The sequence below is a fragment of the Emydura macquarii genome, unplaced genomic scaffold (assembly GCF_026122565.2).
Source record: "Emydura macquarii macquarii isolate MOO-44397 ecotype Brisbane River unplaced genomic scaffold, CSIRO-AGI_Emac_v2 contig_1451, whole genome shotgun sequence".
NCBI lineage: Eukaryota > Metazoa > Chordata > Testudines > Chelidae > Emydura > Emydura macquarii.
Window position 1 is genome coordinate 15,141,037 of NW_027131588.1, and position 515,636 is coordinate 15,656,672.

At 41.8% G+C, this 515,636-nt stretch overlaps 4 protein-coding genes and 3 long non-coding RNA genes across 11 annotated transcripts; 5 read left to right on the forward strand and 2 right to left on the reverse strand.

Moving 5' to 3' along the window:
* The first annotated feature begins 17,738 nt into the window (after positions 1-17,738).
* LOC137156555 (uncharacterized) lies at positions 17,739-19,735 on the forward strand. The gene is made up of 2 exons (XR_010920815.1): positions 17,739-17,793; positions 19,194-19,735. It is a non-coding gene; the product is annotated as an uncharacterized lncRNA (long non-coding RNA).
* Positions 19,736-74,131: 54,396 nt separating this feature from the next.
* Positions 74,132-116,255, forward strand: UGCG (UDP-glucose ceramide glucosyltransferase). Its single transcript, XM_067553221.1, has 9 exons — positions 74,132-74,270; positions 92,277-92,418; positions 102,192-102,294; positions 103,446-103,547; positions 104,447-104,559; positions 108,939-109,117; positions 110,078-110,164; positions 110,646-110,835; positions 113,118-116,255. Exons 1-9 carry the CDS (start codon positions 74,173-74,175, stop codon positions 113,286-113,288), a joined length of 1,185 nt encoding a protein of 394 aa, XP_067409322.1. The 5' UTR covers positions 74,132-74,172; the 3' UTR covers positions 113,289-116,255.
* A 29,165-nt stretch (positions 116,256-145,420) lies between these two features.
* Positions 145,421-148,252, forward strand: LOC137156425 (uncharacterized). The gene is made up of 2 exons (XR_010920766.1): positions 145,421-145,551; positions 147,742-148,252. It is a non-coding gene; the product is annotated as an uncharacterized lncRNA (long non-coding RNA).
* A 45,564-nt stretch (positions 148,253-193,816) lies between these two features.
* On the forward strand, positions 193,817-217,793 carry LOC137156424 (uncharacterized). Its single transcript, XR_010920765.1, has 2 exons — positions 193,817-194,146; positions 215,199-217,793. It is a non-coding gene; the product is annotated as an uncharacterized lncRNA (long non-coding RNA).
* A 15,440-nt stretch (positions 217,794-233,233) lies between these two features.
* Positions 233,234-322,806, reverse strand: SUSD1 (sushi domain containing 1). Its single transcript, XM_067553489.1, has 23 exons — positions 322,704-322,806; positions 319,928-320,031; positions 312,769-312,955; positions 311,265-311,420; positions 310,398-310,536; positions 308,768-308,781; positions 305,495-305,674; positions 300,967-301,146; positions 299,327-299,506; positions 297,294-297,473; positions 287,571-287,665; positions 285,888-286,074; positions 284,726-284,820; positions 284,326-284,512; positions 279,125-279,216; positions 277,135-277,324; positions 269,141-269,235; positions 265,608-265,794; positions 250,533-250,626; positions 249,069-249,324; positions 245,694-245,733; positions 237,328-237,421; positions 233,234-234,421 (listed from the first exon to the last, which is right to left on the reverse strand). Exons 1-23 carry the CDS (start codon positions 322,804-322,806, stop codon positions 234,286-234,288), a joined length of 3,171 nt encoding a protein of 1,056 aa, XP_067409590.1. The 3' UTR covers positions 233,234-234,285.
* A 19,645-nt stretch (positions 322,807-342,451) lies between these two features.
* On the reverse strand, positions 342,452-439,986 carry PTBP3 (polypyrimidine tract binding protein 3). 5 transcript variants are annotated; one of them, XM_067553224.1, is made up of 15 exons: positions 431,163-431,196; positions 422,933-423,024; positions 395,617-395,692; positions 386,698-386,867; positions 385,122-385,268; positions 375,171-375,335; positions 369,825-369,935; positions 364,726-364,900; positions 358,256-358,333; positions 357,251-357,390; positions 352,344-352,377; positions 351,432-351,524; positions 350,313-350,529; positions 349,120-349,197; positions 342,452-348,208 (listed from the first exon to the last, which is right to left on the reverse strand). In XM_067553224.1, exons 3-15 carry the CDS (start codon positions 395,639-395,641, stop codon positions 348,076-348,078), a joined length of 1,566 nt encoding a protein of 521 aa, XP_067409325.1. In that variant the 5' UTR covers positions 395,642-395,692; positions 422,933-423,024; positions 431,163-431,196; the 3' UTR covers positions 342,452-348,075. The 5 variants fall into 5 exon arrangements, with proteins under 5 accessions (XP_067409325.1, XP_067409327.1, XP_067409326.1 ...); XM_067553226.1 differs by lacking the exons at positions 422,933-423,024; positions 431,163-431,196 and adding an exon at positions 439,893-439,986; XM_067553225.1 differs by lacking the exon at positions 422,933-423,024 and having other exon boundaries at positions 431,163-431,180.
* Positions 439,987-476,193: 36,207 nt separating this feature from the next.
* On the forward strand, positions 476,194-503,060 carry HSDL2 (hydroxysteroid dehydrogenase like 2). The gene is made up of 11 exons (XM_067553228.1): positions 476,194-476,355; positions 482,333-482,496; positions 484,221-484,319; positions 484,511-484,625; positions 489,287-489,390; positions 490,150-490,248; positions 497,788-497,982; positions 498,504-498,575; positions 500,906-501,115; positions 501,447-501,575; positions 502,875-503,060. The coding sequence occupies exons 1-11, from the start codon at positions 476,339-476,341 to the stop codon at positions 502,985-502,987; spliced, it is 1,317 nt and encodes a 438-aa protein (XP_067409329.1). The 5' UTR covers positions 476,194-476,338; the 3' UTR covers positions 502,988-503,060.
* Positions 503,061-515,636: the final 12,576 nt, after the last annotated feature.

Sequence of the window (515,636 nt, forward strand, 5' to 3'; positions counted from 1 at the left end):
TAGGATTACGTTTACCACACAAATGATCATGTTATCTGTTCTTAAATTGTCATCTGTTTAGTTTAATCTTTGTTTTGCAATATTGTCTATGCCTCTAGTACTTCTCCAATGTTTGCTTTTCATCTGTGCCTAAGAAACATGTTGGATTAGACTGGATCAGTGCTGAATTTGTTGTGTTAGGAGATTATTTATTTAAAGATCCTGTGGCATTGGAGCATCTTAAAGCAGAATTGCCAAATTTCCTGAGTAATAATAATAACCTCTATGTTAAGGTGAAGATTGTATAAATTATTACCATGGAGCACTAAGACATTGGCACACAGCTATTGCTTCATCAAGGAAAGGAAGAGGAATAAAAATTCAACCTTGAAACTAGAAGACTGAAGGTTGCAAAGATATCTGATAGCAATTAATGCAGATGAAGTAGCTCAAGTGAGAGTTAGTGCCAAATGCAAACATTTGACAAATAAATTATTATGTTGCTGAACCTGGTTTCCTGGGGAAAAGCCAACTAAAATCTCTACAGCACCTCATTAAGGATCTACAACCTATCCTAGCAGATGATTCCTCACTCGCTCAAGCTGTGGGAGGCAGACCTATCCTTGCTCACAGACAGCCCCCCAACCTTAAACAAATACTCACCAGCAACCATACACCATACAAGAAGAACACTAACTCAGGTATATACCCCTGCAACAAACCCCATTGCCAGCTCTGCCCCCACATCAAATCTAGTGACATTGTCACAAGCCCTAACCACATCAGCCACACCATAAGGAACTCATTCACCTGCACATCTACTAATGTAATATATGCCATCGTGTGCCAGCATTGTCCCTCTGCCCTGTACATTGGCCAAACCGGACTGTCACTACGCAAAAGAATAAATGGACGCAAATCAGACATAAAAAATAGAAACATCCATAAACCAGTCGGAGGGTACTTCAATCTCCCAGGACACTCTGTAAATGACTTGAAAGTTGCCATACTTTTACAAAAAAACTTCAAAAACAGACTTCAAAGAGAAACTGCTGAGCTTGAACTGATCTGCAAACTTGATGCTATCAAACTGGGTTTAAACAGGGACTTGGAATGGCTATATCATTACAAGAAGTAATTCTCACCTCTTAATCAATGGTTGTGAATAGGCCTCAACTAGTTCCCCATTGTTGTTCCTTAAACTTGGATGTATATATATACCTGCCATTTGATTTCTATTTCTTGCATCTGAAGATCCACAAGGGCCTGCAGGACCATGGAAAAGTACCCCTTGCGGTTTATGTACTCGGTCGAGAGGTGGGCAGGCACTAAGATAGGGATTTGCATGCCATCAATGGCCCCCTCACAGCTTGGGAACCCCATCGCGGCAAACCCATCCACTATGTCCTGCATGTTTCCCAAAGTCACTAGCCTTCATAGCAGAAGTCTATTATGGCCTTGCACACTTGAATCACGGCAGCTCCCACTGTAGATTTACTGACTCTGAAGTGATTCCCAACCAAGCGGTAACAGTCAGGGGTTGCCAGCTTCCACAGAGCAATGGCCACTCACTTCTCCACCATCAGAGCTTGTCTCAAGTGAGTATTCATGCACTTCAGGGATGGGGCCAGCTCTGAGCAAAGTTAAAGGAAAGTGGCCTTTCGCATACAAAAGTTTTGCAGCCACTGGTCATCATCCCACAGCTGCATAATGATGCGGTCCCACCAGTCTATGCCTGTTTCCCGGGACCAGAACCAGCGCTCCACGGACTGCAGATGATGGGTTACAGCCTGCAGCAACTGGGAATTGTTCTGCTCGATGGCTTGTGGCAGAGCAGCCACAGTGGCATAGCGGTTGCCTATGCTTTGGGTTCTCACTCTTCTTTGAAAATACTCAATGATAAGCTGAGATGTATTTGTGATGCTCACAATAATAGTGCAGAGTTGAGCTGGCTCCATGTCTTCGCAGCAATGGTGAGCACGCAGCATAAACAAATGGCGTGAAAATCGTTTTCCTTTTTGTTTGGGGGAAGAAGTGGGGGGAAGGAGCGTTGCATCATGGAATGATGAATCTCATCCCAACAGCGATTGCGGCTAGTTGCACTGTGGGATAGCTACCCATAGTGCACTGCTTTGACTGCTGAAACAATTGTGGCGAGTGTAGACGCACGAGCCCGGAGCAAGTAGCATGGTGTGGACACGATCCAGCGACTTCTAAAAATTGGCGGGTGAAAGTCGACTTTAAGTAAGTCGACTTCACTCTGCAGTGTAGACATACCCTAAGGAACTTTTACCCTGAAAATTTAGGGGCCAAATAAGTTTAGGTGCCTATCAGGTTTGGCAGGAGTTTGGTGGAGTGCAGTGGAACCGAAACTGGGTCTTAGGAACCACAACTTGAGATTTAGGTGCTTAACTTCATTTGAGGATCTTGGCCCGGGCCATGTGATGCTCAGCATTGCAACACTGAAGTCCTTTTGTGGATCCCACCCTTAATAACTACTTAGTGTAAGAAGAAACTTTGTGGTCTGATTCATTAGCAAACACCATGTATAATGTAAGACAATAATCTCCTTCTGAAAGGAAGCAAATCCTCCCATCTGTACTCCCTGTACAAAGGGTCTTGTGAAATATTCTTGCTGATCCACATGTGCTCCACTAGAGGCTGTCATTGTCACACCTGTAAACTAACAGGTATATCATAGGACAACAGACTAACTATTTCATGAAGACGTAATGGGGGTAACATGAGCTTCTGTGCTACAGGCTTTCCACCCAAGCAAGGGGTCTTCCCAGTGAGCTGAAGGGGCAGCTTGGCGATCAGAACATAAGAGGCTTTGGTTCTTGAAATGGGATAGGAATTTAATAAAATGAATATTTGCTGTGGAAACCAATTGGTGGTGTCATATTGGTCCTGCCTCGGCTAATCACCACCAAAACCAGGTTTCCTGGTACCAGGATAAAATATGAACATTTCTATGGAGTTTGAGTTCTTCTCTGGAACGTACAGAGGCCAAAAAATGCAAACTTGAGACCAAGTATATTACTGCACTACTATAGAAGATCCATGAACTTTATTACACTCATCTGAACACTTCTTGAGTGTTGAAAATTATTAAGCTGCCAGCCTTATACCATAATGCATCCGAGGCATGTGATAATCACACCAAGTACTGATGGTGCATCTCTGAATGTTATTGGTCAGTTATGAAGTGTCCATGTAATCATCTTATTTATGCTATGGTTTTGAATAATGTTTTGTTCACAAATGTCTCTCATATGTCCTTAACAATATAAACATTAACTGACTAATGTCAACTAAATATTAAGGGAGGGATTTTCAAAAGCACTCGGCATTGGCCTAACTCCATTCCCATAAAGGGAGCACTTTTGAAAATCCCATCTTCATTTTTCATTTCATTTCATTTTCATTTCATCTTCAAAATTAAAAGCCATGGCGCTAATAGAAAATTATGCCAATCCTGTAGCATGTTCTCAGGTAAGGAGCCCCATTTACTTTTAATGGGACTATTCATATGAGCAAGAGCTGATATTACTACCACAGAATGAAATCTTTACATGGTGAATAAAGGGCGAATTATTTTTCTTCCACTGATATTTTTAGAATTGGAGTTTTAGTATATTTCATTTTATAATTGGTCTAAGGCAATATTACAAGGTGCCACAACTATGGTAGCTATAGAAACTTGGCTAAAGAGGACTCAGATGATATTTGCAGTGCAAGCTAGATTGGACCTGATCTTTCTGTAGGTGTGCAAGGGGATTCAGTTAAAAAGTAAGTGGCACAACAGGCTTGTTGATGTGAAGCTCCAAATGTACTTTAGAAACATAATCAGGTGGTGGTAGGGGGAAAGAAACATAACATTTACGGGGAGGAACAGAAGATAAGAAGGGTCAGTGACCAAAGACCTCAGTTCATTAACTCTCTTAACTAAAAAAAAAAAGTGTACAAAAACGTCATCTTAAACATCGGTAGCTGTGGTGATACCTCTTCCAAAGGATCAAAGAACAGTTGTATAAGGGTTCTGAGAACCAATCCTAAAGCCTACTATTGCGCAATACCTGCACAAATTTACACATTCAACCTCCTCTGTGCCTAGGGTTAGTCTCTATTTCACTGTCTTCTAATAGATTTCCTCCCTCTAGCTAAACACTCCATCACCTGAGGTATCACCTCTCCTAGGAATCTATCCTGGCTGCAGGGCTAAACTTGAATTGTTTTATTGTAGTTCTGCAAATGTGAAATGTTTATGTTTAAACAAAGTATGTTACTTTGATACGGGGAGCCAGATGCAGAGGAGACATATACGGTGATCTAGAATAGTTCTAGAGGGGTAGCCGTGTTAGTCTGTATACAGCAAAAACAACGAGAGTTCTGTGGCACTTTAAAGACTAACAAATTTAATATTTGCAGGCATAAGCTTTCGAGAGACTTCAGCTCTCTTCTTCAGATGCAGTAATACAGAAAATAGGTAACACAGAGGCATCTTATAGATATCCAGGTGCATTGAGAGCAATGGGGGTGGTGGAGTTCGGTACTTAAGACCTAATGACGACCATTGAGTAGGAGGTGAGAATGGGTGAGCAAAGTAATTTACCTTCGGTAGTGAGACAGCCACTCCAAGTCTCTGTTTAAACCCAGTTTGAATGTGTCAAGTTTGCAGATCATTTCTAAATCAGCAGTTTCTCTTTGAAGTCTGTTTTTGGAGTTTTTTTGGAGAAGTACAGCAATTTTCAGGTCAGAGGTGATCTAGGTTACACATCGCTAAGGGAGTGTCAATGAGTTGAAGGGACTCATTTCTGTAAGTTGATGTTACATACATATCAAGGGACAAGAAGAGAGCAATAGAGTGGAAGAAAACCAGCTAAATGTGTGAGAGATTAGCTAATTCAAATCACCCCTTCCCTAATGTACACCTTGTTCTGGGCTGGTGTGTAAATTACACCAAGTTGAACTCCTATACTCACACCAGTTTGCTCCCAGTGAAATAAGCTACCGGTTGCTGGCGGTGTTTGTTTTTAATGTCTTTGGTATTGTTTGACTTGCGATATTTCCTTTGCCTGTATACAGGGAGGTGCTAAAAGTTGAGAATTATTGAAACCATCAATAACAGACAGGAGAGAGGCCTTTCTTCTCTAGGGGCCTGTGTTCAAAACTGAGCTGAGCTTATAAATTAATTGGAGATTTGGTGGTCTCTCATCCATAGTAGATATTTGTGTATCACATAAAGCCACTGCACATTTGCACCTAAGTGCCAGCACAGTACCTGAGCATTAGCCAGTGCTATGAATCGAATGATCTGGCCTATTCTTCTTTCATGAGCAGCAAATTAACATGCTTTTTAAAAAATAAGTGTAGATAAGCAAATTTTGAGCAAGTCGTGATTTGTTACCCATGTCTTCAATGGAACAACAAAAGAAAATCCTCCTGAGGGGACCTTAAGTATTTTTTTGTGATGACTGGGATAGTAATTGTGATCCTAAGCAAATCTTGAAATTTAAGTATCTTATAAATCGTTCAGTCTAGTAAAGGACTCATTAACACTTTGCTTGTTGTTAATGTGAAGCTCTTTTCTCTTACCAAGCACTCTGGCACATAAAAGTAAGGCCCACATTTGCCTCGGTGGAGCCACATTTGGACAGCTTTCACAATTGCAGCCACATATCTGTGTGTGTAAATGGGCACGTATGCATTCAGTTAACTATTTGATGAGTGCACATGCTTGTTTTGCATACGCAAAGGATGTACAAGTCAATTTTTTCCAAAGTTAAATATTTAAAACTTATATTTAAATATTGTATTTCTTTCAGAAGCAGTGCACAGAAAAGAACATAACATACCCGAGCATTCATCTCCATGTCTGATCACCTGCCAGGTGTGTCAGCTTGTCAGTTCACAGAGTGCATGATCATCTCAGCTTAGTTCTCTCACAGTGCAACTATGCAACATTTCAGAAGAGCAAGGAGCTGTGAGTAGTGCATCCATTGAGGTGTAACCAAGTTGGAAGTTGCCCAGTGAAATCAAACTGGTGGTGTTTTAGTCCAAAGGATGTGAGATATTTAGTCAGCCACTCAAATCCACTGAAAAAGGCTTCAGTGACATTTTGAACTGTGATTTTAAATGATTCTGAAAGTATTTGTGGGCCATGATTTAGTTGGGTTTCGTCCTGCTTTGAGCAAGGGGTTGGACTAGATGACCTCCAGAGGTCCCTAATATTCTATGATTCTATGTACTGTACAACATCAATAACACACGTAAAGCTAAGGGAGAAAGTGGCTAGGGCATTTTTTGTCCCTGGAGATGTGTGCTCAGCTCACACAATTTCCACTGAAATCAATGGATCAATCAATGGATCAGTCTATGGTCTAGATAATACTTAGTCCTGCCTGGAATGCATGGACTGGACTAGAAGACCTCTTGAGGTCTCTTCCAGTCCTACAATTCTATGATTCTATCTCAGAGCAGAATTTGATTGACCTTTTACGAATAAACAACAAGGTCTGCATTCCATTGATTACTGTTTTATCTCTAGAGCACCTTAGGTGTTCATGGCACTTTACAATTGCCTGGAGGCTAAAGGAATAGAGGGAAAGGGTACCGAAAGTAGAAATTAGAGAAAACTGAGTTAGCTTATGTGGAAAAGGCCAAACAGGTTAGTCTTGCAGCACTTTCAGAATGTGGGCAGGCTTGGCTTTAGGCAAATAGCTAATGGAAGTGAGTTCCAGAGATGAGGACCTGCCAGTGAGAATGCCCTGACTCCAGAGTCCCTCTGGAACAAGGGGTAGAACATGGTTCCAAATAGTGCAGGTTGTACAGTGATCAGAGACAGAAGTAATCCTTGAGTTGGGTTTTAGATAGCTTACTGGTAGGTAGTGCAGAATTCAGGTGTAATATATTCTTGTCAGCCAGCCCCACGCAGGAGGTGGGAAGTGATGTGCCGTACTATCTGAAATTTCTAGCTGACCCGTGCTCTTATTCCCTGGCAAAACACTTTGCCACAGTCTATTTTTGATGTCACAAATGCATGGATGATGGAGGTGAGATTTTCACAGAAAGAAAAAGTGGGCAACAATCTTTTGGCTAGCCTAAAGTAGAGAGAGACCTTTCTGGCTACTGCTATTATCTGGGAGTCAGAGAGCACAGATCTAGTAAATCTGTGAGTCTGTGGACAAGTTTTAATGATGGATGGGCAGGTAACCTTAGGGTTGTATTGCTTCGAGGTGCTTCACTCTCCTAGTCAGCATCACCTTCAACTTGTTTGAGCGGCTTTTGAGCCAACTGGCTTTTATCCAGGCTTCTGCTATTGCCAGACAGTGGGACAGTGTATATGTGGATGTTTATTTGAGTCTGGGGCTGGAGGAACCCAGCCCTGGGAAACAGGTCCTGCGGGGTAGCTCCATTGGGAGGGGACTTGCAGAAGGGAAAATTAAAGCTCCATATGAAAACACAAGTGACACAAACAGTACATGAATAGAATTACTATTAAACACCCACATATACACACACACACATGTTCACTGATTAACAGAACACGTCTGAGCAGACTGGGTCTATCAGCACTCTCAAACTGACCCCTTTTATGTCCCTGGACTCACAGGCTGGGTTTAACAACACTTCCAAGCTGCCACCCTTATATGCCACTGGTACCACATTGGAATAGAGTATGTCTGAGCAAGCTGGGTCAAAATAGCACTTTTAAGCTGCCACCCTTATATGCCACAGGTTCAGCACGTCGCTATCCCCACTTTCAGTCTACAATTGTTCTGAGAGTAACCCCCTTAATGAGCAAACCCCACAGGATTTTTGGGCGCTACAGGGATCTTAGGCTTTGGTAAGAGAAGCATTGCTGCAGAGCAAAATAGGGAAGCTGGGAACACGAGAGTAAACAAAGTTCAGAGAGAGTCTGGCAACCAGCTTGATTATAAAAGTTATTTTATTGCCAGGTATATAAAACTTATGATACTAATAGTAATAGCCATACAAGGAGAGACAAACAACCGAACAGTTACAATATTACAAGGTTTCAATTGGGGAAATCTAGCTCAAGTTTGTTTACAAAAGTCAGGTTTAGAAAGTTATACCTGGACTAAGAGAGAGAGATCAAATTAGGTCTGAGGGGGGAAAAGTGGGCTTAAGCAGAGAAGAGAGAGAGAGTTGGGATCTCACCACTCAGTGAGCCAGTTGAAGGTTCCCAGGAGACAGGCGGTTCAGCTTAGGGTCTGGAGTGCTTGAGACAAGCAGAGCCCCCAAAACGATCAGTCAGGAAAAGGTGAAATCCCAGTGGAACTGATGCAGCTTTTGGATTCAGGCCTCATAACAGAGTTTTGAACTTGGGTAAGGGTTTTTGTAGGGAAACAACAATGGTGCAAGGGAGAACACTAGATTTGTTTATGGGTAAACGATGACTTAAGGGAGTATGCCAGAGTTGTTTTGTTTAGGCAGGACAATAAGAACTGATCATTCCTGACTATGGGCAATGTTACTTCAAGGGAACTCACAATGCAATCGGGTCGATTCAATATTTTGGATATCAATAAATGATCTCTGACTAGAATTGGTCTGATAACTGCTGAGCTGGGTGTGTACAGGTATGGATTAATTAACATCTGAAGCAGAGATCCCCCATCATGCAGTGCTTCCCTGCTTCTCTGGTTCCAGTGCTCAGTGCGTTCCATGCCTTGGAATCTCTGTTCTTCATTCTGTATGCTAATGGAGATGCCTCCTTGTCGCATCTTCGATGCAAATGAGGCTGGGGAGTTACCTTAATCCTGTCACCCTTGTCTGGAGGGGTTTAGGTGTGTCTCCCATTGCCTTTTCATTGCTTTTTGTAAGTCTTTCTTCTGATCAGTTCTGGTTCAGCAGAGTCTGGGGGCGGGGGGTCCTTTGTGAATCAGACAGGCTGGGTACTGTGCCCTGGTTCCCCAAGAACACAGAGCTGACAGATAACAATTCGTGCCCAGTGCCTGAGCAGATAATGAGACACACTGTAGCAGCAAAATGATCTCAATGCTGCACTCGGGAACACTAACATCTGGTTGTAAATTCCTTTTAGTTTTCATGGGCCTGATCACATGCTGAACTGTTTCCAAAATGACAATCTTGGCAGCCTGTCTTGGAGTCTGTAATCTAAGATAAATACAGCTTTTGCAATGCATATGACATAAAGTATTAGACGTAACACTAGGGGCTGAACTTTCAGTGCACTCAGGGAACAGTGATTTCCACTTACAGGGCAGAGCTCTTGGGGGAGGACTGGATGAGCCAGTGCAAGGCACTGCCTTGATGCAGGTATTTGCTTTGGTTTATTAATAATTATTAGTCAGGGCTCTGTAACCAACATTCCAGGCTCTGGGTTTTTCAATGGCGACAGCAGTCAATGTTGATCTACTGCAGTTGGTGTCCTGACCGTGGCTGTTCTATGGTACTAGCTAGACATAGGCCCCAGCGGCCAACTTTGGATCAGGTTCAGAACTTTCCTGATGTTCAGGAGATGTTCAGAACTAGGATTCTGGTTCAGGCCTTTCCCTATTCCTAACATTGCCTTTGCTACACTCTTAACAGGCCATGTTCTAGGTAGGGAGCTGTACAGTGAGAAAGCTCTACACAGAGGGGCCAGGAAAGGTTTTTCTTCCTTCCCCTCCATCTTTCCCCATCCACCGTACTGCACTGTACTACTAATCTAATGTATTACGAGCTTTTTCCTCAGCTTCCTCTGTAAATATTAAGTATTGGTCCCTGCTGGAAACAGAGCACCAGCCTAGATGGATCAATGGTTTGATCCAGGATGCTGTATCCCATGTTTCGCATGATTCTCCAGCTATCATTTAAACTCTCTGAAAGTGGATAGCTTGATTATTCTGCTGAGTGTAGGTTGCCACACCCTTCTTACTATGCAGAGGGACTCTGGTTTGGGATTGACATAAAACTGCTGTGAAAAGTTAATCACAGAAGGGCTAGTCTCATTTGTTTACTAAACCACAGTATCACTGAAACAGTAAATATTATGGATGAAACCTTGTCCGCAAAGAAGTAAATGGCAAAGTGCCCATTGACTTCAGCAGGGCTAGAATTTCACCCTATATTGGTGAATTAAATTTAGCTGCAACATTATTTTTAAAATGTTTTAACACACAGGAAATAGCCCTGAAGCAGGGCCCAAGCATGTTTTTTTTGGGCCCAGTACAAACTTGTAACATGGGCCCCCTCCCACACACATACCACAATCCCTCATCCCATACATACAATCTCATGAGCCATGAACAAAGTTTGAATTCTGAAATTACTGTTACATATTCTACAATTCTGAAAAATGCCCCCTCCTTTCCTATTTTTGTTTAACATAACACCCAGCCTGAGAGTCCTACAAATTTGCTGACTATTTTGTAACTTTTTGATCATTATAAAGGTATTATATCCTGTCAATGTCTTGATTTTTTATACTAATGGACCAATGTGACTGCGAACATTTTATAATTAGGCCAATTAACTTTAAAGCTTTATTTTTCTGGCCTCTTTCATTGCAAAATCATGAATTAGCCACCCAAAGCTATTATCTCAAGAGTTCCAAGAAAGTTACCATTTGTGGGTCACCTCTCAGATTATTATCTCCTTGGAATGCTAAACCTCATGAAGCAAGAAATAAGGTAACATCCAACAATCTTTCCAATATTGCTTTCCATCTTGTAGCTTCTGTTAATATTTGTTTGTGAATCTCACTGTCCACTCTATGTCCACCTGACCGTGACTGCTGTAATTGCTTCCACTGGCAGTAGCAAGTTTTATGTTCTATGCTCTTTTCATGTTCAGGAAGCTTAGTATATAGTTTATGCCATTTTTTCACAATTCAAAATGAATACCTTTCATTTTTTGCCAGGATACTGCATTGTTTAAGCCTCCCTTCAGGAAACAGCTGACATGGAAAACAATACAGTGCTTGGTTGATAGCACTCCAAACAACCCAGTCTCTTGGTATCTTTTCTCTCTTGTTGGAAGTCTTACATTTGAGAAGAAATTCAGGAAAATTATGCCCATCAACATCTTTTGGCATTGACTTTGCTAACTTCTGTATTTCTTCAAGAGTCAGGACACCAGATAGAACAATTTTTTGACGGACAGAATCTGTTATGTTTTCAGGCTACAAGCCTGGATCTTTGAAAAGACAAGAATCAGATAGTGTAGCACTGCTCTCTCCTGCTTCTTGTAAACTTTCTGAATGTGGTGGTGCTAATGGTGATACTACCTGACTATCTTCAAGCATTAGATTGGAGTCACAGGGTGCATGTTCTGGCAGCTTTTCTTTTGTCATCAATTGCCAGTTCCACAGACACAGTCTCTATATTGAAATCATTTTCATCTTGATTTTGTTCATCTGCTTCTCTAGTTAGTATATTGCCTGACTGCAGAAAGGCCTTGTCTGATTTGAAAAACTGGAGGATAGATTGGTGTCCTTTAGCTTCTTTTAGTTCCCTTTCTTTTACCTCCTTATGTTTCTGGCTGCCTGATTTGTATTTATAGCCACTGCCAGACATGGCAGTATGGGGGAGAAGTGAAGGGGGGGTGTGACTGTGAGTGAATTAGACACTTATCTCACCTATATTTTGGGCCTGCAAATCCTACCAGAAGAAGCAGCACTAGCTCCCACTGTCTTAGGGTGCTTTGCTTTGCCCCTCACACCAGCTGTCCCTCCCTCCTGCCTATGCACAAAGAACTCTGGGACTAGTAGTTCTTGATCTTGATATGATAGCCCACATCACAGAGAGGAGCACAAATCTCTGTCTCTCAGTCTCAAACTACAAGTCCTAGTTTAACTGCACAAGCGCACACTCTCTGTTCTAGAGAAGGGCCTGGACTGGGCCAGCAGACCCAGCAACTCCCGTTCAGAATGTTGCTTTTGAGACTGCTCTAACACTGCTTTTTCTGATTGGCTCCAACAAATCTCACAAGATCTGGACAATAGATACAGGGAAATAAGTTTCTATAAATATCCTCAGGCATGATCTACAATTTAGCCTAATTTTTTTCCTCATGGTAATTGAGGTTGAAGCCTGGGCTGGGTCCCCCAGGGCCTCCGGCCCCAGTAAAGTGTACCCTTCCTCCCCCCACATGTGGGAGCCCTGCCCTGAAGCATCTACGGAGGATAGGACAATGACAGTTTTGAGGAAATGTGTGCTCAATGGAATCTCATGACAAGCCTGTGACTCTTTAGCACCCACAATGCTATAATAACATCTTATGCTCTTTGAGGGAGTAGCTTGTTTAATGCAATCAGAGGGACTGGTAATGTTAATGATCTTTGCTATTTGCCCAAGAGCCAGGGATGGTGCTAATGTTATAGAACGTGCTTTATTTTAGCCTTTCCTTCCTGTTATCTTATCTTCTGATTCTAATTTCCACCACTAACTCACTGGGTGACCTAGAGCAAGTCACTTGACCACTCAAGTGCTTCAGGTGTCCTTTTGTATGTTGGGGGTACTAGTGCTCTGTGAAATGTTTTGAGAGCTATGGATGAAAAGTGCTATATCGTTGCAAAATTTTAATAGTATTGAGTCAGGTTTCTGCCGTGACACACTGGGCATTTGCCATTCAGTGCTTGTATTCTATCCTTATCTTGACTGCAGTACTTGGGGATGGCTCTTCGATTTTGCAGAAATGAATGAAACTATGTGGTGCTTAGGTTCCTTTTAAAACATTACACAGCAGCTTGCCAGTTGGGGGAGAAAACCACATTAAGTGATTGGTGTGGGTTTAAATATAACAGGAAGAATCCCTGTTCCCCTTACCCCCCACATGACCCTCCCCACACACTACATGTTTCTGTAGGAATTTGTAAGTGGTCCACGTAATTTCTTGTTGTCTTCTGATAACATACAAAGGGACAGATTCTCAGCTAGTGTAAACGGGCAAAGACACACTGATTTAAACATAGCTGCACCTTTATGTTAATTTAGCATCTGGTCCTATGTGTTCAAAATTATCCTCTATAGAATGTGACTTCCAGATAGCTGAGAGAAGGGCAGCAATGAAAGGGTTTGTGGCCCTAAATGTGACATTGTCTGGGCCCACTCCCCTTCCACGTCTGGAGTCCTCTATATTTTTTAGTTGAGTAGCTGGGTCAATTTTTAGGTTTTTCACTATTTGGCTTGGGGAGTTGCCGAAGAGAAGGAGACTAATTCTCAGGCAGGAGGAGAGTAGTGGGCTAGCAGGAATTTTGAATGGCCCAAGGCCATTCAAGGTGTTCATTTAGTACTATTAAAATCTCTTTAACACTACAGTAGAACAAACACTATCAAGAAAATAGTGTTAAAGGGAAGCAATGACCCTTTGATTCTTGCATTCAAAAGCAACTAATGGCATTTTAAAATTTTCTTCCATGCCTGGAACTCCCTTCCTGATCCCCAATCTACCATTCTGTTCCTCTCTTGTCCATCAACACCCTTCTCAAAACCCACTTCTTCAAGGAGGCCTATAAACCCTGTAAACTAACTAGAAAGGCTAAAAACCAAACACCAGCCCCTCTACCCAAAACTCCAACCACAGGTATCATTCTCCGACACAACCACAGGGCTGGGCAGTCTTTGCCCTTGTCTTTTCCGTCCTCAATAGCTCCTTGTGTTGTCATGTATATCCTCCTGTTTTTCTTCTCTGAATCTGAAAACCCTTCAGTGCAGAGACTATGGGTCTAACTGTTTTCTCACTTCAGTGAAAATGAAGCCAATAAAATCTTTGTCATTCCACAATATATTCTCTAATTGTAGTCACGTGCATATTTACACTATGTCAGAGATCATACAATCAGAGAAGACGCAGATGGGAAAATGCCTACAACAATAAGTCATGTAGTCTACTCCCTGGTAGTGCAAGATTGATCCCTACATCATATTTCTTTGTGTCTTGTCTAATTGGGTTTTAAATGAATCAAGCAATATGTCTTCAGCTTTTCTTGGGAGAATATTTTACAGTCTAATAGATCTCACCATTACTGATATTGTATTACAACAGCTTCTAGAGGCTCCAACTCAGATGAGGAACCCATTATCTGTAGGAACTGTGGGAGACAGTCCCTGCCCCAAATTGCTTTCAATCTAATCATGTATTTCTTCAATCAGACTCAAACTGACACTATGCAAGACAATGTATTATACTGTAGCGCTAGCTACCAAAGAAATGTTACTATATGCTATTTTTAAAGTTGCCACACAATTTCCAGTATATCCCCCAGTTTCTATATGCACAGACCTTCCTGAAAATTCCATATCTTAGGTTGAAACTTTTCCATGGTTACAATGGAGCATAGAGATGATCCTATTCGCATCGCCTTGTCCTGCCAAGATCAGCTCCCACTGGGCAATTTTCAGTTAGCGATGTAAAGTTTGGTCACAGCAAACTCTGTCTGTACTCTTTTGCCTAACTCCATGGTGGTGTTTATACAGTGTCAGAGATGTGGCACTTGGTGGCCAGACAGAAGATATGACCTTTGTCCAGAAGAACTTCCAGTTGACGGATAGATAGGACATGACACAGGGAGAGGTGACAGTAGACATGGTGGTGGGAGTAGGAAGGAGGTTTCACAGCGAAAGGTGACAGGCGCCTTGTTGACAAATATGCACCCCCTTAATTGAATTATTCATTTTACAATAGTATAGTGTTCATTGAATAAGGGTGGCAGAACCTGGGCTTTATCTTGAGTAGCACCTCACTCCCAGAATAGTCTTACTGAAAACAAAGGAAGCAGAATCTGTCCCAAAATTGGCATGAGTATGGGTCAGCAGTGGGAAGTTTCAAGAAGGGGTTGCTCTCTCAACCTGGGAAAATAGTTTCTGGAAGATGCAAGAGACAAAACAGCAGAAAGATAAACATCTGCACCAATGAATCTGAAATTCTCATATACAGTATTAAAGCACTGATGAGCTCTGTTTAGAAGAACCATCGCCAGAATAAATGCTCATACAATCAGAGCACTGCAGAAACCATTGCTCATAAAATCAGTGCCATGGGCCTCAATAAAAAGGAGGCTGGGGCTTAGAGAGAAGGTGGCGAGAGATCAAACATTGTACAAAGGATAAATCTCTAGGAAACAACAGACAGGAGCAGGCTATAGCTGGTAGACTCCCGATGACCACCCAGCAGACCAGAGCTACAGGAATAATGCCAGCTATGATTGATTACTGATACCTCAGTAATGGCAACCACACAAGAAGACAAGTCCTAGTTGTTTTTTAACAAGGCTGTTAAACTGTTCACTAGCCACAGGCAGGAAATTAACTTTTTCCTGTGCAACACATTTTCCCATGCTGATGGTGCATGGCCAGGCCTCTCCAATACTTGACACATTCACCACAACGGAAGCATTTGGCAGAGGAAGGTACAACAGGGACAAGCCACAAACGTGACTAGAATCTGCCAATCTTAATTCTGAGGTGAACATATTACACCCAGATTCACAGGGCTCAACAGAGAGGAGGCTGGAGAGGAAGAATGGCCCAGTGACTAGAGTAGCTTGAAACTGGAAGATCTGGGCTCAATTCGCTGCTCAGCCACAGACTTCGTGTGACCTTGAGCATGTCCCTTAGTCTCTCTGTGCCTCATTTCCCCACCTGTACAATGGGGATAATAGCGCTTTCTTACCTCATGGGGGTGTTGTGAAGATTATGAGGGGCCATAAAAGTACCTCAATAGATAGTAACACAGCAGCCGGACAGTTGCACAGATAATCCTATGTCTAAGGGCAAGTTTCTTCTTCAGCTGGACAAGCCAGCACCTTGGACCACTATTCTAATCGTGGCTATTTCACAGAGCCTTGCCACTAGTCATAAATGATCTGGTTTAAGTTGAAAGATAGATTTTAAATACAGCACAGTTGAACAGATAACGGAAGAGATCTCTCTTTCTCTCTCTGAGGTAGGAGCATGCAGAGCAGCTCAGAAGGTGTATGGGGTTGATCGGCGAGAGGCAAGTCCAAATAGCATGGGGAACAGATGGAATATGCATGCGTACTTGCAGACAGCAGTCATGTAGTCAGCTGAACTCTGTCACAGGCTGTACGTGGTTTGTACTGAGAGGCACAATGACCAGTTTAATGTTCCCCACAAAGCCCCTGCAAGTGCAGATCTGAACAGAACCTAAAGATGCAGATGAATCTACACAAACCCTTATGAAAAATGTATGTGATGTGGGCATGGCCCCCTTCTCACAGGTGCCCCTATGATATTCCTCTGCTCCACAGAGGAGGGCAGCAGGCCACAGTGGCTCAGCAAAAGAATAAAGGGAAACCAGTGGAATAATGTCATGGTTTTTCAGGAATCCTTGGCTTCCTTGCTGAGAATGGGCCACAAGAGAAGGGGACCGCCTGCTTTGCTATTTACAGCGTGAGCTCCAGCTGACATTACACTCTTCCGGTTAGAGACGACTTGCCTAGCCGCAGGCAGCCAGGCAGGTGAATGAGCTGGTGCCATGGGGTGTGCAAACCCTACACTGGGCCTGGACAGGAAGGGATTAGTGATCTATCCAGGAGGCAGGAGCTTAAATTGGCCTTTTCCTTCACCATACCTGCCGGAAGTGTCAACCCAGCTGCAGTTAATAATCAGGAGGGAACAACACCCAAAAGAGAGGAGGGGGTTCCCAGTGTTGGGTGACCTAACCATGGGAATGTGCCTCCCTACAGACTTAGCGGGAGCTAGGCTGACAGGCTCGGAGAATACACTAGCCAGATAGGGAAGGGAGGGCTCAGCTAGACTGTCTGATCACTCAGTGAGTCGAGAGAGACTGATCAGGCATCTTGGGGCTAAGGGAGAACCCAAGGATATTGGTATATGAGACTTGGCTATCTTTGAGAGGGGTTTGTTTGACCCCTCCCTCTGTGAGTGGGAAAGACTGACCGGGTCTCCCTTAGGAAAGGGATGGCCCATGTACAGAGTATGTGGTTTTTCCCTCTGGAACTGACCTTAGCTGATAGCCAGCTTGGGCGATGGCACTTGGGTGATTGTTGTGTTTGTGTTTTTGAGTGAAGAGCCTTTTTCCAATACCACCTGAGGTATGGCCCAGATGTGTCCAACAGGTTGTCTGGCTTCGGGCCCACCAACTGGATTGACACATGGCACACCAGAATGGTTCACAGAGGCAATGTGACTGTTGAGTCCTCGTGGTCCTGCCAATTGCTTCAAAGGAAAGCATACAAACAAAAGGGCCACTTTTACAAACCCCAGACATATTTTGAAAATGATGTGCGTTGACTCAACCTCTCCACTGGGGGGACTTTGCTTCAGTTATTTCAGTCATTAGAGTTTGGCTTTTGCTTTTGTCTTAATCAGCACCAAGCTTTAATCACCTGGTGCCCCTCGCTCATTGTCACCTCCTGCATCCATGCCAGCTACTTTCTGTAAAGATAAAGAGGTGGATTAACTACATTGATAGAAAAACCCTTCCATCAACATGGGAAGCATCTACACTACAACAGCACAGCTGCAACATTGTAGCTGGATTGCTGTAATGTAGACATACCTTTAAGTACAAGCTTTGCTGGATTGGAGCCAGAGTGCTGAGCACCTGGCAGGATCCAGCCCTTTGTGCTGTGTGGTGTAGGAAGTATATCTTGCTTTGCTTGAGACATTAGTAGAAGCTGAGTGTGATTAATGCATATTGACTAGCAAATCAAATCTGCCTGGTACTGCTTTGCAGTGGTTATTGTGAAGGTTCCTGCCTATACAAGGCGTTTGTTTGCATACTGCGGGTGCAAGTCTTTTGTTGTAGTTTTGTCTCATTGGGTGGATGATTACTGTTACAGTTGGGCCCTTGCTCCTGGTTAGTAGGATGGATTGTATTATACTACTGGATAGTTTTAGCAAGCATCTAACTGGTAGGTAGGTGGTTAGAGCTGTCTAATTGCTGCTTTCTATTATGAAGGAGATACCAGGCTGAGTGAGTTTGGGTGTGTGGTGGGGGAATCAAGTAATATTTTGGACTGGAATGTTTAATTTTTGCATTTAATGAGCATGGCAGCACATATACTTCTCAAACATTTTATAGATTGTAAATCTGCCTCCTGTGAGTGTGCCTAAAATGTTTCAATGATTTAGAACGCTTTTAAAATACACCCCAAAAGAAAAACAAGAGGAAAAAATCCTCCAAATCAGTAACATTTGGGGGAAATGTTCTCAGATAAATGTGACTTCAATTTTTTAGAATACAAAAATAAGTTTGAGTAACAGTAAAAGGAGAAACAACGAGAGTGCTGTAGCACTTTAAAGACTAACAAATTTAATTTCTGCAGGCATAAGCTTTCGTGGGCTGCAACCCACTTTGTCAGATGCAAGAAATAGAAATCAGATAGGATATATATATATACACATCCAAGGGTAAGGAACAACAATGGGGAGGGTAGGTGTTAGCAAAGTCCATTCAGTTAGAGTAGATGAGGCCTATTCACAACTGTTGATCAGAAGGTGAGAATGCGTGAACAGTGACAATTACTTCTTGTAATGAGATAACCATTCCAAGTCCCTATTCAGACCCAGTTTGATTGTGTCAAGTTTGCATATGAGTTCCAGCTCTGCAGTTTCTCGCTGAAGTCTGTTTTTGAAGGGTTTTTTTGTAGAAATATGGCAACTTTCAAGTCAGCTACAGAGTGTCCTGAGAGATTGAAGTGCTCTCTGTCTGGTTTATGGATGTTACCATTTTTATGTCTGATTTGTGTCCATTTATTCTTTTGCGTAGTGACAGTCTGGTTTGGTTCATCTTGCATCTGATGAAGTGGGTTGCAGCCCATGAAAGTTTATGCCTGCACAAATGAAATTTGTTAGTCTTTAAAGTGCTACAGGACTCTTGTTGTTTTTGGTATATACAGACTAACACGGCTACCCCTCTGAAACTTTTCACCACAGTAAAAGGAGAGAGGAAACACAAACAGTAGCAATTAATTACCAACAAAAAAAAGTTAAGGGTTCTACTAAGCCCCCTAAAAGTGAGCAGATGCAGGGTTAAAAGTCTAATCCCTACACATGGAGTGTTCACTCCACTACAGCGGTGAGCCCTAAGGATGGAATTACCTGAATTACTGCCAAATATATGCCAAATATGGCCAAATACGACCAGGTAGTATTGAGTGATGTTCAACATTCTGGATACTCAGATTTATTTGCCCATCTGATTAATTCCTCATTCATTTGACTGGTTCTTCTCTTGTTCTGCCACTTAAACACTAGAGAATGCTGAAAGTGTTGCCTGGCTGGTGATCAGTCTCTGAAAAAGCATCAGTTGGTCATTCTGCTTTGTCCTGACCATGCAGAGATGAAGAGAGAATATCTGCTGTCCAGTACCCCGCACTCCTCATCTCCCTTTGCTTGGGTATGGAGTGGAAGATGACTCCTGTGTTGGCACTCTGTCTCTGGCCTTCAGAAAACAAGAGGGTCCTATTTAGCTTATGGGGAGGATAGCAAATATCCTGATGGTATTCAGATGCCTGGGCACAGGGAGAGCACCATAGCAACAAACTGGCAGGAAGGCTGGGAAGGAGGAGGGCAGGGGGATCTTCAAATATAAAATCCCCTGATACAGTTATTGCCTGAATCTCAGCCTCTGTGCTCACCCTGATTTGTGTCCTTGTTGGCATCATCACAGAGGCCAAGGTCTGGATAGGTTTGGGGGCTGAACACCGCACCCCTTCAAGAGGAGGTCCTCTCCAGTTACGGATGAGGCATAATGGCAGATTGGTGTGGGAAAACCTGCTATGTTGCTGCCTATGAAATGTACCTGCTTTATTAACAAAAGCCTTTATTCTCTGGGGTTATCGGTTGGGCGCCTTTCACACGCACTTAAATTCTTCTGATAAGAACAAATTATTTCTCAGTGTTGCATTGCTTGCTTGGTACCAGTCTATTCTCCTGATCTTGGGCCAGGAGTGCCAGCATCGTTTTTTGCAAACACAAAAGTGTTTAAGGGAAAAAAACCCCAAAACATGCTTCCTCTATTAATAAAGGCCAAAGAAATACCGTAATGTCCTGCCAATTATTGTATGGAGCAGCCTTTCTGTGATGGAGACATATTGTGCTGTTATTGAATCAGACTGCTGGAGACTGTGGATGAAAACTGATCTGCAGACTTTATTATGAGGAGGCTGGTTTTGACAGGGCGCACGAGTGAAATATTCCCAGTGATGCAGACAGTTATCCCACAATGTACCTGTTATGGATTAGGTGGCTTGTCTGAGGGTCAAGTCTGCCAGAAACATGAATCAATAGCCCTACACATGGAGCTCACTAGTGCTAGTTTACCACCATCAGCTTTTTCAACAGCAATCTAAACCATTCCTCATTAGTGTGTCCCACAGGAGGCCTTCTTATAAGCCTGTTGCAAACTGGTCTGAACTAAGATTCTGGTGCTAGTAACCATGTAGGGGGATTAGGAAATCCAGGCCCAGCTGAACTCTGACATTCAGAACATACTTGTCTAGGAGCTGATATTGAAGGACCTATCGAAGCTGAGCATCACCAAGAGTGGCAAAGAATTCTGAGAAAAGGCAGTGGCTTTAAAGTCCAGTATAAAGCAGCCCAGGACACTAGCAAAATCTAAGCATAGCAACTGCTCACTAGAGGGTGAACACTGTTGTAGCTATGTCCCAGTCATGTCATCTCCAGGGACTGACTCTGTGATCTCTAGATCTAAAGAAGTATGAGTCTCTACTATGTGAGCTAAAGAGCCAGATTTGATAGTTGGGAGGCAACAACAGACCACCCATAAACCCTTTAAGTGGCCCAGCCACTAGAGGGGACAAAGACACAGATGGCCAGCATGTCACACCTTCAGCAGAAGATGAATGTGAAGACAGTGTCCTGGCTTGTCTTCTAGGGGCGCCTCTTCTGACCAGCATAATTTCTCCCTCCCTCAGTCCCCGTGTGGATATACGTTTATCCTCTCAAGTAGTCCTTTGTCTGGCAGTCTGGAAGACATCCAAATTCTAAGGGGTAATATAATAAATAGAGCCTTCAGAATAGTTCTTATGGTCTGAGTAGGGGGTGAGCTGAGAGAGATTGACATTTTGGTGGCATGTTAATAAAACTGTAATTGCCATAATTAGAAAGATATATTGGTATCTGTTTGGATAAGGAGGAAGCCTTTGATGTTCTTCTTTGAATTTTTACACATATAGCATTGTCTGGCAAAAAGCAAGCATCTTTCCATTGCATCCTTCACGCTGTAAATTAGAGTGGTGCGTTGTTTTTTTGGTTTTTTTTAAAGAGAGGAGTCATACAAAAACCCATTGAAACTAATGCAGAGAAACATGCACATTCACTGAAGCAATCTGTGGCAATTTAAAAAAAAGTGGAGGGGGGGAAAGCAATGCTGAATCCATCCTTATACAATGCTAGGCCTGATTCTCACTTACACTAGAGCCTGTTTACATTACTCTGGCAATGTAAAGGAGCCTTAACATGGGTGCAAATTTTGATAGCACCTACATGATGAAATTTAGGAGACAGGAATTTAATAGTAGGTAGTGTTAAGTGAGGGGATCAGAACCTTCCCAGGCATCAGGCTATAGGCAGGATCTGATATTTCTACCACAGCTGACCAAGGCTAAAAACGGGGGCGGGGGGAAAGAGGCTTTGAAAAGGCTTGGATTCAAATATCCTATGCTTTCCCATGCTTGGATCTCACTGCAAGGTCATATGGAGACTGAGATCTGAACATGGGAAGAGGAGCATTTTTCTCTCCAAGACTCCCTCATTTTTCTGTTTTATGTGCCCTACTTCACATCACAGCTGCCACCTTTTTGCTGAGGTGTAGACAGACCTTCCTTAATGAGTCCATTGGCACTGTTCTACAGTTCTACCAGAGGAGTTGCTGTTCAGCAGTGCAAAGCTTCCCTCTTTCACAGTCCCAGGCAATACGAGGCCAAAACTGGAAATCAAAACAGTATATCCATCTTCAGTATGGCTGTGCAGCGCACTGCCACAGAGCCATTGGGCTGGCCAAAGAGTACAGTGTGCTCCACTAAAATGGATAGGGCAGATCCTTCTCCACTGAAGACAAGGAGTTTTCCATGGATGACAATGGGCTGGATAAATATATACAAGGTAATTACAGTCTTTATGAAAGCTGGTTTTCAAAACTGAATCAGTTGAAAATATGGCTTATTATTATTATTATTGTTTATTATTATTTATTATTATTATTTCTATGATAGTAGAGTCTAGCAGCTGCAACCAGGATTGGGGCCCCATTGTGTTAAATGCTGAATAAGCACATATGAGAGACTATTGTTTAAACCATTCTGAAAAGACTTTTTCTGGACGTTTTCCCTAATGTTTCTCTTCCACTTTAGTTTATGAGAGGGGAACAACAACGAGAAACAGAAGTAGCCAGGTTAAAGAACATAGTGCTTCACTGAGAGACAAAGAAATGTAGGGAAGAGAAAATAAATCAAATGAAAAACTCTGCTGGAATAAAGATGGGTAAAACCAGCTGTTCTCCACCTATGCATTAGTTTGGCTAGTGCCACTTCACAATAGGAAGCTGCTTTAAATTACTGGTGACGTGAGGAACAGTATTGGAAACAAAAGAACAAGGGAAATGCGCGCACTCATGTTTTCCAGGAATAAAACAGGATGAAATCCCATTTTTTAACGCTGTAAGAAGTTAGCATATTCTTCTTCGAGTGCTTGCTCATGTCCATTCCACTATAGGTGTGTGCATGCCTCCATGCACGGTTACGCGGAACGTTTTTCCCCTTAGCAGATCCCGTAGGGCCGGCTCCGGAGCCCCCTGGAGGTCCACGCACATGCCGCGGTATATGAGGCGCTGCCGGCCCTACGCCGTCTCAGTTCCTTCTTTCTGCCTGTGAAGGTTGCTGGAACCTACTTGCTTGCCATCGCAAGTATTATTTCCCTTGTTTGGACTCGTTATTCTGTTTTTAGTTTTATATTTAGTTAAGTAGTTGTTAATAGAGTAGTTAGAGATAAGGTAGTCCCGGCTGGGACTTCGCACAGCTGGAGCATGCCCTGGTCACTGGGCTTCAAGCCGTGTGCCTCCTGTGACCTTCAAACTGAGAACTCAAAAAGACAGAGAAATATGGTTGAAAGCCCTGCTGATGGAGGCAGCACTCCGCCCAGCGTCTGAGCCGACCCGCTCCGTCTCAGTACCGAGTGTGGCATCAGTACAGAGCGCACCATAGAAGAAGAAGAAGCAGTGCACGGAACGTGGACATTTCCCCATGCTGTCGGTACAGGTGGGGTTGAGTACCGAGATGCACCGAGCTTGGCCCGTAGAGCCCCTTTCTCTGGTGCCTGCATCTCCGGTTAGGGAGCCTCCCCCGACTCCTGGGAGTGGGAGAGCCCCTCTGCCGACGCCATCGACACTGGAGGCTTTTCAGGCAGCAAGAGCCTTATTGGCCTTGCCCACGCCACCTCCGCCTTGCCCTCTGCCAAGGGAGAAGGGATTGGTGCTGCAGGGGAAACCTGCGTTGGGTCCCATTGAATGGTGGAGGAGATCCCCAGTACGGGAAGGAGGATCTCCCGCAAGACGGTCACCAAGGGTAGAACACAGCTGCTCCCCTAGCAGTCGCTCCAGGTTGGCATCGTTGAGCTGGCCTGTTCCGACGCGGAACATGGAGTCTCCCTCCCGGCGCCGACATTGACCCCGGCACTGGAGGCAGCTCAAGCTGGGAGATAGCACGGAGGAGTTCCGCCTGGCAATGCTCAGACAGCTCCCATTTCCGCTCCCTGGCACCAAGGGGTTCGCCTGCACCCAGGCGACGCAGAACCCGGTTGTCGTCGGAGGACCCAGCACCTCTGAGCCAGTTATTTCGGCCTTCCATGAGCCGCTAGAGGGGAGATCACTGTTCTCCCATCCCGTGTCAGTCAGGTTCCTCAAGGGGGTGGAGAGGCTTTATCCGCAGGTCCGTGACCCAGTGCCTCCCTGTGATCTCAACCAGGTCCTCTTGAGACTCACTGGGGCCCCCATTCGAACCCTCCATGGCTTCATGCCCTCTGCTCTTGCTTTCATGGAAGGCGGCCTTCCTGGTGGCCATTACCTCAGCTAGGAGGGTCTCTGAGATTAGGGCCCTGACCTCGGAGGCCCCTTATATGGTGTTCTATAAAGACAAGGTTCAGTTGAGGCCGGATCTGGTCTTTCTGCCCATGGTGGTTTCCCAGTTTCATTGTAATCAGGATATTTTTCTCCCCATGTTTTTTCTCAAACCTCACGGTTTGGAGGAGGGGAGGAGATAGCACTCGCTGGACGTGAGACGAGCCCTGGCCTTCTACATCGAGTGCAGAAAGCCGTTCCGGAAATCGACGCAGCTCTTCGTCGCAGTGGTCGACCGGATGAAAGGATCACCTGTCTCAACCCAGCACATCTCCTCGTGGATTACATCATGCATCAAGTTCTGCTACGAGCAGGCGAGGGTGCCGCTCTCGGGAACCATCACAGTGCACTCAACCAGAGCTCAAGCCTCGTCTACAGCCTTCCTGGAGAGAGTGCCCCTGCAGGACATCTGCAGAGCCACCACCTGGTCGTCGGTGCATACCTTCACGTCCTACTACACCATCGTCCAGCAGCCAAGAGAGGAGGTGGGATTTGGCAAAGCAGTGCTGAGGGCAGCTTACCAGTAACTCCTACCCACCTCCAAAGGTATTGCTTGTTCATCACCTATAGTGGAATAGACATGAACAAGCACTCGAAGAAGAAAACAAGGTTACTTACCAGTAACTGATGTTCTTCGAGATGTGTTGCTCATGTCCATTCCACAACCCACCCCCCATCCCCGCTGCCGGAATTGGCAGAAGGAAGGGACTGAGGGGCCGTAGGGGCAGCGCCTCATATACCACGGCATGTGTGCGGGGCTCCTGGGGACACCGGAGCCAGCCCTACGGGGTCTGCTAAGGGGAAAAAAGGTCTCTCAGAAATTCTGTTGCAGAACTAGGAAAAGTACCCAGATCTTCTGACTTGTAACTCTGTGCCTTAACTATGGAGCCATTTTTCCTTTCAAATGCATATACAGTCTGAAGGTAAAATAATAGAAATAAGCCACTTTGCTACAGTAGCTCAGTGTTTCATTGCCCCCAAATGTGGGGCTCTTCCCCCTCGCTTTTCACCGCATATCATAAATGCACTTAAAGAGAATCTTTCTAATTGCAAGAGAACCACACTCAGCACTTAATGTCAGTAGGTTGCATTGCAGGAGATATTTGGCACCAAAGAGAAAGATTAGCTTTTCACATTGGCTTTTTTTGGCCTAGATAAAATGCAATGAAGGCTAAAGAATAACAAGTTGGCTGTCATCTCCTAATTCACTTTTGTTAAATGATGATTGTTATTTATTTTCTTTCTTCTTCATGTCAGCTCTGGCAAAAAAAATAAAAAGTTAAACAAGACATATAGTATCTATGGTTGTCACTTCTTCCAGTGTGAGGCTTGCGACCATTTTAGGACCTCTGAAGAGGCCCTAAAATGGACACTTGAGGGGTGCCTCATCCTTGACCTCCATGTCCTAAATTGAACTCCATCTGTTGAAGTGGCCCTTGCACTTCAAAGGTGAAGCACATTGACAGGGCAAAATAGGAAATCTTGTCTTGTTGCTGACTCTTCTTGAGCTACTCTCTCTGGAGAGTGTCCAGTACTTTCACAAGCTTGAAATTCACTTTATTTTTTTAAACAAAGCCCTCTGGATATGAACCCCAGCTCACTTACTCCCTACCCAATGCTGGTGCCACCTGGGTTAGCCTGGAGCTGTGAGGACATTTAGTCCTGAGAACTGTGTACTTTACACTGCCGCTGATATTGTCAGCCCCTGTGGGGGAAACCTGAACTCAGCTCTTGGGAGGTGAAGAGCATTTCAGCTTATCCTTATAGGTAATATGAGGTGCATTTGAAATGTGTGTTGGAATTGTAGGCTGTCACTTTAATTTGTAAGGGATTTGCAGGCTAAGGGGCTCAGTAGGAAAGTGTGTGAGCAGAGTCAGTCTGGAAGAACAAGGCTAAAGTTGGTTCCTTATTCTCAGTTTCTTATTTGTGATTCCCAGACCTTTATTCAGTGGCCAACATTATTTTAAAATATATCAATATAAGATTAAATTATTAGAAATGTCATTAAATGAATGTGATTGAGTCTGATTTAAAACTTGCATTACTGATTACTTTATTATCATTATTATTATTCACTTCCTGATCAGAAACCTTGTGTCTATGCAATATGCTGCTCCAGGTCATTCCCCCACCCCACTTACCTATTGTACACAGGGTTTTGACTGGTTATATGTGACAAAGTAAGTCTCATATCATCCCAAGTGACAAGTCCCCATGACCCTATGACTGTTCCAAAGGAGCAGAGACAAATCACTGCTTGACCCAAACTTTTGTTCCTATGCAGTGTGCGGCCAAATAACCCCGCCACTCCACTTCCTGATTGTAAATATGCCTTGAATGGAATTTGGAGAACTCTACCTGTGGCTAGAATATTTCCATCTCCTTTCTGTTTTAATTCCAAATTTCCATCATAGAAATGCCAGACCTCGGTTTGACCAAATTTGTAGAAACGTTCAATGTGGTTCTCAGTGTTGTATGTTATGTTGTACCTATAAGAACATATCATAACAGTGGTCAAACTTGGTCAGACCAATGGTCCATCTAGCCTAGTATCCTGGGCCCTGGGACAGTGCCCAGTGCCAGATACTTAAGAGGGAATAAACTAAACAGGGCAATTATCGAGTGATCCATCCCCTGTCATCCAGTCCCTGCTTCTGGCAGTCAGAGGTTTAGGGACACCTGTAGCATGGGGTTGTGTCCCTGACCATCTTGGCTAATAGCCATTGATGGACCTATCCTTCTATAATGGCAAAGCCTTTGCTTTTATAAATTCTATTGTTTACGCCAATAATTTTGATGACTTTTTATTGAACTAATCAATATTTGAAACATTATTTTAAATATTAATGTTATATTCAATTTACTTGGAAAAGAGATCCAGAGAGGGCCGATGAACGATTTTTCTAGGGGAAGGGCATTTTAATGTTTTTCTGAATAGTCAATGAATGGTGTTTGAAAAGACACAGGTTACTACTTTGAGGTACATCCACTAAAATGCATCTTGGTGTCTTTCAACTTACTTGCTGTCATTCACAGAAATTTCTTATGGAAATAGCAGAGGGTCAAATTTTTTAATCTTTCTGTGATCAGACATAACTGCAAGTATAATTAATAAGATTAGTCATTAATGAAGTGACATGCACTCGATTGATATAATCCATTGCACTTGTTTACCTTTATTTTGGAACTGTAAAATAAGTTAAGAAGTTGCTATTTATTATGAGAAAAATATTTCAATTAATTGAGCAATTGTTGTTGCTGTTAGTGCTGATCACTGGTGACACCTATATTCAAGCACTGCTAAGGATTTGAACGTTAAGATCCTGTTTTGCATAGAAGGGAAGTTTCCTCATGAGTTTCTGCAGTGTGTGTGTGAGGTTTTTATGGTCTATAATTTTGACACAGCCAATTACTGGACCAAACATCCTGGAGAGGAAAACTTTGATGAAGGGGTGTGTGTGTGTGTGTGTGTGTGCGCACGCGCCATTATAAGGGTTTCAAAAATTCAGAGATTTTCAGGTCAGAAGAGACCATTAGGTCATGTAATCTGATCTGTATGTTGTCATACAATTTCATCCAGTTACCCCTGTACAGAGTCCAGAAACAACTTGTGTTTTTGACTAAAATATATCTTCTGGAATGGCATCCACTCTTGATCTGAAGACATCAAGTGATGCAGAATCCACCATTTCCCTTCGTAGTTTGTTCCAATGGTTTATTAACATCACTTTAAAAAAGTTGTGCCTAATTTCAAATTTGAATATGTCTGGCTTCAGCTTCCAGCCCTTGGCTCTTGGTCTGCATAGCTCTGTCCTTTAGTACCCAGTATTTTGTCCACATGAAAGTACTTTCACACACCATAAGCAAATCACAAATCTGTCTTTTTTTTGATTGATTGAAGCGACTGAGCTCTGTAATTCTCTCTGTAAGGCATTTTCTTCAGTCCTTGAAAAAAATTGTGGCTGCATACTGAACCCTTTCCAGTTTTTCAACATCCTTTTTAAAATGTGGTCACTAGAACTGGATGCAGTATTCCAGTCTTACCGATGCCATAAACAGGTAAAAATCACTTCATGCTCTGACTTGTTACTCCTGTTTACACATCCAAGGATCACATTAGCCCTTTTTGCCAGAGCTTTGGACTGAGAGCTCATGATCAGTTACTTGTCCACTTCATTTAATTACTTGGATAATGGAGTGGAGAGTGTGCTTATACAATTTTCGGCTGACACTAAGATAAGTGGAGTTACAAGAACATTGGAGGACAGGATTAGACTTCAAAATGACCTTGATAAATTGGAGAATTGGTCTGACAGCAACAAAATGAAACAGAATAAAGAAAAGTGCAAAGTTCTACACTGAAGAGGGAAAAATCAATTGCACAAGTACAAAATGGGGAATAAATGGCTAAGCAGCAGTACTGCAGAAAAGGATCTGGGGATTACTGTGGATATATGAATATGAACTAACAATGTGATGCAGTGGCAAAACAGGCCAATATCATTCTGGGTTGTATTAATAGGAATGTCATGTGTAAGGCATGGGAGGTAATTGTCCTGCTCTATTTGACACTGGTGAGGCCTCAGCTGGAGTACTGAGTCCAGTTTTGAGCACCACACTTTTAGGAAAGATGCATAAACTGGAGAAAGTCCGCAGGACAGCAACAAAAATGACAAAAGGTTTAGAAACCCTTACCTCTGAGGAAAGGTTTAAAAATCTGGGCATGTTTAGACTTGGGAAAAGAAGACTGAGTGGGAACTGGATAACAGCCTTCCAATATGTTAAGGGCTGGTATAAAGAGGAAGGTGATGATCAATTGTTCTCCTTGGCTGCTGAAGGTAGGACAAGAAGTGATGGGCTTAATCTGCAGCAAGGGAGATTTAGGTTCGATATTAGGAAAAAAATTCCAACTATAAAGATAGTTACCCTCTGGACTAGGTTACCAAGGGAGGTTGTGGAATCCCTGTCACTGGAGGTTTTTAAGAACAGAATAGAGAAACACCTCTCAGGGATGCGCTAGGTTTACTTAGTCCCGCCTCAGTGCAGGGGGCTAGACTAGATGGCTCCTCGAGGCCTCTTCCAGCCCTAAATTTCTGTGATTCATGTTTAAACAAATCAATCCAATGAGCTGTCAGCCTGGTCCTTTCTTATAGCCATTAGTGTGGCACTCCCACTACCACACACACAGTTTCTTAATCTGTGCCCTTCTTGCCTGCTCTCACTTGACTCAACTTCCTGTGTGACCTTAGGCAAGTCACTTGGCCTCTTTGTGCCTCAATTCCCCATGTTAAAAATAGGGATAAAGGCACTTTCTTATCTCTGGAGTATCGTGAGGATAAATACATTAAAAACTGTGAAGTGCTTTGAGATCTAGCAATGAAAAGTGCTATATAAGAGCTAGGTATTACTAATTCCTAACAGATTTAAGCTAAACCAAAACAAAAGTGTCCCCGAAGTTTTTCAAACCACCCCTTTAGTTAAACCAGTGCAACTTCAGGTGTAGGCAAGCCCTTCGGCTTCAATGGAAATTCAGAACCTAAATACCTTTGTGGATCTGGGCCTTACTCTGTGCAATAGTTGTATGATCTTTGCTCTCCCTTAGCTCAGGCTCTGGCTACATATCCATATCCCTCTTCAGCAAAGCACTTAAGCAGGCACTTAACTTGAAATCAGTGGGATGTAAACTCATCCTTAAAGTTAGGCACATGCTTAAGTGTCTTGCTGTATCTGAGCCCAAGTGTTGCGATTCCTCCTCACTTCTTTAAACTATAAAAAACACAAATATCTATAGAATGAAAATAGCTCTTCACCCTGAATTAGAGTATCTCCATTGTGAGGCTGTGAGATATGTGGAACTCTTCCAGCTGTTTCATCAGGCCTTCTTCTGGATATATTGAATGTGTGTCTTTGAACATACACTGTTACCGAAAACACTGAGTGTGTCAGTGTTGCAGTGAAACTATCTCGCCTGCTGGAGTGCGAGTATATCATGCCATGCTGAGATAGTCCTCATGACAACGTTAAATGTTGAGCAAAAGTACAACAGGAGGGAAAGGGGGTGACAGGGAAAGGAAAACACTGCAGAAAGTGGTGGAGAGTTCAAAGAAAGTTTAATTCCTTAGTTCACACTAGCCTCCATATGCATGTGTCAACAAGACACTGGGCCAAGCTGCCCCACAGGTGGCCCCGTTGGAGACAAGCCAATTAAGGTGAATAGCATGTAGCCCTTTACAGATTATTTTGTTTCATCCAGGCGGGGAAAAAGTTACAGAAATGTTAATGTCAAATATCAGCAGTGCTCTGGAGACTAGAGAGGGGAGGATTTAGCCATCTGTGTAATAACCCTGAGAGTCAGTCAGATTCAGGCATGCAGCTGAATTTGAACACACCCAACCTTCTAAGCGTCAGGCAGACCCTTCATTTGAGCTGCACCCCAATTCCTCACTGCTACAGTCTTCAGAGGGGTCATGGCCAGGCTGCGCCAGCCTGCTCCTGGGGCCAGACCAAACCCTGTAGTCCTGGGGGAAGAGCAGGCTGCCTCTCCTCACTCTACACTGGCCCTAGCACAAAGGCAGGTTTGAATGTGCTCCAGTGAGTGCTGAAGGATCTGTTTGTACAGCACCTAGCACAATGTGTTCCTGGTCCATGACTGGGCTCCTAGACACTATAACAAATAATAATATGATGGTGGGGAAGTGGCTGGATCCCTTCGCTGTTTATTTCCTGACATTTGAATGTGTCACGTCTTTTCCTGCTTTCGTCCACTGCTTTTGCCTCCTGCAGCAGAAGTGAATCACAGGGGCTTATTCTCAGTAACTCTGTTCCTGTACTTGGGGCAGGGATGGATGGGAAGGAGCTGGCACAAGTGACTTTAAGCCACCCTTACTCTCTCTATAATCTGGGGCCAGGCAGGAGCCTTCTTGAGCCTACCTCAAGGCTTCTCTAACTTGCACTCAGCTTCCCTGGGCTTCCTATAGGAAGTGGATACTTGCTAGAGTGCAGTGCCAGCACTGCCAACTCTCATGATTTTAGCGTGACTCCCATGATGGTGTTTTTTCTTAAAGCTCCAGCTTCTGGAATCATGTGATTACATTGACTCTCAGCTTTCATTTTTTAAAAAAGTCAGTTTCTAGCCACATGGCTGTAGTAAAAAGCTTAAAAACATCACCTGTGGGCACCTTATGGCTCAGAAACCAGAAAGCAAAAAAATATATATATTTTCAGACTCTCGTGAACTGTAGGCCAGTCTCATGATTTTGGGAGGCCTGACTCCCAATCTGTGAATGCTTGGAGTTGGCAATACTGAGTACAATCTAGTCATGCCCCTGACACACCAAATCCACCTCCTAGGGCAGGGACTGGGAGCAGGGTCATCATAGGGTCCCTACACCAGTTTCACACTCATTGCAGAGGCTCTCTGTTCAAGGGGTACATTGACACACACCCCCTCCAAGGCTCCTTTACAATGCCAGAGCAGCATAAAAGGGTCTTAGTGTCTTAGAGAATCAGACCTGCAATTTATTTTTCCTCCTCAGAGAGTTAGCTTCCTGAATGGATGTTTAGTCTTGACAAGGCACAGAAAAAAGTTAAATTAAATGCCTCGGGCAGGTTTTAAGCAATTTTTTTTTCTAACTGCAGACATCTGGCTTGCTAATAAATTCTGCTATTCCAGAAATCCCTTCTTTTTATTCTCCATGTATATGAATACTTGACAAACACAATATTTTAATACAAGCGTGCCACAGTCTGGTAAATGTAACCCCAAATAATGAAAACAAACTGAGCGGCAGAGTCTTATTCATCTCTCTCTCTCTCCCTCCCTCTCTCTCTCTCTCCCTCTCTCTCTCTCTTTAATCTTGCTTGCTCCACTCGGATTCTTTCCTGTTTTCATCTGTTGGTACTGGTACTTACGAGTGTGGTCCCAGATGAAGCCAGGAAGTGGGGAAGCATATGAAAGTAGAATGAAAAATAGTTAAATAAAAAGATTGTAACTGAGGTCCAAGCCTATGATTTCTAGGCATTACTGCAACTCCAATAAATAAATAAATAATAACATAATTAGTATTTTTATAGCTCTCAAAATAAGGTTTGATTTGAACTGTAGGGGAAGATTCAGATCAGTCTTTATTTTAGCCAAATCACTTTGCCCATCTTACAAGTTACCTATTGAAAGGCTCATGCACTTTTCAATATTTTGTGGTTTGGGTTTACATGTTAGATTTCCCCACTTTGCTTCAGACATAAAGCAGTGGAGGCCCTGTTGGAATAGGCAAAGTAAGCTTTTCCACCTTGTTCTGAGTCAAAAAACATATTTACAGCTGTTGAAAAGTGACTCCCCTTTGCTTACATATCAGCTTTGCCAACCCACTTTGAAATGGTCCCCAGTTTCCGTTGTCAGGAAGAGGAGCTTTTAATAGTTAAATACATGCTAAAATTCAAGGTAGCTGAATGTGTTTACTGCCAAAGCCACTTCTGCCCCAAGGGAGGGTTAATGCAACTATATGTTGGAAATGGTGTGACTGGCTAACTACTTGATACACTGAGTAACCTGCAGGTTTCATCAAGGGTATGTCTGCAGTTCTAGCTGGAAGGTGTAATTTCCATCTTGAGGAGACAAATGCCAAGATGCTAGGTACAAATTCAGGGCAGCTAATCCCTCTTGCTGCTCTTGTAGCCATGTTCATGTGGGCTCATCTACACTGATAGTCCTGCTGTAGCACTTAGTGAAGATGTTACCTATGCTGACGGGAGAGCTTCTCCCATCAGTGTGGGTACTCCACCTCCCCAAGAGGTAGTAACTATGTTGATGGTCAAAGGCCTCCCACGGATAATAGTGCTGTCTATATGCGGAATTAGGTCAGTATAGGTCGGTATAACTACATCACTCGGGTGTGGAAAATCCACATCTCTGAGTAACAAAGTTATACCGACATAGGTTAGTAATGTAGACCAAGCCAATATTCAATGTGCTTGCTCGATAAGTTAATGTCCAACTCCTTCCTGCTGCTTCTCTTCTGCGTAGCTGTTGCATTCTGCAGAGAGTGCAATCATTCCTTTCGGCATGTGCAGTTTTACTCACTTATCCTGTTCCTTCAGCGTCAAGCCATTATGAGAAACCAGCACTGATGATCACACGGGGGATGATGGAATGTTTCCAGTTCACACAGCTGAACAGGAAACTTTTCAGCCTCTTCGAGCTTCGTGGTAGTCTATCTTAAAACGCAACCTGTACTTCTGCCCCTGCCAGTGATACAACCTAGCCCAGTTTTTCAATTCCTTTTTGTTCAATTTTAAAGAGAACTGCTATTGGACACTGTTTCTCCATAAAGTCCACTCCGATAAACATAGGTACAGACCAACAGCAGCCAGGCTTTGAGGGGACATTTGCAATAGTGCCTGAGGGCCATATTTTTCAAGGAATGTAGGTGCTTAAAGATACAGGTAAGCATCGAGTGGGGTTTTCAAAAGTGCCTGGTGCCTAACTCCCATTGAAGTCAGTGAGAATTAGGCACCTAACTTGCTTAGGTGCTTTTGAAAATCCTGTTTAATGCCTATCTGTATGTTTAGGCACCTAAGTACCTTGATAATCCAGCCCTTTGATACTTTTAAAAATCCCTCCTTGAACCCAGAATGCTCTGACTGATTCCATGCTGCATAAGTTAGCTTGAAAGTTCTTACTCACTTACCCCACATACACACTAATGGACAAGCTGTGCTGAAATGGGCACAACTTTTGCAGAAGTTGGGGAAAAAGAGGGGTTCTCACAGTACCAGTTATTGCACTTGGACATTTTCTTGTGGAGGGGAGAAGAGGGAGAAAGTCCCTAAATCCAGCCAACCACTTAAGTATGGAGGTAACTTCAAGCATGTGAGTAATAGCATTGAAGTCAACGGGATTACTCAGGTGCTTAAGTGCTTTTCTGAATTGGGGGTTTATATGAACAGAAGATTTTGTCACTGAAACTGCTTTTTGCTTTGCTGGCTATAAGATGCAGCACAATGCAGATGAATCAGATGTTTAAAACTGGATCCTAGCCATAAGATCACTAGCACAAATGATAGACTTTGGCAAGGAAAGAGTCTGCACAGAAAGAACAATAATTATCAGGTAATCAGTGTTGCCAACACTGGCTCTCATGATTTTATTGTGAGTCTTGCAATATTTGGTGTGTTTTCTTAAAGCTCTAGTCCTTGAATTGTATTATTCATGAGAATCTCAGCTGATTTTTTTTTTAAATTGTTTCTGGCTTTCATGGTTATTGAGAAAAGCTTGAAAATGTGACCCGTGAGTGATCTAAAGATTCAAAACCAGCAGGCAATTAAAAAGAACCCAACATTTATTTATTTTTTTTTAAATCTCATGATTTTTGAAGCACCTCATGATTTTGGGGGCCTGAATCATGATTTTTGAATGCTTGGGATTGTCAATACTGGATAATACATTTATTATTAGTAGTATTTTTTATTATTTACCATTTGCAATTAGTGTGTAATAAAGGAAGGACAGAAGAGTGATCAGTTGATGAAAGTTAAAATAGCAGTAAGCAGAGATACACATTGGAGCCTGGCTGTACAACTGAGGAGAAGGAGGAGCTCCCGATAGCACTTGTCCGACTGATAAGTGAAATACCACAAATTGGGCTGGATTGTTGGAGCAGATCTCAATGGACATGTGGATGACAGCTATGGAGACAAGGTTTGGAACCAGAAATGAAGCTGGTGAGGATAACTTACAATTAGCCAGAGCACACGGGCTGATTGTTGCCTGTACATGCTTTGTAAAGAGGGCGGAGCATTTAATTACATACAAGAGTGGTGCCAACAGGTCCCTGATTGACTACTTCCTGCCAAGAAAAAGAGATTTAAACAACGTGAGAGATTGTAAAGTGATTTCTGGGATAGTGCACACAGATTGCTTGTAATGGATGTCTGGGTGAAAAGGGGATAGTGGGGGACAAAAGATGAGTTGTGGAATAAAAAAGAAAGTGGTAGAGGCTCACAGCTAGGGAAGTTAGTCTTAGATTTAAGGATGAAATTCTACAGAGATTGGATAACAACCCAGCCAACCACGATGACACCAGTGAGGCCTGGGGAAATATACTCAAACATGTTACAGAAAATGTACACACAGCCAAATGGAAGGAGAGAGAGTTCATAGTAAGGAGATGTGGTGATGGTCCAAGATAGGAGGCAGCAAAGAAGAAGGAAAGGCCTAAGTGATGGCAGAAAGTAAGAATGTCAGAAAGTCGTAAGCAATAGAAACTGGTAAAGAAGAAGGCAAAAAGAATAGTTGCAGAAGCCAAGAGTCAGGTACTTAAAACATTATACACAGGGCTACTTACAAAGGAAAGGGAAAAAGGAATATACAGATTAGCCTAGATCAGGCAAAGAAGCACCAAGGACTTGGAAGCTGTGGAGTATGTCAAAGACAAAAATGGAAGAGTACTGGTGGAAGACGGCAAAATCATTAGGAGATGGCAGCAATTTTAGAAGAAACTGCGTAATGAAGAGAACCCAAGGAAACCGCTGAGGGAGATGTGCATAAACAAGACCTATCGCTGTAGTGGAGATGCAGACTGTGTTAAAGGTGATGAAATGTCAGAAGGCAGTGGGACTGGATGGTGTACTAGTTGAGGCATTTAAAACATGAGGCAATCAGAGAGTGGTGATGATGACAAACTTGTTCAATTTAATCCTCCGTATTGGAAAAATGCCTAATGAGTGGAGGAGGAGTACTTTGGTCCCTATTTTAAGGCGGAAAGGAGATGTGCAAGAACTAGTAATTAGCAACACATCAAGTTAATGAGTCACACGATGAAATGACTGGAAAGAATTATTGCGAAAAGGCTTTGTGAGAAACTGGGAGCATCCAGTAAGCAACAGCCAATGCAGATTTATTCCAGGAAGGTATAAATGTAATGTTTGTAGCCCGAATATTAGAGGAGAAGTACAGGGATAAACACAAGGAAGTGCACTTAGACTCATAAACTTTAAGGTCAGAAGGGACCATCATGATCATCTAGTCTGACCTCCTGCACATTGCAGGCCACAGAATCTCACTCCTGTAACAGATTCCTAACCTCTGGCTGAGTTACTGAAGTCCTCAAATCATGATTTAAAGTTACAGAGAATCCACCACTTACACTAGTTTTAAATCTGCAAGTGACCCATGCCCCATGTTGCAGAGGAAGGCAAACAAAAACAAAAAAAACCCCAGGGTCTCTGCCAATTCCTTCCTGACCCCAAATATGGCAATCAGTTAGACCTTGAGCATGTGGGCAAGATCCACCAGCCAGACACCTGGGAAAGAATTCTCTGTAATAACTCAGAGCCCTTCCCATCTAGTGTCCCATCACTGGCCTTAGAGTTTGTGGATTTAGAGAAGACTCATAACAGAGTTCCAAGATAATTGATATGGTCGTGCCTGTGGTTGCGCAATCTGCCGGAGACATATTTTCACGTTATTATTCACAATAAAACTAGACCGTATTTAGTTAAAATCTGTGCAACCATTCAGATACCTTGGTTTAGGGCTGAGCCATGGTGGGAATGTGGATGAGGATGTTAGGTGTTGCATGAAGCATGGTTGGTACAAATGGAAGGAGTTGACAGGAATTCTTTGTGATAAGAATATACCAAGTAAGCTAAAGAGCAAAGTATATAAGACCAGGATTAGTCCAGCCATGATGGAATGCTGGCCAATGAGAAAGAGCGAACTACCACTTGACACTGCTGAAATGAATCTTCTCAAGTGGATACTGGGTAAGAAGAGAGCTGATAGGCTATGCAGTGAAATGGTATGACCCACAATGCCGGTAGCCCATCATGGAAAAGCTGCAGGAGTATCAGTTGAGATGGTTGGATCATGTAGACAAGATGTAGGATACGTTGGCTAGAGAGTACAAGATCTACTAGTCAGAGGAGAAAGAGCATGAGGAAGACACAGAAAAGGGTGGTTTGAGAAACTGAAGGGAGGACACGAAGAAGGCCAGTGTCAGTTTATTCATTCAACAGGAATGGTTGGAAATGAAGAACAAGAACCACTGATCCTGACTAATGGGACAAGGTGAAGGCAAAAAATATCTTTTGTATCACTGCAGGCCTAGGAGATCTAGGATTGTTATGCTAGGCACTGTACAAACACTTGAACATAAAGACAAGGAGCTTACAATATAAAACAAGAGACAATAGATGGACACAGACTGATGGGGGAGACAAGTAAACAATGAGACAATACCAGTCAGCATGATAGACCGTGGTAAATAAACAAATAGGTTAAATTGAATGCCTCGGGCTTTTGGAAACCAAATCTTATTTGCTGTTTAGTCTAATTATGCTAATTCTAGCTTGTAAACGCTTTGAGGCAGCGACTGAGTATGATGCAGTGCTGAGCACATTGTCTCTGCTAACCAATAGTTAGTAACAGTAAGAGTAATGTCATCTCAGAATATTGTTGTTGTAACCAGGCGCACTCCTCTCCTGCCTCCTTGCACCACAGAAACTGCTCCAATTCCACTGGCTGTATATCCACCTCTGTCATTTATTTATCTTGCCTCCACGAACACCTTTACAGTCCATTGCAACAATGCTGTTTACTGTGTCCCCTCTGCTTTTGGCCCTTTCCCCAGGGCCTGAGAGGAGCAGAGGTCCCCCATTTCTCTGTGAGACTGGCTTCAGCTAGCCCTGGTTTTCTCTCCCCATTTTTTTCCTGAACCCTTCATATTAGCCTTGAGCTGATGGGCTAATTGGCTCAATCAGCCTTCTTGGTTGGGGAGGGAGGGAAGTGAAGAGGACTAATGGATTCCAGGCTAATCAGAGTGCAGATTCTCCTGTTAACACCCAGCACTCTGTCAGTTATAAAGAAGAGCTGATGCCTGAAACGGGGCAGCCATGTTTGAATAACAACAGAATAATCCTGTTCTACACGGTTTCCCAGGGAGGTGTCTGAAAGGCACGAAGAGGTGGCTCTCTAGGCACGACATCTGTGTTTATTTATATAGTGCGCTAGGTGCATGTGGTGCTGTCCAAACATGCAAGAAGGAAGGTCCCCAGAAGAGCTCACTATCTAAATCAGACCGGTACAGTTTGCACCTCTGGGCAAAGGTGGAGCAGTCAGCAAGTGGGAGGGTGTTGCCACATCTCTAGAGTTTAGAATGGGAGGCCAGGTTCGGGTTCCAGTGTGTTCTCTTTCCTCTTTTGGGGATCTCTTTAGTTTTCCTGCTCCCTCAGCTGTGTTGGAGGCCCAGTACAATTTGAGTTGCTTGATCTCTGTCCTACAGGCTTAGCATAGCATTCAGTTGCTTGTTTGGCTATTCTGACCCCTGTAGCATGACATCTTTCAGTTGGCAGAGACTGAATAATAGTATAGTTTCTGTATAGCAGGGCACATAATAAGACAAAATACAGATACTGTATACTGTATGCTTGCAGCTGCACATAGATAACGGTGATGGGAACAACAAGTTATCCTTGAACGTCTGGGGTACACTGTTTTATTGCCAAGGGGCATATTTTTACTCCACTCCTCCTATCACCAGATGTTGTTTTGACGACCCCAATTATTATGGTGAGAATGGAATGTAGTTAAGGGTGGAAACCCAATGTAGGTAATTAGCATATATGACAATGAGAGAGATAATTAGGTGAAGGTTGTTTATGGAAGGGTATAAGTAGTTATCATTTAGACAAAGGGGGGCGCTCCATCAACACCTGACTCCGCGGGAGGTGCTGCTGGTTGGACCAGAGGCCACTGACTCCCTGGTGGGGCCCCTGAAGAAAGCCGTTCCTGTACACAGCCTTCTGAGTAACTGCTTAGCTCTCCAGGCTTAGTGAGTATGATATATTGTAGTTAATTTTAGGCTTTGTATCTAACTAGTATATCTATAGAAAACCTTGCACACTAAACCATATTGATCTGCAAATCAGGCGTACCGTGTCTCACTGGTATCCACACTGATCACAAAGTGTCCAAAACAAACAAGCTGTGCCTCTTCTCATCAACTACAACTTGCCTCCAAAGATCCTGCATCTGCTAATGGCCTGACTGGCCACTGGTGCACCCTAGCAGCTTGGCGCTTCTTCCCACACTGGTGGGCCTGGAAATGGTTTTTCTGCTGCAACAGACAAGTACAAAACCTGCTGGGGAACATTCGCTCACCTAGAGAAGCCAGCGGCTGGGAGCTGGTCAATCACACAGGAGTTCCTTAGAGATCATGGGAAGGGTGGGCAGGAGTGGAGGTTTTGATTTGTGTGTGGAAGGGAAGGCAGGATGGGGACCCTACTCTTCTGGATGAATGGACAGGTCATGGAGACCTGGTCCCAGATTTTCATTTACCCCCTTCCTGCACATAAGGCAGCAACAGGTCTGGGGAAGGGTGGGACTCTAAACCACCTGTGCAATCTCCCTGTTCTGGGGCTACACAGGGGCTTGCCTGGAACCCTCTTTAAAGTCAGAACAACCTCAAAGCTGCTCCAACTTCTATTTTGCTTCCCCATGTTTCATTTGCAAGGAATGACACCGAATGCCAGTTAAGTTGAACAAGTGGAACTTTGTTAAGCCCTGGGCTCTGCTCTGTCTACCTGGTGGAGTCTAGCCTAACTCCACCAGTTGTTTCCCTGGTGTGCCTTCAATACCAGTCTCTCCAGGACACATGGGCCCTCTGACTATTGTTCCCCCGATCATGATGCACCCATGACCCTCTCTGGGCTCTGGGAAGCAGAGAACATCTGTAGTGCAATAAACTCAGGCTGTGCCCTTATCTGCTGCCTATACCAGAGGCTGGGATCAGGGCCAGCACAGAACCTTCATGCTAGCCAGGGAGGCCCCACTTGCAGAGTGTATTCTCAGGAGTCTGGTTCTGCCAGAGTAGTCTGAAAGGGCCTTAGTGTGTGAGAGAATCAGGCCCTTACTATATGAGTTGGCAGCAGTGCAGAGGGGGTGGGTTGGGCTCATTTTATGGTAGGGATGGGCACATTGCAAAACTCTTTGTTAGGATAAGCTTCGGATTGCTATCTCGCCTAGTCAAATATTTTCAGGTTTCAGTTCTCACTCCCTCACTCCTTTCTGTGCTTCTTGCCTTTCTCACATCTTCCTTCCAACTCAAACAAATCCTTTTCCTATGAGGGCCCCCTCCCTTTGATACCATTGCTGACTCTCTGTTCTGGCAGCCCCACTGACGACCCTCCCTCTACCCCGCCGGCCAACTACTCTGTTCAGATCTTTCCTGTTGTGAGGCTTCTCTGGTCAGCTCTGCATTAGAATCTATTGCCAGCCTGTGATTGTGAATCACAGCGCCCAACAGCTTTGAGTATGGCAGTCAGCCTGGGGCTCAGCAGAGATACTATCTGGGTGGAAATCCCATTATGGGACCTTAGAAGTAGAGAAGCTGTCATATATATGTAAGCTGGGTCTGAATGGGCTCCCCCAACCTGAGCAAGTTGGGGGGAGGCTTCAGGACCAAATTATATTTACATGAACACACCCACTCTGCACAGGTACCCAGCAGACAGAGCTGTGTTGTCAAAGTGATCGACTTTGGCTGGTGTTGGGTTACAAATCACTTTACAAATTAGCTTAAATGCAGGGGTAATGAAATGTTGTTTTCCTTATTGTATGAGCAAAGAGCAGCAGAACTGTGCTGTTTGTCCTGATTGAATGGGTCACCGTCAGCTGAACTGAATTTGATAAGCAGGGGGAGCGGATGTTAGAGCCCCTGGGAGAGACAGAGGGAGTGGGGACAGGTGTACCTGATGGGGGGGGGGAGGGGGAGGTCTGCATAAGAGTCTCAGCCATGGTTTAACCTGCTCCTCCCCACTATTCAAAAACAACGAGAGTTCTGTGGCACTTTAAAGACTAACAAATTTAATATTTGCAGGCATAAGCTTTCAAGAGACTTCAGCTCTCTTCTTCAGATGCAGTAATACAGAAAATAGGTAACACAGAGGCATCTTATAGATATCCAGGTGCATTGAGAACAATGGGGGAGGTGCACCTGGATATCTATAAGATGCCTCTGTGTTACTGCATCTGAAGAAGAGAGCTGAAATCTCTCGAAAGCTTATGCCTGCAAATATTAAATTTGTTAGTCTTTCAAAGTTTCACAGAACTCTCATTGTTTTTGCTGTATACAGACTAACACGGCTACCCCTCTGGAACCACTATTCAAAGATAGAGCTAACTAAGGTTGCATTAGGAGTCTTTTGTTTTGTTAAGGGATCATTAGAGCAGAAATCACTTTTTGCGGGACAGCCTTTCTGCCCAGCTTCAGCACTGAGGTTCACCCACTAAGAACTGACAATCATTAAGAGTTGAAATCACTGAGAGCTGGGAGGATCCTCAAGAGAATGACCAGTAGAGGTCACTGAAGAGAAGCAGGTGTTAGAGGAGCAGCCAGCAAAGTAGAGCGATTGGCAGAACGGCCAGCTGGGTAGCTGGTGAAATGGCCGGACAGTGGAGCGAGCAAGGTGCCTTCTTCCCCTCTCCCCCAACCAAGGTGAGAGGTGAACTCTGCTGCTGCATCTCTGAACTCTGAGTCTGTCCTCGCTATGGACAACACCTATGAGTGGTGTGCTGTGAAGGGCAGGGTACATCAAAGGAACTTCTGGTTGCTGGACTTAAGAACCTGAGGCAAAAGGACACTGCTTTATGTACTCTGGGGTGGGTGTTTTGCTCATGGTTTTAGGCTTATGAATCCTGCTTGTGGCATTTTCCCAAGTCAATGCTGGGTTACTTTCCCCCTTTTATTAAAAGTCTCTTTTCTACACTCAGTCTCTGTGCTTGCGAGAGGGGAGGTATTGCCTGTAGAGGCGTCCAAGGAGTGGTGTGGAATTGTCCCAGGTCACTGGGTGCGGGTTCAAGCTGGTGTTATGTTGTATTGTTGAAAGGAACCCCTAGATATTGAACCCGGCCATTGTTGCTTCCGATTCCAGCTGGCAGAAGGGTTATATTTAAAAGAGTGCTGTTCCTGTCTAAATAGGCAAGCAGCCTGGAGAACTGATCCTGTTGGAGGGAAAAGGTGTTTCCAGACACTTTTGACCCTTTCACATGACAGTTGCTTTGCTAATCAACTGTTGAACTCATTTGACCCTATCCACACCAGCAGAGAATAGAACTCAACTTGAGTCTAGGGCAAAGGGATCTAGAGAGAATATGCTTGTGTGATGGGGTGTACTGGCCCTGCACTAGAGATGAAGGGCTTAAGCCTGTACTCCTGGCAACAGAAGTCATGCCCCCCTGCTCCTGTTGAGCATGCTTCAACAGCTGCTGCAGTTTAAGAGGGAGCAGCCCAGCTCTCACAAGGTGGCATGCAGAGCAGGAAGGACGCATGGTGGCGGCTCCAGCCAGAAGGTCCTGTGGACACTCCACGGAAGTCAGGCCCGTGCTACACCCGCTGCTGGAGTTGGGGACCCGGGAGCTGCCTGGACAGAGGCTCCAGGAATCGGGGTAGGAAGTGGCCTGGAGGAAGGCTACTGAACAGCCTTTGACGAGATAGCATGTTTCGGCCGGATCCCCACTGTCGCAGTGACAACCTCAAGTCACTGACAGGGCCCTGTGCCGGGAGTCAGTAGAGCAGGGAGGGTCTGGGTCCCCCTACCCCAGCCATCACCCACCCCCTAGCGAAGCCCCACCCCCCTTTTCACTGGCCAGTAGGCTGCCTGGCCCTGGACCCAAGGGTCGCTGCTGACTCTGACCACTAGGCCGCCCAGCTCTGGACACAAAGGCCGCTGCCGATTCTGGCCATGAGGCTTCCTCCTCTTTACCCCATTTCGGGCAGCAGGGTCTACATGCCCTGTGACAACTTGTCTCTGTTTCCTGGCGTAGACAGGACCATAGTGTCATTGACCTTAATTTGTTCCTGGAGTTAAACTAGGGATGAACCCATTTTCTTTCTCTTGGAAGGACATCCATTATTTTACACAGACGTTCTGTTTGTATAGAGCACTGTACTGTTTATCACCTGTTTTAATAGTTGTTTCACACACACAAATCACTGTAACAGGAAATAAAAAGAAATGTGTATGTCATTCTTTGTTATATTAGTAAGCAAAAGACAAACAGCATTCAGGTTTCTCTGCAGTTAAGCGTTAGTCTAGTTTCTTATGTATTGAATGTTTACCCGGAATGTGTTTTACACAGTGAAACGGGCCTTTGAAGTTCTTACGTCTGGACTGTTTTGGTCTATATTTGGAGAAATGTTGCTTTTCAAGAGACATTTCAAACAGCTATGCTTCTGATTGTGAGAGTCTGACCTGACTAAATATGAAAAGACAGGCCGACATTTTAACAGCTTGTAAGCTTTCTGAGGACAGTGGGCTTGATCCTGGGCAGATGGGCGTATTATAAACCCTGGAAGCGATGCATAGAGAGAGTGCTGATTCTGGCAGGAGGCTTTATGGAAAAGGGGTTTTTATGCTCTGAACATCATCAGGGTTGGGTTCAGTTTGATTTCTTGTAGCAAGGAATTGCACAGATGCCAGGGATGTTTTTTTTTCCAGAGCCTGATATTAGGAAGCGTAACCCTTAGTGGAAGTGGCAAATACCAGTTTGCAAACACAAAAGACTGCTATAGCCATGGTACTTATTATAGGCAAAAGACAAAACATATTTACAATTGCTGGTGACCCCATCTTCTCTGTTTGCTAGCCCCTGCCCACCACACTGCTAAATTGAAGGGGTGGGGTTCACTAGCCATGTAAAACACCATGTAGCTTGTCACTGAATCTTAGGCCAGAGTCATTATTATTACTTATTACTTGTACAATTTTACTACAAACTGTAAAACGAATTTGCTGCAGTCTCTTGTCTTCAGCATCTTGCTATATGGACACTAAAGAAACAGGATATTAAGAAACCATCTATCTTGAAATTGAAATGATACAGGCAATTGTGGCACATTAGCTGTACCTAACACTCGAGTAATGAAGAGGTAATTATCCAAATTTACACCATAATCGGAGTGATACCTGACATCATCAAGCCAATCCGATGAATAAAACTTGAGTTTTCAGGACAGAGAAGTAGAGGAAGATTGCCGAAGTAAGCTTTGCAGGAACTGGTGCCAGGGGTTGCCCATGGCGAGTGCAATTGAGTGATGTGATTGACTGGATGGGATGGGTACGATGCACTTTTCGAGGCTGTGTGAAGACTGCAAAATGTGTAGGAAAATTGCTGACCAATGACTCCCATGTGTTTTGTTTACTGTTCATTGCAATGTGACTTTATGGTGCTTTATACTATGAGAATAATATTATTAAATAAATTACAGTAACACCTAGAAATACCATTGTGATAGGAGGATAGTTTATCACTATGAAACTACCCACATTATGATCACACTTCTTTCCTCAACGTTGCCATTCGTAGAAAGCTCTTCTGTGGATTATCATGACCACGTGCAGTTGCTCAGAGCACCAGCATACAGCAATGTTGTACATATAGCAATGCTATATAAAGCCATATCAATAGCGTTTAACGTTTCCCGCAAATGCACCTCCTCAAATTTTGCAATTTCCAAGAAGCTGCTCCATCACTGACCTGCATCTACTGCTCCTCACCACTCATCTCATGAGGGGGGGCCCTCATCTCTGGAGTTCTGCAGCGCCCACTCTTCTCTCCTCTTCTCAATAGGTCTATGGAACTAGTGGGGGCGGCTGTGTGACAGCATGGGGTAGAATGCCAGCCACATGCAGCTGACACCAGCTCCTGGATAAAACACAAATGGCACCATCTCTCCACTCCCCTAGTGCCTGGGAGCCTTCAGCGTCTGGTAAAGGATAACTGGCTAAAGCTGAACCTGGGCAAGGTGGAGGTGATGCTGGTGTGAAGATAGAAATGCTTCCTCATAACATTGCCCTCTATTCAGGGTATCTGCACTCCAGTCATCAAGATGGTCTGCAGTGTAGGGGTCCTTCTGGACTCTTTGCTACTACTGGGTACCCACACAGCTATACCTGTCTCTAAACACAGTCTCCCATCTAGGACAGGCCAGAAGCCAGCGCATTTTCCAGTTAAACTCACATTTGGCCACAGTGACTCATACACTTGAGTCATTTCATTGTCAAGCAATGAAAGCTACAGGCTTCATTATCTCCCTTCTCAGTACCCAGCAGTGAAGCTGCCAGCTGTAGAAAAGCTGTGGTTGGATAGAACAACAGCAACTTGTTTTCTCAGCAAAACAGGCTGCTGAAAGCTCTCGCTCCAGAGCACTGCTCCCTGCACTGCTCCCCTGTGGAAAATAGGACCACGTTTCATGTCTTAGTTCTGATTTCCATAGATTTGAAGATTTTAAGGCCAGCAAGGACCATTATGACCATCTAGTCTGACTTCCTGCCTATCACAGGCCCTAGAGACTCACCTAGTGATTCCTGCATCAAGCCCTTAACTTTTGCTTGTGATTTCAAAGCCCTCCAGGCGATTAGCGTGTGCTACCTGAGGGTTATTCCCGGACACCTTGACCTCCCACAATAGGTACGTTTCACTGGAACTGAACTGTCAGCATCTTCAGAACAAAGTGCCAAACTGCCTTTGACCCAGCCTGGCGTCCGCAACAACAGAAAATTCTGCCACCAACAAAGGTAAGAATGGGAAATATGTATTTTTGTAAGGTGCTCAGATACTGTGAGGATGAAGAGAGAATCAGTCTAGAGCTTTGCCTTCCTTAGCTTTGGTCTCCTATTTGAAGACCAGTATTTATATTTCATTCTGGCACATGGAGCCTTGGTTAAACTTACTATATTTCAGAATGAACAACAAAAAATGACCTCTGGGACTCTTAAATCATGGAGAAAGGAGTGACTTTTTATTACAACTAAAAGGAACTAACTCAAGTAAGTCTCCGTGAAATCTCCCAAGTCCCGCAAAGCTATACAATTTGAACTCCCCTTTTGCTACTAGCTCAGCCTCTTGGTCATGGCAGACGGGAACTGGCATATAGCAGTTCCAAGTATGGGCAACAATAAGAACATTAGGGAAGGAGGTTGGTCTTGTAGATAAGGCTCTAGGTAAGGGACTCAGGAGGTCTGGGGTCTCCTAACAGCTCTGACACAGACTTTCTCTGTGACCTTGGGCAAATCACTACAGGGTCCTACACAGAGATTGGCAGTCTGAGGCAGCAAGTCTCATAGCTCAGGTTGATGGATTCTGGATTATGCTCTAGCCCGAGCCCACACAACTGCTTTTAGCATGAGCCCAAGTCTGTCGCCCCAGCTGTCATGCGCTGCCACTCACTGCATATAGATGCACCCTCCTCTACCTGTCCCTCAGCTCCCTCTCTGTAAAACTGGGATAAGAGTACTTCCTTTATCCCAGCTTTTGTCTGTCCTGTCTATTGAGATTGTAAGCTCTTTGGAGACTGGCTGTCTCATGTGTTGTGTTTGTCCAGCCCGCGAGAGCCCCAGTCTTGTTGTGGTTTCAAAGCACGGTTGCAATGCAACACTTTGTTGCCAAGGGTCACAGTTTTAATATGAGTATCACAATATTTGCTATTCTTGAAGGCCTAGCTCCCAGAGTCTATCAGAATTTCAACTTTCATTTAAAAAAAAAAAAAAAAGGTAGCCTTCGTTGTTGCATAGAAAATCTCACAAATGTGAACCCTAAGGGCTCAAACACCACAAGGCAAATGAAGAGAACTCAGAATTTATTATTAAATTCTCATTATTTTTTGTACCAAATCTCTGCCTACATGGGGTTGGGAATACAGTGTAGCGCTTGCTGAGGGGTAAATCCCTAGCTGGCTCCTGGCTGTGCAGAAGGCACTGCCTGTATTTTCACAGAGCTAGGGTAAAGTCAGAGAGGTGAGGCCTTACAAGAGACAACATTCCCCTGTATACACACCTTAGAACTAGACTTGCATCACAGTTTGATACTTTGTTACTTGCAAGACGAGAAAAGGACCATGTGAATAAGGAAATATATTTCAGACACAGGTTTCTGGTTCTCACGCTTCTTGAAATCTCTTCTAGTTTTGATGGTGCTGAAGAAGTGAACGTTTTGTCCTGCAATGCCTCCCCATCGGTACTCTCGCTAACTGGGTCACCAACAGGTGTGAGGTGCGTCAAAAAATGCCATTGTGTTGCAACACGTTTTTTCTTATTTCCATTGTGGCGCTATTTCTCAGCACTACATCTTGCTGGTGCATCTACTAGCATAAAGCCAAGGTATAGGGCTTCTTGTAGCAGACAGTCTGCCTGGAGTGGGGCATTTGCAGTGGTGCCAGGTGCTGGCAATCTCCCCTCCAGGCAGGGTGGGGCTGCAGCCAGGCAGTTCAGCTCAAAAGTAGGAACCATTGGCTTGGCTGTGTTGGAGGAGTGGCCAAGAGATAAGCTGATTGAGCAGGTTGGCTCACTGGCAGAGTTCCTTGGGCGCACTGACTACAGTGAGATTCTGCACTGCAAGTGACATTGTGGGAATGGCACCTTCTTAACTATGAACCTGCTTCCCTTATGTATTCAGAGTCACATCTGCAGCGTTCAGTACTGCTATTTCCTCCTGTTAGCACTGCAAAGCCCCCACAGAGGATAGAGTAAGATGGAATGTATTCCTTCTTGTATTAGAGAGACCAAGGGGAGAGGTAATACCTCTTATTGGACCAACTCCTGTTGGTGAGAGAGACAAGCTCTCAAGCCACACCGAGCTCTTCTTCAGTGGCAGATGTGGTTCATGGCAGTGATTCAGGGACTGCAAGCTGCTAATTTAGCTGAGTGAGGACAACACCAGGGTAACTTTAGCAGGAGACAGGATGGATGAAGGTAATGACTGTACGACGGGGTCCTGTCCGGCCTGGTTGTTGCGGCCCTTCCATGGGCACAGGCTCTGAGGAAGGCCACTGCACCTTCCAAAAAGGGGAATGTTAGCCTCTCCGTATGTGGTTTAGTCCCGGCCCCCAGGCAGAGCGGACGGCCAAGTAGTCCATTGCTCTGGCCCTTAGGCGGGGCGGGCCAGCAAGCAAATAGTCTAGAGGTCTCCAACCCCGCAGGCAGGGTGAGACCAGCAGTGGGTCCGCTGGCTGTAGTGGTAGGAGAGTTTGCTCTCCCGGGGTGGTTAGGGAAGCGGAGAGGGGGATGCAGGCCCACCTGTCTCCACTGTGTCCCAGCCCAGGGCCCTGGCAGTTGCAAAGACGTTGCCCCTGAGTTGGCGGGGCTCCTGCCGCAACATGCCGACTGGGGCTTGCCCCTGTCTCAACCACTGGCTATGGCTGTCCCTGGGCCACTTTCTCCCCGTATCCCCAGGTATCTGTATCTCCCGGGTCCTCGGGGTCACCGAAGTACTCAGCCCACGGCAGGCTCACTAATCCCTCCTCGTCTACCGGCGGCAAGGTGGGGAGCTCCTCTGCAGAGGGCAGCTCCTCTAGGTCACAGGGATCCTGGGGTTCCTCTGCAGAGGGCAACTCCTCCAGGTCACAGGGCTCCAGGGGTTCAGCATCAGGCAGCTCCTCCAGGTCAGGGCCTGCCTCTGAGGGTATCTCCCAGCCCTCCGGCTCAGGGGGCTCAGTCCAGTCACTGGGGCCCAGGAGTCCTATCCAGTCCTTAGGGCTCAGTGGCCCAGTCCAATCACGGGGGCCCAGGGGTCCTATCCAGTCCTTAGGGCTCGGTCAGTTGGGCCGTTCCCGGCGCCTCTGCTCCAGGAGGCGCTCGCTGGGGACAGCGGCCCGGCTGGGGTCAGGCCTATGCTGCAGCCAACAGGACGGCACATCAACTTCAAGCAGCCACCTGTGTCCCACTGAGCTGTGGGGCCTGCCTTTTGTACTTCCTGCCCCGGCGGAAGCTCCATCCCTCAGTTGCCGGATTGGCTGGCCAGCCAGACCTATTGCTGGCCGGGTCCCTGGTTGCCGGGCAGACTGGTCTGCCGGCCTTTCACTGTCCAGCCTGGTTGTTGAGGCCCTTCCTCGGGCTCAGGCTCTGAGGAAGGCCACTGCACCTTCCTACAATGACCCTTTACCAAACATATCTGTCCAGCAGCCCACACAGCAGGAGAGGGGGATGAGTTAGGGCTGTTAGCATACCTACCATAGCATATTGGTTCTTTTAGGGCAAAATTCACTTTAATGTGAAAGGCACATGCAATGATCCCATGTGTCACTGAAAAGCCAGATTAGAGATATTTACTTCACTGCATAAAGTGCAAGTGATAAGGCTCCGTATGGTTAGAGTGCTATGGTCTAGGAGGTAAAAGCCACACGTAGCCCCTGGCCAGCCTATGTTCTAGGCCCTCCCCCATCATACTCCCTTTCTGTCAACCGATGTGTTGCCCAGGCAGACTCCCTTCTGCATCACGCAGGGATTACTGTGTCATCACTCCATGGCAGCTTTGCTCCTTCTCCCCCTTCATCCACCTTATGGGTGGGCAACCACCCTGGGTGCTGTTTTCAGGGGGTCAATGTGGTCAAGCCACAAGGTGAAGGGTGGGCTTGTGGTGCAAGGCTGTGGAACGGAGCTTGGGGCAATGGGCGGATGGGAGGCTGGGGGAGGCGGTGAGGATCAGGGGAGGCTGTGGGGTCCAGTGGTGATGGTGGATGGGTGGGAAGCCTGGGGAAGCATTGGGAGTCAGGGGGAATAGGAGGATGGATGCGGAGACAGCAGCGCCAAAATACAAATTTGCCCAGGGCGCCATTTCTCAAAGGCTGGCCCTGCCCTCCATGGCACAATACTAGTGCTGGGCCTGCATACAGGTGGTACATTTCCACCCTGAGGGAACTAAAGTGTTGCACAGAACCTTGCAAGGGCCTCTGCACTGTAGTGAATTTCACTTCTAGTTAAACTGGGGCTCCAAGGGTATGTCCACACTGCTATCAGAGGTGCGAATGCAGCACATGCAGCCATGCCCCAAATAACAACAATAGTAGTAAAGCTGCCCTGCAGCAGCTTGGGCTACCTGCTTGAGTAGGTACCCCAGCTCCCAAGCGATGTTTTACAGTCCATGCTGCCGGGGCTTCACTTGTATTATTATTAGAGCTAGCCAGTCACACCTCTTGACTGCAGTGTACACATACCTGAAGAAGGAGCAGAGCCACTAACGGATAGATAGTACAGAGAAAATAGTGTAATGAATATATAATAAATAAAAGCAAAAGACACTTCAAATATAGTCCATAAACAACTCTGTGGACTGCATCCATCTTTATTTAAAGGGAAAAAAATTACTCAAGTTCTAAGATCACTTGTTATTGTAGAGTATGTCTAATGGGTTCTAATAATTGGATTCTGGAAGTTTATAAAGCGGTAATTATTCTATTTGGAAATTAGAAACCACGGTAAATATTGACAAGTCTGTTCTCTCAATGTGCCTGCCACGCTCCCCTTAGTGTTAATGGAAATTACACCAAGAGGGTATTTAGAGTGTTGATGTTTTCACTGTGTTGCCAGGTCTTTAGGTATATGAAAATTCAAGGTTTATTCCCTGCCTCCTTTCCCCAGAAAGTCTTGCATTTTCCCCTTCTGCCCACCCCAACAGGATAAAATCTGTTTTAATATAGTGCCTTTCATACTGACTGTATCTGACACAGCTTTAGAAAGAAATGTGTTTCATAGCGTTAGTGCAATGCCTTTGCTGGCACAAGGAGCACCATTGTGTGCAATTCCTCACACAGAGCTTTGGATAGTGTTAGACCCTGTTTAGTTGAGTGAGGGACTGTCGGTCAGGACATCAGAGCTACACTCTCCTCTAATGGTTGCCATGATCTAGATTAGGCTCTTTCTACAATCAAAGATGCTTTGGTTTAGCTAAAGATATGATTTTTAGATGGATTTGTTAAAATGGTGCAAAAATTTTAAATTGATTTAAATCTAGTTAGTATCCCTTTATCTTAACTCAATTCCTTATTGAGTTAAAGTGAATGGATGTAAGCCAGGTTTAAATCGAATGAAGACAATGGCCTGGGATTTTGCACTGGTTTAATTAACTTGTGTTTAAAATCTATTTAAATTAAGCCTTTGTTAAGTTAATTTAAATGCAGCTTTGAATATAGACAAGGCCTTATTTGCTGCTTGGTTTGTGCAAGTCACTTAATCTCTTTGTACCTTGCATTTTCCCATCTATAAAATGGGGCTAATTGTACTTCCTTTCCTCACAAGAGCATTGTGAAGATGAATGTATGTTATTGCTTGCCTTGAGGCTGAAAAGTGCTAATCCTTATTATCATTCAAAAAGAGCTAGGGAGCCTTTAAGTCTCACCTGAACATTCATCAAAAAATGGGGCCAGAGGGGAAAGGGACTTCAATTTAAGATCTCCTTCAAAAGAAGACACCTCTGTATGGCTGTGTATTGTATCCAACGATGACGTAACAGCATACTGTGTTCTCATATGGCTGTATAGTTCAATCTTCATAGAGCAAGATCACAAACAGATGACACTGGAATGTGTAGGCTCCCAGTGAAGACTTGGGGTATGCTTGGCCCTTTTTTCAATCAGTTCTTCACATCAATTTTTTTCTCAAAGTGTTTACCACCTTCATTGATAGTTACTCTCCACTCAGATCTGTCCTTGGCCATGTCTGCAAAGTTATCAATATGCTGCATGAGGTGAGATTCTGTTTGAGCGTCTTTGAAGTGTTTTTGTTGACCACCTTCGCTTCTGCGCTTTCTGAGTTTCAGCTCACCACAGAGAACTTTTTTCTGGCATCTGTCATCACCCGTTTTGATAACATGACCTGTCCACCCAAGCTGAGTTTTGATAATCATTGCCTTGATGCTGGTTGCTTTTGCTCTTTCAAGGATGATAATGTTGAAGACTTGTCTCACCAGTGGACCTTCAGAACAGAGCAGAGACAGAGCTAGTTAAGTTTTTCAAGTTGCTTTATGTGTCTGCAGTAAATTGTCCATATTTCACACTCATGTAAAAGGGATGCTATCACTGCTGTGTTGTATATCATCAGTTTTGTTGACTGTTTGATAGTATGCTGGTTGAGGATCCTATTTCCGAAGGCCTGGCTTGCCTTTCATATTCTGTTTGATATTTCTTGATTCAGGGAACTGTCACTCAAGATGCTGCCAAGGTATGTAAAGTGATGTACAGTCCTGGAGCCAGCGGACATGTTAAGGTTCCAGGAGTATAAGGTTCATTATTCTTTCATTATATTATTATACATTCATTAGTGTACATACATTTACTATCATGTGTATAATATTGGTGAAATATTTCAGAGACTATCCTTGACCGCTTGTTTTCTTGTTATTGGCAGGGCAAAGTTATGCTCCTGTTCCAGTTTTATATTCATCCTACCCATAGTGCAGCAACAAAAAGAAATGGTAAATTTGATATAACTTCGACACTGGACCGACACTGTGGATGGGGAATAGATGGCCTAGCGCACATTGGACTGGGAACACTTCAACTTCATCTTGATTGTGCAAGCTATTGTCTCTGTACATACTGGGCTATTCAGGAGTGTACAGATGGAAGAGGAAGAGGAACATACATTGCCATGAATAAGAGGAAACCCATGGAGGTAGTGTCCAAGTAGAAGCTTGTTTAGATCCTAAGCTATTTGAGGGAGGCAGTACTGGATGGTATTTTGTGTTCAGTGCATAAAAGACACATTGTTGCTCAACAAATGAATAATAATTAAAATACTTACAGATATGTAAGTGTATGCTGCAGATAGTCTCATCTCAGTAAAACACTTTAGCCCAACGTTGACTTACAGTGTTACCCTTTGTTACATATCAGCTGAATATCAGTGAGCCAAAAACCCTGTGCTCCAATGTGCAGCTTTATCATCATTCAAAAAGGGCAAGGGAATCTTTAAACTTTCATCTCAACATCCATCAGAAACAGGGAGTGACGGATCCGAACGTTGCTAACACATTGACATTATAGACCCAGCATGAGCAGGCCATAGCAAAAGCATAGAAAGCTAAGGAGGAATGGGAGGCAGAGCTCTAATACATGTACGCACCTGCATGCCCAAAGGCAGAATGTCACTCAGCGTATGGCATAGCTGTTTGGCAAGCAGCATGCAAAATGCTCATCACAAACACGTACCTATTTGCTATGTAAAAATACCTGCATGCAGTGTGCCCTCTGGTCCACGCAGCAAACAGCGGTCAAAGTTTCCAACCAATCTTCCTTGATTTTATTTTCTGTGACCCATTCATCCGATTTATTCTGGCTACTGCCAAAGCTTCGGAGGAGCAGGCCTCTCACTGTGGTCTACCGATGCTGGGTCTGTAATATCAGTGTGCTATCAGCATTCCGGCAATAGAACTTGGCCTGCCTGTGTGCTTGGACAGTGTGGCTAAGGGATGTTTATGGAGGGGATCCAGCCAGCCAGCCAGCATCTCTCTGGGTTTCCAAAGCTGCTTTTTATGATTATTATTGTTATTATTTATTATGACCTCTGCTCTCTGTGTGTTCACTGTACTCCTCCCCCCCATTTTATCAACTGGTTGTATTGGACCCCTCCTCTGCTTTTACCTCTCTGGGGTGAGATCATCACTCCACTTGGCCCCTTTAAAAGGACCAGAGAGGCATAAAGGGGCTCTTTTAGAGGGCATGTAGGGCATGCTGTGGGCAGGGCCAATGATGGGAGGGCAGTGTTGGGGTGGGACTCCAGCATCCAGCAATGTGGCCTGTAGGGCAGCACCAGGGAGGCTGCTTACATAGGCCTCCAGGAGTGTCTAGGCTCTTGGAGCTGCCAAAGCTTAAAGCCACCATAGTTACCAATCTCTGGGGCTGCGAGTTTTAGGCTACACCTGAGGCTCAGACTCTCAGTCCTGGATTTTAAACTGAAGTTTCATTGTATTTCACGGGAGCCAGTGTGGCTTGGCTGGCTATTTTAAAAACGAGTTAAAATCATTGTAACTGTTGTTATTACTAAATAAGAACAATAGGCCATTGTTATTTTCACTTTGGGATTCACAGTTTGGCTGGGGAAGACTGTAGCCAGTCCAAATACAAGTGCCAATGAGGAGTACTTACACTGTTCACCCCACCAGGTGTATTGAAGCCATGTGTTCAACACAGCATAAGACTACATAGGCTAGTTCAAAGTCAGTAATGCTTTGTTTACTCATTTAGGCCTCATCCAGCTCCCATTGACTTCAATGGGAATTAAAGCAGAGGGAGAACTAAGTTTAGAAGTTTCCTTATCTCTTGTCTGTGGATTGGGCTACACTAGAAAATTAGGTCAGTTTAACTACATTGGTCAGATGTTAAAAATCGACACCCCTGTGTAGTGAAGCTGAACTCAGTCCCCATGTAGACAGCGTTAGGTCAACGGAAGAATTCTTCCATTGACCTAGTTACTGCCAATCTAGTGGTTTAAGTGTAGATGAGCCCTTTAGTATAAGATCTTAAGGGTCATCATCTTTCCTCTGCATGTGCAGTTTAATGGTTGTAAGAATCAGTAATGATTTGGATACCCTATGGAACCTCTGACTCTGTCTTTGTGGGACTCACTGTGGGGGCAGGTCAGGATCAGCTTTGGGAGAGGAAGCGTATACAAAGCGAAGGTGGAGGGCAGGACAACAGTTGCAGCATGATGTCCTTGCCTACAACACACCCAGAAAAATGTCAAAGAAAAGTGCCAATTCGCTTGGTATTTTGTGAGTACTGTGGGAGCAAAGAAATAATCATAAAATTTATTAATAGAATGCTTGGCCTGAAACTGGTCATGGAAGGCCTGGCCTGAAGTTGTAGCCTGAAACTGAAATAGAAGCCCCAGGCTAAACCATTAACAGAATGCCTCAACTGAAATTAGGATAAAGATGTTAAAGTCCCACAAGAGGTCTCTGAACCACACCCGAGAGGCAGGTTCTCTGTTATGAGCCTTAAGCCTTATTGAAGTCTGTGAACAGACTTCACCTGTTTTGATAAGTACCAGTACTTGTCCCTTTGTCTTACTGGCCCCATAGAAACTCACTCCATACAATTAGCTTTTGAACAAGTATTGTGTCACCACCCATCTTTGGGAGTTGACCAGAGTCCCTGAAAACTCCATTGTATACTCAAGTGACTCATTGGGCGTCCCTGGGAGGGCGTCTGGTATGCCCACTATGCACTGTGATTGTCTACCCTGTTAAATATAAACTGTTAATCCAATCCCACTATGTGATCAATATGTAACTGAACCTAAGTAACCCCTATGTAAGCCTTTTGTTTTTGATAGCCAGGTGAAGTTCCAGTGTCCAGCATCCAGACATGCTGCCTGGGCTTCCCTTTAGCTAAAGTATTTTGTATATGTGTGTGTGTCACAATTAAAGCTGCACTCGATCCAACTCTAAAGTATAGCAGAGTGATTTTTTCCTCGACAATACCAAATTTCAAGCGAAGGTGTTTTTTTGTCTTTCTAGCTCTTTTAACATAAAGAAGAATCATTTCTGCCTGAAGTGATGCAGAAAGAGGCAATTTCAGGAAGCCCAAATAAAATGACATCTTCTTCAGATCTGTTTAATGTTGTAACTCCCTAAGCAGATTTCATCCCCCAGTAAAGTATTTTGATTTCCTGCATTGCTGCTCTGAGGAGCGGTTGTCACTGAAAAACAAAGCCTCAACTCCTCTACACAGTGAGTAACGATGACACATGAATAGGATGGCATGCAGTGCTCCAGGGTTGCAGAGATCTAGGGGCCTGAGCCAAAGTCCATTGAAGTCTATGGGAGTCTTTCATTGACTGTGCTGGGCTTTGGATTAGGCTTTGAGAGAATGCGCCTGTTTAAATTGGTGCTTAACCTTTAGCATATTTTAGATTTGTGTTTCTCTTTTTTCTATTCAAGCAAAGAGAAGCTTTAAAACATTTATGGCTGGTTGTTGAAAGGATCACAAACAAGTCCTTTTGCCTGACAAATCCATGTATGGAGAAACACAATGTGCATGATTGAAAAAATTGCTATATCATCACAGGATGTATCTGGCACAAATGGAATGAATACAAATCTGGCTTTCTGCTTATGCAAATTTGCGTAAGTTACAGTACCACAGGGCACTTCCTATATGCACAGAGCCAGTTCTGCAACTTTACCTCCTGGTGAGTAGCATTTGCTCATTTGTGAGGGAACTTGCTGAAATCAAGTTATCCTCCCACTCTTTGAAATTTCCTGTTTATAGACTAAAGGCCCATGTGAAGCCCTTACTCACACTAAGTAGCACTTACTTATGCAAATAGTCCCACTGGCATTTTGCTACTAATAGAATACTTCAGATTTTTATTAGGACCTTTTAGTCAAACCTCCTCTTAGCTCTCAGATTCAAGCTGCACATACAGAACTGAAGACCAAACCACCAACAATGCCAGCACTATTAACTTGTCATATGACCATCTCTGTGTCTTCTTCCCAAATGCATCTTATGCACATAATACTTTTCCAGAACTGATCTGTAAGGTCACTACCCTTGTCTCCTTCACATCCCTCTTCAAGACTCACTTCTGCAGTGATGCCTATGAGAAATCAGCCTACAAATGATGGTTTGGTTGAGTGGCATTGAAGATAATTGACACTTGCTTTATCTAGTTGTAATAATGAAAATGTATATATGTATATAAAAATTGTATATATTTTACTCTTCTTTTCCCCCTCCTCTACATCCTCTTCGTGTTGATTGTCTTCTTAAATCAGCAAGACCTGTATGCTTGTACAACACAATGAGGTCCAGATTCTGACTTGGGCCTCTGACTGCTTCTGCAGTGTAAGTGCTAAACAACACTGATTCATACTCAGAAGTGCCTTTTTATTGTGTTTATACCCTGCACGCTCAGTATGGTCAAGAAACTTATAAAGTTATTGACTACAGATACACTGTGAAAAAACACTTAAGTCTGGGAAGAGGACCAAGAGAGGCCAACATCATGAAAGTCAAGGGAGAGGGAGGACAGGATGTCTAGAAGGGGGAAGAGATCAAGAGTACTGAGACAGAGAGGTTGAGGCGGATTAGGGTGGGGGATGAGAATACAATATAACATATTTTGGCCAACTTCCACATTACTTTTTCTTGTCATGCAAAATGAGTGGGAAAATGTCTGGCAAGATCAAGACCAACTCTATACAGGAACAGGAACAAAAGGGGCCAGGCACTGGTGGGAAGTGGGCTGGGGAGTTTCAAATACGGAGTGCTAGAAACAAGATACAGGTTTAGACAAGAAAGATGTAGGAAAAATGGGCTGGAACACAAGTGTTGCAGTTATAACCCAGAAGGTGGAATTGGCTCTGTGAGGCTTTGTTGCTGTTTATGCTGTGTCTTTGTTCAAGATAAACAGGGCAGGATATGGGATAGTGTGTGTTTCATGTACCATGTGCTGTGTAATAACATTAAATAATATACGAGCAGTCCATGCTTGTAAAACTTTAGTAGGGAGCTATTTACAGAGACTCTGCAAGAGCAGCTAGCATTCTAGCTATGTGCATACAGACTGACTTTCTGGTACTGCTTCCAAACTCCTCCCTTCTGCTACCTTTGGTCCTCCCTCCAAATCCCATGCAGGTTGTAAATCGAATAGATTAGGAGGATTATGCTAAATCTCTGTCATCAATTTCTCTCCGACTGAGGAAATCGTGAACTCTGAAGTCCCATACTTCAATATAGGACTCCCCATCTTCTTCATTCTTAGATCATTGCTCCTGTGATAGAACTTTTTCAGCCCCAAGGTGAGCATTGAACCTATGATCAGCAATGTAAGGTAGCATGGTGTCTGAGAAAATGGATTTGCAGTTTGATCAACCAGGATTGGCAAGTAATACTTAGTTGTGGAGCAACACCAGACTGAGAAGACAGAGTGGGAAGTCGCTTCCAAGATGGAAAGATCTCCTGCTGCATCCTGGAGCCAATAAATGTGAAGGGATGAGCTTCATGGAGAATGTAACCGATCAGAGCACAAAGATACTAGGAATAGTTAAATATTTAGGGAGAGATTATCAAAGTAGAGAACGTCAAAAGTCTCTTCTCTTAGGTGGGCAAGCCAAAACCTGGATCAGTACATAACATATAGTGCGAGGTACAGAAGAGGATGATTGTCATTAGCAGCAGTTCACAAAGGATGACTCTTGGGAGGAAATTACATCTCTAGTTAATGGTATGTGGTCTGCTGTTTTGCCCTTTTGCTTCTAAACATGAGTTCAACCCTTGCATAGCAGTGATCTTTTAACTGCTGTTTTTCCAAACGGGACCTCAAAGAGGATGCATTGTGCCAAATACATGGCGCAGCACTGGAGATACATTTTGGTCTCCATTGCTGGTACAATAGGCAAATATCAAGTGGTCAAAGACAGCAATGAAAAGTTGGCTAATAGACTCGCTTTCAGAGAAATAGGTATGTTAAAAGAGAAAGCAAAGCATAGCACACATTGGAAACATAGGAGAAAAAACTTCAAAGGTCATAAGCACCCTACAGGATAAATGTAATGTTCTTGATCAGGGAAAAGCTAAACTGACAAAATCTGTAGGTTATTAAGAAAAACTGAAAGGTTCTAATAATCCATTTCTTCCAAACAATGTATGGTTCACTGGTGCCTGAAGATGTGAACTTTAGAAGCTTTCTTGGAAAGTATGAAGAAGAGCTCTTGCAACTAAATGCGTTGTCAGAATACCTACATCTACTGTTACAGCCAGAAATTTATGTTTCAACAATCGGAAAAAAAAAAAATACAAAAAACAAACAAAAAGCTCCCAATAATGCAATAGAGGCCTGATCCAAAGCCACTGAAGTCAATGGGAGACTCTCAACTGTTTGGAAATGCGAAGGAGGAGGCAATTCCTTGAGGTTTTTTTTTTTTTAAAGAAGAAAAGAAAAAAGCAGTGGTGTATCTAATCCAAATAGGCAATGGGTAAAGAATAAAGTTGTTTTCTTAAGAAGGAGACCTGCATGATTAAAATGCATTAGTAGTTTGCTGCATTGTCTAATACCACAGGTGCTGAAATAAAATAACCCTAATCTACTGATGTGTTGGAAAGGACAGAAGTTTGATTTTTATATTTTAAGTCCCTTGGGGCACAGATTACCTTTATGTGTGTCTTTGTATAATGCTGAGCACATCATCAGCTCTTAACAAATAATAATCATATTTAAGGGACTACAGGAATGACTGGAACTAGAACCATCAAGATACTCAGTTTAAGTATGTGCATAACTGTGTGATCTAGACTGCAAAATCTGTCTGTTCCCTACATGGATACCTTATTGGAGCCTCTAACTGCTAATATAATAAATAAATAATACTTTTGTTATAATCTTCATCCTATCTCTTCCTTTGAGCCTCCTTTTCTTTGTTTGTTGTCCTCCCCTGTTGTGTCGTGTCTTAAAATCTAGACTGGAAGTTCTTTGAGGCCTGGACAGCATTGCTTGTTCTGAAAAGTATGTAGTACAGTTTTGGGTAGAATAAAAATACATAATTATAATAATAATTACAATGAACCAAGAAGATTTTTATGTGTTTTGTCTTTTCTGGAATTAGGGGAATACTGCAGAACAATTATTCTTTCACATTTCTGAACCAAATTTGCTTCGACTGTTCATATCCCTCTCCTGTTTGCTATCTGTTATTATTTTAGTGAGCAGGTTTATGAGCCAATCAGCAAATTGTATTCAAATATGATGGAATTACTGTGGACACAAATTTCAAATGTGTAGCTATGAATCACACTGGAAACCTATTTCTAACAGTTACACTCTTCCAGTTAGAGAATAGGTACATAGCATGTGTCCAATCCAAAGAGCTCTCTGTGAACAGGCCTGTGTGATTCCCAGAGAGGATGCAAGCTTTCTGCACTGCAACCCCCATTCCTAGGTTCACTGAGCAACAGCTCAGTTATGATCAGAACCTCTGCAATTAGATTCCATGCTATGGTCCCATTCCACATTTTTTCTGCCCCACCCATGGAGGAACCTGCACAACGTCCTTGTTCATTGGGGAGCCGTGGGAGGCATTGTGGACATTTCTGAAGCCACCTTGCTCACACTGCCCCTGTGTGTAAGTCAAAGGATTGCCAACTGTCAGTAAATTTATGGACAGTCAGTAAAAAAATGTACAATTTTAACACTGTCAGTAAATCCGTAAATAAATTAAATGTCCGTAGAAATAAAACATAGTGTATTTTGACATTTGTTGTCGACATTCAGAAGCACTTCTTGTATCACAAAACTACACTGACTATGACTTTATCAATTTCCTGTTCTATTATTGCACATGCCCAAAGAATATGACTGACCAATTAAGTGCAGCTAAAACAATTGTGTAATTCCAAATTCCTGTGTACAGAATATTGTGAGAAAGTACACACTTTTGTGACATAATTGTATTGTTTATGGTATTTTTAGTGATGGAAGTAAAAAGTTCACGTGTCAGTAAAAAAAAATCAACTTCAGATCTTCATGTCAGTAAAACCTAAAATGCAACCCTGGTAAGTCAGTGGTCAAATGCCTGAATCTGGCAAGAAAGCTTTGGGGTTTTGTTACCCTTTGGGAAAGCCCACTGCATCCTTCTGTTCTCGGAATTATTGCCCAATGGCAGTCAATTTACTAGCTCCACTTTCAGTATGTGGTTTACTCTGTGTGCAGTCCCATTTTCTTCAGTGGAAATACATGAAAAATAATAAAGTACTACGCCACATGATTAAGGATGGCAATATCTGACCCCGAGTTTGCAAAGCGCTTTGAATAGATCAGTGCGATGTAAATGTGAAGTATTCTTAGAACTAGGTGCTAAGAAATATTGAGGCTGGTTGTTTTTAGAATTTGCACATCTAGATCAAATGCTTAGTTGTTCCCTCCTAAGCCATTTCACTCTTGCCAGTAAGACACAGTAATTGCACATTTGCATGAATAAGGAAATTTGTTCTACTACGTAAGTTGCGTTAGTTCGAGAGACAACAGAAACACCACAGGAAATTTCACTAGTTCATTGAAACATCCTGTGATCACTGGGCTACCACTGTAGATAAATCACACTAGCTCTGGTCAGTAGGATGTATTTAGTTGAAATCTGCATCCAGTGCAAATTCAGAGCAACTGGATGCTGGAATAGCAACCGCAGCCCACATTGTGTCCTCTGTGAGGGAGATGGGAGTGTTTTGGGTAACAGCCACAAATATAGGGGGCCCTGTAGCTATGTCCCTACCCCTCTTCTTGCTTAATATTCCCATTTTCCATGCTGTCACAGAGAGCTGCTGTGGAGTTTATCTTCAAGACCTGTGCAGCCTCTCTGCTTCCCACCCCGAGCATGCGAAGCCACAATAGTGCTGCTGCATTTTGGCCCTTCTTCAGTCAAAGAGCTGGCCTGATGGATTTCCTCCAGCAGATGGAAAGTATAGACTGCCTCAGCACACAGCATGGTTCCTTAATAATAGTACTTTTTTTTAAAAATGGAAAAGAAGGAAAGTTGAATGGACCCAATCGTCATAATTACCAAAGTTTAAATCCTGCCTGTGGTGTCTGGAGGGAACACAGGCGTGTGTGTGTGTTGCAAACTGCCAATAAATTCTCAGAGGCATCATGCTGGTGCAGGACAGAATAGTGCAGGGTGCTCTCGGGAAAAATATGTTTGGGCTTTGATCCAAAGCTCATTGAAGTGAAGGGAAGGACTCCCATTCATTTCAATGGACTTTGGATCAGACCCTGAGTGCACACTCTGAAATTCCTTTAAAAAGGAGCATCATCCACTCCTGCTTAGCACATGCTGCAATGAATATGATGGGAGGCTGACGAAGCCTCCCAGATGGCAACCCACATGCCGTGAACCACAGTGTGTGCAGAAGCCCCTTACTTACTTCTCCATTGACACAGGAACATAGGAATTGCCAGTCTGGATCAGACCCAAGATCCATCTCATCTAGTCTCTTGTCTCTGACACTGGCCAGCACCAGATGCTACAGAGGAAAGTGCAAGAAATCGCTCATTAGGCAGATGTGGAATAATCGGGCCCTAATAGGTTTTATTCTGATCCCTAATAATTGGAGATTGGTTTAAATCCTGAAGCATGAGGTTTAATATCCCTTCCAGAATTTATGTTAGCATTAACTATCATAACTCTGGGTGTTCTTGTTATCCGCAGATCTATTCAATACCTTTTTTGAATCTCACTAAGTTTTTGCTTCCACAACCCCCTGTGGCAATGAGTTCCATAGCTGAATTAACTGCTGTATTGAAAAAGTATTTCCTCACCAAGTGTGATTTGTGCCCTGGTGTTTATTGAGGTGCACTGGATGGGAGTAGGAGGTGGAGGGAGAAAGGATCTCAAGGCTTGATTTGGCCCTGAAGAATTCCATGCCGCAGACTGTAACATATGCATCGGGATTGTGTGTGTGTGTGTGTGAGAGAGAGAGAGGCCAGTGAAATTTTTATTTTTTATAAATTTTTGAGTTGGGGGAGGAGGATTTTTTTAAAATTCATTTTATCGCCTGGGGAGGAGGGGAGTCAGGTCCTCCTGCCCATGAGAAGTGGGAGGTCCTGGAAGGGGATGTCGGGTCCAGCGGAGGGTGAGAGACCCTGGGGGCTGGAGACCAAGCCTGTCCCAATCAAGTAAGGAGAGAAGAGTACAATTCACTCCTGTGGAGAGACCCAGCATAAGTCCCATGTAAACCCTCAAAACAGGACTTAAGTGGTGCACAGGCTTTGTGCTAGCCCTTGGCTCAGAGTTAAATTCTCTTCTTGAGGTTTTGTTGGGGAAGCATCATCTGAAGGAAAACCTATGTTTGTTTTAAAACTATATTATCACTATGTGGTGGTTGAAAAGTGTGCGTATCCACCATTTACAAATTGTTAAGCAGAGTGAAAATGGAAAGTTGCTCAAGAAGAAAGAAGTTGCCATCTCGACTCTCAGCTGGCAATTTGGAAGAAAGGAATGTCAATGCAGGAGAGAAGCTGGAGAGTTTCACAGATGTTTTTAGGTAAGTTCTGTCTTTAATACATTTAAAAATGTTATTACTGGTTTAACATAACCATTTTATATGGACACTTTTCTAGTCAATAATATTTTGCATTTCAGTGGCATCTTCCAAGTGATAAAGTGCTTTGCAGATGTAAGCAGGGTCTGAACATCCTGCTGAGCTGGCTTAGGGGGAAGGGAACATGCATCAGGGCCAGTCTGTATTTGCATGCACACACCCACCCTGCTTAGGTGCTCAGCATGATGAGACAGCTTTGCCCAAAAGATCCCTTTGGCTGGTGTTAGGTTACAAATCACTTTAGTGTTAAATGCAGAGGTAATGAAACGCTGTTCCCCTTATTGTATGAACAAAGGGCAGCAGAACTGTGCTTCCCCTGTTCTGATTGAAGGGTCACTATCACCTGAACCAAAACTGGCTATTAAGCAAGGGATTTGTGTGCCAGAGCCCTGTGACGGTGGATAGGGGGTGGGAACAGGTATTCCTGCCTGGAAACGTGTGCCCTGCTTAAAAGCCCCAGGCATGGTCTTTTCTCCCCCCTCCTCTCACTGTCCAAAGACAGAGCTAATTAAGATGCCATTAGGAGTCTTTTGTTTTGTTAAGTGCTCACTAGAGCTGAAGTCATCTACTGTGGGACAATCCTGCTGCCCTACTTCAGCACTGAGGTTCATCCCCTAAGAGCTGACAATCTCTGAGCTGAAATCACTGAGAGCTGAGTAGTAGAGAGCTGGGTGGACCCTCAAGTCATAGTGAAGAAGCAGGCGGTAGCAGAAGGTGATGGTGTGCGGCAGAGTGGCTGGCGAGGGGCGGCTAGTGGAGCAATGAGTGGCTGGCAGGGCACCCGGATAGCATAGCGGAGCAAGCATGGTGCCCTCTTTCCTCCTCCCCCTCACCTAAGGTGGGAGGTGAATTCGGCAGCTGCACCTCTAGATGCTGGGTCTGCCCTGACTAAGCACAACACTGATGAGTGGCGTACTGTGAAGGGAGTGGCACCTTAAAGGAACTTCCTTGTTGCTGGATTTAAGAACCCAAGGCAATAGGAAATGGCCCTATGTACTCTGAGATGAGTGTTTTGTTCATGGTTTTATGCGTATGAATCCTGCTTGCGGCGTTTTTCCAAGTCAATGCCGGGTTATTTTTCCCCTTTTATTAAAAGTCTCTTTTCTACACTAAGTCTCTGTGCTTGTGGGAGAGAAGGAATTATTGCCTCTAGAGGTGCCCAAGGGGTGTTGTTTAATTGTCCCAGGTCACTGGGTGGGGGCTTGAGCCGGTGTTCTGTTGTGTTGTTGAAAGGAACCCCTAGATATTGAACCCAGCCCTTGTTGCTGCCAACTTCGACTGGCAAAAGGGTTACACACGCAATTAATTTACCCTCACAAACACTTCTGTGAGGTAGGGCAGTTTTATTAGCCCAGTTGTGCCAACAGGAAAACTCAAAGCACAGAGAAGTTAAGAGAGTAAGTGGAAATCCTGCTTGGAAGCAGCTTAAAATGGCAGCGCTCATTGAGTCACTAGAACCATTCACACTTTATTAAAAATGACAGTAGCGCAGGTATTTCTAAAAATATTTTAAAATGTGTATTGAGATGGATTCTTTTGTGTAATAAATATATTACTTGGGACAGCCAAATGAATACTGCAGCTTTCCTCTAAAAACCTTGACAGTGTCCTTTTACTTTTGGCTATGTTATAAATTGTCTTTTATATTTTAATTAATGTAAGAAAAGCAAAGATTGGAAAATATGAGTATAGGAAATTTCACAGTGGAGGGAGGAAAAAGAATCGAGCGACTGAATACACTTATGTTGTATGCAATATTCTGTCATTACTTGGAGCTGACACATAATGTCCCTGTAATTCTAGGAGAATATTATTCAGTAAGTGAACTATTTAAAGCCCTTAATAAGAACAATAATTAATAACACGCTCATTTAGAAAGCACACTCTGGAATGCCCGTCTTAGAACTTACTAAAGCAAATATAGTCATGAAGACAAATTCAGCACACAAACATCCACAGGATTTTAAAAAAATATTTAGCATGTGAAGGGTGCATATATTAACAGCACTAATAAATGGCAAATCATGATGATGGGATGATAAAATATTGATCACTATAAAAGATAATGATGTTAAATCCAGTGATGCCATGTCCAGTCACATCACACCACTTCTCTGGACCCACACTTGATCCTCTTCTTTCAGTCCTTGGCCTTACCCTTGAATTCATCCCTTCTGGCTCCTGCTTCTGTGCTTGGAACCACCCTTTTTTATGCTTGTTCTCAAACTGTGTCCTTTCCCCTACTTCTGCCCCTGCCCTTTGTCCTAAGCAAAACTCCATCCCCTCCCCTTCCAGACCTTCCATGCCCCTTTAGTTCCTGCCCTCATGACCAACCAGAAGACCTCCTTTATCTAAGAGGAAAACCAGATTCTGAGGTGAGATTCTTGACTGGATTTCAACTGGTTAACATCAATAGGATGGGTTCAAACCTTGGGCAGAAATGGCAAAGAGCGGCCAAAAGCCAGGAGAGGTGGGATCAGGAGTGGTGCCAGAGGCCAGTTGGCAGGACTGGGCCTCCTATTACTTTGAGTGAAACCCATAAATTTGCTTTGTCAGTGTTAGCAACCCTTTTAATTTTCTTCTGCAAAAATATATATGTGTAGTTTTAATTTGCAGAAAAGTGTGCGGTAAAAGAGAATCTCACAGATACCCACATGGATATTTGAGTCTTCCAACCAGGGAGCAGAAACAATTTCAGGTGACTCGTGACCAGTCACACATCATAAATTAAAAAAAGCCAATGGTCAAAGCAAATGATTCATGCCTAATCTGTATTAGGCCGGACAGTGAATAGTTTCACGTAATGAACAAACATGTTAAAATCAAAGCCTAATCTTTGGATAATTCATGAACAGAAAAAAAGAGCTAAATATATTGAATATATTATTTGCAATGAATAATGCCCTATCTGCAGCAATTGCTGCAAGGTTCAGCTGCCCTCACACTGGGGGAGGTGGCGGGGGGAATGTCCCTTTTTTGTTTTGCAGCTCTTCCTGTAATGAATGTACATGTTTTGTGATCACAAAAGGAAATAAAATACAATTACATTTTCTCAAAGCCTCTTCTCAGCGTTCAAAGGTCTCTGGATACGCAAATGGATCTAGCTGTTAAAGGGACAGTTTGCTTTATGAGCCTTAAATGGACACAGGTCAACTTTTCAAACTTGGGGAGCAAGGGAATGTTTTCTAAAACTTATTCCATTAACCAAAAAGAGAGAGAAGGAATAGTACATGGTGTTGTTTTATTCTCCTTAGCCTTCATGTCCCACACTTGGGGTCTCATTCTTGTCCTTTGAAGCATTCATGTGAAACTCATGGGGCAAAAACAACCAACCAACCCTCTCACATGGAATAGATTAGGGATCACCAGCCGTCTCTACCATGTGATTTAGAATTAATACATGGGCAGCCCTGGCCCAACCTCTCATTCACCTCTTTCGTCATTGTGCTGACTAATCAACAAGTCATGCTGGCAATAAGGTGAGGCTGGAGCAGGGTGTTCTGTTTTCTCAGAGGTTGGGTTTTGTGTGGGGCTCAGTTTTCTACAGAGGATGATGAAATGATTTAATAAGAATATTTGTTCCTTACATTGTGAAACTCATTTTGTTTAGTCTACATAGTGAAATAATTAACGTATCTTTCTGGGAAGGATAATACTGATTTCTTTTGAGCTGTTCTTGTAAATGGGGAATAAAATGTGGTGATGTGTATGTTACAGCAACTATTTATAGGTGCTAACCTCTGGAGGGCAGCGTTTTAACAAAGATCCTGCTCACGGTGGGAAAATGACTCATGGGGCTGCTCCTGTTCCCCCATCAACAGGGATTGGAAGCAGCTTGTCAGCTGCTGTGGACAGAACTAAACTGCATAAGACCCTTTAATAATAGTAACAATATACATGTGTGTAGCGCAATAATGGCAGTGATTCACAGAGGTTTAAAAAGAAGACATGGTCCCTGCCCTGAACACCTTACAGATTTTAGAAAAGCAAAGCAAAGGGGTAGGGAAAGGTAGGATGAACCAAATAGATGTGTAGGCACATCACATTACATAGAAAGCAAATCATAAGCTTTTTGATGATTTTTTAAGTAGAAACTGAGGGAGGGCAAGAAGGGAGAAGACAGCACAAGAGGAATAGTCAGCAGGGCAGCAAGCAAGGTGGAATTAGTGTTTGCAGGAAAGATTGCAAGAGTGAGCATGTTTGATACACAAGACAAGGATTGTAATACCAGGCATTGGAAGTACCAGATAACAGGCAGGGAGGAGAGAGTGGAAGGAAACACAGGGGTCAAGAAGATGAAAAGATTGGGCAAGTTAGGGAGTAATTGTAAGGGAGTTATAGGCAGGACCAAGCCTATAAAAAAAAAGGGACAAGGAGCTTGAACTTTGTGTGGAGGGAATCAGGGAAGAAGCTTAAGGAAGGGTTTACAGGTTGCATCAGGCCTGATTCTCTTCTCGTAGCAGTGTAACTATACTGACTTCAATTAAGTTACTCCAGATTTATACCAGGGTAAGCTCTGAACTGAACCAACAGCGTCTAACATAGTTTCTCCAAAGGTGTTCAATACAGTTTGATGCCGTTTGCACTAACAACCTGTTTTCAACATCAATTCAGTGGGGCAGAAGTCTCAAGGTTGACTGCAGCTGTCAACAGGTCATTTTGCTAGCATAAACATAGCCAAAGTGGTGGCACTATATCTGCCCCATTATATAAAGCCCCTTGCATGTTCTTTAAGGCCCACTGAACTTTTTCTTATCCTAAAGGGAGGGGCTTTCAGATATCAGCAAACTTGAAGGAGAAAAGAGAAAGGACTTTGACACACACAAAAAAAATATTTGACCAGTATATCTATATTCCCTTGGTTATTTAAGAAATACGTTTTAATAAGGAGCTTTTTATACAGATGCAAATTGCTGCTTGATCTTTGTGGTGGACTCTTCAGCCACAGATTTCTAGTTTTTTAAATTGAATTCAAAGGAAAGACAAAGTAAATTCTGATGGATGAATGGTATCTGTATAACAAGGTACAACATAGAGCAGCTTGAGAGTATAGCTTTAGGACTGGGGCAAGCACCAATTATATTTAGGACAAAATTCCTGCCCCTCCAAAAGGTAGAAATCAACATGACACAATGCTAATGTACGTCTGTATTCTGGTTGCCCACAACCCTATGCACAAGTCCTACTGCACATTATTCCCACCACAAGCAGTATTATTGTGTGGAAGGAGTTGTGTAAATACCCCGACTACGGTATGTTTCACAATGGCTAAACTGCACCCTGGAATGACTCTCTACAACCAGAGATATGCAGAAGCTATGGAGTTGCATTTCCAGAAGTGTGGAAGGGAGCCAAAATTGGTCCAAGGAATATGGGGACCATTCTGCCCCACAGTTCCTCATGGGGCTGCAGATTTACAGAGGAAATGTAGCCCCAAATGAGAATATGACTCGTTGTGATAAATGAAGAGGAACCTGGAAGATCCAAAATTCTGAGCATCCTGCAGAAAAGTTAGCTAGGGACATCAATCACCCGTGTCATTTAATATATGTGTATAGTCACACATACATCCATGATCTTTTTGCAGTGTTCTAAGAAAAGATATGAATTCAAAGTCCTCCAAGCTTGTTTAGGGTTTGTAATTTGCTTTCTCCAGCAATACCAGCTCCCATATATGCACAACTCACCGTTAGGACAGGTGAGTGGGGGACTTCCATTGGATTTAATATTTCTTTAGACTTAAACAAAGCTATATTCAAACATTTCTGTGTTTAATTAGCAATAGTACACCAATATAATAAACAATATACAAGAGAGACAAGGTGGATGAGGTAATATCTTTTATTGGACCAATTTCTGTTGGTGAGAGAGAGAAGCTTTCGAGCTTACACAGAGCTCTTTTTCAACAAATATACAAGCCAGGAGTGGCAGGTGTGTTCTCCCAGAGAGCTGCTAACAAAATGGAATTAACATTCCACCACAGTACATACATTAGGACAAATCCAAAGCATCTGATTCACACAAGGTGTATCTTGCCTCCAGGGCAGCTTGATGATCCACCCTGTGTGAAGGAGGCAATCTTGGCAAGTATGTAACAGAGGAAGTACAGTATAAAATGTAATATTTACATTTTGCACTGATGACAATGGACCTTAGGGCAGATCTTCAGTTTCTGTAAAAGGTCATATATTCAAATGATTCAGCAGCTGAGAATCTGACACCTTGTTTCAGAAAATGTATCCTACACCACCTTAGGTACTACTCCTAAATCCAGTGGTCAGGCATACTTAATAGAATCCATGTTGCGGAGAACAAGAGCTAGTAAAGTATGTACATAGAAGAGAGAGCTCTTATAGCTACCTGAAATCTGCATATAACACTACCACTTACAGTTAGCCATGCTCCTGAAGAATCTGTTAAAAATGTATTGGAATTACATATTGATACCTACCCAGGCCATCCTTGGGAGATATTAGGTCCCCGTGAAATGGATCAAGTGTTTTAAATCAATGTTCCCTGTATAAATCACACATCAAGAAATGGCCCTTTTGTTCCCCTCTACTGCACAGTAAGCAGGCTAGATTGGTGTAGGGTAGTAAAAACACTGGAGAATTTGGCTCCTTTGCTAACCTGAAGTTATTTGCATCAACTATTTATTGTCCACACATTTTGATATCTTTTGGTCAGAAGAATAGAAATTTGTGGCAGTGTTTATTAGTGGCATAAAATTTGATTTCTGTGGGAATGGAGTTAGATTTCTATTTCATCAGGTTTAGTCTGCTTAACTGAAATAAAAAATATAGTGATAGAATGAACCAATAAAAGGTATTTTATTTAAACTCAGCCAATTCTTAAATATGGTCCTAAGTTAACGGAAGAAAATACCTAAGGGCTTGTCTACATGGGGAAATTGACTGGAATCACCTATTGAAGAGCTACTCTGGAATAACTCTCACTGTAGACACTCTTATTCCAGAATAAGAATGTCTTTTTCCTATTTCCAATTAACTTAATCCATTTTGGAAACTTGAAAAAGGCACTTTTGTTCTGGAATAAGTGTCCATACAGGGAGCTATTCTAGAATGGCTATAGTGGAATAGCTTATTCTGCAATAGCTATTCTGGTCAATTATCCTGTGTTAGCAAGTCCTCAAACATCCTAAATCCACTGTATTGTCTTACTCCCTTTTCTTCTGCAAGGTAAGGATGAGTAATACAGAAAACTATTTCCCATTACAGATACATTCCCACTAATTAAGGAAAGGAAAATGATTAATTAAATGTATCATTAAGGTCATAATCCTGTTTTTGGGACAATCTGTTGCAGCAATTATTGCAGGTTCAAAAATTCAACATTATGAGTCAAATTCACCATCGTATATGCGAATGTAGTCCATTGATTTAAATAGATTTAAAGTTTCTTAGGCCAATGTAAATTTTGTTTTGTGACTAAATGCAGGATCAAACATCAGAAGACCATTTAAGCATCTAGTAGCTTCCATTAGCAAACGTAGTAAAAATAAATACAAAAGGCACGTGAAAGGTAAAACTGAGAATTTAAGGTTGTTTGCTTTAATTAAAAATTTCCCCTATCATAAAAAAGTTTCTCTGAGAAAATACTGTGATTGGTTTGAGGAAGAGTTTCTGGGCACCACAAATTAAACTGCCACTTCTGACATCAGATACAAATACGGAATACTCCCAGTCATCCAAAACCCTGTCATCCAAACCTCTGCATTATCCAAATCTCTTTCTTGTTCCCCCACCATGAGATACATGCCTTCTGAAACATGTATTTCATGCTGGAGGATAAGGAAGGAATTTAGATAATGCAGAAGTTCGGATAATAAAGCAGAGGCCCCCCAGCCAGGACTGCAAGGAAGAGCAAGAGTACAAGCCCGGGGCTGTGGAAAATGCTGCTCCACTGCTGAATGGCTCCTGCTCTTTCAATTATCTGAATTCCCAATTATGCAAATAAAATCCCCCATGCTATTCAGATAATTGAGAATATACTATAGTGCTTTGGCTCCATGAAGAACTGATTCTTCACCCATTTTTATGTCTGGAGTTAACAGCTTTTAATTATTTTAAAAATAAATTCAGCCAACCACTCTTTCTCCTGTCAACAGCATATGAAATCCCAGCTTGTTTGATATGTAATAACTCTGAAATCTCTACTTCCTAGTTCTCATTAATGATGAGAACACCTTGAAGTTTCATTCATGCTAAATTTCAAAGTGTTATGGTGCCTAGCTTGAAAAAAACCAAACCTTTGAAATAAATATAATATATCGTTAAAGTTAGCTGTGCTCTTATGTAGTATTTATACATATTCTTTAATTTAAATTAATAATTGAGGTCCCCAAAATAACAAAGGAAAAATACTCCTAGAGAAATGGCAGTCAGAAAAAAATCTCGTAACTTTTAGTTTGTGGTTCTGGACCTTAGTACATATTTGGTAAATACAAATCTCTTCAGGCTCAGATTGTAGAAATCTCAAACCTAACGTTCTAATGGGTGGGTCTACTCTGACAAGTGTCTATGTATAAACAAGAGAGACAAGTTGGGTGAGGTATATCTTTTATTGAACCAACTCCCATTGCCAAAAGAAACAAGCTATTGAGCTACACAGAGCTCTTTTTCGGGTCACAAACAATATACAAACGATATCGTTGTAGTCAACAGACCTGTTCCCTATATGTATCACAGTCATCTATCAAGTATAGTGACAAAATAAATACTTACTGCTTTTTACTCCTGTGAACCCTTTAGTACCAATACAGGTAAAGGAGTCTATTCTTATTTGTGCATCATCAATGCTTATTACATTTGAATCATTTTGAAGACAATGAGGGTGAGCTGCTGTGCTGCATCTCCAAAAAGTGCTTGCAGATCTAGAGAAGCAAGTGAGTGCACCTTCCTCATTCCATTCCTGAAAAGGCCCCCAGTGTAAATTAAGGCAGCCTGTCTTGGATTGCCAATAAACAACATCAGTACCACCCAGAATCCCTGTAGTGCTAAAGATAGGTCTTTAGGCCAGAGCTTGCAATGGGGCCTGTGAATGACTGATAAACCTTTGTCAGGATAATTATTTCTGGTTGGCTGCAGGGCTTTTACAGCCCCTATCTAATGTCCAGTAATGGTGTTCATTGGCTATCACAGGGCTCACAATGTGTTTGATGTAGAAATAATTGAGAAACAATAACCATGGAACCCAACATTAACATTTTTACATTGTTACTTTGCAGAGAAATACCACCTGATTATCTATACAGCCCTCATCACTGTGGTAGCTGAGTGTCTCACCAAAACAAATTAATTTATCTTCACAGAATCCATTTGACATTGGGGTGTACTATTATCCCCATTTCAGAGATGGGGAACTGGGGCAAAGAGAGATTAAGTGCTTTGCCAAACATCACACAGCAAGTCTATGCCAGAACCAGAAATTAAACCCAAATCTCTAACTCACAGTTCAAAAGACCATCCTTTCCCATTTTGCATTTTCTAAGGTTTCTAGTTACTAAAATTATTTGAAATAGTGCTGCAGCTCTGCACCTGCTCACTAAGTGCGCCATGTTAAATTTATTTCTCAAGGGCACTCTCTGACCTCAGGACCAGGAAGTGAATAGAGCTTCCATTGTTAAAAATAACTTTCACTGTATCAATCATATATAAATATAAGTACATGACACAGATATTGGTTAGCTGCTGGATGGAAAATGAAGACTTTGTGAAAAGGATATATACTACAACAAAAGAGGGAGCCAATATAAATACCATAGACTCTAACAGAACAGAGTGGATGGCTTAGTGGTTTAGTAATGTACTACAGTGACTTTCACTTACAAGACACCAGTTCAAATCCAGCCAAAGCTGACAACAGCCCAAATGTTATGAGTCTATAAAGGAATAGTGTAAATGCAGTTCTTATATGTCCACATTATAATTGAAATCTATTGTCACCATTGTTAGAGAAACCAGCATATCTGAAAGTCTGAGTTATCCTTCAGAACTAGGATTTGACAGGATGGCATAGGTTGGCTACTGTCCAGTTATTTCCACAGCTGTTTTGTCTGAATAGTCCCATAAACAAAATTTCAAAATTTGCTTTGAAATAAAAATCTGCCATGTGACATAATGACATCAGGAATCATCTGATTCACTGGGCAAACTCAAAACCCTGGTGCTTGTGCTGCACCTGTTCTGTGCTTACAGGCCTTTGTTCTCTGCGGCTGCTAAGCGGCATCTTTTGCTTGCAATAAATGTCATTTTAAAACTTCCAATAAAGATCTTTAAAAGGTCACTTTAGGAAATGATTAACATGCTAAAACTACCTGCTCGAATCTCCTTCCTCACAGTCATACCTACACCGCTCCCTCTCCTTTCTCACCCTCTAGCTTCCCTCTGCCAGGGTTCCCTGCCTCCCCCCCTCTGTTCCTCTATTTAATACTGGTTTGTTCACAGGCTTTGCTGTCCCCACCTCCTGTATCACAGCACTCACACAGACCAGCACCTCATGGGCTGAGAAGTACTGTTAAGCCCACTGTATGGGTGGGGAAACTGAGATACTGTGCCATTCAGTGACTTGCCCAAGGCCACACAGGGAGTCAGTGGCAGAGGAAGGAGTTGGACACAGACCTACCCCTTACCAACACAGACCTCTCCTTCCTCTGTCTCCCTCCCTGTAGCCACCCACCCCTCCCTTCCCTTCCCATCTCCCCCCTCCATCCACCCACCCCCTCCCCAGCTCTCCCTTCTTCCCCCCCCCCCCCCCCCCCCCGGCAGGCAGGAACATCCCCCGCGAAAAGACGCCCTGCCCATTCTCCTCGCGGGGCCGTGACATCACCGCCGCGACACCGCCCGCGCCATGAGTCACCCCCGCCCCCGCGAGACTCTTGGACTGGCCCCCTCGTTGGCGGAGCCCGCCCCTCACCGCACAGACACACACAGCCCGGGCTGCCAAACGGATGGCGTTAGCGCCGCGAGGGGCGGGAGGAGGAGGGGCGGCGGCGAGCGGGGGCGTGGCCTGGCCTGGCGAGTGACAGGGGGCGGGGCCGGGCGCCAGTGCTTGTCAGGCAGCGCGAGGCGAGCCGTTTCGCTTAGTGCGCGAGCAGCGGCCGCCGGGTGGAGCGGTGGGGGGGTGGGGGCCCTGTCCAGGTGCGGACCGACGAGAGGACTGCGGGGAAGGGGGGGGACCGGACCGAGCCTGCTGCGTGCGCGGCCCCGGGGAGGGGATGGCGCTGCTGGCCCTGGCGCTGGACGGACTCGCCATCTTCGGGCTCATCCTCTTCGTGGTGCTGTGGCTCATGCATTTCATGTCGATCATCTACACGTAAGTGCGGCCGGGGGAGGGGCTGGTCCGGAGCGGTGGGGGTCCTCGGCGCCGCCCAGGAGCGAAGGGGGCTTGGCCCGACTGCCTCAGTGCCGGCCCCGGGGAGCTGAGGTGGGCTCGCCGCGGCTCCCTCCCCTCCCCCCGGCACAGAAAGAGGGAGGGGGGGCATTGCTGATGATTCACCTCCGTCCCCCGGGGGAGCTTCGTGTGCCTGTCGCCTGGACAGCCTCCCTTCCCTAGTACGGGGCGACCGGCTCTGCCCCCGCCTCGACACCGGGATCCCCTGAGCCGGGCTTCTCTTCCCCTCCCCCACCGAGACGGGCTTCTCCCAACACATGGATCCCCTGAGCCGCCCCTCCCCCCCGCCTGACACCCCCCCCGACACATGGTTTCCCCCCAGTCTGCTCCCCCCCACCCCACATGGATCCCCTCGAGCCGGACTGCACGTCCCCAGTCTGCCCCCCTAACACATGCCCTCTCCCAGCCTGCCACCTCCTGACACCCAGCACATGCACACCCATAATCCTGTTGCCACATAGCATATACGTGCATACTCCCATAAACCTGGCCTTTCATAATATATACACGCACCAATGAGCCTGCCCTAATTGTTTATTAAACACACACACACACACACACCCAGTAGCCTGCACCCCCAGAGCACACACACACACACCCATCAGCCAGCCTCTTCCTGCTCTCACACATCTCAATTGTTAAATATATGAGTTTGCCCTTTGAAGTAAAGCTACCATTTCACTAAGGATTTCTTTTGGGGGTCTCTTCCTGGCCTTCCCCACCATACCTTCCTTTCTTATGTGCTGACTGTACAATGATAGGTGTGCGCTTTTCATTCTCTTTTTTGTTGTTGTTACAACATTTACAATTTTTGCTTGTTGGCATAGCCTTGGGAGAGAGACCTCAGGTTTCTTGTGAGAGTGTCATGGGGATAGCAGTCATAACATGTTATGTTGAGCTTTCTTCAGAAGGATGGGAACAACATAATGCTTGATCTAAAATAGCACACAGCATTGAACAGTCTTAATTTTAGTGATTTTTACACTGACAGGGTTTCTCAAGATAACTTGTAATGGCAGGGGGAGTGAATGCTGGTCTGGATCTGCCTAGATCACTAGCTCTGAAGAGAAGAGGTGCTTAAAAAGAGCTCAAAAAGAGTTTTTCCTTTGTTTTATTATGATTGACAAAGGCACTTTTCCCCAGGCTTTGTGCAGGAATTGATTCGTGTGTGTGTAAAAATGGGGAGAGAACATGAAGAGATGGGTTTCTTTTGAATGCTGTATTGCTCCACTCTTAAAATTGAATAAAAATCCAGATTTACCTTAATAGAGACTGCAGCAATGTGTGTGGTTACTGCAAATGGGTTTTTCTGTTGCTGAATATATTGTAACAGAGTATCGAAGGTTCTGATGTTAATAAATTATTCAAGTCGTTTCTTGGTTTTGTTTAGTTTTGTTTTTTGATGTTTTCACTGTCTCCTCTCTTGCTGTTCACTCAGCCACACCTTGAGTTGTCTTGGATGAAATCCTGGCATCAATGAAGTCAGTGGCAAAATTCTCATTGACTGTAGTGTGGCCAGGATTTCATTTCTGGAATTTGTAGTCCTGACTGAGTTATGAAAACCAACAAGAGAGTGTTAATCATTTTATAGTAATTCAGTTGCATTTAGAGTCCTTATTCACTCAAGAAACCATACCTTCCTTCATTGGAAATTAAGTGTACAGGAAATTCCTGCAGAATTCCTGCTCTACTGTCAGGACCCAATTCTGCATACCTTGCATATTCAAGATCCCCATCAAAGTCAGTGAGAGTTCTGAGTGCAAAGGATTGTAGGACTGCAAGCTTAAGCATCAAACACCAAAGTTTCAATTTGTGGAACTGAAAGTTACTTAAATTGAACCTGGAGAGTGGAGGCATGCTCCTAGTCTTGTTTGGACAGAGTTACATTTGTGTTAAATGTATCTTTGAATGAAACACTCTGTGTGTCCATTCCCTCTTCCCCTGTGCCCCCAAAAGCATACAAACAAAGCCACTGCAACAGCCCTTCATTCTGTAGTTGTAGTCAATTGGACGGTCTTTCATTCTGATTCAACAAGATACTTAAGTACATGCTGAATTGAATAGTCCCATTACCATGCTTAAAGTTATACACATGCTTAATTAAGTACCTTGCTGAATTGGGATCATGTCAGTGAGTTTCTTTTACAGGGGTTCATGATGTAACTTCTTTAAAAACATGTACTTGTGTGTGTGTGTGTGTGTGTTGGTATCCACAGGGATGAATTTTGGCATATAGGATTTGAGTCTGGGAACAATGCTTGTTCTAATATATAATATTTGGTGAAATTATTACTGTTTTTTCAAACGCAAGTGGCTTTGATTTAAAAAACAAAAGAAATAATTGGTTCACATTATGGCTTTACAGTTCTTGAAATGAAATAAACCATCAAAGATGGTAAAAATCTAAGTAGTCACTGCTGTTGTCACGGCAAATGGCCATTTTTATACAAACTACTTAATTTATGTGGTTATAAAACAATATTGGTTTGGTGCTATACATATCTAGGACCATTGAGGTATGTGCAGTCCTCAGGAAGACTCCCAAGGTTTGGCCCCTAACAATAATGTTGAACATAGTCTGCATGTATTATTTTTAGGCAGGTTGAGAGATCTGAGCCATTTCTGTCAAGCCCTGTGCAGAGTTATCTGCCATGTATCCCTTGTGCCTATCTGGAGTCCTTTTGAAGTCAGTAGGGACAGCATGTAGGGGCAGGGATTGCACACCCCCACCTACACAGATCTGATAGCAGGATTGTGGCATACTTTATTGTAGACTGAGAGATCTGAGCCCTGTAAATACGTTAATCTGAGAGTCTAGAACATACTACTTTGAGAGTCTAGACTACCTAAATACGTTAATTTTGAATAACTTTTTTATTATGAAGCTACATGATGCTATGAGCAGCTAAGGAGGACATATTTAACAGAATAGGAATGAATGGCAAAGGGAAAGTTAGATTCTGCAATGTGTATGATGTACTGAATGAAAATGTGTTTGAATGAAAACATTGGCTGAGATAATACATTTTTAAGGTATAGGAAACCAGGAAAAAACCAAGGAGTAGATCTTGATTTTTTTTTTCCCTCAGTGCTCTATTTAAATTTAACTATTTTAAATGAAGTAATAATTTCCAACAGTATCCATTCAAAATTCTTCCAGAGAGTAGTGCAAATGACTCTAAAATTAGAAAGAAAAGTTTAAAATGGCTGGTCTGTTAAAATTTATAGCATTCCAAGACACACATTTAAAAAAGAACATCTGAACCCGTGGGTGAAAGTCTGAGTAGCACTGGATTTATAGTTATACTATTTTAATGCTAATTACTTAAATTGATGGTGATAGAAATTGTGTATATTTATGTATAAATGTTCTTTTAACATAGATTTATTTATAAATGTAGATATAGCTAAGAAATACCTGAATTAAGATTGCCCGTGCATCCTTAATTTGCCCCCCTTCTCCCTGAGTATTTGCATGTTGATAGTCTTTAATTACATGGTGATATACTATTTTTCTTCATTCCTTCTGTCACTGTTGTCTGTAGGATCCCTGCCTCATATGCTACAGAAATTGGAAGGCGAGTGGTGAATGAGGCAGGAGATTTCAGGAAGAGACTGGATGGTGGTGGGTTAAGGAAGTTGAATGTCATCCTGGAGAATTTATCATGGCCTCAGTCATAGAGTACCTGTGTGGTGCTTGGTAGGTCACTTAAATGAAGATGTCCACAATTTGGTCACTCATTTTCTCTGTACCCAAATTGAGACATCTGCATTTACAATTTTGAGTGCTCAGCGCTCCTGCAACTGAGCTCAGTAGGAGCTCTGATCTGAACATATAGAGTTATAATATTTTACATACGCTGAAAAATCAGGCCCTAGTCTTCTCAAATTGGACATCCAAAATAAATTAGCACTATCAGCTTTAAACTGTATCTCAGTTCCCCATGTGGGAAATGTGGATAATGATACCTCTTCACCTCATAGAGAAGTGAAGATAAATTTATTACTCTTTGTAAAGAAGTAAGATACTACAATAAGAGTGCCATGAGAAAATTAATAATAATTCTATATTCAGTGCAGGGTTTCAGTGTAGTGCAGTAAATAATCCATGAGCCCCTGCACTATGTGAGTGTAACTGAGTAGTGAGCACCATCCATCCTGAATAAGGTAGGGCTCCTTTGGAAAAGTAGTATGTGATCATGTAATTAAAGACTGCATCGTGCATATGTATAAGGGGGCCAAATTTAAGATTGCATGGGCAACTGTGTTCTTGCTTTTCCAAACTTCGAGTGCTTGATTTTTAAATGTTCTTTTTAAAGTAGTGGGTTTTTAAAAAATATAATCTCAAGCTTTTTAAAAAAAGCTTAAAAACTGAAAACAAATTCCATCCCATGGAATCATATTGACCTCCCATGTTTCATTAGTGGGGTTGGGATCCTTAGCTGCAAGGCACAGTCCTCAAGGACGTGTGGTAATAGAGTAACTGGTAACAGTTAAAGGCTGTTATCTTCTGTGTGAACCTGCCACTAGAGGGAGAAGGAGACACAATTTGCCTTTGGCTTTCACAGCTGTTTGGTAGACACCAAAAGAATGTTGAAACTCAAGAATAATGGGTTTGATTCCATATTATGTAGATTAGCGATCTCTAGTGGTTACAGCCCTTAGGCTCCTATCTTTCCCCACTTCTGTCTGATTTGTTCCCTTGGTCCTGTCTGCCCCAGTTCCTTCCCCTAATCCTGATCTTGATCTGTTCTTGACTCTCCTCCCTCCCTGCCTTGCAGCTCTTCTCCCTCACCCCTTTAAATCTGAGTCAGGCCACTTACTCCTTCTCCATGTTGACTGGGTACCAGCAAGGAAAGCATTGGCAGCTCAGGTGAGATGGTCCCTCTGTTCTCAATTCTGGTGCCACAGCGGTTCCCAGCAGTTGGTTGAAAATCCAGCTCATCCCTCATGCTTTGGGATGGAGCACACTCAGTTGCTCTGTGTGGATGGTGCATGTGCAGGCTGGTTACAGATAGAAGCTGTGAGGGGGTGGAACATTCTCATAGGAGATGGAATCGTTGGATAATTTAGTGCCAGACTCCAAAGTCTCTGTGGAGTATGTTCTAATCTGATTTTTTTTCTTAAGATTTTATAACTTGCCAAATTTGGGCAGATTTTCTTGGGGAAGGCAAAAAGCTCATCTCGGGTGACCTCCTGCCAAATTTCATGTCTCTGCTTCAAAGTAGGGAGGCAGTTGAGCATCTCAGAGAAATGGTTGAATTTTGTTTTTGTCTTTTTAAGGACTGAAGCAATGTATCTTTTCCCTAGCCTCATTCTTGGAAACAGCTGAGCCACATCAGCTGAAATTTTGCCAAATTTAGATCATTTAGGCAGAAATTTTCCGTGCTTGTCTGCCTCAGACTGAGTGTTTTGGCAGTTATATGTAACTGAAAACAGTGTGTTATAATATAAAGTATCAGGCGACCTTAACTATAGATGTTGCCACCTGTAGTATTTTCTTGCATTCTTCAGTATTTTGCTGCAGAAATTTTGAGAGAGGTGAAAGCAAGGTAGGAAGGATGGACTTATGGTTAAGGTATTGGACTAGGCCTTGAAAGATTTACATTCAGTTCCCAGCTCTTCCACAGACTCCTTGTGTGACCTTGGGCAAGTCATTTAATATCTATGCCTCAATTTTCCATCTATAAAATGAGGCTGATAATAAATAGGGGTATTGCAAAGATAAATTCAATAACGTTTCTAAAGTGCTCAGATGGAACAGCATTGTGGCCATAGAAACTGTGAATACTGTTGTTGGTGTGCATATGTAATTAACTTAAGGGGGAAGATCTCCCTGCCCCTGAAACTTGATTGAAGTAGTTCTCCTACTCTTAGACTACTTAGTATGGGTATGAAACCTGGTTTATTAGTTCACAAGGCTACCATGCAATATTAAAATATAATTGAAACACATTTAGGGCCAAAACCTGCTTCCAGTGACTGCAGTGGGAGTTTTTGCCCCTAATTTCAGTGGAAACAGGATTTGTCCCACTGTATCAAAGGCTACATACACACTACAGCTTAAATCGGCCTAAGTTATGTTGCTTGGGAGTGTGAATAAGCCATCCCATGAGCAACGTAAGTTATACTGACCTAAGTGCTGGTGTGGAAAGTTCCTATGTCAGCGGGAGAGCTTCTCCCTTCAGTATAGCTAGTGTGGCTCGCAGGGGTGCTGGAGTAATGAGTTCCCGTCAGGTTGGACCATCTTCACTAGCAGTGCTACAGCGGCACAGCTGCAAGCTCTGTGGTGCAGCTATGGCCTAAAACTTGGTTCTGAACATGGCTTTGTTACAAATACCATTTTTCAGTAGTATTGAGCCTCAACAGAAGAGCAACAGGAATACCAATTTTAAGTATCTTTCAAGTGTAATTATACATGGCAAGAAGTTTCTCACTGAGAAATTTTATCATTTTGGATTGAGTAAAAGTAATAAAGTTTTCTGTTAAATAGCTTATGATATTCCGTTGCAGCATAAGTTAGATACAACCGCCCATTTTCTTTGTTCTGGAGCAATGCCTATCTTAAGTTAGGTTAATGAGTTGTCTCTCCCATACTCAGAGCAACTAGCAATTTATCTGCTAAATCCTTTTTGTGAATAAGATTTAACGTTGGGCAGTGTAGATCATGAAATGGTGTTTTACTTAATTTTGGATGCCCTAATCGTGATTTAAAATACATTGGCAACACAGTGTTAAACTAACTCAAAACAAACTTTCCAGAAATTGCTGCAATGAACGTAAATATTTCCAACAATTCTGTCTAGCAGACCAAATTGCTACTGAATTTTTCCTTCTGTTAAAACTACAATTATTGTAACTGGACTGTTAGATCAGTTGACAATATTTCTAAAATAGTTGCATTGTATTGTATTTCCATAGTTTAAGATTTTCCCCTTCAGATATACTTGTATGAAAATTGAAGGCTGATTTCTGCCCCACCCGCCAAAACAAACACACAAACAAAACCATCCATCTTTCAGGTTTATCACACTTCTTTGCCAGGCACTAGTGTGTGTAGGGTGGATAGTAGGGATAGGTGGAGGAAGGAAGTGATATCAAATCAAATAATGGCTTCCTATTTTTGTTTAATTTAAATATTGCTGCAGTCTGACACTTATAGCAAAGAACTTGCAGCTGACCTTTTATTAAACTAAATGTGATGTTATATTCATGATTTATTTTTTTAATGGAATTATTCATTTTTTGGACATCTAGAATCCTTGAATCATGTGTCCTCTGATACTAAAGGTTTTCTAGAGACAATTATAATCTTGAGTCTTTTTCTTATTCCACACAAAGTAAAGAATCGCTAATAATTTATTAAATTGCCTCCTTTCTTTTCATGTCATGATTCTATTTTAACTTCAGCTGTCTGTGCTCTTGTACGTATTGTTCTATTTTAGGTGTATTTGCTGTTTTTGCTGGGATATTTTTTTAGTTCAACTTGAATGTGGCTGTGAAGTCTTTGATTTGGTTTTTGTAACACGTTAAATAACTTGAATGTGTTAGGACCAGTAGTTCAAATTGTACAGATCCTTTTAGTAGTTTGTGCTAGTCTAGACATTTCACATTGCATAGTCTGTGCTTTTCGAGGTGTCATTGATAGCTTCAACATCTTGCTCAGTGTCTCTCTCAGACCGGCTTCTAGATTCTTGATTACAGTTCCACACCCAACATAGAGAAGTAATTTGCTGGCCCAGTGTACTGTGGGATCACTGTCAAGGACAAACTTAGGCCTTTGTCCTGCAGTTGGTAGTGTATGTGCATAGACAAACTGCTGAACCCAGGCATTTGCATGATTGGGGCCTTAACTATTTTTCTCTGGCTAAATAGTGCACTCATCTGTAAGAGTTGACTTTATATGATTGATGCTAGGAAAGTAGAATATGTTGTTTCAAAGCTTTCTGAAGGAACAGGATAAGTTGACGTCATAAACTTAGCTGAGGGGTGAGATTCCAGGATAAAAAAAAGATGAGTTGGGTAGTGTCAGTGACATCTCCTGTATAAGACCATGGGTTTCATACGATTAACTGATTTGTAAGCTTAATGGTATCTTCTCCAAAGACGGGAAGCTTTCTTTCTGCTATAATCGTTGAAGTCTTAAGCCTTCTACCTCTATGTTGTGGGGAACCTTGTGTTTCATGGGCTTTTTAATCAACTTTTTCTGGTACATTAACTGCATAGAGTGACTATTCTTGGCATCTTGGTGGCTGAAGTAATATGTGGCAGACAGATAGCATGTATGAACTTTCTGAAATTCTAAGTCTTAAAATCAATAATAACTTTCAAAATCGATTTTCTTCAAAGAGACAGTCACATGGTTTAGTTTTTAGAAATGTTGTCATGATTAAATTGGGGGGATGGGTCGGATGTCAAATGGATTTAAACGTTCTCTGCAGCGCTTGCAGTTTAAACTGTGCTTTGTTGTTTTGGGATATAAGAACTAGGATGTAAAACGAAGTCTAGTTTTTCTGTCTATACTGAGTAAATGCAAAACCAAAGCAGTCTAAATGAAGAGTGTGAGTTCTGAAACTTCCAGTTTTAATAATATGTTAGCAACAGGCAAGGATACACTTTTAACCTGACAGTTTCCATTGGCTTGTACTTTCTAATATGCTGCCAACAAAGAGACAATGTTCCAGAATCCATAAGGAAAGCTTAACATACATCCTGTCCATAAGACATCGGCTATTTGAGCAGAAATCAATATATCTAGCAAACTGTGGATACAGAATAGAATTGGGAAAGATGTTCCAATTAAGACCTTCTTCATTCATGCTGTTTAATAAGGGACCATCAAAGAGATCTTGATCTAAGACCCTCTTGAATTAAGAGCAATGTCTGAGCCTAAATTGCAGCAAGGAACTATAGTGCAGCACACTGGAAATCCACTAGCAGCTTTATTTTAAATATAAAAATTGAGTGTCTTTCATTAAAAATTTATAATACAGTCCGTATTATAGTGTCTGTTTATTTTTGATACGCAGTTCACCTGGTCCCCATGCTTACAATTTTCAGTATGCCAAAAATATTTGTACTGATAACTTTCATAATGTAGTTAAGTATTTTCAGGGGGATGAAGTAGAAGGCTTTTGACAGTTGCATAGGGGGCAGATGGCACCAGGGGAGGACTGAGGCAACTTGAGACTGAGAGAAACACAGTGGCTAGCTAGAGTTTCTGCTAGAGTAGTGAACAGTAGAATAGTTGAATTGTCATTTAAATTGTCATCTTTATTAATTCATTAAGATGAAGGTGGCAGTTCATATTTTTCAGATATCTTATTTCAGGTTTTCTACAGAATCTGAGATAACTGCATTGGCTTACTATTTCTATTTTAAGGTTCTGTGTCTAATCATAAGAGTTAGACACAATTCTGATTTTTAAATGAAAGTTTGAGATTCTGGAGCACAAGGGGTAGATTCTGAAGCTACAGAACACATGGGACCCTGAATAAAGGTATTGTACTCTGGGGATTGCCTCTTAAATAGAATAAAAACCTATTATTTTCAGTATATTGAGAGAACTCTCTGAAGACACATAGGCCTTTCCTACAATAAGAAAACATGCAAGTAAATTCCCTCTAGTTTTGCACATTCTGATCTGGTGAGAGTTCCAGACATGACAAGACTTCTGGTTCAGCCACTCTGGGTGTGTGGGTTTGTTTGGTTTTTTTACCCCCCTGTTATACTTGCTGTAAAGCACATTTAACTAACATGGTAAACGTGCTGGGGCTCCCCCTGGATCTAATGCTGGTACAGCTTATATGCAACTTTACTTGTTTCTCTTGTTTACATATCATACTTGATTGAATAGGGAAGAGATTTCTAAATTAAAAATCTCTAATAAATTGCAGGGATGGTGGGGGAAAGGGTATGATGTTAATAATTTTCCCATTTGGAAAAAAGTAAAGTGTACTAGGAATTTTTATATGCTAAGCTGTTTTTGGTAGTAAAAAAAGAACTCAAAATAAGATCAGATCTCTGAGCCAAGTTTCAGGTTGACTTAGAACCGGAACACCCAACATATGTTGAGTTGTTCTGAAACTGTGTCCTTTAAAGAATACCAGGCAAAACTGAGAAATATTTTTTCACCAAAATCCTGTTCAATGGGATTTTCTACTCTTTCTGTATCTCAGCCCCCTGTTGTTTCCATTTATTTTTGTACACAAGTCAGAGGATAGGTCATAGGCCTAGCAGTCAGGAAATCTGGGATTTGTTCTCATCTGTGCCACTGATTTACTGTGATACTTTGGGGATATCACTTAATCTTCTTGTGTCCCAGCTTCCCATCTATTAAAATGGGAATAATATATACCATTTGAAAAACACTTTATTATGTGACTGATAGGAATTGTAACAACTAAATATTAAATAGGTCTTTCCACTCTTTTCTAGTCTCGTGTTTTTCCGCCTTTATTCTGTATCTGATTTATTTCATGGTATTCGTCTTTTCCAGCTGTTGATTTCTTGCATTTTATTTCTGGTCTTCGCGTCAGTGCAATCCATTCTAATGTTATCTCTTCCTTGTATATCTGGGTGTTTAATGTGTGGCAGAGGAAAGCGTTGTCATAGGGGAGTCATAAAACGTAATTCTGGCCCAACCTATCCTTGTAAGTGCTATGTGAGGAAGTAGTGGTCAACTGTAGGATGCTATTGTTAAACAGGAACTTCTAGTTAGAATTCATCTAAGAACCTGTTTTTTTCTTTAAAAAAAAAAAAAAAAAAAAAAAGAATGGTTGTGGCCATTTGACTCCTGGCAAGTAGCCAAAGCAGTCCTATGTGTTGCAGAATTGGGACTCCTTGATGCTGTCCTCTACTTCTGGGCTGGTCTATACTGGTGGCAGCCGTTGATGGGAGATACCTTGCATATCTCCTGTTGACATATTTACGTTCATGTAGCGCGGCATCTTCACGGCACTGTGTTAACAGGAGATGCTCTCCCATTGACGCAGCCTTACTCCTTTTGGGAAGATGGATTAATTCAGTCGACCAGAGAGCGCTTTCCGATCTACTGAGTGAGCGGGTATACACAGACCTGCTGTGTCTGTGGGTGTCAGATGGGGTACGTACGATAGGGAAAGTTTGCCTGCTTCTCTCCTGTTCCTCTTAAATACCCATTTGAAGCAACTAAAAAGAAAACTACAGAATTGTGGTTCAATCATCACTTTGGACTGAAGAGACAACAAACCATTATTCTATCACCTCTGCATGTTGCTCTAATCTAGGTGCACTTAAAATGAGCTGATGTGGCCAAGTCAACACAAGTTATTACTTGATACTAGCCCCCCAAAACAACGAATGGTATTGAGGAGGATGGGTTTACTGGACATCTGTTGGCAGCAAATGCTGTTCTAGTAAGTTACCACTTCATGGTATTGAGAGTGTGATTTATATGAAAAATGAGACAGAACTTTTCTAGTTTTGAACTAGCTTCAAAGACTGCAAAACTGATATTTGAGGGTTTTGGTTTTTGTTGTTGAGCAGTCAGCAAAAGGAAACAAAGTTCACCAGGTGTGCTGCCAGGCATACAGAGCAAACAGTGCTTTAAACTTTGGACTGTGACTTTTTCAATATGGAGAGTCATGCCAAGTCTTTAGCTTTGCAAATAAACTGTCCAGGAGAATTTGTAGGTGTGATATATTGACTTGCCAAAGAGCTGTGGCATCTTTTCCATTGATTGCTTTAGAGACTGATAAACCAGGTATCAGTAAAACATTGTATGTTGGTCCTGGGGAAAAGAGAAATGCCAGAATTACCTGTGGGGGAGGGGAAGGCTATTTGTTGACCTAGAAAAATGATGAAAAGCCAAGCTGTTGTTCCGAAGCTCCAACTTTACACAGAAGAAAATATCCAATCTATAAAAAGAAAACTAGTAAAAGTAAAAGCTTAAAACCTATATTCCCAGAGAATGACAGTAATGTGTACATACAGTGTTCTTGGAATGAAGCCATAATTTGTTTATTTCCAGATAATATTCCACAGTAGGCACTTAGGAAATACTCCATTATGGAAAGAGAACACTTGGTACAGCCCTTGGTACAGGCTCTGTGAGTTGAGTAGGGTGGAAAAAGGTAAATACTTTACTTTAGGTAGCCTCTCTAGAGAGAAAAAAATGATTTAAAAATATATTAGCAAGCTTAAAGACATTTGTCAACTTTACCCTTACAATAGCAGTTCACCACTGTATATCACAAGGAAACTTTAGCACTTAAAGTTGATTAGAAATATACTTAATATATATATTTGTGATAGTTCCCAAAATGCAGCAGTCATGTTCTCATACCATTAAGAAAGACACAGTTCTGGTCTCAAAGAGCTTAAAGTTTTAGATGTAGAACTTTATAGTTCTATATCTTTATAGTTTTTTCCAGTTAACAGCTTTTTCCCCTCTGAGATTTACAATCTTTTTTATTCAAAGGCAATGGCTATTATGGCTAACTTAATAGATGTCAATTTTCATAGTTGTAGCCTAGTGGATAAAAGTGTCTGCTCTATATTGTAGAGAAAGCAAGTTGAAATCCAGTTAAGTTTGTACTGGCACTCTTTTCTATAAATGTACTTAGTTTAAATCTTGTTAACATTCTAAAAGGCACAAAACCTGACCCAAAATATTTTGTTTTTAAATGTAAATATTGCCTAATCACCCCAATTGTCTTCACTCTTCTCTTTAAATGGCTACCTTTAACAAGCCTGTTCTTATATCTCCTTTTCATATGGCCAGAGTGTTTTTATGCCATGTTTTCAGTAAAAAAAATTAACACCTTTAATTGTTTGTTTTGATATCCTTGCCAATTCAAACAAATTACTACATTCTGAAAATGGCAAACTTTCCACAGCATGAGCAGTTCTAGTCTGTTGTATAAAGTATTTCTTAAAAAACAAACAAATGTGTTTCTTTATTCTTGTGCTACATAACTGGGAAAACCTGTCTGTGTGGTTTATTGACATGGAAGTTGACTTAAATTGGCATTTTAAAATCACTGTGGTGCTGTAATACTAGGGCTGTCTTTACGTTCATAGCACTAGTATGACATTGACAGTAAACCATGAGGCTCATATTAGAACGAACAACTTGCTTTAGACACTTATCATCCAGAGTGCACATGCATGCTTTTTACAGAAATATTAGTAATAGAGTAATTTTAGCCTCTATATTGTGTGTAGGAGGAACAAGAGAAGCTGGCTGTACAGATGCCTTTAGTCTTTGTTGCTCTCATGAGGACCCTGTCTGTCAACACTGCAAGCCTCTTGCCACTCATAGAGGTGGTGTCCACAGTACCTCCTCCACCTACTATTACATCGGGAACTTATTTTTATAATACAGTGACTCCTACACCCCACATATGTAGAGGTGATAATCATAAGTCAATTCATGCCAATTCATCATCTGCAATTTATCATATACTTTGGACCATCTTGTTTGTGCTTTGCTCTAATCTGTCCTTCTACTAATTATAATATTTCAAATAACCACTGCTTTGTATTAAATCAGTCTGCCCAAGAAATATTTCTTCCTTCTTCCCCCAAATAGGTAACTTCCCCTGAAAATACCTTTCCCCTTGCCTCCACAGGCCAGGTCACACAAGATTGAGTCCTGGGCCACTGTTGATTTTTTTGTCTATAAAAATAACATTACCTCAAAGCTGGGTATCTTGTGGTCTCATAGAGCTAGAAATGTGAAATTTATCTCAGTGGAAAAAGAGTGATTTGCAATTTTAAAGGGAGACATACAGCACTTTCTTCTAGCTGTGGAAGAACATGAAACATAGGGATGCAAAATCATAACAGTTTTGTGTACAGAAAGGTGACTCTGGCCTAAAACTTAATCCTGTCTGTTTAGAGCCTCAGGTAGAAATAATTTTGGGGGGAGGAAAAAAAATCTGTGTTTGGAGTGAGGAGGAAGAAAACTTTCTGTGGCTGGTCTGGGATGATGACTGTTCAAAGCTGCTCTTGGGCTGGAAGGTTGACATCCTGGGATATTAGTGGGCAGACAAAGGTGCAGAATAATTTTTTTCATGTGGCTATTTTCTCCAGGTGCATGTATGTAAGTAAGACGGGCAGCCGCCTCCCATGATCCCCTTCATGGCCAGAAGTCACTTAAAGGCCCCCTTCACCATGTCCACTGGGGCCATTAAGAACTCACTCTGTTGACAGGTATTTCAAACAATCCCCTCTTGGGATCCAATTTGAGTGCTGAGGTGCATTCTGGTCCTCTGGACACCTCCCCCAGTTCACTCTCTACACTGATAATCCAAAATAACACAAAGTTTTTTAAAAATAGAATACAAACTCACAGTCTTTGTCCCAATTTCAGATGGGCACAGCCCTACCTCCCTGAGAGACTGTCTTTCTGCTTGGATAGGGTCTCTCACAGGCCTCCTGGAGAACTGTCATAAGTAACTCTCTTGCTTCTTGAACTTTTTTCTCCTATTGACTCAGGGCCCTGCAAGAGTCTTCTTACTTCCTGCAGACATAACTTAATTTCCTGGGTTTCTCCCTTTCCCTGCGACTTCCTGCTCCTTTTGTATGGAAATCACCTGATTTCTGTCAGTCAGGGCTCATCCTGTAATCAGGGTTGGCTTAGCCGCAGGCTCACCAACTCACGGGACAAGCCACCCTATTACATTGTGTATGTATTCCAGTGTACTCCATAGTAATATTTTTCCCCCTCATTATTTGGAATCTCTTCTTTCTTTCTCTTCCATCTTTCTCCTACTTCACAAAATCTCTCTCCTTTTTCTCAAGACCTTTCCTTCTCTTATTAAAACCATTTCCCGCTCAATCTTCTGACTCCATATACTTCCCTAGGTCTCCTGTACTCACTTCCTCCTTACCTCCTTCCTCCAAATGTGCTGTCCCTAAACCATTTCCTTTCCTCATCTACTTTGTTCTCCACCTTCAAATTTCCCTAAGTCCTCTGCCCAGGTGCCATTAATCTTGTGTTGCTAAGCGTCTTCCACTCCATTCTGTCCTGGATGCTCTTCGTTCTCCCCCTCTTTACTCCCCTCAGTACTGTCTCCAGTTCTCCCTGGATTCTCTTTCCAGTCAAACTATCCTTTCCTATTCCTGCTTAGACCCCAAATCCTGTCCTTCATACTCACCCAACCCTGATTGCTGTGTTTCCCTGAAACTCCGTATGGAATCTTTGTCCCCTCATTCCTCATCTCTCCCAAGTTGTATGAGTCATTTGCTTTCCTACCCTAGTCCTTCTGTCTCATCATTGCAAATCTTCCCACTCCAATTTTCTTTCCACCCCAGTGATGTTTTTTGTAAGTCACTGCTTTTCCGTGTCACTGTTTTTCTAAAGTAGACTCTTCTTTGAGGATTTCTGTGTATTCCCACCTGTGGGATGTGGCTGTCTTGGGGTCAAGCTGCAGAACTGCCTTGAAAAGCTGCGCCTCTTGGGGCATGCATGAGAGATCTCATGTAAAGGTGACATCAGCCTCTGTATAAGAGAGTACACCTGCCAACTACTTCAGCGAGCTACCAGACTCCTTTGGTCTTGTCAGGCTAGATCTTCCCTTACCCTAGATTATTAATAATAGATACCTATAGATTATGTAGAATGGTATAAGATAGCTTCATGTATATAGTTGTCCCTTTAGTCCAGGAGCCTTTGACTCCTCACCAGGACCAAATGAATCCTGAGCCACATGTGGAATGTCTACAATGCAGTAAAACACACATAGGTGGCCCATGTCAGCTGGCTTGGTCTCATGGGGCTCCGGCTGTGGGAATATAAAATTGCAGTGTGGACACTTGGATGGGAGTCCGGGCTTTGTGACCCTCCCCTCTTGTGGGGTCTCAGAGCCTAGGCTTAAACCCAATCTTGAACATCTATGCTGCAGTTTTATAGCCCTGTAGCCTGAGCCCAAGTCAGCTGATGTAGGCCAGCTGTGGGTATTTTATTGCAGTGTAGACATACCCATAAGGGCTTCAGGAGATGAGCCTCCTGGGAGCCTCTTGATCATACATCGACAGCTGCAATTTCTGCAGCAAATGAAGCAAGAGAGGACAGCCTTGCTTGTTACAAAAATCTGATTTCTCCCCTGAGTATGTATCATCCATCATGTGCACTGAAAAAGGAAGCGGGGGGGGGGGGGGGGGGTCTTATGGAGGCATGGGGGGAAATAGTATTTGATTAAGTAACTGAAGTATGTGTTATAATGAGTACATACAAGGAGACAGAATTAAAGTTGCACCAGAAACCTTAATTCTGACACTTTCTGAGTTTTGAGTGCTTTTCTTTCCAGAGTATTCTTTTAACATTGTTTTTCTATGATCTTCACAGTAGCACTATGAAGTCAGCCACTTCCTTTTAAATCTTTGTCTGAAGATAGGGTTTTGGTTTTTGAACATCCACTTGAAGTGAACATCCACTTGAAGTGACTTTACACTTTGGCTACCTATGCTGCAGCCGACTGTCTTTGTGAACACTCTCTTGCATATGCTGTAGATATTTACCATAAAATAAAATAAAGTGGGAGGAGCAGGTTTGGAGTTGGTTATACACCTAGTTTCTGAAAGGTAGGTGACCCAAAGGGCACCAAACCCAAAGTGCAATCCTGATTGTACCTGTGCCATGTTCTGAAACAATTCTGTTTTCTTGGATTATTACTATTCTTGGCATAATATACTATCAGGTTTCCAGAAGGTCTAATATACACAGCTTTTTAAAGAACATTTAGCTTGACTAAATTATACAGTAAAGCTACAATACTGTTGTTACCTGATGAAATAAAACTACTTTAAAAGCTTCCTCCTCCCTCAAACTGTGCTGTTCACGTTCTGTATTTTTTGCTTAGCTTGGCCAGTGAAATGAATCAAGTCACTTTCACCCTTGTTTGTAGTCAGTTTCTCTGAGTTCTCCTGTAGTAACCCTGTTGGTCTCTCCGTGCTTAAAAGGAAAATTTAGACCTCAAAAACCCTTTTTCTTAATATTAAAAGGTTGTGTTACTCTTCTAACTGTCTTCTAGTAAGAAGTATAACTTGTGGAAAGCAGGTGTAGCTCCCTTGTAAAATGTCTGTGGTTATTCTTCATGGTGTTTGCTGCCTTTTTATTTAAAAGATTAACTGGAAAGTTACACTATTACAGCTTTCAGGATGTGAAATTTAGACATAGTGTAATTATGTAGTGGAAAAACATTTTGACGTAATCATTTACCTTAGAATATGCCTACCTTGTGAAGGTGCTTTAGCTTGGTAGCTATGTGCTGTAAAACTCTGCAGAAATACAATTCGGATTCTAACATGTTTAATTTTCATTAATAGTTCAGTCTGACATGCTTTGATCTTCATTTCTCTCTGTTGCTTTAAAGGGACACCAACTAGATAATGACTCCTTTTTAAAAAAAGAGTTAGAAGTAGTTTCAAGTGCACATCTGCTGTAGAGTCCCCTGCTTTTTAATTGTCTTATAGTTGTATGTCCTATTTATATAATAGCTTTTTTTTCTCTTCTCTTTTGCTATGTAAAAAACCCATACAAACAGTAGAAACTGATTACAAAGAGGAACAGAGAAACTGATTAGATACAATCAAGTGCACAAAATGAACTGAAAAAATTTGACGGTAATGTGACTTTTCTAAGCTGATAGTGTGAACTATTTGGTGTTCAGACTGATAGATTCAAGTGAGGATTGAAACTAACTCAGTCAGAAGTCTGAGGTTTCGTGTGTACTTTACCTGTAAGACCAGACATACTTTCAAAGATGGCAACTATTTCTACACACAACTTCCTGTCTATAAACAGTAAAATTAACAAATTCCTGACTAAAGTTTTTAATTTGCTAGATGTTGCACACTATTATAGGTTTGAGTATCAAATCATTAATGAAATTCAGGGTACTTATATTTTCTATAGTACATGGTATATATTTTTCTTTGCAGACGTCTCCACCTCAACAAGAAAGCAACAGACAAACAGCCCTATAGCAAGCTTCCAGGTGTCTCACTTCTAAAGCCATTAAAAGGTGTAGATCCTAATCTCATCAACAACTTAGAGACCTTCTTTGAACTGGATTATCCAAAGGTATGTACAAGTTTACTTTTTTCAGAAGTTGAATTGGTGGCGTGTGCTAGAGCTATCAGAGTATACTGTGAATTTTTGTTTTTACACTACCGACTGAGACAAACAACTTATGTACCACCTTACGTACTTCATGACACCTGTTTGTTACCTCCCCTTGTTTCTGATATCTCAGACACAACATCCCTATTCATTATTCTCTCAAAACATCTTATCTTGTCTAGTTTGGGGTGTATTTGTACTAGCCTTCTGCAATATATTTACATATATATTTAGTGCCTAATACTGTAGCAACAACTTTGCTAAGTTTATGTACCGAACAGTGAACTTGTAAGTGTATACTTTAATACATGGCCTGACTTTGGTTTGCAGGCTCAAATCCTCCACCGAGCCCAGTGCTTCAGACTATCTTTACTACATTCCCCTGCTCGCACTCTCTCTTTCTCTTTTTTTTTTTAATGGGGAGGATGTTTACCCATCATTTTGGAAAAGCATAATGCATGAACTGAAAATGACCCAGTGGGCTAAACACTATGTATGGCCACTATGTATGGCCATTAATGGACAAGGGAGGTATGGGTGTAAAGAGATGGGTTATCAGTGATTTGTATTTGGTGGTGTGTGTTACAGCCTTTGTTACCCCCCCCCCTTTTTAAAAAAAATTTTTTTTTATTTGCACACTTGGCCATAGGGCATGGGTCTCCATCTGAGTCCGAGAAGTGAGGTTTAGACAAAACCCATTTAGGCTTTTTTGGCATGGTGGTTTTTTTTTTTTTTTTAATTGAAAAGTTGCATTTCGGAGCACATACTGTGTACCTGAGCTGTACCAAAGTTTTTACTTTTTTTTTTTAAAAATGACTAGTTGGGCCCAACCTTCCTTGTTTGTGATTAGATTTATTTTGGGCTGAGCACTTACCAAAATTATTTGTGCTTGATTTGTTTACATCAGGCTGTGTTTATTTTGTTTTGTTTTATTTTTTTTTGTATTGCCATTTCACACTGGTTTCATGTTGTTTATAGGTCTCATACTGTTAATATATACCAATTATTTTAGGATTCCCTGTCCATCTAGGACTAGCAATTACAATTGGCACAGTTGAAGTATTAATTTTAATGGTGCCCAAAGTTCAGAACATTTTAGCCTTGCAAATTGCAATTCCCCCCCAATATTATGCTTTTTTTTTTTTATTAGTGTGGTTTAGATAAGTGTGCTGTTTAACAACGTTGACCATTTTCAAAAAATTTCCTGCATTAGATGCATAAGAAGTTTAGGTATCATGTATGTTGCATGCAGTTGCCTGAGAAACATTGTTGTTATTAAATAAGTTAATTACAATATTTATAAATAAATTAATTAGTAAGCCAGTTAATTTTAAGATTTAATTTTTTAATGTTTGCTGAATTTTATAGGGAGACCCCAACTTCTGTGCCACCCAGTCTAGTTGCCACAGTGAGTTTTTTAGGATTTATGGTTTTTGTAGCACACCTTTTTTAAAAAAAAGATTTTATGGTAGAGGTGCTTACTTTTGGTTCAGGTGAGTGTTTTGTGTTATTTATCATTTGTCACCAAAAAAGCTGGGTTTTATTTACATACATGTTTACCAGTTATTTTGGGCCTTCTAAAGTACAATTGTTTTGCCTTTAGAAAAACCCCAGACTTGTTTATATGCCACAACATTTAGCACTTTTTAAAGGTGTCTTTTGGAATGCATTATAGACCCATACATTTTTAAACCACGCAGTTGCTTCCCCAATTGTCCATTTTGGCCCACAGATACCATTTTAAATGCACCCCTTGTAATTTTCCAACCATTGCTGATACTGCCCCAGAGTTCATATAAGACCATTTTTTTTAGAAAGGTAGGTTGGTTTTGTTTAGTTTTAGAACAGGGTTCTCAAACTTTTTTTTGCTGGGACCCCCTTTGAAAATATTTCAGGCTGTGATGACACCCCCACCACCTGCCCCCTCCCACCCTACCCCCCTCCCCCCCCCCCCCAAAAAAAAAAAAAAAAAAAGCAATGACCAACCCTGCTATGCCATCCTTACCGGCATTCACAGGGGCTGACAGCTCACAACCCCCTCATAATAACCTCACAACCCCCTGAGGTGTCACGACCCCCAGTTTGAGAACCCCTGTTTTAGATCGTGGTTTGTAGATTATTTTTTGTTCATTTTTATGATGCAATTGGAGTTTGTTTTACTTTTGCGGTGGTTTTGGGACTGGTGAATAATTATCAATTGGAGTGTTTTTAAACCTTGGGACCAACTCAGTGCCCTTCACATTAGGACACTTCACTGCTTTATGGTTGCAAACTTGTAAGACAAAAAAGAAGAAACCTTTTTTTAAAAACAAAAACAAAGCAACCTTACTTTTGTGAATTTTGAGTTGACTTTTTTGAATCCAACTCTGCCCTTTACTTTTTAGGTTTACTAAGCATATAAAGGGGCCAAGTTTTTAAGCACCGCCTCTACCACTTTATTGTATTAACTTAGTTAACTTAAGGCAATTTTTATTACTTTTATTTTAAAAATGATACTGTATGAAAATAAGAAAAACCCATGTTTTAAATATTAATAAATGGTTAAGATTAGAAGCAGAGTTTGCATTTCTTCTTTGGGTGGTGTCCTTGTGGGTGCTCCACTTCAGATGTTGGCGTGTCCTCAGTCGGAGATTTCTATCAGCAGTACTCGTCTGGGTCATGCACGCGTCGTCCCTGTCTCGCAGCACCATTGGCACCTTGCTTGACACGCCCGTGACCTGACCCATTCCCCTCAGTTGTTATTTAGTTACTTGCCTTTCCCCATTTACCCAGTTAAGGGGAAAAAATGTTTTTCCTCATTGCGTAGAATAGTTTTTTTCCCTCAGGGAACCTGCCATTATGCCTGGTTCACCAGGATTTAAAAGATGCGTGTTCTGCAGACACGCAATGCGAGCATCAGATGGACACTCTTAATGTGTCCGATGTCTGGATGAGAGGCTTGTACCCCAAAAATGTACCCATTATAAAAACTTAATGTCTAGAGTCAAAAGGGAAAGGGATCTCTGACTTCAACTCATTTGAATGGAAAAGTCATTGAGACCCACCTGACACCCTGGCCAGGAAACTTCACTGTCTGAATCCAGAAGAACTCAAACCGCAGAAAAATCCTTTGCAGAAACAAGCCTCAACTTCACCTTAGAGAGAACCAGCAAAAAAGAAGAGCTCATGGCAAAATCTCTTGTGACGATGCCAACGGTGCCAAGATGAAGTATATATGAGGCACTGGGTTCCTCTGGTACCACTCATTCAGTGGCACTGAAGGACTCGCAATGTTCCAGTGTGGAGTTGAGGAGTCAAAAATAAACTGACCTCCTCCACTGTAACATCAATGAAACAAGCAGCACAGAGACCAGTTTCACAGGTAAAGCCGCCGTCTGACTTAACATTAACCTCAGCGCTGATTGTGGTTACAGCACCAACTGCAGCACTGATTCCAGCTACAGTACCGACGCTGATGATGGCAGCGACCTTGACCGCCGCACCGACTCCGACTGAGGCACCCATCATGACGACGGCACTGACCCCGACGATGGCACCAACGAAAATCACGGTAGTGATGTTGGCACTGGGACAAAAACACACATCAAAATGACATTATTGCCATTAGAGAGATACACATGTAACATCCACACTACAGTCGCCATTGTTCAGCACAGATACCTCCCCAGTGCACCTGATGAGGCTCTTTCTCATACCGTTTTCCAGCGGAGATGAGGATGAAGGAAAGGAAAGAGCCTTCTCCTCCCAACATTCTTCACCTACCAGACCAACTCCCAAATCTCCATACCAGGTTCCCTAGACAATCATAGTATGGACCACCATAGTTCGGGCCACTCGTACCTTTCCCAATGCAATGGTCCCACTGGGATACATGGTCCGCTTATACAAGGGGTTACAGCAGACCTCCTAGTCCCTATACGGACAAAACCCAATCTCCATCATGATCAGTCCCACCCATTTCTGAACCATCACCAGAAACTACTGAAGAAAAGGAGGAAAGTATTGAACAAGAACCATCACCTCCAATTCATAACTCATCTTCCTCACTTGATGAGGCAAGAATATCTCCTCCTCCTATGACTGCAGATGATTTCAGGCAGTTTCAGGAACTATTTAAGAGTGGCAGAATATCTGGAAATTCTACTAAAGGAAGTCATTGAGACACGCCACAAACTGTTGCAAATTCTTTACATCTCTGCCTCGTCAAAAATCGCTGTACTGATTGACAAAGCACTATTGGAGCCAGCCAACAACATTTGGCAAGCACCAGTAACCATTTCACTCACTTGTAAGAGGGCGGACAAAAAATATTTTGTCCCCTCTCAGGATATGGAATTTCTTTTTATCCATTCCCTTCCTAACTCTCTTGTTATGGAGGCAGCAAATCAACAGGGCAAATTGCACCAATATAAGTCTACACCTCAGGATAAGGACTAAAAAAGGTTAGACCTATTTGGTCACAAAGTGTACTCATCTGCTACACTGCAACTATATGTAGCTAACTACGCCCCATTGCTCTCAAATTATAACTACAGTAATTACTCCAAAATCATGGAATTTACTAATGATATTCCAAAAGAGAGGAAAGCAATTCAGATCATTCATAAATGAGGACATCTCGTGGCTAGAACCACTTTACAGGTTCCCTCAACGTGGCTGACAGCCATGAGAACAACAACTCTGGTGGTAGTCATGAAGAGGGCATCCTGACTCCACACCACAGGCTTGCCAAAAGATCTACAGGGCACTATAGAGGATCTCTCCTTTGATAAGGTGAAACTCTTTGCTGCAACGACTCAAGAAGTCCTCCACACCATGAAGATTCAGGAGCTACAGTGTGGTATAATACACACCTGCAATAAGGTGAAAACAATACAGTTATCAACCATATTAATGCATGTACCAGCAATAAACCATCAACAAAGACATTACGAACCACAGCATAACAAAGACGACGGCAGACACATCAATGAACCTCAACGTCACAACCACTGTCCACAAAACAACAATTTTGAAATCTTGGTCAAGGGTCTGAACAACCTCCTCACCAACCAGTGCTGATGACACCAACCATCTATTTCGGACATCAACTATGCCCTTTCCAACACGTATGGGCATCTATTATATCGGACAAATGGGCATTAGAGATCGTATGCTTCAGGATATTCCATCCCATTTACCTGGATCCCCCCTACCCAATCCCTTTCCTTGTCCCTCTTCAGGGACCCATCTCATGAGCACCTATTACAACAAGAAGTGAGCCTCTTCTAGGTGCTGTAGAACGTGTATCCCCACAACACAGAGCAAGAGGCTTCTAGTGTCACTACTTTTTAAACCCAAAAGAAAAATGGGGGATGGAGACCCATCTTAGATCTCAGAAGGTTCAACAAGTTTGTAAATGTACAACAATTCAGGATGGTCACACTATCTACTATAATACCAGCACTGGAGTGGGGGGGACTGGTTTTCAGCCCTCAACCTGCAAGATGCCTATTTCCATGTAATAATCCACCCAGCATACAGAGGATTCCTCAGATTTGCGCTGGGGGAAAACCACTACAAATACAAAGGACTACCGTTTGGCCTTTCCCCAGCACCAAGGGAAGGTGCTCGCTGTAGTGGCAGTACATCTACGCAGGCAAGGGATAATAATATTCCTGTATCTAGACAACTGCTGATAAAAGCACAGATTAAACACAAGCTATTCAAGATACTCAACAAACAATGTCACTTTTTCAAGATCTAGGACTAAAAATAAACAAAAGTCCACTTTGAGTCCAGTACAACAACTGGAATTCATAGGACCACACCTGGACTCAGTAAGTGCCAGAGCGTCATTACCAGAGAACAGGTTTCTTACCATAACCAACTTAATATCATTGGTGAAGAATAGCCTGAACATAACTGTACGCACATATCTTCAACTTTTAGGGTACATGGTGGCCACTACATTTGTAGTGCAACATGTGTGCTGCCTACAAGGGTGGCTTGCAACCGTTTACAAGCCACACAAAGACGGCCTAAACAAGAAACTCATATTGCCGAACAGAATCAAAGACTCTCTACAATGGTGGTCGACCCAACCCACCAACATAGAATCAGGGATGCTGTTCTCATGGAACCGCCCTCAGGTATGATTACTATAAATGCCTCTTTAATAGGATGGGGGGGCGCATCTACAGAATCATATGATCTAAGTCAATGGTCCCACACTGAAACACGCCTTCGCATAAACCTATTAGAACGCCACGCAGTATGCAACACATGCACTCATTTCCTCCCACTCAAAAAAACCAGGACGATAGGAGTAATGACAGACAACATTGCATGCTTGTTTTATATACATCGGAACGGAGGAGCATGATCCCCCTCCCAATGCACCAAAGCAATGAAACTATGGAATTGGTGCATCCAACACAATGTCAACATATCAGCCATGTACTTAGAACACGACAGCAGATACCATCAGCAGGCAGTTTGGTCGAAACAATGAATGGGAACTAAACAACACAATCCTGCAAGACATTTTTCAATCCAACCATCTTTGTGACCTCTTTGTGACAGCACAGAATCACAAATGTCCCCCCTTTTGCTCGAGAACAGGTCTAGGAATCAAATTGATGCGGGGTGGTGCATTTCTCCTCATATGGAACACAGGTCTCCTTTACACATCCCACCCATGCCAATGATATCCAGAGTCATCCACAAAACACACATCGAAAGGGCAAAGGTCCCACATTGCCCATACAAACGTATTCTTTCTTTCTTCAGATGTTAGTATGGACGCCAATCACTCTTCCACAGAGCAACAACCTTCTGTCTCAAGACAATGGTCAGATTCTTCATTCAAATCTAGAGAAGCTTCACCTGAAAGCCTGGCTCCTACATGGTTCTGTCATGAAAAACTAAAGCGTTCGAAACAAGTTAAGCACATATTACTAAATAGAAAATCAACAACATGAAAGACTTACCTTCAAAAATGGCGTAGATTCAACATATCATGTCAAGTCAAACAGATTAGTGCTGCATCCTCATGGTCCCTGTCATACTTGAATATATCCTAGAACTAAAGAAATCAGGACTTTCAATGAGCTCGATCAAAGTTTGCTTGGTGGCCATCAATGGATGACACCAAACTGTTCATACAATCAACAGTTAAATGCTTCATCATGGGTATTCAGAATGTCTACCCCAGTGGTTCTTAACCTTTCCAAACTACTGTACCCCTGAAGCCTGAGTCCCACCCCCACGGGGCTGAGGCATGTAACTTAGTTTCATGGCACCCCTGTGGCTCCAGGCAATTGCCTTTCTTGCCACCCCCAATACCAGCTCTGCACTTGCGACCCCTCTAAACCCCCAGGTTGAGAAACACTGGTCTACCCAGATATACATGCACCCACAATACAATGGGATCTGAAGTTAGTCCTGTGAGGTATTACCAAGTCTCCATTTGAGCCCTTAACAATGTACTCACTTATGCACATGTCTATGAAGGTGGCATTTTTATCCTTTTTGGTTTTGCAGATTGTACTTTGTCTGGTTGTCCTTTTGGGTCTGTTCTTTGCTTTTGTGCAATTTTAACTGCTACTTTAAGGCCTACATCCCTTCTTTCAGAACAGAAACTAGCTTTTTCTGCATACATGGTCTTCATTCATAAGCTGGAAAACATTTCATGTGTTCTTAAGGGACTGTTTTTAGTCATTCAGTAACTGTATAACCTTTTATTGAAAAAAAAATCTGCAAACAAAAGGAAAATTTGTTTTTCCTTTTTTTAATGATGTATGTATGAACAAGGCCTGATGAGATATCTCCTCTCTTGACTCTACCTCTTTCTTTCCCCAAAATACCAAAATGTAAAATCTTTCCTTATTTTCTGTTGTTGGTGGAGGCCTCCTTGGATTTCTAAATGTGTATTGGGAAACTTCCTCAGCTGTCAAGTGAAAGAGCGGTGCTTTTGAAACCTTAAGAAAAACAGCTGTCCTATCAAATGTTTTTATGAACAATAATTTAACAAAAAATGTCTTGAACATGTTGAATAGATACATACTACCTCTCTCAACTGGTTTTGATTTCCTTGCTGTCGGCGCTGTCAAGATCCTACCAGTTTCACAGATTAGTTTTGTTTTAGTGTGTGTGTGTAAAAATAAAATTAAAAAATACTGAACGTCTTTCTGTATCATATAGAAGCAGGGGGAAAAGAGCATAAACTCAATTTTATTTCCATTTTTCAGGGCATGTTTAAAAATCTTTTTGATCAAGTGAAAGAAATACATATTTTTTCATATGAAAGTTTGTAGTGCCAGATCCAGTTTTAATAAAACCTTTCCTAACTGTGGACTGTGAAATAGGATTTAAGAAACAAAAACCCAAGCCTAGCTATGCTACTCGCCCTTCAAAGAGTTCAGGTTGCTTAGTTTAACCTTTTCCATTACAGGATGAAATAATTACAGGAGCAGTATGCCTGTGTACTACTGAATCAAAAACAAATCACATGTTTTATCTAATTGAACAAGAGACTTTCACACTAAAGAATTTTTTTTTTAAGTAGCCTTGCTTATGTGAAAATATAGGAATAAGGTTCAGCTGGGTGAGTAGGGGATGAGGCGGTGAAACACCTTTACTAATCATTGAGTATAACTTGAGTCAAAACAGATGTTGTTTTGCAGTCTTCATGGAATGTATTACTTTTTAAAAAATATGCATTATATTTTAAACACTTCTTCTGTAAATATATCATTACGCTATTTTGATCTGAAATTTAAACTTCCTGGCTCTTGTCAGTTGAAATATAGGTACAATAACTAATTCAAATAGTCTAGAGATTTCAGATAGATTTTAAAAAGTTACATTGAATACAATGTTGAAAAACCAAGAAATCTGCTCTTAAAAGCAAAACAATAGAAGGCAGCAATCTAAGTGCAAGTATCTTTGCAAACACTGTAACATTGGCTAAAATTGGTATCACTATGAAGCTCAACTCAATTATCTTTAAAATATCATAAGGATTTAAAAAACATGGTGGAATCTAATTTTTTTTTTTTTACAAGAAATAGAAATTGAGTTTCAGTGATCTTAGCCTGTGCTGTGATTAGCCTAAACCTTCACACCTATAAACTTTTGTTTGTGAAAGTGATTCTTCGGATTAAAAGAACCTCACTTCTTTCCACATCTGCACAACCTTACAGTTCCACTGTTTGTAGCCAATGCCCAAGTTTTTGGTGAAAGGCAGTATAAACACTTAAACATAATAGCTGGTTTCGGTCTTATTGTAGAAAGAATTGAAAGAATATTTGACAACTTGCGGTCTTAAATAAATCCTTAATATTTTTTGTTTTTTTCAAAGGTAATTGCAAAATAAATTTGGTTTTCTTGAGAGTGTGCATGTGAGTGAGAGAGAGAATCGAACATATAACTTTTCGTTTACAATGATGTTTGCTTTATGCATAAAAGCACCTTTCCAGTAACACAAAAGAAAATTATTTAATGTTTTACTAGTACAAAAATGTTCTTTGGGGCTGAAGGCTATATGCTTTTTTTCAGAAGTACTGCTGGTAAATACACTGCATTCTTCACTGATAATATAGCACTTGTAGCTATCTATCTGTAAAAGCAAATCCTGTAGTATTGTAACGCTGCTTCCTGTGTCAAAAGTTTTGGCAGAGTTTGCTAGACTGTAAACATTTCCTCATTTAAAAAAGTTGTACATTAATTTGCATCAAATCTTTTTTTACTAGTATGAAGTGCTCCTGTGTGTACAAGATCATGATGATCCAGCCATCGATGTGTGTAAAAAGCTCCTTGGCAAATATCCAAATGTTGATGCTAGATTGTTTATAGGTGAGTGATGCAACTGCATGGCACAATTCATGCCTTTATAAATCAGCAAGAAAATTTATGGAGTCTTCTAAACTGGAAAACCTGTATTTGTTTGTGGATGCTGGTTCTGTAGTAGGACAATTTGTTCAAGGCAAATGTAAGCTTGCAATGAACATCCTGACACCAATTAAAAAAACAAACTCCAGGGGGGATAATTTATGCAAATTAATGTTTGCCACCCTCTTCTACTCCAGACTCACTCCTCACAGCGCTATGACTGTGCGGTTTAAGTTACTTCAGCCTTAGGGCTGTAAAAAACAGTCATGTGTGGGTCTAGATGCCAGTTGGTTGGGCTTGAATACCCAGAAATGACTTGAGTGTTGCCACACACCTTCATGTTAGTAGGTCTGCTCCTAGGAAATCTTCCTACTCCACATCCTTATAGGATAGGGCTACCTCCTCTCCTCTACATGTGTATTGTGTTTAAAGGAGGGGAAAGGATCTTTGGTGCCCAAGATCTTTATTGGTCTTCCTGCCTGACTTTGAACAAAGCTCAATGATGTCTCCCACTCAGTCAGCTAGGGAAAAAAATGCTGAGTTTAATAATATTATTGTTGTTGGTATTACCATAGTGCTTAGGAGCCCCAGTCATGCATCAGGCCCCACTGTGCTAGCTGCTGTACAAACACAGAACAAAAAGTTGGTTCCTGTACCAAGGAACTTTTGAGTCTATTCTCCCAGCCAATCAAAAAAAAAAAAATCATATCCCCCAAAAAATAATTGCCATATATAATAATTGAGCTGGCAAACTCAGTCTCCAAGCCCCAACAGGTAGTTGAGCTCCTTTTGTATGTACAGGGCCATTAGTGTGATAATATTAATATGATCTCACTAAATTACTGTTTGTCTCTGCAATACAAAGTGTAATAAAAACTGCTTTTTGGAAAAACTGCAGTATCTGTTAATGGGAGGATTATATATCATATATAATATAGGCTTCGACTATCTTCGTTTGGCTAATAGATTTTTCACAAGTGAAGGTTAGACATTTACCACCGCTCCCTCTCCCCGCGGAGTCTGTATTCTATTACATATTTGTAAATTAGCTTCTGGATTTTGGAACCTTATGCATGACGTTGTGTATAACTGTCTTTTAATTTTTAATACTTAAGGTGGAAAAAAGGTTGGCATCAACCCAAAAATTAACAATTTAATGCCAGGGTATGACGTTGCCAAGTATGATCTCATATGGATCTGTGACAGTGGAATCAGAGGTAGGTATATGGTGTGATGGTGTTGTTTGGAATGTTCTCTTGAGATTATTTGCTTTAAAAATACAGTGCTATACCTATTGACTACTTGCTTCTTGGGAATACCCATAGGCAGGCAATTAAATTCCCAGTAAGACTATATATTAAGATGGACTTCAAATTTAGTTACAACTGTTAAAGGATACTGTCATCTTTAATTTGTGGTCCTAAATGACATGGCTTCTAAATTCAAATATGTGAAATGGTGGATCTTTGATCGATCACTCCAAACCTAAATTAAGCTGTATCTGTGTGATTCATGCTAAGTGTGTAGCTCTGTACAGACACAGGTGGTACATGCCATAACATTGGTCTGGCTAATCGATTCATGTTTTTGTACATAAACATAGTCTGAGATGAAATAGGCATTTCTCTTGCTGTAATGTCAAGTTAAAAAATAAGAAGCTTCAATCCTATGTAGTGTGTCTTTCAATTGAAGTAGAAAGTCCAGTTTTTAGATTTAAAGGATGCTTGCACATCTAAAACTGAAACAAGTATTTTGATACTTCTAGTAATTGAGTTATGAAAATTCTAATTTCAGGTCTCAATCATAACTATTTCTGCTTTTGCAGAAAATCTAATTTTAAAAAATTGGTGTCAGTTTTATTGTCCCAATGCTGCCAGTCTGACAGTTGTTAGGAACTTATGCCAGACTGTAAATGTTGACAGTTTCTGTCTTAGTGGAAGTTTTTGTTACACAAAAATATAATCAACCAAAGATGTAGTTAAACTTGTCTGTGCTTTTAGTAATAGAATGTGAGCTGAATATATCTTTATATAGTGAACTTCACTACTAATAATGAATAAGTGATTTCAAAGACTATAATTTTTGCATACTAATAACCTATTTATCATTTATTTAGTAACACCAGACACCCTAACTGACATGGCCAATCAAATGACAGAGAAAGTTGGTTTGGTCCATGGCTTGCCTTATGTAGCAGACAGACAGGGCTTTGCTGCCACTCTGGAACAGGTGAGTGCAATACTGCTTTTTTTTGTTGTGGTTTCTTCACAACAATGTTTTATCTTTATTGAGTTTTGTGGCTTTTACTACGTGCCTTTCAGCTTTTATTTAAATTTTTGAGCAAAGAAAGCATGCAGCCATAACCTAAAATTATCTAGTGAGATTTTGTATATATTTTAAAAAATTGTTTGTAAAGCATTCTCATAGGTATTAAACTTAGTTTATAGGAAATTGTAACGGCGTTGACAGCCTTCAGTTCAGTGTCTAAGATTACAACTTTATATAAAATAAAGGTTATAGATCTATTATAAAGTTTTGACAACTGATCAGGAAATTCATTGCTTTCAGCATGAAGCCCAGTTACTTGAGCTTCCTCTGTGGTTTTGTGGGGTGGGGATGCTTCTGAATTCACCTCTGATGTGCTGGCAGAGCAAGTTCTTCCCTGTGAATTAGAATCGAGACTGCTGCTGTCCTTTGTTTAAGAAGCAGTTCTTGTCCCCTGGATCCATGTATTACAGAACAAATAGCCCCTTCCCTGATGTCCTAACAGCTATTCACAACCCTGCTGCAAAAGGTCTTTCATGCTGGCCCTAAAGGCCCCTCTTCTCCTGATCCCACCGGGTACTGTGCGTTGAAATTGTTTGGAAAGACTGAGAGTACTTTCTCTTTACACCTGCTGCCGTCACTTTTCACGGAGAGAACCTCAGTTTAGGAGTCTATATTCACATTAGAACCGACAGGAAGCTATTCAACTTGGCTATATTACATGTCGGCTCCAAGATGCGTGAAGAATGCATTAGATAACTTCTCTTTGCAGATGATTCAGCACTAGATGCTCATTCACTAAGAGACATCCAGGAGATAACCACTTGCTTTGTGTTAGCAGCAAAACCATCCAGATTAAAGATAAATACCAGTAAACTAAACTTCTTTACCAACCATCCAATAGACAAAATGTCAGCAGTGATGCCATACTTGAAGTTCTTGTCAATGGGGAAAACCCTTAAATGTGTCAACTCCTTTATACATCTAGGAAGCATAGTTGCTAGCGAAAACACCCCGATGCAGAAGTTGCATATTGCATTTAGTCAGCCTCCAAAGCATTTGGAAGACTTTCAGAACATCTCTGGTATCAACACAGCATCACTACAGCAACTAAGATAAAGGTTGTCACACTGTGGTGCTGACTGCACTTCTGTATTCTATAGAAACAATAACCCTTTATCGGCGACACAAAAAGCTTACAAGCCTGTAACTGAGACATCTGCAGCAGCTTCTAGGAATTAAATGTCAAGATCAAGTTCCAAACACCAAGGTATTGAGAAGAGCTAGCATGCCCAATGTTGAGGCACTTATAGCAGCTGCACAGCTGAGATGGACAGGTCATGTCGTCCGTATGCCGGATCATCATCTCCCAAAGATTCTCCTCTATAGTGAACTCAAGGAAGGGAAACATGATAGAGGAGGGCAAAAGCTGCACTCTAAGGAAGTTTTGAAAAGGAACTTGAAGAAAGCAAATATTAACATAGAGAACTGGGAAGAAGTTGCCAGAGAGAGATGTAAATGGAGATCTGTAGTGTATGATTCTATCCAGGCAGTTTACACGCACAGAGAGGCAGTGTATCAACAGCTCCATCTTCAATGGCATAATATCAAGCAGCTCTCCAGTTTCTCCTGCCCATACTGTCACAGCGGCTTTATTTCAGATATTGGACTCGCTTTTCATTACTGAGCTAGCAAGTGCTAAATTTCCCTCCGCAGTCATTGTCGAGTATGATAAACAACTGAAGAAGAGTACTTTCACTTTGATGAATTTCACCTTTCATAAATATTTTAGTATAATTGTAACTAGGAATATGTACTCCGCCCCTTCTGTAGAACCATTTCTAGGGTAAAAACATTTAGCATAGCTGTGAACAAAGGAACAGTAATGGCATAAGACGAGGGTGCAGTCTGTGTATGATCTGATAGTAACTAACACTTTATTTCTAGTAAGTTTTGTAAAACCACTAATGGACCACTTACAAGAACTGTAATAATGTGCATATTTTATTCCTGCAGTCCATTCATCATTTACAATGTTTTTTTAGTTGAAAATAAAATTGATACAATATACAATGTAAATAAAAAGGACCAAATTAAAATGTAGTTTGAACAAACAAAACTTTAAATACTCAGGAAATCCAAAATGAAGTTTCCATTCAAAAACCAGACAAACAAACAAGCCAAAATACCTGAATATTTGCCCTGCCAAAGCACACCTTTAGCTATTAATTAGAAACCCCCTCACAACCAATCACCATGCTTCCTTTACACGTCCAATATTGAACCATCACATTCCCTCCAAACAACCACATAACTGAGAAATGCCCCCATGTAGTCCAGAAACACTGTCCTGTATCTTCCCTCTCATAGTAAAGTGGGTTCCTATGACTCAATGACTTTCACATTAAGACTAGAATATCTAATTGTACCTCTCTTCCTTTCCCTCCTAATACAATATTATAGTGATATTGCTCTGTCTAGATCAGTGGTTTCAAGCTATTTACCATTGTGGGTTACCTATGCAGCTCTTTGTGTTATGTGGGACGCATACACACAATATATACACAACCTGTACGGCCCAGAGGATGTCATAGGGGCTGCAGCTGTGTGCTGATTGGGCCACAAGTTGTGAACCACTGATCTAAATAAACAAATATCTAGCTTAACTTGTGCATGCTACAAAATCTGAATTTGTACTCAACAATTTTGTGTGTTTTTAAATTTACAGCCATGACCCTATTAGATGCATTATTGCTAGGGTATGAGTACCAAACTCCAAATGTCCTGATTCTGAAACATTTCTGCTACCTTTTACAGAATTCCAGTGAGCAGTTCTTTAGGGCACATTTCCAGTCTTAATACTATCTGATAACATGCTTCCATTTAGTAACTTCCACAGCTTAGTTTTTTTTTATTTTGAAGAACTATAATTGCAATGTAAATATTTAATAAAATTTTAATTATTCTGTTTTTTTACATTGTAATTGATGCTGGAAGTTGGCAGAGTAAAGTTCAGTCTACAAACTGACAATTGCTTAGTCTCTCTGACATATTATTGATAGGCTGAGCAGAACTATTTTTATTTTTTTTATAATTTCAACAGATAATATAGATATTTATTTTTAAGCATTTTCTGTTTTTATCAATATTGAATTTTCACACTTACAAGAAATTTTTTGTGGGGTCAGACAATAATTACTTAATGACAGACATTGAGATGCAAAAAATTAAATCTTTATAACCGTTAAAACACATGGTCAACATCATATGTCAAAATATACAGCGTAAATATCCTTAAATCAAACTGTAAATTCTCAAGCAGCATTTTTATTTTGTCTATCTGTAAATTTCAATGATTATTGATGGAAATATTTTTTGTTGGTTTGTGCGTGTACAGTGAAATTAACATTTATCAACTAAAAATCTAATTCTTCCAAGCCTAACTATTGATGTTTGTGCACATGAGCACAGATGATGGATGGATAGGGCTTGTGACACAAGCTCTGTAGATTGGCCCTTGGAAGTTCTTCTAAACGGATTACGATGTTTATAAGTGAAACCTCAGATTACTATTTTTATAATAACTCCAGAATTTTCCATCTACCCTTATTAAAATCAGTACTGTGCACCATTCTTACTGAGGACTAGTGGAACTGCAGATTTATTTTATTCTAGATCAAGTTGTTTTTGAGATGGCTCACCAAAATTGCTTGTGTTTTTGTGTTCTGCACCAATGTTACAGATTCAAATATGACAGTTGCAGAATTCTAGAAGGGGTAATATGTTGTGTATGTTCTGGTCTTGTGTATCATAAAACCTGGTTTTATCTAAGTCTGAGTTCTTGGACTATGTACTCTTACTAGGGCAATGAAACACAATAAATACTTTAAATGGGAATGAGGCCAAGTAAAGGAGTAAGAATGTATAACAAATATTAATACATTAACAAGTAAACTGCATTGTGCCTAATACCTGATAGCAGATCAACATTAGCATTTTTAAAGTGAATAACTTTTGAAACAAAGCTGCTTTCTTCACTTTAGGACAAGAAGTGAAAGTGTAGTTTTTGATTCTTTCTATGCTGTTCTGTAATGTGCAAGCAGAGGAGTTTCAAAGCAAATAGCACAATTCAAAACCTGTGGTTGTTTGAAAGGATTCTGCAAGGTGTCTTTTAGTGAAGTCAGCCACCTCTAGTTAGCCATTGCCTAGTCAAAATCTTTTAGAGAAATAAATGTGATAGTAAAGATGTCATAAGTGAAGAAGAAAGTCATTTGAATAGAAAAATGACTTGAACAAATTGTTTGCATAGCTTTAAGCCCAATTTATTACTTTTTTTTTTGTAGGTATATTTTGGCACTTCACATCCTAGGTCATATATTTCTGCCAATGTAACTGGCTTCAAATGTGTAACAGGAATGTCTTGCCTGATGAGAAAGGATGTATTAGACCAAGCTGGGGGACTGATTGCTTTTGCACAATACATTGCTGAAGATTACTTTATGGCCAAAGCAATAGCTGACCGGTAAGATAACTTCCAGTGAGTCTCCTTTAGAGAATATTAAGTTTACAGTGTGTTATACACTTACATTCTTTGTTTTTGTGAGATAAAACTGTGCCTCTTGGTTAAGTGTCTGCTTTGAGGCAAATATTCATTGTGTATGTTTGAAGCTCTGGTAGGTGTTCCCATGTACTGTATAAGTAGCAGCATAACCCCCTTGCCCCTCTGTCCGCTGTGCATGAAATGGCCTCTCTAAATTAATCTGTAGGGCTATAACCCACTACTCCTACAAGTACCTGCTGAAGAGCCAATTCTGCTGGGACCTCTACAAGGAATTGGCAAGGTGCTGGTGAGGTTGTGCAGCAGTAGGGGATATAGGATTTTATTTGTTGTTTTTAAAAAACTCAGTTGATTTGGAACCCCCAAACTACGTAATAATGGAATCTTATTTTCATTACCCTGCTCATCCCTTTTCTCCTACTGTTAGTCACATTCTTTGCATCTTGTTTCAAATAAGATAGCAAGCTCTTTTGGGGCAAGGTATGTGCCTCCCTGTGTGTTTGTGCTGCATCTGCCTGAAGGACATTGTGACTGACTCGAGTTTCTAAGCACTGCCCTAGTACAAATAACTAAGAATAATGGTGAAAATGTATGTCCATCTATTCTATGTGAATAGATCCTTTGAGAAGTAATTAAACCTGCATCTCAATTTCAGAAGTCTGTAAAGGATCCGTTTTTCTGTGAACACTGCAAAAACATATAGTCTGTGTTGTTGATGTTGGCTCAAGTTTTCTGAAGTTTTCTGTGACTCCTTTTTCACTTATCAGTCTCCTTTTTGTGTGTGGACAGAGAAATTACAGCTTATGTTCAGCATGATAGTGTAACCATTTTATTACAGCACATATGGCAATAATAATACTTATACTTGAATTGTTCTTTATGTATGTTATTTGGAAGTTACTTACAGCATGCATTCATTTTCAGAGGTTGGAAATTTGCAATGGCCACACAAGTTGCAATGCAAAACTCTGGTTCATATTCCATTTCTCAGTTTCAATCCAGAATGATCAGGTAAAAATTCTAACTATATAGATTTTTCTCCTGTCTTTTTCTCTCATCTGCCTCCAATCAGTTCACAATTATAAGGTATAATGCACTTTTCTGAACTAACCATTTGCCCTAGTAGCTCAGAACTGCTAAAGTATCAGTTTACATTTTGATGCAGCTAATGTATTATTGAGATAAACACTGAAGAGCTTTTAATAGAACAAATAGAAAAATGTAAGCAAACCTTACTTTTTTGAAACACTTCAGTACACCAAAGAGAAGCTTTGGATGCTGTGTGCAATACCAATATAACATATTGTTTATGCTAATATTTGCTTGAGTGGGCATTAAGCAAAAGATTAGAGGACTATTTTATTGAAAAGAAACTTAAAGCAGAAGACCTTATGGAGGGGAGGAGGGAGGAAATGAAAACAGAATTTTAACTACATATTATGCAGCAAAGTTTGTCTGGTATTAAAAGTAGACTTTATATTTTTAATTTTAGATGGGCCAAGCTGCGAATCAACATGCTTCCTGCTACAATAATTTGTGAACCAATCTCTGAATGTTTTGTTGCCAGTTTAATTATTGGATGGGCAGCTCATCATGTTTTCAGATGGGATATAATGGTATTTTTCATGTGTCACTGTTTGGCATGGTTTATATTTGACTACATTCAGCTAAGGGGTGTCCAGGTATGTAGATGGAATCTATATTTACCTATGTCTTACACTTAAAGATATTACTAATGCCATTTTTCAGCTAAACTGACTTGAGAATCTTTTATAAAACATCATCCTTGGATATAGGATAGAATTTGGCCTCATGAATTTTCTGCTATCTTTCATTCATGCAACTTTAGTTTAAATCAGAGTGTAAGGCAGGACAGAATTTGTATCTCTGCTCTAGGGCCTAGGGAAGGAAAAGGTATGAATTATTTGTGGCCTAAAAATTAGCTTATTTCCAGTAATGCAAAGGAAGATTGGTGTTGCTTTTAAACTGCTTTAGCTGCAAGCCTCTGGGTATGTCTACACTGTGAGCTATTTCTAACTTGAAGAGACATACCCCTACTAGCACTGATAGAGCGAGCACACTGAAAATAGAGTATAGCCGCCATGGCATGAGCAGCGGGAGGGACTAGCTACCCAGAGTACAATCCTGTCTGAGACCATAGGCATGAAATTAGAGTGGCCACCTCTTGCATGGCCCCAGCTGCACTCAGTTTTTAACATGCTGGTTTGATCAGAGGTAGTGTAGTTATGTCTCCTTGAGCTGGGAATCACAGCCCTAGTGCCAAGTGTAGGCATATCCTGTGATTTAAGAAAGCTGAGCTGTTTATACATTCACCCTAACTTGAAAATAGTGCAGTAAAAATACGAGGGTAATCTCTTAATGATCTTCATATTACTGGAGGGGTGAGAGGTCTTCAACAGAATTTCAAATCTGGAAAACCATTGTCAGGATCATAGAAGAGTGTTTTGTTCTCAAGCTGGCACAGCAGGAATCTTTCAAATGGCTCCTTCCTTTCTGCACCACAACCAGGATTGCAATTGAATAGAATTGCAATCTTGCCTTTGGTTTTGTGCCCCGGTCTTTTTTCTTGCTGCATCCTTAGTGGTGTAAAATTGATTCAAACTCCATTTCATTTTACTAGGCAAAGAAACAGCACTACTGCATCAGAGCACAGGCAGAATTGGAGCCCTGGACATTTTTACCTTTCTTCACCATGCCATCAAACCTTTTTGTTTTGGTGATTCTGGTCCAAATGCTGAGGAGCATTTCACTCTCCTTGGATCACACTGTCAGTGTACTATAGCCCAGGGAGGAACATCCGGTATAAGGATGATCCCGCATTGGCATATGTCTGACTATGGGGTTCATTCTCCACACACCACCTTTGCTGTTGCTGTGGTGGGGAAGAGAGAGGCGGAACCACATGCACCATTGCGCTTCATAGATCCTTGTGTAGGTGCCTTGGCTTCAAGTGGCCCTTATAGACTGGTGTAACTTAGAAACATCTCTCTGGATGCTCTCACACAGCGTATGGTGGAATGCATGCACAGAGCAAGGCTAGCACTGGGTAGTGCAAGTGGGAACTTTGTGCCCATTTTGCACTCCCCTCTCCACCTTCCTCATCTTATGTGCTTTTCATTTGGAATGAAAATCCACCCCTGTGCAAAGGGACCACACAGGATCTGTGCATCATTTACATCCTCCTAAGGCCCTGATCTGCAAGCTTAAATGGGTCATAAATAAGAGAGAGAGAGAGAGAGAGACATACACAGATGCTTTTTTCCAACTCATCTCTTTTAACTAAAATGGAACTTGATGGTCTTTTTAGAGTCTTCATTTGAAGAGACAGCTAATGAATGAGAAATTTGAGCCATTCTTTTCTCCCTCTCTCCCCTACATCTCCCCCTTCTGTACACAAGTGACTTCTCAAACACTCTTAGTGATCATGCCTTGATCCTACCATTTAATGTCTAGCATTCATCACAGTAGGTGTATAGTTAACTTTGTTTAAGAAGCACAATAATTTTCAGGCTATGTATGTGGAAATAATCTAAGCTTCCTTTTGACCAAGAGTACTTTTGAAATAGTATCTTCTTGAAGTTAGTGTAGGTGTGTTTCTAAGTGTCTGATCCATCTCCCAGTAAAGTTAATTGAAAGACTCCCATTGACTTAATTGGGTGTTGACTCGGGCCCCAAATCATTCCACTGTGGCTGAAACACAGTACAGTATTGAAAATATTTACTAAATGCGTTGCTTGAAATTGGGCAGGCTACAGAATGTTGGCAACATGGATTCTGGGGTATATTTAAAGGAAATTGCTTAATTAAGTACATTTTAATTTATAAAAGACTGTACACTTGTGATAATACAAAGTAATACACTTCTTTAGACAAGATGTGCCCATAAAATAAATACTGAATGTAGTAGTTGCATTAAATATTAATGCCTGTGTTTCATACCCAGGGTGGTGCATTGTGTTTTTCAAAACTCGATTATGCAGTAGCTTGGTTCATCAGAGAATCCATGACGATATACATTTTCCTATCTGCCTTATGGGACCCCACTATCAGCTGGAGGACAGGACGCTACAGGTTACGCTGTGGAGGCACTGCAGAGGAAATCCTTGATGTATAGCCCCAGCTTTGTGACTGTGTTTCAAAAAAGAAAAAAAGGAGGAAAAAAAAAAAGTATTATAAATTATGTTTATACAAATGCTTTTAAAAAAAATCTACCTTCAATAGTTTTATTACTTGTATGTTTTGGTATTTGTTCTTTAATTTATTTTTGCATGGCACTTGCATCTGTGAAAAAATACATCAGTAGTCTTGGCCAAATGGTACCTTCTTTTTATGTATAAAAGGAAATCAAGAGAATTGGTCCCAGGATCCATTTTTCTTTATGAATGCTCTGCAGTAAACTCTAAAGACAGTATCCTTCAGTACAGGAAAAGCTTCTTGCTCTGTGGTACGCTATCTTAGTAAATTGAGAGGTAAAATGGCCTTCGTCCATTGGATTGCACTAGATTGGAGGGTAATATCACTGTAGAAGTACAACAGACTTCTGCAGCATTTGAAAGATTGAGCTAGTAGCGGAACACTAGGAGAGAAGCCCTTAGATGCTTTATGCCTACCTCTCATAGTTGCTGCAGAGCAAATATAAACTAATAGATAAATAGGCCTTGCAAAAAACAACAAAAGCTGGAGTCTTGTATTTATATGTATATATTAAAAACTATTTTTTGTGTGTCATTGCAATGAACCAAAAGTGGACTGAGTTTGATGGAGTGGGGTGGGCGGGATTATTAGTTAGCCATGTGTTGAGGGCATCTTTTGGCCAATTCTGATTGGTTCTGTCTTGAACCATTGTTAATCACTGTGCTGTAATTAGCCTAGCTAATCCCCTTCATCATTCCCATCCTGTTTAAGGAGGGTTTTTTTGTTTCTGTGCGTGAACGTTTTGATAATTGTGGGGGGGAAATGCATTTCAAAACATTACACACATGAGCTATTTTCTTACACAATGTCTTATTGTTAATAAGAATGTAATTTCATGATGCAGGTATTTAATATCTTTTTTTAAGTGAGCATATATATACCGATAGTAGTCATGAATAAATATTAAATTGCAGTAGATATTGTGAGTATATTAACAGGCAGGATGAATTTGCTGTTACTGATTTAAATTGTAACCTTAATTTAATTATCAAACTAAGTCTACACTCTTGGTTTTTTGCCTTCTGCTGTTAGTCTAGTCTTTGAAATTGGATTTTTTTGTATTCCAATGGTATGACTAAGGACTAGATTATAACCAATTTGTAAATGCATGCTGTACTCTTTCCCTCTCTGCTCCTATTAGCTTGTTTTCCACCCCCATTGTGAGATTGTTCTTATCTTGTGGTGAACTGGACTTGTTTTTTTGTTTAAATATTTTTTAAAAAAATGTAAAAAAATCCACAAAGCAAAATTGGAGAGGGACATTGCATAAGCCTTATGGTTTTTTATAACTGTATACTGCTTCTTCTTGAGAATGGGATGAATGTCTGCTGCTAAATGCCGGGCTAGCATTGTCACTATGGCAGCTTTAAATCCTAAATTATATGCCACTTCTATGTCAAAGCATAATGTGTAGCATATTAGCAATAATTATATGTATTTATAGAAAATGAAAACTTTTTCACCTTACTGAGCCAATCCATTACTTGTCTATCTGATACACACACACACACACACACACACACGTATGTGTACATATTCTGGGGCAAAATGCTTCACCCAGTTTCATATTCTTTTGCCTTATGACATCACTGAATTTGTTTTTGAAGGGCATTTTTCTACATGAAAACAAAGGCTTTATGATGCATATTCCATTCTTTACATATGAATCAGGAAGAAACTCTTCCTGAGGAAAGGTGCACACTGAAAACCAGTCTAGTTGTGACCCACTAAACGATTGCTTTTTTTGTTATCACTACTATACAGCTGAATTTTGCTGACAATATTTGTATTTTATTTGTTTTATGAAGTTTAGTTGATGCCATTCATTGCACTGCTATAGTGAAGCCAAGCTTGTTACTTAGCTTTATGCTGTTCTCCATGTGGGCAGTGTAAAAGAAAAACCAAAAAGGCTGAACAGACTTCATTTTTTAAAAGTTTTGTAGGTATGAAGAATAACTGTTTTGATGTGCTTTTTGCATCGGTGGAGTCTTCCTCTTCATTAAAGAAAGCTGAAGCTTCACTTAAGCAAAGAGCTTGATTTCTTGTATTGTTAGAAAGTTGGGTTGATGACATGGAAACCAATACTTCTGAATACCGTAGAGGGCACTGCAACAGAACTGCATAAAAGTTACAGTTAAATATGGTTAGTTTTAAAAGTCTTGATCAACAGATGTCTAGAATATACCATGTTTGTTATTTAAAATCATTGTCTTGTTTTTGTTTAAAAAATAAATTTTGAATACAATCAAATGTTTGGAATATAAATCTGTTTTTACTTTATTCAACAGAACTAATGTTGCCTTAAAAAAACCAACACAAAACTCATTGTTAAGTACCAGTAGTTGTCTTGCTGTAAAATAATTTAACTTTAATTCATAGCATTTCTATGGTGCTATTTCCTGTAGTAACTGAATCCAGATTACTACAGCAAATAAGATCGAGTTACTTTTGATAAATGTGCATAATAGATCATTTCTAGAGATCTGTCCATACTACAACTTTGAACTACTTTAAATAACTCCACATGGCTTCTAATTCACAATAGAACACAATTTACAAAACGTGTATTCTGACCCTGCTAAGGTGTTTCTTCTGAAGACATTTCAGCCTAACAGTTTATTTGTAGAAAGTTTGCTGCAGAAACATGGTCGTTTTCTTACAAGCAACTCAATTCTACATCCTGGTGTGAAAAAGGTACAGGGTTGCAAAATGCAGAAAATAAACAGAGGTTTTGTATGATCATGCATTCCAATAAACACATCTGCAATTATTAAACTTTAAATGTTGACTTTAGGAAGATTCACTGTGTATTTGTGCTGTTTGACATTTGAAGCTTACATACCTATGGGATCTGTTTATGATGGCACATGTAATTAAAATGCTCGATTATTTGAACCTGATTATTTAATAGACTTTGTAAAACATCATTGTCTTTCCGTAGTTATGGGTGTTTAAGGCAAAGGGTCACAAGTCATGGGGCTGAATAATACCCATTATTTGCCCCATAACTCCATGTGGACATCTGTGCTGGTTCTTGTAGTGGTATTGTGACTAGTCCTCCTGTTTTCCATAACTGTGTTAAACTTGCTATAGTCTGATTTACTGTATATTATACTTTGCTTCATTTACAGTATTTTTCATCCACCGGTCCCAAAAAATTATACAAAGGTGGGTATCATCCCCATAAAAGTTGTGGAAATCGAGGCTTAGATGGCTTGACTTGCTTGAAGTGTCACAGTGAACTAAAGGCAGTTGAGAATAGAAATTTAAGTCTCTTGACTCCTAGTTTAGTTTCCCCTTCTCCTTCCCCAACCCATTAGTACTTTAATACATAGGATATGTCTACATTGCAGCTGGGAGCAAGCCTTTTGTTGTGTTGGTGGGGCTGAAAATAGCTCTGAATGTGGTGGCACTGGCAGAGGCTTGGTCTAGCCATCAAAGCTCATACTTGGGAGTAGGGTAAACTTGAGCTAAGGTGGGTATTCCAAGCCTCTGCTGGTGCCACTATGCGCACACAGCTATTTTTAGTGTGCTAGCGTGAAACCTGTTAACGGAACTGTCCACCAGGGCTGGGAGGCTCACTCCCAGCTGCAGTGTAGACATAACGGTATAACATTGTGCCAGTGTGGTCAAGGGTCTATGTGTAAACAGAGTGGAACTAGCTATTGCCCATTATTGTAACTACTAATCGGTCTTTCATCACCATGTATTTTGCAGCAGGCTTCCTCACGCCCCACACCAACTTTTGTTTTCTCCCTCTTTCCCCCAACCCTCCTCTTTTGTCCGAGGAATGGGCTTTATGGTTTGAAGTCCCTCCTACTCTTTCTGAGGTCACTAATTATCATGTCTGGACACGTTCGTTTTTGGGGCTGTCAGCCATTTTGAAAAAACAAATGTTTTTTTATGGTATTTAAACTATTTAACTGGATACAGTACAAATAAATGAATATAAATTTCATACCTCTTCCTAATTTTAGAGGGATTTATGCAATTTGTACAGTTATTTAATGAATTTATTTAGAAGTATATTAAGTCTTTGACAGTGGAATAAAGGACGTGCTGATACATATAGTTCATCCATATTTAGAGAAATATCCTTTTTATGCAGTTAGTACATTTCTAAATCAAGTCTGTTAAACAATTGCACAAAGCCTGCAAAGTATTAATGATAGAGAAATACAGCCTAGGAGTTTGTTGTGTTGTTCAGGGCCCACTTGTTCTTAGAGTTGCCACAAAAGCTTTTAAAAAAGCACAAAGGAAAAGGAGTCTGTGGGGGTGTGAGATGCTTTTCTCTCTTGTGCAGTTTAATTATCCATGGTGTAAAATAAGGATTCCCACTAATGGAATTTTTAACACAAATGAATATTTGAATCCTTTGAAGTTTGACTATGGAAACATAAGAACATTTATCTCTGTATCATAAGTGCTCAACTCAAAAGTCTGACTCAATAACCTATCTCCTTTTGTTGAATCCTTTCATTTCTTACCTGTCTCTTCTCAAATAATGCTCAAACTTTGCTCTTGCCCTCAAGACCCTCTTAATCTCTTTCACCTACTGCTCTACTCTCATTTTCACTTCTTGCTTGCTTGCTTGCTTGCTATGCTGACCTCTAGGAACAGTTTATGCTGATCTGCCAGCTGTTGTTCTCTTTCTATCCCTTTTTAAAATCCATTTCTTCCAGCAATGGCTTCTCATTTTCTTCTCCCCATTCCTCCCATTCTCAACTATTCCCTTATCTAATCACCTAATTTTAAGGTGGTCCTGAGCTGCATGTACTTAATGTTAATTTAGTCCTACAAAAGCCATCGCTGGAGACAATGACACAAGAACTCTCACTCTTAAGTCTAAAGAAACCAAAGGTCTGAGAATTCAACAGATCAATTTTATTGTACCAATTTAGTCTGACTTATACTTTAGCACCACTGACGCTAAAAAATGCACAGATGTAAGGGTGGAAATCCATATAAACGCTCCCCATATCAAGCTTCAACATAGGGATTCCCATAGATACAAAGATAAATGGCGTTTAACAAGCAAGGTAAATTGCAGAGTGCTAGCACGTCAGACCAAAGCCCAAAGGTCCAAGTTGTTGTTGGCAAACTACATATTCTTGCTGCTGATTATTTATAGAGTGCTAGGCACTTAATGAAGTGTATTTATCTAAGGCTTTATATTAGCTTCTACTAATGGATGTTTCACCCCTTAGCAGACAGGAGCAGCTCAAGATAGCTCTTCCCCCACTTTTAACCTTCAAAGGCAGTGAAAGTTTGTCGTCTTGTTTCAGACTAAAAGAACAGAATATTAAGGCTCTGGTATGTGTGGTGAAATTTTTTTAAATGGAGGGAGTGCTGTTTGCCCATTCAATATGTATGTTCTAGGCATTTGTAGAATTATTAAGCAAATTACATTTAACTGACAGAAAAAGCCACAAAGCGTAGAACTAGTACAAAGTAGGTTTAAGGGAAAAATCACTCTGCAGCATCCCAAAACAAACTCCTTCAGTCAGCTCCCAGTCATTCTGTTCTACCTAAGTTCTGACATTGTGCCCATCACCCTGGTATCACAGCACCTTTAGTAGCTGGGAGCTAAACCTGTGTTTCCAAGACAGAATAGTCCCTTAATGCAGCACTTCAGGCTTTCCAGCCACCTCAACCCCCAGGCTTCTGGATGCTGCAGATTACAGCAGACAGACCATTGACAGAAGCTTTTGCCTTTCATTCGTCAGATAGTATCTTGGAGAGTGGTTGGCAGCCCTGGCAAGCAGCAGATGGCCCCTGCAACAGAGAAGTCCTATATTCAGCTTTATCACATTGTGCCTAGCAAATGCACTTGCTGAATTACAGGCCAACCTGCACAATGCATAGAGCACAGGCATCACCAGCTCTCACAGCTGTAAAATTGTTGGCAAGTCACTTCTGGTGCATTCTGCACTCAGGGTTTCAAAGGCAGATGTAGATTAAAAACTACACTGTAGTAATCTAAATGTTACTGCTTTTTGACTCAAGTGGTTGGCCATTTTTCAGGGTCTTGTGGGCTGTTTCTGTTGGGAGAAATTAATGAATGAGTCTGATATTTCTTTGATGCAATCCTGTGTATTTACAAAGTGTACATGAAGTCTTATTTTCTGGACACAGTAGGAATCAGAGAGGGAGATGGTTTTTGCTTACTGCTCTTTCCAGCCACCACTCTGTCCTAAAGCTCGCTCAGCTTTTCTCAGAGTCACACCACAGCTGTGGCTCTGGCTGTGTCTTGGCTTTGTTGCTGCTTTTTTTCCTGTGTGCTTCTGTAACGTCTCTCCTCCCCCCTACCTCCCCGCTGCAGTTAAATCAGGCCTGGTCTACACTTACCCAGCGATTTGGCGGCAGTCGGCAGGAGTTACGCAAGCCACACAGAGTAGCTTGCGTAACTCCCATCAACTTCTGTGCTTCCCTTCTGCGCTCTGTCTTCACTGCGCTGATGGAAACTTTGTTCCCATTGGCGCAGCGCTACGCCACTTGAGGAGGTGGTTTAACTAGTTTAACTTCTGGATCAATTAAGCGGGTCTTCACTGACCACTCAATCGATCCAAATAGGTCGATCTGACAGCTGTGACTTTGCCACCGTCAGTATAGACATAGCCCATGTCTTCCATCCCAGAGAACTGTTAAACTCCATGGGCAACATGGCTCAGCCACTGCCCAGGCTTGTGTGCTGTCTAGTCCTTGTGGTGGTGGTTTTCTATTGTTTCAAATATCACTAAACAAAGGGGCATTTAATTGTTCCCGCATTTAGCCTGAGTGGAAGGTGGCTATGTTGCCCAACCTCTTGAACAAGCTGGTGTGATTAAAGGTCACCTCACTATGGATCACCAAAATGAGGTCTGCCTACAAAAAAAGAGGTTGCAATTTATAAAAACTTTGGTAAAAGGCTACTCCTGGAACATTGGCCAGTTTAGGGACAAAAATATTTGATGCATTCTTTAATTTTTTTTTTTTTTTTTAATTTCCCAATTGATCATGATGAACGAACTGTTAATTGTGATTGGTCAGAAGTCAGTGTTTCAGTTTACTTGGACGAGTGTGCAGCTGCTTCTGGTGAGAACACGAAGCTTGGTTATTCACCTACCATAGCCATTTGTGCCAACAAAGGAACATTTGAAGTTTTGTAGAAACCAACCTAAAGGGGATGCAAACCTGGAAGTAAATGTCTCCTGAAACAACTGACCAAGGGCTGTTTTGGATTCTCCATCACTGGCAATTTTAAAATCAAGATATGCTCAAAAAGGAATTAATTCAGACAAATCCTATGGCCTGTTATTTAGGGAAGTTACACTAAATTATCACAGTGATCCCTTCTGGCCTTATAATCTATAAATATATATCTATTTTCCCTCCAAAATCCTAATGCAGTGGAAAGTTAAAAGTGAAACAAAAAATGTCTTGTCAGAATCTGTTCACAGCTTTTCAGGATGGCAGAGAAATGTTGAGCTCATACATAATTTCAATGAGGCATAATTTATCCCTCTATCTTGTCTGGAGGACTCTGACCTGGAGGATACAAACTCTTCACAAAGGCTTCCTTTTCTTTTTCAAGCAGTAAATGGCATCCTGTACTGTGAGAGCCCATATTTGGGAGAGCTGTGATCTTTCAAAGAGCTCGAGTGCACCCTTGGAGAGAGACTTGATGAAGCTGAATCGATAGCTCCAGTAGAACTTAGTCGTATAACTAACCCTTTATTGGAGCAGCAGTTACGTTTAAACATTGCACAGAAGCTTCTGGACCCCAACTGAAAGATGGATCTACACAAAGAAAAGAGTCTCTAACCAGGCTGATTCCAATGTGTTGTGCTGAACTCAAATCACCTTGGCAACGGAGGCAATGGACTTCAGGAAGCTTCTCTAGAACAGTGCCAATGTACTGAGAAATCTTCCAAACTGGAAACCAAATTTTTGAAATATGTTCAGAGAACTAGAAATTGGAGATCAGCCCCACTCCTCCCCCGCCAACTCTTTTCCCTCCAGCTGATGGGTTTAGCTAAGGCTTTTCCTGTCCGTGTCAGCTGGGATGAATGGCTTTTTCTGGGGCCATTTTATATCCAGGCAGCTTGTGGATGAATAACAGAGGGCAGGCCTACGTTTGTATGGTCATGCAGGAAACCAAACACGTTTATTGGAAGCAGGAGCTGTGTGAAGAAATGTTTTTCCTTGGACTCTACCTTGAAATGAGAGATGGGTCTTGACTTGGGTTTTATGTCCTTTTGGACGGAGTTAAAATTATGACTGCTAGTGGGATTTAAGTGACCTTGGAAGAAATATTAAAACTTTGCTGGTTTTCTTCTTTTTACAGACTGGCGAGCAGCCTTTCCCTCTGTTTGTGTGTCTGCTGTTTGGAAATGGTTCTTCCTTTTACATATATCCAGCAGTGATTACTTTCAGTGGTAATGGCGTATCTTTTTCCCTTGTAAATCTAGAATGCTGGCATCTGCCTAGGCAGTAGAAGCCTTTAAAGATTTTATGTCTAAAGCGAAACACAGAAAAGTTGTGGTTTTGTTTTTAAAAAACCTGCATTATGCAGAGCTTCCTTTAACTTAAAAAGGAGGCAGAGCTGAAGATTCTATAGCGCCCATGAAAGACCTTGCTATGTCAATGTAACTAATATGGGAGGGGTGCCAATATAAAACCTGGAGAGATGCTGTGAAAGTGACATGGGAGCCCTGGACTGCACTGGGGACTTAGGAGGTAGGTGGTGATGGTATTTATCTAGGCACAAGATTTATTAAAACAACCATTCTGTTGGGTTGGGGTTTTTGTGCCTTATAAGAAAAATACATGCAGTTACCTCTGCTGTCTTAAGCTATTGAGGTTGGATATTCCATGTATATTGCATGTATTAAGAAGATATTGCATGTATTAAGAAGTTTCTTTGTGTATGCCCTTCCCCCTTCTTCTAGCAGGTTAACAGAGGAAAGCTTACATATAGAGAGAATATCATTGTTCGTGTAACTCTTCCTTGATTTTCGTAAGCTACTTGCCTTGTAAAAGGAGGACATAAGTTTCATGTGGTTAATAATTAAATAACGTATTTTGGCCTTGAGAACTAAGCTGTATTGCTGAGCTAATTGTGTCCCATTTATTTAGCTTGGAGTCTTCTTATAACTATAGATGAAGAGTAAATACACAGCCCAAACTTTGGTCATTTCAGTCTTTTGGCTTAGATCTATTCTGGTAGTTCCCCACCAGGAAATAGTCTAGTGGTTCCACTTCCTTAGCTGGCACCTCCCTAAGATCTGATGGAAGGCAATGGGTATCTTTGTGGCTGTCACTTGTCTTCCAATCCTATACAATCTGTGTTCCCCTGGGTTGGCCTGGCTGGCTGCCCCTGTGGATTCCCTTGTACACAGGGATTTCAGAGTGCAAAAGTGGGAAGAAAATCAAAGTCTGTAAAGCTTCAGGTTCTTCTGTGTTTTATAGCATCAGTGTGTGGGTGGCTGAAGAATCTGCAAGAGCCCAGCTAACTCCTGTGGCCTCACAACCACCAACTCCATGGATTTCCAATGCAGAGGCTTTTGCTGGGATGCAGGAAAGGTGGGAGCATGCCACAGAGGCAGACTTTCTGCCTTTTTGCAGATGTAGATTCCTCCCCACCCCCTTACATGATGATGAAAAACATGGACCCTTATTGTAAACATGTCCATACAGAGTAGAGTTTGTGGGTAGCAAGGTTGTTGCCCATGTATTGATTCCATCCACGAAGCAAGAGAGACTCCAGTGCCCATGGTTCAGGATTTATTGTGTATGTCTGTCATTTTCTAAAACAGTCTTGCTAAAACGTGAACATATATTTATCTAAATATTGTCTACAAAAAGGAGCTCTGAGAAGTATTTAATGCTTATTGTTTAGCACGAGTAAGGGAGACTCTTTATATTTTAATGAAGTCTCTAGAAAATTTTGAAAAGCTCTAGAAGTTTGGGTCACACTCCAAACTTTCAGACGTCACCCCCCTTTTTTCCCCTTGAACACAGGCCTGAGCTGCAGGTTGGATTCAGCTCAGAACTTTCCCAAAGTTTGAGAGTATTTGAATGTGTGGATAAAGATGTTACCTCCAAGAGTAAAATATTAGCATTTCTAGTCCCCCAGCTTTCTGTGAAAGGCAATTTCATCCTTTCATTTATTACTAATTTTTAATAGAGCAGACGTTTTTACCAGACAAAGGAGACTAAAGTCAAAATTTCCCTCTAAAATCCTTATTTATAATTTTAACTCTGATAGTCTACTCTGCGCACAGAGATCCAATTAATTTAATGTAGAGTGTACATAAAATTGTGCACGGAGGGAAGAGCCATTGTGCGGACGTGAAGGAGAATTTTGCCCTAAAAGCAGAATCTAGCTAGTCCTGTTTGTGTGGAGTATAAAGTTTATTACTTCCTGATGCTAGAAAGGAAAGTTTCTCATTACTGGTCAGAAATGTTAGGGTTATCCTGGCCAACACCCACACCACAATTCTGATCATGGCTGAACAGAATAGTCTAGCATGGCAGTGGCCAGACCATAGCTGGAGTGCGTAGGTGCATAGTTAAATAGATATCTCCTTGCTTGTATGGACAGAATAAAATGTTACAGCTGGTGAGAACGAGGTTTTAACCCTGACAGAAGTGCACAGCCATGTGTTAACCCCAGTATTATATTGTAGAGTAGCTGGCTTTTATGTGATTACAGGTAGGAGATTTATTGGCCAAATGAAGTGAGGCCCTACACGCAACTTCATGGCATTTCTCCGAGTGTCATGGGATAACTTTTGAACACCTTGTCCGATAGCTGAGAGGTTTGTTGATTTCCCCAGCTTGAGTGAGTGTCAGAACTCGAATTAGGACTCTGGATTTCATGGCTCCCCGTTCTGTGCCCAGACTAGTGGATTTGGCACCAGTGTGAACGCTGCAGGAATACTGTGTCCAGTTCTGGTACCCACAATTCAAGATGGATGTTGATAAGTTGAAGAGGATTCAGAGAAGCACCACAAGAAATGACTGAAGGATTAGAAAACTTGCTTTGGCAGAGCTCCCCAAACTTTTTACATTGTGCACCCCTAACCCCTGTCCGTGCCCATCCATCCCCTCTGAGCTGGGGCTGGAAGTGGGGCCACAGTCAGGGGCTGAGGCTGGGAGTGGGGGTCATGGTCAGAGGCTGGGGGCCAAGGCTGAGACGGGGGTCACAGTGACTGGGGGGGGGAGAAGGGGATGAGGCCAGGCACTGGGGCAGGGGACCAGGAGCTGAAGCTGCAGCTGGGCACCGAGGCCACGGCTAGGCTGGAGCCATGGCTGGGTAGCTAGGGGCTGAGGCTGGGCTGGAGGCAGAGGCCAGGCACTGCGGCCCCGGCTGGGAGGCGGGACCATCCAGAGCAGAGCTCAGGGCTAGGTGGCACCACCTCCCTGCTCCCCTCTGGGGGCTGAAGGCAGAGGCCAGGTGCCGGGGCCATCTGGAGCAGAACTCAGGGCTGGGTGGGGCTCCCTGACCCCCTCTGTGGGGGCTGGCCTGGTCATGCTGTGCCCCCCTAACGTTCTTCCATTCCCCCCTAGGGAGATGCACCCCACAGTTTGGGGATCTCTGCCTTATGATGACAGACTCAAGGAGCTCAGTTTACTTAGCTTATCAAAGAGAAGGTTAACGGGGGTGTGGTCGGCGTGTCCACCCCACACAGGACTGGAAGGGGTTAAGATGGCCAGGCCAGCCAATTAACTCCCCAGGCTGCACCTGGAGGAGGAGCAGGGGTTGATTAAACCAGGCCCAGCTGGGCACCAGCCCAGGCAGTGAGAGCGGAAGGGGGCTGCAGGGAGGTAGTCTGCAGTCACTCCCTGGGAGGAGGGACGTGCCTGAGGGGCTAGAGAGTAGACCGCAGTTACTGCCCGAGAAGGGAGTTGGGAGGCTGGTGAACGCAGGGAGTGGGGGAAGCCAGGAAGGTAGGAAAGGACTCAGGGAAAACAGCGAGGTGTGGAGTGGGTCAAACCGTGGCTGCTGAGGAGAGGGCCCCTGAGCCAGGACCCAGAGTAGAGGACGGGCCTGGCTTCTCCTACCAGCCTCTGCCGAAGTGGCACTGGCGGGGCAGTGAGCAGGAAGACCGCCGGAGCCCATCTGCTGAGAGGGACTTTGATGCCCCGGAAGGGGAATACGCAGGGTGACCCAGGCAGACGAGGCTGCAGTTTGTGGAGCGAGAGGGGTCGCAGGACAACACCGGACAGGTGAAGACGCTGTCAGAGAAGGGTGCAACGCCTGGCAGAGCTAATCCCCAGGATGGCGAGGGGGAGGCGCCACTGGAGGTGAGTGGACCCTGTGACAGGATGATTTGATCACAGTCTAAGTACCTACATCGGGAGCAAATATTTAATAATGGGCTCCTCAGCTTAGCTAACAAACCGACCCAATGGCTGGAAGCTGAAGCCAGAAACATTCAGACTACAAATGAGGTGAATGTTTTTAACGGTGAGAGTAATTAATTAATCATTGGAACAAGTTACCAAGAGTTGGGGTGGATTCCCCATCCCTGGCAATTTTAAAATCAAGACTGGATTTTTTCTACAAGATCTGCTCTAAGAATCAGTTTGGGGGAAGTCCTGTGGACTGCGTTATACAGGAGATCAGGCTAGAACAGCGGCTCTCCACCTTTCCGAACGACTGTACCCCTTTCAGGAGTCTTTGTCTTGCGTATCCCCAAGTTTCACCTCACTTAAAAACCACTTGCTTACAAAATCAGACATAAAAATACAAAAGTGCCACAGCGCACGATTACTGAAAAATGGCTTCCTTTCACATTTCTACCAAATAACTATAAAATAAATCAGTTGGAATGTAAATATTGTACTTAGATTTCAGTGCAGTAGTATACAGAGCAGTATAAACAAGTCATTGTCTGTGTGAAAATTTACTTTGTACTGACTTTGCTAGTGCTTTTTATGTAGCCTGTTGTAAATCAGGCAAATACCGAGATGAGTTGATGTACCCCCCTCTGCGTACTCCCAGGGATACACGTACCACTGGTTGAGAACTACTGGACTAAATGATCACAATGGTCCCTTCTGGCCTTAGAATCTATGAATTTGTGCTTTTCTGTCTTGAGGTTGTCTATCCATATTGAACAGCGTGCTCGTTCTTTGACCGTAAAAGGAATTTGCATCAAGGTGCTTATCCCATATCCAGGATCTGTTTGAGGTTGACTTTACTGGAATTTGAAACCAAGTTCTAGCAGCCCAGTCCCCCAGGCAGCCTTACAATGCTGGTATTGATAGTGAGTGCTCAGATCAAAGTGCTGCAGTTGCCATGAGGCAACAAATTGTTCTTGACATGTTTATAGGAGGAGCGGCTGCAGGCCATGCCAAACCAGCTTCCTTCTCCAGGAAATTAGGCAGTCTTACTCCGTTTGAATGGAATTTCCTGGTACGCTGACGTCCTGCACATACATTGATTAAATCTTAAGACAAAACACTTTATAACCCCCAAAAATGTACTGTGGTTTTATATAAATGGCAGTTCTCGAATTCTTAGTTCAGTGCCTCAGGCAGCTGATCTTTATCTCCTTTTCTCCCAGTTATTTAAATATGCATCATGCCAGGAAGTCGAGGTTCTCACAGGAAATGTGTTGGATGCATTTTTCCTTGGTTCCTCATGCTGCTAGGAAATCCAGGCCCTCTGCATCAGATGGTAAAACCTCCATGGACCAAAAGTCTTGAATCCATTGCTGTGCAGTGCCACAACTTCACTGGCATGTGCTGATCCCTGAGAGCCTTCCTGTGCTTTCACCTCAACTGTATGCTGCAGCCCCTTTTAACTTCAGTGTTGCACCTCTGTCAATAGTTTTTTGGGTTTTTTTTACAGTGTACTATAATTTTAGTGTAAATGAATGAGCTTGTCAGCGTCCAACACAAATGAAGGACATGGGCTGTACGGAGTCCAATCGGCATCTCTAAGGAGCATTTAGGGACGTGCCCACACTGAGGTCGGTGTATGTTGTCCTTCTGCAGCAGGTATTGTCTTGGACACAGCAAATGCATGGCATGCTCTTGCCTGCCTCTGGTCTTGCTGAAGTAAATAAGCGCCAGGTGTTAGGAAATGGAGAATCGCAGAAGGCATTCATAAAAGAAAAAAAAAATGTAAGCACTGAGCAGTTTGCAGGAATCTGCAGGTTGGGTTATATAATATAGGAGTTGCCAGACTAGATCAAACCCATAGTCCATCTGGTCCAGTATCCTGTTTCTGACAGTGGCCAGCACCGGATACTTCAGAGGAAGGTGTGAGAACCCTACAGTGGGCAGGTGTGGGATCATCCGTCCCAAGGAGATCTCATCCTAATCCCTAATAGAGTTTGTTTAAAGATGAGGAATAAGAGTTTTTTGTTTTTTTTTATCTTTCCTAAGACTTCATTTGCCTTAACTGTGATAATGGATATTCCTGTTTATCCGGATGATCATCCAGTCACTCTTTGCATCTAAGTTCTTGCCCTAATGACAAGCTGAGCTCCATAGTCTAATTATGCACTTAGTGAAAATGTTTCATTTCTATGACATCCGGAGCTGCAGTGATTATCCTTGCACAAAGTGGGCAGAGTCATGGGCCTCCCAAGCTGTGAATGGCAGCAGATCTGTGGAATTTTCCAGTGGGTCTCACCTGAAGATGGCACAAGAAACTATATAAGAGTGGATAACTGGCTACAATTATTGGCTCTATCATTCACTGAAACAATTAGGGAAGAAAGAAAATGCATTTAGCATGCCTCTGGTGAATGCATTTGCCACTTTTTGGAAATGGATAATCTTCCTTTAAAAAACAAAAAAATTAAGTGTATTTATGACAAAAGGTATCCTGGGGCTGGCAAAGCTGACGTTAGAGTTATTTATACAATCAACAAGTCCTCAGGGCAATACAGGCTGGAGTCATTGAGGGTTCCTTTCAACTTCCCTCCCAAGCTCGCTTCCTCTATTCTCATCCCTCTGTCAGTTTTCTTTCTCAATATTTTCTTTTCCACCCCACTCTTAATATTTCTCCTTTCTTTTCTCGTCTCATAAGTGCCCTCTCCCCCCCCGTCTCTATTTCCCATCTCCTTTCTCCCTTTGGCCCTCACTACAGCAAGGGCAACTCATGGGAGTTGGAACACTTTTTTCCCAGGTGTCAGACTTACTGCTGGACAGGATGAATCGCACCCAGGGCCGTGTGTAACTCATGGCCAGCTGAACTTTTTGCTTATCAGCACTGATTCAGCCAACTCTTGCTGGGATCAGAGAAATCACGCTGTTAACTCTGCAGCTTGTATCATCGGCAGTAATAAAAATTCTGTTGGCAATTTTATTGATACGTGAAGAACGGAATCCAGCTCCTTCATCCATAGCTTGCTTTGTCATGCTAGCAATAGTAAAACTTGCTAGTGTCAGGAGTGCATGCTAATGTGTCTGACTAAAATGGACCTGCTGGTTCATTACTAGCTACTTTGCCTCCCAGTCCAATATCTAGTGAATAGCAGGCTCCGAAATCCCCAAGGTACAGAAAAAGGAAAGTGATATCCTGAGGGCAATGGGGGCCTGCCTCATCAGGGAACCAGAAGCTGCACGTGCAGGAGCAGCAGCCTGGGAACTGGCGAGAGACCCATCCTGTTGTCAGCAGGGAGGCAGTGAGAGCTGTGATGAGGGGAGAGGGAGATGCAGGGCAGTGGCCTGCAGGCAGGAGGATGGTGCAGAGAAGTTACAAGACTTGAAGGCTGAGCTGGAAGTTGTTTTAATCTCTTGTTGTTCCCATTAAAGCCATTGTGCCGAAGGTATTTCCACCTGTCATTTCTGTCAGCCCTGGTAAAGGAATCCTCGGTTTCTGCCTCTGAATGGGAGTGTTTATGGGAGTCCCCTAAGAGCTAGAGCTTGGAGCCCCTCCAGCGTTCGCCTCTGAGTGCATGATCAGGCCCGCCGACAGGAATTCAGGGCCCCAGCCCAAGAACAGTCCCGCCCTGCCCCGCCCCTTCTTGCCATGGCCCCGCCCACAGTCTGCCCCAGGCCCCGCCCTCTTCCCTGCTTTGCCCGCTCACTGCTGCATCTCTGCCCCTCCCCCCCCCCCGCTCGGTTCCCCTCCTCTCTTCCACACTCCCCTTTCCCCAGGCAGCCAGTGACAAGCTGGAGGGGCTGAGCGGGTGAGGAGAGGAGGGATGAACTCAGTGAGTGACAGCGGGTCAGAGGCTGAGTGGGGAGGAGGGGGACAGCTGCAGGGAGGCCAAGTGGGGAAAAGGGGGGTATGGAAGAGAGGAGGGGGGCTGGAGGGGAGGGATGCAGCGGAGAATGGGCAGGGTCTGGGGAGGAGTGGGAGTGGACTGTGGGCAAGGGCCATGGGCAGAAGAGGCAGGACAGGGAGCTAGCCTCCCTGAGGGGAAGCTTTCACCCTGCCAACCGTGGCCTTAAAATCACCAGGCCCCTAGGAAATTGCCCCCTTTGACCTATCCCCATCCCCCTTCCATGGGCCTGTGTGAGATACACCGAGCACGCTCGCAGCCGTTCGTGGAGAGCGGTGGACCACACTGCTGTGCATACAACGTGCCCAAGGAGCAGGTGCAACGTCCTGAGCAAGGTGATGTTGTCACATGCCCTGTTTCTCTTCAGGTGGCTGCTTTCATAGAAAATAGAGCCACAACTGGTCTTTCATGCACTGAATGATCCCTTTCTGCTTTGTCTTTGTTGTGAACCCAAAGGGAATCTTAGGCACCTGGGAATGCCTAGTGCAGCACAGATCTTATCAGGGGAGATGGGTTTGTAATGGAGAATTTTGTAAAGATTGCCTTGACTATAGGGACTGGCTTGCATTGCGGACAGGGGAGTGACCTTGGTTTTTTCTGACAAGTGTGGGTCAGTTATAGCTGTTAACTGAAACACGCTGAAGAAAGGAGGGTAGGTAAAGTGTGCCGGTTATAGCAGCTACTCCAGGCACGTTGCTCTCCATTGTTTCATCTATTGGCGCTCTTTGAGCCAAGGCATATGTAGTTTGAACAAAAGGCCTTGACACAGTGCAGGTTAGGGCAGAAAAGTAAATCTGTTCAGTTGCATAGGAGCCATACACTCAAACACAACAAACCAGGGGAAGAACTTCAAGGTATCTATAGCTGCTGAGTTAGTTGCACTTGAATGGTTTGGTTTGGTTTTGCTCAGCGGCCGAACTCCTGCTCAAACCCTTGGCCATTCTTTAGGAGAGTCTCCCCCCGTAGTCCTCAGATCGGGCTGTCCTCTTCTGTGACATTGTCCCGTAGTTCTGTTCCAGAACTTCTTACTTAGGAATAAAAATTTGGCCCCTTTTGGAGAGGCATGTTCTGTGCTGGTGGAGCTGGTGTCTCACCATGCCACCTTTCCTTCTGCACTGCTGCTGGTGGCAGTGCTCCCTTTAGAGCTGGAGGGGGGGGAGAGCTTCTCACGTCCCCCACCCTCCAAATACATTCTGTACACATCCCCCCACCCCCGCTGTTTGAGAACCTCTGCTCTAGGCACAGAACTGGTTCATGCTTAAGATTGGATGGAACATTCTGGACATTGTTATAGGAAAGAGAGAATACCTGGCATAAGGAAGGCCCTTGGAAGCATAGGTGGCTGCATGTATGCAGACATGAGCTAAGCTGCATTCAAGTGGAGTGAGGGGCTGGAACTCAGGACCTGTTGCGGTTAATGATTCAGTGCCTGATTGGACTTCATGATTTGGTAGCAGAGACAACAAAACTCAGGTCCTTTTGCTCCACAAACACACAAGAACCAGGGGCTGAGGCACGTACCTCAGAGTCTCTGCTGCCAATACTGTGGTTCATGCTCTATAATTAAGGTCTAATGTGCCTCATGGGCCCCAAGGCCTTGACTGTAGCAGAGACGGATTGAAATTGGGAAGTTCATATCTGGATCAAAACTCTGAGTGTTGTTCAGGCCCAAGGTATTGGTTTGGTTCTATCTTTAGATTACAGTTTGGGTACCTTTTTGGTTATTCCATACAAAAGCTTAGTCCATCGTTTTCATTACATTTATGAATAACTTTGTTTCTTCTAATTTTTACCCTTCCTGTGTGTTGTCTATTCAGAAGTCTAAGAAACATGAAGGGAAGGGGTCCTTCATGACTGCCTGAAAACATGTTACTAAAACATATTTGAGGGACCAGGAAGATAGCCCCATAATTAAGGATTAATTTGGTAGGAGTGTATTACATGCCTTCTAATACTAAATTATCAGATTCCCTTGTTGTAGCCAGCTCTTTGTTTGACAAATATCAGGTCTGGTAGCTATGTCCAATACCACCACACAGTAGATACCCTCCCACAGTAAAATTCTGTTTGTGCTGAGGTGGTGCCTGACGCCCCATTGTGCTAGAATGAAAAGATTATTTCCTGCCCCAAGAAGCCTACAATCTACATATATGATGAGAGAGACAAGAGGAGGACACAACAAACAGATAGAGATAGGGGGAGCAGAAGGGAACAGGGAGAGATGAATTTAGATTTCTAAGGGGATAAACAATCAGGGCAGAATTTGCACCAGATGAAGCTGTCCTTGCTCCATTGACTTCAATGAAGCTATGACAATTTATGCCAGCTGAGGATCTGTCTACGGGTGAGTTTGTGTGTTAGTAAGGTAGGCCTCTGCCATTCCCCAGCCTTGGTACCAGAAACAAGCCAACAACAACAAATGCTGACTCTGTGTATGTAATATAAATCTAAATCATAACTAGAATTCAGCCATAAGCTATTGGTGTCACCACCCTTTACTGCTCAGCTGCCGTGGCAGAGAATGTAGCTGCACTGTTAGATCATTTTGTTTGTATTACTAAACAGGGAATTTAATTCAATTTGGCAGAGGCTAAATCAGATTAGTGCTGCCCATCTGAAGCATGCAGATGCCCTCCAAGCATATCCTGCTCCAGAGTTCTGTTGAACAAATGGCACAGTGGACTGATCTGGCAAATTCTAAGCAATTTTAGTTCAAGACTATTTCAACCACTGTATAATTAGAATTGCACATGGGATTACAAATCGTAGAAGTCAATTGGCAAGGTCCCCTGATGACGGGCATAGACTGGACCTGTGACGCAGGTTGTTTCAATAAATGATTAATCTTCTGTCACTTGAGGAATCGTAGGGCCTGATCTAGCTCCCATTGATGTCAATAGAAAGACTTGAACTGGAGCTGGGATCAGACCACCTGGTTAGGAAAATAAATCCTTTGCTTGGTGGCCTGGCAGATATTCAGACCATTTTTAAGTGTGCCACCCAGGCCGCCAATTCTCTACAGGCCTCAAACTATGAGTGTCCTATTGACTCAGGGAAGTACCATCTACAGCCATGGGTACGTTGCTAGTGAGGTGGCTGTGGCAGAGCTTTGTGGAAAAGTCAGATGGGGTGTTGGGGGAGGGAGAGCGAACTGTCCTGATTATATTTATGTCCATAAATGAACTGGTGCCATTTCCCAGGCCAAGATAAAACATGTGAAAATAGGCCTTGTGAGCTGTACTCTTCTGAGGCATTACACAGCACTAAAGAGCACCTGCTGGAGTTGTTTTGCGTGTAAGTTTGTTCTCCTTTTCATCCATTATTATGTTTCTTCTCAGGGAGAGATTTTTAAGGGGAAGAGATTTATAGGCTGTAACTATTTAACCCTCACCACACCCTTGTGCAGTAGGCAAGGGTTACCCCACATGGGGAAAGGGAGAAGTTAAGCTGCAGAATAGCTACATCTACACTTGTAGCTGGGGTGTGATTCCCAGCTTGTCGTCATACTTGTGCTGGCTCTCCCACCCTTTGTCTGTCTTGTAATTTAAATCGTAAGATTTTCAGGTTAGGGTCAGCTGACCCCACATGAGCTCTAAAAGAGGGCACCGGGTCTTGGAGAAAAATGCAAGTTGAGATTCTGCCACGTTTACCTGAGGCCAGGAGCTGAGGCTATCAGAAAAACACCAAATAGTGTGACGCTTGCGATGAAGTAGCGAGAGTTGACAATACTGTCATTAAGAAGAAAACGTTTTTGCTAAGAGAACAAGTTTAGACACTCAGTGTAAACTGATTGCCTCCTTTAGCTGTGGAAATCTTGTATCTGTTGATTTCTCAGTCTTCCATTCCCATCCAGCCCAGTATCACACAATCCAGCTGCTTATTGAAGGTCTGATACTGTGAGGTGTTAACTGCCTCCAGAGAGGTGCTGAGTGTCTTTTATTTCCCATAGAATTCCATGGGAGTTGAGGGTACTTGCATCTCTCCAGAGCTACTCCAAAATGGCCAACGTCTGGCCCTAACATGTTGAACAAAAACTAGATTTCCAAAGTTACTGTTTGTAAAGGCCAGAGGAAATAGGATGTTATCAAGTTCAAGAGACAACCACAGTCACCATCAGGATGCTAGCTATATGTCATGGTTCCGCTGAAGTCAATGATGTGGTGATGGCTTGCGCTGGCTTAAGATCTGCCCTTTTGGATGAAGAAAAATAAATATAAAATCTACATGAGAGAGGAAGCAAGGTGCATCTCTTGCACTGTTAACATTTACCATGTTGAATCCTCTCCCAGCCCCACTCTCTTGAAGACAGATGGGCAGTCTTCTTATATGTAAAGGTAAATAAACAGAATCACAGCTATACATAGCAGGCAAAGATAGGGGGTATTTGCAAAATTTTGATCTGGGTTCGGATCTTCACCTGAGATAGGATGTTCCAGAGTTGAGGCAATCTCAAAAGGAGGTTGCTTAAAGATGTATATGCTACAAGGGCATTTGAAGATGCAGAATTGTATCACATCAGACCTGACAGCATTTTTCATTGCATCCCGGTGGAAAACAGTCTTGCATTTTGAAGCCTAAATACAACCTCCTCAGCTGTTCTCATGGAGCAACTCTATAACGTAACAGTCAATGGTCTCATCTGGCAGTGGGGTTCTTTTAAAGAGAACGTGGTGGTCCTGAGTAAAATTCTGGCTTGGCTCAAGATGACCTTAAATGTGGATGCTTCTGCCCCTGTTGGGTTTTTTCAGTACCACTTCCAGGAAAATTTGGACGCAACCAGCAATTCCTCCAGTTCTCTGCTAGGACCCCTGCCAGATGAGGGATTCCAGCAGTTTCATTTGCTCCAGTTTCTCAGTGATTCAGTTTTCTTCTAACACCACCGAATAAAGCTGTAGTGCACAGGAGTGCCGGTAAGAAACAGGCCTTCATTTCCTTCTGGCCCCAGTCACGTGACAGGTCAGAGCTCTGACTTATGTCAGTGTCCTTGTCAATACTCAATAGCTCCGGTGGCTGTTGTTATGCCTACCCATAATTTTGTGGATCGCTGCCAAAGCTCATGTTGTTGCTTCTCCCCAGACATAAGGATGCTGGTGAAAAGAAGCCAACCTCAAAGGCAGGTTACAGTGGCCATAGAGGATGTTGTAGCCCTGGGTTGCAGTAGTGGCCATGGAGAAGCTCCGAAGCTGCTCACCAGCCTGGAGAAAAGGGAAGTGGGTACAAAGAGTCTGTCTCTCTCTCTCACGCGCACGCATGCACACACACTCTCCCCATGTGCAAAGCCTGTTTACCGGACCTTTGTGCAGCCGGAAGGATTAGGGCCACAGTGAGCTCATAGAACAGCGTAGGAGGTAGTCTTAATTTCCAGGAAGCTGTCCTCCTCTGTCATGACACTTTACCCTGTGGTTGTGAGGCTGGCAGACTGTATCATCTTCTCATAAGAGGCAATCTCCCACAAACAGGAAACCAGCCCTTATTTGTGGGAACGTGTGTATTTTGCAGACAGCACTGCAGTATTCACTGCTAAAACTGACCACCTCCTGGTGGTCTCTGTGTGATGGGCTGTCTGAATCCTTTGAAAGCCCCTAAACCTGTCAGAGGTAGATGTTTGAAAATCAACTGCTTAAAAGTGCATTCTCGCTGCTTTTATCCATGTGATGGATGGGTGGCCATTCCTTTGGCTTTTGAAATGAAGGAAATACTTTACCTCTTTGCTTTCAGGGTCTGATCCTGTGAGGCGATGAATGGCCCTCAATGTACTGAATAGGCTTGGTTGAATATTTTAAAAAGTATATATTTAATAATAAGGGACACATTTTTTTTTGCAGAAAGTTTCATGCAGAATGTTCCCATTTTTTGACCAGTAGGGAATTCCCTCCACTCCTGCCCAAGAGCAGAGTACATTGGAGTCAGTGTGCATGGAGAGCTCTCAGAAGCCTGACAGATCGTACCAGATATATTCTGTATCCATCTGCTCATAGCCAAAATTCAATTAGCCCAGACTAACCAGAGTGAAGCGCAAGCTCTCTGGCTATGGGGTGGAACACAAATGAAATCACAGTATTGCCAGAGAAAGCCCCAGAGACACTTTAGTAATACTGATAATAGCATGGGATTGTGTTTGTGGGATGTAGAAAGCCAAGGATGGTGGGATGCGCATGATAAACGCCTCATGATGTGGGATGAGAGGCTTTATTTTAATGGTGGTTCCCCTGTTTGCATGAGGCCAGAGATAGACCGGTAGGACCACAGGCCAGGTTTGTGTTTTATAAGCACAGGCCTCAAAAGACCATGCCTTCTCCTTTGTGCAGATCCTGCCTTTCCAATCCTCAACCAGCTTCCTCCCCGCTGCTGGTATCTCACTGTCCTCTTCCACACACCCTAGAATTTCAAGTGGCTAAAGTATTATGCAATGCCACTTGGGTTGGGCTCATCCACTCCTCCGTAGATAGAAGCAGAGGGGTGGACAGGCCAAACTTGATTGGCAGTGTGACCTAGCGCACAGGGTCACAATGCCTCTCAAATTTGGCCTGTTTGCCCGTCTTTAGCCAGAGACGGAGGTGTGGCTAGGCCAAACTTGAATGGCACTGTGACCCAGTGTGGTAGGACATAAAACCATTCACTTTGGGGGCCATCTCAAATGTGGTCCCTTTTGCCTGCCTGCCTGCCCACCCACCCTGAGCGGCCCGGAATGAAGAAAATGAGCACTTCAACCAGGATGGGGGGGATTTGAGGCGGCAAAGTGGGACACTCCTGTGAAACCCCGGACTGGTGGGATGAATGCTCTTCATCTGTTTGGTAAATTGTACCTATACTTTTGACTGGCGGGACACATTTTTAATTGTGCTTAGGTGTCCCTCTAAGGCCACCATGTTGTAACCTGAGAACCCCTGCCCTGCAGGAAGTGACTCTACCTCATGAGCTGTTAAGGTGTGGAGCATGCTGCTGGAGCTCTGCTAATAAAAGAGCATCCATCCCATAGTTGTGTGTGCACATACGTGGATTTGCTCCCATGTGCACTGCACCCAGCCAGCAAATATACGGGATCTATGCCAGAGAAGTATGGAAGCTCTCAGTTTCTGCAGCACCCTGGGCCAGTCTGCCACTGTGTTAAGCAGCGTGGCCTAGCAAACAGTGATGTGTGCTGAATGTAAGAACGACCATACCGGGTCAGACCAATGGTCCATCTAGCCCAGTATCCTGTCTTCCAACAGTGGCCAATGCCAGGTGCTTCAGAGGGAATGAACAGAACAGGTAATCATCAAGTGATCCATCCCATCACCCATTCCCAGCTTCTGGTAAACAGCAATCCCTGCCTATCCTGGCTAATAGCCATTGATGGACCAATCCTCCATGAATTTATCTAGCTCTTTTTTGAACCCTGTTATAGTCTTGTCCTTCATAACATCCTTGTCCTTCATAACATCCACAGGTTGACTGTGCGTTGTATGAAGAAATGCTTCTCTTTTGTTTGTTTTAAACCTGCTGCCTATTAATTTCATTTGGTGATCCTTAGTCCTGATGTTATGAGAAGGAGTAAATAACACTTCCTTATTTACTTTCTCCACACCATTCATGATTTTGTAGACCTCTATCATATCCTCTTAGTCATCTCTTTTCCAATCTGAAAAATTCCAGTCTTATTAATCTCTTCTCATATGGAAGCTTTTCCATACCCCTAATCATTTTTGTTGCTCTTTTCTGTACCTTTTCCAATTCCAATACATCTTTTTTGAGATGGGGCGACCAGATCTACACGCAGCATTCAAGATGTGGGCGTACCATGGATTTATAGAGACAAGATGATATTTTCTGTCTTATTAGCTATCCCTTTCCTAATGATTCCCAGCATTCTCTTAGCTTTTTAGACTGCTGCTGCACATTGCGTGGATGTTTTCAGAAAACTATCCACAATGACACCAAGATCTTTCTTGAGTTTCTTCCATTTTGTATAGATAATTGAGATTATGTTTTCCAAGGTGCATTACTTTGCATTTATTCAACATTGAATTTCATCCGCCATTTTGTTGCCCAGTCACCCAGTTTTGTGAGATCCCTTTGTAACTCTTCACAGTCTGCTTTGGACTTAGCTATCTTGCATAGTTTTGTATCATCTGAAAATTTTGCCACTTCAATATTTACCCCCTTTTTCAGATAATTTATGAAGATGTCCCAGTACTGACCCTTGGGGTAGGCCACTATTTATCTCTCTCCATTCTGAAAACTGTCCATTTATTCCTACTCTGTTGCGGATGCCAGAGGAGGGAATTGTGATATTAGATGTATATTTGCCCTTCTGAACCTTATAGAACTCCTATTGTACAGCTACTGAAGAAGGAGTACTGGGTATGTAGCAGTGCTAGGAGCTCTCTAGGTTTGTACTATTTCAGGGTTGCACAAAATATCAGGATTTTGAGGGAAAATAGCCGGCAATTTTACTAATATGAGCCAGTCATACACTGTTCCATTGATGGCATGGCCTAACACTGATAAACTGGTTCATATGCATGTCTGATATGACCTTCTTTGAAGTATTGATTCATATATTGCAAGTCATAGTAGAATTACATGGGATTTGTTTAGAACACTAATAAGAACAATCTTGTGACTGAAAGCTTGAGCTGCTGATTGCTTGAGAAGTTTAGAAAATTCCAGTCTCCATCTGGATACTCCCACCTATCCATTATTCTTATCACTCTCTTCTGATCTTGTATTTTAATTTCCTTATCTTTTGTTTTCCTTCTTGGATTATAATGTTTGTTCTAGGTTGTAAGAGAACTGATCTACCAACAATTTAAAATGCAAACTGCAAGGCTTTATAAGGATATACTTTATATCTTTATGTAATTCTGTACCTACTATTAAGGTTATAAAGCATTATATTTTAGGTATATATAATATTTTATCTCCCTATTAATCCTTAAATGTATACAACTATATACCCTTTAAGATAAGATCATTTTATATAAAGGTCCCTTCAGTTTTTTTGCCAAATTCTTCTGCCCATACAAAACAGCACTCGATTTAAGTGGTTTATGTAGCAGCTCAGAAGTTGAATACTGAATTTACCACAAATGTATGTACCCTGCACGCGATGGCTAGCATATCTTTGTACATGTGTAATGTGTGCATGAGCCTAAATGATTGTGCATGCAAATATCTGGTGTGCGAGGGCACCTAGCCTGCCCCATCCTTCCCACACAAAAACCTGGAACCAGAGTCCGCAGCCCTTAGACGCTCACATAACTTCAGCAGAGAAGGGTCTGCAGAACTGGCCTCCTGATTTGATCTTGTCCACAGGGGTTTTGCATATGTAAATTGCTCAAAGGTATGCATGCAATAGTGCATGACTCCTTTTGAAAATGGGTGGCTATGTGAGGTCCAGCTAAGCATTGCAGAAGAATCTCTTTCTTTCTCTTCTTGTGCGCAAGCTGTTTGACTTGTAATAAACAGAAGGGGGGAAAAGATCAAAGTCCATAACTGAGCATGGTTTACTTACAACTACTGTAACATTCCTCTGGGCACTGATTATAACACACCATCATGTCCTGGTGGAGTCTTTTTGGTAATTCATTTGGCTTTCAAGCTCCTTCCTTTTTTCTCCCCTTTGAGCTTTGCAGAACAGCTTCTTTTCCCATGAAAGCTGCAGGAATGCATGGATTATTTATATCTTTTGACAGGCACGGTCTGTTTACAACGATCCATTTTATTGATTAAGAATACAGAGTCTGTTTATCATCCTGTTCTGTGGTCATAAGCTTTACAATCGCAAAGACCATAAAAACATAAAATAATGAATGGTCGTACTAAACTTAATTCTGTAAATTGCTTTCCATAAACGTACATTGCAAAATTATTTTCAAACTCAAAAATAATAAACAAACAATACATTACATTATTAATGATAAAGTTATAATGACTAGTTCACTGTCAGCCAGCAGCTCCCATTTTCAAGCCACTTATTTAGGCGCCAGAGTATGGATGCAGAAGCCTAATTATAGGCAGCCCCTTTATAAAAAGTATCTCTGCCAGAGAAGGTAGAAAACATTCAGGGGTAAGTGCCATTGTGCTCATAGGATCTCTCGTGTTCTCAGGCTTTGACCAGGGGAAGGAGAGTGCAGTGGAAAGGAAGGTGGGTGCAGTGGTTTTGGCACTCGCTTAGGCAGTGGGCGACAGAGGTTCAATTCTTGACTTTGCCACGTATTTCCTTTGTGACTTTTCGCAAGTCATCTAAGTCACAGATTAGTACCTAAGATCGATGGAGACTTGAACCTGGATGAAAGGCTGTGATTCAACTCAGACAGGGGCCAGCCTCTAAAGGGATGAGAGGAGACTATATTTATTTACTCTTTTGACTAACAGAGATCCAATCCACCCTGGCCAAAATCATCTGCTGTTGTGGGGGCTTAGAAGAGCCATCCCTGCTCCTAGATTCCTAGGGGCCCAATGCTGTGTGATGCTGAGCACCTCCTTCAACAAGAGTTGAGGACATTCAGCATCTCGAAGGAACGGCAGCATCTGTAGCTCCTAGTGCATTTTCCTATGCATAGCATGCCAAAAGGTTGCAGCCTTTCTTTAAGGCGAGCCTTTCACTGGTTATCAGAGTTAGTGTCAGCTCCAGCCTGGAGCTATGTGCTCTGCTCTGTATTCTGCTGCCCACTTCCTGGCTGCGGAGTTTGACTGTAAGCTCCTAACCTCTGTGCTGACTATCCCTTTAGTGGTTGCATGTGCAGTCCAAGGTCCCGATAACAAGCCAGGCCCTTCTGAATGGTCCTGATCCCATTTATGTGAGATGTTGCTTTTCACCGTATAGTCTCCCCCTTTCCCAAAGGCCAAGTCCTGAGAGATGCTGAGCCTGTGCGGTTCCCACCAGAGTCAGTGGGAGTTGCAAGGGCGTAACACTTCTCAGGATTTGGCCCTAAGACTAGGTGGTGGAGCATTTCCCCCACTTGTCCCCTTTGGTGCATCAGAGCCAGTTTGGTGGCTTTCAGGGCAGACTGCATGTTGCATTTTTTTCCCCACAGGCTTTGAAATGGGGGTTTAAATATAATCTGCCATATCGAGAGATGGCCCTCAAAATTGCTGGGAGTGTTGCTTTTCGGCATCAAGTAGTGAGGTTTGAGAGCCAAAGTCCCCATGGATTTCAGCAGAACTGCCGGATCAGGGCCTCCATCCCTGAATTTCACTAGGAAAAACAAGTTCACACCCACATTCGCTCACTCATGTCACCCGCACTTAGGGTGACCAGATGGCAAGAGTAGAAAAATCAGTACCGGAGGTGGGGAGTGTAATAGGCATCCATACAAGACAAAGCCCCAAATATCGGCACTGTCCCTATAAAAGTGGGATAGCTAGTCACCCTACCCACACTTGCTCTCTCTTTTACGCTCGCTCACTCACTCACTCTCACTCACCCACCCACACATAATCTCCTTTTCTCACACACACACACACCTATGTGCGTGTGCCCTTGCCCTCTCACATGCGCGTTTCTTTCGGCTGCCTTTCCTGTCCCTTTGTTCCCTGTTTCTTTGTTCTCTTTCCAGTTCATTCTTGTCAAGCTCTGCTCTCAAGGAAGCTTTCTGGTTGCCTATTTCAAAGCACTGCCTCTCAGATTCCGGATCAGAGGGCTGAAGCAGATAGCAGCTCCTTTGGGAAAGCCTGCTTGTTACTTATTTGTTAGCACTGGCCCTACCCACCACCTCGCTAGATGTCATTTACACAGAAAGACTAGCTAGCAGACTATAAGGGCCTGGACATTTAAGATAGAATGCATTCCCTCCCTCCTTGCCAAGCTCTCTCACTCTGCATCAAGTCCAAATAGCTGAGCAGGGGGATGCCATTATTATAATTTCTATTGTAGTAGTGTGCAAAGATCTTAACTGAGATCAAGGCCCCATTATGCTAGTACAAATAGTAAGAGATGCCCCTATCCTGAAGAGTCACAATCTAAACAGACAAGACACACAACAGGAGAGGAAGCAGAAGTCCAGTGAGGTAAAGTGACCGGCCCAGCGTCACACAACAGGTTAGTGGCAGACTCAGGGTAGACCCCCAGGTCTTTTAAGTCCTGAGCTTGGGTCCTATCCATGTGTCAGTGCTCCCCAAGGTGACCAATTAAATTATGACCATACAACTCTCATGAATTTCAATGGGAGCTGTGCACAATTAATATTGACAAGAGGGAAGGAACACAAGTCAAAACAGGGAAAGAACCGGTTAAAGAACATTTGAATAAGTTAGATGTATTCAAGTTGATAGAGCCTGATGAAATTCATCCTAGGGCACTTGAGGAACTAGCTGAAGCAATCTTGGAAGTGCTAGTGATTATCTGTGAGAAATCATAGAGGATGGGTGAGGTTCCAGAGAACTGGAGAATGACAAACAGTACCTATCTTTAAAATGGGGAACAGAAAGGACCTGGAAAATTATAGACCAGTCCACCTAACTTTGATACCTGGAAAGATACTGGAACAAATAATTAAACAATCAGTTTGTAAGCACCTAGGTGATCATAGGATTATAAGGAATAGCCCATATGGATTTGTCAAGAACAAATCATGAAAAAAACAACCTAATTTCATTCTTTGAGAGGGTTACCGGGTAACTGGCCTAATGGATGGGGGAAGCAGTAAACGTGATTTAGCTTTATTTTAGTAAGTTTTTTGACACTGTCCCACATGAAATTTCCATATACAAATGTGCTTTAAATGAAACTACTATAAAGTGGGTGCAAAACTGGTTGAAAAACCATACTCAAAAAGTAGTTATCAATGGTTCGCTGTCAAATTGAGTGTACATATCTAGTGGGGTGCCACAGGGGTCAGTCCTGGGTCTGGTACAATTCAATAGTTCCATTAATGACTTGGATAAGGAGGTGAAGCGTATGCTTATAACATTTGCAGATGATACCAAACTGGGAGGGGTTGCCAGCACTTTGGAGGACAGAATTAGAATTCAAAATTATCTTGGTGAATTGGTCTGAAATCAACAAGAAGAAATTCAGTACAGACAAGTGCAAAGTACTACATTTAGGAAGGAAAAATCAAATGCACAACTACAAAATGAGGAATAACTGGGTGGGTGGTAGTATTGCAGAAATGATCTGAAGGTTATAGTGGATCACAAATTGAATATGCGGCAATGAAGTGATGCAGTTGCAAAAAAGGGTGTATTCTAGGATGTATTAACAGGAGTGTCATATCTAAGAGACGCGATGTCATTGTTCTGCTCTACACAGAACTAGTGAGGCCTCAGCTGGAGTACTGAGTCCAGTTTTTGCTGCCACACTTCAGGAAATATGTGGATAAATTGGAGAGAGTCCAAAGGAAAGCACCAAAAATAATAAAAGTTTTAAAAAACCTCATCTATGAGGAAAGGTTAAAAACCTGGGCATGTTTAGCTCTGAGAAAAGAAGACTGATAAAAAGGGTGGTGGTCAGTTGTTCTCCATGTCAGCTGAATTTAGGAAACTAAGTAATGGGCTTCATCTGCAGCAAGGGAGATTTAGGTGAGGTATTAGAAAAAACTCCTTAACGATAAGAATAGTTCCATACTGGAAGAGGCTTCCAAGGGAGGTTATGAAATCCCCATCCCTGGAAGTTTTTAAGAACAGGTTGGACAAACACCTGTCAGGGAGGGTTTAGCTATACTTGGTCCTGCCATAGTGCAGGGGGCAGGACTTGATGCCCTCTTCAGGTGCCTTCTAGCCCTATATTTCTGTGATTCTATGTTATCTACAGGATGACCTGGCCCCCTAAAACAGTGGTTCCCAACCTTTTTGGCTTGAGGGCCACAGATATGATTTTTACAACCCTGAAGGCCACCAGTCTCCACCAACAGCCCCCCGCCCCACTGCAGCCAGACAGAAGGAGCCTCCTCACTGATCTCGCGTCTCCCTGGTTGCAGCACGGAAACCGCACGCGTACCCCCTGCAGCCAGTGGCTCCCTTCTGTAGCCAGGGGAACGGGAGATCAGTGCTCCCCTCCCTCTGGCTCCAGAAGGGACCCCAGCACTTATGGACCTAGGCGGAGCGCTTTGCCGTGCTCCCTGCTGCAGCAAGGGGAGGGAAGTGCTGACCTCACATCCCCTTGGGTACAGCAAGGAGCCTGCACCAGTCTTGTAGCCCTGCGGAAACGTGCTCTGCCTGGGTCCTTAGGCAGTGGTTCCCTTCTGCAGCCAGCGGAAGGGGAGCTGCGGGCCACTTTGAAAGCCCCCATGGACCACTTTTGGCCGCTGGGCCACAGGTTGGGAGCCACTGCCCTAGAAGAATAGCAGAGCCAATCCATGGCTGCTATAACTCCTGTCAGTTCTGCTACCCATATCTCCAGCGGGCAATGGTGGGTGAATCAACATAGCTGCTAGACCTGCACTGCCTCACTTCTAAAATGTGTGATAATATGGGAGTGTACTTGCCGTGCATGATCCCGAAATCCTTCCTCTGCCCTACACAGAATAACACCACCATCTACCAAAGGTACGTATGACCCCCACTGCTATAGTAGCTGAGCACTTCACAATCCCTTTTGGTGGTTATCCTCACCGCACCCCTTTTACAGATGGAGAATTGAAGCACAGAGTGGCAAAGTGACTTGCCCAGGCTCACACTGGAAATCTGTGACAGAGCAGGGAATTAAACTCACATCTCTAGTTAGTATCCAAACTACTTGACCATCCTTTCTGGCTAGGGACAGGTAGCTCATTCTGTGCCTTTAAAGTCACTGGGACTCTTTGCATTGCCTTCAGGGGCAACTGGGTTGAGCTCCAGTTGTGCTGTGTCTGCGTCCTTCCTTGGAATTGGAGGAGCAGGCAGGATTTGTCTCTGTCTTTCCCTCCTCCCCAGTTTGATTTTGTGAAGGTAAAGGTCTCTTTCTGTGGCTGGCTGCAGCACTCTGCACATTAAACCATTGACCATGGTTTCAGCATTCACAGAGCCATGCGCGTATCACACTTCTTGTGTTTTGGAGCCGCTCATCAACCGTGATCTATTTACTGGTTTGGCTCTGCCTCCTGTGATTAGCTGCACTGCAGCTGTTCACATTCATGCATTTCAGGAGGGAATTAAAGGAGTTGTGAAAGGTGGAACTCGGTGTATGTCTGTTACATTGCTTGTGTAAAGTCAGCATGCTCTGTAATGACAATGCATCATGATTATCTAGGGAGCTGAACTGTGGCAAATGCTGTTAGTGTCTCTCTTCTTAATGGGAGTTGTGTGTAATTAATTCCCCGTGTGCCATCTGGGGAGAACACAATTGCCCCCTACTATAAGATTTACTATTCAGAAGAAGGATGGTTATGTGCTTAGTGCACTGTGCTGAGATGTAGGAGATCTGGGTTTGTGTCATGGGCGTGCCAGATCTCTTATGTTGCCTTGGGTTAGTTACATAGTGCCGGATGTTCAAAACTGGTAGGTGCCTAAAGATGCACACAGGTGCCTAGTGGGTTTTTAAGGCATCTCTGCATTTTAGGTGCCTAACACCCATTGATTTCAATGAGCATCTATGTGCATCTTTAGGAGTTTAAATAGCTTGGAAAATCTGGTTCTGAATCTCTTTGTGCCTCAGTTTGCCACCTATAAAATGAGGATAATAATACTCCTTTTCTGTGATTTACATTTACTATCCACAGCTTTATGGCTGAGGGGAAAGAACTCTCTACACCCTCTGTTGCTGAAAAGGGTAAAAGAGATGCCACAGAGAGGGTCATTTGCGTAAGCTACCTACCCACAATTCCACTAGTGACACTTGGAGGTCACCGGAACTAAATATGAACATGAATTTTGGGAGATAGTGGGCTCCTAGAGAGGCTTAAAGTCAAAGAGGGGGAAAGAGACTCCCCTATTTTTGGTAAATAGCTCATTACCAAACTGACAGGGTTCCATTTAAGGGTCTTGAGCACTTGGTTCCCTTCTATGAGAACTTTGTGGTGAGAGACAACACAAAGGACAGTAGTGGAGGTGAGTGGGTTCTAATGAGGTCCTGCCTGCTCTGCACCATAATGAAACTGAATCACTGATCTGGGCTAGGTGATGGTGATTCTAGGTGGGACCAAGCAAGGAGCTCCTTTGGGACTCTTGGATTGCTGCTCTGAACTAAGAGTGGGATTAAAGGAAAGGGGGAGGCCAGGGGACGTTGTCTGTGATGGATGAGAAGGGAGTCAGATGAACTGCTGCCAAAGTTACTGGGGGTGGGGGGTGTAGGATATCTTACTCTTTATTTGCATATCTATTCCATTGCTGTGTTTTCCCAAGTTTATGGCTGTGTTCCCTTTCCCTTAACAAAGATTCCCTTATTTGTACACAGACTCAGAGTGCTTGTCAGTAGGGAAGTCCTGCGTATTAAGGGCACCCACAGAGAGTGCATTTAGATCTCCCAGGTTTCTGGGTCAGGGCTTGAGCTGATTTTGTTGATTGTCAAGAGGGACCCTAGATATATTGAACTCATCCCTTATTCTTGCCGTAAACCCCCCGGCAAAAGGGTTACACAAATAGGGACTGCCTTCTCCTAGGTATAGGTACAGTGCCTGGCATAATGGGCCCCCAGTCTCAGTAGCGACCTCTAGATGCTACCATAATGCAAATAATAATATCAGACATGAATTTAGAGTTTGTCTACAAATGAAAGTAAATCCAGAATAAAGGAGGGTCTGAATTTAAAGCGGATTAACAATTCCTGATTAACTCCTCTGGGTAGACACACTTATTCCAGAATAAGAGCATCCACACATGATGGAGATAATCAAGAATAACTCCCCATGTAGGCAAGCCCTTAAGCAATAGGATTCCAGCCCACCTGTGAGGGTTCTATAACTCTCATCTGGTACTAGTGTTCCACTAGCTTGTGGTAACTGCAGTGCAGATAACTGTTACTGTAGGATGTGTGAACAATGACTACTTAAGGTGAAGCCAGAAACCATGACCTGGCTGGTTGTAAGAAGCAGTGGTGGCAGGGGAGCTGACACCTGAAAGCGGAGAGACACAATGTATTTGTAAAGGCAGGTGCTGAATTGATTTATAGCAGCAATAAAGATCATTTTGGTTTGACTCCAAACAGGAGCCTCCCTGGAAGCAAAGCTCATCTGATCTCTGGGGAATGCAGTGTTGTCCAGGGCTGCTGATTTTGGTGGGCTATACTAAAACAGCTATAGAGTCTAATCCTCTGGTGCCCTGCACTTCGAGTTGTCATTTACTCCAATGTAAAGTGAGTGTCAAACACTGTCATGCTGATTGGGTAGCATTTTTAGATTCTCTTTGCACTCATGCAATGGAGAATTAAACCCACAGTCTCCTCCCTGTTTCTCCTAAACCCCTGTCTACGCTACACATACAGAGCTTTTCTACCTGGGGACATTCAGGAAAATTAATCTGAATTAACTTTCAAAGCAGATTAGTTAAACTGCATTAAGTCCCTGTGTGCACACTCTTATTCAGAATTTATAAACTGGCCTTGTGGATTAAGATAAACGAAATTAAGGCCACTTTAATTGTGAATAAGAGTGTCCACATGGGTTTAATGTGGTATAATGAATCCATTTTAAGTTCACATCCTTTGAATTAACTTTCCTGAGTGTCTCCATGTAGATAAGCCGACTGATCACAGCCAGCTGATTAAAACATGGTTCCCTTAATGATAGGAAGCAGAAGAAGGGTCTTAGGGTTAAGGCACTGGATCTTGACTCAGGTGATCTGGATTCCTTGTCTGGCTTTGATACAGGCTTCCTCCAATTGATGTCTATAAGAGCAGGATCAGATCCAAAATGGGAACAAGCTGAGTCCTCCTCAAAGGAGCCAGCAATAAATTAGGCCTTATCAATAAAACACGTTTCATCTAGCTGCCGGTGCAGCTGTTGGCTGAAATCAGGCTGACCTGCTGATGATGCAGAATAGTCCTGTTAAAATGCCCATGGGGGTAGCACCCCTGAAGCGGTGGCTGAGACCACACATCAGTCTGTCTTGGATATTCAGTACCTGGGTGAATCGCTGAGAATTCTGGGTCTCATAAGTCCCCACCACCCGTCAATTGAGCACATTCGTTTAACAACAGCCCACTCCTGGGGAACTCCAAGGGATTCAGACAAGCCCGTGGAAGGCTACTGCAAGTGTAAATAATGTGAAATCAGTGGTGAGAATTTTTCTCTTTCTTGCCAGGAAAAGGAGAGGCCGATTTGGCTATCACGGCAATCAGGGCAAGGTTTGCCATTGAGCTGAGTGGTTACAGGTGTGGCCCTATGTGTGACTCTACACCCCAAGTCAGCTAGATGCTGAACTGATGTCGCCTGATCTGTTTTGAGAGGTTTTATCACCACCACACAGACTGTCTCTTTTGCCAGCGCGTTTCAGGGAGTGATTTTTCAGAGGCCCGTCTGGATCTGCCTCAGCACTGGTTTGCTTTAACAATGAATAAAGAACCAAACAAGCCCAAACCAAAGTCTCATGGTCCAGCCTGACACGTCAGCACTCTGCTCAGGTCAGGTGCTGCTCAGAGAGCAATAACTAAACCCCTAAAGACCATGTGTTTACTTAGACCCAGACTCGAAAGAAAATCATAAAGGGGAATTGCCTCAGGATGGAACACGGGTGATTCTTTTCCAAAGGGGTTCAAAAAATACCACTGAGGTAACATTTAATCTCTGCAATGGTGTTGCTCCAGTGAAAACAGTGCAGTTACTGCCTGGGGAGGGGCATCTAAGATACATCAAGAGATGGTGTATGTCCTGTAGTTTCCAGAGGGACGGCGTGATGATAGTGCTTATTGATTAACTCCCAGTGCTGAAATGCTGCTGAAACTCGGAGGTCTCATGGGTGGGAGTAGTCTGTTACACCAAGGGCCAGCCCTTCACGACGTGTGTGCGCGGGGGGGGCTGAAGGGTGCCTCACAGAGCCTCCTGCGTCCCCTGCCCCCTGCGTGTCAGTGAAGGGCCAGCCCAGTGCCCCCCCTCAGGCTGGTGCCTGGGGGCCTGGCCCCCCTGCCCTCCACTGCTTGATTTGTTTGGGGATTATTTTTTTATCTGTCCATTTTAAAGGCCTCCTCATCAGCAGAAGCAGCAGCTACTTGCTGATGGAATGAGCAGGCAAAGCAAAGACGAGCGCACAACCTTGAGCAAGGGTGGATATGAAAGCAGCATCACCCCTGGTAATCATTGGGAGTCAGGGATACGCCGCGGAGGCACAATTCCCTGCCTGCTGCCTCTTTGCTCTGGGAGGCTAATTATGTGCAGCTGACCTAAGCCAGCAGCAAATTACCACACCCCCACACCAGCTCAGCTGCGCTGCCCCGAGAGCAGGGATCGAGGGGGGACTGCGTACATCATCCATTCCCTATCCACCTACTCCAGGACAAGTGAGTGCGCATGCAACTGCTGTGTACTCCAACTCGCCTGAGCCCAAGACCAGGGTAGCCTGCCCACAGGGGTGGGGGGAGTTCTTCCTGCCTTGCTGAGTTATGCAGTCCAACTCCCAATAGTTCTTAGGCCTGGTCTATGCACAGTTCTTTTGGTAATTGAACTGTATGTGTTGGGGGGGGGGTGATCTATTTTTTTACTGGTACATTTACAACCCGGGGTGTGGAAGCAGTTATACAACAATTATACCAGGTATAAGCACCTTTATCTCAGTATAACTATGTCTACACTCGGGGGGGTTGTACTAATTTGACTGTTGTTTTTCTAAACTGATAGTCAAAGTGGCATAAAAACTGGGTGCAAACCATCCCTCAGCCTGAAATACAAAGGCGGATTTGGGCTCAACTGTAAATGTATTTGATGCAAGGTTTGGTGTGACCCTGAAAATGACAGTTCTTTCCCTGCCTGCCTGCTTGCTCCAAGGGAGAAGTGGCCCATGGTAGTTCACAGATCACTTCCCTCTCTGCGTTAGCTCTCTGCACAGACTGGCACATTGGGGGCATGGCGCTAAGGCTCTGCCCATTCCTTGCCCACCCACTTGCTGCCAACCTGCATGGGAAGAGAAGTGGCCTTGCTGAGGGTGCTTCCCCCCCAAACTAAGACCTTTTGAGTGCCTAGCTCACTTAGCCCTTACTTCCCTGCTTGGGGAGAAGAGAGAATCTTGCCTTTAGGTTGTAACTGGTTCTAGGCCTGAACCAAAGCCCAAGATTTGAACACTCCTTGATCTTGTATCCAAAAAGAGCGAAAGTGGAAAACCTGTGTGGAAAGCCTGAAGTTTGTACTTCAGTCTCACTGTCCTTCCTCAGGCAAAGCTGCCATCGAAGGGTTAAGTGAAAAGGGAGTGAGGAACAAAGCATTTTCCTCTGTGATTGTATTACTTGAGTAAGGACTGAGTTAAGTAATTCAGAATTTAGTCTGTAACATGCAAAATATAGACTACAAAATATTTCATGCTATAAAACGTGGTTTATATTAATTTCAAGTTAAGTGGATATTAACCAGGTTTAAATTAATTTCAGGGTGTCCACACTGGATTTTGCACTGATTTAACTTGGCAATAGGTTTAAAATCACACTTTTATTTAATCCAGTGCCACTTTGAATCTTGACAGGGCCTAGCTCTCCCACAATAACCGACTAAACAGGAATGGGGAGAAGGGAAGCAGAGATAAGGATCCATCTAACTTCTAGAATTTATAAGTTGCTCAGGCAGTTCAATGATGGGTATGGATATAAACGCCTGGAATGGGCTGGAAGATTCATAGATTTCAAGGCCAAAAGGAACCATTGTGATCATCTGGTCTGACCTCCTGTCGATCACAGGCCATAGAACTTCCTCACAAATAATTCCTAGAACGTATCTTTCAGATAAACATCCAAGCTTGATTTAAAAAGGGTCAGTGACAGAGACTCCACCATGATCCTTGGTAAATTGTTCTAATGATTATTTACTCTCACGGTCAAAAAATGTACACTTTATTTCCCATCTGAATTTGTCTAGCTTCAACTTCCAGCCATTGGATAGTGTTATATCTTTCTCTGCTATTATTATTAAATGTTTGTTCTCCATGTAGCTATTGTAATCAAGTCACCCCTTAATCTTCTCTTCGTTAAACTGGACTCAAAGTGCTCAATCACTGTAAGGCATGTTTTCTAATCCTTTAATCATTCTCATGGCTCTTTTCTGAACCCTCTCCAATTTATGAACCTCCTTCTTGAATTGTGGGCACTAGAACTGGACACAGTATTCCAGCACAAGTGTCAAATATAGAGGTAAAATAATCTCTCTACTCCTATTCAAGATTCCCTTGTTTATGCATCCCATGATCACATTAGCTCTTTTGTCCACAGAATCACGCCGGGAGCTCGTGTTCAGCTGATTAGCCACCTTAAATCTTTCATTGCTTCCCATCCTGAAAGTATGGTCTACATTCTTTGTTCCTAAAAGAAACACTGCTTAACCAAAATAAAGACCTGTGGTAGATAAAATGCTATAAGGGCATCTTTCATACAATAGTTTTTAAAATGAAAAAGAAATCTAATGTGAAGCTCCTGGTAGATGAGTCACTGTGCAAACAAAAATATCACACAGGCAGCTGTAGCCACAGACATTGCTAACATTAAATTTGCTGCTGTGAAATGTGTGTGATTGCAAATAACAAAAATCTGCTTAAAAGCTAAAAGCTGATCACTCATTTATTTAGCTGTTAATATGATCACGATTTGCAGTCATATGGATGAGACTAGTTTGTATTAGTTACAGTAACTGCTGCTTTGGTGCCCGTGGAACAGTGGCTATTTCGCTGATTCTCTAATTACAATTCACACTTAGCTCATTTCATGCAATTGCTCATTCTGCACAATTTGCATTTTGCTTTTATGATGATGGTGATTTGCAGGGACATTTTAGTTAATGGCTGCTTCAGTTGGTAGAATAGCTAGTCTGATTCAAGGGCAACTGTTTTATCTAAACAAAACTTATGCATTTTCATTATGTCTCTTGATATGATTTAATGTCGGAAAGAGAAGAATCTTCTTTTAGATCAAGGCTATCTCTATGTCATGGACCCATACACATTTTTTAAAATTAAATGTTAATTTAATTTAAAGCAAAACCATCAACTTAAAAAAAACCTCACTCCTGTCTAAAGTAGTTTTCCCTATTTTTTTTAAAAAACACCTAAAATGAGCATAATTGACAGTAGAAAAATATAATAGTTCCTCTAATTTTTCCAGTTTGTTTACTGTGTGCATTGGATAGCTCTTTGTGTGTAGTCTATTTCACTCTTTACAATTTATAGTCAATCAATTTCCCCTATTATTTGTGAGGCTTTTATTAAAAAATTGATTGGTCAGGGGATTCCAGGACAATAGCTGAAACTATTAACTATATTTATTTTCAAAATATCGGCTGAATTTCAAGTTGGTGTCCTTTTAAATAAGCAAGACAAGGACTCGTTTTTGATTCTTTAACACTGGTCACAAACATGTGCCTGGCTAGCTTTATAATTATTATTAAATAGGGGTGCGTGGTGCTTTACAGATGAATAAAAAGACAAGCCTCCTGGCCTTACCATCGGACTTAGATAAGATAATGAGAATTGACCCCATCCTCACTAGAAGAGAATAGTATATGCTGCCACTGTTTTAACAAAAGGGTTAACCACTGTAGTTAAAGCCTTGTCTATACACACACTTACACTGGTCTATCTAACGGTGTGTGTTTTAAACCTATTTACTTAAACTGGTTCGACTTTGTGTGTAGATACTTTTATTTTGGTTTAAGAGTGGCTTATTTAAATTTTGCTTAATCCATTTTAAAAAGTGGATGAAATTAAACTAAAAAAAAAAAACATTTCTTGAATCTAAATAAGAGTGTTTACACAGAGCTTTGCACCACTTAAATTAAATCAGTTTGAAAACAGATTTAAGGCCTTGTCTACACAAGTTACACCAGTTTAACTTCAATTGCTTTTTAAACCAATATAGTTAAATTAATGCAAACCCCTGTATTGTCATGGACAGGTCATAGGTGGCCAGACCTAGTAGTCAGAACCAGAGTCAGAGCTTAAGTAGGGCCAGCAGGTCAATCAGCCATATTGGGACTCTGCCAATTAGACCTCAGGGGTGGAGCTTTATACTGAGGCTGGGCTTGGGTCTCAGGCCAGCTGTTGCTACCAGGCTACCAGGTGGAGGGTTGGAGTGTGGCTGCTCCCATGACTCTTGTAGCCTGAGTTTGAAATAGCTGGGTCATGATATGTATGGACATTCTTATTTTGGTGTAAGAGTGGTTTATTTTGGTTTAACTTAAACCTGTTCCCAATCAACTGAAGCTAAAGCAAAACAAGCCACTCTTAAATTGATTTAATGGTGTCCACACAGGGGTTTGCACTGGTTAATTCACACCTTAGGTTATACCAGTGCAACTTTTCATGTCGAGAAGGCCTAAAAATTAAATTGGTGCAAATTCTATGTATAGACAAATCCCAAGGGGAGGGGAGTGCTGGACTGGATTTAATTGTTTTCTCATTTAAAACATCTCTCTCATAGCCATTACCAAGGACAAATGCAACAGACCTATATTAAGCTACACTTTGCTAGAGATGTTTATACTTTGACCCTCAAAGTGGTATAGTGGCAGGTTAGCGCAAGTTCATAATCTGTCTGGAGGGGGAGGATGAATACTTTGTAAAGGGACAAAGGGGTAGCCTCTCTTGGGAAATGGTTTTGAAGGTATTTGGGGCTTAATGGTTCATTCTAAAGGTCTTCAAAAGTAATTTTTAGGCTCCCGTATTTCATTAGTGAGCAGGCCTTTTCACTGTAAAACAATAATGAGTTAAGTGGATGCAGCAGACCACCTACATGCCATCAGCTGCATGATTGGGGCCTACATCACTTCTGTCTGGGATGGCTTAGCAATACTGGAGAGAGCCTTGGAGAAAAAAGACTCTGTCAGAAGCAGGAAAATCACTCCACGTTTTCCTTCCACTGGGGTAGCAGAAAAGTAACACTTCAGTGGGAAGGAGGGAAACTTAAGGAATGGGAACATGGAAAATAGCTCTAGGAAGTGTGAAGCAGTAGTTCAATTCTCCTCTCATTTCCTGCAGATTTATACCAGCTTGATGTCACTAGAGTTAGCCCTAGTTTACATCAGCCTAAGCGAGAGCAGAACCAGGTCCACCAGTATTCTGAACAATTTGTTACTGCCATTTATAACAAATGGAAGAAGGAGAAAGTTGATAATAATGGATATAAATCAGAAGATAGTTATTGTAGAAAACTGATAAGGGAAGCCAAGAGACACAAAGGAATCTATGGCCAGCACAGAAAAGGACCATAAGGAGGAGTTTTTAAAAATATAGTAGGAAGAAAAAGAACCCTCACAATGGTATTGGTCTATTACTAGATGGAAGTGGTAGAATTATCAATAATAATGTAGAACAAACAGAAGTGTTAAATAAATATTTCTGTTCTGTATTTGGGGAAAAACACATGATAGTCTCATCATATAGTGATGATAACACTATTTCCATTCCTCTAGTATCTCTGGAGGATGTTAAACAGAAAAGCTACTAAAGACAGACATTTTTTAAATCAGCAGGTCCAGATAACTTGCATCCAAGAGTTTTAAAAGAGCTGGCTAAGGAGTTTGCTGGACCATTAATGTTGATTTTCAGTAAGTCTTGGAATATTGAGGAAGTTCCAGAAAACTGGAAGAAAGATAATGTTGTGCCAGATTTTGAAAATGTTAAATGGGATGACCCAGATAGTTATAGGCCTGGCAGTCTGACATCAATCCCGGGCAAGATAATGGAGTGGTTGTTACAGGATTTGATTAATAAAGAATAAAAGGAGGGTAATGTTACTAATGCATATCAACATGGGTTTATGGAAAACAGATTCTGTCAAACTAACTTGAAAATTTTTTTTGATGAGTTTACAAATTTAGTTGATAAAGGCAGTAGTGTTGACATAATATAGTTAGACTTCCGTAAGGCATTTGGCTTGATGCTGGCCAACATTTTGATTAAAACTAGAAAGATATAAAATTAACCTGGTACACATTAAATGGATTAAAAATTGGCTAAGTGAAAGTCTCAAAATGTCAGGGTAAACAGGGAACTGTCATCAAGCAGGTCTGTTTCCTGAGGTTCCTGCAGGGATTAGTTTACCTCTTTATTTGGCTCTGGTGCAACCACTGCTGAAATACTGTGTCCAGTTCTAGTACCCACAATTCAAGTTGGATGTTGATAAATTGATGAAGGTACAGAGAAGAGCCATGAGAATGATTAAGGATTAGAAAACATGCTGTATAGCGATAGATTGAGCTTTATGAGTCTATTTCGCTTAACAAAGAGAAGGTCAAGGGGTGACTTGATTGCAGTCTATAAGTATTTACGTGGGGAACAAGTTTTTAATAATGGGCTCTTCAGTCTAGCAAAGAAAGGTAACACTATCCAATGGCTGGAAGCTAAAGCTAGACAAATTCAGAGAGGAAATAAGGTGTACATTTCTAACAGAGAGAATAATTAACAATTGGAACAATTTGCCAAGGGTTGTGATGGATTCTCCATCACTGACCATTTTTAAATTAAGATTGGGTGTTTTTCTAAAACATCTGCTCTAGGAGTTATTTGGGGGAAGTTGTGTGGCCTGTGTTATACAGGAGGTCAGACTAGATGCTCACAATGGTCCCTTTTGGCCTTAGAATCTATGAATCTATGTGTTTGATTTTGTGCTCTCCTGGTTTTCCTGTACACATTATATATATGTAATGTTTAGATTTGTTATTGTTATTATTTAATTGCCAGTAGTAATGAGAGAGGGAGATCGGATAGTGCCTAAACTGGAATTAGCAAGCTGAAAGGGGAAAGTTTTGAAGGGGAAGCTGGAATGAGGCTGGTACCCAGGAAGAAGATGGCATCTCTTGGCACTGGGGTTGGGGTGAAAGAAAGTACATAGGTGAAAATGAAGGGAACATCATGGTGAAAGCATGCGGAGTTTACATGGCCCAAGACTGAATTAACCAAAGCTGAGATGTAATAGGCAGAGGCAGAGTTATCTAATACTAGAATGTTAAAGGAAGCGCTTGAATGTGATGTAGAAGCAGTGAGGGAGCCAGGTGTGTGGTGGAAAATGATGGTACCCCAGGGATAACTTTGCACCAAGTCTTTGGTTCAGTGAACTTTAAGTCAAACTACTCACTTCAGGAGAAGAGCGTCCATTTGGGAGAGGAAATAACAGAGATGCCATGGGAAAGAATTTGATGTATATGTCAGGATTACGCAAACGGGCTCATTGTTTTACCCATGTGGAACTGCATGCTGTATGCACTTTGCATTTTAATTAAACCTCTCTCCATCTTGAAAACCATTTATTTACATTTGCTTGATTGGGCAATGACAGCGTCTGAAATCAGTGGCAGCAATTAATAAACCAGATTGCATCTTCTAACTTTTATCATGTTCCAATCATTGAACCAGTGCCTTCCCCACCCAACATGTCTTGCAATGTTTCAGGTGGTGATATCTTTGCAGGCTTTGCATCTGCATAATCTGCATACACAATATTTCTGTGCTGGCAACAGCTTTTGTTTTCACTGTCTTCCGATCGGTATGTTTCTGCCTTGCATTGTTTTTTCCTGCAAGGTATTGGCCTGGAGCCCTCAAAGATACTGTCCACACATGCTTAGCTGAGCTCTCCTGTCACTCCTCCAGAGTCCCACATCAGCCCAGAGCGCTGGCACAATGCCGCCAGTTCAGCTGCTACAGACTATCTGAGAAATCCAGCGGAGGAGAGTGCATGATGACGTGTTATCACTCCCTTCTCTGGCTGTGTTCCAATGAGAATGGCCTGTGAAAAAAGTTGATCATGCTGCAAAGCAAACCTGGTTATATTGCACAGCTGTATGGAAATGGGCTCCAACCATGACAGAAATCAAGACTCCAAGTCAATTTCATTTTCCAACAGGCCACAAGCGAGGATATCATGAGAACAGACATCACATTATTTCTGCACAGGTTTTTTTTTTCTTTGTTCAATGCACCAGATGGAATTCCTGAGTTGCAATGTCATTAGCATGGTGATAACCCGACAATGGCAACAATAATTGGTCACAAGTCAGACAGTGACACTTACAGAGCATGATTCTTTTCTTGCTGATTTCAAGTCTGGATGAATGCAGAATATGCAGGTTTACATACTGAATCTGCTCTGTGGACTTCTGTGAACATTTGGTCCCTGGCAGCTTTATCCAAATACAGATCTAATCACAGGGGAAGATGTGTACTTCAAACCAGTACGTGCTCCCGTGGTCTCTGTTGTCACAAGTCTTAGGGGATATTGTCCCACTCTGCCAAACTTTCTGCCTTAGGGCCCAAACCAACTCCCAATGAAATCAATGACAGTCTCTCCATTGACTGTAAAGGGAACTGTCTTTTCTTCCTATTTGGCCCCCTTTGCCTTGCCATCCCATATGAATGGAGTAGCTCCCTCCCACTAGCGCACACCAATCTCCTTCCATCCCCACCTTCGGGGCATGACTAAACATCATCTCTGCCAGGAAGTGCTCAAACTGTAGCAGCCAGACCCCTCTTTGTGATGGTCTGTCTTGTTTGTTCTATACGGGGCAAATTGTGAGGTCACTTGCACTGGTGTAAATCCAGAATAACTCTATTAGCTTCCATGCTGCTGCGTGCTAAGCTTGTTTGAAAATCAGGCCATGTACAAAGGTGCTTATGTTTGGGGTTAGGAGCCTATCTTACTTCTCCCAAGTCTGAAAATCTTGGCCTTCAATTGTACATCTTCTGAGTCAGGGCCTGGTGTTTGTTTGGTGCTGACCAATCACTGTACAATGATGTGTACATTTTATGATGCTATAGAAATGATGAATAATTGTATTTCACACAGCATCCTTCATACACGGTTGTTTATTTAGACTTAATTCTCTTCAGCTATTTAATTCTTTCTTAAATAAAGGATTTCTGCAAAAATGAAGTATACTTTGTCTTAACTGCTCCAAGCCTTCACAAAGAAAATGGTACCTACACCTATTTAAATTTTTCCTTATTAGTTCTTTCCATTACTGCAGACATTCCATATTATCAATGATTTTATTTACTTACTGGAACTGGTAGAAAAACGTATCTTATTCTCCAAGAAAGGAAAGAAGAAACTTTTTTTGCTCTCATCAAAAACTTTTAATGGGACATTTCAGATTTTTTTGTCAAAAAAAAATCCCCCAAACTGAACATTTTTCAGTTGTTGAAAACTGAAATAAACAATAACAAAAAAAGAAGAAAAAATAAACCAGAGTTTGGATTTTTTGGTGAACCCCCACTAGAATTAGTCAAAAAAGCCATTTTTCATTTAAAAAAACAAGATGAAGGTTTTTCATCCAGCTCTATTATTATTCTTTTAAGGCCTAACAGTGTTTTCATTTATCAGAAAAGTGAGCATGGGGCTGTACATGTACAACTGGTAAAGTTACATGTTGCTACACCAAAGTGCAATGTTTTTGCCTTGTCTGCCTACCTCTGTTATTCATGCACCTTGTTACAGTATTACAGCATTACAAAAACAGAAAGAAAGACCTGAAGAAGAGCTCTGGGTAAACTCTACAGCTTGTCTCTCTCACCAAGAGAAGGTGGTCCAATAAAAGATATTACCTCACCTAGCTTGTCTCTCTAGTATCCGGGAACCAACATGCAAGTTCATTCAAAAACAGTTCTGTGAAAATAATCACGACTGCTGTTTTGCTGACACTCATTGGAAATTTCCACTCATTAATTTCCACTCTGTAATCTCAGCCTCTCTGCACACAAACATGACTTAAGGCACTGACTTTTGAACCCCAGCAACATTCCTCCGTGATTTTGCTGTCATGCCTGACAAACCAACGTTGATTAATGGAAATCTGAGGATGCTGAAGGGGCCCATTGAGGACATTAAAACCCTGAGACTCAGCATGGAGGCTATTTAAGCTGCTCAGAGCTCTTAGAGAAGACTGACATACCTCCTACACCAAAAAGGAAGCAGGAGGAGAAGAAACAAAATAAATAGAATGGTTAAATGGCAAGGTTTTAGATGTTATTCAAGCCAAAGATACATCCTCCAGAAATAAAAGCAAAACCATAGTTGTGCTCCCAATTGCAATTGTGCATGCACATTAGACAGGCGATTGCACGCTGAGTTTTTTCAAGTAAAGGTTCCCAATGACTAAGCAACAGACTAAAAACTGAAGCACAGAACTGGGACTCAGAGTCTTTTAGTTCTGCTCTTGGTGTGACCATTGACTCACTGTGTAATCATAGGCAAGTCTGTTAATCTCTCTGTGCCTCAATTCCACCATCAGTAAAATGGATAACACGTCTCTACTTCATAGGGGTGTTGCATGGCTTAAATTCATCAGTGTTGGAAAATGCTCTGGGATCCTCATTTCGCAGGTGATATAGAAGTGCAGAGTGCTTACTGTATTGTTATTAAACAGGAAGTGGTTCCCCTTCTGTGAAATAAGAGACAATGAACCATCAAAGAGCAGCCGTGAGGATGGACATTTAAAGGCAACAACTGAAACATCAAAGAAGCACTGAATTCAACAGGCCAGGTGTAGTCATTTCACGAAAGCCAAAGCCTCTAGATCTATGCTTATAAAGTTGCCTCCGATTGTTCTTTTTACATGTACATGCTCTCAGCCAAATGCTATGTTCAACAGGCTTTCAGCTGTAGGCATCTCCGCTAGTTAGCGTAGCTCTGACTGCGTCCTCATCTCTAGCACTTGGCGGGAGCTCCCCAATACAAGTTATAATGAGCAGGAGATCTGTGCAGTGGTAGGTTCACCACTACAGCGGCAAATGCGATCACTAAGTGCAGCCCCATGCTACGGAAGGGTGTCATGTTAGGGTCAGTTCCCAGAGGGTTTTTCCATTTGCGTTCTGCTTTCTCTCTTGGCATTTGGGGAGAGGGAAGCAGCTGTTTGTAGACACTGGCACTGCAAATCCTACATTTTCAGGGGAGAAGCATGAGAGTAAATTCCCAGCTTCTGGCCCTGACCACCATCTAATCATCCAGTTAAGGTTAGGATTTTGTCACGGTTGTTTTTAGTAAAAGTCAGGGAGAGGTCACGGGTAATAAACGATAATTCACGGAAGCTGTGACCTCTCCCTGACTTTTACTAAAAATAACGATCTGTGACAAAATGGGGCCGACTGGGAGGTGGGATGAGAGCAGCAGAGCAGGGTCATCCCCCTCCCGCCCTCCCTGCCTGAAGAGGCTGGGAGCTGAGAGCTCTGGATCTGCAGTCCCCCAATAGCCCTATAGAGCCCAGGGCCCTCTTTCTTCCTGCTTCCATGAGCTAGGAGCCAGTGGGCTCCCTGCTGGCTGACAGCTCTTGCCCCCGTGCCCTCACCAAGCTGCAGCAGAAAATGTCATGGAGGTCGCAGGAAGTCATGGATTCCATGACATCTGTCACATAATCTTATCTTTAATTATTGTCCCACTCAGCAACCCAACAGTCACCCTCTGTCTCTTATTCCTCCGGTGTCAGATGACGACTCGTCAGCATGAGTGGGTGTATAAAGTAGGCCACAGATGTGCGGAAGCAAACAACACAACCAACGATCACACAGTCTTGTGACAGGTTTTGGTCACAATCACTGATTTGTTACTGAATTTAATGGGATGGTGTCTCTTGCTGATCAGCCTTTTCCCCTGCTGCTTGCAAAACCTTGCCATGGGGGGTAGCCCACCACCTTGGGATTCAAACTATAAGGTAAGAAGGATTGCCCTGCTCAGTTCTTAGATGGGAGCCTTCCAAGGACATCTCAGGCTGTTCAGGTAGTAGTGCTGCTAATTCAGCATGTGCCCACCCTTCCCACTCAGTCAGTACAGAACCAGCACTTCAGACAAGTGTCAGGGATATTGCGCTTAGCAGGTTAGGTGCAGAACTCCCTGTGACAGAGTGTTGAGGTCTAACAGACGGCTCAGTACTCTGATCACTGCAGTCTCAATTAATTTCCCCAGTAAAGGTCAGCTGAGGAAATAGGAAGGAATTAGTTAATCCGATGGGGAAGCTGGGTGAGTTAAGGAACTCATTGGCCCATCAGCTCACCAGCTAGACAAAAGGCAGGACAGAAGTATTATCAGTGGAGAGGACAGGGCTAGCTGTGTCTAGGCTGAAGGTGAGGCCAAGGGAGTGCTCTTTTCCTCCCAGGGCCCTGATGAATAGGGAGTGAAGGTAACAAGGGCATAGGTACTAGAATTGTTGGACTGCACCCCACAGGTGTCGATGGAGAGGACTTGAATGAATGATATGGAGGGAACACTAGAAGAAGAGAGTCTGAGCAGTTTCTGTGGTGAACGAGGTTGCTGGGAGACTCTCAATCTGTTAAGCTTTAAGTCAATGGGAGTTAGGCACCTAACTCAGTGAGGTACTTCTGTAAATCCTAGTGGGCACCTTTAGTTACCTTTGTAAATCTTGCACTTTGTACGTTTAGAGTGGTCATCTTTTGTAAGACATAGGACTAACCTCCTGTCCCTACTTGTGACCATTAAAAACTCCATGTCACTTTTTGCAAGCGTGGAGGTGTTAGCCAAATTCTACTTTGGGCAGTTAAATTCTCCCTCTTCAAATTTGCCCTGCAGTTTGTTAGAGAGGGTGTTCTTCATTTCCTGCACTAGACTGTTGCATAGAGATGCTATGTGCTGTTGAACAGCTGCCACGTTCTGGCCTACACATGACTGTATTTCGGTTGTGAATGAACAGATACTTGCCTATGGAAATGTTTTTGGGACTGTGTAAGTGTGAGATACTGTTTCCATAAATGTTTGACTAAGAGACAGCAAGAAGTAAAGAATGACAGCAATCCAAAGAATATGCAGAAATGAGAACTTTCCGTTTATTATCCACATCAGCTAGCTCAGCACAGATTGCAGACACAAACTAAAACAGCCTCAGCCGGTGTAGCCTTTCTCAGGACACTTCTTCCAGCAAGCATTGATTGATTGCTGCCTTCTACAGTCTCCATGCGGAGTCACAGAAACATCCAATTACATTTAATGAGCAAAGCTATTAGAGCACTCCCTGCTAAAAGTAATATAGGCATCCACACTATTTCACCAAGCAATAAATACCATATAAAGATGCTCACATACATTTATTGGCCATTACCATGATACACAGGAGAGATGAGGATGTAGGAGCCTTGCATTGGCCAGCCATAGTTGCAGCACCTGTACTCATGTGGAGCCTGATCCAAAGCCCATTGGTTCCAAAGGATTCCGCACCATGGTCCTAGTGTTCTTTTACGGAATGTGGTCCCTAAGGATGAATATCTTCACCTTACTCTTTTCCCAGACTGTGGCCACTATGCCTGCAGTTATAAGCACACAACTGTGTCCTCTCTAAGAGGGATTCTCACTCACTGAATATTTGTCCATGAAAGAGTAGTAGTCCATAGAGAACAAATTGACTTGGGCTTGAGTCAAATGTAACAAGCTCTGAAAATCTAGGGCCAAATTCTTCTTCTCGCTAACCTCCTGTTCTCAGCGGAGGCGGTAACTGAGGATGGAATGTGAAATCTGTTTAAAAAAAAAAAAAAAAAAGGAAGTGAATCCAAATAATTAGTTCAATTCCAGAGCTTCAATTTCAGAAGTATTCTCCTAATCTTCACCACAAAGAGAGAACCTCAGTATTATTCTGCTGGTACCTCCCTTAATTTAATCCATTGCTCCTTTGATATAACCACAGGCTTTATTCTAAAATTCTAAAATCTTCTACATGAATGTTCCCAAGGCATTCTCCAATTAGTGATCTGGATAAATGAATAATCTGGTAAGAATATTTTATGTTCTTCCTAAAAATATGTAGCACGCAGTCAAGTCTTTTGAAAGGATTATTGTAAACATTTCTGAGGTGCTTGTTGATCACAGCTATTATCCTTCTGACTGGAACTGTTATAGATGAGCAAGCTTTTATCCATGTCCGTATGGATTGCAATCCTGCCATCACTCAAACACAGTTCAACGGTAATCGGCCTGCTCAGTAATTGGATGAGGTCCTGTACAGAGGACGATTGTGATAGAAAAGTAGGTGATTTCTGGCATGTTCTTCTGTCAGTAGCTCATCACTTCTGGAGGCGGGACTTTCTGCCCAGGCTCATTGCCTTTTTGCAAGCGTGTGTGTTGGAATGGACTCTACTGGCACTTAACATTTCATGGAAGAGCTTGGTTTACGGAGCAGGACCATTGGTGGTATAACTCTTCCCGTGAAGTTCCCATCTCCCACACTGCCCACAGAGAACACAGCCTTCCCTCAACGCATTCCTACGGGGAACAGCCGTTAATCGAAAGGTGAAGTGTCTTCTAAAGCGCCTGGGCTAATTTGGCATTTGCTCATCTCTTCTATCACAGACAAAACACTTAGCACCAGAAATCGTGTGGCACTCTGCAGCTAAAGCTTTCTAAAATGCACCTGCATAGGCATAGCAGGCAGCAACCTGGAGTGTAGTTCACCTCCATCACCCGCCCCTTCCCCATTCCCTGCCCTGCTCATTTTACAAAGTGGAGCACAAAATACCTGGCTGAGGGGATAGCCTACTGAGATGCATCAGCAACTCACTTAAAGGATAGCTAAGTTGGGCATTGGCTTTGCAGCTCTCTGGACCAGTGGCGATCCAGTGCAATGTATACTTTAAAGGGAATGGTCCAATATTCAGACTCCAACCTCCATACGTATGAGTAAAAGCTCAAATCAGGATGCCAATGTCCACATCCCATTTCAGGTACCAAATTGCTGGTTTCAGGCCCCTGAGTTAGGCTCTCCAAGTTTAAAAAATTGGTCTGGCAGCACGGGATCGCTGGAGGGTGCCCACCCCATTGCTCTTTAGAACCCCCCTAATGGGTAAGTTGGAGAAATCCATTCCTCCCTTAGGGCCAGAGAGCTAGTTTTGCGATGACACTCAGCAGGGCAGGGGGCCAATGATCCTGATGTATGAAGCTTTCTCTATACTAGTGTTCTGACCAGTGTTACCAGTGGGGGAGCTGAAAAGTGGGAAATATTAGCAAAAAAACTGGCATAGACAAAACCAAAGAGAAGCAATTGGGATGAGGATTTTTAACTCTCCTCTTTTACTGGTTTGCTTTGAGTGCATGTTTGCTATCCTTTATGACTTATTTGTAACCCTAGGCAGACAGAGGGTACCTCATACTGTACCTGCAGCTGCCTAGCCTCTGTCACATCTGGTACCAACCATGCAAGCAAACTCCCCTGCAAAGTAGTCAGAAACATCTCCTGTAGATGAAAGCTGTATGAATATGCTGATGAGCCATCTGTGTTGTCTATACCATACCCTGGGAGTCGGATCCACGCTCTATTTTCATGGTGATGGATTACAGCAAATAAGGAATAGAGTTAGCTTTATCTTCCTGCATGGGACTTGCAGCTGGATTTTAATGTGCTTGTAGTGGATTTACTTGTGAGGAGGGCTGTGCGCCAAGTGCCCCAGTGTCAGAACTGTAGTGATGTCTTTACTTGCAATACGAGATTCAGGGGCTAGACGTCTCTTTGCTGTGCATAGAGATCCAGATGTGCTGTGTCTGATAAATAACTGGGACAAAGCTGGAACTGTAGCTTAGTGGAAGTCTGTTTGTTTGTGGCAGTTTTCTTTAATAAACGCCTGCCTTTTAAGATGGCAGTGATTCCACATATAATCAGAATCGCTACCAAGGAGCAAGGCGTGGCTTCAGGGGAAAGGTAACAGTTCCAGGACAAAAAGGTTTGTCACCTACTCAGGCATTATCCACTTCCTTAGGGGATCTTTGGGGCAGCGCCATATAAATGCAATGTCATAATCGTGTTCTCTGCACCAGGATAATCAATGATGAAGTTAGGTTGCTACTGGGAAAACTGACCACCACAGAGAGACCCATGCCTTGTAAAAGTTTTCAGGGATCCCTTATCTTGAGTCCTTGCCTCATGTGTTACAGTGTTATCACCAGTGCAAAAACATGGCACAATCCAGGAACCGTATCTGATACCAGCTAATCTTTAATGATCATTTTATGCTTGCTCAATGTTTCTCCTCTTGGCACCACTTTTAAATGGAATTTGTACTGTCTGGAGCCTTGTATTAACCATTGCTTGTGACAAAATATTCAGCCTGCCCCATGGGACATTGAGTATTCTCTTACTCAGAGGTATCCAAATATCTGGCGTAACACAGCAATGGTTAATACAAGGCTCCAGACAGTAACGGTAACAGCTGACTATGAACAAAGCTTTATTTTCAGGCCATAGTTGACTGACCTGAGTCAGTGTTAGAGGTTAATGCCCTTGTCACATGGCAGAGGTCAGTAACCACTCACTCCAGAGGTTAGTGATACCTCTGGAACATCTCCTCTTTCTTCGTCATGATGGAGAGCCCCATCAATTCTGGATGAGTTACAAAAGCTGGTACCGTCTGTACCCCTATGCACCAGCCCCAATATATGCTCACTCACTTCCCAGCTGTCTGAATTCTTCTGTGATTGGCTGGAATGTTGACCAATCAATGGCTGCTTTAGCATGCCTGACAAATCTGGGGGCGGAAAATAACTTGACTCAGAACTTCGTCAATGAAACACTTGGCCACAGCAGCCGCTCAGCGGGAGATTGCAGCAGCCTAACAAGACTCTAGTGATGATGGAGTATGCTTGAGCGATTCACGAATTCCATATGTAGGCACGGACAAAGCAGGCTTACCAATCTCGGCACGTTCAAACCTGCTCTTCAATTCTTCTGCCACTCTATCCTTTTAAGATGCTAAATCATGATTACAGCCAGGGCTGACGCTGTGGAGACCTGATTAAAGCCAGTTGCTCTAGCATATTCAGGCAATTAAAACAGCCCAGTTTCAACACAAAGGGGAGAGAGAGAGCTGATGTAATTAGCCGTAACTGGTTCTGGCCTGAGAAAGACTTCTGCCGGTCCCGTCCAAGTCAATGGCAGCCATGCATGAATGTTTGAGTGCAGAAATGGACCCAGTGTACAGCCGAGAATGATGCTTGTGTGTCACACATTGTGCAGTAAACTATTAATGCCAGTGCAGATTTATTGTATAATGCTCACAGTGTGTTAGGCACCTCACACAGGACATGGAGGATACAGCTCTCCCTCAAGGAGGTTACAATCAAAGGACCTGCCATGAGCTGCAGGGTAGCCCTTTGTGGCAAACTGGGCTCAGACTTGCCTATGAGTTAGCGGCTATCCCTCAGCCTCAGTGAAGAGCTGGCAACATACAGATTAATTGGTGACCCCAACTGAGTGTAATGGGACTTAATTAGAAACAGTCCCCAGCTGTGGTGATGAAGCAAGGAGCACTGAAACAGAGCTGGGGTATTCAGCAGAGAAAGGAAGACCCTGGAGGGAGGAGCAAGGGGAGTCCCCTCTAGGAAGGGCCCCAGGAAGGCCGACTGAGCCTCTCAGGGAGCAGGAATTTCTGGGGGACAGGAGTCAGTAGGGGAATCCTGCTAGAGAAGAAGCAAGATGAGACAAGCTCTGCAGGGCCAGGAGAATGGGCCAAGAAATGGAGGGCTTTGGTGGAGCCTGGGAAGAGCAGAAGGATTATTAGTTTGGGTGTTTGATGTTGGACTTTGAGTTGGACCTTTAGATACCCCAGAGGGGGTTTGAACTAAACGTGACATGGCTGGAGGGTGGAATCAGGGGCAGATGGCCAGCAAGAGGCACTGGATCTGAGGATACTGGCCACATTATGCACGGGTGCAAAGGGGTGCTCCAAGAGTGAGTGTGCCCTACCACAGGGACGATCCAACTCTCACTGAATGGATCCAACTCCCAACTATTGAATCCTTCCACTGACTTAATGGGAGTTGGATCATGCCCTCAAAATGGACTGGTGACAAACTATGGACATATAACCAACCTCCGGGATGGAGGAGCAGCGAAGGACAGATGGTTACATAAACTGACTCTGAGACCAAGCAAGTTACTTGGTCTATTGGAATTATTCCTTGGGGATAATAATGTTTAATAAGGCTGTGGGGAGGATAAATTAGGTCATGTTTGTACAGTGCTTTTAAAGGTAAAAGGGGCTAGATATTGCTAAGAAGAAGTGCTCACTGCCCTGACCCAGGATTCTAAGTTTCTGGGTTACTCTAATTTCTGGGCATCAAAAACTTTCTATAGTTTAACTATACCAGGGCTTGGGATAGGTTTGGGAACTCAAATCCCAACCCATTCCACAAAAAGGGATTCCATTCAGATTCCCTGGGCCCTGCTCTGTCCTCTTTGTACAGCTCTGGAGGCACATTTGCAAAATTGGCTAGTTATGCCGTGACCAACCCACAAAAATATGTGTGATTTCTCTGCAGTGTTTCTCAAACTAGGGGCCCAGAGGGTCGCAAGCCTATTCGGAGGTCACGGTTTTGCCACCCTTACCTCTGCTCTGCTGCTGGCAGTGGCATTGCCTGAAGCTGAGTGGCAGGAGAGCGGCTGCTGCTGCCCGGGCGTTCAGCTCTGAAGACAGCACCACCGCCAGCAGCAGCGCAGCAGTAAGGGTGGTAATACCATGCCATCATCAGCTCACTGCCATCTGCTCCTGGCCTTCCCAGCATAGTATGCATTCTGGGGTGGGCTGGGTGTATGGCTGAAGAGCACTGCACTGCAGCAACCTTGGGTTAGTGGAACGGCCCTATGAGGGCTGTTGCTGTTGGTGCAAGACAGAGCAACCACGAGGCTGCTCTCACTCGTGCTAGGGATCAAATAGGTCCCCAATGGTGCCTAAGATAGAGGACCAGAAAGGTGGTGGAAAGCCAGGTGTACTGAATGCAGCTGAACTCACTGTCATTGCACAGGAATAAGATCTCTGACCAGGCCTCGTTATGATGCGTGGATGTCAAAGTAACAAAACCCGTCTTGTCAAAGCAGGGAGATAATTGCATCAGGCAAAGCATGAAATGCTAAGAACGCTGACACTTTCTGCTAAGCCAAGGAATTACAGGAGTGCGTCTCACCATGGCTGTCTCTCCATTGTCTGCCTGGCTCTCTCACTCTGGCTGACGCCCCTCCTCCTCACTGGGGCTGTCTGTATCCCTCTCTCTCACTTCCTGCCTGTCGCCAGTCTGCTGAGCTTTGTCTCTCTCTCTGGAAATTCTGCCCAGAACAGCTTCTCTTGTGTGTCATCGTTCTCTATTCCCCAGCAGACAACAGAGCTGGACACATGGGAGCAGCTGCAGAACAGGAGTGACCCGAAGACCCTACGTGCTATGAGAGCCTGCTCCTTCCTTGGTAGTGTTTCTTTGACAGTGCTGGGCCACAGGAAAGACTTTTATTGTTGAGTGATCCCAGGTTATTAAACAAACGTTTAGACAGGCGCAGGGCATCATTTCAGAGGTGTGTGATAATATACAAGCTGGAGCAGATTCAAGTAAACTGTGACATTACATCACCATGTAAAAACATTTATCTCTAAGGGGGAAAAAACTGCGCTTATTCCCTTAATATTATATGAATGTAACTAGAGATGGATTAATCCACTGTGTGAGGGTGAGGGAGGGGGGGGGGGAAGCAGCTGACTTTGCAAAATCTCTCAGCTGGAACTGGGGATTGTAGTCTCCAAACTGGCATGGGGGTTAATGTAGGTTTGGTTCTCATTTTATTTGACCCCCAAACTTCAGGGGGTTCATGGATTCCAAGGCTCTAAGAGACCACTATAATCATCTAGTCTGACCTCCTGTATCACACAGGCCATAGAGCTTCCCCAAAATAATTCCTAGAGCAGATTTTTTTTACAAAAACAGGCAATCTTGATTTAAAACCTGGCAGTTTTAACAGGCTCTGGAATTCTCTTTTGAGAACACTGGTGACTTTCATTACTATACCCTTGAATATGACACAGCAACCTGAAACACAAAAGAAAGACAATGGAGACCTTGTAAAAGGTCCCAAGGTTGGCTTTATTGAAAAGGCAGCAAAAATAAATAAGTGGGCCGCTGTACACATGGGAGAGGCTTGTAGGAAAGAGGAACTGACTTCGGTGTACAAATCCTAACCCTTCTGAGTTGCCCATTTGTTTCAGTGTAGCATTTTTAAACTGATCCTTCTGTTACTCACTTAGGGAATTTCCTACACATGGCAAAAATAAGTGTGTGTGTGCATGTGTGTGTGCGCGCACGTATGTTCCTATGTGAGCTGCCTTTTAGATTCTGAACTCTCACCCTTCTCGCTCTTCCAAAGAGAGCAACATTGAAAAAGAAGAAAATGTTTATTTTCTCTGCTCGGTCCCATTCATTTGTTGCTAAAACCAGCACAAATGCAGAGCTTGCTCTCAGCCCCAAATGTAGTGTCAGGTCTATATGGGGTTTACAATGAGGAAAGCTAGCTGGATGATTCATTACAAATAATATTTGTGGGGATTTGGGCATTTTTATTTACAAATTGGTTTTTTTTTTCATTATTAGGTCAGATCTTCTTTAAAAATAGACTTATACCAGATGAAATAGAATATTAGATATCAGAAATAGTTACAGTAAAATGTAGCCAAGGTTCAGGAGAACAATTAGGTCATAGTTTTGTGGTTTAGTGCCTGCTCCACTCACCTTGTGTGATAGTTCAAAAGCCAAAGTTTGGCTGCATTATACAGCACTTGGATATTAGTGTGATTGTTGCTCTGGAAAGATGGATGGATAGATGTAAGGGTATTTTAAGCTTACTTTTAAGAGTAACCTAGTAAAATGACAGGTTAGTTGATCTGAAAAGTGCAGGGATCAGTTTCCATATCACTGATTTCTTTCTCACAGACGATCACCAGTTTCTTTCTGGTTACTTTTGTTTTGTTCATCTCTACAAGGTACTATGGCTGCTGTGACAGACAATGCACCCAGGAGCACAGTATTAGGGCTGAGATGGTCATCGGTGAACTTTATGATGTGAATCCAAAGAAATGGATACCTCTTCTGATAATGGGAGCTGGCCGACATAGTTCATCACAAGATGTGGCAAATTTAATTTTCTCTCACTGTACTGGGAGGCTGTGTTGAGGGTGACCAGTTCATCCCTATCTGATCTTTAGCCTTGCCCCTCAGGGTATCTGGTACCTGACTGAATGTGCGCTGTGTGTCTCATGCCCATTCAGTATGTACCACCCAGTGAGTGAGTGAGAGACAATGTGTAGGTGAGAGCATGAGTGTGTGAGAATCTAGGACACTGTGTGTGCATGCATGCATACGTGCAGGATGGAAACACAGAGAATCCTGTGGGCAGCACACCTTGAAACATTTCATATGCAATTTTGTCACTGAAAAATGGCCTATTTGGGGGCGGAGGGGATGCATTTTTGCCAAAAAATTGTCAATCTGATTGAAATTTGTCAATTTTTTTGTGAAAACTGCCTTTTTAAAAAAAAAATTTTTTTACCAAACTTTTTTTCACTTACAAACAAAAACTTTCAATAACGATTTCACTAATGTTTTCAACAAAAATGTATTTAAAAAATAGAAAGATTGTGAATTTAAAATATATATATATAAAAATTGGATCCTTGTGAAACACTTAAAAAAAATCTTCCAAATTAAAAAAAAAATCCAAAAATTGTTTTTTTTCATTTTTCAACTAATTCTCCGCAGGTGTAAATAACTGTTTGAAAGATAGCAAGTGTGTGTGAGTGGGGCGGGTGAAGCAACTTTTCAGCATGTGTAAATCAGTGTCACTCTATTGATTTAGGTGGAGCTATCCTATTTACACCAGCTGAGGATCTGACCCAGAAATCTTAGTGTAGGTGCTAGTGAGGACATGTGTGGGGTGTGGGGAAAATCATGCCAGAAATAATGACAGTGCTGCTTTCCTACCAAATCAGTGTCTTGTGGCTTTTGGAAGCTCTGGAGTTATGTTACAATGAGGGAATCAAATGTAGGAAATGACGCTCAGCGTGGATGGACATATCGTCTTTCATGTGGTGGTGTAATTTTATGCTTCTGAGTTATGAAGAAGCGGGGAAAGCAGCGTACCGTAATGAGCCTTCTGTGACTGCCAGGATTTACAATCAGCCCTTGTTTCATGGCAGGATTCCTTCCCTGACTTGACATACTCAGCTACACTTCAAATGACTTAGGAAATGACCAGATGGCTGATGCCAACCCATCACTTTTTCCTCTTGCAAAGACAGGGGATCTCAGCAGAGTTTTCCTGAACTATTCTCTATCTGAGTTGGGCTGAGAGTGAAGTGAGAGCAAGGCATTCAAGAGGGAAGGGGCACAATTATAGAACAGCAGAGAGCATTCTGGGAAAGAACTGTCCCAGAATGTGTTCTCTGATTCCTTAGCACTGTAGATGCAAAGATGGAGCAGCATCTTTGGGAAGGAATGTTCCAAAGGGAAAACATACCTCCCCTGCATCCCAATGGGATAAACTACCCACTTCCCCTGAAACAAATCAGCGCATTTTATCATACAAGAGATGTGAGAACCGAGCTGCCCTCAAGAGCACTCAGAAATCAGCAGCCACATAGACAACCAGAGCTGCACAGGGCATTAATAGCCTCTACCAACAAATGTCAATCGAGTCCGTATTCCTTTACATGGAAAACAACCAGCCCCTACCAGCGGTGCCTGAGCCCTTCACCAGTTTCACTCTGTGGCGACAGAGCTCTGGCCCTCTAAATCCCTGGTTGTAGTGGCTGACACAGGGGTGATGTCAACAACCTCTTCGCTCATCAATACCACAGGAGCTTTTGCTGAGCCATCTGTTCTGTGAAGTCCTAATCTTTCAATTCATTGGTAAAAATCTTTCCTAGGCCATGCATGGGGCAAGACTGTAGTTTACTTTTTCTCAGCGCACCGGGTTGGCTGTTTCTTTGTTGAGAAGCGTAAGAGGAGCATGGAGAGTTGGACTCCAAGTAATATTTATATAAAATGACAAATATTATGAAATGAAAATATTTGACATTAAAACACACAAGGGCAGTGTTTAAATCACTCTGACATGGCATGTAAATAATGCCCAGTCCCACAGAAGCTCAAATAAATTAACTTGGTTTCTGTGCATAGGGAACTCAAGAGAAAGCTGGGCTTCCACCCCAGATTGCCAGGGCCAGTCTCCAGAGTGGCAGTACAAAATAGTATTACAGTCACATACGCTTTATGTCAGTAGCATGTTCCTGCAATATTCTTGACATTACATGGGACTGCCTCAAACTGAAACTGATGTGGCCCAAATAATGACTGACTGGCAAGTTTTAGGGCCAGGGACTGGGTCATATTACTACATAAATTTGTACAATGCTCGCACTATGAAGCCCCAATCCTTATAGGGACCCTTTCTTGCTGCCACAAAACAAAATGAAAAACACTTTAAAAAGTGGAACTTAAATCTTATTGAGGAAAATAGAAAAAAGCATAAACTCTGGCAAGTGAAGTTTAAAAATATAATTAGGAAGGCCAAAAAAGACTGTGAAGAGCAGCTAGCCAAAGACTCAAAGTAACAACAACAACAAAAATTTTAAGTACATCAGAAGCAGGAAACATGCTAAACAGCTGGTAAGCCTAACTTCAGCACCAGACAAATTGGTTGAAACTATAGTAAAGAACAGAATTATCAGACACAATGATAAACATGATTTGTTGGGGGAAGAGTCTACATGGTTCCGGTGAAGGGAAATCATGCTTCACCAATCTACTAGAATTCTTTGAAGGGGACAGCAAGCACGTGGGTGATCCATTGGATATAGGATATATTGGATATAGTGTACTTAGATTTTCAGAAAGCCTTTGACAAGGTCCCTCACCAAAGGCTCTTAAGCAAAGTAAGCTGTCAGGGGATAAGAGGGAAGGTCCTCTCCTGGATCAGTAATTGGTTAAAAGATAGGAAACAAAAGGTAGGAATAAATGATCAGTTTTCAGAATGAAGAGAGATAAATAGTGGTGTCCCACAGGGGGTCTGTACTGGGACCAGTGCTGTTCAACATATTCATAAATGATATGGAAAAAGGGGTAAACAGTGAAGTGGCAAAATTAGCAGATGATATAAAACTAATAGATAGCTAAGTCCAAAGCAGACTGTGAAGAGTTACAAAGGGATCTCACAAAACTGGGTGACTGGGCAACAAAATGGCAGATGAAATTCAATGTTGATAAATGCAAAGTGTAATGCACGTTGGAAAACAAAACAGAACATATCATCTTGCCTCTTTATAAATCCATTGTGAGCCCGCAGCTTGAATACTGTATGCAGATCTGGTCGCCCCATCTCAAAAAAGACATATTGGAATTGGAAAAGGTACAGAAAAGGGCAACTAAAATGATGAGGGGTATGGAAAAACTTCCATATGAGGAGAGATTATTAAAACTGGGACTTTTCAGCTTGGAAAAGAGACGACAAAGGGGGGATATGATAAAGCTCTATAAAATCATGACTGGTGTGGAGAAAGTAAATAAGGGAATGTTATTTACTCTTCTCATAACACAAGAACTAGGGGTCACCAAATGAAATTAATAGGCAGCAGGTTTAAAATGAACAAAAGGAAGTATTTTTTCACATAATGCATAGTCAACCTGTGGAACTCATTGCCAGAGAATGTTGTGAAAGCCAATACTATAATGGGGTTCAAAACAGAGCTAGATAATTTCATGGAGGACAGGTCCATCAATGGCTATTAGCCAAGATGGGCAGGAATTGCTGTTTGCCAGAAGCTGGGAATGGGCAATGGGAAGGATCACTTGATGATTACATGTTCTATTCATTCCTGCTGAAGCACCTGGCATTGGCCATTGTTGGAAGACAGGATATTGGACTAGACGGACCATTGGTCTGACTCAATATGGCCGTTCTTAAGTTCTTAAGATATTATTTTTCATTGATGATGATAGAGGTGGTGTGCTGAGTTGGGTCTCATTTACCATATCAGTTAATTAATTGCACCTCACACAAATCAGAACAGAAGCTGACACACATGCAGTGCCTGCTGTGTGCAACACACAGAGCGTGTGCTGGCCGTTATCAGCCCAAACACTTTCAGTCAGCCCAGCAACAGCACTGCCGCAGAGGCAGTTTCAACTCAGAGCATGTCTACGCAGCACTGGCTAGGGCAGGAAACATTAGCAATGAAGACAGTACACCACGGGCTTCAGTGAGGGCTTGCAAGACAAGTACATACCAGGGTCCATGCTGCACTGTCTTCACTACTATTGATTGTTACCTGCGCTTTCTCAGTTCAGACTAGCTTGGATAAGCTAACCCATGCACAGTTATTGCTCTGTAGCTATCCACTCAGTTTCTCAATCTTAATCTACGGGTCCTTTTCTCCACAAGCCTGATGGGGACAGGAATGCTGTGGAGGCTGTTTTATTGGGCTTTGTGGGCAGGGAGGTGCACCCAAGATGAGAGATTATGGCTATCTTTCTGGGAATGAGGATTATGCCATCACATACGTGTTTGGTTCGAACTCCCCATCGTCCTGACATCGATGAAAATTTCAGCTGTCAGCACTAGTGCACCTGGCTGCCTTTGATGTGTGTTTTTCAGGAACTGTCTCTTAATCTGTGCCGGTACAGTTCCTAGAACAACGGGGTCCCAATCAAGGTGGGAGACATCTTGGCACTACTGGGATATGAAAACTAAATGAATCTTTCAGACCTTTATTGAAACCTCTGCATGTCAAAATTCTCATAGACAGACTTTGGGAAACATCCATATGACCAATGAGAACTAAAGAATTGATCAGTAACAAACTACAGGAGTGACACTTCCATCTCCTTTCTTGTATGGTAAATTCTACATACACTAATGGGCCCAATCCTGCTCTTAGTCAAGTCTTTCTCTTGATTGCTGTGGGAACATGAGCTGGCCATAATACACTACTTTGCTCTTACATAATGCTTTTCATCTGAGTATTTTCAAGCGCTTTACTCACATTGATTATACTTCACAGCACCCCTGTGACAGGCAGATTTTATTACCCGCTTTTTAGAGAAGGGGAAACTGAGACAGAAAGGTGGTGTTAATCAATGAGAGCAGAGCAAATGCACAGCCTCGCTGAGAAAAGAATCCCAAACTTTTGATTTGCAGTCTAGTAACCACTTCACACTGCTATAGCATCTGTCACCCAAGTGTAACCAGTGAAAGGGACCGGCGGTTATTCAGAGCCAATGCTTGCATGGTCTGTAGCTCTGAAATCATCTGCAGAGGAATTTCTTATGTAAGTGTAGAATGGCTGTCAAGACTGTGTACTGCTAGTATTTGTCTTTCGAGATCGGTGTTAGTTTACCCTTGGTAGAATGTACCATTCTCTTTCTCTCATTCGACTGAGTACTGAACTTGCAAGTGCACATGATGGTGTTTTTCCCTGCTGGGATTAATAACTAGGCAGGTGTATCTCTGGGAGCTTTGGAAACAGGTCCAAAAGAAAGCTAAATGTTGATAGAGTGGGAAAGACCTACAATCTTTATAATGCTGTCATTGATCATTTTCCTTGCGATTCTTTCAGCAGTCAGCTGATTTGCAGGTTTCTTACTCCATTCAGCCTACCATGTATCATGGGATAGAGGTACATCATGAGGACAGGCCAATGATGCTGAATATTTAGACGTATGTTTCCATATACTCACTGGATTGGAAAACAAATCCAATGTGCCATTAATACACAGTCTTATGACTTTCTTCCAGACAGAGATTTCTTAGTACTTTATGGGCCACATATCCACTCATGGGCACGATGGTAGTTTCCTGTTTACGAGGTAGACTGGGCTGAATAAACTCCAAGACCTGTTGATAGCAAAGAGGCTGAGGCATTTATTAGCCCACGAAATGCTTAATACCAAGTTAACAGGAAGGACTTAACTTGTACTAATCTATTTTTGTTTTTACTCCAAGGCTCTTGTTCCTGAGCCAAGGCCCTGGAGCTATGATGATGCTGAGATTTACAAATTGTAAGTAAAAGGGAGAAAAAACAAAGGGAGGCGGGCTGAAAAGGAAAATGCTTTAAAACCCCTCTTGTCCCTTTTCTCTCAAATCATCTCATTTCTCTGCCTTCTCGTTTTCCTCCTGCCTTCCCTATTTACTTCCTTTTCTACCATCTCCCCCACCCCCTCATCTTCTCTCCCAGAATAACCACCAGATATTTGTCATTACATAGTGTTTCAAAATTGAATCAGGAGAGAGGGGTTTGGATTTCCCCAGGATAGTTGCCCTGGGCTGGCCTGCAGGGAGGGAAGCAGCAATGGGATGAGAGGAAGCAGGGAAATCAATCATTAGGGTTTTTTAATTCCTTTTAGCAGTTTCACAGCCCCATTTTCTTTGCTTTTTGATGTCCTGGATTTTCTCCTTCCCTTTCATGTACATTTGGGAGATTTTCTGCTTCCCCTGAAGCGTGTGAGAAGTGCCAGTTTTCAGAGGACTAGAAAGCCCTGAATACAGGAGCCAATCAGGGCAGTGTGGTAGCCAGCCAGAGTAGAGATCTGAACTGTTTGAAACCTGGTTATTGGGAAATAACTGCACAGTGACTGTGCATTTTCCTGTCATCTGATTGGCTAACAAAGCTGTCAGTCGTTTAAAGTACAGGGCGCTGTAAAAATGTACGGTTACTGAGTAATAAATGCAGTGAGGAGCAGGGAACTGTATAAGGAGGGGGCGACCAGTGACTGGGTAACGTCCCTGCTCTCTTGAGTGCTTACCACAGAGCTCACATTTGCTGACAATGAGAGTGTACTTCAAGGCCGTTAGGAGGCTATTTGAGAGGCTTTGAAGGTCTCTCTTCTCTGGGTGGGTTGAGTCTATCCTTGTTAGACACTCTGGTCTGTGCTTGTGGGTTGCTTAGTGTACATTTGACCATTCTGCAGGCACTGAGGGAGGTTTTCCGATGGGCACATTTACACATAGGTCCCATTTCAGCATGTCTGGACATAACCACCACATCAGGGGACTTGATGATTCAAAGGGATCTGTTGTATCAGACAGGTACAGCTCTGAGCAGAACCAGGGTGGGTCCTGGGTCCCTCCCTCTTGTAGCTCTCCCCTGGGCAGGCTGGAGGGGAAAGGAAGAGCAAACACCGAAGGTAATGCTGATCCCTTCCCCTCAGGCTGTATTCACAGGCCAGTTGTTTAGCTTTTGTATCTGTTTCTGCAACTCAAAAATGTTTTTAAGTTCCTGGAATGAACCTGGTTCTCCTTTGTTTTTGTGTAGGCGAGGGGGCAGCAGGGGAATATGACAGGCAGGCGGCAGAAGGTGGGTTTCAGAGGCTAAGCCTTGTTCTGCGGCACGTGGCCCAGGGAAGTGGCCGCTAGAGCTGCATGCAGCAGGGGGGTCTGTTGCCAGACTAGTCCAGTCCCGTTACCTCCGTGGAGCTCATTACCTTGCTCAGTGCCCAGCACCCTACACCCGTTCAGTCGACCAGTGCTGATGAGGTCACGCTCAAGTCTGGTAGCACTGCCATTGTGTGCCAGGAAAACTTCTTAAGGGTTGAAACCGTTACCCTGTTTGGGGCCTGCTCCTGCTCCCACTGAAGCGATAATGAGACTTGCCATTGCGTCCTGTGGGAGCAGAGCTAGAGGTTTTGTTTCGGCGAGGTGCTCATCCCAGGGTGCAGGGAAGCCTGGGGTTGGTGAGACCCATGGCATGATGGGCGACAAAGCTACTCCAGTTTACACCCGCTGAGGATCTGACCCATAGCTTTTAATTTTCTAGGGTACATTATTTCATTTGGAGGTGACATCTGCACATTTACTGTGGAAAAACAGGGTAAGGAGACGATGCAGATGAGGTGGGGACCAAAGGCCAGAAGGAATGAAGAGAAGAGAGGATCAAACTGGGAAGGCAGAGTGGCAGGGGAAAGGACTGGATGGAAGGGGAATAAGGGCTGATGAAGTAGAACTAGAGGGGAGAGAGGAGCAAACAGAGAAGAGGGAGGAGAAAGAGACGGGAGACAGGCAATGGAAACATCAGGACACAGTGCTTGTTGTGGTTTCACATTCCAAGGCCTGCAGCCACCCCTTCCCCAGGGGCTGTCAGAGGCCACAAATGGCCCCTCCTGCTGCAGACCAAGCGTGATTGCTAACAGTCTCCGCTCTCGCAAACAGCACAGCTCGAAGGGGCATTCATCCCAAATGCAACAAGGAATCACTTAACAGGACTGTCTGGGGAATCCAAATGGTGGCGCAATTAGCAGTGCACTAAATATGTGAGGAGTGGGGTTGAGTAAAGATGATGTGGACACTTCCATGGCTACCCAGCTGGCTGGAGCTGCTCTCAGCAGGGAGGAGGCTGTAGGTTGTGACAACAGCTGCTGATGCAGTAAAGACTCCCTCCCTCAGATGTGATTGTATATTGCTGAAGTATACAGGATGGGGTCCACCCTTGCCTGCCAGCTACTCAACACACCAACCCATTACACAGCCCTGCCCTGGGGTTGAGTGTTGGCGATGTGGCAAAGTTAATGGCAATTACAAGGAAAGTTTCCTGCCTCGGGAGTGCTCACAGGGGCCTTTAGGCAGTTACGGTCTTATACACTGTGGCATTATCCAGAAGCAAGGGCTTCAAACAGTACTCCAGAGGCTTGCTGCAGAGACTTCTGGTTGCCAATGACTTGCTTAATTTAATCTTGGGCAAGTCACTCAGTTTCTCCGTCCTTTGGTTTCTTTATGAGGATAATACTTACCCTTCTTTGTGAAACACTTTGTGATTCATGGTTGGATCATGCTTCGGCATCATTAGCTCATGAAGGTTCAATTTTCCATCGACTTGAAGTCCAAGGACCACAGGGAGGGGAGGTCAGTGATATCTGAAAATGAGAAAGCAAAGCTGACGTATAAAGTGATGCGCAAAACCATCTTACAGCAGTGCATGTAGGTCATATGGGAGTGGGCTAAAATCAGCCTAGGCAAGGCTCACTCTGCTTACCCCAATGACTGCAGGGTCAGAGCCTATGGGTATATCTACACGATATCTACTATATCTAGGAGCAAGCCTTCCAATCCAGGTCCACACCCAGGGGCTTAATCTAGCATGTTAGAAATAGATGTGTAGATGTTGCATCTTGGGCTCTCAAGCTCTGCACTCCCTCCAGGCTTGAGAGCCCAGCTCCACCTGAGATGCAACCTCTACACAGCTATGTTAGCACACTAGTGCAATCCCCACTAACACAAGTCTGTGGGCCCAGGCTGGGAAGCTTGCTCCCAGCTGCCATGTAGATGCACCCTATAAATAAAGTTAATCCTATAAATACCCTATGCCGTGTAGACATACCTTGTACATAAGGTTAACACTCTTGCAAGTGAAACATGAGTTAAAGCCATAGCAATAACCAATCCAAACCAATACCCGCAAAAGCACTTTCCTTTATCTCTGCTGTATTTGCTTAGCTGAGGCAGTAAGTCAGATCTGAGTGGCTGCTGCTCTGTGATAAGCATTCCCCTTTATGGAAGGTCTCAGGGGAGATTAGGGATGTCTTATGTTTGCTTGCTTTATATTGTAAACAAAACTCAATAGGGATCTCAGTACAAAAGTAGCTAAAACTAGCTGCCAGGGTTCCAACTGCAACATCCTTAAAGGAACATGAGAGTCTAATAATAAAGGGAACATGGACCAAACAATGCATATAAAGGGCCAGATTCTTAGTCAGCTCCAATGGAGTCAAGGAATTTACACTGATTTACACCAACTCCCATTGACTTCATTGGGGCTAGGTTTTCACCCCTGTAAAATATTTTATAAACAAATATATTACATTAAATTATTTTATTAGAGACAAAAAAGATTGTTAGCATCCCCTGTGAAATGATCAAGATATTGGTGCGAACAGTAGTTAATGGTTATATTTATTTATTTTAACTCCTGTTTATTTGTTTAACCCATTTTAATCACTGGGGGTTTAGCTCCTGCATTCAGTGGAAGCTGGGCTCATGTCTACCAGTACTGACAGAACTGGTCCAAATTCTGCTTTGATTTACTCTTGTGTAAATCCAGAGTGACTCCATTTGGCCCTGATTCACGCCTCATGTAAGCAGGATATATGCTTGAGAAATATTTTGTATGAGATACTTTTAGGTGAGCACGTCTGATAATGTTTGTTGAGTCTCTGTAGCTGTTGATGTTCATTTATTTTCACTGAAGCTGTAGCTCATTACAGCTGCTGGATAGATGGCTCTGGAGAAGGAAATATACAGTTTAGACATAGAACACTAACGTCTCCAAAGTGCCCACACCAATCTGAGAAAGAAAGTGGGTGAGATAATATCTTTCATTGGATTGATAGAGAGAGAGAGAGAGAGAGAGAGCGAAGCTTTCAAGCTACACAGAGCTGCTTCTTCAGGTCAGTGAGACAAGACACTTCAGCTTTACCATGAGGTAAACTTGCCAAGGTCAGTCCCGTGCGGGGGTGCAGGATTTTTACCTTGCAGTACAGTTAAATTGCCTTGTCTTCATGGTGTGGTTACCTCAGGCTAGCTCCTGCACATTAATGATGCTGAGGTAAAAAGAGCACTGGTTTTAGCAGTGAAAACAAGAGTGACGAGGAACAAACTCCAGGGGAGAAAAGATCGTTTAGGTCACCATTCAGCTAGGTATTTAAGCACGTGCTTAACTTTAAGCCCCTGAGTTGCCCCATTGACATCAGTGGAACTACTCAAGGGCTTAAAATCAGCATATGCTTAAATACCTTGATGAGTGGGGCCTTAATTTCCATTCCATTCAACCCTTGGCTTCTTTGCTGGGACTGACGAGTGTTTTTGTGCTGTGGATATTTGTTCACTCAACTGCGGCAACCAATAGGGACGCTCATATTGGTAACATCCTAAATACTAACATGTCCATTGCTCAGGCTACACTTTTGAAACACTGCCCTGCCCCTGGCTCTCTCCCCTCCTCTGCCCTCCTTGCTTGCTTGGCTGATTTTTGCACCCCCTATGTTACTTATTTCACAGATAGATTTGAAGGCTCACGCTTTCAGCACAACAGGGATGTCAGTGCTGACTGTTCTGTCGTTTGCCAGCACAAACCAGTCCCCTTGCAGGGATCTCAGGGGCTGAGTTCTCACCACGTCGGCAAGATTTATACTAGTATCTGTGCTTGAATCTAATTGCTGTTCTAGGTCCTGATGGTGGGTGTGAGATATGCAAAGAGCTACCTCCAACTGAGGCAAACTTAGCACAGCTGCTGTTGACTCAGTTGCTAGGGCTGCCTCCTGTTTCAACTGAAAAGCTGCTGCCTATGAACCATCAGGGCTTTGGTTTGACTCTCATGAATAGTAATATGGAGGGGACACAGAATAGCTCAATTTCACCACAAACATAACCAGGTGCAACGCCACTACTTGATTATGACAGTGGTGAATTGAATACAGTGAGTCTGATACACCAGCACTGGGCACTCTCCTAATAGATTAAGTCAATTTTACCAGCTGGGAGACTCAATCCTCTGAACAATTAGAAAACATGATTGCAATCAGATATTATAGTTACAATTAAGTTTTCTTGGCTTATAATACTGTAAAGGTTTTTTAAAATGTCTGTATATTTTAACAGATTTAATTGGAATTCCATCAATGCACCATTCACTTAGTGACCTCTCTGAATTTCAGCCTTTGAACTGTTGAAAAACAGACCAAAAATAACTACAAACCGTTTGGAAAAATCTCTGCCTTTTTTTGAGTGGGACTGCAGATGGCTTATTGCTGGAAAATAGCAGCTAAGTAAGGAGAAAGCAGACTGTTTCTGCAGCATTAGTCTGTAAATCCCACAGGGCAGTGCTGCGAAAAAGGAAGTTGCTGTCTTGCTGTTAGGTGACTTTAGAGGGAAAAGAATGGTTCAGAGGATTGGTAATGGGCGCTTGAGCTTTTCACCTCTGCATCAGTGCTTCAAATTCAGACCAGATCAGTTGTCAGTGAAAATTGCTCCTCTCTGATGGCCTTTCAGGTGCCTATATGAAATGAGTTTGATAGTCTAAGTGTGGTTCCTAGAGTCTGGATCACAGGAGTCTATATTTCAGAGTTGGTGGTCTCAGCAGAGAGGCCAGGGGCCAAAGGGACTGGGATATTGGAAAACAATGGTCCTGCTAAGTCAGGGCTCAGGCACTGTACTGTACTGTGCCTAATCAAATGGATCAGCATGTGCATAGAAAAATATCCTGGAGAGCCAAAAGGAAACCTCCAAGGGCCGGCGTCTCATCCACAGAAGGAGCTACACACATAAATGTTCAGATCTAATTGGCTGTATACACAGCAAGAGCATTTTGTCATCAGGTGCCTAGCGGTGCACCTCTGGCCCTGGCAGAATACTGGATCTGCTCAATAGAGAAGGTGAACACTTGCAAGGAGCTGATGCTTACTACATTAGGAGCAGAGAAACCAGCTGCAGCTGGCTCTGGGAAGTTTGCACTTTCTTCCAGAGATGCCAGCCATTCAGTCTATTCAAACTGCATATTTCATACTGAACTTCCAGTAGCACTTGCAACAGCCTGAAGGACTCGGAGTGCAGACAGCTCTGGAAGTCAGCCCAGAGTGTTCATCTGTTCCTGTAATTTACAGCACAGAAAGGGTGGCAAACTGCAGCATTTGAAGTCACTGTAATAGCTGTTGGAGGTTGCTGTCTGTAGAGCATTCCCCAGTCCATCCCATGACTGCCTCGTGCAGGCCAGGAGACCTTGTGCTATAACACTAGTCGCCATAGGCTGTGTTAACCCATCTGGAAGTTAGAGAGCCTGCAAGAATTCCTGGAACCTGTCTGATCCCAGCAGGGTAAATAAAGATTCCAGCTGGATTCACTATAGACCCATCTTTTCTTTGACTTACAAGAGTGCTACTTCATCCACCCTAAGAAATCTAGATGCCGGCACATTGCATAGTCCAAAAAGCACCAATGACATGTGAGTTGATCCATCCAGAGCATGAACAAGGTGGTTGACATTAGATGGATGAAAGACCATCAAACACATTTGAAAGGACACCTGAAACACAGTGAACATTGTTGTCTCTGTCTTTTCCTGCCACTCTCCCTAGACTTTTCTCCCTAGATCAAAAGGAACAATACAAAAGGAACATAACATATGGTTGCTGGGTAGGGCTGTTCCATTGGGTCCTATGGGAATCCAAATGAAGCGGAATCTTGTGGTATTTCGTTAACCCAAACATCCCAATATTTATCATTCAGATTTTGCATGGAACAACTTTTTTTCCCCCCAACATCAGGGCTCATTTATGGGACTGAAGTAATGACAGATTTGATGTTCTCACAGTATTTCCACCTTGATAGCTGTGGCTGAAACATACCTGAAATTCCCCCAAAGCAAGGCCCAATAGGACTCAGGAGGCTGGGCAGTTAAGGATCAGGGAATCAGGGAATCAGACTGGCAAATGGTCAGCCCTCACAACCAGGGCCAGAGTCTCAGAATTGCTCAGCTCCCAATGTGCTGAAAATCTGGCTATTTATCTGGGTGGGCTCTTTTGAAAATCTGAAATTAAGATGCTGCCCTGTTTCCTTGGCAAGAGAGAGCGATCTAGAACATACAAATAAAAACAGCCATCTTGGGTCAGACCAGTGATCCATCTAGCCCAGTATCCTGTCTTCCGATAGTGGCCAATGCAAGATGCTTCAAGAGAGAATGAACAAAACAGGGCAATTATCGAGTGATCCATCCCCTGTGGTCCAGTCCCAGCTTCTGGCAGCTGAAGGTTTAGGGACACCCAGAGCATGGGGATGCATTCCTGACCATCTTGGCTAATAACCATTGATGGACCTATCCTCCAGAAACTCATTTAATTCTTTTTTTAACCCAATTCTACTTTTGGCCTTCACAACATCACCTGGCAATGAGCGCCACAGGTTGACTGTGCATTGCGTGAAGAAGTACTTCCTTCTGTTTGTTTTAAACCTGCTGCCTATTTGACAATTTGTCAGGTGCCATGGGTCCCAAACCCAGGCCTGCAGAGCCGTACTTGCTGCACCAGTGAGCTGCAAAGTTTGGAGCATTTACTTACAGCACATAATGTCACTGGTTTCTTTTTTGTGTCATTTATATGATTTTCTGAAACAACATGAGAATATATTTTTGATGATCAGTGTTACCATCAATCATGATTTTATCACGTCTCTCGTGATATTTAATGTTTTATTTAAAGCACCAGCTCATGGAGTCATGTGAGTACGTGAGAATCTCATTTTTATAAAAAGTAAGTTTCTAGCCTTCATGGCTGTAGAGAAAAGCTTGAAAATATGATTCAAGTCCATCCTAAAGGCTCAAAAACCAGAAGGCAAATGAAAACCAAAGTATTATGATGATATAAAAATCTCATAATCTAGAAATCAGTCTCATGATTTTTGGGACCGGATACATGATTTTTGAACGTTTGAGGTTGGCAGTACTGGATGCTTGTACACCTGGCAAGTTTACTTGTTTTTTAAATAATGAACTTGGTATATATGGTCCTTTCTCAGCACAGGGCCCTGGTCTAGGTGTCCTCTTAAGGTCTCTTCCAGCCCTGTATTTCTATGATTCTATAAAGCTGATGACTAATCTTATAACCAATACAGTGGACTCACTGTCCTCATTATTACATCTTTTTAAAATGTATTAGAAAAGGAGACTATGAAATAGCTGTTAAAATTCAAGGTACACTGTTGTCTAGTTACTTTTAACTTATACAGGGCCATATTTAGGGTTGGTTTTTAAAAATTTTAATATTAACTGAACTATTTTGACTATTTAAAAAAAAAATTCATTTCAATATAAAAGGGTTTTGTCGTTGTTGTTTTGTTTGGATGTTAACATTCCTAAAGTCACTGAACAACGCTGAAGTCAATGGAGATACTCCAGATTTTAACTGAAAGGAGAATTTGGAGCATTATTTTTAACCTGAGAGTGTCGCTTTAACAAGATTTGGCCTGAGTGAGTGGTGTCTTCTCTGAGCCTCATGCACGGATTAATTGTGTTTACCCAAAGTTTATAATTGGTTGTTCTGCCTTGAAATGCAAGCTGCAAGCTCTTTGATAGATAGTGGGAGGAGAGTTTGTCTAGTGCCTGGGAGATCCTGCAATGGCCTCTGCAAAATCGAATTTTGTAACTTTCCTTCAGCAGTTCTGCACAATGAATCACAACCAGTGCCAGGGACCTTGCACTATCTGCAGGCACCATGCCCAAATGAACTCTCTTACCCAACTTCCCCTCCATGCTCATGTCCTTGCTTATGCTTGCCCTGCTAGAGGTCAGCTATATTTCCCAAACACTGAGAAATGTCGACTTCAAATCCAATTCTCCATCCTTTCAACTGGACTTCCTGACCCCCAAACGCCCCAAACCTTGCCCTCTGTTGTGCAGGTATGTTGGAGAGACGAGGACACAGAAATCCTCTTTCCTTCCTTAGGGTATCAGACATCAGCAGAGCAGGAATCCCACCTAGCCCTTGAGAGTGCCCTGTTCTCACACCATACATTGGGGGGGTGGCTGATTAGGCCTTGAGCTTCCCATTATATACGGTGCAATGTGCTAGCAAGGGGAGCTCACAGCTCTTTTTTGGAACTGCAGTACAATGTGACCACATTAACCACTGTTACTGGCCCTGTACTGGTAGGATTTGATCACACTGGGACCATGCTTTTGGGTGGCAATGCTGTGCCACTCTCACCCCCAACGTGAGCCTCTCCCAACTGCAAAGGGCAGAGTTTGGCCAAAATAGGAGTGCTACATATGCAAATTAGTTTTACTTTTGGGAATATATATTCCAGCCTGGACCTTTAAAACTCCACCTGTGCTGCAAGGGATTCTCTGCCTTGCAGGATACATTCCAGTGAATAACAATGAGCTCCTGTTAGAAAAAGACATCAGTTCCCCAGGACAGAAGGAATTGCAAGTTTCAAGGACAGTGACATAGAACAGAGTATGTCTCAATTGACCCCAGTTAGCATTTTATGCACATTAGAATTTGTTTCTAAGTCTCTCATATGATCAGACATACAACAGACACACAGTAAAGTTAAAGGATTTATATGTAGCATGAACATATTCCAAAATGGCCTCTGAATTGCCTGCTGCAGAACTCAGGCTGCGATCAGTCAGGTTTTCTTGTCTCACCTACCCTCTCCTGACCTGAAGAATAAACAACAACCTGTATGACACATTGTCTGCACAGCTGCAAACAAGGAGGACGAGCACAGGTCACTTGGAGTGAAGCTGACTAGCACACCAGGCCAGCCTACCTAACTGCAGCTCAAAACCATAGGCAGTCAGATAGTGTGTGACTCCGAGAGGTATTCCCTCGGAATCAGAAGCATAATAACCACCATCTCTGCAGCAGCCCTTTCTAGTTCACATCACTCTAATGGAAGTACAGGCTGATCAACCTTCCTAGTGGTATTACAAAGGCAGAAAGGTCAAAGCAAAGAGGCCAGTGATTCTTTGATAAACACACTGTGAGCTTTTAATCATGCCTGGAAATTTCGCTGCAGCTCAGTTCAAGAGCTGACTTTTTCACCCCTGTCAGCAGCCTGACAGAACTTCTCACCAGCAACCTTGCAACAGCGGCAATGTTTACCATGTTTTCTATTGACGTTTGCAGGAGCCAGGTCTATCCTAGTAGCAACGTGAAACGTGTTAACATTTAAAGCAGACTTTGTGTTACCATCACTACAGTACCATCACTGTTCCAAACTAATGGGAATTAAACAATCTGTAATAAGAACGCAATTAAAGGTACCAAAGTAAAGATAAAACATTGTAGAAGAACCATGTAACTTGTTATGTTATTCCAGGTACAACAAGCAACTATTCCTCATCAGTCTGCCTGACTTTTATTTTAGATTAAGGAAAAGCAACCAAAAAAGAAACAACAATAAAATCTTCAAGAGGGAGCATAGTGTACATCTCCTCTTTAACATGCTGCATACACTCTGACTCCCAAAATGGCAGCTGTCTTCGACAGACAGCAGATCCTTGGAAATTTAAAGGTGCAGCACACAGAAAAAAGCATAGCAGTTACAAAGCAATATACATCACATGTGTTTTTTTACCTGTCTATGTGGACATAGGTATGTTGGACATTGCCAAGAGCAAATTAAGGAACACATTTATTGGTATAAAAATGCCATTAGAGTGAGCAATGACATCTAGATTGTAAGCTTGTTAGGGTAGGGACCATATTTTTGTTCTATGTTGGTACAGCACCTAGCACAATGTGGTCCTGGTGCACAACTGGGACTCCTAGGTGCCACCCCAATAATAATACATAATATCCATTGCAAATCATTATTTAAAAAGCACGATGACGCTTGTAAGCACATAAACCCACTAGCCTGTTGAGTGCAATGCTTTCACTACCACAAAGATGAGTATTTATGCATCAGTACGTTAAGCTTACTCTGCTCTGTGAATTGTCACTTTTACAGCATTTGCAGTTCAATGCAATTTAACTGTGCATTGTACTGGGCTTTTTACATGGGAAACAGTTTTCTAATTGTATTAAAGAAACGTTTTGATGATTCCAGAAATGTACTCCTTTTAGTTCCTGGTGTGAGTGTGATTTTTCCCTCCCTGTAAAATGCTTGCTATTTTCAATGTGTGTTAGAAGGACAAAAGGAACTTCACTGATGAAGCAACAATAAAACAAAAGGAATTTAAATATAACAGTGCATATATCTATCTCTAGATAGGAGACTGGAGAGTAGACTGACCTCAGTGTTTTAATCACTGATGTTATGTGTTACTATTGGCAGCACTATAACAGCACATAGAAGCTCCAGTTGAAATCAAGGCCCATTGTGCGAGCACTGAACAAACACATAGTAAAATAGTTCCCATCCCAAAGAACTAACCATCTAAATAGACAACATATATAATTATCACCGCTACTGTACAGAACTGGAAGTGAGACTCAGACATTAAATTGCTTGCTCAAGACCACAGCTGAAATCCTGGTGGAACTGAACTCAAGTCTTCTAGATTCTAGTCCAGGACCTTATCAACAAAACTAATCACATTAATTAGCCCTAATCAAAGCAAACAGCTAGGAAATAAAGCTGTCATCCGTATATCCATCATGCATCCCTATAGAATGTTTGCTGAGTTTTGTATATATACCAGAAAGAACTTCTCAGGACATTTTAAACTACCCTGCAAGTGGGACTACAGGAGTAAGCATTATTGCAAACTAAGGATCTTTTCATTCGTGCCCACAGGGTCCACATGGGGGGAGTTAGCAGTGTGCACCAAAGTACTTTCCTATATTCACACCCCTGTAGTCCAAACTGCAGGGCAGTGTAGACATGTCTCAGATCCAGCATCAGTAAAACTTAAGGAGTTTAACTACAAAAGTGCATTGAGCAAAGTATTAGTTTACTATATATAAACTCATCTGGATATCTGTACATTGATTTAATATAAAATATATTTATATTTAGCTCTTTTTTGAATTGTTGGCTCCTTACCCTGGGGCAATGTTTCATTTGGCTGTTTTTCATTCTATGTGGTGCTTGATTGCTTTAGTTTTTATGCAGATTAGGTGTCAATGTTTCCTGTACTTGTTATGCAGTTGAGTGCCAATAAATATGAGGCAGCAAAAGAATATGGGGATTAGACAAATCATAGTCAATCTACATAAAAGGATACATTTAAAGACACATTCTCCGTAAAGTTATACTGGAGCTTCACATGTGAAATTACTTCTAATGAATATCAAACCAGCAAGCCTTCTGTAGCATTGACTTCAATACTTTTTCACACAATACACAATTAGACAGTGGAACTCATTGCCACAATATACAACTGAGGTCAGGAGCTTAGCAGGAGTCCAAAAAAAAAGAAGAAGAAGAAGAAGAAGATTGGACACATCTATGCATGGCAAGAACATCCAGGGGTACAGCAGTAGTCAAGATTAAAATAACAACAAAATCAAACAAAAAAACCCTAGGATTTTGGAAGAGAGAAAAATTTTCTTGTTTCATGACATAAGCCAAACTCCAACTGATGCAAGTAAGTGCTGGACTAGATGGACCACTCATCCAGTATGGCAATTCCTATGTTCCTCTGAGATTACTCAGGCCCCAGCCTTATAGTCAGATCTGCACAGGTGGACTCTTCTACCTTGATTGAAGCCAAATGGGCTCTGTCCTGGTGCAAGGGTCTGCCAGTGTAGATCTGATTGCAGGAGCGGGTCAGCTTGAGTAAGGAATGCAGAAACAGGCCTATATTTACCATTTACAGTCTGTATATGGTATCATGTACAAGGAGTTATTCAAAACTTGGCTCTTGTTTAAGGGAGGATGTTTCTCAGAATGTCTCCTTTTCATGTAGGCTCATTATCCTTTAATTCCCATATTCTTTTGCCTTCGTATATTTATATGCACTCAACTGCATAACAACACAGGAAACATCAACATGTAGAATGCATAAGAACTGAAACAATCAAGCAACACACAGAAAGAAAAACAACCAGACTAAAAACTGCCCTAGGGCAAGACGCTAACATGTCAAAAAAGAACTAAATATATTCAAATCAGATCAATGTGCATATATCCAGATCAGTTTATATATTCCAAAAATATTTTGCTCAGTGTGTTCCCGTAGTTAAACCCCTTAATTATATTGGTGCTTTTCTCTGACATTCTTTCTCACACATATAAAACTATCAGTAATCCTTCTTTCCCACTCGGACGGACAGTCACATGCTGGCTGCCATTAAAGTCCAAACAAGTCGTTGTTTGCCTTTCAGTGTGTTTGCCTGGAATCTCTGAATTAGAGGTGATATTCAGAGGGATGGAAGACTCCAGGGTAAATCGAGTTTCCTCAGAGTAATCTCGATGCAATATATTCCATAACAGCATTACCCGTCTGAAAATATGTCACTGATGTCTGCAACAGGGGAGAAAGGGCATTGTGTGATCTAGCAAAGAGATGCACTGGAGCAAGTATGAGCAGTATCAGGGAACTTCATTCTGATGTCACTTACACTAATTTTAAACTCCTGTCACTCTCCTGGCTTCAGTGGAGGCAATCTAGATTTACACTAATCTGACAGAGATCAGAAGCAGGCTTTTGCACTACAACAGATTAAAATCTGGTTTTAGAATGGAAAACTATGGCCCCATGGGCCAAAAACAATGTTCTGCAGTTTTCTTGCTGTTCTCAGTACTCCTAGTCAGGGGGTGTGTGCTTTTTCAAACATTGAGGGAAGGGGGAGGGGCGATAGTTTTTCACTATAGGTTGAAAACTGTCCCACTATTTAATCGACCCTTTAAAAAATCCTCATTAAGGGTAATGTTTGGAAGGGCCTCTTTGTCTGATATCGCCAAGGAGGCCAATACATTTCTACAGCTCTGCTCAAAGCCTCCAGGGTAACCACCTTAGAATGAAGCGATTTATTCAACTGGCTATATAGGATCTCTATTTTAGCGGGATCCCCTTGGGCATTAAAGATGTGGGAATATGCCTCCTCCACTGTCTTCCCTGGTAACATTATTGGCACTGTAACACAGTAGCCCAAAGACTCTTCACAGTTGGCCTGCGGAGGCTAGGCTTACCTCCTTCCTCATAAATCGCCATCACTTTGACATATCGTAAGGAGGGCTTCAGAAATTCCCTGACGTTCCCAGAATGCTCAGCGGGCTCACTGATAAGAAAAGAAAAATGTCTATTTGCTCTTTCAGTGGCAGGCTGCCAGAGTCTCAAAGCACCAAGAGGAGACAGGGAAATCGTACTTCCACAAGCTAGGAGAACTGTGCCAAGCAGAACAGTGTTTCAACTGTGTAGGGCATGTGAGAGACCCTCAGATGAGTTAGTGAGAAAGCCTATTATGTGATTCTAGGTCAAAGTCAGGGAGAGCCCAGCCAGCGTCTCTCCGCAATGAGAAACATTGCCTTTAAGTTGATGGATGGAGCAAGCCATGTGTCTCTCAGCTTCCTGTGTGCATCATGCAATCCTGCCAGTAATATGAGCTTACGAGTAACCTGAGGCCTGGGAGTGTCCTAGGATGAAGTTTCTCAGGCTCTGATGGAAGAGTCAGCTTGCATCGCTCAAACTGCTAGACCGTGCATGTGCAAGATATTCCACAGAAGTTTACTGATGCTGTAGATATTTATGGCAGTGATAGGAAAGTGGAGAGGGCAAGGCCAGAGGGTTAAAACAGGAGGGGGAAAATGCAGCACACAATTACCCTGCAAAATAATAATAATAATAATAATAACCATAGAAAGTAGGAGAGGAAGGGTAGAGCTGGTTGAGAATTTTCTGACAAAAAATGTTTTGATGGAAAAATGACGTTTTTGCAAAAATCAAACTTTTCTGTGTGAAAATTTCAGTTTTGCCAAAAAATTCAGTTTTCTTTGGGAAAATCTAATTGAAATATTTGGTATCAGGTGAGGCCAACCTGAAGAGAAAAACATCGGTTTGTAGAACCACATCCAAATATTTCATGTCAACTCAGTTCAGGATTAATCCGTGCCTGCCTGAACTGCCCTGGTGCTTAATGGGAGTTGTTGTTTGAGTGCCTTATGTCTCCATTCTCCCCTCTGGGATGGGCTCCATGTCTGGACTACTTCTCCACGGAAACACTGAGGCCTCCCTTCTGGTTGTGCTGCCATGGTGCATCATGGGAGTCCCATGACCATGATGTATTATGTAAGGCCGGACAGCCTGTCCTAGAGAGGAGAACGGGGGCATGAGAAACCGGAACTATGACTCCAATGAGGCACTGCTAGAGGTCAGACGGACACCGTTCAGTGTTAAACTAAGTCAAACCTAAACAGTTTGATGTGGTTCAACAAACCCAAATGAACTATTTCAGGTAGAAATTTGCTGAATCAACATTTCATTTTGATTCAGAATGTCAAGACACGTGTGTCAATGCTTCTGAATTGAAAATTCTGTGTTCTGTGAGTGATTTTGATATTTTGACATTTCATCCCGCTTCGGGATAAAAACAGACATTGAAATGCCAGAATTTCCTGCAAAACCGGAATTCCGGTTAGTTCCATTCTAGAACCATCTGTCCTGATTTGTGACCCTGGGACAGACCCTGTGAGGTTCTGAGAATCCCCATTCCCAGTGAGCACAGACCAGGTCCTTGCACAGTCTCCTCTCTATACCCCCAAATATAAACCTTTCACAATCTGGTCCTAATAGTATAACCCTACCCCAGAAGACAAGTAAGCAATGGCAGCAGCACCACCCCTCCAGTGAGCCTCACCACGACATAGAAGGCCCCCCTGCTGTAGCTGAGGGCTACGTGGATTGGCCCCTCTGTGGGCTCTGTAACACGCTCACCAATGGCTTACACAAGCGCGCAGAGTGAAAACAGCCCATCCCTGCCGCAAAGAGTCTCCGTAATGACAGCTGATTTTGTGTCAAGAATACAGCTCAGTGATTTGGGAGTCCAATAGAATGAACAAGGGGAAACTGCCTCAAGAAAAAATTAGCCAATAGTTACAACATCATTCAGACAAACCTGAGGTGCGTGCTATTCCTATTGTTGCTGCTGGTGTGGATCTATTGCTTGCTTGGTGGGAATTTTTCATTCCTTGCCTGAAAGAAGCTGACAGATGACTTTAGACACCTTTATACATTGTAGAATACAAAGAGGCCTCCGTTAAAGCACGGCAACCAATGTGAGGCAGCTTTCGAAGGTGGCTGCAGCTTTCATGGTGTTTAGGAAAACCAGATGCACTAATGAAAATAAAGGGCCACATACAGAGACCTGCAATCCCCAAAATGTCCTCCCTTATGCTTGGCTTCTCCTCCCTTACAGCCCAAGGTCTGAGATTATGGAGTGAATTAGAAAGACATTTCCTGCCTTTGTCTTCATATAGATCCTGATTCTGCAAGATGCTCCTCACAAACAGACCCCTACACTTTACATGGGCCCCCCTTAAGTCAATAGACCTCATGCCTGAGACAGTGGAGCACCTACATGGAGCAACTTGACGGATCAGGGCTGCAATGTTGGTCATTATGTTTGTGGCAAACCTTAATTTTTTTAGTGGGAGAATCTTATAACTAATATTAGGGAAGCCAATCTCTGCAGTGGAAATGTGACACGACGCGGTGATGGAGCATTTGTGCCATGTTTTGAGCCTCATGACACCTAGCACGTGAAATAGAAATGCCAGGCTCTGTCCTCTTAGCCCTCTGTCCTTTGTTTCGTGCCACCAGCATGGTGCTGCTTCTACCATCCTCCCACATGCCAGAATGAATCAGTGCTTCACAAAGCTAATATTCCCACCTCAATCACTGGGAGGAGGAGGAGGAGCAGCTGCTGCGGCAGCCGCAGAGCCAGAAAGAAAGCATCAGCCCAGCAGCAAACATGCAAATTGGTAGGGAGTCTTTAAAAATCAAAACTGGGTCAAGGAGAAGCGAGTAGGAACAAGAGACGGGGACAGAAGAAGAAGGGGGGGGGGGAGGAGAGGTGAGATTGGGGAAGGCAAAGGCGGCAGTAATAATTTTCAGATCCCCAGGAGACAACATCCAGGCTGTTGTTATATAGCTTTAATCTTGAGTTGCATCCCCGGATCTTTACAGCAGTTAGAAATGCCCATCGCGTCAGACAGTGCTGCTGGGAGACTGAGCCTCTCCTTGCCCTAGGGAGGTTTTGACCACAAAACAGCACCTGTGAATGGGGGAGTAGGGCTAAAAATCACTCGCTTTTTAAAAGAAAGAAATGTCCTTGTGTTACTGAAATGGGCAGAAGTTTTAAAACTGACCGTGTTTTTCACCACTGAAAGACTTGTTCTTCGGCCAAGGTTTTCAAAACGGGGGGTTCCTAAAGTTAGGCCACCACGTCCCTAGTTTTGCACCTAATTAAAAGTGCTGAGCATCCAGCAGCTCCCACTGACTTCACTGGAGAGTCCAGTCATGTTTATTAAATCAGGCCACTTTTAGTCGTTCTTATTTAGGTGTGTTGTAGTAGCGCCTAGGAGCTCCAGCGTGGACTAGGGTTCCAGGATGCAAGCTGCTGCACAACCCAACAGAAAGGCATTCCCTGGGCTAACTTGAGGCGCTTGGTTTTGAAAATCCTGGCCAGCCCACTGCCATCATTCCCTCTCAGGAAAAGGTTAGATTCAAACAAAGCAAAAAGCACTGTGTCAGGGGGTGGGGGAGGGGGACTTGCCCTGAGGGCTGCAGAGCCTGAGGCTGAGCCAAGCTGATTACAGAATGAGCCACACCTGAGGGGAACCAGGCACCTTCCCCACAGAGAGCAGAAGGGAATGAGGGTCTGGCTGAAGTGGTGATAAAGGCCAGCTGGGGAAAGGGCTGGAGAGTGAGGAAAGTTTTCCAGGCAGGGAGGAGCCCTTACTAAACAGGGAAGAGACAGAGACCCAGAGGGGTATTTAAGAGGCTGGGTGGGAAGTGGTTTGAGGCACAGCACAGGTAAAGGAACTGACTTAACTGTTCAGGGCTTTGGACCAGAACCAAGCAATGAGGGGGACTATTGGTGTTCCCATACCAGCCCCAAGAAAGGGGGTCTCCAAGCCAGTTGTAGGTGTTATTGAATGCAGTAGGTGGCTGCAGGCTAAGCTCTGAAGAGCCCTAGAGAGAGAGGTGGATGCTTGTGTTAAAGACACTTCTGAGGTTTCTGGTTCAAACAGTTGTGACACCAGGAGGGGAGGCCTGAAGATAGTGACCTTGCTGGGTGGCTGAGTTGGGGGCATGAGAGAAAGGAGTGCTGCTACACCACACCTCGCTGTGGGAGGGCACCTTGCAGGTGAGTGGACTCACTTGTGCATTGCAATGAAAAGAAACTTCAAAACCACCACAGAAGCAAAAACGTTCAAAGAAATGGTTGTTTAATTGTGGCTTTTGTAATATGTTTTGGGCCTCATCTGTGTGCCAATATCCCTCTGAGTGCAATTGGTAACTCGCCTTTCTGAGTCTGGTGAAGAGAAAACCAGCCAAGAGCCAGTGTGGCTGAGAGGCTAGGCCATGCGACTAGAAACCTAGCAACCTGGGCTCTCTTCCTCGCCATTTGTTGTTCTGCTGTGATTGGGGGCAAACTGCTTTACTGGCATGTGCACCTGTTTCCCTCTAGCTCTTTAGATAGCGATCTTTCTGAGGCTCTTACAGTGCAGTGTATTGGGCTAGCTGGGTGTTACTGTGATGCAAATAACCCTGAACAATCAGTATGTCAGACACATCTGCATTTAACAGCATTAATAGTTTGTGTGGGGTCACTGGTGACAATGGACTTCTTCTGGAGAGGCAAATGCTTATCCTTTGCCATACACCGTCCATCAGCCTGACTGGCAATGTGCTCTCTAAGTATGGTATGGATAATGAATCTACTCCCTCCGATGACATAGGCTGGGCCATGTGTTGTACAGTACGATGAGCCCATGCAACAGTCTAAAAATAGCATGAAAGTGGCAGGGCCCTTTATCTAATCCCTATCTTGGCATATGGAGCAGCTGAGTGCGCCCACTGACTGCTGGAGCTTTGAACCAGTTCTGTACACGCCCACTGGCTGGTAATTTTACTGCTCTGTCCTATTCCTTGCTTGCTAGCAGGAGCGGCTGGAAAGCCACCGGTAATTTGTAAAACAGGAACCAAAACCAATTCCAAAACAGGAACCACTCTACCTCATGGCTATTCAAAAAACCAAAACCCAGCAGCTGTGCTAGCTTCCAAATAAGCTACCTATACTTGTGGAAACAGCTGCTGGCAACTCCAGATAGACCCCAGCATAGGCCTTGTTAGTAATTTGCCAATGCATTGTATAGGTGAGGGTCTAGTCCGTCCACAGAGACAGATTATACTGTACCTGGGGAAACAAAATTCACTTATAAACCATGAACTTGTTAATTCTACTCTGATTCTATCCTCTAGCTAAGGAAGAATAGTTGCTATTTCACACTGAGATAAAGGGCAAAATGCCTGCAGAAGCTACTTACTTTGTGCATGTGGCTTTTTGGGGGGAGAGGGGAGGACAGATGGGGGGGAACAGTATTGAACGTCTGTGTGTGTGGGGAGGGGGGAGTCCCTTGTTAAAATTCCCCCACTCTATTAAAGAGAAGTTGGGATGACGACTTTGTCTCTGAAAGAATGAACCATTCCTTTCTCTGGTAACAGCTAAATCAATCCCACCAGAGACTCCCACTTCTGGGACTCGCAAAATCTCTAAAGAGCAAATCTTTTGCCTTTGGCATGTACTGAACTCCCTTATAGAACAGTTTGGGGGCCTGATCCCTATTTAGATTAAAAATAAAAATTTCAGAAATGCCCAAATAATTTAGAAGCTCAAGTCCAATGAGGAAAATTTTACCCTAAATCCTTTTTCCATCATTGTTGCGGTGCAAAGTGGCCTCTTGAGAATCAGGCCTCTGATGCCTTTCCTAGGCTAACATGGGGAGACTTATGTGGGAGCTCCATGTTCACAGTTGGATAGTGCATCCTTGCACAGAATCCTGCACCGCTATCACTTCTCATACAGAGCCCAATGATTACAGCATATATAAAAATTAAAGCATTTACTTACTTTACTTGTGTACAACGAGAGGGAACAGGTGGAAACATGAAACCAATTGCAAAGGGAAGGTAATAAGCAATGCTGCGCAATGGATTACTAGAGGTGCTGACGTAGTTACAGGATACTTTGGTGTGCGCTCTGCTTGGAAATGATACTTCCCAAAGGCCGTGTTTTGACACGAAGAGCCGGGTTTTTGATCTCTGCATTCACGAGCTCCCATTCAAGCTTCTAGTAAGAGTGCTCAGCTCTCAGTTGGACATCTCAACAAAGTGGCCAGATTATCAGCAGTGCCTACCATCCAGTGGCTCCTATTGGGAATAGTAGGAGATGAGCAGTTTTGAGAATCTGGTCTGAAAACATGCAGCTTTTACATTGTGTGTTCATAGAGCCATGTTCTCTTTCTGAATGAGTTTTCTCCCTTTGGGATTTCACTGCAGGTTCAAAAGGCTTGTTAGTACAGTCAATGGTATGTCTTTGAAAGTGTGTTTTCCTTTTATTAATTAGCCATTAATTAAGCGATGGAGCAGACACGGGGAATTTCTTGGGTGAATTTTTGACCAGCAGAGGAGGTCTGACACAATGGCCTTAAGCTTCATTTTAACTCCAGTCAATCAGTTCCCCCAGGTCTGGTCTAACCTATGTCCACTATTGAGATAGTGATTGCTTTCATTGCTCTAGTTTTTCATTAAAGACTTCAATGGGAGTTAAGGATGCTCAATATCTCCCAGGAGTTGGCATGTAGTATCTTGCAGGGATAGACCTGGGAACAGAAGTTTTGTTTAAGATTAGTATCTTCCCTCTCAGCTCTTTAAATGCCAGAGGGTTTGATGTCTGTGTGTTTGTTTTGGGTAGCTTTTGTCAGCAATAGGCAAGTGAGCAAATCAGCTGCTTTGTATGCATCAGCAAAATGGTATGTTTCAATCCCCTTGACTCAATATTTAAAGTAAGTTTATTTCATTTCCTAGGTGCTTCCTTTTTACTTTTGCACCAGAGATTTAAATCCCAAAGTCCATCCTAGTCCAGCTTTGCCTACACCTGTATTTCAAAATATAGGGGAAATCCTGCAGAAGGGGCAGCTGCAAGGGGAAGAGCTGACTAGTATTTGAAAGCTTGACTTCATCATCGTCTGTGCATTCAGTCACTGAATGCCCAAGGAATAACTACAGCCAATGTGTGAGAATTAGTGCATGGTACTAAAGAAACACACTGCTGGTAATATTGCTGATGCCAGGTGAGCCTCCTGCATGAGAAGCTACCAAAATAGAGGAACCAGCCTACCAAGCACAGAACACCTTGTTTAGCATCTTGCATGCAAATGCATTAATTCCCCTTTGCTAGCATACTCACCCATGGAAATTCTGCGGTTCATTTGCAAGCAAAAGTAGAAAGCTACAAATGTTGGGCATGATTCACCAATGCTCTGCTCTGTGTGCAGTTGCTCACACAGCATGTGTATGAATAGGAACACGTATTTATACACCTGTGTGAAGTGTTACCACAGCAGACTGGGGGGGGGTGTTGCACCAACTTTGCATGGAGGTGGGGGAGGGGTAAATGATTACACAAAGTACAAGGCAGTGCAGAACCAGGATTATTATCTCAAAAACATTTATTTCTGTCTGGGAATCAGGTGACCCAGGTTCTATTCCTGGCTTGGCAACTGGCCCACTGAGTGACCTTGGGCAAGTCACTTCAGTGCCATGTACCTCAGTTTCCCATCTGTAAAATGCAGTTAATGCTGACCTGATTTGTAAAGCACTTTGAAATCTATGGATGAAAAGCGCTAGGGATGATAAAGAAAATAGATCTGGTACAATTAAAATACGAGAAACTCCCAGTCCATCTATCTCTACAACTAAAGTAATGTATTGTGTGGCAGCTTAGGAGGGAGAAGCTATGGTGAGAGAGAGACCCACTGCTAGGCACAAAAAGAAGAGACTTCCCCCCACCACCACCAAAAAAAATTCAAGCTAAGTGCCTAGCACAAGAACGCTCTGCCTGCCTGGCCTTTAGGTACTGCAGCAATATAATTTGGTAAGCCTGTTAGGGGGCTCTTCACTGTTTTGTTCAAAACGCTTTACCCTTCTGACACACAAGGTTTTGGGACTATTAATGTGGGGTTCTGTGATCACTCACGGGGGTTAGGTGCGTGCATGAAATCTGCCTTATTCAGTGTTTGGTTCCAACAGGCTGCTCAAAACAATAAGAGTTGCACAGCACCTTGCCCAGACTCTGTCTGGGAAGTTCTGTCCTTAACAGCACAATCCACCTGCTTCCAATCCTGCAATCCATGACATTGAGACTGGTTCCTCAAACTCTGAAAGCCCAAGGGACAAGAGTCCACCAGCAGTCTGTGCACAGATACTTGATATCTGCAAAGATCAAACATAAGAAGCATGGCAAACTGGTAATTTAGCTAGGAATCCTGCTTGCCTACCAGCATATAAATCCAGCAGAGCTGGGCAAACAGAGAGCATGTACTTATGGGGGGGGACAATGACAGGTATGAGGACACTCATAATAAATGTATAGCTATTTTGTGACCTCTTACTCATAAAATGCAGCTGTTACCTGGAAGCCATCAATGCAATTTTTATAGAATTAGATGATCTGGAACTATTTTGTCTCTATGCTGGGAGAGGGAGGGGGGAAGATGGCCTAAAGGACAGGGAACCCTATGACGTTTCCACAATGGAGCTCCTTTTTATAACACTCCTGGGGTACAGGCTATTATGTACTGTGGGCCTGATCCTGCAAATTGCTGAAAGCTGCTGGGCATCCCCAACTCCCAGTGAATTCAGTGAAAGGAGAGGTCACCCAGCATGTGGAAAATGGATTCTGAGCTGTGGTAACTCCTCTGAGAAGAACAGATAACCATCAGACTGACAGTGGCTCTCTAGTACCTTGCATAATGCAAATGGGGGCGGGGGGGATTCATGCCAAAAAAGAGAAGATGGAAAGGGTGGGAAAGCATGGGGGAACCTCTCTTCTAGCATGTTTTAGATGCAGCTTTAAGGATGACTACAGAGAAGAAGGATGCTCCAGAAGTAAAGATGCTAGTCTGGGACTTAGAAGAATCATGTTCAATTCTCCGCTCCATCATGTGTTTGCCTGTGTGAACTTAGGCAAGTCATTTAATCTGTCTCCGTTTCTCCTCTGTAAAATGGGGATAGTAGTACTTCTTTACCTCACTGGGGTGTTGTGAGGGTAACTACATTGAAGATCATGAGGTACTCAAATACTATGCCAATGAATAAATACCGTTGACAGATATGGAAGCAGAAGTTTGAAAACCCGAGGAACCCGCACCCCCTCCCCCTTCTGCCCAATTGAATTCAAGTTCTAAATGGAGACTAAGAAATGTAGGTGTCATTGTGCCCTTCAGTTTTAGCATCATGCTTTGAGTGACTGGGCCACTGAGAATTCATTATCTGCACCTCCTTATTTTTTCTCATCCTGAAGAGAAACCTGCTTGGGTGGGGGCTTATTCCCAATGAGCTGCATTGTGAGTGAGCTGATACTTGTTCCCAAAGCATGCCAGCATTGCTGTGGCGTTTGTTTTACTGAAAGCCTTAAATGGAAGGAGGGAGAGCTAGAAAAGCCCCAGCCTCACCTCAGAGGTTTGTGAAGCTTGCAAAATAACTGATAAGATTATACTTATGATAACAGAAATTCCTTCCCGTCATGAGGCTATGTAAAAGCCAGAGAAGAAGTCAGATCAAAGTGAGGCCTTCTGCCATCACAATATTTCCAAGCACAGATAAGTTTTCTCCAGCAACAGCGTCCTGTATATCTTTAAAAAGCAACCGGAAAACAATTTTCTATCTTTAAAAGAAAAAGAGACTAGCAAGATTTTGGAAGAGTTTTTGGGTTTTTTGCTTCTGGCTTTTAACCAGAGAAGTAATTTCAAGGATGTCTGATGTTTTTTGCTGGAGATAACACCCCCAAATTCCTGAATGGCTTTGGTTGGTCTGAAACTTTTTAAGTGAACACACTACCTACTAAAAATTTTGTCCCTCTCTCTGCAGAGTTGAGTCCAAGTCCCATGTAACCAATAAATATTTCCTCTTCGGTGGTGGTGGTAATAAATTGCACTTTACCATATACAGCACCTTTTTGTCCAATGATCTCCTTGTACCTACCCTTGCACACAGGAGGGTAGATATTCAAACTCTAGTTTACAGATGCGTAAACAGACTCTCAAGGATCCTGAATAATGTGCTCAAACTGCATAGTAAGTCAGTAGCATACTAGAAACTGGTCTTTAATGAAGATTTTTACACTGGTAGAGATCTTCTGAGAGCGGGAAGGGAAAGGAAGCTGATGAAATTGGAAACTGGGGCACAATGGGCTGCTGGCCAGTATGTGATGCAATGATCTGAATGAGCATCGGAAACCGAGGTCTATATTCCCTTACTTGCACTCCAAACAAAGATAAAGGATTTATTAAAATTGTGGCCAACAGCTAGAGGATGGGATGGGGGAAAGAGTGCAGAAAAAGAGAAGGGGGTGGAAGGAGGACAACATGGTAGAATTTCTAAATGAATCCAGGGTAATTCATAGCTACTTTATCTGACTTCCATTTAGCATCCTAAGGCACTGCATGTTTACTAACTCAGCCACTCCTAGAGAGAGCAGATTGTGCATGGACAGTTGTGTGCAGAGTTCCAGCTAACTCAGTGTGTGATTTCTCTTGAGGTTTGCGGTTGCTAGGGAACCCCCTTTAAACTAGTCTGTGCACTTGCAGACCTGTTTATAATGGGCACAAGATGTCTCTGGATTGTGGAGAGTGACAGACTAGTTATTTACTTGTGCATAAATCTGTCATGATTTAACAAGCCCCCAAAGCCATTATCTCCTAGGATAACATGGGAGAACAGCTGTTGTTTTTTGACAAATACTACACTGTACTGTTGTGAAATACTCCCCTTAATGTGTAGCTTGTTGTTTGGTGAAAGACGCTCTCTTTCCCTCTCTGAGTCCTAGAAAAATGTCAGTCTGGTATTTAAATCAAAGATCAATTGACACTTCTGCTAGCTAAGTTAAAGCAGGAGGACCACAAAGCAGGATTGCACGTTTTAGTCCTGCCTCTGCAACTAATTTACTGTAATAGTTAACTTGGTCTTCTGTTGGATCTAGTAACCCTTGTCTAGCTAGTAAGGATACTGGTGAGAGTTAATGTTGGGGGTGGGGATGCTTTGCAAAAGACTCACTCTCAAAGGTATTGATATTGAGGTCCTAAAATGTAAACTATGCCTCTTACTATGGAATCAAAGGATGATTCTGGTCTTAATATGGTATCAAGAGTGGGATACACTCAGATCTGCTTTTGATTCTGACCTGGCTGGCTTTAGGATGCAATCCTGCTTGTATTGAAATCAGAAGCAAAATTCCCATTAGTTTCAATAGGAGCAGGCTTTTCAGAGTAGAGCTGACTATTGGCTTCAAAGACTGATAACTGAGGAAGTGCATTAGCATCCCCCCTCCCTACTAGAGAAGGTGCCCACAAAACCCATACACAACTGCATTTTTAATACAATGTACCCCAATGGTGTAAGCTAAATCTTACTGCATTAAGGTTAACTCAATAAAGCTTATCTTTAAGAAATTAAGTTGGTCCAGGATATTGTCTATCTGCCCCGAAGGGGACCAAGGACCATTACCAGGAGAGACTGAACCTAGGATTTTCAGCTCCAAAACCCCCTCCCATGTGACCTAGTGGCACCACACTTCCGTATTTGTAAGTAGCAGGATGTTATTCCTGGAGCTCAGCTACTGGAGGTTGATGTGATCCTGTGCAATACATTAGCATACAGTGTTGATTGAAAAACTGAGGGAAGGTGGGGATTAGTAAGAAACTAAATAAAACACCACAATTTTTAGTTTGTATCAAAACAATGTCAATCGAAAACCTTTCAAACAGTTCAACAGTTGCTTGAAAAAATGGAGAAAATAGACAGATTTAATCAAATGTTTTGTTTTTAGCCAAATTTTGAAATGGCAAAAACCTCAATCATCTCTGCAAGGGTGCATGCGATTACTTGTGTGTGAGCTTAGGACTCCAGCCTGGGAGGTGATCAGCGCTTCCACCCAGGAGTCAAGGGTAAACCGAGTTTATCTGCTTCTCATTTGGAGAATATGGAGTTGAGTTGAGGATATTTACCCCACTTCCCCTCCTCCCCTATCACTGCTTCAACTCTCATTGAAGTCAACAGAAATTGGTAATGCTCAGATCAGGTTGAACATAAGGTGAAATATATGAAATATGGACCTTTAAGTGTCCTTTCCGCTATCCTCTACTTCTCTCTTCTTCCCTCCCCCTCGCCCGCTTAGTAAAACTTATCATAACTAGTATATCAAAAGCCACTCCTTCCTATCTGCTAGTAAAATGGCAGAAAGCATCTGGAGCCAATGGAATGACTGGCCTAGCAGAGGTCTGTGAAGAAACCTGCAGAGATGCTGTAGCTTTGCTTTTCCCAGCTATCAGGGCTATGGAGTACCCAACCTGGAACGAAAAAGAGCAGAAAAAAGGAGTGAGGACAATCTAGGCCAAACATTCTGTATATGTTTGGGGGAGGGGGGGGATCAGGAATTGTTGTTTCTAACTGAATAATAGGTGATAAAAATATCTAATAGGAAGGGAAATGGTGACAGATGGCAATGACGGATAAAACGAATGCTAAAGTGGATGTGAGACCTCGGTGTATGGTTCTGTGTTGTCAAGTAAATGTCAGTGTGTGAAGGAGAACTGCAGCCAGCTTTGCTCTTGGACAACTATTAGAGGAGCAGGGCTATAGTAGTGCCAATGCGCACACATGAAAGGACTTTCTGGTGAAGTGCATGGGGGTGTTCCTTTTTAGGAAGTTCCTCCTTGGGGAAGTGAAACACTGGGAAACAAACATTTGTCTTCAGTGTCTTCAGGTATGTACTTATTGCAATCCTCCTTCGCTTTCTAATATGCATCAGAATAGTCTAGTCTAGATTCAGTCTCAAACTCTGGTTTTAAATAATTCAGTAGTGTTCACATCAGCAAAACACACCTGTGCTGTTCCTTAGTGTACCCAGCGTAGGCTCTCTGAAGTGCCAGCGTTTCCATGCTTAACTCTGCATGGAAGTAGTCATGGTCTCCTTCAGTGAGCCAATTAATGACTGGTTCCGGTTATAATTGCTGCTTTTCATACTGCAGTGTCCCTGTCGGTGTTTGCAATAAGGGAATATTTTGTTTTCATGAAGAATCTCTGCAAATAACATATGGGACCAAATTCATCGTTGGTGGCAGTAATGCTACTGACTTAGAGTTCAAATAGAGTTGAATTTGGCCTAATGTCCCCATAGTCCCCTGTTTCCTTTTATGTAGGAGATACCACATACCTTGGCATATGAGGAAAACAAGAAAAGACAACAAAAAAGTGACATTAAGAGAAAATAAGTAGGAAAGCTGCATTTGGGTATGGCTGGCTTAATTACAAGGATTTCTTTCAAATTGCAAAGAAGAGTTTGGGAGGGTTTGTAGAATAGGCTTCCATACAGTGGTATAAAAGTAACTGCTGAGAGCTTTTTAAGAGGGTGTGTGGCTGTTTCCTACCACGCAGGCTCTGCTTGAAGCTACCATGCAGTTCCAGCAAGAGAAATCTACCAGAGCAAAACCTTTTCTATTGACACACACATTTTTTCAGTCCTATGCATCTCACCATTTCCCTCAGATGTGGGCCCAATCCACACTGGCATCAGAACTGTTAGCTACAACCACCATGTAGACAGAGTTGTAGACCCAGCCATGGCACACTGAAGTGAATTGGATCTAAATTCTGTGATACAGCCCCCTGGTTTTGACAACAATCTATTGGTGAATTCTGGGGCAAGCTGGGATTCTTGATATGCTAAACAATGAAAGGCTTTATTGCACGTGTACTTCCATTCCAAACTGAATTTATATTAATTGCCACAGACTTTTTTATATTGCCACTGTAAACTGTATCTTGGAAGCTGTCAGGTGAGCAGCTGGAGATTCCCCAGCTTTCCACTACTACGTGGTGTCAATCTGACACCCTGGGAAGGTTAGCTGGAGTTTTCAAACTCAAGGCTGTTGGTGCTGGGGAGAGGATGCTTTTCATTGTGCGCAAAGATAGAGGTGAATTGAAATGTTTTTAGGTAGCTTAAATTCCTTGTTCCACTCTTCAGGATCCCTGAAGTCTTGCCAGGCTTCTGACTGCTGTAGCATCAACATGCCATGGTCTCCAGTAGCAATGCACATTCAACAAATGTTTGTTAAAGTTATCAGCCGTGAAACAGTTAACAAAGTTGCTATTTAAGCCGTTGTTTGATTTGAGTTGACATACCATTGAGATGACTGGGGCAGTTGCAACTTTTCAGGGTTGTAGGTGAATGGGATTAGGGCACTGGACTGGAAATTTGGGTTCAACTTTTCAGTTCTACTGTTAGGCTAGTCCCTTGAAATCTGTGGGCCTCGTGTAAAATAAGGCTCAATATATTTCCTTCATCAGCCTTGTTGACTTAGGCCATGTCTACCCTGGCACTTAAGTCAACAAAACTGATGAAGGAAGTATCCTGAGCCCTGAATTTTGCCAGCGCTGTCCACACAAGCACTTATGCTACTCGGAGGGAGACTCTCTACTGCCACTCATTGAGCTGATTTTATTATGTCAATGGGAGAGCTCTCTCCCATCAGCATAACGCAACTACATAAGTGCTCTTACAGTGGCACAGCTGTCCCGTGGTAAGCTTGTAAGTGTAGACATAGCCTTAGATGGTATGCTCTTCAGGGTGGGGACTGTCTCGCTATGTGTTAATGATCTTATCCCTGCTGTGGTGGTGGTGGTGGCCGTATGATAAACGGCAACACCTGTGAGAGAAGTAGCATGGTGCCATAGATCAGGTACAGCTACTGGCATTTCAGTAGCATAAGATGTATTCCCAATTCTGCTGTTCAGTAGATGTGAGCAAATAGCTTAGCCTATTTCCCCATCTGAATATATCTATATATGCGCCCGGCCATTTAATGGCATCATCAAGCAGCTGGAAAGCCGGTAGCCCACCATCTAAGTAAGTCCGTGGGCATTCGACATTAATATGTGATATAGTCGGATTGCAGCTGCATTGTGGGTCGTTAGAAAAAACCCTTTTAAAGAAAGTGGCTGCACAGTTGCCCTGTCCAGTTCGAAAATGGTTCAGAGATGACCACTGGTGGCTTGGCAGATCAAAACCTGATGGACAGATGGCTGGGTCAGTGACGAGAGAGTGATTAACGACTGTTGTCGTTGACTGCTCGTTGTACCAAGCAGATTCCACCGTCATGTCATATGATGGCATAAATGACCATGTGTCTAGAAGACCGGCAAGCTGGTTTGGGGGGCGGGGGTGTGAAGAGGTCTCTGTACAATAGCAGGTTGCTATTCTCATGGATCTTAGCCAACAGTGTGACAGAGGCCTTCTCGTGGTGAATATGGGGTTATCTGAGTAATATTTACCCACTCTTGTAAAGTGTTTTGATCTACAGGTGCAAAGTATTCTAATGTTAGTATCTAAACACGGACCACTTTCAAAGCAACCTTTCCCTTGGCCCTCCCTTGACTACCATAGAACTCTCACAAATACATCTCCACCTTTTTCCTTTTATATGTGTGTTTACTGCAGAGCCCTTTGTTTGCTGAGCTGTTTCAAATGAATCAGCAAAGTTTCCCTTTGTCCTATGTGTAGCAGGGAGCGTCTCCTCCATGTTTCATCTCCAAAGCCTTGTCTTGGGTATTGGAGATCTCAGCGTAGGAGCTAAGAGCTCAGAGCCACCTGTCAGTCACATCACATCCCTTCAAACATGCGAGGAAAGGATGTAATGCAGTCCTGGAAGTTAATCCCGAATTGGTGCTTTTGGATTTGGGCTTTTTGTAGTTGGAGGCAAATTCAAACAGAGCCAACTAAACAAACCCTGCTGTGATTCCTGATGTGGGGAAATCTGGGGGGGAACCCCGACTGAGGATTCTTGCCCAGTTCTGCTTTTGGACACTTACATGTGAATTGTTTAACATTCCCACCCACTCCCATTTCATCTGATAAGGGAGTCTTCACCCTTACTCTCCTGAACTGTTGTGTGCTGTCAAATCCCAGCTCAAAATTCAAGAGTAGTGCAGGAAAAACTTGCAGCCAAATTCCCTCAGCCCACCGTAACCCAAAATCCTGTCACTTTTTTTTTTTTTTTTTGGAAAGATCATAAAATTGATCCAATTTTGCAAATAGCTTTGCAAATCACATGTAGCAATTGGCAATGGAAAAAAGTCTCCCCTATTGGAGCTCTCCTATATATAATGGGACCAATCTTTTAACTGTCTGCTCAAAAGTGAGGCTCCTGAACATAAACAACTGGGAGTTGTTGTGGGGTTTTTTAAATATAACAATCATCCACTGGGATTGATTCATCTATTAAGCCCCCAGTCAAGATCTAAATATACTCCACATAAGAAAGTAAGTGAGATTTGGGAACTGAACCCAGGACAAGGCTGGGAATCAGTTCTGATAGAAACAGCAGGTATTTTTCCAGCTCTGCTATAATGTAATAGTAGCTGTGTATTGTTACTATACGGAAGTCTATGGACTTGAATCCTGTTCATATACATAGTGCTATTGTCAAATCATGCAATCAGCCCTCTATTTACATGCCCATACAGAAATAATAACACTTTCAAAGGTAAAGCATACAGATTTATTAATACTTATGAAGTGTGTGTGCCCTAGCTAGTTTAATAAATTGTTCATTAAGAACTTTTTAAAAAAAAATCCACGATGGAAAATCTCCTTATAGAGGCACCTTTCAATGTTTTCCCATCTCTTCCTTGCTCATAGTACCATGACATCTTGTATTCCGAATACTTTGGTTAACAGTGACTCCTGGGATGGAGAACACTGAGGTTTTTAATGGTGCCCTTGGTGTATTGTGCATTTCCTATTCTTGTCCCCCACTGTTTGTTGCATTGTGAAGACTTTATTTTTACAATAATGTCCAATAGTTGCAGGTAGAATCAGGACCCTACTACGCTAGGCTTTACACATACACACCCGCTCTTTGTCCAGGAAAGTTTAGTCTAAAGATGATGTAGGGTCTTCCTTTCTTTGAGCAGGAGGTGAATCCTAGTTTGAGGAGGTATACCTAGGGTAGCTCTGAGCTAGTGCACTCCAAGTAGAGTGTAGCACAGCAGCAGTGGGGGGCTAGCTGTTCAGAGCACGTTTAATGGCTTGGATGGGTAGGTTTTCAGGTGGTTAGCCTTCCACCACTTTCATATTCCAGTGGCTACACTTTATATATAAATAATATGATTTTTTTTTAGCTCACTAGCTCAAGCAGAGCTAGCATGGGTATGTCTCCTCTGGCTGGAAATTACCCTTCAGTCTGGAGGGGCAGACTTAGCCTTAGGAGCTCATCCCACTTCCTGCTCTGGAGTCTTCAGCGCTCAGATACCACAATGAGTGCATTAGAAGGCCCAGATTCTCAATGGTATTTAGGGGCCTAACTTTTTACTAAATCAAGAGGGGTGTTGAAGATCTGGGTCCAAAATGCCTTGACAATCTTCCCTCACACGCTTGTTTTACCCTGCTGTTACTCTGTCATTGGGGGGATGTTCTTAATTTACCTGGGTGTAAATCGGAGGCGAATGTAAACCCACTGCTTCTATGTATGTCATCACTGTTTCCCACATAACTGATTATAATCATGCAATGTTATGAACTCAACTAGACAGCGCAGCCTCTTTAGGAGCACAGGCTCTTTTAGGGGTTCGTTAACAGGTTCAGAATAACTCTAAAAGATGGGCTAGATGCTCAGCTGGTATCAATCACGTGGCTGTGTTGACTTCGGTGGAGCTATCCCGACGTACAGCAGCCAAGGATGTGACTCAATGTGCAGAACTTCCCTCTTGCTCTACCAGGAAACCAGTTTGACTAGAATAAAAGGAGTGCAACTGGAACTACCTGTTACGTTTGGCCTAGCCCTGTGTGCAATCAGCACAAGAATAGCTAGCGCTTTTAAACAATAGCCAATGAAGGGCTTGTTGTTACAGCTGAAGATGTAGGGTGGGGAGTAGCTTTGGGTTCAGTCTCAATTTAGGCCACTTTAGATCAAAGCAGCTGCAATACATTGCTTCAGAGTGAGCTGTGCGAACAACTTGTTACTAAGGAATATTTTTTTCCATGCCATATTTGAACTGAGAATTTCTTTTTTTTCTCTTCTGCTTTTCCAAGTCTATGTAGCCTGTTCTTGTGCCTACATGCTAGCTTGGATACAGGACGAGACTGGCTCTTTATTTCCCCATATAGCTCTGCCAAGTAAGAATTCTTCCATGCTCTTATTTCGTTTTAAGACCCTTTTGGAATCCATGATGCAAATCAACATGTGATCAGCACAGCAATGATCTTATCAGGCTGCCATTGTACTTAGCACTGCTCCAGCAAAGATGGCCAGCTGGGATTTATTTTTAACTTAAAAATAATCATGAGCAAAGGAAGTGCTTTGGGAATAATTAGTCATGGTTCCAAAGATAATCTGTGTTAATGAAGCCCCAAGCAGGCTTGTGTCCAAAAGAGGCAAATAATGAGGTGCAGAAATGTTTATAAGCCCCTGGAGATTCATTAACAAGGATCCTACAAGTCCAAGAGCTGAGGGATACAGGCTGCAGGATTTAAAGAGCAATATTTACACAGGGGAGAACTGTAAAATACCAGATTGAAAATAAATACATAGACCAGCACTTCCTGTCTTAATTCTTGTCCTTTTTTTGGTAACTCTTCTTTCTGAGAGAGAGTGACCAGATGTTCCAATTTTATAGGGACAGTCCTGATAGTTGGGGCTTTGTCTTATATCGGTGCCTATTACCCCATCCTGGTCCTGGACCCAGTAGTGCCTCTCCTTAGCCTGGGGGAGGGGCTTTCAATCATGGGCGGGCACAACCCAAATAGACCCCATCCTGATTTTTCACACTTGCTGTCTGGTTACCCTAGTAAGAAAGAGTGAGTGGTTAAGGCATTGCCCTGAGACTCAGGAGATCTGGGTGACTTGTAGCATGACCTGGGGTAGGTCACTTCAGGGACCGAACCAAAGCCTAGTAGCTTTTGGCTTAAGCTGACTGAGCAAAGCCAACTAGTAATAATACAACCGAGCTGCATTCTAGTACCTTTCATCAGTGGATCTCAAAGGAGGTAAATAGGAAGTGACTTGCCCAAGGTCACCCAGCAGGCCCGTGGGGAACCAGAAATAGAACGCAGGCCCCCTGAGTTCGTCTAGTGCGGTAGCCACAAGGCTACCCTTCTCTGGGCCTGTTCCCTCTCCGTCAAATGAGGCGGCTGCTACTTCCTTTGTCTTGTCTCTGTAGAGTGTAGGCCCAGTGGGGCTGCTGAGGTTTGCACAGTGCCTAGCCCTGTGGGGCCCTGATCTTGGTTAGTATCTCTAGCTCAGGATTTCTCAATGGGAGGGTCATGACCCCAAACTGAGTCACCAGACTGTGTTAAAGGGGCACGTGTGTGGGGGGGGCAGATCCTGTCCCTGGAGCTGTGGGTGGAGATCCTGGAGGGGGATTGTAGAGCCCAACCTGCAGCGGTGGGTCCTGCAGCTCTAGTCCTAGAGGGGCTGCTGTGCTCCGCTCTGGACATTGCGAGGCGGGCACGGGGTCACAGTGCTGCTCACGTTTGGCCCAGCTCTTCCTCCATCATAGGCGAGGAGCAGCAGCCAGGCCAAATTTGAGGAAGTGGATCTGTGACCCCACGTGCCAGATTGCGGTGCTATTCACATCAATTTGGCCTGGCTAGCCCAAACTTGGATGGTGCCGCTACTCTAGAGTAACAACGTGGGTAGCTGAGCCCAGAGCGTGTCCCCCCACCCTCTCAGGACAGAAGCCATCACTATGGTACACGCCGTATCCATACTTAGTACGTTAACATGACCTAAATATATTGTGGGAAAGAGAAATATAGTCAGTTTTTTGGGGTTTTTTCTCTAAAGCTAGTTACTGGATCTCAACAGCAAGCTGTTTTCAAATGGGTCCTGAGAGAACCACTGCTCTCGGTGCTACTGTAATACAAATAAACTATTAATCGTGTATCCATAGCACATTCAGAGAGGAGACTTCTCCCTCATAGGCTGCCCCTCTTGTAAATGATCCACAAGTAATCTGTAAATCCTGGTTGCCTCCCATGCATTATGATGGCAATGGAAGATCCTGGAGCAAGCAAAAGACAGGTTATGATAGATATTGATTCCACCTACAAAGATCTTCAGTGGTAGCAAGGGGCATATTGTCCAAGCCAGTTGCTTATGATAGTGGTACTTTCTGCAGTGGGGAGGGAAGATCACTTGTCAGGCAATGGTGCAAGTGAGGGTGCATTGAAGTTTACAAGGAAACATTCAGAAGAATAAAATCAGATGCATGTTTGAATGATGAATGGCAGAATGGAAAACTGAAAGCAGAAATGCTTTGCTCCTGGAGTTGTGCACGTGGGTTGGGATTCATTCCTTTGCAGATGCCTGGCATAAGCACCACTTAAGTGGCAGTCATGCCTTCACAATCAGGCCTTAATGATTGCAGTGTGTAGCTGTCTTTGGATGGAAAGGGCAAAGAAGCACCAAGTGTTATTAATCTAGCTGAACACTTTACACAGGACCTTTCACTCCCTAAATGCTGGTCTGTGGTAGAGAGGAGGTCAGACTAGACGGTCGGATGGTCCCTTCTGACCCTAAAATCTGATTCTAGGAAACGGAAAATCCAGTCCTAGCTCTTTATAGATTTGAGACCTTACATTCTGAGTGTTAATCAACCTCTGACTTGAATGAGATTGAAAGCTGCTCAGCATTTGGCAGTGTTGTCCATCTCCCCCGGGATCAGGCGCCTTTGTGTTTTTACTTGTAGATCGCTCAGCGGTGCAGTGCCTTTAGTCTTTCACCACTGCAGTCATAGCTTCTGTCTGTTAGGCTGTGCAATTTCGTGTGAGTTGGGTAATCCCTAGGGGACGTGGGTCTGCATTACAAAATCATTGCACCTGAAATCACCTGGAGGTCATTGCTGGATGGTCTCTGGCTGGAACAGGAGAGGTGTCCGATGAAAATGAGATGCACTGACACAGCTTTATGCATACTAAGGGACACAGATGCAAGTAGGATACAAAAATATCTGACCAATTATTTGGACAAATCCAACCTAATGTTCCAGAACAATGTGTAAAATACTGGCTGTGAACTGGCTGCTCCATCTTCCCAATAACCCAGGCAAACCAGCATTTTCATTGCTTGGCAGAGTGGTGAGCCTATCCCTCAACCCGAACCCCCAGTCAAGTGGTGGAGTAGTATCGCAACTACTATAAGGTACCAGCTCCTCATCTGGTGCAAATGGTCATAGCTCCATTATATCAAGTATATGGGCATGTCTGCACTGCAGATTAAGGGGGTGTGCACTGCTAGTCACACCCCCTTAAAGTGTCTTCAAAGAGGACTACAGTAGTTGAAACTTGGGACCTTCAAGTTCACAGCTGCAGCGTCCACACAGGGAAGTTACAGTGCAGGACTTTGGCGTGCACATGCGCTCGCTCTCAATGTAAACATGCCCTATTTTTCTTCAGGAAGAGTCAGTGGCTATGTGAAATATAAGGAAATACACGGCTCTCTGTACATCTCATCCAAGAATCAAAAGTCCTGAGACACTGAACACTACCCTATAAAGTGTGTACGTGTAGCCTTCTCTGTGCTGCTGGTATATGCATATGCTACTAACAGACAACCAGTCCTGCATTCCTGACTCGAGCAAAAGTCCTACCGAAGTCTGTAGCCAGAGGAATGACCGCAGGAATGGGCCCAGATCTTGTATTCTAAATTGCAGAGGATTTTAGGAGTCCATTCCAGAAGGAACAACATTGATCAAAAGAGCCAGGCACAAGGGACGGCTATGCAATTTGTTACAAAGCAAAATGTTTTCAGACCTTTGCAGCAGAGCTGTCAGGAGAGAGTGGAGCAGTGGAGCCTTTGAAGGTACTGGCAGACCCAGAGAAAATTCCCCAAACTGCTGACAGTTCAACAAGCAACATGGGTAACTTTGGTAAGCAACTTTGGTAAGCAACATAGGTAACTAGGGTGAAGGCTTTGATTTATCCACTGCAGTGGGAATGGCAGCTACCATTGCCCAGCCCTTGGACCTCCTCCCTAACCTGGAACAATCGGTGACTGGAGTGAGTGATTCTCTGTGCTCAGTCAGTCATTGGCTGTTCCAGTGATTCTCCCAACATTGGTGCGAACTATTGCCCATTTCATTTGTGGGTCATTTTAATGTGGACAGATGTCCAACAGGAACTGAACCCAAACCAAGACATTGATTTTTAAAACAAGAGATGAGTTTGTTTTTTCAAAGTTTTTTTGAAAGGTGAGAGCGAACGTCCCAAAAAAGAGTTAATCCCATCCCACTGCAGAGCCTCCCATCTAAAATCTACCCTGAACATGTAAGACAATGAGCAGAGCTTTTTGCGGATCAGTGGTTGCCTTGGAACCTGAGGGGGAGGCAGCAGACAAGGGAATCCTTGCATTTAAGCACGAGAGTTCCTTTTGCATTACATGCTGGCCATAGAGCTCCTTTGATACCAGTCCAGCAGTGTTCAGCTACAACCCAGGTGGCTGGGTCTTCACACTCAGACCGTGACCTGAGTGGGGAGGGGAACAAAAGTGGCTGTATCACTTACTATCATTTATTATTTGTATTCAGTAGCGCCTGCCGTCTCTGCAGCCATCAGATTCTAGGGCTGGCTGGGGGCTATTTTGACCTCCAACATAGGTGTAGTGCAGCCTCTAAAATGATGCCTGCTGCCTCTGGCCCTAATGGACTGTTCCAGTAATGGGAATAGCTGAAGCACATCTCATCTCTCTAGCCTGGCCCATACCCAGGGGCCAGGGATTCAGTAGTTTACAGTTTTTAGTGAAGCATTAATTTAAGTGTTGCTCAACTTTAATGCAATGTATTCTATTTCAAGCCGCCTTGCTATTTTTAAAAGTTAGAGCAATTTCTCCTGAGGGACTTGGTGTGCTTTTAAGATTTCCAGCAAACTTCCAAATAGCTGGTCTGTGAATGTTTTGCTAACTGGATGTACAGAGTTTAGGTATCAACTAGGGTGAAAAAAATCTATACTCACCAGGCTCCAAACCAGACAGCCCACAGCTAAAAATCAGGAGAAATGGATTTGATTCAAGCACCTAGCAGACCTGGTTCTGATCTCTGTTACGTAGTACTTTGCGAATAATCCCACCGAAAGAAATGTCATCCCAGCGTTGCACAGAATCAGGCCCACTGAACTGTCAGGTCATCGCATTTAAAAGTAGCAGCCCATGGGAACGTCTTTCTGCAGATCAGGAAATAAGACTGTCTCTGTCCACAGCAGGAAAGAACAACACTGAAAATTTCAGCTTAGAAAGCTAGAGCACAGAATTCCGAAGAGCACAGAAAACAATAGAGGCATGAAAATAAAACAGCCCATCCAAGTCTGATTGTCCTTTGTTTACCTAGACCATCTTCTCTCTGTGACAACCTCCTACTGAACTTCTTAACTCGGATTAAAAATATATTACTCCGTTTTGGAAGGCCTTCCAAAGCTTACGGTTACTTGTTTTGTGTTACTTGCACAAAGAGCAACCATACTTTTCCAGTAAAAAGTGCTTTCACTTTAGAGTAACTGAAACAATTATCAAGAAAGAATCCAAGTGCAGTCTTCTGGAGAGAACACATACCGTGCACCACCTCTGTAACCAGCTGCGTCTGAACTAAATATAAAATGGCAGCTGACTGCTGGAAATGGAAGGAGAAGTACAAAGAAAACACAAGTTACAAAGTTCTATATTCCCTGGTTCTAATGTCGTGTTAAGTGCCAACAGGATGTAGGGTGCTGTGAAGACAAAGTAAGACGCAATCCGTATGCCCAGTAGTTTACAACCTAAGAAACATTAGTCCCAGTCTTTGATTTGAAGTAAATTGCCATAGCACCATTGACATCAGCTGAGGAATGGAGTTATGAAAATGATTCTCTTCTCAGAATGGTGTACATCAGAAGTAATTGCGCTGCAGTCAATGGCGCTACACCAGTGTAAAACTGATGTATCCAAAGAGAATCCAGTCCCTAGGATAGTGTGTAAATATCCATTCTTGCCGTGGTAGCATTTTACACCCACTTTGCACCAGTATAAATAACTACACAAGATCCAAGGCAAGGTAGAAAGGGTCCCAACTTCTCCCATTCTGTTTCAGAGCTCCTGCTGTCTCGACAATTAGTTATAGAGTCGGTCAGGTGTTTCCATGCCTGCTATGCAATATGGACATACTGTTGCCTTCACAGCCTGTTAAGCTAGGCTAGTATGTAAGGGGATGAAACAAGTCCACCAGAAAGACTGATTAAAAAGTCATGTCCCATAATAGGATCCTAGAAGGTAAGTCTTATGGAAAAATCCTATAGAATGTATTAGAAAAGATCTGCAGTGCTGTAGCCATGTTGGTCCCAGGATATTAACTCGCCCACCTTGTCTCTCTAATATCATTTATTGGACCAACTTTTTTCAGTGAAAGAGACCAGCTTTTTGAGCTACATAGAGCTCTTCTTCAGGTCTTTCACCAATAAAAGTTGGCCCAATAAATATTGCCTCACCCATCGTGTCTTCAGGAAAATACTCATTCTGCAGGACTTTGGAACCCTTGTCTGTAGGCTTGGGGCACTGCTGTAGAATTCTATGCGATGGTTTGAAAAAAAAATAATTCTCTACTAAACTGAAGAGTTTTATATGTAATAGTTTTCTATAGAAATTATTCTGTTGCTTTCAGCCACAGTAAATTCTATAGGACTTCTTCAAACTGAGGAGGAGGGCTCAGAAGTTAGCACCTTCCTCCAGCAACGTGCAGTCCAGTTCCATTGCTGTTTTACAGGCAGGTCCATCAAGATTCTTAAATATGGTTTTATTCTGTAGCTGTAAAGTTCAGGTTCAGCTCCCAACCTCCAAGTGCAGATCCAGGGTTTGAGTACAGCCCATTGCAGACACACAGAATAGCTGCAGAGTTAGGGTCCAGTCCAGACCAGAATTTCACATTCCCCAAAGTTCAGGAATGTGAGACCTGGAGTGTCACTTTGACTCTTCTCTAATCTACATGCTGCGGCAATCAGTGCTAAATCGTTACAACTTTGCTATTTGTTTACTAGTTAGGAAACCTCAAGCCCTTATAGTATCCCTAGGGAATTTTTTAAGCCTAGGATGTTCATCCTGTCTTTTGTTCTGGATTCACAGGCTTTTGCCACCTTTCGACTTTCATGGTAGGAAGCAGAGGGGCCAGGACCTGGCCTGGAAGGAGGTTGTCTGCATTGGCTTTGTGTATGCCAGAGACAATTTGAAATGTCTTTAACAGATCTGTTTTCCAACAAGCGGACAGATGAAGAATGCCAGCATCCCAGAACTGGGTTTTTTTTCTGTTGTGGGCACCAGCAGCTGCCTCACCCAGGACTGGCACAGTAGGGCTTGGTTGGTGCTTTTTAATTGCTACGAAATGGAACACTTTCTTGGAGTTTATTGAGGGAAGGAAACGGTGGCAGAGACGCTAGGATGTTCTGGCAGCTGTAGCAATAGATCCTATCTGACCCAGCAGAGCTGACTCTGCCATTCCTTGTTCCCAAGTAGGTGAGCTGAATTCCAGGCAGTTTACTGTGTGGGAGTCTTTCGTAAGAAGCCATAAAGCTAAGATCCTGTTCGTTGTCCATCAAAGCTTCCCAGGCGCTTTATCTCAGAGCAGGGTAATGTCCTTGCCCAAACTTTTGCGCTGCCTCAGCATGCTCTAGTCTACACAGTATAGGTAGATATTGCGTGTCTCCTGCTAGCCAGGCCACTTGCTTTCTTAGACCAGGTCTAGACTAGAAGCACCTTGCTGGCATAGCTACACCAGTGTACTCCTAGTGTAGACACAGCTATACTGAAACAGTTGATCTTTTAAAGGTAGAGCTCGTTCCCTATGACACAAGCCATACCAGTAAATGCACAGTTTTGCTGGTATAACAGCATCTACGTGAGGGACTACTGTTGGCCCAGTTGTCAGTCCGAGTTCACACTCCTTCACACCCCTGACTGACACAGGTATGCCAGCAGACGTTGTACTGTAGACATGGCCTTACTCCCCCAAACTGAGGCAGGCTTTTTCTGCCAACACCTGTCTCACTCCTTGTTTTACAGCCAGCAGTGCAATGGGGGCAGTGTACGGTGTTGGCCAAAATAAAGCTGCATTGTCACGCCGCAGTCAGCACAAAGGGTGGAAACAGTTGCACCTTTCCCACACCCTGCTACACTCAATGGTCTGGCCTACACTACAAAAGTAGGTCAACCTAACTACATCCCTGAGGCCTGTGGGGAAAAATGTTATGCCTTGAGTGCTGTAATAAAGCTGACCTAAACCCTGATGTAGACACCACATGATCAATGGAAGAATTCTTCCATCCATTTCGCTCCCATCTCTCGGAGAAGTGGATTTACTGCAGTGACAGAACAGCACCTCCTATTGCTCTAGGTGGTGTCTACACTGTAGCAGCACAGCTGCAGTGCTTCTTATGTAGACCTACCCACAGTCTGCACGAGTGCTTGCTGACGAGCCCACGGCTGTGCTAGAACACTCATGCCCAAATTCATGTACCAGTGTGCGGGGTGGTGCCCGTCTGCTGGCCCTGTGTCAGGTTGCTAGACATAAGATTAGGAGGCAGTGTGGATTTAGACCAGCCACCCTGAAAGTCACTGGGATTTAGGCACCTACCCCCACTGAAAATCTCAACCTGGCCCTAAAAATGACATTTAGAACCCTGATGGGGTCTGATTCTGATCTCTCGCCACTTTTATATCTGCTTAAATCCACTGGGTTTGACTCCCAGCAACACACACAGTGCTTACTCGCTCTCCCAGAGTGACACATGACTCTATGCACGATATGAATGGGCTGTTTAGAAAAAGGGAGACAGTTACTTTAAGGGAGGAGGGGTTGAAACTTTGCAAAACATGAACGGGCTCCCAGGAGGGCTGTTTAGATTAGATCCCCATTAGTCATGGTATCATAGCAGTTAAGTGCTAGCTGTGACTTATAACCCATCATGTGCACAGTCACGGAGTTCAAAAAATGTCATGGCACTTCCCACCTTTTGTTTATCCAGCTTACTTGATCAATTTTACAACCCCATCCTTGGACACTCAGAGCCTGGGAATGTTAGCACACATGCCAAAGGCCTCCTAGAACTTGACTGTGTCTCCATAACAGGTTTCATTACATTTAAATTAACTATTGAGTGGCCGCAGCCTGGAGAACCCTCCACTTCTCTTTCCTGTGTTTTCCCTGAATTAGGATGGCAGAAAGGCCTGAATCCTGGTCCTCCAGGGCAAGCTTAATCATTTTAGATTATTTTTAGAGGACTTGCTAAATGAAGCTGGGTTGTTGAAGATTAATGACACAGATGGTGGCGTCAATTCATCACTTTTCATTTGTCTGATAAATTCTCATTGGCTACTGCCGAGACTCCCTTCCCATCAGCCAGGGGAAAGGTCATTAATTGACAGCCTGCCAGCAGACTCGGTGTGTGCCAGAGCTGGCAGAGAGATTGGTCTTTTAAAAGAAGACCCGGGGCATAGTTAAGGACCTGCCCTGAAAGTGGCCTGTGCTCCTAGGGACTCCACTAAACCGAGAGGAAGCTCAGAACTTCCTAGGTTGGGACCCTAATTGCGAGAGCCCAGGTTCTGCTGTATTAATAATCCCTAGGTAACACCGACAGCTTGTGTAGTGAACTGATTCACGGTCAAATGTGAAGTCCTGGCACTTGGCAATACTGCAGTCAGTGACCGTCTACACTGCAATTAAAAACCTGCATCTGGCCCATGCCGGCTGACTCAGGCTTGCGGGTCTCAGGCTAACAGGCTGTTTAATTGCAGTGTACACACCTGAGCTCTAGGGCCCTGTGAGGTGGATTGGTCCCAGAGCTACAGCCTGACTGCAGTTACACAACCCCTTAGCCCAGGACTGTGTCAGCAGTGTAAACACCCCTTCAGTGGCTTGTTACTGAAGTGTCGTCAGTCTTTGCCTCTGTGAGGAAACTCTAGGTTTTGACTGCTTCTCATGGAGCACGTCTGAGAATTATGTGGGCCAGGACAGCCCTTGTGACTAAGGAGAGGATGAGACTTCAGCATTCACTTCCTGGGTCAGCCATGCATTTCCTGTGCGGCATCTAGGACCTGATTTTTCAAAGGGGCCGAGCACCCACAGCTCAAACTGAAATCAACAGGAGCTGCAGTGCCTAGCATTTCTGCAACCCTTTCAGGTTTAGAACATGCATAACCCTTGCTGAAACTGCTGTTGGGGCGTGTTGGGTCAGTGTGCCCTGACCCAGGCACCGTCCCTGATAGCAACTGGCAGATTTCTCAATGCTCCCTTTAGTCTGAGATGTTTTGACTCAACTGCAATAGACGCCAATCTGTTACGTACTCTCTTGGTTGCTGGTTATTTGCGGCCGATCAGCTATCAGCCTGCTTGCCCTGTCACCAGACTCCCAGCACGGGAGGAGTGATTATGATCACATTTCTGATGGCACATTTGTATCTTTAAACCACTCTGCAATCGTTACTGACTTAATCCACTCCTCTCCCCTGAGAGGGATTCCTCTTCCTCCTCCTCCTCCTGCTCCTTTCATTAGCTTCAGTTTCTAGCCTTCGGATTGTGTTAGACCTTTCTCTGCCAGACTGAAGAGCCCACTATTAAATCTTTGTTCCCCATGTAGCTACTTACAGACGGTAATCAAGTCACTCATTAACCATCTCTTTGTTAAACTAAAGAGATTGAGCTCCTGGCGTCTGTCGCTAACGACAGGTTTTCTAATCTGCTAATCGTTCTCTTGGCTCTTCTCCAATTTATCAACATTATCTTAAATTATGGACAAGGTATGCCAGCTGTGGTCGCACCAGCACCAAATACAGAGGTAAAATAACCTTTCTGCTTTCACTCAAGACTCCTCTGTTTATGCATCCCAGGATCACATTAGCTCTTTTGGTTAGAGCATCACATTGGGGGCTCATGTTCATCTACCATGACCCCCAAATCTTTTTCAAAGTCACTGCTGCCCAGGATATCCTCCCCACCGCCCCCACTCTGTAAGTATGGCCTAGTCTTTGTTCCTAGATGTATACAATTACCTTTAGCCATATTAAAACATATTTTGCTTGTGCCCAGTTTACCAAGTGATCCGGATCATTCTGAATCAGTGACCTATTTACTACTCCTCCAATTTTTGTCATCTGCAAACCTTATCAGTGGTGATTTTATGTCTTCTTCCAGGTTATTGATAAAAATGTTACATCATGAGGATCAAGAACCGATCCCTAAGGGAGCCCACTGGAAAAGCACCTACTTGATGAGGATGCCCCATTTACAATTGCATATATTTTTGAGAACTATCAGTTCTTAATGTGTGCCTGGTTAAATCTTTCTAGTTTTTTTTAATCAAAATGTTGTGCGGTTCAAAGTCAAATGCCTTACAGAAGTCTAAGTATATTATGTCAACACTATTATCTTTATTAACCAAACTTGTAATCTCATTTTAAAAAAAGACTGTTGGCTTTTCAGGTTCTATTTTCCATAAATCCATGTTGATTTTGCATTACTGACATTACTCTCCTTTTTTGTTCTTTATTAATCAAGTCCACTATCAGATTCTCCATTATCTTGCCTGGGATTGATGTCAAACTGCCAGGCCTGTAACTACCCAGGTTGTCCTGTTTTATTCTTTTTAAAAATTGGCTTTCTTTGTCGTCTTCTAGAACTTCCCCAGTGCTCCAAGATGTATTGAAAATCAACAGTCCAGCAACCTTCTCTGCCAACTCTCTTAAAACTCTTGGATGAAAATTATCTGGCCCTGCTGATTTAAAAATGTCTAACTTTTTAGTAGCTTCTGTTTGATATTGTAGAGATGCTAGTGGAATGAAAAATGTCTCATCAGATGGTGATAACTATTGTTGTTTTCCCCAAATACAGAACAAATATTTATGGAACACATCTACATTTTTCTGCATTATTATTTAGGCTTCTACCATTTCAATACAGTTTCTGGATTATTTGATATCAAGCTCTAAGGGGGTGGATACTGGTCTCACACCTGGTTTTACCTTCAGGTGACTCTAACATCAGTGGAGGTGTGCCAGGTTCATTCCTGTGTGTGAGATGAGAAGAGAGAGCCTGATTTTCTTTCTCTCTGGGATCTACATCACAGTGAGCAACTCACAAATATCAATGTGTTTATCCCCATGCTACCCCTGTGAGGCAGGGTAGTGCATATTACCTCCATTTTAGCGATGGGGAATTCAGGCACAGACTAAGGTGAAAATTTTCAGAACTAACCAATGATTTTAGATGTCTTTGTTTTTGGCTGTCCACCTTGATGCCTTAAAGCAGCCTGATTTTTTTTTTTTTTCCCCCCAAAAAGTGCTGAGCCCTCCTTTAAAAACACATGATTTTCAGTGGGTAGCTTGAGTGAGGCACCCCAAAATGGGTTTGAAATACCCAAACTCCTGGAAAGCACACACAGACAGCCCTTTAACCTCCTGGGGTGCTGCCTGTGCACCAAATTCTGTGTTGTCAGAGTCAGGATTTCTACTGGGCCCTTAGAAACTGCTCCAGTCCACTTTGTGTGGATGTTAAAGATCTCATGGCCCTTTTGGTAAAGACAGTGGCTGGTGTTCTGGGCCACAAGCTGTGCACTAGTGCTGCCCCCCGGCAGAAATAGAGTTGACCCTGAATGAAAGCTGTTTGGAGTTGTGTGCATGCGGGCGAGAGCGAGCAGTTTGAGTTGTTTTCTTGGCGGAATGATGAGCTCACCTGTAAATTCATATATGGGCATAAAACCCTTTTGTGGCTTCCTGACCTCATGAACTTGTTTGCAAAATGCATCCCTTAGGAGGAAAAAAATGTTGCTGCCCTGTTCCCTTTTCACCACCTTTTCCCCTCTGCCACTCCTTCTTCCCCTGGGCCTGAGTCTCTTGATGCATTTTTTTTCACACTTCAAGGCAACACTGCAAAATGCATGGTCAGGAAAATTACTGGGCAGCCCCTCCTGGGAACTGCTGCTCTCAATTGTTCAGGGTCTTAGGTTAGAATTGGATCTTTTCAGATGGACTGCTTTATCAATTCGTCAAAGATTATGCACACCAGAGGAGACATTGAGAGGCCTCTTCAGTACCACGGATCATATTCAAGGGGTTTCTCTTGCTCAATTGCGTTTAAATTAAATTTGACACCCAGGATTTACCATCGTTTTAAAGCCCCCTCATGTGATTCCATCAGATAAGAGTCTTTGTTCCTCTCTGCTGTGGTTGAATGTGACATAATCCTGAGTGCCACTGGAGGGGATGGTTTCATGAGAGCCCTGGTCAAAAGAGAATGGGACCCATTACAGTGAATGAGGTCTCTAGCTAAGGCCAGCTCCCCTTGCACCAGAATAGAACACCTTGTGCTGACATCACTCCCTCCACAGGAAGAAGAACTCTGGCCCCCAGGCTAAAAGGAAATCACTTCTTTGGGATGACCTCCTCTGCCCCAGGCCAGATGTTAGTGATGGGGGTGATGTTAGAAGTGAAAGCTAGGCGGGAGCATGATGGAGAGAGCACGCTGAATGCCAGGGGTGAGGTAGGGGGTGAATAAAGTGTTGAGTAGTTCTGTCTGAGGTAGTAATACCCCCCTCCCCCACATTCCCATAGTATCTGAGCATCTCCATCTTAAATGTCATGATCTTCACAGTAGCGTGTGAGGTACTACAAGAACCATTAGCCCCATGTTACGGTAGTGTGGCTGAGAGACCTGCCCCAGACATGTAGTCCTCAGCAGGGCCTCTCTCCCCCCTGGTCACAGTCTCATGACTGTCTATTCCTGGACAGAGTGTGCGTCACTCTCTTCCCCCCCCAGGGCAGGGCTGATACTTTCTACAGTTCCAAAACCTTTGTACTAGGTCACACCTGTCTGAGAGCTATTACTCAGGGATCCAAACAACCCAAGAAATTCCCCTAAAAACAAACTTATCTGCATTATTTCAGTATTGGGCATGCACTTTAATTATTCTCTTCTCTTTCCTTCTCATGCTGCCTGCCACAATGGATTATAACCTGAATAAATGGATTGCAAGGATCAATACCCCTGGAGCAGGGGGTCCATGGGCCACAGTTAAACCAGCAAAAAGATGAAGTAAACAGCAACTCCCATTTGTCAGCTAGACTTATGAAAGCTACATTCTTATCTCCATGGCCATGTGTATGTACAGGGCCAAATGTAGATACAGATTGCAAGTGCGTTGTGGCGGGGAAGGAAGATAGACTCAATGGCAGGCTTTGGGAAGTGTCTCCTGGTACATTGCCTCTTCTGTCTTTCTGCCTCCCAAGTTTCTTTTTTAAATGCAAAAGCTGGTTGGAACTGAAATTTTCATGGTGAATGACTGGAGAGGCCTAGTTTTGAGAACAGTTCCAGAGGGGTAGCTGTGTTAGTCTGTATACAGCAAACACAACGAGAGTCCTGTGGAACTTTAAAGACTAACTCATTTAATTTAATAAAGCTTATGCCTACAAAAATTAAATATGTTAGACTTTAAAGTGCCACAGAACTCTCATTGTTTTTGCTAGTTTTGAGAGTGTGTATACACACACACGGATACCCACACACACATCAATGGCTCTTCTGGCACTCATTTATTATTAATTAATTTTAAATCCATAAGGAGCATAGGAAAGTGGCATCCCCTGCTCTGGTCCTTACAAAGACTTTATATGTCCCTCTGGCTGGGAGACCTTCTGAATATGAAATGTACCATGATGCATGAGGATAGAAGAGTGGAAGGACACAGGGAGGGGTGGAACGTGCAACAGCAGGTTATGATGGGCTTTTTACTGTATTGTTAGGGGGACCAGGGAAAGAAAAAAAAGTCAGCATAAAATGAACGAGCTGCATAAAGAGATGAGGATCAAAGTCTGAGATTGGTACGTTTGCTCAAGGATGGCAGGTGCAAGAAGTGGGATGTTTTTCATGTGCAATGGTTTTGAAAGCTACTTGCTTCTAAGGAAGAATGGGAACCAATCATAGTGATTGCTTCTCAGAGATGGCAGGGAGAATTGATTCCACAGTTCCAAGGACTGCCTTTATAATGTGTGATTCATTAATGGTCAGTAGCCAGATTTTTAACAACTGAATCCAGGACTGACTCTTTGAGGAACACGAACACTGAAACAGATTTTTTCCCCAGCTTACTCATTGCTCATGAAGTGGTATCAAAGGTTTGCTAGTAACAATTGCAGGACTTGGGGTTTAAATTATACACAACAAAATTAATCCGCTGTGACAGCCAGGAGCTTGGCATTTCAGAATCCAGCAGATGCACGGGTCTTTATTCAGCAAGAGAAGCTGCAAGTCTCTGATAAAGTTTCAGAGTTAGTAGCTGAAGACTCAGTAGTGGAAAGAGAATGATTTGCACAGACTGCCATATGCTACACATGGCATGAAGAGAGGAAAGAGAATGGACTAGTGGCTTTCTTTGCCCTCTCTATGATGCATAAAGAGGACCTGAATTGTTGGTCATGTTCGCTCTCACTCAGAAATGTTCAGAAGGCCAAACACCGTTTGCTGGAGGTCCCAGAGACAGGGTGAGATTTTCAAAAGCTCTCCACATTGGCCTAACTCCGCTTCCATTGCTGTCAATGGGAGTTTTACCATTAACTTCATTGGGAGCAGAGGTGAGCCACTAGGCATGTCTTTGAAAATCCCACACTAATTACTCTCTCCAGCCTGGCTTACACCCAGATTTTACATCAGCGTAAACCTTTCTGTTGTCGTGTGATTTGTGGGTTTGTTTGTTTTTTTTTGTTTTTTTTACTGATCTATTTATACCAGTGAGGCTGCAGTTATATTGGTATAAAGATGCTCAGACCAATATAGCTTACCATACCCATATCAGCACATCTATAAAGGCCTAACAGAGGCTATGCTCCAGGGATTGCCCCCCTTTAACTATAATGGTATAGTGAAGGTGGTAGTTGTGTGTGTAAACAAGCCTTCCCCCTTTAAGGAACAGGGTGTTTGAATCTCTTACCAATGAGTTTTTCATCCAACAGTTTGTTCAGCCATTTGAGTGAAATAGGTGATTAAAAAAACAAGCTAAAGAGAACATTTAAACAGTCTGAATAAAAAGCACTTCCTCTCTGTTAATCAGGTTTCATGTCCATGAGATATGTGATGTCAAATGTGCCAGTTTTCCAATTGTCTGTAGTGTCTTCTGGGAAGAACAGAAAACAGGGTAGGACAGAGCCTGAATTCCTGATTTTAAAAAACTGTTGAACTCCTCCTCCCTTTAAAACAACAACAACAAAAACCCAACCCACTTTAGATCTTTTGTGTATGCCACACACAAGAAAAAAAGCACAAATTCATTTTTTCCCTTTTGCAGGTCTCCTTTAAAAGTCTACTATAAAAATCAAAATTCTGACAAGATGATTTTGCACTCCTGATAGGGTTCAGACAAACCGTCTTGCTGTGACTTTAGCATCTCTAGCATTAGTAGACAAGTTTACGGGTATTATATTGCACTGGCAGAAACATCTTATTTAGCCATGTGAGGTCTGAGAGAGTTGGTTTTTAGATCTGGGTTGTGTGTGCTTTAATTAAAACTGCTGAAGCAACATGTCACTTTATGGTTCCTGAACTGGACCTGCAGTGGTGCATGCCGTAGAAATGGTATTTCTGTGCTTCTAGGGGAATGTGAGGTCTGTCTGGATTTCTTTTTCCCTGCAAAGATGCAGCTGAACGTGAGAACCAGCCTTGGCCTCTGAACTCTGCCATTGCATTCCACTGGAGGGGGTGAGCTACAAAAGCAAATCTTCAACTGGTGCAAATTGCCATGGCGCCATTGACTTTGAGCGTCTCCACAGGGAACCTGTCCCTCAAGAGTGCACAGCTAGGGACTCGCAACAAACCCACCTCTCAGACATCACCAGGGTACTTGAGAGCCTAATGCTATTGCAGCCCTATAAGGATTTATGGATTACATCCAACACCGTGAATTGCCCTGTGCAGCTGTAAATCCTCTTTTAATCCTTTGGAGATGTCAGTGCACATTGCTTTATCAGCAAATACAGGTGTCCAGCTATAGTTGGTATTGTTTTCATTTTCCCTCCATTGAGATTGTCTGCGCTATTGTAATGTGAAAGGCCTTGCCTCTGAGAATTATTTAGATGTTGATGGGGTCAGATGTGAGACCTAATGTAAGAGGAAACACTTCTATTGGTGAGCTGCACCTAATTATTCAAGGCCAGAATTTAGCTCTGCTGTTTGTATTTTGTTTTCTTGTCAACCTCAGAGAGGTGGGTTAATGTCACTTCTCATTTCCAGAACATCACTCTCCTTTGATTCACCACCATCTTCTGAATTTTGAAGGCCATTGGTGTATTACATCCCCATGTTTATGATAGTTTTCAACAACAACAAAAAGTAAGAGAAATTGTTCTCAAATAGTTTGCATCTGAGTACAAAGGATGAGCTGTTACACTCTGAAAGGAGTGGCAGATAAAACTGTGAGGAGGTACTAACACAAAGAGAAAATAGTTACACCCGGTCAGTCTAATACAAATGGACTTAAGGGACTTTGCACCAATCTTGGACAACCTTATGCATGTGCTTAAAATTGAGTACCATGTGTAAGGGTTTACAGGCTTTTAAAGAGATTATTTCAACTGTTTGAAATTTCAAAGATGCAGGTCAGTATTTTCAAAAGTGATTAGTTATTTTGGATGCCCTAACCTGAGACAAGCTAAAAGGAGCTTGTTTTGTATAGAACAGGTGCTCAGCACTTTATGAAAATCAGGCCACTTTAAGATGTCAGGTTGGGAACCCAAAAACAAGCATCCAAAATCACACGAATTAGACATATGGATAAGCAAATCCTAATTTTCCTGGATATAAAGCCTTCAACTGATATAGAAAGGTGCACTTTGGATCTGATTAAATACATTTCCCAAGAGAAACTTGAAGCAGTTATTCAATAAAAAGCCAAGTTATATGGCTAAAATGTTGGGTGCAAGGAAAAGCAGCAGCTGCATGCAGAATTTGTAGTAGCAAAGAAATAACTGGGCTGGGTGGGAAGGTTTTCACCATCATGCTGATTTAATATCATCCACTGGGACTCATTTCTAGATCCATGCTGTGGTGGTCTAGTTTTTTAGGAGGTTAAGATTAAATTGCATTATTCCTAGAGTTAAAAATGGATTGTCACTTGTTGAGGGAATCTATTGAATATTTTTGTGTGTGATGTGGTGTGTGTACAGAACACTGCCTAGTCTTGAAACGTGGAATAGACTTTTTAAATCAAAATCTCTCACAAAGGAGCATTTCAGCAACAGATGGTGGACTTAAGGCTTGTTTACACAGGGACACTCAGGGCTGGTCTACACTTACCTCGTGATTTGGCGGCAGTCAACGGGAGTTACGCAAACTACACAGAGTAGTTTGCGTAACTCACATCGACTGCTCTGCTTCCCTTCTGCGCACTGTCTACACTGCACTGTGCTTCTCAGTCGACTTCCTGATCGATTGAGCGGGTCTATACTGACTACTCAATCGATCCAGAAATTTGCCGCAATCAGTATAGACGCACTTTAAAGTGGATTAGTTAAACTGCATTAAACCCTTGTTTCAGTCATGCTGCCAGTACACCACCACCACCACCATCCTATTGTGTTAGGAAACACTTGGCACGCCTTCTCACTGATGCATTGCATTTTCCATTGCATAATGCCCGAAGCATGTAACTAATAAGTGAAAATGTGTTTAAGGATTTCAGACTGTTTGAAAAATATCACATTCATATTGCAACAATTATTGGCAGAGGTGTGGTAATAAAAAGGCATCCTTCAAAAGGTATTCCCAGGAGTCCCTGCAGAAAACGCAATAGATCTGAGCCGAGGTGGGGGTCACAAATCAAATACAACATGAGACTGCTTGGTTTTTGTTTTTTTTAAAGTGAGGCTGCTGGGTTTGCCAATGGAGTGCCCCTATGGGAGCAGAGGGGGAGAAGAAACTACATCTTGTGGTGGCAACCAGATGCATCACCGATACCCAGTAGAAAACATAGTGCTCCTTTGCTTACTAAACATCAGTATAGTAGGGTGGGACTGAACACACGACTCAGCGACAAGAATCCTCTCAAATTCTAATCCTAGCTCTTTATTTTGCTGTGTATTTTTAGGCAAGTCACCTAGGCTGGGATTCAAAGGAGCCCAAGGAAATTTGGTGCCTTATTTTCCACAGCTGCAAAGTGGGGCTGATATAACTTACCTATCTCACCTCTGTTTTTTGTGATGGCTAATTAACTTTTGCACAGCACTCTGAAAACAAAGTACCCATGCCCTAAGAGCCCAATTTTCTCTCATGTATGCCTCCAATACTCATCTACTTCACTATTATAATTAGATGTTACGGGGTGTAATGGGGTCTGGAACATCACAGGTAAAAAATCACTCAATCTGCAGCAATCTGAAATGAGGAGACTATCATTACGCTGCAGCTCTCTGAATTCTCAAACAAATTTCAATAGTCAGCAACCAAATGAACCCGGAGGAGTAGCTCCCTAAACAAGACTCAAAACAACATCTGCTACCACAGGCTCCCCATTGATAGACAACCTATCAGACAATGACATGAAATGCTCCCTCCATTATTGCAAACCTTAGTTATCAAAAGTGATTCTAAGACCATCCATAAAATTGAGAGAATCAAAACTACACCATATAGGTAAATAATGGTGGAATTAAAGTGTTCTGTGCATACTGCACTGACTGTATTGGGAAACGTTCATCATGCTAACATTCTTAGCATTGTTGTTTTTAATTTCTTAGTGCAAGTGCATTTGATGTATCCTGTGTCTGTGTATTTGTCTTGAGTAAAAATATAATGGCTGATTTTCAGCTGGTGTAATTTAGCATCATTCCATTGACTTCAATGGACCATTACTGATTTTTACACTGTCAGAGAATCTGGCCCATAATTTTAAGAAAAACTTTTCTAAAGACATTCAGACACAGAGCAGAGGCTTAAATTATACAGCACTGAAACCCTGCGTTTTACAGCAAAGTTACTTGAAATCCTGGGACAAGTTTGTCTACATTTAGAACCAATTTTGTTGCAATAAAAAATTATCCACGGACTAAAACAGAGAACATAAACTGCATTTAAAAGATCTGGATATGATCAGATTACATTTAACACCACAGCAATATTTTACTACCATCCTGTTAGTTGCTGTTTAATCACAAAAGGATTGATGCATCTGTTTACCTCTGTGACATCTGGTGTATTGGTGAAGTACAGAAATATGGCTGAAGGATTATTTTGCTGTCCATTAGCAGATTTTCTTACCTGCCATTCATTTGCGTCACAGACATGGTTGGCTCAGTTTTTTGTGCTTGTGTGTATGTTTCAGGCAATGAAAAAATAATTTGTAAATTTCACATCTGGCATTAAAATACTTACACACTGCAGAATGGAATTTCATGATGTAAGATGAATGATGGTTGTTGATGGGCTATAAACCTGTTTAAAAGGCAACAGGGGCAATTTGACAAATTATAGCCAAATCTTCTGATTTTGGAAAATGTATTTGGGGATGCTGAGTTACGCCCCCCCAGGCATGGGCTGTCAATAGGTGGACCATGGACCAAATCCAGATTGCCAGATGCTTTTGAAGGGAGCTCAAAATCTTTAAAAAGTAAGTAAATAAATTATTTTCTCTGTAGTCTAGACTTTGACCAAGAAATCCAGACTTTGACAAAAAATAACTGACTGACTATCTCTGCCCCCATGCTTGGAAAGTATTCCATTTCCAGTTCTCCAGGCCCGTTCTCAGCCAGATGTCTCTTTAGGGCTCAGATCTTCCATGGCACTCACAACAGGAAAATCATCTCAGATAGGAACTGTCATAAACCAAACAAACAAAGCAACCCAAAACTCCCTGGAGTAAGTTACAGCGAGATAGTCAAAGGCATAAAGTGAAATCCAGTGAAAGGTGGGTGTCCAACTCCCAGCTGTGCCTTGGAAACTATCCCCTCCTGAGTCACTAAGTGCCCATGATCTTGTTGCTTTTCTCTTCCTTGCCTCATCTCTCCTTGCTCTTTCCCACAGGCATGGACACAGCTAATCATTAAATGGTCCCTGTGTCAAGAGGTTACAACCTTTCTGTCGGTGCTGGGCAGAGCCTAGTATGCCTTTGGGCACCTGTACAATAATAAAAGGGGGATAATAGCACAATGTATTTCATATTTGTGGGTTTTTTCTCTCAATTAAAACCCCATTGGCTATAAAGTATCAACAACTGCAGCTGATGCATTCAGAGGGGGCTGACTTGGACTTAAAGTCCCAGTAAAAAGTCCCTTTTGCCTGCTCAGTTTAGAACCTGCATGAAACATTTACTGAAAACAAGTGGCATGAATCTGGAAAGTAGGACTGGGCCAGAGAGCAACTGTTAGTTCAGGGTAGGTGCAAGGTGCCCAATTTAGTAACCCTAGAAACTGAAGCCATTGGCCTAGCTCCAGCATGAATACTGCCCGGCCAATGTCAGCATGAGCTTTCTCCTCGTACCCCAAAAGCCCCGTCCTGGAAGGATGACCAGAGCCAAGCAGGTATTTCCACGGTGACCTGTGTGACCTGCGTGTCAATTGTGAAGGTGGTTTTTGTGATGCAGACACCTGCTCCTGTCCAGTAGAACACTGAGATCACCACCTAATTTCATGGAGTCTGTTCAGATGCCAACATCTTGGAAACTGAGTGTCGTATCACATTTAGGTTAATCATAAATGGTCTGGCACCGAGATGTTTATAATTTCCCAGCAATGCTGTGACTAGGAATAGAAAGATTTCTAGCTAGGGCAAAGTTCATAATCCCAGAATTAGCTGTAACTCTGTTCCCTGCTTCCCCCCAGCCACAGCAGGCTCTGCTCAAACGTGGAAAGCTATTACTATGACATAGGAAAGACCACACCCCCTTATTGCTGAATGTCAGCAAATGACATGGAAACTTTACCCTGGCATCTATTACGGGGGAAGTGGGGGGGGGGGGGAAGGAGGGGGTTACTGCAGTAGTCTAGCTGTGGAAGATAACGACATCACTCATGTGACTTTATGCTGTGTTTTACCATCTCCATTAATTCCAATCACTGAGATTGTCTCTACATTGAAGTTAGAGACAGGGCTGAATTAACATTCCCATGCACATGCTGGCTGCTGAGGGATGGGGAATTAATGGTACAGGGTAGAGGAGCTGCCTGGCTACTGGAATTGGGGAAAGTTGTTGCTTTCAAAGTGGAGGACTACTGGCATATAGTCAGGGCTTGTGCTGGAGCTCAGAGTCCATTCTGTTATAGGGTCAGCTCTATACATTACAGCATAAGGGGACAATGTTTGTCTTTTCCTGCCTTCCGTTGTCCCTTGGACAATGTTTCCCCAGTGCTCGCTCCACTTGTGCAGAGCTGGGGTTAGCTGAAAACCCATGAGTACCCCGCAGTCATGGAACGTCCATACTTCCAAAACTTTCCACTGACGTAAACTTCCTTTTACTCACAGTGCTGATTAGCTTTGCTGATGGTGAAAGACATGTTTAATAGTAGCTCCTCAAGCAGAATGGACTGAGACCTTCCAGATTTTTCTCTGTTGCTCAACGGTTGGCTCTATTATGCCTCTAATAAAGAAACCTAACCAACTGGGCATGCCAGCAAGCCCTAGCAGAAAGTATTAAGCTGGCATCAGCAAGTTTTGATCTGACATTGTCACAATTGTTCACATAATGCTAAAGTTTTACAGCTGCCTGCATGAGATGCTTCTCACATGAGAGAAGATAGAAACAAGGTAACAGCCAGATACAAACCACTTGTTAGTTGCAGCTTACAGAAGAGGCAATACCTTATTTAAAATATTCTTGCAGGGATGCAAGCATCTGGGCTGCATCACTACCACGAGTCTTCTTAAAATATGATCATGGAGTGTTAGAAAGGAGTGTTATAATCAGGGTGATTTCAACGGGCTTTAATATAATTGGGATCCAAGTCTTACTGTATATGAGAGTGGAGGACATACTCTGGGTATCAGATCAAGAGATACATTAAAAAGGATGTGGCAAAAAAGACTAAGTACTCATCATTGGCAAATGACAGTGAAGAACCAGTGGAAATGGATGCAGAATCCATGGGAACCACAGCCTGTGGCATATGGGATTATTTCAGTGTTACGATGAATGGGAAATAGATTGCGACACAAAATGCTACACTACAAAAGTCCACAACCCCTTCAAGTAGAACCTGTGAGTCAGGCTCTCTTTTCATTTACTTTTTTTATAACCAAATATTCAGCTAGAACTACTGCACAAGAAGGTTAAGAGTTCATCAGTCTCATTAAATATATTTCAGTGCAAGCCTAATCAAACTGACTGGCTATCGTTAGCACTGCACCCAGACCAGACTTGCTTCACTAGACACGACTGTTTTTATCCCACACCGCAAAGTAAATATGTCGCCTCCTACTTTACATTGTTGTGTCTGGTAAACAATGGTCCTTCAAGGTGGACCTTTTTCAAACTTATTTTTAGTATCTATTACCCTTTATTTTATTTAATGCTGCTTGGCCAAAATATATAATTTTTTTAGGTTCAAAAGGTTAAGAAATCTTCAGAACAATTGAAAAATGTTCATGGAAAAAGGCCCTAAAATCAGAAGGGATTAATGAACACTTGAAGAGAACAAGTGCTTAATATTGATGTTATTTATCTGCACACCTCCCACGTTAAGCGGAAGCTTCAGTAGAACAGTGATGAGAGCAGTAACAGGCATGAAGAACTGTTGCTATATCCATTAAAGCAGCTTTATAAAATTCTTGCCTGCACCCCCTAATTTTTTTTTGTCATACAAGTAAAATAGGAAAGTGAATAGATTTTGTACTTGGTCTAGGAAATTTTCATGACAATTATGCAAAGCTGAATTAGACAGCACCTGGCTTCCATCTGATAGATGTTTTATCTTTTGCTATAGTGACAAAATTATTTTAGCATGTTTGATTTTAACCCTCAGACTTATACTTCTACCAAAGAGCAAAAAACCATGAGTCTTTCAACATTCATTTTATGGATGGAACATTACATCGTCTTGTTATGCTCTGGTTATTCACAGTAATAACAGGCTCCCTTCCTGTGAATTACTGAGCATGTTCCCACTTCTCCAGTAGATGTCACTGTGATTAGAGGCTGCACCGCACCTTGTGTGATCAGGCCTATAGAAACTGGTTTATTCCTCTATTATAAACATTTGTAATTTGCATGACAGGGGTGCCTCACCAACCAAGATCAGGGCTTCATTGTGCTATGTACTATACAAAGACGAAGTGAGAGTCCCCACCTTGAGGTGTTTAAAGTTACTGGACTGGGAATCAGGAGCCTTGCCACTGTCCTATCCCCTGGACCATACTGTGTTTCTGATTCTGTACCATTGAAGTCCATGTTAATTTAGCTGTTGCCTTCAACAGAAGTCCAAACAGTTTCTTTCACAGAGTACCGTAGGATCCTGTTCTGTGAGAAGGCTCCCACTGACTTCATGCTGGAGTTAAGGATGCTCACCATTTCCCACAGGATTGGAACCAGGGTGAAACAAAGCATAATTTATACATATACCTTGCTTAAACTTGACTCAAACTCTAGAGATCTTTTCCGGTATTGAAGATAATTAAGAGCAGCGTGAATGAAAATATATGCCACATAGCAAAGTGCAAAATTAAGTAGCAATAACACAACAAGAATAATTAAGCTCTTCTGTTCTGAATTAATGAAGGAACAAATTACCAGCTCCGAATCAGCGACACGGGTAAGGGAGTTCCTGTGAAGCTGCTGACTGTTCTTGGAGTCTTGTGTTATGAGGGCAGATTTTGGACATGTTTTGAGATCTTCAGTTAGAAAGGTGCTATCGAAGTATTGCTATTGCATTAGATATGTGTGAACTGATTTGAAAATGCTCCACTACCCAGAAGCTGAGAATAAAAAGGTTCCATGTCACTTTCAATTGCACTTTGCCTCAGATAGTAGCAACAGGCTTCTAAAGTCTGTAATACTTCACAGTCTCTTTGAGTGCTAAAAAAGAGCTGCACAACCAAAACCAGAAACAATTTGACTAACAACCTACACAGAGCAGCCATCTGTTTACATATGAAAACAAACAAAAAAAGACTATCCCTGATATAGAGCACGGAAGCAAAAAACAAAGATCTTTTTTTTTATTTCATCAGTTAACAGCATGATTTTGCTATCATTCTGAAGTGATTTCTGAACAGGAACTAAAGTAAACTTTCATATACGGGAAAAATTCAGTAACCTTGAACACACCACAGCAAATTGGCTAATTTTATCCATATCAGATTATTTTAACCAGGTGTTACATTAAACAACATATGATGTTCATGATTCCCAGCAACTGTGAATTACGACAGAAATAGAGAGATGAAATAAATTGCACTTAAAGACATGTAGCTCCATTAAAAAATGTCACAAACCATTAATGCTGCACAGTTGATTAGCAAACTGCACTTAATGTTATAGTGGTGTATGTCTTATTTTCTAAATTATTTGCAGTAATCCCCAATACCTTTTGAACACATCTGTTTGGTAACATTTAAGTGCAATTACTCAACTATTACACCTTTCAACTTTTTATTGAAGCTATAATTTTAATTGCTTGAGCTTTCTATTTGGTCATGCAACTGCAGCCTTTTCATTTTCGGCTGGGAGGAGCTAGTGTTCTCTCTCATTTTAAAACTGATTCTAGACCTAATTCATTTTCAAGTAGCAACTTGCTCCTTGAGTAATACCTCTGAAATCAATGGGACCATTTGGGGAGTAAAGTTTATTAATTGTAAGGGTATCAGAACAGTGTCTGGCACTAAAATAATTTTTTTCTTTCATTTAAACTATATATTAGTAACAGCAACAACATACTCCAAGATAGCTGTTACACTGGGTACCCACATATCTAGGATGGTTTACATGCTTTTGGTTTGTACCCTGGGGGCATAGAATTGCCCTTGTGTGTTCTTTCTGACATACATACCTTGGTGAAAGTCCTAAATTGTGCTGAAGTAATAAAGAAATCAAGGAAGGTCTGACTATCTCACTTTCCATTTCAAACAAACTAACGCAGTCATTGGCGTAGCCACATAGGGGGCACAGATACATCAATACCGGTCTGCCATTGACTGGAACAAGGAAACTCTGGATTTGCTCTCCTCCCATCTTCCAGGCGAATGGGGGAGGAATGATTACAGAAGAGAGACACTTTCAATCTCTAGGAAAGATGATGCAATCCCCTCTCCTGCAGTATCCAGGGTAATCTCATAGGATACTCCCGTGGCCAGGGCAACCGGAGGTGCGTGGACTGTGCTGTGGAGATAAGAACTGGAGAGGGAGAAGGGAAAAATATATATATATAAAGCTAAACAAATATTCAAATAAGAATTCAAGCACAGAACTAGCAGGAGAGCTAGTTTCTATTTATAAGATAAACAGGTGAGAAGGTTTCTATAGTGCTTTGAAGACACAAGGAACTATCTAAATGCTAAATGTTATTACTATAGTATTAGAAGGAGAGTACTCTAAGAATGGTAATGTCCTGTAAAAAGCACTGCTCTAGATTAATCTTGGCACCAACAGAGCTCAGGTACAAACACAGTTTATGAGAGCGCTGCAGTCTTGCCACTACACCCAGGCATCCGTCTGACAGACAGCAGGAAGCCCAATGTCAGAGGTGAGTAACAGACAAAGGGTGAGGACGGGACAGGAAATTCTAATAATAAGCAAACTGGGGCTAATGCATATTTTAAAGTTATTTTTCAAAAAATAATGTATATGTTCTACAGGGATATAAATGCCAGACTGCAAGCTCTTTTCCTGAGCCAAATTCTGAAAGCATTACTTCCACTGGGGAGCGATTATTCAGATGCACTGCCCCAGTGAAGTCAACAAGCAGTTTTTGGTATGAATTTAAAATCTGTGATTAGGTCGTTCTGACATCCAAGACGTTTGGCATGTACATAAAGCTGGTCTACATTAAAATGGATCTCTGATGGTAGACGCCACAGAAATAATAACCTAGCTGTTGGGATTCCCTCCGACACCATTTCCATTCAGCTTATCAAACACCATGTCCAGTTCTGGGAGAACACTTCATCCACTTCTTTGGGATCCAGAATACTCAGACTCTGCATTTCGTCACTTAGGTTCCTTTATTTGGCATACAGCAGAACAATGCTGAGTTACACAGACAACCTCTTCCTTTATATACATGTACACATCGCACTGCATTTGCTATACATTCCATTACACATTTTTGGATTGGCTTGGTGACTTTGCAGGAACCAATCCCTGTACACAATGCTCTGTCCATGTGCTGTTCACATGGAACCTGGTCTTTTATATTCTGTGTTTATCTTGTCCATAGTCTTTGTTGCTTATCTTTGCTAGCAGAGACATCCTGATGCCAGCACTGCAAACCCCTATTTACAACTTTACCTTCCATCCACCTGCCCAATTATGCCCACTAAGAAATGAGACAGTTACTTATGTCAAGCTGGGCGTACACCAACATCAAATGAAGGCTAGCACTAGAAAGCCGCACAAAATGCACATTTGCTAGATGAAATTAGCCAGCACTGCTGTGCTTTCACTGCTTCTATTGCTGGATTGACAGCAAAATGCAAGGGCTACAGCTAGGGCAGACTTCCTCGGACTCAAGCTGACTGCTCAGTCTGAGCTGAGACCAAACAAACATTCAACCGTTGAAACTTTGTTACTGTGCCCATTCCCAGGACTTTGTCCAGCTCCTGGGAGAAAATCAATGTAGTAGATTGATACTTACAAAATGCAGGGATACCTGGTATTCAGGAACCCGGGGATTGTTATAGCCAGGGGTGGGAAAGAGTCTCCAGTTCAGGGGAGAGATGGGGTTTCCACTATCTGCCCCCCCTCAGAGATTCCCCTGGGAAAGGGCCTGATCCAATTTCTACCAGAGGCTCCATGGAATCCCCACCAAAACAGGCTGTTTAGGAAATGTGCTGAATCAGGAGATTCTCCATCTCCCTTGACCTACTGAGACAATTGCTGACTCCTTGTTCTGCCATCACACCCCTTGGTGGACTTTCCACTGCGAGGGGCCCTTTGTCAGGAGAAAGCACAGACCCTGGAATGATTCTAGCCCAGTTTACCTTGAAGGTTGGTTTAGGCTCAACGCCCTTTTCCAAAAAATATGAGAAAAAAACCCAGTGTTTTTTGAAGTTCATGGCTATGCTCTGCTACCAAGGGAACGTGGCTATCACTTTCCTCGTGAAATGCTGCCAAGAGAACAGAGAGCTTTTGGAACCTTCGCCTTGGGATTTAGATCACAAGAATCTAATTAAAATGTAGCCAACCCCAAATAATCCCTCCCCTTCTCTTTATGAAATAAAAACTCTGTCATGCCATTCTATTTCTAAATGCCAAATAAGCAGCTTAATTGATCAGTGCGCTGTAACTCACCACCCAAAAAACACAGGCAACTGGCCTCTCATGTGACACACAGTGAGAACAACGACAAACTCCAGAGAAAGAAAGGTTCACTGGGCAAAGACATACTTAGAGCTACAATGAAATTATTTTAGGAGAGGGCATTTAACCCATAACCCTCCCACCCCCCGATTACAGAAATAAATAATTTGTTTTGCCTTGGAAGAAAGGTAGTTTTAAAGCTACTGTCCCTGCATGAAGGATTATCTCCAGCCAAGCAACCACTTAAATTATGGTAAAAATCTTGGGGAAATTACTTGTGTTCAACCTTTAATGAAAGGCCCACCTGTACTGGCTAACTGAGTGTCACTAGTCTTTTGGATGGTTGCTTAGCACAGAATTAGGAAGTTTTTAATAGTGAGCACTGTAGGGGAACCAATGGGTCAGACATATGGAAAAGGACAGAAGAGTTTCCATGAAGCCTGCGTACTTAGTCTCAGAACAGTGCCCAGTATAACTTCATATATCTAGCCTCCATTCAACTGAAACCTCTCTGATCTAAATGTCCGAGAACTGCTTGCCCATTCCCTCCTCTCATTAGATGACTCCCCGCCATTTTTGCTGATGCTCCTCCCAAAACACTGAGGATAAATGGAATTGTACTTTATCGGCTAGTCGGTTCAATTAGTGGATCCATTGCTTCTAACCACCTAATAGGCCTTAAACAAAGCAGGCTGGCTGAGAAGGACTATTTGATAAACAAAACAAGTAAACCCCCCTCCAAGGGAGGTACAAAATTAAAGTTAATAGTTAACGTAACATACCGTGCTGCCAAGAAGGACAAGAACAGTATAAGGCAGACTGCAGTGACTGACCCTAATCCAGCAACAGTCATAAACTGCAGAGTAGGTGATAAATCTGCAAGGAAAAACATCAAACAATTCAAGTGAATAAACAGAAAATGGTGCAGTGGGGCAGCTCAGTCTTGTGATTCACTGCCTGAATCTAATCAAAGTTAAATTCTTACTCTGGATTTATTGCTCCATCAAGCAGTAATTGAGCTGAACAACCAATGGAGACTACATTTTCCTGTCTTTCACTTTCCTGCTGCCCTCCCCCTCCTCTTTTTTGTTTGTTTTGTTTTATTTTTGACAATCAACGTTCATCAAGATTCTTTTCCTTTTACACCATCATCTGTTTCAGTCAAGGTCATATGACCAGAGTGTCTCCAGTGCTACTAACTGATTCTGTTGCTTCCAATGCGTCATCAAATGGCTCAGCTCCTCTCTTCCAAATTCTTGCAATCTGGGTACTATTTCCTTTTTTAGGATGGTAACTGCAGTATGAACACAACGGAATCACATATGGGGAGACTAGATGGCTGCAGCACATGAACAAATCCCTCAAATATTTGAGTTAATGAGAATTGAGAGAAATGTGAACTAAAAATGGCATGCGGTTGAGATAAGGAATTAATCATTTGGATCTAAATATATAAATGATTGGCCCCACGAAATTTTCAATTAGTATAAGAGCAAGTCATTTCCCCATCATGGTGTTTCAGAAGAAATAAATGTGGAGGAGCTGTCATTTGTTACCAAACTTTTCAGGAGTCAATTGTTTCAAAACAATGCAAAGATTCTTTGCTCTGACTGCATGAAACACCTCTTATTTTCTACACATGCACAAGAAACAACAAAATTATGGCCCTCATACTGAAAACACATATGTATGAATAATTTTATGCACACGTGCAGCTCCATTACTCACATGTGTGACTGCAAGAATAGGGTCTACAGTCATAGTGCTTACTGGTATTCATGGAAAATGGCCACCAGCGATGATTTGAGAATCAGTGTGTTAAGATCTTACGTGCAATATCTGAGCAGCCTCTGTACATGTTCAATTTTGGTCAGAACTTAAAATAATACATAAACCTTTACTTCATCACAAAATCAGTTTTCACATATAAAAATCAAACATCCATGGAACAGACTTCAACACACCTTGAACAAAAAACAAAAAAATCCCCTCAAGGCCCCAACAAATGACTTCCCTCCCCCACTTTGTTTTCCTATATTTTAGTTAAAATCACTACATTCTGATTTTATTCAGACCACTATTAATGATAGGGCTGAAAACCTATTTCCATCACCATCCTACCACTTTTTATTACAGCAATTTAACTGATTATAACGAAGCCTCACTAGAAGGCATATGCAGCAGCGAACTCTGGTCTAAATAGCCATGGTTGTATTTAATTTCTAGACCTTCCTCTCTTTTGCAAGTGGAATGAAGTAGCACTCACTCCTCAAGGAACTCAGCCTCTCAAAAATACTCACAACCTTTCAAGTTGTACAAGTGCCATAAGGCCATGGATTGACTGGAAGACTGGCCTATCCAGGGGGAAGTGGAGTCCGAGTGGAAACACAAGGTTTATTCCCGCACCCATCTTCCAATTTTCCTTTGCCCACTCCCAAAGAGAAAAATCCAGCTGCACATCAGAGGGCTTCACAGTGTTAGTGGAAAGATGACAAAGACATGATAAAGGGATAATTTTCTGTGGCTGCAGAGTTATTTTTAGTACGGGGCAGGAACCAGATTTCCAACTCTCAGAAATTCCACAATTTCAAAAAACTGTCCCTGTTCTGAAATGGAACAAAACTAACAATTTTGAAATCGCCCATGAAACAAATTTCAAACAAAAAAGCTGTTTTAGTAACATTTCATTTTGATAAACCAAAATATTTTGGTCTGATCTCAACCTGTTAACATTTTTAATGTTAAAAAAAAATTAAAAATAAAAAAAAAAATTGATGAATTTAGTTTAAAAAGTTGTTTAGAAACAAACATTCCATTCAGAAAATGTCAAAACGGAATGTTCCAATGTTGCCGAAACACTTCATGTGGGTTTTTTTTTCCCCAAAACCAAACGTTTTTCTACACATTTTGATGAACAAAGCATTTTTCATCCAAAAGCCTTTCTGGTGCAAAAGTTTCAACCAGCTCTAGTTGTTCTGCGGCCCTTAGCCACAGGAAAAGTACGTGTCAGAAAAACAGGCAGCCTCCACAGCTCCCAACTCCCTGAAGCTACCAGAATTTCTGAGAGTCAAGGTCGATGTAGTTAGGTCGAGACAGTGTCAGTGTAGACACTACGTTGCTTATGTCGACTGATGCTGGATTTCAGGAGCTAACCCACAATGCCCCACATTGACAGTACAATTGATACAAGCACTCCTGGCAAGGATATGCACTGTCGACACAAGGAACAAAAGGGTAAACGGGTACAAACGATGTAACTACTGCGGTGGCTGTATGCCAATGTAAATTAGCTTGACTTAATTTTGTAGTGTAGACAGGGCCTCAGAGAGTCACAACTAAATACAAGGTGGAACAGAGTGTTCAGCATAGATAGTTAACACATATTTCAAGGAACATTCAAGGTGAAGTGGCCCATTAACACCCCTCCAGTCATAGGGAGAGGAAAGGAAGTGGGAGGAAGCAGCTAGGGGGTCATTAGTGGGTAAAAAATTGTTTTAATAAGCCATAAATCCAGTGTTTCTATTCAGTCCATTATTTTTAGTGTCTAGCAAAGTTATGAATTTAAGTTCCCAGGCTCATCTTTTGAAAAAAAATGCTTAGTAACCTTTTATAACTGTTGTTCTTCGAGATGCTTTGGGTGGGGCAAATAGTCCAAGATAGACTGCAGAGTAGACTGGGATGGACAAAGATTCCGTTTGGAGACCCAGCAAGTGAAACACTTCCACATAGCGAAGTAAGTATCCCTGGTGGAAGACTTTCTGCTACCTAGCAAGATCTGTTGAACTCGTTCTGAGCAGGTCTGCTCTTCAGAGTTCAGCCATGCAGCAACCATTCTGTCAGGTGCAGGGAGGCGAGGTTCAGATGAAGCTACCAGCCGTGGTCTTGTGACATCAAGTCTGGACGGGGTGGGAGCGTGAATGGAGCTGCCACTGAGAGGTCCAGAAACACACTAAACCAACGCTGGCGTGGCCATGCAAGAGCTATCAGGACAACCTTCGCCTTGTCCCGCTTGATCTTTAGGATGACCTTGTGAACCAAGGGGATCGGTGGGAAAGCACAGAGTAGGCAGTCTGCCCATGAGAGCAGGAAGGCATCAGAGAAGGAGCCCCTGCTGAGCCAGCGCAGCAAAGAGAACTGATGGCATTTCCTTTTCTGTCTGCTGGCGAACAGGTCTACCTGGGGAGGTCCCCACTTCATGAAGATGACATTGATGACCTCCCAGTGAAGAGACCACTCGTGGTGAAAGGAGAAGGATCTGCTCTGGTAATTCACCAGTGTATTCTGGGCTCCTGGGAGATGTGATGCCTCAAGGTGAGTGGTGTGTTTCACACAGAAGTCCCACAGTCTGAGGGGTTCTTGGCTGAAGATCGAGCTCCTCCCTGCTAGTTGATGTAAAATATTGAGGCCGTATTATTCATCAAGACCTGTACCACCTTGCCTGAGTTCTGGGGGAGGAACACATGGCAAGTTAAGTGTATGGCCCTGAGTTCCTTGACATTTATATGCAGGGAGAGCTCTTCCTGGGACTAGAGGTCCTGAGCCTGTTGAGGTGAGCTACCCACCCCAAGTTTACTGATGCACACGGGGGGGGGGGGGGGGAAAAGAAGGGTACTCTTGTCATTATGGAACCCAGATCTTTCCACCAAGTCATTGAAGCTAGGATGGGCAGTGAAATCATGAGTACTAAGTGCAAGTAGTGTCTGCCCGGGGACTAGACTGATGCCAACTAGACTGATGCTTACAGACTAGATCTGTAAGGGTCTGAGGCATAGCTGTGCATACTGCACCACATAAGAACATGCTGCCATGTGACCCAACAATTTGAGGCAAGCCCAAGCACTTGTAAGAGGGTGGGTTGTGACCTGGTCGATCAGGTCCGACATAGTTTGGAATCTGGCCTCTGGTAGATAGGCCTTGGAATGGGTGGAGTCGAGCACTGCTCTTCCGATGAACTCTTCCTCTGAATTGGGACCAAAGTTGCCTTTTGCTCATATATTAATGGACCCAGCACCTGAAAGGTGGCCCGTACTATGCCGATACTGAGCTGCACTTGAGCCTGCGAGCAGCCTTTGATCAGCCAGTCGTGGTACAGGTAGACTTGTACGCCTCGATGTCTGAGGAAGGTTGCTATCGGCACCATACACTTTGTGTAAACCCGCTGGGAGGCTGACACCACAAACATGAAGAATCTCCTGTGTATGTGAAAGATGGAGATGTAGAAAATAAGCGTCCTTCAAATCAAGGGCGGCATACCAGTTTCCTGGATCCAGGGAGGGAATGACGGAGGCCAAGGAGACCATGCGGAACCTCAGTTTCTTGAGATATTTATTGAGGTGACGCAGGCTCAGGATGTACCATAGACTTCAACTGGCCTTCGGGATTAGGAAATATCAGAAGTAAAACCCTTTCCCTCTCAAGTCTTGAGGAACCTCCTCTACATCCCCATATGTAGGAGTGCTTGCAACTCCTGAATGAGAAGCTGCTCATGAGAAGGATCCCTAAAGAGGGACAAGGTAGGCAAGTGGTAGGGAGGGGGTGGACAAATACTGGAAGGTATAACTAACTGTTATAGTGCTAAGCACCCAATGGTCTGATGGTATGAAAGACCATGCTGGGCTGAGGGCGACAGGCAGTCCAAAAACAGAAGAGGGGATGGATCTGGAGAATAGACCAATGTGCTGTCCTGGGCGTACCTTCAAAAGGTCTGCCTGGCCCCACCAGGGCATCTACATGAACCCGATTGGGAAGCTGAGGCAGAAGGTGGGGCTAACGACATTAATAGCCCTTTCCCTTTCTTTGTAGGGCTCTTATCAGCAAGATGCCAGGAATCTGGAAAGTTGCTGGGAACTAAAATGCTTCCTGGAGGCCGGGGGCATGTAAAGGTCCAGGAAGTGAAGTATGGCTATTAAGTTTGGAGTTCATCTGTTCAGAGAAAAAGGAAGTACCCTTGAAGGGGAGATCCTGGATGGACTGTTGCTTGGTGCTGATTCGGAGTGGTTCAGCTCCAAGACTGCTCTGAGAGCTGCCTCCATGAGTAAGGCCTCCAGACAAATGTCTCTGTCATTTTGAGTGCCCCATCTGAAGCCTCTGCAGATCTGGCACTTCTCTTTAACGTGAGTTTGCCCGAGGCACATCAAACAGCTAGAGTGCAGGTCACTCACTGGCAGTGGCTTGCTACAGGTGGCGCACAGCTGGAAGCCCAGGGAGTGGGGCAAAAGTCCCTCAACTACAGGGACAGCTATTCACATTATATACCACTGGTCCCCAAAGTTTTTTGTCTGCACCTCTCCCCCCTGCGGAAACCAGGGGCTGGAGCTGCGGCTGGGGCCGGGAATGAGGGAATCCAGAGATGAGTAAGTATTCTTTTTTTCTTTGCTTTTCTCCTATAAAGACTGGCTGCTTCAGATTCAGCAGACAAGAAACAGCCCTGTTATTAATCAGCTAGAGGAGGCAGCCTGAATCTCCCCAGGGCAGAGAGACAGCTTGTACAAGCATTCAATAAACAACAGGTGATGCCAGTCACCATCTCTCCTTAGCACTTGCTACTAGCCTGCCCTTTCATACCTGGGAGAGAGAGCTCTCTCTCAGAAGGCATCCTGTGAGGATAATTTCCTTGTTTCATGGTTTAAAACGAACTAGAGAAACAGGAATTGAAGGATTCAGACATTTTGAGGAGCAGAATATACACTTCTTACGTTTCTTGTTTGATTTGCTTTCATTTTCACCAGTTGACTGCTGTTCAACGCACTAATTTTGTCCAGCATAGCACACCTGTACAGCTGCTGAGAACTCCAGCAACGTTCTCCCCATCTAAGGGCCTCAGTGGAACATTAGCAAGCTGCACAAGTACAGCAGCTAGCACAGAGGAACAGCAGCAACAGGTTTAGGTTATGTTTCACTTAAAGCCGTACCAGAGATCCTCTGTGCTCTGCCCAGAAAGAATTACCACCACCAGACAGCTAAATGCCTGACAATGAATGAATCGGAGGGGTGGGATAATTTCCTACCTTCTGGTTGGTTATCCTATCTAGCAGTTTCTGTCTAGATAGAAGGCCTGTTACTTAGGTATTGCCAGAACTACATGAGCAGAACTTAGTGATGTTCACTACAGAGAGCGATTCAGATGATCTAGTAGTAGAGCTAATTTATATGAATCACAGTGAACAGTTTACGTGCTGCATTCAGCCTGTCTTTCTTTCCACAGAATGTCAGAGAGTGGATCGGGAGTTCAAGATTATTCAAATTTACCCAGACTTTTTTTGTTATTTTGAACAGTTTTCTGTATTTGATACTCAATAGTCAAGTGGTGTTGATTAGTTTTGACTGGTTACATAGTCTTATTTCTATCCCTTGATTAGAGGAGCATAACTCTCTCTAATCATCAGGAGGAGGGCATAAAGAACCCACTAGAGCGTCCGTCTCAGGGAGAGGTTACAGCTGAAGCAGACGAACAGGATAAGGGGCTTTTTATCCAGGTATAAATGGGTAATACCTTGTCGTCTCCGGGGCACACAGATCTTGCCCAAGGCATCGTTCTTAGAAAAAATCCTATCCCACCTTAGGTTTTATTGGCTAGATGCAGAGTTTAAATTTAAGGTTTTTTTGTCATACCATGTCAAGGCCTGAGTGTGTGTGTGTGTGCTATTCTAACTGTGGCTGTGTTCAGATTCTTGTCTGGAAGCAGGTGCTCAAGCATAAAAGCTTAATGTTCACTAACCAAGAATATCTGTGGAAATAAAAACTTGATCTCTTGAATATATTTACAGAGTACTTGTGCTATATTTCCCAGCGCTGTAATCATCCAACTCAGAAGTGGAGCCTCGAGTCAGTATAGTTGTCTATTGTTTATTGGTGCCTTTGTATTTGCAAAAGTGGCTAAAATTTGCCTTCCAAGAGAGGTAAGGAAGAGACGGGTAAAGGGGACACTTTCTGCCGTGTGGATAAGTTGAGGATACCTTACCTCCTGAGAGCAATCTCCATACTGAAAAGAAGGATAGTGATATAGCCACCTTGAAATGTCCACTCTAATCACCCTTCATTAACCCATCTTTTAAATTAACTTAATGGTACTTTTGAGACCCCATACTTATAGTACCTACTTATTAATTTTCAATCTTGTACTATATGAAGACCAGCACAGAATCACACAGAGAATGAAAACTGTGAATAATGTCTTTCAGTGACGGTTTAATTCTTTGAGGACTCCCATAAAATATTAACCATAGATTTTTTTTTTCTAAAACCAGTGAAAGACATCGTGAGCCAAATTTTCAAAACAGAGCCTCTAAATCACACTTACAATTCTGCACTGCCAAGTTTTAGTGTACAGGACATTTTATTCCCATATTTTGATATATAAAAAATTGGATGCAGAAAAGTGTAGATGCAAAAATGACTGAAGATTCAATTTTGGAAGCCAGGTTGAATCCCTATGAAAATTTGTCCTTGTAAATGTTACAGCACGAATGTAACGTGCTGTCTTCTAACCAAGTGATTCTCAACCTTTTTGGGCTCAGGATCCATTTGTAAACGTTTATGGCCAATTGCGACTCAGTAAACAGTCTGGGGGTGGAGGTTGTTGGTTGATTTTGGTCCTACCCCTCAGGGGAGTTGAGTCCTGCCCAGCACTCGCTCCACAGTGGCAGCTCTTGTGCTGTGGGGCTGGCTGGGCTTGCTCTCTGCTCTACGCATTGCAAGCTCCAGGTTGTAGCACTGCTCATGTCTGCCCTCCTACCCCGACTCGACCAAATTTGTGAGAGTGGAGTTGAGAGCTGGCTCATGGGGTTGCAGTGCCATTCACTAAACTTTGGCCTTCCCAGACTCCTGTCGTCATGTCAGCTGGGTGAAATCTGAGTGGTGCTGGGATCCTAGAGGTCACAGTGCCTGGAGCAAGGAGGTGAGTCCAACCAGTCCCGGGACAGGAGCCGTAGGAGCTGCCATGCAACCATTTGAAACATTCCGGAGACCCAAGTTTGGGTCCTGACCCATGGTTGAAAAGCCCTGCTCTAACCTTTCCAGCGCTCCACTGGACTTCACTGCTAGCAGTGAATTAGACAACAGCCACAGAAATGGTCAGTTGTATGCCAAGATATAGCCAGGCAATGCAGCAACAGCGTCTGTTTTCCTATTAGATGAAAAACTGCCTTACCTTCAATTTGTGCCCAAACGGCACAAGACTGTGTCCTCACCTGAAAAGGAAAACAGAACCAACGTCATTATTTTCCCATGAGATGTATTAAATCAATAAACCTACATCATCAGCAAAGGCATTCAGGCAAGATGCAAATTTAGTACAGTTAGAATAGAGTCCTGTGTTTTTGCTTCATCATCACAGTTTTCCTGAGAAGACTACAGGCTATAAAGACAAGAATAAAGAGAAAGTCTAGCTCTCATCTTTTGCATAGAAAACAATGGACCTCTAAAAACCCTACATGACAAGGACTATATAGTTGCATGGTTAAGTGTTCAAAAAGTTAGGAAACACCAAAGTTAAGGCTGCACATGCAGTCTTAACTCTACTCCCATTCACCTGTAGCAATTCCTATACAGTGTTTAATTACATGGACACTCACTGTTTCTCAAATAACACAGTATACAATGTTTTCTCCAGCCTTGTAGACACATCTAGCACCTTATAATTTTTAAGGAATCTTTAAATATAGTGCTTACACTAGTTTAATATTCATAATGGTCCAAAATATCTTACTGACAGACTTCTTCTATAAACTCGTTTGATCAATTCTCCTCTTTTTCAGTGTGTTCTCTTCTCTATTCTTCCCAGCAACCATGTAAAATTCCTTTTTCTTTTTCAGCCTCTCACACCCCCAAATATACATATGTATGCATCAGCAAATTTTAAGTACTACTCTGTTGTGTATACTTAATATGAATTATGTTATATTGGCATAGTTTAACATGTACTTTTCATATAAATGACTTACATGGACTCTGGTATTTATATATATTTTATTGAAGGTTTTAGACAAAAATGTATACTACTGCATTGGATAAATGGTATGTTATCATGTAATTAAAGACTGTCATGATGCATCTGCACAAGGGGACAGCATTAACTTTGTAGATACAATCTTTGTTTTGGGCTTTATTTTGAGCTTCTGTGCAACCTCAATGTTACTTAATACGTTGCTATGGAATTTTCTAACTGTTTAAAAGGACAAAAGATGAGGTAAAAAAGGAACAAAAACAGACCTGCAGGAATTCAAAACACTACTGGCTTGAAAAGTTTGGCACTAGCTCCTATAAATTCCACTATCTGGAGCTGTTTGGCCAACTGCCTATTTGGCATGTTTTATCCCATGCACCGTAAGAGTTCTGCAGGAAGTAGATCCTCTCCTGCCTACCTTATGAGTTGCACAGCTCCTAAATTCAGGGCAGGGTACACTCCTGTGCACCTTACAGTAGGTCAGATTGGAAAGTTCTTACTCGCATTGGTGAACACTTAATCACACATGTAGTCCCAATGACTTCCGAAAAATGACTCATGCAAGAAACTACTCTGCACCGAGGGTATGGGGCTCACAATCTGACCTAAAGTGTGAGGCAACCATCCTTAATCCCACACATCTAACAAGGTCCGCTGGGATTGAGCCAAGACATCCCTATGGAGTTTTTGCTTCGGCCTCTATACTACATTTTTCACTATGCACAAGTTAGTCATGCAAACACGGACAGTGTAGCCTTCCATAGCTGTGCACTTCACAAGCTTAGGGAGAGAAAATATAAGCAATCTACTGCACACTCACAACATGAATTTTTCAAGACCAGTTGTCACTGAACAGTTAAAGGCATTTCCCCCGCAATTAGGATTATATTCCAAATTTCAACTTTCTTCCCCTAGCCATTTCACTGCCTGCTCTACATACTACAAAATACTGTTGCTTTTATTACATACCACAAATTATTCACTCCAGAAATGCTGAATGATGAAACTGGGGTTGTAGAAGGTTTTATTTATGATAAAGAAATTAAACCCACACCATTTTAAGCTCCAAGCACTATTATTTTCTTAGTGTCCTTCATTTTAGGCCTTGGCAGATTGAGAGGCAAGGAATCCATAAAGCAATCACTGGACACTGGACCATCTGGGTTGGAGCTAATTAAATAACACCACGCTCTCACTGAGAAAGACAAATCTGAGGGTGGACAAATTGTTCTGCTTAACTGATGTTTTCATGATAGTGACAGACATTCTGTGGCTATCCCCCAATCCTCCCCCCTCTCCAGAATTTCCACATCCCAAATTTATCACTAGGAAAAATGGATCTCTTCCATTATCTCAGACTTCCTAGCTTCTTCCCTGATGCTCTCCCAACATTCCCTGTTGGAGAGGATTGGGGGCATGACATTTGGCTAGCGTAAGTGGATGTCCCTCACATTTCCCTTGATCTTTCACATTTCACTCAGTTTGGACTGGTGCGCAGTTGCAATTTTATAAAAAGCCATTTTCATTTTCTGGTTTTCATGTACAATGATATGGGGCTAGGGTTTCCAAAACTGCAGGGGAATATTTAAAAGTGACCGACAAAAGGAAAAGAAAGGGTTTGTGCCCTTTTTGGTTGCTTTATAAGGTATAAAGAAGCCTTGAAAGTTCTGTTCTGTGAAATTCAGGTCCTGTATTACCTGGAATACTCTATGGCCAGATCTACACTGAAAAATTACCCACAGCTGACATCGGTTGTCAGCAACGAGTAATTTGTCTAGTGTAGGACCAGGTTTATGATGCCAAAATGATGACATCAGAAGAACAATAAATGAGCAATTTAGGAAGGAAAGAATTTTTAATCACATTATTTAAAAACTTTTGGTATGGCTTTTGCTAATATCTATTTAACATCAATGACTAAATAACAAAGGGCTTTCCTTCTGCCAAAATATTGAAAATTCAACAACTCTGCCTCTTCAATAGAGGTATGAGTATCAATAACATACACCCTCCCAAAAAGTCCTCCAGTAAAACCAGGGGTGACCACAGTTGATATCCTCTGCTATTTATAAGGCTAAAGTACAAGGAAAACAAAAAACTTCAGTATGAAGAAAGTCTTGTCATCTTGTAGTGTCACTTGGAAGAACAGAATACTTTCTTTTGAGTCAAATGCTTTACTCTAAAGAATCATATTGTTGCTCTTGAGTGGCTTTCAGATACTAACACTCCCAATGGGTAAATTATGGCCTCTGTAAATTATAGGCACCTGTAAATCCCCTATTAATCAGTGGGGTTTGTGCACACATCCCTGAGGGCAGAAATTGGCACTAAATCCCTAATCCTTTCCTTTGTTTATATTTCAGCATTCAGAATTGCTTCTGCATTACAGTGGTGAAGAGATTTGCAAGTAATTAAAATGGCTACTTCAAGACGTTTCAATTTAAATTTTATACCCTCAACTTGTTGTTCCTTACAATAATATCATCACAGAACAAAAGCCAAAGTTTTCCCCTGGTTTTGCAACTAAAACTTCTTTCATTCAACGAAGTCTCAGAGAAAAGTTTTTAAAATATCCATTACCTTATTCCATTGGCTTATAATTCTCAGTACCACACAGTAATCTTTCCCCTGCTTTAAGGGAGCATTATAGAACGCTCCATAGTAATGTCTGTCTCCAAGAGAGATCAGCATGTTGTCAGTGACGTCCTTGGCCAGGAATTCAGCTGCCACATATCCCTCAACGTCAGTGGCATTGCTAAAGAAAGTTGCAGCCACCAGGGAATCACAAATAAATGTGCTTTGCAAGGCCAAGGGAAGTACAAACACTTGATAAAAACTAGAAGGAAACAGAAAAGCAACTATCAGCATTCATTCCCATGCACTAAATACCATAGCAAAATCGTATTTCCATTTAGTCCTTTATATATATTGCACTTTGTTTCATAGTTTTCAAATCATTAACATTCTGTGTGAAATCTTTCTGTGTGTGGGTGAAATATTTCACTTAATTTACAAACTATTTATTGCCCTCTGTATAACACATACTATATATGCCTATTATAAGGCTGATTTTCCAAACTGCATACACAGATTCAACATGATTGTGCGTGGTAATTTGGCCATTCGCACATGAAAATACTAACTGAGAATCACTACAAACTGCCCTTTTGCTCAATTTATTTAACATACAACTTTCAGCTCCAGTTTGGCTACAAGAAGAAACAGATTATCAGCCTATAAAAACCTATTTGTCCCTGATTTCCCAGAAAGACGCTTTTCCAATATCAAGAAAGTGATCACAGATCCCATCTATTGAACTTTAATGGGAAACCTGCCCCTGGAGTTCACTAAACAAAGTTCAGAGCATGATGTCCTCCCACAAGAAATAGCAACTATCACAGTACATGCAATTTACTGCTGTTACACTATCCTTTGGCTCCTGCACTATGTTTTAACTTGCAAATATTTCCTGCCTTACTGGAATGTGAGTTACAGTAATAACTTCTCTCTCTTATTTCCCAAGCACTTACCATCATATGTCAGCAAAGCTAAAACTCACTTCTTCAAATAGTAGTTATCATTTTGGCACCAGTAAATTAATACAGTGGTGCTGTTTATCAGGATATGCAGAAGAACAAACTTCTTTCTCAACTTCCTCTTGACTACTAGAGAATTTCCTGTTATGTATAATATGGTTTGCACATGAAAATTATAAACTGCTCTTAGTTACACCAATGAAAATCTGGGGTAGCTCCACTGAAGCCAATGGAGTTACACCAGTATAATGTCAGAGTGATTGAGGGCAGAATTTTGGTCCAAAAAAAAAAAAAAAATGGAGATTAACCTGAAGAAAAACTCCATAGCTGAACAATCCCAAACTATAGTGAAGATGGGATCTGGATCCAAACTTTCTGGTTTGGTTCCACCTCTAATAAAATTATCTAATCGAATACAGTCTAACATAAACATCAAACATCTAAATTATCAGTAATTTAAAAATATATTTCGGGGAGTCTGGAGCATGTAAGGAAAAAATCCACAGACCTGATAGGTCCATTTCTATCTTCTGCTTTCCGTAGGCTGAGTGCTGGCACCGGTCCTTGTACTGTTACAAACTCTATTTCTGGGAACAGAGGATCTAAAAAGCAAACAAGTATGAGCACTTTAGAAAGGTTTCAGAAATAATTCAAGTCAGAGTACTAAGCTTTTTCTCACACAACACAGTAACTACCCCTAAATGCTGCAGCTGGGCTTTCGATTGAAATCTGAATACAAATATCTTAGAGTATACAGACAACATCTTTGGTTACCAAACACTGGAGATTATTTTTATTTTGATTGAACTGCATATCAGCAGGCTCATCCTGAGAGTGGGATCTAAACCTTAGTTCTTGTAAACCTTGAACATCTGAGTCAAATAATTTAAGCTATCATACAAGACTTTCAGCACTTCCCTGAACTTTCAAGAGCCTCCTCAACTCCTACAGAACTCAGAGGTAGGAAAACAAATTCTGTTGCAGTAGCTTTTTTTGGTTCCTATTTTGTACCCTCTCTTCCTTTGGCATCCAAACGCAGTCAAGAGAAGCTTTAATTTCAATTTTCTACTTAGAGAAAACATCAGGGATTTTTTAAAATATTTTTTTGATCCTAGCCAAAGTGCATGAGGCCTACAACATCCAACTGATCTGAGCTTTGCATTAAATGTCAGACAGGGAGTGTAACAGGGAAAGTCCCTTTAGAGCACTTAACTGTATCTACCATGCCTAAGAAGTGGCTTAAAGAATTGCAAATCTGAAAACCACAAGTGCCTTTAACGTTTGGGGGTCTTTGCCACATTGGGTAACTGGTCAGAAATACAAGTTGTTAAAATTTTAAGCACATCTAAGTCTCTCCAGACTGTCCTGATAAGAAGCAAAGCTGCAACAATCCAAAATTTAAAAACTGGTTTCATTCTCACCCCAGGAAACAGGAGGGGGCCCTATAAGCAAGTTCTTCCATGTGCAGTATTTGGCAACCAGGACATTTAAAAAAAAAAAAAAAAAAAGCACCTTGCCAGAAAGTTAACGCTTGCCAAAAAGAAATCAACTACCAGGTCTGCAGAACATCAAAATTTAACAATCCATGTGGGAAAAATAAAGACTTCAGACCACCTTTATGAAGTAGGAAACAATGCCAGCATCTAATGCGGGGCTGCCACTGCGTGGGAAAATTCCTGATCAGGAGTGAAGCAGCCCCAAATCCAGCTGCTTGCTGTTAACATCTAACCCTCCTGGTCTTCAGCTAAACTGCTATAAAAATTTCTACCAGGATTACAGACTACCATCTTGAAGCAACATCTTTCAAACTTCACAGTGACATAAACCTAAAAGTGCCAGTATCTACCCCAGCTTCAACTAAACCTGCTCTGCGCAGCCTCTCAGAATGAGTGCTGGGTAACCAGGAATTTGGCACTTCACTATGAGGTTTATTTTTATGGCAAGAATATTTGAGCTGGGTTATGGTGTTAGCTGGAAGCCAAAACATAGCACAAAGCACATGTAGTAACACTGCAAGTGTAATAGGAAAACAGCATGGATCTGGATGTTATACTTCCTGGAAATGACAAGATAAGGCACTTGTTCACAGACTGTTCGATGGTTTGGAGGACTCCGCATTCGCACTGTGGCAAATCTTTGACTCTCCCATTTGTGCATCAGGTGCACACCTCTTCCATGTAACATCCTAATATGGTTGATGGTCATCCACTGTTTTCGACAGAGCAAGAAACCAGGATGTTCAAAAGTGGGATCATCATGAGGTGTTTATTGTTTACGTCAGAGCCTGCCCGCCCGCCCATTGCATCCGCCAAGTGTCTTCTGGGGTGAAGCTAGATGACGGAAGAGCTTCTCCAACCATGCAGAGTGGTTGGCAGGACTTAAGGCAAGCGTGAGGTGGATGAACAACGTTGTCATGGCATGAGAGCTTTGAGTTAGCAAGAACTCTTTTGTGCTCGTGCTATGTAGACATCTCTCTCCAGATGGCTGGAGAAAGGATGTTTGCGAGGACTGGAAACCAAGGAAGCAGAGTGGCCTTCAGGAGTGTCAGCTACAAGTCTCACAGCCTCATTTAGCAGGATGTTGAGGAGGTCTGTGTGTGAGCTTCTTCCCCAAACAGGCACACAGTACTCAGCCTTAGAATAAATTCAGCCAGTGTTGCCTTCTGCAGTGTTTGAGCACCTCAACCCATAGCTCAGACCTGCTAGCTTTTGGATGATATTGACACAACTCAGTTGTTTGTTATCAAGCATATGTTTCACACAGGAATGGCCCGATTATTTAAAATCATTAATATTCCTGAGTTGTCCCTTTTTTAAATCTCAGAAACCTTTGACTTTTTACAGATGCAGTTTACAACTGAAGTCTTATAGAATCATAGAATCATAGAATATTAGAGTTGGAAGGGACCTTAGGAGGTCATCTAGTCCAACCCCCTGCTCAAAGCAGGACTAACCTCAGCTATATCATCCCAACCAGGGCTTTGTCAAGCCTCAGCTTAAAACCCTCTAAGGATGGAGATTCCACCACCTTCCTAGGTAACCCATTCCAGTGCTTCACCACCCTCCTAGTAAAAAACTTTTTCCTAATGTCCAACCTAGACCTCCCGCCCTGCAACTTGAGACCGTTGCTCCTTGTTCTGTCATCTGCCATCACCGAGAACAGCCTAGCCCCATCCTCCCTGGAACCCCCTTTCAGGTAGTTAAAGGCTGCTATCAAATCCCCCTCATTCTTCTCTTTTGCAGACTAAACAAGCCCAGTTCCCTCAGCCTCTCCTCATAAGTCCTGTGCTCCAGCCCCCTAATCATTTTGGTTGCCCTCCGCTGCACTCTCTCTAACTTGTCCACATCCTTTTTGTAGTGGGGGGCCAAAAACTGGACACAATATTCTAAATGCGGCCTTACCAATGCCGAATAGAGGGGAAGAATCACTTCCCGTGACCTGCTGGCAATGCCCCTCCTAATGCAGCCCAATATGCCATTAGCCTTCTTGACAACCAGGGCACACTGCTGACTCATATCCAGCTTTTTATCCACCGTTACCCCCAGGTCCTTTTCTGCAGAGCTGCTGCCCAGCTCATCGGTCCCCAGTCTTTAGCTGTGCATGGGATTCTTCCTTCCTAAGTGGAGGACTCTGCACTTGTCCTTGTTGAACCTCATTAGGTTTCTTTTGGCCCAATCTTCCAGTTTGTTTAGGTCACTCTGTATCCTATCCCTACTCTCCAGGGTATCTACCACTCCCCCCAGCTTAGTGTCGTCCGCAAACTTGCTGAGGGTACAATCTACCCCATCCTCCAGATCATTAATAAAGATGTTGAACAAAACCGGCCCCAGGACCGACCCCTGGGGAACTCCGCTTGTGACCGGTTGCCAGCTAGACATGGAGCCATTGATCACTACTCGTTGAGCCCTATGCTCTAGCCAGTTCTCTATCCATTTTATAGTCCATTCATCCAACCCATACTTCTTTAACTTGCTGATAAGAATACTGTGTGAGACAGTATCAAAAGCTTTGCTAAAGTCAAGGTATATCACATCCACCGCCTTCCCTACATCCACAGAGCCAGTCACCTCATCATAGAAAGCAATCAGGTTGGTCAGGCATGACTTTCCCTTAGTGAATCCGTGTTGACTGTTCCTGATCACCTTCCTCTCCTCCAAGTGCCTTAAAATGGATTCCTTAAGGACCTGCTCCATGATTTTTCCAGGGATTGAGGTGAGGCTGACCGGTCTGTAGTTCCCTGGATCCTCTTTCTTCCCTTTTTTGAAGATGGGCACTATATTTGCTTTTTTCCAGTCCTCAGGGACCTCCCCCTGTTCCCACGAGCTTTCAAAGATAATAGCCAATGGCTCTGAAATCACCTCAGCCAACTCCCTCAGCACCCTCGGGTGCATTGCATCCGGCCCCATGGACTTGTGAATGTCCAATCCTTCTAAATAGTCTTGGACCCGTTCCTTCAGCACTGTGGGATGTTCACCTCCTTCCCATTCTGTGCCACCCAGTGCAGCAGTCTGAGAGCTGATCTTGTCTGTGAAGACAGAGGCAAAAAAGGCATTGAGTACCTCAGCTTTCTCCACATCCTCCGTCACTAGGTCGCCTCCCTCATTCTCTAAGGGGCCCACACTTTCTCTAATCTTCCTCTTGTTGGCAACATGCCTGTAGAAACCCTTCTTGTTCCCCTTCACGTCCCTTGCTAGCTGCAACTCCAATTGTGCTTTGGCCTTCCTGATTTCATTCCTGCACGTTCGAGCAGTGTTTATATAATCCTCCTTAGTCATCTGACCAAGCTTCCACTTCTTGTAAGCTTCTTTTTTGTGTTTAAGTTCGCCAAGGACATCTTTGTTAAGCCAAGCTGGATGCCTACCATATTTGCTATTCTTTCTGCACATCGGGATGGTTTGCTCTTGTGCCGTCAATAAGGTCTCTTTAAAATACAGCCAGCTCTCTTGGGTTCCTTTCCCCCTCATATTAGCCTCCCAGGGAATCCTGCCCATCAGTTCCCTGAGGGAGTCAAAGTCCGCTTTTCTGAAGTCCATGGTCCGTATCCTGCTGCTCTCCTTTCTTCCTTTCGTCAGGATCCTGAACTCGACCATCTCATGGTCACTGCTGCCTAGGTTGCCACCCACTTGTACTTCCCCTACCAAATCTTCCCTGTTTGTGAGCAGCAGGTCAAGAAAAGCATGGCCCCTAGTTGGTTGCTCCAGCACTTGCACCAGGAAATTGTCTGCAACACTCTCCAAAAACTTCCTGGATTGTTTGTGCTCCGCTGTATTGCTCTTCCAGCAGATGTCAGGGTGATTGAAGTCTCCCATGAGAATCAGGCCCTGTGAAATGGAAACTTTCCCTAGTTGAGTAAAGAAAGCCTCAGCTACCTCATCCTCTTGGTCTGGTGGTCTGTAACAGACACCCACCAGGACATCACTCTTATTGTTCTTGCTTCTAAGCTTAACCCAGAGACACTCAACTGACTTATCTCCAGTTTCATACTGGAGCTCAGAACAGTCATAGTGCTCTCTTACATACAGTGCAACTCCTCCCCCCTTTCGCCCCTGCCTGTCCTTCCTGAACAGTTTATACCCATCCATGACAGCGCTCCAATCGTGAGAGTTATTCCACCAAGTCTCAGTTATTCCAATCATGTCGTAGTTTCTTGACTGTGCCAGGACTTCCAGTTCTTCCTGCTTGTTTCCCAGGCTTCTTGCATTTGTGTACAGGCACTTGAGATAAGTAGCCGAGTGGCCTACTTTCACAGTATGAATCGGGAGGCTTCCCCTGCTGCACCCTCCTACTTCTGCTTCCTTGCGGTGTCCCTCTTCCCCACTAACCTTCGGGCTTAGGTCCCCATCCCCCGTCGAAACTAGTTTAAAGCCCTCCTCACTAGGTTAGCCAGCCTGTCTGCGAAGATGCTCTTCCCTGTCTTCGTTAGATGAATCCCGTCCCTTCCTAGTAATCCTTCTTCCTGGAACAGCATTCCATGATCGAAGAATCCAAAGCCCTCCCTTCGACACCACTTGCGTAACCACGCATTTACTTCCCCAATGCAACTGTCCCTACCTAGGCCTTTTCCCTGAACAGGGAGGATGGACAAGAACACCACTTGCGCTTCAAACTCCTTAATCTCTTTTCCCAGAGCCACGTAGTCCGCAGTGATCCGCTCAAGATCATTCTTGGCAGTGTCATTGGTGCCCACATGGAGGAGCAGGAAGGGGTAGCGGTCTGAGGACTTGATAAGTTTTGGCAGTCTCTCCGTCACATCCCTAATCCTAGCTCCAGGCAAGCAGCACACTTCTCTAGTTTCCCGGTCCGGACGGCAGATGGATGACTCCGTCCCCCTTAGGAGGGAGTCCCCGACCACCGTCACCCTTCTCTTCCTCTTTGGAATGGTGGTCGTGGAACCCCCATCCCTAGGAGAATGCATCTCTTGCCTTCTGATCAAACGGGTCTCCTGATGATCCATTCCCTCCGAAGGGTCCTCCAAATCATTCTCCGCCGTAGTACTTGTGCAGAGAGGATGAAAACGATTCCTTACTTCTATCTGCATGGTGGGCACATGGGTTCTCTTTCTTCGGGAGGTCACATGCTGCCAATTTTCTTCCCTGTTCTTCATTGTCGCCTGCCCGGCCTTCTCTGAATCTTCCTTACGCTCTGCCTGTGCCTGATGGAGAAAGACATTGTTTTCTGTAATGCACTGCAGGGTTGACATTTGGGTCTCTAGTCCTTTAACCTTCTCTTCCAATAAGGAAACCAGCCTGCACTTGGTACAGATGAAGTCATTTCTATCCTGTGGGAGGAAGACAAACATAGCACACCCATTGCAGGTGACAACAACGGATCGCTCCCTCTCCATATCTCTGGTCTGAGAGCCTCCTCAGATGCTCACTTTCCTGCTCAGCAACGTCTGTAAGGCAAAAACCTGCAGTGGGCTCTCTCCGCAGGCGAACTCCCAGGCAAACTCCCTCCTTCTCCTTCTGTTAGCCACCCCTCTGTTCGCTGCTCAGCTGGCTGCCTTTTATAAGGCTGGGGCAGTTGCCCCGCCCTTGCACTTACCCCTCAAAGCCCCGCCCCCGCAATTAACCCCACCTGGATCCAATCAATCACTCAAACAGACAAACCCCCAACTGCCAAAATGGTGCCTGTAACTGCACCAGTCACAAGCACCCACCCACAGTCAGCTGTACTTGCACCAGTCACACACCTGGTCTCTCAGGTACTCCCCCCTCTAGCACAGCACACCCCACACAGCTGCACTCACTTAGCACACACCTGGGACAGCTCCCAGGCAAACTCCCTCCTTCTCCTTCTGTTCGCCGCACAGCTGGTTCGCAGCTGGCTGCCTTTTATAAGGCTGGGGCAGTTGCCCCGCCCCTGCACTTACCCCTCAAAGCCCTGCCCCCGCAATTAACCCCACCCGGATCCAATCAATCACTCAAACAGACAAACCCCCAACTGCCAAAATGGTGCCTGTAACTGCACCAGTCACAAGCACCCACCCACAGTCAGCTGTACTTGCACCAGTCACACACCTGGTCTCTCAGGTACTCCCCCCTCTAGCACAGCACACCCCACACAGCTGCACAGGCTAATCACCACACTTGTAAAGAACAGCGTCACTTTCATTATACTATCAAATCGTGATAGAAAGACTCTTTAAAGGTCTTTCCTCGTGGCTTTCCACCATTATTCTACGACTAGGACAACACTAATTTAGTTTACTATACATATTACAGTCATAAATGACTCCACTTAAAAGGATGTTATTTTCATAGTGCCTCTTTTCCATATGCCTCTATTTAAAATGAATATGTGCTTATTGATAGTTAATCATTTGGCTTACCACCCTTTTAGAAATCCTTCATTTGGTGCACAGAGCAGCGCTGTTTGGAGTTTTCTACTTTTCTATATGCCACTCTCTGCTGATAATGCTTTAAAAATAGTGACGGAACTGAGCCGCAAGGTTTGCATCCAGATAGCATCTTTCCCCAAGTTCAGGAAAGTCAAATCAAGGGTTCTAGTTTAGGTCCAGCTATAACTGGAAACAATTCTCTGCTGAAATAATGCCATTTTCATCACCAACATGTCTTGCAAACACATTGTTTCAAGGGTTTTATGGTTGCCTGGGGATTTTTAGTCAAATAAAAATCTTTTATTACATTTTCACATTTAAAATAAAGAAATGGGATAGGAACAAATTGTATAAACAAGGGTCACGTAGAGGTACTGATTACATAGCAGACTGTTAAGTACAACATATTGAACCACATGTATGTTATGTTGAAGGGTAAAGGGCTTTTAACCAGGAGAAAACCAGTACCACAGAACCTTCTGAGGAGGAGACACCCCCCCCCCCCAAAAAAAAGCCCATTAGAAGAGAGAAAAAAGTAACTTAAAAGGTCAATTAAGTCAAATATATTGATGTTTAACAACAATATAGTGGGGAAAACCCTTATCTGTGTTTTAAACACATTATGGAATGTTACTTTTTTTTTTGGGGGGGGGGGGGGGGGGGGGGGCATTAAATATATGCTGTTTGGTTCCTTTTTGCATTTCACCCAGTTTCTTCAGTGCATGTTAAACTGGCTGATTTCACTAAATTGTTTTTATTTATTTCTATTGTGGCAGAGACCAGAGGTTAGGACTCCATTGTTATGTTTGTACAATGCCTATCACACAGGGCCAAAGAGCTTACACAGCCTATATGTATAAGGTAAGAGACAACAGGTGGATACAGACAGATGGGGGAACACAAGTAAATAATGAGATGATACTGGTCCAGCATGAAAAGTAGAGTTCTCAGGGTACTAGCTATCTAACCATTTGTTTGTAGGCATCATGGCAGAGAAGAGTTTAAGTTGGGATTTGGAGGAGGACAGCAAGGTGGCTTTGCGAATGTTTATGGAGCTTCTCCCATGAGTAAGGGTCAGCATGGGATAAAAACACAGAGGTTTGTTGGAAATTATTTTAAATTTGACAATTAAGACTGGAAAATCAATTGCAGAACAAATGCAGGGGTCCCATAGGAGAAATTCTGGGTTGGGCTGTGGAGGATCTTAAAAGCAAAGAAAGACAAGTAGTTCGGGTCTGATGCAGACAAGAAGGTGAAACCTGTAGGAGAGGTGCAAAGAGGGAGGAGATGGGATCAAAGTCACAAGCCAGAAAAATGCTCCTGGCGGCAGAATTTGGGGCCAGAGAGGATGACACTGGAGAAGTTGAGACATGAAAGATGAGGGCCTGGATGAGAGTTTTAGCTGTGTGGACAGAAAGGAAAGGCCATATTTTAAGAGATGTTATGCAGGAAGAAATGGCAAAATTTAGATGTGGCCTGGAAGTGAAGATCTAGAGAGATCCAAGTCAAAGATAATGCCCAAGCTATGGGCCTGGGCTAAAGGGAGGATGGTGGTGGAGTCTTGGAGGGAATGATTAAGAGCTCTATTTTGGCCAGGCTACGTTTAAGATGAAGGTTGGACATCCATGGGGAGATGTCAGAAAAATAAACTGAGATTTTGGTTTGGCCAAGAGGAAGCAGGTCAGGAGTGCGGAGGTGAATCTGCAAGTTATCAGCAGAACAGTGGCAGCTGAAATTGTATTTGTGAATGTGACTGCCCAGAGACAGGATGTAGAAGGAGAAATGGAAGGGGCCAAAACTGAGAGCGGTAGGACCCCCACAATACATTGGAAGGAGATGAAGTTTACATATGGAGGAAGGATTTCCCTTTACACTTCATTTCACATATCACCTTTCAGACAAAATAGCACTGGGCTACTTTATGGCACCAATCCTGTCAACAGTTATGCATACGCTTAAATGTTATTCATGTAAGTAATCTCATTAGCTTCAATAGGACTCCTCACGTATTTCAATACAACATGTGTAAATGTTTGCAGGATCGGAAACTAATTCCTTCTCCCATATAAACATCTACATTTATATTGCGTGTTGTCATCAATTCCCCTGCCTGCTTCAATAAAACAAAAAATCATTTCTCTGTAATTCTTGTTTTCTAGAAAGGTAGATGTTGTAACTCAATGCCCCCTGAGGGTCTGTCATGATAGCACAAACAACAGGGACTATCCATCACCCACAGTAAACTGACGTCTGCTACCTGTCTTCCGCCTTCCACTGAAGGAGGAAATTTTTAACATTTGAAAAAAGAAAAATAAATTAAAGAGCCTTCAACCATGAGGGGAGTTGGGTGAGTTAGTCTGACTATTCTTACTTGACCATCAGCAGAACAGTGGTAAGCTGTTTTCTTTTCTCCTAAGGTTATGGAATTCCATTTGGGATGCAATGTGTGACAAAAACCCAGACTAAGAGGAGCACCCCAAAACTATTCATGGAGGAAACTTATAATGCTGTGGGATTCATTCCTTTAGGCCAAATAACTCTTTCTAGACCTTCAGTTTCATGATTATTCATTTCTGATTAAATTATTTTAATAAGAAGAGTGAGGTGTCATCACATTTGTGTGCCAGAGGAACATTTGAGAGGTCTGAGGACTCACTGGCTCCTGCGATATCTTTATCCAAACCCTGTAACTGGCATATACAAATACCTGTACCAAGTAACAATAAGCACATACCTTGACTCGCTGTAATTTTTTATAAAAGTTTTCCATTTTTCAATTAAAAATAAAAGTGGTTGTCGGGAGAAGGAAATATGGGAAGCTGTTACTGAACCCAATATGCATATTTTTATGGGAGGGAAGTTAAAGACGTTCCCCTTTAGTAACTCAGACACAATAGCCCCCCTTCTCTGTGACCAGGAATCTTCTGATCTGACAGGCATGGTGTTCCAACCCACAGCAGTTCATTCCAAACTTTAGGAAACTGGCCAGTCTCCAAGGTGTTAAACAACTGGAGATTAGCTAGTGTCCTAAGGGTTAAGATTTCCTCTTTTAAATTGGTCTCATTCTGAGGAATCTATCATTTCCTTCCTCAAAACAAGGGCTGCAGGAGGACTAAAATTTCACCACTGTTCTTGGGTACCCCACTAACCAGAGGTGCTGGGTTTCTTTATGATGGCAGAAGCACACACACATCACCTTATCCCTGCACTCTGCCTGCTTGTTCCTCTTTAACAAACAGGATACTCAAGTATGCAAAAATCCTACTCTCTGAAGCCAAAACAATGGAGCAGATATGGTACTGCATGCCTGCAAGTCAAAATCCAGCCAGAAGGTCTGATGTTTAGGTCTAACAACCCTGACAGCGCTCCTTAAAATTAACACTGGCTGCTCTCTGTTGATATGCATGCTGTTTCCAACTTTCCAAGAAAGATATATTTATAAAGATGTGTTTAGGATGTTACAAGGAAGAAAATGTTATCAGAGAAAAACAATCTTTAAAAACAATGACAACAGGTTTTGTTTATTTTGTTCAGCCCAAAGTCTGGGAGATAATGTGAAGGCTGCAGAACACTGAGGGTGGAACAGAAAATGAACACACTCAGTTTTGTTTCTTTCACACTACCCCTACTGTACGTTGGGATTGCCTTCTGAATTACTGTCTCCGAATGTTCTCCCTCTCAGTCTCTCAAATCTCTTCTCAAACCCACTTGTTTTACATAGCATTTTACTAACAATTCAAGAGCAACCATCTCATTTCACCATCCTTGTGTTACTGATAGTCCAAGAAACATACTATAGCTCTTAAGCTTCTGTTCCAAAGCGCATTAGCCTTCTTTTTATTATTATTATTAATTATTATTTGCACAGAACTTATACTCTAAACTCTGTAGGGCAGGGCCCATGATAATTCTTTGCATATCCCTAAAGCTGTGGTACCTTAGAAAAACAAACATTAAGTGAGATCATGCACCAAAATTTCAAAAAGTAATTAGTGATACTGGGTGCCCACGTTGAGACTAGTAAGTGAGGCTTGATTTTCAGAAAGTGCACCTGAAAATCAGGTCCCTTTAAGATATACCAACTTGAGCACCCAAAACTTGGGACACATAAAATCATTAAGCGCTTTTGAAAATTTTAGCTAGGACGACTTCTAAGTGTACCTATTCTGCAGGTACAGTACATTTTTTAATCAGGCTGACATGGAGGACATTACAAAAATATACTGGTTTTCAAGTATCTTCTCTCCATCCTTTATGCTTTTTAAAGAGGCTCACAGACATGTTTTATTGCATCTACATTTTAAAACGTACTTTCTAGATGGCAGGAAATTGTTGTATGTTACAATGTTTTTTCAGGGAGGCTTGCATTTTCTTTATCAGAAGGAGACATCTATTCACTCAGGACAAACTCCCACCACACACTGTTCCCATACGTTGCGTATCTTTGCTGTGTTTATTCATTTAAGCCCAATATTTCTTAAATTCTCTCTAGCCGTTTCTCAAATACTGGAGAGTGTTTATAAAAAGAGACTTTTCCTAACTTCAGAAATAGTCAGCGATAATGTTTTACCAAGATATCTTCTTCACGAATGATCTATAAAAGGGAGAAGCACAGTGGGGACTATACACGATCAGTAACCCTGACAGAGAAATAATGAATCAGAGACAGTACAACCCTACCAGCCTTTTTGCGGGGAGGGGAGGGCGGAAGGAGTGATGGGGGAGCAGGAGAAACAGACACAAACTGTCCTTCCTGCCAAAACACAGAAAGCTCAGATCACCAATCTTTTAATATCAATGGTGCAATCATTGCCCTACCATATTTCATGACTCAAGCTCCCATCTCATGCCGTGAGAACTCTTATATAAGCCGGGAGGGGCAGTGTAAGAAGGATGATGCTTGGAATATGAAAGGAACAGAATTTAAGTGATCTGTGAAGCACTTGACAGAGCATATTTACTGGCCACGAGACAAGAACAATAACGTGCTCTTCACAGAGTTAATTTAAAAGGGATCTGTTTGCCAGGCTTCCTATGGTAAGGAAAACAGCAAGAATTCTTGAGCTTTTTGTGCAGACACACATCCCATTATGGGCACAATGAATTATCTCATTCAGGATATCTGAAGCCAGGGTAGGTTTCCTGACAGACATGTATAAATGGTCTAGATTCTCCCGCTCCTTTCCTTCTGAGCACAAAGCAACCTTTCGTTAACATTTAACTGTACCGCACAGATTCACACTAAACATGCTCTCTGACCTTCTGAATTTCTTCCACAGAGGAATATGGGCACCATGGAATGATATGCCTCTAGGGCCACTGTATTTCATAGCATTACAGAATCTATGGGCCTGATCCTCAACTGCAGTAGCGCTGTTGAAGTTGCTGAGATATGGGAATTTACACCAGCTGAAGATCTGATCATATGTTCTGAAATGTAAATCCATGACTCACCAGCAACAGGTGTTTATTGTGGGTAAATTAAAGGCAATACCTCCTTAAGCTCCTCTAAAAGAGATCAGCATGCAACCTCCAGCGGCTTCATCACCTGATGACAACGGTTGAGCCAGTTATAGTACGTCCACAGTAAAACATTTGTTTCAGTCTTTCAGCTTCCTTAGAGCATTTGATCTTGGGAGAGGACTTACATTTATATAGGACTCTTCATACTAAAGGGCCACAAAGCACTTCAACAAGCTTAAACTGGCATACAAACTGGGATAACGCCACCACCACATAAGTATAGCCATCTGATTAACAGCACACAACAATGCAAGGCAGGAAGTGAAGAATACTATATCCTAAATAAACTCCAAGAGGGATTTAGGTAGGAAGAATATAATTTCCCAGGCATGGCATACAAGTTAAAAGTACACTGTTAGGTGAGTTATTTTAAATGCTACACTGGTGTTACAGCAGCTAAAATTATTAAAATGGAAAGAATTAGATTAATTTACTTTTCATCATTAACAGTCTTGGTTTGCTTTTTTCCTTTTCACTCTCCCTGGATCACAAAACAAACAGCTAGGAAGTGAAACTGACCAGTCATTAACAAGCACAACCCTGCAACCTTCTGGTTCCAAACACTGCTGGAGAAAGCTGAAATCCACACCAAAAACAGTTTTTGTTGCAAAAAAAAAAAAAAAATAGAAACATTTTATTAATCCTGAATTGTGCAATTTTATAAAAACAAATGTGGGAGTTAAATCAAAAGTGACTCAAATCCTATTACTCTTAGATAAAGTAAATGGGTCTTTTAATGGGATCTTGCTTGTTGATAAGAAGACATGACTAAATTTTTTGGCCTCTCCACCAGACACCTCACCCAGGACTATGCTGGTGCGTTCATTCAGTACTAATTCAGCTCAAAAGGAAGCACACCAGGTTCCAAATCACCAACACCACATCATGCAGCACCTACTGGAAAGAATTCTGTATAGGTCTTCTGAGCAAGTAATGATCTGCTCCAATCTTGCATAGTTTGTGAGTTCTGACAGGATGACAGTGTAAAGTGGAATGCCTACAGGTTCTGGTACATGCTTTGTTTTAACAAGACACATGAATAGATACAACAATTCACTACTTTTGAGTGACAGCGAGGCAACTTCTAAGCCAAAATTATCAAATAATTCCTGTATATCACTAAAATGATCCAGAACACTGTGTACCCTACACAATTTTAGCACACAAGGAAGAGATTTTTTCCCCTTCTATGATGTTTTAAAAGCTTAGATTTACTATTAAAAAGTACTGAATTATTTATGATTTGGAAAATACCCCATAAACAGCTCCCTAGTTCTTCATTAGACATCCAGCAGATAAACAGCTGCACCTAGTGGCTGACCATAGTTACAAAATTTGAAGAGCTTGCTAGGTTTCATGTTTATTATCTGTCTGCTACCAAAATAGAAAGAGAATTTGACCCAACACCAAAGCTAGTGTTTCACTTCTTTTAAAAAAAAAAAAAAAAAAAAAAAAACCAAAACCAACCAACCAACCAAACAAACAACCCTACCAGAAGCTTTTCCTCATAGGAACAGTACAAAAATGTCCTAATTTAAACCAATTTATCTAGAATCAAAATGAGCTCAAAGGCTGAAGTTTGTCATTAGTGTAGTTTGCTTTATGGAAAAAAAATCCTGGAAGCAAATTACAAATAAAACACGAAGCATAACATGCTCTTTCTCCTTCTCTACCAACAATGCCTTTTCTACTGAAATACCTTTTAAAATCACCAACTATCGGTAGTGCCATCTATCTATGGTACTCATCCCATAGGGCCCCCATTACAATATTGGAGTACTTCACAATCTTTTAACACTTCTGGGAGGTATGGCAGTTCTACCATCCGAATTGTACAGATGGGAAAATGAGGCACACAGAGACTAAGTGACTTGCCCGAGGTCACAGAGGATGTCTGTGGCAGAGCAGGGGATTGAACTAGGTCTCCAGAGTCCTAACCACTGGCCCATCCTTCCTCTCCAGTTACCCTGCAATGCTGATTTGACATTTAAAAACAAATGACAGCCACTGTCCCCATGCTTTGGGATTTGCTGACTCAACAATAGCATATGAAATCTGTAACAATTAGATGACAGTTTTTGAGCACAAGGCAGGAGTTTTTCAACAAACCACACGGAGACACCAAGTTCAAGTCAGCTGGCAATATTACTAGTTACTCTGAGCACTCACACTCAAGTGGTCATCCTGTTTAAAAAAAAAAAAAAAAATAGCAGGACGTACCAGTAATTTGAGTTGTCATGGAAACTAGCACCGAAAGATCCAAAGCTGCTGCGGAGATATTCACAGTGTAATTGGTGCATGGGCGCAAATCAAGACACACCTCTGGAGTCTGTCCATAAGTGGTGAGGTTAAAGGTCATTTCATGAAAGAACTCCTTCTGATACCAGCGTTGACCCTGTATGTGAAACTGTAATGAAATAATCACAAGGCTGAAAATGAAAGACTTTGATACTTCACATGGGTTCAATTTGTGGGATACTCGAACTAAACCATTTATCATAAACTTTATGAAAAAGAAATTTACCATATCCTTGCCGGAAAAGAACATGTGCACACAAACATACTATATTAAATTTGTTGAGCATTACCTTAATCAAAACATTTCCAGGCTTTATGAAAACATAGCATGCGTGTTGGTAAACGTTAACAACACTGTACTAATGCTGGTTCTTACACTTCTTTTTCCCTCTCACCACTTCCTCCCTCCCTCCCTCCCTTTTTCTGTGGTAAAGAAACCCCACCGTCAAAACTGCTAGCTTGCCAGCCAGCAGGAACCAGAAGCCTACTCATGTATCTTCATTGTGGAAACAGTACATTTACAAAAGCGAATTCACTTGGCATGCAGTTATCACTTGATACTGAAAGGTGCTCATTATTATCAAATCTGACTGAAGTCAATTTAAGACCGGCCATACTGGATCAGACCAATGGTCCATCTAGCCCAGTATCCTGTCTTGACAGTGGCCAGTGCCAAGTGCTTCAGATGGAATGACAAGAACAGAACAGACAATAGTCGAGTGATCCATCCCGTCCCTTCCCACCCCAGCTTCTGACAATTATCACTTTTCCAGCGGCTTCCCCATAGCAGTTCCAGTTGGCTTTGGCCAGTTCCAGTCAGGTTAGCAGCTCTGAGATGTCGTAATAAGGCCCAGGCATGGTGACTAGAGTGTGTGAAGTTCAGACCTTCAACACACTCAATCTACCGCTGGTGTCTGGCTGAGTCTAGAGCAGTGTTTCTCAATTTTATTTCCCCCCGGAACCCTTGCGCGCCCATGCCATACCCTCTGCTGAAAAGTCGAGAAAATCTTCCTCTTTTCGGCGGCGCAGTGTAGGGTTGTTTCGGCGGCACGCTCTCTGAGCCGTTTTCGGCGGTGCGCGAACAGCTGTTCGGCGGCGCGCGATTTTTGTTAATTTCGGCGGCGTGGTTCCGCTTCTTCACGGAACCCTTCAACTCAGCCCACAGAACCCTGGGGTTCCACGGAACACCATTTGAGAAACACTGGTCTAGAGACTCTAACATGGCCTTCACAACCTGTGGGCTGCCCGACTGGTTGTACTGCCAGTGTAGGTCCTGTGTCTCTTTTGTCCAGCAGGGAGTGTATTCTTCCCGGAAGCCCCAGGAGATACTCTTCTTGGAGCCCAATGAACCGGTGATAACATTCTGGTGTTGCAAGGTGTTGGAAGCTGACGCTCGCAAGCATCAAGCTTGCACCCCCTGCTGGAAAACATGACATCTGCTATGGATGATACTGGGCAATAGGTAGCTCTGTGTCAACTTGGGCAACTAAGTCAGTTCACCCTGGGTCCTCAACAATGGACACCCACCAGGCTCAGTACGCATGCCAACACTCTTCAACGTTTACACGAGCGACATGCTGCCAAGGAAGTTGCGCAAATTTGAGTGACATTGAGTCCACCTTGAACGGGACCTAAACACCAAGGAGGCTCAAGCCAAATCCTCACAAAAAAACAGTCATTCCATCTTGAGAACAGGAATGCTGAGCACATCCTGAAAGTGACCTTCTGCGGTAACACTGTGTGACTTGACCCCACTCCGGCATTTCTCAAAGTGAAACTGGATCGCATGCTAACCTTCCATGACCATCTGATGAAGGTAGCTGCCAAGACAAAAACAAGGGTCAACCTGGTCCAGAAACTGGCAAGCACAAGTTGGGGAGGGCATCAGTGCTACAGACATCAGTGATAACCCTTGTGTACTCTGTAGCCGAGTACTATGCACCGGTATGAACCGGAAGGAGCCACACTTGACTTGTTGATGTCCAACTGAACACTGCAATGTGGTGCATCACTAGAACCCTTAAGTCAACCCCAACACCTTGGCTGCCAGTGCTGTCACACACTGCTCTCCCATCTATGAGCCATGATGCCGCAGCCCTTCAAGAATTCCAGAGGATTGTGGAAAATGAATGTCTTCCCATCCACCAGGACCTTAACAACATCCTCACCACTGCCTAACGTCATGTAAACCCTTTCGGATCCATGCGTTTAACCTTCAACAATGCAACTTCAACCTTGATGAAGCTTGGAAAGCCGAATGGAGTTTACAGGAAGTTACAACTATACACCTTGTAAAAGACCCAACACAGAAGATCCCTGGCTTCAATCTCCCACAAAGCTTATGGGAACCCTAAACCACATCCACATAAACCACGGCAGATGTGGAAAATTAAAGGCTCTCCAGTGTGCAACTGTGGTCATCTAGAACAGAGAATGGAACATATAACAACTTAACGCCCGATTCACAAATACAAAGGAGGCATCACAGCAATACATTTTGCTACTCCAGACGCAATTATCTGGTTTATGTGAATGAAAATTTATAGTTGTTGCTCTACATTTACATCAGCCATACGAAGAAGAACTAGTTACTGATCCATGAGAGGACCTTCCCTCTTATCCCTTGTCTGCTTACTTTGCTTAAGAGCCTTTGGTGAGGGATCTTGTCAAAGGCTTTCTGAAAGTCCAAGTACACTAGTCACATGAAATGAGAATGCCCAGTACCTCTCAGGATCAGGTTAGACACAGCTGGGCTTGTATGCATGCTTGTAGACTTGCGTATTTTTTACTGCTTTGGTGCCAAAAATAGTCATAACGTTAATAGCTCAAAATGAACAATATTCACACCTATCAGTTATTTGACTAAGAAAAAAAATAGATTGCACACTCTTAATTCCCACATGCTGTTCCTCAATTAGAGGGATGCAATAAACTCTGGATAATTTCTAACCATGGACACTTTCAAGCAGGCCAGATTAGAAAAGAGTAGCAAGTTGAGGGCCCAGCATAGACAGCCTCAGTGGAAGCTCCACAGTGGGACAAGGGGATCATTGAAAGGACATGGCAAGGCACAGCAGCCTGTTTGAGTCTGTGAAAAGAATGAGAGCCTGCTGAAGGGTGGAGAGAACAGAGTCGAGGAACAAGGAAGGGAAGATGCAGAGGAAAAGAACAGCTGAAAGGAAGAGACAAACAAGAAGCACAACACAGAGGTGAGCAAGTAACAAAAAAGCACAGGAATGTGTATTCTTTTTGAAACACTGGCCCACTGGCCCTTTTAGTTTTCTTAAGATGCCACATGCTGGTTTCCCATTACTGTGACCAAATGCCATGTACGTTGCGTGAGAACTCTGAAAGGAACAGTGTACAAAGACTCTGGTTTGCCAATATTTGCTTGATTTTAGTTTTTGGGTTTTTTTTTTTTTTTAAATCAAACACTCAAAATATGTATCACTTACTGAATAGATCTCCTTCCTATCTGCTCTCCTTATGCTTCGCCTCCATTTCAAGCAGGTGTCGTTAAGTATCAGCATATTACTGAAGGCTTCCTTTACTGCAGAGAGAGTAAAAAAGGGGGAACCTCATAACTAATTTTTTTTTAAAAACTTCCTGTAACATTATTGATCATGCCCAGCTGAAAATGAGAATGTCTAATTCTGTTTTTATTTTAGAGCATCCAGTGTTATGAGAAGATGAAACCGAATTCCTTTTTGAGTGCTCAAATGCTGTAAATAAGGTGTCAATTTTTTAAATGAAGTTACAGTTTTAAAAACCCAAACACAGTATTTAAATGGAAGTTTAAAGCCTCCTCACAAATTAAGACAAATCTTATGTGCCTAAGTCTAGGAGAGGATGTAGTTTTCAAAGGGTGATTTGGCTCTTTCCGTTTACAAATCAAAAGTGGGAGTGGGCAGTGTGTGCCTATGTCTGATGCATGTCTACCAAAACAATGGTTGTAAGCCCAACTCAGCAAAGGAGAAAGGAAATGGGGAGGCCAAAGAAATGCTTTAAAGACACTCTCAAGACAAACATCGAGAGATATGGCACTGACATCACACTCTGGGAGACAGTCACCCAAGACAGGGTAAAGACAGGGTAAACTGTCACCCAAGACAGGGTAAACTGGCAAAGACTTGTCAGAGAAGAAACGACCACTTTTGAAGAAAATCGCCTCGTCTTGGTCTCAGAAAAACTCCAGAAAAGAAAGGACAGACAACTGTCATGTAGCAATCATGGCCCATCCCTGCCTTCCAACACCATCTGCAACGTCCACCAATAAGTCTGCGGCTCAAGGATCGGACTTCTCAGGCACCAAAGGACCAACAGAAGAGATCATCCTCGACCACGAGTGATTGCCGATGATGATGCTTTTCCTTTGGGGATTATCTCAATTCATTAATGAACTGAAGGCCTTTTTCACCAATTTAAACACTAACACTCAAGTCTGTCCTCACAGACATGTGTCCACAGCAGCAGAATGAAACATGACATTCCTCAAACAGCTATTTTTAAAAAAGGTTCAGCTCTCTCCAGAGCCCTAAAGAAGCTTCAAAAGGATAGCCGATGGGGAGAGAAATTTAACTTAAAATGACAAAAAACATTCAACATTTTACCCGGAGTACCTTTTTTGCATTTTGAATGATATGTTCACATGATGGATGCGGACATAGCAAACAAATTCCAGGCTTAAGCTGTGCTCATGCTACAAGGTCATGGCCAGAAAGCTTTGGCTACGTCAGAAAAGGGGTAAAAGACCCATGGCACAGCTGCAGCTGGCCCGGGTCAGCTGACTCAGGGCTTGGGTGATGGGGGTTTAAAATTGCTGTGTAGACATTTGTGCTTGGACTGAATCCAAGTTCTGGGACCCTCTACCCTCACAGCCCCCAGGCCAGCCATGGGTTTTTTATTGCTGTGCAGACATAGCCTTTGTAACACAGATGGCAGGTTCAAAATTTTCCACCTTATTTTCTCTTTTCTAGAGATCTGTGGTGGCACAAAGAATGTTTCTTTATAGGCTTGACTATACTGTGCATTAGTCCACACCAGAAAGAGAGAAATTTTCATGCACTAGCACATCCTGCACTAAAAGTTCCCTTGTGTGTGTGTTGATCTAGTCTCTAGAGAACTCTTAGTGCACATGAGCAGGGTCCCTATGGGCCAGTTAGTGCACAGCACGCTAGTATGCACTAGAATTTACACCCCTCGGGTGTGGACTAATGCATCATATAGACAAGCCCCACATCTGAGGAAAGGCTTAGAAACGCTAAAGCCTTCTGGGTTTGCACTGCCCTCCCCACAAATATTTCTCCAAGAGTTAGGTGTGTTAATGCAACAGACTAAACTTCCCGATTTCAGTCTCTTGATGAAAAGGGATGATACTGTGATTAAAAGACAGAGCCAGGAGGTGGGAGATCTGGGTTCCAGCCCCATTTCTTGGGTGACCTAGGGCAGGTCACACTTAACCTCAGTTTCCCCTTCTGTAAAACAGGAATATTTCTGTTATTTCCCTATCTTACAGAGTGCTGGGAGACTTCATTCATTGTTTGTCAAGTGTTTTGAGGCTCCTGGTCACAAGGTGCTTTATAAGTGCCAAGTATGATCAATAGTAATTATTTATATCAGAACACAAGTTTGTAAGGCAGTTACTCACCTTGTGCAGTAACTATGGCTCTTGAGAACCATACCTCCGGGTGCATCACTGTACGTGTGCTTACATCTCTGTGTTGCTGATTGGAGAACTTTAGTAGTAATGTCCGTTAGGCCTGTGCTTGGGCTGACTCCCTCATGCTGCACCATAAGGCTAGCCAGCACGTTCAGGCAAACCCTCCCCAGTTCCTTCTCTGCTGCAGAATCATTGACAAGAACTCCAAAGTAGAGAAGAGGAGAGGAGGGTGCATTGTGGAGCATCCATAGGGATAGTGTTCTGTGAAAGCATGGACTGACACCCATGTGGCTGCTCTACAGATCTCTGAGAGAGGGACATTCTTGAAGAAGGCAACGGATGAAGAGATCAGCCTTGTGGCGTGTGTATGAACAGAGTCTGGAGGGATCATGTTGCGAGCTTTGTAACACTGTCTGATGAAATTTGAGACCCATTTCGAGAGCCTTTGGGCTGATATTGCTGAGCCCTTGGATCATTTCGCAATGGAAAGGAAAAGCCTAGGGGACTTCCTGAAGGCCTTTGTCCTGTCCAGGTAGAAAGCCAGGGGTCTCCTGACATCTAAGGTATGTAGTATAGCCTCTCTGCTGTCTTGGTGAGGCTTGGGATAGAAGACCAGAAGGTGAATCAATTGATTCACGTGAAACAAAGAGGTTACCTTAGGGACGAATTTTGAATGCAGTCTGAGCATAACCTTGTCTGGAAAAAAATACTGTGTGGGGCGGGAACGTGCCATCAGAGCTGCTATCTCTCCTATTTTCCTGGTCGAGGTAATCGCTATCAGGAAGACCGTTTTCATTGATAGGTACGCCAGTGATCAGGTGGTCATGGGTTCAGAGGGCAGCCTAGTCTGTCCTTTCAGCATCAGGTTTAAGTCCCACATGGGAGCAAGAAATTGATGTTGTGCGAAAAGACTTACTATACCCTTCAGAAACCTCTTAGTGTTTGGGCGTGACAGCACTGAGTATCCCTCAACAGGCTGATGGAAAGCTGTTATGGCTGCTCTGTGGACCCTAAAAGAGCTTAGAGATAGACGTGATTTCTTTAGGGTCAATGCACAGTCCCGGATATGTGGAAGAGTCACAGATGTTGGCGAGATTTACTGGACAGAACACCAAGTATGAAACCTGGACCATTTCTGCAAGTAAATGCGTTGAGTTGAGGACTTTCTACTATGCAACAGAAACTCTTGTACCTCTCTTGAACAGAGCTTTCTAGGTGGTGGACCCAAAACGGAGACATGCATTGAGGTGGAGAATCCCTAAGTTGGGAGGTAGGGTACGTCCTCTGTCCTGCAAGAGGTGGTGCGGTATGGCTGGGAGAGGGATTGGTGGGCATGTCATGAGCTGTGACAGGAAACCAGGTCTTCCTCGGCCAGGTAGGAGAAATCAGGATGACATGGGCTCTGTTTCTTTTTATTTTCAGCCGAACCTTTGCCATTAAGAGAAATGGAGGCAAGGCGTAGAGAAGGTCCCTGTTCCAGGAGATGAGGAGAGCATTGCTCAGGGAATGTCGACCCACCCCCACCTTGGAGCAGTAGCATGGACATTTCTTGTTCAGGTGAACAGCAAATAGGTCTGTGGACAATGTCCCTCATCGTCTGAATACAACATGAATTACTGTTAGGTCTATCTCCCACTCATGGTCGTGTGGGAATTTGCAACTGAGACTGTCCGCTACCGAGCTGTGTGTGCCTGAGAGGTAAGCCGAGGACAATGTGATATCATGGGAAATGCACCAATTCCATAGCCTGATTGTCTGTGCATAGGGAGGGCAACCTGGCTTCCCCCTGTTGATTGATGTAATACATACAGGCTATGTTGTCTATTAGGAACTTAGTGTGATTAGCGGGAGGAAATGGGCACAGGCAGTCCTACTGTTCTTAGCTCGAGGAGATTGATGTGAAGGGACATCTCCATGGGTGACCACTTGCCTTGTTTAGTGAGGCTGTTTAGATGCGTGCCCCACCATATCAGTGATGGGATTGGGATTGATGGTGAGAAGCAACAACAGTGAGATTTGGCAGAAAGGGATCCCTTTGCAAACATTGGTTGGATTCTTCCACCAGTCTAAGGAGTTTTTGACCCTGGTGGGAAGCGACAAGGATTTGTCCAGCCTGTCCACGTTTGGTCTAAGCTGAACCACCAATGTAGGCATTGCATGCAAAGCCTGGCATGTGGTATCACTGCTGTGCTCACTGCCATGTGTCCCAGAAGTTGGAGGCAGAGTCTGGATAATATCTGTGGGCTGTTTGAACAGTGTCTATGAGCGTGGCTAAAGACAGAAATGTGTGTAGAGGCAAGAGGGCTCTGGCCTGTAACGAGTCGAGGTCGGCCCCTATGAATTCCAGGTGTTGCATTGGAGTGAGGGATGACTTCTGGTTGTTGATCTGTAGGCCCAGCTCTGAAAACATGTGCGTGGTAACTTTGGTGACTCGGTGAGTCTCTCAGAGAGATCAGGCTCTAAGGAGGTAATCGTTGAGGTAAGGCAATCTCATTATCCCTTGAGAATATAAATGAGCGGCCACTAGTGACAGAAGCTTGGAAAATACTCTTGGGGTCAATGATAGCCTGAAGGAGAGCACTCTGTATTGGTAGTAGTGTTGTCCCAGGGTGATCTGAGAAATCACCTGTGAGTCGGTAAGATTGAAATATGAAAATAGATGTCCTGAAGAACGAGGGCTGAAAGCCAGTCTCCATATTCCAATGTTGGAATGATAGTCAGTGAGGAGCCTGTCTTGAATTTTTGAGCCTTGACAAACTTGTTGAAAGCTCTGAGGTCTAGTATGAGTCTCCAACCTCCCTTCCTATTTCAGTATTAGGAAATAATGAGAGTAGAACCCTTTGCCTCATAAATGTTGAGGTACTGGTTGTATGGCTCGCAACTGGAGGATACTATCTACCTCTTGTTGTAGTAAACTCTTGTAAGAAGGATCCCTGAAGAGGGATGGGGAAGGGTGTTGTGGAGGAGGTAGGGAGGTAAAATGGAAGGAATGCTCAGTTCAAACGATCTTTAGGACCTATCAGTCCGATATTATGCATTTCCAGGTACTGCAGAATGCTGCCAGTCGGTGTCCAAATAGATGTGAAACATTGGTTGGCTGTTTTAGTTGGAGGGAGTGGTCCAGTGGCACCTTGACACACCTGTCAAAACTGGTGTTTGGACACAGAGGGCTGGGACTAAGAAGATTGTGGACAGGTGATTTGCCCTTGGGGAATTTCCCTTTTTTCATTGTGGCTCATAGTGGCATTGAGGTTGATATTGGGACATATATGGTCTATGTTGGAATTGGGGACTAAATCATCTCTTTTGTCCCAGGCTGTAGATACTCAGTGACTGGAGAGTAGGCCTGGAATCCTTCAGGGTGTGAAGGGAGGCATCTTCTCTGTGAAGAGTTTTGTGCCCTCAAAGGGGAGATCCCTCTAGAGTAGACTGCACTTCTTTCGGGAAGCCTGACGGATGGAGCCATGATGCTCGTCACATCACCACCACTGTGGAGATGTACCTACCCATTGTGTCAGCTGCATTGAGGTCAGATTGCAGCAATGTCTTTGCCACTAACTGTATAATGGCCTTAAATTGATCATGATGTGACTCTGGCACCCGTTCAATAAAGTCATTCAATTTCAGATCATTTATAATCATATTTGACCATGATGGCCTGGTAGTTGGCAATACGGAATTGGCACATGGCCGAGGAGTATCCTTCCTACCAAAAAGGTCTAGGCGTTTCCAATCCCTGCTGTAGGGAGTAGCGCTCGACTGGTCGTGGGAGTTGATGGAGTCCACCATGACAGAGTGGAGTGGTGGTGGCAGAAGAGGAATTCAGATTCCTTTACAAAGACATAGCACTTCTTGTCTGCCCGCTTGCAAGTTGGCGTTACTGATGCTGGGGTTTGCCAGACGGTTCTCGCTGGATTTAAGACAGCCTTGTTAATAGGGAGGGTGATCTTTGAGGAGGAGAAAGCATAGAGGATGTTGAGGTGTTAGTGATGAGCATTCTTGACTTCTTCCAGTGGTATTTGGAGAGTGTCTGCCACTTTCTTTGCCAGGTCCTGGAAGAGACAAAAGTCATCTGCTAGAGATGGTGGGGAAGGACTGATAGCTTTGGCTGGAGGAGGAGGAGGATATGGTCCTCAGGGTCACCTCTTCCTCAGCACCGCCCTCTGGTTCCTCTATAATGTCTTGTGGAGGTTCCAGAGCTCTGTAAGTCATAGTTGAAGGGGTATGTCTTGAGGGTTCTCAGACCAGAATCTGAGCCGGAATGACCTGTTGGCAGTATGATCCCAAGACTATTGGGGTGGTGGTATAGATCCTGGTGGCAGTGCCTATGGGGGGGCCATACCAGGATGATGGTGGTGGTGGTGGGGCCATCTGTGGGTATGGGCCTTGTTGGTACTAAGCGCCATATGGAGCCTGAGAGGAGAACTGTGATGTCCCTTCCTCTGGCTCACTGTCTGAACTCGTACTAGAGATTGGAGGAGCGTGGCATGGCAGCCGTGATGATTCCCGTGTCAAGTGGAGACTTGGTGCAGAAGTCCTGATACCAAGAAGCGGGGACTCCAGTACATCTGGTATACAGAGGTCCCTGGAGTGGCGAAGTTCTACTGGTACTGACCGCCCCCATGTCGGTGGTGGTGCCAGGGATCTTACTTGTTTCGGTCGCTCCAGTGCCGGATGAAGCATCAATGATGGTACCGATGACAATTCGGATCCATGGACACGTCAGCGGTACCAGCTACTGATGGTGTTTGTGAGCTATGGGTATCGGACTGTGAGGTTCTCGGTGCTGATTATATTGAGCAAGATGGAGATCACTATCTTGAGGGTCACTATGGGGACTTTCCGCTCTCTTCTTAGATGATTTATGAAAGGTGTCAGCAGTCTGTCCCTTCGATCCACAGCCCTTAGATGTAGAGGAAGACTCATGTCTGCCTGGTGACTTGTGGTGCGGGTCCTGTGAGGGTCTGAGAGCCACCTCCGTGCAGATGATCTCTTGCCTGAACACTCTGTCCTTACAAGAACCTGGCTGAAGTTGCTGACAGAGACCACACTTTTCGGATCTCCCTGAAGCAGCGAATGCACTGGGAATTGCCTGCAATTAGAATTGCCTCTTTGCAAGTGAGGCACCTCTTGAAGCTCAGTGAACCTGGCATACCCCATTTGGGAGGCGGGGGAGAAGGGTCCCTGGTGCAGAGAATAGCAGGGGGGGAAGGGGTTTTTTTGGAGGGGGTGTGGGGTGGTAAAAGAAATTGGGTAGAGAGCTATAACAATACTATACTAGCAAACTAACTATATAAATGCGAATAGAGCAACGATCCTAATGGAGTGCAAGTAGCTCCATCTCTAGCCAGGAGTGGTTGAGAAGGAACTGAGAATGGTTTAGCCTGTGCACCGTGGCTAGCCTCATGGTGCAGGAAGTCAGCGCATGCATGGGCCTAACAGACACTACTACCAAAGTTCTCCAATAAGCAGCACGGGGATGCAAGCACACCTGCAGTGGAGTGCCTGTCGGGACACACATCTCAAAGAAGAAGAGTGTGATTTTTGTTAACTGAATTGATCTCATTTTATTTTTAAGCTTCCTGAACCATTCATATTTCATTTTAACTTTTAGTCTTTGTCCAGCATTTGCATCTCACATATGGACCTCAAAAGGTTGAGAGGTACAAAATATGTGAGAGCAAGAGAAAACGTTTTCTGATCCACCTTCTGGGTTCCAAAAAACAAAAATGAGACTCGCATGCTGACTTACTTCTATGGATTACAAAGGTTCCAACACAACACACCTACCCTCTGTCTTAATTGCTATGGTAATTAGGGCTGAGGTCCCCTTAGAGGATGCTGTAGTAATGTTCACCATGTAGTTAGTGCCAGAATTCAGCTCTAAACACACCTCTGGAGTCTCTTTACTTGTAGTGAAGTTAAATATCATTTCATGAGAGAATTCCTTCTGATACCATCTTCGTCCCAGTACATGAAACTGTTGTGGGATTAAAAAAAAATGCGATGATTAAATTAGCTGTGGAGCTCCAAAATTCAGCATGCTGGTTCACTAAAGCCACAGCAGCCCACTCTCTGATTAATGGGACATAAGTATGTGCTTAAGCGCTTTGCTGAACAGAGATGGTTGGCTGAATCAGAGCCTTAATTTGTTCTCACCTACAAAAACAATTATTAAAATAACCAGCATTTGTTTTACGCACTATTTCAATACAAATCACAATAAGTGAGTCTCCCCCAACACTAACTCTACTATATCTGCTATTAATTTTCCTGTAGTTTTGCATATTTTTCCTCCCCTGTCCATAGAGGCATCAATAGTTGGCGCACAACAGTAAACTCCAAGCTTCCATCTCATGTGACCTGGCCGGAGCAGTGAAAGGAATGGCCAGTGTTTGTTTGAGATTAGGGAATAGTTGAGGGTTATCTGACTGAGGTTCAAGACAGACAAGACTGCAGACCCTATTACACTTATCTATGCCTTTGTCACCTCCAGACTAAACTACTGCAAAGTGCTCTAAATGAAGCTATTTGGAAGCTGAATTTAGTGCAAAATGGAACTGCTCAGTTAAATGCAGGAAACACATTATCCCAGTGGTATTCAGTTTGCACTCACTGCCTATTACCTGTTCGGTACAGGTTCAAGGGGTTGGTTTTGACCTGTAAAACTCTAAATGATTTCAGGCAACACGACTTTGTAGACTGCCTCTTCCCCTCCTCAGTTGTGATCAATAAATGCACTCAAGCTAATGGTCCTTCTGGTTTATAAGAGAGAGAGAGACAGTGGCAGGTCCCCAAATTAACATGCTGTAAAAGTCAACATTATTCCTTGGGCTTTTCACTGGGATGTCATCATTGGCTGAAGGTGGAAATCATCATCATTGTATTATTAGTTTGGATGATACTGGTTGGGCGATTTATATCTCTGCATTTATATTTCACATTTTATTCTTATTTTTGCATATTTAAATATTACAGAGTCAAAGATAGGCCCTTTCAAAAAGTCTCATGAATAAAACGCATCACACTAAAACACGTTCTTTAGATAAATCTACTGAACTAGATGTGAGGTTTCAGTATATTCCTTCATTGCTCAAAATAGATTTTCCCAACATCCATGGGAACTATGATCTGCTGCTTAGAGTCATGGTGGGAGTTAGATGACATGGGTTCTGTTCCTGGCTCTGCCATAAATATGTTGTGTGACCTTGGATAAGCCATTTTGACTCTCAGTGACTTCAAAGGGATTTAAGCATGTGTCTAAGTGCTCTGCTGAATATGGACAGTTTCCTGAATCACAGCCTTAATTTCTTCCCACCTACTAAAATGATCAAAATCATCATGTATTTGTACAGCTCCTAGCACGACTGGGCCCTGGATCCATGACTGGATCCCCTAGGTGCTTCTGCAATACAAATATATATAATAAACTCTCTCTCAACGCTATAGTATCTAACTGTACTATACCTGCTGTTAATTTCCCTGTAGCTTTTCATATTTGAGATGGGATCAAGCAAATGCTTAAGTATTTTGCTGAATTAAGGCCTCAGTCAAAGTTTGGTGAACTCTTCACCCAAATGACTGGGATGCACTTTTCTCCTCATTCATTCACCCACCCTCACGGAAAGTGCTACATGGTTCTGACTGGAAATAAAGAGCAAACAATTTACCCTTCATTCAACACTGCAGCAGATCCAGCTAAACAAATCTCCAAAGCTGTTTGGTTGCTCAGATTAGTTCCAAAACTCCCGCTCTCCCACAGAAATTTTGTCTCACTTACTGTGTACGTTTCCTCTGTCCCAGCTCTTGCAACTTTTCTCTGCCACTTCACGCAGGTGTCATTAAATATGGACACATTGAGTAATTCCTCTTCTACATGCAAAAAAATAAACACAGAAGGGAAATTTCTGCTGTTATCTTTACAATAAGTGGTAAGTACCATTTATCTCACCCTTCTCTCCCTCTCTAATGTGTTCTGCGATGTACCTCTCACGGGATAAAATAGAGCATGCAAAAACAGAAGGGATGTTTATTTCCACTCGACTCCTGAACTTACGCATATGAGATCAAAGGAAAAGAGCAAGTACATCTCTAGAGATTATTTCCACCAAATACCAGTCCTGGCACAGAATGCCATGAATAATGAAAACAAAAACAAACTCCGCTAGGTTTTGATTTTTATCGTTTCACTTTCATTGGCTGAAAGGCCTGAAAAAGGATATTAAAGCCAATTCATTTCACAAGAAGGAGACGCTGCTTCTGTTTAGGCATTTATACCATGCTTTCCAAAATGGTACGTTCAGACTTGAGCAAAGACTGATCCTTCTTTTATTGATGGCCAACCCAGCCTGAACAGTCTTTGGGAAACAGTCTAGCTCTACCTTGAGTATTCCTGCTAGTGCAGTATTTATGTACACACTCTGCATACTATGCTGGAATGAGCAGTGGTTTCTGTACTCATGGTAATGCACTTCACTAAAGTGTGGGTGTACATGTAGCTACACTGTCCTCTAGAAGCTTGAAAGCAAGAACAAACGTGTCTGTTCTATAACTACTGACACTGAAGAGATTCTCCCTGAGCTCAAGCTGCAGAGTGACTATTTTTGGCTCTCACAAGACTGATTGGTTAATGCATCTTTAAATCGGACAGTGAAGTAGCTCTACAATATGATGACTGAATCAGTTTACACCCAATTATACGGCAATAATAAAAGTAAGATTGGATTAGGAAAAGGTACATTCACATGGAACATTTGCAAAAAGGAAGGAGGCTTATGAAACCCTATATAAAACAACCTTTACGTAATCACTTTAGGAAGGTTCATAAGGTGATGTCTAGACTTGAAACAGTGCTTGCGGTCTGGGTTCATTCATTCATTTTGTTGTTGTTGTTTTTTAAAGCACCCTTTTCAATTTTTCTTTAACTTGCAATAAATAGCTAGCACATATTCACAGTAGAAACATTCCCTACAAACAGATTTTCAATTGAAAAGCCCCCCAAACCCACAAGATGATGTGTTATTAACAAGTCACGCTTCTACAGCACTGTAAATTCACATTATATTTTGCATATAATGTAAAAGATGTTTTATGCCCCAAAGAGAAAACAACCCAAAAAGAAAGAACGGTTACTTACCTCGTAACTGTTGTTCTTTGAGATGTGTTGCTCATGTCCATTCTGATTTACGTGTGCGCGCACGCCACATGCACTGGTGCTGGAAATTTCTCCCTAGTGGCATCCGCAGGACTGGCTCCAGCGCCCTCTGCAGCAGCGCACGTATGCGCTCGTATATATAGTGCTGTCGGCTCCCCCTCCCTCTCAGTTCCTTCTTGCCATAACTCCGACCAAGGGAACGGAGAGTAGATTCTGGAATGGACATGAGCAACATATCTCAAAGAACAACAGTTACGAGGTAAGTAATCGTTCTTTCTTCTTCGAGTGCTTGCTCATGTCCATTCTGATTTAGGTGATTTACCAGAAGTGCCTCTAGAGGTGTACAGGAGTTCATGGCCATGAAGATTGCAGTACTGGTCGGCCAAATCCTGCATCATCCTGATCTTGCTGTGTGATGGCATAGTGGGACGTGAAGGTATGTATGATGACCATGTAGCAGCCCTACAAATATCTTGAATAGGCACACGCACCAGGAAAGCCACTGAAGACACCTGGGCCCTTGTGAAATGGGCTGACAGGGACGCAGGCTTGTTCATAACAGGCTTGAATACGGGATGTAATCCAGGATGACACTTGTTGTGAGGAGACTGGCTTGCCCTTCATCCTGTCAGCAATTGCTACGAAGAGTTGCATGGAGTAGCGAAACGGTCTGGTCCTATCGATGTAGAAGGCTAGAGCCCTTTTTACATCAAGAGTGTGAAGGCGCCTCTCTTCATTAGAGCTGTGAGGCTTTGGGCAAAATACCGGCAGGAAGATGTCCTGATTAATGTGAAAATGGGAAACAACCTTCGGTAGGAATGCAGGATGAGGGCGAAGTTGAACCGTGTCCTTGAAAAACACTGTGTAAGGAGGCTCCGAGCTCAGGGCCTTAATCTCAGACGCTCTGCATGTAGAGGTGATTGCTACTAGAAAGGCCACCTTCCAGGACAAGCGAATTAGTGAGCAGGAGGCCAATGTTTTGAAAGGCGGAGCAATGAGCCAGGACAGGACAACGTTAGGTCCCACTGGGAAACTGGCTCTCTAATCAGAGGAAAGAGCCTTTCCAGCCCTTTAAGGAATCTAGCTGCATTCATGTGGGAAAAAAACAATCTGCCTGTATTGGTGGGTAAAAAGCTGATATCGCTTCCAGATAAACTTTGACAGACAAAAAGGCTAAGTCTTCCTGTTTCAAATAAAGCAAATAGTCCAGGATCACCTGTACAGAAGATTTCATCAGTGATACTTTCTGAAGGGCTGCCCAGCAAGCAAAGTGCCTCCATTTTGCTAGGTAGGATGCCCGAGTCCAGTTCTGTTCTATATGTTCATCAATGATTTAGATAATGGCATAGAGAGTACACTTACTAAGTTTGCAGACAATACCAAGATGGGAGGGGTTGCAAGTGCTTTGGAGGATAGGATTATAATTCAGAATTATCTGGACAAACTGGAGAATTGGTCTGAGGTAAATAGGATGAAATTCAATTAGGACAAATGCAAAGTACTCCACGTAGGAAGGAACAATCAATCCGTTGCACACGTATAAAATGGGAAATGACTGCCTAGGAAGGAGTACTGTGGAAAGAGATCTGGGGGTCAGAGCAGACTACAAGCTAAATATGAATCTACAGTCTAATGCCGTTGCAAAAAAAGCTAACATGATTCTGGGATGTATTAGCAGGGGTGTTGCAAGTAAGACACGAGTAGTAATTCTTCCACTCTACTCTGCAGTGATTAGGCCTCAACTGGAGTATTGTGTCCAGTTCTGGGCGCCACATTTCAGGAAAGATATGGACAAATTGGAGAAAGTCCAGAGAAGAGCAACAAAAATTATTAAAGGTCTAGAAAACATGACCTATGAGGCAAGACTGAAATAACTGGGTTTGTTTAGCCTGGAGAAGAGAAGACTGAGAGGGGACATGATAACAGCTTTCAAGTACATAAAAGGTTGTTATATGGAGAAGGGAGAAAAATTGTTGTTCTTAACCTCTGAGGCCAGGACAAAAAGCAATGGGCTTAAACTGCAGGAAAGGAGGTTTAGGTTGGACATTAGGAAAAACTTCCTAACTGTCAGGGTGGTTAATCACTGGAATAAATTGCCTAAGGAGGTTGTGGAAGCTCCATCATTGGAGATTTTTAAGAGCAGGTTATAGAAAAACCTGTCAGGGATGGTCTAGACGTTACTTAGTCCTGACATGAGTGTAGGGGACTGGATTAGATGACCTCTCGAGGTCCCTTCCAGCCCTATGATTCTATGCCCTGGTGGAAGGCTTCCTATTTTCCAACACTATTCTCTGGACCTTGACTGAACAGTGATGCTCTTCCCTGTTCAGCCATGAAGCATCCATGCCATCAGATGCAGTGAGGCTAGGTCCGGGTGAAGTAACCGACCCCTGTCCTGGGTGCAATGGCAGAGACCGAGGACGAGCAACTGACAGATCTAACAGCATCCTGAACCAGAGGCCATGCCGGGGCTATCAAGATGAGTCGCGCTCTGTCCTTTCATCAGTACCCTGTACACGAGAGGTGGAGACCCCTTTCAGGCTGACTCCGGCTTCCCTGAACTTTTCTTAGCTGGCTTCGGAGCTGGCAAATGCTCCTTCCATGAATGCACCTTCTTTTGGGGATGCCAAGCAGTGCTGGGTCGACTCCAACACCGGAGGAGGGCGTCTTGTCAACATCACGGTACTCAGTCCAAAGTTTGATCGTGGCTATGACGCTGGTCTGAGCACCACCTCCATCAGAATGGCCTTAAGTCTGATGTCCCGGTCCTTCTTAGTTCTTGGGCAAAAGCTCTTACAGATCTTAGACTTCTCAGAGACGTAACCTTCCCCCAAACACCTTAAACAGCTCTGATGCAGGTCACTCAGTGGCATAGGCTTCTTGCATGAAGCACAGGGTTTAAACCCAGGGACCTTGGGAACTTTCTAACTAGTAAACTAACAAACTAACCAAGCAACCAACTTTTAAAAACTATATAAACTAGCAACAGCTAGAAATAGTTAGAACCACTAGGGAAAAACAGAGACTTGCGAGAGAGAGCAAGAGAGTTGTTCCAGCACCGTCATGGGTGGTAAGAAGGAACTAAGAGGAAGGGGGGGGCCGGCAGCGCTATATATACAAGCGCATACATTCACCGCTGCAGAGGGTGATAGAGCCTGCCCTACGGATACCACTAGAGGAAAAATTTTGAGCATCAATGCATGTGGAACGTGTACACACCTAAATCAGAATGGACATGAGCAACAATTCGAAGAAGAATAAATCGTCCAGTACTTGTCAGGCAAATCTCTCACACCAGTCAATGAGCATTTGCCTAGATAGAGACTCTGCAGTATTTGCCTCTACTTTAGACAAGACAATCAGATATCCTCTTAATGCTCCTGCACATCATTCAGTAACTATAATGGGTTTTGAGAAGGAGCAGTAAAAGAGGTACGCACAACCCCTCAATGTGAGGATTTAAGACGGACTGCCTCATAGATTTTCTCCTTTACTTGTCTTCTTCAAACCTCAGATGTCTCACTCATTGGAACGGTCAGAATTCAAGCCAAGTAAGCCTGTTATTACATACAGTCGCTGCACTAGAAACGTAACCTACTACTCTTATTATAATTTATTTGTATAATTACAGCACTGAGGTGCCCTAGCCTTGAAGCAGGACCCCCCGCAGACTAGGCACTGTACACACAAACAGAACAAAAAGACAGTCTCGGCACCCAAAGAGTTAACAACTGAAGTATAAGACAAGAGATGCCAGATGGATGCTGACAGACTGATGGAGGAGTACAAGGAAACAATGAGACAACGTTCAGGAGAACAGCACTTACCAGTTGCTGGGAGTATTATGAGGATTTGTAAAACAAGCTTGGTAGATGCCTCAGTGATATTCACAGTGTAGTTTGTGCCCACGTGCAGAGCCAGGCATGTCTCTGGTTTCTCTTCCTCTGTGGTGAAGTTAATCATCATTTCATTGGAGGGTTTCCCCACATACCCCTGTTGTTCCTGTATATGAAACTACCATAGAAATAAAAAAAAAAAAAAACCCACAACTTTAATAAGCTCTTTAGAAAATCTCAGAGCTTTGCACAGCTATTTAAAACCCAAATCAAATTAACTTTTTTACACAGCAATTTTTTTTTAGGCTTATTTAAACTTCCACTAAAATCTTTAAATCCCAAACCCTACTTTTCTCTCCAGATATGAATAAAAATTACAGGTCTCACTCACTAGGTAGGTTTCCTTCACCCCAACTCTTCCAGAATGTCTCCTCCATTTCAAACAGGTATCATTAAATACTGAAACATTGCTGAATCCTTTCTCTTCTACGAAACAGAAGAAAAGACAAAGTCATAGCTTCTCAAAAGACACTGTTCTTACAACTGGGTACATTTCCTCCTTATTGCACATAAAAGCTAGATCAATATTCTTGCTATTTATTATCGATTATTTGCAATAGTGGTTTAAAGCTCTGTTGCACTATGCGTGGTACTAACACAATATGAGAGAGCTCCTGTGCTGAAGAGATGACAATCTAAACAGACAAGACAGATGAAGGACGGGAGGGGAAAGCGAGGCACTAAGAAGTAGTGAAGTAACAATGTCACATAGCAGGTCAGTGGCAGGGCTGGGAACAGAACTCAATCTGCTGGGTCCCCGACCTGTGTCCTCTCCATTGGGCCACATTGCCTCTGTAGTCTCTAAATGTTCCCCTCAGCCCTGTACGGTGGATTTCAACTCTGATATTCCGCTCTGGTTTTATGCACTTAAGTCTCACTATTAACAATAGGAGAGCCAAACACACAGAGAGAGAGAGAACAGCTTTGACCCAAAACAACACCCTGCTATTCTAAGACTTTTTTTTCCTTAAATGAATTGCATTTTATCACGTTTTAAAAAGATTTTTAAAAACAAATGCTTATACCAGAAAATATTTTCCAGCAGTATCATCTACTGCATATGTATTTACATTCAATGTACAGCTGCCAATACAAAAACGTGATAAGTTTCATTTAAGTCATAAAACACACTACACCCAATGTATTACTATACACCCTGAATGGTGCCTAAATGGTGAAAAACTAAAATCCTGACCATATATCTCCTGGTCCCTCACCTACAGCTTTCCTGACCATACAACTCATGGTTCTTCTCTGCAAAGTGTACTTGGCCTATCCATACGTTATGACCCTTCACACAGGTTCTCTCCAACCACCACTTAGGATCCCTTTCATCTAGAGCTCTGAATCGAGTAAATGCATTGCTCCTCCCATTGGCAATCCCTCACCCACTTGACCAGAGCCATAGTGAATCAGCTACATGAGCGTATTTACATTGAGGTACCTTCCCCTTAACCCTAACACCTAAGTAAATCAAGCAGCGTGCCACTTACCAGTTGTATTGATGGTTATAGTGACTGGTGTTGAGGGCTCAGGAGACACTATGGTGATGTTCACAGTGTAGTTAGTGCCTGCCTCTAGGTCTAGGCACACCTCTGGAGTCTCTTCCTCTGCTGTGAAGTTAAATGTTGCTTCATGAAAAAATGCCTTCTGATGCCATCTTTGCCCTTGTATGTGAAACTTTTGAAGGAAAAGGAAGTAAAAATTTGAGTTCTATAGCACTTGCTGTGTATTTTATGAATGAGAGTATTGCTGTCAGCATGTGTGTTTTCAGTAAGTTCCATGCAACCACCAGTACATTCTCTCATCTCTCACCACCCTATCACCTTACCTCTGCAATGTAAATCTCAGCTGTATCAACAAGTTCGCTACTCTATTCACTGATTTGATTTTGTATTTGCAACTATATTCATCTTGGCATACTGATTGCTTTTTTGGCTATATTAATCAATTTGCTCCTTATTTTCTGTTGCATTAACCATTTTGCTACCCTGTTAACAGATTCTCTGCTATTTTAATTAAGTCATTGCTATATTCTCTATCATAACTGCCTTTTACTGGACACTGTGTTGATCCTCAGGGCAACATCTGGCCAGCAGGATTCTAGAGAGAGGGAGCCAGAGGCATGTGGAAGCAGGAGCTAGAGGCAGCAGCCTGGAGCAGACTGTGGAAAGAAGGCCAAGCTGTTTAAGGACTGAAGGGCTGGCTGGACAGCCTGTCACCTGGCAAGGGGGTCAGTGGTAGCAAGGGATGGTGGATAACCAAGAGTGACCTGTGAGAATGGGGTCTATGAGGATGGACTGGAGCAAGACTACCAGAACTGGATAAAAGCACTGAACTCAGGCTGGGGGGATCTGCAGGCCACTGCATGATTGTCTCGGCAGAGGGGTGACCTGGGGTGATTTCACCGGGAACAGACCTTCACTCTCCTGTACTGCACTGCCCTTTAGGGCTGGACTGGGACCTGTTGTGTGTTGCAATCATCATCCTTTGTTTGTATATTAAAGCCAGGAGTAACTGTGCTCTTATGTATGGCAAAATAAATAAATAAATAAATAAATAAATAAATAAAGCATTCATAAATCAAAAAATAAAGTGACCCTTTGTGATATACCACCGTCTGCAAGTGTTTACTGAAACCCAACAAAGGCTAATATCTGAAACGTGTCGAGCACCTGCAGCGCTGGCATTAAGCATGCGGTAACACACAGCACACTACCAAACATTTAAGGGGCTGGTGTGACGCAGCACTCATAATGGCTCCCAACACTGGGGTCCGTTACAATATGTTTGCTGCCATGTTAATTGATTTGCTGCTCTGCAGAAGTCCTGCTGCTGCAAACATTTCAGTAACTTCACCAAATAATTGCCGCCACAACTCCCATCAAATAATTACGGCCTTCGAGGGCCACACTTCCAAGAGGCTCTCCACCTGGTCTCTAACACTGCAGCTACTCATTGCCTGCCTGTGGAGTTCCCGTCCATCTGATCTCCTTTCCTCACTGCACTCAGATGAACACAAAAAGGACATCTTTTGGAAGAGGAAATGATGCAGACTGGGAACTAAGTGGGAGGAAGTCAGCAGGAAGCAATGTGGAAAACACCATTTTCAGCCAAAGTGCCAATGCTCCAAGAGACAGGCCAGGGAGAAACTCTGAACATCCTGTATTGCTTACCAAATACACCATCTTCAAGTCAGTTTCTCTAGGACTCCTTCTCCACGTCACACAGGTTTGATTAAATATAGACACGTTCTTAATGGCTGCTTTCACTGTAGGGGAAGGAGGGAAAATGAAAGTCACACTAAATAAACTGAAAAGATATAGAAATAACAAAAAAACAGAAGTTAATGAACACTGCATTTGGAACCTCACCACATTAATTACAAGTGGTGTATACTGAGGACATAGGAATCTAGCTCAGAAATAAAAGCATTTGGGAAGAAAATCTCATAAAGAGCTGTAAGCACAGGGAAAAAAGGCATGTTAGAAAAAGGAAGAAAAGAAAAAATGAAATTAGTCTATGATAATCTACACAGAGAACCAAGTGATAAAAAGAACCATTAATGTAATTCACATTAAATCAGTCACTTATTTAGGGCTAATATATTCTCCCCCAGCCCTGGAGATGCATAGCCCCAAAACTGAGAGTTTAGGATTGGATCTTTTTCTCCCTCAAACTCCGATTAGTTCTTTGCATGTTTACTTGTTTCCTTATTTAAATCTGACAATTTTTTATTGAAAGAGACAAGGTGGATGAAGAAATAGCTTTTTTTGGGAAACTGGTGTTGGTGAGAGAGACTAGCTTTTGATCTCCCACAGAGCTTTTCTTCAGGTTTGGGAAATCATAGAAGAATAGGACTGGAAGGGACCTCAGGAGGTCATCTAGTCCAACCCCCTGCTCAAAGCAGGGCCAACCCCAGCCAAGTCATCAAAGCGAGAGCTTTGTCAAGCCAGGCCTTAAAATCTTCTAAGGATGGAGATGCCACAACCTCCCTAGGTAACCCATTCCAGTGCTTCACCACCCTCCTAGTGAACAAGTTTTTAATCTAGACCTTTCCCACTGCAACTTGAGACCACTGCTCCTTGTTTTGTCATCTGCCACCAAGAACAGCTGAGCTCCATTGTCTTTGGAACCCCCCTTCAGCTAGTTGAAGGCTGCTATGAAATCCCCCCTCACTCTTCTCTTCTGCAAACTTATATAAGACCAGCTCCCTCAGCCTCTCCTCATAAGTCATGTGCCCCAGCCCGCTAATCATTTCTGTTGCCCTCTGCTGGACTCAGCTAAATGTGTCTCAGCTAAATACAAGGTGGAACAGATTGTTTAGCAGAAACAGTTAACACATTTAAATGGACCGTTTGAAGGCCAGAAGAGGGGATTATTAAGATAACTGAGAGCAAGATTTATTCATCCGTATCATAATGAGAGAAAAACACCTTCCTATTAAAAAGACCTTAATAAAAGTGCAAATCTAAAAGGATTCAAAGCCTCAAGCCTCCATAGCAAAAATATCTGACACTTGATCCCTCAGACTACAAAGTCGTCAGTAAAAACATAATTGTACCAGGTGTTCTGTTACACATCAGAGGCAGCCCTGAAGTACTCCCTCTTCCCAAAAGGGAGAGGGAACAAAACATCAGCAAGTGAAAAATGACTGAACACACATAAGGGCTGCAGAACTCAAGCTAAATACATTCCTTATTTTACAATTAAAGCACACCATGAATGCAAAATTTTCTGTCAATGTTTATTTTCTTTCTATGCGGGGTCGGAACTCAATGTCAACTACCGAAATGGTTCAGATGAATAACCTTGATTTCAACACGTGTAGAAGGCTGTGGAGATGTGGGGAGTGACGTAAGTGCTAAGTGTTACTGTTTCCCATATTAAAGTTTGGTTCTCTACAATATATATTAGTGGCCAGGGCCTCATTTTCTGAATTGGGCAGAGTCATGTGTAAGGGAATGAAAGAAAGCTTATAACCAAACATCTGTTTAAAAAAACCCTGGCTTGACATATATAGGTATGGACATGGAAAACCAGAATATTAATGTGTGTTGTCACAGTGGAATAACAAGGGTAGTGCTCTCTTACCTCTATGAACTGCCACACCAAAATAGACCTGCGGGTCACCTAATCTGGAATCCTGTCTCCACTGATGAGTGATACCTAATTCTTCAGTGGAATCTAAAACAAATCAAATCCACCTCTGCAATGTGAACTGGTACCTAACAATTTGGTGTGGGCACATTTCTTTCCAACCCCAAGTGCCTTGAAGTATGCAAATTGATACTCCTAGTCTTTTTCATCCTACTAGTGTAAATGCAGATGACATCCTTATTAGTGTATAATCCTTCCTGGTCACGCCATCTCACATAAGATATTAGAACTGGAAAAGGTACAGAGAAAGGCAACAAAAATGATTATGGGTATGGAACAGCTTTCATATGAGGAGAGATTAAAAAGACTGAGACTGTTCAGCATGGAAAAGAGACAATTAAGGGTGTAAGTGAGAGAGGCCTATAAAATCATGAATGGTGTGTAGAAAATAAGTGAGATTTACAGCGTTACCTAACACAAGAACTGGGGCTCACTCAATAAAATGGATAGACAGCAGGTTTAAAAATGAATAAAAAGGAAGTACTTCTTTACATCACACACAGTCCACCTGTGCAACTCATTGCCAATGGATGTTGTGAAAGCCAAAAGAAGAACTGAGTTAAAAAAAGAATTAGATAAGTTCATGGAGGAGAGGTCCATCAATGGCAATTATATGGCCAAAATAGTCAGGAAAACAATCTCATACACTGGATATCCCTAAGCCTCTGACTGCCAAATGTTGGGATTGGATGACAGGGAATGGATCACTCAATAATTGCAATGTTCTCTCCCTCTGAAGCATCTGGAATGGGCCACTGTCAGAAAACAGGATACTGGGCTAGTTAGACCATTGGTCTGACCCAGTCTGGTCATTCTTACGTTATGTTCCAAGCTAAGTGTGACTCAATTATATCATCCAGCACTGAGGTTCCACAGGTTAGTTTAGCCATTGTATATCAAAATATTTCCTTTGAATGGTTTGCTGCCATTTCACAAAAATTAATTATTCTTTTAAAAACATGGAACTCCCCCATATTTTAAAGATGCTGGGATCACAGCCCAGGAGACAGTAGTGCTCTCTAAGTCACAGAATGGCCTGAGAACAGGACAGCATAGGCAGCAGTAACAAGTTTCCCTATCAGTATACTCTTCCACTCTGATACCCCTATGACTAAGGAGGAACAGTAGTTTAGTCTCCATGCCTATTCAGGCTTTGGCCTCTCTGCTAAATTGCAAACACACTTGCCATTTAGCATGAATTGCAAGGAGGACACCCCCCACTTGGACTATAATGGATTTCACCAATTAATAGCATCAAGCAGCAAATCTTGGTCACTACCAACCTCGGCCAGGCTCCAATTAGTGACTTAGAGTTGAAAGATTCTGCATCCTATTGTTACAGGATGGGCCAGAATTGGACCCCCTTATCTTAACATCCATTGCCGACTTCCACCCCCAGGATTTAGAGGTTCAGACAGAAGGGTACTGAGATCCTAAGTCCACACTTGGCTTTTGTTTTGCAAAACGAAAATTTAACCAATATAGTTCTACAAAATTAGTCACCTCATTTCTGTCCAAGCCATTCCATGAGCGAGGCAGTCCCCCAAATACATTTTTTTTTATTTTTGTACGTCCTCTTGTTTCTCTCTTATGCAAGAACATAAAACACAAATGTCTGAATAGCCTTCATTATACCCATCTGTTAATTTTAATATTCTTTTACTATAGCTCCTCATCCATTTATCCTTTTCAGATTAAATAATCCTCTTTTAAAAAACCTCTCCCTCTATAGAAGTTACTGCTTTTGTCTGCTCTGCAAACACCCAACCCACTAGTCGTCGTCGTTTCCCTTTTTTAACGTTTTCTCTTTGTGATATCTTTTTTAGATAAGGTGACAAACTGTATGAAAAAGGAACCAAATATTAGGCAGGAAATCTTTTCAATCATCTGTATTCCAGTATAATTTTATCCAAAAGATCATAACACAAAGAAAATCCAGGCCTATTCTAATTCAACAACAAAAAAGCAAATTGCACGTGCTTTCAAAAGATTGTATTATTTAGCTCTTTCTCCTGTATATTGTAGGTGTTCTCTTAATGGTAATTTTAATGGCTATCTTGTTTCTGTGCAATTGTACAGGAACTGATGTTTAACCAGTGTAAGAAATACACTATCCAATACCATGCGATACTAAGATATATACTCTCTTGTTTAATGTGTACTATGTATGTACTGCGATTAATAAACATTAGCAAGCTGTAGCATGTAAGTAAGGGCTGAACATGGCAAATGTTTAATATCCACTTTAACTCACATATGAAATAGGAAACATTGAAAGGAATTATTTCCTTTAGTTTAAGAAAAGGAACTTCAACTTGTCCTTAATGGAGAAAGCCACTGGATGACACTGTTGTTCCATAAAGTTAAAGCTCAAAACCAAAGCTGACACTGTAAACCTCATAATACCCATCACATCCAGCCAGACATCCACCTCAAGTGGAAGATTTCGGAAAACAAGAGGTAAAGGGATGGGGACCAGGACAAGGGAATGGAGGCAAGGATTGGAAGAGTCCAGGGTCATGAGAGAATACAGGAAAAGGGAAAAGAGAAGAAGTATCACAAAAGCTGGTAAAAGCCAGGGAAGGGAGCTCATGGGAAGAGATAATCAAATGGAGAAAAACAATAAGAAAGAGAAAAATGACCTGAAGATGAAATTGGGAGCTGGAAGGAAATAAATGGGGCGAGAAGAAGAGAAACAAAGAAGGAAACAAAACAAACTCCAAACAAACTCCAAACAAAACAAAACAAACTCCACTTCAATTACATGCTCTTCTAAAAGCAGCTAAAAGAACATCCATTCGTTTAATTCACTCAAAGAAAGCTTGTCCTCAGCCATCTCCACACGTTCACGTGATTTAGGACAGAGAGGAAAAACAAGTACTTCCCCTTTTCCTCAGTTTTGCTTTTTCACTGTAGCGACAACTACAAATGATACACAACAGAGATTATCTGCTACTACTTTGTGGTATTCATACATTCAATGAAGATAATCAGAATGACAGAAAACTGTGGTTCAATCATATCTTCTATTAAAGCTTTTCTAATGCACCTATTACCTTAGAACCTAGACACTTTCTTCTCCATAGTTCTCTCCTCTTTTGTGTGTGTCTATGGATAAGATTTATTTGACAAAGATACATCATTTATATTCTCCATAACTTTTTTTTTAGTATATTATGAGATGTGTTCATGACCATTTTCAAGTTTGTTTAAGGGATCTAGTGCTTGTAAAGTTTCAACAGAATCCTAACTATAAAGCTGCAAAGGGACTTGCACAATTCAGCTGAAGTTCCCCCTCCACAAACTAAATACTGCACACAACTCACAGAAGAATTGCAGTTATAAGCAGAGACAGTCATGCAGGAAAGAACAGAGGGAGAGCTAATGATTTACTTTCTTTGGTCTAAAAATGTTACCAGGATACAATTGGGGCAAAGTAATTCATATGTTGGAGCCAAGTGACTAAAAAAGAAGTAGGAGGTTCAATTGTGATCATGTTCACAATGGAAAGCTATATTAACCATACAAAAAGTGATGGTGTCGGAATGTACTGGGATTAGGTGGGCTGGAACTGAATGGCCTACCATGCATGGCCTTCCCCCATCTGAAAGATTTCTGATATTAAGGATTGATATTTTCAATCAGAAATTCCGTAATTATTAACTTGGTTTCAAATATTAAAAAAAGCTAAAGTAGCCACTGAACAAAAGAAAACGGTTTTGTTTTTTATCAGAGTTGGATCCCATCTCTTTGATCTGAGGAACAATGGCTCCCATAAATGCAAATTCCACCTGCAATTTTCCAGGCCACTAAAGAAGTTATGCGATTATCAACTGTCTTGATTTAACGTTTCATATTAGCTCTTTATGAGAACTCAGACCAATCAGATCCTTTTCATCTCTATTATTATCCTAATTGTTTGACGGGGGTCTGATTCCTGAAAGAGCTGGAGTTGCAGAAGCAGTGCCCTCAGATCTGAGCGACACCTTTTCTAATTGGATTCTGTGCTGATGAGGATGAATTATTTATATACAGCTGGGACTAAAAATTAGGTGCGCAGCAAGAGGCTCAGAGAAGAATCTGAATAGGAATATGAAAAATTAACCCCTTCGTTGTGGGTTAGAAACCACCGACAACAGTCTTGCAACATTGTCATGAAAATTTACCACATTTACACACCAGCCCTTTTCTGTAATGATAGATGCAAACATAAAATTAATGATATTTTACTCTGTCTTTAAAAAGTGACTCACCCTGTGACCAGGAATAGACATCCCATATGTTTAAGGATTCCAGCTGACAAGAAACCCCGTACGTGGGATTGGGGAAAGCACTGAGCTGCTAGGGTGCAACATGGGGGAGAAGAATACCTATCTGCAGTTTAAGAAGGTGTAGGGCTTACAGTTATGACCAAAAATTTTGCCTGGCTCTCAGGAGCATGTGAGGCCATCAAAAGCACTGGGAGGAAATTCTTAGGTGAGAAAGCCTGGTGAAATCTTATTGCAGGAAGTGGCAGTTAGTGAAGCTATCACTGTTGGGAGGGAAAATCTAAGGTAAAAGGCTGATTAAATTTGACAGATTCTAAAATGAAGGACTCACAGTTGATAAACAGTCATAGCCACACCGATAGGTCAAAATGCCTTTGTCAAATCAGAGCAACCCTTTGTTCTGGCAGGGAAAAAAGCTTTTATCTAAGAAACAACCCCCATATGCATGAAATGTTTTGTGTCTCTGTTTGAATTCTCATTGATTAGAGCATTAAAAGACAGGAGTTATCTGAAAACAAAAATGTTCATAGGGAAATGTCATTTTTGTCAAAGTGTTTCAATTTCACATTGTGAAATTTCATAATAAAACAAAAATGTCTGTTCACTTTCCGAAATTCTTGTTTTAGTTTTTGAAAATTAAAACCTTTTTGAACTTTCAAATTTTTCCCACTTTCTCCCCTTTTTGCCCACTGAATGGACAAGAAGGAATTATGTGTAGGATTGTTTTTATATAAACTTTTTCCTTTTCTTACTCTATAACTTTTCTAAACTTCCTCAATGCTGATCATGTTTTCTGCCCTCTAGTGTGGATATGAGTGTTTTTTTCCCCGTGGCAATGTGTTTGTTCCCCTCTGGCATAGTGTTTTATCATATTTATAGTACAGATAGCATGAAATGTCTTCCCTGAATCCATCTCTCCTCCAAATCCTTCAAGACACACCTTTGTTTCATGCCTACAAGAAATGGCATTATTGTGTTGCATTTTGTTGCAGCTCATATTTATGTAATTAAAAAAAACTTGAAAAAAGAAAATGTATATTTGTACATATAATCTCTATATTCTGAGAAGTATGCCCTTCCCCTCCTCCCTTTGCATGTTGGCTTGGATTTCAAGTTCTCTGGGTCAAGGCCCATTTCCATCTTTGTGTTTGTACAGTGCCTTGCACAACAATCCTGAGGCTGGAGCCCCTGAGTGCAATATCATCATCTATCTTTCTCTCTTAAATCTATATAACCTCCATTACTGTAATATCTGAGCGGCTCATAAACTTTAATGTATTCATCATCACTACTTCCCCCTAAGGCAGGGCTATTATCCCATTTTACAGATAGGAAATCGAGGCATAGAGAGGCTGTGTGATCTGTCCAAGATCACAAAGGGAGTCTCTGGCAGAGCAAGGAACTGAACTCCGGTCTCCCAAGGCTAGCGTTATCCATTGAGCCATCTTTCCTTTCAACATTCCAGACAAAGGGCCTGTAACAATGGTGCTACATGACTATGCTGCTATTTTGAAAAGTTGTGTCACAAAATTGCAGAGAAACAACATGAGGTGCACCTTTAGAAAGACCATTACAAAGGATGGTCAGCTCAAAACTCACATCACTATTACCACCAACATCCTAGAGCTCGAAAATCATGAGAGCAAAGAACCAACTGTATTTCCTCTAGTTTTTCAGTTTACTGTATGCATTCCGCAGTGCTTTGCATACGGTAATTTTCACTTCTATGTTTCTAGTCAGATTTACTTCCTAGTCTCATGCATTAGCATGACCTCAGCTTTTATATGCACTGCTCTGGAAGTCCACGTGGTCACCTTTTCCCTACATATTAACAATGCAGCCACTGATTTATAGATTTTCATAGATTCTGTTTTAGAGGTTGTTTGCTTTACTGCCAAGAAGTTACTTCTCATTTTATATACAACTATTTAATTTATGAATGTCTAAGTGATATAATGTTAATAGCTGTCACTGAAAAGATCTACTGATGAGAAACACCTGTATAATATTTAACAATTATTAAAATTCTAATTTTTTTTTTTTTTTAGATTTAAGATTTTATTTTTAATGGAAACTTCACTTAGATTTTGTTTTCTCTGGATAAAGACAAGTAAGTTGATTAGATGGGAGGAATCCACAATTTTTTGGTTTATCCAAATATCAAACTGTAATCATCAGTCCCAGCAGATACCAAATATGGTCTCTGAATACTGATGACTGTCTAGAAGAGAGACGCGGGAGTTCGCTGGGATCAGGGTGATGGGAAACAGCCAGAACAGAAGAGGGCATGGGGAAGTGTGCTGGGGGTGTCTTGATATTGCGACCAGGGATGCAGAAAGGATAAGGTGTCATTTAAGGTCTCTAGTGAGAAAGTGATAGGAAAGGTGGGATAGAAGGTCTCTGGGACTGGAACTGGGATAGTAGGAGGGAACCAAGGAGTGGGATGAAACAGAGTGGCAGGATGGGGGGGACTCTGTGAACAACATGATGAGTGAACTCAGGAGCTGATGGTAAGTCACTGGGTGCATGGCAGGGTGGCAGGACTCCCTCCTTCCTACCACTTCCTCCACAAGTCAGGAAAAGAGCAACAAGAACAGAAGGGACACCTCTCTATAACATGCACATGTGCGTGCACACACGTATACTCCCTCCCCCCTCCACATATGCATGGGCACGCACAGTCCTCAACAAACCCCTCACAGAGAATGGAAACAAATACTAGTTTTAAAAAGGAGTAACAGAGCAGTCCCGTTCCCACTTCACTCACACACTGGGACTACTTTTAACTTTTACTTCCTGTGATAAATCCAAAAAAATATCTCATTTTTGATTTTCCATAAAAGTGAAGTTGAAAGTAGCACCGTGAAAGCCTAGCTGGGGACTTGGACATGTTGGCACATTTCTAACACACATACACATTGTAAAGGAAAATATTTTTTACTCTGCTATTCCTTCTTGCCCTTTTACTTTTGAATATTTGTCGTCAGTCAAATGAAAGACAAAGAACAAAACATTTTAAGTTTTCATTTAAAATATCCAATGGGCCCTTTCCCCACCCTTCACAAAAGATACATTTTATCGTGTTATTAACACTACATGACATGATTATACCATATCATTTTCTTGTGTGGTTTGAAGTAATGCATCTGAAGTCTGCATGTATGGCACAACAACTTTTCTGTCCTACCTTCCTGCAGCTAGAATGCAACAAAAAAATCTGTGGAATCCTCTCAACACGAATGAAAAAGATTAAGGAGAGAGTAATTTTACACATTTCCACCTTGTTAAAAATAAACCTTTATAAGTTCTCCAATACTATGGGATGTCATATACTGGGTCCACAAACAATAATTTAGATCTGACCATGGGTGAAAGATTTTCACAGAATAAAGCTCAGGTTTGATCATTTTACTTAGTAGCAAATAAGGACAAGAAAGTAAGTTATGGTTCTTAGAGTAGCTCATACTCTACCTGTGCATGTTAAAGTACTTTTTACCCAAACACCTTCTTCTGTGCAAACTGAAATATTATTTCCTCCAACATAGTCAAATCCCTCCTGACATGAATAGTGCACCACACTGCCAAGACTTGAACTGGGATTCCACAGCAGTTCAGCATGTTGTATCGTTGGAGGAATGCCACAGTCTACCTCTGCAATGAAAAACAACAGAAAGTTCACATGTTCAGATTCCTTGGGATATAAGCAGTTTTCAAATAAGTTACTCTGCACTAACTTGTGACAAATTTTACATGTAATTAAGGGTCATGCTCTTTTTAAAAAGGAGACGAAGTGCGAGCCCAATTGTGTGCCTACATTCACATATGTAGTGTGCCAGAATGCACATGCAAACAACTGATTTGTCATCTGCACTCTGTCACTGAATTTGTGCATGTAAATAGAAGGATCAGAATGGGATGACTACAACCAGTGAAAAAGGATGCAGGAAAAAGGATCATACCCTCAGAGTCAATGTAAAGCCAGCTATTGTCAGAAGTCACTCTCTCTCTGACCTGAGAGATGCTCAGCACCAACAGTTCCCAGTAACGTCAATTATATTAAACACAGTTTTTCTATTTAATTATGTCTCTCATTCTATTTAAATGTTTTGGTACCAGGGGTTTCAACAGACTGGCAATGCAACTAAAGGGAGTTTCACTGCAATTACAACAAGAAAAATGGAGGAAAGTAGTTATTTGTCAAAAAGCATATTCTCAAAGGGTATTTCTTAACATCCCTCTCAGTTTTAATTAGGTTATTCATTCCATGAAGTCCACTTCCCCTTAAGTTTTCTGACTTCTTTTGTAAGTTATTCTGTAGTTGTGCATGACTTTTTCTCATTTTAATGAGAATTATTGATTAATTACATAGAACCTTAAGATCATCTAAAAGGCATCATTACTGAAACAGAAATTTCATTTCCTCTGAAAGTCATCTGTAACCTCAAATGAGTGTTAATATGCATTAGTGAAACATCTTTAAGCTTCGCATTGCTTCTTTTTTATTCAGACCTTTTTCAAATGAGCCAAAGGTATCAGAGCTATTTCTTTAAAATTTCTCCATTATTCTATTTATACTTGTGCAGTCCAGAGAAAGGCTTTTTCATTTTAAACCCACTGATGCAACTCCTAGGGTTAAATTCTGCACTTTTGCCTCCCACTGTAAACTCCCACTGGCCATCTTTGCCTGAGAGTGGACTACAAATTCAGGCCCCTTAGTTGTGGATGATCACAGTTAAGGTTTTGATCCTACAAAGATTTATATACCTAGTAAACTTTACACACTGTGAGTAGTCATATTGACTTCAATGTAACTACACAAAAGATTAAGGCCTGTGAAGCTACAGCAGTCACAGGCACATTTCCAGTCTTTACAGAAAACAAACTGGCATTATACGGTAAAAGAGCATCATCATCTGCAATAGACAGCAAATAATGATGGACAATCTTAGAGATGCTCTGTAACATCTCTACCCAATGGCGCAAAGGAGTGCATTGTTCAATACAAAAACTGAAGTCTAAAACATCTGTTAATCTTGTGCTACATTATTACAATGGCAGTCTATAAATCTAGATAATAACACTGTTTATAAACATCTCCTCTTAGGGCTAATTTTTTGATAAAGAAAATCCCTTCAGGCCGAAACATGCTTTCTGCTCTTCTATATGCTAAAAAAATTCCTTGGCTTTTAAAATTAAATTTTGCAGATCACAAATTCGTCATGCAGACTCGGTGGTTTTGCCAATTTATTTTAAAATAAAAAATGAAACTGACATGAAGGCAAGGGAAGAATCTGGCCATAACATTCTGTTGTAAGTTAGACTAGTGGTTACATTTTTTAGAACTGTCATGTATGTGTGTCTTGTAAGCCTGATATCTCCATATGTTGTTGATTAACGCTACAAAATAAATCAGAACAGGTTTTTTTTCCTTCCACCTATTCTAGTTTTGGCACATACGTTTGAAGCTGACTTTAGAACATGTCTACATTTCATTACATTCTTACCTTTACATATTAGAGCTGGCATTTCCCAGGATCCATTATAAATACAACGTGACGTATTCCTCCCATTTATACGGTGGAATCCCTTTTTACATTCGTAGTGCACTACACTCCCCAGCTGAGAAATATTGTTCCAAATCATGTCTGCGTTGGGGATTAATGGAGGTCTGCCACAGTCTGTTGCTGGAAGGGATCAAAAACAATTTTTATGAAAAAATGTTTGCTATTCAGTGTTAAGAAATTTGTTAATGTAGTTACTGAAAATGACCTCTTAGGAGTATATGAAATATAAAATCCATTAGGAAAGACAAAACTGCACTGTAAAAATGGTATTACGAGTTTCTTCTCAATGATTCCATTTCATCAAAAAAACAATATTTCTACTTCTAAACCAAGAACTAACTGCCAGCTTTGCACACACAACTTTGGATCTGAAAGTCGGCCTAGGTTCTTTCCTTCTTGTGCATCACCATAAGCAATAACGATTCTGCTGGTTACCATCTGCCATCAGTTAGGCCTCTGCATCATTACAGTCTTTTTAATATGACCCTGCAATTGAAACATCATTAACAAGTCTGTGGATATCCAAGCCAAAACAGAATCCAGTTCCTTGCCCCAGAGCTGTTTTGGTTCTGCAGCCATATCCAGAGCAAAAAGCAGTAAAACAAAAACTTATTTTTGTCACTACAGATACAGACTTGGGGACACTCGAGAGAAAGATCTGTTAGAAATAAAATTCAATTATTAGTAGGGTTGGAAGATCTGTATTGGTAACTGTCGGTAAACATCCATTTCACACTACACATACAAACCGAAGACAAAATATTTCCAGTGACTGTAATTGAAATTCAAAGATAGACAAAGTAAGAAAAACAGCAAGGGTCCTGTGGCACCTTAAAGACCAACAAATTTATTTGGGCACAAGCTTTCATGGGCAGAAACTCACTTTGTCGGATGCTCAAAGTGGAAACTTCAGTTTGGTAGGTATATATACACGTGCAAGGATGGGTGAGTTACATCACAGTGAGGACGGCAAGTGTTAATGAGATAAATTCAATCAGGGTGGATGAGGCCATTCACAACAGTTGATGAGGTGGTGTGAATGTCTAAAGAGGGAACATTATTTTTTGCAGTAGGCTAGCCACTCTCAGTCTTTATTCAGACCTAGTGTAATAGTCTGAAAGTAAGAAAAATGCTACTTGAGAACTGGATTTGAGTAAAAATCCAGTGATTCAAACTTTTGAATTAGGTTGGTTACAAATGGACTAGTGAATGAACAGTAAAAACAGGAATGATTTGTTGATTTAAGGATATTTACTTTGGTTATTTTGACATGTGGTATTAATAATTTGTGTTTTAACCGTTTGCAATTTTTAACTTTTTGAATCTCAAGATCTGTCATTAAATAATTGTCTGACACAACTTCCCACAATTGTGAACATTTAAAATCAATGAAAATCTTTTTAAAAAACACTTAAAATCAATATTGATATTATCTATCAAAATTAACTGAATTCTGCCAAGCCTAATTATTAGTCACTTTTCAGAATACAGCCATATTTTAAGAAACTCTTGTTTGAATTTGAAATGAAGGGTCTTTAAATCTGCGAGAAAAGAACAGAAATCTGCACTGAAACATTTACCTTTGCATGCACCAGTGATATTTTCCCACTTCTGAATTATTGTGCATTGTGAAAAGTTCTTGTCTCCACTAAAATAAAACCCTTCACTACATTTATAGTACACCGTGCTTCCTAGAGTTGTGGAATTGTCCCAGATCATTTCTGCATGTGGAATCCATAAAGGTCTGCCACAGTCTATTTCTGGGGGGAGAAAAAAAGAAGAAAAATTGACAATGAAACAAGTCAAGACATATCACAGGGTTTAAAGAAAAGATGCTAATTGTTTCATCAAATGTCACTTCACTTGTTTACTCCCTGACAGCATCATTATTTATTTGTATTATCACAGCACTTAGGAGCCCCAGGTCCAGGACCATACTCTGCTAGTTGCTGTACAAACACAGATAAATAATAATAATATCAGCTTTTGAGATGCAGGAATTTAGTTTGTACAGTTTCTTGCACACTGGGCTCTAATCTTGGATTAGGGCTCATAGGTTCTACTGCAATACACATAACAAACAACAATATAGTATTCCATGATGGACTAGAAATGAGATGTCATAGGTGTTGTAATAATGCTCACTCTGCAATATGGTAACACCTTGTTATATAGGGAGAGCTGATAACTATATTCCTGTATAATATCTCTTTAAAGAAATCACTGTTGTAATGATTATTGTTTTGTTTCTGGTATTTACATGGCCAAGGATTTGTAAACCTTCCTAAATACTTCCTAAATAAACAAACAGTAAAGAAAAAAAAATCCCATGATGGAATCACGGGAAAGTAAGAAGCACAGCATAACCAATTAACAAGAAGGCTCTCCAAGTAACGTTTAACAGTTGGATCTATTGCTAATGTCTTCCAATAAGAGTCTCAGGTCTCCCATAAGGTATTTGTTCCTTTAGATATTTCTGTTGTCAGCAACAGTGGTTACAGCATCCAGATACTCTGCCTGGCTCTGCCCGAGCCCTAGTTTGGGTTAGAGCAACCTAATGGCTAATCTAGAAAAATTCCTAATGATGCTCAAAGAGTGTTTGCTCCTGTCAACACCTCCTCCACCAGCGACTGCACAGGCGGTGCAGGAGCCAGCTATGACAGCTCCACATTAGGGAAATCTTTAGGTAGGGAGATGTGGGTAGTTTCTACTCCCTTTGTAGCATCCAAATAGCACAAAGACCATGGGGACAGGACTGAGAATCTAGTTTTTGGGGTATACAATTACTTTTATTCCAGACAGAGGAGAGATTTTTCCATTCCAGTCAACATGTTGTTTTGATGATCTCAACATCTGAAAAATTATAAAAGCATCCAAAAGGTTTGCTTGCCACAGCCAGTATATTTCATTCAGGCTTTGAAAAGAACAAGCTGCTTTAGACCAGGACAAGAAGGAATCCTGGAGGAAAATTTCTATGGGTTATTCAAGTCTCCAAGAGATAATTAAAAAATAAATGTGGTAATGACTTCAAATTGGTTCACTTACTCAGCAATTTTGCTGAGCTTCATAATAAAATGATGGAATTAAAATAATAAAAGAAAAGATCAAGTTAATGGAAGAATATAAATGAAGCTAAAATACAGTGTGAAATCCAGAGTGAATCCAACACTACTATTCAGGATTACACTTTATTTAGCTAAAAAATGAACAATGGAAAGCTATATTAAGAATTAACCCTTATTTTTCCTCAGGCTCATGGATGAAGGCGAGGAGAAAACTTAAACTATTCATTGAAAAATGTGCTTAAAGTAATTTTGAAGTTGTACCAGAAACAGATAAATAGAAAAATTAGATAAAGTTCACAGAATCATGACCAAAACAACTTACAGTATAACCTTTAAGTGAAATTTTTAAAAATATATAGTAATGGAGAACAATCCCACTATGAAAGTTATCTGTCTGTCTCTACCTTGGTAAACATGTATGTGCTTTGAAACACTGAATAAGCTTCTCTTCCAGAACTACTGATTTACTAGCAAAATGTTCAATCTCAGAGCCTTCAGTCTGAGACTACATTATTGAAGCAGAATAATATGTGATGGTCTTAAAAAAAAAAAAAAAAAAAAAAAACCAACAAAAACCACCCTCCTCTCCCCTCCCCAAAAAATTAAATACATTAAAATCAGTAAGTGAGGTTTCGGACAGGAGATACTATAAGCAAGCCTTGCCTCAATCTGTCCACCATATCCAACAAGATTGAAAAGTAGAAGTGAGAGAGGTGTGTTTTCTGTCTATGTAAATCAATCAAGTGCTCTTTAGGTTTCTGAACCCTGAATTAAAAGGAAGATATTGAGGCAGACTCCAAAAACAGAGGCACTTTTAGACCGTTAGACTGAAAAACTGGCTAAACACATTCACGCACAGACTAAACTTGGTACCAAAGAACAGAAGAACTACCTATGCAGAATCAGTTCTATGAGATATTAATCCTGTAATGATTAGGGAAGTGCAGCTGTGCCAAGCTGAAGACTGAGTAAAGTTGATAATTAAGCATAAAGTAGTATCAATTTAACAGTGAGAATTAATAAAGATCCTGTGAGTGGCTACAAACTGGAATTTGGTCAGATAAATTCTTTTTTGTTTACTCTCGTTTTTCACCTTAATATGAACGTGACAGGCCACATCCCTCGACTCATTAAAAAAAAAGTGTGTGTATGTGAGGGGGGTGGGGGGGCGGGCTTTATACCAAATAATGAATGATTTATACCAAATAATGAATAATGCTCACATAGTTACTGTTAGCCGACAACAGTCTAGACCTGTGATTTTTAAGGGGATCATAAGTGATAGTAACGCTTACATTTCTAAACAGTATCAGCATTGGATTGCGGGGCTGAGCCAGAAGAGCGAGCAATAACACCAGGCTGGAGTTGCAACACCTTCCCAGGGACAGCTTAGTTAGGAGGGCTGCTATTGGTCAATCTTAGAGCCTAAAAGGATATATCTACACCAGTGATTCCCAATCTGTGGCCGCGGGGGCTTTCAAAGTGGCCCGTGGCACCCCTTCAGCTGGCTGCAGAAGGGAACTGTCGCCTAAGGACCCAGGCGGAGCGCATTGCCGTGTGGCTACAAGACCAGTGCATGCTCCTTGCTACAGCCAAAGGGACAGGAGATCAGCGCTCTCCTCCCCCTGGCTGTTGCAGGGAGCACGACAAAGTGCTTCTCCTGGGTCCATAGATGCTGGGGTCCCTGCTGGAGCCAGAGGGAGAGGAGCACTGATCTGTTCCCCTGGCTGCAGAAGGGAACCACTGCCTAGGGACCCATGTGGAGTGAACAGAGATATAGGACTCATGCAGTTTCCCTGCTGCAGCCAGGGGGATGGGAGATCAGCTGAACTCCTTCTGTCTGGCTGCGCAGGGGGAGGGGACGGAAGGAGGCTGCTGGCAGAGCAATCAGGACCCACCATTCTTGAGGAGAGGCAGGACTTTAAAAATCAGTGCCTTCTGGTTTGGCCTGCTTTTAGCAGCCCACCACCATGACTTAGCTGCCAGGCCATGTGCTTCAGTGTGTAGTGACAGTCACTCATCTACACCAGTGCTTTGTCTGTGAGTGTGACGCATACTGTGAGTCATTTGTAGGTGTAAAATAGTGAACGTAAAAATGAGCACAGTAATTCCTGGTTTACAACCAGATGTTGCAAATGCTGAGACATGTAAATAGCGTCAATCATATGAGGAGCCCCCTACAAGTGAATTGAACTACACATTTGAGTAACTTTATTCACATACATAAACACTTGCAAGATCTGGCTCTATGCCACATGAGATCCTTAGTTTGTATTAAACCACAGAAATATTTTCCTGCATCTTCCAGTATAACTGGGTTTATTTTCAATATTTGCCTTTAGCAAATCCAAACAAAAAACAACAACATTTAGGTGCCAAAGAATCAAAAAGTGAAACTGACTAGCCTAGTTTCATTACCAAGCTGAACAAAACACAGAAAAAAAGGAAACAAACAGTAGCAAAAGTAGATTTAGGCCCAGATTTTAAAAAAGGTATTTAGCGTTGCTGCACTCATCTTTCCAACACCTACCTGATTTAGGAGCCTACATCTCATTTTCAAAAAGGATCTAGGCACTTAGGAGTCTAAATTCCATAGTCAGTAGGATTTAGACTCCTAAGTGCCTAAATCCCTTTTGAAAATGAGATGTAGGCTCCTAAATCATTCAGTGGTTGTGACACTGAGCACAGCAACACCTAAATACCTTTAAAAAGCCTGGGCCATAGTGCCAGATTTCAAAGTGGTGTAAATCAGCAACTGAGATTTACATCAGCTGAGAATGGAACACTTGGTTTTTTAAAGTCCTTTAGTTTTTATATTCCATGGTCTTTTTAGCAACACAAATAAGAACGCTATTTATGTTGGCTATCTACATATGGCTTTTACGTTGTGAGTGCCCTTTAAATGCTGGTAGAGTCTACAGATGGAATTCTCAACCAGGCAATGGCGAATTCTCGTTGATTGTCTCTGCGTGGTGACCACTACTGCTGGTTATTTCTGAAATAATTTCTATCATCTGGATATCTATATGTATATTTTCTTTACCTTTGCACACCAGATCAGCACCTTCCCATTGTCCTTTGGCATTACAAACTGCGGTTTGGTTACCACTTTCAATAACATAACCATGTAGACAAATATAAGCGACTTCACTTCCATAAGTGGTCCTCCTTAGAGGAGCTGAATATGCATTCGAGACAGAAGGTGGGACCCCACAATCCAGAGCTACAAGCAAAGATGGGAGCGGGGGATGGGGTCAGAGAAAAACCAAACAAGGACATTAGACAATGGGAGAACATAAATTACAGAATAATGATTACAGAATAAGGTCTTTCCATTTAAAACAAGAATCGAAATGAGTTCACATTTTTAAAAGCACATGCTCTGCTACACATTGTTTGAAGTGTAAAACAACCCATTGTATTGAATCTGCATTACACAAAGGTATAAAACACAGAAGGTGGCACCAAAAAAGTCCATCTCTTTGATCCAATGCCCAGCACTTATTTAGCGTAAGCCTTTAAGAAAAAGACACTACCGTGTTTAGGTTTGAATCTGTTAAGAATGCAACAGACCTCCCTCATTTCTTCCTGGACACTACCACCACACAGAAAAATGCCCCCTCCCCTCACCGAGCTATGCTGTAATTTCATTGCAAGTCAATTCTGATCATTAACTCCAAAGGGAAGTTATAGCCTTCCAAGACAAATTACATCCTCATCCATGTGTTTAAATCAGAAAGAACAAAAGGACCTGTGTCGCTTAAAATATCCTGATGTGAAACCTTCTTCTCTGTTTGTACAGCACCTTACACAAGGGGGTCCTGGTCTGTTATGAGGGCTCCTAGACTTTGCAGTAATACACATTAATAATAAAAGCAGCAGCATGGAATCAAGGCCTGGTGTGAGACCTGGCAAAGTTGAACTAACATCCACCGTAAACTCGATCATCAGAGAAAATAAACCGTAAAGTCATCATATGAAAATACTTTTAAATCTAGCTTTGGAATAACATGGTCTTCCTGAGTAGGAAGAGATCGCACTCGGTTGAGGAATCCTCTCATATTTGATACGGTAAAAGAGTCACCAGTGGTGTTGTGGGGGTTTAAAAGCATGTTTTAAATGGCTACATTACTTATAAAGGAAGAAGCCAGGGCTACTATTCAGAGACTTGATGATTTGTCTAACAAAAAAGTCTTACTGGCAGTTCAGGAAGGGACATTTGCAATAAAAAGCGGAAATAGTTCATCTTCAGATTCTGAACAATTATGTCAGGAAAAGGCAACTCTTGCTAGTGAAACAAGCTTTTACCAAGAAATGGACACCACAAGTTTGTGTTCAGAAAAATCATGGATAGACTAAATAGAAAACAATTTATTTTCGGAGGGAGGGAGGGGGGGGATGGAAGGAAGGAGACATGGCAGAAATGTACTGGATAAAACCATATTCTAAGGAAATGGGAAGGAGCTCATCTGGGATATGTTAATAGGAGCAATAAACACATTTTGCACAGAGTTAAAAGCCATTTATTGTTTAAAGCTCCAACATGGCAATAAGCACCTTGTGGGTGGCAGGAGACTGCCAGCGCAGAGCTCATTGCAGGATCAGAGCCTTAAAATGCATCCTGAATATATTCAACTTTATCTCTGTAGTATGGCCGTCTTACCCGGCCGGGTCGCTGTGGCCCTCCTTCGGGTCCAGACTCCGGAGGAGGCCACAGCGCCTTCCTACAATCTCTATTATTCAGGTTCTCAGGGGCTAGCTCTCAGTAGTAGTGCTATTTTATTTCAGTGAATCACTGAATGTTAACCCCACCCCTGAGCTGGTATGCTGTTAAGCTCAAACAACTAAAGAAAAAAGACTTTTGACTAAAAGCAAGATACCAGATGTGTCAAAAACACTGCTCAACAGTGTTAATAAAGCCAAATGCGCTGGCATTTCACTGGAGCTGCCCCCACAACCGGGGCTTTCTTTGAGTTGACTGTAAGACAGGACCAGCATATACCATTTTTTTTCTTTTTTGTTGAAGCTCATTCTTTGTTTATTTTTCTTTGAAAAAAATTGTGACTGTGATTACAGATCTCCCATGTGATACTATTGCCTTACATTTTGTTATGTATAACAATCGACAATTTTATCTTCAATTGCCTGGAGTTTTTTTGTTTTTCTGTCCTAAAAGTTACCCCTACTGTTTATACCTCACCTTTTCCAGCTGCATTGCTGTTAGCATCTTTTTTCTTAAGACACGAACAAGGTGCCTACTTGTCCCGGAAAATGAAACACAGATCAGAAACCAAAAAGGCTGCTCTGTTTTGAGGTAAAAATCTCACTTACATTCACTGACACTCTTTAGGAACTGAGCCTTCTGCTTCCTCCTACTTGCTGCCAAGTAGCACTTGAATTTTCACATACCCAATGACAGGATGCTCAAGTTATTCCGGGAAATATAGAATCCTGCATTAGTAAGTAACGATATTTTACTGTGAAATCTGATAGAGCTGGTTATTCTGTCACTAATGCCAAGTGGAAATCATTAATGATTTCCATGAGATGCCATTTGTTAACAAGATCTGATGGCAGCCCAGTTCCACAGAAATCTTTTGTAGGAGGTTGCTCAGAGTCTTCTTCCTTCCTGGAGACAGTGGAGTTATTTGTGGAGAGATCACAGGTGGTTTGACACTCTATAAACAGCTCCAGGGATGCTGAGAAGAAGCCCCAACATATCTTTAGAAAAATTGATGGCTTCCTATTAAGTCAATGACACCTTCTAGTTTCACAGTCTTTTACACAGACAAGAACATTTGTGACGCACGTATGCAAAATGCCCAAGAGACCTTGAATACTTTCTGGGCCATAGACCACATTACACAATGTGTTAAAATGTCAGTGCAGGGCCAGTTTCATCACTCAAAATCACTGTACATTAATGTCAAGTGACATTATTATTCCTAATTGCAGTTAAATAAACCTGCCATTAATACACACCCATATATGTGAGCCATCAGAGTACACTAGCATGAGCTGCTCCTCAAAAATCTAGACCAAAATAGAATAAATCACGGGCTGCATTTTGTATTACATTACACATTGGCACGAACATCATAATTTCTTAGGCTAGCCTTGCCAACATTTTCAAGTTCAAGTTCACCTGCAGATTAGGAAAAAGAATAATTGGTCATGCTTTTTCGAGACCTGCAAGCTCTTGAGGAGGAAAATATTCTGTCATTCTAGGTGGTGCGCTGCTCTGTTGTCATTCACATAGAGGTTTTGGTGGTTTTTTTGGTTCTTTAGGATTGCAAACCTGTGGAGTCCATCTCACCTTTACAGCTTAACATAGAGGGTTCCCAGACTTCATCTTCAGTGCAAACAGAAATCTTTTCCCCTTCGCTGTAAAAGCCTTCTTCACACTCATAACGAACCTCACTCCCCAGCACGGAGGTGTAGTTCCCTATGATGTGTCCATGTGTGATCTCAGGAGGGTGGCCACAACTAATTTCTGCAAGCATATGAAAGAGAAAACAATTGCAGCAAAAGCATAGATTTAAAAAATAATCTGTCTAGGGCCATGTATTGTCATTTTAAGCTGATTACTCTATTTTCCCAAGTGATTCCACTTATGAGGCCGGAAATCTTCAGTCTCTCACCACATTCTGATCTAACCAAATAGCATCTGAGACTGTATGAGACACAGAGGAACCTATTAAGGAACAAGTATATTGCACAATTATAACTACCACAGCAACTAAAAAAGACCAGGATGGTTCAAGGAACCTTGAATTTCCTCTGATGGTCATGCTTCCATTTCTTGAAGTGAGCCCCAGTTAGTTATCACCTCGCTGGGGGAAAATGGGTGAAGGGAATCTGATGTGCATGGTTTCAAGAGGAGATCAAGACCCTGTTTGATATCTGGAGTGAGAAGAGAATTCAGAATTATTTGAATTTGGCCAAACGTAATCAGGTTTACCAACAGGCCTTTTGATTGCCTTGCAGAGGACAGGACCTAGTGGACTTCAGAATCAAGGTACAATGAGGAAATAAAGGGTGTGGTACAAGAAGTGAAGAATTCAATCAACATCTCTGTCCAGCCGGACACCAACACCACAGAACCAGTGAACCCTGAGGATGGTGTGGAACATGAGGTGCCAATAGAAGGAGGAGAAGGAAGATGGGGCTACCAGGATGGCTTGGCCACAGAATGAGAAAAACCCTGATTCAGGTATGGAGATGTGTCTTTATGAATGCATGTTTTGGGCCATCAACAAGGCCATGGGTGAGGTGCTGGAACACGACTCTGGCTATTGCTGGTAGAAAGACTCATGGATTCTAAGGCCAGATCATAACCATCGAGGCAGACCTCCTGTATAATGAGGCCATAGAACTTGTCTGACATAATTCCTGTTAGCACTATAGCATATCTTTTAGACAAAATATCCAGCTCCAATTTATAAATTTCCAGCAATGGAGAATCCACGACAACTGTTGGCAAATTGTTCCAATGTTCATTACACTGACTGCTAAAAATTGCACCTTGTTTCTTGTTGGAATTTGTCCAGCTTCAACTTCCAGTCATAGAATCTTGTTATAGTTTGTCTCTATGTTGGGTTTGTTGTAGCGATAACAGAACTATCCTCCAAAAGGGGATAGAAATGATTTATGTTTTTAATTTTGCCACAGCAAGTATTCAGCCACTGACTGATTGTTAATTAGCAACATTCGCCCAGCCTCCTCCACCAAGAATTAATCGATCACAAAAATAAAAGTACTTCTGAGAGCCTATATCTGTTGTCAACCCTATCATCCAAGCATCAATGAGACATGTTGAATTTGCAAAAACAAAAAAGGTAACACAGAGAATTACAACCCTGGAAACTCAGAGCAGGTATCATGATGGATCTGAATGTATCTGCTAGCATGAATCACATCCATAGGCTCTCATCTTTGCAAAAAAAGAGTTCCCAGCTGGATGAAAAAAATCTGCCTCTTTTTCTGGTCTATATCCTTTCATACAGTAGCACTTGTAGCTTCCAACAGTGTTCACACACCATCCTCTGGCACCACACAGACCTGACACCTGACACTCATCTATATCTGGAAACGAATCAAATGTTACAATCTTTATAAGTGACTTTATTTTGAGGGCCCAATCGTGCAATGTACCAAATGTATTCTAGAAGGTGTGAAGTGCTCTCAACTCCTGCTAGCCTCACCGGGAGATGAAGGGGCTTATCAACTTCCAGGAGGTGCTCTGCACCATACAAGACTGGGCCCTTACACACAAAAATCTGTATCTTTACAATCAGTTTTAGCTACTACATGGCTAACAGACATTATAGTCTCCAGTCTTATTTCATACCACTGACCAGGAAACCCCCAGCAGTATCTGTATTTCTAATCAGTTAAATCTGAACAGTCACTGTGCCATGGAAGTCCACACTTTAGCTGACAAATATTCCACAGTAAACAAACAAACAAAAAATTACATAGAAGAAATATCATCCTATTTTATTAATTTCTGATTTTGTTTTGCCAGTAAGGCTTTTGCACAAACAGAGCTTTATACCAATATTTTAAATTAACAGAACAAGAAAGAGCAGAAAAGAACAGAAATCACAATGGGATTAACTCTCAATAATGAGAGTTAGATGCAAATGTTTGCAAAATTAGGATGTAGGTTAGGTGCAAGTGACCAGTAATTGCTTTTATGTACTTCAAAAATAAAATCTTAATGTGATTGCAAAGAAATATCCATGTTTGTCAAAGACAATAGATTATGAAGTCCCAGATCCCTAGCATGTGAGCCTGGTTGCTGTATTTACCTGTACAGTGTGTGCCATCATTGGGAATAAATGTCTTGTTATTATTAGAGGGATGGTATCCTTCAAGACAAATGCAGTAAAAACTTCCATGTGTATTATGACATGATGTGTGCTCGCCACAAATCTTGCTAGCTCCAATCTGGCATTCATCTTTATCTGTTGGCATATTCAAAACATGTCAGATTAAAAATCAAATTGAATCGGTCATTGTCAAGCAGTCAGACTTCTCCTGACCATGTTTTTTTTTCTAGTTTGTTAATTCTGTAAATAATTACCTGTCAGCTACAGTACTTTGCAACTATTGTTCTAATACATCCTATAGTCATTGTCACTGGATGTCACTTACTGTTCCATCCACATGTGACACAATATTAAAATGGAGAAAAGGTGAGTGAGGTCATATCTTTTACTGAACCAACTTCTGTTGCTGAGAGGCAAGCTTTCAGGTCTATACAGCTCAAAAGCTTGTCTTTCACCAACAGAAATAAAAGATATGATCTTACCCACCTTGTCTCGCTAATATCTTGAGACCAACACAGCTGCAACAATACTGCAAAGATTAAAGACAGTGCCAACTTAAAAATTATACATTGGAAACAAACATATATTTATTTACATAAATTATTACCACCACCTTTGAATATTAGAACTGAAAGAGTTTTAAAAACCATCATCAACCATTTTCAGCTGAGAGAACTGGAAAAATAAATAAATAAAAAATCAGTAAATCCATCTGAATTTTGCTTATAGTTAGTTTCATTTTCTGGTCCTGAGTGAACTAATGATTGGGATGCAAAAGATAAATGGGAGTATTTGTTTTTAAACTTCCACTGGAATTGTATTTTTAAAAAACACTTAGGTAAACATTTATGTCATTAGGTCTTATGAAAAAAATATTTATTTTACAAACCAGATTTTTTTTTATCAAGTTTAAGTTGACAGTGTATTTGAGTCAAATGTCTTAGAATTAAAAAAACAAGGTAAACACACTGTCACCAGTATTTATTTATTTATGGGGGGGCGGGGGAAGTGGGGGAAAGATGATTTGTAGCCACTAAATTAACACCTACTTTAAATGCAATAATGATGAAATCCAACCCAATACCCCTTACCCTTCTCATTGTTAACAGTTTTGAAAAAAGCATCTGTCGGCATTCTAGGTTTTGGAGCAGTTGCCAGTTAAGAACATAGCTCTTATTCTAAGAGCTCAGCGTCATCATCCAGGATCAAATATTTTGGTAAGGGCTTGTCTCTGCTGTCTGTTCATGTGCGGCTACCCAGGAAAACTGTAGCGCTTTAGCCGGCCACACATTAATTGGTCTGGCAGACCAGGCTGCCCCACACTGAAAGTTCCACAGTGCACTTTGACAGTATGCCAAAGTATCATCATCATTGCAGGCTAGAGCGTTGTTGATTTATACCCTGGCTTGCTGTGCCATAACAGACCATGCACACAAGCCCTAAGATTGTTAAAAATTGCACATACTCATAAAACATAGCCTACCTTGGCAATGAGTCCTCCCATTACCCACAAATCCATAGTTACAGATGCAGATACTTTTGCCTTCTTTTTGATGACACGTGGCATTAGCATGGCAAGTGGCACAGACATCTGGGATTGAACTATTTTTTGCAGCTTGAAGAAAACAAAGATAGTTACAAAAATGCCAAAAATTTAGTTTGTGGATCAGCTCAATGGATTGGCGATCAGCATTTACAATTTAATACACAGTTAAAACTTTAAATTGAATCCTTTGAATGGAAATCAAGTCCCAAATCACCTCCTAGTTTGAAGCAAAATTTGCCCATTTTAAACAGCCCAAAACTGGGAGAAATGAGAATGAGCTGAACTTCACAGCACAAGGAACATGACATTACATAGTCATTGCTGAATGAGACTAGCTGGGCACAATCCAGTTAATAATGTGTATGAGTTTCACATTTAAACCAAGTTGTGTAAACCCAGTCATGTTACAAAATGAATTCATAGCGTTGCATTACTTTTTGTTTCAGAAGGTGGAGGAAGTAACGAGGGTAACCGACATTTTAGATTCGATTCTGACTAATAGGGAAGGATTGGTTATGCATCTGAAGATTGACAGCCATTTGGGTGAAAGCGATCATGAAATGAGAGACTTCATGATTTAAGGAAAGAAAGGAGTGAAAACAGCACAAGAAGGATAATGGACTTCAAAGAAACCAGACTTCAACTAACTCAGAGAACTGGCAGGTAAGGTAGAAGTTCAGGAGAGCTGGCAGTTCCTCAAAGAGAGGATATTAAAGGCACAACAGCAAACTATCCCTATGCGAACAAAAGATAGAAAGAAGAGTAAGAGGCCAATATGGATTCATAGGAGCTCTTTAATAACCTGAAAATCAAAAAGGAATCTTACAAAATTCCAGTGTCAGCTGCTGTCCAGAGATGACAAAGTCATGGCCAAGGTCACATTCTGGTTTTCTTGAGCCAGCACGGTGGCTGCTGCACTTGTGCACAGCAGGGATGGATCTAGTGCCTGGTGCAGGGGTGACATTCCACACCTTGCGCGCACAGGGGAGGCTGGGCCAGGATAAACTGCAGCCCCCATAGGGTCCACATGCCATAATCACATGCGGCCACGGTCCACAGCAATGGGAATCGTTGGTATCGGTACTGGGTTATCTTGCGTCCTCAGTCACAGGTAGGTACTCCCAGTCCTCTTCGGTGACCCTGAGAATGCAGAGTCTGGGGAAGACTGACTGCTGTCTTGGCAATGATGATGATGAGAAGGCATAGTTCTCCCGTAGGGGAGGTATTTGCCCCATAAGTGTACAGGGGACTAGACCAGAGAGCCGGAAGAAGGAAGCCACAGAGTCAGTCATCCGGACGGCATTGAGAGGGACCACGGCTCTAACAGCCTAAGGAGTGCCAGTCCGAGTACGATCCAAAGAGGTGGAGCTCATATGAGGAGATGTTGCAGAAACTGTACAGGCACTGGAGTTGGAGGTAATAAGGCAGCCGGTCCTGGGGCGAGGCTCTACTGGTACCACCTCAGACAGTGACTGCTTCCTGTCCCAGGACCAAGGAGGCTAACATGGACACTGCTGCGAGGGATGTGACCTCCCTTATGGTGGAGTCTGTTTGTCTGGGACTGGCTTCAGTGCCCAGGGAGCTTCTCCTAAGCTTTGGGGCACCTTTAGCGTTCAACAGCCTGGTAGTCCTCCGAAGTCTTGCGGCCAGGTCCCGAGAGGATGAGCTTCACCTCTTCTCTTTGGAGGTCTTGCGCCCCCAGTTCCACTTGTCCTTATGCTTCCTAGAAGAGGAAGCCACTGGCCAAAGTGACTGCTTAGCCGCTGCAGATGCCAGTGCTGACCTCGATAGCCAGTGGTCTTCCAAGGGCCCTCACTCCTGGTCAGATTCCAGCCTCATACCTGCTCCATCAGGACGGCCTTTCAGGAGAGTTTCTCTGAAGCACAGGGTCCATCTCAAACAGGACCTTCAGATCTCACAGCCTTCCAGGATGTGTCCCTTGCCTAGGCAGAACAAGCACTTCACTTCATCACTCAGACAGATAACCGCCTCACAGGACGGGCAGTTCTCGAAGCCTGGGGACTTACCATGATAAGCCAGGGCAACCAGTGCCACCAGCAACCGTGGGGAAAGGAGCCCCTTTCTCCCTGAAGCCCTAACTAATTAGTATTTAACATTAGCTAACTAAGCTGCAATGGAGATAAATCCAAGAAGATTTGCTCAGTCACATACCACAGGTGATAGAGAAGGAACTGGGAATGGTGAGGTGGCTCCCCCATCCTTTATACCTTCCTGGTCGCACATGGGAGGGAGGGGTTTCTGTGCCTTCCTGAGGAATACCACTAACTAGAAAATCCTCAGACGCATGTGTTCTGGAAGTGCACTATGGAATGTGTACATAGACTAGCACTCAAAGATGATGATACTGGAACAAATTATTAAGCAATCAATTTGTAAGCATCTAGGGGACTGTAGGATTTTGTCAAGAACAAATCATACCAAACGAACCTAATTTCTTTCTCTGACAGGGTTACTGTCCTAGATGATGGGGGGAAGCATGATATATGAACATGATATATCTTGATTTTGCTAAAGGTTTTGACACAGTCCCACATGACACTGTCATAAGCAAACTAAGGAAATGTGGTCTAGATGAAATTATTATAAGGTGGGTGCACAACTGGTTCAAAGACTGTACTCAAAGAGTAGTTAGTTCTCAATGGCTCATTGTCAAACTGGTGTATCTAGTGGGGTCTCACAGGAATCTGTCCTGGGTTCAATACTATTCAATATTTTCATTAGTGATTTGAATAATGGAGCAGAGAATGTGTTTTAAAATTTGCAGATGACAAGACACTGGGAGGAGCTGGTAGCACTTTGGAAGACATGATTAGAATTGACCTTGACAGATTGGAGAACTGATCTGAAATTAACTAGATGAAATTCAGTAAAGACAACTGCAATTGCAAAGTACTTCACTTAGAAAGGAAAAATTAAATGCACAGCTACAAAATGGAGAATAACTGGGCTGGCAATAGTACTGCTGAAAGGAAGCTGGGGGTTATATTGAACCACAGATTGAATAGGAGTCAATAATATGATCCAGTTGCAAAAAAGGTTAATATCATTGTGAGGTGTATAAGCAGGAGTGTCATCTGTAAGACATGGAAGGTAATTGTCCCGCTCTACACAACACTGGTGAGGCCTCAGCTGGAGTACTGTGTCCAGTTTGGGGTACCACACTTTACCAAAGATGTGGATAAATTGAACAGAATCAACAGCAACAAATACAATAAAAGGTTTAGAAAACCTGACTCTTGAGGAAAGGTTAAAAAGCTATAGCTATGTTTAGTCTTAAGAAAAGAAGAGTGAGAGGGGACCTGATAACAGTCTTCCAGTATGTTAAGGGCTGTTATAAAGAGGACTGCAATCAATTGTACTCCATCTCTACTAAAGGCAGGGCAAGAAGTAATGGGCTTAATTTGCAGCAAGGGAGATTTAGGGGGAAAAAAAACCTAACTATAAAGATAGTTGAGCATCGGAATAGGCTTCCAAGGGAGATTGTGGAATACCAGTCATTGGAGGTTTTTAAGAACAAGTTGGACAAACGTCTATCAGGGATGGTCTAGGTACACTTGTTTATAATACACTAGGTGTTATAATGATTAATCAGGCAGATTGCAAAATCTTGGTCATATTCTTGCAACTCACTTGGAACAATGGCTACATTTCCCTAAAAACAGTCCCCTACTTACAAAGTGCTACAAAGGGCTTCTGAGCGCTGTTCATTCTATCAATCTACCAACATGCTTATATGACCCTCTTCACCACAGTATCCGATCACTTTACAGTCATCAGTGGACTTTATTTCCCAACACCTCTGAGAAGTAAGGAAGTATTATCTCCATTTTACAGATGGGGTACTGAGGCATAGGTTACATAGTGACTTTTCAATACCAAAATCTAATGGGAATTCAGATGCCCAAGGACAAAGGGCCACTGATCTCTATTCATTTGCTGAATTTTTCCAGATATAACAGGATACAAATGTATTGGGATGAAACATATGTAGATTTTGTCCTAAGTCACTGTTAAGGACATGAAGCTAACCATAACCTAAGCAAGACAGATACTGAGGAGAGAATGAATGCACCGGAAAGGCCACAGAAGAAATAACTATGATTTTGTTTGTTTTTATTTATTTGGTTCATATTATTGACTCACTTCTTGTGGGCAACATGAAAGATGTGTGTCTTCAGAAGGTATTTGTAAAAACTTAGCTAGTCTGAGAAGCACGTAATTTGTCTACAATTTTAAAAAAAGGATTTAATCCACCAACGCTTCATCTATGCCATCTACTGCTGCTTTGAATTTAAACCATCACTTCAGTGGCAAACGTAGTTTCCTGATGTTCAGTAAACCTACAGTGTCCTTAAGCTAAGCTTCTCATGCCCACTACCTCCTGCCAGCTGAGTTTTTTTTCCTGGACAACACTTTTTTTTTTTTTATAAATACCATAAACAGGGAGAAAATATGAACTCAGAAAAATACTCCAAATTACTCCCTTTTGGACCCCTCCAACTACACTGTAGTTTCTTCTGAAGGTCAAGAGTGTTATAATCATCTGTGTATTATGTGTTTTATAGAAGCACCTCATAATATTACTGTTTATACTGTCTGGTACAAGTGGCTAGAACTGGAAAATTCTACTGGGCTACTTGACCAGGACAAATAATTTTCTTTTGACAGGTCAATAAACTATTTGGTTTTTTTTCCCCCACTATCATCATCATCATGGTAAAGAATAGAGGAGTAATTTTTTTCCTGGGTTAATAAATTTCCTTCAAGTTTTGCAAGGGTGAGCTAAACCATGGCATTTGTATTCTGAGTGCTGTTCTGACAATACCGTCATAAATACTTTAATACAGCTTCAGCATGAGTTTGACTTGCCTGAACATCAGATTGATAAATAACTTCATCACAAAAGCTCTATTATTGCAGTAAAGCAAAAATGTAAAGCAGCTCCTGAAAACCATCTAGTCTGTTCTATACTAAATCAACTAAGGAAGATTCTTCATGAGACCTCTAATATCTTTAACAGGCATCACACAACTTCCTAGACACTCCACACAAACCTGAAGGATCTTTTTGAGAAGGATTCAGTTTGACTAGATCATATGCATGTAGAAAAGACATTTTTAAAATTACCCATGTTAACTTGATGGACCTTCATACCAGGCATTTTAGTTTATTATTCACCATATACACTGGGATCTGACTGAGTCTCCTGTACATGCTCCCATGAAAACCTACTACACAGGATTAGCTACTTTTGAGCTGGGGAGTTCAAAAGAATTAACTTCGCTTACAACTGTGACAAAGCCCTTTGAATTCTACTTGTGTTATAATCTAGGCAATACCTCCCAACTTCATGGACTCTCCATGATGGTGTTTCAATAGTCACCTAGTGCCTTTATGACAGGCAAAAGATTATACTGACTACATGAAAGACCCTGATCATGTCAAGCACTGATTCCCTTAGTTAGTAGCGTTTGCAAATATACCTTTCTGAGATACAGTAAACTGCACATCTACGAGTAGATCTAATAGCCCATGTAAGCGGACCAAAAGCAGAAAACTTTCTATATGGCTACCTATCACCTTTATAATGAATAGGTTATACTAGTTATTCGTACGTTAGCTGCTCACATGTAAACCTGCAGTACTTTGTGTTGCTGACCCTCTCCGAATGAAGCAGTACATTAGCTCTATCTAATAGTATTTCCTCTGTGTTTCTTTTCTTACCTTTTTTCCTACATTTTGTCTTTCTATTTTATTGTGTTTCTCAAGTATACCTATACATACCTTCAAAAGGGTATTCTAACAACATAACATACATTTTAATATTCTTACAGCCTCACTTGAATGTAGATGGTTGGACTGTTTGTTAAATTACTTATATTTCTGTACACTTAATACGTGAATATTTATTGTAAATGTTGTTCATAAATATAACTTCAAGAATACTGCCCTTAGGAAAATGGCTTGTAATAAAACCATTCTAGAAACTTGGTCATAACTTCTGAATCATCTAGGTGGCTCAGAGGCACAGGACATATACTATTTATCATAATTCAGGATGAACTTCATATTTATTAGAAGCTAGGATAAACAGTGTAATTCATTCCCTTTCCTTTTCTTTTATTCATAACCATTTTGTTTTGTGGGTTTCTCTTCTTTGCATGACTTTTTCATTATTTTAATATACATTATTGGTTTTCTATTTGATTAAAATAATAAAAAATAGCTTGCACATACCCAGAGAGTGCAGGTATTCACACATACATGTAGGCCTGTTCCTAACATTTTTTTAAATTACTCCTGAGGAGTGCACAAGGTGACATTTTCTCAAAATACTGTTATATTGAAAGCATAATTATATTTGCTTATTAGATAACTTTGCTGTTAGGGATGATATAGTTCTCAAGAAAGGATGAATTGAATGTGTAGTTTAAGTAATTTTCAAACATCTCATTAAGTTTTTTGTGTATTTCTGAGTACAGTTTCTAAATATATAAAGATAGCTTCAAGGGGAAGGCAGTTAAGGAATGTAACCAGTTTTTCAGGTGTTTTGTACTCTGCTATAACATGCCATACAAAAAGTGCCTTTTCAGGTGCAGTGTTTTATTTTTATTTTTTATATTTTTTAGCCAGTGCATTTTAAAAACCATTTACAATTCTCATTAAATACCACAAAATTCCTACTTCTAAAATGCTGCCTTTATACGTTATTTAGTTGTGCTTCTTTTTACTAAATGTGCATGGAAAGCAAAAACATATTAATGCGTATTTGCAATCAATGTGCATTAGAAAACTAAATTAAGTTAGAAACAGGCATAGGAAAAACTACCTAACAATAGCTTCATCTGCTGATAAGAAACAGGGAGTTTCTTTCTCAGTTTGCTGTCATGAGAGATAAAACTGCTTATTTTCCCATTCTCTGTATCAGATAAAACTTTATCATCACTTGCTTATCCCTTACAATGTCCATAGTGTGTGTGTGTGTGTGTGTGTGTGTGGGGGGGGGGGGGGGGGAGCGCGGCGCAGGGCGGGGGGAGGGAAAAAATCACCTTTCTACTTCAGTCTAATTAATGACCTCCATTGAAAGCAGCTGGATATAGAATTTAATCCAGTCCCTACTGAAATCAATAGAAAGATTCCCGTTGGCTTCAGGAGGAACTAGATCAGGACCATACTGAGCTGGAACACAATTAGATCAATAAAACACATATAACATCATTAGGAGACCACGTCGCATGAAAATATAGAGAGTTACCTCTCCTAAGGTCAAATATATACAGGTCACTATATTTTTTTTTAAATAATAAAGTACTCCTAGAAAGCATATTACAAACTGAAACACATATCTTTTGATATTCATTTATTACCCACCTCTGAAAAGAGTTGTACTTCACCATATGGTATGAAGAACCTCACAGGGACTGGGAACATGGTTTTAAAGTAATGGAATTGAGTAACACAGCTCTCTTCACACTTTAAAAAACATTTAGGCTTTTCAACAGTACACTCTACTCTCAAGCTGCAGCCCATGAGTCGCTTGTGGCCCACTCAGCACACATCCTCAGGGCCACACAAGTGGTATATCTACTGTGTGGATGCAACCCACATAACACATTGGGCAGCATATGTGCGGCTCTCTCAATGGTAAATAAGTTGAGAACCACTGCACCACACACTGAAAAAAGTAAAAATGGGCCAAATGTAAGCACACTCCCTTGATGGAATTACATATATTTACACCAGGCCTGATTTTGGCCCTATATTGTAACACAAAAATAAATATATCAGATGGCCTCTATCTATATTTTCATGGTTCTGAAATCAATCTTTTACTTTATTGCCATTCTCACAACTCCTCCACTCAAATACCCCTAGGTTAGTTAATCTAGGACCATTTTTCTTCTGAAGGGGGAATCTGGGCACTCCACTTTACATTTCTCAGCTCTCTGTATCATGCAAATTGTATATCATGCGTTTTTTTACTTGTTTTATCTTTAGTAGCCCAATCGTTTCATTAAAAACTTCATATTAGTATTACAGTCAATGCTTAGAAATTACTCATATAAATAACATAACATTTTTATTTTAACCGTAGGAATCCCAGTAACCCCAGCATTCCTTGATGCAGGACTAAGTTCCAAAAGGAACCGTGGTTATGAAAAACATCCTTGATGTTTAGTAACTATGATACAAATGGAAAACTTTCAACACAGAAAAATGTTAGCACACAGAAAAAGACAATGGAATCAGAAGTATGTAGGTGCTGCACGACCAATTCAAAATTATAAGCATCAAAACGGAAAGTAACCTACATGCTTTTATGGCTGAGAGTTGAAGTCCTATTAAAGGAGCCAACAGAAAGAAAATTAGTTGGAAAAAAATGACTAAAGGAGGAAAATTAGAGGTCTTTTTCCTAAATAAATATCTGTAACTTTGATTTAAAAAACAATATCCTTTTACCTGTAGGGAACCACCTGAAAACTGTTGCTTGCAGCTGTTTGTGGAAGTGGGGAGATATTATTAATAGGCACTGCCATACTAGATCAAAGCAGTGGTCCATCTAACCTAGTATCCTGTCTCAGCAGTGGCCAGTATCAGATGCTTCTGATGAAGTGAGCAATTATAGAATTCTTCCCATGGGGGAAAATTTCTTCCTAACTTCCTTGGTTAGAAGCTGTTTTAAACCCTGAAGCATTTATATCCCTCCCAAACATGGAGGGATTATTTATTTTTATAACCCTATGTAATATATATGCAAAGGGTCTCATTAGCCATATAAATGCACTGTCTTTATTTAATAGTGCTAAGCTATTTCATAGGATTCCTTCATCCCACTCCTCCACCCCAAAAGAAATTAAAAAGAAAAAAATGTTTTTTTAACAACTATTTCACTGAAATGAAGTTTTGCCTGATATTGCAAACGTATTGTTGGTACAAACACAGAATTATTCTTATCCTGATGATGACTGTTGTCTATTACCCAAGTATGAGGCATGTTCACAGGTAAGTGCGTTAAGATCTACGGATGAAGACAACTAAGGATTTTTTTTTTTTTACAATATCACCAGCCTGTGTATTCGCTAGCCTGGTGGGAGTTCTATTATCTGACCTCATCCTCTCCACCTCATAAGCTCTCAAACAACGAAGGCAAGTTGAACAAGAAATGTGCATATAAGAAAGAGAAGTAATTACAGTTAAGAGCTGTGAGAAAAAGTTTGGAAGTAGTTTAATTTCTTATGACCACAACTTTGTATAAAGCAGGCACTGCCAGGAAGGAATGCCTGACAAACACAGGAAGCAGGGTCTCTTTTGTACTTTGCCAACATTTGTGTAAGTTACCGTGACCCTATAGACTGTTACACAAATGAAACTGAGTCGTGCAGTGTGTCTACAAGTGTAGAGTGTTTCGTGCAAATGTGTGTGTACGGTTGTTGGGGTTACGAGGCGCGTGCACAGCAAGCATGGATGTGGAGCACACATGTACCTGGAGTGTGTACACAGTCTTGTGCAGAGTGGGAGGAGGTGGGGAGGGAGGTGTGTGTGAGCTTGTCCATTGGAAAGAGGCGGTGAACCCGTGGGGGCTCGAGGGCTGAGTGAGGGGAACGTCGCGGGGGGAAGGTGCCTGTGGCTGAGCGGGAGGACAGGTCAGGGGTGTGTACTGAGGGAAGACCCGAGGGTACATATGGAGGGGCAGTGACGAGGGAAGGGTGTGTAGAGAGGAGCCCACGAGAACAGGTATCGGGGGGGGGGGTGAGCACAGGGGAGGGATGAGGAGGGACGGGTGAGCCCAGGGGAGCCCCGGAGGGCTGGGCACCGGGTGCGCACGGGGCCCCCGCCCCGGCCCCACTTACCCCGCTGCCCCTGCGCAGGGCGGGCGGCGGCGAGAAGCGCCAGCAGGAGCAGCCGCCGCAGGGGAGAGCGGAGGCGCCGCTGCCGCCCGGCTGCGAGGCTCATGTCGCTGCTCTCCTCACGCCGCCGCCGCGGGGCCCTGCAGCGCCCGGCTCAGCTCTCCCGCCGGACGGGCGGCCCGCCCCACCTCAGCCACCTCCTCCCCCCAGCTCCTCACCGCAGCCGCAGGCTCCTCGCCCCGCCTCACACAAGTGGCCCGGCCGATAAGGGCGCTCTGGGCCTCCCTCGGGGCGCGCGGTGGGCGGGACGCAGGGCGGCGCGCGGCTGGCCCAGGCACGCTGGGGCGGTGGTTTGAGGGCGGGCAGCCGCGCGTGGGGCCCGTTACCTCACGGGCGGCCGGTGGGACATCGCCACTTCCACCCAGGCGTGGATCAAGTGGAGCTGCCCGCGGCCCCAGGCCGTGTGACAATAAAAACAAGGCTTCTACCCCTCGTGTTCCTGGGTTCTTGCAGATGAAAACACAACCTGCGTGTCAAACTAAGACACTAACACCATGAAACTCACCTGGCGTCTCCCCACCTGCTGGCTTTCTTTCAATCCCTCTTCTGGGGCTATGAGTCCAGGGAGCTGATTGGCACGAAGGACACTTTCTAAAAATTTCCCACTGGTGCTAAAATATCTGTAGGAAACTCTTCGTACCCTTCCCCTAGTGGGATTTAGCATGGGCCCTGCTTAGGTGCCGAGACACTTGTTTAAAGGTCGAGTTGCCCTTGAATACTGACTAAAAAACCACCTAAAACTTGTTTTGCACATCTAGACAATAGATATTGGCTTTCTCGTAACACCCACCCTCAGGAATGCTGAAGAAAGGGCGCACGGACTTGGATCAGATAGAGGAACTTTGATTTAGGTCCAGTGACTTTCTTAAAGGAGTTGCTCAAGTGCTAAAAACTTTGGCTTTACTTTAACATGATCTAACACTAACGTTATCAAATCTACCAGCAGTGTTCAGTTTAAGTGACAACCTAGCACCACGCTCTGCTCTGCCCTGCCACGCAGATGTTTCTGTACTAGTGAAGACTGCATTTAATTTGAACACAGATTGTCCAAAGAAAATCCAGTTTTCCAAAACAAACAGATTTATTGGTTTGATTTACAGCTGACTGTCTGTAAATATAGTAGGAAAATATTACTAACTTTCCGTAACTGTTTTTCCAGATGTGTTGCTCATATCCATTCCATGTTAGGTGTGTGCATGCCCTCATGCACAGCTCTTGTAGATTTTTTTTTTTTTTTTGCCTTACTGGTATCCGTAGGGCCGACTCTAGCACCCTCTGGACCCCCACACTCATGCAGCGGTATACAAGGCACCACCAGTCTTGCACCCCTTCAGTTCCTTCTTGCAGTCAACTCTGACGATAGGGACAGAGGGAAGGTCATGGAATGGACATGAGCAACATCTCGAAGAACACCGGTTACGGAAGGTTGGTAACCGTTTTGTCTTTTTCGAGTGACTCACAAGTAGTATCGCTGGAGTTGGGCTTGAGGTTAATAGATGTGCCACTTGCAATACTGCTCTACCAAAGCTGGCATCGGCTCAGGGCTGCTGAGTGATAGTATAATGAAACGCGAAAGCATGAAATCTGAGCTGCTACATGGTCTTCAGGTCTTGGACTCACTGGGCAAATGTCCCTGATGGAACTACTATCTCTAACTTACTATCTAATTAACAAACTATTTACAAGAACTATCAACAACGATTTATAAAAGAACCACAAGGCACCTGTGAACGCAGGAGCAAAAGCCATTCCAACAACTGTCACAGGCGGAAAGAAGGCACTGAGAGGGCACAAGGCCAGCGGTACCTCATATACCGCTGCATGACCACAGTGCTCTGGAGGGCGTCACGCATGAGGGTGCGCACATACCCAACATGAAATCTACATGAGCAAGCACTCAAAGAATATAAAATTGTGTAACATGCTGGCTTAATTACTGAAGCTGTCAACAAGCTACTGATATCCCATTGGATAGGATCAGATTCTGCTACCCTTATTAACCTTCAATAGTACCTTTTTGCAGAGTAAGGTGCTACTCAAGATGTGGGTATGACAATCTGGCCCTTCATTATGTTTTAATATAAGCTCCGTGAGAGGGAAAAATGTTTTCTGCATTTTGTACAGCACTGAGCAATTTGTCAGCATAATAAAATACTGAAAACCAATGAAAACGTTATTAAACAAGTGATTTTGTAATACTTGAACAGAACTCTTCTGCCTAATTAGATTAAAGTGTTAGTTGTAAATTGTTCCTCTCCCTGCACCTTGTTACCTATGCAGAATGCAAGCCCATCTTTTGTACCAACAACAGCCTCCACCTTTCCTAATTCAAAATGGACAGATTTATTGTGAAAGTGAAATTAAAAACAGTCTAGCAAACAAGAAAAAAATATTGTTCCCCAGGAAATCAGCAAAATTATGAGCCTATAGCTGTCACCACACATTTTCTTCTTTACTTTCTGCAAATAGTCTCTAAAGAAATTGAATGAACCATTGAATAAGTAAACAGCCAAACCAGGAATAAGGATCAGTAGGGATTGAATAAGTGGTATTTAGGATGTAATTTGGTTGAGGATAGTTAAACTAGGCGGCGGGAACCCATTTTAGATTAAATCCATGATCCAACCATGGGCAGACTGAAAGCATAAAGTTTAAGATTGGGGCCCAGTTTGGAGTCAGAGGCAATGCACAGGTAATTCCTACAGACTGGTTATCTGGTAGGGGGCTCTGGTATACTTTACATGGTAGGAAGAGCAAGGAGAGAAGAAAGGAACAGAAAAGAAAACTGGGATGGGGGGAGGGGGTGCCTGAAAGTCTTCCAGTATGTTAAGGGATGTTATAAACAGGATGGTGATCAATATCCTGACTGTAGGACAGCGTACTGAAGGTAGGACAGGAGGTCATCAGCTTAATCAGCAGTAAAGGAGATTTAGGTTAGATATGAGGAAAAACTTTCTAACGATAAGGATAGTTTAGCACTGGACTAGGATTCCAATGGGAGGCTGTGGAATCTGTCACTGCAGGGTTTTAAGAACGGGTCGAACAAACACCAGTCAGGGATGGTCTAGATTTACTTGGTCCTGGCTCAGTGCAGGGGGCTGCATTAGATGGCTTCTCAAGGTCCCTTCGAGCCCTACATTTCTATGTCTCAAGACTCTTACCTTTCTCCCACTCCTTGCTGGGGGAACCTCAAAGTTTAGGTGGATTCAGGTCCTGTATAGACTAAAATCCACCTCTACAGCTATCCAGTAACAGTTGAGAAAAACATCTGCGTGGATTTTCTGGTCTGGACAGGATAAGGATTTTAACTTTTTGCCATCATCTTTAAAGGATCCAATTTATAATTACAATGTTTCCCTTTGTTCCTAATAGCATTAAATCCCACTACCTCGCAGGCATCTGCACCGCTTGTATTGTATTTCTCTTCCCTGTGATCAGAAAACAGTCATGATGGTCAGAGTAATTAAATTCATTCTGAGACACTCTTGGAACTTCTCTGTGCAGCCTTTCCTTGCAGCCTTCTAAATGCAGATCAACTCAAAGAGGCAGGCAGGATTAAACACATCCTAAGCAGTTTGAGTTCCCTCTTCATTTCCTTCACAGAGAGAAATTGTCACTTACTAGAAATCACATTCTTTCTGTAAGAATGCCTTGCAAAGATTGTACTAGCTATTTTGACATTTGAAGACAAAATATTAAATGGATTCTGATGGCTACTGCAGCAATTTTTTTTAAATGCATGGCAAATTTGAATAAACGTAATTCCCCTCTAAGAATGGATCATTCGCCCATTCATGATGCATTTTCTACATCCTGCAATCAAATCATTGCTTTCCAAGTGATTGAGAAGAGAATAACTATAACTTGATGGAAGGTACTCTGCACATCTCACACAGAGACCAAATGGTGTCTATTTTAAATCAGCTTAGTTAATTGGTTTTTGGCTCTCCCTTTAGTTACCAGGGTAAGCAATAACACTTGTTGAACCAGAAGTAACAACTGAAAAACGGCTGGCCCTCTTCAGCTTCTAATTAAAATGCTTCAGTGATTGTTGTAAAGTGAAAAGTGGTTTTCTTGTCATAACTTTCACTACATAGGAAATATCACCACTTACGTTTGCATTTGTTTGCGCAGTGTTTTTGTTCCATGCTCTGAGATGCAGTTTTCTGTAGTTATCTGTATCCCTGCCTGTTAGCTACTGACAAATGAAGTCATGATGGAAAAAAAAATGAAACACCTCTGCAGAGCGAGTAGGAGTGAATTAGGAAATTATAAATCTGATTAGCTCCCTTCCATTCTCAATGCTTCTGCAACATATTTCTATAGATAAAGAGGACATTAGAAACTGCTTGAAACATACATCCCCTTCATACCCCATAAGCATGCTGGGTGATAATGCTTGGTAATGGTTGCTGTTAAACAGGGGAAATGGTTCCATGGAGCAGTAAAGAACTGTTATCTACTGGCTGTAACATAGGATGAGGCGGCTGAACTCCTGCTCTGCCAGTGATCCACTGAGACCTTAGATAAGATAACTGGTAAACTGAGGCACAGATAGGTTGTGAAATAGGCATGTTAGTTCTCATATGGGTGTTTTCCTTTGCAAACTCCGACCATGTCTTCCATAACCATATTCACACTTTCTTGTACAATGTCCTTCATGCCCTCCCTAAACTGATCCATAAGGCCTCTAACCTCTCGTCCCCAAGCCTTACTGTACCTAGATGCCCACAAAAATTTGCCAACTAATAGCCAAGACAAGGGCCATTTGGTGATAACTGGATACACATGGGGTGGGGGAACATCCATTACATCTTTTATCCCTCTCCTACTTTTTATTCGCTTTTCTTTAGGAGCTCCTTGAGGTAGAGCCTTTAACTATGTATGGAAAACTCAGACACATCTAGGCACCCCCTTTCCAAGTGATAAAATAATTAAAAAGAGGAAGACATCACTGGAGCTCTGCAACCATGTTGCCTATGTGGATACAGAGCTGCACAGGCAATTAAAAGCAAAATCATCAATATCAAGACTGAACAGCTTTTATCTTGGGCTGTTTAGCTAAAAAAAGAGCTCTTTTCCCATCCCTGCTCCCTTTCTTATGGGACAGAAAGGGTAACTTTATAGTTGCTTTACATTTTTTTTTTTAAATGCCAACAAAATTGTGGGAGAATCCCAGTCTCTAGGTCCTATTCTGTTCTGAAACAACATACAGAAAAGTAACAGTAGTTATGAGAGGAAGAAGGAACCAGCGTAGGACTGGGGAGCCATGGATTCAGTTCTCTGCTCTGCCACAAACTTGCTGTGTGATCTTGGGCATGTCACTTAGCCTCTCTGTGCCACAGTTTAACATGAGGATAATAGTAATTTCCTACCTCACAGGCATGTTGTGAAGATAAATACATTACAAGATTGTGAACTGCTTTGAGATCTACTTATGAAAAGGCTGTATAGCAACAGACATTATTGTTATTATGGGAGCAAGAATCTGCTGACTTTCAGGGAAAGGGAGAAGAGAAGGAAGACAGATAGAAGAGGGAGAGAAAAAGTGTTTTGCATTAACTCTGTAATACTCATATCCTGAAATGATAAAACTTTGACCTTTGGCTGCAGCGTTTATTTGTTTCATAAACAGCTCAGCAATCTCCCTCAGTTTACTCAGCCCAGGATACAGTTATTACCTCTTAAAAAGACAGCACCTTCCACTTGTTATTCCATTAGACTGATTCTGCACACAATGAGAACCAGAAGCCTCAGCTTCCTAAGATTACGCAATCATTTTTTGTAGAGACACAGCTGCTTTTGTTTGGCTGGATAATTACAAGTGAAGCACAAGCTTTGTGCAGTGTGTGCTTTGGTCTTTTCAAATTCAATTACATGTAACTATATTATTTATACATTTATCGGTAATCAGAAAAGGAGATTGTGGGTGATGACATTCATACACAGTCATAAGTTACAAGACACAAGATTGAAGTTTCGAGCGAAAGAAAAGGTCACCTAGTCTTCTTTTGATATTAATTGCAATGCTGACAACACTTTAAATAGTTTACAATATTCCCACAAGACTCGTGTGTGTGACTATCCTGGCAGAGAGAGAAAAAGCAGAGTGGCAATTTCCACACCCAAGAGACTGGAAGGATTTCTAGCATTGAACAATTGCTTTCTTGCTGAGCAGATACACAACTGTTTAATGGCAGAATCATCAGCCTTTGCAGATTCAAATATATAAATATTTTCCCAGTACTTGCCTCCTCCCACCAGGTGAATATGGTCCAGGCTTGAAAGGTAGGGATCAAAAATTGGTCCAAGGAGAGGGCAACTTTTGTACAAAAGGAAAGGTATCAGTATTATGGGCAAAGTGTGTAATGCTTTGCTAAAAATGTGGGACTTGTTTGATATGTGAAGTCCAGATCACCCAATCCAGTCTTAACTCACTATTTTCTACATGCTCAGAATTAATGCAAAATAGATTCATCTACATATGATCAAGTAGCTAAGTGTAGAAATATGTCCATTATACATACATCATGGCATACTTTGGAACACGTATGGCATATCCTTGTAAAAATGGTTAATCTTTTGTATCAATGCCACCTACGGGCTCCGATTTTTGCAAAAAGGTGTTTTTAAATATTTAAAATATTTCCAGTCTTTTCTTTAAGTTTTCCAGCCTAGCTTTGATTTTCAAATGTACAGGCAGAAAAGTTACACTGTACATGGTTCTGATTTGTTTCCATAATAGGTTAGAGATGAAGAGAAAGCTGGTTCCAGGACATTAGAGAGACAAGGTGGGTGAGGAAATATTTATTGGACCAACTTCTGTTGGTGAGAGACAAGCTTTCGAGTTTACACAGAGCTCTTCTTCAGGAGTTTCCCAAACCTGAAAAGGAGCTCTGTATAAGCTTGTCTCTCTCAACAACAGAAATTGGTCCAATAAAAGATATTACCTCATCCACCTTCTCTTTCTTTTATTAGACATGTTCTATACATAGAATCATAGAATATTAGGGTTGCAAGGGACCTTAGGAGGTTATCTAGTCCAACCCCCTGCTCAAAGCAGGATCAACCCCAACTAAATCATTCCTTGCCAGGGCTTTGTCAAGCCAGGCCTTAAAAACCTCTAAGGATGGAGATTCCACCACCTCCCGAGGTAACCTATGCCAATGCTTCACCACCACTAGTAAAAAAGATTTTTCTAATATCCAATCTGGACTTCCCCCACTGCAACTTGAGATCATTATTCCTAGTTCTGTCATCTGCCACCACTGAGAACAGCCTAGCTCCATTCTCCCTGGAACCCCCTTTCAGGTTTAGCTATAGATGCATCCACAAAAGTGGAACTCTCCCTCGAATTTCTCTTTTGAAGGTAAATTTCTATTTAGTTCTGAAAGCAAAGCTGAATAAGAATCAGCAAAAATCCTGGAAACCTGCCACACATGCTAGAAAAGATGCTAAAAGCAGCTTCATAGCATTGCTCATTCCTAATGGGCTCTGCCTTTGGTCAAGGGTGCTCCCATACTCTGAGAACGAGTTATGTGGCTGGGTGCAAGAAGACAGTGATGTGAAAATGATTTCGCTGTGACTCACAGTCTATAGCGAAACAACTAATTCAGAGACAAACACTACTGGGGGGAGGGAGGGAAGAGTTTAGAGCTGGCTAACTCTTAAATATGTGGAAGGATTTCCAGGCAATATTAACCTCATCATATGACTAAGGACAATTACGTATGTCCTCAGATGCATAAGAGATGGAGCTGAGGCATTGATTCATACCCTCCCTGTGCAACTACTTGTTGAATGCCACTATTTAAATATACATTTTCAGAGAGATAAAAAATAGGACAATTTGGTTTTGCTTTTTCTGAAGACCTTTGGATTACAGATTGATTTGAACCAAAACTATGGATCGGAATCTCTCCCAAACTTGGGGAGTGTTTGGATCCAGGCTGGGAAACTCAGGCCTATTTTTACTTAAATGGGTCTTATTCTTCTTTGTACTAACACTGCTTTACCATACCACCTTCATGCCACTATACAAATGTGAGTGAATCCTCAAAACTCCTGCAAAGGGATTAGAGGGGGAAATTGAGAGATTAAGCAATTGGTGAAGGACATGAAGTCTTGTGCAAGAAAAATCGGTTTTAGGCCAGAAAAATGCCAGGCTAATTAAGAAAAAGTAGAGACCCCCATCTTGGTAAGGCAGGGCCAGCCAGGTAGCTGAACCTGTGAAGATCAAAGGATCAAATGATGGACTAGTAAAGCCTGGATGTTTTAATCTGTTATTTACCAAACAGGTAACTAAATTGAGGAATACAAGCAGCAGTAGTACTAGACATAGCAGCAAAAAACAATAGTCATCTACTATAAGCAGACAGATTGGTCCAAGCCTTTACATCTTTGAGCTACCTCATTAAGAAAAGCTGTATCTAAGCAATGCACAATCACTCTGCATGGACTTCTACTATTTGATAACCTTGTGATCTTCTTGAAACAAGGACAGCTGTCCCCACTTTCATTGTGCCTTAGTATGATATCATGGTGTCCTTCCACTTTTGTCACCTTTCAACTAAGATTTGCTATCTATAGACCACTGGCTGGTGTCAATGGATGCAAATCCATTGATCTGCTCCCACTTACACCAATAGTGGACACCCCTTCACCCCTCACTAAATCTACATCACATTGTCACAATGGCGGTTTCTTTTTGATTATATATTTAAGTGATATTTTAGTCACAATTAAGTCTCTTTTAAAGTGATTAAGCTTTTTGCAATCTGATGTGGCTGTATAAGATACATCACATTACAGATTGCTTTTCAAGGAGAAACTAGAAGAATCCCTGAAGCAAAATTAAGGTGAAGGGAAACATGCAGTGTGTTGGACTTGGAGTCATTCAAACAAGAATCTATGTACATTTAGGTTTAGCAATACAGTTATCTGGATCAGGCCCAGATCCTGCAAGGTTCTCCCATCTAACTCAATGGGAATCAAAATTACTCAGCACCTTTCAGTGTTCAGCAAATCTCATGCAAACTCATTAGCTATTTTTCAGTTTGTCTATATAGAAAGTTACGTGGTTGAAATATCCCAGGGCAAAACAGGATGTTCATTGCTAAACACCTGATGCTGGTGCCAAATTCTTCAGAAACTATTTACTGTGTAGTCATTGTTGCATCATATTGAAGAAGTGCGTGAGGGACCTTTTATGCTGTTTGTTTTGTTCTCTCTAGAATTCTACAACTATCAGAGTTGTATCTAATATTTGAGCAAGCAACATTAACAATTAATAAAGGTGAGAAGGCATAATCCTGGTCAACAGTTAAATCATACAAATCCGGTGTAGTATGTGTTATTCCTTTGTTGATTTGATTAGTATTTCGTGCTGTCTATTTTTCTGCTGATATATGGCAATCCAATGTGTAATCGCTATTGCTTCAAGAGGGGTAATCTTGATATTTACAAAACTCAGAATTAATCAGAATAAATGCATATAGGAACTTTTCTTGTTTTTATATGTTTTCTCTTTAATGCTTTTACCCTAAGAATAAATGTATTTTGCTTTGTGAAGGTTGGCTGGTAATGGATATACAATGTTGTACCCTTAGAGGAAGATTAACCACAGGTGCTGGACCCTGGTCAGACCTGCTGGGGAAATCACAGGTGCAGAGGGACTGCAAGTCTAAACCCTGATCTGGAGGGAGGGAGGGAGGGAGGGACACACACACACACACACACACACACTGAGAGAAGTGATGGCTGGAAGCCTGAAATCTTAAGTGGATGCCCTTGAGGAAGACAAAGGGCAGGGGTCACAGGTGCAGTTAATCCTGAAACTGAGACAATGTACAAAGTAGCTGGCTGCATTTTGTTTACTAAAAGATAAATGAAGTGCAGCAGCTTCTGCTTCCTAGAATTTCTCCTCTTGTCTATTTTTCTCCTTTAACACTGATCTGAGGTGGGCACTGAACACAGATAGGATCTTGGGTGAATTTGCATGAACTGGGAAATAAGTTAGAGCAGCTCTGGACATAGAGGGGGAGATTTCTGATGCACAAATGGGAATTAGGTGCTCTTTGTTCTTTTTACAGCCTTTCCGTAGGTAGCTGAACCCAAGACTTCACTGCAAATGGACTGTCATAGATGATGTCACAGAAGGTGTCAAATCACCTACTCACATTGAGAAAACACACACATACAAGAATCATTTCGTCACAGACACGTAATGTCACCAGGCTTTGACATTTCTCAAGGATGCCAATTTCCATTATTTCCTTAATACTCCTGTTTTAATAAATGAGTGAGATAAGCACTTGAAGGGGGAGTATTTTAGAACCTGCAGCACACTCAAAGAGTAAAGCTAATTCATAGTTTACAAGTTCAATGAGGAACTTTAGTTGCATCATTTACAAAATGTTTCCAAATCAGACAATTACAAGGGAAGCAACCGAGTACAACATTGCATAGATGGGGTGACATTTTCCTAGAGACACTCTTGTGGCTACTGATACTCAAACTGCTGTTATGGGCTTGACCATAGAAGACAGTTTGAAGATAAAAGGAAAACCGGTTAGAAATGCTGAGAACCAGCAAATGATTAAATATGCATTCTTTGATAAGATCCTATCTTCCCCCTTACAGCTTTTCCCCATCACACCCTAAACTGACCCTTAAGGAAAAAAAATGTTTTACCAAAAGGCTCACAGTGATCATATTAAAGGTTACAATGGCTAAAAGAGTTCAGGGAGATGATCTACAAGCTAAATGTGGAGCAATTTACAGAGGTGTGATTTCTAAACCACACACGTGTTGTTCGTTGATTATTCTGTGACCATGTAGACTCTGCTGGTGTGCGCTAAAGGTTCCCTCGTGTGCTTTAACATGGCACTTTTTCAAACAGCACTATGTTAAAGTGCATCAGCACTATCTACACAGACCAATTAATGGGCATAAAAACGGTTGTTTACCTTGTAACTGCTGTTCTTCGAGATGTGTTGCTCATGTCCATTCCCATTTAGGTGTGTGCGCGCGCCACATGCACTGGTGCCAGAAAGCTTTTTCCCTAGTGCTACCTGTACAAGCTGGCTCTAGTGCTCCCTGCGGCGGCGCGCACACGCGCTCGCATATAGGCGCTGCCAGCTCCCCCCGGCCCTCTCAGTTCCTTCTTGCTGGAACTCTAACTGAAGAGAAAGGAGAGTGGGTGTGGAATGGACATGAGCAGCACATCTTGAAGAACAACAGGTAGAGGTAAGTAACCGTTCTTTCTTCTTTGAGTGCTTGCTCATGTCCATTCCCAATTTAGGTGACTCACCAGCAGTGTCTCCAGTAGTGGGCAGGAGTTCATGGATATGACATGTGAAGCACTGCTCTACCAAAGCCAGCGTCGTCCCGAGCTTGCTGTGTCAAGGCACAGTGGGACGCAAAGGTATACTGATGACCAGGTAGCTGCCCTGCAGATGTCCTGGATGGGGACATGCGTTTGGAAGGCTGCAGATGAAGCCTGCGCCCTTGTTGAGTGGGCTATCAATGACACCGGAGGCATGACTCCGGCCTGCTCATAAACAGGCTGTGATCCATTTAGAGATATGCTGCGAGGAAACCAGCAGCACCTTTATCCAGTTTGTATTTTGAACGATGAAAATGTTTGGTTCTATCGATGTAAAACGCCAGGGCCCATCTCACATTGAGAGAATGCAGGCGCCTCTCTTCACTGGAGCAGTGAAGTTTGGGACAAAAGACAAGTAGGAGAATATCCTGGTTAAGGTGAAAATGAGAAACTACCTTATGCAAAAAGGCCAGGTGCTGGCATAGTTGGACTTTGTCCTTATAGAACACCATGTAGTGTGGTTCTGATATTAATATCCTGATCTCTGAAACTCACCTGGCAGACGTAATAGCCACCAGGAAGGAGACCTTCCAGAACAGGTACCTAAGGGAGCACGAGGCCATGGGTTCGAAAGGGAGCCCGGTGAGTCTGGAGAGGACCAAGTTCAGTTCCCACTGAAGAGAATGCTCCCTTATTGGTGGGAAAAGCCTTTCTAATCCCTTAAGGAACCTGGCCATCATTTCGTGCGAAAAGACTGTTCTACCTTCCACCAAAGGGTGGAAAGCAGATATGGCTGCTACATGGACCTTGATGAATGAGAAGGCCAATCACCCTCGTTTCAAATGGAGCAGATACTCCAAAATTGTTGGGCTCAATGCCTCCATTGGAGAGATGCCACGTTTGTTCGCCCAGCAGGTGAAGCACTTCCACTTGGGCCTAAAGGCCGACCTGGTTGATGGCTTCCTGCTTTCCAAGAGTGCGTGTTGAACTTGGGTTGAGTAGGCTTGCTCCTCCTGACTCAGCCATGGAGCATCCAGGCAGTCAGATGCAGGGAGCTCAGTTCCTGGTGGAGCAGGTGACCTTGATCTTGAGACAGGAGGTCCGGTTGCAGTGGCAGGGTCCAATCCCTGGGTCCCGCCAGCTCTAGAAGCATCCCGAACCAACGTTGTCGGGGCCATGCTGGTGCTACAAGGATGACCCGTGCCTTGTCTTTCTTCACTTTCAGGAGGACCTTGTGGATCAGAGGTATTGGTGGGAAAGCGTACAAGAGGCTCCTGAATGGTGCCTCGGTGACGGGGACTGTCGAGCAGATCTGTCCCTCGGTAGACTGCCCATTGGTGCCAGTGCCAAATCTCGGTGCAGTGCCCTGCCGTCCCTCGGCATTTGTGGTACCAGCAGCGCGAGGAGGTCCTTCATTGTCTGGAAGACCTCCGGTGTCTACGGCACCACTAGGCGATGAAGGCCTCTACCACTACCCAGAGTCGGTGGAGGGTCCAATGACGGGGTCAATGCTCACACAGGCAAGGGATCCTTCTGAGGCGGGGAGTGTTGGCAGCCCAATGCAGGTGTCGACTGGGTCCCCTTAGCCTTCTCCACAGGAGAGCGTCCCCATTCCATGTGAGTCTTCTTCAACCTCTTCTTTGGAACTGGGGAAGGAGATCGGTGCCAAGTGAAGGAAGAAGGCGCCGGGGGGCACTGTGCACCGAGGCTAGTGTGCTTGGTGCCGAGTCCGACTTGTTGGGCTCCAACACCAGTCTAAGTGCCGACTCCATCAGAATGGCCCTGAGACGGATATCCCGGTCTCTCAGTCCGTGGGCGAAAACTTTTACAGATTTTACACCTCTTGCGGACATGAGCTACCCCCAGACACTTTGGACAACTTTGATGAGGGTCGCTCCTCGGCATAGGCTTCTTACATGAAGCGCAGGGCTTAAACCTCAGGGAACAGGGGATGTCCTGACCCTGGGATTCGAACAACAAACAAACTAGGACTAACTGTAACCAAACGATTAACTATATACACTAGAACGATGAATAAACGGCTAGGTTTAGCAAAGAAAACTTGCGAAAGCAAGAGATGTTCCAGCACCATCACTGGCGGCAAGAAGGAACTGAGAGGGTGGGGAAGCCAGTGGCACCTATATGCGGGTGCGTGTGCGTGCTGCTGCAGGAGGCACTACAGCCAGCTTGTATGGGTACCACTAGGGAAAAAGTTTTCCGGTACCGGTGCACGTGGAGCGCACAGACACCTAAATTGGGAATGGACACGAGCAAGCATTCCAAGAACCTTAGTGCACTTTAGAAATCCCCACCCCCATAGTGCACTTTACCCCACCCTGTAGACAAGCCCTATATTAGATGCTGCAGCACTGCTTTTCTCAGATCTCCCACATAGCTATGGAATTTACAGCTCTTGCTAGAGGGAAGTGTTAACAACTTTAGGTTAGTTCCAAGAGAATTCTAAGAAATCACACTTTTTTTCTAAACTGTGGCCAGAATATTCCTATTTAAAAATAATTATTAATTTCCCCATCTTTAAAAAGGGTTCATTGATATTACCTACTAAACTAGTGTTTGTGAAGTATGTGCAGTGTGTTAAGACTGACAATAGCAGTCAGGAATGCCTGGCTCCAAGACCTGGGTGCTTAATCCATTAAAACATGCTTTGAAGAGCACTACCACCAAGTCGTCATCTTCTTTCAAAATTTATAAGCATGAATCTGAGTAAATGGCTTTTGAGGTGATGTGACCATGTAGATTGTGAAATATTTTTCATTGGAAATCTTAGCCAAAAAAAGTTTTAAAATTGCTTCGATGTCATGGAAGTTTTCTGCACACTCACAACAAGATAAATTTACTTACCCATAATTGGAGTTCTCCAAATATATTGTTTTAACAGACACACATTGTATGAGATATGGACTTTACTTCCTAAGCTAAATAACCTTTTATATATCAGATTCATTGGGGTACACCACACGTTATTCTTCACTAGAAGCTGGAATATAAGACCCTTTTGTCTAAATGTTCCTCAGTTCCTCTCCTTCTCAAGTAAGGTAAAATGGGCAGAAGATAAAAAATAGCAGTTGGGAGGGTTAGTCTGGAACTGTAGACAACAATTGTAAAATTCTGGTTACTGGTAAATAAACCTTCTGTGAAATGACCTATGCAGATCCCCAGTAACAAGAAGGGACAATCTTCAATAGGAGAGCAGAGGACGACTAATTTAAAAGACCGAAGCACTGCTCTCATATTCAAAGTCCTTTCAGAAACAAGAGATTAATACTTCATAAAAGTGTGAATTGAATTCCAAGGGGCAGGCAGGTTTGCAGATTTCAGCTGGAAACATGAAGGTAGGCAAGGCACTGACACTGCAACCCACTTTCTGGTACTGAAACCCTAACTAAATCTCATCAAACTGCTGAAAAAGTGTAGGCTGTGGGCCAAACAGCATTCTACCCCCTAAGAGATACCTGGAAACATATTGGTTCTATTATCCTCAGATGACAGACCATGCAAACAGGTTCTTCTTCCCCCATTAGCTAACTCTTCCACTCTCTAGAAACAAGAAGAATCAGTCGTATACCACAGCAAGCCCAAGCCTAACATACATAACACAATCAACTTAGACATGCTTTGAACAGAAATAGCAAAGGGCGGACATAAAGATTCTCAGAAGGCTTAGGAAGGTCAGGTTTGTGGAACCCTAACAGATAAGGTGTTACTCATCAAGTACATCTACATTTTCAAATTAAAAAAACAACATACATTTGACCAGACTGGCTTTTAACGTTCTACAGACTAAATTCTTTGTATATACCTACCCTGCAAATGGAGGTGTGATTGTACCACAGATAGGCAAACACATACTAGCTTTAATCGACCTAGCATGGCTAACAGTAGTAGTGAAGACATGATGGCACATGCTAGCAACCGAAGTACAAGCCCGCTGGGATTCCTGGGTACATACTCAGGTCATCAGCCTATGCTGAAGTCCATGCCTCCTTGTCTACACTAGTATCTTGTGCTAGCTACATTAAAGCTAGCACAGATATGCCTATTTGTGCTAGGCAGACTAAAGGCAGCCTTGGAAGGATTAGATTTTTATTGGTAAGTGTTGGTAAACATCCATTTCACTGTACGTGTACGTACACACACACACACACACACACACACACACACACACACACACACACACACACACACACACACACACACACACACACACACACACACACACACACACACACACACACACACACACTTCCATCAGTGGTGATAGACATTTAAATAGGCAAAGAAAAATGTTGCTCGAAAACTTAAGGATATTGACTGTGTATATCTTGACTTGTGATGTTGACAGTGTGTGTTTTAATGGTTATAAAGCTTTAACTTTCTGAATCTCAATGCCTTACTGTCATTAAATAATTGTCTGACACTCCCATAATTTCACACAACTGAAAATTTAAATAGATAGAAATACAAAAAATGCCTAAAAATAAACATTGCTATTATCCATCATCATTATAAAAAATAATCAAATTCTGCCAGGCCTAAGTAAAGCCAGCTCGGGTTTGCTTACCCATGCTATCATCACACCTTCATGTGTGGGCGCACAGTGCCTAGCACAGTGGAGCTTCAATCCTGAGTGAAGCCTGTAGGTGTTACTTTACAATAAATAATGCATTTTCAATCTTTACTTTCCCATTCCTTGTAGATAATTCAGGGGTTTTGAATAATAGTAGCTATTTTACAATTCACTGCCACCATCAAACTCAATTCAGTGGCTCCAGTAAATCTACACATGCTACAAACCCATCCATTACTATCAAGGCCTTCAAATCAATAATAATGGGAAAAGAAAATACAGAAAGCCATTGCCAAATTATGGCAGTGCACACTGCAGACAGATCTCCCTTCTAAGATGGTGTGGGTCTCTTAGTATTCTAATTTTCCTTTAGAAAACCTTTACTTTACATTTACCACTCTTGCTGCCTCAATTCTGCCAATGCTCCCTTTCACCAATGAAAACTTTGTGATGGAAAGAAATAATACTAAGAGAAGTAAGGGTTTTTTTTGGTCCGTCCCAGAGTAGCTATAGAATCAGGGCCCGTATCCATGAATTTTAACACTGACAGACCCTTAAATCTGTAAGCCAATTTCCCCACCAAATATTCTGCTGTATGGGCAATGCCTCTCTACACTCTATGTCCTATCCCAATTCCAGCTCAGTTAAATTACATTCTGCTGGTCTAAATCCCCCTGCAGTTTCAGTTGGATACAGTATTCAATTTCTGTCCTCTGTCCTAGCCAGGCCCATAACATTGCTCTGCTCTGTTAAACTGACCTAGTGCATTTGGGGTGGATACCAATTCTTTACAGCTAGGGATGGGGAAGGTAACAATTGTTTTTCAAGCTGTCAATTAGAAGCTAAGCACTTATGTTAAACTCTCAAAGAAATACTAACAGATAAAACACAAATTAGTCTAACAATCAGGAGCTGACACAGGAGCTGAAAAAGTCTTGCTGATGTGATACAGGCTACACTGTCCTCACTGGAAGATCTTAGTTTGATTGTGAAGAATAGACTGCAGCAGGTTTATCCAGCCCACTGCATTGTACTGTACATTCTCAAGTCTGCATCCACGACAGAAGCTTCTACAGCATAGAGTTAACTGAAACATTCTGATAAAGAACTAGTGAGGTCTTCAACGATGAAGCACTCAGAGCTTGCAAGCACATCAGAACAAGAACAGTCAAAGTCAAAAAGCCTTAGCTACAACTAATGAGTATGTATGCAATAGATCCTTCCAATATTTGAATGGCTGCAAATGCTCACAATAGTTTAATAGTCAGACACACTTTATGTTTGAAAGTAAAGATGAATCTATTGCCCTAGAAACATCAAGGTGAAAAACTGGACATTTCTCCTAGGGAGTTGATAGGGTTAGGGTTTTAGTGAGGAGTGGGGAGGTGTGCACAGGAAGTTTGGCAGTTTGGAGAAGGAACAAAAAAAGAGACTGCCCACCCCCCTCTCTGCCACACTTGTTTACTCTATTACATAAACTTTCAGTCCTTGCTCCCCTGTCCCAGTACTGACCTGTGGTAGGAAGTAGCTCGTGCCAATACTTCTGTTCCTCAGCCTGGGTTGGAAGCTGCCTGTACATGGTGGTGTGATCAAGCTACTAGTAGGCTTGCCACATGCAGCGCTGTTCAGTCTTCAACTCCATGTAACCTGTGTGGGAGAGTGCTGGCTAAGGATGGTGCTCACTGGGAAACTTCATGGAGAGCAGTGTGCTAACATTATGACAATCCTAGGGGGGTTCCTGAGGTACATGTGTTCACACACCCTGCTGGTAAGTGCAGAAGCAGTGATTGTCTAGTTTGCTCTTATTTAGAAAAACCACTGAAAAGCACTGGGATACCAAGGACTGGGTATCAGCAGGGATATTCCTGATTTTCAGGGACACGTGACCGATTTGTTTACTTTGGGAAAGAAGGTGTATTATTCCTTCCCATGATTATATTGTGGGGAGTGCAATTGTGCTGGAGTGTTAGCTTGGTGGACAAGGATCAAGGTTTTTTGTGGGAAGGTGTGTGTAGTGGGATTGGTAGCAAAATGTCTTGCATCCCTAGCAAAAAATGCAAACGCTTGCCGTTGGGCTTCCAGAACCAGTACTTTTTCCAGAGGACTTATGAGGGCTGCATAAGCATTTTACTCTAGGGAAGTGCAATACACCCTGAGCTGAATTCGTTAGATTTTTTGTCACCCTGGGACAACATATGATGTATCAGGAATCATTAGTAGCATTACTTACATTACACATCACTACTACTGCTATATGTGCTCTTAGCACTAGATGTCTGATATCTGTAGGGTTTTTTTAGTGACACTTTATAATTTAAGATTAAACTACTACACTTGCTTGCTTAGACTCAATGGTTAAAGTAGACAAACTTGCTTACACTAGTCAAATGCTGCTTTTAGCACTCAATTTTGGGGTCTGCTTAAATTCATGGTCTTTTGCACACAGTGAAAAAGTCCAGAACAGCTAGTGCAGAATAGCAATTGCCAAATAGCTGTTTTGCACTAATTCTCCGTCGAGAGACTTATTCCACACCAAGAGTACTTTTATGTGGTTAGGGATTAACCTAAATTGCACAAAGCCCCTTTTAGGGCAGAAGAAGAGTGTCCACATGGGGAGTTATTTCAGAATCTCTTTTGTGTTTCAAATTTCACACCCAATTTCACACTAACTTCCCCATATATACAAGCCCTTACACATAATCACCTCTGAATTCAGTTCAATGTGTCAAAATGAGTCTAATGTAAGTGTAACACATATTGAGGGGCTAGCAGAGAGGAGCATAGTGAGAAAAGCAACTAACAGGAGGATTTAGAAAGGGGTATGGTTAAAGTAGGTCACCCAATACAGTAACTAAAGTTACATGTTTTGGAACCTGGGCACGTAACTTATATCAACTTGGCCACTCCTGTCACTAAGTGGGTGAAAATAGGTGTAAGGGAATCCAAGTCCTGGTCTCCTCTTAACAGTTAGGTTGGCATAGCTACAGCACTTACGTGTGAGAAAAATTCACACCCCTGAGAGCGGTAGCTATGCTGACCTAACTCCAGATGAAGACATGTCTAGGTCAAAGGAAGAATGCTTCCATTGATGTGGCTACCACCACCAAGGGAGGTGGATTACCCACAGAGATGGAAAAATCCCTTCCATTGGTGTAATAAACATCTACACTATGGTGCTACAGAAGCACAGCTATGGTGCTTTACCTGTGCCACTTCGTGTCTATAGTGTAGACATGGCCCAACATGCCACTAAGCATTTCCCCTCAATGTGCCCTATGATTGATTTTTTTCCTCCCTCTCTAGTGTAATGAAGCAATACCCAAATACTTTATACAATCTGAGTTACATACTTTTCCAGTCTATTGGAAATAAGGTCTCACCTCTATTCTGTGTAAATTTCATGATGATGTTCCTATAGAGTAAGTATGCTCTCTTTGAAAATACACACTGATCCTGTTAAATACTTTTTAAATAAAGAGGTTAAGTTTAGATGGCCAAACAGGCTATGGGGGAAAAAAAAAGAAAAAACGAAAATAAGACATCATTAGCTTTACAATTAAAAGACATGGGGAAACCCAAAGCAATAGACAAGAACGCAGAAAAATTTAAGAGAGTACAGATGTAATGACATTTATTAAAAGGCATGCTACAACAACTAGAGTTGTTAGGAAAAGAGTTAAGTATAGATACTCAAGTAATAATCAGCAAATACACAAACTTAAAAGAAATGGAATATACTGTATGTACACAAGTTAAAATTAATCATGCACTACGCAGTTAGAAAATAGTTTTTTTTTTTTTTAATATTTCATCTTCTTTGCATTTATAACATAAGTCATCTGAACAGACATGGAATCCTTTCCCTCCAATGCCACAAACTGCTTTACAAATGAAAGCTGGTACTGTTGCTTATCAAAATATACAAGACAATTGATGTTTATATAAAAACCATTTTATACTTTAACTTGTTCCCAAAAACCTTTTTTGCCAGGTAAAAAAAGTTGTTACAAATATTTACAGCATTTTCTTGTGTTAGATGAACATTCTTACAAGCTGAAAAAGGGACCTTTTTGAACAGATCATGTAAAATGAGCAAATGGTCAGTGACTCCGAGCCTTTTTTCTTGAATACAGTACGAAAAATAGTCCATTAACCCCTTGCCTTATCCCACACCATTTGGTTCACATTAAAATCCCATTTTCCACTAAGTGGTCCATTCAGCAATAGTAGATTAAAATAAAAGGTCACTTTGCACTGGGTCTTGTTTGAGAGGAGCTTGAGAGAACAGACAACTTTTCACAGAATGTCTCAGTAAAACCATAACAGACAGTCTTTGGTCAGAGCAATGAGGTGACATTCTGATGCAAGAATTTGCTTGGTCAGCAACGTTTATGACCTGTGCTGCTGTGGGTCTGGGATGAACTTCTGCAGCAACTGCGTAACATACCAAAAATAATGTGAATGTGGTTAAAAAGACTAATCAGAAATATGTAGGTGATTAGACTTCCACTAATCCCACATATGCTGCACACAAAGATCCAAGAATGGAAAAACTGTTTACAGTGCTGATATCAGCTTGCTAACATACAAGCTCTCCTTCAACAATACTATTATCAAGGACTTTCAGCTACACAAGCATCCACATTTCTCAGGGACTTTTCTAGATACAAGCTGTCATAATCACCACAAGCAGGTTATTTTTGGATTTCTACATACTGCTGTACAATGAACATTGCAATGGTAAAGGTAGAGGGATAACTTAAATCTTATTGAAACAGTTGCAATTCACTGCATGTATGGACAATCAGTGGGACAACATTCATTTTTAACCATATAAATACACATTTTCCTGAAAACAAGAGCATCAATTCCACTTAAGACTGAAATAGATAAGAAAAAAACTACAATTAAGACTATTGAAGGCACATCAACTTTGGTCCCATTTTGGTTTTTTCCTCTGTAAAACCCTGAAATTAAGTATTTTAGTAAATTTTCAATTATTCTGAAATAATTCACAATTCCTAATTGTTACAATTTGCTCTGAAGAAAGATTGAGAACAGTCATGTATATAACACACAGATCTTTCGACAACAGGAGTTAAAGTTCATTTAAAGAAAAAGCCCTGTGCAATCTGAAGTGTTGTTTTTTTTTTTTGCTTCAGCACAATAGTAAAATATTTTAAGTCTGGCAGTTTTACTCTCATTAACAGACCAAGACAAAAGGTAAAGGCAAACAAAAATGGCTTTAAATGCAGTTGCACTCTTTCTTTCGTTCTAGTTTTAAAAATAGCAGTACATGTTAGTAGGTTTACCAGAAGTTAAAACAGCAAGTCTCAGAGGCTCTTAGAGGAAAGCTCCACATTTCCTTATTCTCTAATTAAATGTGTAGCAGAGGGGACAGACTTACTGATCATAGACTCCACACTGGTGTACTTTTCCAGCAGCAGCAAGTATTTACTTCTGCACACAAATAGATGTTTTCAATAAGAAGAATAGGAAATACCGGTTAGGGTTAGGCAATTCTCCTTAGAAGATGACCCTTTGAATATGTAGGCACAGTATAGAACTCAATGTAAAAGGAAGAATGCTTTGAGAGGGTAAACATAAAAGGTAATAGTCAAATTAAGAAAAAGCAAAAAATGTTAAAACTTTAAAAGTTTCAGAACTTGCTGCAAGGTTCAGTTAATTTACAAAATATTTGGATTTGCAGAAAATACACTCTAGAGCACTCTGAACTTAAGACCAGAAATGGTAGGAGTTTTGTTCTGGTTAGTCCCTGCAGTATGGCCTGTACTTAATAAAATTTCTTTGTGCTTAAGCCAAAATGGAAAAACAAAATTCTGCATCTGAAGGTTTTTGGTATCTGTACTCAAGATCTGAACAATAAAAATAAATTTGAGTATTTTGCATTAGAAATTTGGGAGTTAATTTAACTTGTAATTAAAGTCCATATTTCAAAGATCACATTCTCTCATAAGCCTTGATCATGAAAAGAGCGCTATATCAATGCAGGAATGCATCCAACCAAAAGAGGCAACCCTAGAGCTGCTCCTTGTCAAATTAAGGACTTAGCTGTGTAAGTGAATCTCTCAGTTTTAGCCTGATCCCTCCCTAAAGAAATATCTTACTAGATGAGGAACTATTTTTGTTTTGTTATGAAATATACAAAGAAACTAATTAAATTTCAGGGAGCTTTAACCAGAATGCTCAATTTAAAAGCAAACAAATGAAAATGTACTGCTATTTTTGAAATCTGATATGTCTGCACCTCATATAAAAGCAGAGTCCTCCCACAGAGACAGAATCCTTAACAAGTACACAAACCTAAAAATAAGTTGATAGGGATAACTCACACTACAGATCAACAGCAAAAATGCATTACAGAATAAATGTATGACAAAAGAAAAGCACACAGAAGATTAGAAATATCCACCCCCCAGATGTTTTCTTTTAAAGAAACAAAACATCATAAATCTGTGACAACATATAAGCTGTAGGCCTCTAAAATTCAAACCACAAATAGTCCAGAACAGATTTTATCCATATACTAAATGTAGCTACATTTAAGTTAACAAATCAAACATGTTCTTCCAATTTTAATACCACACCAAAAAATCCCTCATCTTTTTAGATTAGTTCAAGCATCCCCATCTTCTGTTATAGTCAATAAATTAAAATGCATGTAATGTGTATAATTGTATACACATATATCATATTATACAAAGAGCACACACACACATGCCACTCAATATTATACATGCCAATACTACTACTTAAACTTAAAAGGTTGCTTTTCCCTGCTTCAATTACATTCATCTCCAATATAATTTCTCTCCTGTGTAGCAGCAATTCTTTAAAAATTCTTTAAAAAATCCTGGGTTGGCCAAGTTATTGGTAATGTTTTAATAAATTATGCAGATGGTACTAAAAAGTGCAGTAAGAAGGAATATTCTTTATGGACCCAATTTAGCAAATACACATGCCTATAAGCCCTATGAACATTCCAATGACATCAATGACATTACTTGTGATATAAAGTGTGTTCAGTACCTTGCTGCAGAAGGGCCTACCTGCAAACGAAGGGTCCTAGATTCTAGTAGAAAAATTAACTTACTGCAATGCTTTATTTTAAGATAATGCTGTGGAACCAAGGAATCCCACACATTTTTGTAAATTGTGAAGTTCTCCCACGGGGATCAGGTACTTGAAGGTGGCAAGAGAAAAGGATGATCACAAATGCCAAAAATTACCTTTCATATTTCTCCCTCATCTCTTTAAACCTTTCAGTAAATATATTTGAAGATATTTACTCATGGTGTATACACCTCCTATGGCACTATGCCCATCTATCTAGATGGGCATGATACCTGCTGTCAAACAATATTTATATTAAATAAAATTTATATAGTTTTGCCAACTTCACCATTCTCATCAGTCTACTGTACTTCATAAAAAGGCACATAACTTAGGAAGGGAAGTCAATGTATTCTACCGGTCTACAAAAATATTTGAGACAATGTATCTAACTTCTCTGTGTCAGAATGATTACTCAGTTTTTGCTACAGAGACCACCACCCCTTATGGATTTATAAATGTACAGAATTCTCCCTGTCTGCCAATCCTCAACTGGTATTAGGGAAAGAAAACAGATTTAATGAAAACCCAAGATGAATGAGTGCCACAGACCATTACAGCAGAAAAACTTTACATCTTTTCTACTTTCATAGTAGTTACAAAAGCAGAAATAAACAACCATTTATGTTTGAGAGTAATATCTCTTTAAAAACTTGATCAAATTTCAGTGGATATAACTTCTAAAAAGGATTTTTTTTTAAAAGAAACTGAACATACTGTAATACAATCATAGAAATAATTTTTAAAATTCATACCTATATTCAACAAAAATAGTAAGAATTGCATCTCTACTTGCTTTCCAAACAGAAGTGGACATTCAGTATCGAAGTTATGATATTCAGAAAGGAAAGCAAGTTAATTTTTAGTACTGTAAACTCAGTAATGAGGGGAAAAAAGGAATCCTGAGACAGATATTCTGAAAAATTAGATAAAATCCAGAAACTGGAATTCATTTTTTACAGCAAAATATTGGTGTCAGCTAACTGTAATCAGGTAAATTTGAAGAGGCCTACAGTATGTGCACTGAGTTATCCTCATTCCCACCTTCCCATCTCTATACCAAAGCACCAACATTTTGAATTCAGACTATTACTTATTGAAAAAACATTTTAAAAATCACAATGAAAACATTTAAAAACTAATAGACCAAGAAAAAAATCTCTCACCAAGCCCACAATACAGATTTCAGGATACTTTAGATAAAACTCTAAGCTATTGTATCATAAACACATAATAAGGCACGTAATAAGAAATTAAGTAAATACACAGTAATTCTGATTTAAGTATTAGAGATTATAGTGGTACAAAAACCCCTTGAGGTTAATTTTATTTTTTTCTAAAGACGACCTTACCAAAAATAACTTTTTAAAAATTTGTCAAACCATATGATAGACCTGAATATTTTCCTTAAGATTGTAAACATTTTTTTCTGAAAAGAAATGTAAAAAACTGTTTGAAATCAGGACTATTTTCTCCTTTCAATTTCTCCAAAGTCAGATTACACAATATCATTTCATAGTAAAAAACCAAAAATCTGAAGCTTTCATTCCATGATTGTATTCCCAGCTTCAAGTGTCAATGATACCACATCTGAAAAGATCTCACTTATTTTGATTTTTACTCCAGGGAGAGAGAAGGCACTGCCTTTCCTCCAATAATTTCACCCCTATAAAGAATTGCTGATTTTTTAAAATATGCATGAGCTATTCAGAGAGATGAGCCAAAATAGGGATACACCATTCAGTAAGATAAATATTGTTCAATATTCATGGTATAAGCTTGTTTTTCATTGAGAAACTCAAGCACTCTTTCACATTCAAATTAGTGTTTAATCCGTACAGAGAAGGAGTAGATTTAATATTTCATCTGAAGCATTCTTTGAATGGTATATATTAAAGAGGCTTCGAAATGTTGTGTAAGGCTGATTTGGAACTAAAACTAAAAGGATGTTCCTGAAATATAATTCAAAGGAGGGAATTTGACTGTAAATATTGTTGCTAAAGATTAATTTGACAGAAGAAACTGTTTATGGAGGAATATTAAACCTATGACCATATTACTGGCAGAAAAAAATTAGAAAGATCATCCCTTGATTCTTTACTGTGTACACGAATACACATGAACATCAAACTCAGCATGAGTTTCTCTCTCTCTCTTTTTTTTTTTTTTTTTTTAAAGAGGCAGAGTTGGTCTTAGCTGATTCAGTCTCTGTCTGAAGGTTTTACTGAAACTGTGGTGCAGTCTTAATAGGAAAGTTCACAGAAAAGTCAGATTGTAGATTTGGAGAAAGACACTCTGAGGTGATGGTTTTCCCCAAGGTCATGATTATGAAGCTCAATGAGAGCCTGGATTGCTTCTTCCACAGAGCCCAATTGGATGAGAGCCATTTTGCGATCTTTCCTGAAGTTCAACAGAAGAATAAAATTAATTCTAACGAATCTTGATTACATCAACACCTCCCAAAAGTTATCATACAGTTTTTCAGCCACTGTATTATCCATTGAGATTTTTGTAAAATAAAAGAATCAGAACAAGAGATGTACCCGTGAAAACAAACAAACAAAACAAAACAAAAACAGAAGCAGACATAACTATATACATCTTGAACAGATGATCTGCTATGATCCCACTTTGTTCAAGGATCCTGTAGCATCTCAAAAACTGAACAGGGTAAATATATCTGTTTGGAAGGCCTCTAAGGAGAGTGTAAGTGTTGGGCATTCAAAAGGAGTCATTCTTGCCTAGGAGTTCCAGAGGGGTAGCCGTGTTAGTCTGTTTTTAGCAAAACGAGTCCTGTAGCACCGTAAAGACTCACAAATTTCTTTGGACAGCCCACAAAAGCTTACGCCCAAATAAATTTGTGAGTCTTTAAGGTGCCACAGGACTCTCATTATTCTTGCCTATGAGTCAGTATTTAATGGATGCCCCCAAAATAGTGCTACAGGACACTGTACTAATGCAACTGCCGTCTTTCAGGTGAGATTTGAGACCCCATAGTTCTTTTGAATGAACAGGGGAGTTATTTCAAGTACCTTGTCTAAATTTCAATTTGGGCATCTACATCCTGCCATCTTAAGAGTTCCATGCAATCCTAATTGGATACTATATTAGACTTCATTTCCTGTCCATATTGTACAGTGTTAGTATACATTGTTTATAAACTCACTGCAAAGGTGATTTATATCTTTGTGCATAAAATTTCTTCATGTACATTTTCAATACATAAAAACAGTTCACTATCCTTCAGGACTAAAGGTTCTATAATAAAATCATTAAATGCTCTGATATGCTCGGAGGATGGGAGAACTTACTGGAAGAATTTGAAGGCTTTCACAGTACATCCAGTATCTGCAAAAAGGTTCTTCAAGTCATCAACAGTAACTGAAGGTCTGTAATCAAAATATTCTCAAATTAATTATATACTCTGTGCTCTTTTGAACTTCCATTTCAGGCTTCCCATGTAAAGTTTGAGGGCCAAATTTTGCCTTGACCAACTTAAATCAGTACAAACTATGGCCCCAAGTATCTAGGCTTTTATATTATGACTAACATTTCAGTGTTCTGCAAACTCCCATGACAAAACTCAGGCTTTTCCCTCATTGTTCACAAAGGCAACTTCCGGAATTCATTCCGAACTCTGATTTCTACTCCAAGAAAAATGTATTTTAGGGTTATACTTAACCTGATTTGTACATTTTTACTTTTGAAAGTGTGCTTTTTATTTAAAATGTAGTCCTCTGAATATACCTTTGGTGAGGCGCTCCCCCCCCTTACTTTTTGAAACAATGTTCCTTTAGGGTACTGCTACCTACAACCATAGTTGCAACATTAAAGAAGCTTATCTGAGAATTTATGGTATTTATTTATTTTTGCTATTTCATCTTGGAAAGTAACATTAACTAGCTAAGTTTCTTTTTCTTGCTCACTTTCTGGTTCTGATGTTCTAGCATAATGCTGCAATATTAGGGGTTGCACAGAAAGTTAACAAGCTAGCTTGGATTCCACCTCCTAATATTAAATCTAAATTCTGTGCATGTGTATTACACTATTCTTACATGCACAGTCATTATATAGAAATAATGTACATCATATATATAGCTACAGTATGTTATGTAGCAGAGTCTAGTAACAGGTTTTCAAGAACTTTGCCTTCAGTACAGATCTACAATGTTGGATACGGTGTGCAAAAAATATCTGTGCAAGCAGACTAACAGTGAAAAACAGATTGTATATGAGGACACAATCGTCTTAAAACTGAATGTGTCCCTTTCAGGAGTAACAGAAGTCACAGGCCTTGGTCACTGTTAGAGCTATATTTGCAAATGAATACACTTCAAATTCTCTAGTAAAAAGCAATACAGACACTGCAACTTATTCTTATGGTTTTAGACCATAGGGTAATGAATCAGAATTCTTAGCAAACAGAATAGGCAAAAGAAAAAAATGCTCATTTTTAATAGACAAGTTTCTTTCTAAATTGAACTGTGCATGTTTGGGTACGTACGGAATGTTGGAGAGATGCAGAGTAGCAGATGGAGGGAAGATATTTTGGAAGTTCTTAGAGCCAGGTTTCTTAAAGCGATGTAAAGGGCTATTGCTATAGTCCTTAGTCAGACCTTGGTCCTCTTGTCCCTCACGAGGAAGCTGAACAGTCTGATGCTTTGAAAGAGTTGCACGGAGCACTTTTCCATAAAGCCTCTGCCCATTCAAGTGGCTCATGGCTAGAACATAAATGTTGATAACAATTGAACAGGAAAACAGACTAAGAGAAAAAAATCCTTGTGCTGTTTGAATGACAAACCTCAAGTTTGTCTAACAGTTCCATTTACAGCTGGACAGCAGTTTCTCAAGTTTAATAGCAACTATTAACATTAACTAAGCTTCCATCTTTGATTGCACAATGTTACAGTTCTAAAGATGTAATACCACCTCTAATTTTAATTTAATAATACAAAGTAGTTCTTCTAATCCAAATTTTTTTCTATCTTTTTATTTTATTTTTGATTATTCTAAATATTGAAATGTTCAAAGAAAAATACTTTCAAAATCTTTTAAAATATTTTGGCAAAATATTCCTAATCTCTTACAACACTAGCTTTTCCTCGGATTACTACAAAAGACTCGTTTCTTCTTACTTTAGAATAAATAGCTAAGTAACATGTAAAACTAGGTATTTTAATATTCTTGTGCCAGTTACTATGACAGAGTGTGCATACAAAAGTTACCAATGCCTACAATTCACTATTGTCAACAGAAATACAAATAGACTCAGCCCATTATTAAGCTAGACTGTAGGTAACTATGCATTCTTATTACTTTGGCAAAGTCGTGAGCAAGCAGATGAGTTATAAACTTATTTTTGTACTGAGCAGAGACTGGATTTTGTGCTACAAGTGGGTATTAGGACTGTTTTGGTTTGATTTTTTTTTTTAAGTTACGTCAGAAGTGCCTGAAGTACCAGAACATTTTACTGAAAAAAGTTTTGATTTGTAGTAATTTAGTATGTCTAAAGCAGTAATTGAACAGTAATTCTGAACAGCAAATTGTGGAAACAATTAACTGCTCTAATGGAAACTACAGAGCAATACAACAAACGTGGCAATAAACATCTCATTATTAGTACCTAATTGAGCCTGGGTTGCATCTGCCATCTGAACCAAAGCATTTTCTTTTTTGTTAAACATGATCTTCACTCGATGTACATCACCATACACTCCTGTGGAAATCCAAAAAAGGTACTTTCAATTTATGAAATTGTCTTGAGTATTTGATTATCTATGGTGCAAAACACTCAAGTGTCAAGTCTGTATCACTGAAGTTCATCAGCAGAAATGGAGAATAATCAATCTATTTAAAACAGTTGGGCAAGGATCTTTGTATGAAGAGCTCTCAAAGTTATGTCTTTGAATGCATTTTTGAATTATGAATAATTGTGGCATCTCTTTCAGTACTGACACCAGACATTTATTTTTAACTGCCAAACTTGGCAACAATATAAAGACAGGGCCTTAAACAGGGGACAACATATAGAATATATCATTCAAGACACCAAAAAAGCATGAATGACAGACACTCTGGGTCTGTATAAACCCCACTTTATTTCCCCCAGTGCTGTCTCCCCAACCCAATTCTAGTGGGGCAAAGGAAGGGGAGGCAAACATGAAAGGGAGCACATACTCAGAATTTACTAAGACTATCTAGGTTGGCCCTCCCAAGCCAATCCACCATTCTATTTTATCTGCTTTGAAAGTTTTTGCCCTCATTCCCCTGTGACTACTATCGAAGTTCTTGTCATCTTAAAATCAGCATGTTCTCTTGGGTTCCTGTTTAAAAACATGCAATCCTGCCTTACAATCCTCTAAGTGATTTCACAGGACTGAAAATGATGGCAACTATGTTTTTCTGGATAAGAAACAAAAATGAAATTTTAATTAAATCAATCAGTTTATCAGATGAACAATAATGCTGATCCTGTAATTTCTCAGAGTACGTTTCAAATAACATTCTGTAATAGTAAAGGTAATAAAAACCTTACCAAATAGAATAAAGAGTCCATGAGGTGTGATAGCCTGTATAAATGACAAGACAAAAATATATTTTAAGACCATTTGAATATATAAAAGGAATCTAAGCCATAGTTATTATAGTCAACTATTTTGGTTACTAAGTATTACTGCAAATTGGTAAAAACATTATGCTTGTTTAGAAAAAAAGATCCTCTCATACCAATGGATGCAGCATAATGCCTGTTTTAACATGCATTTGCTAAGCATGCGTGAAATGTTTTCAATAGGCGGTTATAAAATTTGCAATAGTTCACAATCACAGTAATGGGCTTAAATTGCAGCAAGGGCAGTTTAGGTTGGACATTAGGAAAAACTTCCTGTCAGGATAGTTAAGCACTGGAATAAATTGCCTAGGGAAGTTGTGCAATCTCCTTTATTGGAGATTCTTAAGAGCAGGTTAGACAAACACCTGTCAGGGATGGTCTAAATAATGCTTGGTCCTGCCTGCCATAAGTGCAGGGGACTGGACTAGACGATCTCACGAGGTCCCTTCCAGTCCTACGATTTCTATGCTGCATTCATCATCTTTTGCAATAATAAGAACTTGCCTACTATAGAGTAGGCAATTACTTTAAACCCAGTGTAAGTAGCTGCTAAATGAAGATAATCTGCATGAACCAATTCTTGTTTTCAAACTAGTTCTCATTTAGTAAAGCACTTAAGCATGCTTTACATTAAAGCACATGCTTCAGTGCTTTGTGACATAGGTGGTTTGTTGAATCAGAGTCTAGAGGAACATAGAGTATAATAAAGGACAATTGTGGGCATTATTTCCTACAGAGCAGAAAGACAATAGCTGTAAAATTACAAAAGGCCACTTGGGCTACAGATTTGCTTTCTCCATTAATCATTTCCCACCTCAGCCTAATGCTACCCTCAAAAATTGATGTCTGTTCTAGTGAAGTATTTTGGATGAAGATTATACAAAGTCCACTCAGAATCAAATATCCAGTAAATTATGTGTTTCCTATTAGTTATAAAATGTTTAGTATTAATTTATAAATGGTGCCTTATCAAAAAACAAGGCTCATGTACAAAATTTGGGGGCAAAAAACCAGTTTCTCCAATTTTTAAAAGAATATACCTCTTCCAAAAATTCAACTAACTCCCAAACCATTCAATTCCCACATGTTGGAGAATAGCCAAGGCCCTACATCCTAACAATCAACAAAGTCAGCCTCTGGCAGACCAGAGAACGTTGAGGGCTTGTCATGGATGACATTCTACCAGTAGTCCAGTCCCACCTATCATGTGTAAATCTAGAGGCTAACCACTATTGGGTGCCTGTCAGTCTGGAGCTTTATCTACAGTGAGGTCTGTCAAGCTCTTCCCTTGCTGTCCTAGCAACAGTGCAGGTCTACAGGAGCTACTGCAGGTATAAGATGCTAGCATTTTAGCACTATTTCTACAGTCCTGTTCAGATGAAATAGACTGTTGACCCCCCACATAGTGTAAAGCTCATGTACTTACTAACACTTATGCCTGATGAGGAAGACTGAAGGACTTGTGTATATTATATGTATCAGGGGGCACAGTCTGCTTGTTCTTTTGACAGTGAGTTGAATTGCATGTATAAGGAATTTTTTTTTACAAGCAACCAAAAAAGTAGATAAACGTTACTTGTAGAGGCTTGGTGTGAAGTAATACCCAAGTTACTATAACTGAGCGAGTTATAATGTGAATTTTGAGAGAAGAAATTCATCTCTTCTGTGACATTAAGAAGGAAAATTTGCTCTCTTAGAAACTAAAAATTATGCCAGCATCTGTTAAACATTTTGAAAGCATTTTTCTTATCATCAATATTAAAAAATAAAATTGAGGTTCTCTTTTTTTAAAAAAGTAGAAAGATACTGATTAAATATAAATCTACTTTGCATTATTCACTGAAAATTAGAAGTATGATAATATTTTCATATTTAGAATTTTAACAATGTAATGTCAAAAACAGAAGCTATATGCTCAGATCATGAACAGAAAGGCCATAAAAATACTGGTGTCATGTCTATACTGGAGTTCTCACCAACGGGAGAATTTGACAGAATCTTCCATGTAGACAAACTCAGCTATTGCAAGTACAACCATAATATAAAAGGAAAGCGTTGGGAGGCAACCTCAGTTAGCCAGAACCCAAAAATGTATAGGGCATTACAGTTCCAAGTAAATACCTTTAAATTCATCTGCAAGCTAATATTCTTTGGGAGCTGGTGTGACATTCTCTTTACAGCCAATGCCACTCAGCAGGTGGCTATATTTTACAGTGGTGGTAGATTCCAAGTTGTATTCAAGGAAAGTAGAATGATCACAGTATTTTAAAAAACTATACAATAAGTCAAAGACATGAATAACCATGACAAGATCTGAGAGAAACAGGTGCAACTGTTTTTGGAGTAAAGTGTGCTTTGTCACAGAGGATCACAGATTGGTGGTAATTTTGGATCCCAAACTGCTCTTGGATTCTCAGGTTCAACAGCTTGAAGGGGATAAAGTTGAATTGTGTGCATGCGCTATAGGAAAAATTTGTCTCAAACGCAATAACTATGGAAGCACAAATGGTACCCTTATAACAAAGTCACCAACAGGGGTACTCTCCAAGTAGCAGATGTCCAGCTTTCTTAGTTTTAGATGACCTTTTCAAAAGATTTAGCATTATCAGGTTAGCTTAGATTGTAGCATGTATTCAAAGATCTTTGCATTGCCTTCTTACATATTGCAGTGTGTAGGAAACAAACCAGCAGGGCTACTAAAAGCTTTGAGCTATGTTTCACATATTAATATGATTTAGCTGTTTATGCTCACTTAGGAATGAGAGCACCATCATCTTTGATCATCAAAGCAGGAGGCACTCCCAGCCTTTTACTATAGTAATCAGGGTATAAGCCTGATAACCCAAAATTTATTTTAAAAAGTTCCAGAGGGGTAGCTGTGTTAGTCTGTATACAACAAAAACAACGAGAGTTCTGTGGCACTTTAAAGACTAAAAAATTTAATTTTAGCACGCATAAGCTTTCGTGAGGCTCAGCTGCATCTGCTTATGCTTGCTAAAATTAAATTTGTTAGTCTTTACAGTGCCACAGAACTCTCGTTGTTTTTAAAAAAAAGTTAGGCCTTGGTTATATTTCTATCTCCTCTCTTCCCTGTCCCCATTCAATAGAGTGGTGTACAACGGATGTAGTAACTTCTGTGGTTTCGACATGCAAGGAGGATTAGCATAGGACTAAATTCTGTAAAAATGTAGGTGTGAGAAAAGAAAGCTCATTTTCATAACCTTTCCCCTTCCCTACCCCAACAGCTCTGCAAGTTCCTCTGTGGAGATCCTGGGAGGGGGGATTTTGTCTGGCCTTGTCAAGATAGGCTAATTTTTTCCAAGAATAAGATTATCCATAGTGAAGCCAGTACTTGTAGCTAGCCAGGCCTTGCCCAGTCCACAAGGCTGTATATAAATTTATTCTGGCTATGCTACAGCACAAAATAAAGAAGTCTCAGTCTGATTTTTAACTACTGCAGCGTTGCTCATAATCTGTGTTTCCCAATGCTTTGCATTAATAATTGTATTCCATGCCACACAACAGAGTAACTAACTGAAGATTCTGAAGATAATCTGTACTGGCTATTTTTTGCTTGGTCACATTTGCAGCAGTGTGTCATTTCAGGTAATTAAAAGGCATATGTACAATCAGAATTCAGCAAATAAAGATTTTTAAATCTTAGTAATGTGAAGAGTGTTTCTATGTCAGTGACATTCATCAGAGAATTCTGGAGACATGACAAGTTAGGTGAACCTGAAAGAATTTCATGAAGCAAGCAGCTCTTTTACATTTCTATAATAAAGTTACTCTGTAAACAGACACAAATGTGCTGCATATCAAAACGAAGTCTCAATGAAGAAACATGTAAATAAGATTTGACATCTTTTTCTACACATATTTTACACTTTTTGTATTTGTGCTAAGTATCCAAAGAACTGAGGATAAGGTAGTGAGAAACCTGGCGTATGCCACCCTCACATCTACTATGTAAAACAAATAATGAAGTTCTATAGCTATATAATATTTTGGTCTGATAATTTTACTGCAAATGTATCAAACGAAACAATAATCATGAGGTAGGTATATTTAAAAACACAACGAATCTAAATGTTCACAATATCAATTGGTTTTAAAAAAGTGGTTTCTGGAAATGTTGATATGTCAAAGGATGCTCACCAGCCTCTGTGTTACTTTTGGACTCTAAACCATCTGTGATTTTTTCCAGAGAAAAATGGCAAAGCTTGAAAAGAATCTGTAAGAGTTTTGAAGGAAACTCATGTGCTTGCTGATCACCCTTCTATCTCACCTGTAACTACCTGCTCCTCCCATCTTTTCTCTGTGGAGAATCCTCTGCAAGAGTGATAGTGGACAAGGAGAATCCTCATTGCGTAAAAGATCACGCCTGTTTTACAGATATTCAATAGCTGTCTGCCTTTTCAAATATTTTTCTTTATATTTTCAGTGTATTTGATTATGTCTAGATGTGTGTCTCTTGACTTTAGAGGTCTACTGATTGCAAGAGCTGTAGACACTCAATAGACTGCTTCTTTCAATTAGTATGTCCCCATTGATACCCCATGTTACATTTATTTCTGATGAGGATGTTCATATTCTTCTGAAATTCTCTGAAGCTAGTGTGTGATTCTGACCTTTGCCAATATTTCAAAGTCCTTAAAGCAAGTGATGTGGCTTTGGTGCCATTACTGACCTGATCAACATAAAAAATGTTTATCATCCTTCCTTGGTCCAATTTCCCACTTAGATTTTAGGACAAAAATGTTAATATCTGTTCTATGCCAGTATCAAACTACCAACTACTTGCATTGTTTAATTGCACCTGTTAAGCTTACATCAGGATTGAGGTTGCTGACAAGCAAAACAGAATTTCCTGGAACACCAGCAACTCCAGGAATAGCCATCCGTCCAGTCATTGCAGAGGTGGTGATTGCGAGAGGACCAAGTGCTCCAGGAACAGCTTGGACTGAAAGACCTGAAAAAAAATCACACTTAATTTATGCCCCAAAGGAAGTGGGAAAACTATGTGAGAAGACTAAAAAGCACTTCAAACTCTGTAATTTGATTTATCTAAAAATAGATTCAACATTCAATAATAAAATGCTGCAAAGGCATATTTTAGTTGGTTCTCCCAAAAGACTATCTGTGATAGATACAGACCAATGGTTCCCAGCTCTTTTCCTGGGACAAAAAATCCAAACCCAATAAAAACCCACCCACATTTTCATTTTTTCAGTCCCTTCATCATACAATCTTTTTAGTAAAAACAGACACAGGGATCTCTGGGATGGGGGGAGATGCATAGGCAGGCAGGCTTTTTTAGATGTTGAATGAGTGCTACTCGAGTTTTCTTTTTAACTGTAGGCTTTTGGGTCTTGCACTTATGATGGTCACTCCAAATACAAACCCACTACTCAAAGTGACAATGACACTGCAAGGAGATACTGAGTAATAAAGTAGTAAGCATGAATATAAAAAAATTTAGGAGTAGCAAAAAAGCCATGTAAAAGGCATAGTATTCTATAATTTTTAGAATTACAGACTTCTATAGTTTTATCACTTTCAGGTAGTCCTTATTACTATGCTTAATTCCTTAACAGAATCAGAAGCCAGAACACAATGATGGACTGTAGATCATGACAACAGTACATGCAATTCTTACAACTTATTTAAAATAGTAATATTTTGGGTAATATACTATGCACATAAAGGTAGATTGACTGCTCTTTATGAATACTTATAGATCTTGATATTGCTGCATTATCGTTCTGTTTAACTAGCTGGGTTTCAACAACTTAAGGCAGTTTTCAAATTTGCCAAACAAAAAACAGTGACTTTACCTGCAGCTTGAGGAAAGCCAATGGCAGGGGCAAATCCAGCAGCCCCTGCATATGGTGAAGAGATTATTCCTGGAGTGCCTAGAATTCAGACAGATCCAATTAAAATAGATTCCAACATATTTAGCAAATAGAAATAAACCAGACTGTCAGTACAGAGAGACATTTCATATCACTGAAATTTCAGAATGACACTCTTCCAAAGGTTTTACTATATTTTACAGAACTCGGGTTCAAACAACCAAAATTGATGTTTGTATCTTTTAGCCTTATAAATACATTTTTTCAATCAGAATTTTCACTGCTTTGTCTGCAATATAAATCTGAAGATGTTGTGAACATTAAATATCAAAAGAAGAGAGGTAAAATGCTAGCACAATGAAACAAAGTAAATAGTGAATGGGTTCCACTCTCCCACACCAAACCCCCATTTGATATACTTAATTTTGGGTTAAATCTCTAGTTGGAGAATTTTTTAAGTTACCTTTAAAATTTAGATTTTATTGTTAGTTTTCTCTGCATCAGCCTTGATGTGTCTTCCTAACTTGGGCTGGGACAAAGACTACTCTGCTGACAAGATATGAGGCAGAAAAAAAGGACTGGTCAAGCAGTGTCCAGCTAAGTTCGGACACTGTAGCAGGTCAAAAGTCTCTCCGCTGTCTAAAAATTCAGCTGAAGGAGAGGGGGCATAAGGATAAGAAGTGAAGTCTGAGCCACAGCTAACTTAAGAGCTTCTACAGAGAATGAGGCTGCTGACTGGGTTAGGATCCAAAATCTCCTGCTCCTATGTGATACCTGGTATCAATAAACTGGGACTGTTGCCAGCAGTTGACTCCTTCCTTTGACTGTGTCAAAATGCTTTCCTATTCTCCATAAGCATGTCTGGCAGATGGTGTGCAGAAACTGATGTCCCCATCAATACTCTGATAAACTGAAGGTTACAGACTACTATGCGGCTGTTAATAACTACAGCCTAAGACATCTATTTGAGATGGGTGAGAAATGTATTTGTTCACTTATTTGTGAAGGGATAAACACTTAGAAAAAAAGGTGTTATATCCCCTTTTGTTACCTAAATAGGAATAACCAAATAAAATTAAAAGTTAAGATTTAAGATAAACATGAGAAAATTCCTGAGAAGTATTAAACCATAGAATGCTGTCCCCAAGGAAAGCAACGAACGCCCAACTGTGAGACAGATATGATTAGAAAACCACACAAAAAACTGTAAATGCACACAGGTGGGGTAGATATCTCATTGGATCTTTTCCATCACTAACTTCTAAGGGCATGTCTACATGAATGTTTAGTTTACGGCAAGCTGGGGCATGAATCTACCCTGCACTAGCCTGTTGCAGCCATAGGCCTGGTCTACACTAGAAAGTTTTGTCAACAAAAATGTTGCCAGCATACAGCCACTGCTGTAATTAAATCCCTGTTGCGTGTCTTCACTGTCTCCTGTCAGTGGAGGGAATTCACACCACCTCTTTTGTCAACAAAGTGAGCAGTGCACTGTGGGGAGCTATCCCACTGTGCAAATGCACACACAGGATGCTTTGGGAAGGGTTTGCAATGCCTCACAGGACAGGCATAGTGTCACATGATGAAGATTTCTGAATCCCATCCTTCCATGGGCATCCGACTAGTTTGACAGCTGCTTTTAAACTGTCCTGTCAGCCAAACTGACACTGCTGAATACAAACACAAAAAGCCCACAGAAGTGGGGGGAGGAGTGAGTAAATGAAAGTGTGTGAGAGAGAGAGACACACACACACACACACACACACACACACACGGAGAAAGACAGAGTGTGTGTGTTGGGAGACACTGAGTGTGTCTGAACTCATCCTGTCTCTAAGTTCAGACAGCAGCAGCTGGAAGCAACCAATCCCAAGGCAGAAGCTGCTACACAGACAGCTCATAGCTGGCGCCCTCCATTCCCTCAACCCCCTCAACAGAAACAGGTCTGTTACACCTGCAGGGGCAGAGGCAGGGAGAGGGACACAGCCCTCATCTCCCTCCCTGGCCCTGCACGGCACATCAGGAGTTACACCCCTCCCCTGTAGTTTAGGGCAGGCAGGCAGGACTGTGTTGGCTGCCCTGCAGAGGCAGCTCTACATAGTGAGTTAACCTGAAAACTTCCTGGGGCTTTGAAAGAGGAGGGGCAGAGGTGGACGGTTGGCAGCCGAGCTCAAACTGCTTACCAGAGTGCCACTCACGATGGCATGCTGGAATAATCCGAAGGCTATTTTCAGCAATATAACCTAAGGGAAGTGTCTACGCACATGTGCTTTTTCACACAAACTTTGCCAAAAAAGGCTCCATGCCTCTTGTTTAGGTGGTTTTATTTTGTTGACAAAACAGGGCAGTAGTAGGCCAGGACAGGCCAGGCCTTATTGTCCTTGTAGACCCCGCTGATATGCCTTAACAGTTTGTTAATGTGCTCTGATCTAGTCCTCTTTAAAATAGGACTAGAACAAAGTACATTAAATGGTTTAAACATGTCAGCAGGGTCCACAGGGACAGTTAGTCCAGAGCAGGCTGGTGTAAAGTCACATCCCACCTTAGCATGAACAAAATGTTCACACAGACAACCCCTAAGCGTCTGATGATTAAACACTTATGGGAACAATCCATCTGGATCTGTAAAAAAATAGACTCCTCCAGCACAGGATCTCAACACTCCCCTCACATATGACCACTTGAAGTCACATTTTGGGAAGACTTAAGGGAAACAAACTAAGAAATAGTATCAATACCAACAGAGTACAATCACCTGCTTTGCTATTCAATTCATTCTACACTTCTCTAATTTTCAGTTTTCAATATACCACCCATCTTTTACTTACAAAATGTAACTGCATTCAGAAGTTTTTAGAGAGGAAATATTAACTGAACAAACTGATACAGCCTGAAACAATATCCCTCATGGGCACAAATTGTCCCATTGATCTCAATGGCTTAACTCTGAAACCTCAATGTCAGTTTAAATGTTAGTGTTAACTATCTCATGGTTAATGAGTTTAGAAGAAATATCCAGCAAATGTGCATATCCTATCATTACAAACTGCCTCCCATACCTTCGAAAGTGCTGAAAGCCCCACCTGCGAAGCTTCTCTTTGCAATGATGGTTACAAAATGGAAATCAACAAACATGTGGGGCCCTGACTAAAGCAAAAGATTGCATACTTAACTGCTTTCATTTTAATCTCGTTTTAAAATCACACAAATTACCTCGAGCAGAACAACGGTTGATGTTAGGTATGCATGTACCCACCCGCCCACCCCTCCTCAAAATGAATTTTAGATTATTTTGTTTGCCTATTGGTTTACACACTCAACTAGATTTTAATCCACCATTTCTGAGATACGCATCTACACAATATGTAAGTAACGATCACGGAATTGAATTAGATTACATTTCCTAAAACAGCATGAATGGGTACAGTGAAATACTGCAGGAATTACCACATTAACAATTGAAGCAGACAGGATGACCATACATCTTGTTTTTTAAAGCCCCGTCTTGGCCCTCCTGATTACTTTTTCTTTCTTTCTTTTTTTCTTTTTTTTTTTTTTTTTTTGTGGTGGCAAAAGTGGGCATTTGTCCTGTTTGCTCTTGCCACTTTTTGGTAAAAAAGGGGGGGTGCAGAGGAACGTGCAGGGCATGGGGCACGTGAATGGTGATGCCAGCCCCGCGCAAGGGGGGAAGCAGGGCTCAGGAAGGGGCAAGCAGGGCTCAGGCAAGCAGCAATGTAGCGATGCAGCCCTGCATGAGGAGGGGGGCAGGACTCAGACCAGTCCTGCACACAAGGCGGCTCGGGCCAACCGCATGCAAAGTGCCATTTTCCCTTTGGGAAACATGGTGACCCTAAGCAGACACCAAAGCTGTGACATGATTTCGGCAGCCCACTACCCCTCTCTTATCTATAGTCACAAAATGTCCCTTATGCAAACAATGCAAAGCATTAATAATCACAACAACAGTATGCATTTCATGCTTGTAATATATGCACTAGAGCATTATACTGACAAGTTTTGACAATATACGTATTAATCATTTATTCACAGTCTTAGTTCCCCCATCATCATTCATTACTAAAGCAGCAATGACAAAGGGCTTTTATTCTGCCAGATGGGACCTGCATGTTTACAGATACCAAACAGACATGTAAAATACAGCTAAAATAGTAAGATCAGGAATTCTGGCACATGTGCAAAACCCTCTGCTATTTAGCTGACTGTAGATTTTAGGCAACTCTCTGAAAATCTATTATGCCTTTTGGAAGGGGGAAAAAAGCTTTTTCAGAACAAATTTATTCCAAAATGCATCAGAAGTTTTTAAACACAAGAGAGATTTACAAAAATGTTTAATATTCAAAAGGTTTTAAATACGGCAGTGTATTTTAGTAATCACCTTAAAAAACTGCAATACTGCAAATCATAAACGGTCCGCACTCCCCCCGGAGCCGGGGGCTGGAGCTACAGCCTGGGATGGGAGTGGGGCTGCTGCCAGGAGTAGGACTGAGACCGGGAGCAGGACTGTGGCTGCGTTGGGGACAGAGTGGTGGTCCCTGCCCACCCCATGTGGGGGCTGGCCTGGTCCCTGCTTCGCGTCCCACGGTTTGGGGAATCACTGCTCCAAACATAATACTGATAACTATCTACCTCTGTTACTGGTTTTATCTGAATTCTCTTATCATTGCAGCCTTCCCTGGCTGTAGCAAAGATGGAAGTCCAGGGTTCCAGCTTCTTGACTACCATGTCATCTTAGCCTGAGACACTTGAACACCGTCTGTACTACCACTTCCACTCCTGCTACCACTGTTGGAAAATTTGGATATGTAGTTCTCCAGTCACTCTCAGAGACCTCCTGAATCTATTGTCTAGTAATGACAGGATAATCTCACCTCTTACACTTCATATGCACATCTATCTAATTCTTGCCACTCTTTTCAAATAAAGGTCTCTATGCCAGATGCTTGAAATCTGATATTTTTAATCCTTTACTTTTAGTGGTCAGGCTTCTTGTGGCTGTGGACATCTTAACCCTTAGAGTTAGATGACAGTGGTAAAGATGCCCAAATCTTATCTATACCAGCAGTTCCAACCTTTTTGGTGCAGCTGCACTAGTGGAGAATTATGGGTTATTTGTTAATGTAGACAGGACCAGTGGAGTAGGTAGGTGGTGCACATACCAGTCTCAGCACAGAAGTATGGGGCAGGGTTTACAATACACATCCAAGTCATTTCTTAATCTACTATATCACAATCACTCTTGCGCTCACATTGAAGTTTCCGGCAAATTAGTTGAGCCTGATTCACCATAATTTACCATAGTTTTAGCAGTCACAATCTTAAGCATAGACAGACCTCAATGCTTCCATGAAATACTGAACTGATAACTTACAATAGTTATTTAAATAGAAATAGTTCGTATTTTATTACACAGAAATATCCAATGGCTTCATTTTTTGTTCTTTTTAAAAACAGCATGACAGACAAGTAACAAGAACAGCTCACTTTCATTACATGTGTACTTCCAAATGAAACCTTTACAACCAAACAGCAAAGAACATCAGCTGTCAGGACTACATCAGAAAATTACACTGTGCTCAAGAAAACAGATGATTTTTTAACCAATGTTTGTAGCATTTTGACACCTGGACTGCAGGATAGATATCCATCTTATTTTGTACATAAAAAGGGAAGCATTTGGCCTCCAATGAAGACCATCCAACAACGAAGAGATAGAAATCGTACTTGTCACAGTCGTAGCTGCTGATTGCCAAGAGACCTGGCAATCATTCTCAAAATAGCACAGAGGGCTTCACTGTGCGCACCTCCATCAGGCAGTCAGATTCCTCTTTTTCATAATTTGTATTACCGCTGAGGTTGTTTCAATAAATTTGCCAAAGCCACAATATCAGCACCTCTGAAAGTGGCCTTCACCTTTGCTCATGAACAGAGTACAAGAATAGTTTTTGCACTTCCTATTGATATACACAACATGCACATCACATGTTATTGAAGAAGACTACAAACATATGCACTCAGTGGCTAATCTCTGAATTTTCATCTTTGGAAAGTCTAAACCAGACCTTTATTAATGTGTGTTTTGTGGTTTAATTTTGAGAGGGTTCTATTTTGTTTTTTTTAAAATCATGACACCCTCTAAAATAGTTAATGGAACTGAAGTGTCAGCTGTAGACTATTGTGTAATTTAGATCTTTCAGCATTAATAATCTGAAGAATGGTTGGACAAATTCAGTTTCAGATATTCACTAATTTTCCAGGAGTAGATGTTTAACTTTCATATACATTTCATTGGCAGCCAGTATTTTGGACTCACTAGTGTGTCACTCTTCTTTAGGAACCATGGAAAACCAGGTGGAAATTCCTAAAGGACAGTACAACATAAAAAGCAGAGTTACCTGCTCCATTATATTTACCTAGAAGGGAGGTTTCCTTACCAAAAGCGGTGGCCATAGTGGGGTCAAGGGAGGGCTGGCCATCACCAGAAGGAAGGTCAAGGCGAGTGAAGTCTCTGCTTTTGTCATTGTTGTATTTTACATTAAGGCTTGTTAATTTAGAGAAATCAATACGCAGAGTGCAGCATGCATTGTAGATATTCTGGCCATCCAGAGCCTACAGAAAAAATGGTTGTAAAGTTTAAAAAGGCAAAATACATTTACCATTCACATATCAACTTTTTTTTTTTATGGCTTATTATCCAAATACAAATCCACACTTACAGCAACCTTTAAAAAAGTTGTTTGCCCACTCTAGAGTGGCCACTGAACCAGCCTCAGGCTTACCCAAAATCTTTACTTTCTAGAATGTTAGTGACCCAGTAGGTTACACTATCTGTTAAATGTCTGCCTGAGCCAATCCACAGGGGATGAGGCCTTGTATGGCGCCCAGCTACAGAGCCTGATCTCCATAAATGAAGCTATAGATGCTTTTAAGCCTGGGACATCTCACCCATTTAAACTGGAGTCTCAAACAGTGGCAAATATATTAGTTTTGGGTTTTTTGGAACAACAGACCACAGGAATTGGTAATGTTGGCTCAAGAGCAGGAAATTAGAGTAACTCATTATAGAACTACCTCCACTCCACAAAGGAAGGATAAATTAACTGAATTCCTTTTATTTTCTGAATTTGTCTTGATTATGCTTTCTTGAAGCATCAAAGTCTTTCCTGTACAAGCCACCTGAGTACCCTCCTAGCACCTCATTATAAAAAGCAAAGGAAAAAAAAATCAACCAGAAGCTACACATTTCCACAGATTGCCAGTTATGATTTCAGATTCTGTTATATGCAAACAAAATAATGATCCACAAATCCCTAGCAAATGAAAGAAACATCTTTTCCAGTCAGCCACCTTAAGTCCAAATAAAACACTCACTTGACACTAAAAATGTCTTTCACTTTCAGTCTTTTATAAGTTATATGAAGACAACAAAGAGGCCACCACAAAATGGCTACTGGGTTAGAACAGAATGATCATGTGATCATTAACCCATAGGATCAGATTCTCATTTAAAGCATGGTCATTTGACACTGCCAAAGCAATGTTAAGAGGTCTTAAAGTAAGTGCAAGGTCTTTATGCGGTGCAAAGTGGCCTTAATGTAAATAAGTATCAGACATAGAAGGTAAAGATTTATCACTTTACCTAAAATAAAATGCATGTACAATATCTGGCAATGCCTGAAATCTGGACTCAAAATGTTTGAATCACGTTCTTACGTTCATTCTGTTTGTAAGTTTGCCCGAAATTAAGTCTACACATTTATTCATTCATTTGGGACTTCTCTTTCAGCTATGCAATTACTTTAAAAAATTAACATGAACATCCAAAAAAGTAATATGCTCTGCATAAGGAAAGCTACAATAAAAAAGTTGTGTAACAAGAATCATCACTTCTCTATATCAATGCTCACATTCCAAGAAACCACAGAAGGATAAGAGGAAGCGGTATGCGTGAGATCCATTTTTAAGAATCCTTTCCCAGATACATAATGAGGTGTGGTCTACACACAAATTTTGTACTGGTATAACAATTGATTAAAGGTGTGAATTTCTTTTTATTGAAAATTATACCAGTACAATATATTGCTTATGCACCAGTATAGCTTATTCCCCTTCCTATACAGCACAACAGGAGTTGTATCGCTTAACTAGTACTCAGAGTTAAAACTGTACAACTTTTGTGCATAGATAAGGGCTTAGCATAAATGAGTCAGGCTGACAGAATAAAAGACAGAACTATTGAAAGTAACAGCAAGATAAGCTATCCAAAAACCTCAAAATTGTTATTTACAGATAAGCAAATCATGTTATACAATATTGTTAGCCCAAAGTCAAAACAAGTAGAATATCATTTTCAAAGCCTCTTAAAATAGTGAATATATCATGAAGATTTCTTAAGAACAGTTAAGATAAACAAATTATTTGTAGGGTATAGGCTACTACTCAATTTTAATAAATTAAATTTACCACTAGTGAATAATAAGGTCAAGGTAAGTTTCTCAGCCATTTTACTGAAGACTTAGTGGCTTCTCAGCAGATAACCCTAAACTATGGAACTCCATACCAAAGGAGATCCAAGATGATTCCTGGTCTTGCCAGGTTTAGGGCATGCTGCAAACCTCATCTTTCCGGGGCAGAAGGGGGAAAGGAGGAGGAGGAGAAGAGAAGGTAAGAAGAATATCAACACAAAACAGAAAGAAAGAGTCCAAAGAAGGGAAAGACAGTGGATCTGAGGGCATTTAACTTAAGATCTCACATAATTAAAGGAGTTCATAAAAACTTGTCAGCAGCTCTGAACAAAGATCCCACCACACCCAGAGAGGGGTTCATATAACTGTGTGTTGGCAGAGAAATATAGAAAGAGGCCTAAATGTAGAAAGTGGCCTACAGAGATGGAAAAGAACTCACATCTAAAAATGTTCTATTCCCTCTAAATCCTGATCACTAGGACTATGAATCTGTAGACCCTCAGGACTTTATCAAGCCAATTGTAAAAGAAGGGAAAAAAAGGTAGAAAATATATCTAAAACGATTTAACTTTCTGTACCTGCTCCAGGAACAAAGGCCTCCTGAGTGAGTCTAGGGCTACAAAAGAACTGCCATCTTCAGAAGAATTTTGCAGGAATGACATAATAGATTGGAATTCCAAGGGTGAATGCATCACTCGTAGGAACTTATTCAAGAAAATGAAGAAAAGGGTATCCTTTTCTTTCCTTTTTTAGTAAGCTAGGGAGTTACAAATTTGTTGCAAATTAAAAGAACACTGATGTATTTCTGTTCCCTGACAGGATCAGGATTTTGCTCAGCCAATCTACTATGGAATTCAGAACTCTGGTAATATGAACCATTTACAAGGACAAGCAATTGTCCTCTGTCTACAAGAGAATTCAGCAGGGTTTGAGCTCCGATGACCCTGCAGTCTGACTCAGGAGGGACAATGGAATAAGATAAGAGTCTGCAATAGCAGCAAAAGGAATACAGAAAAACATTAAACATATGTTTCGTGTAGCAGATTCAAATTTGTAATGTGAAAAGTCCTCTTAATAGATCACCATATTAAGTCTTAAAAAACAGAATTAAACAGGAAAAATATTGCATATTAAGAAATTTGACCTTGCCATCACAATTCAGAATCCAGCAAGCTACAAAATGACTACAGGCCTACTGAAAAAAACTATTTTACCTATCAAATAAATAAAGGAGGGCAAGGATTTAAGTTCCATGCTAGACACAGAATCTACTGTTATGGTATTGTATTGCCCACTCTACCAAATTATGCATATTTGGTCACCTACCCTCTCACTCATCATCCCTTTCCATTTAAAGAAATAAATCTATTCCTTCAAAATAAAGGCCACAGAATATTTTATTTTTTTGTTTACATATTAATTTCCTTTAACTTGGTGCCGGAGTAGTCAAATCCACTATGCATGCTAGAGATTAAATGGATATATAGAGGGAAACAATAGCTGTGTCCAGGAGAAAGCTGGTGGTGTCTGTTCTTATAAAAGACTATCACTATGGTATCCATTGCTATTTTGTCTGCTCCTTAGTTTATTGTGTATCTTTGTTTGTGCACCCTGTATCTCGGCAATGGCAGGGTCAACATGAAGGGAATACAATGAAGTAAGACACACATTATGAGAGACAAGGAAATGGAGGTGGAAAAAAATCACTCAGTGTTTTATAATGATAATCCAAGGAAGGATCCATCTTAGAGAAGTCCATTTCTTTCTGTATTTTGGAGGTTTATATCTCCACCCCAAATTAAGACAATCACTTTTTTCCACCATCACGTCATTTATTTACAAAACTAAACATGACCACTGTTTTGTGCCATGATTTAATGACATAATACTACACTGAGCAGGTAAGTGTAGGACTGTGCATGTTTAGAAGCCAAATAGGTAGCTATGGAAGAAAATATGAAAGCATCTGCATAAAGACATCAGTTTTGTGCTATTTTCTATAAAGTGTCAGTGCCAGATTGTTTCAATTTATTTAGAAATACAAAATGATTTAAATGCTAACAAAAAATCTTTCTATGATCTCCCAAACTAGCAACTAATGTATCTAGTATTTTTCAGCCAAACCAACATATTGTATACAGAAACTAAACAATGTACTTTTCCCATTATTCAGTCTCTTTCTACTCATTAGAATGCTGGGGTTACTTACAGGTAATGAAAGTTTGACAGATTTTGGACTCAGCAGGCAATATATGGACTAGGGATCAGTTATAAAAATTTGCAAATACTTGAACGTTTTAAAAATTATTTCTTTTTGCATCAAAAAAATAAATGCAGGTTTTTGGCATTCACTGTCAGGTTCCAGGTGCTTGTCAAACTGATGAAAGACTGGGGATGGCAATCCACAAATTCTCCACCTAGGATGCCAGATTATTATTACTGTTATAATGCAAGCATCCTCATAGGCCACCAAAAAAACCCTGTGTTTGAACCACATGCAGTTTATTAGCTGATCATTCTTGCCTGTGTTATATTCTACTAAAAAGAAGTAGGTGCCAGATTTACAGTTCTTTGAGCCAACCTTTATAAGGAACACGGAATTTCACTGAAACTGAACTACTTTTGTAGCGCAGTACTGATTTGTAATTACAAGAACAATGGTTTTAAAGGCTTTTGAAAAAACTATATACCTACATTAAGCAGCTGTTTGTCTTCCCTTTTAAACTTGACTGAGATAGCAAGTGAAAAGCACGACCACTAGTACCCATTTCCTGTGTCTAGAAGGAATACTAGCAGTATACTAGCTTCAAGCTGCGACCAGGTAGATTCAAGATATTAATGCATAAATCAGTAGTAAAAATACTAAGGGTCACAAAGTCATTCTCTATGACCTAATTACAAACACCAAAGCTACTCTGAGCAGGAAGAGAATTTAAACATTACTAGAGTGTCAAGCAATCCTATCACTTGTGCAGCTCATAGCAAAACTAATTACACGTAAAGAATGGTTTTGTTATTTGTTTATTTTATATTGAGTAACCAGGTCAGATGTACACCTCTATACTTACCATTTTGGCATAATGTGCATTCATGGGATCAGCATACTGAAGCAAGGCCTGAAACTGATTGTTCTTTGTGAAGGTGATAATCTTCAAGACAGTTCCAAACTTGGAGAAAATCTAAAGGGGGAATAAATAATTGGGACTTTTGAAACTATATGTGAAATATTCAGCTACAGTACACAATTTTAGCACTTGAAATACTGTTTTTCAAAAATAATTTTATATTAGAACTGAACAAAATAATTCCCAATTCTCTGTGTGGAGATGGCCTATCCTTTAATTCACTCCGCTATGGTGAGTCAGTCAGTCAGTTTGGGAGACTTCTGGAATGGCTTTGTCCTTTGTAAGTAAAAGGCCAGGGCCCTACATACATCAAGGGAGTGGAAATGCCACTTGTCATTTGAGGTGTGTGATTTAGGAGAGGAAGTGAGTAGATGTGTATGGGTTGGTTGAGGTAAACCACTTTTGTTAGAAATTTGGGATGCAGGCACAGTGAAATTTAGTCCTTCTGGAATATTTATGCAAAGGTAATAGCAACCAGGAAGGCAATCTTCATGGAAAGAAGGGAAAAAAGCAGGAGACCAGAGGTTCAAAGGGAGAATTCGTTAATGACATAAGGACTAAGTTGAGGTCCCACTAGGGAGTGATAGGTTGAATGGGCAGATATTTATGTACAAGATCCTTCCAGAATCGGACAGTCAAAGCATGGGTAAAAACTGGAATGTCCCTCTACCGAAGGGTGGAAGGCAGTAACAGCTGCTGCACGCATCCTGATGGAGTTGAGAGAGAGTCCTGAGGCTTTCAGATGGAGGAAATAGTCTAAGAGCATCAAGATGCCCACAGCCTCAAGGGCAAGATCTTTCTGTTGGGTCTAAGAAGTGAAACATCTCCATTTGGCTTGGTAGGATTGTCTTGTGGAGTCCTTCCTGCTATTGGAGAGGACATCTCACACTGCCGATGAACACTCCCATGCTAGCAGAGGCAAACATCCAAAAACTGAACGGTCAGATGAAGCATTTGCAGATCAGGGTACCAGAATCTGCTGTTGTGTTGTGTTGCATGAGAGCAGTTCTGGAAACATTGGGAGCGGAAGAAGAGGATATTTCGACATGCAGAGGAGGAGAAACCAGAACTTGTTCAATTCTGGCCTCACCATGAGGATGATCGTCACCCTTTCCCATCGGAGTTTGCGAAGGATACATGGCAAGAGTAGTAGTGGAAGGTGTAGTTGATTTGATCTGACCAGTCGACAACCAGGACGTCACCTTATGAATGGGCAGTGAGTCCTCATCTTGAGGAGTATTGAATGCACTCGGTGTTGGCATGAAATATAAAGAGGTCCCTGATCTGAGTTCCCCAGCGACCAAAAATGTCCACGATTACAGTTTGACGCAACTCCCATTCGTGATCAGTTGCAAAGTTCCTTCGGAGAGCATCAGCAATCACATTCTGGGTTCCTGGTTGGTAGGCTGCCAACAAAAGGATATGATGTGCAATGCACCATTTCCAGAGCTGCACTGTTTCTGCGTACAGCATTGAGGACCTCGTGCCCTCTTGCTTACTTATGTAGTAAACCACAGCGGTGTTGTCAGATATGACAAGGCCATAATGAGAACATATAACTGGTAAAAATGCACACGACATGCCTTGCATACTGCCTGAAGTTCCAGGATGTCGAAGTGCTTCCTGGCTTCCTGAGTAGTCCAAGTGCCTTGTGTCATGCAATCTTTCACGTAGGCACCCCAGTCATCAAACACTTCCGTTATGATTGTCATGCTCGGGGAGGACAGAAAGAAGGGCATTCTGGAGCAAAATTGGAGCAGGCCTGTCCACCATCAAAGGGAAGAGATGACTTCTGGTGGAATGGTAAGAATAGTGTCCATGGTGGAGTAAACTCCCTGCAGCCATAGCTGTAGACAGTGGAAATGCAGGTGAGCAAAGAATGTGACGTGTCTGAGAAGGGAAAGGCAAGTTTTAGCTGGGCCCAAAGGACTGGAAATCACCAAAGTGATCAGGTCCAGTAAGCTCTGGAATCTGTCTTTTGGCAGATAAGGGCGTGCAGAGGCCGCGTCGATGCGTGCTCCTATGAATTCCAGGGACCATGTAGTGCGCAAAGTCAATTTATTAATGTTGATGCTCACTCGTAGGGAGGACAGAAATAGAAGGAGTTGGGATGTCAACTCCCAAGCTTCCTTTCTGAACCATGCCACCAGCAGTCTAGGGAAGGGAAGATAAGGACTCCTTGTCATCAGAGGTGAGCCGCTACCATGGAGAAAACCTTTGTGAAAACCCCTGGGGCAATGGTAAGTCCAAACAGGAGAACACTGTTCTGGAAGTGCCTAGAACCCATCATAAATCTCAGGAGCTGTCTGTGGGTAATGTGGATGTCGACATGGAAGTAGGTGTTTTACATATCAAGAGCCGTGAACATTATGCATTTTTCTAGGGAGGGAATGATGGCCACAAGCATGACCATGCGGAATTTTGGCTTGCGAATGGAATGGTTGAGGTGTCAGGGATCCAAGACAGGTCTCTATTCCCCCCGCGCACCCCCCCACCCTTCTAAGGTATCAGAAAATAGTTGGAACAGAACCCTGTGCCGTGATAGGCAGAGAGACTGGCTCCACTGCTCCTCTCTGCAAGAGAGAGTCTCTCTCTAGAGTAAAAGCATACTGTCGTGCGAGTGATCCTTGGGCCAGGATTGGGGGATGTGGAGGATGTAATGTCACAAGCTCGATAGTATAGCCATGTCAAATAATATCCAGGACCCACGTGTCTTATCGATTTCCATGCTGGCAGAAAGTTTGAAACAGCCTCGCAAAAGGGGTGGCTGGAGAGTTTTGGGATGCAAAGTAGTTGATGGCTCTCTAGTTGCATTCAAATGTTCCTTACGCGAAGATTGAGTGTGTTGCATGGAGAACTGCTCCGTTTGAACAGACAGCAAGAATCTCTGGACCTTTGGGCATTTCTGTGGAGGCTTGTAGGTGGCAGAATTGGGGGGTCCTGTAATGTTGTATAGGTGGCAGATGGCAAGCTTTTTGCTTTGGCACTGGCGTATTTATGCCTAAGAAATGCAAGGTGGCTGTAGAGCCTTTCAATGAGTGCAAGGAATCATCAGTCTTCTGATTGAAGAGAGATGATTCATCAAAAGGTAGGTCCGATTGTGTTCTGTACCTCCCTTGGGAAACCTGAGCAATGCAACCAAGATTCCCTCCTTAAAAGAACTCCAGTCGACAATATGTGCAAGCTGTGTCCACTGAATCAACTGAAGCCTGAAGTAGGGACTTAGTGACCAACTTACCTTCCTCTAAAATAGCTTGGAATTTGGCATGAATCTGCCATCTATCCATAGTTTAAGAGTCATATTTGGCTATTAGTGATCTGGAACTGAAGGCCAGGTGAGAAGGTTTTTCAATCTATAAAGTGTAACCTCTTGTCTTCCTTAACAATGGAGGTGGAGTGCAGATATTGTCTAGCCTGCTCCATAGCAGCCTGAGTCACAGGAGGGTGTGAGAATAGAAAACGAAGACTGCTTAGGGGAGGTATAGTATCTCTTTTCCATCCATTTCAGGGTGGGGGCACATGGCTGGAGTATGCCATATAGTGCATGCCAGCTGGAGAATGGCCTCATTGACCGTCAAGGCCACCCTGGCCCGTACCAATGCATGCAAAATGTCTAGTGGTTGGTGCTGACTGTCCTGCACCTCTTCCACAGGATCAGAAGAGCATTAGCTATGCTCTGTAACAGCTCTTGAAAGGGACTATAATCATCTGGGGGAGAGGAAGGTGTCCACGACACAGCCATGTCTACTCAAAGGGCAGTGAAACGAGAATCCTCCCTCACTGAATGAGATGGTGCCGATGGCAAATATTGGGGCCATGAGCTCCAATACGGCCAACCTGAGTGATCTTGCTGTTGCAGCAGTGGTGCCCAATGAGTCAAGTACCAGTGACTCCTAGGCTGAAGTAAGGGAGAGTATTGCCACGGTGCTGTTGGAACCCTCATAGTCATGTCTTTGGAACAGAAGCAGTGGACTATGCATAACATCTGGGTCCTTTGAGGATCCGGAGTCCTGTACAAATGGTGGCAACAATGGAACGGGGTGTGTGGCCTCTTAATAGGCAAGAGCACTGGACACAAAGAGACCTCACCCTTTCTAGGATGAACAGTTCATGAGGCCAGGAGCATTTGCAAGTCTCCCCAGAGTCAACAGCACCTGGTCTATGGACAGAACCACAGCCCGTAAGGTGATTTGTCTCTGGACCAACAAATCACGGGACATCAGCAGAGTCAATGCAGCAGGGTTATAGGGGTCTGGAACTGGGACCGGCAGTTTCCGTCATTCTTAAGAGCCTTGGAACACAGTGCTGCTCCATGGCTGGAAATCGTGGATGGTTTCTTAGACCTGGAGGAAGACTTTACCACCATGCTTATGCACATGCTTCTGTGACTCATGGCTAGGCCCCAGAAAGGGGGGGGGGGGGGGGTATAACACTGGTACCAGCGGAGGCAGACAGGCTACACAGTAGGAAGTGCATTCTTGGATTGTTCAGGCTGATATATGGGACAGGACGTGGTTACCTGCCCACTATCCGACTGTGGCCCCATTGCAAACTCCACGAAGTGCTTCTTAAGATGGAAGGCTCTGCCTTCCCATGTACAAGGAGGGAAGGAGAGGCAGATACTGCACCTGGATTTAGAGTAGGTTTCCACCAAACAGTAAAGACATTGCTGTTTATCGCTGAGGGAAAAACAGGCAAGGGCAGAAAATGCAGACTTTGAATCCCAGCCTCTTCGGCATAATCCAGTACCCAGACCCAGGTGCTTTTGGGGGAGAAGGGGGGAAGAGGAGAAATTATTTGGCAGAAAACTGTGGAAGCAGCATCCCAAGTCCTTAATCGTATAAGAACTTTCAGAAACAAGAAAATTGTTGCAAAAATAGCAAAAATCTTGACAATGTACAGTACCCAGACCTAGGTGCTGAGAAAGTGGGTGTTGGGCATTGTTGGCAGGAAACCACTGAAGAAGCATCCCCAGTTTTAAACTTACAAAATTTCTAGAATCAAGGAAACTACTATAAAAATGGCAAGAAGCCTGACTACGTACAAAAATAAAAATAGTTTTTCTGAGAAGTTTGGAAAATATGTCACCAAGAACAAGACAATAGCAGAAGTTCCGACTCGGACCATGCAGTGGTGAAAAGAAACTGAAGACTGTCTTGAAGTGGCAATCCTCACACAAGTTGAACACCCAAAATACAATTTCTAGATGTAAAGAGTAACTGGATTTACACTAGCATTATGGACAATTAGACTTTAATAACCACGTCTCCTCTCCCTACACCTTGTTACCTGATATAGCACTTCCAGAGTGACAGGGTAGAAGAGGTTTTCAACAATAATTCGGAGAACAGAACTTTGACCAGGAAGGAGTCCACCCTCAGTAGCAGGAGCACCTGTAAGTGCTAGGGTTCCAGACTGCACAGCATTCACTGCTTGCAATGCAGCTTGGGCTCTCTGAGAAAGAGGAAGACGACAATGGTTAACTTACACAAACAATTCTCATGCAAATGAAATACGTAAAAATGCTGGTTACCAGTTTATATTCTAGAGACAATGTACTTATATTTAGAAAATATTCACACAAGACTCGAATGGATAACTTTGGGTCAAGAATACAATCAAGTTATTTGGTGGCAGAATGCCATATTGTATTTGCACACAATCTGCAGCAACAAAAAAACTGGCAGACTACCATCAACATTCACTGTGTTCCTCACTGTTAATTTTTTATGTTTCAAATGGATTAATAAAGCCTCAATTTTACAACTGTTCTAAAATAAGCTGAAAGCCCCAAAGAGCAAGGATGAGAGACTTTCAACACACAACAGAAGCCAAGCTGTGTGGGTCCTGTTCCATCAAGCATACCTGCCGTATGATAAGCTCATTTCACCTCTCTTCCTTAGTTCCACCATCTGTAAAACGGTAATAAGAATACCTATTTTTCTTTGTAAAGCTATTTGAGATCTATGGATGAGAGGCGCTATATAACAGCTTATTATTATAATACTATGTCACCACTACCATGCTGACCCAATAAAGCATAACTGCTCTACCGTTGAGCAGTAAGACACTCTCTGCTCCATTTTACTACAATAGTGTATTTTACAAATATGTATCACATCCAAATGCATAACTAAACCTGTACAAAAGCATGCATTTTGTTTGTTAATTAAAAAGGTTTACTTGATGTGTTTGTTTTCCCTTTTGTCAAATTTACACATATGAAGGGGAGTAAGCGTTCCGAAGTCTGAACTGTCAGACAGATTGCTTTAGGTTTGATTAAGAACATGTGTGCGATTTAACCGCAACCATGTGTACACTTTGGATATACCTGGCCTTAGCATGCTATTCTGAAACCATTCACATTCCAAAGGTATGCTGCAACATGTTCTCTGAGGCAACTTTAAATTGACTGTAAGCCAGTGGGCCAACTCACCAACTGGTGCATCAAAATCACGCTCCAGACTTAGGATTTCAATCCTTTTTCTTCAGGAATTTCAAAAAGTTCAAACTATAAACCATATCCTTTCTCCTGACCTGGGGTCTTCTACAAGAGTCTATTCCCTCCAGGTCTTGCTCCCCAAGTCCTCTGCCTTTCTATTCCCATCTGCTGGAGCCTTCCTCCATCATACATCAGACTTCTAGACTTTTAACTAGCTCCCTGAAGGGTTGCATACTGAGGCTGGCAGCCTGTAAGCTAACGAGAGCCCCTCTGCTTCCTAAACTCAGCTTGCCCTTTGTATCCCACCAGGCCTACTCTTATCTTTTTACCACGTGACTTTTGGACTTATTCTCCCTTACCTGGAAATGTAAGATAAGCGCAGCACAGGGTGAAGCTGAGCCCCAACCCCCTTAAAGGCCTCATCCTGTGACATTGATACTATGCACTGTGAACGCAGGCATAAGTGGAACTAGCTACTGGTTGAACACTGACCATTATTGATTTCCCAACCCCTCTATCAGATCCTTTAAACTGAAATTCAAAGGCAAGTTAGACAGGAAAATTAAATGGCAAAAAGGTTGATTAACTCAAAGTTAAGGAAGTCCGGTGATAGCATGGAACTCAAACTTTTGAAAACAAGGAAACACAGAATTAAGGTAAGTGCCCACACAATTTTAACTCTGCCCACAGAGAGCTGGGAATGGCCACTGGAAATTATCTGCATGTGTTCTAGCTGCATGCACCATGTCAGGTGTAGCATAATGAATGGTGGAGGAATAAACTGAAACAGCTTGGAAGAGCTGTGATTGTGATATGAGGAGACCTGGGGATTTGTTCAAAGCACACCACAGAGCTGTGACTGTGATATGAGGAAATCTGGGTTGGAGTCCCCCCAAGTGTATTGTCAAAAAAAGGAGATGCATCTGTTCCTAGAGATTCCCAGTCTGCATCACTTCAATATTGTGTGTGGGTTGTGTTGTAGCAGGTCATTGGGGTCTTCTTGCCAAGAGTACTGTCAGTAGTGAGGTGGGATATGAAAGCAGTCTGTGGATTTAATAATGGATATGGGAAAGGAGAGATTACTTACCTTGTATAGTAACTGGAGTTCAAGATGTTTGTCCCTATGGGCGAAATTCCACTTCAGGTGCACATGTACCCCATACACCTTCAATTGGAGATTTTTGGTAGCAGGGCCCATCTGGCCTGCATATGTGCTCTAGGAATCCTCATGCCCCATACTAAGGAGATATCGAGCTATGTGGGTGAACCACCGTCAGTCCCTACTGTACTTTAAACTCTCAGAAGACTCCAAAGCAGAGGGGATGGAGGGCAGTGAGAAACACCCATAGGGACAAACATCTCCAAGAACTCCAGTTACTGTACAAGGTAAGCAACCTCTCTTTTTTCAAGTAACATCCCTATGGGAGTGCCACTACAGGTGATTCCTAAACAATATTCCCTGAATAAGGTGGGAGCTTCAGAGTCAGATTCTAAAATGGATTGCAATTCTGCCATGCTGGGAGGCACATTTGCTCCAGAGGCATACAATAAGTATAATGTTTGGAGACAGTATGAATGGAAGCCTAAGTGGCAGATCTGCAAATTTCCACAACTGGTACATGTTTTTAACAGTGCCATGAAAGTAGCCTGAGAACTGGTAGAATCTAAAGATGGGGCTGTTCCAGATCCTCTACCAAAAACATCAAAATTGAAGCTTAGCCGATGAAAAAGGCCAGGTAGTAGTGGTCGATATAGAAGATGAATTCCTTTTCTGATATGAGGTCACTTCTTGAGTGGCTCAGCAGACCAATGAAAGGTAGGGAATTGGACTAGACACGATCTTTGAATCATCTGTGACTTGCTAAACTCTCTTTTTCACAGCTGTGTAGATCCCAAGCGAGCAGTGAGGCCCTTGAAGGTGTGGCAAGGACTCATCAGTGGACTCACTGAAATATCAGCTGCATCCAGCGAGGCCTGTAGCAAGGTCTTTGTTAGGAGCTGACCTTTAGCGATGATTGCCTTCCATCGGTCTGTTCTTGATGTTCCAAGTGGAGAGATACTCGAATTAAAATTTGCTGTAGTTCATGTGATTACACTTTGTCATCAAAGTTTAGTAATTTGCAATCTTGTGCTATAGTGTCGTGGAGAAGTACCTCTTGCGACCAAAGACATCTACACATTCTTGGTCTTTCCTCATCATATAATGTTACCTTGGAATGATGTCTTCTGTGCTCATTGACAGCATCAACAACCAAAGAGTTAGGAAGAGGCTGTTTTCACTAGAAGAGGAATTTTTCACTAGAACATATTTTTTGTCAGCTCTTTAACATGCAGGTGGGATGGTGTCTAGAGTCTGCCAGACGATTTTGGAGGGTTCAAGTAAAGCCTCATTCATCAGCAGACCACTCAACTGGAAATTGTCATGCGGAGAATGTCTAAAAGTTTATGCTGAGACTCTTGGACATCCTTAAAGGGGATCTGAAGTGATTTGACGATACCTTTCATAAGCTCCTGATATTGTGTGAAATCATCAGGATAAGAAGGTGTGTGGTGGATGGATTGGTCGCTCAACCAGAAGAGGAATATTTATTTGCGGTGTCGCTTCCTCATCAGTTCTTGCCTCTTGCTCCTTGGCATACTCCTGTTGAGGAGGAAATTGTTGAGAAGGGATAGATAGAACAAGAGACAGTTGAGCGTGGTGGTCCTCGCAGATGTAGCTGGGAGTTCTTGAAAACTGCTGCTAACAGGAAGCTCATGGATCCCAATTATAGCAATTGAGAGGGACCATGAGGAATACGAGAAAGCATCCAGCATTTCTCATACTAGGTTGGATGAGGGGAAGCACGAGATTGCCTGGATCTAGGAACCTCTCTGTCAGGAAGTCAATAGAGAGAGATGGTTCTGGGGTGTTAAGCAGAGAGAGGAGGCAGGGCGCTGGGCCCAGGTCTGAGGCTGGTCAAAGAAAACGATTCATCTTAAGGAGTCTAAGCTTAGTCTCTCCATTTTTCTCGATGTGCTCTTGAATGCTGAACAGATCCTGCACTTAGAGATTCTGAGTGTCTCCCAAACAACAGATACACTAGGAATGCAGTCACTGACCAGGACAGATTCCTAGCAACTGAAGCAACATCTGAATGCTGGGATCCAGGCATACCTCGGGAAAGAACTCCAAATGGGAGAACGCCTCAAAAAAGGAGGGGAGTACCTACCATAAAAAAAAAAAAAAAAAAAGACCCTCTAAAATAAAAGGAAGAATTCTAAAGCGAAACTAACAAGTAAACTAAAACTAAACGTAACGCTAAAGCTGGAGTCAGCTATTCCTAGAAGGGGAAAAATAAGTAGCTCCATCTCAGGCCAAGGCGGTTATGAAGGAAGTGGTGGTTTACCCATGTGGCTCTATACATACTCTATATATCCTCAGTGCAGAGCACAAGGATGCCTAGAACATGTATGGGCTGAACAGGCACTGCTATGATAAACTTCTGATCAAAGATGCATGCACACCTGAAGCGGAGCACCCATAGGGACATAAACCTATGCTACTACTTTGAGTAAAGTGGAATCCTGCGTGCAAGTGTAAAGGGGCTATAAAAGGGTATGAAGTGGTTGTTACATTTTACAAGAGTGATATTCTTTCAGGGCAGTAGGCTCAGTATTTGAGCATAGGGCAAAGTGCAGGTAACGCCTGTCCATTACAATGAAAAGGTGGAATGTAATGTCTGTGTTATGGGTGTTGTACAAACAAATCTGTCTTTAAGGGTCTGGGGACCTGTAGAGTGGAAAATCTCCAAACAGGAGGAGAAGTGAAGTGTTAATCCCTGAGTTTTAAATGCTACAGAGCTTGAGAGGCCCAGAGGGAACTCAAAATTTAACAACCACTTCATACCCTTTTACAGCTCACAGACACACACAAGCTTGGGCAGGAGAGGAAGAAAGGGGCATGCTTTCATAGCAAATTGTCATTTTCAACTGCAGGACCAACTGAGGAAGGAGGAAACAGGTTACACAAGAGGAAGACATTCCATGATATAGAGAAGCCATCTGAAGGAAGAGGGCCTGGGATTCCTTAGAGGACTGTAACCTAAACCCAAAGAATGCTTTGGAGTTGTAAGGAAACAGAAGCAGGGAAATGTGTACAGGTATTTTTTTTTCCTAGCGCTGTATATTTCTTGTGCTAACTAAAGTAAAGTGTGCCCCTGAACAGCTGAGCTGTAAACCCAGAGCTCTCACAAGATCTGAGTGCTGGGAAAGGGGGTGCTTAAGGTATTGGATGGTCCAGAGCAGCTGGCCCTGAGGACCCATTTCTGTGAAGGATAACAGAAAGCCTGTGCCTAGGAACTGCGCCAGAGAAAGAGTGCTGCACCAGACTCAGACCAAAGGAAGCTTAAGAACACATGAGTTTAAGTGCCCCAGTGTGGTGGTCACAAACATAGCAGCTTGGTGAGTTTCCAGCAGAGGGAGCTTTACCAAGGCTATATGACAGTGAAGGGAGCATCTGAACTAAAATGCCAAGACCTAGATCCCTGAACAGGGGGGAAAACAGTACAAATACAAAATGAGATGGTATTGGCAAGAGGTGAGAAGAGAATAAGCAACTGCCTTATCCTCCATGCTGAAGTGAGTTTATTTTAATCTCATCTCCTAATTCTGTTGTAAATATTACTGTCATCTGACGAGGCATTATATTTGCCACAGGAAAGGAATGGAATTGAAAGTGTCTACAACAAAATAGGATCCATAAGAGAATGTGCCTAAAGAAGAAATCCCCAGTATGACAGTGTGAACCGCTGCTATAAATGGAAAATTTCCATTCTGACACTGAACAGTAACTGTTGTAAAAGGTAAAGTGTGTCATACAATATGCTTTCCACTTTGTAATTTTCACCTTGATCATCATGAATACACAGCACAACCAGCCATCTCTAGAAGTCAGGCAGGAATAATACGAAAGTCTGACAGACATGTATTGCTACCTATCTGTGTACTTTCATATAACTGTAGATTTTCTGCTTAAGAGGTGTACAAGAACACAGGTAAATCCTTCAACATGCTCTGCTCTAGAATGCACAAGCATATGCATTAAAAGATTAGTATTTTTATCAATGAGTGCACAACATGGAAAATCTGATTCTTATCTTCTGCTAGAAAGTCCATTGAGACCACAGTGGAGATGACAATTAAGGATCAATTAATCCTTAGATCAACGCCCTGGGAGAATGCTCCTGAATCATGACTTCCAAAGCTGTTAATATTAACAGCACAATTAACAGAATTGTGAGAAAGAGGCAATGAGCATCTGAAATTAAAAATGAAATTTGCTTTTAAAAATAAGGAATATGGAACATAGTTATTCCACAAAGACTGGAGCTGCTGATTGCCTAATTATGATGAGGGCAGCTTCATAATCTTGGTTAGTCTCAGCTACAGGGCTTTGAGAAGAGGGACAACTGCATTGCAAGGCAATCTTTTCTCTGGTTATCTCATATGATTACTATGGTGGCAACTTGAAACTCAACTAAACCGAGTCCGATAACCGAGCATGCAAATCTGGAAACAGCAATTTCATTCCCATCTCCCTCCATATGATAGTAAGATATATACAGTCAACTTGTCAGTTCAAGACCATCACTTACTAGGTCCTCATATAGTCTCACAAAAGGGAAAAGTCTTCTGGTTTTAAAAAGATTCTTTTAGCAGGCATAGCGATCACCTGTGCTGTTGCCTAGAGTGCCAACTGAAAATTTAGGATATTAATAATATGCCATTTAGAAACTCATGAACCATGTTTGATTTGAGGGAAGCCATAAACTACCAGACATTCTGTAAGTTCCCTTATTGCTATGATGAGGCTAAGATAGAGGGACCTGAGTTGCTAGCATTTGTCCTAGTAGCAGTATAGTAGAAATGGGTAGTAAGATCTAATTTTGATGTGAAGGTAAATTCCACTAGGTCTATGTCATGAAGTCACTGGAATTCAAGGCTGCCAAGAAAAACATCAAGTAGCTCTATGCAGAACCTCCACCCTCACACATTTGCCGAGTTGTTTAAGCTGTATTCTGTCTTCAAATAGCTATCCTTCCGTACCAAAAAGTAAAGGAAAGCTTGCAGAATTTTCTTGCACTCTGTAAATTGCTCGACAGCCCCAATGTATTAGATAGGCGAATGATCTCTTGAGGAATGCCTTGGTTATTAAGGGAAATGGAGAACACAGACAATGGTAGAGCCTCTCTCCCTTTGCGAGGTTTTCTGTGCACAAGAGCATATCAGTCCCTGAAAGTCTCCAGAGTCCTTCTCTCTGCCACTATATGAGTGCAAAGGTCCCAGAAATAGAGATGTTAAACCCTAATACTCATCTGAAAGTCCATCACAGAGGTAATTTAGCTGGTAGTCATAAGAAGGTTCAGAAGAAGATGAGTTTCCTACCTGGCCTATCCCTCAACATATCCCAGAGCAGATACGTATTCCCTGATCACGCTGCCAAAAGATCTAATGAAGTCTCCAGAAACCTCCCTGCAGGAGAAAGATGTTTCCCCTCTTTTCCCCCCAAAGCTGCTGTATCACAGGTTCTTCCAAAATGAACACAAGAAAATTAGAGGAGGGGAGTTTTTATCTGGTCATCTTTCCAGGTTTTTAAGGAGAATTGCTACCTGATCTGTGGTCACCCAGTGTGGTGATGAAGTTCCAGACACATAATGTATCAAATTCAGAAATCTAAATGAGAGCAAAACTGACTCACTGTGACAGTCTATCCAGGCAAGGAGAAAGACAACAGATACCTGAAAAAAAAACCACTACATTCTTTCAAAGAGAGCAGTCTGAGAATCTATTTGGTCTTGATGTAAAAAGATAACTTCAGGGGGCATGACTCTCTTGGCAAGAGACACTATTCCTACCTCTATATCAGGGAGCTTCATAAGATCATTTGGAAAAAATGCTAGAGTTAAAGAATTGTTTGCTGATGAGAGGTTAAAAGAAGAGTACAGGAGAAGCCTGCCCTGAAGCACACAATTAGCTGACAGAGCTAGCCATTGACTCTTCAGCTGACTCCTCTATAGAAGCATGGCAAATGGCTGTTACAGCAGGCTCTGACACTTCCCAACTCAGAGTGAGAATCCACTGCAGCATTTGCCAGCCCCCCACAGTAAACCATTAACCTACCTCATGACAGTGGCCAGTGCCAGATGCTTCAGAGGGATTGAACTTCAAGTGATCCATCCTGTCACCCAGTCCCAGCTTCTGGCAGCTGGAGGTTTAGGAACACCTAAGTCATGACCACCTTAGCTGATAGCCATTGATGAACCTCATCTTCCGAGAACTTATGCAATTCTTGATTTTTAACCCAGTTCTACGTTTGGCCTTCACAACATCCCCGAATTCCACAGGTTGACTGTAAATTGTGTGAAGTACTTTCTTTTGTTTGTTTGTTTTAAACTTGCTGCCTATTGATTTCATCAAGTGACCCTTAATTCTTCTATTAAGAGAAGGGAGTAAATAAAATTTCCCTATTCACTTTCTCCAGGCCATCTATGATTTTATAGACCATCAGATCTCCTCTTAGTTATCTCTTTTCTAAGATGAACAATCACAGCCTTTTTAATCTCTCCTCATATGGAAGCTGTTCTACACCCCTAATAATTTTCATTGCCATTCTCTGTACCTTTTCCAATTCTAATAAATCTTTTTTGAGAGGGGGCAACCGGAACTCCACACAGTATTCAAGATGTGGGAGTATCAGACAGTATGATATTTTCTGTTTTTATCATCTATCGCTTTTTGAATGGTTCTTAACTTTCTGTTTTTTTTTTTTGGCTTACCACTGCACAGAGTGGATGTTTTCAGGGAGCTATCAAAAAAGACTCCACAATCTCTTGCTTCAATGGTAACATTTAATTCAGACCCCATCATTTTGTATGTATAGTTGGGATCGTTTTTTCTAATGTGCATTCCTTTGCACTAAACAGTGAATTTCAACTACCATTTTGCTGCCCAGTCACCCAGTTTAGGGAGATCCCTTTATAACTCTTCACAGTCAGCTTTGGACTTAACTATCTTGACTAATTTTGTATAATCTGCAAATTTTGCCACCTCACTGTTCATCCCTTTTTCCAGATAAATTTATGAATAGGTTGACTAGCACTGGTCCCAGTACACATCCTTGGAGGACCCTGCTATTTAACTCCCTCCATTGTGAACACTGACCATTTATTCTTACCTTTTGTTTCTTATCTTTTACCCAGTTACTGATCCAGGAGAGGACCTTCCTCTTATCCCATGATTGCTTAGTTTGCTTAAGAGCCTTTGGTGAGGGACCTTGTCAAAGTCTTTCTGAAAGTCCAAGTACACTGTGCCCCTTGGATCACTCTTGTCCACATACTTGCTGACTCCGTCATATAATTGTAATAATTTGTGAGGCATGATTTCCCTTTACAAAACTGTGTTGACACTTCCCTAACATATCGTGTTCATCTATATGTCGGATAATTCTATTCTTTGTTATAGTTTCACCCAATTTGCCTGGTAATGACGTTAAGCTTACTGGCCTGTAATTGTCAGGATCACCTTTGGCACCTCTTTTGTATAAAGAGCTTTTAATGTGCAATGGCATTTTATAGACATGGAAGATGATAAGTCCCTGCCTAAAAGAGCTTACAATCTAAATTATGACTGAGTGGAGTAATATCCTATCAAAGATGACTACTCATTTTACATTAACAGAAAGTAGTTCATTAATTTAATGCTCACTAACGTAAATGATGTACCATTGTATTCATTTTTTTACATGGAAGCATTATACTTACAGCTTGATTAGGAAGATTGTCAGTCTTAAGTTCTCTGTGATTGGAATACTGAATATAAACAGGCTGACTGCGGAGGTGAGGCGTAACAGGAGTGTAGTAGTTCACCATAGTAACAGCAGCTTCTTCAGAAGCCATTTCCAAGAAAGCCTAAAATCAACAAAAACATAGCAATTTTCAATTATTTGTTGTTTGCATATCAGATAAATGATTATTCTATCTCCCAAATCCACCTCCTCTAAGAAATTCATGTGAACTAAAAAAGTACAGATGTGATTTGCTCAGTATTTAGACACAAAATACTATTTACTATTTATATTTTTGAAAATACTTTTGAGACTTGCAGTCATTTTAGCGTTAACCTGCAAATCCTTTTTTAATTTGTAGTATAGTAAAAAAGAAACAGATCAGGTTTCCACTGTGAGAGGCACTAAACATATGATGTATTGAATGCTCTTCACGCCGAAGGGAAGAGTATCACTTTTTAGGTTCCAAATCCATAATTGCTGCCTACACATTTAGGGGTTTGGGTTTTTTTGTTTGGTTGGTTGGTTGTTTACATAATGCCAAATGTTCACCAAGCTGATGTCATCACACCTACCACAGAACTTCATTAGAGCCTGTAGACTGCCAAAAGGCACAAGGACAAAATAATTTCTGTATCACTGTTATTTTGTATATAATAGTAAACTTTGCAAACTTAAGCATCTTGAAAAAATATTCTTACTTTATCCCTGAATAAAATCAGTAGGCTCCACAAGGAAGATAGTTGGGACATAAGCTGAATGCATCACATCAACCAAGACAGCAATCCATTGATGGTTGGGCATACTTATATTCCCACTGTCTTCCAGGCACAAACATGTAGCAGGGATAGTTATATTGAACTTTAGTGACTATAGCACCCTGGTAATGAGTTTGATAGATTCCTGGAACCCAGTGCTGTTCCGAACTACGCAATCAACAAAACAGGAGAATACATGCACTCAGTTTAGCAGTAGGATGGTGCACAAATTGAAAGCTAGTTAGTGTCAAATGACATCAGCAAATCAAATGCCTAAAACACTGGTCTAATAAATTAACCAACTATATGAAATTTAAAAATAAAGATTTCACTACTCAGGATAAAGATTACGTCTTATTCTGAAAAGAGACTTAGTTAAGCAAAAACCAGTTCACTTTTTCTTTAAATAAAAAATAAAACATAGGTAACCATAGTTCTTAATCATCAGCAGGATGTTTGAGAACAGCTGTAGCATCAATGTAGTTCTTTACCAGTGTACACATACTTTTATACAAGACAGACAATAAAAAGCATTACTCAGAATTCTGAATATTAAGTAACATGATTGTTCTATTTTATCTTTTCCAATAACATAAATGGCATATGTTGAGCATTAACACATTTTGTGATCAATACCATTGTACCATTTACTGTTTTAAAACTGATGTGCTACAGTTTTGAATAAGCTATAAAATAATAATTGGCCCTACAATATTTCAGCCAAATGCAACCTCAACGGGGTAAACATATGTAAATAGCGTTGTCTTGTATTTTGGCCCACAAATAACTACATACCTGGCTTTTTCCTTTCAACATCAAGAGATTGGTTACTTTGCCAAAAGGGAGACCTAATGAAATGACCTCTGCTTCAGTGACATCATTTGGAATTTTACGAAGATGAAGGACACGAGAAGGGGAGCAGGGAGATCTGTCTCCTTTAAATTTCTTGTTGTCATTCCCATTAGCTAGAATATTAGCGAAAGAACAATTACTACAAAATGCATAATTCTGAAAAAGTAATCAGATGGACTGTTTCCTTTACTGGTATTAAAGGTGATCACCACCTGTAGTTAGCAATATTAAAAGAAAGACAATCAATCTATCATCTAGTGAATTAAAAATGTCACAAGTAGTTTAAAATACTACAACATCTGCTCCCAATTTCCTCTGCAAACTTGTGTGGTTTTAGAGCCACAAGGCCACGACCCTCTCCTTGAAGTTTCTCTTCAAGGTTCATGTGTACCATATCATGTACAAGAAGTTAACCAACTAATCATACATTCAAGGGCAGTTGGAGACAGAGTAAATTTTTATTTATCAGCTATGTTCTATTCTTCACCACTACCCTTTTTCTGTTGCTTATCTTCCTAGATTGTAGAATCATTATGGTAGGGACTGTCTATTGTGACTAAATCAACTAGTAAACAATGGGTAGGAATTTAAATAAAATTTAAAAAAATATGGGTGAAAAAATAATCAGTGGACAGGAAACTGATTATACAGAAAATGTGATCAAATGCACCTATAAATATGAAACATTTTATTCTCTAATCTTGTTTTACAGTAGACAAAAATTTCAGAACAGTGATTTTTACGTTGACAGTGTCCATCTAAGTGACACATAGATTAGATAGCTCTTATCAGAAACATCAGGATGTCTGTTGTGAGTAGCTAGCAAAGTATATTTTTTGTGCTTTTTAATTATATCTCTTTGCATAATAAGGAATACGATTCTACTACATTGCAATCTGAAGGAAGAAGCTATAACTACAAAACTTTCTTCCCATATTGTCACTGTCACAGTTCAGGGCAACTACCTATATTCCCCCTCCATGGTCTACCTAGGGCACCTACTTTTAGGCTTCTGGCTCTCAGCTATCCCCTTTTGGGTGGAGATTCTCCAGGCAAACCACTGACACAGTTTGTCCCAAAAGTTCATTCTTGTCTGGCACATTGCTCAATACAGTCCTCTGAAGTTCATAACCCTTCCATCCCCCCTAGAGAGGTTACATTCAATCGCAGCCCTCAGTAATACATAACCTTTGCATTTAATACAAAGTACTCCAAAATTTAATTCAGTAAGATTTCTCAAGGACATTGCAAGAAATTGACATCTGTCACCGTAAGCCAAAAAGATCTTTCTAAGCTCTGGCAAAGCAGTGTTACCCAAGTTTACAGAACCTGGTTTGCCAAAGGGGAAAAAGTTACAGTAACTAGGGTTCTTTAACATGCTACAGGTGGAGCAGATATTCTAAAATTGTTGGGATCAACGCCTCCGTCAGGGACACGCCACGATCGGTCGCCCAGCAAGTGAAGTGCTTCCACTTAGCTCTATAGGCCAATCTGGTCGACAGCTTCCTACTTTCTGGGAGTATGTGCTGGACTTGGGCTGAGCAGGCCTGCCCCTCCTGACTCAGCCATAGATCATCCATGCTGTCAGATGCAGGGAACTCAGCTCCAGGTAGAGCAAGTGACCTTGATCTTGAGACAAGAAACCCAGACGCAGTGGCAGGGTCCAACGCCTGGGTCCCGCCAACTCCAGAAGCATCCTGAACCAACGTTGCCGGGACCACGCTAGAGCTACAAGGATGACCCGAGCTCTGCCCCTCTTCACCTTCAGGAGAACTTTATGGATCAGAGGCATTGGCGGGAAGGTGTACAAGAGGTCCCCCGTCCAGGAGAGGAGAAAGGTGTCTGTGACAGAGCCCGCACTGAGACTTTGACAGGAGCAAAACCAATGACACTTCTTGTTGTCCCTGGTGGCAAAGATGTCCACTTGGGGAGAGCCCTCCTTTTGGAAGAAGCGGGACATTACCTCTGGATGGAGGGACCACTTGTGGCGAGAGCAGAAGGATCTGCTGAGTCGGTCCGTCAAAGAGTTGTGGATCCCCGGGAGATGTATTGCAATTGGGTGAAAGTTGTGAGTGGCACAAAAATCCCAGAAACTTTCATCTTTCTTGCACAGGGCTGGGGATCAAGCCCCCCCTTGTCTTTTGATATAATACACGGAAACCGTATTGTCCATGAGTATCTGCACCACCTTGTTGGCAAGATGTGGTAGGAAGACCGTACAAACTAGAGAAATTGCCCTGAGCTCCCTGATGTTGATATGTAGCCACAGTTCCCCTGAGGTCCACATGCCCTGGGTCTTTAGGGAACCCAAGTGAGCTCCCCATCCCCTGTCCAAAGCATTGGAAAACAGTGTCACCAATGGCTGAGGTGTCTTGAAAGGCATTCCCAATAGCACCCTACACGGATCTATCCATTGTACCAGGGAGGTAAGTATTTCCAGAGGAACCATAAGTATCCTGTCCAGGTGGTGCCTGACTGGAGAATACACCAACACCACCCACATCTGGAGGGATCTGAAGTGCAGTCTGGCATGGGGGACCACACAGGTGCAGGCTGCCATGTGGCCCAGGAGGCTGAGGCAGACCCTCGCCGTCGGAAGGGAGTGGGACAAAACACGGGTTATAATGTCCGTCATAACCAGAAACCTTGCCTCTGGAAGGAATGCTCTGGCTTTGGACGAGTCCAGGATTGCCCCAATGAACTCTATCCTCTGTACAGGGACTAATGTTGACTTTTGCTTGTTTATTAGAAGGCTTAGAGCCTGGCAGATGTTCTGGATTATCGTGATGCTGGCCTGGACCTGGGACCTTGACCTGCCCGATGAGTCAACGGTCCAGGTAAGGGAACACTTGCACCCCTCTGCTTCGGAGGTATGTCACCACTACTGACATGCACTTGGTAAAGACTCTTGACGCAGTTGAAAGACCAAAGGGGAGCACTGCAAACTGGTAATGGCGGTCCCCTACTGTAAACCATAGGAATCTTCTGTGGCCAGGGAAGATTGCAATGTGAAAGTGAGTGTCCTTTAAGTTGAGAGTGGCGTATCAGTCACTGGGATCCAGAGAGGAAATGGTGATAGCTAAGGAAACCATATGAAACTTTAAACTTTTGAGGTATTTGTTGAGGCATCTTAAGTCCAGGATAGGCCTCAGTCCTCCTTTTGCCTTTGGAATCAGGAAGTAATGGGAGTAAAATCCTCGACCTTGTAGGTCCTGGGGAACTTCCTCTACTGCCCCCACCTGCATAAGGACTCAACTCCTGCTCGAGCAGTTGCTCATGAGAGGGGACCCTGAAGAGGGACAGGGAGGGAGAGTGGGAGCGGGGAAGTGACGCAAACTGGAGGATATAGCCAAGCACCACCATACTAAGCACCCAACGATCTGACATAACGGTGGCCCAGGCAGGGAAGAAGCCGGCCAAACAAAAAGAAAACAAAAGGGGAGTTGGATCCATGGATAAAACTGGTAGGTCTCTCTCGGGCGCACCTTCAAAGCCCCATTTTCTGCCCCGATTATGGCAGGTAGGGCCCAGCTGTGGGCTGGCTGATGACGAGTGGCCCAGTGTGTCTCTTATAATTCTTCCCCTTATATGAGTCCTTGTGGGAGTAATCCTTAGACTGTTGCTGACGCGGGCTTGAAATGCCTCCTGGAGTAAGACGGGGTATAGAGCCCAAGAGATTTTAGTGTTGCCCTCGAGTCCTTCATGCCATGCAGTCTGGCATTCGTCTGCTCAGCAAAAAGGGCTGTGCCGTCGAAAGGGAGGTCCTGTATCAACTGCTGGACCTGTGACAGCAGATCTGTGGACTGCAGCCATAACGCTCATCTCACTGACACTGCCGAGGCCATTGACCTAGCTGCTGAGTTTGCCTTATTGAGAGCTGTATGCAGGGATGCTCTGGCTACTGCTCTCCCCTCTTCTACGACAGCCTCAAACTACTGTTTGGAGGAGGGAGTCAAAGAGTCCACAAATTTGTCTAATAACTGTCAGATATTGAAGTGATATTTTCCTAGCAGCGCCTGTTGGTTTGCCACCCGTAACTGTAAACTAGTTGTGGAATAAATTTTTTGACCAAAGAGGTCCAGTCTTTTCGCCTCTTTGTTGTTAGGGGTCGAGCTCACCTACTCCTGCCTGTCTCTCGTTAGCGGTGGTGACCACCAGGGAGTCTGGTGCGGGGTGGCTCTAGAGTTATTCGAACCCCTTTGCTGGAACATAGTATTTTTTTCTCTACCCTTTTCGACATGAGGGGCAGTCAGACTGGGGTTTGCCACAATTAATTATAGCTAGCTTAGCCACCCCTTCATGGACCAGTAGGGCCACTCTACTGGGAGCTGCTGAGGCCAAAGAGCTCATCCACTGGCTCATTCAACTCCCCTATCTTAAAGCCCACGTTAAGGCGACCCTTTTGAGCAAGTCCTGGTGAGCCCTGAAATCGTCCAATGGTACCATTGATGAAGGGCCTGCAACTGCCTCATCTGGCAACAACGCTGAGGAGTCCGGTAGCTATGGGGGGGAGAAGGGAGGTGCCTCCGCTCTGGGAGGGCTAGATTCCCATGGGGTCGAGTGCTTGAGCCCTCACTGTCAGACTCCGAGTCCAAATGCAGTGCCGAACCTGGAGGGATGGGAGGACTGCGGCACCAAAGTTCCTCTCCTGGAGCTGGGCTGCAGAATCCCTGAGTGAAATCTCCACCAGTAGAGCCACGGTCCAGGCCACTTACCTTGTGGTCACGCTCCCACTGACGGTGCCATAGGGAAGCTGGGCATCAGTGCCGCAGTCTGCCTGACGTGAGTAATCTCCTCGCTGTCTGAGGATGTGCAGTTACCTGATGGCCATGGCAGCGCGCTGTTCCAGCACCAGAGAATGGTGATGCATGCTGTGACCTGCTCTTGTCTCCCTGTACAGACTAGGTGAGCAGGCCCGCGGTGCTGGGGAGACATGCTGCGAGGTCAGCAATCTGCATCACTCCAGGGGGGTCCATCGTGGTGTTCCACCCAGTGCGGGCCCTCGGGACACCAACGGCAGGAGCCCGGTCTAACACTGTTGTGACCTGGACAGCGTGGTCTCTACTCCAGGAATCACCTGCACAGTGGTGAAAGGTACCTCAAAAGAAGGGGACTGCCGGGCAGATCTGTCCCTCGATACGTTGCCCGTTGATGCCAGCGCCGAATCTCAGAGCAGCCTACTATCTCTTGGCGTCGGTGACATGGGCAATGCCAGGAAGTCTTTCACAGCCTGGAAAGCCTCTGGGATCAATGGCACCACCAGATGGTGAGGGCCTCTACCACTACCCAGAGTCAGTGGAGAGACAGGTGCTGGGGTTGATGCTTGCAGTGGCGAGGGACCCCTCTGAGGCACGAAGGATTGGTGACCCGACCCAGGTCTCACCTGGTCCCCTTTCCTTTCTGAAGGGGAGTGTCCCCACTCCATATGAGTCGTCTTCTGCCTCTTCTTCGGTGCCTCTTCTTCGGTACCGGAGATGGTGCTGAGATGAGGCAGAGGGCCCCGGCGGAGCACTTTGCGCTGAGGCCGTTGTGCTCGGTGCCTAGTCAGATCTACCAAGCTCCGACACCGGTCTAAGTTCTGACTCCATGAGGATGGCCTTAAGATGGATATCTTGTTCGTTCTTAGTCCAAGGGCGAAAACTTTTACAGATTTTGCACCTGTCACTGATGTGCACCTCTCTCAAACACTTTAAGCAACTTTTGTACAGGTCACTCCTTGGCACAGGCTTCTTACATGAAGCGCAGGGTTTAAACCAGGGGAATGAGGCATGCCCCAACCCTGGGTTTCTAATAACTAACAGCTGGAACCAACTAAACTAAAGTACTAACTATTAACTAACAACTAGAACAAAGAAAAACCACTAGTTTTAGCGAGGGAATTTGGCAAGAGGCGTTCCAGCACCGTCTCTGGTGGCAAGAAGGAATTGAGAGCGAGGGGGAGCCGAAGGCATCTATATGCGGGAGCATATGCACGCCACTGCAGGGAGCATTAGAGTCGGTTCCTACAGGTACTACTGAGAGAAAAAAGCTGTCCGGTACCGGTGCATGTGGCGCGCGCGCACACCTACTTTGGGAATGGACATGAGCAAGCACTCAAAGAACTTCAAAATCTAATAAATTAGCATACTAATTAAACTAACTGAAAACTAATTATAAACCCTACAGTAATGGCTATGGGGAATCAGGAAGACACTCTGGGCTCTGATTTGCTACCACAGGTGGGACTAAAAAGGAACTGAGTGGCAGATGGGACTGCTCTTCCCTTTATTACCCTTGCTGCAGAAGGCACAAGGATGTACAGAGTACATGAACAGCCCCAACATACACAGCTGGCTAAAAGATTTTGAGCACACATGCACAGGATGCAGACACCTACAGTGTGATCTGTGTAGACAAATGATCGAACAAAAGCCTTTACCAAATAAAACTATTAAAAACATTCATTTGGGATCAAATTGTGTCTAAACTGGCTAATTTATCTTTCCTTTACTGCTTAAAGAAATTATGCAGCTAAATACAGACTTCAAGTTGATTTAAAAGCTACTATTAACTTTAGGAGAAAAATAATAGTTTAAGAGCTGAATTCTTGCAGCACTTCAGATTCAAGTCAGTAAATCATAAAAGTATTAAAGCACAAAATTAGCACCTATTCCATCATTAATATGAAGATCTAAGATACTGGAAATTGTCACTTTTTTTCAACCATTAAGTCTGAGAAGTATTATGACGTGGAGAGCTAGTCATGCTTTATTGTACAATCTACATGCCACAGTTTGGGGATAACTGTACCTTTAACGCCCTCTTAGGTCTCAGGCCTTTAACTGTCACCTCTCTGGGCATGGACTCATGTCCTTCTTACTTTAGACTGGGATTTTAGTCTTGCAGCCCCCCCTGCAATTCTCTGTGATTATCTTAGCAGATCTGACTTAGCCCAGCATCCAGTTTCACTCTTCTTTTGCAGGGTCTAAGACCTTGTCTACACTTACCTCCGAGATTCGGCGGCAGTCAAAGGGAGTTACACAAACTACGCAAAAAACTTGCGTAACTCCTGTTGACTTCTCTGTTTCTCTTCTGCGCACCGTCTTCGCTGCACTGCGCCGAAGGGAACTGTGTTCCCGTCAATGCAGCACTATGCCACTTGTGAAACTGGTGTTAGTACGTCGATTTCTGGATCGACTGAGCGGGTCTTCACTGACCGCTCAGTCAATCCAGAGAAATCGATCTGATGGCGGCGACTTTGCTGCCATCAGTGTAGCCATAGCCTAAGACAGTAGTTTACAAGTGATTAGACAGCTTTGACAAAGCAAAGTTGACTTATTTTAAGGTAAAAGCCATACAGAGAAAACACAAAACAATAAAAGGTCTGAACACGTACTAAATGTACCAGAAGTTGTCCATCTGCCACACAGGGGATGCGGTAGATCAAAGTCCTCCCGGTCCTTTAGCAGGGATCCGTCCCCCTTGGTCAAAGGGTCATGTCCATTTGTTGCATCAAAAAATGAAGGCCCCTCAGTCAATTTAAACACAAACTTCTATACCAAAAATATTTTTGTTCTCTTTGGGTTCTGGGATCTGGTCTGAACAAGTTTATGCAATCCTCTGTAAGGGCAGTTGTTTATCTGTCCCAGAAGTAATTACCCCCACTGATTTAGTTCCTGGAAGAGATGTGATAACCCTCCCTCACAGAGTTGAATACAATACCTAGTTCACAAAGATAAATATAACATGTATAGATACCATTTATAAAGGGGATTCAATAGCATCAAAATACAGGTAACATTAATAAATAATACAATAGCGCCCAAATATACTGCATGCGGTTGCAGTATTTGTCACAATACAATCTTGCCCACTTTCATCCCCAGATTTCCCTTCTTCACAGTTACCACTGTAGTCCCCCTTATCTCTGCAAAGTAAAGATTTATCCCATGGACTATCTTCCCAAAATGACCGGAGGCAGTGCAGAAATTCACTGCCTCATGACCAAAAGCAATGAAGCCCATCTTTTCTTCTGTTTCTGTCTTTATCTCTATTCTTAATCCTGTAAACTCATCTTGTCATTCCTCTCACCCTTCTACAACTGACTCCTCCACTGAGCCAAAAAACCCACTCATTGCTAAACTTAGGTTTTTTGGATGTGTATGTCAATGAGCCTCAGGTCACAACCACATTTTGAAGTGGTCTCAAAGAACCAGGCCTCTTCAGCTAATGTTGCCTGAGAATTATTCTGGTTTTGATCTCTGTCAATCTTCTGAATCACTCTTGTCAACAATGGAATGGGAGGAAGGCATAAAGAATGGGCACCTGATAAATTCTAGAGATTAGTAGTTTGATCATGCCTATTGACAGGAGGTAATCCTTGGCCCATTAAGTCAATGAAAGTTTGAGTAACTTCACCAGTGACTAAACAAAATGGTTTCTGATGTTTTTAAATTCAGTTCTGTATTTTTTGTATTAGTAGTAGTTGTAGTAGTATGCCCCACTGTTCTGAAGTAGATTTTTGTCCAGGTTTCAAGGGAACAGGAAACATGTCCACAAATCAGAATAGGTTTCTCAGGTTCTGAAGGGGGAGAGTGGGGCATGTAGATTAGTTCTAAAATCCAACATCACTCTGGAAACTGCCAGAAGGGTCATTACAGAGTGAATCAAGGCACTTTTGTTCCCAAAGGGCCTGAATTTGATGTCCCTGCAGCAGTCCAAGACTCTGGGGGGGGGTGGGGGAGGGGGCGCGCGGCGGCATCGCCTGCTGCTCAGTCACACAAGAATATGAAGGAAAAAAAGAAAATTAGATTTCCTGAAACTGTTACATTGATAAGCAATAAAACCATGGTAAAATCTTTAAAATTATCTTCTTAAGTATACCTGTAGCTGGAGTAGAATTGCTCATGGTAAAAGGCCCGTTAGTGATACCAGAAGAAAGAAGCTCATCAGATCCACGCTGAAAGATAAAATGCAAGATTATCAGCAAAGGCACTTTTGGGTAACAGTCCACCTTTTAATATAACTAATGAATGACTTTCATCACTGACTTTTTTCTTGGATTTTTACATTTTACGTTTTTTTTAAACACTACCCACCACACATTTATATTGAACAAAGAGCACTGATATTTCAGCAACAAAGAGAACAAATGTACATGTATGTGTCATCAGCCAACCACACAACTCTGGTTGATCATTACATTTCAAGGTGCTAACGTTTTCTGAAAATGAGCCTAGCTATATTATACTGAAGAACAACTAATTTATTGCTTATTCTACTACAATACAGTTTATGTTTAATTTCAAGATAACCGGCATTTAACTATATGCAAATGTATTTGATCACATCTAGCGTAAAACAAGTCTACCAAGAAATATCTAAGGACTCAACCAAATATCAATTTAAGCAACCCAAAAATGATACACTATTTAGCTGTAAACGTATCACTAGTCATAGAAGCCATCATGTCTGTTGCACATTACAACAGTAATATTCTATGTGAATAAGTTCATTATGAAGAATGTTGCTGTACTTCCAGTAGTCGCTTTAAGAAGTTGATTTAAACAGTTAGTATTATTGCACAACCTATCTGATTTCAGTCCATTTTGTGACCAAGACCTGCAAAAGTTACATTTTTAAAAAGATTTTTTTTTTGGGAGAGGATTGTGGTGGGGTATTCACCCCGCTCTAGCGTGAAGAAGTTAATGAAGCTGGGAAGGGATGAATTAAGCAGATAAATCACAGCAGATGCGAATTAGATGACCTAAGCAACCCCAGATTGAAGGAGCCCATCTGAGAAGAAACAGGAAGGGCTAATATAAAGCTAGGAGGTTGGCAGCAGAAAAGGGCTACAGGGAATGCACCTGCAGCCACACCCTGGATTCTAGAGAGGGAAGGAAGGAAACCCAGGAGGAGAGTAGAAGCATCAGGGACTGCAGGAGCTGAAGGAAGGGTTTATCCAAAAGAGTGATGGAGTGAAAGCCTGAGATAGATGGAGTAGCAAAAAGTTCAGGAAAAGGGCAGCAAGACTGAATCTCACAGACCTTGGCTGCTGATCAGAGGGACCCTGAGCTAGAAACCAGAGTAGGGGAACCTGGCCTGCCCTCTACCAGCCACTACGGAAGTGACACAGTCAGGGCAGAGAGGAAGAAGACTGCCATTTTGGAGAATGACACTTTGATAACTTCCGGAAGGTGAAAACACAGTGACCTGACTGGAGAGCCAAGCCATGAAGACAGCACACTGAGTCAGAGAGAGAGAGAGAGAGAGAGAGAGAGAGAGAGAGAGAGAGAGAGAGAGAGAGAGAGAGAGGGGTGGGCAGGGCATGAACAAGCAACAGAATGGTGAGACTTGGGAAGCAGCTAATCTACATAGCAGCTGTGAGAGAACTCCATTACAAGGAGAATATAGACAAAGGAATGGTTTAGTTGAAAATTTAAATCCAAAGCTATCCAAGACTCTTTTTAAAAAGGATGCTTCTAAATCAGAGTTTAATGCCAGAAGGGAACACCAAATCATTTAGTCTGACCTTCTGTATGTCACTGGACACCAACACCTTCCCAGCACCTGCACACTAAACACAACAGCTGAAAGTAAACCAAAGTATTACAGCCCACAGGAGATTAAACTCTTGTGTGGCACATGCCGAGAATAGGGGGGACTGATGGGGCACCATTGCCCCAGACTTCTGCAATGGCAGGGAAATGATTACATAAGATATACCCAGATAATCTTGGCGAGAAGAAGGTGAACATTTCCCCTCTTTGCCTCTTCCCTCCGCCCCGAGATCACTGTCAATCTGACCTGGGGAAAATTTCTTTCTGACCTCACATATGATGATCAATTAGACCTTGAGCATCTGAGCAAGAACCAGCCAACCAAGCACTTGAGAGAGTGCTACCCAGAGCACAGGCCTTCCCTCTCCAAAGTCCCATCTCCAGCCATGACCACCCTGATGCTTCAGAGGAAGGAGATTTAAAAAAACCAGAATATACTTGGGGGCAGAAGGGAGAATCTGTTCCTGACCCCTACAAGTGGATGGCTGAAAACCTGAAGCATGATCTTTTAAGGACATAAGACAAATCGGAAGTAAGCTCCTAGGCTGATTAATCCTGCCCCTTACCCTCACAAGCAAACCCATCATACAATCACACTCTTAAATTTGTTCGGCTCTTAAAACTAATTAAGCTGCTTTCCCCCAAAACTCTTATTGGGAAGCTGTTCCAAAAATTCACTCCTGATGGCTAGAAACCTTTTAATTTCCAGCCTGAATTTGTTCATGGCCAGCTTATATCCATTTTTTTCTTGTGCCAATATTGCCCTTTATCTTAAATAGATCTTCACCTTCCCCAGTATCTACCCCAAATGTATTTTATAAATATATTAAATACAATAGCTATCTTAAAGGTAATTTTTTCAGTTTATAAATTCAAATGATTTTGCAACAGCATTTTGCCCTTTATAAGATGAAAAAGAGGTAATTTCTCAAAAAAGTTTCACATTACAAAACTTCTTCCTTTAACAAATGTTTAAGAAAAGAGATGGACCAGCAGATGGACTCTGGGCCTCTGACTCAGTAAAGCACTTAAGTACATCACTTTAAGCACACATTTAAGTTCCATTCAAGTCTATCGGACTTAAATACGTGTTTTTTCACATTTCCAGAATCAGCTCCTGTACTACAAAGCTTCCAGAATCTTATGGAGAACAGTGTAACTGAATTGGGATGAAGTTTTAAACATATGCTTTATATTACACTTGTCCTTAAGTGCATCGCTGAACTAAGGCCTGGATCATTAGAGGAAGTGCGTTCAAGAGACAAATGACCCTTCATCAAAAGGGCTCTGGCACAAACCTTCTGATATTTAAGTGTAGGCCAGAATATTACCTTATTCACCTCAGCTGATCTTAACTGCTGCCATCGCACATGCTAAAAAAAGACAGTCTCCCAACTAGCTAAGAAAAAGCCACACATGTCTTTTTAGATCAGGGGTGTCAAACACATGGCCCGCAAGCCTGGTTAATTTTTGTGGCCTGCACCACTGGCCCAAGTGCCCGCAGCCCCCAGAGTGCCACCAACCCGGTCCACATCCCGAGCTCTTCCAGCCCCCGGAGCGCTGCTGGTTGTGTGGCACCCCAGTGCCCTCCAATCCCAGCACCAGTCCGCCCCATCCACACACTGACCGGTCCGACCTGCCCCCAAAGCTGTCTCAAAACTGGAGTGAAGCGTGGTGAAGTTCATCTATATAAGCTGGCCAGCCCCCAGGCTGGCTGGTGGCCGGCCCCGTCCCATTGCTGGAGTGGCACACAATTTTATTTTAGTCTGGTGAAGCTCATCTATAAAAGAGCAGGCTTACGGCATTTATTTTACTTTCTGTAAAATTTAATATGTTTGCTGAAAATATGTTCAGATGCCCCCCAAAACTAGAGGTGCAGGAAGTGCATAGAAAATTCCAAAATCGCTGGACAGATGAGTTGTTTTTTTTTTTTTTTGACTGAATATGATGGCAAGACATTATGTCTAATTTGCAGTTCTTTGGTTGCTGTAATGAAAGAATATAACATACAACGACACCATGCACAAAACAAAATATTCTGAATTTACTAGTAAAGATCATGCTGACAAAGTTGCAAATATGAAAGAAGCTATAGAGTCTCAACGAAATGTTTTTCTTAAAATGAGGGGGGAGGAATTAAAGTGCTGTGGAGGCCAGCTATGTTATTTGCAAAGAGATTGTGTGTTCCGCCAAGACATTTTCAGATAGTGAATTTGTTTAAAAATGCATGCTTAAAAGCAGCCGATGTAGCATGCCCTGAAAAAAAAGATTTTTTCTAGCATCAGTTTGTCTTGAAACATGGCTGCTGAGCGAATAACAGAAATGGCAGATGATATTAAACTGCATCTTAGGAAAAAAGCCAAGGAGCTTTGTGCAATTTTTTTAAGAGGGGTAACAAAACTTTAATGTTGTTGAAGAACTTTTAAGTTTGTCAAGCATGGACAACACAACCACAGGACAGGACATTTTTTTTAAACTTGAGGACATTTTTTTTAAACTTGAGGAAGCCTTGAAAAATGCAGAGTTACCTTGGAAGAAACCAGCAGGCATTACAACAGATGGGGCACCATCTATGACTGGGAGAATTAATAGATTACCCGGCAGATGGCAAAAATTAAATAAATGCAGAATCACCAATTTTCTTACACTGCATTCTGCACCATTACATTACATTCTTACATTGCATTCTGCATTGTGTGGAAAAGTTGCAGAATTAGAACATGTAATGAGGATTGTTGTTGTGTGTGAGAATTTCATCCATAGTCGGTCTTCTCAACACCGACAGTTTCATGCCTTATTAAAGGAGTTGGAATCACAGTATGATGATTTGCAGTATTTTACCCAGGTACGATGCCTAAGTTGTGGGACAGTGCTGAAGAAATTTGTGTGTGTCAAATAATACAGGACTTTATAGCAGAAAGGGGGAACATCTTGCGGAGCTCAGTGATCCGCAATGGTTACTGGATCTTTCATTTCTTGTTGACCTCACGGAGCAAATGAATATTTTAAACAAGACGCTCCACGGACCTAAGCAGATCATGACACAAATGGATGAAGAGGTGAGAGCTTTCAAAGTCAAGCTCAATTTGTGTCAGCAACAGGTGTCAAATGGAAATTTCATTCACTTCAGTGCATGCAGAGAGATTCAAGACTTATACAAAGATACTTTTGGAGATGAAGATTACAAGCTCTACAGTAAAAAATTATCAAACCTAACCAAAGAATTTGATTGCCGATTTCAAGACTGTCTCATCGAGACAGGTTTCAGCTGCATGCAAACTCCTTTACTTTTGATGTAACAACAGCTCCGCCAGATCTTCAAATGGAGATAATCGAGTTTCATGCAAACAACATCTTAAGGATAAATTCAGTGAAGTGCCACAACAAGATTTCTACCAATATGTTTCATTCAAAGACTTCCCCAAATTGGCATATCTTTTTGGAAAAATCCTGAGTCTCTCTGGAAGTATTTATATTTGTGAACAGCTCTTTTCTACAATGAACCTAAACAAACAAACAAACAAAAAAACATAGATCAAGCATTACAGATGAACATCTGGCTGCTGTGCTGCAAGTGACAACCTCTAGGGACTTAGAACCAGATATAAAAATATTGGTGCAAGAGAAGAAGTCTCAGGTTTCTGGGCAGAAGTCATAAAAGGCTAAGTTAATTTGCATTTTCACTCAGTAAAACTTAATTTTAGTTGAAATGTGGTAATGCATTATGTACTCTGAAATCTGTTTTATATTAGTAGATATTTCAAATGAAAGTAAAATATTTAATTTTTTAAATTTTATTATAAATAATAAAATACAGTATTAAGCATGTATGGAAAGTGATAGTGAAAGCTGCACCATTGTGCCGTTCCCCCCCCCCCCCCTTTTTTTTTTTTTTTTTAATCAGTGAGGCCAGCCAAGTGAACAATTTTGTCTTAAATTGCCCTTGTGGCCAGATAACTTTGACACCCCTGTTCTAAATCAAAGATGACATTTTTGAACCACACCCGGAAGAGAATAAGAGGCCACTGCAGTTGCAGAAGAGCAGGTGAAAGATTTCCTAAAACCAATACTGTTCAACAGGCTAATTCATTCTGAACCAGCTGAACCTTCAAGAGCAGTCCCAACTAGAAACCATTATAATAATCTAGTATAGAAGACACAAATGTATGGATTACTGTAGAGACAGAGAGTTCCAAAAGAAAATGTTATCATCACCTGGTCAAATACAAATGAGAGTCAAGGTGGATAACCAATGTCACCTGAGATTTTTAAGGGCAAATGCATGGGGAAATGCTCCAAACTGCAAACCTCTGGGTGACACGAATAAGACCTGATCTACACTGCTGCCCATGATTGACAGGAGATATGGAAGCTACATAATGTACCATATTTCCCCATGTATAAGACGCTCCCATGTATAAGACGCACCTTAATTTTCGGGCCCGAAATTTGAAAAAAAATGTATTACATCAGCGGTTCTCAACCTTCTTTCCCCCGGGTACCACTCGGGCCAGGTACAGTCGGGTCAAGTACCACTTGACCCGACTGTACCCGACCCGAGTACCACTCGGGGGAAAAAAAGGGATGGGATTTGCGGCGGGGTTTCGCGGCGGCGGCGGGAGAGATTTCCGGCGTGGCTTCCCGGCGGCAGGGAGAGATGGGCGGCGGGGTTTTGCGGCGGAAACAATACCCGCCGCCGAAACCCTTCCGTCCGTTCCCCTTCTTCACCGGCAAAGCTTCGCAGGGGTGGGAGGGAGGGCCCATTCAGCGGCAGCGGCGCGCGTACCACCCGGCCCTGGGGTAAGTACCACTGTATAAGACGCACCCAGTTTTTAGACCCCAAACTTTTTCGAAAAAAGGTGCATCTTATACATGGGGAAATACGGTAGCTTGCATATCTCCCGTCGACTTATTTATGTTGTTGTACCACAGCATCTTCACTGCGCTGTGTCAATGGGAGTTGCCCTCCTATCAACACAGCCTTACTCCTTTCGGGGGGATGGCTTAATGGTGTCAACTGGAGAGCACTTCCAGGACTGATTGAGCAGATCTCCACAGTCTGCTCAGTAGTGTAGACATACCCCAAGTCTCCTTTGGGCAGCCGCCATTCCTACCTTACTCCCGCCCACCCAGAATCCCTCTTCCCTCCCTACCAACTGCATCTCAGCCAGAATGAGCATCAGCCAGTTTACTATCACCCTAGTCCCATTCTTAGACAGGCACTGGGATAGCATAGACACTGCACCCTCTGGGTCTGATAATGCTGTGTGACGTCTGAATACGAGTACCACAGACTAAACTATCTCATATCCCCAGAGGCTAACAGAAAATGAACAGGAAGGGTAAAAAATAAAGCATTGTACAAACTTGCAAAAGATTTCTCCAAGCAGAAGAAGAATTGCTTCTGGCAAAGAGATTTTATGACAAGTTTCAAACAAAAGTAAGTTTCAATGCTGTCTCAACTATAACAGGTTGAGAGGTCACCATTACAATAATGTAATGCAGGGAATGTTACTCAGAAGCATTTTATATCAAACACAAAAACTGGCTGTTCTCTAGAAATAGATTCAGGCCAGTTACTCAGGAGAGAGCAGTAGTTAAAGTTTTCCAAACATGCATTTGCTGCTTCATTAACAGGTTATGAAAATTTGTACTAACGGGATCTTGAAAATTCACATAAGACGTTCTTCCAGTATAAATCTTAGCATGAAAAAACTAAATGTCTGCATTAATGAGTTATTCACGTGTCCTTCATGGCAGAATATTATTGCCTGATTTTAAGAGGATTAACGTTATTGTTTATATAATGAAAGTTATAGGCTCGCCAATTGATCGATCAGAAAATAAGGTTCTTGTTCCAGAATCAAACTACAAAGGACCCTCAGGATATATGACAAGAACACTCATGCTGAGAACAAAATGCAGCCTCAGGGACTTTTGACAAATGAAAAAGTAATCAACCAGAATAAAAAAGGAAACGGACTGTTCTAGAGATACATGTGGTATCATTTACCATAAGATTTCCTAGATTAACACACTCACACGGGAGAACCTAATGGTAGGAGACAAAGGACCTGTCCTGCCAGCCAAGCATGGACTACCCCAATGAAGGAAAATTGACTGATTTGTTGATTGATTGATTTGATTGAATTGAATTGACTGATTGACGGATAAGTGTGTGCGTGCATTTTCCCTTAAAATGTTTAAATTTAAAGACTTCCTCAAGTTAACATGACACAGGTACAGATTTTTCACCCGACAGCCATACTCACCATGGCTGGAGCTGGAAAGCAGTGCTATGCTGAGGCGCTCCAAAACTGAAGTGCCAACAAGCATTTCTTATTGAAAGTTATTATGGGAATAAGGAAACAGAGTTCTGAAGCGTCTTTCCTTTTCCATTGTTACTATACATTTAATGATACATTTGTCCATTTTTATCAGCAGCTGCTGCCACTGCAGCTATAAGGAGTGCCCTCTCCACACCTGTAGAACCTGTAGACCCTGAGGAAGAGGAGGAGAAAGAAGAGGACTAGTGAGGACACATTCCAGGTGTGACCAAGCTGTGGCTCACAAGCAGCTCTTTTACAGTTAAAGTGTGGCTTGCAGAGCCCACTATGCCCCACTCCCCACCCCCCACCTACCAGAGTGGGGTGGAGGGCTTGGAGCTTCTCCCCTGCAGCATGGTGATGGGATTCTGTCAGGCGGGGAGAATAAGTCTGGCCACCCCTGACATATTTAGTGAGATCCTATAAGCCAGTGAACAAGGCCTGGAAGGCCAACATGGCAGATGGCATCAAGAAGGAAAGAGGACAGGAGAAAGGCCCATGAGTACCAGCAAGAAAAGGGGAGAGATATGCACCAGGACATAATGGGTCTTCTCAGGCAACACACCCAAATGCTGAAGACTTTGGTTGACCTAGAGGTACAAAAATCCCAGACTTCTGACTCTTTGCAGTCCTTAAGAGAACTCCAGAGCAGCAGCTCTCTACACCCTCCAGCATACAGGCTGCATCACAGGCTGCATCCTTACTCCATCACTTTTTAAAGAACCTCCAGTTACAGTAAGCAACCCCCATTTCTTCTTCAAATGATGGTCCCTATATGTATTCCACAAATGGGTGGACTGGCAAGCAGTGTTCAGACTGCAAGAGGATGCAAGGAAGCTGGTAGGAGAGATACTTGTAGTACTACCATTCCTATGGCTGCATCTGCAATTGCTGCTTGGACTAGAGCATAGTGTGTTGCGAACATGTGGACAGAACTCCAACTTGCTGTCCTGCAGATGTCCTGCAGCAGAATAGCCCATACAGATGCTGCAGAGGCAGCTTATCTTTGTGTGGAATGAGCTGTAATACACCCAGGAGGAGAATTTTTGCTATTTGTAGCATTCAAAGATGCATCCCAAAACCCATTTAGAAATCCCTTGAGAGGATATGAGTTGTGAACATCCGGGAAACACATTGCCTGTATTATGATGTGGTTTCTGATACACCAATTTTAAACTGACTGCTTTCAGGCAAAGGGGATGAGAGCTCACTCCTTTTGTTTACATACACCACCATGGTGATATTGGCCAACATGACCTGTATATGGAGCAAGCATATGAGGGGAAGGAAAGCCTTGAATGCAAGGCAGACCATGCTCAGTTCCAATAAATTTGTATGTAGTCTGGCCTATTGCAGAGTCCAGATACCCTGAGCAGCATGATACGCCACATGAGCTCCCCATTCTGTAAGGGAGGCATCTGTCAAAATGGTGTCCCTTGGTATGGGAGGGCTGAAAAGTCCCCACCATGACTGAGTTTGACCAATAAGCAAAAGAGGTGAGCACTCTGGGGAGAGTTGATGTAGTCCCTGTTTAGCCAGCAAGTTGAGTGAAGCCAAACTTGCAGACAATGCAAGTGGAGTCTGGCGAACGCCATCATACAGGTGCTTTGCAGACATGTGGCTTAACAGCGAAACACAACAGTGATCTGTAGTTCGTGGTTTGCAGGTGATGTGGGAAATCATGTCACAACACAAAAATCAGTCTGCGGAGAAAAATGCTCTCACAGAGACTGAGTTCAGCTGTGTTCCTATAAAGCGTACTGTCCTTATGGGTGACAAAAATGGACTTTTCTTCATGTATACAAACTCCTAAGGTAGCAAAAAGTTGCTGAAGAGAATCTGTTGCTGACTTGACTTCCCATGTAGATAGCCCTACCAGGAGCCAGTCATCCAGATACAGGAACGCCGTATGACCTGGTGCTTCATTCTGGGCTGCTGCTATAGAGAAAGCTTCCATGAATATCCAGGGTGCTGTAACAAGCCCAAAGAGGAGGACCCAAAACCAGTAGTGTTCCTATCCAACCATGAAACACAGGAACTTTTTGTGAGACGGATGAATATCCACATAGAGATATGCACCCTTCATGTCAAGAGCTGCAAATTACATCCCCATCCTGAAAGGAGGGGATTATTGATACCAGAGTAATTAATCTGAATTTCAGCTTTCAGATAAAGATGTTGAGTTCCCAAAGATCCAGGATGGGTCTCCATCCTCTGTCTTTTTTCAGGTAATCAGAAATATGGGGAGGAAAACCCTCTCCCCTGGTACTGAAGTGGAATGTGCTCTATCGTCCTACCGATGTAAAAGGGATTCCACTTCTTGCTGAAGCCTCAATTGGTGGGAGTGGTCCCTGAAGAGGGATCAGGAAGGGAGTTTGTGAGGAGGGAAGGAGAAAAACCTCTATGGAGCATCCTGATGGATTATCTCCAAGCCCAACTGTCCATAGTGATCTTGTTCAAGCTGTGGACAGAGAGTAAGATGGCCCCCCAAAGGTGACAGGAGAAGAAGTGGATGGCATCAGTGGAAGCAGGATGCCAAAAAATGGCCCTTGCCCTGCTACTGGGAGTGAATGGAGGCTGTGGCAGTAGAGGGAGCTGAGAAACGGACCCTCTGAATCCTTTGGCTTTTGCACAGAGGCTCAGGTGGACACTGGTAACAGGAAACATGTGGAGGGGATGGTCTTGGTCTGATGTTTCCTCCTGAGGGCTGGAGTGTAAATTCCCAAGGACCGCAGAGTAGATTGAGTCCTTTACTAAAGGAGCAAAGGAGAACAATTCTGATTCAGGTAATGAGGCAGTAAGGAGGAACTAGAGAGGCGTTGACCTACACTGCCTTTTATGCCCTCGGTTGGGAGCAGAAGGGGAGCAATTGTGCATGTGCAGGTCAACAGACACTGCTTTGAAGAATTTCCGGACTTGTGCTCATGGCGCACATGCATACCCATGTGCAGCATACACACAGGGAACATCACTTGAAGAACCGCCACAGTTTTACATACAAAATTAATTATGCTCATCACTTTGTACTGTATCACTGAATGCCTAACACAGAATGAGATCTGAAGTACTTAGTGTAGAAATCTTCCCTTATCTTCAGAAATCTACATATCCAGTGGCCCCAAATCAGGCTTCCTTTGAGACAATATTTCTCCCTACAACATCCAGAACAAGAACATTTTGGAGAAGGTATTTTATGCCAAATAATATTTCAGCCAAAAAATATTTAAGAAAGGCATAGTTTCCAACAAGTGTGGTCCCAAATCTTAAAAAATAAATTGGTCACTCAAGAACTTGCATATCAAGAATGCTGAGCAGTCTCTTATTTGCAAGGCTACAATTATATTCAGAGTAACTGTAAATTAGAATAAAGTCCATTATCCCACAGCAATGGCTCTTGTCCCAGGGGGCTAAGCCCGGCTCCCCACGCCAAGTGTTCTGACCTGGTGCACTCAGTTGCAGATCCACTCAGGTTTGATGCATCTATCCCTTCGTAGATGGAGACAGATGTTAAAAATATAACCATAACCCACGCAATGCTGTTTTAATGATCCTGAAAACAGCTTGAAATGGAAACTACGAAATCTTCTTGGTGAGGTTGACCCAAACATACATCTAGTACAGTGGTTCTTAACCTTTCCAAACTACTGTACCCCTGAAGCCTGAGTCCCACCCCCACGGGGCTGAGGCATGTAACTTAGTTTCATGGCGCCCCTGTGGCTCCAGGCAATTGCCTTTCTTGCCACCCCCAATACCAGCTCTGCACTTGCGACCCCTCTAAACCCCCAGGTTGAGAAACACTGATCTAGTATTTCTCACTATCCTAAACTGCTTGCCACAGTTCCCCAAGTGTTTGCTATGCAACTGCCAAAGCTTCCAGCTTTCCCATATAACTTCCACAATGCAGGTATGCATTGTTAGTATAAAAATTTGCAACGTATCAAAAGCTGAAGGTATGAGGACAAAGTAAAATACATTGTTTAATATAAAAATAAACAGAAGACTATATATAGACAGTATATTTTCACATATAAAATTAAATAACATTTTTACAAGAAATTAAATAAAGCTGCCACAGAATTACGGGTCTGCCATACTAGGGCGTCACTGACCCGAGAGATCTAACTGTAGTATTTAAATCCAGCTTTCTGCAGACAATACAGGCCCTTGTAAATACTTGTATGTTTTGTTGAAGTGTTATCCTATTTAATAATTATTTATAGCAATATTAAATCAGATATCCATAGTCAGAGTAACTGTACACTATGACAACTATTTTTTCTTTTAGCCAGCAGTAAAAAAAACTATCAATCGCTGTATTAATTAGATTAACTAAATGTATACTTGTGTAGACCTGCCCTTAAGCTACATCGGGGCAGCTGCATCAATGCAGCTGCGCCACTGGAGTGTGTCTGGTGAAGATGCTCTGAGCCGACAATAAAGAGCTCTCCCGCTGACTTAACCCCACCTCCATGAGAGGGGGTAGCTATGTTGGCAGGAGAAACTTTCCCGCCAATGTAGCTACACCAAAGTAAATATGTAGTGTAGACCAAGCCTAAGAAAAAACACCCCAAAGCCCTACTAACACCTTAATTCTGAAAATGGAGAACTACTGGAAAAATGTAGTCTGGTAACATGGTCTAATAAATTCATGTTGGTAATAGATCTGAATAAGAACCTTCTTTGGATCTAAACTATGGGGAATAATTGTGCTGAATAAGGTTGCATCAGAGAGAACATATCTAATAAATCTTTTCCCTAGAAAAATCAAGGTATAAGCAAGACAATTAAACAGATCCTCAAGAAAATCCTATTTATAAAACAGATTTTAGTGACAGTGATCAAAATGTAATCCTAGAAAGAAGAAAGTTAAACAAGCACCCAGAACTTTCCAGCACCAAACAAACCTTACAGCAATTCAGCTGTAAAGAGCCTGTCACTCTCTCAAAGGAAAAATCAAGCTGAGAAAAACATTAAAAGAACCTAATGGTGAATACAACCCTTTGTGCCAGATTTCCTACAGTTAAAAGATAGCAGGCATATTGAGGAGTTTCTACATATGCAAAGAGAGGAGACCCTCCTGCTTTACACTATAACACATTGAAAATGAATATGATGCCCATAACAGAATTACAGAAGTTGCAATGAAACAAATTGTATGTTAAGTGCCTGAAACATGAGTGATAAATAGAGGACAGACTCAACTTACTGGAACAAGCAGTACAAAAAAACCAGAACTGCCCCATTGCAAAAGGGTTGAACTTCCTCAAATATCAAAAGTAGCTGTTTGTCAATAGCAGTTCTGGGAACAAACTTTCTGTTCCATGATGATATTGGGATCAAGCCAAGTACCAACCTTTATATAAACATGACCAAGCAATGGAACTCGAGGAACAGATAAAAGGAAAATAAAATAGTACAAAATAGATATACACAATAAAATTCTTTCAACAATGCCAGCATATAATATCCTTTAGGAATAGACTGCAAATTCCTCCATTACTGAGCCATCTACAATATTTGAGAGAAGAAACTAGACATCTAAAAGCTATATAGATAAACAGGATGTAATAGCTTTTAAAAATGGAAACCACGAGTCTGTTCTCTCAGGGCTAACATTCTTCAGCAGTTAAAAAACACAGAAAATATAGTAACAATTTTGCTTTGGATAGTGAGTGTAATAAAAGGTGGCCCAGTTTTGAGGAAGGAAAGTTCCCTCTTTTTATAAAGTGTCTTTTTCCCCTATCTAAATTTTGGATCACTTTTCTACAAGCTTTTTATCCAAAAACCTAAGAACTACTGTACCAAAAAGTGCATTGTTTACAATTTTTCCATTCAAGGAATACTGAAGACATTATTAAAGATTCACAAAACAAACTAAGTAATTCTGAGAATTTCATTCCGAGAAACAAGGAGGGGAGCAGAGTAGAGGGTGACAAGTCAGAGTTTGTTAGCACAATTCTCTTCTGTGAAACAACTAACACTAAATACCTGTTACCCTTACTCTTTCTTCCAGTAAGCACATCTACAAATGTAGAGATGCAAACCCTATTTCTGTAAGGGAGCATTATACACACAATAGAGAAAGAAGCCATTTAGATCAAAATGAAAAAAACCTTCAAAAAGGCTGGAGGTAAAACTGACAGACAAGATGAATCCATAAAAGTCTGGCATTGTAGATAAACAAAATTAACCTCACACAAAGAAGGCTGTCATGTCAATATGCCACCAAACCACCCAAATGAATTGGAGGCAAGCATCATAAACAAGCAAAGAAAACACACAGTGGCTTAACAGGTTGATCAGCAATCTCCCTAGAAACACGCCTGTTGGTTTAACACAGAGCAGCTGTTCTGTAAGATGGTTTTGCTCATTGGCTCAGCTCACATGCAGCCAGCTCTATTGTCTCATGTATCAATTATTGAAGCTCTCTGCTAGATCAGTAACAAGATACTGTAGGCCTAACAAAAGCCACACAACATTGTAATTAAAGAGACAGTGAAAAGGGAAGGGATTTTTATATTGAACGAGGAATTTTTTTAAAATTTAGCATGTATGCAAGAATTAGAAACAAATGGAATGGACAAGCTTAAAAAACTCTCAGCCATATTACATCAGACATTTAAAATACTGTCTTTCTTCAATTTAATGAAAAGATGCTGTTGAAAGAATACTTTTACATGAATTACAGCATCTTTTCATTCTCATTCAGGAAAAAAAAGGAATGAGATGTTCTAAAAAATAAAGCCTCTTTAAATCCAAAAGTACCTTACATTTATTTTGTAATTGTAGAATTTCATACTGAAGCAAGAAATATCAACTGATAGGGGCTCTAAAAAATCAGCATCAGTATAAAATCTAGTCAATTTCAATGGGTACAAAGTAATTTTAGCTATTACCCTAACTCAGTCAGTTTATTTGGTTTTACCATTTTTAAATTATAGTGATATATTCCCATCTATTTCTATATAAAAGCCTCAGAAAAATGAATAAGGGAAATTGACTATCTGCAGAGTCAAGGCTCAAGGAAAAACAAAATAGCAAAACATTTTCCCACGATTGTTGCAACTAAAATAGTATTAGGTGTAACTTGTAACAGTAAATAGTTAAAAGTTCAGACAGAAGTGAATTTCCCCCCCCTAAATTAACTACATATAACTTAAAAGGGATAATCGTATAGCCCAAGGGCAATTTTTACAATGCTGTGACCATGAGTGATTAAGTCTGATATTAGCGGAAGACTGATGGGAGTCTCCACCAAGAGGTCAAAAAACATCGTATACTAGTGTTGGCGAGGCCAAGCTGGAGCTACCAGGATTATGGAGGACTCTTCTTTCCTCATCTTCAGCAGGATCTTGCAGACTAGCAGGATTGGCGGAAACACACTGAACAAGTGACCTGTCCAAAGAATGAGAAATATGTCCGTGATAGATCCCAGACTGTGGCTTTGGAATGAGCAAAACCCTGTGTATTTCCTGTTGGATTTCATCACAAATAAGTCTATGTAGGAATCCTCCACCTCCAGAAGATGTCGCTCACCACATCCAGATTGAGAGACCATGGTGTAGAGGGACTCGTCCATCTTCTAACTGAAGATGCATGATTCATCGAAGGGGAGGTCCTCAATAGTATGCTGGACCGCCCTAGGGAACGCTGATGTGTAGGCATGACTCCTGCACATGACGATGGCAGCAGCCATAGCTCTAGAAGATGTATCAGAGCCACTGACTGCATATAGGAGAGCAATCCTAGCTATCAGTTCGCCTTTGTCTTCTGAAGCTTGAAAATGAGCTCTGTTCTGATGCAGAAGGCTGTCAGTGAATTCCATAAACTTAGCGTAGTTCAGGAAATCATTTAGTCATTAGCACCTGGTAACTGGCTATCCTGACCTGAAGGCCATGTGAGTAGACCTTTCTCCCCCAACAGATTCAGGTGTTTATCCTCTATCAGTAAGAACAGATGTGGAATATTCTGTCTAGCCCTTTCAGAAGCAGCATGGACCACCAGTGAATTGGGAGCAAGGTGAGAAAACAGAAATTCTGCTCCTTCAACTGGTATGTAATAGCATTTCTCTACCATTTTAGGCAAGGGTTTGCCAGACTGTCCTAGGTTGCTCCAATATAGTTTATTAACTGGGAGAGCTATTCTGTTGGGTCCAGATGCATGGAGGATGTCTAAACATTTGTACTGGGAGTCATGGATCTTCCCAAGAGGAATCTGAAGCTCTCCAGTAATTCTGCAGAGAAAGTACTGGAACTGTCTGAAGTCATGAGGGTGGTGGGGGATGAAGGAGACATAGGAGTCACTGCTTCATCCAGGGATGATGCCAACAGTCTTGCTGGTTCCAGTGGAACGGCCGGATCCCGAGATTAATGTTCCTCTTCCTCCTCAGGCGGGTGAAGGGGAGCAGATCTGAATGTCCCCTTACAGGGGCAGATTGGATCAACTCTGCAGGGGGTACTGGTCCCAAAGCCTCCAAAATGGCTAGTAAGAGGGGTCAATAGGTGGTCACAGGAGCCACCATGGAATGCAGTACCACTGGCTCCGAGATAGCGGAGGCAGAAGTTGCTTCCAAAACAGTATGGGTTTTTTAGGTGGTGACAGACACATGGGGTAGGGGAAGAAAAGGTTCATCAGGCAGTTCAGAATCTCCTGATGAAGAGAAGGCTGATTCCAGTTCCGATGGTGGTACCGTCAGTGTTGTTGACAGGGAGATGTATTCTGCTTATGGGATAGGTGATAAACTCCTTCCAGCGGTCAATTCCCTCAGGGGCGATATCTCCCTGAAGATGGAGTGGCCCAATGGAAGAGGGGATTTTGGATCTGGGAGAGTGAAAATGTCCTGTGGAGCAGCAATGGATTCAGATCTCCCCAGTGTGAGAGGGGTTTTGCTTGTTCAAGTCACTGGAGCGAGTGATGGTAGTACCTGAAGCTGACAGTGATTGGACTTTGTCAGCACTGACGGATCCCAGATTTTTGGTGAAGCTGGGGATTACAGTACTGACAAAATATGATCAAGTACCGATGAAGCCTAATATTACAGGCTTTCTTGTGGTACTTCTGGGACTTAGTACATTCTAAGTGCTCATGGGCCAAACTGAGGGGCTTGCTCACAGATGACTCTGACTTCTCTAAAGTGGATTTAGAGGAAGACAGTCTCATGCTTATGAGTGTGCTTGCTGGCATCCTGACAAGAAGTCCCCTAATTGAACTCCTAAGGGGAGGAGGGTGGGTAGTAGAGCACCCACAGGTGGACACATCTTGAAGAACATCAGTTACTGTACTAGGTGAGTAACCATTCCTTCTCCTTCGAGCGATGTCCCTGTGGGTGCTCCACTTTAGGTGACTATGTAGCAGTGACCATCAATTGGTGGAGGGACTTTGGCGTACGGAAAGGCCTACTGTGGCTGATCTATTACGTAATGTCTGGTGAACGTGTATAGATACATTCTTTTATCAACTTGGATAGCCTTTGGTTGGATATGGCCTTGCCCTTTGTATGTTCAGCCAATGAAATAAACAGTTTATTCTATTTCCTGCATGTTTTTGTTCTTTCTAGGTAGAAAGATAAAGCCCATCTGACATCCAGCATGTGGAGTGCGGCTTCCTGTGGATTCACATGAGGTTTAGGTTAGAAGGTAGGTAAATGAATGGTTTGGTTAATATGGAAATCCGAGACAATCTTTGTCAGAAACTTTGGATGGGGTCTAAGTGTGACCGTATCTTTATGAAATATCATGTATGCAGGGATTTGCCATGAGTGCACTGATCTCCCTTACACGGCTGGCTGATGTGATAGCAACCAAGAATGAGACTCTCATGGACATACACAATAAGCATGTTGCTAGCGGTTCAAACGGTGCTCTCGTAATAGCCCTTAATACCAAATTTAAGTCCTATGGTGTTATTGGTGCATGTATAACATGGAATACTCTCTGTAACCCTACTAAGAACCATTTTAACCATGTGGTGAGTGAAGACCGTAGCTTGATTGATATGGTCATGGGATACTGAAATTGCTGCCAGGTGAACCTTTAAAGAACTAATTGATAACCGTGATTTTTTTAGTTCTAGGATGTAGTCTAGGATGATCGGTACAGATGAGGATGTCGCCCTGATCTGTCTTTCTGTATATCAGGAATCAAATCGATGACATTTTTGAAGGTAAGACTTTTTACCTGTAGATTTTCTACTATTTAACAGTATCCGCCTAACATGTTTGGAGCATTCCAACTCCTCTGGTAGGAACCAGTTAGGAACCATGCTGTTAAGTGTCATTTGTATATTTCTGGGCGATAACGTTGACCGTCGTCTTGTGAGAGGAGATCTTCCCTGGCGGGAAGTGTGATCAGTCTGTGTGCTGATAGACTTAGTAGATCTGAGAACCATGTCTGCCTGGGCTATGCTGGCGCTATTATGATGACTTTTGCTTTGTCGGTCTCAATTTTGTGGACAGTCCTGGGTATGTTGGGATGGGTGGGAAAGCATAGAGAGTCCCTTGCTCCAGTTGAGCAAGAATGAATTGCCCATGGATCCTGCTCCTAGTCCTGCCTTTGAATCGGTGGCATTTTCGATTTTGTTTTCTGGCAAACAGGTCAATTATGGGAAGACCCCACTGTTGAAAAATATTGTATAGGACCTCTTTGTTCATCTGCCATTCATGATTCTGTGCGAAGTGCCTGCTTAGGCTGTGTGCAATAATGTTGTGTCTTCCTGGTAGGTATGACGCTGTGTGTTGTACGCACCAGTTCCATAGTCTTATTGATTCGGTTCATACGTAGCATGATCTTGCTCCTCCCTGGTGATTGATATAGAACATGCTTGACATATTGTCTGTCATTATTCTTACTAATTTGTTTCTTATGAAGGGTAGAAAGTGTCAGCAAGCACTACAGACTTCCCTGAGCTCTAGCACATTTATGTGAAGAGTGGTTTCTGTTTTTGACCACCTGCCTTGTATCGTGTGGTGGTGTAAGTGTGCTCCCCAGCCTGTAAGGGAGGTATCCATCGTAATCATAAGTTTTGGTTGAGGCTGTGCAAATTGAATTCCAGACATGTTGCTTTCATGTGTCCACCATCATAAGGAGTCTTTGGTGTTCTTTGGCACTGTCAGCTGTTTGTTGAAGCCGTGTTTGTTTGATCTGTAAACCGTTGCTAGCCATGACAAAGGCTTGCATATGTATCATGGCATGTTAGACCACAAATGTTGTGGCTGCCATGTGCCCCAAAAGCTGTAGAGCAAGATGTGCTGTTGTTCTTGGGATGCCCCTCACTCTTGATATTAGGTCTATGATGGCCTGAAACCTGGGCCTCAGTAATGATGCTCTGGCTGTTACTGAATTGAGCTGTGCCCCAATAAACTCTAGTTCTTGTGTTGGGGTCAAAATGGACTTTTCAGTATTTATCCTCAGTCCTAACTGGTGGAATAATGTTATGGTTTGTGCAGTGGCATGTCTCACTGAAGTTTCGCTGGCTGCCCTTATTAAAAAGTCATCCAGATATGGGAAGATTGTAATGCCTTGTCTAACCCTTGGTGCCATAGAAAGGCCAAGCAGCAGCACCTTTTATTGGTAGTGGCTGCCTGACACCATAAGTCTTAGGAAGCATCTGTGTGCAGGGTGGAACGTAACATGAAAATAAGCATTTTGGAGGTTGAGGGCTGAGAACCAGTCCCCACACTGCAGTGTTGGTATTGCAGATAGTGTGTGACCATCTTGAATTTCTGTTGCCTCACGAATTTACTTAGTGCTCTCAGATCTCGAATGGGTCTCCATCCTCTCTTCTTTTTCTGTACTACAAAATAGTGGAAATAAAATCCCTTGCTTCTGTGTTGAGGCAGGATATGTTCTATGGCCCCTATTTGTAGTAGGTGGTTTATTTCTTGGCCCAAAACTTGCACGTGAGTTGAGTCCCTGAAGAGGGACGGGGAAGGGCTGTGGCTGGCAGGGATGGATATAAATGGGATAGTGTATCCCGAGTTGATCTGTTACCCATTTGTCCATTGTAATAACTGACCAATTTAGATGGAATTGTCTGAGGCGAAACGTTGTCGCCGACGTTTCTGCACCATTTGTTATTGTTGGTCGCACAACAGTTTTGTATATCCTCCCTTTCAGTTTAACTGGTATTTTCCTATCGCAAAGCACACCTCTACATTTTTCCAGTTGTTCCATGCTGATTGTACTCATTGCTTTATTTCTGCACCCATACCACCATCCTCTTGTACCACAGATCCAAGGTACTTGAAGCTTTCTACCTGTTTGATTTTTCCTCCTTTAATTTTCACTGGTGCCTCCCATTCCCTATGAGTTCCACTTAATTTACAGTTCAGCAGTTGGGTCTTTGTTCTGCTGATCCTCATTCCTCTGTCCTCTAGTACTTTTCTCCAAAGTTCTAGGTTGTCCTCCATGTTTTCTTCTGAACCTCCACACAGCACAATGTCATCAGCGAAAAGCATAGTCCACGAGGGATCCTCTCTCACACCCTCGGTAACCACATCCATTACTATCAGAAATAGGAATGGACTCAAGGCAGATCCTTGGTGCAGTCCCACTTTTACCTCAAAGTTCTTCCCTCTTCCTGCTGAGCATCTTACCGAAGTCTTGGTTTCAGAGTACATATCTTGGATCAATCTGATGTGCAAGAAAGCGAGGGGTTCCTGAGAAGTACATCTCCACACTTCCTCTCTTGGCACCTGGGTCATAGGCCTTGTAGTGCTTTTTGAAAAGCATACAGAACCTAAAGAACTTTACTGCTTCTATTTTAGCAACCTCATGAGAAGGAAGACTACTGAGAGTCAAGCCTGAACCACAAGGGCTTTATGTCCAATCCTAAAAATAATCTGATTTAAATGGTACGAAGTGTTTCTTGGCATAGATTTACATACAAAACAGGAGACAAGAACTCAAACACTATAACATTCATTTGATGTTACTGTATGTCTGGCTTCCATGTGGATCACAGCGGGATCAACATTATTTTTTCCTAACATACTTTCCTCAAGAATATCCACACAAACCAAAAATGCAAATACATCGAAGGATGTAACGGTGAACTGGTAGTTATATCAAATTATCCAACACCAGAGAGGGCAAGAAGGTGGAGAGGAGGATGAGCTGCTATTCTGACTAATTTCACAGGATCTTAGGCATCTACTCACTCTAAGACTACTGGATTACTCTGAAATAGATGAGGATTCATATAATACTTAAAACGAACATGAAACATTTTCATAATTACAACATCCATTACAATAAACCTCTACTGTAGTTACCTAGCAAAATAGGTCTTGATATTTCAATTTAAAAAATTGTAGGGAAAAATATATTTAAGGGATGCTCACCTAATTAGCCAGTAGGATTTGAAAAATACCACCACACACAACTTAATCAAAAGCAATATATTTGATCTGGCATACAATGTCCTATTCATAAAGTCAGAAAAGCAAAAATATTTAAGACTGGCTGGGTTTTATTTCTCTAGATTAAGGAAATAAAAAGCAATTAAAGAGAGACATCCATTGATAACCACAAATGCCTGAAACCTATGTACCTATTAGTTACAATAATATCTAGTTCTCACATAGCACTTTTCTTCAGTAAATCTCAGAATACTTTACAAAGGAGGTCAGTATCATTAGTCCCATTTTTACATTGTGAAAAACAGGCATAGAGCTGTAAAGTGATTCACTCAATGTCACCAAAGACAGGAACACAAACAGATCTATTGGAAAAAAAAAGTTATCAGCTTTACTTTATGCATCTGACATCACTTAGTGTATAGTCGCTTTTCTTGTTTTCCCTGAAGCAGCTTCTTCCCTGCTGGACAGTTAGATCCTTTTACCCATTCAGAAGAGTGGGTTTCTTTGATTCAGGGCATACTATTAGAAAGATTCCATATAAATTAATTGTTGAAGTCACTTAGTTTTTAAAAATCCAAGTTAACAATGCCACTTTACATTCAGGGTAGTAGTCACCAACTACTGTAAGAGAAAACTGAAGGGATCTTCCCGAAGAGACCTGTTTCATGATTAAATTTTAATCTTCCCCATTCTGAAAAGAGATTTTCATTTAATACACAAATGTTATGTATTATTTTATGATATAGAGAAGGGGCAATTAGACATATACCAGTTCTGAATAAGCAAGTAGTTAAAGAACAGGGTAATGGTAATTTCTCCTGCTGATTGAATATTTTACCATCACAGTCTCTGAGTAGCAGTATCTTAGCAACCAACGAAATAAGAGTAAGGCCATATCTATATACTGACTTTGGTTGAAGCAAGTTACATCAGAGTACACCATCAAAGTTTGTATGTTGCTCGGGCACATGCATACTTGGCTCCTTGCACTGGAACTGGAGGAGTGCCTCTGTCAATGCAAGTGCTCCACGAGTAGGTAACCTAGTGTGCCACGCACGGCTGTCCAGTGCAATGACTTTTGAGACATTTTCACAGTGTGTTGTGGAGTAGAAATGACTTGTGCAGCGACGTCTAGCTCCTAGAGATCAAATTCCCAGCATGCAATTTTATCCCACAATGCCATCTATATTCCATAATTTTCTCGTTTTTTAAATCCCACAAACCAGCGTGGCACATTTTGGTCTCTACTGTGTCTGACGGAAGCATAAATCCCACAGACCTCCGTGCTAGTCCGATGAAAGTTGCAAATACAGAACCTGAGTCTTCTGTACTAGCAGACCCACAGAAAGACAGTTGACATTAGGATTTCTTTGAGGACAGTTTGCTAAGAGACATAGTGAAAAAACAATTCAAGGTTGTTGGTGGCATTCATGAAGCAGTAGCAGTTGGAGTGTGTCTTCTGAGCCCAGGGAAATGAGCACTGACTGGTGGGATCGCATCATAATGCAACTTTGGAAGGATTCAGTGGCTGGAGAACTTTTGTATATAAAAAGCCACATTCCTGGATCTTGCCCCAGCCCTCCAGCATAGGGACACCAGAATGAGAGCATCACTGACAGTAGAAAAATCACATTCCGGAAGCCTGCAACACCAGAATGTTGCCGATCAATGGGAAATCACTTTGGAGTTGGAAAACCCACAATGGAAGCCGGTGTCATGCAAGTGTGTAGGACCACTAACTGGACTGCTACCCAGGACTGTGACTCTCAGCAATGTGCAGGAAACAGTGCATAGATTTGTAGCGATGGGTTCATAAACTGTGGCGCGGTAATTCAGGGCACGCATATTCTTATCCTGGCACAAGCCCACCTTGCCACAGATTACATCCACAGAAAGGGCTACCATTCTACAGTTGAGAAGTGCTGGTGGATCATTGGGGATGCTTCGCCAATATTAATGTTGGCTACTCAAGGAAAGTGCATGATGCCCATGTCTTTAAGAACACAGGACTCCTCAAAAAGCTGCAACAAGGGACATTCTTTCCCAACCAGCAGATTACTATTGGATATACTGAAGTGTCAACAGTGATTCTGGGGGGACCCAGCCTATCCCTTACTCTCCTCGTTCATGAAGCCATACACTGGTGACTTACACAGCACCATGGAAAGTGCCCACTACTGGCTCAGCAAGTGCAGAATTATTGGTCAATGTACTTTTGGTAGACTGAAGGGATGCTACTAGTGTTTATTCACTAGATTAGATCTCAATGAGAAAAATATCCTAGTGGTTATAGCTGCCTGCTGTATCCTACACATCATCTAGAAGACAAAGGGAGGAAAACTGCTGCTATGATGCAGGGAAGAAGGGGAGCAGCTGTCTGCTATGAAGAGCCAGACACAAAGGCCCAATGTAGAGTTAGGAAAGGAGGGAGGCTTTGAAAAAGCTCTTAATATTCAGTGCTCCATGCTTAATAATAGTGTTCCGTGCTTCCTGCCATGTCTCTTCCTGCTGCACCCCAACCTTCATTCTCTGTGCTGTTCACAGCAGCGGTCTCCATTTCAGGTTCCTCCACGGTATTCAGGGTGATCTGTGGGGCCCTCATAGGGCCTTTACCAAGTACGACATACAGCCCTTTGTAAAAGCTGCAGTCATCTGGCTCAACACCAGATTGACTGTTGGTGCTTCTGGCTTTATGGTACGCCTGGCAAAGTTCCTTTTCTTTTACATGGCACAGCTGCTGATACTTTTTATATGCCTTTGCTTGCATCCCCACACTATCTGCACATAGATGTCCATGGTTGTACAGCTGGTCTACAGCTGCACTTGCCCAGCCTCTTCTCTCCACAGGCCCAGGAGATCCAATACCTCCTGTATACTCCAGGCAGGAGTTCGTCAAATGCAAGGAGCCAGCATGGACATTTGGGCAGCTATACATACAAGGGCTAGCTCCTAAGTGTGGAACAGGCATTTCAAAAAACACACAGTGGGACTGAAAGGGAAGACTGGCTTCTAGTCTCTGTGACCCTTGTAGGGTGAGGTTTACAACTGCGACCAGGATAGTCATTGTCACAGAGAATGGAGCATTTTGGAACAGCTGCTAGAATCAACACAGGTCACTATACATGTATTGCATTGACCTTAGTAGGTCAACCATGGCTCCACACCATTCATGGAGATAGTTTTAGCGTGTTGCTGTAACAGAGCGCTTATGTTGACCAGAGATAAATTTGAATGTGAACACATGCACAAACAAGTTGATGCCTAACGACCTACGTAGGCCTAACTTTGTAATGTATGTTGGAGGCCTAGCTTGGCCTGAGTTGCTTGACCACTGTTTGAGGCCTAGCCTCAACAGCCTGACTGCTTTCACAGTTGGTAGAGACCAGGAGAATGCTGAGTAACCTTGTGATATCCGAATTTCTGCACACCACAGTAGATAGGAAATAGTATGGGTTTTGCACAACACAACAAATATAGTTTGTTAGTTTACAGTTGCATATAGATAAAGATGAATAAGGACAAAAGTTTATACATTTTACACTAAGGTGCATTCTTTCCTACCGCTCTCCCACTATCAGACATTGTTTTGCTCCAATTATCATTGTGAGAACATAAATATGTAGTTATTATAGCTAATGAAGTATAGAGATTGAAGGACATGGGAAAGTCACCCAAGATAAGTGAATGAAAGGATGCTATGTACAAAAGAGTATAAAAGGCCACCACTCAGACAAGAAAGCACGCTTCATCGCCAACTGATTCTGCAGGAGATGCTGGTGGCCTGATCCCCTGACAGGGCTCCTGAAGCAAGCCGTTCCTGTATACAGCCTCTTGAGTGAGCATACAGCTCTTTGGGTCTAGTGAATCTGATATGTTTTAGTTAATTCAATACAAAACCAAAAATTAACTAACTGAGAAATCCTTGTACATTAAATCTTACAGCTCTGCAAATCTGGCGCACCATACCTCACTGGTAACTTCACACTGATCATAGAGAATGCCCCATAACAAGGCCTAAGTTAGAAACTATATTCTTATTTATAACAAACTTGTAAGGGCTCCCCCAGCTTGCTTCTCTGGTATTACAGTGTGCACAACAAAATCACTTTGCAATATATTTATATAAGTTATCCAGCTCATGCTTCTGTTAAAACGTATCAGCATACTGCCTCCTTTTACGTTTGGGGTCCCCAAGAAAGAATATGGAAAAAAACAGGTTGTTGACTCGAAAGCTGGTAATTTTTTAAGAGTGCTTTTCCTCATTCAGTGACAATATAGTAATCTGATGATAACTCCATTGCAAGAGTTGCTTCTTTAAAAGTGTGAGTATATGCAATCTTGTTGATTAAACAATCAAAGATGCTTTGTAACATTTCAAATATGTACCATCTCTACCAGTTGCTGGGTAGGTCAATGGGTATTGTAAAGGAAAACCAGCTTCCAATAAGCTTTAATACTAGTTTGATTGTCTGAAAGATTCAATATTTTTTAAAGTTTAAATAAAAGCTATTTCACAATTTAATCCACTGGGCCAGACTCAAAATACGCAATTCAGTAAAACTATTTTTATATATTATTTGCAGTTTTAAATATGTTGAGATGTATTGTTATGTACAAAGAAAGCACATATCACGCTTCTTTAGCTTTTCTTAAAAGTGCCTGGTTGAAACTGGTTAAAACACCCCAGAGTGCCAACCACAAGTTAATAGCTAGTTGATTCTGTGGCATGAACACAAATGGAGAGCACTAAGGATGACTGATGTGGGCCGCACAAGGCAGGGGAAGCACATGATGATAGTGTTTTTGCTTCATTTTGTATGTTTGATACAACCAACTCTACAAGTTTTCATTTAATGCACATTCATCGTTACATTCTTTACTGAAAAAGCTTTATTTTGTTCAAATTTTCCAACTACAAAAATGTTATTAATAGTTCTATAACCACCCACTTGTTTAATATTGTCAATTTTGCATTTACAAATGCAAATGCAATTACAAATTTGCATGATAGAACACTTACAAGTGAGACAAAGGTTCAACGAGTTGCACTATGCCTTCTGTTCACGGATGAAATGTACTAAGTTGTAACAGATAAAAAACATGCTGTTTAATATAGCAATCAAAATTTCTTTTACAAACCAAACCAAGAAAAGAAATGTGGAAGTGGGAAAAATTAAAACTAACTTGTATGATCAGTTGATGTCATTTGCACTAAAAACTTGCATTTATTTGCAAGTCTGATTTTTTTACCTCTGAAAAATCAGTGACAAATTGATTATATGAAAAGGTTAATAGGGACACAATTTCTAACTCAAAGAAATTCAAGTTTTCTGTAACGAACACCTATGCAATGTACAGAATGATCCTGTGACAAAGTGCGGCTCTTTCTTCCTGTATTCTTGTACAAATGGCTCTAATATCACCAGTTTGTAGACACCAACAGGTAGTTTATTTGTGATGTGTAGTTTGTGTTATCTCAATCACCACCCCCTTTACAGTCCCATGCAGCAACTCCATTTATAGTGATATACAAACATCATCCATCCCCTTTTACCAGAGGAAAAAGCTCTCTCCACACAGATTTACTTTCATCCTGTCTAGCCACTCCTATGCTTATTGCCCCTTTTGCACTCCCTTCCAGTGCACCTTTCTACTCTTTCAGTTAATGGGTTAACTAGCTTGTTGGTTTGCCCTGCTCACTCTGAACTAGTAATTAGCCCCATCATCCCGCAATCAGATTCTTCTCCAGAAACTAACTGGATTTATAGTGAGCGGATTGCTGGTTCTCAGCACTGTCACAGATCCTTCCATGTATCACTACGTACTGTATTTTTGACAAAGTTTCAATACAATTTAAGATGACATGTTTATAAGTTATATCATTCTAATATAGATCAAGCTCAAGTGTGATCCTACTCCCCAAAAACTTGTGTTCATACAATTTAATAGATTCTTACACATTAATTTTAAATACACTTTTGCTTCTGAAGTCACCAAATCTCAGAATTTTAACCTTTTCAGTTGAGTAAGGAAAATAGTTTCTCTGAATCTGCAATGACAGTAAGAATAATAAAATGAACTCAATTAGCTGAAAGTATTGAAAAACTGCTGTTATATATACCTTTAAGAGAGCAAAATCTCATTTGATGGTTCAATAGATGGCAAATTGTGATACTGCCTATTACTAGCCCTAACTTATACACTACTATCTGCTCTATTGCAGAGAAACATATTAAACAATTATGACAGTGTTAAAACAAAAGACATGACAACTAATTGTGTGGATCACGCTGACCTTTGTCACTTTTTTTGGTAATATTTGACATTCCATATTGACCTGCTACACACACTTAAGATGTAACATTTCTGGAAATGAACAGAAAATATTTATACTGTGGAAGGAAAAGCCATGCAAAATGCTATTCTGTATAATGAGCTGTTCAAAACTCTACTACTAATTAGATGCAAACCAGCCATTAAAAAAAAAATTCACATCCATCTATGACAAATACAATGCTGTCTGATACAAGTGGAATCATCTCCATCAGCTTCTACAGAATCTCAAATTTCACTTAAAGAAACAATCAAGTTTCAAGCCTTTATTGTTGCAAAGAAAACTTTTTAAAAATGCGTACCAGGTATAACTGGTGCTGATCTGCCAGGAAGTGGGAATTGCTGATTGTTTTTGTAGTTAGTAAGAGAAAGAGCTGTTGCTTGGACTCTAGACTTCTCAACTGAACAGCAAGGCACATGGATGAGCAGCTGTAATGAGCCTTTCCCTGCACTCCCAAATTCCCCAGGATCCTAATTCCTTTATATTTTCCCTCTTCTAGGCCAGGGCTGTTCTAGCCTCATTTTTCTGCTAGCTGAGATTATTAAGTCTCAGAATCTATTCCTCTGCTCTGTTGTCTTGCAGCATTTATCCCACAGCTGACCCTAGTCTCTAATGCCCTATGCCTCTGGAGGCAAATTTAAAATACTCAGACTATTTATACACCACCACTTATGTCGGTATAACTTATGTCATTCAGGGATGTGAATAAGCCACCCCCAAGGAACATAAGTTACACTGACCTAAATGTTGGTGCTGACAGAGCTATGTCATAGCTACCGCCATTTGTTGGGGGAGGATTAATTAAAATCGACGGGAGAGCTCTCTTCTGTCAGCTTACAGCGGCTACACGAGAGAGCATGCGGCTGCGCTGCTATAAGCTCTCTAATGTAGCCATAGCCTTAGTTCCTTATTTCCCCATCCAGGGAAAGCTCAAAAATCCCAAAAGTTCCAGTGGCCTTCTCCATAAGTGGGCAGAGAATTAAGCAGAACCCTCAGTCCCTGTAGAGAGTGCAGAGTGTGATTCTGCAAATGGAGCATTCAAGAAGCTAGGTCAAACACTTGGCAATAGGGGAACAGATGGTAAGTAAGCTACTGTGGCTCTGAAATGTTTCTGCTGAGATGCAATGGATTTGGTGGGAAAGGGAAGAGAAATGATGTGTCGGAAAATAAAGGTTAGTAAATGGAAGGGATCTCCATGTCAACAATACAAACGGCGCTCGTCAGAGTGTGACTGACTTGATCAGAGTGAAGAAGGTAAGAAATGGAGATGTAGCATGTGCATCTTGATGAATGTTTGCTCACTTAACATATGCATTATTTTATAGAGTAGGGACTGTTGTTCACATATGCAAGGAAAGGTAAATTAAAAAAAGCTTCACCTTTACTTTTTTTGCCCAAGCTGATTAAGCTCCCGACAGTTTTGCAATACGGGTGGAAATAGTATATGATTTTTTTTTAAAGGGAAAAAAACTAGGTATTTCTTACATTTTATTATGGTGAACCAAAAACTCACTTCATTTATTTGGTTGTCTTTGGTCCCAAAAACTGTGGAATGACCTACTTTCTCCCCACGTAAACTAAAGCTTTTGTGGATACTCTGCAAATTTCTAATTGTTTCCCTGTCCCCGAAGCTGGCTCTTTCCCAGTAAAGTCATGTAAATTTACTACCCTACTGTATGTGATACAAGGGATATCCACATTAAACAAAATACCAAAACAATGTCATCTGCAAAAGAAGTCACATTTTCCTCTTCTCTCCTCACGACCTTCTGCAAAATAGTCTCAGGTCAGTGTACTGGGAGGAAACAGAAGAAGAATGGCCTGGATTCAGCAGTTGTTTCCTTTAATATAGTAAGGAAATTAAGTATCTTCTCTAAGACTGAACCAACCAAAACTGGGACAAAAATTGAAAGAAAAATAGCATTTTAATTGAGAGAACAGCCCCACATTCTTTTCAGTAAAAGTCTGCCACTTGCTACCAGAGGTAAAATAAAATTTGAAGGAGTACTAGAGTTGCTCTTCTGTATCTAGTTCTTCGAGATATCAAAAAGGCATCTCACTTTGGGTCAATTAACTACAATAATGTGGGCCTGTAAAAAGCTAATTGAAAATTGATGAACTATTCTCCCAAACTGGACAGCATATTTTGTTGCCGCGTCTAGAGAGTAATGCTGCATAAATGCACGAACTGAGCTGCAAGTAACCTTGCTTATCTCTGTGATAGACGCATTCCTCAAACGTATTGTTTTTGACCCAGTGGAATGTGTTTCAGGACTGAGATAGAGACAGACACCCACAAGGTCAAAAAATGTTTGTATATAAAGGTTGTATCCACTTACACAATATGAGCAGAATTTATCTAAACAAACTTATTTTTATAAACTACTGTCTAGAGGCAATAATTAAGGGTCCTCAATTCACACAAGCTAGCTTCCCATTATAAGAAATGTGGGTTGGGAAAAAAGCAGCCAGCAGGGCCTGGATCTTTAACTCTCCATATTCAAAATGATTATCAACAATACATTTTTGAGAGAGATGGTATCATTTGAGCCCTTAAGAAAATTATCACTGTAACTCCATTTTCTTAAATATTCAGTCCAAAATCCTATAGTGATTCCAGATTAAGTTGGTAAGACATTACATATTAAGAATCTTAAATTATTCAAGCTGCTTCTATAAAAAAATAGAAACTATTCTGAGCAGCTAATCTGAACAAAGCAAGAGAAATCTGCAGTTAGAAAAAAATGAAATGAGCAAAGTCTTTGTTCCATAGCTGATTGATTGGCAGATGGTAGGATGCCACCAACAGAAAAAAGTCCAAGGTAGAGAAGCAGACCTTTTCCTATTTCACCACCATGATGTGGTTATACTTATTGGGGAGTGGTTCTTTGGCCTCCTGCAGATGCAATGTTGAGTAATGTTTTTTTCGATATGTTGAAGGGGTTGGGTTTGTAAGAAGACCTAAACTCTAGTGGTGAGGCTCGGTGGTTTCCTCATCCAGTAGCCTGTTTCAGGCTGCATGCCTTCATTAGGTCTTGAAATACCACCCACAGATTGTAATTACAAACAAATGAAGATCCATAACTCCCTGCACTAATTAAAGTGAATTAAATAACTACTTTTCCACACATACTGTGGGAGACCATATCAAAAGCTTTGCTAAAGCCAAAGTATATCACGTCCACTACTTTTCCCACATCCATGGAGCCAGTCATCTCATCATAGAAGGCAATCAGGGTGGTTAGGCATGATTTGCCCTTGGTGAATCCATGTTGACTGTTCCTGATCACTTTCCTCTCTTCCAAGTATCTCAAAATGGATTCCTTGAGGACCTGCTCCATGATTTTTCCAGGGACTGAGGTGAGGCTGACTGGTCTGTAAATTCCCCAGTTCCTCCTTTTATGAAGATGGACACTATATTTGCCTTTTTTCGAATCATCCAGGACCTTCCCCAATTGCCATGAATTTTTAAAGATAATGGCCAATGGTTCTTGCAATCACATCAGCCAGCTCCCTCAGCACCCTTGGATACACTGCATCTGGCCCCATGGACTTGTGTATGTCCAGCCTTTCTAAATAGTCCTGAACCTGTTCTTTCAGCACTGAGGGCTGCTCTCCTCCTCCCCATTCTATGCTGCCCAGTGCAGTAGTTTGGGAGCTGACCTTGTCTGTGAAGACAGAGGCAAAAAAAGCATTGAGTTCTTCAGCTTTTATCTGATCATTCATTAGTGGTTGCAACCATCAAGGAATCAGGAGCTGGGAGAGCAAAAAAATAACCCAAGTCTTGTTGAGGGATTTGGTATCTTCTGTCTACCCTAGCCATATGCGGTAGAGAGGCCAGAGCCCGCCAGAGCCTTCACCAGGTCTAGTAAAGCTTCACTGATAAGAAGGGCAACCCTTCCTGGAACAGGAAATCTGTAAAACATCCAGGAAAGCATGCAGGTTCTCCTGCCAATCTCCACCTGGACCCCTAAAAAGGTAACCATCCCCTTAATGAGGTTCTGAAAATACTCTATAGTTATTGGGTGGGGAGGGGGGGGGAGGAGGAGAGAGAGGGAAGGTACCACTTTATCCAGCGAAGATGAAGAGACGTGAGGAGGAACGTCTAGTGAATAAATAAATTTCCCTTCTTCCGTAGGATCCAATGTATCAGGTTGCAGGATGGCAGGAAGATGCTGAGAAGACTCCTGCACTAGAGAATGAGGAGACTTTCTCCTACAAGGCACATGAGACAAAGGTCTAGAATTTCTCACGGTAGCCCAAGACTAGTAAGGCTATGGAAGAAAAGGCATAATCTGAGTCAACCATGGTGGAGGACCCCAAGCTGAAACCTCCCTGTAGGGAACCCAATCTTGGTCTTTAGGTCTGGTATTTGAAGACCTGGTGGGTGATTTAAAAGATCTGGACAAAGAAACAGGCACCTCTGTCTCAGAATTCAAAGAAGAAACAAACAATCTCAGAATAGGGAGGAGCAGTTCCCATCAGGGTTCAAGGATGTTTGGACATTGAACACAGACCAGGTTCAAAAGCAGGCAATGGTTGAGATGGTCAAAAGGCAGGTGAATTCATCAGTATTGTCAGTAAACCCACAGACTGCATCAACAGTGACATGTGCATTCTTGGTACTAGCGAGCCGGGATAACTGCAGAGCATGTCAAAAGTGCCAGCCTCGTGGCTGGTTCCAGCACAACCAATGAGTGCATCGACATAGCTGGCAGTGCTGGTAAGACTAAGGAGTGTATTGATGGAGCCACAATAGCCACAGAATGTGTCAATGGCGTTATTTGTGTTAATGGAGAAAGTAGAGGAGTCAACTGCACCAGGGACAGTCAGGTAAGAAAAACAAAGGAGATCACTTCCAACAACAACAAAAAAAAAGCCTGTGGAGTTGAAGAACAATCCGGCACAGGTAAAGTCACTGGTCTTGATGGCCCCGACAGAGGATAGAGACTGAGATGATAGTGCCACGTCGGACAATACTAGGGAATGATTAGATTTGTGTGGTCCGGAACCAGTACCGGAGGACTCAGAAGATTTTTTAACAGTCAGATTCTAGAATGCTTTGAATCTGATAAAAGACTAAATCTGTGTGACATTTCTCATATGAGTTGTGTTTTGGGTAAGAAGAGGCTGGAGAAGTACTACAGGATGAATCAGAGTCCCCTGTGTCACTATCAAGGCCCGGTTCAGATGTGGGTTGCATTACCTCCTTCATGAGGTGAATCTTCAAACGACTGTGTTTTTTTAAGTCCTGGTGGGAAAGAAGTGGGAAATGGAACAATGTGTCCCTCAAACAGATTAGACAACTTTTCAGTGATAGGGAATATAGCCTTGTATTTTGCACACAGTTTAAATCCCAGGGACTTAATAATAAATCTTCCAGGAATTAGTAAAACAACTAAACTATTACCATTAGCTAGCTATATGCACTACAACTATGAAAACTGGCTAACTGAAGAAAAGCAATACAGAACTCCAACTGTTGCCAAGCAGTTAGAAGAAGCTGAGGGAGACATTGGTCCCACCTATTTTATGCCCTCACCACGAGCATAAGGGGGAAAAGGACACATGTACTGCAGAGGGGTACTGCTGATATAAGTCTCCGACTTGCATGCACAGCGTACACATACACCTACAGTAGAACATAGATGTGCACAATCACTTGAAGGAGAATGGTGCTTTTACTATTAGAGCATGCTTCCTCCCACCTTCAAAAATAAAAGTTGGCATTAATGGATTAAGAGGCATGAAAACAGTGTTAAAAACCCCACCTACCCAATCATACTAATCTGAGCAAGCAGGAACACCAAAAACTATATATATCTGATAAAACCGATTTCATCGACGAGATTCCAAAATTTCTCAAGAGCAATTTAGCCATATCCTCAGTTCGGAGTTGCATGATTCTTGTATAGCAAAGACTGCATCCTTCAGTTTTATAAGCAACACACACACTACAAGTATTATTACAATGTAAGTAGAAGAAACACTACGTCTAGCAAAACTCTGCTTCGTGGTTCTCTGCCCATGTGTAACTATATTATAGAACCAAGATATATGCAATTTACGTGGCTTGCTCAGACTGCAAGCATTATACATGCACCCAAGGCATGATACTAAAAAGAAGTTACTTTTCATTCTTAAAGAATGAAATGATAATCATAGTCTGTTATGGTTAGCTTAATCGCTGAGACACTTATCTATATGGATTCCCTCTACAGCTTCTGAAACTAGAAAGGCGTAGACAAGGATTGCATTTGAAGCTCTATATCAAAAGGATAAAAATATGGTGACAGTTTCTCTTTGTAGTGTTATCTCTGATTTACGCTGTGTTCCGTTAGCCTGCTGCTTTATATAAAAGATGAATTATTATGCATCTAGTTTATCCCCTCAAATCTGCTTATTAACGATAAAATCCAGTCTCTTCCTCATGCTTTACCTGGGAGGACAAGGGGAAAATATAAGAAAAAATGTTGACTAGAATATATTCCTGAGGAAAAAAGTCCACCTTCTGTCCATGGAACATTGATCTCAATGCTCACAAGTGTTTTCTTCCAAAACCCAAAGGGAGGACATCATATGACTTATTTCCTCACCCACACATCTAGTTTTTAGTCATGGGATTTCATTCTAAAGCTCATCAATCAGAATGGTACTCACCCTTACCAAAATTAAATATTTTGTCTAATTACCAGATTCACATCCCCTACCCACTTTTTTAAATGATCTGATGGTGTGGTACTGCATGCACAATCTCGCATTGTGCACAAGCCTAAAAATAGTTACATGCCAAAACGTCAAGTCCTAGGTACACAAACATTTAGAGTCTGTAGGGACTAGTCTACACTTAAAACTTACAGCAGCACAGCTGTATTGGTACAGCTGTGCTGCTGTAAGAGCGCGTGCGTAGCCGCACAGATACAGCTGTGCTGCTGTAAGAGCGCTTGCGTAGCCGTGTTATGTTGATAAGAAAAGAGTTCTCCTACCCACATAATAAAACCACCTCAACAAGCAGAAGTAATTATGTCGGCAGGAGAGCATCTCCCACTGACATAGTGCTGTCCACACAAAGCACTTAGGCTGGCAAAATTTATGTCGCTCAGAGGTGTGTTTTTTCCACACCCCCTGAGCAAGAGAAGTTTTGCCAGCATAAGTGCTAATGTAGGCAGTCTTAATTTTAATCACAAGTCTGTCTACATATAGACTTGTTATACATTTATCAAGATTTATAGAAGTAAAAATGTATGTGCAAGTCTATCAGACATATAGTGTCTAGCACAACGAGGCTGAGACCTCTAGGTACTACCACAATACAAATAAGTAGTGTTAAAAATACATTTGGCCTTTTTAAATACAATTGTATGACTCTGGTTTCTTAATACAGCATGCCCAAAAACTGAATGTAAAGTGGGCTTGAGAACTAGATTCTCAGAGGGAAAAAACGCATACGTAATAGGCCTTAAACAGAAACAAAAAAAACTGACATCAAGTGTCCCTGCCCCAGTTATATTTTGGTACATTGGCATTTCTATGTCCCTGGTCCTGAGTGCAGAGTACGAGCTAATGCTGCTCTTTGTAAACAATATCTATTTGCAACACTAAATTCAATTTCCAGTGAATAAACATTTTATAATTTGGTCAGAAAACTTGTAAAGGACAGGGATTGACTGCTGAACACTCAATTTTTTAAAAAATGCTAAAGGCTGAAATAAAGGTACAGGAACATTGCAAAGAAATAAATAGCACAATAAAACGATTTATATGAACATCAATATGGTATCAGCAAGAACTAAAATGTGCTCTAAATAAAGAGGATAACAAGTGCATATGAAAGGACAGAAAAAGATTCCTACCTTTAAACCGACTGCTATAAGATCTGTAACAACACTGTATGAAAAAATGAAGAGAAAATGGAAAAAAGTTAGAGAGCAAGTTATTGCAAAGGCAGTGATAAATAAGATTAAAGGAAGAAAGAAAAACATTGTTATAAATTATAAAAGAAAGAATGTGATGAGTTGTGGATATTTTTTAATTTTATATTTTGCGAAGGAAACTGGATAATCTTGTAATGGACAGTATGAAGAAAAGCAAAAATTTAGCTGGATCAACAGCAATTCCTCTCACTGTAAAAAGGTCAAGTACAATTATGTGCTTTTTTTTTTTTTTTGCTTTTGACATAATTCCTCCACACCAAAATGGTCAAAAATGTTAAGTCAGGCCCCCAAAATCATGAGGATTTAAAAAAAAAAAAAAAAAAAGAGGGGGGTTATTTGACTTCTGGTTTTGAGTCTTTAGGATTCACATTTTTAAGCTTTTCTCCACAATATGAGACTCAGGAATGAACGTTTAAAATGAAAGTTGAGATTCTCACCTAACCACGTGACTCCAGAAGCTGAGGCTTTTAAGAAGATACTAAATGTTGCAAGAGTGGCAATAAAATCATGAAAGTTCACAACACTGTGGTACTATTTGCTACTCAGTCCCACTGATGTCAATGAAAAATGTGCATAAAGATGGATAGTAGTATATATGACCTTTATATATTAACTAACTAAAATTTCAGTTACTATTTGCTCTGTACTATCTAATATCCAGCTTCACTCACTGGGGAAAATATGCTTACATTTATGATCCCCACAATTCTTGTCTATCTTCCCCCTCTATTCTCTTTTCTCCATTTTTCAACCACTTCCCTGACTTTCCCTCTGTTCCTTCCCCTGCATTTCCTTCCCTGCAGCAACTTCCAATTCCCATTTCCAGTAGGAAACACTTCCACACCCTACACCATTCCAAATGAGTGGCAATAAAATACTTACGAGTATGTCTACACTACAGAAGCTCAGCCACAGCACTGCAGCTTTGCCACTGTAACGTTGTAGTTCAGACACTTCCTCCATTGCTGGAAGGGGGTTTTCCCCATCAAAGTAACCAACCCACTTCTCCAAGAAACAGTAGCTAGGTCAATAGAATAATATTTCCGTGACCTGGCTGCACCTAAAGTGGGGATTTGGTCAACCTATCTACGCTGCACAGTGGGGTAAATTTTTCACATGCTAAGCTATGTAGCTAGATCAACCTAATTTTTAGCTGTAGACCCCAGGCCTTAATACTGGTATTAGTACCATCTCTAAGCGTTAGAGTTCTTAACATCCCAATGAAATTAATGGAGGGCAAAGGATTCAACATCTCTAATATTCATCATCTCAAGCTACAATAATGAATCAATATACTTGGTTTACATTTGAAAAGTTTTCCTCCCAATCATAAAGTCTAGAATCTTACTATTTTATTTAAATGAATGTTTTCAGTCTGCAGATTCTGCAGTCCAGCTTTTTCTCCAAAATACATGAGAGGGAAGGGAACACACTTTTCCCAATATAATTTTTTGTGTGAGAGAGACACACGTTCGCTCAACTCCTCCCTAAAAGGCACTAATGTTTTAGCAGGTTAAGTAGAAAATTTAAGTTTTAGTAACCATAAATGTAATACATCTCCATATAATTATATAGTATTAGTTATTTTAATAAGGTAGTTTTAACCTAAACAGGGTCATTAAAATAATGTTTTAATATACATAAAGTAAGCTAACTTTAAAAAGCCTCAATTTTCTATAAGAAAAAAAGGATCTAGTGTATATGCATGAACTTAGAACTTTGGATCAAACTAAAATCTCTCCCACCTCTTTATTCACATGGGTATTAAAGAAACCCCGTCCACTTCTATAATTGTACAAAATGCATACTGAAACATACTGGTTTTTGCAGAAACCCTTGCCACAATAACTGTACGTCTTGTGTACAACACAGCATTATAAAGTGGTCTTGCAACTAGTTCTACATTACAAATTTCTATTTTCTACATGCATCTGGTCAAGTGGGTTGCAACTCACGAAAGCTTATGCCCGCAGAAATTTGTTAGTCTTTAAGATGCTACAGGACTCTTGTTATTTTCTACAGAATTTTTTTTAAGAGAGTGTCAGTTACAAAAAAAAAAAAAAAAACACTTTTGAATGCTTTACTTTGCAACCTTAACATGCCCAAGAAACTATAGCTTTGCTTCTTGGACAATACACATTGATAACTATGTAATTACATGTTTACCAAGTGAGGCAAGGGACCTGTGGAAGGACTAGATGGTAATCATGTTGGCCACTGTGCAGTGAATGAAGCAGGCAACTGACTGAGGGATTCTACAGATCCATGCCAAATTCTAGTCTAAATGCTATCTGCAATTATAATACTAAAACTAGAGTAAAACTATTGTCTTAAATCTATTTAAGTCTCAATTTTTACACTGATATAAGACAATAATTGGACTGTTAGCACAGAGGATGATGGGTCATGTGAGGATCCACAGAATCCTAGCACATTCAACCTGCAAGTGAAAGGATATTATATTACTGGACTACGGGATATTCTAACCTGGGTCTCTCAATCTCTCGTTGAAGCTGTTCCAGTTTGTATAAATAATTAAATGATTAAATTGTGCCAGAGAGAAAGAACATCTCTTTAGTTCCATAGGTACGGCACACTCACCTGTGGTGAGAGACGCCTGTCCAAATTTCTGTTTCTCATCAGGCAGAAGGGGGAATTGAACCAGGTTCTCCCACAACCTGGGTGAACACTAAAACAAGGGTTTAGGGGGAAACTCTGCCCCACATCCTTATGAGAAGCAGCAAAATAGTTCCATACAGCTCTCTCCTACAGCTTATGGGGAAGAGCTGTATTTCCTGCTCCCTCCTGCCCCCTGCAGGAGGCCATGAACAATAAGCACATTTGCCACCTAAAGACAATGAAGGGGTTACCAATCAATGACCCCTTATGAAGGATACTGGTTTGGGAAAAGACCTGAAAGTCCAACAACTCTGCTGCTCTTATCTGAATGTTATACTAGTTTTGGATCATCATCACTCTTGACTGTACACCACACATAAAAAAAATATTTAATAACACTTTGGTTAAATTGTGGGATCATCGTAGTGATTACCGACTTGGGCAATTCTGTGAACACTTCACTAAAATTGTCTTCTTTTTATTCTGTTGCTCCTAGTATTTGCTGCTGAGCCATGTTGATCTATGTCCTCCCTAATCCGTCTAAATTCCATTGTGCATACATCATGTCTTTTAATAAATAAGTGTGGCAGAAAGTTGAAGTGACTTGAAATGCTACGGTTAAGAAAATTCATCTTAGAGCAGCCAGCCAGATCAATGGTTAGACCACTGACGTATGGAAGGGTGCTCATTCCACCAGCTTTTGGGATGGAAATTTTGAGAAAACTAGATTAACGACACTAACCAAGGAAATTGTTCTTTCCCCCTTCATCCTGCTCTACTAGTTATTGTACCACTTCCATTCAAAATGGTTTATTTTCATGCTCATGAAAATGTGAGATCTTATTTTCTCATGCTCAAGATTTAAAAAAACAAAACAAAAACATTTTCAAGTATTGTGAAGAATGAAGCTTGTGGAAAACATGATCACCCAAAACAGAAGAGTGAACATTGAGAACTAATAAAATGTAGTTTAAATGTCCCATACCCTAAAAAACATTTAGCTGTGATGTGTGTCAGAGGGGACCTTTCAGACTATGTGAAAACAGTGAATTTGCCTTGAGGGACACTTCTGCATCCACAGCCACATCTTTTAAGATTAAAAGACCATTATGAATATTATATTGTACAGAATTAATTTCCTGAGCTATATTTTTCAAATACTTAAGAGTTAAGCTATGCGCTTCTTTCCTCCGCTCATAAACTGAAGGCTTTATGAGACCGTTCACCTGCAATTAACTGGCTACCCCTTCCAAGTTTTAAATTCTACCACACTGAACATGCACCAACAACTTTGTTCAAATGCCTGACACCTTATCATGAATTTACTGAGGAAAAATTGTCTGTTTCACTTCAGTCACACAGACAAAACGAAATCAAGGGTACAGATATTGTGCAATTGTTGAATCACCCAGAGTATACTGTAAAAGACTTACAAGTACTGTACTCTAGGAATATTTTCATTACATGATTAAACCCAACTCTAATATCCTGAGGTAACTATGGCATATATTTACTTTAAAAAGGAAAACCTGGTTAGAAATAAAACACACAGAAGACCACCACATTTTTATATGTTTACAGTGATTTGCAATCACTGGAGGTGCCTGAGCTACAGCTCAAACTGTAGATGAGATACGGGATGACTGTTGGCAGGGCATTCTGTTAGGGTTCCACACATCTGAATTTGCACACCCCATACACAGGTTCATAACAGCCAGAGTTTGTTAACCTTAAAGGATGCCTATCGGGAGCGGGAAAATAAATGAGGCTCAGGAAATATTAATTTTTTGTTGTATGCATGTTGTTGCTGATTTGTTGTCAGTAAGTGACAAAGTTAATGTGTTAAAATATTTAACAGTTTGTCAAGAGCACCCATGGCTTGGAATAGATGCTTTTTATGTAGTAGGTCTTGTTTACACACTTTTTGCACTATTTAAGTACACTGGTTTACAAATGCAGTTAAATTGGTGCAAAAAGTGTGTAAATAAAGCTGAAGTGCATTATAAATCTAAACGAAAGTTGTGTCCTATGGAGTTTTAAGCATTACAGTAAGCAAGGGATTACTGCATCTTTAAGGCTAGAACATTCTGTGTGGCAAAGCTCAATAGCCTTGTCAGCTGGAAGCAGTTGCAACTAGAGACTGAACCCAGTAATAAACTGGCTGGATGTAACTTGTAAATGAATACCCACTAACTGTGCTTGCTCAGTTCATTTTTATTGTTTCAGTATTTTTTGTGATTGTTACAACTAAAGTAATTGAGTTTACTTAAAAACACATATTTTACTATTGTTTTGGTAGACAAACAATATCACAATCACTAATGAAGTGATTTATATTTTTCTTTTAATCTTGCCACTGATCTAGAGTAATTAAAACGCAATTTCCCTTTCACTAAATTCAACTGGGACAATGAAAGAGAGGAACCTGTTTCTCCTTCTGGCTGTCACGCATCAGGGCAATGTTGCAAAGTTCAAGTTCCAAACTCTGTAGAGAACATGAGAATCCATATAAAAAAAGGTTTTCACTGAAATTAAGACAAGTTATTTCTATTCCTCTCCAATATAGTATAACCTTGCATTCACTAAGCCTCGGTTTTAATTATTAATTAACCTTAGTGTGCCATAAAAATGAAGTTCCTCCTGTATGTAGTATGTGTAACAACTGCAATATATACAATGCAACTTCTTTCTCAATAAAAAGTGCTATAAAATATTTTAATAATTTTGAAAGTTTATATAATTTAGATTTTCCTGTTCTTAAATTCTTGAGAACTTATTTCATAATAAAACCAGGTTAACATTGGATTTAATTTAAATTTTGTTATGCCTTTCTTGAAGAAAGAGATAGATTTACAGACTTAAGTTTTCAAAAGTGACTACCAATTTTGGGGTTTCAATTTGATCTCAGAGCAGCCAGCCAGATCACTGGGGTTTCAATGGTCCTTAAAGTCTCAAATGGGCACCCAAAAATTAGACACAGTCATGTCAGTTTTGAAAATGTAAGTGGGTATGAACAACTCTAAGATGCTTTACCAAAGACAAATTTCTGCTTTTGACAACCTCATTTATGTACAAAAAAAGTAATTCTCCTTTAACTAGCCCAGTTGTTTAGTTATTGCAACTATGTGGTGTGTCACCCACTATTCTAAAGGCCTTAATAAAAGACTATCATCTGCAAAACAAAATCTTTCCACTTTATTATAGGCTTCAAAATACAGTTACACAAATACAATTAAAATTATTCAAATCTATGGTTTGTACACTCTTCACTACTTATACACAGAAAAGGATGCTATTCAACTGAAATCTAATCACTTAAAAAATTGAATTAAAAGTATTTTCAGGTACTACAAATCTAACACCTTGTACCACTTATTCCCCCCTCCCCTTTCCTGCTGCAGTATTAAAATGTACAAAAACAGGAGGAACTGATTATACAGGGAAACTAACTATACAAAGTGAAACTGAAAGCAAGAAATAGCCTAGATCTTGGTAGGAACCAGAATGTTTCATATGAAATTCTGTATTTTTTTTTTTTAATTCTGTTTTTGGAATAGAACAAAAAAATCCCTAAGCTTCCTGTGAAATATAACTTAAAAAAGTTAATTCTGATAAAACAAATATTTTGTTCTGATTAATTTTTAAAATGTTTATAATATTGGGGAAAATAAAATTTAAAAAATTGTTTTTTTCGAAAAAGAAAATTATAACTTCCGTACCAATAAGGTCAAAACTTTCAGTTCCATATAACAAAATTTTGTCAAGACCTACACATTTCCGCAAAACATTTAACTTTAGATGAATCAGCAATTCCAACCTAACAGTATGTTGAAAGATTGCCAACTCTATTAACATTTATACAGTGCTAAAAGACTATGACCAATTTGGGCTCCATTGTGCTAGGTGCTGTACAAATATAATATTTCCATAATTTATTTGTTTCAGCATTCTTAGGAGTTATCTGTAAGAACTGTAGACAAACAAAATCAGACATAATTTTAAAATTAACAGAGGAATAGGACTGGTTTTGAAGTAACACCATGTACTTAAAGTCAGACTTCTACAGGATTTTTCTTCCTACTGTTGTTACAATATACATACATAATTACAGAAACTGACTGTGTTTACAAAAAATATTTCTCCAGCTTATAATATTCTCTTATTTGTTTAAAAAACAATATTGTCAAGGGAACTCACAAGTATACACACTTTCGGAAAACTACTTGTAATTTTATTTTTGAAACCAACCAGGTTTTGAGTTAATAGCCTCATTTTAAAATTTGCTGTGGAACAAAGTGTACAAATTAAGACCCCAATTCTATAAATATATATACATGTGTTTAATTATGCAAATGAGTAGTCCTAGTGAAATCAAAAGGACTACTCACTGTGTAAAGTGTTAAGCATACTTTAAGTGTTTGCAGGATCAAGGTCTTAAAGTTATTTTATAAAATGGTATTTTATAAAATTGCTGTCTAATCTTACGTAATAATATGGTCAACCAGTTATGCTTCATTCAAACACAGAACCATTGTTCCCACAGCCGTATTCCTATTGTGCTCCAATGATATGGTGATTGTAGTCCAACATACCAGAACCCAGAAGTTTCATGCTTCTTACAAAAAAATTGCTAACATGAAGGTATAAACTTAAGATTTTTGAAGACTGTAATTCAAAGCAGCAATTCATTAAATTGTCACTTTACACGTCAGATTTGTGAATTCAAAATAGCATGTCTGTTTAATTATGTTTACTCTGAAATGGCAAGAAGATATTTAGAGATAGATCTGTGAAAATACAACATCTAGCAAGATCCCAGGTTAATTGGTGGGACCCTTTAAAACATTTGTATAATCTAACATGACATTTTATTTGACAGAACACGAAACTGATAAGAACAGATACTATATTACACAAAGTCACACCCCACCAGGAGTAACTACAATCAGGAGTAACTACACCGCAAATTAATGTAACTACACGGGCATAAAATTAAAGCTATCGCTTTGACAGACTGAGGTACCCCCAAAGGTTGTTGACAACAAGACAAGATAAGGTGCAGTCTCCTCCAACAGAGAAAACTCAAAATCACGAACACATCCCCACGAATCAAAGAGCATTGCTGGAGTATATTGAACCCTTTAACCCCGGGCCAGGGACGCTGGTCCAAACGCTCCGTGAAACGATCGTGTGCTCCGACAATAACCCGCAGCCTGGGACTCTGGGAGGCTCCTCGCGTTACCATCTGCAAATACGGCCCCTCCCTCCCAGCGCACCCAGTTTAGCCTGTCCGGAGCGGCTGGTTTCGCTAGCCCGGCGCACGTTTCCGTCCAGCCAGCTCGCCTTCTCCTCCCTCCCCCCCTGCCAACCACCACACAGCGCCAGCTCCCCGTGCGCGGCGGCTGCACTTCCCCCTCGCCAGCAGCAGCAGCTCCCGCGGCAAACCGAAACTCGCCCCCGCCCCCGGCGGGAGGAGCCGCGGCGGCCGGGGCCCGGTGACAGGGCCGCGCACCAGGCGCCTTAAGGAAGAGGTTGCTCTTTCTAGGGGGGGGGGTCTCGCGGCTGGGCGAGCCGGGCTCACGGCAGCGCCGCCCTCGCCCCGGCCCTGCACCAAGTTTAAGCCGCACCCGATGTCAGCAGAGAGAAGAATCAGAGAAAAGTTGGGCTGCCCCCCGCCGTCAAGGGCCTTGTTCGCCCCCCCCCCCGCGGGAACCCTACACGACCCCCCCCTCCTCACACACACGGGGGGAGGGGGACACCAGCCGGGGGCGGGGCAAGTCACCTCAGACACAAGATCTGCGCCCCCCCCACGCACCCCCACCTCCACCTGCCCCCCCCGCCTGCCCCAAAGGGACCCGGCCGCTACCCGCCCCCCCCCCCTTTGCTCCGTCCACGGATACAAAGCGGCCGCCGGGTCCGGCTGTGCGCAGGGAGCCCCGGGGCAGAGGAAGGAGGGGGGCTCGCCCTCCGCCGCCGCCGCCGAGAAAAGCCCCGGCTGACCGCGCCCGCGGGGGCGAGGCAGGTACTCACCCATCCATGGCACAGACAGGAGGAAGCGGTGAGGGACGGGCGGGGGGGTGGAGGGGAAGCGGCGCGGCAGACGCGGTTCCACAGGAGGGGAAAGCGAGAAGGATGGGTGGGTGAGGAGGAGGAGGAGGAAGCAACCAGGGCTAGGGAGGGACGGAGTGAGGGCTGGAGACGGGGCGGCCCCTTCTGCGCATGCGCTACAGCCAGAACCGCCACCCTCCGCCGGCGACACACCCAGGCCCAGCGTTACCGAGAGAGGTAGAGCGCGCGTGCGCGCCCGCGCGTCGCGTCGGGAGTCACGCGCCCAGCCGTTCCCAACGGCGCCGGCGCGAGGCGCGCACCCAAGCACGCGCCTGCTCGGCCCCGCCCCACCGCCATCGCGCACTGCGGGGCCTCTCAGCGCGCGCCACACACACACACGTACGTAACCTTCCGCGTGAATGTGCGCGAGGCCGCTTTCTCTTCTCTTCCAGTGACTGCCTGGCCCTGACAACCGAGCGACGCAGACGTACTGCGCGCGCCCGGCTAGGCTGGGGCTGCCTCGTTTCTGTCCTGGGATCATTCGTGGCGTGTAGCCGGGCCGGGCCGGGCCTGAGGAACAGCTTCTGCCATGCACCTCGCGGAGGAAGGGGCTGGGGAGGACCCCTGCCCCAAAAGCGTGTGGTGTGACCGTCTCCCACGTGAGGGCTGGGGGCGGGGGAGCCCGGAGACAGGGCCGGGGAAGGCTGGGGGCCCTAGTGCGGGGCGGGTGTTACCGTGTGGCTGCCAGGACCCTCGGCAGCAATCCGGGCGGGTCCCAGCTCTTCAGCTCCAGACCTGGTTCAATTCCTGGTTTCCCCTCCCCGTCCCCGGTCCAGGCCTGTTTGCAGCTTCCTGGTGCATCATGGGCCCAGCTCAGCCCTGGCCTGGGTTCGGCGATTCCCCTGCACTTCGGGGCAGATAGACGGGGGGAGGAGGGGTCCTTGCCCTGCTCAGGACCAGGTTGTCTGTGCCTTCGTTACCTCAGCGGTGTCAGACAGTGAAGCTGCACGTGTTCCTCGATGTATGCCTGAGCAGTTGTGTTAGGGTAACCAGATATCCTTATTTTATAGGGACAGTCCCAAGATTCGGGGCTTTTTCTAATATAGGTGCTTATTATCTCCCACACTGTCCTGATTTTTCACATTTGCTATCTGGTCACCCTAACTCGTGGAGGCTGCAAAGGATTCCTAGAAGCAAGGGGGATTTCTCTGTCTCATAGGGTATTACCTGCCCCACCACTCTCATCGTTAGCACTGAGTGTTGTCTCAAATGAAAACTTTATAAATAAGTAGGAAAAGAAACAAACTACCAGAGTGAACTGTAGGTATATAAAGGTAGTTCAGTGTTCCCTTTTTCTCATACACACTTCTCATTTTACAAATCATAGGCACCAATTCTTTATGCTGGTATAGAGTCCTGCAACACCGCTCTGGGGCAAAGCCACCCAGGTGGATCCAGCTGCAGATCGGGGGTCTCCATATGTATTTGTACATCATGCAGTGTAATGACATTCCAATCCTGACTGAGGCATCTGGGAGCTACCACAGTACAAATAAAAACAATGGTGACAGTTGGGGTTGGTTGGATTTACTGTATACCATATGCTGACTCAAAAGGTGATGGGACCTTCTCAAGTCATCTAAAACTGAGCAAGCCCTTTAAAGTCTGTCTGCATTCACAAACTTGTGCTCAGTTATGGTCTCACATAGAAAACATGCAAAAGTCTGTGGTTTCAGATGGCTTCCACCCGAGACCAGGTTATGGTTAGTTGCTTCAGAATGAAAGCAAAATTGAGAGTGTATAAAGCATACAAAATGGAATAAAAAGACGAGACATTTGGTTGAACTCCATGTAAACCAAAACTAACAAGCTTCCCTGCACTATGTCTTCACTCTGCTGCCTAGACTCTAAATGGAAGACATGATAGCATTTTTACTATAAGAAGATTAAAATGAGCTGAGGTAAGGGTAACAAATATATCCTATAAGTTCAAGGGTTTTTTTAAATTCATGTAAGTATTCTACAGTAGTGGAAGTGAAATGACAGCAGGTTTGTGGAGATCAGAGAAATATGGGCTTAAAAAAATGAGGGTCACCCTTCAAAATGAAGAGGACTGCTGAGGGCTTAATTTGATATTGATGGGTTTGTAAGATTCCTTTAATATGTTCCCCCAAAATACAGAAGCAAAACAAACTGATCAAAAAGCCACATTATGGCCATTAAAATAGAATCCACAGGTACTTGGCAGCAAACATGAATTTTAAAGTGCATCTCCTCCTGAACCTTAGTCTGGGCCTCTCACTCAAAATCTATGATAATGAAAACATCATCACTAGGAAGGGAGAAATATTAACTCATATTTGAGTCCTTAAAGTCATTTCCTTAGACATTATGCTAAAAAAAAAAAGCCCCATAGTTTTATGGCAGGATACAGATGTTTCTTATTACAAGCTAAATGTGAAGTCTGATTTTAAAATATTATGGAGGATATTCTTATAATTAGTACAAAAATAGAAGTAGGTTAGTTTCATCAACAATATTCAAGATTACACTGCCATGCAAAAAACCTAAATTTATTTCCATTCGCTGTTGGTATCCAAGGCCAGTAGAGATTTAGAACAAACATTAATTACATTGATTTATTGCTGCAATGGAAGAGAAAAGCAAATCTATTGTGATAGAACTGGTGACTTTACCCATTATGGTAGGGAAGAGTAGAAAGAAGAGACAGTTTAGGAGAAACCCCTTTCAGGGCTAAAGGAATTAAAAGAGAGAAGAGGGAAGACATTTTTATTCTCTCGTTTCTTAATTTTGATAGGAAGCAAACTGGTGCTTTGAGAGTAGAATTCCCAACCCCATGCCATGTTTTCATTGTTTCTCTTTTAGTAACTGGTTGGCTTCTCTATTTTTCTTTCTTCTTTCTCTTGGTTGCCTCTTTTGACATTTGTCTCCCCTGCTAACTCCCACTAGGCACTATTGCTGTGGAACTGGGTGGCATGTTAATCCCTGGTATAACTTTATTGAGGTTAGTGAGGTGTAAATTAGCCAATGGTTATATATATTGTATTTCATTTAACTCTTTTATACAGGTATATTAATTGGAAGTTGCTTAAAAGTGGTATATGGTATACTAAAATGGAGCTTAAAACAAGCACAAAGGTCTATGTGTGCAGATCTAATTACAGGATCAGGGTCTAAATGTATAATAATTAGCCTTTTCAACACACAAAAGATGGTTAAACAAGCCTGATTAGTCAACATGCTCTGTTATAGACAAACTATTATTTCCTTGTTTCAGAAGCCCAATATTTTCTTTGTAATTTAATTATGAGAAAGCAGAAATTTATGGTAAAGGACTTTTATTTAGGTTACTTATATAAAATTTAAATGAACTAACATTCATATATTCTCATCAGATATATAGTCCGTATGTTAATAGTCTATATACTAACATGCTCATAATAAATAATTCCTAAGAAAGTAACATCCTGTGTACATTTAGAAAAGCAACAGAGTCCATTGGTTGAGTATAGAGCTGGGACTCAGGAATCCTCAAATTCCTAATCTGGCTGTTTTAATTGACTCAAAGTGGCCTTCTACAAATTGCAACACCCCAGAGAGATTAGTAATGCTCAGTGTTGCAACACCTAACTTTCAGGCACCTAGAAAATCACAGGAGCACCACTGTGATCCATAAAGCTTGAGTTGGGAATTCCCTCTCCTGGAGTCCAGTGGCTTAGGCTTCTAAGTTGTTTCTAATGGAAATGAATTAGGCGCCAGCCTTGCTGTGCCCAAGATGGCCAGAGGACAATCTTATTGTACAACTTGTGGCCTGAGTTAAAGCACTCAGTTGGGTTGTGGGAGACCCAGCTTCAACTCTCCCATCAGGCAGATGGGGAGAAAGGATTTGAACAGTGATCTCCCAGGAGCATGCTCTAACCACTGAGCTACAGGATAGGCTGATGTAGGGTTCCCTCTATTTCTCCTGTTGAAGCTGTTCCACTGTGTATAAATATTTAGAAGAGTCACTGGGCCAGAGAGAGCAAGAGAATTACTCTATAGCCTAGAGGGTAGGGTGCCCCGCGTGGGAGAGTCAGTGTCTAGTCCCCATGCACCAATGACTATTTATATTCAGAGCAACAGCTTCAACAGGAGAGAGACTGAGGAAACCCTATATCAGAATATTCCATTGCTCAGTGGTTAGAGCACCCCTCAGAGGTGGGAGATGCCTGTTAAACTTCTTTCTTCCTCTCTACTTGAGGGGAGTTGAACCTGCATCTCCCACATCCCAGGTGAGTTCTAATCACTGAGCTAAAAGTTATGATTTTGAATGGCCTCAATCTGATAGATGGCCTCTGATCACACCTAGCAAATCTGGCCCCACACGTGAGATAAGCGGATGAACACTTGTCTTCCGTCTATTTCTAGATCACTCGGGGGTTTAGGCAGGAGATAGATGTCTGGACACAGAATGAGGCAGCAGCTTGCATGCTCAGAGGGAGAAGCTTAGGGGCAGAGGGAACTTTTACCCTGAAAATGTAGGTGCCAAGTGAGTTTAAGCATCTACAGGATTCAGTGGGAGTTGTGTGGACCTCAAGGGAGCCTAGAACTAGGACACAGATAGACACAAACTAAACCCCTCACTTAGATGCCTAAATTCCTTTGTGGATCTGGGCCACCATGTTTAGTTTGCCCATCTGTAAAATGGAGGTGATATTCTTTATTCAGTTCACATGGGTCTGTGAGGATTTCTTTGAAAATGAAAAAAGTTATTTAATCTCTTCCACCAATATTCAATTTATCATCATCTTTGTTCTTTTCTAGTCAGTTTTACCTAATGAGATCTGAAGAGTTGGCAAGGTAATGTAGTGTTCTTTCAGCATTTAAAGACCCCAGTTCAAACTGCCTAATTACTGGCAAGTCACAAATTTCAACACCTCATCCAAATTACACTGTCAACCTACTGAATGATTAAGTGCTGTAGATATGATGCATTTGTCTCTTGATCACTATATGAATTGTGAGATTGGCCTATATGTAATCACACAGTCACAGAGTTTAAGGCCAGAAGGAACTACCTAGTCTGACCTCCTGTATAGCACAGGCCACCATCACCAACCAGCACCTGCACACTAAACCCAACAACCAAAATAATGTATTTTGTAATGTATAATACCAAAGTATTACAGCCAGCTGGAGAGTAGACTATTATGTGCAGAGAACAGGACGGACTGAGGTGCACCAGTGCTGAGATCCCTGTAATGGGCAGGGAAATGATTAAGTGAGAGATATCAGATAATCCTCACAAGTGACCCACATCCCACGCTGTAGAGGAAGTCAAGAAATGCCCAATCTGACCTTTGGGGGAAATTCCTGCCTGACTCTACAGATGGTGATCGGTTGGACCATGAGCATGTGAGCAAGAACCAGCCAGCCAAGCATCTGAGAGAGAGAATGCTCAGTGCCCTCCCCGTCCAATGTGCCATTTCCAGCCGTGGCCATCTCTGACGCTTCAGAGGAAGAAGATTAAAAAACAACAAACCCCACAGAATACATGGCAGGGTGGGGAAATGGAATCACTTCTTGACTCCTGCAGGTGGCCGCCAGCTGAAACCCTGAAGCATGACCTTCAGGAACATAAGACATAAACTAGAAGTAAGCCCCAAGGCTGCTGAGCCCTGCCCCCCACCATCACAAGCAATCCTATCATACAGTCCCATTCATAAATTTGTCCACCGAGCTCTTAAAACTAATTAAATTGGCTGGCCCCACAACCCCTATTGGGAGGCTGTTCCAGAACCTCATGCCTCTGATGATTAGAAACCATCTTCTAATTTCCAGCCTGAATTTGTTCATGGCCAGTTTATATTCATTTGTTCTTGTGCCAAAATAGTCCTTTAGCTTAAGTAGCTCTTCACCCTTCCTGGTATTTACCCCCAATGTATATATTAGAGAGCAATCAGATCCCCTCTCAGCCTTCTTTTTATGAGGCTAAACAAGCCAAGTTCTTCCAGTCTTGTCTCATAAAACAAGTCTTCCATTACCCTGATCAGCCTACTAGCTCTTCTCTGCACCTGTTCCAGTTTGAATTAATCTTTTTTTAATATGGGTGACCAGAATTGTATCCAGTATTCCAAATGGGATCTTACAGGTACCATGTACAATAGCCTTAATACTTCAACATCTCTACAGGGAATGCCTCTCCTCATATATCCTAGGATCATATTTGTTTTTTTCACAGCTGCATCACATTGCTGGCTCCTGGTCATCCTGTGATGGGCCCACAAACCCAGATCTCTCTCCTCTGTCACTTCCAACTGATAATCCCCCAGCTGTCAGTAGAAATTCTTATTGTTAGACAATAAGTGTATGCTTTACACTTTGTACCACTGAATTTAATTTCTGTCACTCCAGACTTCGAGGTCATCCAGATGTTCCTGTATAACATTCCAATTCTCTTTGTTGATCATGCCTAACTTCATATAATCAGCAAATTTCATTGACACACTCCTACTTTTGTGCCAATATCCTTACTAAAAATACTGAAAAAGATTGGTCCTAAGACCAATCCTTGAGGAACTCTGCTGGTAACCTCCACAATGCCTCCTATGAATTGTAAGCCTCCTCTGCATTTTCGGAGCACCACTGGCATTAGGATGACTAAATTTTAAAAATGTAAAAATAATTGGTTCAAATCTAGTACAGGTTTGTGCTATGTAAAAATTGCTGCCATCTAGTAGTTGTTGGGCCAAAGATCCATTAAAATTGCTTTCCATTTAGTAGGAATAACTTCTGTTCACTATACATCATTTTACTTAGCTCCAGAAAATTTGATATATTATCTTTTGTGTGGCTGAACATATAACAATACATCTTATCTAAATCTGTCCCAGAAGTCTAAACTCTCCTGTTGAATTTTTCAGTCCTCTTAAGAACATTACTGTTAAAATTAAGGCAATAATCCATAACCAAATACCACAAATCATTTAATGTTTATTACCAAAATGCTTTGGTAATCCTCATAGGGCTTCCTAGTGGAAATGGTCACATGAAAATAAATGAATTAATCTCTCATCTACTAGTAGCTGCTTGACTATTAGTAGCCTCTCACTGAAAAAAGAAAAATAGCCCAATCATTAAGGAATGGTTAAAAAAAATATGGGAGTTTGTGGTTATGGAAAACTTAACACACCAGTTATTTACCCAGCAAAATAGACAGAGGATAGAGCAGTGGTTCTTAACCTTTCCAAACTACTGTACCCCTGAAGCCTGAGTCCCACCCCCATGGGGCTGAGGCATGTAACTTAGTTTCATGGCGCCCCTGTGGCTCCAGGCAATTGCCTTTCTTGCCACCCCCAATACCAGCTCTGCACTTGCGACCCCTCTAAACCCCCAGGTTAAGAAACACTGGGATAGAGGGATAGTTAGATATTTGGTTACCTTTTATTTAGTTCTCAGACAAAGTACATTCACCTGTAAAAACAAAACAGCACACCTGTTCAATTTTTTTTAATATTAACATTTGATAGACATACCTGGTCTGTTAAATATGTGAATATAGAGATTTCACCCAATTTAATAAAATCACTAGAAATTACATAGGTGTTGTAATGATGCTGACTCTGTAATATAGTAATATCCTGTTAAATAGAAAGATCTGATGACTATGTTCCTGTATGTCTCCTTACTTCAGTTAGCTTTTGTGTAATGATTGTTTTCTTTCTGATATTTACATGGGAAGGATTTGTTAAAATTTCCTAAACAAATAGTTTAAAAAATTAAGGCAATTATTCATACCATTTTTTTCAGGAATAGTTCTATAACCTCTGAGTAAATAATTCCTAGAGATAATTTTTTTTATCTATTCAGTTAAAAATGTTACTACCAATGGTGGGCAATGTATCTCGTGATTACAGCATAAGAAATAAGTTGCTGTGACACCTTGGGACATTCACTTAGCATCTGACTTTCAAATATGCTGTATACCTGGAATTCCATTGCCTTCAGTTGGAGTTGTCAGTGATCAGCACTTGAAATCCAAACCCTTTACTTCTCTGGCCTTGTTTACAGTAGGAAAATGTTTGAAAAGTTCCTTACCATTGTAAATATTAGTTCAGCTGAACTGATGTTAGCAATATTGGGAGCCAGAGACCTCCCCTGGCCTGTTGCCATTGTGGTCTTCCATGACAGCCTGTGTAGAGCTAACAAAGACACACTTTCGCAGTTTATAGGAAGTAGACTGGCATCCCAACAGATAAAGCACCGGTGTATGACTCAGACCTACATTCTGTTCCCAGCTCTGCCACTGGCCTGCTGTGTGATTTTGGGCAAGTCACTTCCTTTCTCTGTGCCCCAGTTTTTCCATTTATAACATGGGGATGATACTTGTTTTGTAAAGTGTTTTGAATTCCAGGGATGAAAAATGCTACATTATTATTATTATTATTATCCCTGCATGACATTTCTCCTGCAGTTCCTCGACACAGTTCCACATGGGTTTTAAGTGGTTCAGAGGGCTGCACACTGGAACAGGAGAAAATTTCAGCCTAAGTGAAGAAAAGAGGGAAGACATTTCTATGTAACCTCGACATGTTTGTTGGACTGTTAAAAGCCCTGTTTATTATATTGCTAAGATTACATCAGGCTGCAGCTACTGTGCTTGTCCACAGTCCAAAAGCAGTTTTTTTATATACATTTAACAAACTTTAGTTTAGCTGTTTGTATGTGGAGAATATAGTAAAAATTGATTAGACAGCACAGGAGCCCTGTGAACCCTATGTGCCCTGAAGGGTTAGGTGGCAGAAATCTGCACTAATTGTACTATCTGAGTAGTCATTTTATGGGAGAAATGCCCTTGTAGTTAAAAAACTAGACTGGAATTGCAGAGATCTGGGTTCAAAGCCTAACTTTCTTTCTCTACTTAATAGATTTGTTCGTTCGTTTTACCTAAAGCAGTGCATGTGGTTTAAGGTGTGTTAGAGTCTCCATTTGAAGTAACAAGGCAGGTGCATATCAATTTCTTTGATAAATTGATGAACCAATGAGCTTGCAGTGGGCAGCACTGAACACTGTAAGGCAGCGGTTCTAGGGCTGCATCTGGGCCTGGGGGTGGTGTGGGGGGTCATATTCCCATGAGTGGCTGGCTAGAGGCACACACTGAGTTAGGAGTAGCTGGCTTGCTGAAGGCTATGTGTGGGCTGACCCAGGAGAATGGGGGTTCATACAGCAAAGCAAGTGTAAGACAGGCTCCAAGAGTGAGGGATTGGGGTGACACAGCAATACACCAGCCCAGATTGCAGAGGGGAACATCACACTTATTCTATAGGTTTTTATACCACAATCACCATCATAGTATTTGAGCTTCTTCCCCTACTACTCTAAGTAATGTGACTATACATCTGTCACATGTTGGTTGTCTATTTATTCTCTCCCCAGAGGGAGAAGCGTGTGCAGTGGAGTATCTTGTTTTGGTAAGGTGTTTTTTATGAAGTAAATAAATATACCTGTTGCTGTGTGTTTATATTAAAGAAGGAATGGTCAAAGAAACGTGCCTTGTGCTTGGAGAGGAAGGGGATGAAATTTATGGTGGTTCTTAGTTTGTGTGGGAGTTTGCTCCACAGTTTCTGACTTCCCCCAGAAAAAGTTCTGCCTCCCGAACAAATGTGCTTTACTCTTATTGTTGAGAGTTCCATTTTGCCAGAGGAGCATAGCGGATGACCACTGTCTTCACCTTGGAGCTTTAGATAATCTTTTAAGTATCCTAGGCCCAGGCATTGGAGCACTTAGAAGAAAAAGACTTCTACAGCAGAGACCTAGCCAGTGCTGAGTAACATGGAATAATTATCTCACTTGTTTCACATGAGTGTCATTACACCTCTATATAGCATTTGCCTTTATTTTTTTTTGGCAACAGCACCACACTGTTATCAGTTTGTTATCTACTGCAACCCTTCCCATATATCTTGTTTGTTTCTGCCCAGTTTGAAATAATAGTTCCATCTAGTGGTCATTTTTGGATTTTTATATGGATGGGAGTATGAGAAGGAGTAGAATTTTCAAGATGGCCGCTTAGTTAGGCAACTGTTGTACTGAAATATAGTCCTGAGCTTATTTCCAGATTTTTGTCCATTTCCTGCTCTGCCAGTTTACACCATTGCTGCTCTGTAGTACTGCTGCTTAACTAGAGTTCATTATGAAGTTCTTTTATACCCATAGATATTTGATTAATCCTGTGTGATGTAATATTCACTTTTTGTCCTTGTGTTTTTCTTTTTCAATTTAAGTTGTCTGTTGTCTCTAAATTATGATGTCTCTAGGATACTCCAGCTTTTGTCCCATTGTAATATTTTCTCCCATTGCTACTCCATACACACTAATATTCCTAATACCTCAAAATTTGATTTTTTGTATCCTAATGCAGTTTTACTGCTGTCTTCAGTCCTGAGTACAGTGAAGATTTAAGTAGCTCGTAATTACTAGTACCAGATCTGGTATAGTTTATAAAACATCTCCTGAGGGGGAAAAAATGATATTCCTTAAAACACATTAAGTAACATTATCTGGAGTGATATTTTTAAGTAATTCATATATAGCAACATCCTCCTCAATTCCTGAATAGTCTTAGTGGCAGAAGCATTTGTCATGTATATCATTTCTGGACACCTGGAATAAAAATCACCAAGAGCTAAGTACATTTGCTTATTCTTATCTGAAAGACCTATGCACAGTCTTTGCCAAGACTTAATAGCACAATCCACGGATGTCTGAAAGCAATCTGTGGACAGTTTGGTGGCTACTGCAGAGTTCTCATTGACTAACTTAGAACAAGATGTGGAAAGATTAAGTCTGGCCACCAAAAATATCTTCTACTGATAGACACATTTTTCATTTTCCCTATACTTTGATTATGGTCATCTTGTTCAATCAGCACCATAGCCAGTACGTTCTTTGGTAGGACTACCATTATATCCCACGCTAAAAACATTGCTCTCTACTAACTCCATTTTTCTAGAGAAATAAAGAGGATGTAACTCATCTTTTATGTGACTTGGGCGTCCAGCTAGTTTTAAATCACATTTACTTTAACCAAATCAGGATCCTGCATGGCACTACCTCGTTCCATGTGCACCTTAGAAGACGTGTTCACTGTGCATCTAAATTAAAAACACACGCATGAACATTAGAGCCTTCCTTCATTTAGAATCTTGGTAAAGTAACTAAGGCCTCAAACCAGCAAAACACTTAAGCATATGCTTAAAATTAGGTATATGTATAGTTCCATTGTCTTCAGGGAGATGAGCGTTCATGTCAATGGGACTATTTACATGCTTAAAATTATGCACATGTTATAGTGCTTTGCTGGATCAGGGCCTAAATCAATCAATGATACACAAAGTGCTGGGCATGTGCAAGCTGTGATTTTTTCCAAACTCTAATAATGCCACAAAACCAGAATTTCATTTCCACTGAAATACTGACAAGCCCTCCCCCTAGTGAAGACTATTTTCCTGGCCAAATTTAAGCTTTCTAAATACAGACAAGGTGGGTGAGGTAAATATCTTTTATTGAACCAACTTATGTTGGTGAGAGAGTGAGCTTACATAGAGAAGAGAGCTCTGTGTAGCTCAAAAGCTTGTCTCTCACCAACAGAAGTTGGTTCAATAAAAGATTTACTTCACCCATCTCATCTCTAATATCCTTGTCCCAACACGGCTACAACATTGCATACAACTTTCTCCACATAGTCATTTTAGTCCTAGTGATGCTCAAAACCAGTATATATAATAATGAAAGCGTTTCCCACCCCTCTCTTTCGTCATTCTCTGAGATGACAGAATCATTTTTGCTTTCCAAATATATAACTGGTGGGCAAACACCAGGACTAGAAAATTTAAGCCTAATAGGTAAAAAATTGCAGAAGACTGTGTGAGACTGGAAACAAGGGGTTATAATGAAAATGCTTATTAAGTCTTAACTAAGGTCTTGCTAGCACGTTAGCTAAAATACACAGGAATTCCAGTTTAATTTGTAAAATCACCAGATAGTGCCAAACTCCATACACAACTTACACTGACTTCATGGACATGAGAGCTTTGCAAGGTGAGCAGGATTTTGCCTATAGTTAGTATCCAGAGTGCTAGAGACAATGGCATATTTCACTTAACATGCATTATTAAATTGGGTATACCATCAACATTTTTAGGAGTACAACTTTATGATAACAGATGTTTCTGTATGTGCCGGTCTTAGACAGATCTTCCCATTCTGTAGGAGTGTGTAATAGTGTACTCTTGTCGGCAATCAGGCCTGTCAAAAGAAATTTGGAAGCCTGATACATCATTTTCACTGGGGACCCATCCTTCCCATTTCACTTTATTTACACAGACATTTGAGGGGGCCCTGCGTCTGGGGGCCCAGTACATTGTCCCGCCTTTTCCACATCCAATGTCAGCCCTGTTGGCAATATTTGGCAGATCTGAACCAAAAAAATTAAAAATCACTGCTATGAGTTTTACCACTGCTGCCTGCACAGTGTCCTCTAAGGAGCTCTTAGTTCCCATATCTAGCATGCAGAAATGATATGACTATGAGAACAGGCTAAGTCCTCCCATGACTTCAGCACAGAACCCCCACACACTATTTTAGTGCCCAAACTCATCCCCCTTCCTAGAGTGTTGCTTTTACAGCCAGTTAAAACAGCGTAGGCTGGGGTTTATGGGAAGTTCTCTTCTTCCAAGCTAGGTTGTCTTTAGAGTTTCTCTGAAGGATGTCTTTGTCCTAAACCCTTGTTCCTTCTGCCCAGAAAGTCACTAACACCTCACTTATACCCAGATTGGGGTTAACAAACCACATCTACCGCAGCAAGAAGAAGTATTTCATGCAGGGCTCTACAAAACATTTTTAAAAACCACAAAACAGTCATGGAACTTTCAAGACTTTTTCAAGCCAAAGTATTGTTCCTCACATATTATATCCCTTCTCCCCAACCCCCCATCCCTTTGTTTGTCTTGTCTATTTAGATTGTAAGCTCTACCAGGCAGGGTCTGGTCACTCTGTGTTGGTACAGTGCTTGGCAAAATGGGACCAGTGGACTCTTGGTTGGGGTCTATAAGCACTAAGGTAATGCAAATTAACAACAAAACCTATAAGATGAGTCAACAGAAGATCCTGTCATTCTTGTACAAAAGATTTACATTTCTCCTTAGCCAGACGACTGGCTGAAGATGTTGAAACACTGATTCAAATTCTTGTAGTGGGAGACTATAATGTGAAGGCTACAATTTATGAAAAAAAGATGTATTTGAGACATAACAGATTTCAGTGGACCTAAGTGTCCTTTGTTAGTTATCTGAAGGAGGAAAATGTATAGAATAAGAGCAGTGACTTGATATATTTTGCTATACGTATAATTGGAGTTTATTTCATGCTGTTTGTGTGTTGAGTAGCAGTCTTTTTTAAATGGAGAGTTGCAATCATCAGCCTCTGTTCTCCTCAGTTATCAGGTTTTTTTTCCCTCTGTCAGAGGGTGTAAATATTATTGTGTTTGATTTATTCTGAGGGAGTCCACCTACTGCTGACATTTGTCAGTACGTCCTGTAGTGGAATCCTCTCTGACTTCATCTAATCTAAAGACTTACCTTGTTGTAACATGCCAGTGTAATTGTAACTGTGCAAGTTCCAACAGTTCAGTATGTCCACAGTATGCAGCCTGTTTTGGGCGCACGCACGCACACACACCTCCTTGAAAGAGTTTCAGAGGCTGTGATTGCACACTTGCCCTAAAATCCCTGAGGTGATGCATCATGTCTATGCTTTACAAAATCTATTTATACTTATGTACCCTTTTTGGTTTGTTCCATTGTCTTTGAATGGCTCTCTGCATTGCCAACTTTTGCGATTTTATCGTGAGTCTCGTGATATTTGATGGGTTTTGCAAAGGCCCAGCTCCTGATGGCATATGATTAGGTAAGAGTCTCAGCTTTCTTTTATAAGGAACTTTCTAACCCTCATGGTTATAAAGGAAAGTTTGAAAACATGACATAAATGCACCCTAAAGGTTCAGAAACCAGAAAGCAATTCTAAAGTATCTAAAATTTACTAGTTTTTAAAAGATCTTGTTATTTTCTGAGGCCTGACTTACGATTTCTGAACTCTTGGGGTTCGCAATAATGGGCTTTGTTGTTCTGCTCCCTCTCTTGCACATTGTGCTGATAGCACTCTGGCACGGCATCTAGAGACTGGCCCTAGATACAGACAGAGCTGCTGACCAAAGAGTAGCTATTCCTCAGGGCTCCCTCAGCCCCATCTCATCTGTCCTCCATTCCCCTACCCATTGCAGAGGAGCTCCCCTGAGGTGTTATGTATCAGTCCTGAATGAGTGCTGGTGCTGAGATACGTGGATTTTGCTGGGAGAATGTGTAACTTTAACTAATGTCCCTTTCTCCATGTTCCCCTTCAGGCCTTAGGAGTGTAGGAGATGCTCTTGTGCAGGAGATGCCCAGCAGAGTATGGTACATACACTCTACATGTGCGGCTGCTTGAAGGCTGCTGACTAAAAAGTCTTTTTCTGTTTTTTGAATGAGAAACCTCCTGGGAATAAATAAAGAAAACGACTCCCTGTTTTAAAAATATGAACCAAGCTGTATTTTATAGCTTATATTTGTGCCCTTGGCTGGTGCCCTGGGGGCTGGGGTGAGCTGAGGAATGCTCCGAATTGACAAAGCCCTCTGTCACTGAAAGGTGAGGAAGTATTCCAGGATTGCACCGGGCGAGCCAGTTGTACTGGTGCTGTGACTGTGCCCGCACTCATCATCTATACTGGCAGTGCACCAGCGAAAATGAATACAAGATCATGCAGCAATGGATCCTCTAGCCCCACCCCATGTATATTCATGCATAGAGAATCTCTGCGGACAGAACCAGTATTTGTAAGCAGCCCTCTCTTCCCCCAATCCAGCCCCAGCACATTGCCCCTGCACAGTGGAACTGCACCAGGTTCCTTTGCCAAGGAAAGGGCTGCAGAGGCTGGGCCTGGTTTTACCTCAAAACAGAACATTTTATTCCACAGAGGAAAAGATCACTAATGAGATGGCCTACCTAGAAAATAGCCTGCTCCTCATCCCCTCCCAACAGCAGCTGGTCTGGTTTTTATATGTTTTCTGGGGGGTCGGAATGAGTCTGGAAATTCATATATTCACTCCAAGGCCAGAGCTATTATCCCCAGACCGGGAGCCAAGGATTTTCCCTCAACTTTGTGCCAATAGCATCTTCTATTTTCTTTACTCCCACCTCCTTTGCACAGCCACAGCAGAGGAGGGGGAGATAATTACCTTGGAATGCAGCACTTAACCCCTCTGGAAAGTGGTAATTGCTGCATTCCAAAGGGATTAGCATGGTGGGATCCACTTAAACCTTCTCTACACAAGGGTAAATTTGCAGAGGTTTCCCGCAATTGCTAAGAGACCAACTCAGTTCCACCCGTTAACAACAAGCAGTGTGTGAGCCCTAGAGTTCCAGCCACTGTGGCTTTGTGCACCAGAGCCTCCCAGCCATGCAGTGAGCTCTGGGTGGAGCCCCATCCATTTCAGTGCTCGGGTGCTGGAGTCTATCTACATGGAACTCATTGGAGATTGTGTCATCTAGGACTTTCTCAGAGCACCTCTAATTGACACTGCATGACTATTCTACATTAAGATTCCCAGCATTGCAGCAGTGAAAGTTTTGTGCAACATTTCTCTAATGTAGACAAGGTTTAAGTGGAGTTTCATTCAATTCACTATAAGTGAATTGTCCTGCATTTGATTGTTGTAAAGGTGCCCAGGAATGTTTGGCATGTTTTGAAAACATCTATAAACAAAGGAGCTCCTTGATTCTATTCATGTAGAGGAGATGGGTGTGATGGAGGGGCTATCTTAATTTTAGTGTGCAGGAGAGGGAACCTGTGGCAGACATTTAATATTATTTCAGGTAGTTACCCACTTATCTGATCCTTTGCTGTCAACATGAATAGTACTTCTGTGATTTATCTGATACATACCTAATGCTGTAAAATATGAAAGAAGAAAGAAAGCCCTAGACTCTACCACTAGTCATTTTTTACAAGTTTTTTCTCCATCTTACTGTACCCATTTCACCAGACTAGGTCCTGCAAACATGCCTTCTAGATAGCACAGAAAACAATCTTATACCATTCTCACTCTGATAGTGCTACACAGGATCATAGTATTTGACTAGATCCATCTGCTGTGATTAAGACTAATTTGTAGCTGTTTTAATAATTTGAAACTGACATAAAAAAGTGTCAGTTTTCAAAAGGATAATGTGAAGAAAAGCCTTCCAAAGAATTCCTACCAGAAATAGTTGGATGAAACTATAACAGCCTATCTTAAATAGAAATACTGCTTTTGAAGCAGAATGTATGTTTTTGAAAGAATCCCTGCTGACACCTCCCTCACTATGCTCTCTTCTCTTCCTAGGACCATTTTCTGATGTTACAGTTCAGCAAATCACACACTCAGATATAGGAGCATGGAGGGGGAAATAGTAACAGGAATTTACAATCAGAGCAAATCTACAGGTCTATAGCAGGTCTTCTATTTATTCAGAGTCTGAGTCTCATATTTCCTGCCATCCCTCAGGCCACAAATGCACATCTCTCCCATACAGAATATATATTTCATAGCTCGTTGTGTTTTTCTCAGTATCTTCCAAGGACCAACTCATGCATTTTTACTCACACTGGGTCCATTCAGGGGAGTTAGGTGAGTAGGATTTGACCTTTGGTTGTCTCTGGCCCTTTTACAGAGGTACCTAGTATAAATCCCTCCGAACCTAAACGCCAATTTAATTGTACACACATAAACCAATGAAAAATATTTCCATTGATAATTAAAATTTACAGATATGCAAAGGAAGAAAAATGCTGCTTGAGAACCAGAGTTTGATTTATGGATATTTACTTTGTATATTTTGACATGTGATGTTGGCAATTTGTGTTTTAACCATTATAAAGATGTAACTCTTTGAATCACAGCATTTACTGTCATTAAATAATTGTGTGACTCCCCCCATAATTTTCCACAACTCTGAAAATTTAAATAGATAAAAATTAAAAACATGCTTAAAAATAACCAGCAACATTATCCATCTGACTTATAACAAATAAAAACTGAATTCTGCCAAGCCTAACTAGTGAAGTTGATGGGAGTTATGCCAACACAGAGAAACAAGGATAAACCTCCCAGAGTTCAGTTATTTCCATGAGCAACCCTGAAGATATCACGGCATGTTGCTCCTGTCAGCAGTTACTTGAATGGTGTGAATTGGGCCACTAGAAGTAACGGGTGCTTCCATGTGTCAGATCTTTAACACTGGATTGCACACTACTCTTATAGTGCTAGACAGAACACCAATTCTATAGTGCTAGACAGAACACCAATCTATCCATGCAACTACAATTTACTATGGGACAAGGGAACGGAAGATTGAAAAGGAATGTGAGGGGAGACCTCTATCCCCCAGGAGCCCAGCTGCTCTTCAGGCTCCAGTCCTGCAACCACCTGCATGGAGTCCCTTTTACTACAGATGGATGATACAGAGTGTGGGTGTAAGGACTGCCTGGATGGATAGATGGATCTCTTTGTGGGACCAAGACCTAAACTGGACTGATTTTTTTTGAAATACAAAAGAAGAATTAAAAGTGGATGTTGGAATAAAAGCTGCTGCTGAAAAGCTCCTCTGCCTTATGGAAGGAGGGAGGCTCTGAAGACGTGAGGCAATCTCAAGAAAAGGTTTGATATTATTTAGCCATAAACATTTTTCATCATAGTGGGGAAAGCGTCATGTACTTCCTTAATACCTACTCTTTATTCCATCTACTAGGCACTATGCTTTATGGTGGAAGAGTATGTTATAAACACTCCCTTCTCTCCCTGAATAAATCTCTTTATTCTAAAAAGGTTATAGAGCATGAAATGTAAAATGAAGGAGCCTGAGTCTGGTAGCAGTGGGTCCCAGTAGGGCGTGTACTGTTAGACTGCTAGAGCACTACTCAGAGAGGGCTGAAGACATATTCAGTCTCCAACCTGCTTCCTAACAATGCACCTGAGGTGTGCACCAATAGCCATCTAATGCATAGCCTGCTGGGGCTTACTGCTGTAATCAATTGTACCTAGCAGCAGGTCTGAGAGAGTAATGGCATCCCTGCTGGCATTTATTAACTATTGAGAAGTATATTTTTTCTTAGTTATGCATTTTAGTTTGAAGTTACACATCTTCTATTAAAGAAGTGGTCCCCGAACTTTTTAGTCCATGACTCTCCTCTGCCCTTACCCGTAATGGACTCTGTCTGCACCCACTCCTCGGAGCCAGGGCCAGGAGCTGTGTGGCTGGGGCCATGGATGGAATAGGGGGCCAGGCCCGCAGCTGGGGCCATGGCTAGGAGCAGGGTTGGGGCCAGAGCTGTGGCTAGGGCTGAAGCCAGGGCTCCCTAACTTTGCCCACATGACACATCCCATTGAATGTTAGTAAAGTTACAAACATGCTGAAGTGTTTGCAGGTTGTATGTCTCCATGACGTTGTTAATCAAAATTGGACTGTACGTGATATCTTTGCTTCTAGTCAGTACTGAGCTTAACAGATACAGTGCTCAGTGTTGCCTGTGCAATTTTTCACTCTTTTTGAAAATGCCTTCTATGTCTAATTCCTTACCCAGTATGTAACAAATATCTCTGTTTAATGGTACAGCACGTGTAGGAAATTTTAAAATCTGGTTCTATGCATCTCACTGGTGAATCATTCCAAATGCAAAATGTGCATTGTAGAAATCCCTTGTCTGTCAGCTTGCTGAAGGGCAGAGTGGTATGATGACCGAAAGTGAGGGAGCAGTACAAGATGCTTTAAACAATGTATGTGTAATTTACTTTATTTATGTAAAGTCACCTGTACCCTCATTTTCCAGATTTCATACTTCTGATTTATATAACTTGTAAGAAGAATGTGAGAAGCCCAATGTTGTGAAGAGCAAATTTGGGTTTAAAATGGTTTCACTTCATAGATGGTGAAGTAGGATGACAAGCCTTACAGGTTTGTTACCTTGGGAGGAATGGTTTGACTGTAGTTAGCTTTATCAGATCAAAAGAGTAAAGAATGCAGCAAGAGGAGTATTTTTAATTAGTCTACATGTTTACATTGGAGATCTGGTTCTTTGTTCATGTGTGGGAAGGGTAAGGGTGTTACCACTTTAGTTAATGTGTGATTTACTGAGGTTGTGCTTTTCTTGTTAGTTTAGCTTTTATGGTGATTGCACTGACTGATTTATTGCACTGTTATTAAGAAACTAACCTTGAAGAATAAGATGATGGTTACCATTAGGTTTTTTTTTATAAAAACTAAAAACTTCTGAAAGATGCAGTAGTGTGGCATCAAACAGCGGTGACAGATTGCCCTTACACTTTGCTGAGCCATTCAGCTTTTGTATGCCATAAGCAATTTTAGATCTCATATTAAGAGGACACAATCTTTTACTCATCTCCACTTATCTAGCTTCTGATACTATGAAGGTTATATGCTAGATATTTCTCTGTCCTTCTTTTGCTTATTTTTTTATGTACAATATAAATTTGCTAATCTGCACACCCTAATATCTCCCCTCAGCCGAGATTTAATATAATAGCATGAACAACACTGTAATGATACCTCCTTCCTATTACTAAGACTGCATTACTTTTACAAGATAAACTGCAAAACATTTCATACATCACTTCACTGGGAAGTACTCTCAGTTAAAATTAAACTGTCATTGTCAAAATTAATTAATAAAGTACATTTAGGGTTGCAGATTCCATGCTTTGATTGTTTGCTATCTGCAGCTAAGGCTGCCTCCTTCATTGCTAACTTCAAATGGAAGAAGAATCTGGATTTAAATAAGGAATCAGATCTGCCTGGTAGACTTTGTACCTGTGTGGAGCTCCACTAAAGTCATTGCATAGCCTGGGGTGGCTTATGCTATAGTAACTGTCACAATAGCTACTACAATCACTGGATGTTAGCCCCTGCTGTTTGAGAGTATAACCTTTTATAATCCTGAAATAGATCATATGTTAAGGGCCAGGAAGCAGAGAACAGTCTTAACAGCACTATCTCTTTGGTAAACAAGTTAAATACCCATTTCATCATTTGTGTTTGCAGACTGCTCTTCAACCCAAGCACGCATATGACTTCTGTTCTACTTCTTCAAAATCTGAGTGATTTTGTACCTGCTAAATGTTCCAAGCTTAATTTTGTTGTGATTATGCTGCATTCCACACCACTTACTATTTTGAAATTCACTTATTTCTACTGTCACACAAACCACTGTTGTAAAACCTTGCTTTGTAAAATGTATTGACACAAACAACTGTTTCTGTATTATCAGAACTTTGCCATCTAGCTGCATGTTCATGATGTCTTTTGCATTTGAATTTCTTTGCAATTTTTGCTGAGTGCAATTTTGCCAAATAATTGCTTTTTGTTGCACGTGTGATTCTGGCCCTCTTGTGATTGCCCTTACATTTATTGCAAACAAATCTGGTCTCTGCTTTGTGTTTTCCCCTGTATTCTGTTTTTCTGAATTTGTAATTAGTGCACTTCAATTCTTTTACTGCTTTGCACAGACTTTCTATTGGGAAACACAATTTTTACATCTTACATATGACAAAGTGGGTTACAGCCCACGAAAGCTTATGCCTGCAGAAATTAAATTTGTTAGTCTTTAAATGCTAAAGGGATTGTGTTGTTTTTACAATTTTTAATAGCCTACAAATACCTGCTGTTCAATGGCAACTCCTTTTCTTGCAATCTTGCTTTGACCTGATTATCAATTATATTACAAAATTATTAACTATCGTCCCTTACACTACGTCAAGGGAAAGTGAAAAGCTGTGTAGGTCTCTTATACAACATTCATTGTCTCAATGTGGAGGATTTTACCCTCTTCAATTTCTTCTTACCACTTGCTTTCAGGAAAACTTGGAAACACTGCAATCTACTTCTCTGCCAGGTTCCCTGCTGGATTGATATTTGAGTGGGTTCATTTACTCCACATTTCCTTCGGGGCAGGGTGGTTTGATTTAAATGAGCAAGCAGGAAACTTTGATTTAATTAATTGATTTAATTGCGTTTTGCATTTGTGCTTTTAGATTATTTTCCTAAAGAAAGGTTGATTCTTATGAGCTGCTAACCATTAAAACATGTTACTTTGAAGGTGGTGCTTCTTCTTGATAACTAGGAGGATACACTATATACCCACAAACACACACACTTAAGCAGTTGTGTCTTAGTTTACATTCTGTTTGGAGGGAAATTCAAATAAAATGCACAAAAACATCTTTTATTTTTAAATTAAATTAAACTACCTTAAAAGAGCTATCAAAGAAAAAGTTTCAAATGCAAAACATGTTTATATAAACGAACTGATGTATTAAACAAAGGAATTATTATCTGCAGTTGGTGAATATAACTGATTGTTTCTGGTCACCATGTGCTTCAAGATTTTAGAACTAGTAGATCTCATCCTGTCACATAGTTTTTATTCATTATAGAATGGAAGAGGAAAACAAGCTTTCCTGTTTTTTCAGCTCTCAGTTGTTGTCTTAACTTTGAATTGAAATGAAATCTCTCCAGCTGCAGAAGAGGCTACTTCTTTCAACAGCGAGTTTAGAACTTAAATTCTAGTTCTAGGTGCTTGGCTAATATTTTTTGCTAATTCAGTGCTTTGACTTTCTTTAACACTTGGCAGCAAACGTGTACTTTCTTAATGTGCTTTTTTTAATTTGTTTAAATTGTTTTAAGAGATTGTAATAGGTTTAGGCTTTAACATAAGATGGCAATTTCAAACACATTTTTAAATAAACCTGTATTTCATTTAATTTAAAAAAATTCAATTTAAATGAAAATATCAGTTTTATTTTTAACAATCCAGTTATTTTTAATCCACCCTGCTTCTGGGTAGAGTGTAATTACTGTAACAAATATTGGGATAAATCTATGCCGATTTATACCCTGTAGAATGTAGTTACTGATTGATTTACACAGTAAATCCCACAGTAATGGGATTGCTTGATCTTACATCACCATGAAATTTGGTCCAAAATGTTTTAAAAGTTTTTAGGATTAGTTTAATTTATTGGCTATCATAGTTAAGACTAGGGCATCAATAATAAGAATTTGTATGGAATTTTACACTCTAACAAAACTATTAAGAATTATTTTAAACACTGAGTTGTTTATTGTTACTGCGATCTACATTATTTTAGAGTATCATGATTTATTCTATCATTAGTTATATGCTGCTAGATAATTATTGTTGTTTGCAGTGTTGTTGTAGTTGTGTTAGTCCCAGGATAGAGAGACCAGGTAGATAAGGTAATATCTTTCATTGGACCAACTTGTCTCATGTGAAAGAATCTGAAGAAGAGCTCAAAAGCTTGTCTCTTTCACCAGCAGAAATTGATCCAATAAAAGATATTACCTCGTCCATCTTGTTTCTCTAGATAATCCAGTAAATCAGCACATGTATTTTTAACCCCAATGATAGCCAGAATACTGGAATCAGGTGATGTAACAAGCTTCTGCATGCTGATATTTGCTGATGCATCCTGATGTTTGATATAACATACTGACAGAAATCAAGCAAGCTGTTGTAAAACCTTTTCCTAGCACTTTGAGATGTATTAGAAAAGCAGCAGAATTTCACATATGTTCCAGGTGTGATGAGGATCTAGGGCATGCATGTTCTTGAGATGACAAAAGAGGAGATTGTCTTAAGTACCTTTATTTGTACTGTCATTCTGCATGATCCAGAAGATTAAAGCCATTATTTAATTTTTTTTTTTAAATGAAAGACCAGATTAACCCATATAGCTTGCACAGCATTAAACCAAAGCTGACTCTTTCCTAACTCAGTCTGGAGACATTGTTCTGGCCAGTGTGTTAAGCACCTGATCCTGCAAGATGTTGAACGCTGACTTCCATGGGGAATTGCAAGTGCTCAGCATCTTTCAGGATCAAGCCAGAACAAGGCAGAACGTCCGAGACAGACAGTATATCTGTTGTGCTGCAGTCCATGCCAATTACTAACATAGTTTACACTATAATGTCATCTTCAGAACAGTAAAATGATGGTGGAACTTCACTAATATAAGCTGATTACCTGACTCCTGCTGCTATATGCTGAAGTGGGAAGACTTTTTTTTTTTTTTTTTAAATCAATTAATTGAGGCAAAGATGTGCAGACACAGGAAGCCTTTGAAATAGCATTCTGCATTCCTGGAAAAAAGGGAAAAGTAGCTGTAGTAGGGTGTAGATTCAGTATGTCTATCATTCTATCAATGTAAACCTTAGAAATATGGGAAAGGCACAATAGGGACAGGATTGCATGTCTTCAGAGACATTAGAAAGGTCAAGATATTTGTAATAATAAAGATTATGTTGTAGGTACTAGGCATCTAACAAATTTTTTTAATCATGAAATATTTATCTAGAATTGTTTGGAACTTGTTCACGAAAACATGCCTCAAACATTGACTCATCTATATAATCCAAAACTATAAAGGTTAGGCTATAACTTTACTAGAAACGCAGCAGTGGCACTGCTGTAGCATTTCAGAGTATATACTCACTACAGCCATGGGAGGGGGTTCTCCCATTGCTGTAGTTAATCCATCCGCCTAAGAGGTAGTAGCTAAATCAATGGAAGAATACTTCTGTTGACCTAGCTTTCTCTGCACCTAGGGTTAGGTCAGTTTAATGGTGTTGCTCAAGGGATTAGATTTTTCATATCACTGATTGACATAGCTGGGTCGACCTAACTTTTTTGTGCAGACCTGGCCTTAGTCTTTACTGTATTACTCAGGGGTTTAAGTAGCACATTAGAGACTTTCAACCCCTTTCTGCCTATGGCCATTGTGTAACCCTATGGGTATGTCTTCACTGCAGAGTTAACTTGGGTGATCGGCACCTGGGCCTAAGCACTCAAGTTAGCTTAGCCCAGCAGTGAGCAGCAACACTGCAAAACTTTACCTGAGTTAGTGTTCTCATTGGTGCTTCACTCACCCCTTTATGTTGCTAAGATCTCTAGAACTATATCCCAAAGTTCTTTGTGCTGCAGTAAACTGAGCCTCTCCATGAAGCATTCCAGTGACTTGTGGGAGAACTTGTCTGTCCTTCCAGACAAGGAGGGGAGGAGAATTGTGGGAAAGCATTGGAGGAAGACTATCAGCACTCAAGTGATTTAATCTGCATCCTCATTGCAAAGTGGGTGGGTTAGCATACTGAGTGAAAGCCTCATTCAAACTTTAGTCTACAGCCCCAGATAAGCCAGCTAGCCAGGGTTAAAAGCATCACTAAATTTAGGAGAGAGGGTTTGACTGTGGATGGGAGGGGGTTGGGGCAACACCTGAATGAGAACCTGAGTTAACCCTGCAGTGAAGACGTGTGGGTAGTCCCATTTAAGTGAATGGTACTGAGTTTATGAGTAAGGGTTGAATGATCAGGCCCTAAATGCTTAGTTTTTATAAATTTGTATTTAATCTAGAGAAAACTATTTGAGAATGAATTTTTCAAAAGTCTCTAAGGCAGAGAAGCTATGGCAACCTTCTTGAGGTTGCACTAATTTTTTTTTAGTGACTGACTAATTGTTTGGTACATAGTCCAAACTATTTTAAGGTTTTCAACAAAGTGAATTAAAGGTTGAGGGCAGCAATCTGTTTTCTCTGTTTTTTTTGTCAGTGGAAACATAGCACTGAGTGGATTTCCCTTCAATTATTCATGACTGACAGCTTGTAATTTACCTCAGTGTTACTGCTGACAAAGACAACCTGCTAGCTATGGACTTGTGGGTAAAATATTACATTTCCCTCTTATACCCTAACAATAACAGTCTATAGAGTTTTCCTCAATGTTTTTAGTGTTCTCTTGCCCTTGTTTTTTTTAGTAAAGGGATTACAATCTGTTCATATTGGAAACATTAACATCCTTCAAGGGTAATGCATAATTTTGCCTCATGCCGTATACATGTATTGACCTCATTGGTTACCAATTTAATATCCAAACTTTTCTTTCATCTTTCTAATTCTCATGTTGGCCTTTATTAAGGAATGAGAAAAGCACATTATCCGTTGAGTGCCAGTTAAATCATAGAATCATAGATTAGGATTGGAAGGGACCTCAGGTCAGGAGGTCATCTAGTCCAATACTCTGCTCAAAGCAGGACCAACCCCAACTAAATCAACCCAGCCACATTCTTTCTGTAGTGAAGGACCTAAAACTGGACACACTACTCCAGATGTGGCCTCACCAATGCCAAACAGAGGGGAATAATCACTTCCCTCGATCTGCTGGCAATGCTCCTACTAATGCAGCCCAGTATGCCGTTAGCCTTCTTGGCAACAAGGGCACACTGTTGACTCATATCCAGCTTCTTGTCCACTGTAAACCCCCAGGTCCTTTTCTGCAGAATTGCTGCTTAGCCAATCGGTCTCCAGCCTATAGCAGTGCATGGCATTCTTCCATCCTAAGGGCAGGACTCTACACTTGGCCAAAAGAAATCTGATGAGATTCTACAAGGACCAATCCTCCAATTTGTCTAGGTCATTGTGAATCCTATTCTTACCCTCCAGCACATCTACCACTCCCCCCAGCATAGTGTCATCCACGAACTTGGTGAGGGTGCAATCCATCCCATCATCCAGATTACTAATGAAGATGTTGAACAAAACTGACCTCAAGACCAACCTTTGGGGCATTCCGCTTGATACTGAGGAAATGGAATCACATAATGGCATCTGCAGCACCACATACCTACCCCCTGCGGGATGAGGAAGTGGCCTGGGGAGGGTTGACTCAGCAACATGAACTACACGTATATGTCACCTTATAAGGGAATGGCATAGGTTTAAGCCATATTACCCTACAGGGAAGTGGCAAAAGTATAAGCCACGTCGCCTTACCAGTGCATGGTCAGCAAGTGCCTGGCGATGTGTAGGCCTCTGGTTGGCTAGAAGCCAAGGGTAACCTTAAAAGGCTATGCAGCAAATGATAGCCAATGGTCACCAAGGCATAGCAAACTGTTGCATATGGAAAACTATAAAACCTAGATGCCAAGCAACACTAGCCAGAGAGGAAGAAGAATTACCTAACACCCAGTGTTTAGAGCGTGTTAGTTCAGTGGGCTGACGCATTCTCACTAGCCTGCTTTGCTACGGATTGATCACCCGAAGCGACTCTCTCCCGTCCGCAGAATTTAAGGCAAGCGGTCGTATAAGTATTGGCCAACATGAGATATTGTTGCTTAAGCTTTGCAAGTATAAACTAACTGTTATTTGTTGTTTGTATTGTAAACCCTTTTGGGAAACTCCCTAACTGGGCACCCTAGTGTCACAAAAGTGACAGCCGTGCATTGATCCTGTGAGATCATTAACGCAGAAGTCTTGGGTGGCACATTTTGTCCTTTCGCACACGGAGTTTCCCTCAATCTTTACTGTCATTTGTTTAGAATAGAAACTTATTGGTTAAGAAAAACAAGCCTCGTCACTGTCTCCTTGACCTCCCGTATCCTATAAACCGAACCTTATTCGGTACCTATTAGTCCCGACTCGACAGATACCAGCTGCTAACTAGATATCAAGCCATTAATCACTACCCATTGAGCCCAATGATCTAGCCAGCTTTCTATCCACCTTATAGTCCATTCATCCAACCCATACTATAACTTGATGGCAAGAATACTGTGTGAGACCATGTCGAAAGCTTTGCTAAAGTCAAGATATATCACGTCCACCACTTTCTCCTTATCCACAGAAGGAGTCATTTCATCATAGAAGGCAATTAAATTAGTCAGGCATGACTTGCCCTTAGTAAATCCATGCTGACTGTTCCTGACCAACTGCCTCTCCTCCAAGTGCTTCAAAATGGATTCCTTGAGGACCTGCTCCATGATTTTTCTGGGGACTGAAGTGAAGTGGTCTAGTCTATAGTTCCCTGGATCCTCCTTTTTCAAAGATGGGCACTATATTTGCCTTTTTCCAGTCGTCCGGGACCTCCCCCAATCACCACAAATTTTCAAAGATAATGGCCAATGGCTCTGCAATCACATCAGCCAACTCCGTCAGCACCCTCAGATGCACTGCATCCGGCCCCATGGACTTGTGCATGTCCAGCTTTTCTAAATAGTCCTGCACCTGTTCTTTCATCACTGAGGGCTGCTCACCTCCTCCCCATTTTATGCTGCCCAGTGCAATAGTCTGGAAGCTGACCTTGCCTGTGAAGACCGAGGGGGGGGAAAAAAAAAAAAAAAAAAAAAAAACATTGAGTGCTTCAGCTTTTTCTACATCATCTGTTACTATGCTGCTTCCCCCATTCAGTAAGGGACCCACACTTTCCCTGACCTTCTTGTTACTAACATACCTATAGCAACCCTTCTTGTTATCCTTCAGGTCCTTTGCTAGCTGCAACTCCAGTTGTGTTTTGGCCTTCCTGATTTCACCGCTGCATGCTCGAGCAACATTTTTATACTCCTCTCTAGTCATCTGTCCAAGCTTCCACTTCTATACCCTTATGAAAGAGCCCCATATAATGTAACAGAAAATGTATGCATTTTGTAAATTTAATAGAGAAGAGTATCTCTGATATAGAACTTTGTATGAATTTACATAGGGGACATAACTGTTACATTGTATAGGTTCAAAGAGTAATTTCTATAGAACCCTATGGGTTTCATCTTTTAAAATTCCAAGGGACTCTCCCATATTGTTTTTATCATTACTGATGTCAATAGGGAAATATTTTAAAGAGTCACACCCCAATTCTGCAAACACTTAACTTTAAGCATATGAATCGTTCCACTGACTTCAGTGAGACTACTGAAGAATTGAAAGGTAATCTGTGCTTAACTTTTTGCACAATTGAGGTCTTAAACAGTTTTAGAACTTTTAAAACTGCTGAACTGAAGTATGTTACCTTACTTTCTCTATCCAAAGTGCCAAAATCAGAGAATATGTATTTAATAACTCTTCTAATCTGAAATAGTCCTTCTATAATTTTCCTCCTGAAAGTTTTACTCTTTTAGTGTATTAAAACTAATTTTAAAAAGATGAAAATATAGTCCAAGAGTTCTTTGCTTAATTAAAGTTCCTCTTGGCTCATGGGTCACTCTCTGAATAATTGCTAAATGGTTTTACCAAAGATGTATATACAAGATAAAATGCTTGTGGCTCACCAACTCACTCCTATCAAAGTGATATTCATTTTCTTTTGAAAGTAACACGCTCCTTCTGGTTAAGTTTAAAAAAAAAAAAAATAAAAAGAAAGAAAGAAAAGAAAAGAAAAGAAAAAGAAAAAGAGGAAGTCCAGAAATAATGGAAGGTTTCTCTTTGTGATGCACATGCATATTTGCTGGGAACAGGGGAAGAAGTTTTGATGCTCTCTTCTTGGAATTGTTTTAACATTTATCTCATGTCTAGTGACGTGATTATGAAGGGTCAAGTCAAGGAGAATTAAAATTTTCCTATCTTCAAGAAACAATTCTCTGTTGTTGCTAGCTTCCTTTCAGATCCTTTACCTATCTTGAAGGTCAGTTGAAGACACTAGTACAGCAGAATTACATTCACTCTGTTGGATTCCTTGAGAGGACTTTGTAGCATGGCTCCACATAAGTTCATTTTTGTCTTGTAATTTGAACAATGGACTCAAAAGCAGTAGGATCTGACAATATCAGTGCTTCCACAATTTTAAAGCTCCTTCACTTTACTTAATTTTCAAACTGTTCCAAACATCTTTCAGTGATTAGATTAGTTGCAACAAGTATTTTCATACAATTCTCTAGTTCCTGAGCAGCTTTCTTTCCCGGATTTTTTGGACTTTTCTCGGTCTGCTTTTCACTGCCCATGATCCATTTGCTCAGTTTTCACAAGTTGCAATATATATTTTACATTGTTTTCTTTTTAAAAGGGCAGGGAGAACGTTAGCAGTGGGTTAATTTTTGTGTAGCATTCCTTCAGAACTGTGCTTTTCTAGTTGCACCTACTGTTAACACAAGACTGGTTACCTGTTTGGGCATTTCTGTATCTGATATTCTCTTAGATCGGTGGCTCTCAACCTTTCCAGACTACTGTACCCCTTTCAGGAAGCTGATTTGTCTTGTGTATTCCCAAGTTTCATCTCACTTAAAAACTACTTGCTTACAAAATCAGACAACAATACAGAAGTGTCACAGCATGCTATTCCTGAAAAATTGGCTATGTTCTCATTTTTACTATATAAATTATAAAATAATCAATTGGAATATAAATAGTGTAGTTACATTTCAGTGTATAGTATATAGAGCAGTATACACAAGTCATTGTCTGTATGAAATTTTAGTTTGTACTGACCGTGCTAGGGCTTTTTATGTAGCCTGTTATAAAACTATGCAAATATTTAGATTAGTTGATGTACCTCCTGGAAGACCTCTGCGTACCCTCAGGGGTACGCGTACCCCTGGTTGAGAATCACAATCTTAAGATTATAAAGTTTTTGGAGCATTATGCATATGTACAGCACCTGGCACTAGGTCCCAATCCTGAATTAGGGCCTCTAGGTACTACTGAAGTAATTATATGGTTTAAGTAGCTTTGAAATAATCCATCTATTGCTCCTTGTTTTATTCTCTTGTCTTGGACTTAGTCAGATTTTTATTTCACCATCCTGCCAGTGCAATCAAAGCACTTGCTGTCTCACATGTAGCTTTTCATCTTATCTAATTACATCCATTTTATGCTTATCTGAACCGAGGGTCTGATCGAATGCCCAGTGAAGTCTGTGGGAGTCTCTCCATTGAACCAAAACCCACAGAAGTCAAACCCATTAAAAGCTTGTTTGATTACAACAACTATAGTTTCTCACCTACCCCTATCTTCTTTTGGGAGCAACTTCAGCCGCCTCTTCCTTATACATAAGGAACCCTTCCCAACACCCACTTACACCAGCCTGAATTTGGCTCATCATGTACATGTGCTGCTACAGACAGAAGATAAAAGGAAGGAAATTCTGGCTTCTATTAATGTCATTCCCAAAATTGCTGGAGACATTTCTATAAATCAAGAGATGCTCTATTCCTAGAGAAAGAGGCTGATACAGTAACAAATTCAGATCCCCTGCAAGTTAGTATTTCATGGTAATCACTAAATGGAAAAGACAATAAGGGTATTAATCTTTAATCCCAAATCCTTCTTGCTCCCTCCTTTCTCAGGAGCTGCGGACGACACCACCACCACCATGCTCCCTGTCACTTAGGCCTGTAACTTGAGTGTCATCTTTGATTTGGCCCTCTCTCTAGAGCCTCACATCCAGGCCATATCTAAATCTTGCTGATTATTCATGCATAATCTCAGTAAGATATGGTCTTTTCTATCCATCCATTCAGTTAAAACTCGATTCCCTCCTCGTATCATGTTCCAACTACTGCATTATCTTCTGGCTTTTACAAAAAAACTCTTGCCCTATTTACACCCATCCAAAACACTGCCACAAAGATCATGTTCCTCACGCCTTGCTTTTACCATGTCACTGCTCGCTTGCAGCCCTCTGCTGGCTCCTTTGCTTCATGGCATCAAACTAGTTTTCACTTTCAAGGCTCTTCAAGGTCTAGCTCCATCCTAACCATCATTTCTCTTATGATCTTGTTTCCAACTTCCGCTCTGTCAATGATATGAGCCTTGACAGTTTTCAAACAAGTATTTTGAGATTTCTCCCATGATGCCCCTTTCAAATGGGAGGAGCTCCCGTAGATATCCACAAAGCCATCTCATTGTTCTCCTTCAAATTTCTCCTCCTTTGCTGTGATGCCTACAAAAAGCTTGGCAACAACTAGTACACTGAGACCTCTGCCTTTTATGTTGTCCAATACGGTCTCATTATATCCTTGTGGTCCCCCATTTGTCTGTATCCACTTGTTGTCTCTTGGCTCATACGTTAGCTTGTAAGCTCTTTAGGGTAGACACTGTCTTTCTGCAATGTGTTTCAATTGTGCCTAGTGTGGTCCTGGTCCACGAATGGGGATTTTAGACACTACTGTGATACAAATTAATAAATAATAAATTCACAGGTAGTTCATTAGAGAGGCAAGGTGAGTGAGGTAGTATCTTTTATTGGACCAACTTATTGTCTCTCTCACCAACATCCTGGGACTGACATGGCTACAGCACTGCATACAAGTAGTTCATTATTTAAACAGCACTGTAAATAGTCTCATCCGGAAGAGTTTGCACATGCACAGGATAACCATACAAGAATGTGTAGAGACACTGCCAGCTTCCCACCAGACAATCAAAATATTCCCAGGAAAAATAGGTACTAAGCAGGGATCCTGTGTATTCTGCAATTCTACAACCATGGAATTTGCTATAGGATCTACCCCTTGCTGCAGAATTTCAACTCTTATTTAAAAGAAGAGGTTTATAGAGTTTATGGTTGGGAAAAATTTTGAAACATGAACCCAGTATAACCAATGAAACAAAGTCTGTGACCAGCCCCATCAAAAGTTCAGAGAGAGGTACTATTAATCTATTGCAGTGATAACTTTGAAACCTAATGGTAAGTTAAAATGTCATCATTCTAACCAGTTCATTGTTCATTTTAGCAAAAATATCCACTTTATGTAATCAGCAATCCCAAACTCCCTTGCGTTCAGAGATTTCAAAATTGTCCCCCTACCCAATTGTCAAAAACCTCTCATATCCCTGACGACAATTTCTAATGCACTTATGCGTTGTCCCTACAAGAGTGTGCCACATTAATTGAAAATCAGCAACAGTGTAAAATAAATTGAATTCAGTATCAAAATAAAAGGACTACTATACCAATTTTATTACTCATTTTCATTCATTTAGTTTGATAAACCCCTCCATTTTTAATGGAGCTCACTCTACTGCAGAATTTTCAGGTTACTGCCCTAGAGCTCTTCAGAAGGGCCATACTGCAGTATTTAGGTCCATTTTGTGCAAACTAGATAGGGTCTTTGTTTTAAAAGCATCATTTACAAGAGTGTAAGAGGAAGTTTAGTACATATCAGTTTGTTAAGCAACTTCGAATTGTACTGGCTTTCTAATTACATGACCTGAACACAAAACAGCTTGATTATCTGGCTGTCCATCATTTGCAATGAATGAATGTGGTCAGTTTGGAGTCATTGTCTTGTTCTGCATCCGCCACCTATAGAGTTTGCTCGGTTAATTGTTCTGAGGAACAAACAGTGGAAACCATTAACATCTACAGAACTCTCCACTGTCCGTCTCAAATCACTCATGGTTAGGGTGAATGCTTTTTCTTTATGATAACTGGAGTTGTCTATCTTTTTTCTCAAGCCAATTTGACATGAACAAGGTTCCAGACACAAAACATTTCTTTAACTGAGTGATGTCTGTTGTAAAAGTCTTACGCTCTTTTAGCCTTTTTAATCTATTTGGCTACTCTGGAGATAATTACTTTCCAAAGCTGTAACAGTAGTTCTGAGTGGTCTTCCCATCAGTTGTGCTGAATTATAGCTATTAGCTGCTACTGGTGTTGATCTGTAACTCAGAAGAGCAAGGAATCAATCTTCCTGATGCAGGATTTTCTTGGCTATCTGTACTGCTCTCAGCCTCTACATTCACTTGTGGGTAATTACTAGCAGTCCATATATGATCACAATCATATTTCGTTAGGCATGACAAATTCTGCAGTGAATTGTAGTTCATTGTCACTATCAATATCAAAATGAGCAAAAGTGCACTTCAGTTTCTCAGCAACACTGAAACATGTTATGTCTTTCAAGTACATTATTTCTATATACCTGGAAAAACAGTCCACTACGACCAGGTAATGATGTCCTCTGAATCACATACATCTGCAGAGTTTCATCTAAGGTCTCTCTGGTAAGAGTGTTTGTGCACTGTATGGTTCAGCATACTTTATTAAACTGATTTGTACTTGATGTTTTTTCAAAAGTCCAATATCATCAAATCCTCCACAAGTTCTTCCACCTTTCTCACTAGGTCCATCATGGCTGCCACATGGTGGCGGAGAAGGTTGTTTGTCTTTGATCACATACAAAGACAAAAGTTATGCATTCAGAATGTAAGTTGTTTCTGTGGTGAACTGGCCCAAGCAGTTCAGAGTATCTCCAGGGCTAGTTAAAGCTGTGTGATATGACTTCAGCTCTGGGAAGGGTTGAAGGTGGCTGTAACTCCCTTCTGAGAGGACTGTGCCATCAGCTCCTGAGTCAGTTTTAAAGTCAACAGTCTTGCCATGAATGTAGGTTCTAAGTCATCACAAGTGATATATCCCAGAAACAATGGCTCTTGATTGTTTATAACATGAGAACTCCTTGACTGCTTTATTATGGCAAACAGTTACAAAATGTTCATATTTCATGCAGTTATTACCCCCCCCCCCCCCCCCCCGTGCTTCTGGCTGGACATGCAGAAAGTATGGAAAAAATCAGATCAAGAGATTATGCAAGTAATACTTTCTGCAAGTAATATCCTGGGAATTCTCTCTCCTCCCCCCGCCCTTACCTTGGGGGTTTTATGATAATTTTTAACACAAGTGTTTGTTTAAAGTTTCTCAGCTAGTTTCAGGTTTGTCAAGTTGCTCTAGGTTTTGCTGATTCACCAGCTCAGAATGTTTTGCTCTCTGTACAGCTGTAGCTAGGGTTAAATCTCTTTCAATTGTAGCTGCTATGAAAAGTTTGTGTATTAATCCAATAACCAGCCTCTCTGGTATTTTCGTGTTTTACATTCTCAAAATCACAATTTCCAGCCATTATATGCAGAGCTCTTATAAAAGGATTTCCCCCTGGTTCTTCAATTCTCTGGTGAAAGAAAACATGCTCTTTCATAAATCACATTTTTCTGAGGTATAAAGCATGCATCAAAGTCTGAACCCTTTCAAAGTTCTCTTTGTAACTGTCTTTAAATCCTTTGACTTTATTGAAAATATGCTTTCCTTTTCCCCCATAGTATAAATTAAAGAAGATACCTGTATATCATCAGTTTCCTTGTGAAGCTTGGTAGCAATGCAAAATATTGTTTCCAGTCAATTCACTGTCAAGGTTTGTCAAAGCTGGAGTTCTGAGGCATTGAAGAATGGCATATTGATGAGATCCTACAACCTTTGTTGCTTTGTTCCTTCTCTTTCTGTTCTTCATTTACTCCTGACACAATGTCATGTTCCTCTACCAGATATGAACTGGCTACAGAGCTTGCTTATACACACCAGATGTGTTCATCATAAGATCCTTTAATGCTGTCAGCTATGGCTGAGGTTCCTTTAAACAACGTATTTTACACACTGTGCCTGCTAACTGAACGGTATAAGATAGTTTAGCATTCCATTACAAAGAGGCTCAATGAAAGGGACGGATATGGTTGGAGTAGCAGAAGAAAGATGATCCTACCACAAACATTTTGGATTAGCTGTAGAAGCAAAAGGTGAGATATAGGAAGGCTGCAATAACTGAGGTGAAATGTAATCGAAGTTCTGTAGAAGAGTTTAAATGTCTCATATCCCATCTCAGGATGGGAGAGTTCTGGAAACCATTGTACAATAGCTAGGATGCAAAACTTTCATAAGACACTTTGTTTAGAGGTGATAGAGGGGAGTAGGCATGCGCTGCACAACACAAGATGCTTCCAGATGTCCTTGCTGTGATATAGAAGTGAGATTTTAAAAAGAAAAAAATTAATTTATGTGCATTTATTTTATAACTTGTTATAGTAACTACTACATCAATTGCATGTTTTTCTCCTCCAATCCAATCTCCCACCCCCATAAAATGGCTAGTGGGGCCTATCAGAAAGTCTCCTGCCTCCATCCCCAACCTGCAGCCGCTCACAGCTGCAATTGCAGGGAAAGCCCTGCTCTGCCCCCACTTGGAGCATGCCTAGTGTGGAAAGAATCTTCCAGGAATTTAACTGTTAAAATCTAAGTTTCTACTGAGCATGTACAAACAGCAAATTTTCAAAGGCCAAATTTCATCAGATATGCACAGGGATGACAAAAGGCACATCCTTGACACAAAGGCCCCCTGCTGAATTTCAAGTCCCTGTTCCAAAGAAAGGGGGTCACTAGAGATTGTCAAAGAAAAGATCACAAGATTTTATTAATGTTGACAGTGTATTTTTTCCCCTAAGCCTCATTCTCAGAAATGAGAACCATTTTGGCTTTTCAAAAGAAAGAGAGTCAGTCTGAAGCAAAACACCCAGCATGGAAAATATCACTCCAAACAGTTAAAGTTTGGCAAAGTTATAAGCAACTGAAAAAGAGAGTCTTATAACGTGATGTATCAGGCAACCTTAAGTAGTAGGGCTGCCAGCCCCACCTATAATGTTTACTGTAAAAACAAATTCACTTCAAACAGACTTTTTTTGTTGTTTTAATATACGTCCTCTGGAACGTGAGGTATTTCCTTGCAGCACAACCTGAGTTTCCAGGATACAGCATTTTAGGATGAGAGACTATGCAGAGTAAGATTTTCAGCTACCTAAAATTCAGTTACTTTAAGATTTTGTTTGGGGGAGGGGGGGAGAAGGAGAGGGCAGGAGCAATGGGGGAGTATCTGGGAGGGGCAGGAGCAGTGGGGGGAATGAGTAGTGGGCTGAGTATTGTTGTGGGGTGTGATTAAAGAGCCAAGGACCTGAGGGAATAAATAGCGAGGAAAACTGGTGCGTATTTAGTTTGTGGTGCTGTGGGAACAAATATAGTCATTTCTTGCCTCTAAAAATCATGGGACTCAGGGCTGACATATGCCTCCCCCCAGATGCTCCCCACAGCTCCCCCCACTGCCCTTCCCAGACACCCCCCCCACTGCTCCTCACACTGCCCCTCCCAGACAGTGCTCCTCCCTGACACCCCCCCACCGCTCCTCATCCTCCCCTGCTCCTCGTTACCTCCAACAGCTCTTCACACACTCTGGCGCCTACTGCCCAACGTTCCGCCCATGGCCCCGCCCTCCAGCCCCGTTCTCGCTATAAACCGCGGAGGCTCCGCCCCTTCCCTCTCTTGTTGTCGGCTCCGCCCATCACAGGATGGGAGTCCGGAGAAGCTACGTTGCTGCGAGGTCACTCCCTCGGACACTGGTTGCTATGGGGGCGGGGCTAGGTCACCAGGAAGGGGGCGGGGCGGGGCGGGGCGGGGGAGGAACGGCGCTGACAGGGGCGGGGCCCGCAGTGACGACGCGTCGGTCGGGCCCCATTGTGCCCTTTCCCCTAGTTCCACTTGGCCGTTAGAACCCGGCGCGCCGCCAGGCCCGAACCCGCGAGAGACACGCCGCGCGCCGCCCTCGGGGCTCCGTTTGCACCGCCCGTCCACCGCCCCGCAGCCGTTCCTCTCTCCGTCCGGGGGGCTCGGCCTCCTCCCGGCGCACGGGGCTCTTGGCCATGCTGCCCAACACCGGGTAAGCGGGACCCCTCTGTCCGCCGTGTGTCCGCCCGTGCACCCCGCTCCCCACAGCTCTGCCACTCCTGCACCCCCCTTCTCTGCCTGACCATCTGCGGCCCCCACCCTGCCTGCCCGGGTCCCCCGCCGGCCTGCCTGCGCGACCCGCTCCAGCCTGCGTCCCGCTTGCACACGCCTGGGCCTCTCCTGCCTCCAAGCCCCGCCAGCTACTTGCACCCTTCCCACCTGCTTGCCTGCCCGTGCCCTTTCCTGTCTCTCGGCCGTGCCTCCCCGCTGTCTGTCAGTCTGTGCCCGTTCCCGTCTCTCTGTCCTACGCCCATCCATGCCTCCTTATACTTGTCTGTCTCTTCCCCCAACCCCCCCCCCCGCACCTGTCCTAGGCCCCCACCCTCATGGTGCTTAAAGTGGTCTGAAAAAAGTGTATGTGCGGGGGGAGCGGGTCCATCGTAATATGGGAACAGCAGCTTTGGTAAGATGGGTGTGTAAAGCTCCCCCAGTGACCTGGCCCCATTTTCAGGGGTTTTTTTTTTTTTTAAAACCCTTTTTGATTTGCTCTTCTCCGCTTTAAGCATTGACTCCCCTTCCCTCCCAGAATAGCAGGACCCCATTCTTGTTCAGTCCTAGGCACTACTGTAATAAATCTGATTCATAATGAATGCAATCTAAAGAGACATGAAAGATGCAGGGAAGGAGAAAGAAGTATAATATACAACTAAGTGTCTTAGTGACTGGATAACCCCCCAAAAGGCTTGTTGAAACAGAAAAGAGGCGTTTGATCATATGCTGATAGTGAAGCTCCCCTTGCCCCCACCAGTTTTCAAGGCCATGCTCCAAAGCCTGGGAGATAGAGAGCTCTTCAAAGAAAAGGTTGCCAGAATTGTAACATGAGCAAAACATTGTGCTTTTCTGTAGACTTGTTTTCAGAAACAGGTAAACCATTTTGTCTGAAATTTTCCAAAAAACAGCCTGAGGCTAGCATGGAAATTTTTTAACCAAAGAAAGTTTGGCAAAGTTGTAAGCAACCAAAAACAAAATCTTATAATGGGATGTGTGACAGATCCTTAATAATAGGCAGTGCTACCCAGCCCCACCTATAACCTTTATATAATAAAAATGTATCCTATATTTTCTATGTTACAGACCTAAAAGGATCATCAGAATATCATTTTTCCCTTGATAGGTTGGTTCTGCTTGTGTAGACCAAACCAAATTACAAAACAAAAAACAAAACGTGTAATAACATCCACATGACTCAGCACATCCATGTGGTAACTGGGACTTTGTAACTGCAGAGTAGATGGGGTCAAAGGGAGCTGCCAGGAGAGAAGTTTTAGCAGGGTAGAGGGCATGAGAACATGTGTAGGAGGAAATGAATGCAGAGATATGGGCAATGAGAGAGCCACAGCTCTCTAGTAAATGTTATGACTTGCTGACCAATATATTTAAGACTAGAAGATTTTGTGATGAAAATGATTGATCCAAATTACTTAGTGTAGCTCTACTCTGAAAAGTGGATCAACTTCATGCGTGTATATTTTCTGAATTTAGGGACAACTACTGCTTTTTCCTTTTGTTGGCTGTGCTGGTTCTGCAGAGCCAAGAGAAAGTGAGTTTGGAATCTGTTCATTTGTATTACCAGCAATGTTGGATTAGTACATTTCAGTTAGTACACTTAGACAAAGAGTAAAGATGTCATTGATTTGGCCTGGTGATACAAGAAAACGAAAGAACTTAGCTTGATTCTCAGCACTCAACATGAGTTTTGAAGAGCAGGCAGCTAGTCAATATCTTTTTACTTGGAAACAGCATATGTCTGATGTGGAAATGATTAAGGAACAAAAATGGAACCCCATAGTACCAAGAAACAATCTTTTCAGAGCAGACAGTACAACAACTTCTAAAAGCATAGACTGAGGGAGACCCATTCCTAAATCCCCTTATAGCTTGGTGGTTAGGGTATTAAAGTCCCTGCTCCGGAGTGGGGATTTGAGACTTTTTCTCCCACATCCTGTGTGGATGCTCTAACCAGTGGGCTATTGGGTTAACGAAGGAGGTATCACCCTCTCCTCCTCGAATGCTCCAAATCAAAATATCTTGATTTTGGGTTGAATTAAACGTTTTATTTGGGCTGAAATAAAACTTTTTTCATTTTTTTCATTGAGAAAACTGAAATATTGTGGTTTCAGGTTGATCCAAAATGAGGTTTTTTTTTTATTTCTCCCCTCTCACCCAGTTTGACCACCAAGATGGAAAAATTGCTTATTTGCGTAGCTCTGGTCTCAACATACCAGCTGCCCAACTGTTGTCTAGTTCTTTTTGTAGCCAGCACAGCAAGGAGATCTTTAAGGAGGGATTTGAAGAAGACATTAGCATGGCTTTGTGGTTGTTAACATGGAGCCTTTACCACATGTGAGGAACAGCAAGGGAGAAAGCATGCTGGAAAATTTAAGTGGATGATGAAAATTGGCATCACTGGATGGGCATTGACACCTCAATAATACATGAGGGATGATGAGTAAAGTCGGATAGGTTGTGAAGGGTCTTGAAAGTGAAAGCAAGTAGCTTTTATTTGACACCGTGTTAGTAATGGGGTGCAAAGAAAGTGGCAACATGATCAAAGTGAGGATCTAGGAAGATGATCTTTGCAGCAGTGTTTTCAATGGATAAGAATGGGACAAGATTACATTTGTCAAAGCCAAGAAGAGGATGGTCTCCTCGAGGCATGAGATGATGTGGGTCTGGAAGAGAGTCTACGCTGCATAGAGCCATTTCAATTCAGCTATCTTAGCAATGTTGTGTAGAAAGAATTGGCAAGATTTAGACATAGCCTGAATATGAGAACCTAGAGAGAGGGCTGAGTTGAAGTTGAACCCAGGTTCCGGGCCTTAATGACAAGCAGGATGGAGGGGTTGTCTACAGTGATTGAGAAAGAAGAGAGGGGGAATGGTTTGGGGCGAGAAGAGATTAAGAGCTCTGTTTTGGCCATGTTGAACTTAAACTAATGGCTGGAAATCCACAAAGACCTATCAAAGACACAAGCTGAAATCCTAGCTTGGACAGTAGAAGACAAATCCAGAGACAGCTGTGAGTCATCAGCATAGAGGTGATAGCTGAATTTGTGTTTGCGGATCAGATTATCCAGAGGCATGTACAGGGAGAAGAGATGGGGACCAAGAACAGAGTGCTGTGGAATCACCACAGAACATTGGAGGACGGATGAGGAAGATCCCTGAACGACATGCCAAAGGAACAATTAGAGATGTAGTTAAGAGAAGAACCAGGGGAGAAGTGAACAGTGGCGTACTGAGAGAGGCGGGCAGGGCCATGCCCCTGGACTCCGGCCTGGGGCGGGGGGACGCTGGCTGGGCCTTCGGAAGAGCCACCTCCCACTGTTGCAGGCCAGGGGCCGCTGGGCTTTAGTATTCCTGGCCGGCGCACTGATCACAGCTTAGGCCTGCCAGCGGCTGAGGGCTCCCGCTGTGGGGGGAGCAAGTGTCCTCCTGGCCCCTGTGCTGGGTGCAAGGAAGGAGCCGCGGGGATCCTGGCCATGCAGGGGCCAGGCAGCCAAAGGTGGGGCGCTGGGGCAGAGCCTGTCAGGCCTCCCCCCACCCCTACTGCCAGGCGGCCCCCTCATACTTACATTTACCTTCCCCCCCACCCGCAGTCGGCAGCAGCACCCTGCGGCGGGGGGGGGTGTCTGCGGCCCTCTTTCCCACTTCTGCTGCCTCCACAGCGGGGGGGAGTGGGGAGAGCAGGAAACTGGCCCGCAGACACCCCCCTGCTGTGGGGTGCTGCCACTGAAGGGGGGGCACAAATGTAAGTATTGGCGCTCAGGCGCTGGAAACCCATGGTACGCCACTGGAAGTGAATCATAAAAGCCAAGGAGGAGGGCAGGGTGTCAAGAGGATATCGACAGCGTTGAAGGTGGCTGACAGTCTGCGGAGGATAAGGATGAAATACTTGTTTTGTGCTTTGGCCAAAAAGAGGTCATAAGAGACTTTTGGTGAGAGCTTTTTCAGTGGAGTGCAGGGTCTAGAAGTTGGGATGGAGAAGGTCTCGTATAGAACTGGAGGAGAGAAACTTAAGAAGGCAGTGGTAGATAGTACATCCAATGAGCTTAGTGGTGTAAGGGAGGTGGGGTGGTAGTTGAAGAGGCAAATGGGTGAAGTTTTGGTGGTGGTTTTTTTTAGATGGCAGAGACTAAAGCATGCCTACATTGGGGGGTGGAGGGGCGGAACGAGAGAGTGAGGGTAAAGAGAAGACTAAAGGAGGGCATGGGATGAGATGGGGTCACTGGGGCAACTGGAAGGATTAGAAGAGGCAAGCAGATGAGAAAGTTCAGTGTCTGTGACGGAGAAGGAGAGAGTTCTAAGACGGGAAGGGAAGGCATACAACTCTCACAATGTAGAACTTACATGAATTAAATACATTCTCTGGCTGTTGAACATTTAGAGTTAAAGAACAATTTTTTGGGGGAAATACCCTGATTTGCTCCCTACAAATAAGTCATTCTCTCTCTTGACCTGAAGTCAACACTGTATAAAAGCAATTGGCCAGATTCTGGCCCGAGTTAGCTACGCTGAAGTAGTAACTCTGGAACTCAGATGAACTGTGAACTACGAGTTTTTACAGTGTAACTGAGATTAGAATATAGTCAAGTAACTTTTGAGCTTTATTTCTGTTCTCTTGATCTTATAGCCACATTTTCACCAATTAAGCTCTATCCTGCAATGAATCTGCTAGACTAGAACATTGCAGGGCTCCATTGACTTCATTGGAACTCTGTGGGTCATATGGATTTGTGCTAGTGGATCCTGTTGCTGGAACAGGCCACTGGGTCCTAGTCTTGCCCTTTCAAGGGCAGAGAATTTTCTCTTTTTGTGTGCGTTAGGGATAGGAGCACGCTCAGAGTTTGCAGGCAGCTAGCTGAGACCCAGAGAAAAGTTATGAATAAAGACTGGCCTAGATTTTAAACAGTATGTATGCTGAAGTACATGTGCATAGCACTCTGTGCATGCATGCGCACGTACATAACGTACGCAAATTGGATTTGTACACACTTAAAAATTTAGACTTTTGGTTTTTCACTAAATAATGGAAAATAATTGACAGTTACAGATTTTATGCAGAACAACAAAATACACTTCCCTTTATTTGGAAAACCTATCACTTAAGAGAAAGTATCCTCAAATACTTTTAAAAATAGCTTCAATTCTTTTCTGCTTTTTAAAAATTCAGTAATACTTTGTGCTTATATACCAACTTTTGACCTAAGGCTGTAATATCTTTACAAAGATAAGCTAGTTTTATTGCACTAATTTTGAAGTTAGTTTAAATCAAGGTACAGGGAGAGTATAAAGGTCATAATTTTTAAATTTGACATCAATAGGATCTCACCAACTCTGAAAATTAGTCCACTTTTTTTGGCTCCACCTCCTTGCAGCCCCTAGAACAGTATGCTAGTGTTGTGCTTATGGAGTGAAATATCAGATCATGTTTAAGTTAGAACACTGCTTTTTTGTGTTTAGAATACAGTAATTTATAACACACTGTGCAAGCTGTGTAAGAGGATTATGCTACACAGAGGAAGTCTGAGATATTGTTGGGATTTCATTTCAGACACTGCACTCTTACTCTATTATCAGACTACAGCACTTATAAAAGCTATTTTTAAATGGTGTATTGAGGACTCTTGCAAAACAGTGTGGTTCTATTTGGGTGACCCAAGTGGTCTATTTGGCCCTACTGTCCATAAACATTGTTATCCACTTGCAGTGACTTCATCATATAATGTTGTACTGCATCTTAATAAGTTTCTGGTATACCTACATTAATACTTCTATATAAGAAACAGTCATGAGTTTTAGCCGTAATTGCAATTATTTTTGCCCTTACAAACAATTTAGAAGTCACTTGATTTTCTGTTTTCACACTGGAATAAGTGAACCTTTGTCTCCCTCCCCCCTGGTTTCTAGGAAATTAGCAGGATGTACTCTCTTCATTACGGGTGCAAGCCGTGGCATTGGCAAAGCAATTGCTTTGAAGGCTGCAAAGGATGGTGCAAACATTGTGATAGCTGCTAAGACAGGCGAGCCTCATCGCACTCTCCCAGGAACAATCTACACTGCTGCAGAAGAGAGTAAGTTTTAAAGAGGAAGAACTGTCTTATTAAGGTGCTTGACTGGACTCTAGAGACCCAAGTTCATTTCCAGGCTCTGCTACAGACCCTCTATGTGATCTTGGGCAAATCACTTATCATATAAAAACTAGGGATAACACTTCCTCTCTCTCACAGGGGTGTTGACAAGGTAAATGTATTAATATTTGTGAGGCGTGAAGATTCTACGGAGTTGGAGACTGTGTGTCTGTATGAAGTGTTGTGTGCATGTGTATAAAGATAGATATGTAAATGGACAGAATAGTGTTGGTACAACTTTTCAGTATTTAAAAGTTTCTTTTCAGCGTTTATTAAATAGTATTCAAAGAATAAAGAATGATGTGCTATTCCAATTAAAAAAAAATCTTCTTAGAATTTGATTGTTGTAATGAAACAATAGTTGGTTAGATATGACTTGAGTTTCTGTAATTATACATTTTTTATAATTAAAAATATCCATTGAACTGTTAATTTAACATGTGCCTCACCTAACAGACATGCACAAAGTATTATTTTAAAGAGGTAGCGCTGCTACATTTGTTTGCTTACTTTATGCCAAGCTACTATTTGTTGTCAAAATAATGTGTATAAATTTACAGCATTAGAACAGACTCCCCACCTCTATGTCTATGCACATACATTTGTAGGATCTAGCCCTAAAATAGTATATTTAATTTGGTTACTTCTTTCAAGCATTTTCACAAAAGTAAGAGCATGAGATTAATTATTCCTGTATATTCTTCAATAGTGATATGCTGTAGTCTCCATTATTTATTTGGGGGAGGCAGGGATGGCAGTATTGTAGAGGGAGCAGCAGCAATCCTTATATTTAGGTTGCTTAGCATTTTTCAATATAAAATTTTCCCCAGACAATTTTTAAAGAGCTTCTGTGGTTTTCAGCAGGTCTTCAAAATTTGTCAGGAGGATAGTTTCTGGTTCAGAATCCATGAAAATTCACTTAGGTTTGGTAGGGTTATCAACCACCTCTCATCTGTTTTGTTCATCATTATAAATAAATAAATAAATGGACTTGCTAGAGCAACACTTTCTTCTCATCTTTCCTGCCTCCGAAGTATAGAATTCCTCCCTCTATTCCCACAAATTATCTGGGATGCAGCTGAGCATGAGTGATATTTACTCCTGGACCTGTGACTGGCCCCTTATCAATCAATTTAAGCAGGTTATTTTAAAACTTTTTTTAAGTACATTTGGAGCACTTTAAATTTATAGTGATTGAAGAACAGACCATACTTTAACTTTTTATCTTTTTCCTAACAACTTGAAGTATTCTCCTTTTCTCCAAGGAAGTTTCACTGAGGAATGCATGGTTGCAGATTCCTCTTTACCTTTTTCGGTCAAACAGTAGGAGATGTTGCTATATAGGAAAGTTAGTCTTCTCTTAAGAATGAATGTTTCTGTGTGTATTGACTCCTAATGCCACTGTGCAGACCTGTAATCCTTTACAGCTCTTAAATTTTCTGGTTTGCCACAGTTAACTCTCAATCCTTTGAGGTACTGAGCAGCTTTGCCTCCCATTGCACCCAGTGGAAGTTGATGATGCTTAGTATCTGTAAAGATTGTATCATATGTTTTTGAAGTGTGTTTGGTAATTATTACTAACTCACAGAGAATGTTTTATCCAGTATTGGTTGCTCAGTGTGAGAGCAAGTTCAAAATGAAATGTCTTTTTTTTTTTCACTGTACAGTTGAAGCGGCTGGAGGAAAGGCTTTACCATGCATCGTTAATGTGAGGGAAGAACAGCAAATTGTTGACGCAGTGGAGAAAGCTGTACAGAAATTTGGAGGTATGATTGAGTGATCATGGATGGTGTTCTGTGTGTTAATGAAAAATCTAAATTTTCAGTTAAAATAGTCAAAAGGTTTGCTTTAAAAAATTGAATAAACTTGAATGGTACACTTTTTGTTTTTCCCCTGCTTTTTGTTTTAAATGGTGGAGTTTGAAATATTAACACAAAATGAATTATTTTAAAATCAGGAATAGACATTTTGGTGAACAATGCGAGTGCTATCTCCTTGACTGGCACTTTGGAAACTCCTACAAAGAAAGTGGATCTTATGATGAGTGCTAACACAAGAGGAACCTACCTTGCGTAAGTACTGTATGGGGAGGAAACTAAATTGTTTGAATACATCTGTAGATTTAATTTTCTACCTACTTGATAATATCACTTCGCCCAATAACTTCTGTAGTTATCTTATTATGCTGACTTTTTACTTTAAGGTGGAAGTTTAAGGTATAAGGTGTGTGTGTGCGCGTGCGCATACGTATACTTGAATGAATAATTGGGAGATTCTGAATGAATGGTTGAAGATTAACTCTTGCAACTCTATTATGGGTTGAAAGACTAAAGGATGTGCCATGTGTCATTGAAAAGGTTTTCTCCTAGATTTGCAGTAAGATCTAGGGCCCAGATCTATGAAGATATTTAGGCTTCTAACTTCCATTAAAACAATGGAAATAAGGAGCATAAATACTGGGTCTGTCAAGTGATTTAAAAAAAAGTTGCAATGTATCGCCGTTTTAATCGCACTGTTGAACAATAATAGAATACCAATTTAAATTTATTATGAATATTTTTGCATGTTGTTTTTCTATTTTTTCAAATATATTGATGTCAATTACAACACAGAACACAGTGTACAGAGCTCATTTTATGTTTTTTTATTACAAATATTTGCACTGTAAAAAGGTAAACAAAAGAAATAATATTTTTCAATTCACCTCGTACAATCTCTTTATCATAAAAGTGCAACTTAAAAATACAGATTTTTTTTTAACATAACTGCACTTAAAACCAAAACTGTGTAAAACTTTAAAGCCTACAAGTCGAAGCATGAAGGGGCATACGAATTTTTAGCATAACTGGCACGTAAGTACCTTGCAATGCCAGCTACAACAGTGCCATGTGATACTTTAAATGAAAAGCAAGCAGCATTACCTCCCATAAATATAAACAAAAATGTTTGTCTTAGCTGTTGGCTAAACAAGAAGTAGGGCTGTGTGGATTTGTATGAGGTGAACTGAAAAATACTATTTCGTTTATTTTCTTTACAGTGCAAATATTTATAATAAAAATAATAATATAAAATAAGCAATCTACACTTTGTTCTGTGTTGTAATTGAAATCAATATCTTTGAAAATATTCATAATAAATTTAAATTGGTATTCTATTGTTTGTGTGATTTAAAACTGCGATTAATCGTGACTATTTTTTTAATCTAGTTAATTTGTTTTGCGTTAATCACATGCATTAACTGCGATTAATTGCCAGCCCCAGTAAATACCTTTGTGGATCTGGTCCTTAATGTCTGATCTTGAGTGTTACTGACCGATGACTTTGTGACACAAAAGTGTTCAGGCTGTCTATAAAGGTAACAAATAGCTAAGTTAATGCAGTTTTGGCAAATGAATTTCAGATCGTCAGACCCCGGGTTTTGCTAAAATTTGCCTGCTCGCTTGTAAATAAAATTATTATAAATGTTAACTCACTTTGTATCCTTTTTTTGTGTGTGTGGGTATATCTTATTTGTAAATTGCCTTCTGACAAGTGCTCCTTTTTAGCCCTGGGAAGGAAAAAAATACTATAAGTTGTCTGACGGGCAGAAGCATTAAGAAGAAAGTCCATTTTCAGTGAAAGAAAATGAGGTCTATCATTCCATCGTCACAATATCCGTTTCATTACTTCATCAAATATCACTGAGAGTTGACTCCACAATTTTATGGCCCTTATTATATTTTGTTCATATTTCCAAATTGGTGATCCACGTAAATGAAATCTTATATATTCTAGACACTTAGTGTATCTTTGTTTTTTAAATTGTACAGAGTTAAAACTAAAATTTTGAGGAATTCATTCATTCAATTAATGCTTGAGGTGATCAAGGAGCTCTTTGGTCTTTTGAATTCTATTCCTAGAGCTACATTTGTAGAGCTACATTATAAAGATAAATTTGTTTTTAAAATCATATTGTTGGCGTAATGAACATAACCTGATGAAAAGGAATCTCATATTTGTTTGAAATTATTCTGATCTTTTAAAAATAGTATTAAAAACTGTGGGAGGAAAGGAGAGAGGGGTTGCCATAAAAATAGTTTACAAATTATAAACAACTAAAGCACTTTTCTGAGCTAGACAAATATGTATTTAAGTTATAAGGGAGGTGTGTTTTGTTTTTTCCTAACATAGTAGTCCTTGAATGCTTTACTAAGCTATGCCACAGTTTATTAGGGAAAAACATCCTTTAGAATAACATGAAGGAAAACATTTCAAGAAAATATTGAAAAGCACTCTGTGGATGTCTTTTGCAGATCTCTGAATAAGTACTCTTTTCTCATCTGCAATACTACAGTAGTTATTTTTCTCAATAATAGCAACCACATTTCCTTGGTGGTGACAAGGAGTGCTGATGCTGCTATCTGTTTTTTGATTGCTACAGTGCATTAAAGGGGGGAAATTAACTTTAGTTTTGTGTTACGCATTGAAAAATATAAAAGATAAATGACACCCAAAGAAAAATATGTATCAGTTGTCAGTTGATGTGCTTGTGTGCTCTCTCCATATCCTGTCCCAGCTCTGCACAGATAGTTGGTTCAGCAGACCCCGATAGTACTACCCAGAAAGAAAGATCACAGGCACGGTTCAGTGGGAAAGGCACTCAGCCAGGTTTACAGTACTAGCACTCTGGCTCCATGATTACAGGTACACTAACACACGAGTGCCCCGTGGCAAGGAACAACTCAGCCAGCAGGGGGAATTTCTGCTATCCCCTTGGCCGCACAAAGGGTTAAGACGAAGTACTCTGACATTTAGAGACTGAGACGTTACATACCACCTTACGTGTTTCATGACATTTGCTTGTTACCTCCCCTGGTATCTTGTTCCAGGTGTTTCTGCTGTTAAAAGCCTCTTATCTGGTCAGGATGTACCTTGGCTAACCTTTTGGAATGTATTCACACACATATCCAGTATCTGTTGCTTCTTAGGCGTGCCAGTGTTCGAGCAACACTAGCAATACCTTTGCCAAAGTCATGTATCGGACAGTAAACTTGTAAGCATCTGCTTTAATACTTGGCCTGACTTGGATTCATGACATGGCCTACCTTTACTATTATTCACACCTCAAATCTTAACCAGGCCCAGTGTTCCAGGTTTTCTCTCTCTCTCTCTCTCTCTCTCTCCCCCACTCTCCCTCCCTCCCCCTCCCCTTCCCCAAAGAATGGTCTTTGTTGTTATCACTGTAACTCTCAGTTCAGAAGACCTAAAGCATAATCAATCCACATACTTCTTTCCCTTTTTTCTTCTTTCCTTGCTGCTTACGTAGCCAGGTTTTTTTAATAAATGTGTGAAAGAAGTCACTTTAATGAGATTTGTGGTAAATTCCACGTGCAGGATGCTGCATTTATTAAGATTGGTAGCATGGTTGTGTGTGGTTTAATTTTCTATTTTATACAATATTCTTATCAGCATGTTCTTGGATCATTTGCAGAAAATTAAAACATACATTAATTTGAGTTATACAGTGTCAGAAAATTGCATTGACTCCATCTCAACCGAAACCATCCTCGCTCAGCCTTCCCACTTATATAATGAAGTGCACAGCTCTGCCTTACAACGTGTCCGGAAGGTCAATGGTCTTGGGCTTGTTGGACCAAAAGAAAAAGCAAATTTCAGAGTCATGGCTGTAATCTGTGGAATTGAAAGCATATACATTGTTGTTCTTCAGATGAGAAGTAATTTAAGTCTGATAATATAAAAATTAAACATTTTGTTTGAATATTTGAGTTTTGGAAGCTCTGAAATAATTATTAAAGTAGACTGGAAATTTGTTTACACTTACTTATTATTTTAACACTTTATTGTGGCATAACCTAGAAAGATCTTAACCAGGTTTGGGCCCCATTGTGTTGAGCACTGTTCAGATTTACAATAAATGACAATCTCTACCCCAAAAGAGCTTACAGTTTAAAGCCGCATGCTTGTAATTGACTGCACATAACTGCATGTAGTCAGTTGTGGGATTAGGGTCTAAAAGCTTACATCAGGTTCTTGCTGCTAAGTATCATAAATTATATCACTTTCCAGCAGATATCTGTTCCCAGCACTAGGCTTAGAGATGGCAATTGTATTTACCTACTTTTATAAAATACTGTTTGCATCTTATTTATGGTGACACGTGCCTTGTACACTATAAAGTCTTTGGACTCTTGAACTGAATAAAATAGATGAAGTTTTCTTTTTAATGGAGAATGTGATTTTCTGTGTAGTATTCAAAGTGTCTATAATATGTTTTTGTGAAAGGAAAAATACTTAAAGGATGACATGTATGGCTAAGGTGGAAGAAAAAATTCTGTGCTTAATATGTTGGAGAAAGGGTTTAACAGTCTCAAAAAATTCAGCTAAAAGTATCACAATTAAAGCTGTTGAGTGCTGAGCACTTCTGAAAATGTGCCTCCATTTGTGGGTGTTGAGTTGTTTTGGATAATTTGGCCCAGTGTGCATGTATGAATATTAGGAAGGAGAATAGATTTCTCATTCAGATAAGATGATATTCCATCTTATCTCTGTTTCGATTAAGCAGAATATTGATATAAGGGCAGATGCAAACTAAATGAGACCAAAGAAGATCCTTAATTATTTGAAAAGATGCTGGCCTCTTTAAAACATAGTGGCTTTGCCAAAATTATAAAATCTGTATGTAAGAGAAGCACCTGACAACTATTAACATGTCTAATTTTTGTTTCATTTTCAGGTCTAAAATATGCCTTCCTTACTTAAGAAAGAGTAACATTGCTCATATCCTTAACATTAGCCCACCAATTAACATGAATCCCATATGGTTCAAAAATCACTGTGGTAGGTGTTATTCTATTTATGTATTTTTAAAATGTTTTTAAAATAAATGAGTAACTATGAAAGGTACAGGAGTGACAGGCCTGGATTCTGGAGCACTTAGCAACACGCCTCATTTCTGACCTTGGAAGGGACTATTTCAGGAGTGAGAGAGTAATTCAATCTCCATGGCCCAGTCAGTCCTTTCGCATATGAGGAATACTATTGACACAATTCCATGAAACACCATGGTAGACTGTAATAGTTGTCTTCATCATTCCCTTATCTGAAAAGCACACAAAACTACCTCCTGATTTGTCATTCTTTTATAAGAATAATGAAATACAATTTTCTAGTCGTGTGGGCTCAGAAACAGGTTATAGGCCTACATGTACAAACTGATCAGACCATTCTGTTACCTCTGTGATTTTTATGCCAACGAATGGTAAAAACTTAATGTTTCAAACTTACAACGAAACTAAATCATCTTCTTTGCCTGACAAAAGTTTTTGTGGTGGCCATTTTAGTGCAGGTGAAACAACAATAAGTGGCAACCTAAAGAAGTTAATACATATTTCAAAACATTTAGTTAATAAAAAGGTCAATGCAGACCCATTCTCTTCCTAGCTCTTACTTTATGCAGATTGTTCCACCCTAAGGAACTTCTTTTTAATAAATAATTACACTACAACAGGGAGTAAGGAATTAAATCTGTGAATCTTAAAATTTCATTACAGACATTATGTTGTTGCCTTACTAAATAAAATTCTTACTTTGTCTTAGCTTATACCATTTCTAAATATGGCATGTCCATGTGTGTGCTGGGGATGGCAGAAGAATTTAGAGGAGAAGTTGCAGTCAATGCTTTATGGCCTCAAACAGGTAACTTTTGTTTTAAGATTCTATAATGTTCTATTTGATATTAGTAGTTGAATATTTTTCTCTGCTCAGCTTGCTGTCTTGTAGGCCTCGTGTATGTCACTTTGAATAGGCTTTCTTAAGATTGTTCTGAGCAGTTATTTGAAAATGAGCACTCTGTCCTGAGGTTTTTTTTCGTTTGCTGGTTTTGGTTGGTTGGTTTTTGTTTTTCATTGCTTACATTAAGTGTTTGTCCTACAAAATACTGGTGTTTGGTAGATCCACCACTTTTGTAGTTCTCAATTTGTAGGTCACTGACTTTAATCAAATGGCTGAGCACATGCACTGTGAAAAGTGAGTGGCTGCTTGCTAGCAGCTTCATGTAGCTTGCAGCTTATTTATGCTTTTCATTTGACTGAAGCAACCTGTGTAGTGTTTGGCTCACTGACCCACCTTTTAAAAATTTTTTTTAAAGGTTTCATTTCCCCATTGCTTTTCTTAAGTGCATCTACTCTGTTCCCTTTTTAATATGCACAGGACTCTGATGTGAACAGCATCACAAAGGGATTATCATTTGTTGTGTTATCTTTAATATGTGCAGTACATCTATGCCTCTGAGAAGATATTTGACAAGAAGCAAGCTCTGATAGTGTTTGGAATGCCTGACTACTTGGTTCTGCCTCAGCACAGGGGGCTGGACTTGATGACTTCTTGAGATCCCTTCCAGCCCTATATTTTTATGATTCTATGATATTTAAATACTTATCACATCTCTCTCAGTCTTCTCTTCTTTAGACTAAATGTGCCCAGGTCTTTCAACCTTATAGGCCATGTTTTCTAAACCTCTTACTTTTGTTGCTTTCCTCCTGACTCTCTATAGTTTAACATCTTTCTTAAAGTGTGGTGCCTTAAACTGGACACGGTACTACCACTCAGGCCTGACCGGATCCGAGTGGAGCGGGATAAATACCTCTCATGTCTTACATGCAACACTCCTGTTAATACACCCCCAGAATGTTAGTCTTTTTCACAGCTGTATCACATTGTTGACTCTCATTCAATTTGTGATTCAGTATAACCCCCAGATCTTTTTCAGCAGTATTGTCACTTAGTCAGTTATTCTCCATTTTGTAGTTGTGCATTTGATTTTTTTTTCCTTCCTAAGTGAAATACTTTGCTCATTATTTAATTTCATCTTGTTGATTTCAGACCAGTTCTTCAATTAGTCAAAGTTGTTTTGAATTTTATTCCTGTCCTCAAAGGGCTCATAAAAGGTCATTATAAAGAGGTCTATGATCAGTTGTTCTCCATATCTACTGAAGTTAGGACAAGTAGTGGTAGGCTTAGTTTGTAGCAAGGGAGATTTAGGTTGGATGTTAGGAAAATCTTTCTAACTATAAGAATGGTTAAGGATTGGAACAGGATACTTAGGGAGTTTGTGGAATCCCTATCTGTGGAAGTTTTTAAGAATAGGTTAGAAAAACATTTGTCAGGGATGGTCTGGAGGTCTTGCCTGAGCAAGGGGGGTGGGACTAGATGAGGTTGTACTGGCATAACAATTTTGGCTTAAAAAACAGCATGTATCTAAATGAAATAATTATGCTGGTACAAAACTGTATGTAGACGGGGCCTTACTCTCTTACTTTGAAGAAAACAGTAATTGACGCAAGTAAGATTATTTTGAGAATCAAAAGTATAGGCTACACTGCTTTATTTTAGTTTTTTCCTTTGCAGAGTTTAGATTTTTTCCCTGTCTTCCACCTGCACGATGTTACACCAGCCCTTGTAGTCTGATCTATAGATTATGTTGAATACTTAAGAATCGCCTGTTATCACTTTGAAGGTTGAGAGGTTCTTGTCCCAAGATCTGGCCCAGTATTATTCAAATTATTGTATAGTTGGGAATTCCGATGTGCACAGTTACAACACTCACACTATAGGAACTCTTCTATAATTATAAATAGTTTATTAATACATTCTAGCACCTCCCAAGGGCTTATATCTCTTTCTGCTACTGCCCCAAGACTGGGATGTAACTTTTATTATATGATACGTGACACCACTATGTTTGAGGCATATTCAGTAGGGGATTTTCTCCTTTTCCTTATTTGTATTTTCTCACCTTACTAATGTGGGAGTGTTGTTCTCTTATGGCTTAGTATATGAGTGATCTCAACTTATTATCATATACGTCGGTCCGTTACCATGGCCCTCTTGGGCTTAGGTATCTGCGTATGTAGCTCACATACCTGTTATGTACATTAGTTCGTTGCCATGACACTCTTGTAGTTGGATCATGTACTTATTGTTAGAAATTCTTCTTAAACACTCTATTTTCAGCTCCCCGGTACTTGGGGTTTTTCTTTGGGCCATTTATCTGTTCAGAGTTTATCTATTCAAAGTTCATAGGCCTCAAGCCTTATGCTAACTTGCTGAAGCTAATATCTTAGAATATACAGGCCTGTAGGTTCCTTGCATTACTGCTGAATATAATGGAAAGCAGTGAATATAATAAAGCTAGCCTTAAGGGCTGCACCCTGTAAAAACAGACAGATCTGCACAATAGTAACTTAAAGCAAATGAATATAGGAAGGTCCAAATTTATTTTTCTTAACCTATGTTCTTCTCATTAGTCTGTCTAGAGCTGCTGTTTATGTCTAAAGTGATGAATTTAACTAGAAATCTCTTATGACCCCCTTGAGCAGGAGAGTAAACCTGTCAAGTTTACATTTTAAAGGTTTTGATTTTTTGGATGTGTTAGTTATTTAGGTGTTCAGTTCGTAATGCTTTGAATGGAGGTAACCAGATTCAAAGTTGCGGGGAAATAGCTTGAAACCTAGAACATAACTCTTGTCAGTATTTTATCCATTTTCTAAAGCTTTCCCTCCCCACACCTCCTTTGCATATAGGTCAATATGGCTTAAATGTCTTTTTAGTTTAGGAGGTGATATAAGGTATAACCACTTCTAGATGTGATTTGAAAAAGGAAAAGTATGACAAGGATTTATAAGGACAGCTTTTATTTGCTGTTTATACTCATTTGAATATGAAGAGTATATGTATGCTTAGAATTTTAGCATATTGGACACATAAGGTGAGTAATACAATTTTCACCTGTGCACCATTAATACATTTAAAAAATAACTGTACTCCTAAATTATTCAGCTTATGTGCTTCAAAGGAAAGTGTGAAATAATTCCCTCAAAACAACTGTGGAACTAGAAAATTTCAAAACTCTAATGGCACTCTAATTTAAAAAAAAAAAGGAACTTGTTGCTTTTGATTAACAGAAACATCTGATTTATTTTTTTAGTGATATATCTATTGCATCTTTGTGAATCTGTGTCTGAGATGTAGCTACAATTCTCTCCCCTTTCTCTCCCTCCCTCCCTTGCTCCAAAAACCATGTGGACGTTTTGATCTGCTATTAACATAAGTTAAACTATCAAACAAAGTTAGAAAACTGAATTACATTTTGTGTGTGAATATAGTACTTACAACAAATGGTGAATTAACACTCTCTGAGATTGAAGTCCTCTGTTTGAATCAAAGAACAGGTACAACAGACAGCAACAATGAAGCTTCTGCATGCTGCCCTTGCCAGTATGCTTCAGCCCTGACCTGGAGAGATCACTTCTAGCACTAGTCCATACTAGGAGACTCTCTTGGTTAAACACAGTTCGTAATAGTTAGCTGACATGGTGCTAACCACAGCTTTCTGACCAGGGTAGAAAAGGGCAAGTTATGGTGAGCCAGTTGTAGTTAAAATCCTCTGGGACCAAACGCAATATTGATCACACCATGTTCTTGTCGAAACTGACCACAGAATTGCGATCCAAATTGTGTCAGCTAACTTGTTAAGAATCACATTCAACCAGTATAAAATTTCCTAATGTAGATAAGGGTTAGGGCTCAGTTGTTGATCTCCCTGCTTGCACCTGTTGCTAAGTTGCTAAGTGTTCCTTGGTTCTACTTTCATTACTGAGTACTTCAGTAAAACCTTCACCATTGGAGTTTCAAGTTCCATTTTGGACTTCATAGACTAATTTCAATTTATCCTTATGGAGCCTGTCCACCATCTCCCGCCATGGAGTCAGCAATCTAAGAGGTGGGGTGGTAGAAGAAATTGCTCTTTTGTCCCCCCACACCATACTCCGACTCCTATGAAATCGGCTTCTAAACCTGTGTAATTCCAAAAAAGTGGTAGAACTAACAACTCTGTGATCACACATAACAGGAGCTCCCAGTTCGGGCTATTATTATTAAAGGACTTTTTAAATTAGGCTAATTAAACATGCTCAAACTTGATATTTTTTATGGAAAGTTACTACTTTTAATTATATTTGAACATATATCAGAGTACCTTTGTTAAAGCACTTGTGTCTCACAAGTTAAGTATTTAAAAATATTATTGGACACACTAGAAGCACTCTCTATTTTGAGTGCCGCTTATATTCACTCACCACAGGAGCCTTCAAAACCTGATGCACTGAAGAGCCAGTCTTCAAGCAATGACAGCGTATTCTAATAAGTTTCTTTTATTTATAAAGTGTCCTCTGTGGGATGCTGCACAGTAATTTATACGGTAATTAAAAACTTCTTGTAAAATCAGATATTCTATATGCAAACTAAGCTTTATAGTAGCGAATATCTATCTTCCCTAATTCACTTTAAGAGCATCAGAAACATAAGGCATGGCTTTCAAAGTATCTGTAAATCGGTGTCTGCCTCCATGAAAACCATCACAGTATCCTAAATTAAGAAAGAGAATAGTAGCTTAAAATCTTTTGAATGTACAAAAGCAGTCTCAAAATGTTTATCTTCAGAATACATGAAATGCAAAGATAACAAATTTCATATGATCTCATCCTAAGGTAGAAGAATCAGGCAGTTGTGAGGTATCTAAAATACTGTGAACCATTATCTTTTTAATGAATCCACTGAAGTTTAATGTGAATCTGTTTGATTAATTTTGTTCCCTGTAGCTTATCACTTTCCTAAAATAGATGCAAATTATTTCTTATTAACACTTGACTTTGGTTTTAAGTAGACTTCAGGGCTGCTACTTGTGGAGAAAATTAAGCTTGTCTGAAACAAAAGAAATAAATGTATTTGACTGATGTCCTACCGGCTCTGTGGGGACCGTAAAGATCCCATGGAACTTTTCTGAAGAGTAGGGGTGCAGCATACTGTCTTTAGACAGTTTTTTCCCTCAGCCATTGGGGTGGCATCTTGTCGTTTTGCTAATAGTTATCCTTTACCCTATGGGTGGTGGCATTTCTCTGATGCTGTAGCTTTTTTTTTTTTTTTTTTTTAAGCTTTGTAGAATCTTTCAGATTTAGAAGTGCTAATAGTATTTTAAAACATTTTTATTGACATCTGGAACTTGGGAAACATGACTTCTGTCTTTTTACCATATGGAATTAAATTATACATGCAAAATGTTTAATGTTTTTTTCAGTGCCATAAGTGCACCTGGATAATACAGAGATTGTTTACATAGGTCACAACTGCTGGCATATTTAGGTATCTTTCATGTAGTGAATTTGCTTGTAAATAAATTTTGAAAAAATTGAGTATCTGTGTGGACAGGTATTCAGTAATGTTTAGGTCTCTATTACATAACCATAAGACAAATAACTTACAAACACTTAATATGTACAGTAAGTCTGTTTGCTGTTTTTCTTTATGGTGTATATGGAGGGATTCAACTATTAAAAACAGATCAGGGATACTGAAAGACCTCCATAAGATCTATAGATTATACTTTTCTACCATGAGGGATGAACAGGTTTGTGTATTTATTGGAAGAAGGGTTTTCCAGGTGAGAGCTCAGATTGGAAGTGAGATGTGTCATTTGTTGCTGGAACAACCCACATCCAATTTTCCCAGTGATTGAAGTTGGGGGTCACTTTTCACGACTGCCTGGATAATTGAAGATATTGAAATCTATGGTAGTTAACAAACTTTGCAGGATCAGGTCCTTAGTCATGGTTGAACAAAAAAAAAATTGATCAGTCTAAGCAGGAAATAGTTATGTTTAATACATATGCTTGTGTGTAAAGCCAAAGTGTCTAAAACTGTGGGATAAGTACCTCCATATACGTATAAATATACCTTGGATCCTTCATCTTCTGTCTTGCAAGAAGAAAGATGAAGATACATGTTGTAGGTACATTCAGTACTGGAGTTTAAGGCACAGGACTTCCCTAATGGCACATAGGAGTCTTAACTACTTTCTGGGCCTGCCTAATTCTTGCTTACACTAGGACCCTTCTACACTCATCTGCCAATGTAAAGAGTCCTTTAAAATGAATGGGAAGAGGCCCCTGAGAAGATTCTTCGTGCAGAGCACTTCACCAGCTAGCATAGAGCTGGTGTAAGAGCTATACAGTGAACCTGTTCCCAGCACTTGGTATTGGGGGGATATTTGGGGGATGGCCAGTGCATTGTGCAATTGCTGCTATTGGCTTTCCAAGGATTATTGGAGCCAGTATGTAACTTAAAACAGCTCTGACTGCTCTAACTTGCATGGAGAGAGGAGTGGTCAGGCTAGTCCCTGTACAGCTGTATAATGCAAGTACAAAGGTGGCTTAAATGCAGCTTTATCCCCCAATTTCAATGCATCTCTGCCCAACTACAGGAGAATAATAGATTCTCTCCCAGAGCTTCTGGAGGAAAAGATTCAGGGACTTGAACAGCAGCAGATAGAGTCATTTGAAGACGTCATGAAGCAAAATCATGGGAGGAACAAAAGGAGGAACTGAGAAATATTATAAGATGAAATGATAATGTGGTAGTTACGGAGGACCAAGAAAGAGTGAAATAAATATATGGTAACTGGGAAAAGTAGTAAGAAGAGCAAAGTGCAAGTCCCTCTGTGAAGCATTCCAACCTATGATATTCTGCCCTTAAACAGAAAGCAGAAGACTAGCAGGAGCAGAACCACTGGAATAGATTAATAACCCAACCAAAGACTCAGTAGATCTACATTGTATCCCTGGTTCTGCCACAGTGTTCCTGTGAGACCTTGGGCAAGTAGTCAAGTCAACTCTCTTGACTCAGTTCTCCATCTTTAAAATGGTGGTGATAGTTGTCTAAATCACAGAAGTTGTGAAGCTAAATTTAGTAAGGTTTGTGAGGTGCTCAGTGCTGTGATAGTGGTCGTCGTAGAAAAGCCTATAAATAAATAGTGAGCTGTATTAGAATATGGTACAGAGTTCCTAGGGAAGTGATAGAAGTCTCATTATTTAAGACATTTAAAACTAGGCTGGACAAAAACACTGGAAAAAATACTGTACTGAACAATCCTGTATTGGCAAAGTTAGTGACTTGAAGGTCTAAGTCTTTTCCATCTCATTCTTCTGTGATTCTGTAAATATCTTTATCAGTAATAACTTAATGAGTTTTTTCAGTATTCTGTTTTAATTAATGCTACAGTTATGCTCTTTGTATGAAAAGAAAACAATATGCTTTACGTGTCTGTGCACAGTAGGAGAAGGGAAGGGAACATTAAAATATCTGCTGACCACCAGATTTTCTTTTTCCCTCTGAACGTTTTAGCCATACATACATCTGCTATGGATATGATAGGAGGAGCCGGTGTGGAACAACAATGCAGAAAAACAGATATCCTTGCAGATGCTGCATATTGCATTTTAACAAAACCAAAAAGTTACACAGGAAACTTCATTATTGATGAAAACCTGCTGAGAGAAGAAGGAATTACGAATTTTGATGTATATGCAGTTGCACCAGGTAAAACAGATGTTAAGAACGGAAATAATCTACAAGTAAGTTTATAATCTGTTCTTCTGCTATACACCTGTGGATGTTCAGTCCCATAGTACCCTTCTGCATTCCCAGAAACAGTTGGCCCAGTCTTACAGAGCTTCCACTTGTGAAACATCTACCAACTAATATCAGTTAACCAAAGGAAAATGCTTCCATGTCACTGACTTGCGCAATGTGTTATTCCTCAGCCTGTGATTTCTCTCCTCCCTCCTCAGACCCCTTCTGCTTTTTGTTTTCAATGGAAGGTTTTTCATTGTGACTCCACAAGACTTCTAGTTCTATTGTACACCCACTTTAGAACACACCAAAACCTAAGTAAAATATGTGTCAAAACAAAATGTTAGGAACATGGCTTTCCTTTGCTGCTGACCTTTGCTTCCCAGAAGTTGTATAATACCTATTTAGAAGCCTGGACTCTATTTACTACTGATTAAAAATATATTTTTATTTTTATCATTTACCTTCACTTTATTCACTTTTTTTAGGTCACCCATTGCTACCAGACTTCTTTCTAGATGTAGATCCTGATACTCTAGCTATGAAAATGGAAGCACATGGTAAGAAATTCAGTACTTACATCATATTAATTAACTGAACCTAATTTCCAATGATAAAGCTGAAATATAAAGGTTGTGAAATAGATTTCCTCCCAAGAACTTGATCTCATGTAATTTACTTGGAAAAAAATGATTTCTCATTCTGTGTGTGTGTTTTTGGAGGCACTGGCAATTGATCCCTAGTTAAGGTTGGAGGAAAAGTTTTGCCATTGTTTGGACCTTCAAGCTTCTCTGGAGCAAAAATTATGCCTTAAAAAGAAAAAGCGGGAAGCATTCTTCATAGGTCTGGATTTTTGGGAAGGTGCACTGGACTAGGAGTTCAGGCGATGAAAGTCTGACCTCTCTTATTGACTCATGTTTTAACTCTCTGGGCTTCATGGCCCTTTTTATTGAGTAAGACCTCAAGTATCATTTCTCTTCTCCTCATTTTACAGATGAGATAACTGAGGATCTGAGAAGTTGCTTAAAAAGATCACTTCTGGAAGAGCTGGGAATAGAACCCAGGTCTCTATTCTAGCAGAACCAAGTCTCACTCACTTAAGTTATATTGCCTCTCAGAAAGATTAGGCCAAATCTATGTGCTTGTCTATAATGTCTGTAAAATGAGGTTTCTCCTATATATCTACTTCTGTAAAGGAACGCAAGACATGCAGATGACTAATGTAGTTTATAAAAATATGTTTATCCGCTGTTTGTTCTGCAGGATGGTCTTGTGATTAAGGCACTGGAGTGGGACCCAGGAGAACTGTGTGTGGTTTTGGTTTTTGTTATTTTCCCTTTCCCCCTAGCTCTGCCAGAGAGATCTTCGATGATGAGTCATTTAAGCCACTGTTTTCAGAGGCAATATTATTTGTTAGTCTTTGATTGTTTTTGTAACTTGAGTCCTCTGAAAATGATTAAAATGTTGTATATGTGCTTTTTTAAAAAAAGCAAACTTTGCATAAGAAAACAACAACAAAAAATCACTTCATAGAATATTCAGAGCTATTTTATCACCCAGTTAATCTAATACAGAATTAGATTTCTAAAATATTTTTTAAAAACACTATGCAATCTAATATTCAGTGTAAATTACAAATAAAATCCTTATTGTTAAAAAAAAAATATATATATATATATATATCAAAACTCTGACCATCAGTGTAGTAGGAGAGTGGATCAATTTACATCTTATAAACCTTCTAAATAACTGACAGCTGAAACACACACATTGTTTTCAAAAAATGTTACTATTTTGCATGTGTTGCAATAATTGACCTTATTCGATACATACATAACCATTTTAAAGAAAGCATAGAAATTAGTTAGAGTGTAATGTTACACTGTGTAAAGAGTTTGTTGTAAATAAATTGTGAAGAGGTCAGAATTAAGATTTAATTTAATTTTTTCTGGGAGGTTTTCTGTGTGCATGTATGGGAGGTGAAATATGAAGCATAGAATCATAGAAATGTAGAGCTAGCAGAGTCCTTGAAAAGTCCTCTATCCCAGTGGTTCTCAATCATTTTTGGGCTCAGAACCCATTTGTAAGTGTTTATGGCCTGTTGCAACCCAGTAAGTAGTCTGGGAATGGAGATTGTGGGATGGTTTTGGTTGGGTCCTGCCCCTTGAGAGGGTTGGGTCCTACCTGGAACTCAACCCACAGTGGTGGCTGCTGCTTCTCCTGTGCTGCGTGGCTGGCTGCGGTTTTTGGGCATTACAGCTTCTGGGGTTGCAGTGCTGCTCAGGTTTGGCTTTGCCCCTTGACTGGACCAAATTTGTGAGAGTGGAGTTGTGAGCTGGCTCATGGGGTTGCACTGCCACTCTCTCAAATTTGGTCTACCTGGGCTTTCGTCATCATGATGGCTCGGCAAAACCTGAGTGCTGCTGGGACCCCAGTGGTTTCAGTGCCTGGAGCAGGGAGGTGAGCCCCGTCGCCCTATGGGGCAGAAGCTGCCATGTGACTCTTTGAAACATTCTGGTGACCCAGTTTTGGGTCCTGACAGGTTGAGAAACCCTCATATGGTCCATCCCATTCCCACCCATCCCTATTCTGAGGCAGGACCAATATAACTATGCCGTCTCTCAGTGGAGTGTAGATCTTCACAGAGTAAGCTTCAGTTCATCCCCTTTCTTCTTAGTATTCACACTGACTAAAAATGCACTTTTCAACTTCAATTCTAAATTAGCAAAGTCTTTTGTTTGGCAGTTGATAAAATATATTTCCTCAGTCTTAATATCTAGAATGCTGTTGATGTTTTAAGATGCAGTATGTGTACTTTTAAACAGATTTTTCTAGGGCTACGGTGTAAAAAAGTACCTACTTCATTCCCTGGAAAAAAAACATCTTCTAGGTGCTTCTCCAGCGTTCAGAGAGGGGAAGAAATTAGAAGCAACCAAGCCTGAAGGCCCTGATGGAGCCAAGCCTGAAGGCCCTGATGGAGTCGAGTCTGCTGCTGTCAAGCCTTTGGGACCTGTTGCAGAAACATTTAAAATTATTCAGGGAGCAATCAGTGAAGATGTTGTGAGGTCTACTCAAGGTGTTTATCTGTTTGAACTGTCTGGTAAGGAAGACTTTCTTCTTTTAAATCTTCACACACACATTTTTAGTGAAATACATTCCACATTTGCACAGAGAAATATTTCTAAGAATGAAGTTTGTCCAAAGATACGGCAAGTAAATTAGATTTTGTTTGACACCTTCTTGAAGACAGGAGACCTCTTAACTTTCTTTTCATGAAACACTAAACCGTTTAAATTAACATAATACTATTATCATAATTACTGTCTTATTACACAGTTGACATCAAGAAATGTTGCCTCAGATGGTCAGGAGTTAGGCACAGACCTTTTATTTGATGTGCCGTAAACTATTTCCATTGTTCTTGTTTGTAGGTGATGAAAGCGGAACTTGGTACATTGATCTTAAAAACAAAGGTGGGAGTGCAGGAATTGGAGAGCCACCTGTAAAAGTAGATGTGGTTATGAGCCTTTCCAGCAGTGACTTTGTGAAAATGTTTTCAGGTGAATAGCAAAAGTTGTGGGGTTTTTGTTTTTTTCAAATCAAAGTTGAGTCAGGTTGATTGATGTTCAGAATTAATCAAATGATTAATTGATAATTAGATATTTCTCTCAGTTATATGTTCTTATAACCAGACAAGTCTTAGGCTTTTGGTGGCTCTAGTGAAAGAATATTATTCCCTTGATCTCTCTCCACCTCTTCACTTGTTCTGTCTGACAGTATAAAACATTGTGCTACCTTCATATCACTGAAATATTAACAGCTAGTTAAGACCTTCTCACTTTTCTTCCCAACTTTTAAGATGTTTGAGAAAGGACTCAGTAGGTCCATTGATCTTTCTCCTGGGTCCTCTCCAGGACAAATCACCTCTAAAATTTTGCATACTTACAATGTGCGGGTATAATGCATCTAGAGTGCACAAAATATTAGTTTTGTTCAAATGCACTGGTATCAAGCACACACTCCAGCACTTGTTTATAACTGGGGTTCCGTAATAAAAAGTTTTTATTAAGTTTCTGTAGTCTAAAACTAAACTTTTGCTAACACTGAATAATTGAGATCAATTTTAACTATAGAGCTTAGTAGCAAAATAAGTTAGTGCATTTGTGTCTCACCCTTGACGACTTGAGTTCAAAATACATAGCTCAAGTAAAATGGCTATCTTAATCTAGTCCTTGTTTGGTCTTATAACAAAGCCACAAAGCCTGCAGTCTGGCATCGCTAGCAGGCCTAGAATAGGGCTAACAGGAATCGTATAGGTGAGAATGAATTGGAGATATTTTTGGAAAGGGAACATTTCTTCCCAGTTTTTTATAATTTTATTTGGCTGTTGTATTCTGTAACACTTTGTTTCCATTTTATTACTCCTTGAAATAACTATTAACCCTTTTAGATATTTAAAAGAGACAGCCAAAATCATGAATTCATCACATACAAAACTGTCAATCAGTCGTCATGATGAAGTCCACAAAAAGTCGCCATAGAATTGTTGGCTTAAAAAAAGGAATATTCCTTAAGCCCTCATTCATCAGTCCATTCCTGTTCAGCAAACACTTCAGCACATACTTAACTTTAGGTATGTGCTGAAGGGTCTTGCTAAACTGGAGGCTTGGGAGGTGGAGGAGAATATTTAATCAAAGAGCAGTGCACTTTGGCATTCTTGACATGAATCAAAAAGTTATATTGAAGAGAAATTTTTACAGCATCTGAGTATCAGTAGATTCTTTTAGTGACGTGTTGTTCCCAGTGCACATTTGTATTACTTTTCATTTTCCTGATAACATTTTATTCCCTCTTTTTAGGCAAACTAAAGCCAACCATGGCCTTCATGTCAGGAAAACTGAAAATTAAAGGTAACATGGCCTTAGCAATCAAGTTGGAAAAAATGATGACCCAGTTCAGCTCCAAACTGTGATGGGAAGGCTTATTGTGTGGAACATTAGCCTTTAATAAAAACGTAACACTGTTGTTGTTGCTTAGACCACTAATCCTTGCTTTATTTGGATGCATTATGAAAACTATGGATTTGACCTGATGAAATGTGGAATTGTTAGAGGAAGAATAACTTGACATTATTCTCATGAGGACAACAGATCCATCTTATGGCATCATATTCCAGGTCTCTTCCTCCCCTCCATGGGATCCTGTAGCTCTGTCAGGGGTTGGAGGGTATTTCCACTTTTCTCTTTAGGCTCCTCCCTTGGTTTTGGGCTTCCATGTCCCAATCATCATTTTTCTAATGAAGGAGACCTATTCTGGGTTTTCTTCGAGCTAATCAGGTGCACTCAGGAGCAATAAAATAAAGTGACGGTCACACAGAATGACCATAAGGTGTTCCCTTTCTTCAGGGGCTATAAACTCAGTGCCGGAAGAGCTTCAGAGCTGTTGAGAGATTGGAGTCAGTTTACCGTAATAGCCTTGCAGAGCAATATGATTAGTAGTCTGACAATTTAAAATTATTAACACTTTTTAAAAAAAATTGTGCTCCCAATATAAATTGATGTTTTGGGGGTTTTTTGCCTTTGAAAGAAATTTTACATACTAAACCTTTTACTAGGGAACCTGATTTCAGCTAAGGAGTTTTAAAACTTCCAAGCCAAACTCAGGAACTCTTAGTAAAAATTATACTAATAAAAAAAACAAACTGCAAGCCTTTGTGATTAGGTGCCTAAATAATTCAATCAAATAGCAAATAGTTTTTTACAGAGAATATTTTAAATATAATTGATTTGTTGCTGGAAACTCTGTTTCTGCCAAGCTGTACTCAAATTAGTTAAAATAAACAGAAGTATTTTCTATCAGAGTGCATGAGCAAACATGTCTGTAAGTGCCGAATGAGGAACAATTTTGTTTATTTTGAATATCTTGCTATTATAATTAAAAGAAATAAAGGCATTGAGAGAATTATGATCTTCAGGGAAAATTTCCCATAGTGAAACAACTTTATTAATAAAGAACACTTCATTGCAATAAAGATATTAAGTGCATTCTGAAACTTCCTGATAGCAGAAAGTAGTTCACAAATCTCAAATGAGCACATACGTTCATGGAGCATATTTCTAAACTCTTTCATACAACACTGCAGAAAATTGAACAGATCAATGAGTGTAAGCTATGGGAACAAGATTACTTATTTGTATTTCTTCTCCATCATCAACCCCATGTCCTCAGCCTTTCTACTTTACTGTGCCATAAGCCTGCATGCAGAAGTTCTCTTATTTTTTCAAGGCCTTTCTAGAAATGTTGAATTGGAGGTCAGATGCTGTCCTAAACAAAGGCATGTAACCCAAAGATAGTGAAAGTCTTCCTTAGCTGGTCTCCAGTTAATAAATAAACTTTGTGCTAGTAGTCGATGTGTTTCTTGCTTGTGTATTGAGTACTGCAACTCTTGGACAAAAACAGCTGGTAACTAATAAAGGCCAAGTGGTGATGGGCTATGGCAGGGGTGTCAAACATCCGGGCCGTGGGCCGGATACAGCCCACCAACCTTTTTGGTCTGGCCCCTGGCGGCAGCGCGTGCTGCCGCGACATCTCGTGGCGTTATACTCTCTGGCGGCGTTGTGCGCTATTGTGAGATCTCGTAGCGTCGCGTGCTGCCGCCAGAGAGTACAACACGGCGAGATGTCATGGCAGCGCGCGACACCACCAGAGAGTACAACGCCGCGAGATGTCGCAGTGTCAAGCGCTGCCACGAGATCTGTGTCCTGGCGGCAGCGCGTGGAGCGCTGTGTGCACGGGACACAGCACTCCAAAAGGCGAGAGAGGGACAGTGTGATCGTGGGGCATCGCGCAGTACTATAATTCTTAATCATTGATGGATTCTTTTAATCATAAAATAGTAGTAGTTGTAGAAGTGAATTTACTGCAGTTTTTATATTGCTGATATCTAGCAAATAAAATATAATACTACATAAAAATGGTTGTGCCTAGTATTTCGATTTCTGATATGTATGGCCCACTTGAAGTATATTTAATTCAAATCTGGCCCACCATAGCAAATGAGTTTGACACCCCTAGGCTATGGTGTCTATGTGACATTGTGCAAAGGCTCCTTCTTTGAAACAACATGATCACATTGGTGACACATGCTTCTTTCCTTATTTGATATCTGCCACGTAGGCAAATAATCAGTAAGAAAAAAAAATTAAGTTCACAGGGCCTTGTGTCTGAAGCCTGGTCTACACTGCCAATGGCGTCGATGGAGATACGCAAGCTACATATTGAAACTTGCGTATCTCCCATCGATTTACTAACATTCCCTTACAGCGGATTCTTCGCTGCACTGCGTCGACAGGAAACGCCCTCCAGTTGACACAGCATTACTCTTTTCGGGGGGGAGGGGGGTTGGATTTACTGCATCAGCCAGAGAGCACTTCCTAAATCGACTGTGCGGGTCTCCACTGCCCGCTCAAATCAGTCTTGCTGCATTGATCCGTGGAGCCTGACGCAGTGCCCACAGTGTAGACATAGCGTAAGACTGAGCCTGAACAGAAGTTGCACTAGTATAAGATTAGTGGACAAACTGCCACTGAAAAAACTAGTTTGGTGGAATGCTTTCACATTTGGGCCACTTAGGCCAGGTTGAAGTTATATCACATGTTGTACAGTATAGGTAGGTATCCCAGTGTCCTCCACACTGCCTGCAGGCTCACTGCTTTATGAGAAATGTTTGCTGTCTGTTGTGGGATAACTGCAATATGTTGTGTGATGTACTATTGCTGTAAACATGTTGGTCCCAGGATATTAGCAAGACAAGGTGGGTGAGATACCTTTTATTGTCTTGTGGGATGCATGCTCATATCATAAGGAATTGTGAAAGTTTGGGGTCAAATGCCCCTAAATTTCTCTCTGGTCTAACCCATAACTCTCATTTGTGAGTGTTCAGCACTTGTGCAGTTGCAGCTGAAATCAATGGAAGCTGTGCTTTGAATGTATGAAGTTCTATATAAGTACTCTGAAAAATCACATTCAAGGCATCTCAATTTGGATCTCCAAAATTAGCATATATTTTATTATCTTAGTGACTCAGTTCCCATCTGTAAACTTGGGATAATACTCCCTCACTTCATTGGGTACTGTGGAAATAATGTATGTAAAGCATTGAAATACTCTAGCACCGTAAAAAAGTCCATGAGGAAATTAATAACTAATAATGAGTAGGGTTTGAATAGTATTCAGTACATAGGGCCTAGGGCCACCAATTGAACAGAGAAGAGAAAACATTTATTGAATAGCTGCTCAAGTGAGCACTAACCATCCTCTGCACTAAATGAGGCAGGCGTCCTGTGGAAGAAAAAATATCCGATTGTGTAAAGACTGTCATACCGCACAGGGACTGTATTAAGGTTGAACAAGCGAGCATAATTCTGGCACTTTTGTTATTCCACCATATGGGATCATATTGACTCCCATATGGGTCATCAGCAGAGCTGCAGCCTTCACATCCTCAGCCCAGACCACCTGCTACTTGAGTTAGTAGAGCACCTGAAGGCAGTTGTAGGTTGCCCTGTATATGGACCAGCTACTAGAGGCAGAGGGGGGAATCAGGCACATTTTGCTAATGGGTTTCAGTTGTTTGCTGACAGCAGAGGAATATTGCTATTCAAGAATCATAGGTTCTATCCTAGGCTTGAGGGGGTATGCTCTAGTGGTTGCAGACCTTTCTGAGCCTCTTTTCTTATGTCCCCTGCCTTCTGTATCCATTCTCAGTCTCTCTCTCCTGTCAGGTTCCTTGTCCCAGCCTACTCCCTCTGTCTTGCCCCCCATGTTGGTTTTTGTGCTCTCTGCGCTTGTCAGACAGTTTTCTCCTCCATAGTGCCTGGGCCCAGCCGGGGGAGCCCAGTCAGTATAGCCTTGCTGTATTCCGTTCCACTGCCTGGCACCACAATGGACCCCAGGAGCAGGATTTTCAAGGGAAGTGGAGCGTGCTCGGTGTAAAAGGAATCTTTGGAGAGGCTAGCTGCCAAACCCTAACAAATCTTCATTGAGCATTTGTAAACCATGATATATTTTTTTAAGATCAATGATTTGGTCACAAATTTCAAGTTCCTGCTCCAAAGCATGAAGGTATTAGAACGTCTCAATTAGATGGTTGTAAGGATATTTTTTTAATATGAACAGATATGTTTTTCCCTCTTCTCATTCTTAGAAATGACTGAACCATTTGTGCTGAAGCTTTCCAAAATAATTCAGCCTAAGATAGACACCTGGCATGGAACATTTCAGCCAAAATGGTTAAAGTTTGTCAAAGTTTAGAAGCACCCGAGAATAGGATTTTATAATGCAGAATGTTGGGCAATGTAAACTAAGGGTTGTGCTACCGGTTTTGCATAGAATAAAATGTTGATGTTTTATAAAATGAACTAATTAAAAAAAAAAGTCAATATGTTTTTCTTTTTGTATGGTGGTAAAAACTCCAGATCTGTTTGTTCTTTGTTAAATGCCTGGAGAGAGTCTTAGATATACTACTTTCCTATGGTTTCACATTTTTAATACATTTGCAGCAGACCTCTTTATGCCTTTTAAAAAAAAAAAAAGGGAATAGTTTATTTGAAAATAAATTTATGAAACCTCTTCAGAGAGATTCTTTGCTCTGAGCAGTGATAGATTTTTCATGAAAACGTTTTGTAATTTTCATATGCAGGTGGTGTTTATGTGTTCTGACCTTTTATGTTTGTTTCAGACAGAATAGCTATGGCCTTTTGAGATGTACTACAACTGTATAGACGTACATGTACAAACTCCCAATATGATGTTGTGCATTTCAGTTAGTCCAGCAAATGTCATGATATCCAACAGGATTAAATACATTTTATTTTATTTGTTTTACCTTTTTAGCAGGATTTTTTCCCCTGCAGGATAAAAGCCTGATTAACAGATTATAAAATGAGAGCACAGGGCAATGTGCACTTGTTCTAGAGTCACTAGTCTTCAGACTGTCATCACTGTATGGTATATTGACTAAGAAACTCTGCTCTACAGGAACAATAGAAGTTCACGTGTGCAGAAGGCTTGTTTGAATCATGGTTATGGATCTCTCTTCCATGGGGCCCGGGGACTGCTCTCAAAGGAGAGCTCATCAGTATTTTCCACAATTTTTCTATCTTTGATTAACACATTTAAAAAAAAAAAATCTACTACATTTTCAGCCAACTTGACTATGCCCTCTGCTGTTTTCCACTCAGATATCTCTTATCTTCTCAGCATGACTTTCTCATGCAACAAGCATAATAAAAATAAGTTGATTTAACTAAATAACTAAAAATCCAAAGTTCCCCTCCTCTGGAGTGGAAGGGAAAAAACAATACCATTAATGCCATCCTGATCTATATTTCTATCAGATGCTCCCAGTATGGTGATCTTTATTGTAAAAACCTACATATAAGAATTCTTGAAGTGCTTTGATCTTGAGGTGACTTGCGTTTGCTGCTCGTTCACAGCAGGTGTCACTGCTAGCTAATTACTACTATTGTACATGGGTGGCTTATTTATCCTCTGTTTTTTTTGGCATTGCTAGGGAGCATTTTATACCTTGGTTGCAAGGTATGAGGAGAATGCACTCTTCTACCCAACCTTCCCTGCTTTTAACGTTATTGATTGATAAGGTTAACATGCACCAATGGATAACTGGGCAACTTGACAGGATAGAATGACTTTACTCACAGAACTTGGTAACTGGGGATTGTCCGTGTTAGAAACGTGTAGCATTATTGTTACACTCATTACAGGAGCTGGGTGAATAAAATGCTGAAGTTACTCATCTACCTTCCCTAAGTGTATATATAAAGTAAGAAAAGGAGTACAGAGTATGAAAGTGAACAAAAGCATAACCCCTCTCTCTAGAAAAGTGTATGTCGAGTTGCTCCAGAGTTCAGCTCATTAATACACTGAACCTTCCCCAGTGCAAGTGCCACTCTCAGTCTTTTCAAACAGCCATGGTTTTCTTGTGCAGCTATGTTTTAATTTAAAGGGGCCACTCTCTGCAGGCCAAACTGGCATTTTACACTGTCTCTGGGTATTTTGGCTCTGCTGCTCAGTAAGTGGTGGGGGCTCCTGCCCCAGGCAGCTATGTGTATGGTTGTGGGAAGTCATGGGGGCTTAATCCAGACTCCAAAGGGGGTAGAGAAGGGCAGATGCAGCTTGGCTCCCTCACACCCATTGCTCCTGCCCCAGAAACAGCTGGGACTATTGCTAATATATTATTCATGTTCTAACAAATAATCCCTTGTTCTAAATATTATGGATTCCTCTTGCCTTGCCATACAGCACAGTAACTTCTGTGATGCGCTCAGTAACTCCTGGGACGTTCCTTCCCCGTGAAAGCCCCTGGTCTCTAGGAATTTGATTCCTACACTGGTCTGCCAGAGCCCACACTGAGTGATCTGGGCACAGAGCAAACTTCATCTGATCTGTAAGGCATCCAGGGAGTGAACTGTGGGATAGGAGGTTTGGTTAGTTTTTATTGGCAGTTATGCACAAAGCAATGTAAGCAGGTTTTATTACATTTGATTGTAAGTTTTGTATGTAATTCTGAATTTTTATGGTTGAAAAAGTGCCGTGAGCCCTGAGTGGAGGCTTTCTACCTGGGTTGTAGAAAAACATATGAAAGTAGTGAATGAAAGTTTTGCATGCAAGAAGATTGGACAATCAGACAGCAATAATTTGTCCTATGACTATTCCTTTAGGTCTACAGGATTCCAGTTTTTAGAAAACTACTAAACTGTGCTCATGAGATTGAATTTAGAGCCCATACAATAAACCCTTCACATCCAAGGATAACACATAAAGTAAATAAAATAGTTTTTTTGCAATGCAAATGTCTGCAGTTCCCCTTAGCATAGCTGAGTTGTGAGTAATCATAGTTAAACAAATCTTTCGCTACAAGATAGTAATAAACTGTCAAAGTTCTGGGACAGATTCTGCAGGGGCAGGTTTGTTTTCTTCAAGTAACAGCAAACATCCCAAAGAAGAATATTTTCCCCTGGATCAATGGCATAGAGTTCTGCAGGGAGAGGATTGCTGCTTTAACATCATCTTGGATGTTTGATTCCTTCTCCCCCCGCCTCCTCTGTGTCCTCTCCCCATTCCCCAGCTGCCTTCTGTATGCTCCCTATTATTCAGCTTCAGTGTTTTCTCCTGTCAGCAGCTGGATGGGAAATAGGAGATGTGACTCATCTGTGCCTAGGGTAGCCAGTGCCACCTGAAAATACCAACATCAGGGCAGGCTCCAAAAGGAGAGTAGGTTCTCCTGAAATGGTGGTTAACGCTGCAGTAAATTGACCAACCAGTCACAAACAGTGCTGCTAATCTCCCACACCAGTTATCAAGAAGCTACACATATACAGCCCCCTTCTTGCATTTCAATCTCAGGCTCCCAATTAGCCACCAGGTCCAGTAAAGGAATAATTCCCTTTACCAGAAAGTTTTCCTGACCCCATATGGTCAGCCACATTACCAGATCAATAAGTATTTGGCTCTTACCCAAAATACCATGCTGCCAGCCAATTCTTCAGTGACTAAAACTAAAGGTTTATTAAAAGGAAAGAAACAAACAAGGTGAGAGGTATTATATGGTTAAAACCATCAGATGCATACAAATGATTTTTACACTAATACACTACTACATATATATCAGGTTTTCAGGAGAATTGTGGAATTTGCAGGCTTGTATTATCCCTCTGGTCATCCAGTACCTGGATGGGTCTCAGTCCTTTGTTTCACAGCTTCAGTTCTAGATGAGTTGATCCAGAAGCAGGAATGAAGACAACAGTGGATGGAGCAGCTGCCTTTTATGTCCCTTTGCCCTGCAGCTTGTGGAAATTCACAGAAACAAGATGGAGTCCAGGGTCACCTGGGCAAGTCCTGGTGACTCATAAGATGTAGCCCCAGGGTTCTTTCCCTGGTTCATTGTACCATTAAACAGGCTTATTGCTGCTGCCATCCTGTCTGGGATGGCGCCCAGAAAGCGCAAGTTGCAATACAGCTATATCAGACACATCCATAACTTCCAATACAAACTTCCATACACACACAAACAATATCATCATAGTTAGCAAATTATAACCTTTCTAATGATATCTGGCATGGCCTATCCCATATGAACTATTGTAATTTTTGCAATATTGATATTAAATCATATTCTAAAAGGTTCCTCTAATCCAGACAGATTCATAGGGGAAAGAGAGAATAGACCTGCTACCCCAGATGTGGAGAGCAGCTAGGAGAAGGGAAAACTTGACATTCACAGGCAGAGTGTAAGAATCCCTGCCAGCAGCTAAGAGAAGAGAGAGAAACCCACTGCTGACTTACAGGAACCAGAGGGGGAGAAAGAGTCCCCAGCCCTCTGGAGGCCTGATCTAGAACTCATTGAAAGACTCCCATTGACTTCTGTGGCTTTTGGATCAGATCTGTGCCATCAGCCAGGAGGTGAACGGAGCAAGTGGAGAGCAACTGGGGTGGGATTGTGAGGATGGAGCTGGTGCTTGGGATGAGGAGGGAGTTGAGCAGTTACCACAACTTAACCTCTGTGTGAAAGGTGCTGTGGGTTTTTTCTTACTTTAAATGAATGAACAGATGAGTTACACGTATGTTTTTTCTCAGCTATTCCTTTATGATCCAAGAGTTTCTTCCCAAGTTCAGTCTATCAAATTTTTTGCCATACAAAGGGGGTGTAGTTGCGGACATCTTATGCTCTCAGCATTACATTAGGAGTGAAGAGTCTGAGCTCCTGATAACCAAACCAAATCCTTTCAGTTACATCGTCTTGAGTCTACCAGGGAAAGGGAGGAAATTAGTTGACTGGCTGGCTGGGGTTATTTTCGCTATGGGAGGTGCTGAGATATGTCCTCAGGATAGAAAATATCCTACAGAGATAACATCCCGTTGTGATGTTATCTAAAGGGGAAAGTGACTGTCTACACTAATATGGTTACCACTTTAACAAAATTGCATTAAATCTTGTACAAAGTATGCCTTGCTGAGATATCATTGGAAAAATTATAATCTGCGCCTTGTCTTGTTATAATGTGTATATTCGACACTGTGTGTGGCGTTAGGAAATTTTGCTCTGTGTTTGTAACTCAAATGTGTTGTGAGCCTGAGGAATGCCCACAGGTTAGCTCTTCAGGAATAACAAAGCAGCTGTAAACAAGAGACTCTGTATATCATTTCCGAAGACACCTTAAACCGCATGTATGCAGAAGGTGCAAGCAAACATTTGCAATTCACGTGAAGGACTGATGGCAAAGCAGTTATGCCATGGAACTGCCTGACCCCATGAGACAGCAAGCATTTTTCCAGCAAAAAAGAGTCAAGATACAAAAAGGGAGAACAAAGGCCTGTGGCCACCTCTTTCCTACCCCATCTGAGGACTGGTGAATTCTGATGGGAAATTTTGAACAACAGATCTTAGGTCCCCAAAAACTATTGGGGCAACCCAGAGAGATGTATAGAAAACTAGCAGTTTTAACAACCCGTCGTTATGGAATACATACTTTGATCCAACTGTAATGTATTTTATTTGCTTTAAACTTTTAATAACTTTCATTTCTTCCTCTTAGTTAATTAATCTTTAGCTAGTTTACTAAAGGATTGGCTACAGCATTGTCTTTGGTGTAAATTCCTGAGCATCCATTGACTGGCCCCTGGGGGCTGGAAGAACCTAGTATGTGGTGATTTTTTGTTTTAATAACCTGTCATCACAGAAGTCCAGTTTGTCCAGGTGATAATATAGGCTGGAGTGTCTAAGGGAACTGTCTGTGGCTCCATGTTAAGCCAGTATAGCGATCCAGGAGCACACGTTTGTTGCTGGTTTGGTTAAATCTAATTATAGAATATACCACCAATATGGGAGTGTCTGCCTAGTTTTTTGACATTGTAACCTGAAATTGGCCCCCTCAGCTGTGATCCATACCAGGCACGGTGACACCCATCTTCATGTTTTTCTTGTAGATGATGATTATTTCTCTTGCAGTAGCACTGAGAGTCTCCAAACAAGGTCATGACTCTACTGTGCTTGGTGTCGTACATGTGCATAGTATAAGACAGCCCCTGCCATAACAAACTTCTTGTCTAAATGGCCACATCAGACAAAAGATGCATCATTAGACCCGTTTTACAGATGCAGAACTGAGGCACAGAGAGATTAAGCAATTTGCCCCAGGTCACGCAGGGAGTCCGTGGCAGAACTTGGATTTGAAAACGTGTCTCCTGAACACCAGTCCGGCGCTTTCACCACAGGCCATGATTTTCTTGCCTATTCCTTACTAAAATCTGCTTTTCTTATAAGCCCTAATCATGCAACCTGACCTGTGGCGGACGTAAGTTTTGCTCTTATGGATTAGCTTGCTGTGTTTTGGAATGTCAATTCCTTGGGGCTGGGACTGCCTTTATACTTGTGTCTTGTACAGAGCTGAGCACACTGACTGAACTTAAGAGATAATTATTAATAATATTAGGGGTTAAAATCAGAGTGACATGACTGCATTTAAAGCTGTACTGTGTGCTATAAAGCACATTAGAAAATAGTGCTAGGGCAATGGTTAAAGGCCATGAAGTGTCATCGTTTCTTAAATACTGAAAACATATAGTCCATTATCCTTAGGCAAAAAAAAAAAAAAAAAAAAAAAAGACATACTGTTCATCGTCAAGACCGTCAGCCAAACATCTGTCCTGTAATTAGCATGCAGTTGTACTGTCAGATTACCTATTTCGTTTCAAATGAGTTTCACGTACAATGATTATTACACATTCTTGTCATACCAATTATTCAGGCTTTAGTTTAAATCACTCTGCTCTACCTGTTCATTTCTGTGTTATGCTACTGCTGATACGTTCCACATAGTTACCACAGTTATTTCCTACTCTATAAGGATAAGGGGAAACTGGTATCTGAGATACCATTATGTGCAGTGGTGGTTAAAATAGGGAGCTCATGTTAAGGGAGGGAGAGGCAAGGAAGGTCTTTCTCTGATTTTTCTCCCACCTTCTCCCTCTCAGTTTAACCCCAGTTATGTAGTGGTTTGGCAAATGCTGACTTTTTAATGATTAGGATTCCGTATTTGAGACACTTCTTTATCCCCAATTCCTGTGTCTGTTTTACCTGACTTCCATGCTTTTTTCCAGTTCTCATGCAGTATTTTCAAAGCATATGGATTTTTATTTAAAATAGAATGAATCTTTAACACTGAAAAAGATTTATTCTTAATAGAATTTTTTGGGGGTGGGGGAGTTTGTAAGTGCTTTGTTTTGGAAGCAAACATTCAAAGGTATCAGAAATCCCTTTAATCCATATTCCATGGTTTATACAGAGATTACAATGTGACTTCTATTTGTATGTTCATGGGTAAGTTTCCAGTTGCTTTCTTGTGGACTTAAAAACTATACGCAAAGCTGAAAAGGACACCTGTCCAATAGCCCCAAGCCATACTGGATAACAGATGGCCGCAGAAGTGAATCAAATGCTGCATTTTATTTGAGGCACTTGGATGACATCGTAAACCTTGAGAACATACCCGAGAATGGTTTAAGACCTTCGCCTAACCTTTATCTTTGGAATACTCAGTCTTGTAACTGCACCATTGCTCAAATCTTTCACTGAAGTCAGTCCCAGCTATGCACATAGAATGGCTGTGCAGTCATGATTCTTGAGGGCTGAGGGCCTGATTTTTAGAGGTTTGTAGGTGCCTAACGATGCTGATAGATACATAGTGGGGATGTTCAAAAGCATGTAGGGGCTTAACTTCTATTGAAATCATGCAAATTAGGAGCATAAATACCTTTGAGGATCTGGACCATAGTGGTCTGAGGCTTCTTTCTAAGTTACCAATAAAGAAAATGTATTTGTTTACTGAAATCATGCCAGGAAATCTTTCAAGTTTCTCTTACAGGGCTGGATCAGATTTCTATACAGTAAGGGCCAAGAAGCGAGGTGAGCTTGCCTTCAGGTTTTCCTCTGCATCTCCTAGCAGCTGATGGGATTTGCACCCATCCCAACACCCCAGGAAGAAAAACAAGCGACTAACATCCTGGGCTTCTCCATTGGCTCTGGACCCCCTATGTGAAGTCCCTTCTCATGCTGCCAAGGACTTCTCAGGCGGTGTCTGCCCCTCATGTCCCCCTTTAAGGGCATTCCCCAACTCAGAGAGGGATCCTATGTGTTTGCACTGGCCGCTGATGGGAATGATGCACCCACTCTCCCCTCTAGACCTTTACAGAGCCCTTCCCAGGGTCTAGCGGAGGGGGGAGACAATCCGATGAAGGTGACTGATTCCCTCATTCTGCCTGCAGAGAGAAGAACCGCAGTCAGTGTCCCCTCTGTGCATGCACTCCCAGGGCATATTGATCTAGCTTTCACTTCTTTTCTGTTGCCCTCAAGAAATGAGTCATTAGCTTAAATAAGAAAGTTATTTCTCCTCTGAGCTTCCCAATGCCACCTCCCCACTCTGATTGCAAGCTCCTCAGGCCAGGGACCATGTAGCACTTGTGCAGAGCCTATTATCAGCTTGTTAAAACAGAGAGGAAGGATGGTCCAGTGGTCAAAACACTAGGCCAGTCCCTGCTCTGTG

Bases quoted from the DNA above. Each gene is read 5' to 3' on its own strand.
- PTBP3 (XM_067553222.1), bottom strand. The intron at 386,868-395,616 runs GTATACTTAAGA...CTAATATTCTAG, and splicing joins CAATTCTACTCCAGCTACAG to CTAATGGGAATGACAACAAG. The intron at 349,198-350,312 runs GTACGTACCCAA...TTTTGATTACAG, and splicing joins CTGCATCTCTCCAACATTCC to ACCTTCAGTTACTGTTGATG.
- UGCG (XM_067553221.1), top strand. From the start codon at position 74,173: ATGGCGCTGCTGGCCCTGGCGCTGGACGGACTCGCCATCTTCGGGCTC. The intron at 92,419-102,191 runs GTATGTACAAGT...TTTTTTTACTAG, and splicing joins TTGAACTGGATTATCCAAAG to TATGAAGTGCTCCTGTGTGT. The intron at 110,836-113,117 runs GTATGTAGATGG...TTTCATACCCAG, and splicing joins TTCAGCTAAGGGGTGTCCAG to GGTGGTGCATTGTGTTTTTC.
- SUSD1 (XM_067553489.1), bottom strand. From the start codon at position 322,806: ATGAGCCTCGCAGCCGGGCGGCAGCGGCGCCTCCGCTCTCCCCTGCGG. The intron at 299,507-300,966 runs GTAAATGTTTCA...GATCCCTTCCAG, and splicing joins TATCACTGGTGCATGCAAAG to CAACAGACTGTGGCAGACCT. The intron at 250,627-265,607 runs GTACGTCCTGCT...TTTGCTTTTTAG, and splicing joins CATGACAACTCAAATTACTG to ATCCTCTGTTCCCAGAAATA.
- HSDL2 (XM_067553228.1), top strand. The intron at 498,576-500,905 runs GTAAGAAATTCA...AACATCTTCTAG, and splicing joins TATGAAAATGGAAGCACATG to GTGCTTCTCCAGCGTTCAGA. The intron at 501,116-501,446 runs GTAAGGAAGACT...TCTTGTTTGTAG, and splicing joins TTATCTGTTTGAACTGTCTG to GTGATGAAAGCGGAACTTGG.